The sequence below is a fragment of the Canis lupus genome, chromosome 1 (genome assembly GCF_048164855.1).
Source record: "Canis lupus baileyi chromosome 1, mCanLup2.hap1, whole genome shotgun sequence".
NCBI lineage: Eukaryota > Metazoa > Chordata > Mammalia > Carnivora > Canidae > Canis > Canis lupus.
This window is the reverse complement of record NC_132838.1, coordinates 106,837,170-107,363,217: the sequence shown is the minus strand read 5'-3', so window position 1 is coordinate 107,363,217 and position 526,048 is coordinate 106,837,170. Positions and strand designations below refer to the sequence as shown.

General features: G+C 50.5%; 22 protein-coding genes, 4 long non-coding RNA genes and 1 pseudogene across 113 annotated transcripts; 15 read left to right on the top strand and 12 right to left on the bottom strand.

Annotated features, from left to right (window-relative positions):
• The first annotated feature begins 2,451 nt into the window (after window positions 1–2,451).
• LOC140609076 (U4 spliceosomal RNA) lies at window positions 2,452–2,583 on the top strand (annotated as a pseudogene).
• A 2,867-nt stretch (window positions 2,584–5,450) lies between these two features.
• PRMT1 (protein arginine methyltransferase 1) lies at window positions 5,451–15,500 on the top strand. 5 transcript variants are annotated; one of them, XM_072771214.1, is made up of 11 exons: window positions 5,502–5,600; window positions 7,781–7,834; window positions 8,389–8,490; window positions 9,271–9,426; window positions 9,568–9,631; window positions 11,448–11,590; window positions 12,359–12,446; window positions 12,552–12,667; window positions 13,584–13,734; window positions 14,010–14,131; window positions 15,199–15,500. In XM_072771214.1, the coding sequence occupies exons 1-11, from the start codon at window positions 5,565–5,567 to the stop codon at window positions 15,280–15,282; spliced, it is 1,116 nt and encodes a 371-aa protein (XP_072627315.1). In that variant the 5' UTR covers window positions 5,502–5,564; the 3' UTR covers window positions 15,283–15,500. The 5 variants fall into 5 exon arrangements, with proteins under 5 accessions (XP_072627318.1, XP_072627315.1, XP_072627325.1 ...); XM_072771224.1 differs by lacking the exon at window positions 5,502–5,600 and adding an exon at window positions 5,960–6,169; XM_072771217.1 differs by lacking the exon at window positions 7,781–7,834 and having other exon boundaries at window positions 5,451–5,600.
• A 107-nt stretch (window positions 15,501–15,607) lies between these two features.
• Window positions 15,608–17,850, top strand: ADM5 (adrenomedullin 5 (putative)). Its single transcript, XM_072771258.1, has 2 exons — window positions 15,608–17,000; window positions 17,187–17,850. Exons 1-2 carry the CDS (start codon window positions 16,897–16,899, stop codon window positions 17,437–17,439), a joined length of 357 nt encoding a protein of 118 aa, XP_072627359.1. The 5' UTR covers window positions 15,608–16,896; the 3' UTR covers window positions 17,440–17,850.
• Window positions 17,851–18,374: 524 nt separating this feature from the next.
• CPT1C (carnitine palmitoyltransferase 1C) lies at window positions 18,375–39,264 on the top strand. Of its 5 annotated transcripts, none has more exons than XM_072771199.1 (20): window positions 18,375–18,627; window positions 19,161–19,223; window positions 19,346–19,500; window positions 25,599–25,738; window positions 27,095–27,266; window positions 27,537–27,638; window positions 27,728–27,865; window positions 31,384–31,461; window positions 31,685–31,792; window positions 31,922–32,006; window positions 32,721–32,916; window positions 33,052–33,234; window positions 33,943–34,048; window positions 36,016–36,132; window positions 36,484–36,648; window positions 36,885–37,019; window positions 37,661–37,813; window positions 38,382–38,495; window positions 38,635–38,727; window positions 38,944–39,264. In XM_072771199.1, the coding sequence occupies exons 3-20, from the start codon at window positions 19,360–19,362 to the stop codon at window positions 39,127–39,129; spliced, it is 2,412 nt and encodes an 803-aa protein (XP_072627300.1). In that variant the 5' UTR covers window positions 18,375–18,627; window positions 19,161–19,223; window positions 19,346–19,359; the 3' UTR covers window positions 39,130–39,264. The 5 variants fall into 5 exon arrangements, with proteins under 5 accessions (XP_072627300.1, XP_072627294.1, XP_072627304.1 ...); XM_072771193.1 differs by having other exon boundaries at window positions 19,161–19,237; XM_072771198.1 differs by having other exon boundaries at window positions 18,392–18,495; window positions 19,161–19,237.
• Window positions 39,265–59,874: 20,610 nt separating this feature from the next.
• On the bottom strand, window positions 59,875–75,433 carry TSKS (testis specific serine kinase substrate). 14 transcript variants are annotated; one of them, XM_072771080.1, is made up of 12 exons: window positions 75,112–75,433; window positions 74,516–74,741; window positions 65,293–65,388; window positions 64,983–65,066; window positions 64,556–64,639; window positions 63,731–64,017; window positions 62,835–63,029; window positions 62,243–62,416; window positions 61,699–61,785; window positions 61,412–61,547; window positions 60,157–60,356; window positions 59,875–60,054 (listed from the first exon to the last, which is right to left on the bottom strand). In XM_072771080.1, exons 1-12 carry the CDS (start codon window positions 75,351–75,353, stop codon window positions 59,898–59,900), a joined length of 1,968 nt encoding a protein of 655 aa, XP_072627181.1. In that variant the 5' UTR covers window positions 75,354–75,433; the 3' UTR covers window positions 59,875–59,897. The 14 variants fall into 14 exon arrangements, with proteins under 14 accessions (XP_072627181.1, XP_072627203.1, XP_072627224.1 ...); XM_072771102.1 differs by having other exon boundaries at window positions 60,189–60,356; window positions 75,112–75,432; XM_072771123.1 differs by having other exon boundaries at window positions 60,157–60,313; window positions 75,112–75,432.
• LOC140601788 (uncharacterized) lies at window positions 62,754–68,757 on the top strand. Its single transcript, XR_012004857.1, has 3 exons — window positions 62,754–63,110; window positions 65,200–65,411; window positions 66,812–68,757. It is a non-coding gene; the product is annotated as an uncharacterized lncRNA (long non-coding RNA).
• A 6,226-nt stretch (window positions 75,434–81,659) lies between the features above and the next one.
• Window positions 81,660–114,172, top strand: AP2A1 (adaptor related protein complex 2 subunit alpha 1). 2 transcript variants are annotated; one of them, XM_072771012.1, is made up of 24 exons: window positions 81,660–81,863; window positions 94,646–94,714; window positions 94,840–94,982; window positions 95,323–95,516; window positions 101,996–102,125; window positions 102,570–102,671; window positions 104,125–104,233; window positions 107,467–107,617; window positions 107,913–108,081; window positions 108,213–108,350; window positions 108,584–108,766; window positions 109,223–109,320; window positions 109,557–109,788; window positions 109,887–110,054; window positions 110,136–110,299; window positions 110,599–110,664; window positions 111,005–111,061; window positions 111,169–111,251; window positions 111,371–111,461; window positions 112,531–112,653; window positions 112,767–112,883; window positions 112,985–113,054; window positions 113,282–113,416; window positions 113,733–114,172. In XM_072771012.1, the coding sequence occupies exons 1-24, from the start codon at window positions 81,797–81,799 to the stop codon at window positions 113,808–113,810; spliced, it is 2,937 nt and encodes a 978-aa protein (XP_072627113.1). In that variant the 5' UTR covers window positions 81,660–81,796; the 3' UTR covers window positions 113,811–114,172. The 2 variants fall into 2 exon arrangements, with proteins under 2 accessions (XP_072627113.1, XP_072627118.1); XM_072771017.1 differs by lacking the exon at window positions 110,599–110,664.
• Window positions 113,951–118,681, bottom strand: FUZ (fuzzy planar cell polarity protein). Of its 5 annotated transcripts, none has more exons than XM_072771037.1 (11): window positions 118,430–118,681; window positions 118,046–118,167; window positions 117,677–117,761; window positions 117,494–117,562; window positions 117,192–117,296; window positions 116,212–116,409; window positions 115,992–116,087; window positions 115,570–115,676; window positions 115,426–115,490; window positions 115,276–115,350; window positions 113,951–114,434 (listed from the first exon to the last, which is right to left on the bottom strand). In XM_072771037.1, exons 1-11 carry the CDS (start codon window positions 118,538–118,540, stop codon window positions 114,208–114,210), a joined length of 1,260 nt encoding a protein of 419 aa, XP_072627138.1. In that variant the 5' UTR covers window positions 118,541–118,681; the 3' UTR covers window positions 113,951–114,207. The 5 variants fall into 5 exon arrangements, with proteins under 5 accessions (XP_072627138.1, XP_072627169.1, XP_072627160.1 ...); XM_072771068.1 differs by having other exon boundaries at window positions 118,386–118,518; XM_072771059.1 differs by lacking the exon at window positions 115,276–115,350.
• On the top strand, window positions 114,560–115,002 carry LOC140601739 (uncharacterized). The gene is made up of 2 exons (XR_012004792.1): window positions 114,560–114,698; window positions 114,878–115,002. It is a non-coding gene; the product is annotated as an uncharacterized lncRNA (long non-coding RNA).
• Window positions 118,682–126,610: 7,929 nt separating the features above from the next.
• Window positions 126,611–143,106, top strand: MED25 (mediator complex subunit 25). Of its 2 annotated transcripts, none has more exons than XM_072771023.1 (18): window positions 126,611–126,800; window positions 126,897–126,942; window positions 127,174–127,298; window positions 133,928–134,026; window positions 134,435–134,555; window positions 134,831–134,993; window positions 135,125–135,255; window positions 135,548–135,635; window positions 135,728–135,921; window positions 136,354–136,482; window positions 136,842–136,927; window positions 137,005–137,062; window positions 137,195–137,302; window positions 137,492–137,680; window positions 138,055–138,126; window positions 138,260–138,478; window positions 138,812–138,989; window positions 141,303–143,106. In XM_072771023.1, the coding sequence occupies exons 1-18, from the start codon at window positions 126,667–126,669 to the stop codon at window positions 141,545–141,547; spliced, it is 2,385 nt and encodes a 794-aa protein (XP_072627124.1). In that variant the 5' UTR covers window positions 126,611–126,666; the 3' UTR covers window positions 141,548–143,106. The 2 variants fall into 2 exon arrangements, with proteins under 2 accessions (XP_072627124.1, XP_072627130.1); XM_072771029.1 differs by lacking the exon at window positions 141,303–143,106 and adding an exon at window positions 139,468–139,599.
• Window positions 143,107–154,655: 11,549 nt separating this feature from the next.
• PTOV1 (PTOV1 extended AT-hook containing adaptor protein) lies at window positions 154,656–163,640 on the top strand. 4 transcript variants are annotated; one of them, XM_072770932.1, is made up of 14 exons: window positions 154,656–155,001; window positions 157,546–157,683; window positions 157,823–157,905; window positions 157,981–158,038; window positions 158,138–158,245; window positions 159,646–159,777; window positions 159,920–160,003; window positions 160,590–160,676; window positions 160,777–160,850; window positions 160,929–160,986; window positions 161,321–161,425; window positions 162,893–163,090; window positions 163,188–163,257; window positions 163,512–163,640. In XM_072770932.1, exons 1-13 carry the CDS (start codon window positions 154,831–154,833, stop codon window positions 163,197–163,199), a joined length of 1,308 nt encoding a protein of 435 aa, XP_072627033.1. In that variant the 5' UTR covers window positions 154,656–154,830; the 3' UTR covers window positions 163,200–163,257; window positions 163,512–163,640. The 4 variants fall into 4 exon arrangements, with proteins under 4 accessions (XP_072627033.1, XP_072627041.1, XP_072627043.1 ...); XM_072770940.1 differs by having other exon boundaries at window positions 163,416–163,640; XM_072770942.1 differs by lacking the exon at window positions 159,646–159,777 and having other exon boundaries at window positions 154,661–155,001; window positions 159,848–160,003; window positions 163,416–163,640.
• Window positions 159,383–170,402, bottom strand: PNKP (polynucleotide kinase 3'-phosphatase). Of its 4 annotated transcripts, none has more exons than XM_072770830.1 (19): window positions 170,290–170,402; window positions 169,848–170,011; window positions 169,177–169,223; window positions 168,508–168,807; window positions 167,757–167,836; window positions 167,620–167,677; window positions 167,417–167,524; window positions 167,036–167,107; window positions 166,012–166,060; window positions 165,863–165,933; window positions 165,686–165,778; window positions 165,515–165,611; window positions 165,367–165,428; window positions 165,094–165,203; window positions 164,927–165,014; window positions 164,782–164,843; window positions 164,127–164,689; window positions 163,830–163,992; window positions 159,383–163,063 (listed from the first exon to the last, which is right to left on the bottom strand). In XM_072770830.1, the coding sequence occupies exons 2-17, from the start codon at window positions 169,996–169,998 to the stop codon at window positions 164,572–164,574; spliced, it is 1,566 nt and encodes a 521-aa protein (XP_072626931.1). In that variant the 5' UTR covers window positions 169,999–170,011; window positions 170,290–170,402; the 3' UTR covers window positions 159,383–163,063; window positions 163,830–163,992; window positions 164,127–164,571. The 4 variants fall into 4 exon arrangements, with proteins under 4 accessions (XP_072626931.1, XP_072626946.1, XP_072626939.1 ...); XM_072770845.1 differs by having other exon boundaries at window positions 163,830–164,019; window positions 164,127–164,491; XM_072770838.1 differs by having other exon boundaries at window positions 164,127–164,491.
• Window positions 170,403–171,185: 783 nt separating this feature from the next.
• AKT1S1 (AKT1 substrate 1) lies at window positions 171,186–179,724 on the bottom strand. Of its 7 annotated transcripts, XM_072770969.1 has the most exons (7): window positions 178,871–179,520; window positions 178,065–178,148; window positions 176,973–177,028; window positions 175,075–175,460; window positions 173,873–173,950; window positions 173,614–173,783; window positions 171,186–172,259 (listed from the first exon to the last, which is right to left on the bottom strand). In XM_072770969.1, the coding sequence occupies exons 4-7, from the start codon at window positions 175,451–175,453 to the stop codon at window positions 172,116–172,118; spliced, it is 771 nt and encodes a 256-aa protein (XP_072627070.1). In that variant the 5' UTR covers window positions 175,454–175,460; window positions 176,973–177,028; window positions 178,065–178,148; window positions 178,871–179,520; the 3' UTR covers window positions 171,186–172,115. The 7 variants fall into 7 exon arrangements, with proteins under 7 accessions (XP_072627070.1, XP_072627053.1, XP_072627080.1 ...); XM_072770952.1 differs by lacking the exons at window positions 176,973–177,028; window positions 178,065–178,148 and adding an exon at window positions 179,527–179,724 and having other exon boundaries at window positions 178,871–178,984; XM_072770979.1 differs by lacking the exon at window positions 176,973–177,028 and having other exon boundaries at window positions 178,778–179,520.
• TBC1D17 (TBC1 domain family member 17) lies at window positions 179,605–192,316 on the top strand. 3 transcript variants are annotated; one of them, XR_012004622.1, is made up of 18 exons: window positions 179,605–179,761; window positions 179,900–180,034; window positions 180,311–180,409; window positions 180,639–180,713; window positions 184,488–184,611; window positions 185,310–185,517; window positions 186,024–186,135; window positions 186,220–186,378; window positions 186,734–186,862; window positions 186,958–187,061; window positions 187,643–187,737; window positions 188,203–188,319; window positions 188,399–188,499; window positions 188,582–188,681; window positions 190,341–190,438; window positions 190,592–190,708; window positions 191,332–191,502; window positions 191,590–192,316. XR_012004622.1 is itself a non-coding variant. In XM_072770809.1 (18 exons), the coding sequence occupies exons 2-18, from the start codon at window positions 180,014–180,016 to the stop codon at window positions 191,788–191,790; spliced, it is 1,947 nt and encodes a 648-aa protein (XP_072626910.1). In that variant the 5' UTR covers window positions 179,605–179,761; window positions 179,900–180,013; the 3' UTR covers window positions 191,791–192,316. The 3 variants fall into 3 exon arrangements, 2 of the variants coding, with proteins under 2 accessions (XP_072626910.1, XP_072626918.1); XM_072770809.1 differs by having other exon boundaries at window positions 191,416–191,502; XM_072770817.1 differs by lacking the exon at window positions 179,605–179,761 and having other exon boundaries at window positions 179,872–180,034; window positions 191,416–191,502.
• Window positions 192,317–192,593: 277 nt separating this feature from the next.
• On the bottom strand, window positions 192,594–229,727 carry IL4I1 (interleukin 4 induced 1). Of its 3 annotated transcripts, none has more exons than XM_072770878.1 (9): window positions 229,590–229,727; window positions 204,347–204,479; window positions 202,269–202,474; window positions 198,046–198,284; window positions 197,322–197,434; window positions 196,281–196,482; window positions 194,421–194,489; window positions 194,029–194,165; window positions 192,594–193,552 (listed from the first exon to the last, which is right to left on the bottom strand). In XM_072770878.1, exons 3-9 carry the CDS (start codon window positions 202,303–202,305, stop codon window positions 192,610–192,612), a joined length of 1,740 nt encoding a protein of 579 aa, XP_072626979.1. In that variant the 5' UTR covers window positions 202,306–202,474; window positions 204,347–204,479; window positions 229,590–229,727; the 3' UTR covers window positions 192,594–192,609. The 3 variants fall into 3 exon arrangements, with proteins under 3 accessions (XP_072626979.1, XP_072626970.1, XP_072626990.1); XM_072770869.1 differs by having other exon boundaries at window positions 202,269–202,412; XM_072770889.1 differs by lacking the exons at window positions 202,269–202,474; window positions 204,347–204,479; window positions 229,590–229,727 and adding an exon at window positions 198,394–198,556.
• NUP62 (nucleoporin 62) lies at window positions 204,748–229,729 on the bottom strand. Of its 3 annotated transcripts, none has more exons than XM_072770902.1 (2): window positions 229,590–229,729; window positions 204,748–208,521 (listed from the first exon to the last, which is right to left on the bottom strand). In XM_072770902.1, the coding sequence occupies exon 2, from the start codon at window positions 208,455–208,457 to the stop codon at window positions 206,874–206,876; it is 1,584 nt and encodes a 527-aa protein (XP_072627003.1). In that variant the 5' UTR covers window positions 208,458–208,521; window positions 229,590–229,729; the 3' UTR covers window positions 204,748–206,873. The 3 variants fall into 3 exon arrangements, with proteins under 3 accessions (XP_072627003.1, XP_072627010.1, XP_072627019.1); XM_072770909.1 differs by lacking the exon at window positions 229,590–229,729 and adding an exon at window positions 224,500–224,521; XM_072770918.1 differs by lacking the exon at window positions 229,590–229,729 and adding an exon at window positions 211,663–211,682.
• On the top strand, window positions 228,783–234,308 carry ATF5 (activating transcription factor 5). Of its 2 annotated transcripts, none has more exons than XM_072770993.1 (3): window positions 228,783–229,665; window positions 231,819–232,115; window positions 233,006–234,308. In XM_072770993.1, the coding sequence occupies exons 2-3, from the start codon at window positions 231,938–231,940 to the stop codon at window positions 233,665–233,667; spliced, it is 840 nt and encodes a 279-aa protein (XP_072627094.1). In that variant the 5' UTR covers window positions 228,783–229,665; window positions 231,819–231,937; the 3' UTR covers window positions 233,668–234,308. The 2 variants fall into 2 exon arrangements, with proteins under 2 accessions (XP_072627094.1, XP_072627101.1); XM_072771000.1 differs by lacking the exon at window positions 228,783–229,665 and adding an exon at window positions 230,374–230,427.
• A 15,751-nt stretch (window positions 234,309–250,059) lies between these two features.
• Window positions 250,060–259,176, top strand: SIGLEC11 (sialic acid binding Ig like lectin 11). 2 transcript variants are annotated; one of them, XR_012004612.1, is made up of 9 exons: window positions 250,060–250,207; window positions 250,303–250,683; window positions 250,869–251,150; window positions 251,328–251,375; window positions 255,333–255,590; window positions 255,673–255,957; window positions 256,201–256,322; window positions 256,571–256,652; window positions 258,433–258,486. XR_012004612.1 is itself a non-coding variant. In XM_072770792.1 (9 exons), the coding sequence occupies exons 1-9, from the start codon at window positions 250,174–250,176 to the stop codon at window positions 258,640–258,642; spliced, it is 1,677 nt and encodes a 558-aa protein (XP_072626893.1). In that variant the 5' UTR covers window positions 250,060–250,173; the 3' UTR covers window positions 258,643–259,176. The 2 variants fall into 2 exon arrangements, 1 of the variants encoding a protein (XP_072626893.1); XM_072770792.1 differs by having other exon boundaries at window positions 256,201–256,297; window positions 258,433–259,176.
• Window positions 259,177–264,618: 5,442 nt separating this feature from the next.
• VRK3 (VRK serine/threonine kinase 3) lies at window positions 264,619–302,025 on the bottom strand. Of its 10 annotated transcripts, none has more exons than XR_012004590.1 (15): window positions 301,862–302,025; window positions 300,599–300,661; window positions 296,063–296,202; window positions 291,271–291,408; window positions 290,127–290,342; window positions 284,209–284,270; window positions 282,639–282,705; window positions 281,158–281,242; window positions 280,808–280,913; window positions 279,206–279,298; window positions 277,600–277,732; window positions 276,303–276,423; window positions 270,638–270,696; window positions 267,601–267,908; window positions 264,619–264,991 (listed from the first exon to the last, which is right to left on the bottom strand). XR_012004590.1 is itself a non-coding variant. In XM_072770668.1 (15 exons), exons 3-14 carry the CDS (start codon window positions 296,199–296,201, stop codon window positions 267,601–267,603), a joined length of 1,401 nt encoding a protein of 466 aa, XP_072626769.1. In that variant the 5' UTR covers window position 296,202; window positions 300,599–300,661; window positions 301,862–302,025; the 3' UTR covers window positions 264,619–264,991. The 10 variants fall into 10 exon arrangements, 9 of the variants coding, with proteins under 9 accessions (XP_072626769.1, XP_072626806.1, XP_072626780.1 ...); XM_072770668.1 differs by having other exon boundaries at window positions 267,601–267,782; XM_072770705.1 differs by having other exon boundaries at window positions 267,601–267,749.
• Window positions 301,577–317,661, top strand: ZNF473 (zinc finger protein 473). Of its 13 annotated transcripts, none has more exons than XM_072770569.1 (8): window positions 301,580–301,714; window positions 302,229–302,571; window positions 304,955–305,038; window positions 305,764–305,855; window positions 305,961–306,010; window positions 309,099–309,225; window positions 311,289–311,378; window positions 312,580–317,661. In XM_072770569.1, the coding sequence occupies exons 5-8, from the start codon at window positions 305,990–305,992 to the stop codon at window positions 314,979–314,981; spliced, it is 2,640 nt and encodes an 879-aa protein (XP_072626670.1). In that variant the 5' UTR covers window positions 301,580–301,714; window positions 302,229–302,571; window positions 304,955–305,038; window positions 305,764–305,855; window positions 305,961–305,989; the 3' UTR covers window positions 314,982–317,661. The 13 variants fall into 13 exon arrangements, with proteins under 13 accessions (XP_072626627.1, XP_072626698.1, XP_072626708.1 ...); XM_072770540.1 differs by having other exon boundaries at window positions 304,832–305,038; window positions 305,764–305,838; XM_072770537.1 differs by having other exon boundaries at window positions 304,832–305,038.
• Window positions 317,662–327,058: 9,397 nt separating this feature from the next.
• LOC140601546 (uncharacterized) lies at window positions 327,059–345,767 on the bottom strand. 6 transcript variants are annotated; one of them, XM_072770652.1, is made up of 6 exons: window positions 345,640–345,689; window positions 343,688–343,747; window positions 340,985–341,040; window positions 340,024–340,150; window positions 336,722–336,823; window positions 327,059–333,258 (listed from the first exon to the last, which is right to left on the bottom strand). In XM_072770652.1, exons 3-6 carry the CDS (start codon window positions 340,997–340,999, stop codon window positions 331,367–331,369), a joined length of 2,136 nt encoding a protein of 711 aa, XP_072626753.1. In that variant the 5' UTR covers window positions 341,000–341,040; window positions 343,688–343,747; window positions 345,640–345,689; the 3' UTR covers window positions 327,059–331,366. The 6 variants fall into 6 exon arrangements, with proteins under 6 accessions (XP_072626753.1, XP_072626725.1, XP_072626720.1 ...); XM_072770624.1 differs by lacking the exon at window positions 343,688–343,747 and having other exon boundaries at window positions 340,985–341,086; window positions 345,640–345,765; XM_072770619.1 differs by lacking the exon at window positions 343,688–343,747 and having other exon boundaries at window positions 345,640–345,761.
• Window positions 345,768–352,091: 6,324 nt separating this feature from the next.
• On the bottom strand, window positions 352,092–363,956 carry IZUMO2 (IZUMO family member 2). 4 transcript variants are annotated; one of them, XM_072770756.1, is made up of 7 exons: window positions 363,693–363,956; window positions 363,414–363,488; window positions 358,816–358,902; window positions 358,561–358,581; window positions 357,085–357,165; window positions 353,610–353,733; window positions 352,092–352,198 (listed from the first exon to the last, which is right to left on the bottom strand). In XM_072770756.1, exons 1-7 carry the CDS (start codon window positions 363,922–363,924, stop codon window positions 352,156–352,158), a joined length of 663 nt encoding a protein of 220 aa, XP_072626857.1. In that variant the 5' UTR covers window positions 363,925–363,956; the 3' UTR covers window positions 352,092–352,155. The 4 variants fall into 4 exon arrangements, with proteins under 4 accessions (XP_072626857.1, XP_072626871.1, XP_072626862.1 ...); XM_072770770.1 differs by lacking the exon at window positions 357,085–357,165; XM_072770761.1 differs by lacking the exon at window positions 358,561–358,581.
• Window positions 363,957–392,234: 28,278 nt separating this feature from the next.
• On the top strand, window positions 392,235–494,121 carry MYH14 (myosin heavy chain 14). 8 transcript variants are annotated; one of them, XM_072770364.1, is made up of 43 exons: window positions 392,235–392,373; window positions 411,081–411,491; window positions 415,679–415,835; window positions 419,768–419,795; window positions 419,932–420,034; window positions 420,648–420,668; window positions 422,053–422,145; window positions 422,500–422,563; window positions 424,667–424,765; window positions 425,754–425,894; window positions 436,570–436,665; window positions 438,873–438,991; window positions 440,232–440,384; window positions 440,502–440,675; window positions 440,999–441,172; window positions 443,139–443,253; window positions 445,072–445,170; window positions 446,720–446,907; window positions 450,080–450,201; window positions 451,821–451,890; window positions 452,004–452,164; window positions 453,884–453,992; window positions 456,759–456,890; window positions 457,900–458,106; window positions 460,210–460,347; window positions 462,134–462,257; window positions 462,872–463,043; window positions 465,018–465,230; window positions 465,740–465,884; window positions 466,634–466,840; window positions 470,937–471,041; window positions 471,136–471,288; window positions 472,157–472,405; window positions 475,120–475,332; window positions 477,453–477,665; window positions 478,473–478,634; window positions 480,679–480,807; window positions 481,383–481,471; window positions 481,558–481,681; window positions 488,131–488,339; window positions 491,219–491,327; window positions 493,070–493,242; window positions 493,359–494,121. In XM_072770364.1, the coding sequence occupies exons 1-43, from the start codon at window positions 392,290–392,292 to the stop codon at window positions 493,507–493,509; spliced, it is 6,198 nt and encodes a 2,065-aa protein (XP_072626465.1). In that variant the 5' UTR covers window positions 392,235–392,289; the 3' UTR covers window positions 493,510–494,121. The 8 variants fall into 8 exon arrangements, with proteins under 8 accessions (XP_072626465.1, XP_072626475.1, XP_072626499.1 ...); XM_072770392.1 differs by lacking the exon at window positions 392,235–392,373 and adding an exon at window positions 406,284–406,400; XM_072770384.1 differs by lacking the exon at window positions 392,235–392,373 and adding an exon at window positions 407,861–408,006.
• LOC140601502 (uncharacterized) lies at window positions 459,115–463,573 on the bottom strand. The gene is made up of 3 exons (XR_012004513.1): window positions 463,395–463,573; window positions 459,795–459,890; window positions 459,115–459,357 (listed from the first exon to the last, which is right to left on the bottom strand). It is a non-coding gene; the product is annotated as an uncharacterized lncRNA (long non-coding RNA).
• Window positions 494,122–495,021: 900 nt separating the features above from the next.
• KCNC3 (potassium voltage-gated channel subfamily C member 3) lies at window positions 495,022–510,627 on the bottom strand. Of its 4 annotated transcripts, none has more exons than XR_012004486.1 (6): window positions 509,728–510,623; window positions 504,419–505,526; window positions 502,745–502,936; window positions 502,343–502,469; window positions 499,129–499,188; window positions 497,975–498,052 (listed from the first exon to the last, which is right to left on the bottom strand). XR_012004486.1 is itself a non-coding variant. In XM_072770431.1 (5 exons), the coding sequence occupies exons 1-4, from the start codon at window positions 510,610–510,612 to the stop codon at window positions 499,172–499,174; spliced, it is 2,202 nt and encodes a 733-aa protein (XP_072626532.1). In that variant the 5' UTR covers window positions 510,613–510,623; the 3' UTR covers window positions 497,822–498,052; window positions 499,129–499,171. The 4 variants fall into 4 exon arrangements, 2 of the variants coding, with proteins under 2 accessions (XP_072626542.1, XP_072626532.1); XR_012004490.1 differs by having other exon boundaries at window positions 502,343–502,439; XM_072770431.1 differs by lacking the exon at window positions 502,343–502,469 and having other exon boundaries at window positions 497,822–498,052.
• Window positions 510,628–512,107: 1,480 nt separating this feature from the next.
• LOC140601496 (uncharacterized) lies at window positions 512,108–515,902 on the top strand. Of its 2 annotated transcripts, none has more exons than XR_012004511.1 (2): window positions 512,108–513,170; window positions 513,373–515,902. It is a non-coding gene; the product is annotated as an uncharacterized lncRNA (long non-coding RNA). The 2 variants fall into 2 exon arrangements; XR_012004506.1 differs by having other exon boundaries at window positions 513,370–515,902.
• On the bottom strand, window positions 514,864–524,610 carry NAPSA (napsin A aspartic peptidase). Its single transcript, XM_072770481.1, has 9 exons — window positions 524,278–524,610; window positions 520,527–520,668; window positions 520,315–520,438; window positions 520,001–520,119; window positions 519,463–519,662; window positions 517,563–517,685; window positions 517,112–517,256; window positions 515,375–515,473; window positions 514,864–515,167 (listed from the first exon to the last, which is right to left on the bottom strand). Exons 1-9 carry the CDS (start codon window positions 524,352–524,354, stop codon window positions 514,928–514,930), a joined length of 1,269 nt encoding a protein of 422 aa, XP_072626582.1. The 5' UTR covers window positions 524,355–524,610; the 3' UTR covers window positions 514,864–514,927.
• Between the last annotated feature and the right edge of the window lie 1,438 nt (window positions 524,611–526,048).

The following is a 526,048-nucleotide window of genomic DNA, read 5'->3' as shown; positions in this document are numbered from 1 at the left end:
ACCTTCCTACACAGGGCATTCAGAACACCATGCTCTTCTCGTTTTTCTCCTCCTGCTGCTCCTTCTGAAAACCTTAAATCTTTTTTTTTTTTTTTTTAATTTTTATTTATTTATGATAGTCACAGAGAGAGAGAGAGGCAGAGACATAGGCAGAGGGAGAAGCAGGCTCCATGCACCGGGAGCCTGATGTGGGATTCGATCCCGGGTCTCCAGGATCGCGCCCTGGGCCAAAGGCAGGCGCCAAACCGCTGCGCCACCCAGGGATCCCTCCTTCTGAAAACCTTTTGGCTGGTTACTCCTCTATATTTAGACCGAGGGGTAGTCACCTTTTTAGGGCTATAGCCCCCTTCACAAAATTATGTTTGTAAACATATAAAATGAGAGGCACAGGATTACAAAGGAAGTCACTTAACGGTTGATCGTCATTATTCACGGATTCCATATTTGTGAATTTGCCTACTCGCTGAGATTTTTTCCCAGTCCCCATGTTAACACTGACCATTATTTTGTGGTTGTTGGTAGGCATGCAGATGCTCAGAGCAGAAAAGATTTCACTCACCCAACGTGTACCTTTTCAGCTAAGATTGAGGAAGATGATACTCTGCCTTTTTTTTTGTTTGTTTTTGACACTCTGCCTTCTTACTTTAGCTCTCATACTGCAAATAAGCATCCTTTCCTCAAACTACTTAGTGCCACATTTCTTGGCATATTTGTACTTTTAGGGATGATTCCATTGTTTTTCTTTGAAGATTTTATTTATTTAGTAGAAAGAGCACAAGCAGGGGGAGCTGCAAAGGGAGAGGGTGAAACAGGCAACCCTTTGAGCCTGATGCGGGGCTCGATTCCAGGACCTCGGGATCATGACTGAGCAGAAGGCTGATGTTTAACCGACTGAGCCACTCAGGTGCCCCACAAAGGCCCCTCTCAAAGGGCTTCCATGTGGGGCTCCTGGCTGGCTCAGTCAGTAGAACATGTGACTCGATCTCGGAACTGGTTGTGAGTTCAAGCTCCATGTTGGGAGTGGAGTTTACTTAAAAAATAATAAAATAGGGATCCCTGGGTGGCGCAGCGGTTTGGCGCCTGCCTTTGGCCCAGGGCGCGATCCTGGAGACCCGGGATCGAATCCCACGTCGGGCTCCCGGTGCATGGAGCCTGCTTCTCCCTCTGCCTGTGTCTCTGCCTCTCTCTCTCTCACTGTGTGCCTATCATAAATAAATAAAAAATTTAAAAAAAAAAAAAAAAATAAATAAATAAAATAATAAATCAGTAAATAAATAAAGGGCTTCGGGGATCCCTGGGTGGCTCAGCAGTTTAGCACCTGCCTTCGGCCCAGGGAGTGATCCTGGAGTCCTGGGATCGAGTCCCACATCAGGCTCCCTGCATGGAGCCTGCTTCTCCCTCTGCCTGTGTCTCTGCCTCTCTCTCTCTCTCTCTTGTCTCTCTCTGTGTGTCTCTCTGTGTCTCTCTCATGAATAAATAAATCTTTAAAAATAAATAAATAAATAAAGGGCTTCTATCTGGTTAAGTCGGGCCTCTCCAGGATAATCTTCGTTTTAATTAAGGTGATCTGATTTGGGGCCTTAATTACATCTGTAAAATCTCTTACCCTCACCATATAAGGTAGCCTTGCCAAAGGAGTGACATCCATCCCTTTTGTCATGTGAGTCAGCCTACACCTTGGTATATCATGCCAGGGGCAGAAGTCCTGAAGGCCATCTTAGAATTCTGCTCACCACATGAGTATCTGCAACAATTTCATGTGACATCCAAGCACTGTAAGTTATGTTGCGGACCAGGTCATAGGAACTAATTCTACTTTGATACTTTGATGTGTTGCCCACATTCTTAACTGAAGGAAGAACTGAGCTGTGGTTGAGGGAGAGGTGTAAATTTCTCCTGTCCCCTTCAGGAAGCCTGAATTTTCAGCCTGACCCAAGTCAAGAACCTCCTAGATCTGCGTGCCTTCTTGTAATCACACCAACCCCATAGTGATTTTGTCCACTCCCATCTGTGACCTAAAGCAGTGCTGACCAATAGAAATAAAATATGAGCCACATATGTCATTTAGAGTGCATTGTTAACTTTGCTAGCACCATTAAAGGAAAGTAAAAAGTAACTGGTAGGGGTGCCTGGGAATTGCAGTCAGTTAAGTGTCTGATTCTTGGTTTCAGCTCAGGGTCCTGAGTGGGGCTCTGTGTTCAGTGGGGAGCCTGCTTGAGATTCTCTCCGTCTGCCTCTCCTGCTCTGCTCGCTCTCTCTAAAATAAATAACTTTAAAAAAAGAAACCTGTAAATTAATTTTAACAGTTTTTATCTGCCCTGCTTTGTATCCCAAATACAATCTTTTCAACATGTAATCAATATAAAAATATTAATGAAATAATTGCAGATTTTTTTAAGCATGAAATCTTCACCACTTGGAATACATCTTATTCAGACTTGCCACAGTCCAAGCTTTGCGCAGTGGCAGTATTGCAGCCAATGAGGTTTACCCAAAGCATGATTATTGCTAATTGAAAACTTTCCCCAAAGTCACCACAGTCCAGTGTGGAGTGGCTGCCATCTTCGAAATACATAAATTAGACACTGACAACTCCCTCATCTCTGACTTCAGCTCAGACCTCTTTCCTGGACTCTGTACCTGTATATCCTTCTGCCCAGTGCCACCTCCTTTTCTTCTTTTCTTTCTTTCTTTCTTTTTTTTTTTTTTTTAAGATATATATATTTGTTTGTTTATTTTTGAGAGAGCACAAGCAGGGGGAGTGACAGGGAGAGCAAGAAGCAGGCTCCTCCCTACTAAGTAGGGAGCCCAATATGGGGCTGGATCCCAGGACCCTGGGACAATGACTGGAGCCAAAGGCAGCTGTTTAACCAACTGAGCCACCCAGGCACCCTGCCACCTCCTTTTTAATGACATTAGGTTATGTCCTAGTGTTATAGTTTGTTACAATTTTGTTCCTAGTAGCAACACAGAGCAAAAAGTAATTGATTGGGCCAAATACGTGGAAGTGAGGGGGAAAAGGGTTAAAAAATCTTGCTGGGAGGACCTGGGTGGCTCAGTGGTTGAGCATGTGCCTTTGGCTCAGATGGTGATCCTGGGGTCCTGGGATCGAGTCTTGAATGGGATACCCCTCAGGGATCCTGCTTCTCCCTCTGCCTGTATCTCTGCCTCTCTGTCTCTCATGAATAAGTAAGTAAAATCTTAAAAAAAAAAAAAATCTTGCTGAAACATTTGGAAAGGAGCTGTAGGATCCACACAGCCTCTATGTAGAGGTCAAGACATGCACTGATTTGATCAGTTGGACTTCATCAAAACTTAAAATCTCTGGGCATCTAGCTGGCTCAGTTGGAAGAACATGAAACTCTTGATCTTGGTATTGTGAGTTCGAACCCCATGTTGGGTGCAGGGATGACTTAAAAAAAAAAAACTTGGGATGCCTGAGTGGCTCAGGCAGTAAAGCATCTGCCTTCAGCCCAGGTCAGAGCCCTGCAATGGACTCCTGGCTCAGCAGGGAGCCTGCTTCTCCTTCTTCTGCCACTCCCCCTGCTTGTGCTCTCTTGCTGTCTCTGTCAGATAAATAAATAAAATCCGGTCAGCCCGGTGGCTCAGAGGTTTAGCGCCGCCTTCAGCCCAGGGCGTGACTCCTGGAGACAAGGGATCGAGTCCCTAGTTGGGATCCCTGGGTGGAGCCTGCTTCTCCCTCTGCAAAGACACAGGTCTTTGCCCCTTTCTCTCTCTCTCTGTGTCTCTCATGAATAAATAAATAAAATCTTTAAAAAAAAAAAGTTTACAATCATGAATACAAAAAGAATACCTATTGTAAAACTAGGCAAAAGTGCTCAACATTAGTGGTCAGGATGATGCAAACAACAGCCACAAGGAGAAACTTCTTCATACCCACCAGGATGGTTAAAATTAAAGATTCCTTGTAACAAGTGCTGGTGAGGATGTGGAGCATGAGGCTCTTCATGCATTGCTGATGGGGATGCAAAATGGTAGAACACATTGGAAAACTTTTTGGCAGTTTCTTATAAAGTTAAAGGTATGCCTAGCATACAACCCAGTTATCTGCTTCTAGATTTACCCACGACAAAAATATACATCCACAGAAAGACTTGTACATGGGATAGCCACTTTATTCATCATAGTCCTGTAAAGTCATATGGGGGCACCTGGGTAGGCTCAGCCAGTTAAGCATCTAAACTTGACTTCCACTCAGGTCATGATCTCTGGGGTCGTGGAATTGAGCCCCATGTTGTGCTCCACTTTGGGCGTGGAACCTGGTTAAGATTCTGTTCCCCCCCCAAATAAACAAAGAAAACTTTATATGAATACAATTATACAGTACGTTCTCTTTTGTGCATTCTTTCACTGATTTTTTTTTAAAGATTTTATTTATTTATTCATGAGAGACACAGAGAGAGAGGCAGAGACATAGGCAGAGGGAGAAGCAGCTCCCTGCGAGGAGCCCCCCGGGAGCCCCGCCCATGTAGGACTTGATCCCAGGTACCCGGTATGGCTGAGCCAAAGGCAGCCGATCAACCACTGAGCCACCCAGGCGCCCTAGGTGGATTAAATTTGAATGCATTTTCAGTTTATGATGTTTTCAATTTATCATGGGTCCCTGTAAGAGGAGGAACGCTTCCTGGAGGAGGTGGCATCGAAGGTGTGCCCCGGCTGATATATAGGAGTCGGCAGACAAAGGGAGGTGCGTGTTTTTAGCAGGGGGAGGGACTCGGCAAAGGCCAAGTGGCTTGAGTGGGGTTGTTGGATTTAAAAAACTCGGAAGTTAGGTAGAGGGCTAGGTGCTTATATGTCTCGAGGCCTGAGTCCTCTTGCTGACTTGCACCGCACACCAGACAAGCCCTCCTTTTCTCTGGACCTCTCAGGTCTCCAGTCTGTCCCTCAGGTAAATGACCACAAGCTCCCTCCTTCCTCCTGAACTTCCCCCCCCTCCCCTGCGACTGGGAGAATCCACCGAGTGGCTGAGGAGTGACTGTTCATTGAGCCAATCGCTGGAGCCTAAAGGCCCGTCTCTCCTCCCCTTCTCATGGGCCAATCGCCGCGTTCTCCTTGAGACCAGCAGCTTGACGGGGGCGGTGCAAAGGCTTCATGACGTCACGCTCAGGATAAACCAATAGCATCTATTAAGAGGCGGGTTGTTTTGATGATGGACAGCTCCCTTTCAAGATGTCCGCTTAACGCGGGGCCCGCCGGGAAGCTTTGAGGCGGTGCTGGGGGGACAGGGGCGGGAACTTCTGGTAGACTTTGCCCAATCAGCAGTCACGGTTCTTGCGATAGACGGGCAGTCTTTCCCATCCCCGTCGACTTAAGGGGGCGGGGCTCCGCACACCAGACTGGGCGGGCCCCTCAGCTTTGATGGGCGTCTCTCTTTGCCCAATTAGCAAGCGACATCCTCAGACGGGCCGCCTCCGTTGCCAATGAAATCTCCTGGCGGGGTCGTGGTGGGCGGGTCGTGGACCCTCCGGTATAAGGCGGTCCCGGGGGAGTGCGGAGAAAGGGGGGGGTCTCGGCGGCAGGAGGAGGAGTAGGTGCGGGTGAAGATGGCGGCAGCCGAGGCCGCGAACTGCATCATGGAGGTGAGCGCCTGGAGCGCTGCCGGGGGTGGGGGGCGGTTTGGGGGTCGATGTTTTGTGCCTCCGTCGTGGGGAAGGGGCCCCGAATGGGCGGATTGGGGCTGAAGGTTCTCAGCCGTACGGTGGGGACGCCGCATGCTGCGGATCGCGGGATACAGTCAGAGGTTCGGGTTTCCTAGCTTTCGGGGGTCTGCGGCACTCTGTCGAGCCGAGGGTGTCGTGCCCCCTCCCACGTGGAGGAGGGCTGGGGGCGCTTCCGGCCTGGCCCCCACGTGGCCGCGGCACGGTGGGTGGGGAGGGGGTGTGCCGTGCCCGGTGGCCCGGCGGGCTCCACGTGCGGGACAAAGGCCCCGCCCCCGGCCGGGGGAGGGGCGCCCCGGGGGGGGGCGGAGAGGAGGCTCCGACCCTCCCTCGGAGGCCCCCTGCCCTTTCCCCCGGGATCGCGACGTACCCCTCGGCGTGGGCTCACTTCTGTCCCTCCGAGAAGTAGAGTCTCTCGGGAGGGGCAGTGTAGCTCGGCCCTCCACAACCCCGTTCCCGATACCGCGGCATCTCCTTAGGCTTCGGTCCAGGTTTCGTGGACTCAGGGGTTGGGATTGGAGGAAGAGGAAGGATTGGTTCCCTCCGGGCCCCCGGTTTCCTGTCCCTGGATTCCCCCCTTCCCGGGGCTCTGGGAGCTGGGGGGATGGGGCATGCCCCTGTGACCTCCCTCCGGGTGGTGGGGGGGCCTCTGGTTGAAGGAGATTCTTCCCGATAAGGCGTCGTGCACCCCCTTGTGGCCATTTCTGGGTGTGTGGGAGGGACATCTTTTTCATGGGGCGTGTCCCAAAGCCCACCTCCCCTTTGGAGCCCTCCCGGGCTAAGGGAGGGAGAGTCTCTGCTGGGAAGAGCTTGTGGGGGAATATAAGCTACCTCCTACTGGAGACTTTTCTCTCCTCGGCGCCTAGATACGCGAAGGTGGGAGATGACCTCCCCCTTTCTGAAGCCCTGTTTGAGGGTCCTGAGCCTGGAGGCTTGAGATGGTGTCCTGAGAAGTTTGATTCTTGTGCAGCCATGTGGGCTTGGTTCCGGTGCTGTTTCAAGCTCCCTTGGGACTTGCTCGGCTGTGGTGTTAGTGGTATTGAGAAATGGGTCCCAGTGGGAAATCCCCTTACCCGTCACCCTTCTTTGTAGGTGTCCTCACTGGCTTGGGAGAATGGGGGCGGGGCTTGGAGCTGAGTGGGTCTTGTGTGTGACTTCGTGCTTCTGAGGGGCCTGGAGAGTGGTCATATCCGGAAGAGATGTCATCTGATGGGGCCTGCATGATCCCTCCTCTTACCTTGTAGCATTGGGGGCCAGCGGCCCCCAGGGGTCACTCCAATGACTTCCATCCCCCTTGGCTCTCTCCTGGACCAGAGTCTGTATGGGTGGAGGAAATATCTCTTTTAGAGGTTGCCTCAGGATTTGGCCCCACACCCCAGGGGCTTTGGGCCCTGGGATGGGTGTCAATGGGTTTGAGGGGCCAGAGTTTGGCCTCCTCCCTGGGACTCTACCTTCCTGGGAAGAGGGAACGAAGCTTGGAGATTGGCTCCAGCTGGTGGTTTTGTTTGGGGCTTCCTGAGCCCAAGGCAGGAGCTAGGGGTCAGGGTGCCAACTCTGGTAGGGGTGCCTGTGTGCCACACCTCCTTTCTGGAATCCTCTTAGACAAGAGGCTTGTTTGCAAAGGTGGTAGATGCCCAGTGGGTACACACTGCCAGCGGCCCCCCCCCCCCACCCAGCTACTCTTGGCACCCTGGGATGGGGGTGTGTGTGTGTGTGTCAGGAAGTGTCACCTAATCTGGGGGGGATTAGATGATGAGGGGGAGTGACAGCTGGCAGTGCCTGTGTGCCTGGCGGGTGCCAGCTCCTCTGGCCTGGATGGGGGAGGTGTGTATGGTCAGGTGCCTGGCCAGAGAGGGCAACGTGGGGGCGGGCCACCATCTCTCCAGCCGTAGCTGGGACAGAACCCCATCTCTTCTCCCCCCACTTTTCCCACCCCCTTTTGAAAACAGCCCTGCCTCTTTACTCCCTCTGCCACCACTCCCCACCAAGGAAAAAGAAAATTGCAGGAAACACCCCCTCCCCTGTGAGCTGGGGTCCCCTGGCCTGGCCCTCCCCTAGCCACTCCCAGTAGCTAATCCTTTCTCCCTGTTACTCTCTCCTAGAATTTTGTAGCCACCTTGGCTAATGGGATGAGCCTCCAGCCGCCTCTTGAAGAAGTAAATATCCTTTTGTGAGACCCTTCCCCACATACATATATCTTGCCACATTATCAGGCCCTTTCTAGCAGGCTAACCATGATTTCTCTCGCTTCAAACCAGTTTACCCTGTGCCCCCAAACCGTTAGTACAAACCACCCTCCAGGTCTGTGGCTCCCATCTGGCCTCCCCAAATACCGTGGCTACTTCCTTAACTCCATTTCCAGCCCCCCCACCTGCCCTTCCCGTGTCTGCCCCAATTCTGCCTTCCCCTCCCCTCCCCAGCTGTGGGCTGAGCTAGAGACGGGGGCAGAAAGACTGGAGAGATGGTAGGCGTGGCTGAGGTATTGGGGTGCTCCCTTGGATGGTGCTCTGGGGGGGTCCTGGAAGAGGAAAGTGGGGTTGTAAGGTTTTGGGGCTCGTGGGGGAGGCAGGACGGCAGGTGGGGCCTTTAGGGTTGCCATGGTATGATTGGGGGGAGGATCTGTTCTCCAGGGAGAAGTAGGGACCTGGAGGTTTAAGAGGCCTTGGAGAGCCCCCAGATTTAACCTCTGCTCCCGTCCACCCTCTCCCAGGTCTCCTGTGGCCAGGCAGAAAGCAGCGAGAAGCCCAATGCTGAGGACATGACGTCCAAAGATTACTACTTTGATTCCTATGCTCACTTCGGCATTCACGAGGTGAGTGTGAACAGCTCCTAAAGCTGCTGGATCTTGAGGGGGTTAATGTTTGGGAAGGCTGGGGCTGAATTTCCCACGCATGCGCACTGCCTCCCCTGGCAGCGGGCTTGGCCGCCCCTCTGGGTGTGAGGCACACACCCCGGGGTCGCCTCTCCCAGCCGTTGCCTTGGAGACGGAGCTTAGCCTGGCGCTCCTGGGAGGCTGGGGAGGGGGGAGCACCCCTCAGCCTGCCTGAGACTGCGGAGGTCAGGGCCTGCGTGTCTCTGCCGCCCTCTAGTGACTGGCGGTGGGACTGTTCCCCCAACCGCCCCGCCTTTGGTGCGCTGGCTTCCCGACCCTTTTGCACTGAGGTCCCAGAACGTGGTCGAGATGGGACTCTGAGAATTTTTTTCTTTTCCTTTCTCTTTTTCTCTCTTTTTTTTTTCTCTTGCTGAGACCTTTTCTTTTCCAAATTGTGGTAAAATGCACGTAACAAAATTTACCTCTTAAGTGTACAGTCTAGTGGCGCTAAGTTCTGGATAAAGCCAAGGATCACTGCGGCTTGGGAGGCAGTGGTAGAATCAGGCCAAGCTGTTAGTCCCTCCGGTCTGGTTTTACAAACAGAATAACTGAGGTACGCGGAGGAAGGAAAATGATTTGTTCCAAGAAGACGAAGCAGGAGGACTGAGCTCTAGCTTTCCAAAGTGCCAGTGTGTCAGAGGCCAGGGCACCCCATTTTCTAGCTGGGGGCGCAGGCCCCTTCATGGCATGTTTGTATCTTGTGCCCGCTCTCCCTGCCAGGAGATGCTGAAAGATGAGGTGCGCACCCTCACCTACCGAAACTCCATGTTTCACAACCGGCACCTCTTCAAAGACAAGGTGGTGTTGGATGTGGGCTCGGGCACAGGGATCCTCTGTATGTTTGCTGCCAAGGCTGGAGCCCGCAAGGTCATTGGGGTGAGTGTCCTGGGCAGGTGGGTGGGCCAGGGCCAGGGGACAGAGAGGGGCCCCTTAGGGCTCAGGGATTGGACGGAGGGGAATGGGGGCTGAGGGTGGGAGTGGGGGGGGTCTCACCCTCCCTTCTTCCTGGGCCCCCAGATCGAGTGTTCCAGTATCTCTGATTATGCGGTGAAGATCGTCAAAGCCAACAAGTTAGACCATGGTGAGCCCAGGAAGAGAATGGGTTTGTGGGATGGAGTGGGTGACCGCCCCGCTTCCCCGGGGGCCCTTGGCAATGGGGTGGGGGTCGTCACTGAACACAGATTCAGCTGTTTCTCCCACCATGGGCCCTGAGCTGCTGGCAGCCTGGGTATCCCACCTTCCCAGAACCTATAACCAGTAGTGACGGGCATGCTCTGCCCTTTTAGAAATTGAGTGGTGAAGTCACAAGTTTAGTGCCTTACTCATCAAACACTAGGGCAAGAAGCAGTCTTTAGTTCGTAGAGGCATGTGGTTGACACCCGAGGGTCCATGGTGAGAGATCTTCCAGCTGCCCTTCTAAGTTCAACCCACATTGCCTTCCAGAGAAGTCTGCACCTACGAGCACATACACGTGTAAATGTTATCACGCTTACATGCATGGCTTCTACATAAATAGCATTTCACGCAAGCCTTTTGCCCTTTACTTTTTCCACCTGCTCATCATGTAGTTTCACACATTTTGAGATGTGAGAGGCTCTTAAAGACCCTTTTCAATGACCATTGTCTGCATGTACCCCAACATTTTTGATCAGGCTCGGGGGGCGGGTTTTCTAGCCACTCCTGAGATGCTCATCCTTGAGCCTGTGATGTCATTTCATGTATCAGCTAGGGGAACTGGGAGGTCAGTTTATTAAAGGAGGACTGCTTGGGTCAGAAATGTTCTTTGTGTGAATGTTGCCACGTGGCTTTTAAGTGCCCATCTGCCAGGTTCCAGAGGCAGAGAATGTGGGAAGATGGTAGGTTTTTCGGATGTGGAGGCTCCTAGCATTTAGAAAGTGAAGTGATTATTTATAAAGATTTTATGTATTTGCTTATTTGTTTAGAGAGAAAAACGTAAGCAGGGGGAGGGGCAGAGGGAGAGGGAGAGAGATCTCAAGTGAACTCCCTCTTGAGGTCAGAGCTCCCAAGTGGTTCCCAGTGCCATGACACAGATCATGATATGAGCCAAAACCAAGAGATGCTTAATGGACTGTGCCACCCAGGCGCCCTGAAGTGATTTTTTAAAGAGATTAGCATATATATATATATATATATATATATATATATATATGAGAGATTAGTATAATGAACCCCCAGATACGCATCACTTGGCTTTAAATACATCCATTTGAAGCAAATTCTAACTGTGATGTCATCCTTCTGCAAATCCCGCTGTGTGTGTGTGTGTGTGTGTGTGTAATAGAGCCTTTCAAAAACATGACTGTACTGTTAATGACAAAGTCTTATTATCATTTAATACCTAATCCACTCAAAATTTCTGCTTCTGTCTTAAAACTATCCAGAGTGATGAATGCACTTCAAAACAGAGTTAACAGGGGATCCCTGGGTGGCTCAGTGGTTTAGTGCCTGCCTTTGGCCCAGGGCATGATCCTGGAGTCCTGGGATCGAGTCCCACATCGGGCTCCCTGCATGGAGCCTGCTTCTCCCTCTGCCTGTGTCTCTGCCTCTCTGTGTCTCTCATGAATAAATAAATATAATATTTAAAAAATAAAAAAATAAAACAGTTAAGAGAGGGGCACCTGGCTGGCTCAGTCTATAGAGTGTGTGACTCTTGATCTTGGGGTCATGAGTTTGAGCCCACGTTGGGTGTAGAGTTACTTTCAAAAAAGTAAAAAAAAAATCTGAGTTCAGAGTATGGCTTCAGCTGACAGAGTTCTTTGAAGAAGCCCACATGTAGCCCCTAGCCTTTCCTTGAGAAGATGGGCTACCCCCCAGGGAAGGCAGGCGGACGTGTCTCCTTAGAGCTGGTTGCATGTCCCTCTCTGTGCCCCCTACAGTGGTGACCATCATCAAGGGCAAGGTGGAGGAAGTAGAGCTTCCGGTGGAGAAGGTGGACATCATTATCAGCGAGTGGATGGGCTACTGCCTTTTCTACGAGTCAATGCTCAACACCGTGCTCTATGCCCGAGACAAGTGGCTGGTGAGGCCCCTAGTGGGGCGGGAGTGGTTCCTACAGGCAGGGCTCCTCCTCCGACTGTGTGCAGGACACCTGCCAGTTGGGATCTGGGCAGAAAACCAAAAGCTGTGCTAGGTATTTCCCACACAGGGGACTTGATACAGGGGATTGACCGCTCAGATGTTGGAGGGTCCAAAGCCAAAATGGGATGTAACAGGCAGCAGTGTCCAGGAGACAGAGTCATGAGGTAGTTGGTGCTAGGAAGAAGATTGTAGCAGGGCAAAAGATGGGGAGAGGCTAGAGGGCCATGGTTCCAGGTGCTCAGATCCAAGCAGGCCTCCTGGTGGGGGGAGATCACAGACCTGAACAAGGGGAAAGAGCTACATAAGATCTGGGGCAAAGAGGAACTGGTGCAAATGTCCTGGGGCAGGAGTGTTTTTACTGTGTGTTGAGGAATAGCAGGGAAAACAGAAGGGAAGGAGTGGATGGGCCTGAGTGCCTCCCTGTCCTCTCCACCATGAGACTAGTTTTCCTCTCAGGAGCCAGGGAGGGTTCTGCAGAGCCTTTAGAACCTATGAAGGACAGCCCTGACTTTGGTGCTGCTGGATGCTGCCTGGCAGCCATGTGGAGAATAGATGTGGGCATGAGGGCAGAAGCCAGGAACCAGCTAGGAGGCCATTGTAGGAAGCCCGGTGGCTCAGACCAGGGTGGGGATAGAGACCCAAGTTGTTGTGGTCTGGGGGCACGGTTCCAAGGCCCCCCCCTTCACACCCTCACCTGACCCCTTGGCAGGCACCTGATGGCCTCATCTTCCCGGACCGAGCCACGCTGTATGTGACAGCCATCGAAGACCGGCAGTACAAAGACTACAAGATTCACTGTGAGCTGGGGGGGAGGGGGGCATAGCAGCTTGAGGTGGGGGGGAGGCAGGTTTGGCCTGGGCACCCCTAATGGGCTCACCCCTCCTCCCTGCCTGACACCCCAGGGTGGGAGAACGTGTACGGCTTTGACATGTCCTGCATCAAAGACGTGGCCATCAAGGAGCCCCTGGTGGACGTGGTAGACCCCAAGCAGCTGGTCACCAACGCCTGCCTCATAAAGGTGAGGGGGGCGGTGATTGTGGCCTGGGGTCCCCAGGGTTGGAACCAAAGAAGGCCCACCACCTGACCCCAGCAAGACATCAGGTCCCTCAGTTCCTACCTGAGATCTGGGAGTCCAGCCTGTGACTAGAGGTGGCGCTAGAGGCCTGGGGAAGCTGCTTCATTGCGAGCTAAGCCTGGCGAGCTAAGCCTGGCGGGTGGTTCCAGGCCCCCAGCGAGCAAGACCAAGACCGGACTAGCTGGCCCTGCTCCGGGGGAGAAGCACTCCAGAGGGGTGTCCCTGAGCCAGGCAGCTAGGACCCTTTGCCAGCACACAAAGAGCAGGAAGCCCAAGGCCTAGAGTGAGTTTATACACACGGGGGCTGCTGTTAATCCTTTGTTGTGACCAGTTCATGAGCCCCTTGGTGTCCGGCATGTGCTGGGTTGGGACCGCACTGGGAGCTGGACAGAGGGGTGAATCCTAGGGTTGCTCTGACTGTGAGGGGCGGCCCAAACCTGGTGGAGGAGGAGGAAGTCTAGAGCGTGTGGACACAGAACAGCTGGGAGGGTGGGTGCCAGGGAGCCCTCGGAGGGTGTTGAGCAGGGCTTTGACATGATCTAATTGACAGTGTTTCAAAATTATTGTGTTGATTGGTATGTCGAGTTTAGGGCTATGGTGGGGGGAGGGTGGAAGTTGGGGAGTCCCGAGAAGAGCCACTGTGTGGGTGGCCCCGGGCAGGGCGAAGGCCTTGGAGAAGAGGAGCACCAGGCAGTTCTCCCAAGCAGAAGCAGGGGCTCTGGAAAGTAGGACTCTCTAGCCTGGGGCTTAGGATGTGGGAGAGAAGGGAATGGGGGCAGCAGCGTGGCTCCCCCCAGGCTTTTCTGCTGAATGCTGGGCTGGGTGTTGGGGAGTGGGGCTCACGGGGCCTGTCCCGCAGGAGGTGGACATCTATACTGTCAAGGTGGAGGACCTGACCTTCACCTCCCCCTTCTGCCTGCAAGTGAAGCGGAATGACTACGTGCACGCCCTGGTGGCCTACTTCAACATCGAGTTCACCCGCTGCCACAAGAGGACGGGCTTCTCCACCAGTGAGCATGGGGCAGGGCCTGGGGGATGGGGGAGGACCAGGAACCAGTGGAGGGAGCCAGGGGGACACTGGGGACCCAGGCTGTGCTGCAGGCTCTGCTGGCTCCCCTGAGCATGTCATGTCTTCATTTCCCTACTTGGAAACCATAGACAGCAGGCCCTCTTCGAGGCTTGTGGTGGGTAAAAGGATTCAGGGACAGCGGACCCCAGTCAAGGCTCCATAAAGGTCATGGGGGGTGGGCAGGAAGCCTGGGAGCTGATCTGACTGTATCCCCAGGCCCTGAGTCCCCGTACACGCACTGGAAGCAGACCGTGTTCTACATGGAGGACTACCTGACCGTGAAGACGGGCGAGGAAATTTTTGGCACCATTGGCATGCGGCCCAATGCCAAGAATAATGTGAGGCGCTGCTGGGGGGTGAGGGGGTGGGCTCAGGTGGGGACACCTCTCTCGACCTGTTTTGGAGCCCCAGCAGCCCTCAGCCAAGTTGAGTCTGCCACCCCTGGGGAGACCCTGAGTCAATGGGAGGCAGAGGGTCTGGAACCTGGAGTCCAGGGCAGGGGCCCAGGCTAGGAGTGCCAAACTGCGGGTGTGGTGGAGGGGGTGCCCCAAAGCCATGCCCCTTTTCTAAGGGAGGCTAGAGGTCCTCCACTGCCCACCAGGGGCAGTTTTGCTGCCACCAGTGCCCCCCCCGCCCCGGGACATCTGTTGCTATCTGGAGACATTTTGGATTCTCACACAACTGGAGGAGGGATGCTATTGGCATCCAGCACAGGACAACAAAGAGTCCTGGACCCTGGCTCCCGGTGTCCATAGTAACAGAGTGTGGGAAACCCCAGAGTAAAGCAACAGGAGGAGAGGCCTAGAGGAGCAGGGAGGAAACCTGGGGGCCTGGGGCGCTGCGCTGTGCTGCGCTGCGCCAGGAGGCCTGAGGGCAGAAGTCATCAGGGTTACTGGCGACCTTGGCCCAAGCTTTTCCAGGGAGCACTGGGGGGTGGGGAGCCCGGAAGGAAGATCGGCTTCCAGGAAGCTTGGAAGCAGAGGACGTGCGGACAGTGGGGTTGGGACCAGTGGATCCTGCCGAGGAGGAGGAAGTGTGCTGGAAGAGAGGTTTGCTTCTCAGAAAAGAGGGAAGGAGCAACTTCCCTCTGCTTTACTGATGGGAATGTTTTTGATGGGGAACAGTCTTTATGCAAGAGACAGAGCAGCTGGGCTCTGCCCTGAGCGGGGGCAGGTCTGGCTGGGTTCCAGGTGCGTTTGAGGGTGTCCCAGGAGCTGTCACTGGGAGGCAGGGTTGAGGACATGCTGAGGGAGCAACAGTGTGGAGTCTTCCAGCCTGATGTGGGGTCTCTGGGGAGCCTCTGGGAGGGCTGGCCCCCCTCCCCCTGCTGCTGCCTGACTCAGACAGTTCCAGATATCTGCCCGGTCCGTGTCCGGTCCCCTTCACACGTGCCCTCTCCCCACAGCGTGACCTGGACTTCACCATCGATCTGGACTTCAAGGGCCAGCTGTGTGAGCTGTCCTGCTCCACGGACTACCGAATGCGCTGAGGCGGCGCCCGGCTTCTCCCACCCCGCCCGGGCCGGCCCTGCACGGGCCCAGGGGCTGCGGCGTTCTTAGGCAGTTTGGGGGCTCCCCCTTCCTCTCCTTCCCTCCCTCAGAAGGGGGTTTTAGGGGCCTGGGCTGGGGCGGGGCACATCGTGACTGTGTTTTTCATAACTTATGTTTTTATATGGTTGCATTTACGCCAATAAATCCTCAGCTGGGATGGCTTGGCTTCCTGGGGGGCGAAGGGGGGTTTGGGATTCCATCTGCAGGTGCGGAGTTGGCAGCCTGAGCGGTGGGGGTTGCGGTATGGGGGAGGGGGAGTTCTGGGACAGTACCTGCTGGAAGCTGTCAGGTCCCCATCCCCACATCTGTTTCTTAAGGTCTCCTCCCTGTCTCTGGCCTCTTGTAGTCTCTGATTTCCAGGGCCCTCCTCCTGGCTGTGTTCCCCCATCTCTCTCTCCAGTCCACGTGCCCTCCCATCCCCCTCCCTCATGTGCCCCCTGAGGCCCTGTTCCCTTTTGGTTGCCCTGCTGGGCTGGAGGGGGGTTGGGGTGTGGGTTCCCAGCAGAGCTGGGCTCTTGGGTTTCCCAGAAAGCCATCTCCCCCGCACCCCCCCCCCCCCCCCAGGCACACATATTGTTCCACTGTCTGGCTGTTTTTTCCTGTCCAGGACCCTCCAAGGCCAGGCCAGGGCTGACTGGCAGTGACTGCTGCCCTGCCCTTTGCAGCTGGGGAAACTGAGTCATGGAGTGTAAAGGGGATAGAATTCTTTGTGGGGGAGTGTGTGTCTGTTTCCTTCTCCAGCCTCGCTTGGGACTTGGGAGACAAGGATTGGGGGGGTGTTCCACCTTAGGGCAGCAGGAAGGCTCTGCCACCCCTACCTTCCAGAGATAGACTCAGGCCCTACTGACAGCTCCCTGGGGACTGCCTTTCCAGCCTCTGCTGCAGGTGTGGCATCTACACCTGATCCTCTCCCCCCGGCATGTGCACAGAGCCCCCAGTCCATCTCCCAGGATGCTGTTATACACAGGACACCTAAGGGTCACCCAAGCCACCATGACTTCACCACCACACCTGGAGCCCTGGGCCTGGGGGCACTTCACACCTGGCTGCACCTACTCCTCTCCTGGGATAGTGTTGCAGGCTATGCTAGGGCCCAGACTCCCTTTGCCCACATCCCTTGGTGGCTGGCACCCGCCCTGCATTGCCCAACCCACGAAGGACCCCGGCCTATGAGACATCAGTTCCCCATGGGTTGAGGCTGAGGTCCCCAGAGTTCAGAGCCTCCCTGCCCCCACCCCTTTCCTGGAAGCTCTAAGCTGTGTCACCAGTAGCAGGTGTCGGCCGCCCCGCCCCTCTTCCCTCCGCCTTAAAGGGGTCGCCCTCCCGAGGCTTCCCAGGGTCACAGACAGCTCCGCTGTGTGACCATACCCGTCAGGGCTCCTAGGACGTGGGAGTCCGGATTCTGAGCTTTCTCCTGGCGTGGTGTGGCCCCCTGGACTCTTGCTCTCAGTCTTCCCTACCTGGGGAGTGGGGACTGGCCCCCACGCGAGCACCGAGGGGATTACTGGACTTGGACAGGGGCGGGGCCGCACCCCCGAGGGGTCGCTGCGCCCATGGGTTTCAAGGACCGCGCGCGGCCCCACCCCACGATGACTTCCCACATCCTCCTGTTGCTTCTCGCCTCCTCCATCCTGGGGGATCCGGACTCCGTGGGCAGGTGAGAAAGGCGGGGGGCAGCGGGGACAGGGCGGGAAGGAGATCGCGAGGAGCGTGCGCCCTCTTCAGGTCACTGCTCCCCGCGTCGGTGGAATGGCGATCTGTAACCGGCTGCCCCCACCCCACCGAGACCCCTTTCTCCAGAGGATTCTGTGTGAACCCGGCCTTCTCCCATGCTCTCCCCCAGGCAGCCCCTGCACCAGGTCGCCCAGCACCGCAGGCGCCTCTGTTCCCTGGGCACATGCCAGACCCACCGCCTGCCAGAGATGATCTACTGGCTCCGCTCGGCCTCCACCAAGGAGCTCTCGGGGAAGGCGGGCCGCGAGCCCCAGGACCCCCACAGCTACGGGCGCCGCCGCCGGCGCGAGGCCAGAGTCCCGCTCCGTCTCCAGGACCCTGGCTTGAAAACAAGCTTGCGCAGTGCCCAGCTTGCTGGGTGACGTCAGGCACGTCCCTGCCCCCGCCCCCCAGCCTCAGCTTACCCATCTGTGTATTGGGGCCGCCACCCCAAGTTTCTTTTCCCCTCAGTCCATCTCCTGGGTTCACTCAAAAACTGTCTCCGCGCCATGACTGGGCTGGACCCAGAGGCACACCGGACCTCGCTTGTACAAGGAATACTAACGTCCAGAACCTAATAAAACGATTTTCCTGGGACGCCTGAGTGGCTCAGTGGTTGAGCGTCTGCCTGTGGCTCAGGGTGTGATCCTGGTCCTGGGATCGAGTCCCACATCGGGCTCCTTGCAGGGAGGCTGCTTCTCCCTCTGCCTATGTCTCTGCCCCCTCTCTCTGTGTGTCTCTCAGGAATAAATCAATTTTAAAAAACTAACAAATAAAACGAGTTTCCTGTTTCAGCCTCTGCTTGTCTCTGCCCATTCCGGCCTCCCAAACTGAGCCTGGTCTCCAGTGTATTCTTCCCCTCCATCTATGCCCTTTTTCCCACACGGAAGTCCCTCTGACTGTCTAACTTGAATCCAATCCGCTGTAGCATCTCCTTCGCACCAATCTGTGCAGCTGCATTGTCCGTGGGCGGTTTTGGTGGGCTGACCCAACCCCCAAAGCAGCCCTCCCTCCTGGGGACGGTAGAACTTGGACTCGCTCTATCTGGGCACCCACGCGCGTGACTACGTGTACCCAAAGGTGGGCCGTGAGCTCCAAGCTGAGCCTCGTTTTCAGAGAGAAAAGAGAGTGAGACAAAGCGGAGTGGGAAGCCCAAGAACCTGGGGTTCGGAGCAGAGAAGCTGCTTAGAACTCGGGAAGCCAATGATGGCGAAATCAGGCCGAGGAGAAAAAGACTGAGGACCGGGGATCGAACGGAGGGAGAGGATTGGATGCTGGGCTTCGAGGGGGCGGGGATAGAACGCAGAGGGTTGGAAAGGGGCGGGGATAAAACCAGAGACTCGAATACCCGGCAAGGCACACGCGAGGAGGCAGAAATCGGGGTTCCTGGATGTTGGATAATCGGGGGCGACCAGGAGCTCCGGAGGCCCGACGACCAGGTCGTGGACTCGTCGCACTGGGATTGGACAGATGCAAGTGGGAAACTTGGGTCTGGCGCTCTAAATCGAGGGTGGGGGGTGTGCTCGGGCTTGGTCTCCAGGATCCGATCGGCGGACCTCTGACTCAGCGTGGTAAGTATCGGAGGGGCCCGAGCTCCTGCGGGGCCTGCAGGCCTGTGGTTTGGGGTGGGCGTGCGGGCCTCTCCATCACTTGTCCTCGAAGCTCGCATCGGCTCCCAGCCTCAGCATCCCTGGCCGGGAGGCATGCGCGGTAGGGCGCTCCCTCCCCCACCCCTTCCAGCCCCTGGCGCGGGGGAGGGGACGCCGGGCCACTCTAGAGCGGATGAATTTATAGACATTGCCACCACCACCCCCGCTCCTCCCCCTCCAATCCCACCCCCACCCCATCCCTCCTCCTCGCCCTGGCATGGGAAACGGAAATGGGGCGGACCGTGCCAACGTCCGGCAGGTGTTCGTTACAAATGGGTCTCGGGACTAATGTTTTTCTCTAGACCCTGCAACTCAACCCTGGACCAGTTTCCGCCCCCAACCCTGAATCTTGAAAATCCTTCATGGGGAGGGGCGCACTGCCTTGAACCTCGTTCTCAGCAGAGCCGCAAAAGGGATTAACGCGAGTTGTCCCTCCTGCCTCTATGCGTTCACAGAGGTCCCCAGTTGATGTCCCTCCAACACCGGAGTCTCTGGCCGAGTCCTTCAAGAACCCTCAGGTGGTTGGGAAAGGGTGAGCCGCAGTCCTATATTCCCGGGTCTGTAGGAGGAGGGGCTTGGGGGCCCGGACTCCTGGGTCTGAGGCTGGGGACCTGGTAGTGACCCTCCCTCCACCTCCCAGGGCTCTAGCGTGACATGGCTGAGGCGCACCAGGCCGTGGGCTTCCGACCCTCGCTGACCTCGGACGGGGCCGAAGTGGAGCTCAGTGCCCCCGTGTTGCAGGAGATCTACCTCTCCGGACTGCGCTCCTGGAAAAGGCACCTCTCCCGCTTCTGGGTGAGGAGGGCCACGGCTTGGTTTCCTTCCAGGATCCAGTTGCCAGAGCTTCTGGGTTCTCCGAGGCTCACTGGGGAACCCTCAACCTCACCTACTGGGAACATCTACTCACCTCCTACACCACTTTCTGCACCACTTCCTTTTTCCTCACACCCCCAAACCCAATTTCTAGAATCTAGACCCCTGATGCCATGGTGCTCCCTCCTCTCACCCTTTACTTCTGTCGCCAGGTTCTAAACTAGGTGCTCCTCCTATCAGAACACTGTGATCTGATCAAGATCTTGGTCAGGCCACACCCCAGTCCTGAAGGGTCCTTCTTCCCCCTAGCGGGCACCCCTGGATCTGGGGGCCGCCTCCCTGCCCTTGCTTCTGAATCCCCCACACCCTCTCCAGTATGCGGTGCAGCGTCCTTGTGGTTCTGAGACGTGAACCAACAAATCTCTGTATCTGCACTTCTCCATCACTTACAAACCCTGCAGTCCCAGTCTGGGCTCATTGTCCTTGTTCTAGAATCCCCATGCCTACCCTGAGGTCACCAGTTCTGGAACTCCGGCACTGCATACATCGGGAGCCTCCCTGTTGGGTCACATCCTATCTGCTAACACAAGTCTTGAGCCCTTGTGGGGTTAGCCAAGACTGACTTTGGATCCTGGCTCTGCCACTTACTAGCTGTGTAGCCTTGGGCAAGTGTGTCTTTCTGAGCCTCAATTTCCCCACATGTCAAACGGGGGTGATGATAACACCTCCCTCAGGACAGTCACGAGGATTAGATGAATTCTTACATGTAAGCGCTGAGCGAACTGTCCATGTCAAGTGCAGAGTGTTAGCTTTTGATAATACTTTTCTTTTTAAAAAAAAAAAAAAGATTTATTTATTTATTTATTCATGAGAGAGAGAGAGAGAGAGGCAGAAGGAGAAGCAGGCTCCATGCCGGGAGCCTGATGCGGCACTCGATCCCGGGACTCCAGGATCACGCCCTGGGCCAAAGGCAGGCGCTAAACCGCTGAGCCACCCAGGGATCCCCAATAATACTGTTCTTTATTCATTAACCAGATATCTATGGGACATTTTTTTTTAAGATTTTATTTATTTGTTCATGAGAGACACACAGAGAGAGGCAGCGACAGAGGCAGAGGGAGAGGCAGGCTTCCTGCGGGGAACCCAATGCGGGACTTAATCCCAGGACCCAAGGATCACGCCCTGAGCCAAAGGCAGATGCTCAACCACTGAGCCACCCAGGCGCCCCTATGGGCCATTTATTAAGGGCTTGCCACTACTTGGACAGGGCAGGGAGCAAGACAGCCAGGGTTCTGCCCTCATGGAACTCTGGATTTAGCCGGAGGAGAAGGCAATGAAGGAGACGCATAAGCAAGATGCTGAGTATGTCAGATCATGTGACATGTGCCATGGGAGAACAGTAAAGCCGCCAGGAAGAGGGAGCATGGGGGCGTTGTGGGTGGCCCCATTATTTAATCTGAAGCTGAGACGTTTGAGCCGGCTGGATTGAACCTCCGTAGCCTTGCGAGTTGTTAAAACAGAGAGATATCTGTTCCAGTGGATAATAACCACTACCCCAAACCCCCAACGAGCTTCTTCTTTAGAAACATATATGTTTATTTATTTGAGAGAGATCGAGAGAGTACGATGCGGGAGTGGGAGGGTGGCAGGGAGAGGCAGAGGAGAAGCAGATTCCAGGCTGAGCAGGGAGCCTGACTCGGGGCTCCATCCCAAGACCCTGAGATCAAGACGTGAGCCAAAGTCAGATGCTTAATAGACTGAGCCACCCAGGCACCCCTCTTTTTTTAAGATTTTATTTTTAAGTAATCTCTACACTTGATATGGGACTCGAACCCATAACCCCAAGATCAAGAGTCACATGCTCTACTGACTGAGCCAGCCAGGTGTCATGTTCCACCCCACCCCCACCCCCGCAAAGAGCTTCTTTGGCCCTGCCCCTGGAATCCTCTGGGCCTCAGGCTAATACATCAATTAAAACATTACCATGTAGCCATTAATCTGTGGTTAAATATATAAATACACATATACATACACGGGTAAATATGTATATGTTTATTAAATTAAGATATAGTTTCATAAAAAATGCACAGGTTTTTAAAATGTACAATCCTTGAATTTTGACAATACCTGTGTAACCCGGCAGCCCAGGTGGCTCAGCGGTTTAGTGCCGCCTTCCGCCCAGGGTGTGATCCTGGAGTTCTGGGATCAAGTCCCACGTCGGGCTCCCTGCATGGAGCCTGCTTCTCCCTCTGCCTGTGTCACTGCCTCTCTCTCTCTCTGTGTCTCTCATGAATAGAAAGATAAAATCTTAAAAAAAAAAAAAAAAAAAAACCTGTGTAACCAGCTTCCTATCCATACAGCATGACCACTGTTCTAGAATGTTCCTTTGAGCCGTTTACGAGGGAGCACCCCCCCACTCAGGGCAACCACTGTTCTGATTTCTATGCTTGAAGGTGGATTTTGACTATTTGTTGAATATTGCATTGTTGAATATTTTGACCCTTAGTTTTGAGTCAAAACCCAAAACCCTTCTCATAGTCAGATGTCCCCTAGGTGTGGTGGCCCCCACCAGACCTTCTCGTTCATATTAATCGATCATTGTATTAATGATCATTCTTGCCTTTCTGTAATATAACCAACTCTCTATCTATTGGACACCTGATGCTCTTAGGTCCTTCCTCTTCCATTCTGGGATCCTGGGGGCCACCCCGAAGTTGTGGCTCCTGGAACTCAGTCCTAGGGTGAGGGCTATGCCCTCAGCAACCACAGAGCTGAAATTCTGTAGTTTCTTCATTTGACAGTCCCTCCCTCAAGGGATATCCATGACAGTCCCTCCCTCAAGGGATTGTGGTAAGCATTAGTTGTTTTAGTAGAAGGCCTGACTCACAGAAGTGACCAGTCCAATACTGCTGCTTCTATGGTCCTGGAGGCGGTTCCACATAGGTGCTGGGTGCCCCCCAGGCATGTTCTTAACTTCTCTGAGTTTCTGCTCCCTCCTTTCTAAAGTCACATTAGGTAACATTTAGTGTGTCCTAGGTTCTATACTTACCAGGCCCTTTAAATCTATTGCTTGTTATTGACTCTTGATCTCACGGTCATGAGTTTGAACCCCACATTGGGTGTAGAGATTACTCAAAAATAAAAGCTTTTAAAAATAAAAAAATCAGGGCACCTGGGTGGCTCAGTGGTTGAGCCTTTGGCTCACTACCTTTGGCTCAGGTTGTGATCCCAGGGTCCTGGGATCAAGTCCCGCATGAGGCTCCCCATGGGGAGCCTGACGTGGGACTCGATCCTCCGTCTCTAGGATCATGCCCTGGGCTGAAGGTGGCGAGCCATCGGGGCTTCCCTAAATAAAATCTTTAGACAAAAAATTAAAAAAATAAATCTATTGGCCATCTGATCCTTGTTATAGCCTCCTAAGGTAGACATATTATTAATCCCACTTTATAGATGAAGGAAGAGGCCCAGAGAGGTGCTTCCATTTTCTTAAGGTCACACAGCTGCTAAGAGGCAGAACTAGAGGCAGAGCTAGAATGAGCAGTGTGGCTGTGGGAGCCCATGTTCATGCCTGCTAGCCTGGGCTGCTTTTCTAGAACGTGGTCCCAGGACCTATGCCATGGGGCTGTCGTAAACTACGTGCAGTGGGGTCATTTGAGCCAAGCGTGTGGCACAGCATCCATGTGGATTGTTCATCAGCAGGAGGTCAGAGTATTTCCTGAGACGGTTTCCAAATGAATGAGATACAGCAGACCCCAGAGTGTGGAGCCTTGCAGCACATCCTATTGCATTAGGGTTCCAGAGGCATCTGGATGATTTCAGGGATTGAGAGTGGACCCACTGTGGCTTTGGATACATTCAAGCTTCTTGTCTTCTCAGTGTCTTCACCCATGTGATAGGCACAATGGTTTTCTTTTTTTTTTTTTTTATTAAAGATTTTATTTATTCATGAAAGACACAGAGAGAGGCAGAGACATAGACAGGGGGAGAAGCATGATCCCTGCAAGAAGCCCAATGTGGGATTCGATTCCAGGACCCCAGGATCACGACCTGAGCTGAACTATTTTTTTTTTCTTAAGATTTTATTTATTTATTCATGATAGTCACAGAGAGAGAGAGAGAGGCAGAGACACAGGCAGAGGGAGAAGCAGGCTCCATGCACCGGGAGCCCGATGTGGGATTCGATCCCGGGTCTCCAGGATCGCGCCCTGGGCCAAAGGCAGGCGCCAAACCGCTGCGCCACCCAGGGATCCCTGAACTATTTTTTTAAATTTTTTTTTTTGAGCCGAACTATTGAGCCACCCAGGTGCCCTGGCACGATGATATTTACTACTATCTTCCTGAGTTACAGGGCAATGAGATGAGTTATTGATGCACCTGATCCTTGGGAAGTGCTCTGGAGACATTTCCTGTTATTATGAAGCCCCTGTTCTACTACAATCCAGAGCACCAGATAAAGGAATTGATCGTTCCTTTTTTTTTTTTTTTTTTTTAATTTATGATAGTCACACAGAGAGAGAGAGAGAGGCAGAGACATAGGAAGAGACATAGGCAGAGACATAGGCAGAGGGAGAAGCAGGCTCCATGCACCGGGAACCCGACGTGGGATTCGATCCCGGGTCTCCAGGATCGTGCCCTGGGCCAAAGGCAGGCGCTAAACCGCTGCGCCACCCAGGGATCCCCTGATCGTTCCTTTTATTTATTTTTTTTTTATTTTTTTATTTTTTTTGATCGTTCCTTTTAAAAAGAAATAATAATCAACGAAAGAACCATGTTTGCCAGTAAGTTTTTCTTGCCAAACCAAAGAAAGACTGTCCAGTAAATAAATCCCAAGAAGCAGAGTAGCAATAGAAAAGATCGTCATAATAATGTTTATTGAGCACCTACTGTGTGCCAGGCTCTGAGCTATGCAATTCGTCCTCCACCCCTGTGCCCCCTTTGCTTTATTTTTCTCCACAGTCTCTATTGCCATCTGTCACATGACCCTAAGCCTTTTTCTTAGTAGCTATTGTCTCTGTCCCCCAGGAGAACAGAAATCTTGTTGTCTTGTCACTGCTGTAATTGCAATTGGCATTTGTGGAAGTATTTTCTCTCTCTCTAACTTTTTATTTATTTGATACAGAGAGAGAGAGCACAAGCAGGGAGAGCAGGAGAGGGAGGAGCCGACTCCCCGCTGAGCAGGGAGCTTGATGAGGGACTCGATCCCAGGACCTCTGGCTCATGACCTTAGCCAAAGGCAGATGCTCACCAGCTGAGCCACCCAGGTGTCTGGAAGGACATTTTCTCATCTGACCCTCGGTGACAGCCCTATGAGCCCAGTATTGAAATTGTTCCCATTCTACAGATGAGGAAACTGAGACACTTGTTTGTGGTCACTTAGCTTTTTAGTGACAGAGTAGAGATTTAAAGCCTGGGGCTCCAGAGTCCGAACTCAAAACTGGATCTCTGAGGCTTTCTTGTTTGTTAACCTTGGGAAAAAGAGAGAACGTGGTTTCTTGAGCTCTGATGGTGGTAAGCAAATAACAAAGCTCATCTCATGCTGTCTGTGTGACCTTGAACCTAAGTGTTTTCTTTTGTAAAATGAGATCGCCTAAGTACCTACCTCACAGGGTCGTCGGGAGGATTTTAAGAGTTCATCCTTCTAGATGGCGCTTGGTCATGGGCCTTGGTTAAGCGTTAGTTATGTCCATGGCACTTGCCTGTGAGTCTGATTAATAGCCCAAGACTTTCCTTCATTCCATGACCATGTAGTTCTAGAAGGCCCCCCAAGTTCCAGACCCTGCTGTATATGGGGAATCATTTTGCCCGAGAGTAACCTCCTCCAGGGAACCCTCCCTGACTCCTTCAATTTGAGCAACCTGGCTTCATTGGGTTCCTGTGCCTTGTTTTATGTCCATGAGCACTTCACTTCATTCTTGACTGACTTCCCCCATCCTAAGGGCAGGACACAGCTCTGTCTGGTCCCCACTGGGTCTTGAGCACCCAGCTCAGGGTTCAGCACACACTGGGTGCTCTGTCAATATCTAAGAACAGTGCTCAGCAGAGGGATAATTGATTGAATGAGTGCCCTTTCCTTCCCACAGAATGACTTTCTCACTGGTGTGTTCCCTGCCAGCCCCCTCAGCTGGCTCTTCCTCTTCAGTGCAATCCAGCTCGCCTGGTTCCTCCAGCTGGATCCTTCCCTAGGACTCATGGAGAAGATTAAAGAGTTGCTGCCAGACTGGTGAGCTTCCCCATTTGAGCCCAGTAACCTCCCTTATTCTTCTCCTTTCACCCAGCGAGTTTTTCTATCAGGGTGTTGTGGCTGCTAAGGAATAGTAACCTCTGGGAATTATTTTTGGTCAGATTAATAAAGGTACAGCGTGAGTAACATGGAGGTGATTTCTTCCCTTCTTGCTAAGTGGGATGCTGACAAGCTAGAAAATGTCCGGATAGGGTTAGAGTGCCCTGGCAAAAGTAGAAGCTCTGCTGGGCTCCAGTTGTGTAGTCTCAGGCAAAAGACTTCACCATTCCCTTGTCGGTCTTCATTTATAAAATATAGGTAATAATAATTGCTTCCTAGGGTGTTTGGAAGAATTAAACAAGAGCATGCACATGGAAGGGCACCTGGCTGGTTCAGTAGGTGGAGCATGTGACTCTTGATCTCAGAATCGTGAGTGTGAGCCTCACGTTGGGCATGGAGACTGGATACATACATAAATAATATCCTTAAAAAAAAAAAGAACACATGCACATGATCCATTTGGTACAGTGCCAGGAGGTTACTAATTGGGAATGGTTGTATTATTATGATTGGCATTTGGGGGCAAGGTTGGAAGCCAGGTGCAGGTGAAGGGACAGGTTCTAGTGGTTCTAATTCTTGGCTTAGTCTTTCTGGGGAAGAAGGTTCAGATTTTGTACAGACAGTCCCAAAGGGCAGACCTAGGATCCGAGGTAGGAATTTCCAGGAAGGCTAGATATACCCAAGTCTACAGAGGGGAAGTAACGCTCCCCAAGTCTTCCTGGTGGGCTTTGCTTGCATGTCTGGTTGCCATTTTGCAAACATGGTCATCTATTGTAGTTTTTGAACAGCAAGTCCTAAACTTGACTGGATTAGCCACCTGAGAGGCTCCTTAAAACACAGATGGCTGGACCCCACCCCAAGAGATTCTGTCTTAGTAGGTCTGGGTGGTGCCTGGGGATTTGCATTTCCAACCAGCTTCCAGGCAGTACTGATGCTGCTGGGCCAAGGGCCACACTTTGCAAACCACTGCCTTAGAGTAGAATTTGATTTCTAGGAGAGAAAAGTAGGTGTCCTTTCAAAAAATTTAAATAAAATAAAATACCAGCTCCCACTTGTGAAGTACCTACTGATTTTAGGAGCTTGGGGTCCTCACGCACCCAGGGAAGGAGGGGAGGCACAGACAGAGGATCCATGCCCACTTTACAAATGAAGACATCGGATATCTATGATTGACTCCAATTCTAGGTTTGCCCCCCATCAAAAGGCCAGGGTCAGAGAATGTTAGGAAGAGCAGGGGCTGGGTGGGGCTGGAGGGGAGGCCAGGAGACCCAGGCCTGTCCTCTCTTTCACTCCCAGGGGTGGACAGCACCACAGGCTTCGGGGAGTCCTGGCAGCGGCGCTGTTCGCTTCGTGTCTGTGGGGAGCCCTGATCTTCACCCTTCACGTGGCCCTAAGGCTCCTTCTGTCCTACCATGGCTGGCTCCTTGAGCCCCACGGAGCCATGTCCTCGCCCACCAAGACCTGGCTGGTATGTGGGGGGCAGAGCCCTCTCTGCTCTGCCCTCCGGGGACCCACTTCTGGCTCTGCTTCCCTCCGGCTTCCACCTACGACCTTTCATGGGTCTCTATCCCCCTCTCCCCGGGACCCTGCCCACCTCTCTGGTCTCTATTCCACCTCCTGGGTTTCTGCCCCCGCCCCCGCTTTCCCTGGGTCTCTATCCCATTCTCTCTGTGGGTTGCCACACAGCTCCCCGACCCCAGCCAGGGGTGTAACGACCCACTAATTCCCCACCCCCCAGGCCCTGGTCCGCATCTTCTCCGGCCGCAAAACAATGCTCTTCAGTTACCAGCGCTCGCTGCCACGCCAGCCCGTGCCCTCCGTGCAGGACACCGTGCGCAAGGTGGGCCTGCCAGGTACCTCCGCCTGGGGCGCTGGGGGCGGCCGGTGGCGGGCGGGGGCGTCAGCTACCCTCTTCTCCTTGCCCCTCAGTACCTGGAATCTGTGCGGCCCATCCTCTCCGACGAGGACTTCGACTGGACGTCCGTCCTAGCGCAGGAATTCTTGAGGCTGCAGGCGTCGCTGTTGCAGTGGTACCTGCAGCTCAAGTCCTGGTGGGCTTCCAATTACGTGAGTCCCGGGCCCTGAACGCCGAGGTTCCGAGCCCTCCTTCCTAACCTGGAGGTCTACGCCCCGCCCCCCGCCCCGCCCCCTATCGTTTAAACCCAACCCCCAGATACTCCAGCTTGCTGCTCCAGCTCTCGCATACTCTGAACCCCAACCCGCGTGTGCCTGCATTTTGAGCCTCCCCGCCCCCACCTCCAGCTCCGACACTCGGAGCCTGACTTCAATCACCTAAGCTCCGCCTCCAGGGCCTGCCCACACCCGCAGCCCCGCCCCCACGCCTCCAGGATTGGAACCAGAATTCCAGGATTCATCCAACATTTCCGCCCTCCCCTGGCAGGAGGCAAAAAACATTTTGCGCCTCCGCCCCCAGAGTAGCTCTTGTTCTACCCCCTCCCCCCCTCCCCCCCCCCCCCCCCCCCCCCCGCCTTCTGCTCAAGGGCACCTCCCCCAGATGGGCTTCTACTCTGAGTTCAGGAGCCAGGCCTTTGGTAGTACTCTGACTTGGAGTTTCTTGCACAGAGCAAGGCAGCAATTCACCCAAACCAGGGCTAACAGGCCTCCGGTTCGGTAGGAAGTCCTAAATAGCCGTCAGGCAGCGTGGGATGAGGTGGAGGTAGCGATGAAGAGACAGGGTGGTGTGAGCGTCCGGAGGGTGGGATCGCCTGCGGACACAGTCATTGGATGAGAGGATTAGGGTTCCAGGAGGAGAAATTATTAGGGTTGAGCCCTGAGGGTTGGACAGAACTTGAACCTGTCTGGTTAGTAGGAGGGAATGGGGTGGGCAGAGGTGAGGAAGTAAGAAGGTTGTAGGGCACGGGCTGGGAAGCAGGAGGGTGATCCTCAGGGGGAGGTGATGGTGGAGAGGCCTGAACTCCAGCTGAGGACCCTGGACTCTTCTCGGGGTGCCAAGGAGCCATGGGAGGATTCTGAACAGGGGAGGGTCAGGATCCCCTGTGGTGTCAGGGAGACACTGGAGGCCAGGAGGTTGGAGAGGATGCTAGGGTGAGGATCTAGGGGAAAGGATGAGGCCTTGCAGGGGAATTGGGACCAAGGGAAGGAGGCAGAGTCAGGGGGCAGGAGGGTGGGGCTGGGACTACCAGGCTGGGGGTGGGGAGATGGCAGGATGGCATTCACAGGCCTTAACTGATATTGGGAGGTGGGGGACTGCCAGGCTCTCCCTAAGATGGGGAAAAGGGGAGCATCCCTGAGGGGAAGGCACTGAGCTTGGGGGGTGCCGGGAAGATGCCCTGGAGCAGCTGGACATCTGAGTGAGGGCTCAGGAAAGAGGCCTCGGTGACAGGAAATGGGACCTTTAGCTACAGAAGGAAATTGAAACATTGGACTTGGAAGGGAAGCAGATCTGGGACACAGCCCCAAGGGGCAGCAGCATGGAAAGGTCAGTCAGACAAGCTCCGTGGAGGGGACTGAGTCATGTCTGAAGGGGTAGGAGAGAAGCCAGGCCTTAGTTTTTAAATTTTTTTCCCTTCAAGCTGTTGGAGCAGATTCTTGGTTTTGTGTGTGTGTGTGTGTGTGTGATTGTTTTTCCCAAAGATTGTATTTATTTGAAAGAGAGAGAGAGCACGAGCAGGGTGAGAAGCAGACTCCCTGCTGAGCAGGGAGCCAGACACAGGGCTCAAACACAGGACTCCGAGATCATGACCTGAGCCAAAGGCTGATGTTTAACTGACTGAGCCACCCAAGCACACCTGTTGGACCAGATTCTGTGCTAATACACATGTACACGTGTGCACAGACACACACAATGTATATATTTCATTGTACATCTAGGGCACTGCCAATTATAATATACTCCATTATCTTATGCACAACAAAGAAAAAGAAAATGAACACCAACTAAAGTCTGACACAGGGCTTCCTTAATACAGATTTTTTTTTTAATTTTTATTTATTTGTGATAGTCACAGAGAGAGAGAGAGAATGAGGCAGAGACACAGGCAGAGGGAGAAGCAGGCTCCATGCACCGGGAGCCCGATGTGGGATTCGATCCCGGGTCTCCAGGATCGCGCCCTGGGCCAAAGGCAGGCGCCAAACCGCTGCGCCACCCAGGGATCCCTTATTACAGATTTTTTATCTATATTTTTTAATTGTTATATGAATTTTATTTATATATATAATTTTAAATGATATAACATAATATGCTTGTACATTTTATAATTTATAGAAACATATTTAATATATCATAAAGTATATAGAACATATAGATGTACATATAATTTTTATTGTGGTAAAATGGACATCATGTAAAATTTACCATTTTAACCATTTTTAAGTACGCAATTCGGTGGTATTAAGTACATCTGCAATGCCATGGAACCATCATGACAGTCTGTTTCCAGAACTTTTTCATCATCCCAAACAGAAACTCTGTACCTATGAGGGAAACACATCCCCATTTCCACTTCCCCGAAGTGCCAGGTAACTTCTAGTCTACTCACTACCTTTAGGAATTTACCTATTTTAGATTTTTCATATAAGTAGAATCATACACGATGTGTCCTTTTGTGTCTGGCTCATTTCATCTGGCATAATGTTTTCAGGGTCCATCCATGGTGTAGCACACATTAGATTTTCATTCCTTTTTCTTTTTTAAAGATTATTTATCTATTTATTCATGAGAGACACAGAGAGAGAGGCAGAGACACTGGCAGAGGGAGAAGCAGGCCCCCCACAAGGAGCCTGAGGCAGAACTCGATCCTGGACCCCGGGATCACGCTCTGAGCTGAAAGCAGATGCTCAACCACTGAGCCACCAAGGCGTCCCTCTTTCCTTTTTCTACTAACATTCCATTGCAGGGACACCTGGCTGGCTCAGTTGGTGGAGAAAGAGACTCTTGATCTCACGGTTCTGAGTTCAAGCTCCATGTTGGGTGTAGAAATTACTTAAAAATAAAATCTTAGGGAGCCTGGGTGGCTCAGTCAGTTAAGTGTCTGCGTTGGCTCAGGTCATGATCCCAGAGTCGTCTGCTTCTCCCTCTGCCTCCCCACGCCCGCTCATTCTTGCAGTTGCTTGCTTGTGCTCTCTCTCTGAAATAAATAAATAAAATCTTAAAAAAATAAAATATTCTTTAAAAACCCATTCTATTGGATGGATAGACCACATTTTGGTTGTCCATCTATCTATTGATGGACACTTGGGTCTTGCTGGTATTTTTTGAAATCTCATATGAGATCATTTCACATATCTTATTGTGCACCTAGCTTTTTCCATTTAGCTACATGACTTGGTGCTCGCTCCTTCTGTGTCAGTGGTACAGATGTCCCTTGTTCTTGAACAGCTTCGTAGTAATCCAGGACATGAGTGTTAGTGAGGTTTAGCTAACTGATCCCCAACTGATGGACTTCTAGGTTACTGCTAGTTACCGATCATGATGGCCTCCTTCATTGAACTCTACCCTCCCTGTTTGACACAGTAGAGTCTTTGGGGTCTTGCCACTCTTGCTGTCCCTGCCAACCCCCCTTGGCCCTAGCTGCCCCAGCCATGTCTTTCTGTCCCACTCCTAGGTCAGTGACTGGTGGGAAGAATTTGTGTACCTGCGCTCCCGGCACTCGCTGATGGTGAACAGCAACTATTATATGATGGTGAGAGGGGGAGAATGGGACTAGGAGCTGGGCAGGGGCTGAGTTCAAAGCTCCCCAGATTTAGGGTTGGGATGTCTTTGTGAGAAGTGGGGTTTAGGGTCAGTGACTCAAATCAGAGTTTTATTCATGCTGCCACTTGTTGGGGGTCATGATTTGTGTTTGGGGTCAGTGCCCCCATCAGGGGCAAGCCTAACCCCAGGCATTCCCCTCGCCTGGCCGCCAGGACTTCCTGTACGTCACTCCCACACCAGTGCAGGCTGCTCGTGCTGGGAACGCAGTCCATGCCCTCCTCCTCTACCGCCACCGCCTGAACCGCCAGGAGATCCTGCCTGTAAGATGGGCCCCCCAGCCCCCCACTGGGCTGGGGCCGTGGGCTGGGGACATGGGCTCTGGTCCTGTGGCCATACGGCCATGTTGGTCCTGGGAGGCAGTGTTCTCCTGAGCCCATGGTCTCTTGTAGACTTTGCTGATGGGAATGAGGCCCTTATGCTCTGCCCAGTATGAGAAGATATTCAATACCACACGCATTCCCGGCATCCAAAAAGGTGAGATTCCTCTTGCGTCCTCACTGACAGAGGTGTAACAGTGTAGTAGGTGAGAACATGTTCTCCTGTTTGAACCCCAGCTCCATCGCTCCCTAGCTGTGTGACATTGGGTAAGTTACTACCCTCTCTGAGCCTTGGTTTCCTCATCTCTAAAATGGGATAATAAGGGTGCATAGGGTGGTGAGGATTAAATGAGTGTTTAGAGGGCACCTGGGTGGCTCAGTCGTTGAGCATCTGCCTTTGGCTCAGGTTGTGATCCCAGGGTCCTGGGATCGAGTCCCACATCTCCCTCTGCCTAGGTAGATAGATAGATAGATAGATAGATAAATAAATAAATAAATAAATATTTAGAACAGTGCAAGCCATACAGGAAGTATGGTTCTTATTATCTAATAATAAGTAATAAATGATTCTTATTCTTTTTTAAAAGATTTTAAAAATTATTTTAGAGAGAGAGTGCACGTGTGCATGTGCTAGCTGGGGGGAAGAGCAGGGGTGGTGAGGGAGAGGGAAGGAGTCCCAAGCAGACTCCCTGCCCAATGTAGAGCAGGGAGCAGCTGGATCCCACGACACTGAGATCACAACCTGAGTCGAAACCAAGACTCAGACACTTAACCAACTGACCCACCCAGGTACCCCTAAATGGTTCTAATTTTTATTTTTATGATGTGTCTGACCTTCCTGCCCTCTGCACTCTGCCCACCCCACCTCTAGATCACATCCGCCACCTGCGTGACAGCCGACATGTGGCCGTCTTCCACCGAGGCCGATTCTTCCGCGTGGGGACCCACTCCCAAAGTGGCCTGCTCTCCCCGAGGGCCTTGGAGCAGCAGTTCCAGCGAATCCTGGATGACCCGTCCCCCGCCTGCCCCCAGGAGGAGCATCTGGCGGCCTTGACTGCGGCTCCCAGGTGAGAAGAGGAGGTCAGGGGACCCAGAGGCCCAGGCAGCCTCAAGAGGCTGGGGAAGAGCAAAGTGTGTGGGGGGGTGGATGGAGTCTGGGCAGGGTGCAGGGCCAGCCTGAGCTCAGGCACATCCCCCGATAGGGACGTGTGGGCCCAGGTGCGGAGTTCCCTGAAGGTCCAGGCTGAGGATGCCCTGGAGGCCGTGGAAGGAGCTGCCTTCTTTGTATCACTGGACTCAGAGCCTGCAGGGCTCACCAGAGAGGACCCTGCTGCTTCACTGGATGCTTATGCCCGCGCCCTACTGGCTGGCAGGGGCCATGACCGGTGAGCCAGCCCCTGAACTTGAACCTCACCCTGGCCTGGTGACCCCAGAACCTAGTATCTAGACCTAGGACTCTGGACACTAGACAAGCAGACCCTGGACCCCAGACCTGGGGCATCCTCCGGTCTAAGGACCCCTTCAATCTGAGGACCCCCACCCAATGCCTTGAGACCCAGGGACCTCTAACACAGAGAGCTTCTGGGTCCCAGGGTCTGGCATCCCTGGGACCCCAGGTCACCGAACCTAGACACCAAAGACCTAGAGTCCCAAAGCCAAAAGCCCAAGCCCAGGGACCTTAGGCCCAGAACCACAGAATCCTTAGATTTTAATGTAGGCTCCCTAAACCCAGAACCCCATACCTGGGGCTTCCCATCTAGAGAGCCTCAGACAACTTTCTAGATGCACACCAGGCATCAACTGTAATTTCTGAGGTTCCCAGGAAAGATCCCCTAACCTCTTAGCTCCTTGTGAGCCTTGAACCTTTCTTGGCATGTTCTCTCAAAATCTTCCAATTTCCCAAGCCCTAGACATGTCTCAGAAACCATCTAGACCACCTGATGGAGAGCCCCCCCTGTCTTAGGGAGTTCCACACCATCCTTGATTCCACAAAGATCTGCCCACCCTGACACTCCTGCAAGTCCTACAAAGACTACCCAAGTTCCATCCTGGCCCTGGCTCTTTGGCGACCACTTTGAATTCTCCCCCTGCAGCTGGTTTGACAAATCCTTCACTCTAATTGTCTTCTCCAATGGGAAGCTGGGCCTCAGCGTGGAGCACTCATGGGCTGACTGCCCCATCTCAGGACACATGTGGGAGGTAGGATAGCCAGCCCACCCCCACCCTGGGGACCATCAGCCCCATTTCCAAAGACCTTCCCCTCCAGGGCCTCACACTCAGCAGGAAGACAGAGGGGACGCCTGGATAGCTCAGTGGTTGAGCATCTGCCTTTGGCTCAGGTCGTGATCCTGGGGTCCTGGGATCAAGTCCTGCATTGGGCTCCCTGCAGGGAGCCTGCTTCTCCCTCTGCCTTTCTCTGTGTCTCTCATGAATAAATAAAATCAAAAAGAAAAAGAAAGAAAGAAAGAAAGAAAGAAAGAAAGAAAGAAAGAAAGAAAGAAAGAAAGAAAGAAAGAAAGAAAGAAAAGAAAAGCTCAGAAACAGGCAGAGACTGGACTGGAATCACCCAGCAAGGAAAAGGGAATCTGGGATTATGACCTTCTTTTGATGAATGGGCCGTTGGGGCTCAGAGAAGGGAAGTGATCTGCCCAGAGTCACGGCGCCAGGTGTTGCAGAGCAAGAATATGATCCTAGAATGCTCTGAGACCAGAATGGAGGCCTTTCCACCACATCACACTGAATCAGAATGATCTTCCAGCTCTGGCTTGCTGTGTGACCTTGGGCAAGTTCCTCCCCTCTGAGATGAAAAAGTTGGGTTTCTTTTATCTGTAAACTGCCATCCAATCCTGAGAACTCTAGCATCTCTTTTTTCTCTATTTTATTTAATTCCTAAATCATAGGGGGTGGTGTCCATACCCTATGAGGTTCCCACTCTTTCATGGCATTACATAAGGCATTGGATGGAGCCAAGGGTGGGATCTGGAGAAGTGGAGGCCCCTTTCAGATTTTAGGAGCATCCCCTGGGATTAAGCAATGACTCTTCTGTGCCTATTTCTCGTTTGTAAAATGGGAGAATTTCCCCTTTGATTATATTGGTAGAGGAAACCATCAATTCAGTTGAACTTGAGACTCTTCAGACCCTTCTTGTCCACATAGGGTCTCTGCCCATCAACTTTGAATGAAGAGATATCACGTAGAATATGATAGAGAGGGGATCCCTGGGTGGCTCGCGGTGGTTTAGCGCCTGCCTTTGGCCCGGGGCATGATCCTGGAGTCCCGGGATCAAGTCCCACTTCGGGCTCCCTGCGTGGAGCCTGCTTCTCCCTCTGCCTGTGTGTGTGTCTCTCTCATGAATAAATAAATAAAATCTTAAAAAAAAAAAAAGAATATGATAGAGATCACTGGAAACTCCAAGGCACCAAGCGGGGGAGGTTCTTCTTCAGATAAGTTTCTAACATTGCAATGGGGATATGGATCCCTTCTTCCTAAGTGATTATGAGAATTAAATGGAAGGCTGCCGGGTAGCACACGTGCTCCATCAGTGCTGATTTAAAATATTGAACCACCAGCAGGGTGTGGGCACCACCCCCCAATCAGAATGGAGGTCACCCTTCCATTCTGGAGACTCATGCTGTGCACAGCTCTATCTCTCCCATCTCAGGATCCTGGTGGGGGCGGGGGGATGGTGGTGGTGGGGTGTCTTGGGAAGGCTGGAATAGCTGTGGGTGACTTTGTCTACCAGTCAGAAGTAAAATGTCAGTAAGCACCCGCAGCATATTAGTATCAATCCTGCTCTCCATGAACTTGAACCTGAGAACACACCTGTGAACATCAGAGGTTTCTGTTTCTTTTTTTTTTTTTTAAGATTTTATTTATTTATTCATGAGAGACACACAGAGAGAGGCAGAGACACAGGCAGAGGGAGAAGCAGGCTCCCTATGGGGAGCCTGATACAAGACTCGATCCCAGGACCCTGGGATCACGACCTAAGCCAAAGGCAGATGCTCAATCACTGAGCCAACCAGGTGTCCCAAGAGGTTTCTGTTTCTTAAGGACTGTCCCCTTTGCCCCCAGCCCCAGAAACGACTTATGAAAAGAAGTCCCTGGTTAGAGGGCCCTCAGCCCAGAGGGAGGAAGGGACTCTGACAGCCTCTGTTTGTGCACAGTTCACTCTGGCCACAGAATGTTTTCAGCTGGGCTACTCTGCAGACGGCCACTGCAAGGGGCATCCTGATCCCTCGCTGCCCCAGCCCCAGCGGCTATACTGGCACCTTCCAGAAAAGGTGAGATCGGGCTCTGGGGCCTCTTCTCCAAGTCCCCAGACCTTCCTGGCTCTGACTCTAAATTCATCCCCACCTCCAAACTCAATTCCACCCCAGCCCCAACTCTAACCTTACCCCGCCCATCCCCGCCAGTCCCATTCTCAATCCCAACCCCATCCCCAACCCCAGTCCCACAGTGACCCCCACCAAAAATCCAGCCCTGCAGCTACATGTTCATTTCTGTCCTCATTTCCACATTCCACCCCTACCCTGATTCAATTCCCACCTCCACTTCCAGCCCCACTCCCGACTCTCACCCTACCCTATCTGTAACCCCAGCCATCCCTCCCTCCCTCCCTCCTCCTCTGGCAGATCCATCTGTCCATCTCTCTAGCCCTGAGGGGAGCCAAGACCCTGTCTGGAAACATCGATTGCCACGTCTTCCCCTTCTCCCATTTTGGCAAGAGCTTCATCAAACGCTGCCACCTCTCTTCAGACAGCTTCGTCCAGATGGCCTTGCAGCTGGCCCACTTCCGGGTCAGTTGGGTCCCTTGACCTCAGCCCCTTGCCAGAACTTTGGTTCTCCTGGGCCTGCCCTGTCAGTCCCTTTAAGAACTCTTCTTGGTTATGCCTTTGTGGGTTCTGCCATCTTGATTTCTCTCCCAACCACATGTTCCCTGAGCAGGAAGAGGTGGGAGGTCCACAGAGGTGGGTCAAGTGTGGGAATATTTCCAGAGACCAGCTGACAGGCTCCTCCCTTCCTTGTCCCCCAGGACAGGGGTCAATTCTGCCTGACTTATGAGTCGACCATGACTCGCTTGTTCTTGGAAGGCCGGACAGAGACGGTGCGATCTTGCACGAGGGAGGCCTGCAACTTTGTGAGAGCCATGGAGGACAAAGAAAAAACAGTGGGTGTAGGCCTCGTTTGAGGCTTTGGTCATTTCCACATACTCGTTCCTACATTTGCAAATATTTTTGGAGCACCTTCTGAGGACCAGGCCCTCTGATGGGTGTTATGGACAAAGGAGGAACCAGACCTGGTCTATGACCTCAAGAAACTCTCTGGTGGGGAGAGGCGGAGATATTTCAGCATAGTGCGACGGATGCTTTAATGGGGGTCAACCAGGGTACTGGGGGAGCACCCATCAGGGATCCTTGGTTCTCCAATGTAGCTCTCTTAGATTATTTAACCTCTATGTGACCTTGTGACTTCCATTTGTACCCTTCCATGGATTCCCCATATAACCTCTCAGCTCAGAAACCCCCTAGGACACCTTTCCCTCTCACCCTACCTATAGTGGTTTAATGGAAGGAGTTGGGGCCCTAGATCAGACAGTCTCACCTGGGGACCCACTTGATTCTGCTTTGCTGTGTGACCCTGGGCAAGTGACTTCCTTCCCTGAGCCTGTTTCCCCTCTGTAAAATAGAGTCCATATCTCTGCCTTGCAGGGATTTTGCAAGCTGGGTTGAAGCCAGGGGTGTGACAAGCCCCAGCAGTAAGCCCACTTCCTGTCTTTCCATGACCTGTGACCACCCCGGGGGACCCCAGGAACCCCAGCGCCGCGCACTATTCCGCCTGGCGGTGGAAAAGCACCAGTCTCTGCTGAAAGCTGCGATGAGCGGACAGGGAGTGGACCGTCACCTCTTCGCGCTCTACATCGTGTCCCAATTTCTCCACCTGCGGTCACCCTTTCTGGACCAGGTTGGGGTGCAGAGAAAGGGTTAGAGAGGGAAGAGGGGAACCATGGGAGAAGGGTACTTCTCAACCAGGAGAGAGAGGTTGGCAAAGGGAGTTATTAGAGGAGTTGGGGGAGGCCGGAGTGGTGCTGGGGCAAGAGAGGGAGGGGGTGGCGAGGGAAAAGAGGTAGGGAGCACGGAAGGAGGCGGAGTCGGGGAGACAACCGGGACGTGGTTAGAGAAAGGGGCGTGGTCAGGAGAAGCCGAGAGGGGAGACGGAGGTGTAGTCCGAAAGGAGGCGAGCAGAGGCGCGGGGGTCAGGAAGATGATGGGGCGCGGTCAGGGGAGGGGGCGTGGTCAGGGAAGCGGAGAGGGTGTGGTCAAAGAAATGGGCGTGGTCAGGGAGAAGCAGAGAAGAGGTGTGGTCAGAAAGGAGGAGACGCAGACGGACCGGTGTCAGGGAGGGACCCGCAGAGAGACCCAGTAGTTTAGAGGAAATGGGCCGTCGGAAGGGGCCGGGGCTGCGCGGAGCTGAACCACGGAGGCGGGGACTGGCGGGTCTTCATTGCGTACTTGACCATCCTGTCTGTCAGGTTCACTCAGAGCAGTGGCAGCTGGCCACCAGCCAGATCCCTGTTCAGCAAATCCACCTGTTTGACGTCCACAATTACCCCGACTATGTTTCCTCCGGGGGTGGATTCGGGCCGGTGAGTGGAACTGGGCCTGATCCCGCCTCCGTGGGCCTTCGGGCCTGAGAGAGGAGGGCGTGGGGGGTCTGCGCTCTGGCTGAGAGGGGTTGAGGGGCACTGGAGGCTATTTACTTCCCTTCACTCTGCTCATCTCCAGGCCGATGATCATGGTTACGGCGTTTCGTACATTTTCATGGGGGATGACACCATCACCTTCCACATCTCCAGCAAAAAGTCAAGCACAAAAACGGTGAGATAGACTTGCACACACCTCCCTGTAGGACCTCCTCCCTCAGGACCCAGGGGTCTAGAATCCTAGCTCCCTGCTGTCCCATGATCCAGGAATCCCAGTCCCCAGCCCCCTCCTCCCTCAGACCAAGACATCAGGGATGTCAGCCCTCCTGATTTTCAGCACTGAGGAGCCCCTCCCCCAGGTTCTCCTAGACATACCTATTTTTCCTTCTAGGACTCCCATCGACTGGGGCAGCATATTGAGGATGCACTGTTGGACGTGGCCTCCCTGTTTCAGGAGGGGCAGCGTCTTAAGCCCAGGTGCGGAGGATTACAGGAGGAGGACTTGGGGCACAGGTGTGGTTCTCTCCCCTGCCACACTAGGGGCTCCAGGGCACCCACAAAATCCACCAACTTTTGACCCCTTCCTGCAGGGAGCTGGTCTCCCCATGAACTAGGGAGAGGGTCATTACAACTGGGCTGATGCAGAACAGAGGCAGCCTGTTTGGGTTTGGGAATCCCACATCTGGGCCAATAAAGATATATAAGCTAGGTATATGGTGTTTGCTGTGCTGTTGTGCTGGGCAGGGGTGGGAGAAGTGAGGATCAGGGTGAAGGAGGAGAAAAGTTCCCCTCCATCCCCAGACCCAACTGTGAATTGTCAGTTACAGTTGATTTCAGCTACAGCCCCCAATCAAGCCCCTTCTACTGCATTCCTAGCTCCAGTCACACCAAACCCAACCGTCCAAGGCCAACCCCAATCAAACAACCTCCCAAACTCTCATTAGTCCAGTTCCTGAGGCCCCAACACCACTGCCCACCCCAAAAATAAAGATCGACACTATTTCACCCACCTGAGTTGACACCCCTCAAATGAACCCCTTTCATTATTCAACCCCAACCCCAGGCATTTTAATCTCCACCTCGATGATGGATTCAACTCCCATAACTAGGAAATGCACTACCTAATGTTTGCCCTTACTGTCATGATTCCAACAATTCCAAAACACCACATACAACCCACACCTAACAACTAAACCGCAATTTGAAGCATGCAACCAACACAGATATGTCCAACCCCAAACTCCATCACCCCACCAAAACTCCCATCTCATCCCCATCATAACCCCAATGTAAACTTGGCCCACAGTTATGACTTTAAAACCCACCCTCCTTGATTGCACCCCCTACTCTAGCCCCCAACCAATACAAACCCCACCAGCTCAACGGCGGTCATATCAACACCTACCCCATCTAACCACACCAAAACCCTAATAATTCAATCCACCACTGCCATGATTCCCATACGCCATGATACCAATCCCATTTTTTCTATCAAGTCAAGCATAATGGCACGAGCCTAACAACACAATAAAATCCTGAACACCTTAACTACCTCCAGCCCAACCTCCATACCCAACGCACTAACTCTAGTGGTTTTGAAAAATGTCCACAAGTGGGGCGCCTGACTGGCTCAGTCAGTAGAGCTTGTGACTCTTGATCTCGGGGCTGCGATTTCGAGCCCTGTGTTGGAGGTCGAGTTTACTTAATTAAAAAAAGAATTCCACAAGTATTTTGAAACTTTTCACAAGTTGGACTTTAATCCTTCTCCCATTGAAAAGGGGATTGGAATTAGTGACTCTTTTCCCTAAGTAAAAGAATATGCTAGAAGCAATTGTGACATGAAAGACATTCTGGGTTCCTTCTTGCTCTCTCTCTGAATCACTTGCTCTGTGGGAAGCCATCCACCATGTCGTGGAAACCCTCAAGCAGCCTGTGGGGAGCCCTGCTTGGTGAAGAACTGAGGCTTCCCACCAACCACCAGTGAGCAACATGTGAGGGAACTATCTTTAAAGCAGATTCTTCCATCCTAGTCAACCCTTCAGATGACTGCAACCTAGCTGACCTCTTGGCTATAATTTCATGCGAGACTCTGAGCCAGATTCCTGACTTGCAGAAACTGTGAGATAATAAATGTTTGTTGTTTAAAGCTGCCATGTTTTGGGTTTTGAGTTTGTTTGCTTTTATATACAATGGTAGAAAAGTAATGCAAACTCCAAATACCTCGGCTTCAACCCCATATCCCTAACTTTGTCCCATTTCCAAATCCCTCCCTATGGTGGACAGATCCTGAGGTTACCCCCGATGATCTCTTACCTCTTTTTTTTTTTTTAAAGATTTTATTTATTTATTCATGATAGTCACAGAGAGAGAGAGAGAGAGGCAGAGACACAGGCAGAGGGAGAAGCAGGCTCCATGCACCGGGAGCCCGATGTGGGATTCGATCCCGGGTCTCCAGGATCACGCCCTGGGCCAAAGGCAGGCGCCAAACCACTGCGCCACCCAGGGATCCCGATCTCTTACCTCTTAATGTCCACACCTTTGTATACATCCCCTTGAATGTGGGCAGACCCTTGGCTTACTTCCAATCAATAGTACATGGCAATGGTAATGTCATGTCACTCCCTCAATCTCTCCATGGGGTGAGAGATTGTCATTGTCGGCTTGCAGCCTTTTTGAGAAAGTCTCCTTATCAAAGATCTGTGGGTGGCCTCTAGAACTTGAAAGCCACCACCAGCCAACATCCAGGAAAGCTCTAGAGCCCTCAGTCATACAGACAAAAGAAAATTAATGGATTCCACCAACAGTCTAAGGAAGCTTGGAAGTGGCTCTCTCTCCAGTAGAGCCTCTGATAAGACCACAGCCCTGGACAGCATGTAAATTATACCTTGGGGAGACTCTGAAATGGAGAATCTTCTTCTTCTTTTTTTTTTTAAATATTTTATTCATTTATTTGAGAGAGAGAGAATGAGTGGTGGGGAGGGGCAGAGGGAGAAGGAGAGGGAGAGGGAGAGGGAGAAGCAGACGGAGAGGGAGAAGCAGACTCCCTGCTGAGCAGGGAGCCCAACACAGGACTGGATCCCAGGACCCTGAGATCATGACTTGAGCCAAAGACAGGTGCTTAAATGACTGAGCCACCGAGGCATCCAAGATTTTATTTTAAAGTAATCTCTACACTTGGGGGATCCCCGGGTGACTCAGTGATTTAGCGCCGCCTTCGGCCCAGGGCGTGATCCTGGAGTCCCCGGATCGACTCCTGCCTCGGGCTCCCTGCGTGGAGCCTGCTTCTCCCTCTGCCTGTGTCTCTGCCTCTTTCTCTCTGTCTCTCCTGAATAAATAATAAAAATAAAATCTTAAAAAAAGTAATCTCTACACTCAATGAGTGGCTCGAACTCACAACTCTGAGATCAAGAGTTGTATTCTCTATCGATTAAGTCAAGTGTCTCTAAGAGAATCTAACTAAACTCTATCTGGACTTCTGACCTATGGAAGTTATGAGATAATGTGTTTTTTTTTTAAGATTTTATTTATTCATGAGAGATACAGAAAGAGAGAGACAGAGACAGAGGCAGAGGGAGAAGCAGGCTCCATGCAGGGAGCCCAACATGGGACTCAATCTGGGGTTTCCAGGATCAGCCCTGGGCTGAAGGCGGCGCTAACCTGCCAAGCCACCCGGGCTGCCCTAATGTGTTTTAAGCCTCTAAGTTTGGGGTAATTTGTCGTGCAGCAATAGGCAATGAACATAATCCCCTGTTTCATCTCCCACCAAACCATACCCATTTCTGGTGAGAGAATAAATTCTGTTGTTTAAGCCACTTTGTGATGGCAGCCTAAGAAAACTGATATAAGGGTCATTGTTCAGCCCACTGTACTGAGTCTCCATCATTGTACTGTGGTTAGGCAAGATGTTAAAATTAGAAGATGAGTGAAGGGTGTGCAGGAGCCATCTGTATTACTGTTGTCATTGTTTTTTTTTAAAGATTTTATTTATTCGTGAGAGACAGAGAGAAGCAGAGACATAGGCAGAGGGAGAAGCAGGCTCCATGCAGGGAGCCTGACATGGGACTCGATCCCGGGTCTCCAGGATCATACCCTGGGCCAAAGGGGGCGCTAAACCGCTGAGCCACCCAGGCTGCCCTGTTGTTTTTTAAAAAGTATGCTCCACCTCCAACGTAGGACTTGAACCCACAACCCCCAGATCACAAGTTGCATGCTCTAGTGACTGAAAAGAACCAGCTGCCCCCGTATTGCTTTTTAAAAAGACTTTATTGAGGCACCAAGGTGGCCCAGTTGGTTGGGTGTCTGACTCTTGGTTTCAGCTACGGTCATGATATCAGGGTTGTGAGATGGAGCCCTGCATCTGGTGTGCTCGGCTTGGAGACTACTTGAGATTCTCTCTCTCTCCTTCTCCCTCCCCCTCTGCTCTCCGCCCCCTTGCCTTTGCTCAATCTAAAATAAATAAGTAAAATGAAATAGACTGTATTATTCTTAAGATTTATTTATTCATGAGAGACACACACAGAGAGAGGCAGAGACATAGGCAGAGGGAGAGGCAGGCTCCATGCAGGAAGCCTGACTCCAGGATCTCGCCCTGAGCCAAAGGCACTCAAGTGCTGAGCCACCCAGGCATCCCTAGACTTTAATTTTTTAGAGCAGAAAAAAAAAATTTTAGAGCAGGTTTAGGTTCATGGCAAAATTAATCAAAGGCACAGAGTTCCCATTTACCCCCTGCCTCGCCTCCCCCAGCTTCCCCCATCCTCTCCGTTCCCCCACCAGAGTTGGACATTTGCTACAATTGGGGAACCTACACTGACACCTCATTGTCACTTTTGTGAGTTTTCTCTAATCAGAATTATTTCCAAAAAAAATTTTTTTTAAAGAGAAGCCTGTGCTTTTATTGGCCAAATAGGCTCCTCCAGAGGGATGAAGGAGCGGGAGTGGGCGGCCCATCCAGGCCTGCCGTGTTTCACCCGCTTGCAGGTGTTGGAGAACTCACCCAGATAGTGGTCATTTTTGGCTTGATTTCCACCTGGGGAAGGTCTTGCCCTTGTAGGGCACTCTGCTGCCCACAATTTCAGGCAGGATGATTACCTCCCAGCAGGTGTGTCTAAACCATGTGTCTAAACCCGCTTTTCCGGGGAGGAGTCACCCTCTTGGCCTTGGGCAGGCGCTTCAGCAGTGAGTGCGGCTTCTTGTGCAGACCCTGGCCACTGTGCAGGTGCATCTGCCATGCCAACTGCTCGAGGACACCTGAGGCAGCTGGTGGAGGTCCACCCTCCTGTAGGTGAACTTGGGGAAGGTGGGCTTCTTCTGTGGCCCCACTTCCACCATGTTTTCAGCTCTATGGAAAGATAAAGTAACGATTTTTTATTTTCTTATTTTTTTTACAGGTTTGTGTATTTATTTGAGTAGGGGGAGGAGCAGAGGAGAGGGAAAGAATCCCCAAGCAGACTCCCCACTGAGCCCGGAGACCAAGCGGGGCTTATCCCAGGATCCTGAGATCATGATCTGAATGGAAACCAAGAATTGGCTGCTCAACCGACTGAGTCACCCAGGCTCCCCTATAATAACTATTCTTAAGGTTATTGGAAATACGTGCTAAGGGCTTCTCATGACAAGGTTAACGAGTGTGGATCAGAGAATCATTCGAGCAGCATAAATATGGTCAAAGACCAATTTGTTCATGTATTTATTCAACAAACAGTATTAAATGTCAAAAAATATATATAATTGTTATTAAAGTTCCCTCCTTGACTGGGTATTTGCTATTAAGAATTTCCAAAAAAAAAAAAAAAAAAGAATTTCCATTAATTCTTTATGGGTGATAATGGCAGTGTGGTCATGTTAAAAAGAACCCTTATCTTTAAGGCAATGCACAGCAAAGAATTTATGGATAAAACAAGACAATAAGGGTAAGCTTCCTGGTGATCTGGTGGAGAGGCTTTACATTATTCTCTATTGTGGCTGCAACGAGTTGCCACAAATTCAGCACTTTAAATAATACGAACTTATTATCTTATATCCCGGAGGCCAGAGGCCATTATGGGTCTCACTGGGCTGAAATCAAGGCGTTGGCACCAGTAGAGTTGAGTTCCTTCCTGGAGGCTTGAAAGGAGAATCCACTTCATTGTCCTCTAGAAAGCCTCTAGAAGCCGCCCATAATCCTGGGGTCCTAGATGCTTCTTCCTTCTCTCTCTTTTTAAAAAGATTTTGTTTGTTTGTTTGTTTGTTTGTTTGTCTCGTGTGCATGCATGAGTGGAGGGAGGGACAGAAGGAGAGAGAATCTAAAGAAGACTTTGTGCTGAGCTTTGGGCTTGATCCCAGGACCCTGAGATCATGACCTGAGCTGAAATCAAGAGCCTGATGCCTAACCAACATCAGAGCCAGCATTGTTGTCTCCGCTGCCTTTCTGTTCTAGTCACATCTTCCTGTGACTGATGCCCTACCATCATCTTTCACTTATAAGGACCCTTGTGATTGTTTTAGGACGACTTAGAAAATCCAAGAATGGTTCTCTGTCTTAAAACCAGCCGTTGAGAAACATTAATTCCTTCTGCAACCTAATTCCTTTTTGCCATGTAGCAGAACACATTCACAGGGCCCAGGGATCAGGACATGGATTCTTTGGGGAGACCATTGTTCTGCCCACCACAGGGGCATGAGTGAGACAAGATTGGATACAAATTGATAAGTAGTGAAGCTAGGGGATGGTCACTGGGTCACCATATTATTTTACTTTTGTATATGCTTCGAATTTCTGTAATGAAGAATTAAATGAGTAAAAATACTGCCCAGACCTTTTCTACCTCTGTCAGCTGATTTTAGAGAACCCCTCTTCACTTCAGCCCTGCTCAATGCAGTCTTAAGTTACAAGTCAAGGACAGGGGTTAGTGCAACAGTGGTCAATGTCACAGGGGTCTAGTCCAACTGCTTATGCAGTTTATTTGTGTCCTCTGGCTCTGCTTGTCCGATCCCAGGTCTATCTTCTGATCCACTCAATCTAAAATACTTGAGGAGGTCCAACAGAATGAGCTCATGATGGGCCATGCTGGCTATATGTCATGTAGTATCCTGTGTTCTGAAGCTCCATCTCCACCAGTAGCACACCAAGAATTCTCTTTTTTTAGGGGGGTGGAGGAGAGGCAGAGAGAGAGTATAAGCAGGCTCCTCATTCAGCACAGAATCCAAAGTAGGGCTCAATCTCACAACCCTGAGATCATGACCTGAGCCGAAACCAAGAGTTGGATGCCTAACTGACTGAGCCACCCAGACTCCACCTCCAAGAATTCTTTTTCTTAAGTAAAGATTTATTTTATTTATTTATTTGAGAGAGGGAGAGGATCTCAAGCAGACTCCATGCTGAGTGCAGAGCCCAATGTGGGGCTGATCTCAGGACCCCTAGATCATGAGCTGAGCCCAAACCAAGAGTTGGAGCTTAACTGACTGTGCCACCCAAGTGCCCTTAGAATACTTGTGTGCGTGTGTATGTGTTTTTAAGATTTTATTTATTCATGAGAGACAGTGAGAGAGACACACACACACAGACACAGGCAGAGGGAGAAGCAGGCTCCATGTTGGGAGCCCGATGCAGGACTCGATCCCAGGACTCCAGGACCACACCCTGGGCCAAAGGCAGGTGCTAAACCACTGTGCCATCCAGGAACCCCCATAAAGATTTTAATTATTTATTTATTTGAGATAGAGCAAGAGCACAAGTTGGGGCAGAGACGCAGAGGGAGAAGGAGAAGCAGGTTCTCCATTCAGCAGGGACCCCAACGGGGGCTCGATCCCAGGACCCTGAGATCATGACCTGAGCTGAAGGCAGATGCTTAACTTACTGAGCCACCCACGCACTCCCCTATAATTCTTTCTGAATGTTGCTTCAGAACATGGGGCCTTGCTTCAGAGTGCTGGGGTTGGCAATTTGATGCCCCTACTGGGAGAATCCTCAGCATAAACTCTGCATGCATTTTTGCCAACCCAGAGATATTTCTACTACCATGGAGTCTGTTGAGTCCCCTGACCCAATGGGTAGAAATGGTAGCATTGCAGCTTATCCCTGCTACAGGGCCTTTCCTGGCCTGGGAAACCACTTAAAGCTGGAAGTCTTCCGTGTCACCCAGGAAATGAGTAGAAGTGTATTTCTAAGTGTAGAACATGGTGATGCCCGCACCAGTGGAATGAAGAATATGTTTTTCTTAGGGATGAGATGCAGTATTTTACCTTTTACTTTTGAGGAGGTATGACTTCTTATGCTCCAGGCTACTGGACTCCAAAAACTTTCATGGATGTGGCAGGTCCCTGAAACATTGTAGAATTTACTTCCCACCCTTTGGAGGGCACATGTCTTATCAATACCTTCAGTGCACTTGCTGCTTCTTGCTCATCCAATTTGACTAACGTGATATTATTGGTGGAGTGAACTAAGGTAGTGTTTTGAGGAACATTTAAGCCAGTACTGTGAACCATATATGTATTGAAAAATTGTCAACACTTGTGTACCTGGATTAGAAGGTGATTTTTTTTTTAAGATTTTATTTACTTATTCATGACAGACACACAGAGAGGGAGAGAAGCAGAGACACAGGCAGAGGAAGAAGCAGGCTCCATGCAAGGAGCCTGAGGCGGGACTCGATCCCAGGTCTCCAGGGTCACACCCCGGGAGGAAGGCGGCACGAAACCGCTGGGCCACCGGGAAAGTCCAGAAGGTGATATTGTTAAGGTGTCAACAATATGCAAAGTGTCCTACAGATTCAAAGCAATCCCATTGGCATTTTTTTTTTTTTTTTAATGATAGGCACACAGTGAGAGAGAGAGAGGCAGAGACATAGGCAGAGGGAGAAGCAGGCTCCATGCACCGGGAGCCCGACGTGGGATTCGATCCAGGGTCTCCAGGATCGCGCCCTGGGCCAAAGGCAGGCGCCAAACCGCTGCGCCACCCAGGGATCCTGGCATTATTTGCAGAAATAGAAAAATCCATTCTACTTTGGAAAGTCAAAACAACCTTGAAAAAGAAGAACGGGGACGCCTAGGTGGCTCAGCGGGTGAGCATCTGCCTTCACCTCAGGTTGTGATCCTAGGGTCCCGGGATCAAGTTCCGCATCAGGCTCCCTGCATGGAGCCTGCTTCTCCCTCTGCCTGTGTCTCTCTGTCTCTCTTTGTGTATCCTGAATAAATAAATAAAATCTTTAAAAAAAAAGAACGATGTTGTATATCTCACACTTCCTGATTTCAAAACTTATTACAAAGCCACAGTAATTGGGCACCTGGGTGGCTCAGTAGGTTAAACATCTGCCTTTGACTCAGGTTATGATCCCAGGGTCCTGGAATCAAGTTCCACTTTTTTTTTTTTAATTTTTTTTTTTATTTATGATAGTCACAGAGAGAGAGAGAGAGAGAGAGAGGCAGAGACATAGGCAGAGGGAGAAGCAGGCTCCATGCACCGGGAGCCTGATGTGGGATTCGATCCCGGGTCTCCAGGATCGCGCCCTGGGCCAAAGGCAGGCGCCAAACCGCTGCGCCACCCAGGGATCCCCCTGGAATCAAGTTCCATATCAGGCTCCCTGCTCACTGAGGAGTCTGCTTCTCCCTCTATGCCTCCCCCTGTTCATGCTCCCTTTCTCTCTCTCTTAAATAAATAAAATCTTTTTTTTTTTTTATTTTAAAAAGAAAGATACAGGGATGCCTGGGTGGTTCAGTGGTTAAGCCTTTGGCTCAGGGCATGATCCCAGGTCTGCGGATTGAGTCCCCAATCGGGCTCCCTGTGAGGAGCCTGCTTCTCCCTCTGCCTATGTCTCTGCCTCTCTCTGTGTGTCTCCCATGAATAAATAAAATCTTTTTTTTTTTTTTTAAAGAAAGATACAGTAATCAAAGTAGAATGGTACTAGCATAAAGGCAGGCATGGCAACCAACAGAAAAGAATAGAGAAGTCAGAAATAAACCTTCATATATATAGTCAAGTGCTCTTTGACAGGTGTCCCAAGACTACTAAATGGGGAAAGGGCAGCCTTCTCAAAAATGATTTTAGGAAAAATGGATATCCCCACACAAAAGAACAAAATTGGACCTTAACGTTACCCTAGGAACAAAAATTAACTCAAAATAGACCAAAGACCAGAATACTCCTAAATTCTTTTTAGGGGATCCCTGGGTGGCTCAGTGGTTGAGTGTCTGCCTTTGACTCAGGGCGTGATCCCAGGGTCCCGGGATCGAGTCCCATGTTGGGCTCCCTGCATGGAACCTGCTTCTCCTTCTGCCTGTGTCTCTGCCTCTGTGTGTGTGTGTGTGTGTGTGTGTGTGTGTGTATTTCTCATGAGTAAATGAATAAAATCTTAAAAAAAAAACTCACTATTTTTTAAAAAGATTTTTTAATTTATTTTTAAGTAAACATCCAGCATGGGGCTTGAACGCATGACCCCCAGATCAAGAGTTGCATACCCCACTAACTGAGCCGGCTAGGTGCCCCTATTACATTCTTAAAACACAGAGCAAAAGCTTCATGAACATTGGATTTGATGATGACTTCCTGGATATGACAGCAAAAGCACAGACAACAAAATTCAAAATATATCAAATAAATTAAAAAAATAAATAAAATAGATAGATAAAAATAAAAAAAACTTCCGTACATCCAAAGACACAGTCAACAGGGTAAAAAAGCAGCCCACATACTGGAAGAATATATTTCCATGTCATCTATCTGATAAGGAGTTAATATCCAGAACTCCTACAACTCTACAAAAACAAAACAAAAAAACAAATGACCCTATTCAAAAATGGGCCAAGGACTTGAATAGACATTTCTCCAGAGAAGATACACAAACGGCCAAAAAGCCCATGAAAAGATGTTCCTGGTGGTTGCCAGGAGCTGAGAGGAGGGAGGAATGGGGAATGAGGCGGTTTTGTTTAATGGGCACAGAGTTTCTGCTTGAGATAATGAAAAGTTCGGCAAATAGATTGTGGCTATGGTTATACAACTTTGGGAGAGTAATGAATGCCACTAAGTTGTAAACGTAAAGATGGTTAAAATGGTGACTTTTCTGCTACGCATATTTTAACTGCAATTTGAAAAGCCACAGATTCCATTTGGTCTTGATCCCAAGACCTGGGTTGGGCTGGGCTCACTCATCTTTTTTTTTTTTTTTAAGGATTTTATTTATTTGTTCATAAGAGACAGAGAGAGAGCAAGAGAGAGCGAGAGGTAGAGAGAGAGAGAGAGAGAGAGGCAGGGACATAGGCAGAAGGAGAAGCAGGCTCCCTGTGGGAGCCCGATGTGGGACTTGATCACAGGATCCCGGGATCATGACCTGAGCCAAAGGCAGACACTCAACCACTGAGCTACCTAGGTGCCCCTGGGCTCACTCATCTTGTGATGGTCACCAATGGGTCTGCATTGAACTGGAGGGTCATCTGGCACATGGAATGGCCTGGATTCTCCCCCTTCATGGGCTCTCTTCAAGAGATCTCCCCAACCAGGCAGCCAGCCTTGTTTTACGGTTGCTCAAGGCTGCCCAGCATTAAAAAATGGAGCTGCCAGGTCTTAAGCTTAAATCTAGAGAAAGGCATAGCATCATTTCCATCTTGTTCTATTGGTGAAAGTAAGTCACGAGGCCAGGTTAAAGGGGCAGGGCCTATGCAGGGTGTGACCCCTGGGGTTTCTGGCTCACTGGGCCTCTAATGAGACAGACTATCACAACAGCTAACTGTGTGTTCCTGCGGTGACCTGCTCCCTAGTTTCCACCTCCAGGTGGTAGAGGAAAGCCGCTGCCCTGGAGGGGATGCTTCAGCAGTGTCCTTCCGGGAGGTTTTCCTGGAGGTGTAGCCCAGGGTCCACTCCTCCGACCCTTCCTGACATTTTCTGTGTTTATTTACTTGTATTAAATACTTTCTGTTTATGGGGTGCCTGAATGGCACAGTTGGTTAAGCCTTGACTCTTGATTTTGACTCAGGTCTTGATCTCATGATTGTGATCCAATGGTTGTGAGACTGAGCCCTGAGTCAGGCCCCTTGGTCAGTGCAGAGCCTGCTTGAGATTCTCTCTCCCTCTCCCTTTGCCTCTTCTGCTCACTTGCTCTCTCTCTCTCCAACAAATAAATAAGTAAATAAATCATGGTCGCTCTCTCCAATCAGTCAATCAATCAATCTTAAAAAAAAAAAATCCTTCTTGGAGCACCTGGGTGGCTCAGTGGTTGAGCCTCTCCCTTTGGCTCACGTGTGATCCTGCGGTCCTGGGATTGAGGTCCCTCAATCAATTGAGGACCCCTCCATCGGGGTCCCTGAAGGGAGCCTGCTTCTCCTTCTGCCTGTGTCTCTGCCTCTCTCTCTGTGTCTCTCATTAATAAATAAAATCTTTCCTGCTTAAAACAAGGAGAGCTTTTGTAGCAAAGCCCCACAGCTGAGGTGGCTTCAATGGCAAACGTCTCACAGGTGGAGAGACTCGCAGTCTGAGATCAGAGTGTCTGGCGGGTTCATTCCTTCTGAGGCTGTGAAGGTGAATCCTATTCCCTACCTCTCTCCCAGCTTCTGGTGGTCGGCTGGCAATCTTTGGAGCTCCTTTGTGTGTGGAAGCATCACCCTAATCACTGCCTGTATGTTCACAGGTTCTCCTGTGTCTGTCTGTGTCCCTTATGTTTTCCCTGTATACTTTAACCATGAACCCTGTAATATAATAAGAAATGGTTGGTCTTTGCCCTTAATTCTTAGAGGAGAGGAAGGAAAAGAAACCCTTTTTCATCTACACTCTCATGTGAAGTGACTGGGGTCCTGCTAATTAGACTGGTAAAAAAAAAGACAGATAAACAAGAGAAAAAGTTTATTATTAGGTATGCCTATGGACCCAAAGAAGTGGATAAGCCTGAGAACTTATATACCTTTTTGAAAATATATATTTATTTTATTTTGAATTTTTTTATTTGATGGCACAAGCAGAGGGAGTGGCAGAGGGAGAGGGAGAAGCAGACTCCCCATTGTGCAGGGAGTCTGATTCGGTATTAGATTCCAGAACCCTGGGATGATAACCTGAGCTGAAGGCAGATGCTTAACTAACTGAGCCACCCAGGTGCCCTGTACATACCTTTTTTAAAAAAAGATTTTACTGGGATCCCTGGGTGGCGCAGCGGTTTGGCGCCTGCCTTTGGCCCAGGGCGCGATCCTGGAGACCCAGGATCGAATCCCACATCAGGCTCCCGGTGCATGGAGCCTGCTTCTCCCTCTGCCTATGTCTCTGCCTCTCTCTCTCTTTCTCTCTCTCTCTCTCTCTGTAACTATCATAAATAAATAAAAATTAAAAAAAAAAGATTTTACTTATTTATGCATGAGAGACATAGAGAGAGAGAGGCACAGGCGGAGGGAGAGGCAGGCCCCATGCAGGGAGCCCAACATGGGACTCAATCCCAGGTCTCCAGGATCCCACCCCGTGCTGAAGGTGGCACTAAGCCAGTGAGCCACCAGGGCTGCCCTGTACATACCTTTTTAACAATGAATGATAAATTTTGGACAAGCCATATGACAAAAGAAAAAGGATTTTAGGTTAGGGCTGATAAGTTGTGGGGAAATGACTAAGAAATACACAGAGGGAAACTAATGGAAGATAAGGATTATCTTATAAATCTTTGTTCGCAGAACAATCTGAGTGCCAACTTCCCATCTTATCCATGGCCTTAAGCTCTTCCAGGTGGGGATTTACAGAAGTCCTAATTTCTCAGAAGTTTCTGCCTTTGGTTAGATGAAAGAAGCTCCAAGAAGGCTTCTTTCTGACTCTATTGATTCTCATTTGCCTCCAGCTCAAAATAATCCTATGCCAAAGTGGTATATTTTGGGGTGGCTATTCTGATCCCCTCTCTTGGCACAGAGCTCCTAAAAATCCCTTTCAAAAGGAGATTACTTGGAATCTCCTGAATGATAAAAATGTTTCGGGCATACTGATGAGATATGTCTTGGCTGAGAAGCCTCTGGGTACCTTTCAGATAGGAGCTGGTCTCCAGAAGGAATAAGACATGATTAGATAGTTGGTTCCTGGGGCACCTGGGTGGCTCAGTGGTTGAGCATCTGCCTTTGGCTCAGGTCATGATCCTGGAGTCCTGGGATCAAGTCCCACATGGGGCTCTGCGCAAGGAGCCTGTTTCTCCCTCTGCCTATGTCTCTGCCTCTCTCTGTGTGTCTCTCATGAATAAATAAATAAAATCTTAAAAAAAAGATAATTGGGACCTTCAGCCACACCCCCTAACCTCTGGATGGAGATGTCAGAGGAGGGATTGGCGATAAGAGTTCAATCACCAATGGCCACTGATTTAATCAATCATGCCCACATAATAAAATCTCCATAAAAAGCCCTGAACAACAGGGGGGCACCTGAGTGGTTCAGTTGGTTAAACATCAGTATCTTGGTTTCAGCTCAGGTCATGATCTCAGTGGTCAGTTGATCCAGTAAATTATTTAACCTGAGAGGCAGGTGTCATGGGAACTCTTGAATTTGTAGTTGGCTGGGTAGAAATGTGCGTGGCCTGGGGACCTTATTTGCAGCCAGCATCTGAAGCAAGGCAGTAGTGGGGAACTGAGCCCTTAACCTGCGGGGCCTGGGTTAACTCTTGACTGCTAACATCAAAATTGAACTGACTTGTTGGACATCTAGTTGATGGCAGAAAATCAGAAAAGTAGTTGGTGGGTGGAAAACCACAACATATTTGATGTCAGGGATGGAAAAAAACCCTTTCAAACCTCAAAATAAGCTTTTGAATAATTTCAGTATTCTTGATTGGTTTGTGATAATAATATGTCAAATATTATTATTCATGAAGTTTTAATGTTTGTCATCTTTCTAATCTTTCAGAACCATGCTGATTAGTATTATGTGATAATTAAATATATTGGCTTTAGGCACATATTATTGCTCTTCTATAGAAAATAAAATCTTTGGAGCACCTGGGTGGCTCAGTCAGTTAAGCATCTGACTTTGGCTCATCAATCTCCTTCCTCAATGAGGGGTCTGCTTCTCCCTCTTCCACTGTCTGCACTCTGCTTCCCCTGCTTGTGCTCTCTCTCTTTCGAATAAATAAATAAAATCTTAATTAAAAAAAGAAAGGAAAATATTTGCTTCTCTCATCTATTTCCTCCGAAGATAGATTCTTCTTTAGAATAATTGGGTCAAATCTTTTAAAAATGGCCTCATTGGAATTTTGATTGAACTTGCATTAAAACCCTGATATAGTTTGGGTAGAATTAACATCAGCACAGCATTCAGACTAGCTATCCAGGAAAACAATTAGTCCATCACGCATTCAAGTACTCTTTTAAAAGTATATTTGGGCCTTAAGGGTATGCAAATGGATTACTCATAGTCACTGGTCCTTGGCATGCACTACTGTTATGTGTGCCAATTACTAAGCTATTATCTCTTGGCTTCAAATCCATTCCCTGGTTCTGAGGTTTGTGAATCTGGGATGACAGCTCTGCTAACCACACTGCTGCTTTGCCCATGGGCTGTGTTGGACTCTGCCAATAGGGGGCACCAAAGAGACCGTGGAAGCCTGGAGGAAGCAGGAGGGAGCACATTCCTTCCTGTTTGTTCTCCGCTTCTTTCCTGACCCTTGCTTGTTCCCATCAACATCAGCATTAGCCAGCACAGCTACTTCACCCCGGGAGGAGCCAGTTCCTTCCTGTAGCAGCTGCTAGATAGAGTTTGCAGTTTTCCCAAACCTTGGACATCCCTCAGAGATGCCAACACCATTTTACCAACATGTTTCCCAGAGAAGGTCCCAGCCTCTCATGGTCCTCTGAGCTCACATGATGCACTAGCTGGGCAGTAACCCCCTCCTCATTATCTGAACTTCATCGCTAGTGGATCCACCTCATCCAAGTCTTTAGTTTTAATAATCCTAAACTTTATCCTTTGTTTTTTTTCTGTCTCAGGGGGCAGTAGCTGCTTCTTGTAGTTACTGCTACCATGATACCGTTGGGTTCTCTTTTTGCCTTTCAGTTACCTGCTTACCAATCCTTTATACCTAATTAGCATATATTTATATATATGAAATCATCTCTGGGGGCACCTGGGTGGCTCAGTTGGTTGGGCGTCTGCCTTCAGCTCAGGTCATGATCCCAGGGTCCTGGGATTGAGTCCTGTATTAGGCTTCCTGCTCTTAGGGGAGCCTACTTCTCCCTCTCCCTCTGCCTGCTGCTCCCCCTGCTTGTGCGCACCCTGTCTCTCTCTGTCAAATGAATAAATAAATAAAATTTTTAAAAAAGAAAAAAGAAATCATCTCTGCTACAATCACTGCTGTGACTTCTGTCTCCTGAGTATACCTTGACTGACACCAATATTTGCAACCTGAAGTAGATTCTCAAAGGTAGGGTTTGAGGGATGGTTTCATTGTTTTTTAGGGGCTGGACACAGTGATGAGCTCCTTGCCAATGAGAAAGAAGGTGTTAGTGAGTCATAATATGCAGTGGCATCATGGTTTATCATATATTATCACCCGGGTTGACTTTGATGAAGTTCCAACTGGAGTGGGTGACTTGGGAGATCACTTGGCTACTTCGATTGATCATTAGTATTAATAATAGCTACAAGGATATGAGTATTCGTGGTTTCTTCTGAGTGCCCTGACATGCTTACTGAACGAACATTTTAAACTCTCAGCTTCAGTTGCACTCAGGGTTGTGTTTGAGCCCCAGTTGGGTGTGGAGGGTGTATTTTATTTTAAAAATAAAATCTTTAAAACAAAGCAAAGCAAAAACACAGGTTTCCCTCACACTATCCAAACATTCGCTTTACACTACTTAACTTTTTTAAAAGAGATTTTATTTATTTATTCATGAGAGACACACACACAGAGAGGCAGAGACATAGGCAGAGGGAGAAGGAGGGTCCCTGTGGGGACCCTGATGTGGGACTTGAACCCAGGATCCTGGAATCATGACCTGAGCAAAAGGCAGATGCTCAACCACTGAGCCACCCAGGTGCCCCAACATTACTTCACTTTTACAAAAGAGCCACATTAGTACCTTTTAACTCTAATCAAAAGACATCCAAAGAAGGTCTTCACTTTTATGAAATGCTAATTGCTTTTATGCTTTATGCCATTTCTGCTCATGAAAGGTTTATTTTTTTTTTATTTTTAAAAAGATTTTATTTATTCATTCATGACAGACAGACAGAGAGAGAGGCAGAAGGAGAAGCAGGCTCCAGGCAGGGAGCCCAACCTGGGACTCGATCCTGGGACTCCAGGATCATGCCCTGGGCTGAAGGCAGGTGCTAAACTGCTGAGCCACCCAGAGATTCCCTCATGAAAGGTTTAATATGACCACTCTACTTCCAGACGGTGAGGGAAATCTGTACACTCTTCCAGGCTTTTCCTACCACCACTCCACTGAAATTACTTTTGTTGCTCAATCCTATGGTTGGTTTCTATGGTTGGTGACCTGCAAGGTATTTGATTGCTCCTTCCCAATTATTGATAACTTTGTTTTTAAAATTTTTAAATTAAAAAAATTTTTAGGGATCCCTGGGTGGCGCAGCGGTTTGGCGCCTGCCTTTGGCCCAGGGCGCGATCCTGGAGACCCGGGATCGAATCCCACGTCGGGCTCCCGGTGCATGGAGCCTGCTTCTCCCTCTGCCTGTGTCTCTGCCTCTCTCTCTCTATCTGTGTGTGACTATCATAAATAAATAAATAAATAAATAAATAAATAAATAAATAAATATATTTTTTTTTAATTTCTTTAAGATTTTTGTTTATTTATTTATTTGAGAGAGATAGAGAGCAGGGGCAGAGGGGCAGAGGGAGAGGGAATCTCAGACCGACTCCCCACTGAGCAAGAAGCCAGACCTGGGGCTCAAATTCATGACCCATAAGATCATGCATTGAGCTGAAATCAAGAATCAGAACCACCAAGGTGCCCCTGAACCACCCAGGTGCCCCTGATAACTTTCTTCACTGGCTCCCAGGACATTACCTTTGCGTTTTCATCCTACTTTTCAGTCTTCACTGAGAGTTCTTCCACTTATCCCATGTTTCTAAATTTTGGGACTGCTACAGGGCTGAGAGTTTTGTTGTCTTTCTCTTTTCAAAAAGTGTACATTGATTTTTTTTTAATAGCTTTATTTAATGTTATGACTTTAACTACTACCACTGTCAATCATTTCCAGATTTATATATCCGGACCCTACCTCTCAATTTTTTTTTTTTACCTCTCAATTAAAAAAAAAAAAAGATGTTATTTATTTATTTGACAGAGAGAGAGAGCAAACACAAGGAGGGGGAACAACAGAGAGGGAGAAGCAGGCTCTGCACGGGGCCTGATGGGTGGCTCCATCCCAGGACCCTGGGATCATGACCTGATCTGAAGGCAGATGCTTAACCAGCTGAGCCACCAGGCACCCCTCTCTCCTTAAAACTCAACAGCGTATACTCAGTATCTCCTTTTGGCTGTCTAACAAGCATCTCAAAGAATATTCACATGCCAGTTCTTGTTTGACAACTGATTTATTTCTTTACCTTTTTCAGTATCTGCCCTACATCACAGAGAGTGACCCTATGGGATCTATTCCCCAACCCTCCATGCCAACCAGCTTCCGCTGCTGGGAGGCCCTGGCTGGAGATTGACCAACATGATGGAGAAACAGACAACAGGACATTTCTTCTACTCCCTCTGTGCATCAGGGTGCTTCTCTTGAAGTGGCCACAGCTCTTACTAGATAGACCTGCTGTGATTTCTGCTTCTATCAGGTGACCCCAGTCCTTGGACATCACCACCTCCTCCATTTGTCTGTCCTTCTACCCTAGGGATGGTTATAGCTTCCTTTTTTTTTTTTTTTTTTTTAAACTTTTATTTATTTATGATAGGCACACAGTGAGAGAGAGAGAGAGGCAGAGACACAGGCAGAGGGAGAAGCAGGCTCCATGCACCGGGAGCCCGACGTGGGATTCGATCCCGGGTCTCCAGGACCGCGCCCTGGGCCAAAGGCAGGCGCCAAACCGCTGCGCCACCCAGGGATCCCTGGTTATAGCTTCCTGCTGAAGCTAATCTCGTTTCCCTCACCATCGCCTTTTGCCCCTCTGGTCTTCCATCCCCCATCCAACCAACCACTGCATCAAATGTTCGAAGTAGTTGCCATTTATTGGTTTGGTCTTAATTGTTACTTTTTTTTTTTTTTTTAAGATTTTATTTATTCATGAGAGACACACAGAGAGAGGCAGAGACATAGGCAGAGGGAGAACCAGGCTCCCTGCGGGGAGCTCGATGTGGAACTTGATCCCAGGACCCTGGGATCATGCACTGAGCTGAAGACAGATGCTCAACCACTGAGTGACCCAGGCGTCCCAATTACTAGTAGGCGTACAAATTTTTCTTGGTGTCAAGAGTTGCTTCAGGAAACAGATCCTCAAACTGGGATTCTGGGATTAGGTTGTTCACCCGTGTGAGCTTTAGTGAAATGATATCTTTGCAAGCGGAAAAGGGGAGTACAGTTATCTCTAGACTATATTGTCTCTAGGAGGAATGTGGAAGGGGTTTGGCAGTAGACAAATGTGTTGCAATAGGAAAGTTCTTTCACTCATTAACTACACATCCTTATGTGAATAACTTACCTTCTCTGGCCTTTTTTCTTTTAAAATACTTTATTTTTATGTAATCTCTACACATACAATGTGGAGCTCAAACTTACAACCCTGAGATCAAGAGTCACATGTTCTGCTGACTGAGCCGGCCAGGCGCCCCTCTGACCTTATTTCTTCCTCTGTATTTTAGTCAGTTCTGGTTGAGATAACAAAATACCATAGACCAGGCGGCTTAAATAACAAACATTTATTTCTCAGAATTCTGGAGGCTGGGAAGTCCAAGATCAAACTGCTGGAAGGTCTGGTGTCAGCTTCCTGGTTTGCAGATGGTTGCCTTATGTGTCCTCACATCGTGAGAGGAGAGAGAAAGGGAGAGAGGAGTCTGTTTCTTCTTAAAAGGCCACTAATCCCTGGACACCTGGCTAGCTCAGTCAGAGGAATGTGCAACTCTTGATCTCAGGGTTGTGGGTTTGAGCACCAAGTTGGGTATAGAGATTGCCTAAAATTAGAATTTCTTTTTTCTTTTTTCTTTTTTTAAAGATTTGTTTATTTATGATAGACATAGAGAGAGAGAGAGAGGCAGAGACACAGAAGGAGGGAGAAGCAGGCTCCATGCAGGGAGACCGACATGGGACTCGATCCCAGGACTCCAGGATCACGCCCTGGGCTGAATGCAGATGCTCAACCACTAAGCCACCCAGGGATCCCCTAGAATCTTTAACATATTAAAACAAATGTTAAAATAGTACATTTTAGGGGCACTTGGGTAACTCAGTGGTTGAGCGTCTGCCTTTGGCTCAGGGTGTGATCCCTGGTCCTGGGATCGAGAGCCTGCTTCTTCCTCTGCCTATGTCTCTGCCTCTCTCTCTCTCTGTGTCTCTCATGAATAAATAAACAAAATCTTTTTTTTTTTTTTAAAGAAAGACTAGGAGCTATATTTGGGGTGGACAGAAAAGGTAGTGATTGGTAGAAGGCATGAGGGAGCTTTAGTGGGTGCTCATTAGATGCAGTTTCTAAATCTTGGTTGTAGTTGGAAACACAGATCCATTTTATGACAATTCATTGTCATATTCACAGGTTATACTTTTAACCTGTGAACTTTTCTGCTTATACTATACTTCAATTAAACTTTAAAAAATAGTATTACTGTGGTGGTTTAAATATGTCCACAAATTGACATGCTTTCCAAAATATGTCTGCAGGAGCACCTGCCTCCCTCAGTTGGTGGAGTGTGCAACTCTTGATCTTGGGGTTGTAAATTTGAGCCCCACGTTGGGCATAGAGATTACTTAAGTATTAAATAAAGTTAATACATAATATATAAATGAGTATTATATATATAATTTTTAAAATAACTCTAAAAACATTTGGATTGAAGGCCCAAACTGTACCACAGAACCTTATTGCTTTTTTTTTTTTTTTTTTTTAAGATTTATTTACTTGAGAATGAGAGAGAGAGAGAGAGCACTACCAGAGGAGAGGAACAGAGGGAGAGGGAGAAGCAGTCACTGCATTGAGCAGGGAGCCTAATGCGGGACTCGATCCCAGGACCCCAGGATCATGACCTGAGCCAAAGGCAGACATTGAACTGCCTGAGCCGCCCAGGCACCCTCAGAATCTTATTTCTTTACTTTTCAAAGAGCTGTACCATTATCAGCACGTCTCTAGAAACCAAGATATCCCCTGGCTCAGGATCGAGTTCCTAGTAAGCAGAGCCTAGTGCATGGTATGTGTGCAATTTGCAGCCCTCTTGAGGGGCCAAAAAGGAGACAGAATTCATGCCAGCATGAGAGGCCATTTATTGTTCAGGGGTTGGGCCCCCACGTTTTGGAGGAGTTCCCCCTCCACTTCCTCCCCCCATTGTCCCTGTAGACCCCTCAAGTGGCAGGTTGCTGAGTTGATCGTGGAGGGAACACATCTTCAAGTGTAGATAGTCCAGAGCGGCCACCTTCTCCCTGTAATGACAGAGGTTGGGAGAGCTGGTGCTGATGAGGCCAGATGCCATGGGAATGGTGTGCAAGAAGAGGGTGACTCAGGCCCTTTCCGCAAGACCTCACCCTCCTCCCACGCCCTCAGCCTCCTTCCTCACTCCGGCTTCATCTTGTCCGTCAGCAGCAGGTTCTTGGCCCGCAAAGCTTCGTCTTGGGCCAGCCGAAGGGTGGAGCTCAGGGCCTCTGCCCTGACGTGTTTGGCCAAGGCCTGGCGCTCCAGCTCCTGGGGAGAGGAGTGTAGGCGCGGCTGGGCTTGCTGGACTGGGCTGGGGGTGGAGGGGGAGCTGGATCGCGGAGAGCAAGGGGCATGGGGCCCATGGGGCCCATGTTCCTCCCCCCAGGGCATCCCCTCATACTTTGGGCCTGAGACTGACCCCAGCATCCCACAGCAGGCTGGCTTTCCAAATGCCATTGTGTGCTAAGCCCGCATCTGTCCAACTGTCTGTCCCCTGAGGTACTGGCTTCCTATGTCCCAGCAAGCACTGAATCAGAACCTCACACATTATCCCCTAATGCCCATAAGCCATCATGCATTTGACATGTCTGGGGCCCAGTATCCCATCATGTGGTGAACTTCTATACCCCCTAATTCATAAGACCCCACATCTCAAAAAAAAAAAAAAAAAAAAAAAAAAAAAAAAAAAAAAAAAAGACCCCACATCTCTCTCTTAGGTAGCATCTCAATTACAATAATAGCCCTTGGTGCTCTGGTTCCTTATTTTCCCCAATGTCCCAGGCCCCATGTCCTAACAGTCCTATAACCCTGCCACATCAATGCCTCACTGCAACTTGCACCCCATCATACATTAGGCCAGTATCCCATAATATATTAGATATCTATGTTTCAGAATGTACACAGGCCCCAAGTCCCATCAGCTATTGGGTGGGAGTCTGGGGTGCAATGACCTCACGAAGAGCCCTCATTCCACTTCCCATAATGCATTAGCTTCCAACGATCTATATTTACTGGGTCGCCTATCTGTCCTCAGGGATCCCATATTGCCTCTCTTAAGGTCTATAGAGAATCAGGCTTATATTCCATAAAGCTATAGCCTGGTGTCATCTAATGTATCATCGTGCTTTAGGCCCAAGTCCATCACCCAGGGTTCCATGATGACTGACCTATGACTTACTAACCACCAAATTGCTTGCCTTTCTCCTCACCCTAATCCATCAGAGTCCAGTGTTTCCCCTAAACACCTGCTGCCCACAGCTTAGTGGTTCCTGTCCTGCCACACACCAACAGTATCCTTGTGTCTGGGACTCCCCTCCCGCTCCCCTGACAGAAAAGTGGGGCCTGATAGCCCATGGTCCCTGGTACCAGAATCTTCTTGTGTAGCCTCTGGCAGCTGGGGCAGGCGGGAGCCAGGCCCTTCTGCTTCACTTCATCCACTAGTGGGGTCAGTGCTCGCTCCAGCAGCTGCTGCAGGGACTCTGTGGACAGCTGTTGCCCCTGGCTGAGGGATGGTCAGTTACCAGGTGTAAGAAGCCTAGTCCCTACTCTGTTCCCAAATGCCCCATGCCCCACCGCCCAGCCTCCATCCACCCAGATCCTGCTTTCATTATACACCCATGCAACCTTCCCACCATACACTGGGGCCAACCTACAGTGCATCAGGTATCCTTTGATTTTCACAGTGTGGGTAGTTCCTACGATGCCTGGGGATTCCTACTCCCAAAGGGTACCAGACAGCCCTCGGTTCATGGAAAAAAAAAATTTCCCACAATCACTAGTTAAACGTGATCCCATATTGTATTGGAAGTCCCTCACTTCCTAATAAGGACCAAGCACCCTATCCCCTGGTTCTCCAATGCACCAAGGTCTCATCTTTCCCACAATGCACGGAGAAACCCAGTCTCCTACCAGGTACCACATCCCAACCTTCCCACAATGCACTGGAAATCCAAGATGCTCTAAATGTATCACGTCTTGTGTTCCCCAAGACACTGACATCATTTCGTAGGGAGGGGGAAAATCTGGCTCCCATAACGCAGCAGGACTAGCCTGTCCCCAAATGCATGGAGATACCTGTCTCCCAAAGTGAACCCCACCCCCCTCAGCACACTCTTGGCCAGTGCCCTGTCTCCTTCAATGCTCTGTCCTCAACAGGACCCAGAATGCGCCAGGCCCCGCGAGGCCCCATCCCCTTACCTGGCACAGCGGACACAGGAGCCTTGGGACAGCCGGTCCAGGTTCATGGAGAGGTCAGACCCTCTTCGAGAGCTCTGAAGTTGCCGCCCTAGCTCCTCCAGAATAGGTTTCACTGGGCCCAGGCCCTCCAGGTCGCTCCTCAGTGAAGCCACAGACACTGCTGATCGCTCCACCCTGAGGTGTGAGAGTAACCAGTGCTGCGAGGTCGCCTCTCCTACAGTAAAGTCCTCTCCACATTGCACCATTATCAGCCGAGCTCCTAGGTTCCTGTCTAGCCTGTGGTACTTCGGCCCCGCCCCTCTCTGCTCTCATTGGCCCTTCCTTTGTGTTTTAAGGGTCGGGATGCCCCTCCCTGTTTTCTAATTGGCTTTCCCTGTCCGACTTGGCCCCGCCCCTTGTCCTTTTAAGGTATGGACCTGGGCCCTTCTCGGTTTGGCCCCGCCCTTCAGTCCTTATAAGGCAGACCACGCCCCCTGTCTTCTAATTAGAGCTCAGTCCACGCTCTCTACCGCTAGGCCCCAGCTGATTGGCCCATCCCTTCCTTCAAGGCCCCGCCTCCAACCCCTGACCTCGCACTCGCCTTGGCTCTTACATGGTGCACAGCTCGTCCGCGCGTCCCCGCAGCTCCTGCAGGCCCCGTGCTGTCTGCGCCTGCTCGCGCTGCGCGCGCTCCCATTGGCCCAGGAAGCCGTCGAGCCTGCCGCCCAGGCCCCCAAGCAGCCGCAGGGCCTCCTGCACTGCCCCCTCCTCCTGATGCCAGCGGGCAGTCAGCGAGGACACTTCCCTCCTGGAGAGGGAAGAGGTAAGAACCGGTCAAGGCCCGGGTTTGGACGCGTGCCCAGCGGCCCCGCCCGGCCCATGGCTCTGGGTGAGTACCCAGCCTCCAAATTCTCCCGTCCTGTCCATTCCTTGCAATCCTCCCATGTCGTACAGAACCCTGCCAATAGGGGATCCCTGGGTGGCTCAGCGGTTTAGCGCCTGCCTTTGGCCCAGGGCGCGATCCTGGAGTCCCGGGATCGAGTTCCCGGAGTGGAGCCTGCTTCTCCTTCCTCCTGTGTCTCTGCGCCCCGCCCCCCCCATGTCTATCATAAATAAATAAACAAATCTTTAAAAAAAAAAAAAAAGAACCTTGCCAATATCCCCTTCTCTGGTATCCTGGCCCTGCCCCCCAGCTCCACCCAGACATTGCTTCTTTAGGGCACCACTCACCCCAACTTTGTCCGGTGAAGTTGGAGACTCCGAGGACCTGCCCCCTACCCAAACCCGCCCACCCTACTTTCACCAGACGAGAACCTTGCGTCTGCCAACCTTATACTCAAACTCGGTTCTTTGAAGTCTGGCCTTTCCAGGTCACCCAGTGCACTCCCTCCTAGACTTTTTGAGGTTCCATGGCGTAGGCCCTGTCCCCCTAAGATCTTCCAGGTTCCATCCTCGGGCCCACCTATTTTAGCTCCTTGAGGCTTCCCGCCGCCCCCCTTTCCCACTCGCCTCAGATCCTCAAGGCCGGCAGAGACCTTCTGCATCTCCTGCTCGCTTATGATGGGGCCTTCCCCTGCTCGCGGCCCCATTCCCCAGCCACCTGGGGCCATGCTGCGGGGTCGTGGGGGTTCGTCGGGACTCCCTGGAGTGCCAGAGCAGCCGGGGGACTGGGCGGTGGGGCCCAGGCCATGCCGAGAGAGTCCAGCCTCCAGCTTCTGCTCCAGCTCCTGCAGCTCGGCCTCCTGCCTCCGTGGTGTCTCATCCTGCAGTTGCTGCTGGAGGTAGCGCAGCTTCTCCTGGGCGGGGAAGGAAGGCAGGGTTACAGCGTCCAGCCCCTTGCCTCCCACAACCTCCTCCACCCCCAGATCTGCGCAATGAATCCTGGAGATTGGAAAGCAAATGGATGTGGAGGAGGATATTGGGAAGTCCCGCTTCAAGTCTAAGTGGACTCTCAACTGCTGTCACTAGGGAGGATTGTCACCCTCTGAAGCCTAGCTGGAATCCCCCAAATGCCTACCTTGGAGTCTCCATCCAGCCCTCCACCCCTACTCCAGTTCTCCGTGGTGTCAAATTCCAGCCCCTCCTGTTTTCAGAAGAACAACTGAGGCTTTTCCAACCTTTTTTGGGAAGAGTGGGAATGTGGGCAGGACGGGCATTCCTGCACAAAGCCCTATACGAGTGCTTCACTGAATGTGACTTTGTGCGTGGAGGAACATGACCAGGAACGTGAAAGGGGCCAGTGTGGTGGTAGGGGTGGCAGGGCAGGAAGTCCCACCTGAAGTCTACCTCAAGTACCTTGAGCGTCTGATCCTCTTCCCCAAATCCCCTCCTCACCTCCAGCAGGGCAGAGTTCTGCTTCAGGACGTTGGTTTTTATTTCAGCATCTTCCACCGACCGGGTCACCTTCCGGCAGTTCTCCTGGGTCAGGACACCAGGGCGGGGGGCCCTGCCTTCCCATTCCAGTTCCGCCTCCCAACCCTTACCCTTGCTAGTCGCTAGTTCCATATAGGCTCCAACCCCTCACTCAAGACACACCCGCTTCTCGGAAAGTCTGCCTTCTGCCCATTGGTCTGTCCCTTATCCACCTGGTTCCCTTGACTTAAGGGATGGGTTCCTCCATCGACCCCCTCCCATGCTACTTTTCCACTTCCACCTCTCTCCTGTCTGTGACTCTGCGCCTCCTCACATTTCTTCCTGCCCTCTTCTTCTTCCTACTTCCACTCCCATCTCCCCATCCTGCTCTTGCCTACCAGCTACTCACCTTGAGTTGACTACAGTACCCTTCCAGTTCCTCTGCTTCTTGCCGCCTTCTTTCTAGATTCTCACTGAGCACAGAACACTCACTCTGGAGCACAGAAGGGAGGAGAGGTTAGTCTAGCCACGGGCCACAGGAAGCACCCCCCCACCCCCCGGGGAGGAGATGCTGGGCCTGGGAAGGTCCCCTTCCCTTCATCTGAGCCTCAACTGTCTCAACCCAGGCTGTGGATACACCGAGTTGGAGGAAATCTAGAAGAGGGGAACTTGGCTGAGGAACAGGAAGAAGAGGTGTTGTGGGGGAGGGGTCCCCACACCTGCAGCGTCTGCACGTGCTGGTTAACCCTGGTGGTCTTTTCCTTCAAGCTGGTGATGGAGTCTTTGGCGCGGACCAATCCACTGTTGACCCCACTCTGGGGAAGAATGAGAGAAGAAGGTGGGTCAGTGGGTGTGTGGGAGCACCCTGCAGTCCCAGGAAGAAGGTTAAGACCTGGGAGGAGGCTGGGTTTACTCCTTGATTCTACACTGGAACAGTGGGAGCTCAGGCCAGAGCTGCTCCTCTTTGTTTTTGTTTTTTTTTTTTTAAGATTTATTTATTTATTTGTTCATGAGAGACAGAGAGAGGCAGAGACATAGGCAGAGGGAGAAGCAGGCTCCCTGCAGGGATCCCAATGCGGGACTCAATCCCAGGACCCCAGGATCATGACCTGAGCCAAAGATAGATGTGTAACTACTGAGCCACCCAGGTGCCAGGGATTGCCTCTCTTTGATTCTTGGTAGCCCTACTCTGTAAAACTAGGTAGTTAGACTCATTTTCTGCTTGGTGGGATGGAAGGAAAAGAAGTAAGATCCAGGAGAGGGGGGCATCGCAGTAGCACTCAGACACAGGGGAGAAGAAGGATGGTCTCAACCAAACAGAGATAAATGGCCTTGAGATCCACAGACGTGAATAAACTGTTAAGGGACACCTAGGTGGCTCAATGGCTGAAAGTCTACCTTTGGCTCAGGTCGTGATCCCAGGATCCTGGGATCGAGTCCTGCATCAGGCTAATGAATAAATTAAAAATTAAAAAAAAAATGTTAAAACACATGCTCTTTCTCTCCAGAAACTGGAAAAAAATATTTTAAGATAACCCACTTTCTGGGTATAAGCACTTATTATGCACCAGGCCAAACACAAACCTTTTCCCTTTTATTCCTCAAAGCCACACCTCTTGAGGTTATTTGGCTCATTTGGCAAGTGAGGAAAATAAGATTTAGAGAAGCACTGCCCCTGTACACAGCGCATGAGATGGCTTTTCCAGAATTTAAACCCAGAGCCTTTGTTTTAAATCGTGACATCACTCAGCCTCTGATCATTGTAGTCAACTCAGAAAATGCTTTGCGACTCATGCCAAGCAAACTGTGGCTCAAGGGGGCTGCGCATGGCAGGATCCACTTTCTGCTCTTCCACATTTAAAGAAGAATCAGCCCAGCCATGTCACTATCCAGCCAAAGACTGCATTTCCCAGACTCCCTTGCAGCTGTGGCCGTATAAAAAAGTTTCAGCCAATGGGATGTAAGTAGCAATCACATAGGCAATTTTTTCCCTCTTCCCTTTTAAAAAAAAAACATTCATTTATTCATAAATAATGGCAAGAATGCAAAGTTGATGGCTAAAGGCAGAGCAACCATTTTGGATTAGTTGGAGGATGCAACAAGACAGAAGCCTGAATCCCCAACCCTGGTGGAGCTGCTGTGCTCAAATTCCAATCACTTATAAAGACTACCAAGTGAGAGAGAACATCTTCTACCTTCCTTAACCTGTGCTACTTTGTGTCTTTTTTGTCACTACAGCCAAACTTGTGACTTAGTATCTGAACCACCAGAACACAGGAACCTGGAGCCTGCTGCATTTGAAGAGCAAGCCTGCTATGCTTGTTAAGACTTTTATGTGAGAGATAAACTATCTTGCTTAAGCCAGTTCCTTTGGTTTCTCTGACAGTTGGTGAGCTAATACACAAAGAGAGAAGAGAACAATTTCCTCCACTGTAGGAAAGAGACAATATCATGTTGCAGTGAAAGCAGTACTTTGAGAGAAATCTAGAGCTCTAAACATCTTCAAAAAAGAAGAAAGAATTCAGAGTTAATAAGCTAACTTTCCTCCTTAAGAAACTAGAGAAAGAAGAGCAAGACAAACTCGAAGGAAGCAATAAAGACTGGAGTGCAGAAATAACGAAATTGAGAATAGATGGAATCTAACAAAACTGGAAGTTGTTTGTTTTTGTTTTTGTTTTTGTTTTTTTTTAAAGATCAACACAATTGACAGATCTATAGCAAGACTGGCCACAGAAGAGAAGACTCAAATTACTAAAAGGAAGGAAAGAGGGCACATTGCTACCAAGCTTGGGGGAAGAAAAAGAACTATCAGAGAATACTGTGAACAGAGTGCCTGGCTGGCTCAGTCACTGGAATGTGTGACTCTTGATCTCAGGGTTGTGAGTTTGAGCCCCACGTTGGGTGTAGAGATTGCTTAAAAATAAAATTCTTATTATCTTTGTTTCTCTATTTTAGAGGAGAAAGGGAGAGAGGGACAAGCAGACTCTGTTGAGAGCAGAGCCTGATGCGAGGCTCAATTCCATATCATGACCTGAGCAGAAATCAAGAGTTGGATACTTAACCAACTGAGCCACCCAGATGCCCCAACATATTTTTTAGAAGCAAATACTATGAACAGCTGTGTACCATCAAGTTTGATTATTTCAATGAAAGGAAAATTCCTAGAAACACACAAACTATCAAAAGCGATTCAAAAAAATGGGACATCTGAAGAGACCCACAAAGAGATTGAGTTAGTTCCAACAAAGAAAAGCCCAGTACCAGATGGCTTCACTAGTGAATTTTACCAGTCATTTAGGAAAGAACTGCTACCAGTGCAACTCAAACTCTTCAAAAACAGGAAGGGGAGAGTGTAGTTCGTAACTTTTTCTATGTGGCCAGTGTTACCCTAGTACCAGAACCGAAGACATTACAAAAAAATAAAATAAAACTAGAAGCCAATATCCCTTCTGAATACAGCTACAAAATGCTCAACAAAAGACTAGCAAGCCATATCCAGCAGCATAAAAACAAGAATTTACACCATGACCAACCAAGTAAGATTTATCTTACGAATGCAAGTGTGATTAACATGAAAATTAATTTTAATTTTTAAAAAATATTTATTTATTTATTCATGAGAAACAAAGAGAGAGACAGAGAGAGAGGCAGAGATACAGGCAGAGGGAGAAGCAAGCCGCTCACAGGGAGCCTGATGTGAGACTTGATCCCAGATCCCAGGATCACGACCTGAGCCAAAGGCAGGTGCCCAACTGCTGAGCTAAACAGGCTTCCCGAAAATTAATTTTTAAAATCATATGGAAATCACTGTAAAACCATATTAATAGAATAAAAAGGAAAAACACACAGTCATGTCAGTAGACAGGAAAAGCATTTGACAAAATCCAACACACCTTCATGATACCACTCATCAACTGGAAATAGAAGGGAACATCCACATCCCGATGAATGGTTTGTACAAAAAAAAAAAACCCCACAAAATATGTTTTGAGATATGTCCACAAATTCCTTGACATTCCTTTAAAATGAGGAGCCTTCTCCCCTTCACTTGAATGTGAGCTGGACTTAGTGACTCTTACACCTAGTAAACAGAAGGCTAGCATGATGGTGTGTGATTTCACAGACTAGTTAATAAATAAATAAATAAATAAATAAATAAATAAAATAAAATAAAATAATAAAAAACATGGCTTCCTGCTTGCCCTCTCTCGCTCTGGGGAGTAACTGCCATGTTATAAGCAGCCACTTGTGGGGAGGCCCACGGGGCAAGGTAATGAGTCTCCCGCTAAAAGCCATGTGAATGTGGATGTGCAACCCCAGCTCCAGGCAAGCCTTCAGATGGCTGTAGCCTCTACTGAAATTTTGACTCCCAACTTCATGAGTGTCCCTGACTCAGAACCACTAAGCTATGCCATTCCCGGTTGGTTAAGTTCGAGGATAATTTGTTTCACCGCGATAGCTAACCAATACACAAAGTGATATTTTTAATTGAAGACCCAGAAGATCTTGGGCTTCCTGTAACCATTCTGGGAAACAAGGAAAGCAGGTACTGGGATCAACTCAGTTCTCCTACTTAGTAGTTGTACAACCTCAGGGAGGAGACTTTGCCTCTGTGTGATCTGTCACATGGAGGTGGGCTGCTGTTGGGAGGAGCACAGGCCTGCCCAGAAAGGCTCTTTGGAATAGACCCTGGAGGTGCTTCAGCTTCACAGAGAGTAGATCAGGGTGTGGTGACAGTAGGGCCTGTCAGCCCTGGCTGAGAAGTGAATGGCATGATGGTGAGGGGGAGCCAGAGATGGGGACAAATCCCTCCATGGCCATCCATAGGCTACAACTCAGCAGTCCAGCCCCCTCACTCTGAGCCTGCTTCAATTTTCTTTCTCATAAAATGGGAATGATGGTACCTTGGCTCAGATGGCAGTGAGGAAGGATCAACCAGATGGTATGATCAATAAGGCGACCTCAGTGATGAGTGTCAGCATTGTTAAAAAATAATGACAGCAGGGGCAGGAATTAGCAAGAAGGGGCTTAGCACCACCATCTACAGCAGCCTCCAGGAATTCTGCAGGCAGCAAGCAAGACAAGTCCCAAGCCGAAGTCAAGAGCCCTGCCTTCTGCATCATTGCTTTGGTTCACTGAAAGCACGACCACCATCTCAGTTCCTCCTCTGGCCTCATAAAGGTGTCAGAGCTTAAGACAGGAGACAGCAAGCTGTCTTGCTTCATGTTCTGCTATTCTCTGTCCAGTCTCAGACTTGTCATCTCAACCAGTCTCCAAGCACCCAATTCTCTTCCCTCTCTCTGGGTCCTTGCCCCTCTGTCTCTGAGTCTCTCTCTGTCCCCCCTCTCTCTGTCCCCCTCTCTCTGGGTTTCTGTCCCCCCTCTCTCTCTCTGGGCCTCTGCCCCCCTTTCTCTGGGTCTCTGTCCTCCCCCCTCTGGATCTCTGGCCCCCTCTCTCCCTGGGTCTCTGTGCCCCTCTCTCTACCGGTCTCCAGCAGCCTCTCCTGATGTAGCTCAGGTGCTGAGAGCCAGGATGTGCTCTTGCTGTCCACACTCTCCCTGCTCTGCCCATACCCCTGAGTGTTGGCCACCATTACTTTTCCATTTCACAGAGAAGGAGCCTCAACCCCCTCAGAGGCTGATGCATCCCTGCACCCCACAGCGAGCTCCCTGGCCCTGGGGCTCTTCCCTGGGTGTTACAGTCCACTGCGGAATGTAGTGACTCAGAAGCAGCTCTGGTGGGAGGCAGACCTCTGCAGGTACTGCCTGAGAAATGCTTGCAGAGAGGGAGGACACTGATCTGGCTGGGAGAGATGTCTCCCAGGGCAGGCGTCCCACCAGGACTCTCTCTACCCTGTTTCCTTCTCTCCATCTGGCCCTTCTATTCTGGACCCTCGCCCAGCCTCCTGTCCCGCCTCCCTGCCTCCAGCCTCCGCTTACCAAACATCCCCACACCAGCTGCAGAAGAGTCTTCTAGAAAAAGAAAGGACCTCTCTCTCACATCACCTGGCTTCCAGAACTGGCCGTGTCTCCGACTGGATTTCCTACCTTGTGAAGTTCACTCCACCTCTCTGTACCTGGTATTTTTGTTTTCATCTTTATTTTTTTAAAGGTATTTTTATTTATTTATTTATGATAGAGAGAGAGAGAGAGAGAGAGAGAGGCAGAGACACAGGCAGAGGGAGAAGCAGGCTCCATGCACCGGGAGCCCGACGTGGGATCCGATCCCGGGTCTCCAGGATCGTGCCCTGAGCCAAAGGCAGGCGCTAAACCGCTGCGCCACCCAGGGATCCCTGTTTTCATCTTTATTTTTTTTTTTAAATATTTTTATTTTTTTTAATTTTTTTATTTATTTATGATAGTTACAGAGAGAGAGAGAGGCAGAGACACAGGCAGAGGGAGAAGCAGGCTCCATGCACCGGGAGCCTGACGTGGGATTCGATCCCGGGTCTCCAGGATCGCGCCCTGGGCCAAAGGCAGGCACCAAACCGCTGCGCCACCCAGGGATCCCTGTTTTCATCTTTAAACTGCTAATTAGCCCAGTGGTTTAGCACCGCCTTCAGCCCAGGACATGATCCTGGAGACCTGGAATCGAGTCCCACATTGGTCTCCCTGCGTGGAGCCTGCTTCTCCCTCTGCCTGTGTCTCTTTCTCTCTCTCTCTCTCTCTCTCATGAATAAATAAATAAAATCTTTAAAAGAACCCTGCTGGGATCCCCGGGTGGCTCAGCGGTTTAGCACCTGCCTTTGGCCCAGGGCGCGATCCTAGAGTCCCGGGATCGAATCCCACGTCAGGTTCCCGGCATGGAGCCTGCTTCTCCCTCTGCCTGTGTCTCTGCCTCTCTCTCTCTCTCTCTATGTCTATCATAAATAAATAAATAAATCTTTAAAAAAAATAAAAAAATAAAAGAACCCTGCTAATTATACCATTTCCCTGACAGAACTTCTAGGGGAAGATCCCTATCACAGGGACATGACACAGTGCCCAGGACATAGTGGGTGCTCACTAAAGGGACTGGACTCAAAACTCCTCTCCTGAACTGTTCCTCTCCCCTACTCAGAAACCCTCAATGTCTCCCCATTGCCCTCAGAAGTGCATCCACACTTCTCAGCTTGTGTGACTTCTGCCCTTCCCACTCTGGCCTCATCTCTCTCACACGCCACACTCCAGCCCCATAGATCAGTTTGTAGTTATTCCCCTACTCCTGGCCCTTTAAATCCCTGCCCTTCAACAAACACATGACAAAATGCTCAACATCACTTGGCATCAGGGAAATAGAAATCAAAAGCATGATGAGATACCACCTCACACAGTCACAATGGCTAAAATTAACAAATCAGGAAATGACGGATGTTGGCAAGGATGTGGAAAAAGGGGAATCCTCTTCCACTGTTAGTGGGAATGCAAGCTGATGCAGTTGCTCTGAAGAAGAGTATGGAGGTTCCTCAGAAAGTTGAAAATAGAGCTTCCCTACGGCCCAGCAATTGCACTACTAAGGATTTACCCCAAAGATACAGGGCAGCCCTGGTGGCACAGCGGTTTAGTGCCACCTGCAGCCCAGGGTGTGATCCTGGAGACCCTGGATCAAGTCCCAAGTCAGGCTCTCTGCATGGTGCCTGCTGCTGTCTCTACCTCTCTCTCTGCGTCTCTATGAATAAATAAACAAAATCTTTAAAAAAAAAAATACAGATGTAGTGATCCGAAGGGGAACCTGCACCCCATTGTCTTTTAGAAGCAATGTCCACAATAGCCAAACTATGGAAAGAGCCCAGATGTCCATTGACAGAGATGAATGAATAAAGAAGATGTGGTCTATATACACAATGGACTCCTACTCAGCCATCAAAAAAAAAAAAAAAAAAAAGAGGGATCCCTGGGTGGCGCAGCGGTTTAGCGCCTGCCTTTGGCCCAGGGCGCGATCCTGGAGACCCGGGATCGAATTCCACATCGGGCTCCCAGTGCATGGAGCCTGCTTCTCCCTCTGCCTGTGTCTCTGCCTCTCTCTCTCTCTCTCTCTCTCTCTCTCTCTCTCTGTGTGACTATCATAAATAAATAAAATTTTAAAAAAATGTTAAAAAAAAGAAATCTTGTCATTTCGATGATATGGATGGAACTAGAGGGTATTATGGTAAGCAAAGTAAATCAATCAGAGAAAGACAATTATCATATGATCTCACTCACATGTGGAGTTTAAGAAACAAAACAGAGGATCATAGGGGAAGAGAGGAACAAATAAGACAAAATCAGAGAGGGAGACAAACCGTAAGATACTCTTAATCACAGAAAAGAAAATGAGGATCATTGGAGAGGAGGTAGGTGGGGGATGGGGTACCTGGGTGATGGACATTAAGGAGGGCACGTGGTCTAGTGAACACTGTTATATGCAACTGATGAATCACTGATCTCTACCTCTGAAACCAACAATATATTATATGTTAATTTGAAAAAAATAAATAGGGGTGCCTGGGTGGCTCAGTGGTGGAGCATCTGCCTTCAGCTCAAGGTTGAGCGTTTGCCTTTGGCTCAGGGTCCAGCGATCGAGTCCCACACTGGGTTCCCTGTAAGGAGCCTGCTTCTCCCTCTGCCTATGTCTCTGCCTCTCTTTCTCTGTGTCTCTCATGAATAAATAAATAAAATCTTTTATAAATAAATAAATAAATAAATAAATAAACCCCTGCCCCTTTGCACTTGCTGTTCCAGCTAGCTAGAACACCATTCCTTGTCTTCTGCTTAGGGGAACACCTTCCTTATCTTCAAGATCCAGCTTATTTGTTGCCTTTTCCAGGAAGCATGGCCTTGGTCATGGCCAGCTGGGCCAAGACTACCATTTCCAGGGCTCCCACAGTAGCCTCTGCTGCCCCAATGAGTGCATCCAAGGTGCCCCCCAAATCCTAAGTCTGCCTCCACTACTTACAAGGTATGTGACCTTGGCCATGCTATCTAACCTTTCTTAGGCCTCAATAGCTTTATCTGTGAAATGGGGATAAGTAATAACAATAAGCAGCACTTACTCTGTGCTCACAGTTGGCTAATGTGCTAAACATTTTACATGCAGGAGCGCCACTTCATTGTCATGACAACCTTATGAAGTGGGTGTGGTTACATCCAGAACTCTGTCTTGCTATATTTCCCACTCCTACGCCAGTTCCTGGCAGATCATAGATGTTCAAGATATAGTTGTTGAAGGAACAAATGCAACCATTTCTATGTTACAGATGGGGAAACTGAGGCTCCCGGAACACAGAAAGTGGTCAGTAAATGCTAGTGAATCTGATTAGCATCATTACGACCATGATTATTTTCATGTCATTCTCAGAGTCCATGTCAAGCCCAGTTCAGGGAACCTGGCTGGGGTGGAGGTTGGCAGGGAAGTTAAAGGATCAAACTATCCATTCTATGCTCTAGCCAGGAATCCTTGAAATCCTCTTAGATCTTGCTCACCTCCTAGTTTTGCCTCAGATTCTTAGGGGATCCCCTTGGAGAACTCTTACTATACCATCAAAGTCCAAGTCCAACACTGCCTCGTCCAGGAAGCATTCCCTGATATTCCCTGCCTGGTTTGAGTGGCCCTTCTCTGGGATACCCAGTATTAGCTCCATTATGGAAATGTATCACTCCAGTCTGTCTCTGTCGCCCCCACCAGACTAGGAGCTCCCCACGCTCAGGAACCAGGCCTAACTCCCATCTGTGACTCCAGCCTCACCCAGGACATGTGGAAGTGAGTAGATGAACTAAAGACCAATTCTTAGGCAATGAGCATCATTCACCCAGGACGGAACTGAGTCACAGCTGGTCATTAGGGGTGGAGGAGGCAGTTCTGGGCCTCGAGGGTAACCAGAACCTTCCCATTCCAAGTCAAGAAGACCCCCCCCACCAGCTCCATCCCAGCATTTGCCTAGCACCAGGGTGAAGGCCCTCATCTTCCCCAGCTAGGGTCCCTCACCAGTATTTCCGTGATGTCTGGGTCATCTGAAGCCCAGGGTGGGGTGGGAGAGGCAGGGGGCACCGGCAGTGCAAGTGAGCCACTGTCTTCTGTGATTGAGTCTGTCCCTGAGGAGTCAGTGGGCTCCACAGCAGCCAGGTTGAGCAGTGACACATTGGTGCAGGCCGAGGACCGTTTGAGGTTCAGGCACCAGTGCATTGGCTCATGGGACATCCGAGGCTCCACCCTGGGGAGAAGAAACAGGGAGGGTGCTCAAGAGGCAGCCCTGGTGGGTATGGCCTCTTCTGCCTCCCTGTCTCCCCACCCCCTGCTCTCTTCCACTCCCACTTCACCACCCACTTTCTTCTTCTTCCTCTGTCCCCGCTGCCTAATTTCTTCTGTCTTCTCCACCCCCACTGCCTACTTTCTTCTCCCTCCCTTTGTCCTCGCTCCTCTTCCTGAGTCTTCTCTTCCCCACTGACCTTTCCCTCCCTCCCTCCATCCCCACTACCGTCTTCCTCTCCACTTCCCACACTATGTCTCCTCTGCCACCACCCTCTTGTCTGCCCCTCCTCTGCCCCCTCCTCTTCTCCCCCTCCCCTTCCTCCAGCACCCACGGTGGGACTCGTGCTCTGTTGGAGGCAGTGCTGGGCGCTAGGACCGTCCCCGACAGGGTGCGACAAACCCACCCGTGGAACGACACGGCCTTCTTTTTCTTCGTGATCCCCTTGGCCGGGGTGGTCACCCCCCCAGGAGCCTCAGGGACCAGTTGGGCACGGCTCTCGACCCCCGCAGGGGGGTCCCCAGCCTCATGGATCTCTTTGGACTGCCAGATTGTCTTCACCACCACGCTCGCCATGGTGTGTGGGTGGCCCTGCTCCCCGGGGCTCCTTCCTCTGAGACTCTCCACCTACTCTGATCACTAACCTTCAAAGTCCCTGACCCCCACCAGCCTGCCTCATAAAGGACCCAACCACTGGGCTCCAGTAAAGAGGGGGGGGGTGCATAGGAGTAGAGAAAGGCAACCAGCATGTTTTCCCAGGGTCTCCATGAACACTTCCAGCTCTACCAGATATGTCCCTTCTGTTAGAACTGCAATGGATTTGTTCTGGAACTTACAATGGATGGGCCCCCTGGTTCTTGGGGGGCGTTCAACTTCCCTTCCCCTGAGCCTATGGGGTGACCCAGCCCCCTATTCATACTTGATTTTTCATGTAATACCTTAGACTTGGCACTTTCTGGGGTCTGGGAGACTGTGATGAGTGAGGATTGAGTCCCATTGCTGGAGGATCCAACATTTTGGGGTAGGGGGCAGCAGGCAGGCAACAGGTGGAAATAAACCAAAATACCAGATGTTGGTAAATGATATCAGGAGAATCAATATGAGGTGATGACCTGTGCTCATCAAAGCCCATCGATTTATGCACTTTGAGATGTGAGCCTTTTACTGCAAGTGGCCTTTGCCTATTAAAAAAAAAAGGGGGGGGGGAATCCCTGGGTGGCCCAGCGGTTTAGCGCCTGCCTTTGGCCCAGGGCGCAATCCTGGAGACCCACGTCAGGCTCCCAGTGCATGGAGCCTGCTTTTCCCTCTGCCTGTGTCTCTGCCTCTCTCTCTCTCTCTCTCTCTCTCTCTCATAAATAAATAAAAATTAAAAAAAAAAAGAAACTAAACTGACATTGAACTATAGTCAATGATAGACATTTTGAAGGGTTTGGGTTTGTAGTAGTTTCCTGGGGCTGCCATCACAAAGTCCCACAAACTGAGGTGACTCAAACAATAGACATTTATTGTCCCGGTTCTGGAAGCCAGGAGTCCAAGATCTAGGCATCTTCAGGATGGCTTTCTTCTGAGGCTGTGAGAGAGGGGTCTGTTCCTCACCCCTTGCTTCTGGTAGCTCAGGCATGACTAGGCTTATAGATGGTCATGTCCTCCTGTGTCTTCTTGTCCTCTCTCTGTAAGTATCTATTTCTGTAGCCATGCTTCCCCCTTTTTAAGGACATGGTTATGGGGGCATCTGGGTCACTCAGTTGGTTAAGTGTCTGAGTTTGGCTCACATCATGCAAGCAGGGGATCTGCTTGTCCCTCTGCCCCTCCCTCCTTCACTCATGCTCATGCTCTCACTCTTATAAAAAAAAAAAAAAAAAAGACACGGTTGTGGTGCCCGGTTGGCTCAGTCAGAGGAACATGAGACTCTTGATCTCAGGGTCATGAGTTTGAGCCCCATGTTGGGTGCAGAGATTACTTAGATGAATGAATAAATAAACTTAAGAAAAAAGACGGACTTGGTCATATTAGATTAGGGAGCACTCAAAAGACCTCAACTTCATCATCTGCAAAGATCCTATTTCCATAAAGTCAAATTCGCAGGTCCTGCCCATTAGGACTTCAACATACATACAGGATGATGGTAGGACCCTATCCAACCTACAACAGAGATGAACTGCATCGATGTCTGAAAAATTATACTTCATCTGCATCAAAACACAAAATGGATCGATGGAAGGAGGGAGGGAAGGTCAGCTGGAGAAATATGTGCTAGAGAAAGTGGAGTATGATGTTAATAACAGAATGAAGGTTGAAAGGGAAGCTATATGTGCGTTCACTGTACAGTTGTTTCAACTCTCTGAGTAGGAATTTTCATAATAAAATCTTGGGATAGAAATTCCATGATGGGCATGAAATAGTTGATGAGGACCACTTGCTTTAAAATAACCCAATAGCGAGGGTGCCTGGCTGGCTCAGTTGGTGGAGCATATGATTCTTGATTTCGGGGTTTGTGAGTTCGAGCCCCATGTTGGGTGTAGAGATGACTTAAAAAGAAAATCTTTAAAAATAATAACCCAATGGGGGTAGGGAAGTGAAATGGAGGGGTTACAGGTGAAACAATCAAGGTCATATGTTGTAGTTGGCTCTATGGGGGTGCATTATTCCCTTCTACTTTGGGGTATATTTGAAATTTTCTATGACAGACTTTTTTTTAAGAGAGTGAGAGTGAGAGAGAACACGCTCATGGGGGGCAGTGGCAGGGGCAGGGACAGGGGCAGAGGGAGAGGGAGAGAGAGAATCTTAAGCAGGCTCATCACTGTGTGGTCAATCTCTTGACTCTGAGATCAAGCCTTGAGCTAAAATCAAGAGTCAGACGCTTAACCAACTGAGCCACCCAGGTGTCCTCGTAATAGACTTTTTAAAATGCTGCATAGTGTTTTTAAGTATCTACATCCAGCAGTTCTCTCTTGAGCTGAGATCTGAAGCTGGGGGAGGCTGGGTGTGGGGATGGGGTGTGGAAATGGGTCTGGAGGGTCTGAATGGCCAAGCAGAGGCCAAAGTGGCTGGAGCATTTGTGCTGTCGAAGGACACAGCTGACCAATGTTGTAAAAATGACCTGGTGTGTGTGTGTGTGGGGGGGGGATGCACTGTGAGTGGCCAGAATGGAAGCAGAGAGCCATGAGGGATGTCACTGCAAGATTCTAGGTAAGAGGGGCACCTGCTCAGTGGTGAGCATCTGCCTTCGGCTCAGGGCGTGATGCTGGTCCATGGATTGAGTCCCACATCGAGCTCCCCTCGGCGAGCTTGCTTCTCCCTCTGCTGTGTCCCTGCCTCTCTCTGTGAATCTCATGAATAAATAAATAAAATCTTAGAAAAAAAAAAAAGATTCCAGGGAAGAGATGATGGGGATGGTAGTCTGCATGGAGTGAGAAGTCCTGACAGAGGGAGGTGGGGGACTTCAGATGTCTTATTTCTGCCCTTAGTTTGGGATAAGGGACAGGGAGGGGTTCTGGCAACAGTGCCGGGGAGATTGTTGGAGGGCCTGTTTGCGGAAATGGGAAGACTGGGGATGAATCAAGTTTTTCCGGAGAAAGTCAAGGGTTGGTTTGCTGAGGCCAGATTCTTAGAAACTATTGCTGGTTCAATCCATGGGATCCTTGAGGGGCTCCTGAAGCTTCCTCTTAATGCCCCATTTTAAAGCCAAATAGGGTCTGCTCAAAGCTCATTAGACCCAAATGTAGACATATTTATCGCCTGGTCTTAAAACCTAACAGTGGGTAAGCCACTAAGCCTCATAATGGTCTTGCTCAAAGTAGCCGTGTAATTCTTTTTTTTTTTTTAATCGTCCTATAATGCTGTCCAAGTTCACAGCCAGTATCAATGGCCTGTGGCTACTGAATGCCAGCAATGTGGTGAGTCTCAACCAAGATGTGCTATAAGTAGAAAACACAGATTTCAAAGACTTAGGAAAACTAGAATGGCAAATATGTTGCAATGATAATATTTGGGTATATCAGGTTAAATACAATATATTATTACAATTAATTTCACCTTTTTGAAAACTTTTTTTTAAATTTTTATTTATTTATGATAGTCACACACAGAGAGAGAGGCAGAGGGAGAAGCAGGCTCCATGCACCAGGAGCCCAACGTGGGACTCGATCCCGGGTCTCCAGGATCGCACCCTGGGCCAAAGGCAGGCGCCAAACCGCTGCGCCACCCAGGGATCCCCTTTTTGAAAACTTAAAAAAAAAAATTTGGCTGGTGGGGATCCCTGGGTGGCTCAGCGGTTCAGCGTCTGCCTTTGGCCCAGGGTGTGATTCTGGAGTCCCAGGATTGAGTTTCTCCTCAGGCTCCCAGCATGGAGCCTGCTTCTCCCTCTGCCTGTGTCTCCGCCTCTCTCCCTCTCTGTGTCTCTCTCTCTCTCTCATGAATAAATAAAATCTTTAAAAAAAAAATGTGGCTGGAGTAAAAATGAAAATTATATATGTGGCTTCCACTGTATTTCTATTTGTAAATACGGCTCTAATTCAACAGAAGTCGGCACATGAGTTCCTGTGTCAGGGGGGCGCTTTCCATGTCTGCCCCACACAGGACCAAACAATCCTGGGTTTTCTAGAAGGTTAAATTGGCCTTCCCAGTCTGAATCCCTATTAGAACTCAGAATGCCTTTGCTTTAGGCCGTCTTAAAAATTAAGTTTTGGTTACTTTACCGGCTCTGGAATTGGGTGCGTGCGGAGGTCAGGAATGAGTTCCCCCCACCTGTCTGTGATAGAGCCTAATTTCAGGACATCCTTTTCCCACCTCCCTACCTCCTCACACACTGACAAACCAGAGTAAACTTCATCTGGCCCCAGGTGGCTCTGGATGAAGGGTGGAAGACGACAGGTGAAAATAAGGTGCAAAGTTGAGGCGGGGAGGGACACCTGGGTGGCTCAGCGGTTGGGCATTGGGCGTCTGCCTTCGGCTTAGGATGTGATCCTGGAGACCCAGATCGAGTCCCACATTGGGATCCCTGCATGGAGCCTGCTTCTCCCTCTGCCTGTGTCTCTGCCTCTCTCTTTCTGTGTCTATCATGAATAAATAAATAAAATCTTTAAGAAAAAAAAAAAGTTGAGGTGGGGAGACACACTTAAACACACTTTTCCTATTCTTGGGACTCTCCATGTCTCTTCACATCCCTCAAAAAGAAGACAAGTTCAAACCCCATTACTAATATATATATATATATTATATATATATAAAGTATTTATCCTTAGGAAGAGTTTCTTCATGTCATGAGTGGGCACCTCCAGTCCTTGCAATGTTTAATGTATCTTTCCATAAAAAGGACTTTTTCCAACTCAAATTCCTATTGTTTGTTGTTTTTAACCGGGCTGCTGTCCGTTCTCTGGGGGCAGACAGCACCCCCAACCCATATTAGGAATGGACTCTCCTGGTTACTAAAACAGCTCTGTGCATGTCCTTCTTCCTAGAACCCAGAATGATTTTCCCAAGCCCCATTCCTGGAAACCCAAATGGACTGTCCATTAAATTTGGAAAGTACGCCCCGCAGCTCTTGTCTTGGTACCCATCCCCCACCCTCACCCCACACTCCTGGGATTCCGAATGGAAGTTCACAGGATCCAGGACACTCCCCTCAAGGCTCATTCCAAGAATACTAGACGTCTCAGATTAGAAAAGTGATGTGGGGTTTAGTTCCTGTAAGTGACAGAAACAGCCGCTTCCAGTTCCCTTTGCCCCAAATTTCTCAATAGCTCGGGGCATCGTAGTTCCTGAGGCTTTGCCTTCCCCCAAAATCAGCGAATCAAAGAAGGTCTCAGGGTGCCAAGGGGTAATGGTTGGACCAAACCAAGCAGATTCATCTATTCCTTCCTTTTAACTAGTGTTCTTCAGTACCAGATCCCATTCTTGCTCAGGAGGAACTCTAAGTTTGGTGGAGGAGAGGTTCACGATTTTGATTTGATATCTGTAGAATGGCGTTATGGTTGCCCCCAAAAGGCATTGTACATTGGAAAGTGGTTAAAAGACAAAATGTAGGTTAAATCCCTGCTCTGTTATCCTGAGAGCTGTGTGACCTTGGGCAAGTCACGCAACCTCTCTGGACCACAGGTTTAAGGTCTGCCTAAATAGGCTTAGATTGAAATTACTGTTTCCTCGGTTCTGAGAACGGAGGTTTCAACATCTTGGCCCCAGACAAGAGAGGGGGAAGGGGACGGGAAGACTTCCTGGAAGAAGATTTAAGGAGTCGGGGGTGGAAGAGAGGAGGGAGAAAGTGGAAACAGGCAGACGCTTGCGCAGTAAACATCTCACATTTTCTTGCCCCTCCCAACCACTTCTCTGCAGCGGGGAATTGCAGGCGACGCTCCACCTATCCAGGGCAAGACGAGTGACAACCCCGTCCCCCTTCCTTCTCTACCTATGATCGCCTTTCTCCCGCCCCCACAACCGCCCAATCGGGGGCGGGAACTGAGGAGGTCTGGCGAATCCGCGACGCCTGCGTGGGCGATCTGCCCGCTCATTGGTCTAGATAAATGCAAGTCCCGCCTCCCAAGCCCCCGCCCCCGCCTTCCTTCTTGTCAATCCCTCCCTTCGCCGGATCCAATCAGCAAGGGACCCGGCCTCACGGAGGGGGCGGTCCCACCACACGTAACCGAACTCCGCCCGTCTCTCGGGCAACGCCCCTTTCCCCCGCCCCCCGCGAACGGAAATAGCGGGCCACTGGGCCAATCGCAGCAGCGTGCCTTTGTCCAGCGACCAATGAGAGAGAGGGCGGGGGGCGGTTGCGTCCGATTCTGAGCGGCAGTAACTCGAGCCAATGGGAGGTTGATAGCTCAGGACGGCGAACGGGAGGGGAGGGGCCGGGGGCGGAGCCGCGGCCTGCCGCCCGCCCGCCCGCCCGCCAGCCCGCCCTCCCCCCTGGCCGGCTCTGCTTCTCGGCGCTGCTTGGGGTCCTTTGCTCCCGGTCCCCGCCTGCCAGCCCCCGCTGCGCTGTGCCCTGCCCGGCCAGGCCTGGAGCCGACACCACCGCCATCATGCCGGCCGTCTCCAAGGGCGATGGGATGCGGGGGCTCGCGGTGTTCATCTCCGACATCCGGAACTGTGAGAGCGCGGCCGGGGGACACTGGAGGGCGGGGGAGCATGGAATTGAGGGGCTCGGGGATTACTGAGGGGCCCGGGGCATTGAAAGCCATCGCGGGCGAAGGGGGGGAGGATAGAGAGGCCCCGGGGGGAACTTTAGGGTGGGAGCAATGGAAGGACTTAGGGTGTCATAGAGTGCCTCTTGAGGTGACGACACGGAGTGGCTAGAGGCGTCCGGGAGGGTGTTAAAGGAAAGGTCCCGGGGCTGGGGACATAAGGGTGTCCCCTGGGAATGCTAGAGAGGCTGGAGGAACCTATCAATGGTGGGGAGAGAGAAATCCTTGATGTCGGTAGAAAGGGAAGGAGGTGCATGGGTGGGGGGTACCCTGTGGAGCGATAGAGTGGGAGAGGGCCCGAGGAGACCGGGAGGACGTAAAACACAGGAAGCATCATGGGGTCTGGCTTTGAGGGCCTAGCTGGGGGGTGTCATAGAAGGGAAGGGGCTAGGTAGGTCACGGAGGCTCCTGGGTGGTGCACAGAGCGAATCTGAGAGTAATAGAAAGTCCCAGGGGGTTGAGGAAGAGAGATGGGAAGGTGGGACTATATAGCAGGACCTTGAAGAGGGAGAGAGGGACTCCAGGATGGAGGGCAATGGAGAGGGGGGCTGAAGGGTCGCTACAGGGAAAGGAGGGGTTGAGGAATATGGAGGAGAGTTGCTGGGGGTGGAGGGTCTTGGGAGAACCCGAGACAGGAAGCTAGGGGCCTGGAACAAAGAAGAAGAGGTTACAAAGTGGGGGCTTGAGGAATGTGCCAGAATGGGGAGAGCCCAGAGCTCAAAAGAAGGGCCCAGGGAGCCTTAGGATTTTGTTGGGAAGAGATCTGGAAAGCTGGGGGTTGGGGGAAGCCTGATCCCAGAGGGAGGTCAGAGGTCAGGGAGCAGGCCAGTCCTGAATCTGGAGCCCTCTCTCATCTGACCACATCAATATGGGGACAGTGAGCAGCAGCAGCAAGAATTGTCGTGACGATGAGAGGCCTGGTGCCAAGTCAGCTTCCCAACTCCTGGGAGTGGGTGTTGGTGTTTGGAGCTGCCAAGAGCTTTGGAGGCTATATCCGCAGGGGCTCTAGGGTCAGCCGGACCTGAGCTTGAGTTTGAGTGCTGTCACTCCCTAGCCATGTGACCTTGAATGGGGGATTTCGCCTTTCTATTTCCTCATCTGTCAGGAGGGACTGCTGATTGCACCTTCCTGATGAGGTTGTTGTGATAAATGCATGTGAGTGAGGCCTTCTGCACATTCCAAACACTGGACAGTCTTGGCTATTGTTTTTGTCATTTGGTGGATCTGACAAGTGGCCTCTGTTAGATGCCTGGAGATTATTTTGGAATTTGGTAGATATGAAAGGACTTAGTACATAGTAGGTGCTCAGCGAAAGAGGGCTGGAAGGTGTTGGGAGTCAGGTGAAGGAGAGATGTTGTGGTTACTATGGTAAGAGGTGAGTGAGAAGGGGCTGCGGGTTAGGTGGGGGGCCATCTATCAGGAGTAGGTGTGCATTGCCCCAGATGCCTACCAGCAATGTGAAGTGATGTGACTCTTGGCGAGTCATTTAACTTCTCTGAGTCCCAGTTTTTTCTTTTTTTTTTTCTTTCTTTCTTTCTTTTTCTTTTTTTTAGACTTATTTATTTTAGAGAGAGACAGAAAGAGAGCACAAGGAGGAGGGGCAGAGAGAGAGGGAAAGAGAGAGACTCTCAAGCAGACACTGCATTGAGCACAGAGCCCAACTCAGGGCTTCATTTCACGACCCTGAGATCACCACCTGAGCCAAAATCAAGAGTCAGCTGCTCAGGCACCTCGAGGCTCCTATTTTCTTATCTGTAAACTTCCTTGATAATATCATCTTGTCTCTGAAGGTTCATTCATTCATTTATTCAACAAATGCTTTTTGATCACTACTTTTTTTTTTTAGATTGTATTTATTTATTCATGAGAGACACAGAGAAAGAGGCAAGGACACAGGCTGAGGGAGAAGCAGGCTCTCTGCTGGGAGTCTGATGCGGGATCACGACTTGAGCCGAAGGCAGATACCCAACCACTGAACCACCCAGGTGCCCCTGATCACTACTTTTTGACACTACACCTGGGACTAGGCTATAACAGCCAACAAGAATCTCTGGCTTGGGAGCACCCAGGCCATGAGGGACATAGAAAATAAACACTGAACTACAATAAATGACACTATGTCAGAAGGTAATGTGAAGGAAAGTCAGGAAGGAAAGATAAGGAAGGACCAGGATTGAGATGGTGCCTGAGTAGGCCTCCCCAAGGGGGTGACATGTGAGTAGACTTTTGAGTGAAGTGAAGGAACAGACCCTGTAGATTTTGGAGGGCAGAGGGGTCCAGGTGGAGGGATGGTGCATTTAGAGGTCCTGGGGTGGCAGTATGCTTGACGTGTGTTCTGGTAAGAGGGAGGGGACTTGTGTGGTTGGAGCTGAGGGGGGAGAGGGCAGGAAATGAGGGCAGAGAGAGGGGACAGGGATTGTGGAGGGCTTTACAGGCCTTAGCACTCTGGCCTTTCTCTGGGTGAAACGAGAGAAGGGTTAGAGCACAGGAGGGGCTTGAGCTGACTGATGTTTTAAAATAATTCCTTTGCTGGCATGAAGAGAACAGACTCAAGAGGTAGTGGTGGAAGCAGGCAGATAATTAGGGGGCTGCTGCAGGCATCCAGGTGAGAGATGGTGTTGGCTTGACTGGGATGAGAAGGGAAGGATGAGAAGTGGTTGGTTTGGGGACAAATTTTGGAGGATTTGCAAGGGAATTGGATGATGGGGGTGGGGAAGGAAAGAGAAAACATGTTGGCTTCACTGCAGGATCCTAGAGGAAGAGAGTCTGACTTGGGGACAATAGAGGTAATTTGGCCAAATGAATTGGAGCTAGAGAGTCAGGGATTCCTCTTATCCTTCGTCTTTTCATCAAATAAACATCAAGTGGCTGATGTTTCAAATGTTATTGAGGGTACAGGGGACACCATGGTGAATAGGACAGATTTATGAAGGAGACAGGTACTACATAAAAACTGTAGCCATCCTTCTCACAAACACTTGTATGCAGATGTTCATAGTAGGGTTACTCACCAGAGCCCCAAAATGGAAGCAAACAACCCAAATGTCCATCATCAGATGAATGGATGTACAAAACGTCATGGTACACCACGCAATGGAATGTTATCAAGTCATTAAAAAAGAATGACACACGCAGGGCGCCTTGGTGGCTCAGTTGAGCATCTGCCTTCAGCTCAGGTCATGATCCTGGGGTCCTGGGACTGGGCTCTGCATCGGGCTCCCTATTCAGCAGGGAGTCTGCTTCTCCCTCAGCTACCCCCCTACTCATGCTCTCTCACTCACTCTCTCTCAAATATGTTAAAAAAAAAAAAAAAAAGAATGACACACACTGTAACGTGGATGAACCCTGAAAACCTTATTCTAAGTGAAAGAAGCCAGACACAGAAGGCCATATGATTTCATTTGTATGAGATGTCCAGAATAGGCAAATCCATAGAGATAGAAAGTAGGTTAGTGGCCACCTAGGGCTAGGTAGGGGGGTGGTGGAATGTGATGTGACTGCCAATGAATGTAGGGTTTCTTTTTGGAGTGATGAGAATGTTCTGGAAGTAGATAGTGGTGATTGTTACACCAGACTATGGATATACCAAAGACCACTGAATTACACACTTTAGAATGGTGGACTTTATGGTATGTGAATTATATCTCAGTTTTTTGGTGTAAGTGGAAAAAAACTTGTAGCCGTCCTAATTCCAGTGAGAGAAGGCCACAGTGTTGAAAGAAATGAAGACTCTGTCTGTTGGCATTGCTCAGACATGGGGCGGAGTTCTCCAGGCCAAGATAGGTGGAGAAGAGTGATGAAGGCAGAGGGACAGCAGTGCAAAGGTCCTGAGGCCCAGCAGAGACTAAGTGGAGGCCTATGTGGCTGGTGTACAAGAGGGATGGGATGGGATGTAGCATTGAGCAGGTGGGCAGAGGCCAGGTTGGTGTTTGTCCTGAGAGCACCAGGGAGAGCTTCAAGTAGGAGCGAGGGAAAAAGCCTGAAGGATGTAGATGAGCCAGCGCTCAGAGATGAGCAAGTGGAGGAAGGGGAGGAGTGTGGAGCCTTCCTGCTGGAAAATCTGAAGGGCATAGTGGAGTTCGGGGGAAGACTCTAGAAGGAGATGAAAGGCAGGCTTTTGAGAAGGAAAGGGCAAATTCTGTAGATAAGAAGGGGAAAGGCTGGGGCGTCTGGGTTGCTCAGTTAGTTAAGCAGCTGCCTTCACCTCAGGTCATGATCCCAGGGTCCTGGGATCAAGCCCCAAGTCAGGCTCTCTGCTAAGTGGAGAGCCTGCTTCTCCCTCTGCCCCTCCCCCTACTCATTCTCTCTGTTGCTCAAATAAATAAATAAAATCTTTAAAAAAGGAGAGAGAAGGGGAAAGGTTTGGGTTGGGCCCAGCCTGAGGGCATGTCCTGTGCTGTCTTGAGCTCGAATCTGCCTCCCAGTCACTTAATCTGACTGGGAGCTTCCAGGGCCCAGGGTTGGGCTGTCTCCTCTTTGGGGTCCCAGCTCCCCCCAGGCCTGAGGAGTTTGCAAGTGATGGAATGGGAAGGGGGGTGCGGACTTGCTACAGTGGCCCGCGTGCCTCCATTAGGGTACATCCTCCAGATTGTGCCCCATTCCTTTCGTGGCTTCTCCCCTAGGCCCTAGAGCACAGGCCTGTTCTGATCCCTCCCTGGGTCCCCAGTTCTGCCTTCTGTGGGACCTGGCCCACGAGAGTCATCAGGAGACATTTGCTAGTTGAATGAATAAATGAATGAATGAATGAATGAATGAACTAGCAGACAAACCAGTCTTTCCTGAGCACCAATTGAGTGCCAGACACTGCTCTAAGTAATGGGACTACAGCAGTGTACAAAAGTCCCCTCTCCATGGTGTTCATATCCTAAGGGGAAATGGATCAGTACGCAAGTAAATATATAGTATTCAGGTATATAGATAGGTGGTGGGTGGGGGGTTGGGAAGAAATAAAGCAGGGAAGGGGTATAGGGACAAAGTTAGGGATAGCGCTCTTATATAAGCTGGTCAGAGTCTCTTGCTGAAAAGGTGACATTGGAGCAAAGAATCAAATTTGGTGGGTGAATTAGGCCTGCATAAATCTGGAGGAGGACATGCTTGGCAGCCTGTGCAAAGGCCCTGAGGCAGGACTGGGCTAGGAGGAATTTAGGGAGGAGGAGGAGCAGGAAGAGGAGGCTGCTGATGGTGGGGAGAGTAGGAGTTGTGGTCAGAGAGGGAACTAATAAATCTGTAGGGCCTGGAGGATGATGGTGAGGACTGTGCTTTTAGTATGGGTCAGATGGGAGCCACGGAGGGATTTGGAGCAGGAAGGGACAGGATCCCTTCAGACTACTGTGGAGAGACCAGAAAGGAGGAGTCTCACTTTGGTGGTTCTCCGACACCAGTGTGCCACCGGGGACCCCCTGCCTGCCTCCAGGCCCTGCCCTTGAAGAAATAGGCTTTAGGTTGTGAGTGTCCGCCAGATGCTGATGACAGATAGCCCCTGGCCTGAGCCTCAGGCTCACCCCCTTTCTGTGGGTCAGTATACTGACTCTAGTATACTAGAGTATACTTGGTCCACTATCTGCATTTAACACCTTTCCTGTGCCAGGACTATTTTGAGCTGTGGGGATGAAGCAGCCCTACTTCCTTGCCTTGACCAGAGGCCGAGGGTCCTCAACAAATCAGCACATACACCTTCTTAGGCTGCTGCTCAGGGATGGTCTTTGCAGCTGCGTTTGTTCGCAGCTGGTTGTTCCAAGAGACTATTTTCTCTCTCGGGTGGTGATGACTCTGATAGCACGAGCACCATCTAACCCAGCAAGCCGGATATAGAAGCTTTAAATGTTCCAGGAGCGCTTTGTGAAGTAAAGTCAGTGAAATTCATTTTATTTTTATTTATTATTATTTTAAAGATTTTATTTGTTTATTCATGAGAGACACAGGCAGAGAGAGAAGCAGGCTTCATGCCGGGAGCCCGATGTGGGACTCGATCACAGGACTCCAGGATCACGCCCTGAGCTGAAGGCAGACACTTAACCGCTGAGCCATCCAAGCATCCCTGAAATTCATTTTAATACATTTTACCTACACCAGTATGTTCATGATAGTATTTGAATGCACAGTTAGTATTTTATTTTATTTTATTTTATTTTATTTTATTTTATTTTATTTTATTTTATTATTTTATTTTAAGATTTTATTTATTTATTCATGAGAGGCACAGAGAGAGAGGCAGAGACACAGGCAGAGGGAGAAGCAGGCTCCCCTCAGGGAGCCCAATGCGGGACTTGATCCCTGAACTCCAGGATCATGCCCTGAGTTGAAAGCAGACCTCAACTGCCGAGCCATCCAGGCATCCCACACAGTATTTTAAAAATGATCCATGAGACAGTTAGTGTTCCTTCTCAATGAGGCCAAATTTTCATTGGCAATACTTGTTCTGTCTTAAAGAAGCCACAAAACTTGAAAAAGCAGATTCACAAAGTAGCTGAGCTGTTCAGAATGTACCTTGCAGTGACTGAATTGAGAATTGCTTTTTGCATTTTAAATCTATGGAAAATAAGAATTTAATCCCTCAGTAGCACCAACTATGTGTCAAGAGCCCGATGGACCCATGTGGCTTGTGGCTCCCGCATTGAGCAGTATAGGGCCAATGTGTTCTGGATGTTTATGGTGGTCCAGAGTTAATATGTATCATCTGTCAGAACTCTCTTTGAGGACCCTGGGTTGTTGGGATTTGTGTGGGAGGCATAGCACAGGGGGTCCTGGTAGAGGGGAACATTTGTTACCTTGTATTGTAAACAGTAGCTGTCTCCCAGTGAGGTACTGGACCCCTTTGCCTGTTACCTCCATTAAGGCATGTCAATCCCTCTGCAGTGGAGGAACCTGGAGTTTTTAGGATGCCTTTTTTTTTTAAGATTTTTTTTTAAATTGGAGTTCAATTTGCCTTTTTTAAGATTTTTATTCATTTATTCATGAGAGACACAAGAGAGAGAGAGGCAGAGATACAGGCAGAGGGAGAAGCAGGCTCCCTGCAGGGAGCCTGATATGGGACTCGACCTGGGACTCCAAGATCATGCCCTGGGCCAAAGAGAGATGTTCAACCCCTGAGCCACCCCAGCGTCCCTTTAGGATGCCTTTGGTGGCAGAGACAGACCCATCTGATGTTGCAGCAAAGGCTTTATCTCTCCCATCCCCGCCCCACTTGCTAGTGAAACCCCCAAGGTAGGGCAGATCTTTGCTCAGCAACCCATTGCCCTAACCTGCAGCAAGCCCTCTATTCCACCCACATGCTCCTCACACCTGGAGCTACCAGCAGAAGAGGGCCCTGCAGCCTCCCATGGCTCCCAGCACCCTGAGAAAACCCAGAAGAGGCTGGGAGGTCAGGCCTTGCCTGCTGCACTAACCTCCAGGCCCTTGCACTGCCTAGAGCACATTTCCTCTTATTTCTGCCACTCCATCTTTTGATCCTCAAATCCCAGGAGCTGTGTACCAGGAAGATTTCCTCCCCTGGGCTGATTCCAGCCTCCCAGCCCCCATCATGTTTGCATGTGTCAAAGTACTCGCTTGTCCCCAGCACCCTCCTTTCCAATCCAGGAGCTCCCCCAGAGTAGGGCTCGTGTGACTCATCTCTGAGCCTGGCCCAAGAAATGGTTGAGGATAAGAAATCCCTTTAAAATGCCCGGACATGGTTTCATGCCTCCTGTGATGGTGAACTCATTCCCCTGCCACTGGCTGGGCCTGAGTGCCAGAAAGTCCTTCCTTCCATTAACCCCGTTCTCTTCCAGCTGTCTTCAGCCCCTTTCTCCCATGTGTTACCCTCAGTAGCATCCATGTGCTATCTCTGGGCACCCAGGCTACTACTTGCCTCTAGATCCCTGCAGAGCCTGTGCCCTCTGCTAGGATGCTTTCCCTCCAAGGCTGCAGACCCTTCTTTCTGGACACTTGATGCTTTCTTCTCTTTGTGAATTCGGTGTTGTTGTTTTTTTTTTCTCCTAAGATTTTTTATTAATTTATTTGAGACAGAGAGAGAGCATGAGGAGGGAGTGACAGAGGAAGAGGGAGTTGCTGAGCAGGGAGCCTAACACGGGGCTTAATCCCAGGACCCTGGAATCATGACTTGAGCCGAAGGCAGACACTTAACCAACTGAGCCACGCAGGTGCCCCTGTGAATTCATTCTTTTTTCTTTTCTTTTCTCTTTTCTTTTCTCTTTTCTTTTCTCTTCTCTTTTCTTTCTTTCTTTTCCTTTCTTTCTTTCTTCTTTCTTTCTTTCTTTCTTTCTTTCTTTCTTTCTTTCTTTCTTTCTTTCTTTCTTCTTTCTTTCTTTCTTTTCTTATTTATTTAATTCATGAGAGACAGAGGGAGGAGGAGGGAGAGGCAGGCTCCCTGGGGAGCAGAGGGCCCGATGTAGGACTGGATCCCAGGACTCTGGGATCACAACCCGAGCCAAAGGCAGACACTCAACCGACTGAGCCACCCAGACACTCCGTGAATTCTTTGTTATAGCAAAGTATATCAATTGTGCAGGAGGCAATATCAAATAGGTGTGGATAGTTAAAGACTATCAAAAAAATATGCACACACATATGTATATTCTCTAAATATTCTTCAGATTGTCCTTATCTGCTTGGTACAGTCTTTTGCATAGCTGATTACTTCTCTATGAACACATATTTATGTGTAATTTAACATACAAGAACAATAATTTATATCTGTATATGTATATATATGGAGATAGAATATGTATTAAAAAGGCCACAGAAGGATGCCTGGGTAGCTCAGAGATTGAGTGTGTCTGCCTTTGGCTCAGGTTGTGATCCCGGGGTCCTGGGATCAAGTCCCACATCAGGCTCCCTGCAGGGAGTCTGCTTTTATCTCTGCCTGTGTCTCTGCCTCTCTCTGTGTGTCTCTCATAAATAAATAAACAAAATCTGAAAAAAAAAAAAAAAAAAAAAGCCATGGATCCTAAATGTCAAGCTTGATGAACTTTTCCTGATTAAACACAGTTGTGGAATCAGCCCCCAGAGGCAGACACAACATCCCCCATCCCCAGTAGCTTCCTTGCTCACCCTCCCAGGCCCCTTCCCTGTCCCCACAAGAATAAGCACGACTCCATCATCCAACACCATAGGTTAGTTTGCCTGTATCTCAAAGCTTTTTTTTTTTTTAAGATTTTATTTTTTTATTCATGAGAGACAGAGACATAGGCAGAGGCAGAAGCAGGCTCCGTGCAGGGAGTCTGATGTGGGAGTCAATCCCAAAACCCTGGGATCATGACCTGAGCCAAAGGCAGACACTCAACCACTGAGCTACCTAGGTGCCCCTTGAAGCTTTTAATAGTGGTTTAAATGAAGTCCAGAGAATGCTTCAAGTTCAATTGCTGTTCAAATGCCCATCTCTCTGTGATGAAGTTTAAGCAGATGCTTTTGTTTTTAAGATTTTATTTAGTCATGAGAGACATAGAGAGGCAGAGACATAGGCAGAGGAAGATGTAGGCTCCCTGCGAGGAGCCCGATGTGGGACTCAATCCCCGGACCCCGGAATCATGCGCTCTGAGCTGAAGGCAGACGCTCACCCACTGAACCACCCAGGTGTCCCTAAGCAGGTGCTCTGTAATTCATGGTCCATTTATAAAAGAGGGTGTTTTTTTCCTGGTCCCTACAGAATAGTTTTAAGGCAAGCTCTTGAAGCAGTTGGTGGTCATCCTCAAGAATAACATAGAGCAGGCACACTGGTTCCCAGGGCCCACCTTGCACCCTTGCCTGTCCTGGGGCCTCCTCCTCCTGCTGCCACCCTCATGCAGGCCATCCACAGTGGTGTGGCTTCCTTCCGGCCGCCCTCACCCGGTGAACTGCTCCTGAACCCTCGTCACCTTTCAGAGCTCTCCTCAAATGTCCCCTCCTCCTGGCAGCCAACACCGAGGCCCCGGGCAGCCTCTGTCTGCACATCTCATTCAGGTGTGGGGACAGGACCCATCGCCTGTGCCCTCTCAGGCCAGGAACCCCTGGGGGCAGATCAGAAGGGCCAGGTCTGCGTGGGTCCAAGGTGCTCAGCGTAGCCCCACTCAGGCCTGGCCCTTGGGGCTCTGGAAATGTGTAACTAATAAATGAAGGATCAGGTGGCCTGTGGGGCCACACAGGCCAATTCAAGCTCACCCTGAGGAACTGGCCCTTCCTCACCTGGGGCTCCAGAGACTCTCCCACCCTCATCCCCAGGCCCTCCACCCCCTTTCTGAGGATGGAGGCCCTTATTCATGTCTTCATGCCTTTTCTGAGCTTGGCACTCAGTAGGCCCTTGCAACATGGAGTTGCTGCCCAGAAAAGTGGCAGGTCCTCGGCCTGCCCTCTAGGGTCTCCTCGTGTGGTCTGGGGACAGGGGCAGACCCCAACACCGATGGCATGCGCTCTGTTGGAGGTGACACAGACCACATGGGAGCCCAGAGGAGGCCCTGGAACAGCGGTGTCTCAGACAGTGTGAGCCACACATGTGGTTTTAACTTTTCCAGTAGCCACATCCTAAAAGGAGAAAGAAACTAGTAAATTTAATTTTACTAACACGTTTACCTAATCTAAGATACCAAAATGTTGTCCTTTCAACATGTAATCAGTATTTAAAAAATTTTTTGATGAGATATTTTACATGCTTGTTTTTCTCCTACCCAGTCCCCCAAATCCAGTGTGTCTTTGCCACCTAAATCCCACCTCAGTTTGGAACAGCCATATTTCAGGTGTTCAAGAGCTGCCTGGCTGGTGGCCACCATATTGCACAGTGCAGCTCAGGGGCTGGTTGGCAGGAGCCCTGGGCAGGAGGTACTAATCAGAGAGGGCTTCCTGGAGTAGTTGATAGCTTCCCTGAAAGTTGGAGTTGAAAGTGAGGCAGGATTTCTAAAGACAAGGAATGCTCATACCCTTGCCTGTTCATTCATCCATTCGTTCATTGCACACAGCCTGCCAGGTGCCTGGCCACCTGCTCAGGGAGGTGGATGACACGGCCATAAATCTGAGCAGGCCTTTGTTCAAGTGGCCAGACATTTATTAAGCACTTGCTGTATGCCAGGTACTGTTCTGGAAGCTCCCTTGTGATGTTCCTAATCTGAAGTGGAAGCCAAGGGATGCCTGGGTGGCTCACTGGTTGAGCGCCTGCCTTTGGCCCAGGGTGTGATCCTGGAGTCCCAGGATTGAGTCCTGCATCGGGCTCCCTGCATGGAGCCTGCTTCTCCCTCTGCCTATATCTCTGCCTCTTTCTCTGGGTCTCTCATAAATAAGTAAATAAAATCTTTTTAAAAATGAAGATTGTACAGTAAATATAAATAAAAATAGTTACATGGTGTGAAAGATGCTAGGGAGGACTTTTTTCTTTTAATGGTGGAAACAAGGATAAGGCATTGGCTTGAATGAACTGGTCAGAATAGACCCTCTCAGAGGAGGTGACAAGAGCTAAGACTGAAGTGACAAGGAGATAACTTGAGAGATGGGCCCAAGCAGAGGGTATGGCATGTATTAGGCCCCTCCCTGAGATAGGAAGGAACATGGAGTGTCCATGAAAGTGGTGGAGGCCAGTGGGGCGAAACACTCAATAACGTGGTGAGGGGTGATATTGGTGGGATGGCCAGGGCAGGGCCAGAGGGCTAGGTAACCATGGGGTGGAGTTCCTTCCTCCCAGCAGGAGGCAAGGAGGTCAGAAAGGAGGCTACTGCAGTAATCTAGGTGAGTAAGCATCGGGTCTGGGTGAGGAGGTCGTAGGAGATGATCCCAGTATTCAGAAGGTCAAGCCAAGAGAACATGGCAACGGCCTGACTGGAGGTGTGGAATGCCCCGGTGTCCATTTGGATGTGCCTGTCAAGGACAAAATGGTGAAGTCTGGCTCCAGTGGAGCTAGGGGACATGACGAGGGACACAGCAAGCTGTGAGGGTGGCCAAGACCTGATCACAGTTCAGTGAGATTACCCTGACAGAGTTGCCTGGGCATCAAGAAACACAGGGAGCACAGGACCTGGCCTGTGGGGCCAGGGAGAGCCCTCTAAACTCATCCCATAAGTGGGTCTTGTCAGATGTGTAGGAATGTTGCACATAGCTTGGGGAGATGTTGGCAGCCAGGAGATGGAAGTAGTGGGTCTGTGGGCCTGGCGGCAGAGGACCAACAGGATGTAAGGAGGGATAGGACAGGAGAGGGCAAGCTCGGAACCTAAGGATCTGGCCCGGTGACTGGGAGGCAGTGGGACCTTCGTAACACTGGAGCAGGTTTTTCAGGAGATGCTGAACTTGGTGGGGATGTGGTAGGGGTGAGGGTCCTGGGAGACAGCTAAAAGACAGCCGAGCCCTTCATTCATTTGTTCCCTCGTCACATATTTCTTGCCAGACCAGTTCCAGGGGCTGGTGGTGGAGGCATGACCATAGGTGTGGGTGGAGACAGGAGACCCCAGGGCAAGGACAGTTCGAGGACCACAGTGAGAGGAGGAAAGAGGGACAAGTTGGGGATCACCCCATAGTGTGTGCCAGGCTTCTCCTCTTGGTCGTAAAGACCAACAAGCCATGGTTCCCACCTCCCAGCTAGAAATGGGGCCCAGGCTTGGCCTAAGCCCCGGGGCCCGGGGCCTCAGGGAGGAAGGAGTATGCCCTTCCAGCTGGAAGGACCTGGCCAAGGAAAGAGAGGACAGATAGTTCAACTGTCTGGGACCCTCATCACCTGCCCTGCCTTCTCCTCCCCAGGTAAGAGCAAGGAGGCAGAGATTAAGAGAATCAACAAGGAACTGGCCAATATCCGCTCTAAGTTCAAAGGTAGGCTGGAGGCCTAGATTCCTGGGTCTGAGGGAGGAGGGGACTGGGAACTAGGATACTTGGGACTTATAGGTATGATCCTTCCTCATCTGTTCCCCCCCCCTTCCTGCTCCCTCTGGCCCTAGGGGACAAAGCCTTAGATGGCTACAGTAAGAAAAAATATGTGTGTAAACTGCTGTTCATCTTCCTGCTTGGCCATGACATTGACTTTGGGCACATGGAGGCCGTAAATCTGCTCAGCTCCAACAAGTACACAGAGAAGCAAATAGTGAGTCTGGGGAGGAAGGGCTGGGGGCCTGGACTCCTGGGTCTGAGGAGGAGGGGGCTGGGGGCCTGGACTCCTGGGTCTGAGGGAGGAGAGGGCTGGGGATCTGGACTCCTGGGTCTGAGGGAAGAGGGGCTGGGGGCCTAGACTCTTGGGTTAGAGGGAGGAGGGGGCTGGGGGCCTATACTCTTGGATCTGAGGGAGGAAATTGTCTGAGGGAGGAAGTGGCTGGGGACCTGGACTCCTGGGTCTGAGGGAGGAAGGGGCTAAAAGTACAGACTCCAGGTCAGAGGATTGGGACCTAGGATCACTTAGCCACAGGGTTCCCACCTTCCTCACCCAGGGTTACCTCTTCATCTCCGTTCTGGTGAACTCAAATTCTGAGCTGATCCGGCTCATCAACAATGCCATCAAGAACGACCTGGCCAGCCGCAACCCCACCTTCATGTGCCTGGCCCTGCACTGCATCGCCAACGTGGGCAGCCGTGAGATGGGCGAGGCCTTTGCTGCTGACATCCCGCGCATCCTGGTGGCTGGGTGAGGCACTGGGGACCCAGGTGGGCTGGGGTTTGGAGTGGAATAGACAAGGTTTAGCCACGTTCGAGGGTCAGAGAGCTTGTGTCACCTGCCCAAGACCTCCAAGCCAGGATGTGGGGATAATGCTGGGCTTAGATTCAGCCCTGTGATTCTCTGTCTTCATCTCACCAACCCAACTCAGTGGTGCAACGCCAACCCAACAAAGCCAATGGGGTGTCTGTCTGATTAACTGACCTTTAATATCTAGTATAGATGAGGTGATAACTATTAAGTTACACCAGCAACAGCCCTCCAGAGCTTCTGCATCTTGGTTCATTCATTCAGCAAACATTTGTTGAGCATATATGCGTGCAAAGTGTTGTGTTGTGCTGCTTGCTAGGAATATAGTCATGACCAGAAATGGACATGGTCATCGTCTTCCCAAACACTCATGGCCCAGAGTGGGAAACATTGAATGACTGCAGAGTGAAATGTATAATTACTCTTGGAACCATGCTGTGGAGCACAGAAGTCTGGAAGGACATTTCGTTGGACACCTAGCCTAGTCTGAGGGATCAGGGAGAGGTTCCTAGAGGTTGTAGCATCAGGCTGAGACCTGGGTAAGGAGGAGTTGCTGGCTGTGTGAAGGGGAAAGGCATGAAAGACACTGGAGTCCTGAGGCAGGTCATTCATCAAATATTTTTTGAGTGCCTGCAGTGTGCTGGGCACTGTTGTGGGTTTTGGGAGGCAGGAGGGAGAAGCAAGGACTGTTGTGCCCAACCTTGGGAAGCTTACATTTTACAGGAAGCTTAAAAGAGCAAATATATACATAAAAAGTAAGATGAGTTCAGATAGTGATAAATGCTGTGAAGAAAACAAAACAGTAGTAGGGGGCGAGGGAGGTGGTAGTGGAAGCTACTTAAATACACTCATCAGGGAGGGTCTCTCCAAGATGATGACTTGTAATTTGAGACTAGAATGATGAGAAGATAATTATTTTAAAATGTTGGACACCTGGGTGGCTCAGCGGTTGGACACCTGCCTTTGGCTCAGGTCGTGATCCTGGGATCCCAGATCGAGTCCCACATCGGGCTCCCTGCAAGGAGCCTGCTTCTCCCTTTGCCTGTGTCTCTGCCTCTCTGTCTGTGTCTCTCATGAATAAATAAATAAGTCTTAAAAAAAATGTTGGAGAGTATCCAAGTGAAAGGAGCAGCACATGCAAAGGCTCTGAGGCATGAGCTTTCTGTATTCAAGGAACCAAGAGATAGTCTTTGTGGCTAGAGTGCAGTGAACAAGAGATAGAATAAGGGGAGTTTGGATTTTATTCTAATTGAAATGAGAGGGGTTGGCATGTTTTAAGTTGGCACGTGACATGATTGGCTTTGTATTTTTATTTATTATTTTAAAAATATTTATTTATTCATGAGAGACACAGAGAGAGAGGCAAAGACACAGGCAAAGGGAGAAGCATCATGCAGGGAGCCTGATGCAGGACTTGATCCCAGGACCCTGAGATCACACCCTGAGCGGAAGGCAGATGCTCAACCACTGAGCCACCCAGGCATCCCAGCTTTGTATTTTTAAAAGATCACTCAGCTTGGTGTGGGAGAAGGTACGACTTATATTTCTGGCAACATGGTGGACTAGATTCCTGACTAATGCTCTTGCTGAAACGTATCAATGTGGGATGAAAGAGGAAAGGAAATATTCTTCAATGTATTCATGAGCTAGCAAGAGAGTAAGGAGCTTGCAGGCTACAAGCTAAGAGGAAAGATGAGCAGAGGGCCAAAGCCAGATTTTGCTTAGAGGGTGAACCTAGATATTGTTTTTGGGGCCCTGCAGCCTTTGGGAACAGGATACACAGCTTGTCCAAGGAGAGGCTCCAGAGGCCACACTTCAAAGTGAGGATGACCTAGAAATAAATCCCCTTGGGGGCTATAAGCAAAATTACCTGTTTTGAACCTTGGGTCAGAGCAGCCCACACACTGGTTTTCAGCCTGATTTCTCCCTACTTGGGTTGACTACAAATTCTTAAGCCAATCTTTAGTTTAAAGTGATTTAAACTGGTAGTAGCCCAGTGCCTGACAGAAGCAAGCAAGCCTTTTCTGGAGAAGCCTGCCCTCACCATAGATGAAGCTTCAAGTTGCTTGAGTAATTCAAGGTCAAAAATCTCACTAAACACAAGCCACAGGACACCATGAGGAAGAACCAGCAGAAAGGAAACTAGAAATAGCAGTTGAATTGGAACATTCATATACAATGTAAAATAAATATGTGTAATATGTTTCAATAAATAAGAAAACAAAAAACAAGTGTAAGCAGATTTGAAAAAGAAGTGGAAAAAATTATTTAAGTAGCCTGGCTTAGCAGCAGGATCAACAGAGCCAAAGCAGAATTAGTAAACAAGGAGTAGAACTGAGGAAACCAAAAAAAAAAAAAAAAAAAAAAAAAAGAACTGAGGAAACCAATCAGAATGCAGCCCAGAGAAACAGAGATGGGAGATTCCAAAACAGAGGTTAAGAGTCACGGAAGATGGAGGAGGTCTAACATACTACTATTTAGAGTTCTAGAGGGACGCCTGGCTGGCTCAGTTGGTAGAACATGCGATTCTTGATCTCGGGGTCATGAGTTCAAGTTCCAAGGTGGGTGTGGAGATTACTCAATAAACAAAACCAAAATCTTTAGAGCTCTAGGGGAAGAGAAGGAAGAGAATATGACAGAGGCACTGTTTGAACGGATAATGCTGGAGAACATTCCAGAACCAGTGAAAGAGGCTTATTCCTCAGAATCAAGTAGCTCAAGAGCCCATATGCAGAACTAGAAACTGGGGTGGCGGTAGCGACACTGAGATGTTTGTTGTTGTCCAGGTCAGAGCTGATGGTGACTGGGACCAGGGTTGTAGCAGTAGAGGTTATCACTGGGTATGTTCTGGGAGTGAAGCTTACAGCATGGATTACATGGGGTGGGAAAGCAGGAGAGAATGAGCTTGAATAGATAGGTGGATGTGAAGCCTAGGGAGAAGCAGGGGAGCAAGAGGCAGGACCCAAGCTGGATTTTGCTCTTCTGGATATGAGGTGCCTATTGGACATCTGGGCAGAGACGTCCAGTAGGCAGCTGGACGACAGGCAGTTGAGCCAGAGAGGGAGTGTGGGAGAGACGTGGACAGAGCTCTAAAAATAGAACTCGAGCCACACACATTCTCCACAGTTCTAGTTGCCACATCAGACAAAGTAAAAACAAGCGGATGAAACTTATTTTATTATTTTAATTTAACCTGGTCCATCTAAAGTATTTTCATTTGGATACTGGATCGACATGAAAATTATCCATGTAGTGGTTTACTTCCTCACCACATGTGAGGGTAATGTACACACACCAGTTTCAATTGGCCCCACCTCCTGTGTCCAGTAGTCACATGTGGTTGAGGCCACCGTAGGGGACAGCGCAGGATGGACGGTGATTAAAGTTGTAGCCAGATAAAGTCCCTCGGGGAATGTGAGAAGTGACCTAAGGTCACTTGGTGGTGGCCCAGTGTGTCGAGGTCTGTGGCCAGGGAAATGGGAGGAAAGTGTAGAAAGGGCAATGGCTCAGAACTCGAAGAAACTTACCCAGAGGACGGAGTGATCAGTTGTGGCAAAATTGCCGGCCATCCCAAGCAGGCAGAACTTGGTGCTTGTGAGGGCCAAGGAAACAGCCAGTGTGACAGACTCATCTGAGCAGAGGTGATATTCCAGTTTCACACCAAGGAACGAATGCTTTGCCAGAGTGGGGGCCAGGCTGGGCTTATCTCAGTGCTTGGCTATCCTCTCGACACCCAAAACTTGGCCTTGACGGTGACTGGGGCACAGAGGAATATGTTTTTTTAGGCAGGTTTTTGTTTTTTGTTTTTTTTTTAATTAAGATAAAATTCCAAGTTTTAACAGTTAACAGTGTAAAATACAGTGGTCTTTAGTACATTCACGGTATTGTGCAGCTACTGCCACTAATTCCAGAACATTCCAATCACCCCAAAAAGAAGCCCCATACTCATTAGCAGCTCACTTCCCATTGCCTTTCCCCCTAACTCCAGACAGCCACTAATCTGCTTTCTGTTTCGTTGGATTTGCCTATTCTGGACATTTCAGATAAATGGGAGCATGTGATACGTGGCCTTTTCTGTCTGGCTTTTTTTTCGCTTGGCGTAACGTTTTCGGGATTCCTCCATATTGTATGCAGCTATACTTATTTCCTTTTTATGGCCCAATAATAATATTCTACTGCCTGGAGGGACCGCATTTTATTTATCCATTCATCAAAAAGTTTCCCTCTGACTCCTTTGAATAATGTACAAATACATTGTGTGAAGTTTGTTTTTAGTTCTCATGGGTAGATACCTGGGTGTAGAATTTCTGGGTCATTATGGTATGACAGCTTTTTTTTTTTTTTTTTTAAAGAAGGGAAACAGTTCAATTTCCCCCCTTCACACCCCTCATATCCTCTCCATCTTCTTCTCCCTCCCTGTGCCCCGCATTCGATGGTCATTATTTCCATTGTACCTCCTTGTCCTTTGATACCTGGGCATACGCACCTGTGTTACATAGTTGTTGTTTTTTAATTTCATTTATTTATTGACAGAACTTGAGCAGGGGGAGGAGAAGAGGGAGAAGGAGAATCTCAAGCAGACTCCCCACTGAGCTTGGAGCCCAGTGCGGGGCTTTTCCCAGGACCCCAAGATCATGACCTGAACTGAATGAAGACCAATGTTTAACTGACTGAGCCACCCAGGCACTCCTGCATTACATAATTTTAAGCTTTACCAAAATAGTCATATAGTCTCTGTTTAAATTACCCAAGGTGATAAATAACTCCTATTCCTCCATTCAGTGTGTGGGTGGAAGTTCCCTTACACATAGCTGGAGGTGATGGTACAGGTCACCTCCCACAAGGGTTGGAGAAATACCTAGAACAGAGCATGGCTCGGGGTCAGTGCACATGACATGTGAGCTGTGAAGAGACCATTCCACTGGTTTGGGTTTTAAGTTAATGACCATCGGTCAGCGAACATTCTGGAGCCGTCACCTTGGACATGCACATGTGTCCACCTCAGGGTGGGTGTCCAGGAGCAGAATCACTGGGCATGTTCTGCATAGCTCCCAGTAGCATGCTGACCAGGGGTGGCCCCACTCCTCTTCTGAGGGCCTGTTCCCGTGACTGCATGAGGGCTACTGTATTCCTGGCCTGGCCAACATGCATGCATCTGCCTGGCTGGCAGGAGGAATCAGAGCTGCCTTGTCGCTGCAATTCTTGTTTTCTCTTGCACATCTGGTGAAATGTCTTTTCACCTGGCCTTTGACTTGTGCGGGTCATCCCTCATGGGACTTCCTCTGTGTCTTTTGCTCAGGCTTTGGTTGGGTCCTGTCTAGGAAACCCTTGACTTTGAGACCAGAGCCTGGGCTGTCAGGACATCCCTGCATGCCCCCTCTGTGCTTGAGTCTGTGCCAGCTTCTCGTCCACAGTGTCCTTTATTCATTCCCTAATTCCTCCTGAGGTAAAGAGTCCGAAAACAGTCTCAGCATCATAATACCACCCATCAGTGAGGGTCAGCAGCTTCCCTTGGAACTGCACTCCATCAGTCAGGACCTCAGGCATGCATGTCTGACCCTAGTTCCTCAGTTTGCCCAAAAGAGGAGATGAATGAGTTAGTCACACAGGGTGCCTGGGTCAGAGCAAAAGGGCTCTGGGTGGTGCTTTTACCGCTTTCCCCTCGATTTTGCTGCTGCCCTGCTTGTCACCTGCAGCAGCTTCATGTCCCCCTAGGTAAAAGCAGGGTCATTACCATGGTTCTTGATGCCTTGCATGGTCTGGCTCATTGTCCTTCCATCCGATTTCCCCACCTTTCCCCCCGCATTGCTCACTCACTCACTGCAGCCACACATAGGCCCGTGACTGCCCCAGGTCCTCCACACAGGCTGTGCCCTCTCCCTGGGTTGTGCAGTACAGAGATTTTCTGATTTTGCTCATTAAACCCAGTTCTCCACTCACCTGCCTTATTAGAGAGGCCTTTTTGCCAAATAGCATTCCCAGCGCTCCTTGTACCTGGCACTCATTGGTGCCATAGCACTGAAACCAGACAGTATCTGGTGTGTGCGCTAGGATACTGACTGCCTGGCTAGAAAGTAAGCTCTGTGAGGACAGTCACTTGGACCAGTGTGTTCACCTCTGAGCCTCCCAGTGGGCACAAAGTAAGTGTTTGGTAAAGGAATGAAGGAGCACAGCCAGGCTTGACATTTTGCATTGTTCTGCCGGTGGCCCCCAAGGTGACTGAGATGGAACCCATTTTGCAGATAAAAAAACTGAGGCTTGGTGGGTGAGAAGGGCAGCACCAGATTGGATCTCTGGTCCACCTGGCTCTGCCCAACTGCTGCTGGCTACCCTTCCTGAGGAGGACCAGGAGAGGAGGGGAGATCTGTGTGGGGCTGGGGTCGCACTAACCATCCTCCTACCCAATCGTGTCACCATAGGGACAGCATGGACAGTGTGAAACAGAGCGCGGCCCTGTGCCTGCTACGGCTGTACAAGGCCTCACCTGACCTAGTGCCCATGGGCGAGTGGACGGCCCGTGTGGTGCACCTGCTCAACGACCAGCACATGGTGAGCCCCCTGCCTGGCACCTGGAGACCCCAGGCTGCTGGCTTCCAGAGCCACCCCCAGTAATTCACCCACAGATCCTTCCACCGGACACCCATGGAAAATCCCAGGGACTGTCCACCCCTGCCCTGATTCCCACCTGGATGCCCAGGGCCCACCCCTGCCTCTGTCCCTGCCTCTACTCAGGCACATAGAGATCTTGGTCTAGTGTCCTTAGTACTTGTCACTAAGGACAAGTGACTAAGTCCCCGCAAGTGTCCAGAAACCCCCATATCCATCCCTGATACCCACCTGCCCCTGACTGCCCAGGGATCCTGCCCAGTGTCCCCATCACCCATCACCCACTCAGCCCTTGAGTCTCTGCTTTCAGGTCTACAGCCTGGACCCTTGTCCCCAGGCTGACCCCCAGCCCGGTAGCCCTGACTTGCCGCTTATCTGCCTCGGCAGGGTGTGGTCACGGCAGCTGTCAGCCTCATCACCTGCCTCTGCAAGAAGAACCCAGATGACTTCAAGACATGCATCTCCCTGGCAGTGTCCCGCCTGAGCCGGGTGGGTGTGGTCCCGTCGTGGGCTGCAGGAGGCCGGCCTGGCCATCTCTGTTCCCTGGAGCACCTCCCTGGTCCCCTCACTCTCCCAGAGAGGCAGCCCAGCACAGTGGTTACAAACTCAGCCTCTGAGCTAGGTTCATGCTGGTTCAGCCACTTCCTGGCTGTGTGGCCCTGGACAAGTGGCTTTACCTTTCTGGGCTTCACTTACCCCGTCTGTTCAATGGGAGACAGTACCAGTGCCCATCTCACAGTGTAGCTGCTGTGAGTCAGTCTATATAACATTAGTATGGGCCTGAGTATTGTGAGTGCCCAGGAGGTGAGAGTGGCTCTTCTAATATCCTCCCTTTTGCCCCACTATCTCATGCCTCTTCCTACTTTCCCTGCTGTTTCTCCTGACCCTCTTTCTCATATGTCTCCTTTCCTCTCCTTCCTTCTGCTCCTCTTACCACCTTCACCCCTGTCTTGGGAACATGGCCTGAGGCCGCCTGTGTGCCAGGCTCTGGGGACACAGATGAGTCAGACCCAAGCTCTACTGGAGCGCTCTGTCCTGTTGGCGGGAGGGGAAGGGGGGTGGGGATGTTGCAAGGCAGGCAGACCATCCCAGATTTTCCTAAAAGGGGTGATCTGTGCTGTCATGGAAGTAGTATAGGGCATTATAGACCTGAAAAGAGGCACTTTAACCAGCCTGGAAGTCTAGGAAGGATTCCTGGGAAAGGTGATCCCCTAAATTGACACTTAGAGTGAATATAAACATTTCCTAGGCAAGTAAGAAGAGGCCTGGATTCTCAGGCCAAGAGAACAAACATACCAGCTCATTTGATCGCTTTGTCATCCATTCACCATACCCCTGAATACTCCCGTATGCCAGGCTGGTCTGGGAGACCCAGACAGTGACACTGGAGGCAGGGCACATATGTGTTATCATGGCCGTGGCACAGGGCAGGGTGGGGATGATTCCTGGAAGAGGGATTTCCCAGGCTGAGCAAGAGTTTGCCATAAGGAGAGAAAGTCCCACACTCTTTTACTAATTTTCCCACATCTTCCCTGAGCCTTTCTTACGTCTGATCTTGTCTTAGGCCTAGAATCTAGAAAAGAGGCAGAGCTGGTTCTTGCCCCTGAGCTGCTTCCAGTCCTGGGGCACAGCGACAAGGACACAAGTCCACAGTGAACTGGTGTGATCTATGATAACTGGAGGAACCCAGATCACTGTGAGGCTACTGTTTGGATTAGGGGGCTCACTAGAGGGGATCAGATTGGCAGACTTCCTACTGGACAGCAGCATTACTGGAAAAGCCAGCGAGCCTTGGCTTAGGTCACTCACTGTGCCCCAGGCTTCCTCACTCCCCTCCCTGGGCCTCATATTTCTGCACCCCCTTGGGAAGATAGTGTTGCTCTGCCCTGCCCCTGTGCCATGCCCTTCCCTGTCCATGCCTCACCCCCTGTTCCGTCCCCAGATTGTGTCCTCGGCCTCCACCGACCTGCAGGACTACACCTACTACTTTGTCCCAGCACCCTGGCTCTCAGTGAAGCTCCTGCGGCTGCTACAGTGCTACCCACCGCCAGGTACCACTGCCGCTGAGCCCATCTGGGTTGGGACCTGGGGCCTCTGATCTGGTGGTGGGACAGCGGGGGCCAGGGCCTGGGGTCTGTCAGGATTTCTGTGAGGCTGTAGGTATGGGGGAGGGCAGCTCAAAGAATCAAATAGGTCACTTGTGTTTTGTTGCTCCCCTGCTGTGGGGCCAGGATCCCTGTGAAGACATGCTTGTGCTTGTGATCTAGCCCTGTAACATAGGGGCTTTTGTCACACCTATTTTGTAGGTGACAAAACTAAGGCTGGGGGAGGGGAGGTCCTTGGCCAGGGTCACCCAGCAGATGGAGGGGTGATTCTAGGCAATTCCAGGAGGTGCTGTTTGAATTAGCATAAGTCTGTTAGACATTTTTGTGACCTTGTTGCTCAAGGCCATAGCCATGGTGTGGATGATGAGCCTCGTGTGAGCCAGGTCACACGCCAGGGGTGTCTGTGCCCTCCCAACAGAACTGGTGAGGGGGAGTCATCCCTGCAATATGAAAACAGGGAGGCTGAGGCTTGGAGAGGAGACCTTACCCTTCTAGGCCCAGGCAGTGACTTAAGAGGCAGAGCCTGACGCCACCATCTGGCTCCAAGTCCTTTGGACCTCTACCATATAGGCCATGGCTCACCCTGAGCTCCCATTTCCTCAGCTCCCCTGACCTCACAGAGCAATTTTGAGGGACCCCATGCTATGTGGTCAGCATGCAGCAGGTGATTGATAAGCTCGTTCCCTTTGGTTCACCCAGGGTACTGAGCACCCGCTGTAGCCAGGGACTGCTGTGTGGCCCTGAGTCTTTACAGCCAGATGTGCACGAGCATGTGTGTGCACACATGTGTATATCTGTGAATGCATGATCAGGTGTGCAAGTCTGTGTGTGTCCACACGTCTGTGTGTGCAAACATACCAGAGTGTGCAGGCATATGCCAGTCAACTATAATAATGGAGGTGACACCAGAGGCCCCTTCCAGACTGTGAAAGCCAGTGTTGAATTTTGTTACATGGCCTTAGGGAAGCCTTGTTCCCCCTCTTGGCTCCTTTCTCATCCTGTAAGGAAGAGCTCAAGCCTCAGGCAGATCTCTAAGCTCACTTGCATCCCAGGAGCCCTGCCTCATCTTTTGGGGTGTGCCCAGAGCAGGCACCTCACTTCCTCTCACCCTCTGCGTTATAGGAATTGTAGCCATGGCCCCAAGCAAATGGTGCCGGGGAAGAGAGGCCATCCCCAATTTATCTACAAGAAATTTCTCTGATACTGTTATTATGAAAAATTTTTCCAATGTACAGACAGGTAGAGTACCCACCATCTAGACTTCACCTTTTGTTGTGCACACGTGCTCTTACTTTGCTCTTTTTTTCCTGAAGTGGTGTTTTTTTTTTTTTTTTTAAGATTTTATTTATTCATTAGAGACACAGAGAGAGAGAGAGAGGCAGAGACATAGGCAGAGGGAGAAGCAGGCTCCCTGCAGGGAGCCCGATGCGGGACTCGATCCTGAGACCCCAGGATCATGCCCCGACCTGAAGGCAGACACTTAACTGCTGAGCCACCCAGGCGTCCCTTCCTAAAGTGTTTAGAAATCAGAGACATCATGATGGTTTTATCTTATATTTTGTGGCACATTTCTAAAAACTATAGGCATTTTTTTTCACAGCAGCAATTCTGTGGACACACTTGAAGAGCTAACAACAGCTCCCCAGTGGTCTCGACCCACTGTGGATTTTCTTAATTATCTCCGACATACAGTGTTCAAAATAGGATCCAATCAGGATGGAAGTGGGTTTTTTTTTTTTTAATTTTTAAAAAGATTTGTTTACTTATTTTAGAGAGAGACAGAGAACGTGCAGGGAAGGAACAGGGGGAGAGAGAGAAAGAAAGACTCCCTGCTGAGTGTGGAGCCGGATGTGGGTCTCTATCTCACAACCCTGAGATCATGACCTGAGCTGAAATCAAGAATCGGATGCCCGAAAAAAAAAAAAGAATCGGATGCCCGATCAACTGAGTCACCCAGGCACCCCTTAAGATACAAGTATTGAAGGAGGCCTGGCTGGCTCAGTCAGTGGAGCATACTGCTCTTGACCTCAGGGTCATAAGTTTGATCCCCACATTGGGCATAGAGATTACTTAAAAATAAAAATTTTAAAAAGAAGAAGAAGTAAAAGAAACAAATGTTGAATTTAATTATTTCCCATAAATTCCTGCCTTAATCTAGAAGGATTGCCTCTTTATTCTGTGACATTGACTTTCACCCCAACTTTTTATTATGAAAAATTTCAAACATAAAGATCACTTGCAAGAATAGCATAATGAGAGAGGCCCAGAGACCCAATGGAGACAGTTAATGCTGCTCTTTGTGCCCTTGTTGGCTTGCTCTCTCAAACATACACTTACTTGCTCCCTTACTTGACAGAAATTGCAGACATCATAATGCCCCCACTCAAAAATACGTCTGCATGCATTTCAGGAGACCAAGAATGCTATGCAAAACCACAGTGCCCCTTGTCACACCTGAGAAGAATCAGGATCACTTCACAGCAGCATTTGCTGTCCAGGCACCATTCAAACCACCCCCATTGTCCACAGCTTTATTTGAATGGCTTGAACAAAATACAGTACAATCGAGAACCACAACTTAGATCTTATTATGTCTTTGTCTCTTTTGGGGGGTCTGGAATAGCCCTCCCAACCCCTACTACCTGTTTTTGAAGAAACCAGAAGAGTTTTGCGTTGTAAGGGTATCCCACATTCTGGATTTGGCTCAGAGCTGCCTGTTTCCTGTACCCCGAGAGCTACCTGATATATTTGCGTGCAACATTTTTCCCTATGCACATGGTGTGACCTTGCATTCCACAGAATGGCAGTTGTTGGGATTTGTGTCAGCTCCGGTTGGTGTGTGTGTGTCTGTCTCAGGCACTCAGATGGCTCCTCGAGGAGACCTCGGTTTCACAGCATCTCTGGGAAAGGTTTCTTTGCTCTATGAGAAACCTAAAGGGTATCAGTGTTGCAGACTGGGAAACTCACAGGGGTGGGAGTCAGCGCAGAGCAGGGCAACCATCGAGGTCTGGAGCGGTATCTTCCCTGATCACCTGGAGACCAAGGGTGAGTTTGAAGGAGCAGAGATCCCAGCCCGCACCCTTCCTGTGGAAGATGAGAGCCATGGGGTGGCCCCCTGTCCAGCCGATGGGCAGGGCCTACAGAGAGCTCATCCCGGGACATGCCCTCCATTTCTCCAGAGGATGCTGCTGTGAAGGGGCGGCTGGTGGAGTGTCTGGAGACCGTGCTCAACAAAGCCCAGGAGCCCCCCAAGTCCAAGAAGGTCCAGCACTCCAACGCCAAGAACGCTATCCTCTTTGAGACCATCAGCCTCATCATCCACTATGACAGGTGCCTGCCTGGGGCTGCTGGGGACCTGGACTCCTGCATCCTAGGAGATTGGGTCTGGGAATTGTGACTTCTAGGTGGGAGGGCAATGAGCTGTACACTGTTAGCTCACCAGATTGGGGCTGGACCCCTTCTGGAAAGCAGAATTCCTGACTCTCTTCATTTGGGCTCAACAGCCCAGATGTCTGGGTCACCAGGAGCAGTTATGACCAGGAGGAGGGCCAGAGTTAAGAGCCGGATCCTGAGGGTCCTGGAGGAGGCCCTGCTCACAGCCCCCTTCTCTGGTTCTTGCCGGCAGTGAGCCCAACCTCCTGGTGCGAGCCTGTAACCAGCTGGGCCAGTTCCTGCAGCACCGGGAGACCAACCTGCGCTACCTGGCCCTGGAGAGCATGTGCACGCTGGCCAGCTCCGAGTTCTCCCATGAGGCGGTCAAGACCCACATTGACACTGTCATCAACGCCCTCAAGGTACTGCACGTCGGAGCCTGCCCCAGGCCAGCCCCTGTACATTGGCCTGTATATCTGCTCCCTCAGAGAGGTGCAGGGCTCAGAGGCCAGTGCAGAGCCTAGAACATACCCCACCTGCTCTCCTCCCTCAGACGGAGCGGGATGTCAGCGTGCGACAGCGGGCGGCTGACCTCCTCTATGCCATGTGTGACCGGAGCAATGCCAAGCAAATCGTGTCAGAAATGCTTAGGTACCTGGAGACAGCTGACTATGCCATCCGTGAAGAGATTGTAAGTTCTGGGAGGAGCTGGGCACTTGGACTCTTGTATCTGCAGGAGGAGGGGGCTGGGGGCCTGGACCCCTGGGTCTGAGGGTGGAGGGTCTTGGGACCTAGACTCCTGGGTCTGAGGGAGGGGGGGCTGGGGTTTCCAGATGGGAACAGTGGTGAGCCCAGACTTGATTATTCCACACTATGACGTGTGTGTGCACACACTCACACCTGTCCTCCCTCCCTGGCTGGCAGGTCCTGAAGGTGGCCATCCTGGCTGAGAAGTATGCAGTAGACTACAGCTGGTACGTGGATACTATCCTTAACCTCATCCGCATTGCGGGTGACTACGTGAGTGAGGAGGTATGGTACCGTGTGCTACAGATCGTCACCAACCGTGATGACGTCCAGGGCTATGCTGCCAAGACCGTCTTTGAGGTCAGCACCCCCACCTCACCCCCATAGTAGGGCAGTGAGGCAGAGTAAGGACAGCTGAGGTTGTGGGGCCAGCCACCCGTGGTCACCATCCTCCTCCCTTGTCCTCAGAGCAGCCCCCACCAAGGGACCTGGGGGCCGGGCCTGCACAGGCCACTGTGAGGGTTAGTGGGCCTTGGGGCAGCACCAATCCCCAGGTTTGGCAGTTTCCTACTCCCTCTGCCCCATTAAAGGGGGCCAGGTGGCACCTGATTTTACCACTTTGTGAGCAGGAGCCAGTCACTTAACCGATCTGGGCCTCAGTTTCCCCCATCTATTATCCCTGCCACATCATAGCATCGTGAGTGTTCGGCAAGTTAATGGGCGTTGAGGGCCTCGCCCTGCTCCTGGCACCCCTGAGCAGTCCTAAGTCAGGACATGTTGCTCCTGTTATCCTCACCCGTCCTGTCCTGCCTCCAGGCGCTCCAGGCCCCAGCCTGCCACGAAAACATGGTGAAGGTTGGCGGCTACATCCTCGGGGAGTTTGGGAATCTGATTGCGGGGGACCCCCGCTCCAGGTGAGAGGGTGAATATGTGTACTTCTGAGGGGTCCAGGGCCGGTGGTGATGGGGCTCCCAGGGATCCTCTTGGCTTCTCACACAACCATGTGACTGCAGGAGAAACCAGCTCCCAGGAGCCTCTGGGACAGTGCATCACAAAGGCCACTGCCCTGCATGGCCTCTTAGTGGGGGAGGGGCACTCCAGGAGGAGGCAGGGGAGCCACCTGCTGATGCCCCCCTGCCCCCCTGCACAGCCCCCCAGTGCAGTTCTCCCTGCTGCACTCCAAGTTCCACCTGTGCAGTGTGGCCACCCGGGCTCTGCTGCTGTCCACCTACATCAAGTTCATCAACCTCTTCCCGGAGACCAAGGCCACCATCCAGGGCGTGCTGCGCGCCGGCTCCCAGCTGCGCAACGCCGACGTGGAGCTGCAGCAGCGCGCTGTCGAGTATCTCACGCTCAGCTCGGTGGCCAGCACCGATGTCCTGGTCAGAACCACGGGCCCTTCCTCCACCCCTGTGCCTTGATTGCCCTCTCCTCTGCCATGGGGCTGTCCCTGACCCACGCTTGCCCTCTGCCCACGCAGGCCACAGTGCTGGAGGAGATGCCGCCCTTCCCGGAGCGAGAGTCGTCCATCCTGGCCAAGTTGAAACGCAAGAAGGGGCCTGGGGCCGGCAGCGCCCTGGATGACAGCCGGAGGGACCCCAGCAGCAATGACATCAATGGGGGCGTAGAGCCCACCCCTAGCACTGTGGTGAGTCCCCAGGGCTAGGCCCATGGGACTGGGTCCGCTGGCCACTACTCCTTTCTCACTTCTACCTGCACCTTCCTGCAGTCGACGCCCTCACCCTCCGCTGACCTCCTGGGGCTGCGGGCAGCCCCTCCCCCAGCCGCACCCCCAGCGACCTCGGGTGCAGGGAACCTCCTGGTGGACGTCTTCTCCGATGGCCCAGCTGCCCAACCCAGCTTGGGGCCCACCCCCGAGGAGGCCTTCCTCAGGTACCACCTGCCTGGGCCCTGGGCTGTCCCCTCACAGCCCCCACCCCCTCCCTGTCCCTGTGCCTCTGTCGCCGTGGCTGCCACTTCCCCTGGCCTCCTCTTTCCCTCTGGCCACTCTGGACTCTTGGCTGACCCTAGCCACCCTGTGTCGTCCTTCCCCATCACCATGTCTCAGCCTGCTCTTCCTTCTCTCTTTCCCTCTTCCCTCTTTCTCTTTCTCCGGCCCTCTGCTGCCTCTCTGGGATTGGCTGCCTGCCACGCCTGTCTTCTCTTGTCTGCTCTGGGATTGGATGGCCCAGCGAGCTGGAGCCGCCTGCCCCTGAGAGCCCCATGGCTTTGCTGGCTGACCCAGCTCCAGCTGCTGAGTAAGGGGTGGCCTCAGGGTTGGGGGGCAGATTTGTGTCCCCAGGGAGGGTTAGGGGGCTTCAAGCTCTTATCAAGGGGGTCCTGATGAGCTGCAGAGGCAAGGATTTGGAGGGGAATCAAAGTTGGGGTTCTCTGACAGGGGGCAGGGGTGGCAGCACACACCAGCATCCTAATCCCTTTAGAGGCAATCGCCAGCCTGCTTCTGGTGTTCTTTGGGGGAATCTGGGTATATGCATTCCGGGGTTCTGTCCTTTGAGGGGTTACTGTCTCCCACTTTTAGCTCCGGGTCTTCTCTAGCCCCCAACTTGTTCCCATCTCATTTGCTTTCCCCACCTGCAGCCCAGGTCCTGACGACATCGGGCCACCCATCCCAGAAGCTGATGAGCTGCTGAATAAGTGAGTCATGGGAAAGATCAGGGAAGGAATGGGGACAGGTGGGGAGCACAGAGTGGGGCCTAGACAGGCCCCCTGGCATCCTGAGCTTCCCCACCACCCTCACCCAGGTTCGTTTGCAAGAACAATGGGGTCTTGTTTGAGAACCAGCTGTTGCAGATCGGAGTCAAGTCGGAGTTCCGGCAGAACTTAGGTGCGTCCAGAAGGGGGTGGTGTGGGGATGGGGTTTCCAGGACACTGGGGCTTGGGTGGTATCTGGAGAGGAGATTGAAGGAACTCAAACTGAGCCCTGCCTCTCCCCGCCCTCCGCAGGCCGCATGTATCTCTTCTATGGCAACAAGACATCGGTGCAGTTCCAGAACTTCTCACCCACTGTCGTCCACCCTGGAGACCTCCAGACTCATATCCTCCCGGCCTGGCCCAGCCCCCTTCCCCTCCCCCGGTCCTTCCAGGTCTGCCTTCCTGGCCACTGGGAAGCAGATGGACCCAGGTCCTGAGCCCTGGTCAGTCTTCTTACTTGAGATCCTGAGCATATGGTTACTTGATACAGGGGTGGACCTCTCCCCGCCCAGGACAGCCTGAGGACAGTGAAGTGATGGGATAAGTGTGCCTCAGTTTTTCCCTGTAAGGCCCCTTCCATGCCCTGACCTCATCCTCTATTGGGCTCCATACCCCCGATTCGAGTACCTCCCACACTCAAGAGCCAGGCCTGGCGGTCTTGGTGCTTGCTGATCAGGGTCTTCTGTGTGATCTGAACCAGTCACTTTGCCTCTTTGAGCCTTCCTATCTGAAGTATAGACCCTCTTCCTTCTCATAGTGTTGTTTTTGAAGGTCAGTGTGGTTGGAAAACTCTAGAAGGGTGGCTGGCATAAAGGAAGGTGTCAGTCCTTTATCCTTTCTCTGATAGTGGTTTTCATGCCCATGAAATGACAGCAGCTAGGGTCCAAAGCTTTGAGGACTTTTTCAGCTCTTAGCTTCATTCAGTTGTCAGCATTTCCAGAGGCTCCCACAGGCTCAGCTCTGCACTGGGAATGGTGGGGGGCAGGGGCAGAGATGCATAAGACCCCATCCTTGCAAACCTGATGGTAGAGGTGATACTGCTGCTGCCATTTTTGGTGGCCTGACCATGCCAGACACACGAACAAGATGGGGCTGAGGTCAAGTAGCTTGCCTGTAGTCACTAAGGTGGTAAGATTTAGGATTCTAACTCAAGCCAGCCATCAGGGCCTCAGAAGGCTTCTGCCTTAGTACGCTGACGTGTGCCCCAATGGAGGTCACAGAGCCCATGGTGGAAGGCCGGAGTAGGACCCAGTGGGTGGCCAGAGGGCTCACTTGAGTTTGGGCCTTGTAGGCTGTGCCGGGGACGGCAGGGCCGGCCCCTCAGAGGCCTGCAGGCTGGGGCTGTGGGGAAGGTTTGGAACCATTGGAGGTTCACGGCCTCTTCCTGGCTTCCTTGACCCCCGGCGGGCACAGCTAGCGGTGCAGACCAAGCGTGTGGCCGCACAGGTGGACGGCGGGGCGCAGGTACAGCAGGTGCTCAACATCGAGTGTCTGCGGGACTTCTTGACGCCCCCGCTCCTGTCCGTGCGCTTCCGGTGAGTGGGGCGGGGCAGGTGAGTGGTGCTGGGGTAGTGCCCAGCGGCTGAGCCGCGGAGGTCTCCTGGAGGCGGGGCGGGGGTCTGATGGAGCCTTCTTGGCCCCCTGCCAGGTATGGGGGCGCCCCCCAGTCCCTCACCCTGAAGCTCCCGGTGACCATCAACAAGTTCTTCCAGCCCACAGAAATGGCAGCCCAGGACTTTTTCCAGCGTTGGAAGCAGCTGAGCCTGTGAGCAGCAGGGGGGCGGGGCCGCAATGGGGGCGGAGCTGCAACAGGGGCAGGGCTGCAGGGGGCTCCCCAGTACTGACCCGAACCTTCCCCACCCCCAGCCCCCAACAGGAGGCGCAGAAAATCTTCAAAGCCAACCACCCCATGGATGCAGAAGTCACTAAGGCCAAAGTGAGTGACCACTAAGCGAGACAGGAGAGGGGCCCCTGGACTCACACCCCAGTCCTGCCTCTCCCTAACTGGTCTTTGGGGAGGGGACCCCACTTTTCCATCCGGTTTCCCCCATCTGTAAAGTGGTGTAGTACAGTTCCCACTCGCAAGGGTTTTGGGGAGCTGGTTTGCCACTGCCTGGTGGCTACCAGATCTGGCCCCCTCTGACGGCTGCCCTTCTTCCCCAGCTCCTGGGGTTTGGCTCTGCTCTCCTGGACAATGTGGACCCCAACCCTGAGAACTTCGTGGGGGCTGGAATCATCCAGACTAAAGCCCTGCAGGTGGGCTGTCTGCTCCGGCTGGAGCCCAATGCCCAGGCTCAGGTGAGTGGTGGTCTAGGAGGTGGCCCTGAGGCTGACAAGTAACCCCTTGCCTCACTGTGCTCTTTTTTAATCACATCCCTGTGCTGTGTCCCTGTGTCCTCTGTCTACTGTCTGCCACTCCATTTCCTTTCCACTCTTCTGAGTTTCCTCCCCCCCCCCCCCCACTTTTTGCTTTTATTCCTGCCTCCTCTCCCTTCCATCACTTTTATCCTTTGGCCCTTTTTTTCCTCTTCAATCTCTCTTGTGTCCTCCTCCCCTGGGTTCTCTGTCCCCTCTGCCTCCTCCCTGAGTCCCCACTGCCCTGTCCTCCACCCAGATGTACCGGCTGACCCTGCGCACCAGCAAGGAACCTGTCTCTCGTCACCTGTGTGAGCTGCTGGCCCAGCAGTTCTGAGCCCTGGACTCTGCCCCCGGGGATGTGGCCGGTGCCGGGCAGCCCCTAGGACTGAGGCAGCTTTGGTGGATGGGGCAGCGAGGGGACCTCCACTGGTGACAGGGAAGACCCCAGGGGTGGGGGGATGCCTGGGACCTTCCTCCGGCCTTTTGTATTTTTATTTTTGTTCATCTGCTGCTGTTTACATTCTGGGGGGTAAGGGGGAGACCCCTCCCTCCCTTTCCCCCTTAAGCACAGAGGGGAGAGGGGCCAGGGAAGTGGGCGCCTCCTCCCCTCCCACCCCACCCCATCGTAGCCCCTCCTGCCCTCTCCCCGTCCAGGGGCTGTGTATTATTGTGAGCGAATAAACAGAGAGATGCTAATAGCTGTGTCTGTGTTAAAGGCTCACACCCAGGGGTCAGAGGAGTGGGGTGAGGGCATGCAGAGTGTGGGTGGCCAAGCCCCGCAGCCCATGGGTAGGACTTTGGGGAGATAGCAGCAGCAGCAACCGCCGTGGCCCCAACTGCAGAGCCACCAGCCGCCATCCCGTGCCGGGCTCCTCGGGCCCGGACACCAGGTAGCAGGCTCTTGGCACCTGGGTCCTCTGGACTGCATCCTCCACCTTCTCCTCTGGTGCCCCCGGCTCTGGAGGAAGGACAGGAAGGGCCAAGGTGACCAGTGGGCCCAGAAAACTAGAATGCCAGCCTGCAGGAGCAACACCACACTTGAGCCTAAGTCTTGAGTCCTCATGGGTGAAGGCCTCATGGCTCCAGCTGGCTGGCAGTTGCGTGAAGAAAGACCTGGACCTTCTCCCCCTTCTTCCCAGCCAGCCCCCGTCCTCCACTTTCCTGGGGATGCTGTGTGCAGCCCTGAACAATCTGCTTAGCAATACAGATCACAGACACGCAGGTATGCTGACCAGGTGGCAGGCACTGGGCTCCAGGCACAGCCCTTGGAACCCTCCCACTTTACATGGGGAGGCAGGTGGGGGAGGTGGAGTCACAAACCCAGGAGGGGCCAGTCCTGTCCCTTCCTTCGTCTCCCTAGGGCCTTGGGGGTTCTAAGACCACTTTTCCTTCCTAATCTAGGCTCTGTGGAACACCTTCACCCTGAGGGGCATATTGTTGGCAAAGTCTATACTTGCAGCAGTACAATGGAGTGTGGACATGAGAACCAGGCTGACTGTGAATCATGGCTCCCTGCTGCTTACTAAGTGAGCCTCAGTTTCTTCATCTGTAGTATCAGAATGATGATATAGCGAGCCATCCCTCACCTGACCTATGATGATGAAGTGAGTCATTATGTATATAAGCACTTGGCGAGAGATTAAATCCCAGGGTTAACTGTTAGGCATTGCCCAGTAGATTGTGCGTTTCTAGGCTGGGACCTCCCTGCCCTCTGCATCAGTGTGGATGCCCCGTCCTCCCTGTGTGATCTGAGACTCAGTCCTAACATGTGCAAAGAGGGCACACTATCTGCCGCTGACCTGGTGGAAAGTGCGTGGCGGTGACCAAGGTGTAGAAAGAGCGCAGGAGGCGCCGACGCTGCTCAGGAGAAGGCTCTGGACCGGAAAAAGAGGGTGACAGATAGCCCCTCCTGGGCACAAGCCCCTCCCAGCCTCGTCCTCCTCAGTCACCTTGATCCCCAGAAGGTTCCACCGTGAAGAGGCAACGTTTCAGTTCCAGGTGGAGAAGCAGTAGCCTGTGACAAAGGAGGTGGGGTCATGGCCAGGGCAGAGGGGATGAGGCCCCCCCAACCCACGCCCCCGTCCGAGCCCTACCCGAGGATGTCCACGTGCAGGGGGAAGCCAGCGGGCAGCGTTCGGGGTCCCAGCGGCACGCAGGCCCGCAGCAGGTCTAGCACTGGCTGCCACCAGCGGTCCAGAAGCTGAGGCCAGGCGGGTGGGTGAGGGCAGGGGCGGGTACTAGGGAAGGGGCGTGGCCAGGGAGAGGAGGGGCCCACGAAGATAGGGGAGCAGAGAGGACCAAGGAAAGGGCCAAGCCCGGAGGAACGGGATTCGAGAACGCAGACGGGAACGGGAATGGAACCGGGTCCAAGGAGGTGGGGCCTACTGGAGGGGCGGGGCCGGCGAGGGGTGGGCCCAGAGCAGATGGCGCCTGCAGGGCAAGGTGGGGGGAGAGGGGGTGGACTGGCGGGCCAAGGGCGTTAGAGGGGAAAAGCGGGGACATGGCGCAGACTGACCTGTGGATCCAGCTGGCTGAGGGGAGGGCGCGGCCCGCAGAGCAGACACAGCTCCAGGCCCGGCAGCAGGGTCAGGGTCAGAAGCCGGTGCGGGACCTGAAGCGGGGAGCCGCAAGGGGTGGCCGCAGCTCCGCCCCTCCCCACCGGAGCCCCGCCCCTCCCACTGGAGCCCCGCCTCCTCGCGTCCCACCTGTCCCCGACGCCCCGCCCCCCAACTCACCGTGGGACTCCCGTGCGGCAGGTACACCGGGTAGTCGCGAGCGGCCTGAGGTGGCAGGGACCCCACCAGCCAGGGGAGCAACACAGCCTCCGGCGTCCCCAGCCGCCACCAGCTCTCTGTTGCTGCCACCACCCGGCCCGACACGACCAGGCAGCCAAAGGCCGTGCCCACCGCTTCGGTGAACCCAGCGAGGGCTTCCTGGGTGAGGAGACATGAGCAGGGGCGGGAATGACTTCGCAGGTGGGCGAGGAGTGTGAAGAGACCCACATACAATTCAGAGCTTGCCTAGTGGCATGCTCATGTGCCTCACCCTCCTTCACTTTCACATGCAAGTACAATCCCCAAGTCACACTAAATTAAACAGTAGGGTGGCTGCTCCCTAACATGACACGTGGTACTGAAGCAGAAAATCACAACAGACACAGGTGTGGTGTATTGAATCCTACTATGTCTCAAGAAGGTGCAATCAGCCACCTTCTCCTGCTTGGAGAGGTCAAATCACCTGCACCTAGTCACACCATGGGAGGCCTGCATGCCAGGGGAATCAAATAGAACCACATTTAAGGAAGCACAGATGGAAATTCACCAGCAAAAGGAACAGCATGTGCCAAAGCAAGGAAGTTGGGAAGCTGTTGGGATCGGGGGGACCCCTGAGGCAGCTGGGGGAAGGTGGATTGTGGAGTTAGCAGATGTCAGGGTGAGCACATTGGTGGGTTTCAGATTCCACAGGTCCTCAAACACGAGGCTGAGGCATCGGGAGCTTGTCCTGGGAGTGATGGAAGCCATGGGATGGCTGTGAGCTGGGGAGAGGTGGTGGGGTAAGCTCTTTGTGTAGAAAAACCCCTCTTAGGCCAAGTGGGGGTTAGAACAGAAGCCAAAAGGATGAGAAAAGGTTGAGGCAACGGTCCAGGGGTAAGAGGATGAGGACTGAGCCAGGGCCACAGTGACAGGTTTAAGGGTTCCCAGTGCATCCTCAGTACCTGCAGAAGAGACCCCTCTGGAGGAACCACGCAGTCCACACACTGGGTCAGATCCCCAATGAGCTCCGAGTCCCCCAGGAAACTGTCAATGAGGCGGTAACTGGCCTGGCAGGGGGGAAGGAGGGATGAGCTTAGGACCCAGGTGGACCCCAGATCTGCTGCCTCCCCTTCAGAAAACTAGCCCTGCTGAGCCCGGTTCTAGGGTCAAAAGACCAGGCTGCCCCAGGGGCTGCTGGGATCTGTAGTTCCAAATGTCAGTGATCTGGAATCCTAACTTCCATGCTCCTGTCCAGCAGCCTCACCCTCAACTCCTTCTTCAGTCTCTCTACGTTGCGGATATTGGTTAGTTCTTCAAGTCCTACAAGAAGAACCTAGAAGAACCAAATAAGAGAGGAGGGGCTGGGGATCTGGACTCCTGATGTGAGGGAGGACCTTCCTGAGAGCTCAGATTTCTGGGTTTGGGGAAGAGGCCTGGGGAGTCTCACCATGGCCCCAAACACCATCTGGAGTAGTCTCTCCAGCCTCAGCTCCGAGGTGCCCTCCTCAGATGACAGAACAATGAGGGTGATGCTGTGAGAAAGGAAGGTGAGAAGGAAGAATGAGTCCAGGCCAAGGAAACAGGGCCATGAGGAGAGCAGAGTCTGCCCTTGCTCCTGGATGCTAGCTCCATCCTGTGCCAGCCAGCACAACCTGCTTCTCATACAGAGAAACTCAGGGGTCAGAGAGGGTAACTGGCTTGTGGAAGATTCCACAGTGAAGTACACAGCTGGCCTTGGAGAGCTGGTAGGGCTAGGGGCTCAACAGGGGCCGTGGCCCAGGCCCTGTCCCTGCCCCCAGAGATACCGCTTGGAGACCTGTCATGGAAGCTTTTCCACACCACGGTGGTGTCCTCCGTCCTTGCAGAACTCAGCTGCACCTCGAGATTCTGCCCAAACATGTGGACTCCATTGAGAGAACCGATGACAGAGAACGGGAGCTGGGGAAAGGTTGGGGACATCAGACAGGAGCCCCCAATCCCCTCCACCTTGAGACCCAAGTGTCCAGGGCCCCCGCCCCCTCCTCTTTCCGGATCCCCTGGCCCCACCTCTTCTGGGAACCAGGATTATTAGTCCATTCATTGCACCCTTGACTCTCTAAACTCAACTCTGAAACTTCTCCAGACCCTACTCCCTTGAAGACCCAGAGAGGACGTGCCTAGCCGCCTTCTATTTTGGAGATCCAGGCATCTAGGGCCCCACCTGCTGGCGGGCGGGGGCGCCGCCGCGGCTGCTTCTGCAGAACAAGGGGACTCCGCTGGAGGCCGCGAGGCAAAGTAGATGCACGGTGCCCTCCGTCCCTTCTTCGCCCATCTGGAACCCCCTCCAGTCCCCTCGTGGGGGCAGTCAGTGACCACTTTGGGGCATGACCGTAGTCACACTAAGTCGGGCTACCGGTCGGCCGTCCCAAGCTGCCAAAGGGCGAGATGGGGAGCTGATTGGAAGAGAAGTGGACTTCCCGCCTTCTTCATCCAACTCAAACCATCCCTAGGTCTTTATTCTAGCACCTCCCCCAAGCTGTTAGGTTCTCTTCCTCTTCAACCGGAAGTCAAATGCCCCTAACAAAGATGGCGCCCGTAGTTCTTGTAGACTTTCGTAATTTCTCTTTGAAATGGTTTGATTCCATTTATTTAAAAAGGAGAATGAAAAGCCCGGTTTTAAGGTAGTGACAGCGCCAAGGCGTTGTCTAGCAAGCATCAGGTAGGCTAGGATATCTCACTTTCTAAATTTATAAATAGCTGTGCTCCAAAGATGGTGGCGGCGCCGAGGCGTTGCCTAGCGACCACATTCCGTCTCAGACTGTAAGAGCCGTTCCCGGTTCAAAGATGGCCGCCTGTCGACTCGCCAGCAAAACCGAGAGAAATACCGTCTCCCCCTTCACCCTTGCGGATGGTTTGATCCGGCCAACGTTGCCTAGTAACCACCAAAAGAGATGGTTGTTTTTGTTATTAGGAAAAAGAAAGATGAAATGCTTTATTTTCCAGAACCATAAAAATAAGAGTATTTCTGCAGTAAATTTATACATGTTGGTGCAGCATGCCGAACGTGAAAATGCTCCTCCCCCAAGTCCTTTCCCGAAACAAAAAGTTGACAGTTTAATACCCAGTATTCACAAATTTGGCAAATATGTTCACTGTGACAACGTTGCCTTCAAACTTTTTCTCATAAGACCATATAAAGAGACGTCGTTTAAAAAAAATATCTTTTTATAATCAACGTTATGGATGTAACAAAATCAATTTAGCTGATCCTGGATTGACATACGTTAGCTTCTTTCCTCTGTGCGTTTAAACTGATAAAGTAAAATTTCATTTAGTTACAATTTTAATCAGCTAGAACTTTTCTCTTTTGTGAGAACAGTAGCCTCCATTCACCCAAATGTATTTGCAAAATATATAGTAGTGTTAAAAAACACTTCCTTTCAGACATATTTTGCCTGCATTGTAGACTTGATTTTTTTAAAATATTGATTTATTTATTTTAGAGAGCACAGCAGAGGGAAAGAATCCCAAACAGAGTCCCTGCTGAGCCCAGAGCCGGACAAGGGACTTGATCTCCTTGAGATCAAGGAGATGATGATCTGAGCCAAAATCCAGAGTCAGATGCTTGATAGACTGAGCAACCCAGGCACCCCTCTAAATTTGATTTCTAATAGCTCATAATATTAAGACATTTATCTACACACTAAATTGCATCAACTTTTAGAGGAATAAAATATACATAACATAGTGAATTAAGTATGGAAGTGCATAGCTGGCTCAGTCAGAGGAGCATACAGCTCTTGATTTTGGGATCGTGAGTTTGAGCACCATATTGGGTGTAGAGATTACTTAAAAAAAAAAAAAATGAGGCAAGGGTGCCTGGGTGGTTCAATTGATTGGGCATCTGACTCTTGATTTCAGCTTGGGTGGTGATCTCAGTGTTGTGGGATACAGTCCCCTGTGGGGCTCTGGGTTCAGTGTGAAGCCTGCTTGAGGTTCTCTCTCTTCCTCTGCCTCACTCCGCACAAGCAATCTCTCTCTCTCTCAAATAAATAAATATTTTTTAAATGAAGTAAAATAGGGATCCCTGGGTGGCGCAGCGGTTTGGCGCCTGCCTTTGGCCCAGGGCGCGATCCTGGAGACCCGGGATCGAATCCCACATCGGGCTCCCGGTGCATGGAGCCTGCTTCTCCCTCTGCCTGTGTCTCTGCCTCTCTCTCTCTCTCTCTGTGACTATCGTAAATTAAAAAAAAAAAAAAAAAAAGTAAAATATTAATTTCTTTCTGGGTTCTATGAGTTTTTCTTTGGTACATTTATATTTATTATGATGACTACTGAGATATTTGGATGTGTTTCAACTGTCTTTTTTTTTTATTACTGTCCTGCCTGTTTAATGTTTTTTTTTTTTTTTTTTCTGCTTTCCTATCTTTTTCTGGATTATTATTCATTTCCTCAAACCATTTTTTCCTCGCTCTTCTGGTTTCTATTTTTTTATTTTTTATTTTTTTATTTTTATTTTTTTAATTTATGATAGTCACAGAGAGAGAGAGGCAGAGACACAGGCAGAGGGAGAAGCAGGCTCCATGCACTGGGAGCCCGATGTGGGATTCGATCCCGGGTCTCCAGGATCGCGCCCTGGGCCAAAGGCAGGCGCCAAACCGCTGCGCCACCCAGGGATCCCTCGTTTCTATTTTTTAAATATTTTTTTCTTTATTTATTTATGATAGTCACACAGAGAGAGAGAGAGAAAGGGGCAGAGACACAGGCAGAGGGAGAAGCAAGCTCCATGCACCGGGAGCCCGACGTGGGATTCGATCCCGGGTCTCCAAGATCGCACCCTGGGCCAAAGGCAGGCGCCAAACCACTGTGCCACCCAGGGATCCCATGGTTTCTAATATATACACTGTAACACATCTCTTTTATTTTTATTGGTTACCCTTGAAATTTTACCATACACGTTTAATTTAGCAAAAAGTTAAACAAGATCTTAAGCACTCTCTCAAATAATACAAAGAGCATATAGCAGCTTACCTCTGTAAAACTTCATCCAGATAACCAATTAGATGTTGCATTCATGACTTTTTTATGCTTTCATTGAATATTTTTCTTATTTTATGCAGTGTTTATTTGTAATTACATAAGTATTTATGATTCATTTCTCTCCCATTTCCTTCTTGCCTCTCAGACCATCCTTTCAACATAATTTTAAATTTGCCTCCTTCTTAAAGTACATCCTACTGGAAAGTTGTTTCTTTCTTTACCACACTTCTGACACCAAATGTGTGGGGTTTCCATATCAAGCAATTCTCCAGTTCTCTGTGGACACCAAGTGGATGTCTTACAAGTCAATTCATTTCTGACACTAACCACCTGGAGTCAGCATAGATCTGGAAGGTCAAGGGGATCGCTGGGTGGCTCAGCAGTTTAGTGCCTGCATTTGGCCCAGGGTGTGGTCCTGGAGTCCTGGGATTGAGCCCCAGATCAGGCTGCCTACAAGGAGCCTGCTTCTCTCTCTGCCTGTGTCTCTGCCTCTCTCTGTGTATCTAATGAATAAATAAATAAAATAATTAATAAGTAAATAAATAAATAAGTTTCCCATTGAGTTGGGTTTTTTTTCCCCAACAATTATATAAAATTTCTCCCAAATCTGCCTACTCTTTCTCCATATTTTCTTGATAATGGGCTGATCTTTATGATTGTGTTAGTGGCAAGCTGCTTCTAAAATGATTCCCAGTGATCTCCACCTCCAGCTACTCAGTATCTTTTCTCTTTCCGGGTGTGTGCATGGGACCTGTAGCTTGCTTTTAACAATGGAATTTATCGGAAGCAGTGGGATGTCACTTCTGAGATTAAGTTATAAATATTATGACTTCCATCTTGCTTGCATTTTCTCTTCTGTCGGTACTGTCTTGCTTGTTCTGATATAGCCAATGCTATGTTGTGATGCACCCAAAGGGGTGGTCCTTGGAATTGAGGACAGTCCCTGGCCTACAGCCCATGAAGAACTGAATCCTCCTAATGATTACAAGAGTACAGAAGCAGATCCTTCTCCAGTTCTGCCTTGAGATGATTACAGGGCTGCCTGATGCTTTGATCGAAGCCAGTGAGAGACTCAAACATACGAGCCAGTGAAATCAGAATTGGATTCCTGATCTATAGAAACTCTGAAATAATTAGTGTTGTTTTAAGCCACTACGGTGTTTTTTTTTTTTTTTTATTGTATTTATTTATTTGAGAGAGACAGAGCATGAGTAAGGGGGAGGAGGCAGAGGGAGAAGCAGTTTCCCTGCTGAGCAGAGAGCCCAATGTAGGGCTCGATCCCAGGACCCTGAGATCATGACCTGAGCTGAAGGCAGACCCTTAACCAACTGAGCCACCCAGGTACTCCTTAGGCCACTAAGCTTTGAGGTAATTTGTTACACAGCAAAAGATAACTTAGATAATGTCCTTTATTTCTCTCAACACTTTGCACATTATGGTACATTATGAACCCAACCATTGCAGGACCTAAAGTCCTGGAGGTGGGGATGTCACATCTGTTAACTGTTCTTTCTGTGGACTCTAACTTATAGTCCTTGCTTCTGCGGTGGTGGTCTTTGATCTGAACTCATTACCTGCTATTGACCGGAGTTCTATAAGGAGTACTGACTTCTACTTTTGCAAATTCTCAGGAATGTTACCAACCTGGAACGAGTTCAACTGCCCTGGGATGCTCTTGCTTAGCTGGAGAAAAAGACTCGGTTTTCCAATTCACAGCTACATTCAGGTTCTGTAATGCCAATGCAGCCCCTTCCCTGTGCAGGCAGTTCTATGCCAACATCCCCTTTTTTGTTAATTTTTGGCTGTCTTGGGAAGCCCCTGTGGCTTAGCGGTTTAGTGTGGCCTTCAGCCCAGGGCGTGATCCTGGAGACCTGGGATCCAGTCCCACGTTGGGCTCCCTGCATGGAGCCTGCTTCTCCCTCTGCCTATGTCTCTGCCTCTCTCTCTCTCTCTCTCTCTGTGTGACTATCATAAATAAATAAAATCAAAAAAATAAAAAATAAAAAAAATAAAATCTTAAAAAAATTTTTTTGGCTGTCTTTTGGGGGGACAGTGGGGAGGGATTCTTGAAGACCTTTCATGAGGTCTACCTTTTAAGAAACCACCAATGTTGCAAAAATAGTATTATTACACCTAATCCATCATAATGCTAGAAGCTGAAGTCCAGGCTAAAATATCTAATTGTTCATTTTTACCATTTGTAATATATTAACAGAGATGTATTAAAAATCAGTTAAGGGTGCCTGGGTGGCTCAGTCAATTAACCGCCTGGCTTCAGTTCAGATCATGATCTCAGGGTCCTGGGATCGAAACCCACATTGGGCTCCCTGCTCAGTGGGGAATCTGCTTCTTCCTCTTCCTGTACCCTTCCCCCTTTCCTTGTGTGTTCTTTCTTTCTCTGTCTCAAATAAAATCTCTTTAAAAATCAGTTAATAGGGATCCCTGGGTGGTGCAGCGGTTTGGCGCCTGCCTTTGGCCCAGGGTGCAATCCTGGAGACCTGGGATCGAATCCCACGTCGGGCTCCCGGTGCATGGAGCCTGCTTCTCCCTCTGCCTATGTCTCTGCCTCTCTCCCTCTCTCTCTCTGTGACTATCATAAATAAATAAAAATTAAAAAAAAAATCAGTTAATACAACCAGTCATACATTCAGCTTATCTAAAGAAAAGTTTCCTTTTACTTAATAGGGTGGATTTTAATTTTAGGAAGTATTTTAATCGTCTTACCTGTTGATCATTTTTCCTTTCTCCAATTTAATCTTCCTTATACTTTTATGTGATCCCTGGGTGGTGCAGCGGTTTAGCGCCTGCCTTTGGCCCAGGGCGCGATCCTGGAGACCCGGAATCGAATCCCACGTCGGGCTCCCGGTGCATGGAGCCTGCTTCTCCCTCTGCCTATGTCTCTGCCTCTCTCTCTCTCTCTATCATAAATAAAGAAAAATTAAAAAAAAATCTTCCTTGTACTTTTATTAAAATTGAATTACACTGGCATAAAAAAATGGGAGCTGCTTTAAATTAAAAGAAATTTAAGAGAGAAAAAAAGAAAAGAAATTTAAGAGTTATAATGTCTAAATATGTTTTTGGCCTTTGGATCCTAATGTAAATAAAACAATTGAAGAAAGACATTTTGAGAATCAGGGAAAGTTGACTGTGGATTCGTGTTAGATAATACCAAGAATAATTTTGTTAGGGGTGATAATGGCATAGTGGCTATGTAAGAAAATGTCCTCAAGGTTTTTTTGTTTTTGTTTTTTGTTTTTTTTTTGTTTTTTTTTTAAGAATTTTTATTTATGGGCAGCCTGGGTGGCTCAGCGGTTTAGTGCCGCCTTCAGCCCAGGGCCTGATCCTGGAGACCTAGGATACAGTCCCATGTCAGATTCCCTGCATGGAGCTTACTTCTCCTTCTGCCTGTGTCTCTGCCTCTCTCTCTGTGTCTCTGAATAAATAAATAAAATCTTTTAAAAAATGAAGTTTTATGTATTCATTTGAGAGAGTGTGAGCACAAACAGTGGGAAAGTAGAGAGAGAGAGAGAAGCAGACTCCCTGCTGAGCTGGAAGCCTGGCTGGGGCTCCATCCCAGGACCTAGAGATCATGACCTGAGCCAAAGGCAAGCCGCTCAACCATCTGAGCCACCAGGCTCCCCATCCTTAACTTTTTAGAGAGGTTTGCCAAGCAGATAGAGGTAAAATGATGATGGGATGTTGGGACTCTGCTTTAGAAGGCTTCAGCAGGCACATCTGGGTGGCCCAGTTGGTTAAGCGTCTGCCTTCTGCTTGGCTCAGGATACCAGGGTCCTGGGATTGGGCCTTGTGTAGTCAGTCAGTCTCCCTGCTCAGTGGGGAGCCTGCTTCTCCCTCTCCTCCCTGCTCCTGCTCTCTCTTGCTATCTCTGTCACTATCTCAATCCGTCTCTCTCAAATAAAGTCTTTAAAAAGAATAAAAATAATAAAAGACTTCAGCAAAGAAAATTAAAGCAAAAAGGGACGGATAAGGTAAATGTGACAAAATGGTGATATAACTGTATGCAAGAGGAATGCACCCTTTTATCTTGAAGTACATTGCCAAACGGCAGGAGGGCAAGTTATGCTGATTTACAGCCCCTTCTAGACTATGTCTGAGCCCAAACTCCCCCGACTTCATTGGCATCATTCTTTCCGATATTAATTAGCACGACAAAAGCAAAATGCTTTTTAATTGGTGAAGATAAGCAATTTTCAGGGGTTTAATTGCCATTTTAAAATTTTTTTTTTTTTTTTTTTATTTATTTATGATAGTGAGAGAGAGAGGCACAGACACAGGCAGAGGGAGAAGCAGGCTCCATGCACCGGGAGCCCGATGTGGGATTCGATCCCGGGTCTCCAGGATCGCGCCCTGGGCCAAAGGCAGGCGCCAAACCACTGCGCCACCCAGGGATCTTAATTGCCATTTTAAATTGTTTTGTATGGGAGAAGAGAGAGCCTTCATACCAGTAAAAAAAAAAAAAAAGTATTTCTCTTTTCCTACGTTTTTATTGATGAGTAAGTTATATTTATGTAGTAAAATTTCAGTCAATACATGTTACAAACGACTTTCCCAGTTTATCATATTTTTTTTTCAACTTGGCTTATGGAGCCTTTTGAACAAATTGATCAATATTTTACGTTTCCTGGCTTTGCTATGATGATAAACTCTTTTCCCAGTCTTCAGGATTATGCGGTGTGTTCCTTTCTTCCTTCAGCTATTTTTAAGGTTTCATTTGTTGCATTTACATTTTTAATCCACCTGGAATGTATTTATGTTCTAGGCTAGTTTCTGGCCGCTCTCCCAGAAAACAACAATCAGGTGTTGCCTAGCAACCGCCACTTGGGTTGGAATTGGGCTTCTTTGAGAGGGAAGAACAGCTGCACTCCCCTCCGAGTGGCCGGCAACCCCAAGCGTTGCCTAGTAGCGCCATTTCAGAGGATGTGATTGGACCCTTCACACGACCCTCCCCCCATCTCTCCGCGGCAGAAAAAATTTAACCAGAAACCTAATCTCGCCGATAGAAAACTAGGGCAGCGTATGCGTTGCATAGCAACCAGGTCTCCGGCCCCTCCCATTGAAACCAGAGGCGGAGCGGGCGCCTCGCTCAAAGATGGCGGCCGACTACGGCTCTCTCCATGTATGTCACTCTCCACAGTCCTGACAATGACCCAATCTTCCCCGTCAGGCCCCTGAAGGGGTTCGCTATGCTCTTAATCTTGCACGCGGCGGGTACCTACGAGGATGGAGATAGAACCAGCGCGCCCTGCGTGCCCCGCACAAACATGGCCGCGGGCGCGCCGAGCCGCGGCGCTAAGACGTCCCGCGCCGGGGGGCGCGCAGCGCAGGCGCACTTCCGCTCTTTCCACAGCGGCTGCGGCGGCCGCGGCGGTGGCGGCGGTGGCGGCTGCTGCGCGGGGCATGGTCCCCGGGTCGGAGGGCCCGGCCCGCGCCGGGGGCCTCGTGGCTGACGTGGTGTTTGTGATCGAGGGTACAGCCAACCTGGGGCCTTACTTCGAAGGGTTGCGCAAGCACTACCTGCTTCCGGCCATCGAGTGAGTGCCGTTTCCCCGACTTCCAGCCCGGCCCTCCGACTTTAGTTTTCCACAGTCTCTTGCCTGACCCCGACCTTTTACCTCCGACCCTCGCAGGTATTTTAATGGTGGTCCTCCTGCCGAGACGGACTTCGGAGGAGACGTGAGTCTTGGGACTCCTGAGTCTGTAGAAGGAGGGAGGCGGGGACCGGACTCCTGAGTCTGAGGAAGGAGGAGCCCGGGGACCGGACTCCAGGGTCCGAGGGGCGGAGGGGGCCGGGGATGGACTCCAGAGTCTGAGGGGGGAGGAGTCCAGGACCGGACTCCTGAGTCGGAGGGCGGAAGAGCTGGACGGGAGTTCCAGATGAAAAGTTCCTCCCTCCTCCTCTCCCAGTATGGGGGTACCCAGTACAGCCTCGTGGTGTTCAACACGGTGGACTGCGCTCCCGAGTCCTACGTACAGTGTCACGCTCCCACCAGCAGCGCCTATGAGTTTGTCACCTGGCTCGATGGCATTAAGTGAGCATTTTCTTGTGTTAGGGGGTGGGTTGGGGGACCCTGTGAGGGACCATGAACGGATGGCGGCTTGACTTGAGTTTCAGGAACCGTCGCTCACACTGGGTGGCTGAAAGGACTGAGAGGGATTGTTTTTGTCCATAAGTCACTTCTGTGGTGGGTTCCGTGTGCTCAGCGTTTTTGCCCTCCGATGTGGAAGTAGAAAAATCTTCTCAGTTTGGGAGGCCTGTTGAGCTCCAGCTCCGATCTCGTACTGTGTGGTTCTCCGCATTTGGTCGGCTGTTCCTCATCTCCACCGTAGTATTCCTATTTCACATGGGCCTCTTGAAGCCTGAGTGCAAGGGGGGCGTGGGGCCTAGGCCAGGATAGATCTCTCTGTGCTCTGAATGGGATTTGGAATGTTCACATTGCAGGCTCCCGCGGGTACAGATAGCCTGTGGTCATATCACAGCTAAACCATCAAACTCCCAGACCCAAGAGTCCCTGCTCCCTTTGTGCCTAATGTAGTTTATCTCTTGTCGCTTTATTTATTTTTTTTAAGATTTTATTTATTTATTTATGAGAGACACAGAGAGAGATGCAGAGACATAGGCAGAGGGAGAAGCAGGCTCCCTGCAAGGAGCCCAATGCGGGACTCGATCCTGGACCCCAGGATCATGCCCTGAGTCAAAGGCAGATGCTCAACCACTGAGCTACCCAGGCGTCCCTATCTCCTGTCTCTTTAAAGGGGGGGATTAACATTATAGTACTTGTGTTAATTATTTATTGTGTTATTTATTCTTTGTTGTGTAACACATTATCCCAAAACTTAGTTGCTCAAAACAATAAACGTTGATTATCTCATGCCATTTCTGTAAGTAAGGAATTCAGGACTGGCCTAGCTGGATAGTTCTGGCTCAGGGCCTCATGAGGTTGCAGTCATGCAAGGGACCAATTTGTTTTCAAGGTAGCTCACTCTGTGGCTGGGGGAATGTTCTCCTGACGTGGCAGCTGGCTTATTTCAGACGAAGCAACACAACAGAGAGGGCAAAGAGGAAGCTACAAGAGTTTTTATGATCGAGTTTTAGAAGCCACACAGCGTTGTCTCTGCCACATTCTGTTTGGTAGAGAAGTCAGTCCTGTTCAGTGCAGGGAGCATGAGGGGAGGTGAATCTCAAGGGTGTGAATAACAGGAGGTGGGGATTGTTGGGGGTGGGGGGTGCTAGCTACCATGACTTCATAGGCATAGGCATTCTTTGGGAATTGAATGAGTTAGTTGGCTACTACTTAAAACAGCACCTGACATGTATTAAGTGCTATGTTAGTGTTCACTGTTGTTTCATGCCTGTTTCTTGGTTTGTGAATAGATAATGGTAGTTCAAATGTCCATGCTCTCTGGAGGATCACAGGAACTAATTTTCCTATGGTGCCTTCATACTGCCTAGCCCAGGTCTGGTCTGTGGTTAGAGTTCATGAAACGGCACTGGTTCATGATGGCTCTTCTCTTCATTCGTTTGTACGGCAAGAGTTTGCTACTTAGCAAACTGAGTGCCTGCTCTGTTCCAGGCTATGTGTGTGCAGGACTAGGTGCTGCACGCCCACTGGGAAGTTGACACCCAAGTTTGACCCCTCATGGCCATTAGAACTAGTAGTCAGGACAGAGTAGGATTTCCCAACCTCAGTACTGTTGACACTTTGGGCCAAATAATTCATTATTGTGGGGGATTGTCCACATGGCAGGATGTTCAGTAGCCTCCCTGGCCTCTAGCCACCAGGTGCCAAGAGCCACCTCCAAGTTGTGACCAACAAAAACGTCTACAGATGATTGTCAGCTGTCCCCTGAGGCAGGGGGTAGGGAAGGACAAAATCCACCCCAAATGAGAAGTACCGAGATAGGTTGTTTTAAGACATGAATAATGGTAAGACGGGACTCCCTGATGCCCAAGTTCAAGTCTGATGTCTAAGTCCCTAGCGCCAAGCACAAGGTCTGGCACCAGGGCGGTCTAAGGAGAACTGGGTGGAATGAGGGAATATGTGAGTGAATGCCCAGAATGCATTTTTATATATATATATATATATATATATATATATATATATATATATATATATAAATTTTTTTTTTAAGATTTTACTTATTTATTTGAGAGGGAGACAGAGTGTGGCAGAGGGAGAGGGAGAAGCAGACTCCCCTCTGAGCAGAGAGCCTGAAGCCGAAACCTGGGCTCAATCCCAGGACTCTGAGATCATGACCTGAGTCAAAGGCAGATGCTTCACTGATGGATCCGCCCAGGCGCCCCCTGAATGCACTTTATACTCTGATTCTTCCCAGTGAACTATAAGCTTCAGGACCCAACTCAGAGGTCCCTTCCCTGATGCTGGCAAGCAGCCATCACTCCCTCCTCTGGGCCTGCCCCTCCCAGCCGTCCCCTGTCGCAGCCCCATGCCTCTGGACTATGAATGGCTAGGTCCCTGGTGGTCCTTCTGCTTTTTGTTTCCAGCTGGGGCCTGGCACTCAGAAGGTCTCAGAAGACCTTGACAGTAAATAAATGAGTGAAAGCCATGAAGAAGATAATCACCAAGAAACCAAAGCTTCTGGTAGGTGTTGACAGGTCAGGACAAGCAGTTAAACCCCTTTATTTGAAACTTCCCAGAGGCACCTGGGTGGCTCCATTGGAAGAGCATGTGACTCCCGATCTCGGGGTTGTGAGTTTGAGCTGCACACTCAGGTGTAGAGATGACTTAAATAAGTAAAGAGAAACTTCAAAATAAAATAAAATAAAAAAACCTTAAAGATGGACAAATAAATCTTTCCAGAGCCCCTGGAAGATAAGAGGGAGATACTTTTTGAGCACATTCAGCATATACCCACACCTCCTCCTAAATCAGCTTAGAATACACTATATCTTTAGCCAAATGAAAAAGCTTTGTATGCTGTGTGCTCCCTGCGGAATTCTCCCAATCGGTTGATAAACATTTTAAGCCATTTACATTGGCAGCAGTCAGCGGTTTACCAAGTCCTGTGTAACCACCTAAATTCAGTTTCTGTGACGTTGCCGGGGGAGTCTGGCAAAGAGATCACAGAGTTGGCGGGTTTTGTTCACGCCCTGAGAAGAAATCTTATCTTCTCCTGGAACGTCCCTAACTTAAGGAACAAAGTATGTAGTGTGATCTTTGAAACATCCTTGCTTTGGGAAGATTTATTTCTGATGTTCCAATTCCTTTCTTTCAAGAGGGGTGGGGATTGTTTCCTCCTCCCCTACAGCGATTGACCCAGAATCAGAAAGAATAGAGGTAGAAGGAAAAGAGCCCTGAGTGTGTTCTCCCTAGCACTGTGACAGTCTGTTTGTTCATTCATTCACTCCTTTTCACAAATGTTTGTGGAGGAAACTGTCCTGAGCCCTGAGGAACTGGGGACCTAAGACAGGCCAAGCCTGGCTGCTGTTCACATTCACTCATTTTGATCATACCTCAGTGGGGATGAGGACCCTCCAAAGGCTTATTACCCTGTGAAAGTGGGCACTGAAGACTCCAGTGGTTGTGGGGGGGAGGTGTGGGCATCAGCAAGAGACCTGGGGAAGCAGTAAGAATCAGAGCCCACCTGTAGCACCAGGGCACGTTCATCTTCATGTTTGCACCATTGAAGACTTTGCTTGGAATTCAGGTTCATCATGAACTTTATGATATTTAAAATATATTATGTAACTGACCAGATTTTTACTTCTCCCCATTTTCAAGTGTTTCTCATTTCCCAGACGAAATATTTGTTACATATCTCTCTGAGCACGGAACAGACAGCCTACACTCAGGAAGGGAAGAACAAGTTTTAGGATCTCAGGGTGATTGATTGGTCACATTTTCCCTCATAAGTTACTTTTTTAAATTGAGGTAAAATTCACATAACAGAAGTGATTGTTTTAAAGTGAACAATTCAGTGGCGTTTAGTATGCTTACGCTGTGCAACCACACAGCCCCAAAACACAGTTTCATGCCCCTAAAAGGAGACATGCACACATGACACAGTTGTTCTGTATCTTACCCCCTGCACTCCCCCCTAGCCTTCTGGCCAGGCCCAGCCAGGGCACCTTTGGCTCTAAAAGGCTTATGAAAATAGTGGTTTGATTTATTCAGGAACAGGAAGCAGCTGCAGAGTGGATGCAGGGTTGGTTTATTCGTTGGGGTCTACCCCAACTCTGGCCTTAAAGTTCTGGTGCAGAACAGAGTCCCTGTGGTGAGGAAGAGAAGGTCTGGGAGCAGGGGGTGGGGGTAAGGAGCAGCAGCATAGCATGAATGCCCTGAGAGGGGGAAGGAAGGCATCGGGGTCATGGGGCCTAGCGGGAGAAGAGGGTGGAAGCCTGCAACTGGAAAGAATGGGCATGAGAGCTGGGGAAGGGAGTGGAGGGGTCGAGCTGCTGTGGCTTACTCATCCAGGAGGCCTTTTCTGAAGCCCTGTGTGTCCTTGAGCATGTTGGACACAAGCTAGAGATACCTCAGACCGACCACTTGGTCTCCCTCCCTGAAAGCTGCCCTGGCTCTGGGAGTCAGGTGCACTGTGGAGGTAAGCTTGACAGTCACAGTATACAGTGACATGTGATATGATTGAGGGTGGGGCCTAAAATCAGGTGGCAGCTGAGGCAGGCTTCCTGGGGAAGGTTGTTGGGCTTAGGTGGGGGGTGTCATAGGATAGATAAGCAGGGATTTTCCTCCTGGGCCAGAAGAGGGGTGAACAGCACAAGACAGAAGACTGGTTATGTGGCAGATCATGGAGACCAGGGACATGTGAGACATTCTGGGGTACTTGTACCCAGAGGAGGGTGGAGCAGGAAGGTGGGCAGAGCCCGAGGCACGGAGGGTCTCAGATGCCCAGCTAAGAGCATAGCTTTATTCTGGCCTTAACAGACATGGTTGGATTAGGCAGCCCTTTGTTACGTGTATGTACGTGTGTATCTAAACTCTGTGTCACACATGGGGCTCAAAGTCCGACCCCAAGATCGAGAGTCCCACGCCCTGCCAACTGAGCCAGTCCCAAACCTTTAGCCATTCGTTTTTCAGCACACTTTTCCAGAGGCCTCCGTGATGCCAGACTGTGGGGTAAGAGAGGACTCAGACCTGTCCTTGCCTCAGGGAGACCAGCGCAAGGGCCACAACTCACGGGGACAGGGCCCTCAAAGCTCCCAGGGAGGGGCCCAGTCTGCACACATGTTCAGAGTCAGCCTTTAACAACCACGTGACCTGAAGAGCTGTGGTGATGGCAGCTGCACTCACCTAGAGGCCTTCCCTACACCACACCCCACATGACCCGGTGTCTTTTCTGCACATCAGATGGAAGAGAAACTGGAATCTGTATATTGGTTACCTGGGGCTGCCAAAAGGAAATAGTAAAAACTGGTTGGCTTAGGGGCACCTGGGTGGCTCAGTCAGTTAATTAAGCGTCTGCCCTCGGCTCAGGTTATGGTCTCAGAGTCCTGGGATCGAGCCCTGCATCAGTCTCACTACTCAACAGGGAGTCTGCTTCTCCCCCTTCCTCTGCCTCACCCCCTACTTCTGTGTGTGGGTGCACTCGCACACTCAGTCAAATAGATAAGTAAAATCTTAAAAAGCAAAACAAAACTGGTTGGCTTAGAACCACAGAAAGAGGAATCCCTGGGCGGCTCAGCCGTTTGGCACCTGCCTTCAGCCCAGGGCGTGGTCCTGGAGACCCGGGATTGAGTCCCACATTGGGCTCCCAGCGTGGAGCCTGCTTCTCCCTCTGTCTGTGTCTCTGCTTCTCTCTCTCTCTGTGTGTCTCTCATGAATAAATAAATAAAATCTTAAAAAAAAAAAAAAAAAACACACACACACACAGAAAGGTAGTGACTCACAGTTTAGTGTGGAGGAGTCCAGGATCAAGGTGTGGGCAGGGCCATGTTCCCTCTGGAACCCCTAGGGGAGGCTCTTTGTCTCTTCCAGCCTCTGATGTCCCTAAATGATCCTTGGCTTGTGGTAGTGTTGCTCCAATATCCACATGGCATTCACCTTGTGTCTCTACATTGTCTTCCTTCTGAGCATGTCTGCTTCTGTATCCAAATGTCCACATTGGATTTTGATCACAAGGACACAGGTCATGTTGAATTAGGGCCGACCCTGTGACCTCTGTAGTCACCTCACCTCTGTAAATATCCCGTTTCCAAATAAGATCACGTCTGGTACTGGGAGTTAGGACTTCAACATTTCTTGGGGAGCGGGGCACAATTCAACCCATGACAAGGGGAGGACGGAGGAGGCCCCCACATTGAGCTGGGAGGGTGGGCCAAGGCCAGGCTGGCTTTAAACATGGAACAGCCCAAAGGGAAGGTGCACAGGGATGGGGACACGGGATGAGATCCTAGGCCAGGTGTCCTGGGCTCTTCCCTGTTCTGTGTTCTGGCAGGACTGCTGGCCAGAGGGCCTCCATCAGGAGAAGACAAACAGCCCTCATCCGCATTCACTAGGCCTGGCGCTGAGTCAGCACGGGATAGAACAGGAAGCTCAACAGGGTCTCTATGCCCCAGTGCAAAGTGGAGTGTGGGGAGGAGGGTGACACAGGTGCAGGCTCTCCAGGTGTGAGCTGGGGGCTGGGAGGTGGCAGCCCTGGGTGCCACGGGGAACCCTGGGGCTGATAGTCTCACCCCTTGCAGGTTCATGGGCGGGGGTGGTGAGAGTTGTAGCCTCATCGCGGAAGGCCTCAGCACGGCCCTGCAGCTCTTCGATGACTTCAAGAAGATGCGGGAGCAGATGTGAGTGTGCCCAGTACGTGGGGCCCCTAGGTGTCTCCTTCCACCTGACTTTGTTTGTCGCAGGACTCCACCCACGCCTCACACCAGGTGGGGGGGGCGGGTGGGCTGAGTGCTGAGTGCTCTAGGCAGGCGGCAAGAGGTGTCCCCTGGCCAATGCCTGGTCTCGGTGTCCTCATTGGGAAGAGGAGCCTTGCTCTGGGTCTGCCGCCTGCTTCCCCTATCTGCTAGGGAAGCCAGAGGGAGTCAGGAACCTCTCGGGGTCTCGGTGTTCTCGGCTGTAAAATGGGGCTGGTACTCCCAACTTCCTGTGGGATGGACCACTTGCACCCTGCTGGGGCTAGGGCTGGGTCTGTCCCTTCTGGGGGCCCCTGTTGTTACCGGCTCCACGTCTTTCCTTCTCCCTGGCAGCGGCCAGACACACCGCGTCTGCCTCCTCATCTGTAACTCACCCCCGTACCTGCTCCCTGCCGTCGAGAGTACCACATACTCTGGGTACACCACAGAGAGCCTCGTGCAGAAGATAGGTGAGGTGAGGACTCCTGAGCCTGGGCAAGGGGCTAGGGCTCGACTCCCAGATCTCAGGGAAGAGGGGGCTGGGGCCCGGACTCCTGACTTGGGGCCTGCTCTGCAAACAAACACCTTTGGGAAGAACTATAACCCCAAATCCCCTGTGGCAGCTGATACAGGTCTCAGGGTTGTTTGTCTCAAAGCCTGATGGGAATCCTGTTTTAAGGCCCAGGAGATGTGGTAGCCTGGGGGTGGCCCCTGTGGCCCCACCCTCACCGCTTATCTCTCCTCCTGCAGCAAGGGATCCACTTCTCCATCGTGTCTCCCCGGAAGCTGCCTGCCCTGAGGCTTCTGTTCGAGAAGGCAGCTCCACCGGCCTTGCTGGAGCCGCTGCAGCCACCAACAGATGTGAGCCAGGATCCCCGGCACATGGTGCTGGTGCGGGGGCTTGTGCTGCCAGGTGAGGCCTGAGTACCAGCAGTGGAGTGAAGAGGAGAGGGCCAGGCCCCCTCAACTCTCTCTGACTTGGTTTTTTCTCCCCTTCCTCAAACCCCTTCATGGGGGGCTTGGTTGTTCATGCTTCACTCTCAGTTGGGGGTGGCTCAGCCCCAGGCCCCCTGCAGCCAAAGCAGCCGGTCCCCCTGCCTCCAGCTCCACCCTCGGGTGCCTCACTCTCAGCAGCGCCCCAGCAGCCTCTGCCCCCCGTCCCTCAGCAGTACCAGGTATGGATGTTGCCAGAAAGGGAATGTGTTCCTGGGTCCTTGTGGGATCCCTTGCCTCTTGGGGAGACCTAGCTGGATGCTGGGGCTTGTAGGGTGACAGGACTCTCCACTGGGACGCTAGGATGGGTGGACTCTTGGGGCCAAGGAATCACATCCCTGTGGAGTGATGGGAGTCATCCTGCTGCGGTGTCACAACTGGGGTAGCTGTGCCTAGTTGGGAGGGGGCATGGTGGCATGATCCCACGGGACACCTTGACTGGGGTGTGTGGTCCTCATTGCCTTCCACTCCCAGGTCCCTGGGAACCTGAGTGCAGCTCAGGTGGCTGCCCAGAATGCAGTGGAAGCCGCCAAGAACCAGAAGGCTGGGCTGGGCCCCCGCTGTGAGTCCTGAGGCGGGAATCTGGGGTGGCCTGGGGTTGTCCAGACCTCTCTGCACATTTGTCCCCACCTCTTCTCTTGGTCTTTCCCACAGTCTCACCCATTAACCCTCTCCAACAAGCTGCTCCAGGAGTGGGTCCCCCCTTCAGCCAGGCACCGGCCCCACCACTACCCCCGGGGCCCCCTGGCGCCCCCAAGCCACCCCCTGCTTCCCAGCCCAGCCTGGTCTCCACTGTGGCTCCTGGCCCAGGCCTGGCCCCCCCTGCACAACCTGGGGCCCCATCCATGGTAGGTGTTTGTATGTCTGCCCCACTGCCCTACTCATTCCAGCTGCTAACAGAGCAGAGGCCAAGCAATTTGTCTTCCTGAGGAGGGTGTAAGGGTACATGAGTCTTGTTCTGGTTCCTCAGGGGTTCCTGGGGCTTGTGCCATGGACAACTGAGACTAGAGGGTCTGAGGATGGAATAGTGGGGCTTTGGCTTCTGGTGGGTTAGAACTGTTCAGAGGTGTCCCAAGGGATCCTGGGAGTCAGGATATCCATAGGTCTTCAGAGTCCTGGGATCCTACAAAGTCAGAGCATTTACGGTCTGAGGGACCATCGAGTGGTGTTGAGGAAGGCGCCTGTACTCTGCTCCTCCTGCTTGTCTGTCTCTCTCGGGTCACCCCTCCCAGGAGATGGTCTGACCCTGCTCCATTGCCCTCCTTGCTCCCCTCTGGCAGGCGGGCACGGTGGCCCCAGGTGGGGTGAGTGGCCCTGCCCCGGCGCAGCTGGGGGCCCCGGCCCTTGGGGGGCAGCAGTCAGTGTCCAACAAACTCCTGGCCTGGAGCGGGGTCCTCGAATGGCAGGAGGTGAGTAGCTTGAGGATTCCTATGGATCTCATGGCCTGTTAGGACTGGGGACTAGGCCAGGGTCCCTGTGGGGCCGTGGCTGGCCCTGTGGTCCTGAGTAGAGTCTCAAGGAATCCTTGAATTGGCAACTAGGGAGCTAGTAAGAACTGGGTTGCAAGTGAAGAATGGAAAAGTCTCAGGTTTCAAGGTATGATGGGGGTTCGGGGGATCGTGGCTGATCTAAAAGAGGGGCCCAGGACTTGTGGGACTAAAGCTGAGGGAGGTCCTGAGCTCCGGGCTCCCAGGGTTGGGTGGGAGAAGTGGAGGAGACTGGGCTTTGGGGCTCTCTCCGCCGTGACACACGCTGCCTTTCCACTCAGAAGCCCAAACCTGCCTCCGTGGACGCCAACACCAAGCTGACGCGATCGCTGCCTTGCCAGGTCTATGTGAATCACGGCGAGAACTTGTAGGTGACTGTAGGGCTGGGGGCTGGTTGGACCTGGGCTTGCCTCTACCTGACTCCTCTCCCATCCTGGCCCCCAGAAAGACTGAGCAGTGGCCTCAGAAGCTGATCATGCAGCTCATCCCACAGCAGTTGCTGGTGAGTGGCTCCCGGGAGCATTGCCCACCCCTGCTGGCTGGCTGGTCCCATTCTCTTCCCTCGTCCCTTCCTTGCCTGCCTTCCCCCCTCAGCATGCTGGCCGGCCTGTGTGGGCCTGTGTCTCTCCCTCAGACCACCCTGGGCCCTTTGTTCCGGAACTCAAGGATGGTGCAGTTCCATTTCACCAACAAGGACCTGGAGTCCCTGAAAGGCCTCTACCGCATCATGGGCAATGGCTTTGTGAGTCTGGAGCTGGGCACCTGCAGGGCTTCTAGAACCAAGATGGCGGGAGGGATGGGGTGCTCCCTTCTCCTTCCCTTCCCCTTCTTCCTCCTGCCCTTCTTCCTCCTCCACCCTCCTTCTCTTCCTCCTCCTCCTCCTCTTCCTCCTCCTGCTCCTCAGGGCTGACTGGTACGTGTCCTCTCCCAGGCTGGCTGTGTGCACTTCCCCCACACGGCCCCCTGTGAGGTGCGTGTGCTCATGCTCCTGTACTCGTCCAAGAAGAAGATTTTCATGGGCCTCATCCCCTATGACCAGAGCGGCTTCGTCAATGGCATCCGGCAGGTCATCACCAACCACAAGCAAGTCCAGCAGCAGAAGCTGGAGCAGCAGCGTGGGGTGAGCAAGCGGGCCCCCCTCCCTCCAGCACCCACCCCTGCCTACCTGGGTGGGCTTGTGGCCAGACCCCCGGCATCCCTCCTGGGCTCCCCTGTTGGAGCTTACTGTTCTCCGGCCATGTGGCCACCTGAATTCAGTCCCTTCCCCACGTTTTCCTGTGATCTTTGTACCCTTTAGGGTTTCCATTGTCTCTCAGACATGGCCCCCTCTTGGGGACTTGGGAGAATAAGGTTTACTTTGCAGACCATCCACCCCCAAAGAATGTTCCTAGCTCCTAACAGGTTCCCCCACGGGTTTCAGAAGGCTCCCTGACCCCCCAAACACAGGATCCCCCACTCCCACCCCGTCACTGACCTGCTCCCTGTCCCACACAGATGGGGGCACAGCAGGCACCCCCTGGGCTGGGCCCCATTCTGGAGGACCAGGCGAGACCCTCACAGAATCTGGTGAGGAGAGGGCTGGTGGGGTCAGGGCCAGGGCGGGGGAGACCCCAAAGGACACTGTCATTTTGAACTGATCTCAGAGGCCAAGAAGTGTGGGGAATCTGCCTCGTCCCTCATCCTCATCTCTTCCCACCAGCTCCAGCTCCGCCCACCACAGCCCCAACCTCAGGGCACTGTGGGGGCCTCTGCGGCCTCAGGACAGCCCCAGCCCCAAGGGGCTGCCCAGGCCCCCCCAGGTGCCCCCCAAGGTCCTCCTGGAGCAGCCCCTGGCCCCCCCCCTCCTGGACCCATCCTTCGGCCTCAGAACCCTGGGGCCAACCCCCAACTGCGGAGTCTCCTCCTCAACCCACCTCCGGTGAGATTTGGGGGTGGGGGGCAGATGGGAGCCATGGGGCTGGGCCCTAGGCCCTAGGCCCTGAGGTTCTGGTTGTTTTGTTCGGGAGGAAGGAGGTTGGCTTTGATCAGAGGGTGTGAATAGGGCCCCACCAAGGGCTCCAGGCAGACTGGTTCCTCTGTGTCTGTCTTACATGGGTTTCTGCTAAGATACCTTTAAAGAAAGACCCCCACCCCCCACCCCCTGCCCAACCACTGGATGAGATGTTCTCTGAGCACCTCTGTGCTAGAGGCTGCTTGGTGGGGTGGGGGCTCTCTACTGGGGGCCTCTGAGCCACTTTCTTTGTTCTCTCAGCCTCAGACTGGGGTGCCCCCACCCCAAGCTTCCCTCCACCACCTCCAGCCACCAGGGGCTCCAGCACTGTTGCCACCACACCAGGGCCTGGGGCAACCCCAGCTGGGGCCCCCCCTCCTGCACCCACCACCTGCCCAGTCCTGGCCCACACAGCTTCCCCCGAGAGCTCCGCTGCCAGGTAAGGAGTTCCCCGGGGAGGGCGGAGGTCTGGACTGAGTGTCCCAACAGCCCCTGGGCTAGAGCCTCAAGACTGAGGGCTCCTGGGAAGTGAAGTCCTGGATTCGAGAATGGAAGCTGCTCCCCACCCCCTTCTTGGGAGGCTCTGAGGGCTATTGGAAAAATACAGCCCAGGGGGTCAAGATCTAGTAGGGCAAGAGCTCTTTTTGTGATTCCATTCCTGTGTGTCCCCGGGGTTGATGGGAAACCTAGTCTTAGGGCCAGAGAAGTAGTGTGGGGGATGGGCTCCTAAAGGCTCATGGGAATCAGCACATTTGCGACCAGACGGGGCCAGAAGGTGCCTCCGATGGATCCCCCTGGGGCTTCCTAGAAAAGTCATTACTTCGGGCTTCCAGAGGAAGAGGGCGGAAGCAGACCCAGGGCCCTCTAGGGCCCCAGGGACTACTGGGAGATGCAGTCCCTTCCCCACTGCCCCCCAGGTCAGATGCTGCTGAGCGGGGGTCCCCGGGGCCCGGTTCCCCAGCCGGGCCTGCAGCCCAGCGTCATGGAGGACGACATCCTCATGGATCTCATCTGAACCCCCGACACCCAATAAAGTTCCTTTTAACACACGCCCCGGCTCCCGTCACTGACGTCCCCCAGGACTGGGCAGGCGGAGACCTGGGGGGAGACCTCTGTGTCCCTGCTCTCGCTGCAGCACATGTCCCTGAGGCTCTGGGCTGGTGACACCAGGGCCTCTGCAGTGAGTCAGGCAGTCTGGTGCAGCCTGGCTTTGGGCTGGGGGGTGGGACATGGAGGTAGGCAGGCAGAGCCCAAAGGACCGTGTGCCCTGGTGGAAGTAGGGTTGGTACCCGGAAGAGGGCTCTGAGCCAGCTGAGCTCAGCAGTCTTGGAGGAGAAGCGGGAGTTGATGAGGCCAGGAAGGAAGGCAAATGGTTATCTAGGTATGGGGACAGCAGAAGTGAATGTGTGAAGGCAGGAGAAAGATTGGGATGTTCAGAGGCCCAAGTCCAGCGTGAGGAAGGAGGGACCCAGAGAGGGAGGCAAGTGCCAGGTTGGGAGGAGGCTTGGGTTCTAAACTGAGTGGCTCGAGGTTTGTCCTGAGGACACAGAAGAGCCAGGGAAGGCCATGGGCAGGGAGCAGGTCTGGGCGGGCTGGCTAGCACAGCCTCTGGGTTGTGAAATGTGACGGGACAGGGCGAGACAAGGCCAGGAATGCAGGGAGGAGGCTAGGGTGGTGGCCTGGGGAGGGGAGAAGCCAGTGGAGGGGTTGGGGTCTGAGGCAGGGGGCAAGTGGGGTGAGTCTGGGAATGGCATGCCATGTGAAGGAATTGGGGGTGAAGAGGTGGGGTCAGAGTCAGTCCCTGGCTCCTGGCCTGGGTACTGGTAGATGGTTGAGCCTCCCCACGTGAGGGAACTGAGATAAGGAGCCAGTAGCGAGTGCTAATGGTCCAAGGAAAGTCGAAGTCACAGCTCACATGTGGGGAGTTCAGGATGTGTTCTTAGGAGACAGCATATGTTTGATTGTTGAAGCCACAGGAGTGGATGTGATTCCATGTGAGGAGAGGGCCAGTCCCAGGTCCCAGAGACTGACTTTCCAGGGCTTTAGACAGGGAAAACCTGGCAGGGAATAGGTTTGGAACGTGGCGAGGCAAGAATGGCCTCAGGGAGATGTCTAGGGGGCAGCTGGGTACAGACACGATGTGGAGTACAAGGATGGTCCAGCCAGGAGGCAGACAGCTCGTGGTCTGTTGCCAGACTCTAGACTATCCAGACTAGCATCACTCAGCGCGTGGTCCATGCCTGGACCACCAGCATCCGCATTGTTTGGGACGCTGGTTAACATCTGATTCCTGGGCCCCATCTCAGGAGAGAGGTTGCAATCTGGTGGCCCGTGGGCCACTCTACAGATGAGTTTTGTTTGGCCTTCCCTGTGTTAGCACCGGTAGCATTTTTTCCTAATGGGTTAGCTATAAAAATCAGGATAATTCACACACACACACACACACACACACAAACACACACACACACACTCTCACATACAGACACACATCCAATCTGCAGCCTTGGCTTCTCTTGACAAGTCAGAAGTTCTGGCACCTCTGGGCCTGCCCTTCTGCCTAGGAACAAGGGGCTGGAGCTGCCCCTTTCGATGGGGCGTGTGCTCTCTGATTCGCCACAGTCCCCACCACTCCCGTTTGGCTCCCCCACCGCCAGGCAGAGGGTCATTGCCTTTGGGCTGGCACTGTGGTTGTTCCTGTGGTAGCATTCAGAGGCAAGTGAAATCTCTTTTGTACCCATGTCTCTATCAAAAGTGGCAAAACGAAAGAGAGACCGAGAGGGCCACGTGTTTCGAGAAAAATGGGAGCGAGCCTATTTCTTTGTGGAAGTGAAGAGCATGCCTATGTGTTTAATATGCAAAAAAATCGTATCTGTGTTGAAAGAATACAACCTGAGACGTCATTACGAATCAAAGCACAGTAAGAGCTTCGACCAGTATACAGAACAGATGCGAGATGCGATACTCGCTGAGCTGAAAAAGGGCCTCAAGTGTCAGTAGGGTTCGCTTTGGAAAGAAAGCAGGTACGAGAAGCGGCGTGGCTGCAAAGTGCAGTTGGAGTAACGAGAAAAGCACTACCCCGGGCGTTAAAGCCTTCGACGGATGGCAGATGGCGAGTTTATAAAGGAGCAGGACAGCGGGTCCTGGGCAGAACCACTCGCCTGTTGAGACTATCCTCTTAGCCTGATGGGCGTTTGTGTTGCGCCATAAGTTGAAGATAAAACCAGAAGATTTACAAGTCCAGTTGCTTGAAAGAGTCGACTCCATTGTGGCCTTTTCTATCGTTGCTCATGAACTCTTACCACCTGGTTAGCTTTATTTATTTGTGGTATTGAGAATTTTGATGTGACCGAAGAAGTCTGTGACACGGTGCCCAGGCAGCCCCAACTCTGGGAGATGAGCTATTTTTTTGTGTGTCTATTGACAGATTTCCTAAGCACACTTGCAGACCGTCATGGTAACCTCATGATCTGTGTCACAGGGAGCCTTGTCAGGACACCTCAATCCCAGGAGGCAACATTTGGTGACACAAGTCAGCTCTTTGCCTCAGTCACCAGGACTTGAGTTGTGTTCAGAAGGAACACACTGAGGACGTCCTCCACACGCTCCTGTGCTTTAACCATGGGCAGGTGGATGGTGACCTTGACCCAATGTATTTTATAGAGGCTCTGTGACCTGGTCGTCACATGATGGTGTGGAAGGGATCTGAACTGTTGAAATCGACTTGATTCATCTCCAATGAGACAAAGGCCACACCTTCATTCCCCCCGAGAAGGTCAGGCAAAGACTTTTTGGTCGAGGTTATATGACCCTTCTGAACACTATTTCTCTGCAAAGATGTTCACAAACAGCTACTTGAATGTATGATCGTGTTTTGTCCAGGCCTGGCAAAAACAGGGAAGCCACCGGCAAGGAATATAATCCTTCGCCACTGTTGCTTTCCAGAAATGAAAGACATGGCCTGGACCATAGTCACCCAGACGGTGGGGTTCAAGACCAAATTCCCCCAAAGGCTCTCTATGTCCAGACTTTGTGAAAAAGAACTAACACTGTCCAGTTTGCCTTGGTCTGTTACTGTCGATCGTGTGAATGCAGACTACGAGTAGTAGTTCTGACTGCAGGGCGGTAGGGTGCTGGTTCCTAACTGTGATGCCATTGGAAGATCGCAACCCTACAACCATCTCCAGCTGGTGTCTTGAATCTTGGCGTTTGGAGGTGCCCATGCTTGTAAACAGCTGTTTTCCGTTACAAAATTGAATCAAATTAAATCCCGTTCCCAGTTACGGATTCAACGTTGAATTCTAAACCGCCTGTCCCACCGTGACATCCAAAGCCTGACGCTGACCTCTTGGTGCGGAAGGGGGTGAGGTCAGCCTTCTGGCTTCAAAATCAAAGGAGCAAAAGAATTATGAAAGAGAAAATTTTAATAATTAAATATTTCTATTTTTCAATTTGTATTTTTTCAATTTTGAATTTGAAATATAAACTCCAGTATCATACATGTTTGTATTATGTTCCATGCATTCACCATCGTTCAGTAAAGATACAATTTGATTATATTTCTGGCCGTCGACTTTTCTCATGCCTGGCTAGTTCACTCATTTATGTGGCCCGCCTGGCTCCTGTAGGCATTTGAGTTTACCATCCCTGCCCTGGCACTGCTGAATGGAATCTGGGGGGTGGGAGGGAGGCTGGAAATCAGCATTTTGAACGAGCTCCCTAGGTGGCTCTCACACAGACAAAAGGTGGAGCAGGAGACTCTGGAGGTAGATGAAGGGAAAGTGGGTGATGTTTCCCGGGCAGTGTGTGTAGCAGGGGTTTTTGAAAACTCAGATGGCTTCAGGGACCAGGCAGGTGATGGAAATGTGTGAAGCGGACAGGTGTAAGACAGTAGGGAGTGATGGGGACTGTGGCGAACTTGCAGAGTGCTTGCCCCACCTAGTGGCATTCAAATTGCAACAACAACAACAACAAAACACTGTGAGGACCAAACAAAATCCGGTTGGGGGTCTGACAAGGCCACCGGGCCGCCATTTTGCGACCTCTGGAAGAAGATTTGGGTCAAAGACATTCTTGGGACAGATCCACAAATCAGGGTTGGGCAGGGAGCCAGAAGGCAGGAGGACCAGGCAAGTGTGTTCTGGAAGCTGAGTGTTTTTGAGGAGAGAGAGTGATCATCAGATATGCTGCAAGGAGAAGATGAGGGGAGTACAGCCAGCACTGTTTCCACCCGGTTGGTGGAAATAGCCCTGTAAGGAAACACAGGTTTGAGTCCGGGACAGATTGATCAAAAAGAAATGTTTCCAGCTGCTGGTTTGTCCATTTCCGGCCAGTGAGGCCCTCTTGACCTCAGCACCCAGGTAGATGAACCGAAGGGTCCAGCCTGATGCACTCACAGGCGCGTGTTCTTGAGGAGAGGCACAGGAGAGCCCAGGGTCACTAGAATGGAGAAGGAAATAGTGAAGAGCTTAGAACAGCAGGGGTTAAACTCCGGCTCTCTTACCCATTAGCTCTGGCTTCAGGCAGGTCCCTGTGGCTCTCTGAGCCGGTTTCCCCCCCGTGACAGGCAGCAGCTTCTCCACAGGGTTGAGCACGTGGCAGGCTCAGCACCGTCCTCCCCATGGGAGAGCTGCTCTTAGCTCTTGTTCTCACTGGTCAAATGCACTCCCAGAAGGCAAGTGTAGTGGGCCAGCCTGTTTCTAAAAGTGCAGGCCAACTTGTCAAGATCACCAGAGCATCCATGGAGGTTGTAATTGGTCAAGCGACTAGTGGAAACATTTCTTTTTAAGATTTAATTATTTATTTATTCATGAGAGAGACAGAGAGAGAGAGAGAGAAGCAGAGACACAGGCAGGGGGAGAAGCAGGCTCCATGCAGGGAGCGGAACGTGGGACTCGATCCTGGGTCTCCAGGATTATGCCCTGGGCCGAAGGCAGGTGTTAAACCACTGAGCCACCCAGGGATCCCTGGAAACATTTCATTTTTGATCAGTTTGCTTTGGCTGCATCCAGAGCTGGAAGCAAGACTAGGAAATTCGTGAGAATTCTCCCAACTGGCAAAAGTGGCAGAACATAAGTGTGTGTGTGGGGGGGGAGGTTAGAGCAAAAATGTTTTATTTATTTTATTTTATTTTATTTTATTTTATTTTATTTTTTTATTTTATTATTTTATTTATTTATTATTTTATTTTATTTTATTTTTATTTTTATTTTTATTTTTATTTTTATTTTAATGAAAGACACAGAGAGGCAGAGACACAGACAGAGGGAGAAGCAGGCTCCCTGGGGGGAGCCCAATGGGGGATTTGATCCCAGGACCCCAGGATCACGAGCTAAGCGGAAGGCAGACGCTCAACCACTGAGCCACCCTGGCACCCCTGAAATATTTCATATATGTGGGGTCAGTTTATCTTGTTTTTTTCTTTTTTTTTTTCCACTTAAGTAGTGGCCTCGCATCTATATCATTCCTTGCATGTGACCCCATTAAATGGCCACATACCAATTCCACATGGCATCCAGTCTGTAGAGCTTGTGAGTGTGTAACAGACCCTACCAGGCAGGGACTTACACAGCAAGCATTTGGGGCACAGTTGCTCTGGGTCAGGAGTCCAGACGCAGCACAGCTCATACCTCCAGCTCATGGTCCGTCTGGGTTGCAATCTCATCTGAAGGCTCAGCTGGCAGAGGGCCGACTTCCAAGCTCATTCACCGGCTCACTGGTGAGTTTCAGGTCCTCGATGGTGAAAATCTCCCGCCCACCCCCATTTCTGACCACAGAGGCCCCCCTCACGCTACTACTAGCATGGCTGCTGGCTTCTCTGGAAGTGAGTGGGTACCCAAGGTGGAAGCCAGAGTCTTCTTGTAACCCAGTCATAGAAGTGATATCCCATCACTTCGGCCATATTTTGCACATTACAACTCAGGAGGCCCAGCCCCCACTGAAGCTGAGGAAAAATAATGGGAATATAATACCAAGAGGTGTGGGGGTCCCAGGGGCCATGTTGGGAGCTCTGCCACATGGCACATGGCAGTTGGTTAGCTGTGCCAGTTTTCACTTAATCAAAAATGCTGTAGAAAATGAGCATATATGTATTTTCATATATTTTTTGTTCCTTTGTGCCAGCATTCCTGTGGGATCCATTCCTAAGAGCAAAATTTCAGGATTGGAGATCATGCCGATTTTGTTTCACTTCACTCTTTAAAAATTGAACTTTTTTTTTTCCCTATATATAAAACCTTTATATGATTCATACTTTAAGAGGTTCTAAAACCAACCCAATGCATGGTCTCTCCCAGCTCCCTCTGGAGATCAATTACCAATTTTCTGGTGGTTTTTTTATTTTTTATTTTTTGTTTTGTGTAAGGTCCATGCTCAACATGGGGCTTGCACTCACAACCCTGAGATTGCGTTGTTTGCTTTACCGACTGAGCCAGCTAGGCGCCCCTCAATTTTTTTTTATAGATATTAGTTATTTATTCATGAGAGACAGGAGAGAGAGGGGCAGAGACACAGGCAGAGGGAGAAGCAGGCTCCATGCAGGGAGCCTGATTGGGCGGGGTGGGGGGGTTCCATCCAGGGACTGTGGGATCACACCCCGAGCTAAAGGCAGATGCTCAACCACTGAGCCACCCAGGCGCCCCTCAAGTACCAATTTTCTCATGTGTTCTTTTGGAGCTACGTACAAGCAGGTGGAAGCAAACAGAAAGACATTCATTTTCTGGGTCTGCTAACCAGTGCAGGCTAGTTTATATTTCTAAAACAGCTTTACAAAAAAAAAAATAAATAAAACAGCTTTACAGGAGGTATAATTGATAAACAAAACCCTGCACATACTTTGATGAGTTTGGACATCTACATATACTCGTGAAATCGTCCCTGCAATCAAGGTAGACATCTGCCACCTACAAACTTAGGTCCCTTTGGGTTTCTCTGTGTGTGGGGGGTGGCGGGGGGGTAAGAACACAAATGAGATCTACCCCCTTAAATTTCAGCTCACCGTAGAGAATTGCAGTCAGCATTGTGTCATACAGCAGAGCTCTAGAACTTTGATACAGCCTACTTTACTCTGTAGATTACTTTTTTCATCTGACAACATATCTTGCAATTTATACCAGGGCAAAAAGCCCTCTGTTCTTTTTCATGCCTGCAGAGTATTCCCTGTGTGAATTAGACCATTTTTTAAAGCACCTATTATTGGTCACATAGGATGCTTCTGACCTTTGTGGGTGCCCGTCTTTTTTTTTAAAGATTTATTTATTTATTTATGATAGAGAGAGAGAGAGAGAGGCAGACACACAGGAGGAGGGAGAAGCAGGTTCCATGCCGGGAGCCCGACACGGGACTGGATCCCGGAACTCTGGGGCCATGCCCTGGGCCAAAGGCAGGTGCTAAACCGCTGAGCCACCCAGGGATCCCCCCCCTTTTTTTTTCTTAAGATTTTTACTTATTTATTCATGAGAGAGGCAGAGACATAGGCAGAGGGAGAAGCAGGCTCCCTGCAGGGAGCCCGATTTGGAACTCCATCCTGGAACTCTAGGATCATGCTCTGAGCTGAAGGTAGACACTGAACCGCTGAGCCACCCAGGTGTCCCTGTGGGTGCCCATCTTAAGCTGAGGCAAAACTGCCAAATTGCCCTTCCAAAGCCATCTGGTTTCTTGTTAATTTGTGGGTATGGATCTCACCGCACCAGGAGAGGCGAGGTGGGATGTGGTCATCTCCATGAGAGGAAGAAGACCACTGGAGTGTTTGGAACAGTGTGCTGGGGGGGTGCAGGTAATGGCTGAGAGGCAGATGCGAGAAGTGCTGTGGTGACAGGGATGGGCAGGTCCCATCTTGAGTTGATAGCCATGGTGTGCCTCGGGGAAGAGGGACAGGAAAGTGAGGCATTCACTCCTGATGCCCCTCATTTTTTCCATCAGGTGGGGGTCACGAGCTTCTGCTGAGGTTAATCAGGAACCTGGGCTCAAGACCCCCCTCAGCCTGTTCTTGGCCATGATCTCAGGCTTCCACCTCCCCATCCTTGGGTTCCCTGTTTGTAGAATGAGGATGATAAGATTGCCATCCTCATGGCAGGAGTTTATTATTATTATTATTTTTTAATTTTTATTTATTTATGTATGATAGTCACAGAGAGAGAGAGAGGCAGAGACACAGGCAGAGGGAGAAGCAGGCTCCATACACCGGGAGCCCGATATGGGATGCGATCCCGGGTCTCCAGGATCGCGCCCTGGGCCAAAGGCAGGCGCTAAACCGCTGCGCCACCCAGGGATCCCTATTATTATTATTTTTTTTTTATGGCAGGAGTTTAAAAGGGAAATGCTAAGCACAGTGTTCAGCAAGTACCTATTATTATTGCTTTGTCCCAAAAATGATATTTTTTAAAAATTAAGTGTTCCAGGCTGGCACCAGCTCTGACCACCAGTCTGACCCACTCTACTGTGTGTGGCTGACGATAACCAGGCTATTGCTGAGACCCTTGAGGAACTTCATAGAATACCAGGAAGCAGCAGCAGGGGCCCAGTTAACACTGGAAGTCATAAATTTGCAATTCATTTATTTGAAAAATATCAATTGGATGCCTGCTAGGGGCTGGCGCTGAGGCGGTGAAAAAGATGGGTGCGGTCCTGCCCTCTATAGTTGGCAGGAAGCGGCCAGGTTGCTCACCTTGCAGATGGTTCTCTCCTGCCTGACCTTGAAGGGCCCTGGTGAGAGTTTAATAACTTCCCCCAGAGTCTAATGTGGGTCAGGCTGTTCCCCCTGGTGGCTGTCCTCATTCAAGAGTCCTGCTGCTGTCGTTCAATAGCCAACCCCTTCGTTTTGGGGTCTTTGGTCTCCAGCCTTGGGAATGGAGCATGGGCATGGAGAGTGCACACGGGCTTTTATCTGCCTGGGACCAGAAGTGATGCTCCTGATGTCATGTTGCTCATGCTTATGCTCCCACTGGTGAGAACGAAATCATCCCAATCTCCTCCAGGGGAAGCTGGGACAGGTGGTTTTCTGGTGCATGCTGGAAGGGGAAATGGGGTGTTGAACACATCACACCACTTCTGTAGAGGTGTGAAGGGCGTTCTGGGCAGGGGGTGGGATGTGCACTTGGACCTCGAGTGCTCTGTGACGGGCTTTTGGGACATGGCTGTGAATAAACAAACATGGTCCTTGTCTTTACAAAGCGCCCAGGCTAATGTGGAGGCCACAAATAATTACAAATGATGAGAAAGTTTAAGGAAGAATAATATATAGAGCCTGATGAGCACTTGGCAGACAGACTATTATATTTTTAAAAAATTTTTCTTTTATTTCAGAGAGACAGAGCACAAGCGGGGGTGGGGGTGGGGGAGCAGAGAGAGGGAGAAGCAGGCTCCCTGCTAAGCAGGGATTTTCCCCAACACAAGGCTCCATCCCAGGATCCCAAGATCATGACCTGGGCTGAAGGCAGATGCTTCAGCGACTGAGCCACCCAGATGCCCCCAGACTTTTTAAGATTTTATTTATTCATGAGAGACACAGAGAGAGAGAGGGGCAGAGACATAGGCAGAGGGAGAAGCAGGCTCCCCATGGGGAGCCCGATGCAGGACTCAATCCCAGGACCCAGGGACCATGACCTGAGCTGAAGGCAGACGCTCAACACTTAGCCACCCAGGCATCCCGCCCCCAGAGTTTTCAAAAAAACAAAACATTTTGTAATCGCAAAACCAAAAACCAAAGATCTTCGAGACAGAGATCTCTTTACTCCCATTTTGTTATATAAAGCATTTTTATTTGTCCATGTTGCCTTTGTGTCCTTGTCTGTGTCACATACACATCTAACCCATACATGTCCCAGTTTGCCCTTTTAGTAAACTTAATCAGGTTGATAAAACAGGATTATTTGAAAAGGATATTTCAATGTCAGGATAGGCTGGGTTGGGTTGCAATAACAAACAACTTCCAAATTGGAGTGACTTGAGATAGCAAAGGGGTTTTCTCACTCCTGCTACCTATGGGGTCAGCTTGGAGCTGATGCTGAAAGATCTTGAACATTGCCAGCAGCAGAGGAAAGGCATAAAGAACTGTGGCCTTGCACTAGTAACTAAATACTCAAGACTGAATTCATATGTGTCATTTTGCTCACTGTCCCACTGGCCAGAATTAATCACATGGCCCCACTGGACCATGATGGGGCCAGGAAGTGCAATCCTTTTCATTACTGGGCGAGCAGGAGTTAGAAATACATGGCAAATAGCACTAATGAGCATCCAAACACTTTATTTTGTTTAAGATTTTATTTATTTATTCATGAGAGAGGAGAGGGAGAGGCAGAGACACAGGCAGAGGGAGAAGCGGGCTCCATGCAGGGAGCCCAATGCAGGACTCGATCCCGGGACCCCAGGATCACGCCCTGGGCCGAAGGCAGACGCTCAACCGCGGAGCCACCCAGGCATCCCATCTAAATACTTTAAATGTTTTGTTTTAACCCAGAACATGTAAACAGACATTCATCTCTTTATGTAAGACTGAGACCTTTTAAGTATAAGTCTCCCATTTATCATACCATAGCATAATCTTATATAAACTACATCCACAAAGCACAAGTCATTTATCATTTGCAGTGTTTTGTCCTTTTTTTTTTTTTTAGATTTATTTATTGGAGTACCCAGGTGGCTCATTCAGTTAGGCGTCCGACTCGATTTTTGCTCAGGTCATGGTCTCATGGGTCATGGGATGGAGGAGCCCTGTGTTGGGTTCCAAGCTCAGCAGGGAGTCTGCTCAAGATTCTCTCTTTCCCTCTCCCTCTGCCCCTCCCACTTGCCAGCAGGATTTATTGACTTGAGAGAGAGGGAACACAAGTGGGGGGAGGGGCAGAGGGCAAGGGAGAGAGAGGATCTCAAGCCGACTCCCTGCTGAGCTCAGAGCCCAATACTAGGGCTCCACCCCATAACCCATGAGATCATGACCTGAGGTAAATTAAAGAGTCAGATGCTCAACCAACTGGGCTCCTGGGTGGCTCAGTTGGTTGAGTGTCTGCCTTCGGCTCGGGGACCGATGCTGGGGTCCAGGATCAAGTTCCATATTGGGCTCCTTGTGGGAGGCCTGCTTCTCCCTCTGCCTATGTCTCTGCCCTCCCCCCTCTCATGAATGAATAAATAAACTTAAAAAAAAAAGTGTCTGCCTTGGGCTCTGGTCATGATCTCGGAGTCCCCCCTGCTCGGCAGGGAATCTGCTTCTCTTTCTGCCCTTCCCCTGCTCGTGATCTCTTTCTCTCTCTCTCTCTCTCTCTCTCTCAAATAAATAAATAAAACCTTAAAAAAAAAGATGCTTATAAAACTACAAAAAAAAAAAAAAAAAAAAAAAAAAAAAAGATGCTCAACCAAGTGACCCACCCAGGCACCCCAGTTTTGTCTTTTTTTTTTTTAAAGCAATTCACTTTTATTTCTTCAATGCAGGCATCCTGGTTTCCAAATAAACAACTCTCCTGCATTAATATTTCATTGGTTTGATAGGATTAAGTTATTAACTTAAGAGGCAAGTGGCATAAACAGGTTTGGTAGCAGACAGCTACTTTTCAGGAAGTACAGCATCATAGATGGGAGCCTAATTGCTCAGTCGTATCAGCCTACTAGCCTGGACAGCAGGTTTCATAGATGAAATGGGCAGTTGTCTTTCAAACTGGCTCCCCGGGTAAGCCAGTTGGTTTCAGAGAGCTGTACTGTAGTATTACTTAGAATTTCGGCCCACATTTTTGTTTCACATTCTGGGATGTTTCCATTTTGCTCCTGCTGGAGTGTATCCTGGCACAACTTTCTGTTTAGATATCCTGGGAATTCATACTCACACGTGTGTCCTGATGGGAGCTGAAGGATGATGAAAGAGATCATTCTGGATAGAGCAGCAGAAGTCCACCATGCGGGGCATTAGAAGAAGTTTGTATTGAACTCAAAGGGGATTGGGAAGCCACTGGAGTGTTTAGGAGGATGTTATCCAGGGAAGAGATTGTGGAGTCTTGGACCAATGGGAATGGTGAGAAATGAGGATTTGGGGGGATTAAGGAGGCTTCGCTCTCTGTGGTTCTGTCTCCTTGCTGCTGCCAGTGGTCAGTTGTCCTGACATGGATGATGGTCAGGGGTCTGGAGGTTAACTGTTGATATCTAACATGTGGTCTGGGTCCAGAGAGCACTGACTCCATTTGGTCACAACTCAGGTTTGGGTTCCAGTCAGCCCTGGGAAACCCTGGGCTGCTCAGCTTTAGTGGGTGGGGCAAAAAAGGACGGGGAAATACATCCTGGCCCCAGGCTTCTCCTATATCATGGGCCACCCCTCTGACTCGTTTGCTGGTTGCTCCTCAGGACTCTGACCTCTAAAGGGACAGAGTGTCCTGGTCTCTATCTATACACATGCTTTTTGTGACCTCGCTGTCTCATTGATTCAAACACATAAGACTCCTAAAGCTGTATCTCCAGACTCCCCTATCCACAGTGCTTAGTCAAGGTCTAAGTTAACACATCACAAATGGAAGCAGCGATTTCCACCTGCTCCCATAGCCAGTTTCCTTTCACTAAGTGGCACCCCTGTATGGGCAAAAACCTTGGAATCATGCTTCATATCTCCTTCTCTCACTTTATGCAAGTCCTTTGAGCTCCAGCTTGAAATAAATTGTGGAAACGACCACCTCCACGGTGGCCCCCCTGCCTGCCATCCATCCCATCTGTGCCTCTTAACTGGATTATTGGCACAGTCTTCACTCTGGCCGTCTGCTTCCATTCATCCCCTACCATCTTATTTTCAACACAGCTGCTGGAGGAATCCTTCAAAAAAATTTAACTATTTTTTTTAAAGATTTTATTTATTCATGAGAGACACACAGAGAGAGGCAAAGACAGAGGCAGAAGCAGGCTCTATGCAGGGGGCCCAATGTGGGACCCAATCCTGGAACTGAGGGACACGCCCTGAGCCAAAGGCAGACGTTCAACCACTGAGCCACCCAGGCGTCCCAAGACTTAACAATTTCTCAAGTTATTTTTCAGTAGGTAACATTTGCATATGGTAAAAATTCCAAATTGTCTAAGAGAGTAAACTGAGTCTCCCTTCCACCCTGCTGGTCCCATTCCCTCGGTCTGCTGCCTTCTCTCCTCAGAGGCGACTCACCTGTTTTCTGTAGACTTGTAGAGATATCCTGTGGATGTTTCTATGCATTCTATGAAAGACCTGTTTAAAAATAAGCGAGTCAAAAAATAAAAAATAGGGATCCCTGGGTGGCGCAGTGGTTTGGCGCCTGCCTTTGGCCCAGGGCGCGATCCTGGAGATCCGGGATCGAATCCCACGTCGGGCTCCCGGTGCATGGAGCCTGCTTCTCCCTCTGCCTGTGTCTCTGCCTCTCTCTCTCTCACTGTGTGCCTATCATAAAAAAATAAATAAATAAAAATAAAAAAAAAATAAGTCTATGTCACTCCCTTGTTGAAAACCTTCCCAGCAAAGTGAGATCCAAATTCAAATTTCAGGGTACCTGGGTGGCTCAGTTGCTTAAACATCTGCCTTCCACTCAGGATATGATCTCAGGGTTGTGGATGGAGCCTGACATCGGGCTCCCTGCTCAGCGGAGAATCTGCTTCTCCCTCTCCCTCTGCCCCTCCCCCCTACTCGAGTGCTCTCTCCCTCACACTCTCTCAAATAAATAAAATCTTAAAAAAACATTTCAAATCCCATCCCAAGGCTACAGGATCCTGCTTGGGGACCCCAGCACCTCCCCATTCCCATAGCTCTCCTCCACCCTCAATGCAATCCAGCTGCGCTGCTATCCTTACTCTCCTTCCAATCTCAGGATTGTACCCCTTGCTGTTCTCTCATCTTAGGACTCTTCCAGCCCAAGTAGAATCGGAGGCCGCCTAAAGGATACTTCCCTGACTCCTCATGGTCACCATGCCATTGTCCCGTGCATTTGCTCTTCTTTTTCAAATTTTTAAATATTTTATTTAAATGCAATTTGCCAATGTATAACACCCAGTGCTCATCCCATCAAGTGCCCTCCTTAGTATTCCTCACCCAGTCACCTCTTCCCCTCCCCCGCTTCTGCAACTCTGCTTCCCAGGGTTGCATCTGCGCTTTTTATAACATTTATCACAAACTGTGATTATTTGTCCTGTCCAGTGGACCTTGGGCTCTATGAGAGACCTGGTCTGTTTCGGTCATCACATTACACTTGCTGCCCACGCAAACTATAAATAGTAGTACTGATAATGATTTTTAACAGTTTTTATTTTAATCACCCCGTGTTCATCACAATGACTTTTTTCTTTTTTAAGAAAAGTTGACGTCTAAGTCGTTACCATGCTGAGTACTGATCCGACTACTTTAACTCATTGAATCCTCATAACCACTTTACAGCTACCTATTGTCCAAAGTTCAAGGACAGGCAAATTTAAGCAAAGAATGTTACACAACTCCTAGTAAGTGAATACGCAGTCGTGCAAGAGTCGAGCGAAGGAGTGAATCAATGAACAGCCCCGAGAAGCAGAGCGGCTAGAAGCCCCAAGAGGTACCTAGGGCGGTGGGCGGAGCCCAGGGCGCGGGGGCCAATGGGCACGCAGCAGTGACTGGCGGCCGCCCCTGGGACTCCTGGCACCGCCCAGGGCGCGCGGGGGCCGCTGGGATTTGTGGTCTCCGGCCCAGCTAGCCACGTCACTGCCTTCAAATATTAAGTCCTACCCTGATACAGGGTACAGTCCGTATCCCCAAACTTTTAGGTAGGTTCCTTTGCCCCCAGGCTCACTAATCCTTACTCCTCCTCTTCCCGAGGTCTCTTGGTGTAGTCTCCCGGTTCCGCGGGTCCGGGACTCGGGATAGGGTCTCTTGGAAACCTATCCCCCAGCCCGTAGCCAACTTGGTATCGTCTTCTACGTTCACCAACCCCCACCTCTACACCGTCCGGGTGGCCTCTCCCGCCACACCCCCCCTGAAGCGTGGCTCTCACGTCTTCTCAGTTCCTCCCCTGTAGCCCGAGCCGCCCAGAGCCTCTTCCAATGGCCGTGTTCCCCGCCCCACACACCCTCTCCGTTTCCCGAGGCCCCCCAGCTCTATTTTGGTACGGCCCGGCCACGCCCCCTCGCGGACGCTCTTGGTACGCGCCTCGCTCCCCCGCTCGCCGCAGTGGTTTGGCCGCGGCGACCCCTCTCCTGTGGCGCGTCCCCCGCGCTTGGTACAGTCCAGCCCGTCTCCCCCGAAGCCGCGCGCCCGCGCCCCTCAGTCGGTGGAGCCCGCAGCCCCCCGTGCGGCCCGTGGCAACCCCCAGCCCGCTCGGTCCGCTCCCGCTATGGTCCGTCCGCGCCGCGCTCCGCACCGCTCCGGCGCTGGGGGCCCCCTCGGGGGTCGCGGCCGCCCCCCGCGGCCCCTCACGGTGCGCGCCGCCCGCTCGCGCTCCTGGCCCGCCAGCCCCCGCGGCCCGCAGCCGCCGCGGATCCGGGCCCGCTCGGCCCCTCCCATGGTGAGCCCCCCGCCTTTTTTCCAGAGCCTTCCACGGCCCCGCCCCCGCCGGCCCCTCCCCCGGGCTTGGGTCTTTGTCCGCGGCCCCCTCCTCTCTCGGGTCTCCGGGTGGCCCTAGGGGTGGTCCCGCCTGGGGCCGGGTTCCCCCGTAGAACCCCCCGGGTGGTACGCGCCGGGCTCTCCTCTTTGTTGCGCGTTTGGGCTGGGGTGGCGGGGGTGGGGTACGGGGGCGGGGATGGCTCAAATTACTGCTGACTCCGCGTCCCGATTTAAACGCGGGGTGGGGGGCGGGCGGCGTTCACGCTTGTTTTTCCAATTGGAAAGTTGGTCTCTCTTCGGGCAGGAAACCTGGAAATGGGGGAGGGGGCCTCGGCGAGAGGGGCCCGCGCGTCCTGCGCTCGCGTGCCCAAGGTGTTGCACCCGGGGTGTTCTCCGGGCCCGCGCGCGTCTGCACGGCGCCCGTGGCGTGTGCGCCCGGGATTTGCACGCCCGCCCAGATGTGGGATGCCCTTACGGAGTGCAGCAAGCCCAAACATAAACATCTAGCTTCGCAGGTTTATTATTAACTACACGCGCCTCCCCAGACCCCAAATACACACGTACTTCTCAAGAATCTTAAGGTGTACCTGGAATAGTAAAACTGCACATCCTGACGTTTCACGCTTGCCCGGGTGTGCCTTTCGCCCTAGGCTGGCTCTCAGTTCGCCTCTTTCATGAACTGACCCCGACGTTGTGCAAGGCATGGAGCTGTGGCAGCCCCGCGCGAGTCTTAAAGCCGGCTTCGTGGGATCTTAAACCTGAGATACCAAGGCTCTCAACCTTCCCCGAAACTTAAACATACCCCTTCGCCCAACTGCCTCATCCTCTTAGTTCAGCAGCAATCACACCTAGTTGCTCAAGAGCGTTTTCTGGGTCCTTCAACGGGCATCCTAGGGTTTTGGTTCTCTTCCCAAGTTCGAAATAGGCTTCCTAGTAAACAACAATTCACATGTCGGAGGCACAGCCAAATTTTGCACACACTTGCCCAGATGGGAGATTTCCTCTAGGATTGCACGGAAGCCTAGTCCTTAAGGTGGTCCTCCACTTGGGTGTGTGGGCCACATTGTTACTGCAGGTGGACCCAGGCTTCTAGGTAACTGTTCCTGGTCTTTACATTCTAGACCTAAACATTTTTCAAAGCCTGCATGAGCAGTTTGCCCTCCAGACAAAGCGGACTTTAGGCACGTGCTCCTGCAGCTTACGCTGCCTGGGTCCTTAAATGCATTCACCTGGATTTCCAAAGGCTGTGTGCTCTAAGTCCTGATGCTCAGATGCTCTGCGCCCCACTTGTGGCACCTTCAAAGCGAGGGCCCCAACGCCCCTGTTCTGCATCTCAGATGCGGTCTAGTACTGAACGCTCGCCAACCTGTTCTTACACCAAGATGCTCTCTGGTTTTCTCCCTAATCTGATACTTTTGCCCAAATTCCAGAATCAGCCGCCCAGTTGAAGGACATGCAGGTTTGGGTTTTTGTTTTTGTTTTGCTTGCCTCTTAAGTCCCCGTAAGATACAACTTTTCTTGTCTGTTGTCCTGGGACAAAAGACATTTGTGTGCTTTGTAGGAAATGCAGAGTACCTGTTAGTAGTCAGATGAAAAGTAACAACCGTTACGATTTCTCTTGCTGCTCCGAGGCATTTACAAGTAGGTTTTCAGGGGTTTCTTGCTGCCAGCCTATTCCAAAGCCTTCCCTTGTTTGCCTTGAGATGTTTTTGGTTTAGAAAAAAGATACCTGGGAGAGTGCCCTGTGAAGAGTAGAATGTGTAGCTTTCCTTGGCTTTATTGCTGGAACGTTCTCCCTGTGTTCCTCAGATGCTCTCAAGATGTTGTGTTTGAGACCCCTCCAGGTGTTGTTACACTCTCTGTTCTGAAGGTCTCCTGGCCTCCCTGGATGGTTCTGTTCTGTGCTTCGCTTTACCTCCTCCATCCCCCTGGGGTCAAACTAGAGGGCAGGAGGGTCTGTGACTGCCTGGAAGGGCTGGCAGGAACTAGAGGGGAGAGTCCAGACTTCTGGAGGGCCATGGGGAGCTTTGGAAGAATTTTGAGCAAGGGTGGGTTGGGGCAAACCAGTGTGTCCAGGCTGGCCTGTGCATTGGAGTGGGGGTGCTTCAAGGAGGCCCTGGACCTAGAGACCTGGTTTGTGAGTTGAGTCAGGACAGAGGGACCAAGAGTTGATTGGGCTGGGGGTGTGAGTGAGTGGACGGCATCTTCTGAAGCAGGTGGGATGACATTGTAAGCAGAGAACACAGCTGGAGCAAAGTCTGGAAGGGGAAACAGATCAGTGTTGAGGTGACAAGTGGGATGGTGGGGGCCCTGGTTCTGGAGTTGTGGCAGGAAGAGGATGTGGAGGTCAGTCGCTTGGGGTCCTGACCCCTGGCACAGGGTTTGGATGTGACCCTGGGAGTTTCCGAGGGGGGATTTGGGTGTGAATCCAAATCCACAGACGTGGGGGGACAGCCTGTCCTTGTGGGTCCCTCAGCCTCAGTTTCTCTGCTCTCCTCTGCTGCAGCAAGGTGCTCGGGTCTTCGGCGCCTTGGGTCCCATCGGGCCCTCCTCTCCTGGGCTCGCCCTCGGGGGCCTGGCCGTAGGTGAGCACCGGCTCAGCAACAAGCTGCTGGCCTGGAGTGGCGTCCTCGAGTGGCAGGAGGTGAGCTGTGCCAGGTCCCCTTGTGAGTCCCCGAGGGGGCTGGGGGATGGCCTCAAGGGTCCCGGTTGCCCCTGTGGGTGGGGCACGCTGAGGCATCTAGGTTGTGTCCAGTGACCCCTCCCCCTCCCCCCCATGACAGAAGCGCAGACCCTACTCCGACTCTACTGCAAAGCTGAAGCGAGCCCTCCCCTGCCAGGCCTACGTGAATCAGGGCGAGAACCTGTGAGTAGTGATGGGCAGGCAGGGGGGTGGATGGCAGGGGGGCCTCCCTTGACCCTCTGCCCCCACTCCCCGCAGGGAGACGGACCAGTGGCCCCAGAAGCTGATCATGCAGCTCATCCCGCAGCAGCTGCTGGTAAAACCCTCCTCCAGCCTCTCCCCCCAAGCCCCCCAGCCCGCTCCCCAGACACCCCGCAGCCCCAGAGTAACCCAGAGGTTCCTGTGTTGCCACCAGACCACCCTGGGCCCCCTGTTCCGCAACTCCCAGCTGGCGCAATTCCACTTCACCAACAGAGACTGCGACTCTCTCAAGGGGCTCTGCCGCGTGATGGGCAACGGCTTCGTGAGTAGAGTGGGTCCCGGGGCGGGTGGTGGTGAGGACAAGGACTCCTGAGTGCCTTGGTGACAGAGGACAGCAGGAGGCAGGGCTCTGCAGGGACCACCCCAGGCAGGGTCCCAGGACATCCCTCCTGAGGGGTCCAGGGGTGTCCTCTTGGTGGCGTCTCAGTCTCTGTCTGTAAATGAGGGTGTCAGAGCAGAGCACCTGCCTCGGGCTCCTGTAGCTTGGCTGGGCGGGGAGCGGACAGGGATGTGAGGGAGTGGAGGTCCAGGGCTGGCTCTCCCAGGACCCTGTGGGGGCCCAGCACTGTCAGGGACCTGCTAATGGAAGGTGGCTGGGGGAGGAGGTGAGTCGGGATGGGGGTGTCCTCTGTGCTGGGGCTGTTTCGTCTGGCAAATGGGGCTTCATGGTGGGACTCCCTCCTTAGGCTACGAGAAGTCAGCCTGTGGAAAGTGAGGCAGACACCCTGTAGACATGAGCTGGTGAGGCTGTGGTGCAGGGCACGTAGGGACTGAATCCCAGGGTGGTCTCTGTACCCACCCACCCCACCCCTCCCTGGTCTGGGCCTCCTCTCATGGAGGCCCTGGTATCGGCCAGTGACCCCCTCTCCCGGGGTCTGGTTGTGGAAGGAGATAGATGCTAGTAGGTTATCTGCCCAGGACACCCTAGGACTCAGTTCCGGGGTACCCTCCAGTCTCTGGTCCCAGCACCTTCCCCATCCCTATCTCCAGGTGCTGGGTGGGCCATGATCCCCCATGTCCATGCAGATCCTGTTTCCTCAGGGTCTGTCCAGACCAGGGGTCGATTGGTGCAGGGTCTCTTGCCTGACTGGTCACCCCTTAACTCAGCACCATTCTGCGGGGGACCTGCTATCTGCCTGGCTAATGGGGCCTTCAGGCCATAAGAATGACAGGTCAGCGCACTTCTTGTGCCACCTGGCATGTTCTGCTCCTGGGGAGACCAGCTGTGTGGGGGTCCAGGAAGGTCAGGGCAAGTTCCCTGAGCAACAAGAGATGTCAGGCAGGCAGCGTGGGGTATTCTCCAAAGCGTACGCCCCTTTGTTCTGACAGCCCCGAGGGAGGAGTCTGGTCTGTCAGACTCCTAGCTCTTCCCATGTCCCACTGAGGAGGCACTAGCATCTCAAATAACAAATATTTATGTGGTGTTGTCTCTGGAGGCTCCTGTGAAACCATTTTACAGACGGGAAAACTGAGGTCCGGGAATAGGGGATTTGTGTCTGAGCTCCCAGCTAGGAGGAAGCAGAGCTGGGTCTGTGCCCAGGGCCTCCCTGGAGGACGTTCTGGCCTGGTTAGCAGGCGGGTCCTGCTCTAAGAGACGGGGCTGGCATTGAGAGGGGGACAGGGGTGGGAGATACATCCCTCTCAGGCTCCTTGCACCTGTAGGGTGGGGCCCGGGCCCCTGACCACAGATTGCCCAGGAGGGGAGACATGGAGATGCCCAGTCACCTCCTCTTGCAACATGTTTTGGTCTCCGGCTTCTCTTTGGTGTTGACTTTGAGGACAGAGCAGCCTCAGGTTAGCTTGGAGTGGTGGGCGGCAGTGCCCCAGGGTGCCTCACTGCCTTCCTGCTCCCCGCCCCTCCCAGGCGGGGTGTATGCTCTTTCCCCACATCTCCCCCTGCGAGGTGCGCGTACTCATGCTCCTGTACTCGTCCAAGAAAAAGATCTTCATGGGCCTCATCCCTTATGACCAGAGCGGCTTCGTCAATGCCATCCGGCAGGTTATCACCACGCGCAAACAGGTTGGTGCTGGCGGAGCCCAGGCCAGCCCTCGGGTCCCAGGCAGTGGACAGGTCAATGAGGCCTTGAAGAGCAAGGGGGGCGGTGGGGATGACCGTGGTCGCTGACAGGAGGGACACCCATGTGGGAGCAGAGCAGGGACGTGGATAGACAGGCACGAAGGCTTGTGGGGAACGCTGTGTGGCTGGCTGGAAGGCTCTGGAGGGGGGCCGTGTTGTGGCTCACCCCTTGTAAGTTACTTATGAATTTATGAATATTGTCCTCCTTCCCAGCAGTGTGTCTCTGTGGGGTGCAGTGAACTATGGGGCTGTTCAGTCTTAGAGGCAGACCCTTTGGGCTTGGTACCCCAGGTTGAGCATCTGAGACTTGTTTTCAGGGCCTTTGGGAGCCATGGGAGGTCTCGAGCAGGTGAAGGACAGGGCCAGCATGGGAGGCGGGGGAGTCCTCTGGGACTGTGGACAGACAGACTGGAGGCTGAAGATCTGGAGAGGAAGCTGGGGGTGAGGGTCCTGGGGTCAGCTCTGAGGTTTCCCAGAAGCCTCCCCTGGAGCGCTCCTGGGCACTGGTCCCCTGCTTTTGCTCCCACAGGCAGTGGGCCCTGGTGGTGTCGCGGGCCCGGTGCAGATCGTCAACAACAAGTTCCTAGCGTGGAGTGGAGTCATGGAGTGGCAAGAGGTGAGTCCTGGGGGGTACCTGGGTGCCCATAAGACCAGTGCATCCTTGCTGACTGGGGCACCTCCCACTGCTGATGTCACTTTCTTCCTCTCCCCAAAAGCCCAGGCCTGAGCCCAACAGTCGGTCCAAGAGGTGGCTGCCATCACATGTCTACGTGAACCAAGGGGAGATCCTGTGAGTGTCGGGCTGGGGGCCAAGGCAGGGTCTTGTCGAGGCCCGGCTTCCTGACCCTGGTCCCCTCATGCCCCGCAGGAGGACTGAGCAGTGGCCAAGGAAGCTGTACATGCAGCTCATCCCACAGCAGCTGCTGGTGAGAGTGAAGGGAGGCCCTGGGCCTGCCCCACCTGTGAGATAGCTGGTGTAGGCCTTGGGGCCACAGTGCTTTCCCTAAAGAAAAGCTAGAGAATCTTCTAGAGAGCATGTGCAAGGGCCCAGTGGCTGGTCATCCAACAAGTGCAGGCAGGCAGGGGTGGAGACCGGCTTGATGAGGGGGTCACACTCGGGAACCGTCCAAGGTGGTCCGTCGGGGTGAGGCCTATGGAGGCAGTGGCAGCTGCCATGTGGGGACCGTGCAGAGGCAGGACAGTGTGGCTGTGGCTCACTCAGGGTTCCTTTGTCATGGAGCCATACCGCCTTCCCTGCAGACCACCCTGGTACCACTGTTTCGGAACTCGCGCCTGGTCCAGTTCCACTTCACCAAGGACCTGGAGACGCTGAAGAGCCTGTGCCGGATCATGGACAATGGCTTTGTGAGTGGGGCAAGGGGCTGACGAGGAGGGCCCGGCTGGGGCGCACAGGGCCGGTTCCCTTTTGGGTTTAAGAACTGGGAGATGAGAGCCTGTGACCGTTCCTCCAGACCAGCTTGGGGGAGTGTGCAGGGGTGGCCCCCCAGTGACAGCAGGTTGGCCTTGTGTTTGGACACGTGCTGCCTCTCAGGCCACATGACTCCCTGAGGCTCTGTGCTGTCCTGACCCCATTTTACAGATGGGGAAACTGAGGCCCAGAGGTAGTGTCTGAGGCTGAGATGTGCACCCCGCCTGGTGCAGGCCTCCAGGATTGACTCAGTGTCAAGGAGCTGGTACCACGGAGCGAGGATCCGGTGCCCCCAGGGCCTTCCTCCTGCTCTCCCTGGGGACAAGGAGCCACTGTCCATGCCCAATTTCTAGAGGAAAACCCAAGGCTCCTGGAGGCACCTTGCCAGGCAGGGAGGGCCACCTGTTTCCAGCCCCAGCCCTCAGAGCACTGGCCTCAGTTTCTCCATCTTTGAGGCGAGGCGTGTTGTGCTCTGGTGCTCATGAAGCATCACTGTCCGGGCACTCTGTGGGCGTTGCTGCACCGGGCCAGCGTCTGTCCTGCAGCTCTGCGACAGTGCGCTGAGGGGAAGCCCACGTGTTTCTTTTGCATTAAAAAAAAAAAAATTGAGCAGCAGAGTTCCTCAGGGGAGCCTGCAGAGGCCCCGCTCCCTGTGTGCTGCGGCCGCTCAGGTAGGTGTGCGGGGCGGGCGCGCTTTGGAAGGGCTTCCCTCCGGGCACCTGCCACCATGGTCCCCCAAGGTAACGCAGAGGGAGGGCTTGGCCCTTCTGGTTCCAGGGGCTTGCTGTGAGTCCTCCAGCTCTGAGCCTCAGTTTGCCCACCTGTAGGGGGGTGGTGACCTGGGCTGTGGAGAGTCTTTTGGGGGGAGGTTGTCCAGTAAAACAGCCCTGGCCCTTGGGCCTCTTCCTTCGAGCAGGCATCACTGCTGCTACTTCAGCCATGTCTCAGGGCGGGGGAGACACGACAGCAGGGTCCCTGCCACTGGGGGGCTCACGGTCGGCACTTCAGCTGCTCCAGGGCTGCACGTGGGGGATCTTAGTGCTGGGCTTCCTGGGGCCTGATCGGCCTGTGCATCTCGCGTGGCCTCTGTGGGTCACAGCCACCAGGTGCTGTGGAGCAGCTCTGCGCGCCCGCCTGTCCGCTAGTGGGGAGCTTGGCTGTGGTGCTGCCAGCTCCTCAGTCCTTCCGTGCAGAGCCCATTGGTCCCTGGGCTGTTGTTGGTTTCTGTCCCCTTGTCCCCGAGCAGGAGTGACACTAGGGGTATGAGGACGGCTTTCAGGATGCATTGGTGTGCTGTGTGCTTCAGGTCTCAGGAGCACTGGCCTGTGCTTGAGCCCCTGAGGCTGTTGGGGGGTGGGGGGTGGAGTGGTCCGACCATGACCCGCCTGCTCTGCGCCCACCAGGCCGGCTGCGTGCACTTTTCCTACAAGGCATCGTGCGAGGTGCGCGTGCTCATGCTCCTGTACTCGTCAGAGAAGAAGATCTTCATCGGCCTCATCCCCCATGACCAGAGCAACTTCGTCAACGGCATCCGGCGTGTCATCGCCAACCAGCAGCAGGTCCTGCAGCGGAACCTGGAGCAGGAGCAGCAGCAGCGCGGGGTGAGGTGGCGAGCTCTCCCCCCAATCCCCTGCCCAGCTACCCCTCCTCACCCCCACCCCTACCACTGATGCCCCTCCCCACTTTCCTCCCCCACAGATGGGGGGGTAGTGGCCACCCCCAGGCTGGGCCCCTCCAGGAGTCACAGACGAGGCCCCCGCCAAAACTGGTGAGTAGCACCCGGCTCGAGCGCAGGAAGGACCCTCAGTGGTGTCCGGGTTTGGGATATGATCATGTGACCCTGGCGTGGAGTTCCAAGCAGAGAGGCGTATCTGTGCCTTGTGGTCCCCAGGGTCTCCTGGGCAAGTATAGCCCTCTCTCCCCCAGGAGGTGATGAAGCTGTGGTTTCCAGGCTGGGATTGGAGGGCCCATGGGGTGCTGGGAGGCCCTGTCCAGGCCCTCCCACTCTCCTCCTGCCCCCAGGTCAGATGCTTCTGAGCAGGGGCCCCTGGGGATGGCTACTGCCCAGCGAGATGGAGGACAGCGTCCGGAGAGGTCTCCGCGGACGGTCCCCACCCCTGTACGTTTCCCCAATAAAGTCTTTTAAAAGCCCGTTGGCCACTAGGCTCCGTGTCCAGATGCCTTGGCAGGGGAGATGCCAGTGGAGCCGAGCGCCATGGGTTCCCAGAAGGCTGATGGCCTAAGGCCCCCTGCCCTAGGCTAGAGTCCCTCAGCTTGATGGGACCCAGGAGTATGAATTTCCATCAGATTTCTGGGGGAGGCCACCTTTCGTGAGGTCACCTGAGCTAGAAGGAAGGACACTCTTCACAGAGCTGCTTGTGCCTTCAGGGGCAGGTGTGTCCCCAGCTGACTGGCCCACGCAGCGGATGGTGGCCCCATCTTCCTGGGCCTCCCTGGAGCTGGCTGGCTGTATTCCTGGGCCCAGGGCCTGCTCTCCTCCATCCTTTGGGATTCAACAGGCCTCACTTGGCTGGCAGCAAACACAGGCCATCCAGGACTTGCTGGGGGTTTGGGGCCTGGCAGGGCTCTCAGCAGCGCCCCCTACTGCTCAGGTCCGGGCTGCCATTCCTCACTCACCAGATTCGGGATCCAGCTCTTGTCCTCAGGGTCACATCATGGGTGCTCCTTGGCTGGCTCTGCAGCTGGGCAGCCCGCGGGTGAGGAAAAGCCCCCGCCCCCACCCCGCACCCCTTTGGGCCCTGCCCCTCTGGATTCCCCACCCTCTGTTTAGGGTGCCCACAGCCACAGTTCTGAGGAAGCCTAAACTACCCTCCCTGGGAAAGGCCTGTGGTCCGAGTGCGCAGCTCAGCGCAGATCCCTGGGGGTCCGTGCCCCGAGGCCTGGGAGGCCGGCAGGTCTGTGCTCCCCCGTCCCCGGGGACTCGCCCGGGTGCCTGTCCTCACTGGGTAGACTACCCTTCTTTCAGCATGATGCTGTCCAAGCTTAAAAAAAAAAAAAAAAACAATTTATTGGGGGCAGGGGCAGGGGCAGGGGCAGGGGCGGGGGGGTGGGGATGCGCAGCTCAGCCCTCTGAGAACTGGCAGTAGAGCCGTTCAAGCCGAGGCTCCAGGTTCAGCCGGAACGGGATTTCCAAGATTGCCGAAAATCCTTCTGCCAGGGTCGGGGCCTCGAACTGCTTTCTGGCAGCAGGGGTGATGGGGGAAGGTGAGACCCAGCTGGGGTCCGGTCCACCCCCCACCTCCTCACCTCCCCACTAGGCTTCTGTGTTTACCTGTAGCCATACATGACCACATCGGACACGGGGGCGTGAGAGGAGCCCGTCATCTCTCGGAACTGCAGGGGGTGGGGGTTGGGGTTAGGTCTGGGAATTGGGGGCCTGGAGGCGGTCGGGACGGCAGGGGCAGGGGCCAGCTTACCCGGTTATTGTGGCGTGCATGCTCCAGGGTGGTGCTGAAGAGGAAGCAGCGGCAGGGCACACCTGCGTCTCGGGCACACTTAATGTACCTGTTGGGGCCAGGAAGGGGCCAGGCTGGTAAGGGGTGCTGAGCCCACCCTATAGAGGCTGCCCATGGGAGCCCAGTACCTGGCCCGGGTCGGAGGGTCTGGGTTTGTGTTGTCAATCACAACCCGTTTCCTCTGCTTTAGAGCATTCTCACATGTGGTCACGCAGCGCTGCCATGAGCCCAGGGTGTCCTGGGGGATACAAGGTGACAGACCCTGAGTGGGAGAGGGCAGGAGAAACAAGGGAAGCAGACACCTAGGGAGAACCTAGGTGGGGTAGGGAATGGGCACAGAAGATGGAAGGATCAGGGACTCTGCGCTCAGCCTGGGCACATTGGGGGGGGGCCTGTCTCACCCTGTTCACGTGCACGTATCCTGCTGACACAAGATGCTCTTGGAGGAAGGTGGACTTGCCAGCTGTGAGGCAGGGGCAAGGTCAGTGGGGGCCCAAGGACCCAGAGCTGGACTGGGGCTTCTGAGGTCAAGGGGTCAAGGTGTCTCACCCCCAGGAAATCCCACGGCGACAACCACTTCAGGGTCGTGGCTCAAGAGGGAGCTGGACTCCGGGAGGCAAAGCGGCCCCGAGGGGGAGACGGTTCTCTGGGAGGGGTGGTAGTGATGAGCAAGACCCTCTCCTCCTCTCCCGACTCCCACTCCCACCCCGAAGGCCTCACCGGGTCAAAGGTGGGGAGCACGAAGTTGGCAACGGGCCACTTGAGAAAGAACTCCTCTGGTGTGGCGAAGGGCAGGCCAAGGTTGAGAGCAAACTGGCGGGGAGGGGACGACAGGGGACACAGACATCAGATAAGGTGGGGACACAGCTCCAGGCCAGCAGGGGAAAGGAGCCTCACCAGACGGTCTGCACAAGAGAAGTCTTTCTTCTTTCGGCCAGGGGCCCAGTTGGCTGGTCGTCCAGCTGCATCTGGGACAGAAGACCGCTCCATGTCCACCAGCGGCCCAGCCGAGGGGATCCACACACTCCCCATCCCTGGGTCCTTACCTCCCACGAACATGCTGTCCCCGATGGAGACAGGCACACCTTCGTTGCCCTAGGGAGGGACAGGTGACAACAGGCAGTAAGGAACCCACCCACTCCCATGCCTGCTCCCCTAGAATACTAATGGGGGTTGCGAGGATGCTGAGCTGGGCCTGACGTCTGGCCTCTCCTGCCCCAGTTCAGCATCATATCCTGGTGGCGCTGCCACTGCTGGGCCACTTCCTACCCCCCTTCACTGTTCCATCCCCATTGCGTCTGTTCCCTACACAGCCACCAGGGGGGTGTCAGTTCCCACTTCTGTAGATTCCTCTCCTCCCAGCCCTCCTGGGCCCCATCCCTTTGCCCCCTGGCTGGGTAAAAGGGAAGAACTTACCTTACCCACAAGGCCTCACGATCTGACACCTGCCCGATCTCTGACCCTACGCCCCACCCTTACCCCATCATCCATTCAGGTCCTGCTACCCAGGCCTCTTCACTGTCCCTGAACACACTAGTCATAGCCCTGCCTCGGGACCTTTACATGTGCTTTACACATGCTGTTACTCCCACCTGGAAGCTCTTCCTAGGTTCCCCTGCGAGGCTCCCTCCCTCACTAGCTTCATAATTACAAGGGCACCTTGGAGAGGCCTACCTAACCCCTGTAGGTAAACCCTGCCTCACCTCACTTCACTCCCACCATTTCACACCCAGTCTGTGCACCTCTAGTCTGCACCCTCGCTGGTATGTGAGCCCCAGCAGGTCTGTCTCATACGCTAACAAATTCAGCTCAAGAAGCTGTTGAGCTTCAGAACAAAGGCACACACAAGAGAATACATGGACAACTGATGTGTCCCTGGACCATCCTGATCTTCAGAGTTGAAGAGTGCTGTCCGCCTGTACCTAGACTGGGACTGGTGGAAAAGGAGGCAAGGACCAGGGAATGAGATGAGAAGAGGAGAGAGGAGGTGGCCAAACAGCAGAGACCTGTGGCAGGGGGAGGCTGGGCTGAGTGAGGGAAGAAGGGAGCTACTGGGAGGCCACCACTCACCTGTTCCCGCAGATGGTCCCACATGCCGATCACTGGCTTCCGGTACAAGCCGGCGTGTGTGGCCACCAGCACCTGTGGGTGAAGGTCAGACACCCTCCTGGGCTCCTTCCCCAAATCCTTCGAGGGTGCATGGGTGCCAGGGATGCTACCCCTTCACCAACCCAGAGGACTCCAGATGCCCAAGAACCCATTTATGATGGGTTTCTACCAGCATAACCCTGCCGGGGGGCCTCCACTGCCTCCTGGTACGTATGCCTTCTCCCTGGGTCTCTGTTCCCTCCTCTCTGTCACGGTCTGACACCGTGACACTAACTCTGTCCCTGCCTCTGTCTGGGTCCCTGTCCCCCAACCTCTATGACTCAAGCTCCCTTGCAGCCATACCTGAAAGGGGAGGCCCAGTTTCTCCACCACAGCCTCCACTTTAGCCTTGAACTCCTCTGCCGGCAGCTTCCCGCGCCCAATGGCCATCTGGTTGGTGAAGATCACCAGCTGGGGGGGGGGAAGCATGGATGTCACCTGGTGCCCTTCTCAGTGGGGCCCCAGCCTCCCTGTGGCCTGGTCTCCATGCACAAAAGCACACATACCTTGTAGCCTTCGGCATCCAGCTCCCGGAGCTTACGTGGAATCTCCAGGTATAAGATCCTAGGGTGGGTGGGAAAGCAGGTAGGTGACCTGGGGCCCACGGGGGCCTCACTCACCCCCTTGGTCTGCCTCTTATCACCTCCAGTCGGTGGGGCCGGTGGGAAAGACTTTCCCAGAGCGTGTGGTGATGAGGGTCCCGTCCAAATCAAAGCCAGCCACCTGATGTCAGCAAGAAAAGAGGAACAGCGACCCTGTTATGCCTCTGATCTCGACTCACAGGCTACATCACGTCACCTCTGCAACGTAGAGACATTACCACTTGCCCGTCACTAAATGGGAAACTGAGTCACAGCCTACACATCTTACGTTTAGGGGAAGGCACAGGAAGAATGTGTCCCTACCACCTGAGTGCAGAGCCCGAGATCTTCACTGTACCATCTCCTATTTCTCCTATGCCCCTGGGTATGCCAGCCTTTAAAATGGGGTTCACGTCATACTCACCCACCTCCCCTGGCCTTCACTTCAGGCTAATAACAGTGAAAATGAATACAGGAGTGAAGTTGGGTGCAAACCACATGTAGAGGACTGAGCCATGCGCTTTTCTGGGTTTATTACTTTACAGGGGACTGGGGGGCGGGGGGGATGGGGGGGAACTGTGAGGTCAGGTCTCTGGGTCCCTGTGAAAATGATGGTGTTCACTACTGTGCTTTCTGGGGCTCAAGCAGGAGCTGACATACATCGATGCCCCCAGGGCTTACAACACCCTCTGAACTTGTCATCAGATCCACTTCTCAAAAAAGTGGCAGCTAAGAGAGGTTGAATGGCCCAGGGGCACACAGCACACATCATTCAGCCCCAACTCCGTGTGGCTCCCTCAGCTTGGCTCTCACCTTGCTCCGAGGCTTCACCCCCGGTGCTGTAAATACTAGCAGCTTCTCGAAATTCTCCCAGCCCGGGGATGACTTCCGCATGCGTTTTTTCTGTGGCTCAACAGCCTCTGCCTCATGGGGAGCCACGGGAGGGGTGCCGGGTGGAGTGTCTTGCTGGGATACAGGCGTGCGGGCCTCTTCCCAGCGCAGGGTTAGCGGGTGGAGGCCGTTGACCAAGTACAGCGTGTCCCCCACCCTCAGAGAACCTTCTGATCCCGGACTCAGCTCCTGGGTCCCAGCAGTTGAGGGGTTAATTCCCAGCTGCAGAGAGAGACAGAGAGAGACAGAGAGAGAAAAGGAGGAGGAGGAGGAGGAGCCGGGATTGGCTCCGGCCCCCAACCGGAACCTCCACGAATTAGAGGAAGGACAGCCTTCCCCCACCTGCCAATCAGACCCTTAAGCCCCGCCTCCTCAATGCGTACCACCAATCAGGGACGTGGAAGAGTTACTGTCGTCCAGCCTTAACCCAATTCAAACGTGGATGGATACGCGTTGAAAATGGCAATACCCCGAACCTTCTCTGCTGGCCCCGTCCCCTTCCCTCAAACCGGGTTTTTCCAATGAGCCTGTTCCCTGCTGGGCTGCCATTCCTCCCCCAGGCCTCGCTGCGCCTTGCTGAGCAACTGGTACCTGTTTCACTGCCACGGTCCTGGTCCTGGGGTTTGCGACCAGCTCCACTGAGGGTTGAGAGGGTGGAGTGAGAATGTGCATCCTTGTGCGACGGCCTTCCTCACTACTGGGGAGCTTGGCCAGCTTCAGGCCACAGGATGGGGACATTCAGGCCATTCGGGACGGGAAAGCACTTTATTTCTAAATGGGGTCGGCTCTCTCTTTACATGCAGTAGTCAGAGAGAGGCCTCAGAATAGCCTGTGACGCCGGTCCTCGCCCAGCGGCAGGAGGCATTCTTCTGTACAGAACTGATTTCTCCTTGATGAGGCGTGTGACTGGGTGCAGGTCCTGGGCTACGCTCGTTACCACCTCGCCCTGCTTAGCAACCGCTACTTCTCACCGTAGCATCGGCTCTCTCCTTGGCAAGGGTCATGACCTGACTTAAGCCTTCCTGTGAGCATCGTCCTCTGACAACTGTCTCCCCACTAAGGGGTCTGGCTAGTTCCAGACCAGGCACAGCAGTTCTCTTCTTATGCTCCCCCGAGGGCACCTAACTGCAGGACGAGCTACACCACGCAATCTCGCCTGGCGGCCAAGCAGCTCCCTTACTGCACCGGCTGCCCACCATTCCCGCAGAGCACGTTCACGCTCCAGAGCGAGCCACAATCCCTACAGCTACGGCCCCGCCCACCTTGGTTTCTGGAGCACTTCCGGTCGGTAACCTGGGTCAAGGGTCCCCGGCCCAGGACAAGGGCTTGCCCGTCCGAGGGCAGGAAGATGGGGGGGGCTCCCCCGGGGGGGCTCTCCAGCCACAGGCGGCCCTGGGTCTCCACCTCGGCCATCCCAGGAGCCAGCCTAAGGGGAAGTAAACAGGTTTGAGTGGCAGAACGCCCTCAAACTGCTACAGCAAGTCCCGCCTCCCCCCGCCCCTCCACCAGGACTCTCCCTTCTTCCGCTTAGGGCTCCGGAAATCCCACCCCCTCGCCGGCCTCTGGCTCGCGCCGTTTCCCGGGCGACGACGCCCCGCTCAGTCCCGCGGAGAGTCCCGACCGGGACATTCCAGGGCAAAAGCCAAGAACCTCGCGCCCGCCCCCAGCTCGGCCCCGCAATCACCGTACCGGACCGGGACTCACTTCCCACTTGCGACCAGGGAACTCCTGCCCGAGGCGCTCTGCCCACAACTCGCCGGCGGCTTTCTCTGTTCCTCGGCGGACGGAAATGACTCGCCTACGGAAGGGGGCAGGGCTTTGGCTCCGCCCACGACAGAAGCCCCGCCCCTTCTCAGACCACCTGCTCCTTCGGGCCCTCGGCGGCTCTGACCTTCCTCTCTCCTCCAGCAGTGGGAGGCTCCGACCAGTAGGGGGTGTGGGTCCTCTTTCACAGATTTTCCTCTTTCCACCTGGAACTCTTTTAACATTTCATTCCCTTAGTTACAGCGGGACACACTTCTTTTTCATTTGAAGATCATCAGTCCAAGAAATGTCCACCCCTGACAGCAGCCCTGACCTTCAATACTGCAATTTTCTCATCTTTAAAGTGAGAATAATCGTTTCCCCTTCATGGGGTTACTAGGAAGAGTTACTAGATGGAACTAGTCTTATAAAAGTGGTTGATTGGCAGTTCTGTTTAAGTCTTGTCTATTGCTAGCATGTCCCAGGTGGTGGTCTGATGGGAGAGGAAGATTCCAGGTTTACTTGGCCCAGCCAGACTTCGGACCAGGTGCCATTTGTTCTCTAACTTTCAGCTGTCTTATATTAGGCAGAAAACTTCTGGCCTCAGTTGGTCGCTTCTGGCTGTCGGGACTGAGTGGATTCCAAACACTGATGCTTTGAAGACCACATTCCAACACTCATCCCCCCCAAAGATCGGGGATCAGTGGTCACACAGAACTGGAATCTCCCCCTACAACCCCATGAATCTCTTATCTGCAAAATGGGAACAGTAATTCCAACTCCCAACTTTACACTGAAAGTCAACTAGGTGCTGCTCATTCGGCTTCAAAGTGTTGAATGAACACACTCTATACTCATTTGTCAGAGGTAAAACTCTTTTAATCTCAGACCACCGCTCCCAACTCCCGATCCCCACCCACGACTCTCTTCCCCACACAAGGGCCGGAGAGCGAGGGCCCCTGCCCCCCACCTCGGGTGGACAAGGGCCCTTTAAGGCACCTGTGGGGGTGGGGGGAGAGGGGCGGGAGCTGGTGCCGTCCTGACTGCAAGGACGGACTACGATTGGCAGGCTGTTGTGGGATGGAACCGAAGAGGGTGTCAGACGCAGGGACAGGATTGGGCCATCCCTGGGAGAGGGTAGAGGGGCACATAGTCAGGACTCGGTCAAAAGCGACCCCAGTCCCAGTAGTGTAAAGAACGTAAATTTAAGGCCGCAGGCCAATCCTGGGGTTAGGAGGGTTTGGCCACGCCCCCAGAGGGCTGGAGCCTATCAGGTGGGACAAACTAGGAAGGGTGGGCGGGCGACTCCGGGAGATTGGTCAAGCCCTTTGCGTTCAAGCCAATCAAATGAAGTTGCCTACTCTCTAGGCTGTAGTGGCTTACCACTCCCCAATCCTGTGGCTTGGCTGTTCTTTTTCAACCAATGCCGCGCGAGCGAAGCTCTGGTCACTGGGCGAAAACGACAGTTGACCCTTATGAGGGCTTAAAACTAGCCACGCCCCGGTCCGGGAGCGAGCCAATCCCTTAATCGAAAGAATCTGTCGCTGGGCAAAAAAAATGCAGCGACAGACCCAATCCGGAAACTAGATAGGTCCCGCTCCTCGGCGCGAGAGGGGGTCGTGGGCTGGAAGGACGGCGGGAATTGGCGGGGAAGGGGCAATCCTGGGACCCCGGGAACCTGAGAAGCCGGTCCCGGGTCTGACTCGGATTGGCCGGGCCCAGGGGCGGGGCAGGGGTGTAGTGTGGGGCGGGGCGGACGCTGGGCCTGGAAGCGCTCTCCCTGGGCCTCAGTATTTCCGCTTCAGCTTCTGGAAGTCGCTGGTGTTGAGCCGCGGCCGCGGCAGGTCCCCGAAGACCTGGGTGTCCTCGGCCTCCCGCAGCACCAGCGCGCGCATGCTCGCCGCGATGCGGTCCAGGTCCGGCGAAGAGGGCTGCGAGACCGGGGCGGGGTCAGCGCCCGCCGCGGCCCCGCCCCAGCACTTTTTGCCTACTGCCAGGAAGGCCCTTTACCCTATCTTGCTCCTTGTAGGATCCTTCTAACCAACCCAAATACCACCTCCTCCAAGAAGCCTTCCTGGCCCTCTCTTCCTTCCCTTCTTGGCCTAACTCTACGTGCAAGAACAGCTAACCGTCCCACTATCCTTCAGTTCCTTCTTACACAGTGGAAGTGCTGTTTCTCTGCTATCAAGGCTAGATACCAGGGGGTGTCATGTCTAAGGATGTGGGTTGGGCTTGGCATTGAGTCATGTAACAATCCAGCCTCTGCCAATGACTAGCTGTCAACAAGCATTTCATCTCCTGAGGCTTCAGTCTCCCCTTTAAAACGCGCAGCTGATGACAGCGCCTGAGACAATCAGCACAGTGAGTGCTCAAGAAGTGTGAGCTACCACGTTGCCAGCGCTATAGGGAAGGGGCCTGGTTTCACGATGGCCTCCACCCAGGAGGGGCCCTGTCATTCTGTCTGCTCCAGCAATTAGGGCAATCTCCCTTTTGGCCCCACACCTTGAGCTGGGCCTAGCCTCCAGGAGAATGGGAGAGGCCGCACGGACAGAGGCTGGACCTGAGCCGGTTCAGAGGTCAGACCAGCGCCCCCACCTCTCAGGCCTCAGATGTTGTTAACTGGCAATACAGGCAGACGGCAGATGGATGCTGCCAATGTGTCAAAGAGGACACGGGAGGGGGGGGGGGCAGGGGCGCGCAGGGGAGAGAGACACACCATGACCATGGGACTCCAGGGCTGCCTCCCTTGCAGTCTGTAACTCCTTTCCAAAAGGAGGCTGGGTTCCAATCCCAGCTCTGCCCTTTCCAAGCTGAGGTCCCGGGAAGTCACAGATACTCCCGGTGCCTCAGGGAAGTTCAGCGCTGGGTGAGGAGGAGCCACCCAGGCCAGGCCAGGAAAGCCACCTGAAGGATTGTGCCAGAGAAAGAGGAGGTAGGGGAGGAGCCAGGAACACGCAGGGTGGGGACAGAAGATGACCTAACCCCTCTGTGCCTCAGTTTCCCCTTCTGAAGGGGATACCAAAACACCTGTGCCTTGCCAGGAGCAGGTATTCTATAAATGAAGCTGTTCCTAAAACCCAGAAGAGGCTTTTCTCCATGGCACTGGGGTACACTGTAAGGCTGCAGTAGTTCAAGCTTTAGGGCTCTGGCCCAAAAATCTGCCTCCTGAGGTGGAGGGCAAGATCAAGCCCAGGAAATGTGGCTTCCATGCCAGAGGGCTTCCTGGAGGAAGTGGCTCTGAGTCCCTCCCTGCACCCTCCTCTTTTTCTCCCTTCTGCCCCTCACCGGCCCATTCTCTTCATCCGATGACCGTGCTTCTGGCCTCTTCTCCTTGAAGGCCCAGACGGGCACGGACACAGGCAGGGACTTGGCATACTGCTGCGTGGGCAGGGCTGAGGCCGGGGGCACGGAGTAGGCGGGGGGGCCAGCAGGGGTCTCCTCGCTCAGGCTGCCATCTGGGAGAGACAATGGCCTTCAGCCTCTGTCCTTGCCTTCATCCCAGCACCCTGGGGGTGGCGGAGTGGGGACAGCCTGGGACACTTACCATCTGTGCTCTCAGGGTCCGACTCACAGAAGGGGGGCAGGTCCTGGAGTGTGGCATCCTCGTCCATTACAAAGAGCCCTATGGATGAGGTTAGTGACTCAGGCCAGTCAGGTCCCCGCTGTACCCCATGTGCCACCACCACCATCTCCCCACTCCTTGCATCGGCCGGGCCCTCAAAAGCCTCAGGGCTTCTGGAATTATTCCCTCTGCCTCAAACACCCTCCCCCTTGGTTATCTGCCTGGTCATCGGCAGAAACAAATCCAGTTTCTGTCTGTTACGCCCTCAGGTGAAAACAACTGGCTGGATAAACATGAAATCTGCAAGATCTGTTTGGGATAAAGGACTCAAAATACAGATGGAGAGAACATGAGCCAACTGTGATCCCTGTTTGACAAAGAGGGACCAGGAGGCACAAGAGAAGTCAAATCACTTGCCCAAAGTTCCAGAGTTAATAATGCTGCTTGTACAGCATATTCAGTCACTAGGATTTGAATGCAGGCCTCCTGGTTCCAGAGTCTGTGCCCTGAATCCTATGCGGGTCTCCCCCAGCAACAATGAAGAAGCAAGCATTAATGGTGACAACACAGGAGTAAGTCCTACTTAGGGCACACACACCCCTCCCACAAACTCCTAATCACTCTCCAAAGCCCTAATGTTATAGAGTCCAGTCTCTCTGAAGTATCCAACCTCCTGATTCCCCTCAAAACAGCCAGTTGCTTTCCCCGTGGCTCCCTTAAGCTGTGGCCTGCATTCCTGACTCCTCTGTAATTCCTACCTTTCTCACCAGCACTAGGCACCCCAGATTTGAAATAACTCGTTCTGCTCGAGCTCCCAGCTCAGGTTCCGACCCCATGGTCGCCACAGGGCACGGTCTCCTATTGGACTACCAATTCCTTGGCAGGACTGGGAGTCCCTCAAGAAAAGGGCCGAAGCTGGCTCTGTGTCTGTGTCTAGCACCTCCCAGCACAGAGCTGGCTCCCGGTTAACATGTAACCATACAGGCTGGGAGAGGGGAAATGACCTGCTCCAAGTCGCACAGCAGGGCCCAGGTCAAGCCAGCCTGCTCCCCCAAGGCTCTTTGAGCCTGAGGCTGCCACAGAACACCCGGGCACAGAGATAGGCGAGGCCCACCCCTCCGGGATTCTGACCTTGCAGGCCATTTGCCAAGCCCAAGAGCTACCCCAGCCCCCACCCCTCTCACCTCCATCATCGCTGACACCCAGCCGCTCCCCAGAGGTCTCCGTCTCTGTCCGCTCCTCCTCGTCTTCTTCGTCATCCTCCCTGGCCGGGGCAGGCCGAGGGGGACTCCGAGCAGGGCTGGGTGGCTGTGGTGCTGGCGGGGGCACGGGGGGCCGGGCAGCAGCAGCAGCCCTATGGGCCAGGGCGATGTCGTGGAGGCAACGGCGGGCAGCCTCAGCCAGGGCCCCACGGCCATGGGCCGCGTAGGCACAGGGGCCTGGGCGGGGTGGCGGGGGCGGCGCGGCAGTCAGCAGCACCAGCTCCGTGCCTGTCCGGGCCCGGAAGCGCTCGGCGGCCCCCACCACCGCCTCCCACAGCTCCTCGGGGCGCCCCGACGCCATCCACGCCCTGCAGGGCAGAGCAGGACAGAGAGCTGAGGCCCGGCTGGCTGTCCTGTCTGCACCTGGCCCCTACGTGTCCACCTGCCCCAAGACGCCGCTCCCACCCCTCCCAGCCACCTGGTCCCGGCTGAGCTCAGCCCCTTCCCCGAAATCTGCCACTCTCCACATTCCCCACCATCCACACCTCCTAGCACCGTCCCCAACCCTCCGGACCCATTCCTCCCGCCACGCCCAGTACCGACAGCCCCCGCCCCTCCTCTTGGCCCTGCCTAGTCCAATGTGGGCACCACCCGCCACCTGTGTGACTAAGGAGCCCTTGAGATGTGGCGGGTCCAAGGTGAGAGGTGCCATGAGTATGAAACCCACACTGGATTTTAGAAGACTTGGGACAAAAAAGGTTGGATGTCAGAGATCTCACTGGCAGTCTGAGGTTGATTACATGTGGAAAAGATGACATCTCAGATATAATGGCTAGTTGACATAAGGCGAAAATGACTTTTATCTGTTTTCCTTTGACTTTTTTAATGCAGCTTATAGAAGATTTGAAGTTATATGCCTCGCCTGCATTCTTTTTCTGCGGGACAATCATTCCAGCCTCTTCCTGAACCTCTGAGCCTCCAGTTCGGGCCCCTTGGGGTCCTCCTACACTGGAACTGCCCTTGCCTCTCCCTAGTATCCCCAGGACATGGTCGTAACCCCGGCTCTGCACTCAGCTTCACAACCTTCCAGACTTCTGAGCCCTCAGACCTGCAGTTAAATAGTTCCCCTATACCAGGTCCCCCTATACCTGGATAACTTGTTCCCTGATTACTTGTTGACCTTTCTCTCACCCTAGAGTGGAAGGAGCTTCCCCTCATCCCAGATGGGCTCAGCCCCCACTCTCTGGACTCCTACAATGTCTGAGAGTCCTTCCATTCTAGCACATATTCCCATGGGGAGTACTGTCTGGATCCACCTCCATCTCCCCAGCCACTGTGGAGCCACCTGAGGGGGAGCCCATGGGATTAATCTCTGAGCCGCCAGCATTGCCCAGCACCTGACAGGCCTCAGAGACCAGGGATGGAGCAGAAAATGGTGTGCAAGCTGCTCTCTGCGCCTAGACTCCATCCATGAAATTTTGTATTTCCTACAAGACTTTTCTGCCAGATGCCTTCCCTAGACCCACAATGCCCTGGGCTACATCCATTATACCTCACTGTCATTTGAGCTTGTGACAATTGTACCTGTCTGCCTCCTCCATCACACATCTGAGCTCCCCAAGGTCGGGGATCTGTACCCCAGAACAGGTCTGTCCTAAGCAGACAATCTACTGGATGCATCTACTTATGAAATGAAAAGAACAAGGGGTTGGGGTGCCTGGCTAGCTCAACTGGAAGAGCATGCAACTCTTGATCTTGGGATTGTAATCAAGAGCCCCACAAAGGGTGTAGAGATTATTTAAATAAATAAACAAACTTAAAGAAGAGAGAGAGAGAGAAAAGAGCAAGGGCAAGTGGGCTGGCTTCCGGCCATCTCAAACCTGCTGTGTGACCTTGGACCACTGACTGGCCCTCTCTGTGTCTCATTTTCTTCTTCCTGTAAATCAAAGTGGTTAAACCAGGACTGCTGGGAAGCCAAGAAGCCTCCTCAGGGAGGTAGGGGGCACCCCAACATTGGAGGAATTCAAGCAAGGTTCTAGTCCAGCCAGGGTTATTTGATTTCAATTTGCAGGCCCTTTTCAACTTATAATCACATGAACCAGTGTTTGCTGAGCACTGACTCTGTGTAGGGAGTCTACACCTCTCATTTCACCTCCCACCTGACCCACTAAGGTGGGAGCTGTTACCTCACTAATGAGACAGCCAAGGCCCATAGAGTACAAAGCCCTTGCTGGAAGCCACACACAGTGAGGTCACAACCAGCACCATTCCTGACAGACCCCATGGCAAACTCACCCTGCACTTCCCACATGCCAGGCAGGGATGCAAATGGATCATCACCATTCTCATGCTACCTTCTCCCCAACCCTATGAGGCAGGGGCTGTTATTACCCTATTTCATGGTTGCACATCAAGGGCTTAGGGAGATTCAGTATCTCGATGAGGTAAAAGGGGCTGGAGAGGAGAGCCTGTTCTTAATCCCAAATGCCATCTTGCCTTCCTTATCAGGAAAGGTTTACATTCAGATGGAGAAAGTGAGGCTCAGACAGCCTAAGGCATTGGTCAGAGTCCCAGAAGTTAAATGGGTCAGAGCAGGGCTGACTCTGCTGTTTGCCTGACTCCAAAATCCAATAGAACTGAGAAGTGCTCAGGGTCTCACCTACCAGAAGGAGGAAACCAAGGCTCAGGGCAGGGAAATGACTGGCCCAAGGTCACACAGCCTGGCAGTGCTAGGCCTAGGGCTTTCACATCTCTGGGACATCAGGATTAAACTCTCTGTCCTAGATCTTAGAGTAGTTACAGGATTGAAAAGAGTGTAATGGGGGTGAGTGGGTGTGAGGGTCCTCCCACTGTAAAGAGGAGGAGAACTGGGCAAATACAAGGAGGGCAACTCAACTTCTCTGCCAAGGCCTGGGGGCTCTCTGGCATTAGTTGTTTAAAAGTAGAGTAGCCAAGACCAGGGGAGACTCTACCCTTTCAGCTGCTGGAGGAAGTCTTGTATCCTCTAAGGAGCTCAGAGATGGACGGAGGGTCCTCAGCCAACCAATTTGAGGAGCCTAGGATTAGGGAGAGAGGTGAGACTTGTCCCCCAGAGGAGGGGGAGGGGAAAGCTAAGGTAATTGGCCCTTTAGGATGAGATGAGGAGGTGAACTGAAAGAAGTAACTCTAGGAAGAGGTGAGGAAAGAGGCAAAGTCCACCACGCAAGGAGGAATGCTAATTAAGCCCCCTTCCGACCACCTGTCAAATTGGCAGTGCACCCCCGCCCCAAAGTGGGAGAAACTCGAGGGTGGCCCCCCAGCCCCCACCCCGCGAGGCCGGGGGAAAGGTGAAGGCCTGGGCTCTTCCTCGACCTCTCAGAAACCTTCTCCCCACCTCGCCCGGGGGTCCAGGGAGGACCCACTTCTCTAGGAAGAAAACAGGAAATCCCGCCCAGGTGGGGGGCCAGGACCGGAAGTCCCGCCTTTGGACGGGTGAGGGGAGCCCCGAGTCCCCCCGAGCAACCCCCAGACCCTGTGGACATGGTCCACGCCAAGGCAAGGATCCTAGTGGGTCTGCAGACCGGAGGATAAGTCTGTCTAGGTTTTGCCTCCAGTGAGACACAACGGTTCCCGCGGGCTACCCCTTCCTAGCGCTCAGCGTAGGGTCGCTGGAAGATCTCTGCTCTCTGATCTACTCAGGCCATACCCCTCCCGCGAGCGGCTCGCCCTCCCAGCGCCCCTCTCCTCCGGACGGCCAAATCCTCCCCACACCGCGGTTCACAACGCCGCCTCCACTCACGTGCCCGTAGCCAGCATGGCCGGCCCGGCGCCGTCGCCGCCCTCAAAAGACATGGCGGCGCCTCGCGTCACTTCCGCGTGGTTGGCCCTCCTCCATGCTGCACACTCCGCCTCCCTTATCGGGGCCGCCCGAGACCATAATGACCACGGGGACATCACCGGATCACAGTGGGACAGTGGCGACAGCAGGGTGCCCATAAGAAAGATGGTGAAAGAAAGGCTTCAGCTTGCTCGGAAACAAGCCAAGACCATTTCGATTTGCTAAGAAATACGGCCGTCGGCACGTGTATTCTCAGGACCACAGTAAACTAAGGCCAGCGACCTGACGCCCCTCACCCATTGTCAACTTCTTCCACAGAAATGGAGGAAAGTAGTGCCCATTAACGACATGGCAACCATCCTAGCATCACTTGCCCAAAGCGTACATGGACTCTCCCTCCAGCCTATCCCCCTTTTCAGCACCAATGCTGGGGAAGATCCAATATGGCAACTTTTTTTGCTTCGCTTTGCCAGGCTTCAATATGGCGGCCTACACCGCCGCCTCCCGACGGTGACTCAGGAATTCGACTGGGTCCGCTTCGTACCCGGGGATACTGACGGCTTCATCCCGTTAACCCAAGTCCCTCAGCACCTCTCGTGACGTACGCCTCCTCTCACCTTCTTTTCCTTTACCCGTCTGTTTTCCAGGACCTTGCTGTTGCGCCCCTCAGAGAGATGGGACTGCCCCGCATTAACATGGCCGCAGCTGACAAGCTTTGGCCGTGCCCTCGAGCAAAATGGAATCTCCTTGGCTTCGATGCCAGTATACAATATGGAGAAAGAAGGAGGTGTTTCGGAGAGCGCTGGGGCGAGGGGGTGGAGCCCTTGGATCCTCCCCCTTGTTTACTCCATGGTAAGGGAAGCGGCACTGCGCATGCGCACTCTCGCTGGCCTGCCCCTCCTTCCCCGTGCGTGCCATGTGACTTACACCCTCGTGGTTCAAGTTCAGCCACCCCGTTCTGAAAGGTGGTTACGTCCACTCCTGTTCTAGAACAGGCAAGGGCGCTACCACTGTCCAGGCTTGAGGGGAGTCTCCTATCCGGATGTGACAGCACGGTGACCCGGAAAGGGAGAGGGCCGGGGCAGTGGGACCTCGGCCGCGGCTATGGAGGGAGCCGGTTACAGGGTAAGCACTGGGAACGCGTTCTTTCCCTCCTGAGGATGCGAAGCGACGCCCTCTGGTAGTCGGCTTCGCCCAACGCCCTGCCGGAGCTCTGGGAGCCCGGCTGAGCCGGAGCAAAGACACCATTCCTTTATAAATACTCTGTCACCCTCCCCTCGGCTGCCCTAGGGAAGACCCTTACCTTGTGGCCCCGCCCCCGCCGGCTGGGACGTTCCTCTGGGCACCGCCCCCTGGCTGTCCTGCGCTTGGGTCCCGCCCCTCACCGATTTGTGTCCGCAGGTGGTGTTTGAGAAGGGTGGTGTGTATCTGCACACCAGCGCCAAGAAGCACCAGGACCCGGACTCCCTCATCGCTGGCGTCATCCGCGTTGTGGAGAAGGTGGGCCAGGAGGGAGCAGGGCTCCGGCGGGCCCTGGGCGAGATGGAGGCGGCGTCTATAGGAGTATGATCTAGGAGGTCACGATGGGACCTTAAGAAGGCAGGGAGCGCGGACTGGGGGTATAAGGGGGGCTTTGTAAGCCTGAGGGTCCGGGCCGGGGAAGAAGTACAGAAATAAGGCTTGCGGTGATTGGAGGGGAGTCTCTCTAATTCCTCTTTTCTTTCCTCAGGACAGCGATGTTCTCCTGCATTGGGTTCCTGTAGAGGAGGCTGGAGATTCCACCCAAATTCTCTTCTCCAAGAAGGTAGGCTTTTCTCTCTTCTCGTTTCTCCACTCGCTTTTTTCCAGGTTCAGGCAGTGGAAGATGTTTGAAGGACCTGGATGCAAACCCAGACTTACTTTTGGAGCTTGTGTGATCCTTGTTGGGATCTAGGTTCTCTTTGCTCCTTGGTTTCCTCTTGTCTGTAAAATGGAGCTGAAGATGCCCGATCAAAAGAAAGCTGACACCATGAGATTTGTAGCCTAGGGGACAGCTGCCCCCTCATCTGTTTGCTCTTAGGAGAGCCCTGCCAGGGTGCGAGAGGACGGCGTGGCCTGTGGATTCGGGTTCCACGAGCTCTCAGTCCACAAGAGCCTGAAGGGGTGTGGCATGTCCCCTTCAGAGAGGAAACACACCCTGACCCAGGTGGCTCACCCACTTCCCAGGACACCTTCCTACCCTGGGTGCCAGACTTTGCCCTTCTTGTTCTTAGAGGCTCCTGAGGCTTTTTGTCACCAGGCTCTGTACTGGGACCCAGAGAGGAGTCTGACTTGGACCCTGCCTCAGTCTTCACCCCCATTCTACTTTGGGAAACTGAGGCACAATGATTGGAAGTTCCTTTTGCAAGATCAAAAAGCTAGGAGGTGTTGGAACTTGAGTTTGATACCAGACTCTCTGATTCCAGAGGCCTGCCCCTTTCTGGAGGAAGCAGACATTGCGCTGGAACCGTAAGGATAAGGGAGCAAGAAAATACTTCAGGGATGGCAGGAGGAAATGGGGTGTCTCTGTAGAGCAGTTTGCTGGAAAGATGGTTGATTCTGAAATGCCCGACTGGGAAGCTTGGATGATGTTCTAGAGGCCTCGGGGAACCATGGGAGGAGAAGGGTGTGGGTGTGGAAAGCTCTCCTGAGAGACCGTGCTGGGAATGGGCAGGTCCGAATAGAGGGAAGTTGGAGGCAGGGAGGTCAGGAAGAAGGTTAGAATGGTGTACCAGGGGTAGAGAGAATGAAGCCTCACTTGGGGCAGTGGAGGTTTGAATAACCTGGCGAGGGTGTGTATGTGTGTGTGAGACAAATGGAGATTCCAGAATTCTGCTCAAGCCAGGGTTGAGGAGGAAGCATCGAGCATTCTGCGTTTTTTGTCAGCTTCGCAGGTCGGCTGAGTGCCTCTCTTGAAAATGTGACTGTCCTCTTCGGCAATCTTATTTTTGACTAACACAAACCCACTGAGGGGGGCTCCTGAGTGACTCAGTTGTTGAGCGTCTGCCTTTGGCTCAGGTTGTGATCCTGGGGTCCTGGGATCAAGTCTCGCGAGCCTACTTCTCCTGCCTACATTTCTGCCTCTCTCTGTGTGTCTCTAATGAAGAAATAAATAAAATCCTGGGATCCCTGGGTGGCGCAGCAGTTTGGCGCCTGCCTTTGGCCCAGGGCGCGATCCTGGAGACCGGGGATCGAATCCCACATCGGGCTTCCGGTGCATGGAGCCTGCTTCTCCCTCTGCCTATGTCTCTGCCCCTCTCTCTTTCTCTCTCTGTGACTATCATAAATAAATAAAAATTAAAAAAAAAAAATCTTAAAAAAAAAAAAAAAACCTCGCTGAGGTAGACTGCAGTGGAAAAGGCACACACGCAGAATACGCTTAGCTCCAGGGAACACAAAATCTGGCGGAAGACAAGTTAACAGACAAGTTTATTTTTCTCATTTTATAAGACACTCAAAGAGGCTGCTGGCCTTGGCTGGCAATGTCGGGGCCCAGATTGTTGAGACCCTCCTTTGCGTGCCCTGGTAATTTTTTAATGATTTAGCTGCAGCTCCTGTATCTGCCTTTTGAGGCAGGAAGAAGGGGGCAAGCAGGGTGCCAGTCACATCTGTCCTCATCAGAAAAAAACAAGGCATTTCCCAGATGCTCTGCATCAGGTAGGAGTTATATTTGGCCACGTGGAATAGAAACAGAAACGACCGTGGCTTCAGCTCGATAGTAGCTCATACTTCTCGCTTGAAAAGTCTAGAAGTCAGCAGTACAGGTTCACATGTCATCACCAATCCTTCCATCTTTGCTGTGTCATTCTCGGCATGGGGCGCCTTCCTCACGGCTGCCTTATGAACCAAAAAGGCTGCTGGAGCTCCAGCTTTTTTGACTGGTTTTGCTCACTTTGTACGCGTTGCATGTTGGTCAGGAGCTTTGCTCGTCCTGATTACTTATGGAAGCCTGCTGCTAGAGCAGCCACCATTCCTTGTGGCAGAGGGCAAGAGCTCTTGCCAGGCAATTAAACAGTCCATCCTGGGAGGGGTACATCCCAGCCCTTTGGTCAGAACAGGTTGCATAGCTCCACCCAGCCAGTAGAGCTCAGTGAGCTACGATCCTGCCATGTGCCCAAGAAGCAGAGGGCTGCAAATGCTGGCAGAAAACAATACTGATTCTCGTTATGTTATGTAAACATTGATGAAACATGAGATTCATCTCACAAAACATGGGGACCAGGGATGGTTTTCCCAGGGATGGTTCAACAGCCCTGTGAACAGGTGTCTTAGTGACTTCCTTCATGGTCCCAGTTGGCTGCCAAAGCTCCAGACACCATGCTTTCCCTCAACAGCACCCAAAGACTGGCCTGAATAGGGTGCTGGTCAACCCTGTACATGCCTTTTTATAATCAAGAATTTCCCGGGATCCCTGGGTGGCGCAGCGGTTTGGCGCCTGCCTTTGGCCTAGGGAGCGATCCTGGAGACCCGGGATCGAATCCCACGTCGGGCTCCCGGCATGGGGCCTGCTTCTCCCTCTGCCTGTGTCTCTGCCTCTCTCTCTCTCTCTCTCTCTCTCTCTCTCTCTGTGTGTGTGTGTGTGACTATCATAAGTAAGTAAAAAAATTAAAAAAAAAAAAAAGATTTTCCCTTTTAAACTCTCCACCAATGGCATCTCAGCTTCCACTGGCCAGAGGTAGGGCCCAAGGCTACTCAGAACCACAAAGAAGGCTGGGAAAACAAATAGTGGGAAGTTTTAGCTTCTGTTTTGGGGAGGGCTCTGTCAACGTAGAAGGAATAGCAGAAATGGCTTTCATGTAGGACCCATCTGGGTTCTTCCAACAAGGTCCCATCAGGCAGGGTTTCATCACAGGAGACACAAAACACTCCGATTACTGTCAGCAGGAAGGGATTAAAGGCAGATGAGTAGAAGCTTGCCAGATTTTACAAGGGCTAGTAGAACAGGAGTGACCTTATAGAACTGACCTGCCAGGGGAGTTGCCACCACTTCCAAAATGAGGGCAGTGAGGAGAGATCATCATGGCACCTATGGAGGCCCAAGAACACTACCACCCGAGCTGCCACCCAAGGGCAGGAAGCCAGTTGGCTCTCACCAAGCTAGATGACTGAATGCTGGGAGACTGAGCTAGCTGTCACTTCTATCCTAGTCACCTCTCTGTGTGGGAAAACAGGAGTGTCCACCATTAATGACACAGCCTGATTGGCAGGAAGTTGGCTCTTTCCTGCTTTCTACTTGCTTACATTTTGTGTCTTGACCTCTAGGCTTCAAAGGAGCCTGGGAAATGTGGTTTTCACTTTCGAGCCTTTGCCTGACAGGATGGTGCACACTAGCCTGGGAAGGGACTCCAGTCGCTGCAGCCCTCCCTGTCCTTCCCCATGGCTGGTGGCCAGCACCATCAGCTGTGACAGCACTGTGACCCTCAGCACGGCCTCATCTGCACTGCTGTCTGCCTCAGTTTCTTTATTTTTTCACTGAGGCTGCCTTCCAGGTCAGCCTTGCAGCTTGGATCTGGAAACTCTGAATCTACAGCCCCTCACTCTTTTCCTTTCATTTCCCAAGGATGTCAGTGGGGGTGACTCGTGCACTTCTGAGGATGAACCGACCTTTGACCCCGGCTATGAACCCGACTGGGCAGTCATTAGCACTGTGCGGCCACAGTCCAGCCACTCAGAGCCCACTAGAGGTAGGCTGAGCCGGTGCCCCTGGGGGGCAGGTGGAGACATGTCTTACCCTCAGTGGTCATGGCTCCACAGGCTTTGCTGACCACAGTCAAGATGGCCATCGGTGCTGGCCTTCCAGTCTCAGGAGAATGGATCGGGGCGCAGGACTGTCCCTAGCCCAGGTCCAGCCTCGCAGGTCCTCCAGGGGTTGCAGCCTTGCTCATCTCACTGGGCTCCTGGATTGTTTGTGGGCAATCATGAGTCCTGCCTGTGAAGGTTTCCAGGCTGTAAGGGTGACAGTTACAGGGTGAGAGGGTGATGTAGGTTATCCCGGAGTGCAGGGGGCACCAGAGGAGGCATCTGGCCCCTCTGGGGAATGGAGAAGCCTTCCAGGAAGGAGTGATGCCAGCCCCTGGCTCTTGGGGGGAGACCTGGGAGTTTTCTCCCCAGCAGAGAGGGCAGCCATGCAAGGCCAGAGGCACAGGGCGGCCCTGGTGTGTTTAGGATATTCGAGCTGTGGCTCGAGTGTGGTGTCTGGAGTGAAGAGGGGGCAGGAGATAGACCTGAGGGGCCTGCCATGAGGTTGAGGAACATGGGCTTCACTCTGAGGGCCACAGAGCGCCAAGGGAGATCTTAGAGCAAGTCAGTTGTGTTTCCAAGGACATGGGAGGTGACCCAGGGCTCCCAAGCAGCTCTCAGAGGCTATCTGTGCTGTTCCTAGGTGTGGAGCCCAGTTCCCCCCGGGGCTCATGGGCGTTCTCGGTGAGTCTTGGGGAGCTCAAGTCCATCCGCCGGTCCAAGCCTGGCCTCAGCTGGGCCTACCTGGTCCTGGTGACCCAGGCTGGAGGCTCCCTGCCCGCCCTGCACTTTCACCGCGGGGGTACCCGAGCCCTTCTCCGTGTCCTCAGCCGCTACCTGCTGTTGGCCAGGTGAGCCTCTTCCCAGCACCGGGCTTTTGCAGCTGCAGCCGGGCCCCTTGGGACTGTGAAAACAACAGCCTGATTGAAAGACAGAAAAAGGGGATCAACGGGCACGTGTAACCGTAAAGCCAAGGGATTGTCTGATTTCGGGCAGGACTTGGGTCCTGGAACATTAAGAAGAATTGTTTTTCTTCCCTCTGAGTTGGTATCGTGCTGGGGCAGGGGGGTTTCTGGAGACCTGGCTTAGCATCCCTGGTGACAGAAGCATCTCCTTCCCCAGCAGCATCCCCTGAGCTGCCTTGCACTGGCCTGTCCCTGAACCGGTCACTCTGGCAGGCAGGACGGCCTTGGCCCTCAGTGGCCAGCCCTGGGTTGTGTGGCTCGCCCCCGGGGTCCAGCTATGGTCAGGCCTTAGGTGAAGGATTTCCCGGGGGCCATTTGACACTGGGCCCCAAGGGGGAAGGGACACAGGTGAGGCCTTTGGCCTGCATGTCACCATCCTGCCCCCTCCCCAGCTCCCCGCAGGACTCCCGCCTCTACCTTGTTTTCCCCCACGACTCGTCGGCCCTCTCCAGCTCCTTTCACCACCTCCAGCTCTTTGACCAGGACAGCTCCAACGTGGTGTCTGTGAGTGTCCCAGAGCCCTGCCTGGCCCCTGTGGGTGGGATGGGGTGGAGCTGTGACTCCCCTCCCCCTTGGCCCTGTCCACAGCGCTTTCTCCAGGACCCCTACTCCACCACCTTCAGCAGCTTCTCCCGCGTGACCAACTTCTTCCGGGGAGCCCTGCAGCCACACCCAGAGGGGGCCTCCCCCGACCTTCCTCCACCCCCTGATGACGAGCCAGAGCCTGGGTTTGAGGTCATTTCCTGTGTGAGTATCAGGTGGACCCTGCTGTCTTCTGGCTGTCACCTGGGCAGCCGACTATAAATCCGTGGGCCTCCTTTTCCCCGGTGTTGGGGATGATCCAGTCCCCCATTCATCAGATGGCATGAGGAGTGATTTCAGGGAGAGTGTTTCGTAGCCTGCGTACCCATCACCTGTTATTACCGGGGGGCCCTTCCTGACGTGGAGGGTGGCTTTGGTGCTGACCCAGAGAAGTGGGTACTTCCCACCTTGCATGCTGTTTGTGGAGCTGAGAAGGACTCTGAGTTAACTTGCAGGTGGCCTGGGATGGGGCCAGGGAGGATGTGGGTGGCCTGGGGCTCACCTGCGTTGTATGGCGCAGGTGGAGTTGGGGCCACGGCCAGCTGTGGAGCGGGCCCCTCCAGTCACAGAGGAGGAGTGGACCCACCATGTGGGACCCGAGGGCCGCCTGCAGGAGGTCCCAGTGCTGAAGGCCCGCATCTTCTCGGGGGTAAGGCGCCGGGGGTGTCTTGTCAGGGGGCAGTTAGGGGGACTGGGTGGAGCCAGGGGCCCCCTCTGAACCGCTGGACCCTCTCTTTCTCCCAGGGTCTGAGCCCTGGCCTGAGGCGTGACGCTTGGAAGTTCCTCCTGGGGTACCTCAGCTGGGAGGGCTCGGCCGAGGAGCATAAGGCCCATGTACGCAAGAAAACGTGAGTGAGAGGCTATGACCCCCCTCGCCAGGCTCCGGCTCCCCAAGTCGGACATATCCCCCATCACAGCACAGTACCTGGCACATCACGGGTGCACAGCGTCAGGCATGAGCCCTCTGTGTGCTGGGCACCGCCATCATACAGGCAGACAGCAGGAAGCAGGCAGGCTTGTCTCCCATGTCCATCGCTGTTTTTTTGTTCTAGCAATCATTGCTCTGTGGCGGGCTTCCTTACCCCATGGGGCCCGCTTCTCCTCTCACCTGGTACACGTTGCGCCCCTGCTATGTGTCCTGGCCCCCGCCCCAGTGCTCTCTGTCCAGCGAGGATGACAGACTTTGAACAAAAGCCCACAGAGGGGGCACCTGGCTGGCTCAGTTAGTAGAGCATGCAACTCTTGATCTTGGAGTTAGGAGTTCGAATCCTACGTTGGGGGATAGAGATTACTTTAAAAAAATTTCTTTAAAAAAAAAAAAAACTCACGAGGATGTTCTGTGTCATGAGAGATGTCAGAAATAAGACGCTTGGGGGTGGCAAGGATGAGTAGGTGGCCTAGTTCTCACCTCCCCCGTCCCCCCACCCAGGGATGAGTACTTCCGAATGAAGCTGCAGTGGAAATCCGTGAGCCCCGAGCAGGAGCGGAGGAACTCACTGCTGCATGGTTACCGCAGCCTCATCGGTAGGTTGCGGAGCCAAGGGTGGGTGGAGAGATGGCAAACAGCAGGGAGAGGACGGGGAAGCCCCTGCCTCCCCAGGAATAGGATGACACCCTCTGCAATGGGGAGATGAGGGGGAGCAGTGGTGGGAGTAGCCAGGATGGGCAGGAGGAGATGGGGAGCAGATAAGGGAGCCAGACCCCTCAGGGTTTGGATCTGCTGTCTACTCCTCGTGAGATCTTGGCAAGTGATTTTGCCTCCTTGGGCCTCTGTTTCCCATCTGTGGATGGTTAGTAGCTGGGAGGCTGTGGCAGTGTGGCTAGCATGAAGCAGTGGAAATCCTCATGCCAAGGCACTCGAGATAGTTTCTGGACCGACTCATACCTGCCTAGGGTCTGCCACGGAGGAGTGGGGGCTGGTGCCTGGGGCCAGTAGTGATGGACCCCCGCAGCCTTTCCACCTTAGCGTTTTGCACCCTGTCTTTACAGAGAGAGATGTGAGCCGTACTGATAGGACCAACAAATTCTATGAGGGTCCTGAGAACCCAGGGCTGGGCCTGCTGAACGACATCCTCCTCACCTACTGCATGTACCACTTTGATCTCGGTGCGACGCCAGCCCAGGAAGGGGTTGGGGGCCAGGCCTTCCCTTGGGGGGTGCTGATCTCCTGTCCACCCACTGCCAGGCTATGTCCAGGGCATGAGTGATCTCCTCTCCCCGATCCTCTACGTCATTCAGAACGAGGTGGATGCCTTCTGGTGTTTCTGTGGCTTCATGGAGCTCGTGGTGAGGCCCAAGGCAGGCACGGGAGGCAGACCCCCTCCAAGGGATTGGGGTCTGGCTCCTCACGTGGCCCTCCCTCCTGCAGCACGGGAACTTCGAGGAGAGTCAGGAGACAATGAAGCGGCAACTCGGACAACTGCTGCTGCTCTTGAGAGTGCTGGACCCGCCGCTTTGTGATTTCCTGGGTAAGTGTCTCAGTGGGCCGGCAAGGAAGTGAGGGGCTGCAAGCCTGCCATGTCATCCCTGGAACTGGCCACTGACGGTGTCAAGGACATTTGGGCCGGGTCCAGACAAGAGAAACCTCTCTGCAAAAGCCAGAACCTAAAATATACACATAAAAGCAGGATTGGTTTGGAGCAAAACCCCAGTGAGTGTGGTTGTGAGCGCCTCGTGTACCCTGCCTGCCCCATGGAGCTGGCTCCTTCAGGCTACCCTCAATCCCATACTTTGCAGATGAGGCCTGGGGTTGGCTCCTGGCCCTTCTCACCTCCTCTCCCTTTGAGCCGGGGATCACAACGCTGTTCTCTGGGCTCTGGGGCTGGGACTGCTGGAGTCTGGCTTTAAAATCATTTCTTGTTGCATATACGGTATTAAGGGGAGAAAAAAAATTCCCATAAAGAAAGTAAAAAATGCTATTGATGGTATTGTTCTCTTTTTTTTTTTTTTTTTTTTTTTTTTTTTTTTGGTATTGTTCTTTTGAACACAGATGATGAATTAACTCATTTATGGGCATTTCTTTACTGAAATTTAGGTGGCCTTGGGGGAGGGAGATATTGCTAGCATCACTTCACTGAAGAGGAAACAGTGCAAGAAAACACTTCCACGGGTGCTTGGACACTCGCTGCCCGACTTTGTGACCTTCTGTCTTAAATACGTACAAGAGGAGGTCAAACTCGATCTGCTGGACATTGAGGTTATTTGTAGTTTTTCATCAGGACGAATATTGTCTGGATAATTTCTTTACGTTAAATTCCAAGAAGTGGAATTATATTAGGGGCAGTAGATCTTTTTACAGCTTTTGAAACGTTTGTTCCTATCAGTGCTTTCCTGGAAATTTTTACCAGCTTATGTTTTTGTTAGCTGAGTTATGTGAGTGTCCACTTCCTCTCGTGTCCACTGTCATCGAGTATTAAAGATTTTTTTCCCTGAGTGTCCTGCATCCTTCTTATGAGACAGTAGAAAACGGAATTAGCTCACCTCATTTGGGAGTCTGGAAGGCAGGATGGAAAAGGTTCCTTTTGACACAGCATTCCTGGCTCACCCCTGAAGCCTTCCCTTCCTGGGCATAAGTTACTTGTCTAGACTGGTAGAGATTCTTTTTTTCTTTTTTTTTAAGATTTTATTTATTCATAGAGAAAAGAGAGAGAGAGAGAGAGGCAGAGACACAGAGGGAGAAGCAGGCACCATGCAGGGAGCCTGACATGTGACTCGATCGCGGGTCTCCAGGATCACGCTGTGGGCTGCAGGGGGCGCTAAACTGCTGCGCCACTGGGACTGCCCACTGGTAGAGATTTTTTTTTCTTTTTTTTTTCTTTTTTTTAATATTTTACTTATTTATTCATAAGAGACACACACAGAGAGAGGCAAAGACACAGGCAGAGGGAGAAGCAGGTTCCATGCCAGGAGCCCGATATGGGACTCGATTCCGGGTCTCCAGGATCACACCCCAGGCTGCAGGCGGCGCTAAACCGCTGCGCCACGGGGCTGCCCCTGGTAGAGATTCTTCCAGCCAGAATAGGAGTCTCAGTCTGACCACCATGCACACTGAATTAGAATGGGATTGGAATGGATTTTGAGCTTGTTCTTTGCTGAGTACCACCCTTCCCACCACTGTCTTCCTCCAGACTCCCAGGACTCTGGCTCTCTTTGCTTCTGCTTCCGGTGGCTGCTCATCTGGTTCAAGAGAGAATTCCCCTTCCCGGATGTCCTCCGGCTGTGGGAGGTGGGCCTGCCAGTTTGGGTGGAAGGGCAGAGAGAAATCGGTCAGCTGTTCTGAGCTGGGAGGCTGCTGGGAAATGGACAGAGGGGTGGGGGCAGACCTAGGTGGGACCTCAGGCAGAGCCTGGGCCATGACAACTCCCTCTGGTTCTTCTAGGTGCTGTGGACAGGCCTCCCTGGCCCCAATCTGCACCTGCTGGTGGCCTGTGCCATTCTGGACATGGAACGTGATACCCTCATGCTTTCTGGCTTTGGCTCCAATGAGATCCTCAAGGTGAGGCCCTGGCTCCTTCCCAGTCCTCCCCCTCTCCCTGCCCACCCTGACCTGGATAAATGGACATGTCAGTTGAGGTGAGAACTCTGTGGAGGCTGGCACTATGCCTGTGCCCCAGTACCTTGGGGTAGTAGGTATTCAAAATAGGATTATTTAAAATCTGGTTGCCTAGGGATGCCTGGGTGGCTCAGCGGTTGGGCGCCTGCCCTCGGCTCAGGTCGTGATCCCGGGATTCGGGATCAAGTCTTGTATCAGGTTCCCTGCATGGTGCCCGCTTCTCCCTCTGCCTATGTCTCTGCCTCTGTCTGTCTCTCTCATGAATAAATAAAAATAAAATATGGTTGGCTAAGCGGTGAGGGAACCATGGCCATGAGACCCGGCCTGTTTTTCTCTACTCCATCCTATCCCTGGCTCCCAGCAGTGCCCTCAGTGTGGCCAGCACATGACGGGGGTACCTGTCCCTGCTCCAGTACATTAATGAGAGGCAGGGCCGTAGAGGTGGAGCTCAGTGTCCTTTCCCTTCACGGTATCCTGCAGCTGGCTAGCAGCCTAAGAGGGAATGACCTCCCCTTCCCCCCGAGTCCCCAGCTCCACCCACTGTCTTTCCTCCATTGTATCCCCAGCACGAGGCACTGAGTGGGCGCTCGGGCGGTGGTGGTTGAGTGCTGGCAGGCAGGCAGGCAGGCCTGACCCACCCCCTCCCACAGCACATCAACGAGCTGACCATGAAGCTGAGCGTAGAGGACGTGCTGACACGGGCTGAGGCCCTCTACCGGCAGCTGACCACCTGCCCGGTGAGTTCATGACCTCTCCCACAGCCTTCCCCACCGGCCACCTTTGGTAAACTGCTGACTTTTCGCATCCACCCCCCACCCCTCCAGGAGCTGCCCCACAATGTACAGGAGGTCTTGGGTCTGGTGCCACCCACAGAGCCCCGAAGTCCCTCGCCCCCTGCCTCGCCACTGCCTCTCTCCCCCACCCGGGCCCCACCAGCCCCACCGCCCCCTGAGGACACAGCCCCGCAGCCAGACAGCAGCCTGGAGATCCTGCCAGAGGAGGAAGAGGAAAGTGCAGAGTCCTAACCCCCTGGGCCGGTAGGCCCGCCCAGCACAGGCACTTTATCCAGCTCCCAGAGGCTGGGGAGGAAGGGTGCGAAAAGGGCAGGCCTTCCCACCGTGCCTCCCGTGCCCTCCCAGTGAGCTGATATCATTAAACTGACACTTCTGGCGTCCAGTTGTCCTCATGTAGGTGGAGGAAGGAGGCTGCCACCTTGGCACCGACCCGGATGGGGGAAGGGGGTGGCTTGTGGTCCCTTTTGGCCATGCTGCAGCGCTGACATCTGACCCTGGTGATCTTGATCCAGCCAATGAGATGTTAAGAGAAGGCCCCTTGTGGGCTCGTGGAGGTAGGGCTCTATCACCCGCCTGGATTTGGGGCTTTTGGAGGAGTGAGGATGGGGTGCTGGGGTATGGCCACCACCAGCAGCTGTGTGGGGACACTTCCTGGACATAATCGAGATGGAAGGGCCTGCAGAGCTGTTCAGACACTCTGGGGACTCTGCTTACCAGCTTCTTGTTATGTGAAAAAATAAACTAGTGTTTAACTCCAGTGCTTATCGAGCTTTCTGTTACTGGGATCAGGACTCCATTGTTTTGTGACAGCCAGAGTGGACACCGTGCTTACCATTTACCAGGGGCACAAAGCAGTGTCAGTCCTGTCCCTCCTCTCCCCCTCTCTCAGTGGAACCCCTACTCCCCAGGGACAGCTTCTGGGACTCCAGAATAGGTGCAGCCCCTTCTACTGTGAAGGCTACTGGCTTCGGCTCCAATGAGATCCTCAAGGTGAGGCCCTTGGGAACCCAGGGAGAGGGCAGGACCACACGGGATTTTCTGAAAATACATTTAATGCTCGGCTCTCTTGTGGGTGCTGTGCCGAACAGTAATCCTATGTTCGCCCGGGCTGTGGGTGGCACCACCCTTCTGGAACTCGCAGCGGGGATGGTGGGGCACCAGACGGGGATGGTTGGGCACCAGATGGACAAGCCCCTCTTCGCTGTTGCTGTCGCTCCACGTGTGCTCCTCTCGGCTGTTGATCAACACAGCCGCCCGAAGCGCCGACTTGACCGCGGTCTCCACCCAGCCGTGAGGGTAGGCCGTGTGCTCACCCGCGAAGTAGATGCGGCCGTAAGGGACCGCCCAGTTGTAGTCCTTCCCGTCTTCCCTGTCTTCGTGCCACAGCAATGGCGGCTGTACCACGAAGCCCCCCTGGCTGTGCGGGTCCTCGCCCCAGCGTTTGACGATGCCGCTGCCGTCCCAGAGCCGGTACACGATCGGCCCGTGCAGCGCCGCCACGTCGTCGAGCGCCACGCGCATCGCGTCTTCCGCGCTCAGGCCGGCGAATGTGGCCGCCCCGTCGGACCACGTGTACGAGGCTAGCAGAAGCGCGCCCTCGCCCGGCGGCGGGTAGAATATCACGCGCGACGGGCGGGCGGTGCTCGAGTGGCCGCCCTCGATGTGCTCGTCGTGCCAGAAGGGCCGGCGGAAGCTCAGGAACACCTTGGTGGCTGGCACGTAGTGTAGCGCGCGCAGTGCCTCCTGCCGCCTGCGCGACAGCGGCGGCGAGAAGGTAATGCGCTGCAGCGCCGGCCCGCTCGCAGTCAGCAGCACCACGTCCGCGGTCATGGCCTTCAGACTCCGGGCCCTGCGCGAGCTGGCGATGTGCACACGCACATCATGCGTCCCCTGCGTTATCGCCACCACGGGCGCGTGCAGCAGCACCGGCCCGGACAGCGAGCTCAGCAGCGCGCGCGGCAGCAGGTCCCAGCCGCCCACGATGCGGCTGTACCTGTGGGCGGGGCGAAAGAGAGATCCCGGAGCTCAGCCACTGCCCCTCCTCGGCGGCTCCTCCCCGCAGGCCCCTCCCTGCGCTCTACTGGGTCCGGGTTCTAGTTCTCACTGGTGGGTCCCCTTTTGCCTCGCCTTCTCGCAGGCCCCGCCCACTCGGTTACCGGCTCTGTCACCTGCTTGCTCCTCGCTGACCCCGCCCACTCACCTACCCCTGCCCCCGCCGGTCCCTGACATCCCGCGAGGACCAGGGAGCAGAGAAGCGTCCGATCCGGGCACCTCGCTTCATCTCCTCTGGGCCACGCCTTTCTCCGGAAGCCCGGGGATGAAGGGGCGAGGGTGGTCAGACTCGGGCGCCCCTTCTCTCACCTCCCCACTAGCCCGCCCCACCCGACGCCGACGGCCCCGCCCACCCCATCACTCGGGCACCCGGGCCCTCACCGGCCCCGCCCCCGGCCCGCTGGCCCCGCCCCTCACCGGAGGTTGTCGCTGAGGCTGCTGTGCGCCCTTAGGGCCTCCGCGAAACTGAGATAGAAGAAGCCGTCCTTGGACATCACGTCTCCCAGGAGCCGCACGGCCGGCTGGCTCAGGTTCCCCTCCCCGAGGAGATATTCCTGCGGGACGACGGGCGCACGCCAGGGTCAGGACCCAAGCCGGCTGCACCTCTCTCCACACGGTGGGGGTCCCTCCCACGCCCAGCCTCTTGGTTCTGTGACGAGACCGTGAGCTCAGTACGGTTCTCTGAAGCTCAGCGACCCAGTCCCCCTTTTTGTGCCAGATGAGGGAAGCAAACCCAGAGAGGGGGTATGTGCCACCGTAGAGTCAGGCCTGGAGTCCACCCGCACAGCGACGCTGAGGCGCCCACTCACCAGGAGTGTGTGCTTTTCAAACTTCCTCATTGCCTTTCTGCAGCCCAGGGTCTTGAGATCTTTGAGGGCCTGTGGTGGAAAAAGGGGACAGCGCTGAGCTCCAGGGGCAGGACTGCAGAGGCCTCCCTTGGAGTGCAGACCCTAGGTTTCCTCCTGCACCTGCCCACGGCCAGCCATTTACCACACTTGTTAAAGCCACCAGGCGTCTGCCCATGCTGTGCCCTGGCCTTGCCCTCCACTGCAATTCAGTGTCACCACTCTGGGAAGTCTTCCCAAGTCATTACTGCCCCTCATGCCCCAGCCTCAGCCCACCGTGACAATGTCACACTCAGCCCCACTGGGCATGGTTTGGCCTGTGTCTGTCCTACCCTTTGAGTTCCGGGCTGGCTGTATCCTACTGGTGCTTAGTGACTGTCACCTGGATCACTGTGGGCACAGACAGAAGCAGAGTCCCTTCTGCCACCCATCAGCCCTGAGAGGTCTATTAACTGGTTTCTCCCCTGCCCAAAGCCCCCCCGCCCATGGCTCCCCAGTGCCTGGAGCCCCAGAGTTCTGCCCTCAACCAGCCCCACAGTCACCATCTTTTAGGGGAGCACTATGTACAGTGCCCAGGCCACCCTCAGGCCTCCCCAACATCTGCACCGCTGCACTGGTTTCCCTGATGCCTCATCTTTGCCTGAAATACAAGCAGCTACCCCTTATTGTGCTGTTCAAACCTCCTCCCTTACTGGAAGCCTCACAGCTCCGTCTGACTTTAACCCTCTTCTCTGTCCATCTGGCTTCTCCCTCGTGGCAGGGAACTCCCCAAAGGATGTGCCCTTTCACTCACTCACTCACTTGAGGTGAACCTCAAGTCTCCCTAGGTTCCCTGAACTGGACAGTGACAAGGCACAAAATTGGCCTGGACTGGTACCCATTCTTGTCCAGGAGGGGAAATAGGCAAAGGCCAGCTCCTCCAGGAAGTCTTCCCTGGTGCCCTCCTGGAGGAGGGGACATTCAAGGTGATTCTTGGGGGATAAGCAGGGTTCTCTGGGTGAGAAAGGGTAAAGACCTTCCAGGCAGGGCAGGAAGCAAGAGCAAGCAAGGGCATGGGTACAGAATGGTGCAGGAGCAAAGTGGGTATGAAGGAGTATGAAGCGGCAGTATTTGGGCCACCATGAGGGCTTTGACGGGTAACAAAAATTTCTTGGAGAAGATGAGGCTAGAGGGGTGAGAGAGACCAGACCATTCAGGGCTTGAACCTGAGGCTAAGGCACTTAGGGGAGCCATAGGGGGCTATGAGCAGGGGAGGAGCAGGATGAAGGTCCAGGGTAAAGGATGAAGCCGGAGCTGCAGCTGGGGCTGTGGAGACAGAGAGGTGAGAACAGTGCAGGAGATCAGGGGGTAGGAAGGACGAGGCGGGGAATTAATGGTGGAAGGGAGAGGGCAGGAGCTAGGGTGGTGCCTGGGGGTCTATCTGCCTTGTAATTGGGGTAGGGGCGATGGGACCATTGTGAGATGGGAGAATGCAGAAATAGGAGTATGGTTTGGGGAAGATGCTGAGCTCAGTGGGAGCTGGAGGACCCCAGGGTACAGCTAGGGGGGCATGGACAGAACTCTGGGTCTCCTGAGATAGATGGGGAAGATGTTAGCCTGCAGATCAAAGTTCAAGCCCACAACATCAAAGGTGAGGCTGTCTGGACTGTGTGTGTGTGTGTGTGTGTGTGTGTCTGTGTCTGTGTCTGTGTAGGGGATCAGAGCCCAAAGCCTGATGGAGCTTTGGGGATGGGCTACATTTATGGGGATGCACAGATTGAAGAGCTAGCGATGGCAGACGGAGAAAGGAGAGAGACAAAAAGCCAGGCAAGGGAGTCCACCTACCTGGTTGAGAGCCATCTGGTAGATTTCTTCAGGCGAGTGGCCCTTCTCCCTGGGGCTCAGCTTGTAGCCCAACTTCTCAGGCATCTTCTCTACCACATAGTTCCGCAGCTTCAGGTTGTTCACTTCTATCCATGTGTTCTCGTCGTATTGAGTGAATTTGGTCAGGTTGAGTCCCAGGCTCTTGCAGAGCTCATGGAGGATCCTGAAGGGGCCGGAGAGGGCTGGGTGGTGTGTGTGTGTGTGTGTGTGTGTGTGTGTGTGTGTGTAGGGGCCCCTCTCAGGGTGCTTGGGGATGGGCATGAGACTGCAGTGGGGCCAGGATTGGAGTCATGAGTGTTAGGGCCCAGAATGAAATGGAAACACAGCTGGAGGCTAGAAGGCTGAAGGTAGAGTGGTTTAGGATTGTGTTTGGAGCAGGAGCCAGTGGTGTTCACTGGTGGATGAGGTGGGACTGGGGACAGAGTTTGGGTTGGATGAGGGCTTTGGGGAAGGGGCAGGGTTAGAGTCTGGAAGTCTGGCTGGACGTGGAGGGAGCGGAGAGATTTTTGTTTTAAAGATTATTTATTTATTTATTTATTTATTTTATTCATGAGAGACAGTCTGAGATAGAGAGAGAGAGAGAGACAGAGACACAGGTAGAGGGAGAAGTAGGCTCCATGCAGGGAGCCCGATGTAGGACTCGATCCTGGCTCTCCAGGATCCCCCGGTCCCCAGGATCATGCCCTGGGCTGAAGGGTGCACTAAACCGCTGAGCCACCCGGGCTGCCCAGGAGCGGGGAGATCTTAAAGGTAGATTAGAAGAAGGACAGAGGTGGAGGTCTGGAGGTCTGGCTGGACCCGGTGTGGCTGGAGCTGGGAGATCTTGAAGTTAGATTAGAAGACAGAGGTGGAGGTGGAGTCTTGACACACCTTGGCTGGGGGGTTAGGTATGGGGTCAGAGTGGAAGTTCAGGAGATGGAGTTAGGGATCTGGCTGAGTCTGAGCACAGGGGTGGGGCTGGGGTGTCCTCGGTGCCTGCCTGGCTGCCAGGTCAGGCCTCACCTGTGTGAATTGGGCATGCGCATGGCTCCCAGCTCCCCAATCCAACCCGTCTTCCGGTCCCGGTAGGTGAGGATGCGGCCTCCGATCCTGTTGTCTGCCTCCAGGATGGTGACCTGAGGGATGTGGGTGGGGGGAGGGAGGGGGGCCAGAGGGCCCTTCAGCTCCTCCCACTGACCTCCCATCCCCACAGCAGCCCAGACCTAGACTACAGAAGGATCCCCTTCTTTATGGAGAAGTGAGAGGAGTTGCTAGAATAGGTGTCATATATGATAATACATCACAATCTCCAGACTGCAGCAGGAAGACTGCAAGCCAGATGGCAAAGGGACTTCCCAGCTCAGGGAGTGGGGAGATTTCTTGCGAGGCACAATAGACCTGGCCCAGCCCATTCTTACTCTTGGATTTCAGTTGAGAGGAGCAGCAGTTAGACCTCAGGGGGCCCTTCTCCTTGAGGGGAGTTTCCGTCTCCACCATCACAAAATCCCCCTCCCCGCCCCAGGTTGGAGGACATTCAGAGGGACTTCCCTCAGGAATGAGGCAGGGAATGTCAAAGGCCTCTCAGCCTCCCTCTGGGTTTCACTCCCCAGACCATGGGGAAAAGCATAGCTTTTCTCCCCCAGGCCCTTAAACCTCAGCAGGGGTATGGCCAGGCCCCGACACCTGGGACACCCAGCCTGCATGCAGCAGGAGAGACTCAAGGTAGACTGCAAGCAGCACTTCTCACCTTGTGTCCAGCATCACTAAGCACCTTGGCAGCTACCAGCCCAGCAGCACCAGCACCAACCACAATCACCCTCTGGGGCTTCGAGGTCCGATTGAGGCCCAAGGTCACAACCTTGAGCAGCACCTCATAGTCAGGATCATGCATACATTTCTCAAAGGAATCCTGGCCGTGGGAGGTCTTCCAATCCAGGGAGCCCACCAGGCTGAGGAAGGTGGAGACCAGAACAAGCAGGTACCGGACTGGAGGGAGGAGGGTGGGGTCAGCGCATAGCTCAGCAGGCACATGTGGGTAGAGAAGTGGGCTCCATCCCTCCCACCCCATCCAGGTGCCCCCTCCCTGCTTACTTACCCGATGAGGCCATAATTCTCGGCGGGAGATGGTGTCTAATTTGGAGGGGAGGCAGGGGTCACTGTGACAAGAGCCTGGATCCCACCCCAGGCCCTGCTCCTATGGCCACCTGTCTCTCTGGAGCCTCATCCCTCCATCTCTCCCATCTAGCAGTCTCTGTTCTGGGCTCACCTGTCTGTCCCTCTCTCCCCCCTCCCTGCCCTCCTGCCCCTCCTCCCTGCCTTGTCTTTCTCTTCTCTGTCCCCCTCTCCTCTGCCCTGTCTCCTGTTTCCAGGTGTCTGCTTCTGTGGGTCCCAGGCTCTGCAGCCTCCTGCTACCTTGGCTCTCCGTGGACAGCAGCACCGCCTCTCTCCTCCGTGGCTTCCACTGGTCTGCCCCATCCCCCTCCTCTGTCCTTAAACTAGCTGAGCCCCGCCCTCCCCTCCCTTTGGGAAATCTGTGGCGGGGGAAATGAAACTACTTTCCTGGGTTGTAGGGTTGGGTGCTCAGAGTTTAATTGAGGCTGAAGGAGGTGGGTGGTGGGGAAAGGGGGTTGAGAGGAAGCAAATCAGTCTATTTTCTTCCTCTTGCCCCAAATAGTTCTGGGGCGGTAGGAAGGCTGGAAATGAATGCTCAGGTAACCATGCTAAGGGTGCCTGGTCTTGGGGTCCCTGTGTCTGCCCCTGGGGCTGCATGCTCCTGTGAAGGCCTCCGAGTCCTTCTGTGTCACTTGTTACTGGCCCTCCACTCCCATGTGGCTGCTCTGAGGCCATTGTGCCTAGGTCCTGAGCCTGGCGCCTGCCTCTATGGTTCTGGTCTGCAGTTATCAAGTGGGGGCCATTACAGTGTTGGTAGGATTAGGCAGGGAGTCCAGGTCAGACCCTGTGAACAAGCACCTGGGTCAATACTAAAACTTGCTCCTTAGGAAATGCCAGCTGCTGCCACTGGGGGATACTGGAAGGGGCTCAGGGAATGACCCCTAGCTTCCCAGTCCTGCATAAGGAGCAGCCCAGGACATGTGCTCACCCTTCCCATCCCTGCATTGAGAATCACAGTGGTGCTCAGCTCAGGCTAGGATGCCAGAGGGCACCTCAGCAGGAAGGCCGCAGGAGCCTCTGTCTCTGGGCTCAGCCTTCACCATTCTTGTCTGAGGGGTGCTTTCTTTCTGAGGTCAGGCAGTGAGAACAAGATGACCTGGCTCTGAGGAGCTCCAAGGAGTCGAGGTAGCAGGGGTCCCTGGGCTTTTGGAGCTTTAGCCAAGGAGACATGTGGTAGTTCCCCTGAAATGGGTGGAGGTAAAAGAGGCAATTTGGGGGATTTTTCTTGGGGTGTGGGGAGAGGGTACCTGGCAGCTGGTGAGGAGTAAACCCAGGAGCAGTAGATCCTCTACAGCAACAAGATTGGAAAATCCGAAACAGTACATCAAAGAGGGATGTGGTTTGATGGAGGATGGCGGGGGCAGGTGGGGGGGCATATGAGTCACAAGGCATATGATGCAGGGGCCTGGGAGGCAGCAGCTAAGAAGGAAACAGAGCCTTGAGCCTTGAGACTGAATGCCAAGAAAGCAAAGGGCACAAGTCAGCAAAAATGGCAGAGACCATCCCCACGGCAACTACCCACCAAGGTGGTCCTGTGCTTAGTGCTTTGCACTCATTGTGGACCTCACAGCACCACCCTTGACAGAGGAGGGATCTGAGAGATGGAGAGGGGCAGGCAGGGGAAGACCCCAGGACTCGCTCAAGGCTTCAGAGTCGGAAGGCCTCCCCCTGGCGGCCCCTGCCTGCTTCCTTCCCTGTGATACTGGGATCTGAGCACCACGCTTGGACTGTACTCACAGTGGCAGCAGCTACACGTGCAGGTGGCATCACCTCTCATCTACCCCTGGGCACTGTGTTGGAGGGGAACCAGGCCTGTCAAGGGAAAGGCTTGTGCCCCAGGTCTCACAGTGGGGAACCAGAGAGCTGGGGGTCCAGCTGGTCCCTGGCTGGAGACCCATCTGCTCTATTTCCTCTGGGAAACAACATGCACAGAGAAAGCGAGCAGCCAGATCATGGAAGCGGAGAAGGGTGGAGGCAGCAGAGCCATGGAACTCCTGCACTTGTCTAGGCAAGGAGTGTAGGTCCCCAGAACAGCTTGGGGAGCCCTACTGGGACCCCTGAGCCCCCGACCACCACCCTGGTCTCTCTCACACAGTATGGCTGTTCAAAGCCCCCTGGCTCCAGGCATACCCTTGGCTCGCTTCCTAAGTCTAGAAGTGAAATGCTGACCTCGTCCAATAGAGCTCTCAAAGGGTCAGCGAGACAGAGAGGGAGAGGAACCCAAGTCATGAGGCGACCCAGGATAGGGACCCAGCAGCACCTGAGAGAGTAGGGATCCTGTAGGGCAGGACCTGATCAGTCTCCTTGCTCTCCATAAAATGCCTATGGCTGCTGTTTAGTACTACCTCCCAGATTTTACTTCATTTACTCCAGCAGTGATTCTGGCAAGGTGGGCTTAGCTGTCTCCATTTTATAGGGGAGGAAACTGAGGCCTAGAAGTCACCAGCTGAAAAGTGGCAGCACCTGGGTTTGATCCCAGTAGCTTGGCTCCAGGCTCACATTCGGAAACACTTGCTCATCATCAGCAAGCTTGGGCTTGTGTGCTAGGGACGGGGCCCAGGCAGGGTCTCTCTGCCTTGTTACCGTTGACATTTGGGGCCATCTTTGTGGGGAACATCCTATGCATTGTAGGATGTTAAAGAGCTTCACTGGCTTTTACCTACTAGATGCAACACTTGCCTCTTGAGCTGTGACAACCACAAACGACTCCAGACACTGTCAATCATTCCCAGGGGAAGGGGAGGCAAAATCACCCTAAGAATCACTGAACTAGGGATGCCTGGGTGGTTCAGTGGTTGAGTGTCTGCTTTTGGCTCACGGCGTGTTCCCAGAGTCCCAGGATCGAGTCCCACATCGGGCTCCCTGCATGGAGCCTGCTTTTCCCTCTGCCTATGTCTCTGCCTCTCTCTGTGTGTCTCTCATAAATGAAAGAAAGAAAAGGAAAAGGAAAAGGAAAAGGAAAAGGAAAAGGAAAGGAAAAAAGAAAGAAAGAAAGAAAGAAAGAAAGAAAGAAAGAAAGAAAGAAAGAAAGAAAGAAAGAAAGAAAGGAGAAAGAAAAGGAAAGAAAGAAAGAAAGAAAGAAAGAAAGAAAGAAAGAAAGAAAGAAAGAAAGAAAGAAAGAAAGAAAGAAAGAAAGAAAAGAAAAGAAAAGGAGGGATCCCTGGGTGGTGCAGCGGTTTAGCGCCTGCCTTTGGCACAGGGCACGATCCTGGAGACCCTGGATCGAATCCCACATCGGGCTCCGGGTGCATGGAGCCTGCTTCTCCCTCCGCCTGTGTCTCTGCCTCTCTCTCTCTCTGTGACTATCATAAATATAAATAAAAATTAAAAAAAAAAAAAAAAGAAAAGGAAAGAAAAGAGAAAGAATCACTGAACTACACTTAGGTTGATGTTGAATGGAACTCCCACAAGTGGCCACATATGGTCCAGGACAGAGACCTGGATAAGCTGGCAGGACAAGAAATACTGGCAGCCACACAGTTGTTCAGGTTGTTCAGTTGACAGGGCTAGTGCCTTATGCATATTATTTTCTCTAAGGCGGTTCAAAGACTGTGAGTGATTGGTACTAAACTTTCTCCGGGTCTTCAAGGGGCTAGGCCCTGCCCAGGGGATGCCCAGAGCCCCAGGTGGAAGTTGGTGGTCCAGACCAGGATCGGGGAGGGGCACAGAGGGCGGAGGACAGACTTACCCAAGGCCATTGATCTAAGGCTTGACTCCTGGACAGAGCCCCCCTTCCCACAGAGCCCTCCTGCCCCTCCTTCCCATTTCCTGAACCCTTGGGCCCCATGGGGCACTCACTGCATGGCTGGTTCTGGGGGGCTCTCTCAGTGCCCATGGCCTTTCTGGTTAGCCCGGGACAGAAGTCATCATCGGGTGTGTGCGGAAACGGGGTCAATGGTGGTGGCTTTGTCCTGATTCCGTTAGACCAAAGGTGCCAGGGTCCTAGTGTGGAGTCAGAGCAGTTGGGAGGCTGTGGAGGGCAGGTCCTCCTCCCCTCTCAAAAGCTTTTTATTATGGAAATTTCAAACACATATAAAAACAGAGAAAAAAAAATAAAAAAATAAAAACAGAGAGATTAGGATGACAACCAAAGCGCATCCACTGCCTCCTAGTCCATCTTCCTTTAGTTCATTTTCTCCCACCCCCATTGCGTTATTTTACAGCAAATTCCAGACATGTTATTTGTACATAAATAGTTCAGGATGTTTCTCTGTAACAGGGGTCTGCAAACTTTTTCTGCAAATATTTGGGGCTTTTGGGCCACACAGTCTCTGTCTTTGGCTACTCAATTATGCCAAGTAGCCATAACATGTATAATGAATTGGCGTGGCTGTGTTCCAATAAAACTTTATTAACAAGAAAGTACTGTAGTTTGCCTATCAATTTCTGCTCTAAAAAAGCTTAGAATGGCATTAGGGCAGCCCCAGTGGCTCAGTGGTTTAGCACCGCCTTCAGCCTGGAGCCTGATCCTGAAGATCTGGGATCGGGTCCCATGTTGTCGGGCTCCCTGCATGGAGCCTGCTTCTCCCTCTGCTTGTGTCTCTGCCGCGCTCTCTCTCTGTGTGTCTCTCATTAATAAATAAATAAAATCTTTCAAAAAAAATAAAAATAAAAAAAGCAAAAAAAAACAAATAAAAATAAAAATGGCATTAAACCAAAGTCTAATTTCCCTGATTGTCTCAAAAAAAAAACTTAAAGTATGCTCCACACACAGTGTGGAGCCCAAAACAGGGCTTGAACTCATGACCCTGAGATCAAGACCTGAGCTGAGACCAAGAGTTGGACACTACCTGACTGAGATACCAGGTACCCCTCAAAAAATTTCTAAGTTAATTTGAATCAAAATTAAAACAGGAGCCTGCTTTTTCATTTGAATGATACTGAGGGCCTTTGGCAGAGTGTTACTTTCAGGTCATTGGATTTGGGGTCTGTGCCTGAGCCTGGCAGAGCAGCACACTGGGTCTGGTTTCTGCCACAGGGAAATCCATGGAGGTCATGGGGTTGATCAGGATGGTGTCTGGACGTGAGGTGTGCATGCACCTAGGTGAGTCACTGATGTTTGAAGTGATTAGTGCCACCGTGTGAGGGCTGTGGGACAGGTGCAGGGGCAGTGTGGGACAGATAAGCCTAGCGGGAGGTTGGCGAGTGTCCAGAAGCCGATGTGGCTTGAGGCTGAGGGATTTTGTTTCTGGGAAGTTCTGCAGAAAGCCCTTGCTCTTAGTCTGAGGGCAGACTTTTCAAGAATTCAACTAATTTCAAGGTTGAAAACTTGGCAGCAGTGGTGTGCTGGGCTGGCTCATACCAGTGCACAATAACTGATTTTTAAGACCTTTGGTTTTGTTTTGCACCCATCCTTTTAAAAAGCTTTATTTATGATTAATCTTACTAAAAACACATTTATATACTCAAACTCATCACTTCCCAATCAGTTGATTACATTTTACTATTATATATACTCTTGAGGCAAATTAATTGTATCTATGTAATATGTGTCTATTTCCTAAATTCGTATTCAGTGACTTCACGTTTAGTGACTTCACATTGTTGGCTTGAAATCAGCCACAGTGGGAGTCGTTACACTATGGGCATACATCAGCATTTGCTGGAGACTGACCATTAAACATTTACCAGCACACCACTTCTTGGGAATCATTGGTTTCAACCTCCCCTAGATCAAGGGTGCTATGGCTCTGGAAATCTGTTTGAAACACGTGATCCTTATGATCCCAGGCTTTGCCTGACAGGCAGAGGCATAACCCTGGGAAGCGACTGGGCCACAGAAAGTCATTTGAGGGTTTCCTTGAGATAGAAAAGCCATACATCTAGTTGCCACTCTTATCCTTGAACTGGAAGAAGAAATGCAGTTAACAGCTTACTGAGAGATTCGCCTTTAAAAGCCTCTGATTCCAAATTTAGTCACATTTGCTGTCTTCATACTACTTAATGAACAGGAACTTAAGTAAAGGCCGTTTGTCAGGACTGGCAAAGAAGCGCATCTGTGTTTTCTTCCTGGAAAGGGAAACTGCAGTTACAATGAAGTCATCATCTGCAGGGTGGCACTCAGTCAGCTGCTGGTCCTGTGGGAATCCAGGGGATCCCCTCCCTGCCACCCTCAGGAAGCCCGGTGGGGCCATTTTCCCCCATGGTGCCAGAGCACTGTGGCCATTGTCCTGATTTATCATTGTTTTCCAAAGTGGGGTGCCCATGGTCCCCTGGGGCATGGGAACAAGTGAACTCAATGTTTTCTTTAAAAACAAAAGAATCTATGCAAAAGCAATTAAGCTTTATTCATGTTTAATATGCAAAACGGGTCAAATATATACATTGGAAATGCAAGCTCAAGAAAAATTCTTTTATCAGGATGGCATGGCCCCTGCCAACAACCTCTGTCAGGCAGGAAGCACTTCTTTTTGTGACTCCAATGCCAGATCAGGATCTGGCATACAGAAAGTGCTCCAAAACTGGATGCTGCATGAATCAATGTGGATAAAATACAAACAACTTTCTACTTTCTAAGGGGCCTTGAGGCTGCCCCATTTCTCTTTCCTGCAGGGAGAGGATGTGGGTCATGCAGTTTAGTCAAGGCTCAGATTCCGCTCAGGGGGCAGAGCTTTCAGAGAGAATCAAGTGGGTCAGTCTGTTGGCTTCTGCTTGGATAGGATACTTATTCTTGGAAGCTGAAGATGGTCCAAGGAAATGACTTGATTGTGACTGGGAAACTAGACTATACATCTCCGGGAATAAGCTTTGGGCATTCCTTGGCAAAAACATGGCTTAGTGAGGCAGAGGCTAAAGGTGCAGACTCTCCACCCTGCAGTGGGATCCAAGCACTTGGCATCATTCTTGCCCATGGAACTAGGGACAGAGACAGAATGCTGGGCCAATATCTGGAAACCAACCCATACAAATACACATCCCAGCTTCATTTATTCTCCACCATTGAAGCACGACCAGCACCCTCCAGCTAGCCCCAGTGGGCAGAGAGGGATGGTACTTGTGATCCCTGAGCAAGGCCTTAGGGATGACGGCAGGGAATTCAACATTTATGTGTATCTAAGATGGAACCCAGACCATCACCAGCACACGTTCCCTCATGTGTGTTCCTTCTGCCCTCAGCACCAGAGGAACCCATGACTTGCATCTCTGTGTGTATGTGTGCCTCAATGATGTATTGTCTAGTTCTGGTGGTTTCTGAGTCCCAAACAGCTCAGACTGCACAACTGATATAGTCTTCTGGAACCTGCTCTTTTCCCCCAGCTTTCTAAGTGATCCACATTATTGGCATCTTTTTCCTTCCACAATACATTTTATTTAGGAAAGCAACATAGAGTCATAGACAGTGCAGCAAAGTATAAAGACAAATACAAAAAGATATTTGGGCAACAACTGGTTGTCTTCTGGACATCACCATGGATCTCACTGTAACAAGTTAGGTTTGCTTCAGCATCAACAAGTTCTGAACCAAGTCTGTGGCCATCTCTGGTCCCTGTGGCCATTTCAGCAGGCATTTTGGGGCTGAACATTTGATGCCATGTTTCACCTCCGTTGTTCATTCATTCAAATTTGAAAATGTGAGAGGGACTGTAGTGAAGACACAAAAGGGAACAAGAAACAGTCCCGGCCCATGGGGGCTCATACTCTAAAGGGGAAGCAGAGAAGTAAACAGTCTACACAAGACAGTGTGGCAAGTGCTACCAAAGATGCACGCTCTGTGTGGTATAGGGGCCACAGGATAGCCACCTGACCCAGCTTTGGGGTGGCTGAGAGGGCTTCTGGAGAGATAAGGCCTAAGATAAAGAGACCTGGAGGATGGGGTGTCATGTCAGCCAGACAAGACCTGCTAGTGCAAGTCTGACCCTTGTCTTAACACTGCACTCATGTCCTTCCTCTGAAATTCTACATCTCCTGGTCAGTCCTATTCACTATTCCCTTCTTTGTACAGGTGGTGAGTTTCCACAGGTACACACCTCACACCAAGATGCTGCCTTGTCGAGGACAGAGACTCTTTTCCCTGTACCTAAGACTATGTGTGGGACATAGTGGACCCTAAGCAGATCCTAGCTGGGAGACAGATGGTTTTGGATGAACTTCTCCAGCACTTCTCTAGCACTTGGCTGGAGCAAGAAGGATGGGGTAGGTGGTGGTTATAGTGAAAACGGGTCAGGGATACACAAAAGATACACAAAGAAACCACATCCACCAGGTCGTCTGGACCAGAGCACTGGAATATTTTCATTTTCATTACTGCAAAGTCAAACCACAGAAGTGTTCTCAACGGCACAGCCATTTGGAAGAAAGGAACAAACAAGTATTCATTGCAACCAAAAACTAGACAATAATTTGCGCATCACCCACTGCCCCCAACACCCTCAGAACCCACAGGCCCTGAAGCTGGCTGGCGCCTCAGTCGAATGTGATCCGGAAGCTGCGCTCCTGCTCCTTGCGACGCCCCTCACACACCTTGGTCACCTCCTCCACCTTCCTCTGCAACAGGGCCGAGTTCTGGTCGATCCACTGCAGCGAGTCCATGTGCGCATTGAGGATCTTGCAGATCTGCTGCAGTGGGTCGCTGGTGTCGGCAGGGCCTCCAGATGTGTTCAAGTGCTCGATGATGTCCTTGAGGTCTTGGGCCATGCGCTTTAGCTGTGCATCGATGTTCTCTGCCAGCTTGTAGGTTTTCTCACGCTCCTCATCGGCATGCTGCAGGTAGACAGTGCCACTCTGCTCCTTGACCGACTCCTCCAGTGGGCTCAGCAGGTCTTCCAACTCCTTCTGCTGAGACAGGATGAAGTCGAGCTCTTGGTCCAGCCTCTTCTGGTCCAGCTTCACTTTCTCCACCTCACGGTGGAGGGTAGTGATCTTCTCCCCATTCTCAATCAGTGTGCGGTCCCAGGCATTGACCTGTGTGGCCTGCTGCAGGAAGTGCCGTTCCTGGTCCTCCAGCTCCAGACTCCACTTGTTGATCAGACTCTCCAGCTGGGCGTAGGTCATCACAGGGCTGGTGGATGCCCCAGTGGCTGCACCAGGGCCAGGTGGTGCGGCCACAGCAGCCGGTGCATTGCTGGTGATCCCGGCCGGTGCAAGGGGCTTCAGATTCAAGGCAAAGCCAGTGGTGGTAGTGGTGGCTGCAGTGGTGGCTGCAGTGGTGGTGGTGGCCGTGGTGGTGGATGTTGTTGTGGAGGCCGTAGAAGCTGCTCCAGTGGCCTTTAAGCTGAAGCCCAGTGTTCCAGCCCCAGGAGTTCCAGCCGTGGTTGATGGGGTACAAAGAGAAAGCCCAGTGGTGGTCGATGAGGTTGGAGCAGTTGCTAGAGAGGCAAACAGTGTGGGCCCAGCACTGGTAGTGGCAGCAGTGGGTGCAGGAGCAGCTGGCTGTGTGGCTCCCGCTCCAGTGGCTGCTGGAGTGGCAGGAGTGAAGAGCAATCCAGCAAGTGCCGTGGGCTGGGTTGAAGTCCCCATTGAGCCAATATTAAAACCTGAGGTCCCGGTCTGGGACGTGCTCCCCGCTGTGAATGAGAATCCCCCTGGTGTGGTGGAAGGAGCAGCAGAGGTGGTGGCAGAGCCAAACATGAAGCCGGTGGGTGCTGTGCTCTGGCTGGAGGTGACAGTGCTCGAGATGGCATTGGTGAGGGTGCTGCTGCTGAGCCCAAAGCCGCCAGGGTGTGCTGTAGCTGGGGTGGCAGCCACGCTGCCCAAGTTTAGCTTTGGTGTGCTGATGCCTAAGGAGAATCCAGTTCCTCCTGTGGCAGGAGTTGTGGTTCCAAAACTGAATCCTGGGGTTTGTGTTGCTGGAGCCTGGGTTGTGAGGGAGAAGAGGCCAGTAGAAGGAGTACTTGCAGCTGGCTGGGAGGGAGTCCCAAAATTAAACCCACCAGTGCCAGATGTAGAGAAAGAAAACCCAGTAGCAGGAGTGGTTGTCGCCGTCTTTGCAGTGCCAAATGTGAACCCACCTGTGGGGGCCCCAGTGCCTCCAAAATTAAACCCACTCATGGCTCCAGATTCTGGTGGCGGCAGCTACTCTGGCTCCCAAAGCAAATCCGTCGGTGTCTGAAACCTTGGGAAGATTTTTAAAGCAGAGTAAGTCACATGATCAGATGGCAGTTTTGGAAAGGCAACCTCAATGCAAGATGGAACAGTCTGTAGGGTGGCGGGACTGGATAATTAGAATATGTGGCCACCATCTCACTCCCTGTCATAACCTAGCCAGGCCCTGCTAAAACTAGAAAAGAAAGATCTGGAAGCATAAGCTCATGCATGGGAGTCATGTGCTAGGAGCCAGATGTGCTTGGGACATGCACGGCCATGCTCAGCACAAGGAGTAATCTGTTGCCCTAGAGGAGAAGGCCAAAGGGCAGGCACCTGAACTGACCTCAGCCCTGAGGAGGAGCTCAGATTCAAGACACTTCAGGCAAGTGGGACTAGAAGCACACAAAATAACACCTTTAGGAACTGCTCCCCAAGTTTCCCTGCTAAATGCAAGTGGGAGGTGGTGGGTGGTGGACTGATCTGGTTGAGTGCCACCCCGAGTACCTTTCTGGAACTCACAGAGAAGCCCCAGAAAGCTGAGCTGTATGGTAGGACATGAGGCACTGCCCTGGTTTAGGAGGACAGAGGGCAGGGCCTGCCCTCTTCCTAGCTCAGGGATGGGACATGGGTCCCAGGACTGCTAACTTGGACCAGGGTCTCAAGAAGAGGTGGCCTCCTTCACCTGGAGGTGTAGGGCACAGATAATGTGCATATCAGGCACCCCTTCATCTTTCCAGCCATCTGCAGCTAAGCTGCCACTAGAGAGAGTGACAGAGTGGGGAGGAAGGAGAGGGAAAGTGATCACGTGCCCAGAGGATCCACACATGCTCACAGGGCCCTGAGCTGGTGCTGGTGAGGGAAGAGAACGGACCCCAGGAGGGCCTATGAACATTCAGCTGTACATAAGTTCTCAGAAACCTAGGGCTTGTGGCTGACCTCAAATTTAACATGAATTCACAGTCAGCTGCCACTGCTCAGTGGGAGGTCCCTAGATTCCATGACGAGAAGTGTAGATTCTAATGTAGATACTGGGGTGATTTCCAGGCAGCTTGCTGTGCTCAGCACCCTGTTATATAAATTCTCTTTACCCAGACCCTCAGCCAACTTCATAACTGTGCTACAAGGAGGCTGGGATGATGGTCCCCATGTGCAGATGGGGAAAAGAGAGGCTCAAACGGAAGGAACTTCTACTCCATCAAACCAGTCCATTTGATCACAGGGCAAACAGCCCTGCTTTGGGGCATGGCTGCCATTGTGTACCCCAGACTCCAACACTCCAAAGAGCTTATCTTCCCTTTATCTAAAACAGGTCAAGGGGCAGTCCGGGTGGCTCAGCGGTTTAGCGCTGCCTTCAGCCCGGGTGTGATCCTGGGGACCTGGGATCGAGTCCTACGTTGGGCTCCCTGCATGGAGCCTGCTTCTCCCTTTGCCTCTGTCTGTGCCTCTCTCTGTGTTTCTCATGAATAAATAAATAAAAACCTTAAAAACAGGTCAGGTAATTCCGCAGCAAGATAGCTCTTGTTCTCAGGCATGAAGTTGGTTCTCCATATGTAAAGAAGAGACCCAGGTTTGGATTCTGCTTCTGCTACGAGCTGTGGGTCCTGGTGTACTTTATTCCTGGAGCCTCTCTATATCTCAGTTTCCCCAACTCTAATGAGAAGGGTGATCCTCTCTCACAGTGAAGGATAAACAAGGTCATTACCGAGAAGCCAAGTGCCTGGCCCAGAGAAGGCAACCACAAGTTGTTTCCTCTTCCCTCTCTCTCTTCAGGACCAGTTTTATTTCTTCAAGTGTCCTCAGGGATCCTGTCACAGCCTGGGCTAGAGGAAACCTGCTGTGGCTGCCCCTCTCCAATTTCCACTGCACCCTCTACCTTCCTGCCAGACCCTAACATTTCCTTCTCCTCTTCCACACAGACACATGCTTCTAGGGAGAGGATCTCAGCACCACCCACACTGCCACTGGGGCCACCCGTGCTTGGGACATGGTCTAAGTCAGAAGATCCCCCACTGGCTGCCCAGGAGCCCCTCCAGGGGTGTTCAGAATATATACACTGCTGCCAGACCAATGGGGTAGTTTTATGGGCGGCAAGGCCCTGGCCATGGCATTTTTATAAAGCTCTACTGGGGGCTCCTGGAAAAGGTCCCTTAACTCCCACCACAGCAATGTCTGAGGCCTCAGTGCCACTGGCGCTGCATATTGCCGTGCACTAGACTCCTTCTTGCGTGAGCGCACACATCTCCTCACTCAAGAGCCACGTCAAGTCTGCCGTTACTGGCAGCCCAAAGCATCTGAATAGCTACACCTACGTGTCTCAGTTCTCAAGACCTCAGCCCAAGAGAGCTTCTATTAATAAGTTGTGGCTAAATTTTTCCACAAGAGCATTTATAAAAAGTTCTCTGCAACTATTAAAAAACTAAAAGAAAAACAATCTTCTGTGGGGGCTTTTCTGGTTTAATCATTCACCATTTATTAAGTGTGCCTCATTGGTTTCCCATACTACAGGTGCTAGGGATCTACTAACAGTGGCACATACATATTGATTTAACCCTGTGCTATGTGCTTTAGATGTATTATTACTCATTTACTCCTGAAAGCAGGTCCATTGGGGATCCCTGGGTGGCTCAGTGGTTTAGCACCTGCCTTCGGCCCAGGGCATGATCCTGGAGTCCCAGGATCGAATCCCTCATTGGGCTCCCTGCATGGAGCCTGCTTCTCCCTCTGCCTGTGTCTCTGCCTGTGTCTCTCATGAATAAATACAATCTTAAAAAAAAAAAAAAAAAAATTAAAGCAAGTCCATTTCACAAACCAGGAGAGTGAGGTCCACAGAAGTTACCTAAGCCATGGCCTTGCCTTTGTCCTTGAGGTAGCCAGAGAAACGGCAAATGTGAACTTCAGTACCAGGGTTCCAGGCAAGCAGGGATGGGGGGAGTGGCAGTCGCATAAGGGAGCATTTTCCTGAGTGTGGAAGGATGTGATGTCAGCCAGGGTTGGTCAGGTGGGTTAGAGGAAGGGCCAGAGAGAGGCTGAGATAGCAGGTCTCTGGGGTGCTAAGTGACTTGGTGTGGCTGGAGGGAGTGTTTGTGTATGAAGTAAAGGGCTGACTCAGAAGGCCTGGATTGTCCAAACCCTGCACATTCCAAAGAAAAGACTGGTCCTTTTCAGTTACCTGTGAGATAACCTCCAAGCCCTGCCAGCTTGACCTCTGCAGGGCCAGAGAATAACGACAGTCACATACACAGACACTCCATGCCCATGGAACCGACCCCCAGGGTCAGGTGAGCTTCCCTGGAGGGCAATACTCCACATGTGCTGTCACAAAGTGTTGCTGGGAGAATTAAGTGCTGTCACTATGACTCCACCTGGAGAGAGAACTGGAAGCTCACATCTTGTCTCTCCCAGATTCTGCCCTGTGCACCTTTTACCTTTACTGATTCTAATCTCTCTCCTTTTGCTGTAACCATGAATCTAACAGCTTTGCTGAGTTATGTTGAGTCTTTCTAGCTCATCACTGAACTTAAGGGTGGTCTCGGAGACCCCTGTGCATAATGTGTGTGTAGTGCTGTGCAATGTGATGGGAGCTGTTGGTCGGGAAAGGGCATGCTGATGGCTCAGACTTCATTTTGAGTGAGCCACGGAGGGATGTTACGGATGGCCACATATCTGTGTGGGGAATGGGCTGGAGGGGGAGAAGCTGGAGGTCAGGTGGCTGGGAGGAGGCCAGGGGTGATGGTTTAGGCCAAGAGCTAGTCAGGACCCTGGGGACAGAGAAAAGAGAACCCAGGCCGGGGAAATGAGTGTAAGTCTGCACAAAACGAAATGTAGTAGTTATGGTTCTGCAGGGGCTGGCTGTCTCAATGAATAAAGCCGTCAATCAAGACCAGGACTCTGGGAGTTTCTCAAGAATGTGTCTGAACAGATACATACTATTCTGAACTCTGATACATACTTTTCCATTTTTACCAAAGGGGTAAGCTTTCCTACAAGAGCAGCAGACAGTGCTTGGGTCAGGTGCTTAGGGCAGATGTGGCATCTGTAGCTCCCATGGGCCTGGAGTGAGGAGAGACTGCCTCCAAGTCACCGAGGTACTCATTGAGTTGCCTGACCTGCATCTGTTGTTTTTCACACCACATCTGCCTGCCTTCACAGCCCAGGGAAGTTACAGGTTCTGACCTATACTCATCCTGTCCCCTGGCTTTGAGGACTATGGTTCCCTGTCATCATCTCCAACTTCACACAGGACCATTCACCTGACCTCTACAGTTCCTTGCTGCTCCAAATCCCAACTTTACAGGGGCAGCCCCGGTGGCTCAGAGGTTTAGCACCGCCTGCAGCTTAGGGCGTGATCCCGGAGACCCTGGATTGAGTCCCATGTCAGGCTCCCTGCATGGAGCCTGCTTCTCCCTCTGCCTGTGTCTCAATGAATAAATAAATCTAAAAAAAAAAACAAAAACAAAACCAAAAACAAAAAACCAACTTCACAAACTTCACAGTGATGGAAGACAGAGACAAAGCAAATTCTGTAGTGCAACATCCACTCAACACACACATCTGAGCACCTGCTATGCACTGTTCAAGGCCCTGGGAATATGGCTGTGACAGAGAAAGCAAGGCCCTGCTCTTACAGAGCTTCACTTCCAGCAGAGCAGTCAGGCAGGCAGGAAAACCACAAACTTCACAAAGGAATTACACAGCATGCTAGAATAGGCTAAGCATTATGGAGGAAGAGAAAGTAGGACAGGGAAAGGGGAGCAGGGTGGTGGCATGCAGGTAAAAGGGCTGAATGACTCATACTGAACAAAGTTCTGGGGGTCCCTGAGGGCCAGGACGACAGGAGGACAGTGTGATTAAGGGGCAGGAGCCACTGCTCCTGAGCCTGGGGACTCTCTCCCTCCTTACCTCTCCCACTCCGTTTGCTATACCTGGAACAGGGGTGTTTGGGAATGAATATGGGGGGACCTCAGCCTTGGACCAAGGGGAATGAAAGGATTAAGAAGGCAATGGGGGTTGGGGGGGGGGGGAAGCAGGTATGTCTGTGTGACAGAATAATGGCCTCCATACATGTCTACTCCCTAATCCCAGAATCTACGAATAGTAGACCTCACAGGACTCAAAGGGACTTTGCAAACTGTGATTAAATTAAGGATTCTGAGATGGGGAGATTATCCTGGTGGGCTGCATGGACCCTAAATATAACGGTGAGAGTCCTTAAGTGGAAGGGGGAGGCAGAAGATGTGACCACGTAACAACGTTCTGAGAAATGCTATGTTGCTGGCTCTGAAGACAGAGGAAGGGGATAAAAGCCAAGGAATGCAGGGGGTCACTAGAAGGTAGGAAAGGCAAAATATGGATTCTCCCCTAGAGTCTCCAGAAGGAAGGAGGTCCTGTGGACCCATTTCAGACTTCTAACTTCCAGAACTATAAGAGGATAAATGTGTGCTGTTTTAAGCCACTAAGTTTGTGATTATGTTACAATGACAATGGGAAGCCAATACAGGGATGGGGAGAAAGAACAGGATGGCCTCCATCTAGATAAATGGATGGGAAACAGATCCTAGAGCTGGGGCCGAGGAAGGGGCTGGAGAAGAGAGGTGATGGGGTCAGGGCACGTCTGCCTCTGTGCCTGGGGGTCCTGGGGAGAGGATGCTGTAGTTGCTGGGCCCTGGCAGCTGGGGAGCTGGTGGGAAAAGAAGTGAGCTGTGATTCTGAGAAACCAGACAATCTCTGCTGCTAGAGTGACCTCACCAGGGGTGTGGATGTGTGCAAAACCCAGCAACAACAGGCCACCTATGACAGAGGGAGGGATGAGGTGGCCTGGGAGCATGAGGAGGGCTGGTGATGGTGTCAACCCCCCAGGCAGGATTTCCTGCTTTTGTTCACTGTTGCTATCCCCAGTGCCTAAAATGGTGTCTGGCATGTAGCAGGCACTCCATAAATAACTACGAGTGACCAACTATCTGACAATTAAGAACTGCCATTTATGGAGTGCCACTTATGTAATGGCACCGGGCCGGAATACTGGGTAGAGCACAATAAATCCTTCCTGGATGAGAAACAGGCTCAGAGAGGTGATGTGACTTCTTCAAGGTCACACAGCAGCAAACGCTAGTCCCAGAATGGGAATCTAGATCTTTCTTGGGGCATGTCCTGAAGTTCTGCCCAGAGCTACGGAAATGTCAGAATTAAGTCTTAAAGGACGAATGGGGTTCTCTGGGAAGACATGTCTCCAAGAGAGTGATATATACACAGGCCAGCTTCTGTACAGCAGGCTGTGGGGAGGTGAGGCTGGGGACCAGGTCAGTCCATCCAATGGAGACAAAGCCATGATGAAGTTTCCCTTCCTGATCCCACAGCTGTTCTTCATTTTCTCACCTCAGAAACTAAGTGACCCTTCCACACTAGGCTCATCCACTGGGGTGGAGATAGCTGCTGTCCCCTTCCTTTTTTTTTTTTTTTTTTAAGAAAGATTTTATTTATTTATTAATGAGAAACAGAGAGAGAGGCAGAGACATAGGCAGAGGGAGAAGCAGGCTCCATGCAGGGATCATGCCCTGAGCCGAAGGCAGATGCACAACTGCTGAGCCACCCAGGAGTCCCTGTCCCCTTCCTTTATGCCAGTTCTACTCCACTTCATTTGGGGCAGCAAAAAGTCCAGCCAAAGGGCTCTATTTCCTAGGGCTTTTTCGATGGGGCTTGGGATTGTTATGTCCAGGGTTTTCCAGTCCATTTATGGGCAGGGGTGGGGACTGTAGCTATCATTAGAAGTCCATACTGCAGGGACACATGGGTGGCGCAGTGGTTGAGCATTTGCCTTTGGCTCAGGGTGTGATCCCGGAGCCCGGGGATCGAGTCCCACATCAGGCTCCCTGCATGGAGCCTGCTTCTCCCTCTGCCCGTGTCTCTGCCTCTCTCTCTCTCTGTCTCTCATGAACAAATAAATCTAAAAAAGAAAAAGAAAAAGAAGTCCATACTGTGGACTTCTATGTGTTCTGAGGACAGGGACCTTTGTTCATCCTTTTCTGTCAGTCATTCCGCAAGGCTGTGCAGCCCACTGGCCAGGGCTCCTGATTCTCCACTATTAAACCCTGGGATCTCAGGTTCTAAATTCACTCCCATGCCTTTTCCTCATATGAAAGACAGAGATTACAGGTCACAGATCATGCGGTCTTTATGAAAATGAAACTGTCTGATCTGCACTGGGCGCTTAGCACGGTGCACCCCTGGGGCCCCAGAAAAGCTAACCTCGTAATAGTTACAAGTTCTGGGAGCAATTGAAGCAGAGCCTCCTGACATTTCAGGCCACAGCCACCTGGTGGCGCAGCCAACAACGCCGAGCCCAGGTGGGGCCCAGGAAGCAAGGAAGGAAGAGCTACCTTTGTGGGATCCATTCTTCCCCCTCACCCCACAAAATTAGCAATTTAATGGGGCACCAGGCTGGCTGAGTCAGTAGAGCACGTGACTCTTGATCTTGGGGTTGTAAATACGAGTTGCGTATAAAGATGACTTAAAAACAAAATCTTGGGGATCCCTGGGTGGCTCAGCAATTTAGCGTCTGCCTTCCATCCAGGGCACGATCCTGGAGTCCTGGGATTAAGTCCCGCGTCGGGCTCCCTGCATGGAGCCTGTTCCTCCCTCTTCCTGTGTCTCTGCCTTTCTCTCTCTTTCTCTCTCTACGTCTATCATGAAGAAATAAAATCTTTAAAAAAAAATATTTAAAAATAAATAAATAAAAAATCTTAAAATAAGTTAGCAATTTAAGACTTGGAGGAAGTGTGGTGATAGGCTGAGAAAGACCAAAGAAGAGAGACAAAGGGAGTAGGAAGTGGCGGTAGGAGAAAAAAGGGGAAAATCAGAGACCGGACAGATCTTTGCCTTTGGTTCCCATCAGCCCAGCCAGGGAAATCTGATCCCCACAGAGACTCAAACGCCTGCTGGTATCTTTGCCATTATGCCAGTGCAGTAACTCCCTGTTCGGTCTGCTGTCTCTTGCCCCCACCATCATCTCCTCTGGGCTGTCTTACTAACCTATGAAACAGAGCTCATTGGCCACTCACCCCAAGTCTGCCAACTCTGCTTCTTATCTCTTGAATTGGTTCCCCTCTCTCCCTTGAGTCAAAGAAAACTCCTCTGACCCTCAGGGAACAGGTTCGCTCAGAGATCCAGCCCTTCAGGAATGCAAATCAACTGATGAGAGCAACCTGCTAACTAGACCAGAGCCAAGGCAGTCTCCACTGTTCCAGGCTAAAGAGACAGCAGCGCAAAGGCCGAGGCAGCGGTGGTCAGTGGGCTCCAGAGCAGTGAGGGGTCGGTGTGGTCAGACTGCGTGCAGCATGATGCTACAGAGTCTATGTGAAAGGATCTCATTTATTTTGAGGAACTGTCCCAGGTGGCTGGGGAGGAGCTGGTGGTGGTCTGGGTCACCCTGTTGGGCTCTTACACAACCACCTTTCCTGGTGGGCATGGCCACCTGAGCTACAGGAAACAGCCTCCAAGAAAGGCAGGGATGCTTTTCTAAGCCAAAGCGGCAGCAGGGAAACCTCAGAGCTCACAGCAGCGTAAAGGTCTTCTCTTCCATAGTGCATAGTGGCCCTAACAGGGAAGGCAAGATAGACATATGCCTGTTTTCAACTGCCTCTTACCCCTTAGGCCACTCAGGATTCTGGTCCCAATTTCCTCCAGCCTGCTCCTCCCTGAGGACCTGCACATTTGAGGCCCTTCGATCTCTCAGGTATAATGAACTTGTGTTAAATATTAGATAACTGTGAAGAGACAGCAAACAGGAGGCGTCTCTGTCTGCAGTCTCTGACTGCCTGGTCTGCTCTTCAGGGGGAGGAGCCACAGAAAGCCTCATTGCTCATCTTACTGCTGCCTATCTTTTCCCCCAGGTGGAGTCACATGATCGGTTTTTTTTTTTTTTAATGTTTTATTTATTTATGATAGTCATACAGAGAGAAAGAGAGAGAGCCAGAGACACAGGCAGAGGGAGAAGCAGGCTCCATGCACCGGGAGCCCGACGTGGGATTCGATCCCGAGTCTCCAGGATCACGCCCTGGGCCAAAGGCAGGCGCCAAACCGCTGCGCCACCCAGGGATCCCACATGATCGGTTCTTAAATATCCTGCATGCTAACTGCTGAGGAAGCTTTGTCACACATATTCCATTTCTCAACCTATTTTAAAGAATTATTCATGGGCAGCCCTGGTGGCCCAGTGGTTTAGCGCCGCCTTCAGACTGGGGCATGACCCTGGATACCCGGGATCAAGTCCCACATGGGGTCCCTGCATGGAGCCTGCTTCTCCCTCTGCCTGTGTCTCTGCCGCTCTCTCTCTCTCTGTCACTCTCTGTGTCTGTCATGAATAAATGGGTAAAATCTTAAAAAAATAATAAAAATAAAGAATTATTCATTTATTGTAGAGAGAAAGAAAGTACACATGCATGCACACGAACGCATACTAGCTGGGGTGGGGAAGGAGCAGAGGAAGAAAGAGATGCAGACTCCCCGTTGAGCAAGGAGCCCTACTAGGGGCTCAATCCCACAATCATGACCTGAGCTGAAATCAAGAGTTGGACCCTTAACTGACTGAGCCAGCCAGATGCCCTGGTGCTGGCTATTTTAAAAATGTAATTTAAATTCTTTTTGTGGGGACACCTGGGTGACTCAGCGGTTGAGTGTCTGCCTTTGGCTCAGGGAGTGATCCCAGAATTCAGGGATCAAGTCCCACATCGGGCTTCCGGCGTGGAGACTGCTTCTCCCTCTGCCTGGGTCTCTCTGCCTCTCTCTCTCTCTCTCTCTCTCTGTGGGTCTCTCATGAATAAATAAAATCTAAATAAATAAACAAATTCATTCTTTTAGTGAACACAGTTTGTTCATGTGGTTCTACATTCCCAAAGGAACCCTGGTCTTGGACCTCCTCCACCCCCACAGCCACCAGCTCTCCTCCCTGAGACAAGCGGTTATATTCCCTGTGCCTCCTTCTAGATTTTCTTGATACATTTAAGCAAACGATGTATGCTCTCTATGCCTCTGTACACTGTACACAAATAGTCACATGTCAGACCCACTGTCTCCATTTTTCACTTTCTAGATCTTAGGACTCATCTTAAGCAGGCTTATTTTCCTCATTGACCCAACATCCTACTTGCTCCTGTAGGATGCCTCAATTGATACCCAAATGCTTCTTGGATTCATTCGTTCCCTTCCTTCCTTCCCCTGAAAAAAACTAATTTCACCCCAAGAAGTCATTTCCCAGCTAATTAGCAATTGCACTCTCCTTTACTCCAAGGCCTGGAGCTACACCCAAAGGAACTCAGGTGGTGGGGAAAAACAGTAGTATTCCCATAGGGAAAACAAATCAGGTTAAGACCTGTATGGAAAGAAGTCAGGAAAAAAAGAAGAGTCGATTTTAAGGAAGATTTTAGAACAATAATTCAATATAAAATAATGGGACTGGAAGAGATCTGAGGAATACTCTGGTGCTGGGCCCCATACCTATTTTGCCAAGAACGGTTTTGTTTCTCTTCTATTGAAATATTTTCTCTAACTGCATTTTTAACATTTAAATTTTAACTACACAATTAATACATCAGTCCTTATTTTAAAATACTATCTTGTGGGACACCTGGGTGGCTCAGCAATTGAGTGTCTGCCTTCAGCTCAGGGCATGATCCCAGGATTGAGTCTTGCATTGGGCTCCCTGCAGGAAGCCTGCCTCTCCCTCTAGGTCTCTAATGTAAAAATAAATAAAATCTTAAAAAAAATTTTTTTTAAATAAAAATAAAATAATATCTTGTGGGGCCGCTGGTTTGCTCAGGTCATGATCCCAGGGTCCTGGGATCAAGCCCCACATCGGGCTCCCTGTTAAGCAGGGAGCCTGTTTCTACGTCTCCCTCTGCCTGCTGCTCCCCCTGCTGTGGCTCTCTGTCAAATAAAATAAATAAATAGATAGATAGATAGATAGATAGATAGATAGATAGATAGATAGATAGATAGATAAAAATAAATGTCTTGCACATCAACAGAGCCAAAATTCTTCCTTTCCTTTTTCCTTTCTTTTCCTTTCCGATTTATTTATTTGAGAGAGAGAGAGCGCATGAGCAGAGGGAGAGGGAGAAGCAGGCTTCCCTACTGAGCCAGGAGCCCAATGTGGACCTCGATCCCAGGACCCCGGGGGATCATGACCTGAGCCAACCCAGATGCCCCAAAGCCAAGATTTTCTTGATTACCATCCTCCACCGTGGTCCTCACACCTGTGAGGTAAGCGTTGTTAAAAAAGCTGCCATGTATCTTTTACCTATGTATGTGTGTGTGCATTCATAGCCTGAGGAAATGAATCGATTCTAATTCTTTTCATCAACAATACTGCAACAAACATGCTCGTTTACACCTTCTTTGGCACAAATGATTTTTTCAGGGCAGATCCCCAGAAGTAAACTTGCTGGCCATGGATGCTTGCATTTTGGTTTTCTTGAGGGCCACCAAATCGCCCTCCAACCTGCCTCTACCCATTTTTATTCTAACTGGCAGTTTCTGGAAAGATCATTTCCCTGCAACCTGCCAGCACCTGAGACTAGGAAACCTCTGTCAATCTGATATACCAACTGCATTTATCAAAAAATAGTGATAAAAGCACTAACCATTCTGCACTCATATGCCAACATGTATTGGGTAATTCACAAATATACCATTAAAACTTAGAACAGGACAGGCCCTGTGCTGAGCAAACAAAGACAATATTATATGGTCACTACCTTCCTGAAATCCAGAGTGATATTTAAATATAAAGTTACCAGAACTGAAAACAGGCACTCAAACAAAATCTTGCACACAAATATTCACAGGGGCATTATTCCCAATAGCCAAAAGGCACCCTTACTGGCAGCCACTCTTGCCCTCCTCCATCATTCCACTCCAACTCCACTTGTTCTTTTTTAAAAAATATTTTATTTATTTATTTATGATAGTCACACACACACACAGAGAGAGAGAGAGAGAGAGAGAGGCAGAGACATAGGCAGAGGGAGAAGCAGGCTCCATGCACTGGGAGCCCGATGTGGGATTCGATCCCGGGTCTCCAGGATCGCGCCCCGGGCCAAAGGCAGCCGCCAAACCGCTGTGCCACCCAGGGATCCCTCCACTTGTTCTTAACTGCCTAAAGTACTCTTGCCCCAGGGCCTTTGCTGGGTCCCTCATCCTGGAACACTTGCCCCAAGTGTCCCCGTGAATCACTCCTTTACTTTCTTCAGCCTTTGCTAAAATGTCACCTACTCAGTGATGCCTTCCCTGGCTATCCTTAGGACTTAACACCATTTGAAATAATATACCGAAATTATGGATTTCATTTACTATCTCTCCACTAGAATATCAGCTACATGACAGGCAGCATTTTTGTCTGTGATTTCCATATCCCAGTGTTAGTAACAGTTGCTAGCTATTGCAGGCACTCAGTGAATGCTTGTCAGTGGAATCAACAGATCCAGGGGTTATTTTGTGCCGGGTGCTTTTTGTGTACTGACTCTGTTAGTCCTCACCCCCTTCAACTGTGAGGTAGGTACCACCTGTATTTACCTTTTAGGGTTAAGTAATTTGTCCAATGTCAACATAAATGTCAAAGTCTGGATGAATAAGATAAGATCCTTTGCCCTCAACTACTTCAGAATTTACTGAAAGTAACAAAGAGATAAATGATAGGATGACACTGTGAAAGAGCTCTGGTTAGAACCTACTGGAAGCCTAGGGGAGACAATGATTAACTTCACCTGGGGAATGAGTTAAGGAGAGGGTCAAGAAAATGCTCCTTAGGAAGAAAGAGATCTTTAAATTTGGTTTTGGGGATCCCTGGGTGGCTCAGTGGTTTGGCACCTGCCTTCGGCCCAGGGTGTGATCCTGGAGTCCCAGGATAGTGTCCCACATCGGGCTCCCTGCATGGAGCCTGCTTCTCCCTTTGCCTGTGTCCCTGCCTCTCTCTCTGTGTCTCTCATGAATAAATAGATAAAATCTTTAAAAAAAAAAAAAAAAATGGAGTTACCCTGTATGTAATTCAACAATCCTAGTGCTTGGTATCTCCCAAGAGAAATGAAAACATATGTCCACCTCAAACTTGTACATGCATATGCCTTCAGCTCAGGTCATGACCTCAGAGTGCTGGGATCAAACTCCATGGTGGGCTCTCTGCTCAGTGGGGAGTCTGCTTCTCCCTCTGCCCCTGTCCCTCCCCTGGTTCATGCTTGCATGCTCTCCATCTCAAATAAATAAATCAAATCTTAGGGGGAAAAAAAAGATTAAGTATTAACATGTGCTACAAACGGATGAAACCTGAAAACCAAACAAAGGACCATCTATGACACGATTCCATTCATATGAAATATCCAGATAGGATAGATAAATCTAGACAGAAAGTAGGTTAGCAGTTGCTTAGGGTTGAGGGATGGGGGAACAGGGCGTGGCTGCTAATGGATGTGGAACATGGGGTTTCTTTGGGGGATAATGAAGATGTTTCAAAATTAGATTGTAGTAATGGTTGCAAAACTCTATGAATGTACTGAAAACCACTGAATTATATACACTTTAATAAATGGATGTGTGTTATACAATGCTCAAAATAAAGCCAATAAACAAACCAACCAGGCATGGGATGCCAGAAAGGCAGAAGTAAGGCTGCAGTGGTGGGCAGGGGCCAGGCTCAGTCCTGACTTTACCTTGAGGGCAGGGGCTGGGCAGAGAAGTTTCCTCTGCTTACTCATGCTTTCCCCTGGGAGAGCAGTAAAGCTGGCCTGGGAAGGAGACTGGAGTTGAAATGCTCTAGTCAGCTGTGAGGCCATCAGACGTTCCCTGAGATGCAGCTGGGCATGGGGGTGACATGGAGAGGGATTCTAAGAGCACAGCAGATGGCAGGTGGGGAGGGTAGTGTGCAGAATCGCACACACCTGTGCTCCCTCCCCAGCCTCACTCCCTGTAATCAACACCAGCATCTCAGGGGAGAGACAGTGATGTCACTGGTGAGGGAAGAAAAGGTCCAGGACAGGTTATGGTAGAGACAGTTGCCATGAAGATAGTTTCTCTGGGAAACTGGTGAAAAGCCACCAAAAGTGGGAGGCAGAGTGGCTTTGGACTCTGAGAACTAGAAACCAATCACAGCTCCCACCGGCCTCTGGGTAACAAACACCATGCTAACATTTCTGGGTGTTTATTTTGTGCTGGGCTGTTTGCAGTGCTTTACCTGCACCGACTCCCAACTTTATGAGGTGGGAACTGTTTGTGACCCCATTTTACAGATGAGCAAGCTAAATTCAAGAGAACTTTAGCACCTTACCCAAAGTCACAAACAGGTAGTCAGTACTGACCCAGGCTGTGCAATCCCAGAGCTGAGTTAACCCCTCATGAGCCTCTCCAATGTGACTTTTCCACCTACCCAACTGCATTCCCTCTCACCCCCTGCATCCACCATGTGCCAGGTCTAGTACTTCCTCCCCACTCTCTAAAGACATCTCGGACATGTCTGTCACCTTCCAGACTTGTGTAGATTTCACAGTGAACCCAATTCAGTGCTGTCCACCTTCTCCAGCCTCAGGCTAGTCTCCTGAAGGATTGGAGTGAAGGGGGGCATCAGCTGCTCTCTCCCGTTCCTATCTCCGAAATCTGTTCCTGCTCTGGGTGGGGGCTGGCAGAGGAGAAGGGCAAAGGGCTCTTGAACTGAGTGGGACTCTGCTGATGCTGACCCAACGCTCTCCATGGGGGACACCTGGGGACCTTGGGGGCCTGTGAGGTTTTCCCGTTATGTTCCCCCGTCTCTGCTTCTTTCCCTCTCTCCTGCCACCCTCAGCTCCCACTATGGCCATCCCACAAGGGCTGGCTGGGTTCAGGTCCTGCTACCTTCCTCTGTGCTCAAGCCATCCTGTGGGAACTATAGGTGTGTGGCCCACCACACAGCAGGGGCTCCCCAACTCTCCTCCCCCACTTGGAAGGATGAGTTCATTTGCTCTGAGAAAGGGAAAGCTGCCCTAGGAGCCAGGTCTGGCAGGCTCCAGTCAGACAGAACAACTTCAGAGGTGACCAACATCAGGCAGGCCACTGACTGTGGGGGACCAAGACAAAATAAGATCACTCTGAAATGCTTCTACACAGAAGCACAAACACTGTCCAAAGCATAAAAAGGACCTAAATCCCCTTCCTGGCTCAGAGCTGACGCGTGCTTCTTACATTAACCACAGTGTTAGCTCTGTTCCTTCCTCCTGGCTCTAGATAAGATAAAGATACCCAGTCACAAACTTGCCTCCAATCCAGAGCAAAGCCTGCTTCCCTGAACCCTCCCCAAAGTTACCTAACTTAACCCAGCTCCCATAGTAAGTCCTCCTTAACACTCACTTACTGAGATGCCCTGAGGGCCCCAGTAGTGGATAGCTCCCCAGCTGATAACAGCAAGAAACCCAAGTTGTGTTCCCGATGGCCTCTGGCTGGAGGTATGGACAGCTGATAAGGACAGACGGGGTAATAAGACACCAGCTCCTCCTAGGCAGACACCCAATCCCCTAAGGACAATTCCTGAGACCTCCCCTCCTGCTCTGCATAAACACAGTTCTCTTGATTTGACAGGGGACTGGGTGGGAACAAGGCCCCACTCTTCCTCAAACTGGATCAGTCCAGCAGGGAGGGGTGTGGTCCAAACTTTCAGCAATTCTGGAATGAGGAGTACTTGGTTTCTTTTGTTCTCTGCTCTGGGCAGAGAGGATTAGATGGGGGGGTGGGGGGAATCACTGAACCAAAGGTCAGGGAGGACCCACAGACTGAGTCTATCCACACTCATGGTTTGTTGGGGGTTTCTCTTAATTACTTGCCCACTTTTAAAACTTGGATCTCAGAAAATGCTGGATTTCCAACTTCTGTAAGATTGGAAGCTCTGCGCCGCCAGGCCAGCACTGCTGTGGGGCAGGCTGGGCCACCTCTGAGTAGCCCAGAGGCTTTGCTGGCCTCTCCCTGATACAGGGCTGTCGGGTTTATGGAGATGGCTTACTTGCTGAGCCAGGAACTGTTATAGGCCTTTTCATGTATTACCCCTTTGATCCTTATCCACTGCCCTCTGAAGGTTCTGTTACTGTCCCCACTTTAGTGATGATGCCACAGTGGGGGTGCAGTATCTTGCTGGAGGTCACACAGCAGTAAGTGACAGCATCCTGAGTTCTAGGGCACTATGTGGTCAATTACCTTCATTTTGCCCAGTACTTTTCCTCTAGGAAGGGGCACCCAAGGGCTGCTAGCCTTCATCAAGATGAGAAAAAGAGCTCCCAAAGGAAAGTGTAGTGGGCTGGATAATGTCTCCCCAAAGAGGTCCACATCCTAGTCCCCAGAACCTGTGACTGTATTATTCTACATGGCAAAAAGAAGTGTGCATATATGATTAAATTGAGGATCTTGTAATGGAGATACTCTCCTGGATGATCTGGGTGAGCTCTAATGTAAGGCCACTGATGAGAGAGAGAGCAAGAAAATCAAAGGAAAAAAAAACAAGAGAGGAGATGGTGGAAGCAGAGGTCAGATTGATACAAGAAGGGCCATGAGCCGAGGAGCACAAGCGCCTCTGGAAAGAGAAGAAAATGGATTCTCCTCTATAGTCTCCAGAAGGAACACAGCCCTGTGAACCTATTTTAGACTTGCAGTCATCAGAACTAAAAAGGAATACATTTAAATGTGCTGTTTTGAGCCACTAAGTTTATGATATGCCACAGGAAACAATATAGATGAACGAGGTGCCACAGCTGGTACAGCAGTGAGGGGCCTACCTAGGCTGGAAGAGTTGAAGCTGCCTCTGCCCAGAGACACACAGCAGGAAAGAGTGGAAGACTCTGAGCTACTGGGCCACGTGGCAGCTTGATGCTCTACATGCCTGGCCCCTACACTGCCCTTTCCCCAACTGGGATGGCCTTGGCCTTCCTCTCTTGTTTGCTAGGACATCCACTTCCAAATCCTGCCTACTCTCCCTCCCCCTCTGCATGACCCAGGTACCTGCCCCAGCACCTCTTCAGAAAGAATCTAGGTCCATCTGATGCAAACTCTGTCCATTTTCCATCACATGCCAGGCTGTCACCTTGATTGGGAAACCACTGAGGGGTGGCTGGTGAGGAGGGCCTCCACTAGGATAGGGGAGATGGGGAGGAGTACGTTGGGAATCGATAGAATTTGGCAACTGTGAGCAGCAGCAAACCTGAGGTGAAGGTCTGGATGAGGTGGCCTCCCAGTAGGCTATGCTCTAGGCTGGGGGTCAGGGACCTCATAGATCTGAGAGAAAACAGGCTCTCCCTGGGGCCCGTAGGGCGTTGGAAGCTGTATGGTACCATGGAAGCCTGGGCTCTAACCAGCACTGTGGTTATGCACAACCCTCTTCATCTCTTGGGGCTTCTCTTGCGCCTGCAAGACAAGCAGGTTAGCTTTTCTGATCTGAGGCCCCTTCTCAGCACTGAGTCTCAGATACTTAGGGTCCAGCACAGGTAGCTACTCTCCTGTCCCCTCCTTTGCTGTGCTGGGACTTCTTCCCAATCCAGGGCTCTAGGGCTGTGCTAACCAGGAATTGTTGCCAGGTGCGCTGGGGGCCCCCAGAGAATCCCCCTACTCCCCCTCCCCATCAAAGAGCAAGGGTGATGCAACCTGCCTGCAATGCCTGCCTCATTTCCCAAGCCTGGCTCCTCCGCACTGAAAAAGAGTCCCCAGAAGCCCCACCCATGCTCCCAGCCCCAGCTCAGGAATTGAAAGGGACTTGGGCACCTGGACCCTGGAAGACTGCAAGCTGAGGGAGGCAGAGGCATTTGAGTCCTGGAAGTGCCACAGGTCCAGGTCAAGAGCAGGCATAGGAGAGGGCTCAGGGTGCCAAGACCTGGGCTCAAAGGCAGCCACTGATAACCCACCACCCACAAATTAGAATGTACCAGGAAGGACTAGGGAGAAAAGTGTGCAAACTGGCACCCATTCAGTAGGAATCAGTCAAGCTGTTTCAGTGGGACAGCTGGCACCAGGGTTGAACTGGGTGAGATTCAACAGCCAGAAAAAGGTGCAAGGGGGTAGGACAGGGGGAACCAGGGTCCTTGCCCGAACGTCTCCTCAGTCAGCATATGTGGCATACAGCTGGCAAAATGATTCCCATACTAAGCAAATTCATTTCTAGTTACTAAAAGGTATCCTACCTGGCCACCCTCTCAAAAACCCATAGTCCCCAGTCTATGAAACAAAACCAAATTAAGGGATGTCACATACAAGAACCAACCAGCACTCTTCAAATCTCCCAAAGTCATGAAAATCTAAGAAAGTCTGAGAAACTGCTGCAGACCAGAGGAGGCTAAGGAGACACGATGATTAAATGTGATATGGCATCCTGGAACAAAAAAACAGCATTAAGAACAACTAGCGAGGGGTGCCTGGGTGGCTCAGTTGGTTAAGCATCTGCCTTCTGCTCAGGTCATGATCCCAAGGTCCTGGAATCAAGCCCTGGGTAGGGCTCCTTGCTCAGTGGGGAGCCTGCTTCTCCCTCTGCTGTTCCCCCTGCCTGTGCTCTCTAAAGTAAATATCTACAAAAACAAAAACAACTAGTGAAATCAGAATATCAAAATGAGGTGTGCACTTTAAAATCCCATACCGACGTGGGTTCTTTAGTTGTGACAAATATATCACAGAAATGTTAAAGAGGTCAACAACAGGGAAAATGGATGTGGGGTATATGGAAACTCTCCGCACTATGTTTGTAACTTTTCTGTAAAAATAAAAAAAAATTTTTTTTAAAGATTTTTAATTTATTTATTCATGACCAACACACACACACACAGAGGAAGAGACACAGGCAGAGGGAGAAGCAGGCTCCATGCAGGAAGCCCGACGTGGGTCTCGATCCTGGGTCTCCAGGATCACACCTCGGGCTGAAGGCAGTGCTAAACCGCTGGGGCACTGGAGCTGCCCAAAAATAAAATTATTCTAAAATAAAAATTTACTTAAATTGCCTAGTCCATGTGTACATACTAGATGTTTTTAGAAGACTTAAGATTTGGGGGGGCAGAAAGGAGGACTAATCTAAATGCTTGACCTGAATTATGAATTAACTCATTGAATCCTTGTGACAGTACTAAGTAGGCACTACTTATTATTATTATTATTATTTAAGATTTTATTTATCCATTCATGAGAGACACCGGGAAAGGCAGAGACACACGCAGAGGGAGAAGCAGGCTCCATATGCTGGGAGCCCAATGTGGGACTCGATCCCAGGTCTCCAGGAACAGGCAGGCCCTGAGCTGAAGGTGGCGCTAAACCGCTGAGCCACCCAGGCTGCCTGGCACTATTTCTTTAAGTAAACTCTACTTCTGATGTGGGGCTCAAACTCACAACCTGAAGATCAAGAGTCACACGCCTGAGCCAGCCAGGCACCCCAGAAGTAAGCACTGTTAGCTGCCACATGTATCGCTAAGTTTCTATATGGAGTTAATAGAAACGTAGCGATAAAATAATGTAGCCACCATCACAGGTCTGAGATTTGAACGTAGTGGAAACCGAGGCACAGGGAAAAAAAGAAATTGACAGTAAGCTAATAAGTGGAGTAGAGACAAGGTCTGAACCCAAAACTGGGCGCCAGAGTCTGCACTTAACTGCTACTCATGCTGCCTAGGTAATAACCTAGCCCCTATAGGTCAAATCTTCAAATACTGGCACAGTGCACAGTAAGTGCTCTAAGTGAAAGTGGTCAGATCCCAAGAAGGACTTCCTGCATGCAACTGAAGCCTGCTATCTTCATTCCCAAATAAGTCTCAAGATCAGAGTTCCCCCACCTTCTCTGGACCTCAGAACCACCACCCGTGATGTTAAGTTGAACTCTAGGTGTCCTGCTGTGGACAGATGCAAGGTGGGAAGTAAAGACCCATACCCACTTGGGCCAGTGGAGGGTCTAGTGCATAGGAGGGAATGGCCAGGAAGCCCCCTCTCTTTTAGCAAAGGGCAGTGCAGATCTCCCTATTTTGGGGCAGGGTTGGTAAACTGATCCAGTGGGGGGCAGCTGAAGCAGAACCAACTGGCCTGAAAGGAGGGCTGAGGATAAGGGCTGATGGGAGGTGGGCAGAGGATGGAGAAAAGCTACAGTCAGGGTGATGATGCCTGCTTCTCTGCAACTGTGCTGGTGTTGCGGGTGAGCGTCCATCATCTGGAACAGGGAAAGGTGGGGATGTCTGGCAATTACTGACACCTTGAAGAAGTGAAGAAGACACAAGAATGACCTACTAGCAGCTATTGTATGGTCAAATGTCTGGGGATCTTGCCAGGGCAGGAGGTATGGTTGAGACTCAACCCCAGAGTTCCTATTAAAAATAAGATACATTAAATAGGCAATTAAGAGCCGGGCTCTGGGTTTCACAGGCATCGACTTGATTCTCATCAGGCAGAGTTGATTATTTTCTTCATTTTACAGGCAGTTCTCGATCTACGAGACTAGAGAACTTGATTATTTGGCCACCATCGCAGGTCTGAGATTTGAACGGCGCGCGCGGTCTCATTGTGACTCAGACAAGAGTCTAACCCACAAAAAGGGTTCTTAGCGTGGGGCGGCAGTTTGGGGATAGGAGTCCAGCATGTGGCTGGCCGGAAATTCGAGAACTAGGGCAAAAGAAACCAAAAGTGAACTAGGGCAGGTCTCAGAGAAGGCGAGGGATCGAATCCCTAGAATTGGGGGGGAGGGGACCTGAGTCAGAGAGACAGAGAACAGGACCCCAGAGTTGGAAGGAGGACGGGGGCCGGAACCCCTGGGGTAGGAAGACGGAGCTGGTCCCCGGGTCAGAGGAAGGAAAAGGCCTAACTCCGCGTCGGGAGGAGGAGGGGAGTGGATTCCAGGATTCCCGAGAGGAGAGGCCAGGCCCGCCTCCCGGTTGGGGCCTGGCGGGGCGGGGCGCGGATGGATCCGGGGAGGCCGTGCTGCGCCATCCCCTGTATATCTGTCCCCACTCCCCGGGGCCGCCTCATTCCCCATCCACAGATCACAATCTCCTCTCAGGCTACCGAGACGCCATCTCCGCCCGCCCAACCCCGGCTATGGCTCTGTAGCCGCGACCCCTCCGTGTCCCGGCCCGTTTCCGCGCTCACCGCGCTTGCGCTCTTCTCTACCGCCTTCTTTTCTTCAGCTGAGGCTGCCGCCGCCTCTCCTTTCCGTAGCCATGGAGTGAGTAACCGCTCGCCCCTCCCTCTCCAACCGCCTTTCCCGCCCTTTCGAAGCTCGCGGCCTTCACGACCAGGCCTGGGGGGTGGGGAGACGAGAGTGAGGAATCACGGTCGCGCAGGCGCAGAAGAGGGAAACGCGTCGTTGGCACGCGGCCGAGCATGCGCATTCGGTCCAGTGGGGGAAGGGTACGTTCTTCCCTAGAATGCTGGAGTTTAAAGATGGCCTGCACGCAGTGCGCCTGCGCACTAGCCCCGAGCGGGGGTCGCCCCCCGCTCCCCGAATGAGTCTGTCCGCGAGCGGTTGCTCACGTGCACAAGCCCACCAGACTCCGTATTTTTTGAGTGAAGGGCGGGCAGTAAGCAGCTGCACATGCGCACTGACTCCCCAACCCCGCAGGCCTGAGAGAACAATTGGATCGGTGGCAGAGCATGCGCTTTAGCCCTGCGAGAGAGGCGTGTGGCTCCGCCGGCCGGCTCCCGTCTCCGAGCTCCACCTTGCTCATGCGCACAACACAATTTATGTTTCATTCGGGCACCTGCTGGGGCGGGGTTGGGTGGGGCTGACTCAGATTGACAGGGCGGAAGGCGAGGCTTAGAGGCCACCTGTAAGGAGGGGGGTGGAGCTAGGATCAGCGGCTGCGACGGGTGGGCGGGGGTCTATCGTGAGAAGGGGCGTGGTTAAGCAAATTTACCTGGGGTGGGGTTTCAACGGAGAGAAGGCGGGGCCTCTGGGGTATCCCCGGGAATGAAGTGGGGGGCTAAGGTAATTGGACGGGAAGGGACTGGGGCGGTCACCGCGAAGCTAAAAAGAAGCCGTGGGACTTAGTAGACCACGGTTTGGAGGGGCAGGGCTGGGGGAATTCCCCTGGGAGCTGATTTTTTTTTTTTTAATTTTTATTTATGATAGTCACACAGAGAGAGGCAGAAACACAGGCAGAGGGAGAAGCAGGCTCCATGCACCAGGAGCCCGACGTGGGATTCGATCCCGGGTCTCCAGGATCGCGCCCTGGGCCAAAGGCAGGCGCTAAACCGCTGCGCCACCCAGGGATCCCTGGGAGCTGATTTTTGAGCCGAGTGTTTAGATGGGATGGAGCCTAAAGGAAATACTTTAGAGGAAGGGGTGTGGCTGGAAGAAAATTCTCCTGGGATTGAAATTTTTTTTAAAAGATTTTATTTATTTATTCATAAGAATACACAGAGAGGAGAGAGAGAGAGGCAGAGACACAGGCAGAAGGAGAAGCAGGCCCCATGCAGGGAGCCCGACGTGGGACTTGATCCCGAGTCTCCAGGATCAGGCCCTGGGCTGAAGGCGGCGCTAAACCGCTGAGCCACCCGGGCTGCCCTGAATTTTTTTTTTTTAATGAAGTGTAATTTTGTGAGGTGGGAGGGAAGGGCTTAAGGAAATTCCCCTGGGAGACCATTAGGTTTTTGTATAGGAAGGAACAGGGCTTGGGAATTCTAAAGAAAAGTAAGTGGGGCCCAAAGAGGGGCACCTGGGTGGCTCAGTGGAGAAGTATCTGCCTTTGGCTCAGGTGGTGTGATCCCAGAGTCCTGGGACAAGTTCTGCATTGGGCTCTCCAGGGGGAGCCTGCTTCTCCCTCTGCCTATGTCTCTGCCTGGCTCTGTGTATCTCATGGATTTAAAAAAAAAGAAAGAAAGAAAAGAAAGAAAAGAGAAAAGAGAGAGAGAAAGAAAGAAAAGAAAAGAAAAGAGAAGAGAAGAGAAGAGAAGAGAAGAGAAGAGAAGAGAAGAGAAGAGAAGAGGGGCCCAGGGGATCCCTGGGTGGCGCAGCGGTTTGGCGCCTGCCTTTGGCCCAGGGCGCGATCCTGGAGACCCGGGATCGAGTCCCACGTCGGGCTCCTGGTGCATGGAGCCTGCTTCTCCCTCTGCCTGTGTCTCTGCCTCTCTCTCTCTCTCTCTCTCTCTCTGTGACTATCACAAATAAATAAATAAAATTAAAAAAAAAAAAAAAAGAAATTGGGGGAAAGAAAGCATAGATTTAGAATTCTGATAGGGCAAGGTGCAGTCTCAAACCCAATTGGAAGGGGAAGGTAGGAAGGACCTTGGGGACATGGAGCTGTGGCTTGGTTTCTCTGTGACTTTGGCTGTGGATGAGGATGGCCTCTGACATCACCTATTCTGTCTCACTTGTAGGTCTTCCACTTTCGCCTTGGTGCCTGTCTTTGCCCAGCTGAGCAACCTCCAGAGCCTCCTTCCAGCTGTTGGTTCAGCCTTCTTCATTGCCACACCTGCCCAGAGCCTGTGCTGCAGCCATGTCACTCCTGGCGACCCTGGGGCTGGAGCTGGACAAGACCCTGCTCCCAGCTAGCGGGCTGGGCTGGCTCGTAGACTATGGGAAACTCCCCCTGGCTCCTGCCCCCCTGGGCCCCTATGAAATCCTTGGGGGAGCCCTGGAGGGCGGGCTCCCAGGGGGAGGAGAGCCCCTGGCAGGTAAGGGCAGGTAGAGAATGGAGGTGGGGTGAGCTGGGCATGGATCAGGGGAGAAGAATTCATTGATTCACTCAATAAATAGCTGTAATGCTCCAGTGGTGGCTTTTAGGGGCTAGGGAATATAGCGGAGACAAGATCAACATAACCCCAGCCCTCTTGGAACTCACACTGAAGTGGGGAGGCTGACAAAAGAAAATTAGGTGATGATGTATTGGGATAAGTGGAAAACACTTTGTAGCTAACTAAAAAATGAAAACAAAGTCCTAATTTAGAGTCGGTAGCCAGGAAACACATAGGTAACATTTTGACTGAGACCTAAAGGCTGGGAAGGAATAAACCATGAAAAGACCCAAGGGAAGAGCTTTTCAGGTAAAGGAAACAGCATCCTCAGAGGCCCTGGGGCAGGAGTTATTTTATTCATTAGCATATCTCAAATACTTGGCACATAGTGGGTTCTCAATAATTAATTAATTAAGGATGAAACAGGGTGTGTTGTGTGTGTGATCTAGTTTGCCTTTTAAGACTAGAGAGTAAATCAGAAACTACAGATGTAGGGTAATCAGGAAAGCAGGTGTTGGAATGGTTGAAGAAATGTCTGCTCGACTTGTTTTTTGGGTCGTTGGTTGGTTCACTGGTTCATTGACTGGTTAGTTAATGGGTTGAACTGTTTGTTGATTGATTGGTTAACTGGTTGGTTAGATGTTTGGTTTCTTGGCTGGTTTGTTGATTTGTTGAGTGGTCTGATGATTCGTTGATTGATTGGTTGACTGATTGGCTGCTTGGTAGTTTCACTCAATTAATGGCATGTATGAAGCAGGCATGGATGATCACCAGGTTGGGTAGAAGACCAGGAACTCAAGGACGTTTATGTCCCTCCTCCAATCCTCCAGGTGACGGCTTCTCTGACTGGATGACTGAGCGGGTGGACTTTACCGCCCTCCTGCCCCTGGAGCCCCCCTTGCCCCAAGGTGCCTTCCCCCCACCTTCCCCACCCCCTCCTGACCTGGAAGCTATGGCCTCCCTCCTCAAGAAAGAGCTGGAACAAATGGAAGACTTCTTTCTTGATGCTCCACTTCTCCCACCATCCTCCCCCCAACCACAGCCACCACCATCAGCACCGCCCCTCCCCCTTCCACTTCCCCTCCCCACCTTTGACCTCCCCCAGCCCCCTGCCCTGGATACCCTTGACTTGCTGGCCATCTACTGCCACAGCGAGGCCGGGCAGGGCGACTCAGCGTTGGCATCCTTGCCCCCACCACAGCAGCCCCCTCCTCCTCCTCCACCTCCTCGCCCAGCCCCCTACCCCAATCCTGCCACTACTCGAGGGGACCGCAAGCAAAAGAAGAGAGACCAGAACAAGTCAGCAGCTCTGAGGTACCGCCAGAGGAAGCGGGCAGAGGGCGAGGCCCTGGAGGGCGAGTGCCAGGGGCTGGAGGCACGCAACCGAGAGTTGAGGGAGAGGGCTGAGTCTGTGGAGCGTGAGATCCAGTATGTCAAGGATCTGCTCATCGAGGTGTATAAGGCTCGAAGCCAGAGGACCCGGAACAGCTAGAGGGCAGGGGCTTTGGGCTATAGGGTACACTGGTCTTCATCTCCACCTACCCTCTGTGTCCGAGTTTGAGGTAGGAGGGTCCCTCCATCATCCCCCTGTCTGTCTCCCCCCTCCACCCCACCTCTGCCGCCTCCCATCATTGTTTCCTCTCCTGTCCATTTCTGAATCTGCTCCCCTTTTCCCTCCCCAGAATCATGTTTGGCCATAGTCAACATCTGCACTCATCTAACAGCTGAGGGACTCAGGCCTGCAGGGAATTTGGGGAGCAGAGGAGGGCCTGCAAACCTGGCCTCCCGGGAAGCTATGCAGAACAATTGTGCAGCCAGGGACAGGAGAGCCAGCCTGGATGTGAGGCAGGGAGGGTTTCAGGAATGGTGGCCTTATAACAATAGAAACAAAAAAGCAAGCCAAGTGACCTTGGGGAAATGTATTTGGGCAGGAAGCCAAAAGGCAGCCAAGTTCACAGAGCAGGTGAATTTGCAGGTAGATGGGGAAGTGGGCAGGCTGGGGGATGGCCATAGTTGGTGACTGGGAGTTCATTTTAGCTCTGGGAAGAAATCAGTGTTTGTGATGAGGGTGGGGGAGGGGCTGATTGTTTTGGTGGTTTGTGAGCAGAGAAATAAAATGAAGAATTTCCTCTGGTCTGTGTCTTTGTCATGGAGAGAAGTTGGGGAGGGCAGTCTTGGGCCAAAGGCGATACCAACAGTACAGAGAACATATAATACCTGGGTGGCTCAGTGATTAAGCGCCTGCCTTCGGCTCGGGTCCTGGGATCGAGTCCTGCATCAGGTCCCCTACAGGGCCTGCTTCTCCCTCTATGTCTCTGCCTCTCTGTGTCCCTCATGAATAAATACATCTTTTTAAAAATAATACTTAAGGTTAAGCATGCACACTTGGCACATGGCCAAGGTCCAGATCCAATGATTGTACTGGTAAAGACACAAGACCCATTTTTAGATCCAGACCATTTATTTATTTAAGCATGAGAATGTGTGCAAATTGGAGGCGAAGGGACGGAAAGGAACAAGCAGACCCCATGCTGAGGGTGGAACCCAATACAGGGCTCAATCTCATGACCCTGAGATCATGACCTGAGTCCAAAGCAAGAGTTGGTCACTCAACTGACTAACCTACCCAGGTGCCCCAGATCCAGACTATTACTTACATCACAAAAGAAAGAATAGCAAAGGTATTGTGCTTCTTGTCACACACACCAAAAAGGACCACATTGAAACGAAAGGGCCTAGATGCTGCTTCAAGGGTCCTGGGCTACCCCTGCCGAGGAGCCAGCTGTCAAAGGCTGCTGTTGCTGAGGGCTCTTTGATTCTCTTGGTTTTTCCCTCATAGTCACAAGATGGAGACCACAGCTCCAGGCATTATGTATGAATTCAAGGCAGGTCAAAACTTTCTCAGTCTGGTAGATTTCTGCCTGCACCTCATCCAGAACTATGCTACATGGGCCTTTCTAGCTGCAGGGGAGGCTGAGTATAGATACGTAGTGGAATATAATTCAGTGTTAAAAAGGAAGCAAATTCTGACAGCTGCTACAACATGGATAAAACTTGAGGACGTTATGCTAAGTGAAATAAGCCGTCACAAAAAGATAATTAGTGTATGATTCCACTTATACGAGCTACTGTTTCAGGTCCTCAAGGTTTATCTAAGAAGTGGAATTGCTGGATCATATGGTAATTCTATTTTTAATTTTCTTGGGAAATGCCTAACTTTTCCATAGCAGCTGTACCATTTTACATTCCCATCAACAGTACACAAAGGCTCCAATTTCTCCACACCTTTGCCAACACTTGTTGTTTTCTGCATGTTTTTTTTTAAAGATTTAATTAATTAATTTTTTTAATTTTTATTTTATTTATTTATGATAGTCACACACAGAGAGAGAGGGGCAGAGACATAGGCAGAGGGAGAAGCAGGCTCCATGCACCGGGAGCCCGATGTGGGATTCGATCCTGGGTCTCCAGGATCACGCCCTGGGCCAAAGGCAGGCGCCAAACTGCTGCGCCACCCAGGGATCCCTGCATGTTTTTTAATAGTAGCCATCCTGATGGGTTTGAGATATATGCCTAAAATTCTTTTTTAATTTTTTTTAATTCTTTTTTTTAAAGTAAATATTTATTTGAGAGAAAATGCACACAAGTGCACACATGGGAGGGTAGGGGTAGAGGCAGGGGGAGAGGGAGAAGCAGACTCCCCATTGAGCAGGAAGCCATTCAGGGCTGATCCCAGGACCCTGAGATTGTGACCTGAGCCAAAGTCAGATGCTTAACTGATTAAGCCATCCAGGCACCCTTAAAATTCATTAAAAAAAAATTTTTTTTAATGATTATTTGAGAGGGAGGGAGGAGGGGCAGAGAGAGAATCTCAAGCAGACTGTGTCAAGTGTGGAACCCAATGCAGAGCTGGATCTCACCACCCCAATATCATGACTGAGCCAAAATCGAGTTGGTCACTCAACTGATCTAGCCATCCTGGTGTCCCTAAGTTTTTTTTTTTTTTTTTTTTTTTTTAAGATTTATTTATTTATGATAGACATAGAGAGAGAGGCAGAGACACAGGCAGAGGGAGAAGCAGGCTCCATGCCGGGAGCCCGACACGGGACTCGATCCCAGGACTCCAGGATCGCACCCTGGGCCAAAGGCAGGTGCCAAACCGCTGAGCCACCCAGGGATCCCCTAAGTTTTTTTTTTTTTTAAATTTAAACTCTACATTCAGTGTGGGGCCCAAATTCATGACCTGAGATCAAGAGTTGCAGGCTTTTCTGACTGAGCCAGTCATGTGGGACCCAGGAAATCTAACAAAAATCTACCCCTGGACAAGCAGAGCAGGACTAACTCCATTTTGTGGATGGTGGGCTCCACCTGCTATCTCATGTAAACCCCCCTCCCCCGCACGACCTGCCTATTGTTTAAGGCACTCCCTCACCCTAGTTTAGCTATTAAGCACACCCTTATCAGAAACCAGCACACTTAGGAATGCGGGACCTCTGACCTTTAACCAGCCAAGGAATGAAAACCCCTCTTTTGCCCGCCAAACCTGCGTGCCAATTCTAACCAGAATAATAGGCTAGTTCAACTGGTCACTATAAGGTGAATTCTAATTCAGTTGGTCCACCTGCGTGTAGACCAACAGGACTGTGCAACTTTCTGCGTATGTTACAATCTCATTGGCCACTGGCCCCTATAACACTGCTGTGCTTCTTAGTCTCGGGGTCCAAGCCCCTGCTCTGCTGTATGGAGTATACTTGGACCCAAGCTCGAGCTTGCTAATAAACCCTCATGCACTTGCATCAGTGTCGGCTCCTTGGTGGTTTCTCGGATTCGCAATCTTGGGCACAACAGTCAGGCATCCCCTGAAATTCATTTTTTTCCCTTAAGATTTTATTTACTTATTTGACAGAAAGAGAAGGAGAGAGAGCACAAGCAGGGGGAGAAGCAGAGGTGGCAGGAGAAGCAGGCCCCCCACTGAGCAGGGAGCCCCATGTGCAGCTCAATCCTGGGATCCTGAGATCATGACCTGAGTCTAAGGCAGACGCTTAATCAACTGAGCCACCTAGACGCCCCCACCCCTTGAAATTCTTAATTCAATAAAGAATCAAAGTCACCTTGCTGGCTCAAGTCAGTGGATCACGTGACTCCTGATCTCAGAGTTGTGAGTTTGAGCCCCATCTTGGGTGTAGAGACTACTTAAAAATAAAAATCTAAGAAAAAAAAATTGGGGCACCAGGGCAGCTCAGTAGTTAAACGTCTGCCTTTGGCTCAGGTCGTGATCCTGGGGTCCTGGGATCAAGTGCTGCAGCAGGTTCCCTGCAGGGGAGCCTGCTTCTCCCTCTGCCTCTCTGTGTTTCTCATGAATAAATAAACAAAATCTTAAAAAAAAAATCAAGGCTGTTTAATCAATATTTAAGTATATTGTTGATTAAGATATTGATTTGATTTACCAATGACCAAATAACAGAGGCTTTAATAAAATTGAAAATTGATTTTCTCACATTAATATCCAAACTGGTCTCCTGAGGTCATTCACTCTTGCTGCTCTGCAGCTCCCAGCTCAGTGGTCCTCAAAATTGAGTGTTCATCAGAATCCCCTGGAGGGTTTTTTGAAACACAGAGTGCTGGGCCCAAAGCCCCAGCGTTTCTGATTCAGCAAGTCTTGGATGGGCCTGAGAATTTGCCTTTCTTGCCAACTCCCAGGTGAGATCACTGCTGGTCTGGAAACCTTGGAAGCCATTATTCTAAGGTGTTTCTTTCCTCCTTCAGCTCGGTTGAAGCAAAGTCACCACCACCACGACCTTATTACAGCAAGCGGGAAATGGGACAGAGATACTGGAGAGCAAGCTGCAGCCTTTTAAGGACTTGAGCTGCGGTTTTTCCACATCTTTACTGGGCCTTTCCTTTGATGAGAGCTTAGTCACACGGTCACACCTACCTGCAAGGGAGCCTGGGAAATGTAGTCGCGAGATGGGCGGCCATTTTCTCGGCCAGAACCTGGGTGATCCTATTTGGTGGGACTTCAGGGACTAAGGTTAATAAAATAAAATTGGAAGGAAATAAAAGCTTGGAAAAAATAAAAAAGCATGCCTGGGTGGCTCAGTGGTTGAGCATCTGCTTTTGGCTCAGGTTGAGATCTCGGGGTCCTGGGATTGAGTCCCACGCATGGAGCCTGTTTCTCCCTCTGCCTGTCTCTGCCTCTCTCTGTTTCTCTTGAAAAAATAAATAAAATCTTTAAAAAATAAAAATAAATTGGAAGACTCAGCGTAGGTCAAGAATGCTGGGGCTTTTAGGCCAGCAGTGTTGTCTGGAAGCCTTGGGGTGGCCAAGATCCTTTCAGGTGATTTGCATGGTTAAAAGTATTTTGATAATAATACTAAAATGTTACTTGAGGGACGCCTGGGTGGCTCAGCGGTGGAGCGGCTGCCTCTGGCTCAGGGTGCAATCCCGGAGTCCCCGGATCGAGTCCCACATTGGGCTTCCTGCATGGAGCCTGCTTCTCCCTCTGCCTGTGTCTCTGCCTCTCTGTGTCTCTCATGAATAAATAAATAAAATTTTAAAAAATGTTATTTGCCACCACCCCACACCACCCACCCCACAATCTGGAGTTTTGTCAAGGTTATGTGATGTGTGATGCCATCATTACTCTGACAGCTAATGTAATATGTATTTGTGTATTCCTGTGACTTAAAAGTTTTGTTATTTTATTTTATTTATTTATATTTATTTATTCATGAGAGATACACAGAGAAAGGCAGAGACATAGGCAGAGGGAGAAGCAGTCTCCCTCCTGGGAGCCTGATGTGGGACTCAATCCCAGGGCTCCGGGATCTCAACCTGAGCCAAAGGCAGATGCTCAACCACTGAACCACCCAGGTACCCTACCTCCATTTGGTTTTATCTGACACTTGCACTTCTGTGAACTGGTAGAGTGAATTTAATCTTTTTCACCCTTGATAGTGTTAGTCTTTGGGATCTATAGATAGATAGATGGGTAGAATAATACCCCCCACCCCAGAAAATATGCCTATGTCCTTACTGAACCCTGGAAACCTATGAATGTGACCATATTTGGAAAACAAACAAACAAACAGGTATAGCTTGTAAATGCAATGGCAAGTGTCCTTATCAGAGACAGAAGGCACACACTATCAGAGAGGAGGAGACATCATGTGATCACAAAGGCAAAGACTCGGGTGATGCAGCCACAAGCCCAGGAATACCTGGAGCCACCAGAATCTGGAAGAGATAAGCATGGATCTTCCCCCTAAAGCCTTCAGAGGAAGTAGCCCTGCCAACTCCTTGACTGCAGACCTCTTGCCTCCAGAACTGTGACAGAAGAATTTTCTGTTGCTCTAAGTGACTAAGTTTGCGGTACCTTGTTACAGGAGCCTTAGAAAACTCATACAGGACCCCAGTTTATTGGAAACTCACACAGGACCCCAGTTCACTGTGGTGAGGGTCTTCTTTTAATTTTTTTTAAATTTTATTTATTTATTTATTTACTTATTTATTTATTTATTTATTTAAAGTTTTTTTTTTTTTTTAAGATTTTATTTACTTATTCACGAGAGACACACAGAGAGAAGCAGAGACACAGGCAGAGGGAGAAGCAGGCTCCATGCAGGGAGCCTGATGTGGGACTTGATCCCGGGTCTCCAGGATCATGACCTGGGCTGCAGGTGGCACTAAACCATTGAGCCACCAGGGCTGCCCTAGCCTCTTCTTTTTAGATGCCGCACTTGGGTAACTCTAGGCTTTTCATTATCCTTCATTTCTTGGCACCCCGCAGAACAAGATGAAGAGAAGAAGGAAGAGGAGGAGGGGGAGGAGGAGGGGGAGGAGGGGGAGGAGGAAGAGTACATCTCTGAGAAGCTGTGGCCACAGCTGAGACTTCCTGAGGCTGGTCACCCTGGGTACTCACAGCCGGGGGTCAAGGAACCCTCAGAGCTTGAACTGAGCTTGAAGCACCCCTAGCTGGTAGTTGCTCTTTGGCAGGAACAAATGCAAATGTCAAGACCGAAGTTCAAGTTCATCTGGAGCAGCCAAGCTCCTGCTGGCAAAACATTGCAGCACTGACACCTGCCTCAGGTTTGGGCATTCCTGTGGACCTTGGCCTGAGCAGTCCCTGCAACTGCTGCTCAGAAGATGTTCATATTTTACCTGTCACCTTTATATACATTTAAGTGGGATGGTTTGGGTGAACCATGGAGAATAGCCACAGACTCTTTATCTCCATCTCTGGTTCATTTTGTTACAGATGAAGACTTGCAGTTTTAAGCCTGAGCTCTGCAATGTCAGTAATTTACACTGTACCTTAGAAGAAAACAGCAGGCCAGTGCCCCTCAGTCAAGCTGGCTGAAACAGAGAGAGGACTAAATTAAGCTTTATTCAACAGTGAAATTAGGAGCATTTAATGGTTTTTCTCCTTCATAAGGCAGGCAGAGGCTGGCACTGCAAAACTGAGCTGTGTGGCCTTGAACAGGTATCTTGGCCTCTCTGAGCTCAGATTCCTTATCTGGAAGCCCGGGCCTGGGCGCTAACCTTTGCTTCATCATAATCTTTCTGTGTGAACTGGGGAAAAAATGGGGCAGCAGAGTCCCCATTATAGAGTCCAGGAATCAGTTGAAAAGATTCTGATCAGTGTTTACAAATAGGAACAGAACAAAAAAAAATCAAGCCGTACAGGGGGGCATTTCCTGGAACTGTGTTATTGCGAAATCGTTTCTTACTGTGCATCGCAGAAAAGCCTGGAAGCCACTGGGAGACGCCGCCAGCTTCCCAGACTCCCAGGCCCCGCCGCGAACCCTGGCGAGAGCATCTCCGCTGGGCCCGACCCACCCCGCCCAGAGCAAACCGTCCGGTCTCCCGGCGGCGCTGTGCTGGCAGGACTCCGCCGCCAGGGGGCGCGCGTGCCCCGCCGCGAGCGCGTTCCGTTCCGTCCGAGCGGCCAGACCCCGGTTTCCCCCGGGTCCCGAGTCGCCCCAGGATCCCGTTTGCTGGCGCTGGAGGCCCCGGCCCGGCACACAGCTCCCCCAGCAGAGCGCGGCGGGAGGGCTGGGGCGGCCTCCGCGCTTCATTCTGCAGGGTTCATGCAGTGCCTCGCCCTGTGCGCCAGACCGCGTGGCCGCTCCCAGAGCCCGCATCCCGGTGCGGGGGACACACAGGGACCCTCAGTCACGACTCCCTCCGCCAGGACCAGGCCTCCTCCCCGCCTGGGGCTCGGGGCTCGCGTGGTGCCGGACAGCCCGGGGTGCAATCCCCCGCCCCGGGGGCTGTGTGACCTCGGGCAGCTTGCTTACCCTCTCTGTGCTTCCGTTTTCCCTGCTCCAACATGGGGAAACAACACGCAGGGCACAGGTCGTCACGGGCAGGAAACGAACTAGTATTTGTAGAGCATTTAGAAGGGGCTTGGTGTGTTTGTTAAACAAACATTGTTACAGATTTCCATTTCTAAGAAAAACTGGGGACCGGAGCAGGGCAATTGAATGGCCAAAGTCACATTTCCAGCCTCTAGGAGGATTTCTGAGTTGGGTTCAGTGATTGATTCCCAGCCGGCAGGCTTTCCCTCTGCATTACATTTGCAGTGGGTAAACCCAGCTCCCTTTGCATGGTTGGTGGAGGGCAGGCCAACCCCAGAGGGAAATCTTCCACACACAGGCCAGTAGTGGAGTCAGGGCTGGAACCAGAGTGAGACCCTATGTCCGGGTCAGTGGACTAGCTCAACGAGTAAATAAATCATTTTCATGTAATGAACTCCATCCTGATTGCAGTAAGAACACAGAGGGACTCCTGGGTGGCTCAGTGCTTAAACATCTGCTTTCCGCTCAGCTCGTGATCCCAGGGTCCTGGGATCCAGTCCCACATTGGGCTCCCTGTGTGAAGCCTACTTTTTCCTCTGCCTATGTCTCTGTGTCTCTCTCTCTCCCTCTGTGTGTGTGTCTCTCATGAATCAATCAATCAATCAATCAATCAATCAATCTTTTTTTAAAAAAGAAAGAATACAGAGGAAAAGTGAAGTGAGCTGGCCAGGAGCCGTCATGGAGATACCCTGACTCTTGAGTGCTGAATTGCGATGATTTCTGAAGTAAGGCTGGGCGTGGCATCAGCTCTCCCCCAAGAGAAGAGATCTAAGGAGGCCCGAGGGCACAGACCAACTGCACGAACGGGTACTCCGAGCACCCTACCACCTGCACCTGCTGCTCTGTGGTCTTGCCCTGGACGTTCAACCATGACTTCACGCAGAGTTCCCTATGACCATCTGAACAAGTGGGCTGGGTCCTCCCCCCATCCCGTTCTCCCCCTGTTCGTGTCCTTCCCAGAACCTTCGAATGTGAATTATCTGGAAATAGAGTCGTTGCAGGCGTCATTGGCTAACATGAGGTGGGGTGCGTGGTGAATCCAGTATAACCAGCATTTACAGAGACAGACATGCGGGGAGACGTGTGCGAAGACAGAGTTGAGGAGGGCACTTGAAGGAGCCTTCAGAGGGAACAGAGCCCTGTCCAAACTGCGATTTAAGACTTCCAGCTTCCAGAACTGTGAGAGGATACACTTCTAATATTTTAAGTCCCCTCTGCGCCTCCACACCCCCATTTGTGGTGCTTTGCAAGAACTTGCAAGAACAGAGATGTGCAGAGAAAGGGAAAATGGGCTCTTCAGATCCTGGTCAGGGCTTCTTGTCAGACAGAAATGATCTCGTGGAACATGAACATTGGTCAGGGTCGTCACTCTTTGGTCTTAATAAGGTAAGACAAAAAACTGAGACCAGGGCAGCCTGCGTGGCTCAGCGGTTGAGCATTGTCTTCAGCCCAGGGTGTGATCCTGGAGACCCGGGATCGAGTCCCACGTCGGGCTCCCTGCATGGAGCCTGCTTCTCCCTCTGCCTGTGTCTCTGCATATTTATTTATTCATGAGAGACACACACACACACACACACACAGAGGCAGAGACACAGGCAGAGGGAGAAGCCGGCTCCATGCAGGGAGCCCGATGTAGGACTCGATCCCGGGTCCCCAGGATCACGCCCTGGACTGAAGGCAGGCAACAAACTGCTGAGCCACCATGGCTGCCCAATAAATAAAATCTTAAAAAAAAAAAAAAAAAAAAGAGACCATTTCATAATTTTGTCTAAGTGCAGGCAACAAACCAGATCCTGTACAAGTCTTGAAGGTACCAAATATCCTTCTACCAAATATCCTTCTCTACTGAGTAATAGGAGTGACCTGTGCTGTTTCTTCTTCTTTTTAAAAAATATTTTATTTATTTGGCAGAGAGAGAGACAGACAGACAAGCAGGGGAACAGCAGACAGAGGGAGAGGGAGAAGCAGACTCCAGACTCCCTGCTGATCAGGGATCCTGATGCAGGGCTTGAATCTGGGATCATGACCTGAGCCAAAGGCAGATGCTTAACTGACTGAGCCACCCAGGCACTTTGTGATCTGTGCTTCTTGAGTGGAACCACTTCTCACTGTCTCTGGCTGGCACGGATTGACTAACCAGGAGGAGGTGCTGTTTCATAGCCCCCTGGAAAGTCAGGCAGTGTCATTGGAGAACAGATGACTCATCCTACCTCTCTCCCTATTTTATTTTTTAAATTTTAAAAAGATTTATTTGTTTGAGAGAGAGAGAGAGAGAGAATAAGAAGGGAGGGGAGAGGGAGAAGCAGACTCCCCACTGAGCCGGGAACCTAACATGGGACTCAATCCCAGGACCCTGGGATCATGACCTGAGCTGAAGGCGGACACTTAACCAACTGAGCCACTCAAGCACCCTGTTTTTTAATTTTAAAAAAGATTTTATTTATTTATTAAAAGATTTCATTTATTTATTCATAGACACAGAGAGAGAGGCAGAGACACAGGCAGAGGGAGAAGCAGGCTCCATGCAGGGAGCCCCATGTGGGACTCCACCCCGGGTCTCCAGGATCACACCCCAGGCTGCAGGCGGCGCCAAACCGCTGCGCCACTGGGGCTGCCCGATTTTATTTATTTTTGATAGAGAAAGAGAGAGAGAATGAGCAGGGGAAGGGGCAGAGAGAGTGGGGGAAGCAGAACAGGGAGCCTGAGGCAGGACTCGATCCCAGGACCCTGAGATCATGACCTGAGCCAACGGCAGATGCTTAACTGAATGAGCCACCCAGGCGCCCCTCATTTCCTATTTTAAAGGTCCTGGATCAAAGGGCCTGCCTACCCTGCCCACCCCTCATCATTGAAATGGGTGTTGCCATCTGGGATAGGCTGAATGATGTCCCCCAAAGATACCAGGTCCTAATCCCTGAAACCTTAATTCGGGGTTTAATTAAACCGTAATTAACCTTAGCGTTAATTTTTATGCGACAAAAAGGACTTTGCTGACAGAATTAAGTTAAGCATTTTGAGGTGGGGAGATTATCCTGGGTGATCCAGGTGGGCCCCAAATGTAACTCCAAACATTTATTTTTATTTTTTTTATTTTATGATAGTCACAGAGAGAGAGAGAGAGGCAGAGACACAGGCAGAGGGAGAAGCAGGCTCCATGCACCGGGAGCCCGACGTGGGATTCGATCCTGGGTCTCTAGGATCGTGCCCTGGGCCAAAGGCAGGCGCCAAACCGCTGCGCCACCCAGGGATCCCACCAAACACTTTTTAAAAAAAAAGATTTTATTTATTTATTCATGAGAGACCCAGAAACAAAGGCATAGGCAGAGGGAGAAGCAGGATCCATGCAGGGAGCCTGATGCGGGACTCGATCCCAAGGTCTTGGTATCACGACCTGAGCCAAAGGTAGATGCTCAACCACTGAGCCACCCCAGGTGCCTCTCCAAACATTCTTATAAGAGGGAAGCAAGGGGATACTGGAACACAGAAGAGAAGGCCAGGGGACAGAAGAGCATCTCAAAGCAGAGTCAGAGAAGATGCCACACTGCTGGTTTGAAGATGGAGGATGCAATTCTAGAAGCTGGAAAGGCCAGGAGATGGATCCTCCCCTGGAGCCTTCCAAGGGAGCCGGAGTTAAACTTAAATGCAGTGGCTAAAACAAAACAAATGTATTTTTGCAGTCCTGGAGTCCAAAAGTCTGAAGTGAGTCTCACGAGGCTAAAGTCAGGGTGTTGGCAGGGTTGGGTCCTTCGGGAGGTTCTGGGGGAGATTCTGTTCCTGGCTTCTTGAGGTTCCCAGCGGCTGCCAGTGCACCTGGACCCCCAGCACTACAATCTCTTCTGCCGTTGCACATCCTCCTATCCCTTCTGTCGTCAGATCTCCCTCTGCCTTCTTACAAACTTGTGATCACATTCACTTTCCACTTGGATCATCTCTCCATCCCAAATCTTTAATGTAATACCTGCAAAGTCCCCTTGCCCTGCGAGCTCACATATTCACAGGCTCTGGGGATTCGAGTGTGGGCATCTTTGGGGGCCATTATTCTGTCTGTTACATGTGCTGCCTTCTTGAATCCTCCACCTGGGTTATGGTATTTCTTTGATTCTCTCTTAGTCCCCATCCCCCCATCACCATCTTGGGTAATGTCACATGTCCTAGACTTAGACATCCCACCACTGCACCTGCTCTGAGCCCTTTCCCGGGCCTCAGCCCCCAGAAACCACAGCCAGGACTCTGGGAGGAGTCTGGAGGAAGTCACTTGCCAACTCTGCAGTTGTAGGTCTCTCTAGTTTATGTCCCTGAGCACAAGTGAATTCGCCCTCTCACCCTGAAGTCACCTGGGGCAGCTCAGGGACTCCAGGGTTCAAGGGCTGTGGAGGCTTGAATTTGGCTCAGGATTTGGCTAGCTCTCCCTGGTCCAGCCCAGACTGACAGGTACGTTACGGTCAGCAACACAGATTGGGGCAGAGATACCCCTTCCAAGCCTGGAAGAAATGAGTCTCGCTGTGCAGAACGAGCCAGAGACTGAGAGCAGCTCCTTCTGGGTCTTCTCTCATGAGTGACTAGGCTCTGCAGGACCACTTAATATTTTCACTGTTATAAGCACAATTGTTCTGCTTTTATTTTTTTAAAGATTTTTTAAAAATTTTATTTATTTATTTACGATAGTCACAGAGAGAGAGAGAGAGAGAGAGAGAGAGGCAGAGACACAGGCAGAGAGAGAAGCAGGCTCCATGCACCGGGAGCCCGACGTGGGACTCGATCCCGGGTCTCCAGGATCGCGCCCTGAGCCAAAGGCAGGCGCCAAACCGCTACGCCACCCAGGGATCCCCTTTAAAGATTTTATTTAATTATTTGGGAGAGAGAAAACGACAGAGTGCATGAGCTGGAGGGGAGAGGCAGATGGAGAGGGAGAGGTAGGCTCCCTGCTGAGCAATGAGCTACATGTGGGACTTGATCCCAGGACCCTGGGATCACAACCTGAGCTAAAGGGAGACACTTAACCAACTGAGCCACCCAGGTGCCCTGTCCTGCTTTTAAACACTTTAATGGGGCTTCTGTTGTGCCAGAAATAAAGACCCAAATCCCTAATATGGTACCCAAGATATACATGGTCTCTCTCACTATTAGCTTTGGAGGCTGGTTTCAAATACCTAGCATGTGAGCATGTGTGCACATATACACACACAAGTGTCCTCACCCCCTGTGGATACATGAGTACAAAACACATACTCAGAGACACAGGCATGCACATCCACAGTCAGGGCAGCTGTCCCTGCAGCCAGACCAGGTTGTGGACGATACAGTAGCAATGGCAACTGGACGGATGGGCAGGGGACATGATGACCTTGGGTCGACAACTCATGGCTCGGGATGTGCTCTGCTGATGCTGTGCGACACCTCTCTGGTAACCCCTGGCATCATTTAGTTAAATGTGACAAGTCGCCTCGTGTTTGAGAGACCAGTGGTTGAGCAGTTAAGTGAGGAACCAGTTACAGATGAAAAGGAACTGAAGCTCTCGCTATGCAGTTGCGGATTGGGCTCCTCTCATTTCCTTTTCTGTATTTGTGATCAATTCAGCAATTTTCCTGGTCAGCAACTTCCCAACCTATATTGGGGCTCTGGGCTGGGGCTCGCAGCGAGCAGACTGCCCTGTGTCCACCGGGGGCGGGGGGCACAACAAAGGCAGATGCTCAACTACTGAACCACCCAAGCACTGCCCCCCCCACCCCATAGGAAAGTCTTGACAGCTTGACCTTGTCAAGCTTAGGGCAGCTCTGAGACTGGAAATTTCTCACCAGGGCCATCTACATAATTTGCAGGGCCCAGAGCAAAATGAAAATATGGGGCCCCTTTGATAAAAAGGTAAAAGCTTTCTTCCTTTCTTCCAGTGATGGTCTCTCTTGACCTGGGGTGTGGTTTGGTTTTCGTTTATTTTATTTTTTTTTAAGATTTTATTTATTACTTCATAGAGACAGAGAGAGAGAGAGAGAGAGAGAATGGCAGAGACACAGGCAGAGGGAGAAGAAGGCTCCATGCAGGAGCCGATGTGGGACTCGATCCCAGGTCTCCAGGATCACGCCCTGAGCTGAAGGTGGCACTAAACTGGTGAGCCCCCCGGGCTGCCCCGGTTTTTGTTTATTTTAGACTAAAAAAAAAATTGTGTGGGGGATCCCTTGGTGGCTCAGCGGTTTAGCGCCTGCCTTTGGCCCGGGGCACGGTCCTGGAGTCCCGGGATCGAGTCCCGTGTGGGGCTCCCAACATGGAGCCTGCTTCTCCCTCTGCCTGTGTCTCTGCCTCTCTCTCTCTCTCTCTCTCTTTCTCTATCATGAATAAATAAATAAATCTTTTAAAAAATGCGGTAAAAACATAGAACATAAAATTTACCATTTCAATGTATACAGTATCCAGTTCCAGAACTTTGCCATCACCCCAAAAGGAGACCCCATGCCCATTGGAAGCCACCCCCCTCTCTCCTCTCCCCCAGCCCCTGGGAACCACTAATCTATTTCTGGTCTTCATGGATTTGTCTTTTCTGGGCATTTCATTTGTGTCTGGCTCCTCTCACTTAGCATAATTTTTTGAGGTTGATCCACGTCATAGCATGTGTTGGTAGCCAGCAACCAACCAGCAACCAATTATTCCCTTTCTAATAAGCAAAGGGAACTTACATACGAGGTGTGTCTTGGGCTGCAAGATGAGTGGATCCCCACATCTGCCTCCAAATCTTAAAGTTTATATACGGGGCCTTAACTGGGCTCACTCACCTATACCATGTGGGTGTTCAAGGAGCAGCCTCTGGGAGCAAAAAAGACACGCAAAACCCACGTTTCACAGACAGGGGCAAGGGTGAGGTGCTGGGTCCAGCTCACAGGTCAACTGGTGGTCCCATCCTCTCAGTGACCTTCCCCCACAGCTAGTTAATGTCCAATCCCTCAAGCTCGACTGGGCGGTTTGCAGTGTAGGGGAGACACAGGTGTCTAGGGCTCCCACCTCTCAGCTCAGCAAGGCTCAAACCCTCTCTGTGCCCTGTAGGGGCATGGGAGTGGGAGTGGGACTGAGAACCTGCTCTGGGAATGGAGGAAGTGGGGGTCGGGGGAGATGTGTGATCCAAGGTTCCAATTTCCCCGGTGCGTGCTCCTTACCCCATTAAGTATTACCCCACTGTACCTTCATCTACAAAACACAGATTCAAATCTAGGGGTACCTGGGTGGCTCAGTTGGTTAAGTAACTCTTGATCTCAGCTCAGGCGTTGATCTCAGGGTCGTGCATTCAGGCCCTGTGCACTTAAAAAAAAAAATCCTTTCCTTTTTTTTTCTTTCACTTTTTAAGATTTTATTTATTTATTTGAGAGAGAAAGAGAGCACAAGTGGGGATGGGGGCAGAGGGAGAGGGAGAAGCTTGCTCCCCAGTGAGCAGGGAGCCCTATGTGGGGCTTGATCCCAGGACTCTGGGATCATGACCTGCGCAGAAGGCAGATGCTTAACTAACTGAACCACCCAGGCACCCCTTTAAAAAAATCCTTAATAGGGCAGCCCCGGTGGCGCAGTGGTTTAGCGCCGCCTGCAGCCTGGGGTGTGATCCTGGAGACCCTGGATCGAGTCCCACATCAGGCTCCCTGCATGGAGCCTGCTTCTCCCTCTGCCTGTGCCTCTGCCCTGCCCCCCCCCCCTCTATGAATAAATAAATAAAATCTTTAAAATAAAAATCCTTAATAGGGGATCCCTGGGTGGCTCAGCGGTTTAGCGCCTGCCTTTGGCCCAGGGCGCAATCCTGGAGTCCCGGGATCGAGTCCCACGTTGGGCTCCCGGCATGGAGCCTGCTTCTCCCTCCTCCTGTATCTCTGCCTCTCTCTCTCTCTCTCTCTCTCTCTCTCTCTCTCTCTCTCTCTCCCTCCCTCCCTCTCTATCATAAATAAATAAATAAATAAATAAATAAATAAATAAATAAATAAATCTTAAAAAAACTTAAAAAAATTAAAAAATCCTTAATAAATACAATTATTAAGGATTTCAAGGTGGCAACTTCAGAGCATCACACCCCAGGTGTGAGGCCCTTAGGAGTGTGAGGAACTTGTGTCCCTGCCTGCTTCTCACTGTGGAGCTGGGAGCTTGTGTGGACTGCAACATAGCCCCAAGGCAGGCTGGGAAGCTGAATGCTCCTGAGTCGGGGGTCAGGGGCATTGGGTTTGGGGGTCACAGGAGATGTGGTGCCTGCAGGCAGGAGTCAGATGATCAAGTTCTTCTCTTTGTCCCCAGCCCCTGTGGGGAGTAGATGTTTGCCTGGTGAATGAATGAATGAATGAGTGCATGAATGAATCCTGCCCCCAGCACCTCACCTGGAGCCCATACTCCCTGAAAGCCCCACTGCTGGGGCTGCCCTCCGCTGAGGCTGATGTAGGGCTCCTTTTCTTTAGGGCCAGACCTGCCTCCTCTCTGCTCTGCTTCTTGCAACTGCGAAAGGAGAAGTTGGAATAAGGGTTTTGTCAGGACTTTGTGATTTCCTTCCTGGGGTTCCTCTTCCGTAGATGATCACTACCTTCTTCTTTCCCTGCAAAAGCTTCCTGTTGGAGCTTCCTTCTGGGACAGACAGGCACATCCAGAAGCCAGACTGAGGACAGACCAGCCCCGGACCCCTGGAGATGCTGGTATTGCTGCTGTCTCTGCTGTGGGCCTGTGAGTGGGTTGAGAGCTGGGGATGGGGGCGGTCCTGGCGGGGGAGGGGGCAGTGCTGGTTCTGACGCTGCTGCTAAGCCTCGATGTCCCCCCAGGGTCCCTGCAGGAGGACCCAGGCTATGAGCTACACGTGCAGGACTCTGTGACGGTGCAGGAGGGCTTGTGTGTCCGCGTGCCCTGCACCGTCTCCTACCCCCAGGTTGGCAGGCACAGTGCTACACCTGCTTATGGCTCCTGGTTCCGGATAAAGGGTAATCCCAAAGGGGAAGTTCTCATGGCCACCAACAAACCAGCCAGAGAAACAAAGAGGAAGATCAAACTTCCCTTCCACCTTTCTGGAGACCCTGGGGCTGGCGACTGCTCCCTGAGTATCACAGACGCCCGGAGGGAACACAGCGGACACTATTACTTTCATCTGGACAGAGGTCCCATGAGACACAGTTACAGGAGTAACATGCTCATTGTGAGTGTGAGAGGTAGGGAAGGTCCCCAAGAGTCAATAACAGGTGTGGGGGGGTGTTCCTGAGGGAAGAAACAGACCCCCTGCTGCTCATCTTAAACAGGAGAGTAGAGCATAGTCAGTTCAGGGTTGGGGTGCCTCTTTGGGAAGCACACAGGGGAGTCCCCTCTGAGGTCCGGCCTCTCTTTCTCTCCTCTCCAGAGCTGACACAGGCTCCGGATATCTGGGTCAAGGAGCCCCTGGAGTCTGGCTGCCTCAGTCACCTGACATGCTCTGTGCTGGGGGCCTGTGATGGGGTGCTGGCCCCCACCATCTCCTGGACAGGGCCTGCCCTCAAACCTTCGGGACTGGGCTTGGAGGCTTATAACTCCTCGGAGATCCTGCTCATTCCACGCCCGCAGGACCATGGCACCAATCTCACCTGTCGGGTGACCTTCAAAGCTGGCATGAGCACTCAAAGCACCATTACGCTCAACATCTCCTGTGAGTGTGGGGCAAGGACTCGGTTCCCGGGGGGTGGGGGGAGGCAGGGGGGCTCAGGGGGGCTGCAGGGAGGACACAGGACTTGTCTGTTTCAATTCCCATTTCTGTGTCTCCTGGGGGTGGGTGGCATGGGAAGGGTGGACTCTGACTCCATTCCTCACTGTGTCTCTGTCGCAGATGCCCCACAGAACCTGGGCATCAGCATCTCCCGAGAAAATTGCACAGGTAGGTCAAGATGCCCTCTCCCTGAGGCTGGGATGGGAGCTCTCCCTGGCAGAGCAGAGCCTGGGGCTCGAAGCCAAGCCAGGAGGGCCAGAGTGATACACAGGGAGAGCAGAGCGGGGAGGCGCTCCCACCCCTTCACTGTGACAGATGATTTTTGCTTACTATTTATTATATGCAATGACAGGTGATTCATTATATGCAAAGACTATTTGTCAAATACATGCAGGTTATGAAGAATCGCCATCAAATGAACACCTTGGTACTCACCATCCAGGTTAAGAAATAGAACAGGAGGGCAGCCCAGGTGGCTCAGCGGTTTAGCGCTACCTTCAGCCCAGGGCGTGATCCTGGAAACCCGGGATCGAGTCCCACGTCGGGCTCCCTGCGTGGAGACTGCTTCTCCCTCTGCCTGTGTCTCTGCCTCTCTCTCTCTCTCTGTGTGTCTCTAATAAATAAAATCTTTATTTTTTTTTAAGATTCTATTTATTTATTCATGAGAGACAGAGACACAGGCAGAGGGAGAAGCAGGCCCCATGCAGGTAGCCCGACGTGGGACTCCATCCGGGGTCCCCAAGATCACACGCCGGGCTGCAGGCGGCGCTAAACCGCTGCGCCACCGGGGCTGCCCTTTTTGTTTTGTTTTTTGTTTTTTTAATAAAATATTTTTAAAAAGAAATAGAACAGGAGCACCTGGCTGACTCTGTCCATGGTGCATGCAACTTTTTTTTTTAAAGATTTTATTTATTTATTCATAGAGACACAGCTAGAGAGAGAGAGGCAAAAACACAGGCAGAGGGAGAAGCAGGCTCCATGCAAGGAGCCCGACATGGGACTCGATCCCGGGTCTCCAGGATCACGCCCTGGGCTGCAGGCGGTGCTAAACCGCTGCGCCACCGGGGCTGCCCCAACTTTTTTTTTTTTTTTTTAAGATTTTATTTATTTATTCACAAGAGACACACACACACAGAGAGGGAGAGACACAGGCAGAGGGAGAAGCAGGCTCCATGCAGGGAGCCCCATGCAAGACCGATCTTGGGACCCCAGGATCACACCCTGGGCCGAAGGGAGGCACTAAACCGCTGAGCCACCCAGGGATCCCAAGGTGCATGCAGCTCTTGATCTTAGGGTCATGAGTTCGAGTCCCGCATTGGATGTAGAGCCTACTTTAAAAAAAAAAGAACAGCAACCTTGCCTTTGGAACACCCTAAATGCCCCTTCCCAATTTCAGCCCTTTCTATCTGGCATCGGAGAAAGCCACTATGCTGAATACTGTGTTACCATTCTTTCTCTTTATTTTATTTTACTTTACTTTTTATTTTTAATTTATTTAAATTTATTTTTAAAAGATTTATTTATTTATTCATGAGAGACACGAGGGTGGGGGGAGGGCAGAGACACAGACAGAGGAACTGGCAGGCAGAGACACAGGCAGAGGATCTGGGAACTCCGAGATCACACCCTGAGCTGAAGGCAACCAACCACTCAATCACTGAGCCACCCAGGCGTCCCTATTTTATCTTATTTTTGATGAAAGTATAATTGATGAATACATTGTATATATCTAAAGTGTACAAGGTGATGATTTGATATATGGAGATTTGATATACATTTACACTCCTAAAGGATTCACACAACCCAGTTAATTAACACATCCACATACCTTCTATTTTCTTGTAATTTTACGAAATAACACGTCTGGCTTCTTCCACTCAGCATGATGTGATCAAGGTTCATCCACACTGTAGTGCGTGCAGGTCAGTGTTTCACTCCTTTTTGGGCTGAATATTGTTCCATTGTATAGAGGGACCACCATCCATCCATCCATCTGTGGGTGGACATTTGGGTTGTCACCTTGTAGTTCCTGTCAACAGTACTGCTCTGAACACTTCCATACAAGGATCTGCTTGACTCCCCACTTCCAGTTCTTTTGGCTCTAGGAATGGATTTGCAGGGTCACAGCTACCTTGACTTTTGTGATGTGGCACCACCTCGTGTTCTTGACATTCATCTGTATTGCTTGCTGCTGTAATTTCTGCCTCTCCTTGTCTGTAGGTACCACATTTTAGTTTCACTCTTTAAAAAAAAAAAGATTTTTATTTATTTATTTGAGAGAGAGAGAGAGAGACACTGCAAGCACAAGCAAGAGGAACGGCAGAGGGAGAGGGAGAAGCAGGCTCCCCACTGAGCAGGGAGCCTGACATGGGGCTCCATCCTAGGCCCTTGGATCATGACTTGGGCCGAAGGCAGACGCTTCACCCACTGAGCCACCCAGGCGTCCCTCACCTTCTCACATTCCACTCTTGGTGGGCACTTCAATTGTCCACAGAGTTTAGTTTTCTTTCTTTCTTTCTTTCTTTCTTTCTTTCTTTCTTTCTTTCTTTCTTTCTTTCTTTCTTTCTTTCTTTCTTTCTTTCTTTTCTTTCTTCATGAGACACACACCCAGAGAGAGAGAGAGAGAGAGGCAGAGACACAGGCAGAGGGAGAAGCAGGCTCCCTGGAGGGAGCCCGCTGTGGGACTCGATCCTGGGTCTCCAGGATCACGCCCTGGGCTGAAAGTGGTGTTAAACCGCTGAGCCACCCGGGCTGCCCCAGAGTTTAGTTTTCATGATCATGCCGCCTCTAACATTCCCCTCATGAACAGAGGAATGTTTCTTGAGGCCATACTTCACAAGCTCTGTTGTACACACAGATTTCTCAGGGATCTTGTGACAATGCAGATGTGACTCAGGAAGCCGGTGGAACCTCTGGTTCTGCATTTCTTTCTTTCTAAAATTTTTTTAAAATTTTATTTATTTATTCATGAAAGAAACACACATACACACAGAGGCAGAGACACAGGCAGAGGGAGAAGCAGGCTCCATGCAGGGAGCCCGATGTGGGACTCGATCCTGGGTCTCCAGGATCATGCCCTGGGCTGAAGGCAGCGCTAAACCGCTGAACCACCTGGGCTGCCCTGGTTCTGCATTTCTAACCAGCTCCTGGAGAGTGCCAGTGCTCTGAGGAGTGAGACTGTAAATTTCATGCCCAGGAACAAAACTGTGAGGTCTCAGGGATGTATATTTTCAACGTTCCTACATAAGGCTGTTATAGAATAGCCCCGGGAGACCACACCAGAAACTGGCAATAAATGTTGCTTTTGATGAGACAGATTTGTTGCCCGGGGAGACATCACGGAAGGGAGATTTTGCTCTGAGCATCCCTTCCTCCTTTGTGAATTTTGGAATGCAAAATGTGGATACCCTATTTATCCTGAGACAACCGGGGCAGGGAAAGGAGGTGAAGAGGTAGAGGTCATGTCCTGAAAAGCCTTGAAGGGTTTGATACTTGAATTTTGGGTGCTTGAGTGAGGGGTGTTCAGCAGTTGGGGAAAGAGAGGGAGAAATGTAGTTAAGGGCGCTCGCCTCGAAGGAGTCAGGGTCTCTCAATGGGTGGATAAGCACCACGCAGCCTATCCATGCGACGAACATGAGTCTGCCATGAACAGGGGTGAAGCATCAACAGGGGCCACCAGCAGGAGAACCTTGGAAATGTCATGCCACACAAGAGAAGCCAGATACAAAAGCCTACATGTAGCATGATTCTATTTGCAGGCAATGTCCAGAATAGATCTATAGGGACAGAAAGGTGGCTAGGGGTTGCCAGGGGCTCGAGGTTGGGGGGATTGGGAGTAAGGGGGGGGGAGGCAGTTGGGGGGATACAGGGTTGTTTTTAGGGGTGATGAAAATGTTCTAAAATTGATTGTGGCATGACTCTAAGTGGTATGTAAATGGAATTGTATGGTATGTGGATTATATCACCATAAATCTGCTTATGAAACTATTTGTGGAGATCTCTTCCCAACTTAGGTGAAATTCAGAGGAGAGAGAAATAGGACCAGGGCTGTGGAGCCTCTGGGCTGGATTCAGAGTGTGCATTCTCTCTCTCAATCTCTCTCTCTCTCTCTCTCTCTCCACCCAGAACTGAAATACCCAGGGAATAGCTCATCTCTTCAGGTCCTGGAAGGGGAATCTCTGTTCCTGCTCTGTGCTGCTGACAGCAACCCCCCTGCGGAGCTGAGCTGGTTCCAGGGGTCCCCCACCCTGAATGCCACCCCCATCTACAGAAGTCCCATCCTGGACCTGCCTCAAGTAGGGGTTTTGGAGCAAGGAGACTTCACCTGCCGAGCTCAGAACTCGCTGGGCTCCCAGCACGTCTCCCTGCACCTCTCTGTGGTCTGTGAGTGAGGGGACTCCTGGGGGCAGGACACCGGGGCCTGGGGAGCAGGGGCACCGCTGACCCCTTCTCTTCCCTCCCCCAGACCCCCCGCGGCCGCTCAGCCCCTCCTGCTCCTGGGAGGGCGAGGCGCTGCAGTGCACCTGCTCCTCCCACGCGCGCCCGGCCCCCACCCTGCGCTGGCGCCTGGGGGAGGGGCTGCTGGAGCGGAACCACAGCAATGCCTCCTTGACCGTCACCTCCAGCGCTGAGGGGCCCTGGGCCAACAGTTCCCTGAGCCTCCGTGGGCCGCTGGGCTCTGGCCTCAGACTCAGCTGCGAGGCCTGGAATGCGCACGGGAAACAGAGCGCCACTGTCCTGTTGCTGCCAGGTCTGGATGCTCTTGGGGGCAGAGGTGTGGGAGGAGGGAGTCCGGATCCTAGGAAAGATGTTCTGGGGGTGGGGGTGGGGTCTGGATGGGAAAGGGTGAGAGAGAGGAAGGGCAGGGGGGCAAAGTCCTGGTTTTCTCCTGGTTGGGGGCTGAAGACTATCAGAATTGGAGTTTCTTGGGAGGAGGGCACACAAGGATCCTGAGGCTTGGAGGGGACTCACCCAAAACCCCACTCCCCTACAGGGAAACCTGAGCATGGGGGAGGATTCCTTCTGGGGGCTGTCGGGGGTGCTGGTGTTGCTGGCCTGCTCAGTCTCTGTCCCTGCCTCATCTTCTTCATGTGAGTGCTGTCCCTGGGAGAAAGGGTGAGTGCATGGGGTGGAAGGGGTCCAAGTCCTAGGGTCCCGGGCAGCCCCAGCTGGAGGCCGTAAGATTTGGGGATTGGGCCAGAAAATCAAAGAAGTGTCTGCTGCCACCCTAATCCTGGCTATGCCCATTTTCATGAGTTATCAGGCTCTGTGGTCCCTCCTCCAGCCTTCCTTAGCCTGGCCAGACTCGTAAGCAGGGGACAATAGTGAGTCAATTGGGCTGCTAACTGTGGCTTCCCCCTCAGAGTGAAGACCTGCAGGAAGCAGGCTCCTGAGCCTACAGCTGGTGGGAAGGATGCTGCCTGCATGTTGGGTCCCCTCTCCTGGGTGAGTGATGAGCCCTCTGTTCATCAGGATCCTATCTGGCCACCACCCAAAGATGGCCACACCCCTCTAGATGACTTAGCTGGTCGTCATGTCCCAAACAGGCTTATGTTCTCGGGTCCCCATGGACTCAGTCACCTGGGCCAGTGACCCGGGAGTCACTCTCATCTCTACTCTGACTCATCTTGCAGAGCCAAGGACCACAGCACCTTCCTGTGTTCACCTGGGCCCTCCCTACCCTCACCTCCTCCCATGGAATCACTTTCCCCTCCTTGCTGTCTCTCCTCCCCAACATACGGGGAGGAGATCAAAATAACCATGCCAGGGGGATCTCCCCAAAATAACAAGTACAAAGTTCACAGGTCCCCAAGGCACTCTCAGGTTCAATAGCTCACCAGAGGGACTTATAGAACTCACTGAGATTTGTTATACTAATAGTTAGTTGATTACGGGGAAAGGATACAGATTAAAGCAGCCAAGGGGAGAGGCACCTGGACTCTGCCCAGGGGAGTTCCATGCAGGAATCTTCCAGGCATCTCTTTCAGTAAAGACCCCATACACGGCGCTGATTTTTCCCAGCACTGATGTGTAATAAGAAGCAGGGAGTGTGGGATCCCTGTGTGGCGCAGCGGTTTGGCGCCTGCCTTTGGCCCAGGGCGCGATCCTGGAGACCCAGGATCAAATCCCACGTCAGGCTCCCGGTGTATGGAGCCTGCTTCTCCCTCTGCCTGTGTCTCTGCCTCTCTCTCTCACTGTTTGCCTATCATAAATAAATAAAAAAAAAAATTAAAAAAAAAAAAAAAAGAAGCAGGGAGTGTGGTGTGGCATCATGTGTGTGGGCATGATATTGCCACCAAGGAAGCTCACCCTAGCCCTGTGTCCTGGGTTCCTATCAGGGGTCGGTCACATAGGTATGGAGCACCTTTATGACCTTTGTTATATGGTCTCCATCCCCTCTAGAGGTCAAGCTGATACCATGTGGCTCAAGGCCTCACCATAAGTCACGTTAATGTAAACTACTTCGTGTGGCCTAAGGCCTCAGGTGAACAGAGATGTTCCCATCAGGCAGGACAGTCCATTGACTTAGAGGTTCCCTCCCAGATGCTGGCACAAAGGGTCAAGCCTTTCTTTGGCCATGGTGAGCCCTTTCCTGCACAATATCCTTTGCTTTAAGGGTTCCTGGTACAATTTTGTGATTTCGTTTGCCTGAACTTTTGAAATGCTGAGTGGTCCCAGAGGGCAGTTCAGTTCTGAGCAAATCTCTGTCCTCACACCACCTCTCACATCACAATTGGCCATTAGATGGAAATATAAGTGACTACAACAATGTCAGCTTCCCCCACTGCAAGCTAGTCAGCGGTCATGGATGACGTCTGCTTTGTTCCCCACTGAAGAGCCAGGGCCTGGCACAGGGCAGCTGTTCCATAGGGTGGAAGGCACTGGGGCTAGAGAGACCCAGATGTTAATCTTGGCCCTACCGACAACTCAATGTGTGATTTTTGGGATATTTACTTAGACTCAGTTTCTTCACCTGATAAATGGGAATAGTAATGTCTCTCTAATAGCTTGTTGTGAGGAATCTAGGAGCCTGGCAATTGATTACCAAGGGCCAGGCAATATTTATTGAATGAATTAATAAATAAATGAATGAGGGTACAGCCAATGTTTGTGGAATGAATAGATGAAAGAGTAAGTGCTCAGTTTCTAGGTTTGCTTGTGGATCCTCCTTGCTATCTGCCAGGTCCAGTTATCCTAATTGGACCCTTCTTTCATCTCCATTCAGGGTTATAAGCATGAGTGTCCATTAGGGGCATCCATGCCCCTAGCCCACCCGCCTGCAGCTGTTGGTGTTCCCACCTTGGAGGAAGAGGAGGAGGAGGAGGAGGAGCTCCATTATGCCTCCTTCACCTTCCAGGGGCTGAGGCCCTGGAAGCCTCAGGACCCAGAGGGCACCAGCGTCACGGAGTATTCGGAGATCAAGATCTGGAAGTGATGACCCCCAGCTCCAGCGAGCTCCACGACCTCTGTGTAGAGGGCCTTGGGCTTCTCAGGGAGGGAGACATCGGGTACAATTCCTGAGAGAATGGTTTTCCATTCCATGGAAACGGGTTGCCAAATAATGAGTGGGAGTCCCACTAGTGTGATGGACAGAGCGGGGCTCAAGTTTCAGCCCGTCACCAGTTTCAAGCCTGAGTTCAACTTTACTTCTCATTCTCCCTCTCTGCAAAGTGGACACAATACACCTAACTCCCCGGGTCGTTGAGGGGAGTCAAGGTGGCAATGAATGTGAAGGGTCTGACAGTGGTGCAGATGCAGAGAGCAGCCTGCCCGAGGTCACGCCTCTTCCCAGGGCAGCCCACCTGGTGTAAGGCTCTGCAGGGCGGTTCCAGCTCTGTAGCCCTGACTCCCTGGGCCGCTTCCTCAGGAACACTCTGAGCCTGCTTCTTGGAAACCCAACTTGCTGTGTATTTTCACCACACAGAAAATCATTCACAGATTTTCAGAAATAAATGATAGGTTATCTGAATTATAGATGCCTCTTTCTTTATATGTCCTGGATGTTTTGGTTCTCCTCCACAGTGTCTTCTCTTTTGTAGAATTTGCTTAGAAAATTCCTTGCGATTATTACGGTCTGGGTTCCATTTCCATTGTGATATCATGTTAGCCTTAAAATAGAAACTGCCAACTGCTTTGCCAGCAAAAATGGGTTTACTGGGGAATAAAAGAGAACTGCAATTGTTAATAAATTAATTAATTAATTTAAAAAATTTTAAAAAGAAAAAAAGAGACACCTGGGTGGCTCAAAGGTTGAGCCTCTGACTTTGCCTTAGGTCGTGATCCTGGAATCCTGGGATCAAGTCCTGTATGGGGCTCCACACCGAGAGTCTGCTTCTCCTCCTGCCTATGTCTTTGCCTCTTTCTCTGCATCTCTCATGAATAAATAAAATCTTAAAAAAAAAAAAAGAAACAAAAAAAGTTGCCTGCAAAACTGTAAGGTGAATCTGCAGCAGAGGCACGCTCTTATGCAGAAAAGGGGCAAATGGGGAAACCCATTGGAGTAAATTGGGAGTTGGAAGTATACTGGCTGAGCTGTTGGGGGGCAGGGTGGGATTAAGAAAAGCCAGTCTCCCTCCCGCAGGGATAGTGGAATAGTATACTGCCTGCAAGGTCAAATCTGTCTCTTCCTGTTGGGTTTGCAATTGACTATGAATGGTGGGGCATTAGGGCTCTTCTTATTGAAACCACCCCACTTCATTTTAGCACAGTTTCTTGTTACTAATTTTCACTGTAGTTTTTTTTTTTTCCACTGTAGTTTATGTAGTGGTCACATCCAATTTATTTTTTCCCTTTGAATGTCCATTTACCTTTTTCTATTGTGTCCGTTAATGAGAAAACATGTTCAACCTTAGAATTATGATCCAATATAGTGAACATGTGTTGGCATAAAGTTAACTGCTCTTCAAATATGATGTGTCAAGGGGTGCCTGGCTGGGTCAGTTTCAGGGAACCAACGACCCCTGAACTTGGTTTTTTGCAGGTTCCAGTTCCAAGTTGGGTGTAGAGATTATTTAAAAATAGAAATTAAAAAGAAAAGTCGATGTGTCAAATTCCATCTTTCACAGCACAATTTGCTTTGCCATTCAAGATTATGCAGCATCTCTTGATCAACGACTTTTTTAAAAAAATTATTTATTTATTTATGAGAGACACTCAGAGAGAGGCAGAGACATAGGCAGAGGGAGAGACAGGCTCCATGCAGGGAGCCTGATGCGGGACTCAATCCCAGGATCACGACCTGAGCCAAAGTCAGAGGTTCAACAACTGAGACACCCAGGTACCCTATTTTATTTATTTTTATTTTTATTTTATTTTATTTTAATTTAATTTAATTTAATTTTTTAAATTTTATTTCTTTTTAAAAGATTTTATTTATTTATTCATGAGAGACAGAGAGAGAGAGAGAGAGAGAGAGAAAGGCAGAGACACAGGCAGAGGGAGAAGCAGGCTCCATGCAGGGAGCCCAATGTGGGACTCGATCCCGGGACTCTAGAATCATGCCCTGGGCTGAAGGCAGGCACTAAACCGCTGAGCCACCCAGGGGTCCCCTATTTTTATTTTTAAAAAATATTAAAATTTTTTTTATTTATTAATGAGAGACACAGAGACACAGGAAGAGGGAGAAGCAGGCTTCCTGCAAGGAGCCTGATGTGGGACTCAATCCCAGATCCTGGGATCACATCCTGAGCTGAAGGCAGACCCTCAACTGCTGAGACACCCAGGCATCTCTAAAAAAGATTTTAAGTAATCTATACACCCAGTGTGGGGCTTGAACTCACAATTCTGAGATCAAGAGTCACACGCTCCACCAACTGAGCCAGCCAGGTGTCCCTATGGCGTATTTTAAAAATCAAGAACTTGGGTGGCTTTTCTTCAGAATTAAAATATAATTTCAGGGGATCCCTGGGTGGCTCAGCAGTTTAGCGCCTGCCTTTGGCCCAGGGCATGATTCTGCAGTCCCGGGATCGAGTCCCTCGTCGGGCTCCTGGCATGGAGCCTGCTTCTCACTCCTCCTGTGTCTCTGCCTCTCTCTCTATGTCTATCATAAATAAATAAATACATCTTTAAAAAAAAGAATTAAAAATATATATAATTTCAGCATTTCAACTAAACAAACGGGATTTTCTCAACTTTATTTGTTAAAGAGAACCACTGGAAATTTTGAATGATAGAGAATTGAAAAATATTGAATGGCAACAAATCCTAATAATCTTTTACTCCCTCAGTTCCAACAGCATAAAAAGTAAGAAAACAATTTCCTGAAACTTATTTCAATGAGAGTAGAAGAGCCAGCAGTACTGTTTGAAAGGCATCGTGTAGAAGGGCAGGTCAGCCAGTGATTCCCACAGAATCATGCGAGCTGTGTTCCTGCTCTGAATAAACATTGTCTACATCTTTCACAAACACCCATCAAAATTTGTATTTGTAGAATCTCCATCAAAACCAGTAAAATTCTTCCTGTTAACTTCCAAGTCAGTGTGAAAAATAAGACAACAGGCCCCAAATGGAGTTGCTTATGCTAAGCCACGTGTCACCAAACCCAAGCTTACAGTTTCAGCTCTCCCAGTCATGGAATCCCAATGAGTCACTCAGGAATCACCCTGATGAGCACTAGTCAGATAATCCCCCTGCCAGACCCCTGAAGGAAAGCAACCCTGCACTAACCAACCTGCTTTTTGGCCTCTTCCAAACTTTTTTTTTTTTTTTAAGATTTTATTTTTCACCAGACACACACACACACACACACACGCACACGCACACACACACACACACACAGAGGCAGAGACACAGGCAGAGGGAGAAGCAGGCACCGTGCAGGGAGCCCGACGTGGACTCGATTCCGGGTCTCCAGGATCAGGCCCTGGGCTGAAGGTGACGCCAAACCACCGAGCCCCCCGGACTGCCCCTCTTCCAAACTTTCTTGTTCCTCCTTCCTTCTGCCCACAAAAGTCTTTCACTCTGTATAGCTCCCTGGAGCACCTATTTGCCCAATTGGATGCTGCCTGGTTCATGAATCATTGAACAGAGCCAATAAGGTCTTTAAAATTTGCTCAGTGGAATTTTGGTTTTTAACATCAGTAAAGGAGTCTCCATGAACATTTGCTGTTGTTCCTAGGGTCTCATCCGGAAGAGATTCTATTTGTACTAGTCTTGGAAACAAGCTTTTATCACAGGAAAATTATTTCATAAGGGAAATGTGTCTTCATTTTGCCTTTGCAGTTGTCTACTGGGATGCCTCTTTTTTTTTTTTTTTAAGATTTTATTTATTTCTTCATGAGAGACGCAGAGACAGAGACATAGGCAGGCTCCCTGCGAGGTGTCTGACACAGGACTCATTCCAGGACCTCAGGACCATGACCAAGTCAAAGGCAGATGCTCAACCATTGAGCCCTCCAGGCGTCCCATACTGGGGCACCTCTTGGAGCCATACCACATACCTGCATTTACTGAAGGCTCACAGGTGTCCTGCATTAAAAATTATTTTTAAAAAAAGAAAAAGAAAAGAAAAGAAAAAAAAAAAACCCAAACCCACCACCAGCCTCTGCACTACAAACATCTGATTAACTTTGGGCCAGAGTTTCATTTGGGAGCAGAAGCAAGGTGTAGAGGACAAGGAATGGGTTCCAGCCACCATTGACCACATGTTGCCATGTGATTCTCACCTAATGACAACACCCTCCTCTCTCAGAGGTTGGGGGGACAAGCTGCCAAATATGAGCTCAGGAACCTGGGCTCTGCAGACAGACAAAAGGGGATTCAGAGGCAGAGGGAGGGAAACTGTCCACACACTCCCTGCTGTCTGGTTGTTTGAGTCTCCTGCTGCCTGAGCAGCACTGGGTCCTGGCTGGCTTTGCCCACTCAGAAATGAGGGCAGAGGACAGAGGGGCTGCGGGGACTGGACAATGTCACCAAGTGGCAGTGTGATGGAAAGGCCCGATGTTGACACTGTGACCATCCTGTAACCTGATTTGGGGCCCTGAAGGGTGGCTGATGTCCGTATTCTTTTGTGGACTCATCCTCAAGTGCTAGAGAGGCTTTAAGGAGATTTGCAGGCGAGTTTTCTCTCTCATTGAGGAATATTCCCTTCTGGAAATCGCTATACACACCTGATCTTAACTAGGAAATGATCATCAGCCCGCTAATCTCCCCTGCACCTTCTGAGCAGGCAAGAATTAGGGAGAATCAAAGTAGATTCTTCTCCGAACCGGCCTCTTACCGCCCTTTTCCAGAGTAATGGTGAATGATTCCACATCCTCAAGACCAAGTCTGGGAGGTGAGTGTACCCCTCTGTTCTGAGTCCCTCCCAGTCTGGTCACTGGCCACATGCTACTGGTCAGGCTGCCTCTGAAATCTCTCCACAGGCCCTCCCTTACTCCAGCCATGGCCACTGCCCATGCCTCATGCTCCCAAGGGAGCGGCTGTGCCTGCCTCCTCTACCGTCTCTCTATCCAGGCTCTCTGCAAGGTGCCTCCCAACCCTGGGCCCCTGGGTCTTCATCACAGCACCGTGCCTTTTTTCCAGCACATGGAGTATAACCCAGTCATCTCATTTAATGCCTTCTCCTCAACTGGATGCTCCAAAAATTCAAGGACTCAATGTGTCTTCTTCATCAGGATCCTCCGTGCAGCACAACTAATGTCATGCAGCAAAAATTCAAGATATGCTTGCGGAATATTTGTTGAATACAAGGAAGGATAAATGTCTGGAAGGGTAGATGGATGGAAGAATGAGCAGATGGATGAAAGGATGAAAGGTGGATAGGAAGGTGGGTGATGGAAAAGTATATGGAAAGATGGGTGGATAGATGGAAGAATGACTCGGTGGATAAACAGATGGATGGATTGATATGTGGATGGCTGATGGTTGGATGAATAAATGGATGCCTAAACAAATGGATGGGTGGATGGCCGGAAGAATGAATAAATGGATGGGTAGATGGCTGAATAAATGGATGGGTGAGGGCAGCCCCGGTGGCGCAGCGGTTTAGCGCCGCCTGTAGCCCGGGGGGTGATCCTGGAGACCCGGGATCGAGTCCCACATCAGGCTTGTTGCATGGAGCCTGCTTCTCCCTCTGCCTGTGTCTCTGCCTCTCTCTCTCTCTCTGCGTCTCTATGAATAAATAAATAAAATATTTTAAAAAATGGATGGGTGAATGGGTGGTTGGTTGGATGGAAGAATGGATGGCTGGATAAATGGACAGTTGAATAAGTGGATAGGTGGGTGACTAGATGGAAGAATGGATAGATGGATGGATGGATGGATGGATAAATGGATAGACGGGTGGGTGGGTGGATTGGTATCTACATAAACTTTCAATATATGGATGAAAGGTTGAAGGGATGGACAGCTGGAGAAAAAAAGTAAACTTTTCCAAAATGAACTCCTTTTGCAGACACTTGACTCTCCACGCTCCAATGAAACAATTTATTACCAAAGCATAATAGTGCCAAGAGTAGCAGGAAGGGTCCCCATGGAGGGGACTGGCTCACCTCCTACCATGAGTTGGGGGTCTTCTCTGTCTACAACCCCAGTGGCTGGTGGGAGATGACAGCTGAAAGGATGGGACAGTCGAACTGAGGAATTCACATTATCTGGAGCTTAACTGCTGGGTTCTCTGAGGCTAATCAAGATTGATTCATAGTGTGGTTTAAGCAACAGCAGGCATAGGCATGTGCATTCGAGGGATCTTTCCAGAAGCATATCTGTGATACTACAGCAGGCCTTCAGTCACATTTCTTGCATTGTTTTTTTTTTTTTCTATTTCAAACCTCGAGTCAAAAGTTCTGAAAGACAATAAAAATGGCTGTTAGTATCTTACTCATTCAAGGAGCACCAATGAAACCCCTACTGTGTGATGAACACTTTCTAGAGGTTGGTGATACTACCATGAACAAGAACAAGAACCTAGGGGATCCCTGGGTGGCGCAGCGGTTTGGCGCCTGCCTTTGGCCCAGGGCGCGATCCTGGAGACCCGGGATCGAGTCCCACGTCGGGCTCCCGGTGCATGGAGCCTGCTTCTCCCTCTGCCTGTGTCTCTGCCTCTCTCTCTCTCTCTGTGTGATGACTATCATAAAAAAAAATTAAAAAAAAAAAGAACAAGAACCTTTGTTGGACTTGGAAGAGGGGGTAGACACTACAAATTAAACATCCCCACTTCTTTCCAGAAGGGGATGAGGCTGTGTGGAAAACCAGTAGTGTGATGAGGGGGTGGGGAGGTGCCTCACGAGGGCAGTCAGGGAAGGCTCAGGTCTGAGAGTCAATAATGAGAAGGAGCAAGTCATTCAAAGATAAAGGGAAAAGGTGTTCCAGACTGTGAGAATGGCAAGTGCAAAGGTCCTGAGGTGGGATCAAACTTGGCCTGATTTAGGATCTGAGGGGAAGGTAGTGTGGCTGGCACAGAGTGTACGGGAGAGGTTGAGGGGACGAGGGGAGGTCAGCCACACAGGACCCCGGCAAGGAGCTTCCATAAAGCAGAAGTGGGATGAAAAGCAGAGGTGGGATGATCTTCCAGTTACTCCAAGGTCACCAGGTTCTTTGAATAGCATCTCCTCATTAAGTTCCTAACCTTGGGACAAACCTGCTACTGAGCAGACTTATTCAGTTTCATATCCCAAACCACAAGGACCCTGAAAAGGGATGTTAGGTTCTGAGGGTTTTTTTTTTTTTTAGATTTTATTTATTTATTTTTGAGAGAGAGAGAGAGAGAGAGAGAGAGGCAGAGACACAGGCAGAGGGAGAAGCAGGCTCCATGCAGGGAGCCCAACGTGGGACTCAATCCTGGGCCTCCAGGATCACGCCCTGGGCTGAAGGTGGTGCTAAACCACTGAGCCACTGGGGCTGCCCGTTCTGAGTTTTAAATTTTCCATTGCACCAGGCGGACAGGGAGGCACCGCAGGACCGGCCAGCACCCACAAGGAGACCTGAGTCTCGGTCTGTTAGATTTGGGTGGAGTCTCTGTGCAGCTGGCCAGTGAGGGGCAGGTGGGGTCCCAGACAGGCCAGACAGAGGAGACCCCACCCTCATAGAGCTCAGAACCAGTAGGTGGCTATGACAGGTGACCTTGCGGTTGGCCATCCCCAGGGTGATCCTGGGAGAAGGGCAGAGGCAGAGACCTGAGGGGATGGGCAGGGGAGGCTGGCAACCTCCTGGAGGGATAGTGTAAGTGAGTGAGGGTGTGCGCAGGGTGGGGGCGGGTAGAGGTTTCCTGGACAGCTGGGGGACACAGCAGCTGTCTGCAGCACTGGAGAGATAGGCAATGGGCAATCTGTGTGGGTGGAGTCATGTTTTCACTTTTGGAGAGTCTCTGTGCTGGGGGCCAGCTGTGTGTCATGGGGCATTGAGTGGCATCCCTGGGCCTCTACCTATTCAATGCCAGTGGCACCCTTTCCCCAGTTGTGACAACCAAAAGTGTTTCCAGACACTGGGGCACAACATGGCCTCCATCTGAGGACCCCTGACTTTGGACAAACACTGAGCTTTTGATTCCAGCTAGCCACCAAGACCAGAAATTATAACTCTGTGGACGGAGGAGGGCCTGGGGGCCTCCGAAGCTTCTCTTCGGAACAGGTCCACAAAGCCTTGCCAAAATTAACTGTCGAATTAATTAGTTTATGTAGTCTTGACCTTCCCCCAACGTCTTTACACTCTCACGGGGGCTGATGGGAGTGCAGACAGGTACAGGGCTCCGATGGGGAGCTATCCAGTTCTCTCTTGCAGAATAAGAACCCCCTTCACAGACACACACGAGCTCACCCGAGTGAGGCCTGTGCACACAGGTGTTCAAAGCCACACTGCTTGTAAAACAGACCCCCCACCCCCGCCCGGGAAACCAAGCAAATGCCCAGCCACTGGTTCTAGAGGGTATCCTTCCAACCCACAAGGAAGTCTGGTGCTGCCATATACAAGGTTGTGGGCCACAGGGGAGAGCAAGGTGGCACCGGGCACAGAACCAGCGTGTTTGGTGGTGGGGTGGGGAGACAGGGAGTCAACTCGAAGGAAAGCAGAGGCTACAGGTGGTGGGATGGAGGGATGGAGGAATATTTCCTGAGGGCTGAAAGGTTCAAGAACCCTGTGGAAAAATCCAGTATCTAACTGGGAAGTTGGCTCTGGAGTAACCATTTAACGGCATCTGGGAGAGTGCATGCGTGGCTCAGTCTGTTGGGCATCTGCTTTCCCCTTGGGTCATGATCCCGGGATGCCAGGATCAAGCCGGCGGGCTTCCTCCTCAGCATGGAGCCTGATTCTCCCTCTCATCCCTGCTCATGCTCTCTTTCGCTGTCTCTCTCAAATAAATAAGTGAAAAAACTTAAATTAAAGAAAAAGCATCTGGGAAAGCAGGGTTGGGGGCATGGAGGGCTGTTAAGACTCACGAACTCCTCCCACTGGAACCTACCTAGGGTACCATCTGGAGGTCCACGGGGTCGTAGGCTGACACCCGCAGGTCCTGCAGCAGGGCTTTCAGATTGTTCCTCAGCATGACGTAGGGTGGCTTCTCATCATATTGGAGGGTCATCACCACCTTCATGTACTCCTGCAGGGTCTCTGTGGTCCAGATATCCCCGTCACGGGAGAGGCCTGAGAAGGGGCCCAACCCAGAGCCTGGGAGGCTGTGCCTGTTTGCTCAGTGCTTCTTCTGCACCTGGAACTGCCTCAGGCACTTAGATTAATTTTTTTTTTTTTTTTTTTTGTAAAACATCAAACCTATGCAACAGTAGAACAGTATCACCAACACCAGCATACCCATCATCCAGTTTCAACAACTCACAGCTGATCTCATTTCCCCTCTGGTATTGGTAAAGCAGAGGCCAGTTAATTATATCATTTTACCTATAAACCTTTAGTGTGTATCTCTAAAACAGGAGTCAGCCACTTTGAAGTGGCAGAGTGGTGGCACCTGGGTGGCTCAGTGGTTGAGCATCTGCCTTTGCTCAGGTCACGATCCTGGGATCTTGGGATGAGTTCCCCATCAGGCTTCCCGCAGGGAGCCTGCTTCTCCCTCTGCCTCTTTCTGTGTGTCTCTCATGAATAAATAAATAAAATATTTTTAAAAAAGTGCCAGAGGGTAAGCAGTTTTGGCTGTGTGTGTGTGTGTGTGTGTGTGGTCTGTGTACCACAAAAGCAGCCAGAGATGACAGTAAAGCCAGTGGTCAGGTTGTGAGGCCAGACAGGTTTGTTTTACAGATGCTGTAGCCTCATTTTAGACAAGTTTAATGTACCATGAAATGTTCTTTTGATTTTTATCCCTCAGCTATTTTTTTTAAAGATTTTATTTATTAGAGAGAGAGAGAACAGGCAAGAGAAGGAGCAGCGGGGAGAAGGAGGGGGAGGGGGGAGTGGGGGGAGCAGCAGGCAGAAGGAGAAGCAGGCTCCCCATTGAGCAGAGAGCCTGATGATGGACTTGATCCCAGGACCCTGAGATCATGACCTGAGCCAAAGGCAAATGCTTAAGTGACTGAGCCACTCAGGAGCGCCGCCAACACCCCCCCCCCCCGCCCCCTGCCACAGCCATGGGCTTGGCTTAGAATGGCTAAGACTCAGGGAGCTAACCCAGGGGTTCATTCTTCAGCGCCCAAGAACCCAAGGCTAGAGGGAGGGGAAAGTGACTTGAAGAGCAGAGCCATAATCAGAACCCAGGATTTCAAGGTAACAAAAAATGAGCCCTTACAGAGCCAGAGGAGACAAACTATCTGTTTCTTTTTTTTTTTTTTTTTTTTAAATGTTTTTATTTTATTTTTTTTTAATTTTTTATTTATTTATGATAGTCACAGAGAGAGAGAGAGAGAGAGGCAGAGGGAGAAGCAGGCTCCATGCACCGGGAGCCCGACGTGGGATTCGATCCCGGGTCTCCAGGATCGCGCCCTGGGCCAAAGGCAGGCGCCAAACCGCTGCGCCACCCAGGGATCCCAAACTATCTGTTTCTTTCTGCCTCCTCTTTAGAGGGCAATGTGGAAGTTCTACAGAAGAGGCACTAGGAAAAAAATAAAAAGTCTAAATCTCCAATCATGGAGATTTAAAAATCATGGTTTAGAGCAGCCTGGGTGGCTCAGCGGTTTAGCGCCGCCTTTGGCCCAGGTCATGATCCTGGAGACCCTGGATCGAGTCCCGCGTCAGGCTCCTTGCATGGAGCCTGCTTCTCCCTCTGCCTGTGTCTCGGCCTCTCTGTGTGTGTCTCTCACGAATAAATAAAATCTTAAAAAAAAAAAATCATGGTTTAATGGGGCACCCGAGGGGAGGCTCCTGCTCAGTGGAGAGCCTGCTTCTCCCTCTCTGCCCCTCCCCTCCCACTCGTGCTCCCTTTCTCCTGCACTTACTCTCTTTCTAATAAATAAATAAAATCTTAAAATAAAAAGATGGTTTAGCCAAATCACGAATATTGTGCAGCTGTTTAAAAAAGGCTACAATGGATCTAGGAGTAAGAACACAGAAAAGCCAGTGTCGAATGGAAACAAGATGTTGACCAAAATGTGTGTAAGGTGAGCCTATTTTCATTTTTTTTAAATAACAGTTTTGTAAAAACAATGGTTTTGTAAAACAAAACCACGTGTGCATATATTTGTCTATGTTTGCTTCATACACAGAGGAAGAACTGGCAGCAGATTGTAGGGGTGCGGCTCCTCCCATCTTGGTGCCGTGTCCCTTTGCAATGTCTGCGGCTTCTCTCATCTCATGAGGTAGAGACACCTGGTCACCTGCTGAGTCAGAGTCAGCCTTGTGACTTGCTTGAATGTGGCAGAGTGGTATCTTGGGACTCCTGTGCTCTGCAGCTTCCACTCGTGTCCTTTTGGAAAGTTGTCCTAAGAGTGCTTTGTGAAGAAGCCCAGAGCTGAGGCCTCCCAGGCCTGCCAGTGACAAGCCAGCGCCAGTCGCCAGATGGGAAAGAGGAGCACTTGAACAAGCCTGCCCCAGTTGAGCCATCGGATGGCAGCATCAGCATGAATAATTCCTCCTCCCTACTTACCCAAGGACCAGGAGAAAAATCACCAGGCAGGACCTGGCCCATATTTCTATCCCAAAGAAATTTTCATAGAGAAATACAATTTTGTGTGTGTGGTTGTGTATGTGCATGTGTGCTGTTATTTAGAGACACTTCTGAATTTTGGGGTCAGGCAATATTTTTTTTTTATTTTTTTATTTTTTTAAATTTTTATTTATTTATGATAGTCACACAGAGAGAGAGAGGCAGAGACACAGGCAGAGGGAGAAGCAGGCTCCATGCACCGGGAGCCCGACGTGGGATTCGATCCCGGGTCTCCAGGATCGCGCCCTGGGCCAAAGGCAGGCGCCAAACCGCTGCGCCACCCAGGGATCCCAATATTTTTGTTTTTAAACGATGGGCATATATGCACATGGAGAGGCAATGCCAGGATGGACCCACGCCACCTGGTCCCCACCAAGGCCCTCAACGCTTCCTTTCCCCTTTCAGGACATACCTGAGGGACACATCCAGCGACTGCACTGTCCCACGAGGGTCTCCGGGTTGTCAAGAAACCTGACAGGACAGGGGCGTTTGCAAGACGTCTTTTAGGGAAGGAAGAGCAAACTTTTAAAGCAGAATGTCTAGCAGGTGTACAGTAGACTCCTGTTATTTGGGGTCACTCTCCTGTAGTGTGTCCTCCAACACCAGATTAGTAAATGCTTTTAGGGGAAACATAGCATCAGGTTCCTGTGAGGTTCTGGTTACAATGTTTTCACTGTGACTTCAATTGATCATTACTTAAGTTTGTCTTCTGTGTGTTTGGGTTTAAAGATACTTTAATACACTGTTGATTTATTCACACTGAACTCACAGCTAGCAGCACTAGGACTCATGCCTGAAGGAAACTCACAAACACAGGTATTTTCTCTGTAAGACACGTCTCAGCCTTCTTACACTTCAGGGACACTAGATAGCTCTTCAGCACTGAGTGTGGGACCTTTTTAAATAGTGAAATCACCAACAAAAAGCACAAAAATCTGGAAAGTGTGGCATTAAAAGGACTGCATAAAGGATCCTTGTTTACGATGTGAGATTTGCAATGAAAAGGCAGAGCATCGCCTTTTTCAGCCTCAGCTGGGACTTCATGCATCAGATGGCTCAAAATTTTCGCTACTCTGTGTGTGTCTGAGAATGATCTAGAAAGCACTGTGAGTACTGATTCTGGTGAATTCACAAATACAGAATCTGTAGATAACTGAGGGTTGACTATCTTCCTCTTTATAAATGCACACGTGTATTTGTACACACACACACACACACACACAAACCGTCTTGGTGGTCCACTCAAGAAAAATAGAAATTCATCCACTTCCCTTGCTCCGTCCTCACAGTCCCAGCCCACTGGTCCTCACGGTCCCAGCCCAATGTATCTTCTCTGGCCTGGACCACCGACCTGGCTCCCCACTCTCCACACAGTGCCTGGGTGCTGTCCTTGTCTCCTCCAACCCAGCCCAGAGGTCCCCAAGCTCCACCTTCCTGTTCCCTGACCCTCTCTGTCTAGTTCAGGCCTCATACTCTCTCCCTGGACCTCAGGCTTCCTCCCCAGTTTCCTGTGCATCCCCCACATGGCAAAACAGAGTTTTGATGCCTGGAACTGACTCTGTCCCTTCCTGCTCACAGCCCTCAAGGGACTCCCCAGTGCCCTGGGGAAAACCCCAAAACCCCCAGGATGTAGGGCTGCCAGTCCCTCTGAGTTTGTCTCTCTGACTTCCTCCTATTGTCATATGCTTGGGTCACACCAAATCCCTTCTGGTCCCCTATCTAGGTCAAGCATCCACCCACATCTCTTAGCTTTGGCACATATTGTTCCCTCTGCCCTGGACGGTTGTCACCCATCTTGGCCCCCAGCAGGTGGCTGCTCTCCCTTCTGGACACTGCTCAATGGCTGATCGTAGTCCACGGATGCCCTAAGGCAACTGTCAAGACACAGGACGGGCCAGGTCTGACCTTCCTCTCTCCTGGCAGCCTCAGGATATGTGTGGCAAATGGCTGAGTGATGGCACCCAAGAGCTGCACCCCTAGCGTGCCATAAATTACATGAGCAACTCTACCACTGGCTGTTGGGAGGTGGGACCTCCCTGCCCAGCCTGCTGCTTTAAGAGCAGGGACCAAATCCCAGGGGCACCTGGGCTTTCCCAGAAGAGGATGGGTCCATCAGAAAGCCTTGGAGAATCAAAATGTCTCCCTTTTATTCATTCATTCCATCGTGAACTAGAATGTAGGAAACTGAACAAATGTTGAACAAAAAGGCAATGCACACCGGTAAAGATGACCCAGAGGACAAGTTAGGGTTCCAGAAAATGTGCATGTGGCAACATCGCCCCCTCATGGTCTTTTGTGTTACTGCCTCAGGTCTTGGGCCGGATGCTGGGAGGGGGGTAGGAAATTAGCATTTCACCACGGAGAATCTTGAGATTTCCGACCTTCCCCCTCTGTGGTTGTGGTCGGGATCTGGGGCTTAGAAATGAACTGTTCCTCGCACTTAAATCATCTATATTAAGATTATTACTAAGACTTATCATATTTACTCTGCACTAATTTGGTAAGTACTTCGGGAAGCACATCCTCTCATTGATGATCTCTCTCCTGCGAAGCGGAAGGTGGCAGAGTTGTGAAAAGGAGGACAAGGCTGTTCTTAGGAGTGAGAGGAAGTAGTGGAAGCAGGATTCGACCTAGTGGAGCCTCAGTGGAGCCTCGATGGGTGATTTCGCTGATGACAAGTGGTGCCCTCAGTGGATTCACATCTGGGTCTCCAGCATTTCCTAGCACAAGGGCTGGCACATAAATGCCCTCAGGGAACAGGTTCTGAACGGATGAGTAGTTCATGGATGTGCTATCCTATCTGCCTAGAAACATTGCCTCCCCTTGCCTGCCTGGGGAGGTCCTCTGCTCTGTACAGACTGGGTCAGGCATCTCTTGGATGAAGGCACCCAGTGGCTTGAGGCCAGGTAACCTGCCTCCCCTCCACTCCCACGATGTTTCTGGGCCTGCCTCCGCTTTCAAGAGCAGCACCTACTTCTGCCCAGGTGTCTCCTCCCAGCCCAGGAACTGCTTGAGGCTGGGGCCATGTCTGCGTGACCTGTGTGTTCACACTGAAGCCCGGGCCTGTGAATGAAGGCTCATGCATGCTTTCCTTATTTTGTGAGCGCTCACTGTGAAATTTGACTGAAGGTGGCACCGTGGAGTCTCTACCTGCTGCCCACTGTCACTTGTGCCCTGTTAAGGGCAGAATCCCATGGGTCAGCAGCCCTAGGCTGGAGACATTTCCTAGCCCCCCCGCTGCAGCCCGGGGTAGCTATGTGACCAAGAGATGCATGTCATCCCCAGTCCTGCCCTTCAGAAGCAACGAGAGATGGGGCCAGCAGAGCTAGCACCATAGGAGGATATATGCATGTTGGAGGGGCCAAGGCACTGTTCCTGAGTGGTAAGTAAACATCTACCTCATTTGATCTACTGTGTTTTGGGATCTCCTCATAAGAGCAGCTCAGGTTTGTCCATAACCCAACAGAAGAGCATAAAGGAGCTGTTTGTAGGCTTTGGTCACACATAATGCTTTAGCAATTGGGCCATATGCTCCTATTGCCGGTGTTAACAATTCTGCGACTCATTTTCACCTGGCTTCATTTCAAAAATGGAAAGCTACTGGAAAAACTACAAAGTGCAAAAATCAATTCTGAGAAAATAGGGCAATGGGCTCATGTTCTGGCGGGTTCTGAGGCTGGCTTCTGAGGCAGAGGTTGCCTGTGGAAGCCTGGGAGCCAAGCGCCCCTCTCCTTGTGTCTCTCCCTCCTTCTGCAGAGACATCAAGGGCGTATCAGCGCCAAAGTGAGACATCCTCCTTGCCTCACTGCCCTTCTGGAAGGCAATTGTCATCTATCACCATTGCCATGAAACCTGGCCTAGCCATTAAATCTAAAGGAGCAGTGCATGCCTGCACCATGACAGTCACCCTGGGGGACACCTGAGTCTCCAACTCAACGGTCCCAACTAGTCTGGCCTGTGACATGCTCTGAAGAGACATTCACTCTGTCTCTTCACTGTCTGTCACCTCCACTAGGAGATAAGTTCCCAGAGGGTAGGGATGTTAGGCTCAGTTATTTCTGTCTCTCCAGGGACGAGAACAGAGTGTGGTTCATAGAAAGTATTCAACAAGTATCTGTTGAGTGAAGGAAGCCTGCATCCAAGTGCCACCAGTCCGTTTGTGATAAGCCTCTCACCTGGCTTTGAGATGAAAGAGCCTTCCCTGGAGTCGAATGGTCTGGCTGTGAGTCTAAGCACCTCTACTTAGTAGCTGTGTGACTTGGCCTGTTTCCCTGGGTTTTCTGTGCCTCAATCATAAGAGCATTTACCTCAGAGTTGTTCTGAGGATGACACAGGAAGCACTGGGTGCAGTACTTGGCACAGATGAGTGCATGATAAATGCTGGCCTCAAATAGGTCATTATGAGCAGGCCAGTGTGACTGGGACAGATCTCTCCCTCTGAGCACCACAAGCAGGTCACCTGGGGAGGGGATAACTGAGCAGATACCTGAAGAAGGATGAGATTCATGGCATGGTACCATTTATGCCAATCAAATACACACCCAGCTGCAATATCACATATTTTCTATGGATCCAGATACATCCAAACAAATTCAGGAGCAGGATTTGGAGGCAGTGACCTTAGCAATGAAGTGAAAGATACAAAGTACAGCACTGGGTGAAAGGAAGCAGGAAACAGAATGAAAGTTAGAGCTCAGTACCATTTATGCAAATTAAATACACTCATCAGAGATTGTCCAAGGTCACAGATGTGTCTACATAAGCTCATTGAAAAGCAGTAGTTGGAAGCAGTAAACTTGATGCATGTGCAACGATGCAGTTAAAGTTGATGAACATGGTGCTGAGTGAAACAGCACCAGAAACAGTTAAGATTTAGAGCAGAATACAATTTATGTAGGTCAGACGCACACAGTGCCACCACCACCGCACAAGTTCAGGATACAGATACACTTAAGCAAACATTATCAGTAGAATACAGATTGAGTTCATGGTTGAGAAAAAATGGTGGTGGTGGGGTATAAAAGGGAAAGAACAGAACAAGAGAGAGAGAGAGAGACCTACCCAACATGAGCTAGTGACACAGCATAGAGAACTGAGCAGCATGAGGGACTTGATGCCATTCCCTAGAGTTTCCCCTTTTCCTACCAGGCACACTTTCCCTGGATAATCCCATTCTCTCCCAGGGCTTCTGCTGACAACTCCTGAGAGAGCAATTGAGGTCTGAGTCTCTTTAGACGTCATTCCTGCACTTCAGACATGGATGGCTAACCACCTCCTAGATGGAACCTCCTGGATGACTCCTGGGAAACTCTCACCCCTGCCCCCAGGCTACACCAGATCTTGAATCCCAACTTCTGGGCTTGCAGGGCTTTGGAGGGGGTGGTGGTGGTGGTGGTGGTGGTGTCCGGCTGTCTCCCGCCCTTGGTGCTGAAGAGCAAAGTGCCTCTGGGCACTTCCTTCCCAGCCCCGCTGCTCGCTGTCCTTGGTACTGAATGTCTCTTTGCATTCAGCTACTCTTCTGCTGTCCTTGGTGCTGAATATCTAAACAAGAACTAGCAGGATCTGGTGGTTTTACAAGCAGAAGGCAGAAAAGGAAGTGTGGACACTGGTGGCTGGTGTTGCCACATGCTAAAGCAGGGCCCAGGCCTAACTGCTCACACTGGCCACTTGTCTGTGAAGGAATGAATCATGGTGTCCTGTGCATGGTGAGTATTTTCTACAGGTCAGGCTCTGTGCTGAGTGCTGTGTACCTTATTCCCCCAAACCTTCCATAGACCTTAAGGTAGGTGCTAATAAGATCTCATCCCATGGAGAACACTGAGGCCTGTGGAAGTTAGACTTCCCTCCCAACACACTGCAGTGGCAGGGTTGGAGCCTGACCCCAGGCAGTGTGACTCCAGAGCCCATGAGCTTGTTTGCTGGAATGGATACTAGAGGACATGCCCGAGAACTGCAAAGGCTTTGGCTCTGCTGGACACTGCCTCCCCCTCCTTTTTGTTTCCTGCTGGGTTCTGAGCTTCTGCCCCACCTACGAGGGTGCCGGGCCAGTGCTGGGTTTTGCTGACCCCAAGACTCACTTCTCTTTCAGCTTCATGATATCTTCGATGTTGGGAAGGCAGTTTGTCCATGGCAGGATCCCGTAGAGCCACTTCAGCAAACAGTAGCCCAGGGTCTGGAGGTCACTGCGGCGGGAGGGCCCTGGTGAGGGAGGGCAGGTGGTGGCAGCTCAGTCTGAATGCTCCACTCACTGACACATCCACCCTCTTCCTTTCTCTCTCTGACCTAATGCACTCATGCACTCAACCATCCAAGCACACAGGCACTCACCTGTTTATTCACTTTTCATTTGCCTGCTCTTATGTTCTCGAGTCTCTCAATTACTCTTGTTCACTCTCTCAGCCATGCCCACATCCCTGTTTTCACTAGTTTACTCCCTCATCTACTTGTCTTTCATTCATGCACTCATTCATTGAGTTCTCAGAGCTCTGTGCACCAGGCCCCATTCCACATTCTTAAATCCCAGACAAGAGTTTGGTTGGGTCCTTGTCCTTGACAGTCTCATGGAGACAGAGTATGGTGTGGGATTACCTGAGCAACAGGGGTGGCAGAGCAGGGCATGAAGGAGCCCAGATAGAAAAAGGTAATGAAGACTGTGGGATTTTATTTTTTTATGCTTCCTGAATGACATGATTTAGACAACAATTCGTATATGCATTCAACTTCTCAGTCAGCACTGAGAGTTGACTGTACCAGAACTTCCACCACTTGATGCTGGAGGCACAGGTGCCAGGCCACCCCTTCCCTGTGGGAGCTCAGTCTGGTGGGAGGACATGGGTAGGTATGTGGATGGCCATGCTATCAAAGGATTTGGGAAGGAGAGGCTGAGATCTCAAGGAATCTTCTCCTCAAAGTACTCTCTTCTTACTCTGTACACTTTCTTTGGATAATCTCATTCCTCTCCCAGAGCTTCAGCTGACAAGTCCTGAGATACTGCTGATATGTGGTTCTCTGTCCAGACTTATTCCTGTGCTCCAGACATGGATAGCTAGTTGTCTCCTTGACAGCCTCTCCTGAATGACTCTCTGGAGTCACTGGGCAACTCTCAAGTTCCAAGTCTAAACCAGATCTTGGATCTGAACCCCTGGACATGTGGAACCTCCTTGTGTCCAGCCGCTTGCTGAATGGTCCTTGGTGCTGAATGGCTGCCCTACAACTCCCTAATGCAGGCTATTCATGGTTCTGAATCCCTATTATAACTCCCTTAGTGTGATTCCTGTGTCTGGCCACTTTCTGTCTGTGGCTACAAAAACCTAGCGCTGCCCTTGTGTGAGAAGCGTGTCTCCTTGGCCCCGAATCCCTTCTCTGGACTCTTACCGCATCCCTTGTGCAGGTCAAGGCTAATGAACTCGAGATCCCCCTCATGTGGGCTCCTGCTGCCTTCCACATATGCCACATGTTTGCCTCTGGGGGCATAGCGGAAGGTGAAGCCATAGCCGGCCAGCATCACCTGTGTGGACATGTGGAGAAGCCATACAGTTTGGAGCTTAGGACCCAGAGATTTCAATCATGGGCGCAATTTGAAGTAACTGAATGCCAAACAGTACAGAAGGCTGTGAAGTACAAAGAACCCAAACCAACCACCCCCAGCCCACAACCCACCACTCAGAAGTAACCACAAATAATCGTTTCTTATGCCTTGTTTCAAATAGTTTTCTTTGAATAACTGGTAAACACACATGGATGCAGAAGGGGCTCTAAGTTTTTCACAAAGGGATCACACTATACCTCTTCCTGGGTACCTAGTTTTTTGCACTGTAAAGTTTATTTATTTTTATTCTTATTTTTTAAATTATTTTTTTTTAGTTTATTTATTTTTAAAGTAATCTCTCCACACTCAACGTGTGGCTTGAACTCAACCCCAAAGATCAAGAGTTGCACGCTCTTCTGCCTGAGCCAGCCAGGGGCCCCTGCACTTTTTTTGTTTGTTTGTTTTTTAAAGATTTTATTTATTTATTTGAGAGAGAGACAGAGAGAGTGATGGAGAGAATGAGCCCAGAAGGAGAGGGTGAAGTCGATTCTCCACTGAGCAGGGAGCCCAACTCGGGGCTCAATCCCAGGACCCTGGGATTATGACATGAGTGGAAGGCAGTAGTTTTACTTACTGAGCCACTCAAGTGCCCCAAGGGCCCCTGCACTTTAATAGTGGTTCCAGGCATTAAAATTTGGAGCCAGATAGACTGGTTCAGCCCTGTCTGAAGCCAATGAAGTTCTGCATTTTTCCACTCAATGGGCCAATAATTTGCAACACCCCCTTAAACATTTTTTTAAAAGCCATGTTAAATTGGGTTTCTCCTATTTGCAACTGAAAAAGTAATTAGAATTACTTCAAAACGCTATTTAATCAGTATCCTACCAGTAGTTTAAGGTTTTCCCATTTGAGTATTACAATCAATGCTGTCAGAAGCATTTTGTACATACATCTTTCCACATTCCTGTGAATATATGGATAGGACACATTCCTAAAAGAGGAACTGGTGGATCAAAAAAATATATATATATACATTTAAAATTTTGACTGCTATATCCAAATTACCTTCCAGAAAGGTTGGCCAATTCACACTTCCAACAGCATATAAAGAATTTCTGTTTCCTTACATCCTTATCAGCAACAGATACCATTCTTTTTAAGTTTTGCCCATCCCTAAAACAGGAAGTTTTAATTTTCATTTCTATGATTACTGTATTAGTTAGGGAGACTGAGCATCTTTTAACATATTTAACTGACCTGTGGATTTCTTTTTCTATGAACTGCTTTTCCCATCCTTTGTCCATTTTTCTACTAAGTTGCTTATCTCTTCTTATTTATTCAAAGGAGCCCTTTATATATGATGGACAGTGATTCTTTACCTGAAGTAAGCTTTGTGAAATACATGTAGATTTTGAGGTGGATGAGATCCTGAGCCCAGAGAGCCCCTATTACCTGGCTCAGATCCTCTGGATTCACAAAGATGTTCTCAGCTGTCACATTTCCATGGACATATTCATTCTCATGGAGGAACTCCAGGGCATCCAGCTGGGGGAGAAAGCAGCATCTCCATGAGTAGCATAATGAATACAAAGAGACTCTGAGGCAAAGCCTGGTGAAGGAACCTCCAGTTAGGCCTGAGGTCAGGAGGCACTACTTGTGATTGAAGATTGCTCATCTCCTCAGGCCTGTCCTCTCATGCCAACCTCACCCGGCCTCCTTATCACCCCCTCCAGCCCATCCCCATGTGGCCCACAGGGTCTATCTGTATCCAGAGCTGACCCTGCCCCTCTTTTGCTCCCAATCCTCCCATAGCTCCTTACTGCCCTCAGGACAGAGTTCCAGATCCTCAGCTTGGTGTTCTGTGCAATCTGGTCACTACTGACCTTTCCAACCCAATACGACCTAACCCTTTCCGTCACGCATGTCCCACAGCAGACGTCCTTAGCACAGAAGCTTTGGGGATAAACCTAATAGGTCGCTGACCGGCCACTTCCATCTCTCCAGCAATTTCAATTGGGTCCTTGTATCCTCCATCATAGTAGAGGGACACTTCACACTTCTATTCAGGAAACTTTTTTTTTTAAGATTATTTATTTATTTATTCATGGGAGACACACACACACAAAGAGAAAGAGAGAGAGAGAGAGAGAGAGAGAGAGACAGAGACAGAGACAGAGACACAGGCCGAGGGAGAAGCAGGCTCCATGCAGGGAGCCTGACGTGGGACTTGATCCTGGGTCTCCAGGATCAGGCCCTGGGCTGAAGGCGGCGCTAAACCACGGAGCCACCAGGGCTGCCCTTCAGGAAACTTTCATAGCTTGTGAAACTGTTAAATTTAGTATCACCCTCTCCCACTAGATGTAAAAACCATGTCTGTGTTACTCCCAGCACCGGGGACAGTGTCTGATACCCAGCAGCAATTTGATAAATATTTAATGAAGGGATGAATGAGTGAGAGAATAAATCAATGAACAAATGCCTCAGGCCCCCTCTCCTATACAAGTCTTAGCTTACACTGTATCCTTGGCCTGGAATATTTTCCCCATGTATCTCCACTCCCATCCCACCCAGCATCCTGCTATTTCTTTTTTTCTTCTTTTAAAATATTTTATTTATTTATTCATGAGAGACACATAGAGGCAGAGACATAGGCAGAGGGAGGAGAAGCAGGCTTCATGCAGGGAGCCCGATGAGGGACTCGATCACTGGATTCCAGGATCATGCCCCGAGCCAAAGGCAGATGCTTAACCGCTGAGCTACCCAGGCATCCCAACACCCTGCTATTTCTCACTCATAGTTTAGAAACAAACTCCACCAGAAAGCCCGATGGAGGCCCTCATTTTGAGGCTGGGGCCCCTTCCCCCAACTCCCACATGCAAATACTTGTCACTTTGGTTCTAATGGCCTTGTGTTCACCTGTTCCGGTCAAATGCCAGCCCCCAGTGTCCAGCAGAGGGAGGCAGGGGCTGAATGTGTCAATGAACAAGCCAATTGAGAATCTGGGACCCAGTGTGCCATTCCCTGGACGGGAGCCAGCAACTTTTGGGTACATACCAGCCGGCAGGCCATCTGGAACACACACCTCACTGACATAACATGCTTTGGGCTGTCATCCAGGGCCGACTGAAGGCTCCTCCCCAGGATGGGAAACACCAGGAACCTGGAAGATAGAAGTGTCCCAGGAGGTGGGAGAGATGACCAGGGGAGGAGGCAGGATACAGGCCAGCATGGATGGACTCTGGCTGGGGGGCTACAAGGTCCTGGCCCTGAGCGAGATCAAGGGTTCTTGATCATTAGGGGATCTGCCTGGCTCAAAGCTGGGGAGAGGGAAGCAAGTGAATGGCCATGTGACAGGGAGAGAAAGAAAGAGACCAGCCAGGTGGCTGGCAAGTGAATGAAATCACCTGTATTTGTCCTGGTGAATGCCAAAACCAACACAGGTGGGGATGGCCAGGAGGGGGACTGAGTTCAGCTTCTTCCACTTGTTCACTGTGGGAGGCAGGGAAGTGAGAGGTTAGAGCCAAGCTGGTCCTGGGGCCCATAGCCCATTCTCAGAGCAGAAGCAGAGTGTGCCTGAGCCCAGGTCAGACCCTTAGTCTCCCAGATGGAGACACCACTTCTGTAGGCGGGTGACAGCAGGGTGGTGACAGAGCACTCCTCATTGACCTCTGCCTGTAATCTTTATCTGCAGGTGACGGGGGGTGAACAAGGCTGAAAGCATATACAAATCTGGAGCGGAAGGGATAAGAACAGAGGGACCTCTGAATTCACATGTATAACTAGTAAGATCAGGAAATGTCTCAACTGGGCATGGTATCACTAGAGGTCTGTGCCCTCTTCCTGGGTCTCAGTTGGATGGAACAGATCCAGTGGCATGCTCATAAAAGTTTAATGGCCATCTGTCCAGGGGAAAATAGCCCTGATTGGTAGGGTTTGCCAATTTTTGTGGTAACAATACTTCCCACCATAGTCCATTTCAGGCCACTGATCCTATATCACAGAGTGTGGAGCTGGAAGAGATGCCAGCGCATCATCATATAGTATTTTCACCAAACATACAATGGATGTAAGCAAGGATGAGGTCTGTGTTCCAGATGGCCTGCCGGCTGGTATGTATCTAAACAAACAATTAGGAAGTGATGAGTTTGGGGTGTGTGGGGGGCTCAGTCAGTTCGGTGTCTGCCTTTGGCTCAGGGCATGGCCCCCAGGTCCTTGGATCAAGCCCTGAGTCAGGCTCCCTGTTCAGTGGGGAGCCTGCTTCTCCCTCTTCTCCCTGCTGTCTCTTGCTCTTTCTCTCTCAAATAAATAAAATCTTTTAAAAATGTTAAAAAAGGAAGTGATGTTTTGAGTACTTAAATATTCATTATTTTTCTTAATCTACTTGATTATAAGTTGATGGAATTAATTTTATTTTTATTTTTTTAAAGATTTATTTATTTATTTATTCATGAGAGACACACACAGAGAGAGGCAGAGACATAGGCAGAGGGAGAAGCAGGCTCCATGAAGGAAGCCTGACACGGGACTCGATCCTGGAACTTGATCCCGGGACTCCAGGATCACGCCCTGGCCCGAAGGCAGGTGCTAAACCATTGAGCCACCCAGGGATCCCCGATGGAATTAATCTTAAATAATGACTGTTTAGCAACTGCCTTGCAGTCCTTCTGAAAATTTAACACTTGGCTCTCCAGAGCTGGTACATATAACCAGCCTCCACCCCTGTTGTCTGTCCTCTGAGGCCTGAGGCCCAACGGGTGACAGGGCACATACCTCTGGGCCTGTGATATCATGCCCATATTTCTCACACCTTCAGAGGCAAGCTAGTTGTTCTGGCCAAGCTAGTATCCCTAACTCTCTTCCCTTTGCCCATTTCCCTGCAAAATACCTTGCAAAGGCTTGGCGGCCCGCTGGAAGAAGTTCTGCTCATTGAACAGGCGCCCATCCTTGGCATCCTAGTCGGGAACGGCAGGGGGAGAAGGCTGTCACAGTGGAAGCTCTTTGGCAAGGGCTTCCAGGACATCACTGGCCATGCATCACCCCGGGTTAGTGCCAGCAACCACCACCATGACCCCCACATCATAACCAAATCCCCTAGGGTGCTTCATGTGACCACATGATCTCCCACTACCCAGATTCCTCTTCCTTTATGAGAGGATTCACAAATTTCCCTAGACATGTGGCCTTCAGCTAAAAACTACATTTCCCAGCCTCTCTTGTGGCGAGGAATGACCCTATCGCCAATTTCTGGCCCACAGATGTAAGCAGAAGAGATGTGAGCAACTTCCAGATTATGCCCTCAAAGGGCTGGGCAGGCTCTCCCTTTCCTCTTCTGTTCCAGGTGGCTGGAATGTAGAAGACATGGTAGGAGCTGGGGCAGCCACCTCAGCCCCTGAAATGGAGTTTATATACGACTAGTACAGCTGGCTTCTTAAGAGCACTGGGCTAAAGAGCTAGGTTTGAATCTCAGCTCTGCCATTCATTCCTTCTTCCTATAAAGCACCTATTATGTGCTGAGCATTCTACCGGCACTGGCGATACAGCAGTAAACAAAGCCACCTGCATGCTGGGTGTCTCTGGGCAAGTGATCAAGTCCCCATTTTCTCATATGTTAAATGGGAGAACAGAGTTTCTCACAGGCTTGCTTGTGAGACTCCTAGCCCAGCACGGGCATGGAGCAGACTCTCAACAAGCAGGTGCTATTACTCATCTGTGAGCCTGGCTCTGGAGCCCACTTGCATGGCCTCTGTCTAGAGCTAGGGAAGGGCACTGGGACTGGCTGCCCTGTTTTCTAGGGGTGAGCAAATGTGAATAAATGAAGAGAAGAAAATAAAAGTCATCCATCAGTTCGGCTCTTAGGGATAATGATGATGAGGCTACTAACCAGGACAATATCCTTTCATTGGGCTCTTCCTCTGTGCTGAAGAACACGACTCATCCGCCTTGGTTGCTCTCACTTTCTTGGCTTGTTTTTCCCTTTTGGGCCCCCCTCGAGTGCATGTTTCCTGCATGCTAGGGTTGTGTGTGATTTCACAGGGACCCCCCTTCTGATTGCTTGTCTGATGGACCCCAATACCCAGCACAGTGATATACAGTGGGTGCTCAATAAACACAGGACACAGACAGGTAGTGGGCAAGGGGGCCACACACTATGGCTATTAGTGGTTCCCTCACACAGATGAGGAAACTCTGCCCCAGGGGGGAAGGCACTTGCCCGGACTGCACAACCAGACAGCACCAGAACCAGGATTCAGGGCAGACCTCACTGCAGCTTCCCAGGCCCCCTCTGATAAAGAAGCTGAGGCTGGAGAGAGATGTGCCCCGCCCAAGGGCATGGACCCCCTTGCAGGCCCAGGCCGAGCTCTCCTGCCTACGCCAGTCCTCACAGGGACTTGGAGGTCAGTGGTGCCCAAGCCCCGGGCCCTCCCCCTCTTGGCACTGTCCCAAGGGACACTCACGAGTTTAAGCGAGAATCTCTGTTTCTGACTTGACTTGCAGGCGACGGTGGAGATAGACTCAGCTGTGAGTGGACAAAATGAGCAAGGTTATAATCTACAGGGAAGGTGAGAGTCACAGGCCTCAAAATCCCAGCACTTCTGCTTCTCTGGCAGGGTCAGAGAATACTCGACCTCAGGGCTTTCAGAATTCCTTCCTTCCTATTTCCGAATAGGTTCTTTTTTTTTCTTATTAATATTCAGCTACATAAAAAGGGTTATTAACAAGAATGCCTGACTTCTCTCCTTGAGAAGGCTTGCTTGCAAGGGTGGTCTGTGACTGGTGTCTGGGAACCTGGATTTGCGGAGGGTGCCAGCATTCTCTAGGAGTAAGAGAGGCCCCCAGTGCCCAAACTCTTATGCTGAACAGCTGCTTTCCTTCTGGGTGTCTAGAATGTTGGTATGTTCCAGGCAGAGTGTGCCTATGTCATCAGCTCCCAGGAGAAACCCTAGCTGCTGAGTCTTTCAGAAATGGCCTTGGTAGATGACATTTCACACCTGTTGTCATTTCTTGTACATCCTGCATCTCCCTGTGACTCCACGGGGAGAGGACTCTTGGAAGTTTATGTTCCCCTGGACTTTCTGTGTCTTTCCCTCCTTTGCCTGTGCTGTGTCCTTCTGCTGTAGCGAGTCATGGCATGAGAACAAGTACACGCTGAGGCCTGTAGGTCTTTCTTGTGAATAACTGAGCCTGGTGGAATGGTCCTGAGGACCCCCAACACATCAGCTATTTGCATTCGTCTACATGTTTGGGTGACCACCGTGTGATGGATGCAGATCCCCCCTGTGATAAAGGACTTGCCACCGGGGGAGCGCTGTCACAGGTAGCCTTCAGCCCCTCAGGGATCCCCTCAGCTGCAATTCTGGGGCAGCCCATATCCATTGGTGATCAAGGAGGATATAAAGGCCCAGCTGTGTTGGCCTGACACAACCATGCTGGAAGACCACTTCCACCCCAGAGCCCCCATGGGGCCAGCTGAGGCTATTGCGGGGCTGCACCCACCACTTGCTTCCTTCCTCCCCTCTACCTTGTAAACACCTGCATGTTTGTCCCTTTCTGCTCAGTTACAAACTTCATGCTAAAGTCACCTGGGTGGCTCAGTCAGTTAAGTGTCTGTCTTCAGCTCAGGTCATGATCCCAGGGTCCTCGGATTGAGTCCCAGATCAGGCACCCCATTCAGCAGGGAGTCTGATACCCCTTCTCCCTCTTTTTTTTTTTAAGATTTTATTTATTTATTCATGGGAGACACACAGAGAGAGGCAGAGACATAGGCAGAGGGAGAAGCAGGCTCCTCACAGGGAGCCCGATGCGGGACTTGATCCCAGGACCCTGGGATCATGACCTGAGCCGAAGGCAGATGCCCAACCACTGAGCTACCCAGGTGCCCCTCTGCCCCTTTCCCTGCTCATGCTCTCTCACTTTCTTTCTCTCATTCACACTTTATCTCAAATAAATAAAAAAGATCTTAAAAAAACAAATAAACAACCTGGTGCTAAGTGTGGGCTTTACACACATGGCTTTTCCTTTAATGCTCATGACAGCCCTGGGAAGGTCTACTGCAATGTTATTATTACTGCTGTTGCTGTTAGCACCACCTGCCCAAGGAGATGAGAGCAAAGGTTCAGACAGGCCAAGGGATACAGGAGGGAGAATCCACTGGGCCACCAACTCTCTGTGTGACTTTGCATGAGGTGCTAGACCTCTCTGGGTCTCTGCTCCCACACCTGTGAGACAGCAGTGATGAAGTCCGCCCCTGGGACTGGACACAAGGGTTCAGATGGGCCAGCAGGAATGATCATCGTAGTAGCTCAGCAGGCATTATAGCTAGAACTAGTTTCTTCCTGCATACACATCACTCAATAAACCCACCCAGCCCCAGGGCCGAGCACAAAGCCGGGCTCACTGGGAGTGCTCAACATGTGAGAGGTCTTAAAATATCATAATTGACACAAGGGCCCACAGCCAGTAAGTGGCAGAGCTGCCTTTGCCTTGCTTATCCAGAGCCCATGAACTGAAACACTGTAGTCCATCCCCTTGGCTCGGCTCTCTCAGTCCTCCCTCCTTTTTCTCCTTTTTCCTACCCCTTAACATCCAGGTTGGTATTGTCTAAGAAGCTGAGGGACAGGGAGGTGAGCCATCCTTGTGCTCAAGAAGCTCTAGCTGGAGCAGGGTAGGAATCCAGGGTTAACAGATTCAGGACCAAGGGTGACCTGAGCCAAGCCTAAGAGAGGGAAATGTGTGAAAGGCTCAGACCTCAGGGGACAGAGGGGTCCTCTGTCCAGCTGTGAGAAGGGGGTTTGGAGAGATCATCAACAAGTGTCTAGAGCTGACTGTGGCACCTCTCACACATACAAACACTACCCAGCTCACAGGGTTCCCACAAGGGCGGATGACAGGTATATTCCTGCCGCTCAGAACCAGGCAGGAACAGCTGGCAATTTTATTTTTTTAAATTTTATTTATTTATTCATGAGAGACACACACAGAGGCAGAGACAGGCATAGAGAGAAGCAGGTTCCATGCAGGGAGCCCGATGTGGGACTCGATCCTGGATCTCCAGGATCATGCCCCGGGCTGAAGGCAGACACTCAACCACTGAGCCACTCAGGTGTCCCACAGCTGGCAATTTAAACATGATCTCCCGTACTACTCTGCAGATTATGAAGGGCTTTTCTCTTCCACTCCTCCTTTTGGCCCTCCTGCGAATAGCCTGGGGAGCCAGCTGGGGAATTCCCATCACAGAGAGGAGCCAACAGAGGCCCAGAAAGGGGAATGGGGTTGGTCAATGGCTCCTGCAGAGCCCAGCTACCAACCTCAGCTCCAGACTCTGGTATCCAGGAGACACCTGTCTGATGCAGACCTCTACATGGAGAGTCCCTACATGCTCCAAATGCAGACAAGGGTGTAGCAGCCAAGCAGGTGGAAGCCCGCAAACTGCCAGAAGACGGGTGATGCTGAATCCAGAGCAAAGACGCTGCTCTGGGATCCATCATAACCAGAATGGTGACAGGAAGCACTTATACTGTGCTGGCTACTTTCCCATGCTTTCTTCTACCTATGTAATTTTCCCCACAACAACCCTGTGAGGTCGGTAGTATTACTGTCCCATTCTGCAGATGAGGAAAATGAGGTACAAGGTCACAACATCGCTTGAACAGGTCAGATAACTAGCTGTCAGCAGAGGCAGGAAGATAGCCCATGAGGTCTGGCTGCACTCTCCCACCTCTCCAGGTTGGGGAGAGTTTGCTGGGGACCCAGGCACCCCATGGCCCCTTCTCACTGCCAGCAATGCCAGGGTCCTGATGTTTCCCACTCCCGTTCCTGGGTTTCTAGCCTCTACGCCTTTGCCTATGCCCCACCTTAGCTTCGCATGCCCATCTCTACCCCAACCTCTTTGTTGTGGGCCTGGTTTGAAAGGTGCCTAATAAAATCGTAGCGCTGGGGTACCTGGGTGGCTCAGTCAGTTGAGCATCTGACTCTTGGTTTCAGCTCAGGTTGAGGTCTCAGGGTCATGGGGTTGAGCCCTGCTTCAGGCTCCACGCTCAGCAGGGAGTCTGCTTGAAATTCCCTTTCTCCCTCTTCATCTGCCCTTCCCCAGCTTGTGCTCTCTCTCTCTCAAATAAACTAATAAATCTTAAAAAAAAAAAAATAATAGCACTTCCGCCTGACAGTTACCAACTGATGGAGTCTCTCCCTAGCTGGAGGCATGTTTGGGATGCCCTGACTCAGTGGTTCTTAATCACAACCAGTGGGCATCTGGCAGTGTCTGGAGGTAGTTTTGGTTGTCATGATGAGGGGAGGAGGTGCGACTAGCATACTAAAGCTATTTAGTAGCTTTTCTAGTGGCATCTACTGGTTCTCCCAAATTGTTCCCAGGAGACAGGGAGGATGACGTTGTAACTTGGGAACTGACAAGGAAGAGTGCCCACTTATAGCACTGTAGGACTAAGGGATAAGATGAGCCGACTGGTGGTGTGAATTTAGGACAGGGTACAGAGTGGCTAAGACCATCAGCGGCTATTAAAAAAAAAAAGATTGCAATTCTGGCTGCTGTTGTTTCACTGTGATTGTTTTTAACTACAGGACATAAAACCCCACCACTTCTTGACTGAGGCAAACTGGCCAAGGAGAAAGGTGACATGCCTGTGGGTAATGCTGCTCCGCATTCCACGGCCCTCACCAGTCCTGCTGCCACCTCTCTTACAGTGGTCCCGCTGACACTTCCAAATCAGAGGCTTCCGATCAAACTCCAGATTTCTGGCTCTTCCTGAATACTTGGAAGACCTCTGGAGCCAGATCTCTGGCTAGTTATTAACAACTCTGGGATTCGTTTTCCTCATCGAGTACAATGTGGACATCCACCACGAGTTAGGAAGTACAAAGCAAATACATGGCCACATGGAAACACAGATGTTCACAGCAGCACTAGTCATCATGGCCCAAAGTGGAAACAATCCACACCCCCACTTATTGGTAAATGGAGAAGCCAAACATGATACACATACACCCGGGAGTATTACTCTGCCACAAGAAGTCCTGACACATGCTCTGATGTGGATGGACCTTGTAAACATCATGTGGAGGGAAAGAGAGACACAAAATCTGAAACGTCCACGATAGAGAAATCTAGAGAGACAGCAGATTAGTGGTTGCCCAGGGCTGGGAAGAGGGGGATGCAGAGTGAGTGCTTTCACACATGGCTTCCTTTAGGGGTGATGGGAATGTTCTGGAATGAGATACAGGTGAGAGCTGCACCATGAATGGACTATAGCCCATTGAACCACAACTTTATTATTATTATTATTTTTTGTTAGAACCGCAACTTTAAAATCATCAATTTCATATGTTGTAAATTTTATATCAATTATTTTTTTAAAGATTTGTTTATTTATTTATTTATGATAGAGAGAGAGAGAGAGAGAAAGTCAGAGACACAGGAGGAGGGAGAAGCAGGCTCCATGCCGGAAGCCTGACGTGGGACTCGATCCCGGGACTCCAGGATCGTGCCCTGGGCCAAAGGCAGGCGCCAAACCGCTGAGCCACCCAGGGATCCCCAATTTTATCTCAATTAAAAAAAAAAAAAGACAAAGCTTCCTACAAAGTGCTTAGAACACAGAGTGGCCTTGAATAAGCACTCGATAAACATCAGGTTCGTTAATACTAACACTTCCACCCCAGTTCTTTTTTTTCTTCATTGTAACAGGTGTCTGACTCCATTCTTTAAAGCTTGATGATGCCAGCTTCTAAGCTGGATCCTGCCTCTGGTCCCACACCTGGGCAGGCTGGTGAGCAAGCGTGGGGGCTCCCTTCTTTGCTGTCGGTGGGAGATGCAAATCATGGGAGCCCTCGCCTTATCCCTTAACCAAATAAAAACCCACACCAGGTGCCTTTCCTTCCTCTCCTCAATAAGGTTCAGGCCTGCTCCCCCCAGAGACCTCAATTAAGTGAGCAATTAGTTGTTCATAGCCTCCCTCTCCACTCTCAACATTCAAATCAAATTTTTTGGGGGAAAGGGATTCCACGCTACCTCTGCAAGATAGATAGAACCTTCATCTTCATCCTTATCATTCAGCCACACCAGGCGTGCACATGACAAAGGCGGAGATGGAGTGCCTCTTTACACAGGGCGCCTGCTTTCCAGCTGGCCACAATCCCCACCATTCCCGATGGCTCACACTCAGGCTCCTGCACACATTTGTTCTACCTGCCCAGCTCCCATGGGTAGGGGTAGCTTGGCAGTCCCAATTCTAAGAGAAAGCTGTCTCGAGGCATGTCTGCACCGGGGAGGTGGCTTCCACTTCCATTCTCAGAATCCTCCCCCTGACCTGGCTTGAAGACACCCCCGCCCAGCCCAGCGGCTGCCCACCTGTGGATGGCGTACCTTCATAAAGAATGCCCTGGTTGTCCCTGGTCTGGAAGGATGCCAGGATCCATTGCCTCCCACTCTTGTCCGTCACTACCGTCCTCGTGGGTAAAGCCTCAAGCGAGGCAGTCACCTGGCTCCGCTTCAGTGTTTGAGGGCTTTGCCTGGTCATCTGTGGGCTTCGCTTGGTTGTCTGTGGGCTACTTTGGGGGGTTGAGGATATACTCCAGGACCCTGTGGGAGGATGGTCAGAATAGAGGAAAAAAGCAGCATCCGGGAAAGAAAAGTTAGGTGGGTAATAGGACAATGCTCATCATACTGTTAATTTATTCATTTGTTCATTCAACACATGCTTCTTGGAACCTTTCATAAGCAGGTCCTTGTATGTGAAAGCTGGAGATCCAGACATGAGTCAAACCTGGGCCCTTCCCTTGGGAGCCCATAATTTGGTGGGGGAGTCTACCCTGGACACAGCTGGTCAGAACTGAGTCTGAAACAGGGCAGTAAAGAGGAATATGAGAAAGAGACTGATAGTGCCTCAAGAAGTCAAGAGAGGCTTCCTGGAGGAGGGGACATTTGGGTTGGGTCTTTTTGGATGAGCAGAAGTTTATCAAGGGGAAAAAAAGACATTCCCGACATTCAACCCCAAATATCCTGAAATAGGACTGGCCTTGTGCTGAGTACAAGGGAGGTTCAGAAATTTGTCAGACAGAGGCCTTGCCCTTGACAGGCTCCCAGGTTGGCAAGAGAATGGGATGGCATGGTGAGGAGAGAGACATGAACACAGGAAAGGATATTACCTACTCCATTCCTCCCACCCACCATCCACCCAAGGCACAGAATGGCAAGAGGCTGTGGGGCCTGGAGGAAGACAAGGGACTGAGGGAAGACACCAAGGGCTGAGGCTTTAGATCCAAGGGTCTACTGCGAAGGAGATGGGCACATGGTCCTCAAGACTGCCATGCTAACTGGCTGGCACAAGGCCTATGCAGATGAGTCTACCTGGTCCCTGCCTGTGCAGGACTCCCAGTCCAGCAGGTGGGGCAGAAAGGACAAGGGTCCAGGCAGGGTAGGGGGTGCCTGAGCAGGGGAATGAAGCCCCAGACTGTCTGACGCCTGCCTTCTCCCCATCTAGTTGGGCCAGGTTGACCCCAACTCTCACCTGTGGGTCTCACGGTATCTTCAGACCCAGAACTGTCACCATCTGAGAAGAGGGATGATGAGGGGGAGGTGACAGAGCTGGACCATTTCACTTTTTTGGAGGGGGTTTCAGGACTGGTGTTGTTCTGTCTCCTTGAGCCTAGAGGAAGGAAGACCGGATGCAGACTACGGTTACAAAGGCTTTTTCCAGGAATCTCTAAACCAGGAACCCTGAGGGTGGATTAGACCACTCTCTTCCCTCTGATCTCTGGAGCCAAGCCTTGCTTCTCTTGTCATCTAAATATCTAAGCAAACTGTCCCTTCATTTCAGTTATTTTTTTCCCTCCTTGGATCTTGGCCTCTCTTGTGTATCTTCTATCACTTTGTCACTCTGTTCTCTTCTAGGCAATTTCTTCAGACCTACCTTCCAATCCATTAATTCTCTTTTTAGCTTTGTCTGGTCAGCAGTTAAAACATCCAACAAGTTTCTGGTTGTCATGATGGTGTTTGTGTTTATCGTTATAGGTTTGATTTGGTTCCTTTTCTTTTTTTTTATTGGAGTTCAATTTGCCAACATATAGCATAACACCCAATGCTCATCCCATCAAGTGCCCCCCCCCAGTGCCCATCACCCAGTCACCCCCACCCCCCGCCCATCTCCCTTTCCACCACCCCTTATTCGTTTCCCAGAGCTAGGAGTCTCTCATGTTCTGTCTCCCTTTCTGATATTTCCCACTCATTTTTTCTCCTTTCTCCTTTATTCCCTTCCACTATTTTTGATATTCCCCAAATGAATGAGACCATATAATGTTTGTCCTTCTCCGATTGACTTATTTGGTTCCTTTTCAAATTGATTTGGTTCCTTTTCAATTCTAACTAATGTCTGCTTCTTCATTAGATTTTTTTAATTTCTTCTCTTATTTCTTTAAACATATTAAATGTGTTTTGGACATATTCTCATCTGTTAATACTGAGGTCTCTGGTCATTGTGGGTATGAATCTATAGTTTGTTGTTTATCCTGACAGTGGCCTTTTCCTGGTGTCTTTTGATTGATTAGGAGCTCCTGGTCCTGTGGGAATTATCTAAGGCAGAGGGAGAAGGAGAAAGAGAATCTTAAGCAGGCTCCATGCCTAGCACAGAGCACGATACTGGCCTCCATCTCATGACCCTGATACTATGCCCTAAGCTGAAATCAAGAGGCAGAAAGTAAACTTACCAAGCCATCCAGGCACCTGTCTAACATCTGTCTTTAAAGGGTGTTTCCCAAGAGAAGGCTCACCTCTGCTGGGGAGGGGCACCCACACCTCATTGCTTTATACTAACTTTCCTTTTTTTTAAATTTTTATTTATTTATGATAGTCACATCAGAGAGAGAGAGAGAGGCAGAGACACAGGCAGAGGGAGAAGCAGGCAGGCTCCATGCACCGGGAGCCTGACGTGGGATTCAATACCGGGTCTCCAGGATCGCGCCCTGGGCCAAAGGCAGGCGCTAAACCGCTGCGCCACCCAGGGATCCCTATACTAACTTTCCCATGTAGGTTTTTATGGGAGGCTACACAGATCATATAAATTCTGGACCCAAACTGGTAAGGATGTGAGTTCTTGGTTAGGAATTCTCAGAGAGGACATTCTTCCATCTTTCACCCACAATCGAGGCTGAGACAGACAAATAAATGTCTTCAGCAACCTTTTCCGCGGAACATTTTTTTGTTCTGGTTTACCCACTGAAGAGTCCCAAATTTTCAGTTTTCCAATCTCATCTCTTGGACGGCTCAGGCCCTAAGCTTTGTCTCTTATGCTCCACTAAAACCCAGGCTTGGGATGCCCGGGTGGCTCAGCGGTTGAGTGTCTGCCTTTGGCTCAGGCATGATCCTGGGGTCCCAGGATCAAATCCCACATCAGGTTTCCTGCATGCAGCCTGCTTCTCCCTCTGCCTATGTCTCTGCCTCTCTCTCTGTGTATCTCTCATGAATAAATAAATAAAATCTTAAAAAAAAAAAACAGGCTTGAAACCACCAGTGACTGGCAAATAGTCCAGGACCACCATCAACAGGACTCAGAGTGATAGGAACCATTAAGCCCTACTTTTCAAAAAAAGATACTTTTCATATTTTATCCAGCATTTTGTGGTGTGCTGAACCATAAGGGGCTTTTGCCTATCATTTAGTCTGCCATATTACTAAAAGCAGAAATCTTTCAGTTGTCACTAACTTAGCTAATGTGGTTCGTTCCTGGTTGGAATGAATGGCCTCCTGACTGGTTTTCATACCTCTGATCCACTTTCCTCCTCCTTTCTTTCTCTCTCTCTATAGAGTGCATGTGAGCAGGGGGAGGGGCAGAGGGAGAGGGAGATAGAGAATCTTAAGCAGGTTCTACACCCAGAGTAGAGTGGAGCCTGATGTGGGGCTCGATCCCACGACCCTGAGATCATGGTCTGAACTGAAACTAAGAGTTGGGCGTTTAACTGACTGAGCCACCCAGGCACCCCCACTTCTCACTTTCTAGAGAGGTCTTTTTATTATGCAAATCATATTGTATCTCCCACTTGGTAGAAACCCTTCACAGCTCCCCACTACATCAGTGATTCCTGAACTCCTTGCCCATGGTCTACATAGCCCTTGGGTGTCTGCCCCAGGCAAGATGTCTTTCTTTATTTTTCCAACATGTATGGCTCCTCCCATTTCATGGCTTTTCCCTTTATCATGTCCCAATGCCTGAAACTCTTATGACTCCCTCACCTTTACCCCACTCTTCACTTATCATCTTTTATCATCCCTTGGTCTCAGCTTGAATGTTAATCCACTAGGGAGGCCTTCCTTGATCCCAGAAACAAAGTTCCCTCACATGGGTTCCATGGTCTATCTACTTTCCTTCTGTTATCATATGCTTTCCTGGCAATTCTGTATTCAATGTCTGTTTGCCCTACTGGCTTCCAAAAGCTCTGAGAAACCAGAAACCAGGTACGTGTCATGTTAATACCTACCTGGGACAAGCAGCAACTAACTACACAGTAGATGGTACATGTGTATTTGTTGCCTGATGACTGGGTGAGTGAATAAATTAATGGAGTCCTAGGTTGGCAACAGAGAAGGCTATAGTTAAAAATAAGGCTCTGGGGTGCCTGGGTGGCACAGCTGGTTAGTGTCCAACTTTTTTTTTTAATTTTATTTATTTATTCATGAGACACACACACATACACACACACACACACAGAGGCACAGACACAGGCAGAGGGATAAGCAGGCTCCATTCCATGCAGGGAGCCTGACGTGGGACCCGATCCCGGGTCTCCAGGACCACACCCGGGACTGAAGGTGGCGCTAAGCCACTGAGCCACCCATGTTGCCCAGTGTCCAACTTTTGGTTTCAGCTCAGGTCATGATCTTAGGGTCATGAGATTGAGCTCTGCATTGGGCTCCATGATCAGCAGAGTGTGCTTGAGATCCTCTCTCTCTCTCTCTCTGCCCATCCTGCTTGCTCTCTCTCTTTCTTTCTGAAATAAATAAGTACTAAAAAATAAAACCAACAACCCTCCCCACCCTCAGGCTCTGAACTCAGTTTAAGGTAAATACTTTGGGTATATGTCTGGGATGTAGACCCAATATTGAAGATGAAGAGTCATCTTGAAAACTCATGGCAAGGGGATCCCTGGGTGGCTCAGCGGCTTGGCGCCTGCCTTTGGCCCAGGGCGCAATCCTGGAGTCCTGGGATCAAGTCCCACGTCGGGCTCCCAGCATGGAGCCTGCTTCTCCCTCCTCCTGTGTCTCTGCCTCTCTCTCTCTATGTCTATCATAAATAAATAAATAAATCTTTTTTTTTTTTTTTTTTTAAAGAAAACTCATGGCAATAAGCATGGGTGGGGGGAACCCATCTGCTAAGGATAGCTTATCAGAAAGACAGGAGCAACCTGGGTCATCATGGGTACACCTTTCTTTTTTTTTTTTTTTTTTTTTTGGGTACACCTTTCCTACACTGGACTGTCCCCTGCAGATTTTTTTAGTACAAAAAATAAACTCGTTCATTTTTTTTAAGCTCTTGAGAGAGCATTTTCTATTACTTGCAGACAAATGCAATCTCAAATGATAAAATGAATGTCATGTTGACTTCCTTCTGTGGCCTTCTGACAAGTAAGCTCATTTTGATTTATCAGAGCAGGATCTGTGCTTAGGCTTTCCATTGGCCAGGACCCACTGCTGCTATTTCATTCAGTCAGTCAGTGAGATTTCTCAGCACCCAACTCTGCAAGGTCCTGGGTGCCAAACAAGTTACCAGTGAGAGGTGAGGGAGGGACGGTACAGGATGGTGGTATGGAGGTTGCAGAAGTGGTCTAATGATTAGGCACCAATTTTGAAGGGACAGTGGATAAGATTTGCCAGAGGGTTGAAGTTGTCGGGTTGGAGAGAAAGAGGTCCTAAGGATGGCTACAGTCTGGTCTGAGAAACTGGATTAACATGGCTGCCATTTATACCGTGATGGGAAGCCTATGGAAGGGATGGGTGGGTGGCAGTCACATCAGGAGCTCAGCTCTGGACATGTGGGAATGCGTACGGGACACACAACAGGTGTTGTAGGCAGTCTGATATATACCTATGACTTTGGATTTCATGGGAGGAGTCCAGGCTGGAGACAGAAATGTGTGAGTTGTCAACTTTAAAGCCACGAAGCTGATCAGATACTGAGAAACTGAGTGTAGACAGAGCCTGAGTCAGCTCCGGGATCAGTGCAGGGTCAGACAGGCTGCAAAGACATCTGTCCTCTCTCCCCAAATGCATGCATGCACAAACTCATCATCCCTCAAGGGCTCAGTTCTTACCTCTGAAAGATGACGTAAGAGGTTTGACAAAGGTCTGGGACCCTTCATGTCCCTCTTCAGGCAAAATGTTTCCACAGTAGGGGCAGAATTTGAATGTTGCTTGAATATTTTTGCCACAGTCTGGACAGAAGGAGATCATGCTAGAAAACAAGAGGTGGAGGGAGGGAATGGGAAGCTGAAAGCAAAACTTAATGCATTGCCAGTGAGTAGTTATCTGAGCTCCCTGTGGTGACGAGATTACAAAAGAGAAAAGCCATCACATTGGAATACACTCTTAGGAAGTGGCCACTTCTTTTTTTAATATTTTATTTATTCATTTGACAGAGAGAGAGAGAGGGAGAGAGAGCGCGTGCACGCAAGTGAGCACAGGCAGGGGGAGTGGCAGGCAGAAGGAGAAGCATGCTCCCAGTCAAGCAGGGAACCTGATGTGGGGCTTGATCCCAGGACCTCAGGATCATGACCTGAGCCAAAGGCAGACACCCAACTGAACAAGTCACCCAGGCACCCCGGAAATGGCCACTTCTAAAATGAGCTCCTGCCCACTGCCTCTAGCTTCTAGCCATGCATCTCTCCCTAGAGGCCCAGAGCAGGTAAAAAGCAGAAAAATGGAACATGAAACTACAGGTTTCACAGAAGATATGGGAATGCCTTGAAGCCCACAAAAGTTATGCAGGAGAACTGCTCCAATCACAGAAGCACTCTGGGTCTTCCACTGTATCTGTGATGATCATTTCTTGAAACACATGATAGGGATGGGAGAGATGGTAAATGCTCACCAAATAGCCACATGCTCTCCTACCACTTCCCAGAGGGCCCTGCTACCACTGCTACCACTTCCCAGAGGGCCCTGCAGTTAAATTGTGGACACATGACTAGTTCTGGCCAATGGTGTGTGAGTGGAAGTCACTTCCCAGCTGAGGCAGTTAAGAGCTGGAGGGCCGGGATGCCTGGGTGGCTCTGAGGTTGAGCATCTGCCTTTGGCTCAGGGCATGATCCCCGGATCTGGTCCTCCATCGGGCTCCCCATGGAGAGCCTGCTTTTCTCTCTGCCTCTCTCTGTGTGTCTCCCATGAATAAATAAATAAAAATAATTTAAAAAACAAAAGAGTTGGAGGGCCTCCTCTGTCCACCCCTCCACAGCACGGATGCCTCTGAAGGCCACATACTCCAGGTAGAATAGCCAGATGGAGGAAGGCTGTCTGTTTCACACTGGAATCTCATGATCAGCAAATAAATTTGTATTATATGAAGCCATCAGGACTTTAGGGTTTGTTCTAGCTGTACAGCCCATCTTATCCTGACATACTTAATGAGACAGGAGTTCACTATATTATCCTCTAGGTTTTGTGTGTCTCTGGAATATTCCCTAAGACTTGTAAAAATCAAAACCAAAATCACACATAGAGCCTGTTACAAGTGAGAACATGGCAGGAATATTCATTTGCTTGGATTGCTATCCCTAAACACCACACACTGGGTGGTTTAAATGTAGAAATTTATTTTTTTAGAATTTTGGAGGCTAGAAGTCTGAGACCAAGGCGTAAGAATGGGGCACATGGGTAGTTCAGTCGGTTAAACATCTGACTTTTGGTTTTGGCTCATGACCTCAGGGTCCTGAGATTGAGCCCCTCCTTCTCCCCTCCCCCTTCCTGCTCTGCTGGACATTGAGCCTGCTTAAGATTTTCTGTCTCCCTTTGCCCGTCCATGCTCCCCACCACCTGCACCCTGCACATGCACATGTGCACTCTGTTTTTTAAAAAATGGTGTGTTTGGTTTCTCCTGGGCCCTCTCTCTTTGGCTTGTAGACGGCTGCCTTCTGTGTTCACATGGCCATCCCTCTGGCTGCAATCTAATCTCTTAAAATTTATTATTTATTATTATTTTTTAAAGCTTTATTTATTTGTTCACCAGAGAGAGAGAGAGAGAGAGGCAGAGACACAGGCTGAGGGAGAAACAGGCTCCATGCCGGGAACCCGACGTGGGACTCAATCCCGGGTCTCCAGGATCACACCCTGAGCTGAAGGTGGCACTAAACCGCTGAGCCACCAGGGCTGCCCTTTTAAAATTTATTTATTTGACAGAGAGAGAGAGAGCAAAAGCAGGGGGGGTGGCAGGCAGAGGGGGAAGTAGACTCTCCGCTGAGCAGGAAGCCCAATGTGGGGCTCAATCTCAGGACCCTGGGATCATGACCCGAGCTGAAGGCAGATGCTACACCGACTGAGCCACCAAGGTGCCCCTCCAATCTCTCCAATCTCTTTAATAAGGAACCAGTAATATGGGATTAGGGCCCTGCTGTTTTTTTTTTAAGCTTTTATTTATTTATTCATGAAAGACACACAGAGAGAGGCAGAGACGTAGGCAGAGGGAGAAGCAGGCTTCCTGCAGGGAGCCTGATGTGGGACTTGATCCCAGGACCCTGGGATCACAACCTGAGCCAAAGGCAGATGCTCAACCACTGAGCCATCTAGGTGCCCTGGGTCCCTGTTTCAGTCTGGGTTGCCATAATGGAAAATCACAGACTGAGTAGCTTACAAATAACAGAAACTTATTTCCCACAGTTCTGGAGAGAGCCTTCTGGCTTCCAGACTGGCAATTTCTTCCCCCTCATATGGTGGAAGGGGTTAGGGACCCTGAGATCATGACCTGAGCCGAAGGCAGATGCTCAGTCAACTGAGCCACCCACGTGTCCTAGTAGCTATGTTTTCAATAGCCAAAGAAAACAGGATTATTTCATTTGTCCTTTATTGTAAGGCTTGGTGCACAGTACTGATTATAAGCTGGATATCAATACAAAGTAAGAAGTCAAAGTAAGTTTGTGCTTGTGACTTGTCACCTGGCAACAAAGTTTTATTTTTCTTTATTTTTGACAAATAAAAATGGTATATATGTAAGGCATACCACACAATGTCCTGAAATTAACCTATCTGTCACATCCCATAGTTGCCACTATTTTTGTGTGTGTGATGAGGACACTTCAGATCTACTTTCTTAGCAAATTTCAGGTATTTGATAAATGCTATTTACTAGGTCTCTAGAACTTGTTAATTTTATAACCAAAGTTTGCCAAACCCTGAGATCAAGAGTCGCATGCTCCATCAGCCAGGTGTCTGGAAGGCTTATCCCATGTGACCAATATATTTTCTCCCACAGCCTCTATAACCACTGTTTTACTCTCTGTTACTATGAATTTGACTTTTTTTTTTTTTTTTTTAAGATTCCATATATAAGTGAGATTGCGCCCTAACTATCTTTTTGTGTCTGGCTTAGTCTAATCAAACACTTTTCCTGTACTCACTGTAAAGCTTGGTGTCTGTTGCACCTGCAAATAGTTGAGTCCTTAAAATCAGAGGCTCTGGTCCCAGGCTCCTGAATTGGAATTCCAGATCTGCCACATGCTGGGTATGTTACTTATTCTCTCTGTGTCCTGGTCTGCCCAATGGTAAAACGAGACTTCTAACAGTACTTATCTGATAGAGTGGCTGTTGAGGCCTATATGAATATATTTATAGCAAGTACTGCGTACAGGGCCTGGCCCATAGAAAGCTTTTTATATTAGTGGCTGCTTCTCTTTCCACAAGTTCTTTTTTTTTTTTTTTAATTTTTTTTTTTTTTTTTTTATTTATGATAGGCACACAGTGAGAGAGAGAGAGGCAGAGACACAGGCAGAGGGAGAAGCAGGCTCCATGCACCGGGAGCCCGATGTGGGATTCGATCCCGGGTCTCCAGGATCGCGCCCTGGGCCAAAGGCAGGCGCCAAACCGCTGCGCCACCCAGGGATCCCTCTTTCCACAAGTTCTGAGCCTTGAAGGCCTCCATATTTCTTCTTGCTGCTGACTATGGAACTCTAGTGCTTGCCCTTGAAGACTCCAGGCCATCCAAACAGCTAATGAAAGACATCTCAGTCAGAGGAGACGAGGGTTCCTTTGGTCTGCAGAAGAGAAGAAACCATACTGTGGGAGAAAACTGCCCTTCCTTCATTTCATACAAAGGTGTGTTGTATGACATCAGATGGCAAAGACTGTTGCCAAGTATCCTTTAACCTCTAAGCAGCCTGTAATTCTGATTGGTTGTGTAATTTAATAATTGTCCTAGTAATGACATTTAAATGGACATCTCTAGGGGCACCTAGGTGGCTCAGCCGGTTAAGCATCTGCCTTCAGCTCAGGTCATGATCCTGGGGTCCTGGGCTCCTTGCTCAGCGGAGAGCCTGCTTCTCTCTCTCCTTCTGCTCTGCCCCACTTGTGCGCTCTCTCTTCTGCTCTCTAATAAATAAATAAAAATTTAAGAAAAAGAAATATGAAAATCCATGACAGTTTTAAGTGGCTTTGGAATTTTTCAGGGTGCCACGTGCCCTTAGCTAAAGATGGCCTCTAGGATGGGACAAGTGCCTAACCCAGTGACCCTGCCACACCCATGACTCTGCCACTTCCTCCTGGGAGTAAAGTCTGAAAGCAGCAACACAGAGTAGATAGAACAGGAGCAGACTCTGGGTGGAGGAGAAAAGGTCTTAAGGGACACGTCCCTGAAGAGCTGGTACCTTTATGGGGTCACAGTCTGGCCCTCAGATTCACTGGGCTGGCAACTCCATCTTAACAGTGTCCTGTAAGTAAATAAAAGTAGAGAGGTCGACTCAGGCTCACTTCACATATAAGTGGACGATGATGGTTAGTGTTTATTGATCATTGGCGAGGTAGCCAACATGTGCTAAGTTCATTCATCCATTCAGGAATGGATGTGTGCTAACTGAATTCCTAATATGTGCTAACCACGAGGGATTTAGCAGTGAAGGAAACAAACAGGCTCTTGATCTGAGAAAGCTCACAATCTAGTGGCAAAAAAGGAAATTAATAAGCAAATGTGCTGAGTGAAGTAAGTCAGTCGGAGAAGGACAAACATTATATGTTCTCATTCATTTGGGGAATATAAATAATAGTCAAAGGGAATATAAGAGAAGGGAGAAGAAATGTGTGGGAAATATCAGAAAGGGAGACAGAACGTAAAGACTGCTAACTCTGGGAAACGAACTAGGGGTGGTAGAAGGGGAGGAGGGCGGGGGGTGGGAGTGAATGGGTGACGGGCACTGGGGGTTATTCTGTATGTTAGTAAATTGAACATCAATAAAAAAAATAAATTAAAAAAAATAAGCAAATGTGCAATTGTTCAATAGATCAGATGGAAAGAGTGCTATAGTCAACGCTCAATAAATATGGATGGAAGAAGGGATCTCAGAGTGAAGTCATATGGCTAGGACTTAAACCCAAGACCATAACATTCAGGTGTCTTTATCATTTACTCACCCACTTATTTATTCAACAAATATTTATTGAACATCTGCTCTGTGTTTAGAATTGCGTCCCTCCTAGAATGTTCTCAGCCACAGCACAGCAAAAGGGACAGGTGTCTAGGTGGCCAGGATTCGCCCAGGCCCCGCCCACCAAAGAAACCAGGGATGACGTAGTGCCAAGGAGGGGCACCTGTCAAGCTCCCCACTAGTTCCGCCCACCTCCGTCGTAGTCACGACCACCGAGAGCCAAGAGTGGCTTGGAGGGGTCGCAAGGGCAGCTCGGTTATCCCGGCGACCAGAAGATTCTTTCATCGAGAACCCAGCCCCCGGGAACTCTGTCTCCCACAAATGATCGTGCTGACATCACAGGTACCAGGACTGGACTATGGTCAGTGGATCGGGAGACCTCTCTCTACTCCACCTCACCTTCCCCTCACCTCCGGACTTGGTGAGCGGGGTGAGGAGCCACAGGTCTGAGGCCAAATTCTCCAACTCTTTCCCGGGAGTAGGACTCACCTTCTTAGTTGTCCCGCGCAAACTTCCGGGAGGCAGAAAACCTGCGCGCGCATTCCCCATCCGGAGGGAGGACAGCGCCCGCGCAGGCGCAGCTGACCTCCAGACTGCCCTCCTCCTGTGCGGGAGAGGGATTATTTCCTCATCACCCACCCCTATTCCACCCACTCTTGGAAGTTTCCTCGTTCTACTGCGCATGTGCCATCTTGGAGCCAATCGTAAGGAGGGATGAACTACGGGGCATCTCTCCGCCTATTAGAGAGAGGTCATATTATCATTTTCCTGCCTCAACCCCGCCCCTTACTTCCAAGCGTCTTTTCAGGAACTTCCTTCTCAAAACGTTTCCATGGCAACCCTCCGTCTCTTTCAGGTTGGGCATGCTGATTAGGTTGTTGTTCAACAGGGTAAAAAACTGGACTACAATACCCACACGCCACCTGGTCCCGAGTTTGCGTCTACTCTATTTCCCAGGGTGCTCAGCGGAACCTCTAAGGCCGAAGAAGCAGGCGGAGATAGGAACACAAGGGAAGGAGCCCGCACAGTCTTCTGGGAAACGAAGTCCGCCGGCTGGCGCGGAGGCTCCTGGGTGGAGTAGCTTGAGGAAATTCACGCGGCGCCGGAAGTGATTAAGAGGCGCGAGTGTGAGGAGTTGGGTCTGCGTCTCCCTCGGGGCTGGAGTCGCGTCTGTTAACCCGGCGGACGGCAGTCTTCAGGTGAAGAGATGCCGAGGCTGGGGATCTCTTGAGTACTCCGAGGGTTTGGCGGCTCGGTCCTTCGCGAGGGGTGACGGAATGCTCACGGGGCGATTTCGGCAAAGGGCGCGCCGTCTTGGGCGGTGGGTGTCTGGGTGGGGTTGAAGTGTCTCTGTTCCGAGCCCGTTCTGGGCCGAGCTCTCGCAGAAACGGTTTACAGCCCTCACCGGAGCCCGTGAAAGGAGCGGTGATATTTTATTTCACCTTTTAGAGAGGAGTCTGAGGCCGAAGTTGAAACGGGCAGATGACGAGGGATGAATGAATGAATGAATGAATGGATGGATGGGAGTTCTTCAGGAGGTCCAAGTATTTCGCGTCTGAGCGCCTCGTGTCTGCTGCTTTTCTTCCTGTGAACTCCGCAGCAGCGCCTAGTGCAGCTCCTCGCTTTTATCGGCTCCCTCGGCACCAGGAGCATCAAGGGAATCACAATTTTTCGGAGTTTGGGAAGTTAATAGGCTCCTTATTTCATAGTTAGGCAACACCTCAGAGGGATCTGGGGCAGTTCTTGGAAATCTATTACTGTGTGTGAATAAATAGTCACACTGTACGTAGACTGTGGCAGTTCGTTCAGTCCAGTTTTACTGTCAGTTTATGAATAAAGTTCTGGCTTTCAGAGCTTTTTTGTTTTTGTTTTTAGAATTACAGATATGGGACTGTGGATCTGTTTCATTTGTTTCGCTTTGTACATGTGGGAACCAGGCGCAGAGAGTGTGAATGTTCTGGCCGTGGACCCATGCTTAGAAGAAGCAAGACTTCCCCACTGCAGGGCCCAAGATTTTTCAGTCCTGTAATTGTTTGGCTCAGGTCATTCTGACAGGCTGGGTGGACTTGAGCTTCACAGGGGGACTCCAGTTTCTTCTGTCCTAGGTCTTAGTGTGTATAGATATGGACAGAATGTGATGTGAAAACTGTAGACAGAGGTCTCAAACTCAGATGTCTCTGAGAGTCAGGCAGATAAGGTAAAGGAGAGAACCCACCTGGGAAGGGCTGTGGGGCTTCAGGGAGCACTTGCCCATCTAAGGGGGAGGGAGTGTTAGCTTTAAATTGGCACTAACAGCTCAGTGGGCCAAATCCTAGGATTTTTCATTAACTGGAAATTGAAATTTTAAGCAAAATTTCCCAACTTTCAAGTTTGGAACTACTTAAAGTAATTTTCTTTTAAAACCTCCTATCTTCCAGCCCTATGGGGGAAAAAAAAATCTGTGGACCAAATTATACTCTGTCATGTGAGGAAAATCACTATTGAGTAAATGTTAGCACTTACAAGTCTACCACATTGTCTTATCAAAATCTAGAAAGCTGAAGCTATTTTTTTTCCATAAATTTGGTGTCCAAACCTGACTAGAACTGCTAAGAGTTATAACCTTCAATTATCCTACCTAGAATGAATATTTATATCCTTCACTCTAGAAATATCGAGGTGTTCAGTTACAAAATGCTGCCAATCCCACACTGCATGGTGATTTTAATGAAATATAATGTATATATGGTATCTCACCATTTTAAAAATCTGAAAATTTCTGAATTTCAAGACACATCTGGCCCCAGAGGCTTAAGCATTATGGACCTGTCATTAGGTCATCCTGCTGCTTTGTGATGGGAGTGTTTTCATGACTCCATAGATACGGCAATGGCTACTGATCTGTGAAAAGCTGTATGGCACTGTGTTTTGTATATTATGGGTCATGAAAATAATTCAGTGGGCAGTGGCCATATTTTTTTTTTAATGGAGTAAAACAAATTAGAATAGAAAAGATCCCGGTACATCCTACTTTGTATGATTTAGTGTTATTTCATGAAGCTTTGCTTAGTTACATGTGAGAATGAGTAGTAACAGTATATACTGTCTTTGTTGCTGTGGGTCATGGTTTAAAAAAAAGTTGGAGAAATCTTGCTGTTGTAGAAATAGAAAGTGTTGGAGGCCAACTCGCCTGGACTCAGATCCTAGATATGGTATCAGAAATCCCAGAAGCATCATTCCAGGGGTACAATTAGACATTATGTTCTGTCAGCAAACCTTGAAAAGTATCTACTGTGCTGTAGTAGTGAGCAGAACAGAAGGTCTCCAGACCTGAAATGCCACCTCTTCCAAACATGTATCTACTGCCTATAACAAGTGCCAAGAACGGTTCTGAAGATACTTGTAGGCTCTGAAGCACAGGGTAAAGGAGGGGCTGGGGTAGTTTCAATAAATACCAAATTGTTACTGTGATTCCTGCAGGGAGACTTGCGTCCTGCCTGATCTTCCTACTTCCTGACGTTTTGGGGGCTCCTCCAGGATGGCCAGGGAGTCTGCCCTTGGCCGAAGGGAGATTTTGCCCCAGCTCCCTTGTCCCCCCTGCAGCCCTGCCAGCCCGGAATGTGGAGAGAAGGAGAAGGAGCTTAAATGAGACCGTCAGCTGCTGGGCCCTAGTCGGCTATGACCAAGGTGAGTTGAGGGCCCCTCTCTCCTGCTCGGTCATCCCCAGAGCCTGCACAGCTGGCCTGCCTTTATTTTATTTATTTTTTATTTTTTAAAGATTTTATTTATTCATGAGAGACAGAGAAAGGCAGATGGGGAAGCAGGCTCCACGCAGGGAGCCCAATGTGGGACTCGATCCTGGGACTCTGGGATCACGCCCTGAGCCAAAGGCAGATGCTCAACCAGAGCCACCCAGGTGTCCCCCCCCCCCCTTTTTTTTTTAAGATTTTATTTATTTATTCATGAGAGACACACACACACACACACACACACACACACAGAGGCAGAAACACAGGCAGAGGGAGATTGGCCTGCCTTTATTCTGGGCTCTTTGTCTTCTGGTGATCCTCTCATTATACTGTCGCTCCCCTGCTCAGGACCCTTCCGGGAATCCTTACTGCTTATAGGATAAAATCTACATTTCTCAGCACAATCCTGTATGATCTGAGTCCCACCCCCTTCCACAGCATCTTCTCTGTTTCTGGACACAACCAAAACTTCCCTTCTTGGCCTGGTGGTAAGATGTTACACTGTGCTTTCCAGATTCATAGCCTTTGCTCAGGTTCCACCCCCTGGCCAGAATACCCTACCTGCCATTCCTGGCTATTAAGGCTTACACAGCCTTTAAAACCCAGCTCAATCCCTCCACCTTCTCTGAGCAGTCTGCTCTTCCCTGCTCTGCTCTCCCACAGCACCCCCTGCTGCCTCCACCATAGCACAGATCACCTGGATGCGTTGTTCCTGCCCTGTTAGCCTCACCAGACAAGGTGCTTCTTGGGTACAGGTACTGATTGCGACTCACCTCTGGGCCCCCAGGAACTTTCATAGGCCTGGTACATAGGAGTTCTTTTTTTGTTTGTTTGTTTGTTTGTTTGTTTTTTTTACATAGGAGTTCTTAAAGTGTTGCTTGAGTGATGAATGAAAACCTTCCTCTACCTGGTAAGTATCTTCTTTTTTCTTTTTCTTCTTTTTTTTAAAGATTTGAGAGAAGAGCGAGAAAGCATGGAGTAGAGGAGGGGCAAAGAGAGTGGGGGAAGCAGGTGGGGCTCGATCCCAGGACCCCGAGATCATGACCTGAGCTGAAGGCAGACACCTAGCCGACTCAGCTACCTAGGCGCCTCTGGTTAATTTCTTCTTATCCTTAATGACCCAACTTGAATATCTCACTGGACCAGGAAGCTTCCCCTGACTCCCAAGGCAATGTTTTCACGCCCTTTCGCCGCAGCCCCAGATACCACTCTCTGTTACAGACTTGTCTCCTTATGCTCCCTACCAGCATCCTTGAATGTCTCCTCCAGGCCAAGGACTGAGTCTGCTGCCTCTGTGCCTCCAGCATCCCTAGAGGGGTCTGGCACACAGGAGAAATGACTGTTGAATTAATGAATGCATGCTCTACCTTGTCAGTGTCCAGTATAAAACTCTCTGTAGTTCCCCAGTGCCCTACAGATCAAATCCAGAGTCTTCCCACACCATCCACAACTGTTTCCAGGGGTGCTGTCCAGGAAAGTTGAGGAGTCCAGGAAAGGAAGCTTCTTGGGACTCTAATCTGGCTCCTGCTGAAAAAACCTCTTTGGCTAACCCCTTCCGACAGGGTATGGACAGCAGCAGTTTCAACCAGAACTAACGGATGCTCGGCTCATGATTCAGTAGAGCACATAACCAAAAAGTCCAGAGGAGGTGCTGGCTTGATCTGCCAGTTCACACAGTGTATTCAAGACCCAGTTTACCATCCCCATCTCTCAGCCACACTACCTATTATCTCCATCCTTATCCCGAAACAGATGCCAGAACTGCATACCCCCTCCCCGCTCCCCCCCGGGCCTCCTGTAGGTAAGCTTTGTTCTAGGTGCTGTATCTACATGCTGGGGAATCAGCTGATGGAGGCTAGAAATCTGAGGTCAAGGTGTCATCAGGGCACCTTCCTTTTGGAGGCTGTGGGGTAAAATCCATTCCATGCCTCTTGTAGCTTCTAGAAGTCCCTGTGTTCCTTGACTTGTGGTCACATCCTTCTGACCTGTTTCTGCCATCACATTGCCTCCTCCCTCTGACTCCTTATGCCTCTTATAAGGATATTCAGGGACACCTGGGTGGCTCAGTGGCTGAGTGTTTGCCTTCAGCTCAGGTTGTGATCCTGGGGTCCTGGCATTGAATCCTACATCAGGCTCCCTGCTCAGCAAGGAAGCCTGCTTCTCCCTCTGCCTATGTCTCTACTTCTCTCTGTGTCTCTTATGAATAAATAAATAAAATCTTAAAGAAAAAAAAAAGGGATCCCTGGGTGGCGCAGCGGTTTGGCACCTGCCTTTGGCCCAGGGCGTGATCCTGGAGACCCGGGATCAAATCCCACGTCGGGCTCCCGGTGCATGGAGCCTGCTTCTCCCTCTGCCTGTGTCTCTGCCTCTCTCTCTCTCTCTATGTGACTATCATAAATAAATAAAAAATTTAAAAAAAAAAAAGATTGGTCATGACAATTAGGGGAGAACCTCCCTATCTCAGGATCCTTAGCTTGCCACACCTGTAAAGTCCCTTTTGTCATATGAGGTAGCAGTCATGGGTTAGATTAAAAATATTCATATTGGGGTGTCTGGGTGGCTCTACTGGTGAAGTGTCTGCCTTTGGTTCAGATCATGATCCTGGGGTCCTGGGATGGAGCCCTATGTTGGGCTCCCTGCTCAGTGGGGAGTCTGCTTTTCCCTCTCTGTCTCCCCTCTGCTTGTGCTCTCTCTCAAATAAATAAAAATCCTTAAAAACCCCAAAACTCGAAAAACCTTCATACCATGTCAGCCCAGTGCAGGGCTCTTTGGATTCTGATTCAAACAAGCCAGCCATAAAAACATACTGTTGAACCTAGAGTGGTCAAATCACAGAGTCAGAGACAAAAGTAGAATGGTGGTACCAGGGGCTAGGACAGGAATGGAGGGGAGACAGTGTTTCAAGGGGACAGTTTCAGTTTGGCAAGATGAATAGAGTGTTTAATGCCCCTGGATGAAGTGGCATTTTCTTTTTTTTTTTTCTTTCCACAATTAAAAAAAAGGGAAAAAACAAAACAAAACACCATTTAGTTGTCAAACGAATCTGCATCCAGACTTTGAATTTGGTCTAGGTATTCAGTGATTAAGGAGTTCTGTGCTAAGTATTGAAGTATTTACAGGTGAAATCAGATGCTGCCTGGACTTTTGAAATATTTTGTCCTCCTGCCCCCACAAAAACTTTTTTTTTTTTTTTTTTTTTTAGAAACTATTTTTTTTTTAAGTTTTATTTATTTATGATAGTCACAGAGAGAGAGAGAGAGAGAGAGGCAGAGACATAGGCAGAGGGAGAAGCAGGCTCCATGCAACAGGAGCCTGACGTGGGATTTGATCCCGGGTCTCCAGGATCGCGCCCTGGGCCAAAGGCAGGCGCCAAACCGCTGCGCCACCCAGGGATCCCTGCCCCCACAAAAACTTTTAACAAACAAAATAGACCAGGGTTAACAGGGGTTGAAGTTGGGTGATGGATACATGGCGGTCTGTTACGTGTAAATCTCTACTTCTGTACGTGTTTGAAAATCTCCATAATAAAAACAAAATCTTGAATGAACACTCAAAAGCAAAAGCCACAATAAGCAGATTTCAGGAACAGAGAGATGTCCTGCCTGTATGGCCCTGAGGGGACTTCACGTCCCCTCTACAAGACTCCATGTCTTACCTATAAAATATGGGGATGCTGGGGTGCCTGGGTGGCTCAGTCAGTTGAGCGTCTGTCTGCCTTCGACTCAAGTCATGGTCCTTGCCCAGAGGGCAGTCTTCTTCTCCCTCTCCCTCTGCTGGTCCCCCTGCTTATGTGCATGCTCTCTCTGCCAAATAAATAAATAAAATCTTAAAAAAAAAAAAAAAAAAAGTAGGGATGCCCGGTCTCTTATGTCTCAGGGTTCCCAGGAGATGATTTTTGTCAAAAGGCTGGTACATTGAGAGCGGAGGTGCATGGAATGAGTCATTGGGTCCCTCCTTGACCCCAGTCCCAGTGTCACTGACAGTGTGTTATGTTTCAGGAACTTGTAATCCTCAGGGATGTAGCCATGGACTTCACCTTGGAGGACTGGGAGCATCTGGGGCTGGACCAGGGGGACCTATTCTGGGACACAGCACTGGACAACTACCAGAACCTTTTCCTGCTGAGTGAGTGTCCTCTCCAACCTGGGCAGTGAGCAGAGCAATGGCTCCTGAATGCCAGAGAAACCAGCAGGATGTGTGGCCCAGCAGTGCTCACACCTCGGGGATACCAGCAATGCCTAGTGACCTTTCTGATTGTCAGCCCTTGGCAGTGGGGGCATGCGCCTGGCATCTCGTGGGTGAAGCCCAGGGTTGCTGCCACACATCTTGGAATGAAAGGACAGCCCCTTCCAAAGGGGATTATCCAACCCCAAATGTCAGTAGAGCCAACGTTAAGAAACTCCCATTACCTTCCACCTGCCGCTCTGGCCTCAGCACTTGCCTCTTTGTCCTTGTAGAGCTGACACTCAGAGTCTTCGGTTTGCCTTCCCCTCCTCTGCCTAGAAGCCTTGTCCCCTCCCTGCCCCCAGGACAGCCTGTGAGCACAGCCTCCTCTGTCTCCTGCCCAGCTCGCCCACCACCCCTGCACTTTCTAACTGCTCATTTGATACTCAGTCTCCTGAGGCTGGGAGGGGGGCTCCCTAAGGAGGGGAGCTTTGCATTGGTGCTGCTCCCCGGTAAATCCCCAGTGTTAGGAACAGATGGTACAAGCGGTGGCTCAGTAAACGAAGGAGTAGGTGAGCCAGGAGCCAGGTCTCATGCTGGGTCAGCGCTTAGACCTGTTCTTCAAAGCTGCAGTCACCCCACAAGGAAGTCTGACTCCCTGTTTTGTTGGCCCTTCTGAAATCAAGGCCCAAAGAGGGGACGTCACCTTCCCTGCTATGTTGAGGTCCCCAGAAGCACCCTGTGTTTGGTGTTTTATGAGGAGGACTTGTAGGACTCAGCATATATTCATATTCATGGCCAGGACATATTACGGAGAAAGGACACAGCACAGGCAGCAGAGGGGAAACCAGGCCACCTTCCAGAGCTGTCTCCCTGTGGAGTCACACAGGATATGTAACGAGGTGACAACACTCATTAGAGACTCAGCACCCATAGTTTTTATTGGGGACCAGTCACATAGATGCACTTTGCTGGGAACTTACCAGAATTCTAGACTCCCAGCAGGAAAGCAGGTGTGCAGCATAACCATTGAGGCACAGGGGGCCCCTCTTCTTGGTTCAGAAATGCTGACATTTCCTCAGATCCAGGTTCCCAGACACCAGCCAAGGGCCAGCCTCACAGATTTTCTCTTAACTCTGCTCAGTGTGTATTATAGGAGCAGTTTTGGGAGGCTCAGCCCTCCGTGTCTTTTCTATTTTTAAACTACAGCTCAAAGTAAATGTACGTTTCCCTTGATTCCCTGCACATGTGTGTGTACGTGTGCAGCATATCAGCAGCATACCTATGCGTGTATATATATCCGAGTAGCGTGTTAGCTTCCTATGGCTGCTGTTACAAATGCCACCAGCACAGCAGCTTCAAACAATGTGCTTATTCTCATATAGTCGTGGAGATCAGAAGTGTGGAACAGGTCTAACTGGTCTAAAATCAGGATGTTGGCAGGGCTCGTTCCTTCTGATGGCTCCAGGGAAGAGTGTTTCTTTGCCCTTTTTCAGCTTTAGAGGCATCTGCATTGCTTGGCTCATGGTCTTTTCATTTTCAAGTCAGAGGGGCACTTTTCCTCTATTGTAGCACAGAGTCTCCAGTATTATGACTCTGCTACCTTCCTTGAGCAGTTTACAGAGGGCAGGGTACAGGGCTGATTGGGCTGTGGGAGCTCGGCATGCTCTATGACAGGGCCCAGCCGGGGAGGCCTAGGGTCAGATGGGCTCCCTGTGTGAATGTGTGAGCCACGGATGGCAGGGTAAGTGTGATCCTCTCTACCTGGCGAATTGCTCATTCCTCAAGAGCTGTTATAAGTCCTTTATGTCCCCAGCCCTGGTGTCTCAGCTCTGATCACCCTGGATTGTGAGTGTCTGGGTCCCTCTCCTCCATGGGACTGAGAACCCTGCAGGGAAGGTGTCCTCAGAATTGTCCAGTGCAGCATCTGGCCCTCAGGAGGAGTACGCTGAATAAAGCATTGGATAAGCAGCTGGCTGGCCCTCCATGTCCTGGTTGGTGACAGTGCTCTTCTCTACCTGCAGACCCCTCCAAACCCAAACTGACCTCTTGTCCGGATGGCGGGGAAAAGCTGGAGGTTCTGGTGAGAGCAAGCACAGAATCAGAGTGCCCTGGTGAGTGGGCAGGGAGGGGGGCGGGCAGTGGGCTTGTAGGACATGGCCCTTTGTGTGCCGTCTATCTTTGGAACTTCCATCCAGACCCAGAACGTTTACCCAGACATCTTGACCCTGGACCTGATGAGCTTCATTCTTCTATGTGCTGGCTTCTGTTCCCTTGTCCTGGCAGGGGTTGGGACCCTTCCTCTGCTGGGCTGTCTTGTCTCTGTCTGCATCTGTGTCTGGCAGGCAGCTGTTTAGGTGCCTTTCCTCTGTCCCCTCTTCAGTCCTTTCACACTGAGCAAGAGGTGGCCTTCCATGCTTTGGGTCCATCTCTCCACCTTCCTGCCTTGTACCCCTTGAATACTGCAAATCCCTGGTCTCTCTTACCCCTCTTTGTACAGGTCATCCCACAGGGGACAACAGATGGCTACATCTGTGAATAACTCAAACCCAGGCTGAAATGTAGCCAAGAATGTTTGTTCTGGTCTCTCCTAGGCCACGGTTCCTCCAGGGGAAGCAGGTTAGGCAATGAGGGTGTCACACTGGTTGAGATGTACCCAGTGGGAGAAGGCAGAGGCAGGGACCGCCTTTGGGGCACAGGAGGCTTTTCTCAGGGTCAGATCATGATCACGAGAAGGCCCGCTGAATGAGAGACCACATAGCAGTGGCTGCATGGCTCCATCTTGGCCTCCACCATCCCTTGAGAGCTCAGGAACATGGACCTCTGTAGCCTCCTGTGAGGTTCACCAGTGTTTGTGCATAGGTGACCAGTCCAGAGTCCTGGCACCTCAACAACATAGTCTCTGTTTCCAAGCATGTGTAGCCGTGCCTCTACTATCTAAATATGTCCTCCAGTGATAATAACCATACTGAATTATCATTTATCTCTCTTTCCATGTGGAACATTGCCCTTCTCCAGGAAGTGGGCTATATGTAGCTGGTGGGGGTGATGGTAGAGAGTATCTGCTGAGAGGCTCATCATCCCTGCAGAACCTGTGTGGCTGCCCAGTTCCCTCTTAACTGCCCTGGAAATGGGCTCTTTGTGATGCCAGTTCCAGCTGGATCACCACTTTGGCCCCTCCTCCTCCATCCCCTTGAGGGACAAGCTTACCAACGAGCCATCACCCGTTCTCCCTCTTGTCTGTGTTGTCATCCTGCAGCTCCTGATATTTTATCCTGGGGAACGGGAGACATCCATACTTTCCTTCTCTTGCAGACACAGCTGGGGCCAAGACCTGTCCTCTGGCAGAAGACTACTTAGAAGGACTCTCCCAAGAGGTCACAGAGACATTGTCCAAGGATGACCTTCAGAATTCCAGTTGGGGGAAAGCCTGTGTAGGTGAGAGTTGGTTAGATAGTCTGCTAGGAGATTCAGAAAATCTTCTGAGGTCTGACATCATTACCAACAAGGAGAGTCCTACAGAATGCAGGAGTCATGAACTCAAAACAGACCTTGGGCCAGAGTTCCTCTTTTCCACAGGAGAGGATTCTGGGATGTACAATCTTTCTGAAAAGAGCCCTGCACTGGCTACATCTCAGGAACATGAGAGTGACCTTGGCTGTGTCTTAGATCAGAACCAGCAGGAGGGCATCCAAGAGGGGGAGAAATTGTATAAATGTAGTGAATGTGGGAAGAGCTTCAGCCAGAGTTACCATCTTATCCAGCACTGGATTCTTCATACTAGAGAGAAACCCAGTGTGTGTCAAGAGTACAAGGAGGGTTTCAGCCAGAGTTCTTGCCTCTTGGCACCTCTGACAACTCACACAGGCTACAGATCCTTTGTGTGTGCCAAGTGCGGGAAAACTTTCGCTCAGAACATGCACCTTGTACAGCATCAGAAAATTCACACCAGGGAAAAACCATGTAAGAATCAAGATAGTGACCAGCCATCGGTTGTCGGCCTACAGCCTGCTGAGCACCAGAAAACCCATACGGGTGGTCAGTCCCACAGATGTAATGAGTGTGGCAAGAGTTTCAGCCAAACCTTTCATCTTACTCAGCATCAGAAGACCCATACCCAGAAGCTCTACGAATGTGCCAAATGCAAGGTGACCTTCAACCTCAGGAAATACCTCCTCCAACACCAGAAAATCCATTCCACAGACCCTCCCTCTGAGCATCAGGAATGCAGGAAGGCTTTCAGGCAGAGCTTGCTGCTTATCAAACACCAGTCTGTTCACACTGGAGAAAAGCCTTACAAATGTGATCAGTGTGGGAAACCCTTCAGGAATATCTCAACCCTAAAGATCCACCAGCGGGTTCACAGTGGAGAGAAGCCTTACAAATGCAATGAGTGTGGGAAAGCCTTCTACCGGAATACTCACCTTAATGAACATCAGAGGATTCACACTGGCTATCGGCCCTACAAATGTCACAAATGCATCAAGAGTTTTAGCCGGCCCTCCCACCTGGTTCGACACCAGTCTATCCATGCCATAGAAAAGCCCTACAGCTGTACCAAATGCAAGGAAACTTTCAGCTGCAATGAACACCTCGTCCAGCACCAGAAAATGCACACTGTGGAGACCCCTTATGAATGCCAGGAGTGTGGTGAGCGCTTCATCTGCAGCTCCACACTAAATTGCCACCAGACTGTTCACACCAGAGAAAAACAAGGACTTAGTGAGAGCGGGAGGATCTTGAATCAGGACTCAGAGCAGAGTGAGCAACTGAGGATCAGTGAGAAGCACTTTAAGTGTAACAAATGCGAGAAAACCTTTAGCTGCAGCAAATACCTGGCTCAGCATGAGAGGGTTCACACCAGGGTGAAGCCCTTCGAGTGTAAGCAGTGTGGAAAAGCCTTTAGCCAGAGTACACAGCTCATTCGCCATCAGAGCATCCACTCTGGGGTGAGGCCATATGAATGTGGGGACTGTGGGAAGGCCTTTGTTCACAGTACTTCCCTCACTAAACATCAGTCTATCCACCAGAGCGAACACCCTTTTAAATGTAATGAATGTGGAAAGACCTTCAGCCAAAGTGCACATCTCTCAGAATATCGATTAATTCACACTGCAGAGAAACTCTTTCAGTGTAATATATGTGACAAATCCTTTGCCCATAGTAACTGCCTTACTCAGCATCAGAGAATTCATGCTGGAAAGAAGTTCTTTGAGTGTAACGAATGTGGAAAGTCATTCCGTCAGAGCTCATGCCTTTCTAAGCATCAGAGAGGTCACACCGGTGAGAAACCTCACAAATGCAGTGACTGTGGGAAAACCTTCAGCGTGGGTGCTCAACTCATTCAACACCAGAGAGTTCATACCGGAGAAAAGCCTTATGTTTGTCAGGAATGTGGGAAAGCCTTCACCCAGAGCTCGTGCCTTTCTGTTCACCAGCGAGTTCACACTGGGGAGAGGCCTTATGTTTGTCAGGAATGTGGGAAAGCCTTCAGCCAAAGCTCGTGCCTTTCTGTTCACCAGAGAATTCACACTGGGGAGAAGCCTTATGTATGTGCTGAATGTGGGAAAGCCTTTGCCCAGAAAGCAAATCTGATGCAGCATGAGAGAATTCACACTGGGGAGAAACCTTATGTCTGCAGGGTGTGTGGGAAAGCCTTTGGGCTCAGTGCCCATCTCAGTCAACACCAGAGAATTCACACCCAAGAAAAACTGTAGCAATGTCAGCCTTGTCAGCCCTTTGCTGTAGGTCTCAGCAGAAATCGGCAAGTTCATACTTAGAGGTAATAAGGAGTTACGTAGAAGTAACAAGTAGCAATACTATCTGCTTCTGAGTGGCAGCAAAGTCCCAGATATTTGAACATAGTTCATCTAAAGTTGAAATTGTTGAAAGTCCTAAAGTTGAAATTGTCACATTGTAAGCTCCTTCCCCCCAAATAAATACACTCCTTATCCTTAAAAAATGGTAAGAAAACTTGCACATAAGTCTTATGAAAACACAGTCGTTGAGAAGCCATGTAACATGGGAATTCAGAGGTAGATCCGAGCTAGTCAGCTGAGTTAAATCTCGGCTCTGACACATGCTACCTGAGTGATCCAGGGAGAGTCATGGGACCTCCTAGGGCCTCTGCATCCTCATCTGTAAAATGGGCACAAGATGATTACCTACCTCAGAAGGCTGCTGTGAGGATAAATAGATATAAAGAAGCACTTAGAACTGAGTGCCCAGCACACAGTATGTATGCACCAAATGTGAGCTACAAATACTCGTGAGATACAACAAATATATTTAAAAGAAGGGAAGAATTAGTAATCCTCTATTTATTGCAGTTAATGTTCTTGCTAGTACTATGTGGTGACTTTCATTTCTTATTAAAGATTTTATTTGTTTATTTGAGAGAGCAAAAGAGAGCATGAGCAGGGGTGAGGGGCAGAGAGAGTGAGGAAGAAGCAGACTCCTCACTGAGCAGGGAGCCCGACATGGGGCTCAATCCCAGGACCCTGAGAGCATGACCTGAGCTGAAGGTAGATGCCAACTGACTGAGCCACTCAGGTGCCCCTCATTTTTCTTTAAAAAGACTTTAAGTAAAATCTATACCCAATGTGAGGCTCCAACTCACCATGTGAAGACCAAGAGTCACATGCTCTTCTGACTGAGCCAGCCAGGCGCCTCTGTGTCACTTTCATTTTTTAAATAGTTTTTTAAAAAAGATTTTGAGAGAAAGTGAGTGGGAGAGGGAAAGAGAATCTGAAGCAGACTGTGTGTGAAGCCAGAGCCTGATGCAGGGCTTTATCTCATGACCTTAAGATCACAACCCGAACTGAAACCAAGAGGCAGATGCTCAACTGACAGCCAGCCAGGTGCCCCGCATAGCTCTCATTTTTAAAGTTTTCTCCAAAATGCCCCTGGCTAAATTTGGTTCCCCAAACCCAGCACCCTGCTCTTTTTTTTTTTTTTTTTTTAAAGAATCTAGCCTTTTCCTTCCCCTCTGCTGTGTCATATTTTCTTAATTAACCCACAGAAGCAAGATTAGCACCAAATAGCAGGAACTTTCCACTCCTGTCAAAACCTCACTCAAAAGGACATTCTCCCACATACACATGCTACTTCTTCCCATAATCCCCTTCCCTCATTTAAAGTTGGTTATTCAGCATGAGAGCCAGTTTGCTGTGGAAGTTAATGGTACTAGAAGCAGTGGGATTCAGTTGGGAAAGCTGCATTGTGTATTGCTACATGGTTCACAGATGATGTGCTTGATGGTGAAGATTGTGGTTATGTGGAAATGACTGCTAGAATGTTCTTTATGTACCCTTTGTCCCAGCCACTCACCAGGCACTTTGCCAGGCTCCAGGATAGGGAATACCAACACAGTAAGCCACACCCTTGCCTTGAACCTTCTGGAATCAAAGGGGAATGGATGTTTCCATTTCCACAGAGAAGTACTGTTCGTTTGCAAGTCACATTTTATTTTATTTTTTTAAAAGATCTTATTTATTCATGAGAATACACAGAGAGGAGAGAGAGAGAGAGGCAGAGACACAGGCAGAGGGAGAAGCAGGCTCCATGCAGGGAGCCCGACGTGGGACTCGATCCTGGGTCTCCAGGATCACACCCTGGGCTGTAGGTGGCGCTAAACCGCTGCGCCATCGGGGCTGCCCTACAAGTGGCATTTTAAAATGCCCCATTCCTTCATGTCACAGCAAGTTCTGGGACTGTGGAGGATTGCTGGAGAGCCCAGGGAGGACACCATTCTTCCTGTTGGTGCCCTTAAGTCAACTCTTCACCTTTGGCCAAGCCTGTTCTACAGTGGAGACCCCTCATGGAACCGCACGATCAGCTCCCTCTTGATGGTGCCTGCTCAGCTCTGGGTTTCACACCCACCAAGTGACCAGTCATGTTTCCTGAAGCACAAACAATCTATTGAAGACACTAACCCTCCTGATATCTTTCATATTTCTGGTGCTAAAATGCTTAGGAGTATGTGCTCTTGCGCTTTTTAAGCCTTGTACCTTAAGTTCTGCTGGTTGATTTTGTTGTTGTAACTGGGAACAGATTGGCTGAGCACTAGGCTTATGCCACAGTGGGGAGCATATTGGTTTCCAAATGGCCAAAATACCGAACTCCCTGCACGTGGTCCCTGCCCTCAGATTGCTGTGTAGTGTGGGCAACAGGCCTGTTCTGTACCGTAGGGGCAGCACAGAGGCAGGAGCTCCGAACCAATGAGTGTGTTCAACAAGAGTTTTGACACCACAGATCGAGGCCAGAGGCCTTGTAGAAAGTTGGCAGCCATGGTGGGGGCAGACTCTGTAACTACCAACCTGTGTTGCTGTGGGCCAATGTGGAAATGCCTTTATGTGTGTGTGTGTTGGTTCTCTGATTAAAGTTTTGAGTCTGTAAGCACTGGTTGGTTCTTTCAGCCTGGTGCCACATACCTGGCCAGGTGCTGGGCACACAGAGGCCCCTGTTCCTGCCAAGTGCTCACATTCTGGAGGAGGAGGGCTATAACGGTGAAAACTAGCCCATGAGAGGGGATGATTATATCTGCCTTACCAAAGTGTGGGTGGGGCATGGACACCCGGGAGCCATACAACTTCATCAGGTCCACAGATATATCATCGAACAACACTTCATTCTAAGGTGATCCTGACTGAGGAGAAAGCATGGACACTGTTGTTCGCTCTTTAGTTACAAAGACATTGCCTCAGGCTCAGGCAATCACAGTAGCTAGAAATGAATATTACCTTCCTCATGGTATTTAGTTCCTTTCTCCCCCTTCTTCCTTGACTAACAAGAAATACTAGTGTCCCACTCATGGCAGTAGTAGAAAGTCCTTAAACCTATTTAGGGGCACCTAAGTGGCTCAGTTAAGTGCTTGACTCTTGATTTTGGCTCAGGTCATGACCTCGGGGTCCTGAGCCCCACATTGGGCTTCACACTCAGCAGGGAGTCTGCTCGGGATTCTCTCTGCCCCTCCCCCCACTCATGCTTGCTCTTAAATCAATCTTAAAAAAATTAATTGATTAGGGGCACCTGAGTGGCTCAGTTAAGCATCCCACTCTTGATCTCAGTTCAGGTCTTGATCTCAGGTTGTGAGTTTGGGCCCTGCATTTTAGTTACTTAAATAAATAAATAGATTTAAGTTAAAAAGTGAGCTATTTAAAGGGAAATGCATGGCACACATCCATAGCAAAAAATTTGCAGTGCACTATAACTGAACGAGGTGGGAACACTGAATTGGCTAAGGCCTCGCATCCTGCCAGCAGATAACTTAGCATGTCAGGGTGGACCAGATAAATGCTGTGATGACACAATTAAGTGTCAAACCTCAGTGGCTGAACACAAGTTTATTTTGCTCACTCATGCTACATGTCCACTGTGGGTTGGCAGGGGTGAGGTGTGGTAGGGAGTGATCAGGGCTGGATCTCTATCCAACAGAGAGACCAGGGTTTCCATTTTGAGTCCATTGATCCTCCTGGTCACCTCAATGAGGAAGTGGCTTTAACACCCTACATCTCCCTGTGTCCTCTTCCAGGCAGAGCAAGACTCCAGCTTTGCACCCGGGGGTAGACAATGCTATCAAAAAAGTGCAAAGTTTTTGCTGCATTTACTCTTACAGCAAACTTTCATTCATGGCATGTGATACTGGTTGTCCACTCACAGTTATGGGTGAAAGGTATAAGGGGTGTGGATTGAAATTAGTGGGTCAGGAGAATCCTGGTGCAGGCAGCTGGGAGCTTGGGTGGGCATCTTGTAGCTGCTCTACAAAAACCCAAGCAGGTGACATGCGGACGCCTGATGTCGAAAAGATAGTACTCTAAGAAAACTGACTTAGACACCTACTTTATACAACCTATCCTACTTTATAAAACATGAACGTGGATGCACCCCCTGCCTCCACTGAGCCCCACCCCCAGGGTGCCACTGAATGGCCTGCAGACCTCTTCTGGAGGAGCTTTCCAAAGCCGCCTTGAAATAAACAAGCCTTCTGATGCGATCCCAGGCAGGGTAGATCCACCGAGATCTGAGCAACCAGCAGAGATCTCTCTGCCAAGGGGACTTCCCGGGAGGCTGGGAAGTACAGCACTCTTGAAAGAAGTAGCTCTCCAGCTTGTGCCACCATGACTGAAATGGCCACAATGTCCCTTGCCCTTCGTGCACACTGGGTTACGAGATAAAAGCTGTTGGCACTGCTGGTGACCGTGAACGTCTCTCTCTTCTGAGATCCACCCTTCACCTCCCCAACAGCCCTGCCATCTCTCGGGGATGCATGTAGTTCTGCATCCCCCTTACATCCCATCTCCCATTCTAGGCAAAGACTATATGGCCCAGTTTGGCTGAACAGCATTCCCATCTCTAGCCATTGTGATTGGTTCAGAAATGGGCCTGACCTAAGCTGGGCAAAGCACAGTGAATCTCAGGACCTCTACTAAGGGGCAAAGATGTTTTCTCCTTCCTGCTGGTCACGAGCAAAAGAATGCATGGAGCTGTCGTTGGCACAGCCACCTCGAGCTGCTAGGGACAGTAGTGGTTTAAACAGTGCCCAGAATTCATGCTCATCCAGAAACACAGAAGGTGGCCTTGTTTGGAAATAATTAAAGGATTGAGATGACATTATTCCAGGATTAGGGTGAGCCCTAAATCCAACCACTGGTATCCTTACAAGAGGAAGGGCCACAGAGAGACAAGGCCACATGAGGATGGAGACTGAGAAGGAGGTGATGTGGCCATGAGCCAAAGAACAGTGGAAGCCACCAGAAGCTGGAAGAGGCAAGGAAGAAGTGTCCCATAGAGCCTTTGGAAGGAGCACTGCTCTGCCTACATGTTTACTTTGGACCTCTGGCTTCCAGAATCGACAGCATAAATTTCTCTTGTTTTAAGCCACCAAGTTTGTGGTACTTTGTTACAGCAGCCCTAGGAAACTAATACAGGGACTCAGTCTTAGATGAATCAATACTTCAAAAACTAATGGAAGCAGGACGTACCTTGGTGATACTGTTGAGCTCCTGGATCAAACCTTACCTGAGCACATTCACTTTGGACTTTGAAGTTGGCCAAAGCCCATGACGCTCCCGTGTTGTTTAAGCCAGGTGGAGGTGGGTTTTATATTCATCCCAGCCAAAGAATTCCTGGCTGATACTGGTTTAATTTACCACCTCATTCCTCAGTCAGAAAACCATGTTAATACCTCAAGTGAGGGAGACGTTAATGAATCCATTCTCACTGAGGTTTCCAAACTGATTCCTTGCAAGCTTTGGTGCCATTCTAACTACACAGAGAAGACCTCCTAACTCAGTAGGCCCCCCCCCAGTGGCTGGAAGGCATCACAGTTGAGATTACTGGTCTCACTCTAGACCCAAAGCGTTGCTTGAGTGCCCCCAATGGGTGTAGCCCCTTTAATGAAAACCATCTGAGTTTTGTGAGCGTCCTGCTCTGAATGCACATGAAAATGATCATGCACTTTCTTCCTTGTGGGATCCTCACGTCTTAAGGAGATACCATGATCCCAAGTCTAAGGTTCAGAGAGGAAAGACACAAACACCAAACAAGGGGCAGAGCTTCAGCATCTTACCCCATACTTCCCACCATGCTACCATTTCTGGCCCTGCCACAGGTGGCTCAGTGGGCAAGCCAATGTTGAAGCTTTATGGTCAGAAGCCATAGATTTCAGTTCACGCCCTTAGTGATAAATCACTAAGATGAGTTACCTCTGATGTCACTGAGACCAGTGGGATGGGAGAGAAAATCCTATCGACATGCAGGTTTTCTGAATTTCTTATCCCAGTGGTTCAATGCAGCAATATTATCAATGAGGTCAGGGGTTGCAAACCTAAATTTCAGCCATTGGAGCATGGGCCCTGCTCAGAGTCATCCTTCTATCCACCCTTCCAGTTTGCCACTTTCAACTAAGGTAGAAGAATCAGTGCAAAAGAAACAAAACAGTCCGACGGCTCCAAAAAGCTGAAGAATTACCCTCTGACCTGGCAATTCCACTCCAGGGTATCCACCCAAGAGGAATGAAAATGTGTCCACAAATGTTCATAACAGCATTATTCCTAATAACCCAAAGGTAGAAATAATCCAAGTGTCTCCTCACAGATGAATAAACAAAATGTGGCACGTCCACACAATGGAATGTTACTTGGCCTTAGAAGAAAATTCTGACACACACTACAACATGGATGAAGCTTGAAGATATTATACCAAGGGCACTCAGCCAGCAAGAAAAGAACAAATACCAAATGATTCCACTTATATGAGGTACCTAGAGTAGTTAAATTCAGAGAGACAGGATGAAGAATGCAGTTGCTGAAGAATGGGTGGATGGGAGCAACTGATAGCTAATGGGCCTGGGCTTCTGAGGTGATAAAAATTTTCTAAAAATTGGCGATAGTTGTGCGTATTTGGGAATATACTAAAAGATCATTTAATTGCATACATTAAATGAGTAAATTGTACAGTATGTGAATTATATCTCAAGAAAACTTTATTTTTTTAAGATTCTATTTTTAAGCCCAAGATGGGGCTCGAACTCACAACCCCGAGATCAAGAGTCAAACACTCCACCAACTGAGCAGGCCAGGAGTCCTTCAATAAAACTTTTTTTAAAAGGATAAATGTGATAATAAAAATAGTCAGCTACAGGAGAGATAAGGTGGTAAAACCCAAACCCACGAGGCTGACTCAAGGATGGGAGTTGCAGCAGCAACCCAGCTCCCTCATAGCTCAGAACTGGGGACCCCTTGTCAGAGCAATGCCCCAGCTAAGGGGCTAAGCAAAGACTGGGGCTAAGCAATGCCCCAGTCCTTCCTCATGAAAGACTGGAACTCAATCCCCCACTCTGTGCACACCAAAACCAGGCCTCAAGACATCGTGCTAAGCTGCCTCGTCCATCAGCCCAGCCAGAGCCCCCGTGGGACCTGCTCCAGCCCCACCCATGTGCTGCTGGGGGGATTGCAGCTCGGATTTGTGTCCAAATCAGCCCTGCATAGTTTCAACCAAGCTTAGAGGTAGTTTTGCATTTCATGAGCTCTCAGACACCGATGACACCCACCCAATCAAATCCAACCCAGGCTCGCATAGAGAGAGAAGAAATCTGTGCCAAGGGAGGTAGCGTGGCGTGCCCGCCGTATGAGACTCCTGGGGCTCCCACAAACCCAGGGGGCTGAAAACAACTGAAATTTACTGTCTGCCACAGTTCTAGAGCAGGGAAACCCAAAATCCAGGTGCTGGTAGGGCTGTGATCCCTCTGAACACCCTAGAGGAAGAGTCTCCACTTGTACCTTCGGGATTGGAATTTATGAAGGTGACCAAATGCCAGCACAGAGAGGGTAATGCCACTGAGGAAGGATTTATTTCTTACATTTCATGAGAGAAGAGGGCATGCCACCTCACATAGGGCTACACGAGGAGGTCCCAGTGTCAACTGAGGGCAGGAAAGCCAAGTCCAGTTTCCATAGAAAAAGCAAGGAAGAGCACAGCTCAGGTCTGATCAATCTGGATGATTCCAGGGCTGATCCCCAATGGCCTGGTACGTGGCCCTGGGATGACTTAGGGCGGGGGACGTTGTGGCTTGGTGGCTGGAAGTATCAGCTCCAGATGGGTTGATTTTCACTATCTCTGAGAATGGGCTGGCTCTGGGAGAGGCTATATATATATATATGTATTTTTTTTTTCAATCCAGAGCACTGGAGATCACAATGAGTAAGAGCAAGAGGCCTATTATCTCCTAATTGAAAGACCAGTGTCTTTTTGGCCTATTAGGAGCTGAGGAACTGGACTGATAAACATCAGAGTGACCAGCAACCCTTTAAAAGTAACAACCCAGTGGCATCTAGTACACTCACAGTGCTGTGTGACCATCACCCTGACCTAGATCTGAGATTTTTACATCACCACAAAAGGATACTCCCTCCCCATTAAGCATGTGTTCCTCATATTCAGCAACCCTGCCCTTGGCAGCCTCCAGTCTGCTTTCTGCCTGCATGGATTAACCAATTCTGGAAGTTTCCTAGAAGTGGAACCATATGATAAGGTGACTTTTTGATGTGGTTTCAGTTAAACACCCGCTTTTGTTCTGGGTGTCTCTAATTTTGTGCATTCCAGGCCAAGGGTATCTACAGGACTAGGCCCCAGTACAAACTCTGGGCAATGACTGGGTCTCTCATGAGTCTCCCTTGTAGAGAACATTCCACATGCATTGTCACACCTCACTGCTGGCTGAGTTAATATGGCGTATGTGGTTCCATAGGGAGAGGACCCTGGAAACTGGTGCTGGTCTCCCACGTACTTCACCTCATATGCCTTATTCCTTTGCTGATTTTGTTCTGTGACATTTCACTGTAATGAGTTGTGGCCATGAGTATGACTATCAGCTGAGTCCTCTTCAGGAATCATCAGACTGAGGATGGTCCTAGCGACCCCCAGGCTTTATGAACTCTTGTGGCATGAACACAATGTCCTTCCACAGGAGAGTGGGCTTCCTAGGGTGGCACTCAGAACAGGGCTTCAGAACAGTTTCAGAAGACAAATCCCAGGTGAGCCATGCATACCAGAAACTCTAAGAACTGCCCCAAAGGTGAACCAGCCTTCAGCCACCATTCAAACTTCACCAGGACCTCAGAACACATGCAGATGGACCCCTTGGGCATGACAACTATGGGAAACCCCTAGATCGAAGTTCACCACAGCAAGCGTGGTCCCTCCCACCCAAGAGACAGACCACACTGCCTTGGATGTGACTAAGCCCCCCCCCCCCACTGAAGGGAAATCCTTTCTGACCACCCTGGGGCAGGGACCATGGTGACAGACACACCCTCACCTCACCCATCCTGCCATGTCTGTCACCTCAGGCAGTGCTGTCCTGATGCAGATGCCCTGTCCATGCTGTCCAGGTTGGTGGCTACCAGAAGGTGTGGCTCATGAACTCTGGGAATGAGGCTCATCAGAAGGGTTGCCCCTTGGAGGTGACCTGATGGCCTCCCATCTGAAGGAGATTGAAAAGAGAAGTGTTATCCACATCCTCAGCTTACTCTTCCAAATCAGGAAGGAGCCTTTGACCCAGATAATCCATGAAGGGTCAGGCGTGGGTCAAAGGTCTTACAGGCATGATTGCCCCCTAGACTTTTCAGTTATTGTTATTCCAGCTGGAACACTCCGTTTTGCTTCAGCCAACTGGAGTTGGATCTTCTGTCAATTATAATTTAAGTGGGGAGCCCCCTCACCTGGGCACATGATGCTCCTCTGGGTCTTGCACTGGAAGTCCCTGACCACAAGTCCCTGAGTATAGTCCAGGTCGCCGTGTCTTTCATGGGGAAACCTGCAGCCCTAAACATGGAGCTTGTCTGTGTCCACATGGGAATCCTCCAGGCTTGGATTTACTGGACCCAGGACAGAAATCCTCTCCCATCTCCAAACTGCTTCATCTAAGGCTGGCCCTGCCCCTGGTCATGGAATGAGTCCATGTGGGCCACTGGGGAAAGATCTAAAGCCGAGCTTCTCCAACATTCAAATGTGCTCCAATCACTCGTTCCTGTCCCAGGGCACACTCTGTCCTGGCGGGCCCAGCAGCACAAGACTCTGCATTTCTAACAAGCTCCCAGGAGCTGCTGTGGCTGCTGGTCCTCTGGGGCATTCAGGTGACTGGCAGGGGCCCTTCCCATTATCACCGTGACTAGTGCATGAGTGGGCAGGAGCTGGAGATGCCAGATCCTTCCAGCGGCCAGGACAGCCCCATGTAACAGAAAAACTTCCCAGGTCCCTCTTGACTTCCTGATGTCCTCAGAACATTCATTCAGGCAGAGGGTAAACTCCTTACTGAGCCTAGAATTGTGTTCCACCATCCATATAGATTCAAAGTATTTTTAAAAATTATTTTATTTTTTAAAGACTTATTTATTCATGAGAGATGCAGAGAGAGAGAGAGAGACATAGGCAGAGGGAGAAGCAGGCTCCCTGGACGAACCCGATGCAGGACTCGATCCCAGAACCTGAGATCACTACCTGAGCCAAATGCAGATGCTCAACCACTAAGCCACCCAGGGGCCCCAGCCTATGAATTCCTAAACCAAGAGCACCGAGAAGATCAGTTAACAACCCAGGTCGAAGCCCCACACCCTCTGAACCTCAGTTTCTTCACTGGACTCAAGAAGGAACCCCTGCACAGGGATTTTCAGAATAAATGTCAGCATGTTCTGCCCAATCGGCTTCTTTGGCTAAGGTCCCGCCTCTTTTCCGAGTACCTGGCCGTTGTGTCCTGGACCCCGGGTCGGCCTCTCACGCGGAGTTCGCTCCCCACTGGGAATCCCCAGGATGGCGGCGCTGCTGCGAGCGCAGCCCCAGTGCCCTGCTTGTGTATGCACCTGCACGGACTCCCTGATGGACTACATTTCCCAGATGCCCGCGGGATGCGGGCTCCTTCGGGCAAATGTCCTCAGAGGTCAAGGAGGGAGGAAACCTAGAGGAGTCCCGGGCGGGGCTTTGATCTGCGTGTCAAACGCTTCTTCAGGCTCTTCCGTAGGCGGAGTGGAGAAGCATTGCCAGCGTCCGTCTCCAGGGCAACCGTCGGCTGGAATCGACTGCGAGTCTGTCTCCATGGCAACTGCCAAAGGGCCGGCGCTAGGAGAAGGCCCTTAGTTACAGGCGCTTTTAAGTAGCAGGGATGCTCAGCAAAACAGGGTACTCTGCTCGTAAAACTTAATGGGTAAGGTATGTTTGAGCACAAAGAAGGGAGGAAAAGTAGGTAGGGTGGGAAAGAGCTAATGAGAGGAAGGTTTCTCAGAGGAGGGGATCTTTGAATAAGGTTTTGAGGGATGAGTAGGAGGTCAGCAGAAAGAGAAGAAAAGGAGAAAAAAATACCATATTTACTTCTCAATCTGGTCGAAATTTTAAACTGAATGACCTAGATCTTAAGGAAGGTGTGGGGAAGCTACCATTCTCGTACCATGCGGGTGGGGAGGGGAATGACTTCAGCCTTGAACTAAATAAGGCAATGGACTATTTTCTGAGAACCTACTATGTTCTAGGCAATGCTCTAGGCGGTGGGGATATAGTAGCGAAGGACACACATGGACCTGCCTTCAGGGAGTCAGGGAGCAAGCAGTACGTAGGAGACATTAAAGGGATATTATGATTTGTGCTATAAAGTAACCAGGCAAGGGGCTGAGACAGAAATGAAAGATTAACTCTGTGATCAGGAATGCAAATATTTGAGAACATATGTGTGCCAAAAGCCATATAATTCTCAAGTGAACTGTAGAGAAATCTTAATGTATAGCAGCTAGAGATTGCCCTTCCTGTAGATTTCTTCTTTCTAGCCTGAGTTGGGGTTTTCTTTTACTTGCCACTGAAGGCATCCTGAAGTACCAGGATGAACAGACTGACTGCCTTGCTTTTGGTCTTTTTGGCTACTTGAGTTGGTAAATAGTCTCTTGTTTGAGCTATTTTGAATTTTTCTGTAACCTGAAAACCAATACATCCTTCATAATAAAGTCTTATTATTCTCCTTTGAAAAAATAAGGAAACAGAATCAGACAGCAAGACAATGACAAAGGCAAGATTCAAAATTAGCTCCTTTTAGACAAAAAATCCAAGTGTTCTACATTAGTATGTGAGTAAAAGGGTGGGCGTGAGTCTTTGAGAAGGAAGGGGATCAAATGTGGTGATAAACGAACATACATGGTGGGATATACTAGAAGAACGAGTTTTAAAGACACTACTCCACTGGCTTTGAACATGGAAGAAGGGGCCACAAAACAAGGAATGCAGCCTAGAGCCTGAAAATTCACACCATAAGACATTTTTTAAAAATGTAGATGAAATGAAAATTTAATTGTTAAAAAGTTGTAAAAGTACTAGAATAAAATATAGGATAATCTTGGGGGTGAGGAAGGCCTTTCTTAGTATGATATTTAGGTCCAAGAACTATAAAAGAAAATACAAACAGATTTGAATACCTTAAGTTTTAAAAATTCTATATAGAAAAATACATCATAAACAAAATTGAAAGAGCAATAAAAAACCGGGATAAAATATTAGTAACATACCAAAGGGTTAATATATGTAATACATAAAGACTTGCTCCTATAAATCAATACAAAAAATGGCCCAATTAAAAGTGGAGAAAATACATAAATATGCAATTTTTGTTGAAGGCAAAAGTTCAATAAACACATAAAAGGTCATTAATTTCACTATTGATAGGACACTTTTACTTATTAGATAAAAATTTAAAAAAAAACTCTTTTAAAGATTTGCTTACTTGTGAGACAGCAGAGCAAGAGAGAGCACAGAGGGAAAAGGAGGAGCAGATTCCTCAATGAGCAAGGAGGCCAACGTGGGGCTCAGTCCAGGACCCTGAGATTATGACCTGAGCCAAAGGCAGACACTTAACTGACTGAGCCACCAGGCGCCCCTAGAAATATTTTACAAAGGTAATACGGAGTGATTTTTGAAGGAAGTTGGGCAACAGAGAAATAGGAATTCATGTACACTTCCAGGAGTCATGCAAATTGGTTCATCTTTTTTTGGAGGATTATTTAGCAATAATTATCAAAATTTTAAGTGTGGACATTCTGTTGTCCCACAGGTTTATTTCTAGGAATTCATCTTATGGAGATTTCTTGCACAAGTGTGAAATAGTAAATGTCTAATGATGGAAAAGAAAACAATCTCAATGTCCATTAATAGGGTTTGGTTAAATAAGTTCAAGAAACCCTAGCATGAACTATTATGCAATTGTTAAAAACAAGGATATGTGTATAAATAAATAAATAAATAAATAAATAAATAAATAAATAAATTATCATAGGAAAATATACACATTATAACAAGTGAAAAAAGTCACTTCTAAAATCACAGGTGTGGGGGCGCCTGGCTGGCTGTCAGTGAAGCATGAGAATCTTGGTCTCGGGGTTGTGGGTTTGAGCCCCATGTTGGGTGTGGAGATTACTTAAAAAAATAAAAGTCTTAAATCATATGTGTGTGCATATACTGTATAAATTGTATAGTGTGTATTTATGTGGATATACACTTGTGTGCATTTACCCACACACACAACCAGTATTTCATAAAAACAAAAAGGAAGTTCATATTCACAGAAAAATATCTAGAATCTTTGGAATGAAGATTTATAGAGAGCCATTGCTTTCATTTTTGTTTTCTGAATTATTCACCATAAATGAGTATTTTGTCAACCATGAAAGGAATCATATATTAAAAGAAATACCTGGGAAGACTTTAAACATGGTAATAGTTACCATATATGATGTTGGTGAGATGAACCTATCTTCTGCTAGTCACATTGCCAATGGATACAGAACTTCTGGGAGGCCATTGGCTCACACATCTGGGATTATGGAAACATTCTTTCTTTGACTCCTGACTTCCCTGCCAGGATTTCAGTTGGAAACTGGTTGGATGCTCAGCTAAAGACTTTAGTAGAAGGGACCTTTAGAAAATTAAAAAACTGGAAACAACCAAACTGTCCAATGGGGATTAGCTAATTCACTGGATGAATAAACTATGTAACCTCCCCAAACATTTGGTTGTTAAAGATTATTTAGTGACATGGGTAAATCATGATATTTAATGATAGGGACCCATGCTATAAAGTTAAGTAAACTAGAAGTATGCCAAGTTGCATATTTAGTATACCCCACATTTATTAAAGCATATATAATATATATAATTTTTAAAATAGCAGAACTAGGGGATCCCTGGGTGGCGCAGCAGTTTGGTGCCTGCCTTTGGCCCAGGGCGCGATCCTGGAGACCCGGGATTGAATCCCACGTCGGGCTCCTGGTGCATGGAGCCTGCTTCTCTCTCTGCCTGTGTCTCTGCCTCTCTCTCTCTCTGTGTATGACTATCATAAGTAAATAAAAATTAAAAAAAATAAAATAAAATAGCAGAAGTATATCCAAATGTTAACGGTTATCTCTGGGTGGCAGTGAACTTTAGGTGAAATTGTCTGGATTTCTTGGATCTTCTAAATTTTCTATAAGAAGCACATTTTGATTTTTATAATAATAAACATTATTTTAAGAATGAAAATACTATATGTGAAATGTGTTCAATCCCCATAGAAGTTCAGAGCATAGCTTGTGAGCCTGACTCCCTGGGCTTGAATCTATACTCCACAAGCTCAAAGGTGTGAGGCTTTGGCCAGTTCACCAACTTGTGCTTTGGTGTCCTCACCTGTAAAATGGGACAATACAGCCCCAAACAGGTGCGATTGTTGAAAGAATGAGGATTCATACATACCAAGGGCTTGGGACAGTACTTGGCACACAGTAGGTTACTGAAAATACTAGTCATTCTTTATATTTGATGTAGGACAAAATTATGGCTGTTCAGTGCTGGCAAAAACATAGTGGAACTGTGGTCTCATGCTCAGCTTGTGCCAGGTAGACTAGTTCCAGCTCACTTGGAAAGCAATTTGATAAAATGTTCCATAATCAGGAAAATCATTAGAATCTTGCCCCTGCTATTTCCATCCTGGGAATACAACTTTGAGAAAAAATCTTCTCAGAAAGAGAGAGGAAGCAAGCATGGAAATGTTCATTATAACATTCCTAATAATTGGGAGAATTGGTGAATCTGTGTCACTCGGGGCTTAGAACAAAGCCTAATGGGGGAATGGATTTGTAAATTTCTTTGCACCTGCCAATGAAATATCATTAGCCTGAGTAAGGACGAGTATGAAATGTATGTGATTACAAAAGACAATGCTCATTGTATAATAGGGGCAAATCAGAGAAGCCAAAATTTTGTCTATACTCTGATCACAGGAAATAAAATAACATGTAGTTAAAAATGATATTTGAGGGACGCCTCAGTGGCTCAGTGGTTGAGCATCTGCTTTTGGCTCAGGTCATGATCCTGGGGTCCTGGGATCGAGTCCCACATCAGGCTCCCCGTGGAGAGCCTGTTTCTCCCTCTGCCTATGTCTCTGCCTCTGTGTATGTCTCTCATGAATAAATAAAATCTTTAAAAAAATAAAAATAACTGAAAATGATATTTGGAAGAGAATACCAAAATATCAAAACAATAGGATTTCTGAGGGTATTTTCCTTTTGTTTTATGATAAAAAATATGAATATGTAATACAGAGTAAAACAAAACCAGAAATACACACAAAATAACTGGCACTTTCTGGGCTGTGTGGTTATGAGGAATTAGTATTTTATTCCATACCTCTCTCACTTTCCAAATTATTCTTTATGATGAGCATATTTTATTTTACTTAGAAATGTTTCATGTTATAAAAGTATGTGCATTATTTTTATAATAAAAAAATAAATACTATTGTTGGTTTGTTTTTTGTTTTTTTAGAGAGAGGGTTCAGAGGCAGAGGGAGAGAGAATATCAAACAGGCTTCACACCCAGTGCAGAGCCCGATGCAGGGCTTGATTTCATGATCCTGAGACCAGGACCTGAGCTGAAATTGAGAGCTGGATGCTTAACTGAGCCACCCAAGTGCCACCCACCTCCCCCACCATGTTTTCTTAATACAATGTTTTTATGATGAAAACCTGATGAAAGAAAAACTTCCCTTTGAGCATGAATAAAAACAGAAAATGATGTTTAAGAGGGCAACTGCTTTATAAAACATAAATCTTGGATGTGGGAAACATAGAAAAAATAGGCCTTTAAAAATGGCTGTAAATATGTGGAATATACTGTTTAAGCCAACTGCAGATTTTACCATGAAATCTGCAGTTTCAAGTTTTAAAGGAAACTAAAATCTAGTATTTATGTTCTGCTACATAAACTTGTACTTAAAAGGGTTAATCTTTCCAGCTGTGTGTTTTTTTTTTGAATATTCAAGCTCCGATTTAATGAATGATCAATAAATTTAAAAAGTTCACAGAAACCCTCTGGGACACTGTAAGAATGAAAAATTGGGGGGAGGCTGAGATTTTAGGGGGAGATCCTAAAATGATCAGAAGCTGTCCCAGCTGGTGATGAACTGTGTCAGCTCCTTATAGGTAATAGAGAAAGTGGTTCTCTCAATATATGGTGTTAGGGTTCCTCTCTGGGAGGAAGTTACTGGTGTTGATGAAGGCTGAACCGAACCCAACAGCAGAGCTGCCCATCTGCTCCCTTCTCAGGCTTTCTGGTCAGCAGCTCTCTGATAATCAGCAAGCTGTGTGCTCCACGCAAAGGCTTTCTCAAAATCATCACAGATGTAGGCGGCATGCACAGTGTGAAGTCTCTGGTGTTTAGTCAGGTGGGAACTCCAGCTGAAATCCTCCCCGCATTCCTTACACACATAGCGTTTGCCACCCATATGAACCTTCTGGTGTTGAATAAGGTGTGAAATCTGGGTACAGGTTTTTCCACAGTTGTTACATTTATAGGGCTTCTCTCCGGTATGGATCCTCTGATGCTGAATGAGGTGGATGCTCTGGTTGAAGGCTTTCCCACATTCCTTACAGGCATAGGGTTTCTCGCCAGTGTGAATTCTCTGATGTTGAGTGAGGGACGAGTTGTGACTGAATGTTTTCCCACACTCTTGGCACTTATAGGGTTTCTCGCCTGTGTGGATTTTCTGATGCTCGATAAGATGGGTGCTCCGGCTGAAGGCTTTCCCACACTCACTGCACTCATAAGGTTTCTCTCCGGTGTGAATTCTCTGGTGTTGGATAAGGTGGGAAATCTGCGTATAGGCCTTCCCACAAACTTTACACTCATAGGGCTTCTCCCCAGTGTGAATCCTCTGGTGGCGTGTAAGTGAAGAATTCTGGCTGAAGGTTTTCCCACATTCATTACATTTGTAGGGCTTCTCACCAGTGTGAATCGTCTGGTGCTGAGTGAAGGAGGAGGTGTGGCTGAAAGCCTTTCCACATTCACTACATATATAGGGTTTTTCCCCCATGTGAATGCTCTGGTGCCTCATTAGGTGGGAGATCTGTGTATAAGCCTTCCCACACTCATTACACTCATAGGGCTTCTCGCCAGTGTGAATTCTCTGATGCTGAGTGAGGGATGAACTGTGGCTGAAGGCTTTGCCACACTCGGAGCACTCATAGGGTTTCTCTCCAGTGTGAACTCGCTGGTGCTGGGACAAGGATGAGCTGTGGCTGAAGGTTTTCCCACACTCATTACATTTGTAGGGTTTCTCTCCAGTGTGGATTGTCTGGTGCTGAGTCAAGGAGGATGTGTGACAGAAGGCCTTGCCACACTCACCACATTTGTAGGGCTTCTCCCCTGTGTGAATTTTCTGGTGGCGGGAGAGGTGGGACACCTGTGAGTAGAACTTCCCACACTGGTTGCATTTATAGGGTTTCTCCCCAGTATGGCACCGCTGGTGTTTAATGAGAGAGGAGCTCTGTGTGAAGGCCTTTCCACATTCTTTGCATTTGTATGGCTTCTCTCCAGTGTGGATCCTCTGATGTTCAGTAAGTGATGAGCTCTGTGTAAAGGTTTTGCCACATTCGCTGCACACGTAAGGCTTCTCTCCTGTGTGAATGATGTGGTGCTGAATGAAATAAGAGCTGTTGCTGAATGCCTTCCCACAATCATTACACTTGTAGGGTTTCTCTCCAGTGTGAATTCTCTGGTGGAGAATATAGTCTGAATGGTAAATGAAGGCTTTCCCACATTCGGTGCAGTTAAATGGCTTCTTTTCTACAAAGGTCCTTTGGCACTTCAGGCTCTTTCTTGGACCATTCCTCTTCCAAGTTTGCTCTCCCACAGGCCCTCTTTGCTTCCTCATGAAGGCTGAGGTCTGCCTGAGGCTCCGCCCAAGCTCACGACAGCCCAGGCCTCTCTCCCCATAGATGTTTTCTTTGGGAGTAGCAAACAAACACCTTGAATGCCTCTCTTGCTTTCCCTGGTTCTCTAACCAATGGCTCCATGTCCAGGATCCCCCCAGTCTGGCATCACCAAGCACTGCTCTTAAAACTCCCTCCATCTTCCCCATTGGGGAAGTGGCTTCTTCAGAAACCCTCCTTTTCGTAAGTGTCTCCTGAGTGGTTGCAGAGCTGGTGTCCAAGTCTGAAAGAGACGAAAAGCAAGACCAAGGAAGCAGATCAAGAACTGACCAAGAACTGACACTGGAAGACTTTAAAAGACAAGTTACAAAATTGATGTTGCGATTTCAAAAGACATGAGACAGATTCATGTTGTGACATGGAAGGATGGCCTCAAAATATTCTAAAAATAAAAAGAATGGAGTTGTATATGTTTATATATGCATGAATGTGTGTATGCACATGCCTGGTGGGATGGAGGGTTTTTTATTCATTACTATTTACTTTTTTATTGTGGTAAAATACATACAACATAAAATATGACACTTAGATAAATTTTTTAAAAGATTTTATTTATTTATTCATGAGGACAGAGAGAGAGAGAGAGGCAGAGACACAGGCAGAGGGAGAAGCAGGTTCCATGCATGGAGCCTGATGGGACTTGATCATGGATCCAGGATCATGCCCTGGGCTGAAGGCGGCGCTAAGCCACTGAGCCACCGGGGCTGCCCGACACTTAGATAATTTTAAATACTAGTGCACATTCCCCCCTTTTCAGCCCCTGGCCATGACCATTCCCCTTTGGCTATATGAATGTGCATACTCTAGGCACCCCATGTAAGGGGAATCATACCATATTTATCCTTTTGTGTCTGGCTTATTTCACTGACCATCATGTCCTCAAGGTTTATTCACATTGTTATTATTTACTTTTGTAATTAAAAAATAAAGCTTTTGGGGTAAAATCTTAAAAAAGCAAGCAAAATTTTTTGAGTAAGAAGCAGGATTATGGGGAGATTTCCATTTCCTGCTTTATTTAGATTTTCAAAGTTTCTGTGATGAACACATATAAGTGTAATTTGTTCAAAATATATCAATAAATAGGAGTGCCTACATGGCTCAGTTGGTTCAGCATCTGCCTTCATTCAGATCAAGTCATGATCTCAGGGTCCTGGGATTGAGCCTCACCTCTGGCTTCCTGCTCAGCGGGGAGTCTGCTTCTCCCTCTGCCCCATCCCCTGTTTGTTCTCTCTCTCTCTCTCTCAAATAAATAAATAAAATCTTTTAAAAAGATATCAATAAATATTAAATGTATGTGAGGCTTTTATAGTATAGTCTTGCAATTTGGAGAACAGGAAGTGCAGAGAAGAGATGATAAGCAGGAAACAAAGGCATGTGGAATTTGTTGAAGGGGATGGATTTTTTTTTTTTTTTTGATGCTAGTAGATCTGTTCATGGAACACCTATTAATAGCAAAATTGTTATGTGCTAACCACAGTGCTGGGGGTGCATGCCTCTGTGCTGAACGAGACATCTGACCCTTGCCCTCAGTGAGGGGGAGGGACAGACTTGTATTCAGACATTTTGGACAAAGCTTCCTTGTCTTTTTAGCATCCTTGCCCTTGAAGAACCACTGTTCCCCTTTCTGTAGTCTTGGTGGGGCTGTTAATCACAGTCTCTCCCCCCTCTCCATTTAAGGAGGGGGCATGAGAGCAGGCTGGCCAATGAAAACACCCTATCCCCCAGGGCATGACAATTGGTTCAAGATCCAAACAGAGCCAATCAGAGTCTTCCTTGAGATTGATAGATGGTGTTGCTAAGCAGAATATAAATTTGAAGCTGCAGGCAGCAGAACCAGTTACCACGTGGAAAGGCCTAAAGAGGGGTGCCTGGGTGGCTCAGTCAGTTAAACATCTGCTTTCAGCTCACATCATGATATCAGGGTCCTGGGATCAAGCCCCACATTGGGTTCTCTGATTAATAGGGAGTCTGCTTCTCCCTCTGCCTCTGCCCCTGCTCATGTTCTCTCTCTCTTGCTCTCAAATAACTAAATATAATCTTTAAAAAAAAGGAAGGCCTGAAGCTAGACTGAAGCTAGAAACAGAAGCTACATGGGGTGGGGGAGGAGAGAGAGAATGAGTGAACCCTGACAACACCGTTTATGGTCTTAGATCTATCGATGCCTAAAATCTTGCACTGCAATACTTTCCACATACAGGGATCAAAAAATAAATCTAATTTTACTTAAGCTCTTTGATTCTTAAGCTCTTTCAATGCAAAAGAGTCCAGACCAATGCATCCAGGTAACCACAATACTAAGAATAGGATAAAAACAATTATGATTGCATTAGGTAACATTTATTAAATGTGCCAGACACCATTGTAAGCTTCTTCTATCTTTTACCTAATTGAGTCCTCAAAACTAACTCAGTGAGGTGGGTACTATTAGTGTCCCTACTTTACAGATAAGGAAATAAAACTAAGTCACTTGCCTACAGCCATACAGCTTATCAGTGGCAGAATGGGGATCTGAGCTTAGAGAGTCTGGCTCCAAAGCCCATACTCCTTACAACATGAACAAGTGCAGTGACAGCAGTTCAAGTGAGAAGCTGTGAAAACACTCAGAAGAGACAGGTAACTTAGCCTGGAAGTCAGGGAAGGCCTCCTGGAGGACTTGACCTGATGCCTTAGTCTTGAAACATGAAGGTGTTTGCCAGGCAGATGGAGCTGGGAAGAGTGTTCCATGCAGAGGGAACATCATGAGTGAAGGCCCAAAGTTCCTTGAATGAATGAACATTCAAGTTCAGGTAGAGACAGGTGCTTCAGTGAAGTCAGGGCGTGGGGTACAACCATGGGTGGATGGTGATGAGAGGTGAGACCAGAGATAGCAGAGCCGGGTCACACAGAGCCTTGAGTGCCAGGCTGAGGGGTTAGGACTTGCTCTCAGGGGTACTGGGAAGCCAAGGGAAGGTTGTGAGTAGGGGAGGAGTAGGATTAGCTCCCAGTGTAAAAGACCCCTTTGGGGCTGTGTGAGATGAAGTGAAGGGCATAGGACTGGAGGCTGGGAGGTTAAGGTGGAGGCCAGGGTGAAAGTCCAACTGAGGGAAGCTGAGGCCTGAACCAGGGCTGTGGGAGAGAGTGCAGGGGACTGGGAAAAGTTAGGAGGTGGCTGAGACAGGACTGGAGACCCCTGGGCTGTGGCGAAAGGGAAGAAGAGGGCAATCCCCCCACCCCAACCCGCAGGACAGTGACAGAAACAAAGATGTGTCAATCCCCTCCCCTCATAGAGGTCATGGACCAGTGGGGAACAAAACTCTGGCTTCCTGTTCCCCACCATGTCAGGCAGGGTCCCACTTCTGGATCTTTACATAGATGACTCCCAGTAAAGAATCACCAATAATCACTGTAGCCTATTCTGACCAGGGGGTTACCATGCACCAGGCACTGGGCTATGCTTCCTTGTGTTAATTCATTTATCTTTCCCCACCCTGGATACTAGTATTGACCCCATTTTGCAGATGAGGAAATTGAGGCACAGGGGGACGAAATGACCTGCCTGAAGGTCACAGAGCCAGGAAGTGGTGAAGCTGGGATTTGAACCCAGTGCTCACAATTATGGCCTGTGTGTTATGCTGCCTTGTTCTTGTTACTGATCAGGACAGACAGGGTAGGAAGATGCATCACACCTGCTGGACAACCTCACGCACCTGGACAGGTAGCTTGCCGGGCTTCTCTCTTCTCCATTTTGGGCTCTTCCCCTCTTTCCAGACGGGTGATCACCTCAGGTTTGGATCCAGGAGGCCCCGCCCCTGGAAAAGACACAGGTTTGGCCATGCCTGCCAGTCATTGGGACGCCCCTGGGCTAGGTCCCAGGCCCTGGGTCTGCAGGGGAGATGCATACATGGGGTGTCTAACAGTTCGAAGCTCTAATGGTCCAGGACCCTGGGTGGCTCAGTCGGTTAAGCGTCTGACTCTGGGTTCCGGCTCAGGTCATGATCTCAGAGTCCTAGGATTGAACCACTTATTGGGCTCCCTGCTCCATGAGGAGTCTGTTTGAGATTCTTTCTCTTTCTCCTTCTGCCCTTCCCCTGGCTCACACTCTTGCTATCTCTCTAAAATAAGTAAATAGGGGATCCCTGGGTGGCTCAGCAGTTTAGCACCTGCCTTCAGCCCAGGGTGTGATCCTAGAGTCCTGGGACTCTAACGGTCAATGCAAGATTCATTTACTGAGTGCCTACCACATTCCAGAAAGAGTCCGAGCCTTGACATCACTGCTAAGACTCTGGTTCTGTGCTGCTCAAGCTGAGAATAGAAATGTACATCAAGGGGCATCTGGGTGGCTCAGTGGTTGAGTGTCTGCCTTCAGCTCAGGTCGTGATTCCAGGATCCTGGGATCAAGTCCCACATCAGGCTCCCCGGGGCAGTCTGCTTCTCTCTCTGCCTATGTCTCTGCCTCTCTCTGTGTGTCTCTCATGAATAAAATCTTTAAAAAAAAAAAAACATCAAAATTCAAAGACTTACTTACTATGGAGAAAAATGTAAAAGTATCATCAATAATTGGTCTATCAATTATCATCTTGACAGGTACCAAAATGATCATATTTTGGACACACTGAGTACAATAAAATACATTACTAAGATTAACTCATTCCTTTCTTTCTACTTTTTCATGCCTGCTGTCTTTGAGACCACCAATTTCTCTTTGCCGATAGTGGGTTGAACAGTGTTCTCCCAAAATTTTGTCCACAGAAACTTCGGACTGTGACCTTACTTGGAAACGGGGGCTTTGCAGATGTAATAAGTGAAGATGAGTTCCTAGGGGAGTCGGCTGGGTCCTAAGTCCAAAGACTGGTGTCCTTGTTTGAAGAGGACAGACACACAGACACACATGGAGGGGAAAGGTCATGTGAAGATGGAGGCTGTGATCGGGATGATGGGGGCTTAGGGCGGGGAACAGCAAGGGTCGCCAGGAGCCTCTAGAAGCTGCATCCAGGAAAGACTCTGCCCTGGAGCCATCAGAAGGAGCAGGGCTCTGTCCACATCTGGACTTTGCACTTCTGGCTTCCGAACTGTGAGGGAATTCATTTCTGTTGCTTTAAGCCACCAGGTTTGTGGTATTTTGTTACAGCGAGTGTTGGGAAACTAGTACACTTGCCTACTGACCCTTCCCACGGCAGACAAGTGTGCTGACACAGTCCCCACCTCAGAAGGCAAACCTGCCTCCGGCCGGAGAAGTAAAAAACAAACAGAATGGATGGAGATGAGACCAAGGAGGTTGGCAGGGGCCCAGGCACAGAAGGGTCTGAAGCTGGTGAAGGCAGTGCCCAGCACTAGCGGGGGACTGTCCCTGAGATGGAGGGGCCAGAGGAGGAGTGTATCTGTGGGGCATAGTGAGCTCAGGGGAAAGGCAAAAGGGACCTATTTCTTTACACCCAAGTTGTGCAGAAAATGGTTCAAACAGGCTGCCAGCTCTCCTTGAAAGGCCTGCTCCCATGGCTGCCCAGGGCTGGCATCTGGGAAGCTGGATTTCGGGAGGGTTCCCAGAACTCCCCAACCGACAGGATGGGGGGGTCCCCATACCTAAGTGGCTTGTGCAAAAAATATGGTTTCTGCTGGACAACTGCTTTCCTTCAGGGAGTCTGGAATTTTGGCACATGCCAGGCTGGGGGTGCTGATATGACCAGCCCCAGCTAAAAACCCAGGGTGCTGACGGGGCCTCTAAGGAGTGTCTCTGGTGGACAATACCTCATGTGTTGTCATATCTTTTTTTTTTTAAGATTTTATTTATTTATTCATGAGAGATGCAGAGAGAGAGGTAGAGAAACAGGCAGAGGGAAAAGCAGGCTCCCTGTGGGGACCTCGCTGTGGGACTTGATCCCAGGACCCCAGAATCACCCCCTGAGCTGAAGACAGATGCTCAACCACTGAGCCCTGTCATATCTTGTGTGCCCTATGTGACTACACAGGGAGGGGACTCTGGAAGCTGGCCCTGGTCTCCCCTGCACTTGGCTCCATGTGCCTTACCTCTCTGTAGCCTGTGCTCTGTGTCCTTTCACTGCAGGGGGTCAGGGCTGGGAGTCCAAGGACATGCTGAGTCCTGTGGGTCCTCCTAGAGCCTGGGGGGCTTTCCCGGGGCCCCTGACACAGAAGTTTATGCGGGTTTTTGGTGAGTCTGTCCAGTGAAAGTGTGTGAATGAGGATGGCTGAGGAAGGAGTCTTTAAGCCACCAGAGCTTATAGAGAAAAGGCAGGACAAAAGGATGGGAAAAGGAAATTGAAGAGAGACAGAGGTGGACGGAAAAATAGACCACTGAGGAGGCTGGACTAGGGTCAGGGGGTGAGGATGAGACCAGGTCAGGGCTGGGCTTCTGAGATTGTTGGGAGGCTGTCAGGGAGCAGCGAGGGAGAAGCAAGGATGGTGTGGAGATGGGGTAGGGGGATGAGGGTCTCGTCTGGGGATGGGGGTGGGAGGGAGATACAGAGGAGGAGGAGAAGCAGGTCAATGAGGAGATGCTGAGCTTAGGGTGAATATGACAAATGTGAGGGGCCTTACAGGGGTACAGGAGGTGCATGGGTGAACAATGTAGGGCAAAGAAGACATATTTGGGGAACAGCATTTATGTGCTTTGGAAAGATTCTTAGACAGAGCCAGAGGGCTGGAGGACACCCAAGGAGCATTTGGAGTCTGAGATCCTAGAACAGACATTCCAGTGAGGAGCCTGAGGTCACCACGTATGGAAAGGGGAGCAAGAGAAGGTGAGGGCACAGCCTGAAGATTTTGCAGGACAGGCGGAGAACTCGGGGCCCTTGGGGACACAGGGACTCTAGGAGGAGTAGCAGAGAGACATGGGGATAGAGGCCAGCCAAGAGGGACTGGTGAGAGGAGCAGAGAGGGCAACATATAACCTCAGAGAATCCCTGCTCTTAAGAAGTGGGTGGGCGCAAACAAGATGAGGGCAGAAGAGGGTGCATCAGGCATCTTCCTGGGAAGGCAGGGGGCAGGGCCTCACCCAGTGAGAGAAGGTTCCGGTAGTTCTCCAGCATCACATCCCGATACAGCTCCCTCTGGCCAGGCCCCAGCTGGCCCCACTCCTCCAGGGTGAAGTCCACAGCCACATCCTTGAAGGTCACTGATTCCTGCAAGGGCCAGTTTCACATGGTGAGGGGGCACATCCTTCTAGAACTCTGGGGCTGGAGAGGTCATGGGTCAAGAGCCGCACTGCTGGTGGCTGAACCAGTTCTAACATTCCAGGCTGGAACCTACTGACTCAGCAGATTTGAGATAACAGAATAAAAATGGCCCACAGAAATACAGAAAGTTTAGTGCAGCTGTTAGCCCACTGGCACCTGGGCAGAAGGAAGGAATAAAGTTCCCTTTTGTGTGACTCTTTAGTGCCCTCTGTTGGGAAACTCATGATAATATGCCAGTTATTTTAGTATATGACCATTTACTGCCATCTGCACGAAAACTGCCATAATATGTCAGTGTATGAGGTGTAGGATGTGAATCTTTTCACTGAAGTGAGGCACCCTTGTGCAGCGCAAAACCTGCACATCTGTGTACGACACCCCTAAAAAATACTTTAAAAAAATCAAGTCATTGTGTGGAAGAGTGATGCCTAAGTGATGCTCCATCCCAGACCTGAGCTGGGATCCCAACCCCCATCCCTGACTCTGACAAGGCTCGGGGGTGAAGCAAAACCATCCACTGCCTGCTTCTCTTGGCAACCCAAAGGCTGCTGAGTGTTAATTAATGATTGATTTTTGGACTCTGTCATAATGTCCCAACTCAGAGCATCCTGTTCCCATCACCCCTCCTCCCTGCACCTCCTGGCCCCAGAATCCTTCCCACCACCATATCCTCTTCCCCATGACTGGGAGGGACAGAAGATCTTCAGGCCACAGGCAGAGATAAGGATGACTCCCTGGGATCCACAAAATCATCTTGGGGAAGAGGAAGCCCAGACTCACCTGGTCTTCGGCCATCAGGGTCCTGGTGGCCACTGCTGGGTCCTGGGCATGTGCCTCTAGAAGAAAGGACCAGGCCTGAGTCCTCAGAGCTGGATGAGGAGACTGGAGCACAGAGGGAGTCAGTTCTGGCCCAGACAGACAAACACTTTCCCAAAGATGCCTAATGACAGATGGGACCCAGGTCTCCTAGGAGCTTGAGCATAGGCTCAGGACAACAACCACTAGCAATCAAGAGGTTCAGCTCACTGCACCCACGTAACAGCTCCAAGAGAAGTAACTAGAGTTATCCGCAGAGAAGGAAACAGAGGCACAAGAGGTCAAGGCCTGGGGCACCTGGGTGGCTCAGTGGTTGAGCATCTGCCTTTGGCTGAGGTTGTGATCCTGGGGTCCTGGGATGGAGTCCTGCATCAGGCTCCATCTGCCTGTTTCTCCCTCTGCCTATGTCTCTGCCTATGTCTCTGCTTCTGTGTGTCTCTCATGAATGAATTAAAAAAAAAAAAAGAGGTCAAGGCCCTTGCTCAGGTCACAGAGAAGTCAAGTGTCAGAGTTGGATTCAGATCCAGAAGTCTAGCTGCAGAGCCAACCTGACTTTCTTTCTCTCTCTCTCTCTTTCTCTTTCTTTTTAAAGACTTTATTTATTTATTTGAAAGAGAGAAAAAAGGAGCAGGGTGAGGGACAGAGGGAGAAAGAGACTCCCTGTCAGGCAGGCAGCCCAATGCAGGGCTCGATTCCAGATCTCTGGGATCATGACCTGAGCCAAAGGGAGACGCTTCACCCATGCGCCCTGAAGCCATCTTTTTATTCTAACTTTTTTCTTATGGTGAAATACGTACAACATGCAATATAACATTTTAACCACTTTAAATTATACAGCTCAGTGGTATTTAGTGCATTCACAATGTCATGCAACCATCACCACAATCTGGTTCCAGAACATTTTCACCATCATCCGAAAAGGAAACTATATACTGCTGATCAGTCACTCTCAAATCTTTCTGTTCTGTTCCAGCCCTCCAATGCCAGATTGATAACTACTCATCTATCTTTCTTTTTTTTCAAAAGATTTATTTAGGGATGCCTGGGTGGCTCAGTGGTTGAGCATCTGCCTTTGGCTTAGGTTGTGGTCCCAGGATCAAGTTCCACATTGGGCTCCCCACAGGGAGCCCGCTTCTCCCTCTGCCTGTGTCTCTGCCTCTCTGTGTCTCTCATGAATAAATAAAATCTTAAAAAAAAAAAAAGATTTGTTGGGGATCCCTGGGTGGCTCAGCGGTTTAGCACCTACCTTTGGCCCAGGGCGTGATCCTGGAGTCCTGGGATCAAGCCCCACATCAGGCTCCCTGCATGGAACCTGCTTCTCCCTCTGCCTGTGTCTCTGCCTCTCTCTCTCTCTCTCTCTCTCTCTCTCTCCCTGTGTCTCTCATGAATAAATAAATAAAATATATTTTTTAAATTTGTTATTTATTTTACGGAGGGGGGAGGGGTAGACACAGAGGGAGAGTCCCAAGCTGACTCTGCACTGAACCTGGAGCCCAACTTGAGGCTCAGTCTCACGACACTGAGATCATGACCCAAGCCAAAACAAATAGGTCACATAACTGTGCCACCCTGGCACCTCTTATCTTCCTATCTTTTTTTTTTTTAATTTTTATTTATTTATGATAGGCACACAGTGAGAGAGAGAGAGGCAGAGACACAGGCAGAGGGAGAAGCAGGCTCCATGCACCGGGAGCCTGACGTGGGATTTGATCCTGGGTCTCCAGGATCGCGCCCTGGGCCAAAGGCAGGCGCTAAACCACTGCGCCACCCAGGGATCCCTTATCTTCCTATCTTAATGGATTTGTCTCTTCTGGACCTTTCATATGAATGGACTCATATAATATATGGCCTTTTGTGTCTGGCTTCTTTCATTTAGCATAACGTGTTGGAGACTCACCCATGTGGTACCACATATCAAGGCCTCCTTTCTTTTTATGGCTGAATGGTATTCCATGGCACGGATCTACCACTTTTTCCAGTGCTTCTCCTTCTCTCTCTCTCTCTTTCTCTCTCTTTTTTTAAATAGGGTGTGGAGCCCAGTGCAGGGCTTGAATTCACAACCCTGAGATCAAGACCTGAGCTGAGATCAAAGTCAGATGCTTAACCCACTGAGCCACCCAGGTGCCCCTGCAGAGCTCCTTCTATCTGCCTTACAAATCCTGCATAAGGATCCTCATCTCCCACTTAAGATGTTGTTTGAAGAAAGGTTCCATCTGCTGAAAAAAACTTTAAAAATCCTCCCCCCTAAAAAAATTTTCTGGCAAAGGAAAGTTAGTATTCAGACTATGGTCACTTCCATTCATTCATTCATATTCATTCAAATATGTTTACTGAGACTCATGTGAGATGACAGGCTCATCTGAGGACAGAATAATGAGCGAGATGCGCTCTGCCCTGAAGGGGCTCCCTGCCTGGTGGAGGAGAGAGGCCTGGACATAGACCAGGTGGTGGGCTGAACAATGGCCCTAAAAGATATCTTGTGGGATCAACCTGTGATGTCATTAAGTTAAGCACTTTAGATAGGAAGATTATCCTGGATTATCAGGGTGGGTCCTAAATGCAATCCTAAATGTCCTTCGAAGAAGGAGGCAGGGGGATATTTGACACAGAGAAGAAGACCATGTGAGAAGTAAAGAGAAGCAGAGCCAGAGAGAGACAACACGATACCTCTGGCTTTGAAGCTGGAAGAAGAGGTCTCCCCTAAGGAACACAACCAGCCTCTAGAAGCTGAAAAAAGCAAGGAAACAGATTGTTCCCTAGAGCCTCAGGAGGGAGCAACTCTCTGCTGACACCTTGATTTTTTTTTTTTTAGATTTTATTTATTTATTCATGAGAGACACACAGAGAGAGGCAGAGACATAAACAGAGGGAGAAGCAGGATCCCTGTGGTGAGCCCGATGTGGGACTCAATCCCAGGACCTGGGGATCACGACCTGAACCAAAGGCAGATGCTCAATCACTGAGCCACCCATGTGTCCCTGACACCTTGATTTCAGCATGTGACACCCACTTCAGACTTCTGATCTCCCGAACCATAAGAGAACACATTTGTGTGGTTCAAAGCCACCAAGTTTGTGGTAACTTGTTACAGCAGCAACGGGAAGCTAATACAGTCCAGAAATAAGAAGACCCTGCATCCCATGAGTTTCCAGCTACACAGGAAGAACACCAGCAACTGAAGGCTGAAACCAGGGGTGGGCCTGGGTGGCTCAGCATTTGAGCTTCTGCCTTTGGCTCAGGGCATGATCCCGGGATCCGGGATCGAGTCCCACATCAGGCTCCTTGCAGGAAGCCTGCTTCTCCCTCTGCCTGTGTCTCTGCCTCTCTCTCTATGTCTCTCATGAATAAATAAATAAAATCTTAAAAAAACAAAAACAAAAACAAAAAAAACCCTGAAACCAGGGGGCAGAATTCTGATGAGGAAATGAGGAGCAGAGTCTTATAGACTCTAACTTATCTTCACCCAAGGCACTTAATGATTACAAAAAGTTCACTTGAGGGAATCCCTGGGTGGCGCAGCGGTTTAGCGCCTGCCTTTGGCCCAGGGCGCGATCCTGGAGACCCGGGATCGAATCCCACGTCGGGCTCCGGTGCATGGAGCCTGCTTCTCCCTCTGCCTGTGTCTCTGCCTCTCTCTCTCTCTCTCTGTGACTATCATTAAAAAAAAAAAGTTCACTTGAGAGCCGAGACACCCGGCAGGCACCACTGCTGCCAAGTGATGGGATGAGGACACAGCATCACCCCTGACCTATTCCCACCAAACCTAAATCGAATCACGAGGAAACAACACATCCAGACTAAGGCACATTCTAGAAGTCCCTGGTCTGTAGTCTTCAGAATCGCCAAGATCATCAAGATCAAAGAAAGACTGAAAACTGTGTCAGGTTCCTGGAGACTTAGCCCTAACAACGAATGCAGCGCGTGGTATGGGATTTTCTTTTGCCATTAAGTACATTATTGGGACAATTAGCAAAATTTGAAAGTCTGCAGATTAGGTAACAGTTTTTGTCGATGTTACTGTCCTCATGTGATCATGGTACTGTGGTCGTGGAAGAAAATGGCCCTGTTTTTCAGAAACCACACAGACTCGCGGGGAAGGGGGGTGCGAAAACACACAGACGGGGGACTGAACAGCGACTGGGATGGCGGGAGGAGGAGATCAGAGAGAGGAGAGACCCAGAGAAAGGATGGCATGCTCAGGATGAGGGCAGAGACGGGACGTGACTGTGCGGAGTACCCGGGGACGGAGGGGGGCTCTCGGGTCAGACACCTCGGGTGTGATCCCAGGCCGACCATTGTGACCTGCGAGAAGCCACAGAGTCTGTGTCTTCACCTGCTAAGTGAGGAAACACACGGTCTCCCTCCTGGGAGACCGCGGCAGACCCGCGCTCCCCCGCCTCTTGGCAAACAGCAGGCGCCCAATTCTTGCGCGCTGCGATCGTCCGGAGCGGCGCGAGTGGCAGTCTCTGGGGCCGCCTCGCCAGTGACAGGACGGGGCGGGACACCGCCCACAGCGCCCACCGCGGCGCGACTCGAGCCGCCCCCCGAGCGCCCGCCGGCCTGCCGGGCTCGGCCCGCACCCACCTGCTCCGGCTCGGGGCCGCCAGGTCGGGACTCACCTGTGCGCCCCCGCGGTTTGCGCGGGGCGACCAGGCCTTCCCTCCCTCTGGCAGGCCGCGGAATGCGCCTGCGCGGTCGCTGTCTCGGAACGCTGAAGCTCTGGTTCTTTCAACTCGGCTTCACAGCTGGACTCCGTTTCCCAGAAACCATCGCGGGCTCACGCCCCTTTCGGCCTAAGCTCACTGGAGGCAGAGGAATGCTGGGAAATGGAGTCTAGGAGTACCATGGGGGACCGGAGGGAACGTGGTATTTTGAAATGTCTGGCTGTACTGGCACCGGGAATATTCCTATTTTAGCCAGAGACTTTTCGGTGCCCTTCACAGGACGGGATGTCATATTCCATTTAACCTATTTAACGAAGTTTCCCCTGGAAAGTCCACAGGACATGAGGAAGCTGGCCCCATCTAAATTGATGGGAGTGAATTGAGCCTCTGTCACTTAATTACTATCTGTGGGCATCCGCTTCTGTTTGCCTCGGTTTCACCTATCACCTCCTAAAGGGTGGTGTGGTAAAGGAAATAGGCCCCTATAGTGGGAGCTGGAATGCAAGGATGGTTTGCTATTGAGCTATCATATAATTTGCTAATTGGTATTTCAAAGAATACCACACATCCGTGGATATGAAAAGGGTTTTGAGAATGTTCAGTAATAAGCCATTTCTACATAAACTTCATATATTTAAGAATAAGCCCATCTTGAATAGTAATGACAATAATCTTTTTTTCTTTTAAGGATTTTATTTATTTACTTGAGAGAGAGTATGAGCAGGGGTGGGGGAGAGGAGAAGAGGGAGAGGGAGAAGCAGACCCCCCACTGAATATGGAGACTGACTCAGGCCCTATCCCAAGCCCCTGAGATCATGACTTGAGTTGAAGGCAGACACCAGGTACTCCAGTAATGACAACAATCTTAAGGAGTTACTTGCTTCTCCCTTTTTAAAAATTATATACATATCAACAAAACTTCAAATCAGGCTTAATGCTGAAAACCAAAAGATTCCCCATGAAAGTCAGAACAAACTGTCCAAAGAAAACAAACTGTCCAATATGACCACTTTTGGAAGAACTATCAATGCAGTTAGACAAGAGAAAGAAAAGGTATCATTGGAACAAAGAAGTCTGGGTTTTCATCTTTCTTTAAATATGATATGATTGCTATCTTGGAAGTCAGAGAATCAACTGAAACACTAAGATAAGCCATGATTATGTAAATTACTGGGCACAAGATTAATAAAATCCCATGGATTTTCTCTTTTCAAACAAGAATGATGAAAAATCTAATTTTAAAAAAGGTGGTTATTTGGATTTTAGTGCCATATTTGCCTGATAGATTGTAATCTCATTGTGATCTGGGGCAGTTCTCTTCCACTCTGCACCGAGGTTTTATTCCCTATAATCCCTCATTGGGATAATGTGTGGCAGATAGCTCTTCTTCAAAGCCTTCCCCCTACTTTCTGTACACACAGCTATACTACATTTCCCAGCCTCCCTGGCAATCTGGGGTGGCCATATGACCAAGTTCTGGCCAATAAAATGAGAGAAATGCACCATGCCCAGAACTGGCCCATTAAAATCTCTCACTTGTCATGTCCCACAGTCTTTTCCCTTCTGCAGACTTCTGCAGGTGAAGTCCTATGTTGACGATAGTAGGAAACTAGGTCCTTGAATTATCACTTGGAGGGGGCCATCTCCAATCAGAAACCAAATAATAAAAAGTTATTTTCAGTCATATGGATTCAGGAGATTGGTTACATAAATGATGGAATATCCTGCCTATGAAACGTTATCGAGCCTGAAACAATTGGGATAAGCTCACGATAAGATGGGGGAAATACTTGTGAATGAAAATTAAAAGAAGAAAAATTGCAAAGTTATGTATCTTTCATGTTTCTAAAGATGTAAAATATACATATACACGTGAGTAGAAGATAGATGAATCATGTTAATGAAATGAGAACAGCTGTCATTTAGTGACAAGATGAAGTGGGCTTTAGTAGCTTATTTAATTTGTACAACCACCCTGTGAAGATGTGAACAGCCCTAGAGAGACCTTTGCAGCCCCAAGGATCAAGGATCCAACCAGGGACAGTGGGTCCAGGGAAGTCTCTCTTCTCATCGTCAGGTTCCTCAGCTCTGCTGCCTGAGGGTCTCCATGCCCATGAACTTGGCTCTGGCTCAAGCCTTGTCTTCACCCTAGAACCTCACTGCAATCTCATCTCAAACCTCCTGGCCCTCAGTGTCTCCCCTCCAGTCTGCTCCCCCATGCACCCCAGAAGTGTCTTTGTTTCTTTCTTTTTAAGATTTATTTATTTTAGGGAGAGTGAGAGAATACATGCGCACAAATGTGGGGGAGGGGCAGAGAGAGAGGGAGAGAAAGTCCCAAGCAGGCTCTGTGCTGAGTGCAGAGCCTGATACAAGGTTCGATTTGACAGCCCATGACAGCACAACCTGAGCTGAAACCAAGAGTCCAATGCTTAACCAACTGCCCTCCTCAGGTGCCCCCCCCCCAGAATAGTCTTTCCACACCCAGAGTAGATCCAGTCCCTCCCCTAGTTTGGCACTGCCCTCAGCAAAGTGTCCAGGCTTTAACCGGGTACATGAAGCCCTGTGAGACTGGAGCCTGCCTTGCTTCACTACCTGACACTCTACCTTAACCAGCTTTGGCAGCCCATAGTAAAATACCATAGGCTGAATGACTTAAGCAACAGAAAATTATTTCTCACACTTCAGGAGTCTGAAAGTCCTAGATCCTGGAGCCAGCATGGTTGATTTCTGGTGAGAGCTCTATTCCTTGCTTGTAGATGGCTACCTTCTCCATATATCCTCACATGGATTTTCCTTGGTCTAGGAGTATGTGGAGAGAGAGCTCTGGTGTCTATTCCTTGTTTTATAAGGACATTAGTCCTGCTTCTGTCCTTGACCAGCTATGGGTCTTGTATGGGTTACTTATATCCTCCTTCTAGTGCCTTTGTCTCTAAAATGGGGGAGGAATGCCTTCTTCATTGAGTGGTCATGCAAGTTAAATGAGCTCAATGACATATGTCACTTTCATCTGCATTTCATTGGTTGAAGCAAGTAGCATGGCTGCAACTGAGTTCATAGAACAATCCCAGGGAAGGGTCCTGATTGGTCCTTCTTGGGTCTTGGGCCCACCCCTTGGATTGACCACTATTGTTAGGATTAGGGTACTTGATAAAGACATGGTTACAGGCAGTGAGGACCTCGTGTGATATGTGTGCTTGATGGGGACAGCCCAGGGCATTGTATGAGCACAGAGGAGGGCCTCCAACCCACTCTGGCCAACAACCCAGTCTGGGAGGACTTCCAGAGGAGGTCTCAGCTTAGCTGTAACTTGGAAGATAAGAACCAATGGCTTAAGAGACATACATATGTCCAGTGAAGGCAGAGAATGAGGTGGGCTAATCCAGGCAGAGGGAAAAGAGTGCACAGAAGCCTAGAGGGAAGAAAGAAATAGAAGTAGCTCTTTGTGGCTGGCATGCAAGGTGGGATGTACAAGTGTGCAATGGACTAAATGTTTGTGTCCTTCAGAATTCATAGGTTGAAGCCCTAACTCCCAGTGTGAGTTTATTTGGAGATAGGGCATTTGGGGAAGTAATTAAGCTTAAATGAGGTAAAAAAGATAGAGCCCTAGTTCAATAGGATTTGATGTTGTATGGAAGACAACTGGCACAGTGCTTTGCAGGTAAGACCCTGTAGCAAGGGCCACAGAGCACAATGGTTAATCCCACTTATTCACTGAGTGACAAAGTCACTAACTCTCTGTACCACTGCTTCCTCACTGTTACATGGGGAGATAATAAATACCCTAATAAATAAATGACATTTGAATAGGTTGATATAACTAAAGCCATTAAAACAGTATGTTTCAGAAAATACCACCTTCATGCTTGCTATTAGCATTACTGACATTAAATATTATTTTTTGACATTAAATATTATTTTTATTTTTTATTTTATTTTTTTTTTAATTTTTATTTATTTATGATAGTCACAGAGAGAGAGAGAGAGGCAGAGACACAGGCAGAGGGAGAAGCAGGCTCCATGCACCGGGAGCCCGACGTGGGATTCGATCCCGGGTCTCCAGGATCGCGCCCTGGGCCAAAGGCAGGCGCCAAACCGCTGCGCCACCCAGGGATCCCTAAATATTATTTTTAAAAGTTGTTAGTACCTCCCACCTCTTGACCTTTGTATGTGCTATTCTCTCTGTCTGGAATATTCTTTCTCTCTATTTCCCTTGGAAGAATGACATTTCTTGCCACCAGCTCTTACAGCCCTTCCTATGGGAAAATTTCCCCCATCCCCCCACCCAGCCCAACCGGAGCTGGCAACTCAATCACCTCCCGGGGTTCCACAGGGACGTCAGGGTAACATAGAGCTGACATTATAATACTTGCATTGTAATTATTTGGTAACTGGGCTCTCCAGGAGCATTCATCACACTTTAATTTCTGCCCAATTCAATTATCTATTTATAATCGTGCACTGCTCCCAGGAAATTCACAGAAACTTAGGGCAGTAGCTGGACTTGGAGCGTGAAGACATTTAAAAAGCCAAAACAGGGGATCCCTGGGTGGCTCAGCGGTTTAACGCCTGCCTTCCGCCCAGGGCGTGAACCCTGGGGTCCCGGAATCGAGTCCCACATCAGGCTCCCTGCATGGAGCCTGCTTCTGCCTCTGCCTGTGTCTCTGCCTCTCTCTGTCTCTCGTGAATAAATAAATAAAATCTTTAAAAAAAAAAAAAAGAGGGGAAAAAAAAAGAATTTTAGGGCCACCAACTTACGACCCCCAGGCCTTCACCGGAGTGGGCACCAGCTTAAGAAGTGAACGTCATGTCGAGCATCTTTGACTTATCTGCAGTAGCCTTGCTCCCCTGGCCAGCGTGCTTGGTGAAGGTGACATCATGCGTGCCAGCAGTGACCTCACCAAGGAGACAGCATTCGTCACCTCCACAGAAGGGCGCCTGAGCAGAAGGGGATGGTGGGGGAGGCTGGAAACTACCATTTCCAGAATCCTCTGGATTGGAGCCTGTGCTCCACCTCTCCCAAACCGTCCTGATCTAAGCCTCCCTAATGCTCATGTGCCAAAACCGGTATCTCCGGATGGCTGGAGTCGGACTCCTTAAGATCACACCCTCCTACGGATGGCAGTATCTGTGGCAACGGACGCAGTTGTAGGCGGCGAGGATTCTGGGAAATGTAGTTAATTACAGAGTCCAGCGAGCTCTACGCTTAAATCCTCATTTGCCAATAATCTCTAGCATAAAAAAATATAAGCGACACGCAGCTTCAGATGTTTCTCTGTCACCTCACAATGATAGCAAAACGTGTTTTGGGTTGGTCCTCAGTATTTGAAAAAAATAGTTGCCCACAGTACCCTTGGAGGAGAGATTTCACATTTTAAAAATCTGAATTTCTGGGTTCTCTTGAAAATCCTGAAGATCTGATAACACTGAGCTGTTCTTTCACTGCGACTTCAGTAGAATGGAGCTGAGTACTTTCTATCCTCCATGGATGCGACCTGTAGTTTACTTTATCCTTCTGGACCCATCAATATTTGGGGTTTCAATCCCAGACCCTGGGAAATCACCACGCTCCTTTCCCTGGCATTTATAGGCCCTCAACAGGGACACGTGGGTAGCTCAGTGGTTAAGCGTCTGCCTTTGGCTCAGGTCATGATCCTGGGATCCTGGGATGGAGTCCTGCATTGGGCTCCTATGTCTCTGCCTCTTTCTCCGTGTCTCTCATGAATAAAATCTTAAAAAAAAAAAAAAAAGGCCCTCAGTGTATGGATCAATATCATTTTTGCAGGCTTCTTCCCCTTCCCCCAACACTACCGTCCTCATTTATTCAACAAAGATTTATTGAGAGCCTGCTCTGGGCACCAAATCTTCAGCTAAATTTGGTCTTTCTTATCAACGCCCATCCCTCCCACTAAACATCTTCCTGGTCCAGAACCTGAATGAGATAGCAATACTTCTGCTAGCAAGTTCAGAAACAGAAGGATACTATGTTATCCAAATTTATTTGCTTCCTACTTTGGGTTAGCAAGTAGCAAGAGTTCAGACAGCAAAAGATTCACATGAAAATGTTTCTGAATCTACTCAGGAACACAGAGGGTGAAATTTTAGTTCAGATAGGGAAAGGAACCTGTATTCTCTGCTTTGACTACGCTATTCCTCTGCCAGACCATCCTTGAGGGTCCTAATATGGTGTCGTCTCCTTCAGGATGCATTTCTCCCCAAAGGAGGAATGGTTGTTCTTTCAAGCTCTTGTTGTAGGTTGTCTATTCCTCTTGAAGATCCAAATCACTTCTACTTTGACGTAGGGTAATTGGTACCTACAGATGAATGAGACCTGGTCCCAACCCCTGAGGAAGACCCACCTGGACACCAACTGGGAGGCAGGTCCTACAGAAACTGACAGAGACATTGAAGAATTTGTCATAGGCTTTATTAAACTTCTTTTCCTTTCCCCTTACAGATCCCCAAACCATCGCCCTACTGCAGCAGGATTTTTCGGTTTTGCCTGTACATAATAGCCCTGGTCAGAGAGAAAAAGCCTGGAGGTTACAAAGAGAACTTCAGGTCCCTCCTGGTCAACCATACTCCCTCTCTCCCCCCAAAAACACTTCCCTCCAATCATCAGCCTTATTTGGTTCAGCCTGTGACATCATGGGTATCTGGGCGGATTTCCAGGGTTCTCAGCCAATCAGTGTTGGTACATGAATGAGGAGGAGAGAAAATTTGGGACTGGGAGTGAGGGTAAAATGTGGAAATAGAGGGAAAGACTGGAGGAGACTTTGGGGAGACATAGACACAGGGCAAGAGGCTCGCGGAGGAAAGACAGAGGAGACGTAAATGAAGAAGAGAGAAAGGTGTGGTGAGTTGAATTGTGTTCCCCCTCCCCATGATATAGCCAAGTCCTAATCCCCAGGACCTACAAATGTCCCCTTGTTTGAAAATAGGGTCTTTGCAGATGTAATTAAGTTAAGGCAAGATGAGATCATCTAGGAGTTAGGCTGGACCCTACATTCAAAGATTGGCATGTCCTCATAGGAGAAGGAAGAGAATGATCAGAGACACAGACGCAGAGGAATATGCAATTTCGAGTTGAGAGGACAGAGATTGGAGGGAGACCATGAGCCAAGGAATGCCAAGGATGCCAGAGATCGAGGGGTGAGACAGAAATGAAGACCTAGGGATGCCTGGGTGGCTCAGTGGTTGAGTATCTGTCTTCAGCTCAGGGTGTGATCCTGGTATCCTGGGATTGAGTCCTGCATTGGGCTCCCCACAGGGAGCCTGCTTCTCCTTCTGCCTATGTCTCTGCCTCTCTCTGTGTGTCTCTCATGAATAAATAAATAAAATCTAAAAACAGGTAAAGGGGTGAAGGGAAGAGAAGAGGGGCTGGAAGGGGTGACAGGAAGGTGGTGGGGGGAAGAGTCCCTCAGAAGGGCAGAGAAGATGGTGAGGGCCACTTCTGCCCTCAGCACCATAGGCTCAGTGCTGGGGACCTTGGAAATGTTTTCATTTTAATCACTTTGAAAAGCAGAAGAAAATAAATTAATAATGATGATGGTGAAGAAAAATATGTAATAATGAATTCAGCTTGGATGACATCTTTTTTCATACTTGCACATACATGAAATACAATTTAAAAATATATATATATATATAAATGGAGGAAGAGAACCAGAGAGGTGAAAGTGCTGAGGACCCAGGAAAGGCATAATGTGGTCCAGGGGTGGGAAGAAGAGGAGGTGAAAGAGAAGGAAAGATGAACAGAGACAGAGATGGGGGCGGGGAAAGGAAGAGATGTAGAGAAGGAAGGAGAAACAGAGACATAAAATGAGTGGGGAGGAGATTCCCAAAGGACACAGTGACTGATCCAGGGCAGGGACATTTTTGAGGGGCCCAATTTTTGAGGGGCCCAGGAAAGGGCAGGGATGACTCACGAAGACACGATGACCCCGAAGGCAATAATAGCCAGAAACACGGAAATTATGACACCAGACTCGGGCTGATTCTGCAGGTACGCACTGTCCTCGTACTGCAGGGCCATGCGGGGCTGCCTGTCAACTGGTGTGTGGGGGGAGAGACAACCCTGATTTCCAAGTCACCACCCTTCTGTGGCCTTGTACCCCACACCCACCTGCTCACCCAGCAAGTTCAGCCTCTCCCTCCTCCATACACCTGACTCTTGCCCTCTCCTGGGTTTTCAATGCATTCACCCACTCCTCAAAGTCTGTGTCCCAGGCACTGTTTTTAGGTGCTCTGTATACCTCCGTGAGCCCCCCTGGCAAACATCTCTGCCCTTGCGACCCAGACACATCACAGTGATGGCAAAGAGCCCAGTGCTAAATGTGTCTCATTGGATAGGAGGTGGGTGGTGGGAGGAGGACATGGGGAGTTTGACTACCCATGAACAAGAGCGTTCTCACAATCTTGAGACAAGACGAGAGTCTTAGCTTGGGGACCCTGGAGATCCTTGGGATTCCCATTCTGAATTTTCCAATCATCCTGTTCCCCCACCCCCAATTCTTTCATTCTGTTAGCAGAGCCTCTTGGCTGCCCCTTCAGAATGTATCCAGAGTCTGATCCACTTTCTGGGCTACTGACCTGGTCCAGCTATCCAAGCTCCACGTGGAGGGTCTCTGCTTCTCCTCATCCTACAGTTAGTTCCCCTTTTGGCGGCCAGAGGGCGCCTGTTAACACCTAAGCCCTCTGGAGGGCCTCCTCCTGCAGAACCTTTCCCTAAGCTCACCTTGGATAGGATAAAAGCCTAAATCTTCACCGTGGCTCACCAGGCCCTGCACAATCTGGTCACCATGTGATTAGCTAGCTACTACACCCTTCTTCATTCATTTGGCTCTGTAGCCTCCGTCTTGTTGCTCAGCCAAGTTGGATCCTTGTACCTGCTGTTCCCTCTGTCATTCACACTATTCCTTACTCCCTCACTTCCTCTAGATCTCATACAGCACTTCTTTAGAGAGGTCCCACCACCTGCACTCTCTAAAGTAGCACCACCGCTCCCTTTCCCCCAGGCACTTTCTATCAAATTTTTCTGTTTTCTTTATGGCACACTTGTTATCTGGAATCGATCCATATATTCATGTAATTGTCAAAGCATGGTTCTCAGCTGGGGACAATTTTGGGCATTTGGAAAGGTCTGGAGACTAGAAAGGATTGTCATGACTTTGGTGGGGGGAGAACTACTGGCATGTAGTAGGGTAGAGGCTGGGGTGTCCTGCAACACCTGGGACAGCCCTTATAACAAAGAGTATCCAGTCCCAATTGTTAGTAGTGCCAAGGTTGAGAAACCCTAGTTTTTAACCCTTCACCCCATTAAAATGGGGGCAAGATGAGGGGTGCCTGGGTGGCTCAGTTAGTTGAGTGTCCAACTCTTGATTTTGGCTCAGGTCATGATTTCAGGGTTGTGAGACTGAGCTCTGCATTGGGCTCTGCCCTTAGTGGGGAGTCTGTTCGAGATTCTCTCTCTCTCTTCCTCTCCCTCTGCTCCTTCCCCCTCTCTAAAATAAATAAATCTTCAAAAAAATATATGAGCAATGTGAGACATTTGTCTTCCATTCTGCTGATCTTCAGTTTGGGGGCACAATGGGGAACTCGAAATATCTGTTGTAGTTAATCACCATACTAAAGGATCAAATGAATGAGTCCCTTCTTTTTATTTTATTTTTTATTTTTAAAAAAATTTTTTAAAGATTTATTTATTTATGATAGATATATATATAGAGAGAGGCAGAGACACAGGCAGAGGGAGAAGCAGGCTCCGAGCCCGACGCAGGACTCAATCCCGGGACTCCAGGATCGCGCTCTGGGCCAAAGGCAGGTGCGACACCGCGGAGCCACCCAGGGATCCCCAGTCCCCTATTTTTTTTTTAATTTTTTTTTTTTTATTTATGATAGTCATACAGAGAGAGAGAGAGAGGCAGAGACACAGGCAGAGGGAGAAGCAGGCTCCATGCACCGGGAGCCCGATGTGGGACTCGATCCCGGGTCTCCAGGATCGCGCCCTGGGCCAAAGGCAGGCGCCAAACCGCTGCGCCACCCAGGGATCCCCCCAGTCCCCTCTTTTTAAAAATATTTTATTTATTCATGAAAGACACAGCGAGAGGGGCAAAGACACAGGCAGAGGGAAGAGCAGGCCCCCTGCGGGGAGCCCCATGCAGGACTCGATCCCAAGACCCCAGGTTCATGACCTCAGCCAGGAAGGTAGAAGCTCAACCATTGAGCCACCCACGTGCCCCGAATCCTTTCTTTTCAACTAGTCAATGTCATAGAGGGGAAAACTGATAAGAGAAATTCTTCTAGAGTAAAAAAAGAAATGACAAAAAAGAAACCCTACAATTGAATTATATGAGAAGTCCTTTCAGTGGGTCCTGGTTTGAACGAATCAACTGTGAAAGATATTCTGGGGACAGTCAGGGAAGTTGCAAAAGGATTCAGAATTACCTGATATTGAAGAATTGCTGCTAGGCTTTTTGGGTGTGAGAATGGCATTGTGGTTACACAGGAAATGTCCTTATTTTTAGAGCCACACACTATTTATGGGTGAAATTTCACAATGCTTGATTTCTTTTAAAATATCATGGCAATGGGGCACCTGTCTGGCTCAGTTGGCAGAGCCTATGACTCTTGATCTTGAGGTTGTGAGTTTGGGTATACAGATTACTTAAAAAAAAAAAATATGATGACTACAAACAAAGCAAGTGTGGAGAAATGTCCACTGTCAACATAATTTGATAGAAAGTGCTACTTTATAGAGAGTGTGATCAGAGAGTCCTCTTTGAGGAGGTGAGCTTGGAGACTTTATTGAAATGAGAGGGTGAGAGGAACAGTGTGATAGAGAGGGAATAGCTTGTGTAAAGGCCCAGCATGACTATTCAGTCTTGATGGATTCATTGTACTTCATGGGGTTCATTGTACTAGTCTCACTGCTATAAGGATATACATTTCAAAAATCTTTGGGGGTGCTTGGCTGCTTGGGTCAGTGGAACATGCAACTCTTGATCTTGGGGTTGTAGGTTTGAGCCCCACTTTGGGTGTAGAGATAATTTAAAAAATTTTTAAAAACTTAAAGAAAATCTCTGAATAAATGAGTGAGTGAATGAGTGAATTCAGCCTATCCTTCTGGACTTCCCAGGTATGGTACTGGTGAAAAATAAAACACTTTTCTAGCAGCTGCCTTTCTGGTATTAGAGGCATTATAAAATTATAGAGGAGTCCTCCCATGGAACAGTGAGGGGAAAGCGAATGTCAGGATGTGGATGTGACATCTGGGCCACACTATAACCAAGTGTTAAGTGCAGGATTCAAGGTTATATGTGGGAGAACTCAAAACCCATATCTGCTGGGTCACAGCTCTCTTCTCTCATGCATCTCTGTCTTCCCCCACCCCCAGGAGCTTACCAAAACAGTGCTTTCTTGGGATACACCTGGGACTGATCTTCTGGCAGTGTAAACAGTCTAAGACTTTTTCTTTTAGCAAATCTGGAAAGGAGGGAAGGGAGGGATGAGGGCAGTTATCAGAAGACTGGCAAGGGGCAGGAAGGCAGTGGGGAAAGAAATGGGAGTCCCTTGGCTCTCCTGAACTTGGAGGTCCCATGTGTAGCAGAACAAGCTGAGCAGAATGCACCAATTCACATTAAAAATAATTTCTAGGGGGGGATCCCTGGGTGGCTCAGCGGTTTAGCTCCTGCCTTCTGCCCCGGGCGTGATCCTGGAGTCCCAGATTGAGTCCCGGATCAAGTCCCACATCGGGCTCCCTGCATGGGGCCTGCTTCTCCCTCTGCCTGTGTCTCTGCCTCTCTCTGGGTCTCTCATGAATGAATAATTAAAAACAAATCTTAAAAAAAATTTCTAGGGACACCTGGCTGGCTTAGTCAGTGGAGCATGTGGCTCTTGATCTCAGGATTGTACATTTGAGCCCCACCTTGGGTGTAGATATTACTTAAAAATAAAATAAAAATAATTTTTAACCATTGAAGAGTTGAATTGAGTTGCAGTCATCCAGTCGACCAACATTTGTTTGTAGACATTTAATTTAACAAATGTTTGACTAAAGGTCTACAAACAGAATGTTTGCTTTCCTACATTCCTGTTTTGCAGTGCCCTGTGACATACACTGGCTAGTTGCTCACTCATCAGCCTCCTCCTCTTCCTGCCACACAAAAGACTACATTTCCCAGGCTCCTTTGCAGTAAGTTGCAACTATGTGACCAGAGTTCTGGCTAATGGAAAGTGGGCAGAGGGTATGGCCAATTCCTGGCCAGGGCATAATGTCCCTGTAGGAGTTTTTCTGTATTTTCTGGCCCTTCTGAAGCTAGGTTAGAACCCACAACAGAGGGGAACCTGGGTGGCTCAGTGGTTGAGCATCTATCTGCCTTTGGCTCAGATCATGATTCCAGGGTCCTGGGATTGAGTCCCACATCAGGCTCCCCACAGGGAATCTGCTTCTCCCTCTGTGTCTCTGCCTCTGTGTGTGTGTCTCTCATGAATAAATAAATAAAATCCTTAAAAACACACACACACAACAGAGGTGCAGTCTATATCCATGGGCTACCATTTGGAAGAAAAATTCAACCCTCAAAGGAATTTGGGTAAAAGCCAAAGAAATCTTTCTTTTGTTAAACCACTGAGATGTGGGGTTTCTTTGTTACTATAACATAGCCTATCCCATCCTAACAACCCCCCCAAATATTTTTTTGCAGGTTGAAACCACTTCCATTAAGCCCTCAAAAATCAGATATCCCTAGATACTACAGCTTTGGGGAGGAGGAACTGCCAGATGTTGTAGATGGTAGCGGGGCTTGATTTGGGGGAGACAGGGTAAGGAGGTGCAGGAGTGTAGGAAAAGGAGGCACAGACAATAAATCCAGGACTCACGGCAAATTTTGCGATCACAGGCTGCAAGAGAAAAGAGCTGAAGTGAGTTAAGTCAGGATGGCAATTTGAGAATTGAATGGGAAGGGACTAAGGGAGGGAGAAGTGAGTCTGGAAATGAAAGCTGGGACTACTGGGGAGAGGCAAGAAGGCTGAGTCACAGGGGAGGTGAGCAAGGAGTTTGGAAGAGAAAGTGGGAGAAGGGGATGGAGATGATGGGGGAGGGGAGAGGCAGCTTGGTGGAGAGAGATGCTACACCTTTCAGTTCATATGATTTTAAAGCTTTCTTGAGTTCCTTGATCACTCTTTCCCTGAGAACTACCAGCTCTTCCAGCAGAGGCCCATCTGAGGAAAGACAGAGAGATAGAGAGATCCTTGTGGGGTGGCAGGAACCCACCAAGCCCACCCCATCTGTAGCTTTGAAGAGATGAGGAAACCCCTTTTCATTCACCAGGAGTAACCAAGAGCGGATATTCCTCAGGTCCACTGGACAAATCTGTGGCCTGGGAGGTCCTGCATCTAGCTTCTGATCCACTATGGGGCCCGAGGACAAATGACCTTCCACTGGCTTCAGTTTTCTAATCTGGAAAGTAGTAGAAGGATGGACTTGATTACCTCTCCTTTCTTTCCCTCTGACCTGCTCTCCTCTCTTCTCTGTCTACACTCACTCCTTCACCCAGCTGATTTCATCCAGCTTCATGGCTTTATATATTCATGTAGACCTGCACTATCCAATAAGGCAGCCACTAGCCACGCATGGCTATTGAGTATTAGAAATGGGCTAGTCTGAACTGAGATATGCTGTCAGTATAAAATGTATGCTGGTGTTTGAAGACATGCTATGAATAAAATAACTAAAAAAAACCCTCGAGAATTTTTATGTTGCTGGCATGTCGAAATGGTCATTTAGTTAGGTATGGGGCTAAATAAAATATATTAAAGTTAATTTCACCTGCTTCTGTTTATCTTTTTGAACACGTGGCCACTAGAGAATTTAAAGTTACATGTGAGTCCTTGTGCCTCACAGCATATTTCCACTGGACAGCACTGTTCTGTGTGTGCCGATTCCTCCCATGTTTATGTCCCTAGCCTCTTCCGCTCACTGTAGTCCAGAAGCATAGAGCCAGATGCCCACTTAGGATCTCCACTTGGATGTCTGACGGGCATCTTACTCTCAGTAAGTCCAAAACTGAACCTTGACGGGCTCCTCCAAACCTACTCCGAACCTCCCGAGCCTTCTCCACCTTAGGAGATGAGAGGTGCCCGATTCTAAGCTGCTCAGCACAGTCCTTGGCGCTTTGACTCCTTTTCTCAGATCTCACAAGCAGTATATCAATATGCGTGTTATGTGAACGACACCGGTTTGTTCAGTATCCAAGATAGATCCAGGAATGTGATCACTTCTCATTTTCTCCCTGCTACCACCCTGGTTCCAGCCATGATCATCCCCTGCCTGGGCCACCGTGGCAGTTTCTCGCTGACCTGCCAGGATCCCCCTTGCCCTGCCCAGATCTCTTCTCCACGGCCAGAGGGATCCTCTTAGAACCACAGCAGGTTCACCTGTTGCTCGGAGCCCTCCCACATGACCAAGAATAGAAGTCAAAAGTCCTCAACATGGCCTGGAAGGCTCTACTCCATCTACCCAACCTCGCTGCCTTACCTCTAGGACCTCATCTTCCACATCTCTCCCTCTCTCCACTCCAGCCTCCCTGACTTCCTTGAGGTTCTGTGAATATGCCAAACATAGGCCTATCTCAGGGATTTGCACCTGTTCTTTCTGCCTTCAGCCTTCTACCCCAGCCACCTCCTGGGGCTTCTCCCTCTCCTTCAGATCTGCTCACATGTTGACCTCTCAGTGACGTCCCTCTTGGCCACCTGACTTTATACTATACCCCCCACCCCTACTCCTAGTACTCTCTATACCCTGGCCCCTGCGTTATTTTCTCCATAGTATTTGTTCTCATCTATATTGTGCAGTAAAGGGTTAACTCAGCAGGTCTGGGTTGTCCAAACTCTGCACATTCTGAAAAAATGTTTGGCTCCTCTAAGTCCTTGGAATATCCTGCCTGGGAAGAGTGTCTTTCTGGAGGCACCTGGCTGGTTGGTTGGTGGAGTATGTGACTCAGTCTTGGGGTTGTGAGTTTGAACCCCATGTTGGGGATGGAGCCTACTTATAAAAAATTTTAAAAAGGAAAAGAGTTTCTTCTTTTTTAAGATTTATTTATTTATGATAGACAGAGAAATAGAGAGAGAGAGAGGCAGACACACAGGCAGAGGGAGAAGCAGGCTCCATGCTGGGAGCCCGATGCAGGACTCGATCCCAGGACCCCAGGATCACGCCCTGGGCCAAAGGCAGGTGCGAAACCGCTGAGCCACCCAGGGATCCCCAAGAAAAAGAGTTTCATTCTTTATTGGAGCCTTGGACCATGCTAGTTAGTCTATGCTATAGTGTGATTCATGGTGGGGATTTGGGCCACATGGTAGCAGCTTGATCTCTGTAGAGGCTGGAGACCAAGACTAATCAGCCATTTGGGTTCTCTGTGCCTTCATGACCAATCCCCAAATGATGTAATAATAGTAAGTAAAATCAATGGCCTGGGATCTTCAAAAGTGTCAGTGTAGGGATGCCTGGGTGGCTCAGTGGTTGAGCATCCGCCTTCAGTTCAGGGCATGATCCTGGGGTCCTGGGATCGAGTCCCACATCAGGCTCCCTGTGGGAGCCTTCTCCTGTCTCTGCCTGTGTCTGAATTATGTTATGAATAAACATAATCTTTTAAAAAGATAACAGTGTCATAAAAGACAAATGAATGAAATGCATAGACCCAGAGCAGATCAAGGATTGGAAGAAGAATAGTGATGAAAGCCATGATTGTGTCAATTGGAGGAATTTGAGGACTGGATATCAGATAGTATGGAGTTCGCATTAAATTTCCTAGTTCCACTCACTCATTGTGCAAGAAAATACCCTTCATTGCTCTTAGGAGATCCCCCATTGAAGGAGTTAGGGTTGCAATGTCACTAACTCTTAAAGGGTACTCACACACAAACACACACACAGAACAAACCAGGCAATATACTGTGTGAACAAATGGTGAATAGGTGTTCACTGTACTATTCTTGCAACTTTTATAACCATTTGAATTTCAAAATATAAAAATCACCTTTTTAAAAGGTGAGAGCTTTATTTTTTTTTAAGATTTTATTTCTTTATTCATGAGAGACAGAGAGAGAGGCAGAGACAGGAGAAGCAGGCTCCATGCAGGGAGCCCGACATGGGACTCGATCCTGGGACTCCAGGATCATGCCCTGAGCAGAAGGCAGATGCTCAACCACTGAGCCACCCAGGCATCCCTAAAAGGTGAGAGCTTTAAAAATGACTGATGTTCAGGCCCAACCCATGATATTCTGATTTACTTGGCTGCTGCCTGGGCTTCTGGAATATTTTAAAAGTTCTCTGGGAGATTCGAATGTGTAGCCTGAGTTGAGACCTAATACTTTAAATCTTGTCTGTTAAGGTTCAGATAGTAAATATCTTCAGCTTTGAGGGCTAGATGGTCATTGTCCCAAAAATTCAGTTCTGCCTTGGAGAGCAAAAGTGCCTGTAGACAATATGTAAATGATTATCCTTCTGGGATCCCTGGGTGGCTCAGCGGTTTAGCGCCTGCCTTCGGCCCAGGGTGTGATCTTGGAGTCCTGGGATCAAGTCCTGGGATTGGGTCCTGGGATCGAGTCCCATGTTGGGCTCCCTGCATGGAGCCTGCTTCTCCCTCTGCCTGTGTCTCTGCCTCTCTCTCTGTGTCTCTCATGAATAAATAAATAAAACCTTTAAAAAATGATTATTGTTCTACTAAAACTTTTTTACAGAAACAGGGGGCTGGCAAAAGGATTTGGCCTCAGCTGTATTTTGTCAACCTCTGCTCTGGACATAGAGATCAGATGCAGCACAATAATCTTAATAGCTAGGGGCACCTGGTGGCTCAGTGGTTGATCACACCTTTGGCTTAGGGTGTGATCCCGGGGTCCTGGGATCGAGTCCCACATCAGGTTCCCCACAGGGAGGCTGCTTCTCCCTCTGCCTATGTCTCTGCCTCTTTCTCTGTGTCTCTCATGAATAAATAAATAAATAAAATCTTTTCAAAAAATAATCTTAATAGCTACCATTTATTGGGCACTTACTGTTTGCCTGGCTTTGTTCTAAATGCACATTCACAAATTCATTTCCAGTTCCCAGTCACCATGAGATGAGTGCTATTTTTCTTGTTTTACAGATGAGGACTCTGAGGTATCCATAGAGCCCTCTACTGCCCTCTGCTGGGGAATGTCATAAAGCCCTCAAATAACTAACCCCTCCCCCTGGGGCCACTGGGTATAAAACCAGAAGAGACACCCCAGGGGCGGTGGTTGGGAATATAATGTCTGAGTTGGGGACACCTGGGTGGCTCAGGGGTTAAGCGTCTGCCTTTGACTCAGGCCGTGATCCCAGGGTCCTGGGATCGAGTCTCACATCGGCCTCCCTGCAGGGAGCCTGCTTCTCCCTCTGCCTATGTCTCTGCCTCTCTCTCATGAATAAATAAAGAAAATCTTAAAAAAAAAAAATGTCTGAGCTGCGTACTTTGGACTAGTCACCTAACTTCTCTGAGCCTCGGTCTCCTGTCTGTAAAGGGCAGATCACAGCAGTGCCTGGCATCAGGAACTGTCCTAGGCTTTTCTGAGTAAAACCCTTAGGACCCTGCCAGACACACAACTAAAAAGGCTATATGCATGCTTTGTTTTAATATCAAGGGGAGGCAGGGTGGACTCCTGGAAAGGGAGGACGAAGAAGGGTGCTGGGAAAAGCTTTCCCTCTTAGTTCCTACCTCTTAGAGAATTAACCATTAAGTGGTTTGTTTGGTTCTTGATAAAGGATGCCACAAAGTCCAGATGATCTATCCCTGGGGGTAAGAGGGGAGGAAATTCCAGTGGGTCAAGAGAGCCAGGGGATGCCCCCCATCTTCCTCCGGGGGGTCCCACCCACCCCTCTTGGGGACAGATGTCCCCAAAGCATGTCTCCCACCCCAGCCTCAGGCTACTCCCCGTGCCCCCCCACCTCCTCGCCCCCCCGCAGTGCCAGGCACCCTCCCCTCTCCAGCACGCACCCACTTTCCCCACAAACGCGTTCAGAGCGTAGTCCCGGAAGAAAGGCCCCTCCATGCTCAGCAGCAGGGCCTGGGCGCGAACCTGCAGCGAATCCAGATGGAAGCGTTTGGGGATGAGGGCTGATCGCAGCTGACTCAGAGCCTCCAGCACCGAGTGGTCACACTGCAGGCAGCCCCGGCCTCTGTGGGCACTCAGGCCCAGCAGCAGCAGGAGGGCCAAGGCCAGAGGCATGGCAGGGCCTTTGTGACCTCACAGAGAGAAGCTTGCCGGCCCCACCCCCCACCTCCCCAAGGGCGGAGTCAGGGATGTGGTTGTGGGGGGAGGGGCACGTGTGCAAAGGCACATGTTTGCTGAGCACCTGCTATGTGCCAGGCATGATTCTAAAAGCCAGGAGGAGAGTCCAGAAAAACAGGTCTCCAGGCACCGGGGTGGCACAGCGGTTGAGCATCTGCCTTTGGCTCAGGTCCTGATCCTGGGGTCCTGGGATCCTGGGTTTGAGTCCCACATGAGCTCCTGCGGGAAGCATGTTTTTTCTCTCTGCCTATGTCTCTGCTGCTCTCTGTCTCTCATGAATAAATAAATAAAATCTTTTTTAAAACCCCAAAAAACAGAAGTCTCTGCCTTGTCCCCCTGGATCTTACATTCATTCAGTCAACACATATTTATTGAGCACCTACTAAGGGCTGGGTGCTGTTCCAGGAGCTAGGGCTAGAGGGCTAGAAAAACAAGCAGCCAGTGCTCTTTCAGGACTTACATTCATGAATTCAACAAATAATTTCCGAGCACCTACTATGTGCCAGGCCCTGTTCTAAGCACCCCATATAGAGCTGAGAGAAACAGTCTCTGCTCCCACGGAATACATTCATTTGTTCAACAAGTAGCAGTGGGTCCGTCTAGCAAGGGTGGAAGGAAGTGTGTCTGTGAGAAATGTAAAACCCAGTAAACAAGCTAGTAAATAAGAATGATAACCTGTAGTAAGCCCTGGGGAGAAAATTATTGATTTGGGGGGCACCTGGGTAGCTCAGTGGTTGAGCGTCCATGCCTTTGGCTCAGGTTGTGATCCTCAGGTCCTGGGATGAGTCCCACATCAGGGGGTCTCTTCCCCCCCCCCCCCCGTGTCTTTCAGGAATAAATAAAATCTTTAAAAAATAAGCAATTTGAGATGCTAGAGTTCCTTGGGGGGCTAGTCCCCCAGTATCAGTGGTTTGTTTGTTGGGTTCCCTGCTCTAGTCCAATTCTTGGCATCTATTAGGTACTCCAGAGATACTTATTGAATTCCATGAATCCACAGGGGAATTGCTTTTTCCTAGGGTATTTTTATTTTGAAAATCCTCAAAGCTGGAGAAAAGTTGTGGGAATGGTAAATGTGTGAAGGTGCCATGTTAACACTCTGCATTCATTGTATTTCCCCCTCCATATGTATAAGACATTATGTAGAGATTAATTACATGTTAATTTCTACGGGCAGACTGAGTGGCTCAGTTGGTTGGTCAGGTGTCTAACTCTTGATCTCAGCCTAGGTCTTTTTTTTTTTTTAAGATTTTATTTATTTATTCATGAGACGCACACATACACAGAGGCAGAGACATAGACAAAGGGAGAAGCAGGCTCCATGCAGGGAGCCCGATGTGGGACTCAATCCCGGGACTCTGGGATCACTCCCTGAGCCGAAGGCAGACGCTTAACCGCTGAGCCACCCAAGCGTCCCATCTCAGCCTAGGTCTTTTTTTTTTTTTTTTTTTTTTTTTATGATAGTCACACATAGAGAGAGAGAGAGGCAGAGACACAGGCAGAGGGAGAAGCAGGCTCCATGCACCGGGAGCCCGACGTGGGATTCGATCCTGGGTCTCCAGGACCGCGCCCTGGGCCAAAGGCAAACCGCTGCGCCACCCAGGGATCCCTCAGCCTAGGTCTTGATCTCAGGGTCATGAGTTCAAGCCCCACATTGGGCTCCACACTGGGCGTGGAGCCTGCTTTAAAAAAAAAGTTAATTTCTATTAAAAATGGGCAAAGGGCTTGAACAGGCATTTCTCCAAAGAAGATATAAGAATGGCCAATAAGTGCATGAAAAGATGCATAACGTCACTTAGCAACAGGGAAATGCAAATCAAAACCATAAGGAGATACCACCCGACGCTCGTTAGCATTGGCTACTTATCAGAAAAATGGAAAAGAAGAAGTGTTGGCGAGGATGTGGATAAATTGGAACTCTTGTGCACTGTTTGTGGCGATATAGATGGGGACAGTCACTATGGAAAATAGGATGGAGCTTCCTCAAAAAATTTAAAAGAACAATTGCCACATGATGGAGAAATCCTTCTGGGTGTAAACCCCAAAGAACTGAAAGCAGAACTCAGAGACGTTCATACATTCATGTTCACAGCAGCATTATCAGCAAAATCCATATGGTGGAAGCACTTGGGACACTCTAAGCACTTGGGAAGCACCCAAGTGTCATCGACTAATGAATGGATAAAACAGAATGTGGGATATGCCTACAATGGGATACTATTTGGCCTCAAAAAGGAAGGAAATTCTGACACATGCTGCAACATGGATGAGACTTGAGGTCCTTAGGCTAAGTGGAATAAGCCAGTCACCAAAAGACACATATTGTGTGATTCCACTTATTGGAGGCATCTAGAGTATCTAGAGTAGTGAAATTAACACTCAGGACATTTAACATTGGTTTGATCGGTTTAACCCAACTCAGACTTTCCCAAATCCCTCCTAAGTCTTCCACTTCAACGTCACCTCCTTTGGGAAGTTCCCCAGATTACGGCCTGTAAAGGATATCTTCATCTGTTATTCTCTAGGGATCAGCACACTTTCTGTCAAAGCCAGGTGGCAAGTATTTTAGGCTTCATTGGCCATTGTTCTCTTGCTAATGCAGGATGAAAGCAGCAACAGGCATTATGGAAACAAATGGTGTGGCTGTGTTCCAATAAAACTTTATTTATGGACACTGAAATGTAAATTTCACATAATTTTCATGTCACAAAAATATTCTTCTTTTGACTCTTTTCCAACCATTTAGAAATGTAAAAACGATAATTAGCTTTGAAGCCATGGTTTGCCACTAACTCATTCTCCTGCTGGTGTCTGTCACAGCAACAATTTTAATTGGTAATAATTTTTAAAGATTTTATTTATTTATTTATTTGAGAGAGAGAGAAAGAGCAAGCCGACAGGCAGAGGGAGAGGGAGAGAGAAGCCGACTTCCCACTGAGCAGGGAGCCCAACATGGAACTCGATCTCAGGACCCTGGGATCATGATCTGAGCGGAAGGCAGACCCTTAACCTACTAAGCCACCCAGGCGCCCCACAACTGATAATTTTTTTTGTTTTTCTCCCATATCATCCTATAAACCCCTTCAAGCCAGGAACTATGTGTACTTTGTTCACCATTATGTCCTAGTCCCTTGGAAGGAACCAGGTATATGATAGATGTTTAATAAATATTTGTTGAGGGATGCCTGGGTGGCTCAGCAGTTAAGTGTCTGCCTCTGGCTCAGGGCGTGGTCCCAGGGTCTTGGGATCGAGTCCCGCATCGGACTCCTTGCATGGAGCCTGCTTCTCCTTCCACTGTTTATGTCTCTCATGAATGAATGAATGTTGAGTGAAAGAAAAATGAAAAAAGTCAGTTTCCTTTCTGAACCTCAATTTTCACCTCTGTAAAATGGGAGTAATCATATACCTGCCTCATGCCAAGGGCGAAATGGTGTAAACCAATGTTTGTGCTGTCCAATAATGTAAGCCACGAGTTGTTGAGCATTTGAAATGTGGTGTGACTGAGAGACTGAACTTTTGATCTTATTTAATTGTAATTAATTTAAACTTAGATTTTTTTAAAAACAAATAGACTCCCAAATCAGTTATTGGAAAGCCATTAATCATGCTTGGAACAACCTGAGTCTGTGAATGGGCTTCTTCACCTGTAAATGTTACAAAATCGAAACAGAGATCAAGTATTTTTAATGCAAATTTAGTGTCCCAATTGACATGTGCTGTCCTGATCTGAGAACATTTCAAAGGCTTAGTACAGAAAAAAGTAAGATGTTTCAGTAATTTTTACATTGGTTGCACATTGAAATAACATTTTGGATATGAGTTAAAGAAAATATAATTAATGTCACCTGACCCCCCTTTTTTTTAGATTTTATTTATTTATTCATGACAGACACACAGAGAGAGGCAGAGACATAGGCAGAGGGACAAGCAGGCTCCCTGCCTGGGGCTCTATCCCAGGACCCCAGGATTGTGACCTGAACCAAAGGCAGCGGCTCAACCACTGAGCCACCCAGGTGTCCCCCCTTTTTACTTTCTTAACATGACTGGCAGAAATTTGGAAATTACATGCAGGGCTCACATTATATTTCAACTGGACATCGCTGGTCTGGCACATAGGTGGTGCCCAATACATACATTTGCATTGGTTACATGTGATTAAATTAGCCGGGACTTGATGTGGGGAATCACACAGGGTGTAATGGGCGATTGTACCACAAGGGGGAGCTCACAGCCGAGTGAAAAATCTCTCCTCACTCCCACCTGAGTCTCACCTGTGACTTCCTGTGGCCCCCCCACCCCCTCACCCTCCACCTCCCCCACCCCCCCACCCTCGCAACCCAGAATCAGCCACTTATAATCCTAGCTAATGTCATAGAGCCATTTGAGATAAGAACTGAGATATGAACTTGCTGGCCTTCCTTATTCCCCCATTACCATGCTCCATGGCAGGCAACAAGTCAAGGAACTGTTTGTCCTAAGAAGTTGTCAGAATGGGGTAGAAAACAAAGGTAGGAAAACAAAGGCTATAAATTTCTCCAGCTTCCAAGCACCAAAGCCTCAGGTCCAGGTGCAAGGCAGGAAGAATCAGGAAGCAGAACAGGTTTTGTTTCTCTGATGATGCAGCCACATTCAGGTGCAATTTGGTAAAACGTAGTTAAATTGAACATCTCCAGATTTCACAGCCCTGCAATGTCTAGTCCTTTTGGGCTGAAGAAGTTCTCACCCTCACCCACCAGGAGCGAAGTGCTTATTTAGCACGGTGTTGTTTATGATGGGAGTGTCAAAGGCAACCTGGTGTCCCTCACTGGGGAGGAGGAGATGCCCCTGAGTGTCCAGGGTGGAGGATTCTGCAGCCATGGGAAGCAAGAGACGAGGCTGTGCCCTCAGCAACAAGGGTGGATCGGTGTGAACATAGTAAGAAACAGCGAGACCTATCACCCAATACCGTTAATATAAATTTAAGATTCATACATCCCAAACAAAACTAGGCAATGCGTAAGGACACATCCTACAAACCAAAGGATACATATAAACATGACAGAGTGGTGGCTCTAGCAGGGAAGGAAAAGAGGGTGGGTGGCGAGGGCAAAGTGGAATAACTAGATAGGAAATAAATAAAACTAACACCGGCTTTGTGCGAACCAGGTGGTTAAATGTTACTACTGGGGTCAGACTGCCTTCATTTGAATTAATTAATAATTAAGCTCTTTCTCTAAATCATTGGGTGGCCTCATGCAAATTAGGTAACCTCTCGGTGCCATAGCTGCCTCATCCATAAAATGAACTGACAAGAGTCCCTATGTTACAGGGTTGTTCCAAGGATGAAATAGGAAGACGGATAGAGTTTAGAGTAATATGTAGCAAGCACTACCTAAGTGTTGACTATTTTTATAAGCTTTATGAAATGAAGATTATGAAATGATGATTATGATTTACTTTATCATTTGTACCTGAGGTTATTAAAAATGGAAGGGAGGGGTGTCTGGGTGGCGCAGTTGGCTAAGCATCCGACTTTTGGTTTCAGGTCAGGTCACCATCTCAGGGTCTTGAGGTTGAGCCCCGCATCAGGCTTCATGCTGAGCGTGGAATCTGCTTAAGACTCTCCCTCTGTCCCTCCCCATCCCTAAAATAAGTAAATAAATTTAAAATAATTTCTAATTAAATACTAATTGTTAATAAATAATTAATCATAATATAATAAATTTATCAATTATTTATAGATAAAAATAAAAATAAAACAACAATGGGGGGAAAGGGGGTCCCTCAATGCTGGGAAGGGGAGAGAGATTGGAGCATGAGAGGAAATAATAGCTTTGGATGTGAACGTGGGGACTTCTGAGTGTGGCAGGGGTGAGAGGACATGAAAGATGCCTGCATTAGCGTAAGCTGGGCTATGCTGCTACAACAGGCAGTCCCCATATCTCAGTAGCTTAAAACAAACTTATTTTTCACCAATGTCATTATGGCTGGCTGGTCAGGACTCTGGCAAGGGGGAAAATAAGAAGAAAACTCACATTCATTCTTAAAAGTTTTCACTGACAGTTAACACCTGCTCCCTGGCCAAATGGAGTCATATGGCCACAGCACACTTTACAAGAGTGAGGAAGAACAAACCCTCATGCACCAAGAAGGATTGAAAGTTGGAATATTTGTGAGCAGCTTGAATGTCTGGCTCAAAGGCCTCTTTAAGCTTAGAGACCTAAGAGCTGAGACAACCTGTCCCTTAAGTATGGGGCTGGCTCAGAGAAGTTCCATCCTGCCATCATGGTAGGCAGTGTAATAGTCACCTGTCGCTGTGTAACAAAACATCCCAAAACATAGTGAATGGAAACAACAATAAGCATTTGTTATCTCACGGTTTCTGTGGGTCAGGAACTAGGAAGTGGCCGAGGTAGACAGTGCTGGCTCAGCGTCTCATGATGTCAGCTGGGGCTGTAGTCATCCGAAGGCCGGACTGGGGCTGCAGAATCTGCCTCCATGGTGGTTCCCTCACAAGCTGGTACTGGCTCTTGGCTAGAAAGCCTCAAGTCCTTGCCCTGTGTGTGTCTCTCTGCAGGCTTCTCAAAGGTCCACAAGATATACCAGCTGGCTTCCTCCAGAGTGAACATTCATAGAGAAAGCCAGACAGGGACACCTGGGTGGCTCAGCGGTTGAGCATCTGCCTTCAGCTCATGGGACCCAGGATGGAGTCTCGCATCAGGCTCCCTGCAGGGAGGCTACTTCTCCATCTGCCTCTCTCTCTCTCTCTCTCCCCCTCTGTGTCTCTCATGAATAAATAAGTAAATCTTAAAAAAAAAAAAAAAAGCCAGACAAAGGAGCCATGTCTTTTGTGACCTAGCCTCAGAAACCACGCACTGTTACTTCTACCATGTTCTATCGATTAGAAGCAAACCATGGAGTCTGGCTCATATCCAAGGGAAGTGGAAGTAGTCTCCACCCTTTGAAGAAAGGAGGGTCAAAGAATTAGTGGATATATTCTAAAACTCCCCCAGGCAGCCATGTGATGTGTATGTGTTTGGCCATGGGAAGGCTCCGTATATGTTGGATAGGCTCACAGCCATTAGGGTTGGATAGGCTCACCACAAATGTGGTGGAGGTTGCTAGTTGACACCAAAATCTGGTCCCCCTTGAGCATGTACAAGCGCCACACTCTATTCTAGATACTTATGCTTAATCCAAGTTATTTTCATGACAACCCCACGAGGTAATAACACAACACCCAACGTTTATGGAGCACTTATTACATGCTAGGCACTGTCCTTACTATGCTTCATACAACAAATCATTGAGAAAGGTACAGTTTTTGGGTTTTTTTTAAACGATTTTATTTATTTATTCATGAGAGACACAGAGAGGGAGAGGGAGAGACATAGGCAGAGGGAGAAGCAGGCTCCATGCAGGGAGCCTGACGTGGGACTCGATCCTGGGATTCCAGGATCATGCCCTGAGCTGAAGGCAGGCACCTACCTGCTGAGCCACCCAGGCATCCCAGACAGGTACATTTTTTTAAAAATTTTTATTTATTTATGATAGTCACAGAGAGAGAGAGAGAGAGAGAGAGAGAGAGAGGCAGAGACACAGGCAGAGGGAGAAGCAGGCTCCATGCACCAGGAGCCCGACGTGGGATTCGATCCCGGGTCTCCAGGATCGCGCCCTGGGCCAAAGGCAGGCGCTAAACCGCTGCGCCACCCAGGGATCCCCAGACAGGTACATTTTTTACTCCCATTGATAAATGGGAAAACTGAGGACCAGAGAGGTTAAGTTACGATTCTAAGGTGGCACAGCAGGTAATTGGTGAGAGCTGGGATTTGAACCCAGGCACTTCATATCCTGTGTCCATGCTCTTGACTGCTACACTATGCTTTGTGCACTCACTGCCACTGTAGAATAGTTGTACCTGCTGCTTCAAAAATTTCAGAGGCCTTCACTGTGCTCCATGAACCTCCTAGAGTAATTGACATAAAATAGAGTATTGTCTACGTGAAGGCAATCTTTAGCACATTTAATCTGCACACAGCTTTTTTTTTAACATTTAAAAAAATTTTTTTTATTTATTCAGAGAGAGAGAGAGAGAGACTGAGAGGCAGAGACACAGGCAGAGGGAGAAGTGGGCTCCATGCAGGGAGCCCGACGCGGGACTCGATTCTGGGTCTCCAGGATCAGACCCCGGGCTGCAGGCGGCGCTAAACCGCTGCGCCACCGGGGGGGCCCTGCACACAGCTTAAAAAAAAAAAATCCATATTTGACAGATGTGGAAACTGAGGCTTAGCGGGGCGGTGCCACTCCCGCTGGGTTGTGTAAGTAGGGACACAAGCAGGAGTGGGGCCAGGCAGCCAGGATGAGGTCACTGGAGCCCCACTGGGCCATGCTAATGGCCTGGCTTGGCGTTGGTGGGAGGCTGGAGGGAAAGAATGCCAGGGAAACGGTTGAGAGGGATTTGGCTTTGAGCCCAGAAGAGGAGGCGGAATTAGAGGAGGCAGCTCCCGGGATGGGTGGGGGTGTGGTGGGGGGGTAGGGAGCGGTGTTGGTGCGGTGGGGGAGGGGCAGGGTGCGGTGGGGAAGGGGCCCGGAGAGTGATGAGGGTGGGGGTGGGGGGGTGGGGGATGCAGCGGGAGAGGGGCGGCTTTGGTGACTGGCTGGGGGATCCGCGTTGGTGCGGTGGGGATGCGGTGGGGATGCGGTGGGGGTGCGGTGGGTGCTGTCCCACAGTCCATCCCCGGGCCCAGCCCCCGGTCCACACACCGCGTGGCTGTGGAGGCAGCAGCTTGTCCTTAGGCGATGGTGTAGGAGGATAAATTGGAGCAACCCCTTTGGAGACAGTCTGGCAGGACCCAGGTCTGGCCAGTGCATGTCCCCTGGCCCGTGTGTGTGTGTGTGTGTGTGTGTGTGTGTGTCCGCGCGGGTACGTGGACACGAGCGCCCACAGCCTCGCTCTTTGTGATGACCCTGAGCCAGAAACAGCCCAATTGTCCATCACCAGGGGACTCACTGCATCAACGCTGGGTGCTTTTGTAGATTAGTAAAAGAGAATTGCTATTCCTCAGGTCTTCTAGTGAGTAGTTGTAAAAATCATGTGCTTGGGCATCCCCAGTGGCCCAGTGGTTTAGTGCCGCCTTCGGCAGGGGTGTGATCCTGGAGACGCAGAATCGAGTCCCATGTCGGGCTCCCTGCGTGGAGCCTGCTTCTTTCTCTGCCTGTGTCTCTGCTTCTGTCTCTCTGTGTGTCTCTCATGAATAAATAAATTAAAAAAAGGAAAGGAACATTATTTAAAAAAAATCATGTGTTGCAGCTTTATGATTCTTAAAATATTTCAGATATTCTGAAGCTTTTTAACCTCACTGTCTTGTGGCTTCCCAGCGCTGTGCCTTCTCTGATGCTGAGCCTCCTTTTCACATCAGCCAGGGGACACCTACTTCCTGTGTGCTCCGCCTAACCCTGTTCACTTGGTCTGTGATGTTCTGTAAACGCTGCCTGCCTGCCAGCAGGGCTCTGTACCACTAACTCACTGGTGAAAATACGAGATTGGCCGTTTCAACAGCAAGAAAAAAATTGTCTTAATTGACAGTTGCAAAAAATGTGCAGTGGTTTTATATTGATCTTTTGCTAATGCAATTGACCGTATGTTTTGCATGTATGACAATAAATCCTTGGATCATTAAAAACAGAACAAAATCCACTGCAGCACGTTCATTGGATTCTTTCGTTCGTTGGGCACAGCACTGGGGCAAATGGTCCCCTAAGCATACATCGTTGGAGGCCTTTCTTACACATGACTTCAAGACCAAGAAGCCACACAAAGGAGATGTGATCTAAGATTGCATTGAAAGCTCAAAATAGGTCAAAGCAAACAACAGAATCAGGTAAGTGGACCAGCAAATCAACTGGGGGGGCGGTGTGTGATAGAAAAGTGAGAGAGGAGGGGGGCATGAAGCAGGGGGCACAGGGTTCTGTTTTGTGGCTTGCTGGTGACTACAAGGGTTTCGTTTTACAGCCATCAACTAAAAATCTAACTAAATCTAAAATCAGTTAGATATTTTATTCTTAGAGGAGGGATAAGTGATTGACATGACCTGATCTACATTTTACAAGATTGTGGCAAAACACACACAACATAGAATTTACCATTTGAACCATTTTTATGTTTATTTTATTTATTTTTAAAAATATTTGGGCAGCCCAGGTGGCTCAGCGGTTTAGCGCCGCCTTCAGCCCAGGGCCTGGTCCTGGAGTCCCGGGATCGAGTCCCATTTCTGCTCCCTGTATGGAGCCTGCTTCTCCTTCTGCCTGTGTCTCTGCCTCTCTCTCTCCTTGTGTCTCTCATGAATAAATAAATAAAATCTAAAATTTTTTTTAATTAATTAATTTATTTTGAGAGAGAGTATGAGAGAAGGGGGAGGGGTGGTGGGAGAAGAAGAGATAGAATCTCAAGCAGACTCCTTGCTGAGCATGGAGCCTGACCCCCTCCATCACACAACCCTGAGATCACCACTGAGCCGAAATCAAGAGTCAGACACTTAATGGACTGAGTCACTCAGGTGCCCTTATTTTTAATTTTTTTTTAAGTTTTATTTAAGTAATTTCTACACCCCATGTGGGGCTTGAGCCCACAACCCTGAGATCAAGAGTGTCATGTTCTTTCTACTGAGCCAGCCAGGAACCCCTCATTTGAACCATTTTTTAAGTGTACAGCATAGTCGGAATGCCTGGGGGGCTCAGTGGTTGAGCATCTGCTTTGGGCTCAGGTCATGATTCCTGGGTCCCAGGATCCAGTCCCGCATCAGGCTCCTCAGGGAGCCTGCCTCTCCCTCTGCTTATGTCTCTGCCTCTGTGTATCTCATGAATAAATAAAATGTTAAAAAAATAAAAATTTGGGACGCCTGGGTGGCTCAGCAGCTGAACATCTGTCCCAGGTCAGGCTCCCTGCGTGGATCCTGCTTCTCCCTCTGCCTGTGTCTCTGCCTCTCTCCCTCTGTGTATCTCATGAATAAATAAATAAAATCTTAAAAAAAATGTTTTAATGTTATGTATTTAAAATATCTATATATTTAAAATATATAAAATTTTATATAAATAATTTTAAAATTTTATGTATCTAAAAATAAATACACTTATTTAAAAATAAATAAAACTAAATAACATGCAGTGCTATTTGTTGGTTAAATGGCACACATACACATGTAGTCACACGGTGGCCTAGGCCTGGGTGTCACCTTGAGACAGAGGTGGGGCCCATGACCTGTCTCCTGGGGCATTTCTCACACCCACGGGGTGGGGCGTGGTCACACCTACCCACCAGCTTCTCTCCACTTCAGTCACCTGCCCTGAGGGGACTACGCCATCTCTGCTCAACTTCAGGTCCAAGTGGCCTCTGGGGCCAGGGCACCTCAGGACATTCAGCGCCTTCCCCAGCCCCAGGGCCTCTCTGCAAACAGCTCCCCTCCCCCCCACCTCCTTTCCCAGCTCAGTTGGGCTCCTGAGGCGACCCCAGGCTCAGGCTGTCCACCCTCCTACAATCCCAGCTTCCATTCCTTCTGTTCCTCAAACTCGGTCCCTCACTGTTTTTCTCTTTTTGTCTCTCCCTCTCTTTGGGTCTCTGTGCTCCATCTCAGGATCTCCATCTTTCTGTGTCTTTTTTTCTTGGCTTGCTTTTCCTTTTTCTGCCTTCCTGCCCTTTTTTGACCTCTGTTTGAGGAGCTGTCTACTCTCTGTGTGACCTCAGACAAGAGCCTTTGCTTCTTTGTGCCCTCCCAACAGATGCACCACTGACATTTGGGGCGAGACGAGTCTTCCTTGTGGGGGGCCATCCTGTGGGCTGTATCACAGTCAGCAGCATCTCTGGCCTCTACCCACCAGATCCAAGTAGCACTCCACCCCCAGTTGTGTCAACCATAGTTGTCTGTAGGTATTGCCAAGTCCCCCATTTAAGAACCAGTGAATAAACATTAGTCAGTAGAATGTGGGGATCAAGAGAAGGGGTGAGTGAGGACCTAATCACAATGTAAAATTTTGGGGTTTCAAAAGACACCATCAAGAAAGTGAAAAGATGGGGTCACCTGCCTGGCTCAGTCAGTAGAGCATGCGATGCCTGATCTCACAGTTTTAAGTTCGATCCCCATGTTGGACATAGAGCTTACTTTAAATTAAAAAGAAAAACAAACAAACAAACAAACAAAAAAACGGGATCCCTGAGTGGCTCAGTGGTTTAGCACCTGCCTTTGGCCCAGGGCGTGATCCTGGGGTCCTGGGATCAAGTCCCGCATCATGCTCCCTGCATAGAGCCTGCTTCTCCCTTTGTCTGTATCTCTGCCTCTCTCTCTCTCTCTCATGAATAAATAAATAAAATCTTTAAAAAAAAGAAAAAAAAGTGAAAAGACCCACAGGATGGAAGAACATATCTGAACATCACAATTATGATAAGTGATTTGTATCCAGTGTATATAAAGGACTCTAAGAATTCAGCAATGGAGAAATTAAATAACCCAATTAAGAAATGGGCAAAGAATTTGAACAGACATTTCTCCAAAGAAGATGTACAAATGGCCAATAAGCACATGGAAAGATGCTTAATGCCAACTAGTCATCAGGTAAAAACAAACCAAAACCACAGTGAGGGACCGTCTCACACCACTGGGATGGCTATGGTCAGAGAATCAGGTGCCAGTAAGTGTCGGCCAGAATGAGGAGAGGCTGGAACCCTCATGCATTGCTTGTGCGGGTGTAAAATAGAGCAGCTGCTCTGTAAAAACAGTCTGGTTGCTCCTCAAGAAGTTCAACATAGAGTTACCATTTGACCTAGCAATTCCACTCCTTGTTAAATATCCAGAAGAATTGAAAGCATATTTCCACGAGAAAGAGTGCACACGCATGTTCAGAGTGGCACTATTCACAATAGTCAGGAGGTGAAAACGGCCCAAGTGCCCATCAGCTGATGAATGGATAAACAAAATGTGGTCCATTCATGCAGTGGGATATTATTCAGCCACAAAAAGGGAATGACACATTGTCACACGCTACCCTATGAATGAGTTTTGAGAACATCATGCTAAGTAAAAGAAGCCAGACACAAAAGACTATGTATCATAGGCTTCCATTCGTATGAAAGGTCCAGACTAGGCAAATCCATAGACTTAGGGAGCCAGAGTAGTGGTTGCCAGGGCCTGGGAACTATTGCTAATGAGTTTGGATTTCCTTTTGAGGTGACAGTTCCCCCCAGAACCCTGGTGTTCCCATCTGTAAAATGAGGATAAATCAGTATCTCTACAATACTTTTATTGTGAGGGGCAAGTGGGATGATGCATTTAAAATCCTTGCCCCTGGGGCACCTGGGTGGCTTAGTCGGTTAAGTGTCTGCCTTCTGCTCAGGTCCTGATCTCAGGGTCCTGGGATCAAGCCCTGTGTGGGGCTCCCTGCTCTGTGGGGAATTTGCTTCTCCCTCCCCCTCTGCTCTCCCCCTGCTCTCTCTCTCAAATAAATAAATAAAATCTTTAAAACAACAACAAAAAAGAAATTCTGATTGGTGAAGACTCAGCCCCCCTTCTCTGCCTCTCCCCCTGGCCCCAGCCTCCTCCCTGGCCTCCCTGCCTTCAGTCTCCCCACTCCAGTCCATTCCCTCCAGGGCCCAGAGCTGGCACTGCCCCTCCTTTGTGTTTAACCCTACTCATGGCTCCCTACTGCCCTCCCTGGACAGAGCCTGGCCTGGCAATGGAGACACCTGGCCATACTCTCCCTTTGCATTACCTTCACTGTTCCAAGGACTCGGGGATGGCCTGACTCACAACTCCATACCCTGGTCCATGCAGGTTTCCTCTGCCTCGAATGCCCTCCACATTCTCTCCTTCACCACCTGCCCAGTGAACTCAGTTCCATGCTATAAGGCATGTCCTTTGACCTAGTGACTCCAATTCTAAGAATCTAGCCTTCAGATAACACCCACAAATGAGCTCAGAGAACTAGGCACAAGGACATTTGTTTGCTGCAGCGCTGCTAATCATGGCAGAGGGGAGAATAGTCTAAACGTTCATCAGGAGGGGATTGCCAGCTAAATCCCAGGAGGAGGCTGTTAAATAGGTGAAGGTGATAGATGCACATGGGTGCAAGGAGATGTCGCTTCAAGATGTTTTACCAAGTGAAAAACACGAGGCATGAAATCCCGTGTTTTCTGTGCTCTGCCCCTCCCTACTTCACTGTGTGACCTTGGGAAAATCACTTTGCCTCTCTGAACCTCCATTTCCTCATCTATAAAATGAGGTGTTCATAATCTCTGAGGTCGCCATAAAGATTAAGTGACAAAACATGCAGGGATCATACAGGGAAACAGGGAAACATACATAGAGCAAATGGTAAACATTCAGAAAATGTTAGGGTTTTTTTTTTTTCCCCTTTTTGGGGTGGGGAGGGGCAGAGGGAGAGAGAGAGAGAGAATCTTAAGCAGGCTACGTGCCTAGCATGGAGCCTGAAGCAGGGCTCAATCCCACGACCCTGAGATCACGACCTGAGCTAAATTGAGTCAGACATGTAACAGACTGAGCCACTGAGGTGCTCCAGAAAACATTAGCTTTTAATATTAGGGCTGAGCTTGGAAACTTTTTCTGGGAAGGGCCAGATAGTCAATATTTTTGCCTTTGTAGACCATATGGTCCCTGTTGCAACCACTCTGTTATTGTAGCACACAGGCGGTTACAGACAGTGCATCAGCAGATGGATGCAGCTGTGTTCCAACCAAATTTTATTTAATAGGACAGCTGGTCCCTGGGCCATCGTTTGCCAACCCCTATATTAGAATTGAAAAAGAAGGGTGCCTGGGTGGTGCAGTCGGTTGAGTGCCAGACTCTTGGTTTCAGCTCAGGTCATGATCTCGGGGTTGTGGGATTGAGCCCTGTGCTGAGCTCCGTGCTCAGCACTGAGTCTGCTTGAGGATTCTCTCTTCCTCTGCCTGTCCCCCACTCCCAAGCTCTTTCTCTCTCTCTCAAATAAATAAAGAAATCTTAAAAAAAAATTTGAAAAAGAGACAACTATTTATTTTTTATAGGCTTTGTATGCCCCTCCAACCTTTGAACTCTTCTCTTTCACTGTCCTTATCAGACAGCATTGTGCTATCAGTATTTCTTTCCCTATGAGGCTCCAGCCCTCCCCACCACTAGACATTGAACTCTCTCAGGGCAGGAGCCTTATCAGAACTACATGGGTCTCTAGAACCCAGCCTCCATTCCTGTTCTAGGAGCACAGGCGAAACATCTGTTGCATTCATTCATTCATAGAGGCAGTACACACCCAACTGCATGTCAGGTGCTGATATAAACCCTGAGACTATAACACAGACCCAAACTCCTGGAGCTTATGTTATGAAGGGGGAGACAGTTCATCAGTCAAATAAACACCTGAAATATATAAACTGTTAGATGGTCCCATGCACCAAATTGAAGTAAATAAAGCAGGAACAGAGGATGAGAGGTGAGGGAGGTGTTGCTAATTCTCATGGTTTGGCCTGTAGAGGCCTCACTGTGATGGTGAGGTCAGGAAGGAGATGAGGGAGTGAGTCATGAGGATATCTCAGAGATGAACCTTTGGGTGGAGGAAACAGCAAGGGCAAAGGTCCTGAAGTGGGAACAAGCATGGAATTTTCAAGGAACAACAAAGAAATCAATGTGACAGCAAGTGAGTGCATTGGGGAAAGAATTGAACATCTGAGGGAGGGTCACAGGGTTCGTGGGGGCATCATAAGGACACATAATCTCAATCATGAAGGCTCTACCCTCATGACCTAATGACCCCACCACCACCAAATCTCATTTCCTAATACCTTTACTTTGAGGATTAGGATTTCAACACACAAATTTTAGGAGGACACAAGCATTCACACTGTAGCAAGAACCAATATTGTCTCCAAACATTGCCAAGTGTCCCCTGAGTGACCCAATCACTCCCAGTTAAGGGAGCATCACTAATCAAATGCAATCATGCCTATAGCAGTCAGAACAAAATAGGGTATGTTGCAAAACAAACCAGCCCCAAGTCCCAGAGACATAAAACAGCAAAGGTCTGCTTTTCACTTATCCTCGTGACTTTCACTGGCAGCTGAGGACTTCACCTCCAAATCCCATTGTTCCCCCCTATTAAACTCAGGCTGACCAAAGAGCCACTCTTGGGGACTTTGCTGCCAGTTAGAGGAAGACCATGTGCTTACTTCATCCCAGGAATGAGGAGTATTCCTGCTATCATTTCATGTGCCCAAGCAAGTCATGCAACAGGAAGTACAATCTTATCATGTGCTCAAAAAGAGAGAAAAAACTAAATATCTGTGAACACCCTACTATACTGCCTCAACATTTGCATGTTGGAATTCATATTATTTTACTATCTGTTATTTTCACTGTATTTTTCCTTTATTTATTTTTTTTAAGTAGGCTCCATGCCCAATGTGGGGCTTGAACTCATGATCCCGATATCAAGAATCGCATGTTCTGTTGACTGAGCCAGCCAGTTGTGCCCCCTCTTTTATTTTTTAATTGTTTTTTAAAAATTGATTACGTTAATTGATTTTTTAGAATTACCTGTACAGATTGGTAATTGATTTTTTAGGTCATGTTACTTGTAAATTCATTTTAGCAGAGTAAAAAAGGCTATGAGAAACATTTTTGTTCTTGTCATTCTTTAAGGATTTATTTATATATTTTAGAGGTGGGATGGGGCAGAGAGAGAGAGAGAGAGAATCTCAAGCAGACTCCATACTAAGTATGGAGCCTGATGCAGGGCTGGATCCCACGACCCTGAGACCATGACCTGAGCTGAAGTCATGAGCCAGACACTTAGCCCACTGAACCACACAGGTGCCAGAGAAATGTTTGTTATAAAAAGGGGACATGGCACACCCAGCAACAGTGTGTATATATGTTCACTGAAATCCTCATATGGAGATAGGGATTGGCAGATTACAGCCTGGAGGCCAAGTATTGTCTGTATTGGGTGACCCAGAGCTAAGAATGGTTTTATATTTTTAGAGTTGTAAAAAAGAAAAAACAATGAATTAGAAGAATATGTGACAAAGATCATATGTGGCCCATAAGACCTAAAATATTTACTATCTTTCCCTTTACAGAAAACATTTCGGAACTTCTGTACTAGAATGTTCTTAGCAGCCCTATTGTAATAAACCCAAACTGGAAACTACACAAAAAACCATTCACAGTTGGATGAATAAATAGATAGTGTTATATTTGTACAATGGAATGCCATCCAGCAGGGCATTCAAAAGCAGGGGTTGACAAACATTTTCTGCTAAAGGCCAGATAGTAAATATTTTCGGCTTTCTGGGCCATATGGCCTCTGCCACAGCCATTGTAGTGAACAGCTATAGACAATAGTAAATGAAGAAAGAGCTGTGGCTGTGTTCTAATAAAACTTTATTTATAAAATAGGCAACAGGCTGGTTCTGGCCCACAGGCTATAGTTTGCCAACCCTCACCACCCAGAAATGAGAATAAACAATCTACAACATAAACCCACGTAGATACATTATGTTAAATGAAAGGAAAAGAGCTGTTGGATTCCCTTTACATGAAATCCAAGAGCAGGAACATCTCATCCATGCTTTTAGATGTTCATATGGGGCTGGATTGTTCTATCTTTTTTTTTTTTTCTTAAGATTTTATTTATTTATTCATGAGAGACACACAGAGACATAGAGGGAGAAGCAGCCTCCCTGTGGGGAGCCTGATGCAGGACTCCATCCCAGGACCCTGGGATCATGACCTGAGCCAAACGCAGACGCTCAATCGCTGAGCCACCCAGGTGTCCCTGGAGTGTTCTTTTAAAATCTGCTATGTTTATTCATCCAACTGTGAATGGTTTTTTGTGTAGTTTCCAGTTTGGGTTTATTACAATAGGGCTGCTAAGAACATTCTAGTACAGAAGTTCTGAAACGTTTTCTGTAAAGGGACAGATAATAAATATTTTAGGTCTTATGGGCCACATATGATCTTTATCACATATTCTTCTAATTCATTGTTTTTTCTTTTTTACAACTCTAAAAATATAATATATAATATTCATTGGCATGCTCACTTTGTGATAATTCCTTGAGCTGTACCCTTATGAGGGAGTCAGTCCCTCTTTTGTGCACGTTATTCCAAACAAATGCTGGCAGGGGCGTTGGCTGGGATGGTCTGAGGTCCTGCACCGCAGCTGGCAGCAGCAGTGGCCCTCAGCTTCTCCCTGCGGGTGGGATCTGACAGCTTCTCAGCCCCGCAGCTGTTGGGGCTTCTCAGAGGGGCTGATGGAGTGAATTCGACACAGCGGAAAAATTCTCAGATTCTTACGAGGACCACGCCCCCGTGACTACTCCCTCTTAATCTCCGAGGCTTCAAACAGGAAGTGAGCAGGGGGCCACAATCACACTAAAATACCTCCTAGATGCCAAGGGAGGTGTCATAAATGCCAGGCGATGACATTCGCGTTCATCACTCATAAGAGAGTGTTGTTGACTCCTCTCCTTTGGGCTGTGACTCGAGTGTCCCCTACACACACAGAGACCTTCCCAGGCCGCTCCATCCTGGGGAGAGCTCTTACCCCCCCACCACCTGTCGGCCTGCTCTGCCTTGTGTTCTGCCTTAGTCTGTGTTAGGTGTTGAATTGTTGAGGTCCTAACCCCCGGTTCCTCAGAATATGAACTTATTTGGAAATAGACTCATTGCAGATATAATTAGGATGAGCTCATCCTGGGTGCCTGAGTGGCTCAGTCGGTTAAACATCTGCCTTCTGCTCAGGTCATGGTCTTGGGATCGTGTCCTATGTTGGACCCCCTGCTCAGCGGGGAGTCTGCTTCTTCCTTTCCCTCTCTCCCTGTTCTGCCCATTCTCTCTCTCTCTCTCTCTCTCTCTCTCTCTCTCTCTCTCAAATAAATAGAATTTAAAAAAGAAAAGGATGCACTCATCCTGGATTAGAATGGCTCTAGATCCCATATGCCTGACTGGTGTCCTTATGAACAGAATGCCATGTGAAGACCAAAAGGCGTGCAGGGGGAGTGCCATGTGACAAAGCAAGGGCAGAGACCAGAGAGGCAGCCAGCAGCTGGCAAGCCACAGGGCGTCAGTGGTCCAGAAGAATCAAGGAAGAATTCTCTCCCCTGGATTTTGAAGAGGGCATGGCCCTGCCAACACCCTAATCTCAGGCTTCTAGCCTTCCACAACTGCAGGATGACACATTTCTGTTGTTCTGTGCCACCCAATCTCATGGCACTTTTGCATGGCAGTCCTAGGAAAAGGAGCCAGTATGTGTCACCATCTGACTTATTATTTATCTCACTTATTCTCTCCCCATTGGGATGTGAAATCCACATGGGCCAGGATTTGTGTCTGTCCTGTCCACTGCTGCATCCCCCAGGGCTAGAGCAGAGCTTGTCATTATAGGTGATCAATAGGTGTTTGTTGGGGCACCTGGGTGGCTCAGTGGTTGAGCTTCTACCTTTGGCCCAGGGCATGATCCTGGGTCATGGGATCGAGTCCTGCATTGGGTTCCCTGCAGGGAGCCTTCTTCTCCATCTGTTTATGTCTCTGCCTCTCTCTGTGTGTCTTATGAATAAATAAATAAAATATTAAAAAACATAAATGTCGAATTAATTCATGTAGTCATTCTGAAAACACAGAGGAACACTTCTTTGTACAGATGCACAGTGGGAACAGACGGGGTGTCTGGGCATTGATGCTGCCCTCAGCAAGCTGCCGTGCTAAGAAGACAGGCACAAAACAGAATCGAAAGTAACCAGACGTGTCTGCATGAAATGAATCTGGAGGAGGAGCTATGTGGAGTCAGCAGACAGATTAGTGAGGGTTGGGCAATGAGGAAACACTTTCAGAAGGAATCAGGATTTGAGGTGAGAATTGACAGGTTGAATTATGTCTCCCTACAAAGATATTGATTGAAGTCTTGATGCCCCAGGACCTACGAATGTGACCATGTTTGGAAATAAGGTCTTGGCAGACTCAAGTTAAGATGAGATGTTAGGGTGGACCCTAATCCAGTAGGTCTGATGTCCTCATAAAAAAAGGAAGGTTGTGGGGCACCTGGCTGGCTCTGTCGGTGGAGCATCTTGATCTCGGGGTCCTGAGTTTGAGCCCCACACTGGGAGTAGAGTTTACTTAAAAAAAAAAAAAAAAAAAAAGCGAGCAGGGGAAGGGGATGGACTTGGACAAGGACACTCACATTCAGAGGGAAGATGATGTGAGGACAGAGAAAACATCCCATAAAATTAAAATTTAAATTTAAAATTTAAAAGTCAGAAATGGGGGATCCCTGGGTGGCTTAGTGGATTAGTGCCTGCCTTTGGCCCAGGGCGTGATCTTGGAGTCCCGGGATCAAGTCCTGCATCAGGCTCCCTGATGAAGCCTGCTTCTCCCTCTGCCCGTGTCTCTGCCTCTCTCTCTCCTTCCCCCCTCCTCTCTCTCTGTCTATCTTGAATAAATAAATAAAATCTTAAAAAAAAAAAAGTTAGAAATGCCTGAAGCCTAAGCTGCCAGAAACTGGGAGAGATGCCGGAGACAGAGTCCGCCTCAGCGCCTCACAAACAACCCACCCAGCCAACACCTTGGTTTTCAGCCTCTAGATTACAGAACCGTGAGACGTGAGACAAAACCCGTCTGTTGTGAGTGTGTGGAGCTGGTTATGGCAGCTCTAGCGGGCAGATCTGGATGTATAAAACTGAGATATGTGGGGAAGAGAGAGTAGCCAAGTCTCAGAGGTTGAAAATATCTGCCTCTGCTGTATTGCTCCACTCCTATTCTCAGAGTTCAGCTCCTGCCAGTGTTCTCTCTCTCCCCTTGCTCAGCATTTTAAAAATCTTATCACCACTCAATATTATATCACATATATTTTATTGTTTATTTGTTCATTATCTGTCTCCTCCACCCCTAGAAGGTGAGATCCAGGAGGAGAGAGACTGTGTTGTTTGCATGGATATTCTCAGCTCCTAGTAGGTGCTCCACAAATTCACGTTGGACTTTTTTTTTAAGATTTTATGTATTTATTCATGAGAGACACAGAGAGAGGCAGAGACATAGGCAGAGGGAAAAGCAGGCTCCCTGCAGGAGCCCGATGCGGTACTCAATCCCAGGACCCCGGGATCATGCCCTGAGCCAAAGGCAGATGCTCAACCACTGAGCCAACCAGGTGCCCCAATCATATTGGGCTTTTAAGAATGCAGGCACAGGAGCATGATGCTGTGGGTTCGAGTTTCAGCTCTGCCTCTCCCCTGTTTCTCTCTGAGCCTGTTTCTACTTTGGCAAAATAGAGACAGTGGTATCAAGAGAGTTAGACCAAGATGTTGCACGTGAGGTTCTTGCCACACACGTGGCTCATTTTCTTTTAATTTATCATTTTAAGACTATTTCAGAAGTTCCCCCAAAAGTTGCAAACATCATGTGAAGAATTCCCATATATTTCTCACCCAAATTTCTCCAAATGCTAACCCCTTACATAACCACAGTAAAATGATCAAAACCATGTAAACTGCCTGTGAACCAACCCACAGGCCTTATTCATTTCACCACTACCCCAGTACTGTTCTTTTTCAGATCCAGGATCTTACAGCACAATTATTTTGTCATGTCTCCTTAGCCTCCTCCAATCTGTGATGCTTCTGTTTTTCATTGTCTTTCATCACCTTGACCCTTTTGAGAAGTACTGGCCATTTATTTTATAGAATAAAGTCCTCAGTTTGGATGTTTTCCTTATGATTAGGTTCAGGTTATGCACTTTGGGCAGGAACACCTCGGAAGTAATGCTGTGTCTTTCTTGGTGCCTGACATCAGGAGGCCCATGGGGTTGGGAGGTCCTATTACCAATCATATTAGTTTTGGTCACTTGCTTAAGGCACTGTCTTTCTAGTGTCTCTTCTGTAAGCTTACTATTTTTTACACAGGGCTCCTTTGATGTTAACTATTATTTTTTATTTTTTTCCAACACATATTTACTGAGCACCCACAAGATGCCTGGAGCCCTTTCCAAGATATTGTAGCAGTCAAGACTTTTCTCCACGGGAGTGTCACACTCTCAAGAGGAAGACTGCAAGGTGACCAGAAATTCACAACAGAGAGAGACCAGTGGATGACTAAAGTCTTGAAGGGCACTGAAGGGATGCAGGGGTTGTGTACTGCTCTATCTGAGGGAGTCAAGAGAAGGCTTCCTGGAAGAAGGGATATTTGAGTTGGGTGTTGAAGGATGAATAGGAGTTCACCAGGGAAGGGGGAGAGAATTCTAGGTAATGGAAACAGTGGTGGTGCAAAGATGAAACAGACTATTTCCAGGGCCAAGTTGAAGGGCTGGGATATTGTCCTAGGAGCACTGGGGAGCTATAGGAGGACTGTGAGCAGGGGGTGGGCACAATCAGCTCTGGGTATAGAAAGATATTCTGGAGCCATATGGGGGACAGTCCAGAGGGGAGACCCTGGAAGCGAGTGAGCAAGGAAGAGAGAGGCAGTGATGGTGACACCCCTGTTATCTAACCTAGATGACTGGATATACATTTACCAAGAGGGGGAGTACAGGTATTAGAGCAGGTTTGGCAGGAAAGATAATGAGCCCTGTGTAGTGCATGGCACTTTTTTTTTTTAAGATTTATTTATTTATTCATGAGAGACACAGACTGAGACAGAGAGGCAGAGACATAAGCAGAGGGAGAAGCAGGCTCCTCGCAAGGAGCTCGATGTGGGATTCGATCCCAGATCCCGGGATCATGACCTGAGCTGAAGGCAGGCACCCAACCACCCAGGCTCCCCCCCCCCCCTTTTTAGGTAATCTCTACATGCAACATGGGGCTCGAACTCATGACCCTGACATCAAGAGTTGCATGCTCTTCTGTTTGAGCCAGTTGGAATCCCCAATGTACATGGCACATTAAGGAAGATTTCCTTAAAAAAAAAAAAAGAAGGAAGGAAGGGAGGAAGGAAGGAAGGAAGGAAGATAGGGAAAGAAAGAAAGAAAGAAAGAAAGAAAGAAAGAAAGAAAGAAAGAAAGAAAGAAAGAAAGAAAGAGGAAGGAAGGAAGGAAGGAAGGAAGGAAGGAAGGAAGGAAGGAAGGAAGGAAGAAAGAGAGAAAGAAAAGAAGAAAGGAAGAAACAGAAAAGACCGATTTCCTGGATGGCTGGCCCCCAAGAGGTGTGTGGAATTTAAAGAGTTAATCCCTCTGCTATTTGGGAAAGAAAGGGCTTGGCCAGAGTGTCTTTTTCTCTTACTCCTCCTATTTCTCTGGGAATAAACAGAAGTCAGATAATATGGTCAAGAAAGTATCTGGCACTCAGTAAATACTCATTAGCTGGCAGTTCTGTGTTTTTTTTTTAACGTAATGAGTACCTACCAAGTGCCAGACAATTATTATTATGGTGGAATTTTTTTTTTCTCTTTCTTGTCTCTTCTTTATGTCTTCCTTTCCTCACCCCCAGTGGTTAGGCAGTTGTCTGGCACAATGATACATCTGTGTAATCTTGGGAAATACAGTTACTTCTGTAAGAGATGGGTTGGTTTCCCTGTAGATACTTCTAGAACTTTCCGTGACAATGGAAGTGTTGCCTATCTGTGCTGTGGAAATAGTAGCTACCAGCCTCATGTGGCTACTGAGCACTTGAAATATGGCTAGCAAAATCGAGGGACTGAATTTTTTTTAAGTAAACTCTACCCCCAATGTGGGGTTCAAATTCATGACTCAGATCCAGAGTCACACACTCCACTGACTGAACCAGCCAGAAGCTCCAGGAACTGAATTTTCTTTTCTCTTTTCTTCTCTCTCTGTCTTTTTTTTTAGATTTATTTATTTATTCATGAGAGACCCAGAGAGAGAGGCAGAGACATAGGCAGAGGGAGAAGTAGGCTCCTCGCAGGGAGTCCGATGGGGACTCGATCCCAGGACCCTGGGATCACGCCCCGAGCCATAGGCAGATGCTCAACCACTGAGCCACCCAGGTGCCTCCAGGAACTGAAATTTCAATCATATTTCATTTAATTCTTTTAAGCTTAAATAGACTCATGTGACTGCGGGCTCCCGTATTGGACAGTGTGGTCCTAAAATTAAGCCTACTCACCCCTCACCCCTCAACCCCCTCCAAATTCCCTCACCCCCACTTCCAGGAAGTATAAACATTTGCCTTGTTTTCCTCAAAGGCATAAAGTCTCTAGTAGTGCTGAGGTGGCAGGGGAGTGTGAGCTGAAAAGGGAGAGAAGAATATAAAAGGAGAGGGAAAATGGGAACTTCCTGTGTGGATGTTGGGAGTGTAAAGTGAATGAATCAAATACAGAAAGGCTCGAATCCTGGGGCACCTGGGTGGCTCAGTGGTTGAGCGTCTGCCTGCCTTTGGCTCAGGTCGTGATCCCCCGGTCCTGGGATCGAGTCCCACATTGGGCTCCTCACGGGGAGCCTGCTTCTCCCTCTGCCTGTGTGTCTGCCTTTCTCTCTGTGTCTCTCATGAATAGATAAATTAAATCTTTAAAAAAAAAAAAAAAAAAGGCTTGCATTCCTCCTGGAACTCAGTGACTAAAAGACAAACAACCAAATTCAAAAATGGGCCAAAGATCTGAACGGACACTTCACTAAGGAGAAAATACAAGTGGCCAGAAAATACAAGTGGTCAATTAGCCCAGGAAGAAAATGCTCAACATCATTAGTCATCAAGGAAGTGCAAATTGAAAACCACCAGGAGATACAACACACCTACCACAGTGGCGAATATGAGACAGTGTTAAAAGTTGCAAGGATGGGAAGCAGCCAGAGCTCTCAGACACTGTTGGTGGAAATATAAAAGGTAAGCATTTGGGGGCACCTGGGTGGCTCAGGGGCTGAGCATCTGCTTTTGGCTCAGGGTGTGATCCCGGGGGTCCAGGGATTGAGTCCTGCATCAGGCTCCATGCAGGGAGCCTGCTTCTCCCTCTGCCTATGTCTCTGCCTCTCTTGGTGTGTCTCTCATGAATAAATACAGAAAATCTTTTAAAAATTAATAAATAAAAAGCAAGCATTTCGTTCAGTCTAAACTAATCACAATGATATGTAATCATTTAATAATATCTAATAATAATAATCTAATAAGACAGATATCTACATCCTAATCTCCAGAACCTGTGAACATCTGATTACATGGCAAAAGGGACTTTGTGGATGAGATTAAATATGGGTCTTGAGCTGGGGAAATTTTCCTGGATATCACCCTGGAGATTGTCTTGGGTACTATCACAAGAGTCTTCATAAGAGGGAGGTGGGAAGGTTAGAGTCAGAGATGTGCCAGCCGACACAGAGGTTGCAATGGTCAGGTCACAAGCCATGGAATGAAAACAGCCTTGAGAAGCTGCAAAGGGCTAGAAATGAATTCTCCCTGACAACCTCCTGGAAGGGGTTCTGATGGTACCTGGATTTTATTTTATTTATTTATTTTTTTTTGTTTTTGTTTTTTTTTTGTTTTGTTTTGTTTTTGGTACCTGGATTTTAGACCTGTAAGACCCACCTCAGACATCTGACCTCCCGATCTAGAAGGTAATAAATTTATGCTGTTTTAAGCTGCTGAGTTTGTGGAAATCTTTTTTAAAAAGATTTTATTTATTTATTCATGAGAGACACAGACTGAGAGACAGAGACATAGGCAGAGGAAGAAGAAGCAGGCTCCATGCAGGGAGCCGGATGCGGGACTTGATCCTAGGACCCTGGGATCATGCCCTGAGCTGAAGGCAGACACTCAAACCCTGAGCCACCCAGGTGCCCTGAGTTCATGGGAATTTGTCACAGCAGCAACAGCAAGCTTAATACAGTCACCGTGGGGAAAGGTCTAGCATTTTCTTCTAAATTAAACTCACACCAACTCTATGACTGAGAAGTTCCACTCAAGAGAAATAAAAACATATGCCTGCAAAGAGGCTGGTATAAGAATTTTGATAGCAGCTTTCTTCACAATAGTCCCAAACTGCAAATATGCCAGGTGTCCACCCACAGAAAACGAGTAAGCCCATGGCTACATCCCTACAGTGGAATGGTACACAGAACAAACTACTGACTCATACAATAACATGGATGAGAATCAAAAGCATCTCACGGAGTGAAGGAAACCAGACACAAAAGATCAGCCCACACTAGGATTCCATTTATAAAAAGGTCTATAACACACAAAACTCGTCTATGGTGATAAAAATCAGAACAGTAGTTGCTCGGGGTAGGGTTATGGGGAAGGAGGTAGGCATTGTAAAGGTAACTTCCTGGGGTGTGGAAGTGTTCTGTATTTTCTTCCTCTTTTTTTTTTTTTTTTTTAAGATTTTACTTTTGGGTGCCTGGTTAGCTCGTTGGTTGAGCTCCTGCCTTTGGCTCTGGTCATGATCCCAGGATCCTGGGATCAACTTCTGCATTGGGTTCCCTGCAGGGAGCCTGCTTCTCCCTCTGCCTGTGTCTCTGCCTCTCTGTGTGTCTCTCATGAATGAATAAATTTAAAAATCTTAAAAAAAAAAAAAAAAAAAAAGATTTGGGCAGCCCCGGTGGCTTAGCGGTTTAGCGCCACCTTCAACCCTGGATCGAGTCCCATGTCGGACTCCCTGCATGGAGCCTGCTTCTCCCTCTGCCTGTGTCTCTGCCTCTCTCTCTCTCTCTCTCTCTCTGTCTCTCATGAATAAAAATAAAAATTTTAAAAAATAAAAATAAACAAATAAATAAAAATATTTTATTTTTAAGCCATTTCTACACTCAACATGGGGCTTGAATTTACAACCCTGAGATCAATAGTCGCAGGCTTTACTGACTGAGCTAGCCAGGCAGCCCTGTTCCATATTTTCTTATAGTGGTATATACATATGTCAAAATTCATGGAATGGTATATTTAGGAGTTTGCATTTTACTGTATGTAAATTCTAACTCAAAAGGGAACCGTTGACAAAGAATGACCTCTAGTTAATAAGGTGTGTGCTGAAGTGTTGAGCACTGAAGTGTATGAAGACTGCCAAGTATTCTAATGAGTGGCTACACTGCAGGGTTTCTCAGCTTTGGCACTATTGACATTTGGGGCCAGGCCATTCTTTGTCCTGGGGGCTGTCCCAGGCCCTGCAGGATGTTGACTGGCACCTCTCCCACCTGCCCCCCTGCAGGTTATAACAATAAAAGAGTCTGTTTCCAGACTTTGCAAAATGTCCCCGGAGGGGCAAATTTGTCTCTGGATCAGAAGAGCTGAGATAGAGAGAAAGAGACATATGGACATCTTGTAATAAAATAAATACAGCAAATACCAATGATAGAATGTTGCCAGTGGCTACTCCCATGTTCACTGGGCACTTACTCCCCCACCCCTAACCTTTCTATATGCTTGAGGTGATTCATAATAAAATATTAGGAAACCATGCACATGCCCTAAGGTCCATCTTAACGAGTGTCTACCCTAGGGAAAGACTATTGGTTTGTGTTCGCAGGAAGGATTCTATTTGAACATTCATCTTTCCTCTCATTTCCTTGTTTATAATATGAAAACACTGGAAACAATCTAAATGCCCATCAGCCCCCTCAACCATTGATTGAAATAAACTCCGTGTTGCAGAGTTCTGTGCAGTCACTTTTTGGTTTCGTTTTTCATGAGAAAGACATACGAAAGTGCTGACATATTGAGTGCTGTGCTGCTCGTGGACCTCAGCAACAGGGCAAACATCATGAGAGAATTTCAGGGCTGATGGATTAGGCCTGCATCTTGATCGTCTGTCTGCATTTGTCAGAACCCAAAGAACTGTGCGCTAGAAAGGGTGAATTTTACCTTGCCTAGAAAAATAATATATGTGTCTGTGATATAATTACATATTTGCATATGGATTATACCTCAATATGCCTGACTTAAAAAAAAATGATTCCATGGAAAAGCTTGTGGGTTTTATTAGATGGCAGAGGGAAGAACAGGAAGGGGCAGCGGGCAGGTACCGGAAGGCAGGCTCATAAGGCTTAGGTGTGGGCGCTGCGTGTGCACATCTGCATCACCTGCCACAGCACGAATGGAAGAAGGAGCAGGAAGGACATCCCAAGGTGAGGGCCCTGCATGGCCCAGGCTGAGGCTCAGAGGTGGGTCCTGGGGCAGGTGTGCCAACCAGGAGGCTGGAGTGCAGGGAACAGGGAGGGGAGTGGTAGGGGGAGGAGGCAGGAGGTGAGGTGAAACCAGATTGGGGCTCTTAGCATTTATGGTTTCTAACCCTGTCACCAGGCTGTTAACATATACAGCCTGCCATATATTCGTTAATTATACACCTGCCTTATCTGCCCTCCCAGCCTGCATTCCATTCAGGTGGGCAGATGATTCTGGAGCCCTGAGAGATACTGGCAGCTATGCTGGGCTCTGGGGAAGCCAAGGCAAACCGACTCAGGCCTGTGTCCTGGAAGAGCTCCCAGCCCAGCGGGAGAGACCAGCAGGTGAGCAGGCAATGCCCACACCTGGGGAGGAGGCTTTACACGAGGGGCCACAGGCATGGGTAGAGTTCTATGAGAAATCATGGAAGGCTTCCTGGAAAAGGAGACATGGGGGGAGTACCTTTCCCAGTGTCCAGAAGCCAATTGTAACAATAACAACGATATTAATAATGATAATAGTTGATGGCAACATTTATTGAGTGTTTGCAATGTGCCAAAATCATGGCACTAAGCACAGGGCAGAAATTGATTGAACCATCCAGCAACTCAATACGGTAGATACTCTTATCATTATCATCATCCTTCTCATGGATTTAGGAAAATTGAGGCACAGACTTGGTTTCCTGCGCTCAAATGGCATGTGCTGTGGTTGGGGAAACAGCGGCAGAGTCTCAATCTAGGGAAATGTGTCTTTACTGGTGGGAACTGAGAGTGGATGTGACTGCTTCTGGCTGGGGAAGGCTGTGGGGGCTTCCAAGAAGAGGACCCCCTGAGATGGATCCTTTGCGGGGGGTAGAGCTGAGCGCATAGAGTTACATCATATTCCTGGTTTTGCCTTCTTTTTTCTCTCTCTCTTTGATCCTCTACCCCCACCCCACTCCTAGACAAACCCAACAGGCTGCATCCATGCCCCATTGGGTACTTGTAAACACAGGCTTGCAGACCAGACCATCTGCTTTGTATAACTAAATCTTCTACATGGATAGGAAAGATATATTTTATCTCTTAAATTGTGCTATAGGACCCGGGTGTGGTTCTTACTTTTTCTACTCAGCAGTACGTCTTTGAGATCTTCCTGCATTTCCATATGTAACCCTGATCTGGGGCTTCTAGAACAACTGGAGAATCCCCCTCCCTTTTACTTACCCACTCCCCAAGTAACAGGGCCCATGACCCTGTCTATGTTTCCAGTCCCAGCTCAGAGGCTGCCTTGGCCATCTTTGGACACATCTTATGTCACCTGTGCATGCCTTCCTGTGGGTACTTGGAAATGCGACTGCTGGGACATAGTGTAAGTGCATAGTTAATGTCACAAAATTTCCTCTGATCCTCTAGGGTGGATCTTGAGGCTCTCACAGCATTTCACTGGGCAGACAAGGGCGGAGAAGAAACAGCCAGCTCAAAGAGCTGAGCAAGTCCTCGGTGTATTCGGGGGTCAGGAAATTACAGGTGAAACTCCCCGAAGGGTGGAACCTTTTGCAGAATAGCCGTGTAATAAATACCTGATGGGATTGGTTTCTTTTTCCATTTCTTTCCTAAAAAGGAAACTAGGGTTGTTGTGGGTGGCAGTTTGGCAACATTTATTGAAATCTTAGCTGCTTTATACTCTGACTCAGCAATATCTGTGCCTGAGCATGAGGAAGTAGGCAGAAAGATGTTCGCTAGATTGTCATTTATAAACGTGAATGATGGAAAACCACTGAAAGTGCCATCAGTAGGAGGAGGGTGCTACAGATTGATGTTGGAGTGCTATGTGGGTGTGAAAAAGATGAAAGTGAAGTTAAATGTAGGGGTCCAGAAAGTTCCCCACGACATATAGTTAAATAAGAAAAGTAAAAAAATAATAATAAGAAGAAAAGTAAGTTCAGTGTATCGAGTATGATCCTATTTCCTAAACACAAGAAATCATAGGAAATATTTTTCAGTAACATATTTATCTATCTATATAAATCAGAAGTTGGCAAACTTTTTTTTTTTTAAAGATTTTATTTGTTTATCCATGAGAGACACACCGAGAGAGGCAGAGACACAGGCAGAAGAGAAGGGCTCCCCTGCAGGGAGCCTGATGCAGGACTCAATCCCAGGACTCCAGGATCATGCCCTGAGCCAAAGGCAGATGCTCAACCACTGAGCCACCCAGGTGACCTGGTTGGCAAATTTCTTCGTAAAGTCTCTAATAGTCAGAGTTTACAGCTTTGAGCCTCCCACAATCTCTATCATAACTCCTCAACTCTGCCCTTGTGGTGTGAAAGCAACCATGGATGATGCATAAACCTATGGGCGTAGCTGTGTGCCAATAAAACTTTATTTACAAATACAGGCAGTGGCTCCCTGATGTTAATAAATAGTACGTGTTTTTGGAAGAGTATGCACCAAAATATTATGAGGGGTCCATCTAGAAGGGGATGTGAGAAGGAAGGTGCCGGTCAAGGGAAATATTACCCTCTTACTCGATTTTTTCCTACCTTGCATAATTAAGATGGTTTTAGTCCGAAAAGAAAATAATGTGTTAAAAATAGCTTCAGTGGCCTTTTCTCCCTTTCTGGTTATAAGGTAGTGATGATTGTTTCAGAAAATGCAAGCAGCAGGTAAATGTAACCAGGAAGTTGAAGTTCCCCATTATCATACCAGCTCGAGCAGAATTCCTTTTTTGGTTTGAGTTTATTTATTTATTTTTAGTAATCTCTATGTCCATTGTGGGGTTTGAACTTAGGACCATGAGACCAACAGTCCTTGTGCTCTTCAACTGAGCCAGCTAGGCACTCCTCCTTTCTTTCTTTCTTTCTTTCTTTCTTTCTTTCTTTCTTTCTTTCTTTCTTTCTTTCTTTCTTTCTCTTTTCTTTCTTTCTTTCTTTCTTTCTTTCTTTCTTTCTTTCTTTCTTTCTCTTTTCTTTCTTTCTTTCTTTCTTTCTTTCTCTTTTCTTTCTTTCTTTCTTTCTTCTTTCTTTCTTTCTTTTTCTTTCTCTTCTTTCTTTCTTTCTTTTTTTTTTTTTAATCTTTTTTTTTTAAATTTTTTATTTATTCATGATAGTCACGGAGAGAGAGAGAGAGAGGCAGAGACATAGGCAGAGGGAGAAGCAGGCTCCATGCACCAGGAGCCTGATGTGGGATTCGATCCCAGGTCTCCAGGATCGCGCCCTGGGCCAAAGGCAGGCGCCAAACCGCTGCGCCACCCAGGGATCCCTCTTTCTTCCTTTCTTTCTTTCTTTCTTTCTTTCTTTCTTTCTTTCTTTCTTTCTTTTCTTTCTTTCTCTTTTTAAAAGATTTTTTTTTTTATTCATCAGAGACACACAGAGAGAGGCAGAGACATAGGCAGAGGGAGAAGCAGGCTCCCTGCAGGGACCCCGATGCAGGACTCCATCCTGGGACCCTGGGATCAGGACCTGAGCCAAAGGCAGATGCTCAACTCCTGAATCACCCAGGCACCCCTCCAGCAGAATTTCTTAAAGGATTTATTTCCATTACAAAACAGATATTTACCAGTGCTCACTCTGGGCAAGTGTTAGGTGCTGAGGCCAGAGCAGTAAACAAAGCGAAGTCCCCACCCCCTGTAGCCTGATGTTCTGCAGTCAAAGACAGAGGATAAAAAAGAAACACAGTAAATAAGTAAATAATGTAATATGTTGGAAGGTAAAAAGTACTGTGGGAAACAGAAACAGGACAGCAGATGAAGGAGATTGGGGCCACCTGAGGACTGGTATGCTATTAAGCAGAATGGTCAGAGACGATCTCATTGCCAAGGTGACATTTAAACAAAGACTTGAATGAATAGAGGGAGAGAGCCATGGGGATTCTGGGAAGGAGATGGCCTGTGCAAAGGTCCTGAGGTAGGAGCATGGCAGGTGTGTTCAAGGAACAGCAAGGAGGTAGGGCGAGGGGGTGGGAGATGAGGTCAAGGAGGGGATGTAAAGGGGCCATATCCTGCTGGGTCTTGCAGTCATAGTAAGGACTTTGTTTTTTATTTTTATTTATTTATTTTATTTTTAAAAAAATATTTATTTATTTATTCATGAGAGACACACAGAGAGAGGCAGAGACACAGACAGAGGGAGAGCCCACGCTCCCTGAGTGGAGCCCAAAGCCGGACTCTATCCTAGGACCCCAGGATCATGCTCTGAGCCAAAGGCAGAAGATATTCAACCACTGAACCACCCAGGCATCCCAGGACTTTTTTTTTTTTTAATATTTTACTTATTTATTCATGAGACACAGAGAGAGAGAGAGGCAGAGACACAGGCAGAGGGAGGAGCAGGCTCCACTCAGGGAGCCTGACGTGGGATCGAGTCTCCGGGTCTCCAGGATCATGCCCTGGACTGAAGGCGGCGCTAAACCACTGAACCACCGTTGCTGCCCAGGACTTTGCTTTTATTTGGAATGTGATAGGAACCACCAGGAGGGCTCTGAGAAGAGAAGGGACATGAGCTGACTTGGGGAATAGACTGAGAGAAGCAAGTTGCTGAAGCAGGGAGAACAGAGAGAAGGTGACTCTAATAGTCCAGGCAGGAGACAATGCTGGGTTGGTTAAACCAGAGTGATGGCAGCAAGGGGTCAAGTTGGATCTGTTTTGAAGGTCAAGTTGACAACATTCACGGATGGACTGGATGTAGGGGGTAAGGAGAAAAGAGGAATCAGGATGATGCCATGTGTTTTGGTTAGAGTATGATCTAGAACCACCTGCCACGAGATCAGCTGGGAACTGTAAACATGCAGATTCCCAGGGTCCCCCAGGTCTACTCAACTGGCACCTTTGGGGAAGGGCCCAGGATCCTGCCTCCTGAGCAAGCTGCCCAGCTGAAGACTGGTGGGGACTGGTGACCCCAAGGTAATCAGGGTGGGCCCCTCTGGGGGAGTCTACTCAGGACTGAGAGAGAGGATGAGATGAGAGAGAGGCTCCCCATTCCCTAGCTGGAATGACAGCTGGAGTGACACTGGAAATTCTCCCAGCCATGACTTCTTCATCTGCGATATGGGGCCATTGATGGGAGCCTGCCTCACAGACGTGATGTGCGATCCGAATGAGCTCATGTGTATAAAATATTTAAACCAGTGCCAGCGCATACAAGCTCCCAATAAAGGGCGGCTATAATTAGCATCTTCTTTCACAAATGATACATACTTGGTAAAGGATCAAATTGATCATAAACAAGCCATGATCTCCTGCAGACTCTAGCACACCTCGCCCCACATCGGGGAGTACAAGGATAAGATGCTACACCAGACCCAGTCCTGGCCTTCCAGAGTTCCCATTCTTGTGGGCAGGGCAGTGCCAGTCCCAGATGGGCATGACCCAGGGGTGTCAGGGTGACAGAGAAGGGGCAGAGCTATGGAATCCCAGAGGGAGAACAGGAGCTCTGGGGAGGGGTGTCCCTGACTGGCAGTGAGTACATGAGTTCTAGACAGATAAGGCGGGCAAGAGAGGAGTGCTGGTCCGTGTGTAAAGGTTAGAGAGGCCTGAAATGGTCCTGTGAGTGTGATGGGCTTCAAAAGCATCAGAGTAGCATGGTCAAGTGCATGAACTTTTGAGTTAGACTGCTTGAGTTCAAATCCCAGCTATGCCCCTTCCCAGCTATGTGATCAGGGACAAGTTTCTTCACCTCTCTGTGCTTAATACCCAAACCCTTTTCGTTCTCCATCTGTGCATAACAAGTGATTCCCCCCAACCGACAAAACTTCATGATTTAAAGCAACACACATTTGTGGTCTCATAGTTTCTATAGGCCAGGAAACATGAAATTTCATAGTTTTTTTTTTTTTAAGAAGAATAAACACCAAAATATTATCAGGGGGATGTGTGTTTGGAATGGAGTTGGAGGATGCCGGTCAGGCAAAATGTTACCCTATTGTTTGATCCCCCCCCATCTTATGTAATTAAAGTAGCTCCAACTTGAGGAGAAAATAATGTTTTTAAAAATAGCTGTAGTGATTCTCTGCTTCAGGGACTCCCACAAAGCCATAATCAAGGTGTTGCTGGGAGTGCAGTCTCATCTCATGGCTCAGCTGGAAAGGGTCAGTGTCCGGGCTCGCTCTCATGGTTGTTGGCAAGATTCGGTTCCTTGCAGGCTGTTGGCTAGAGGCCAGCTTCCCTTCCTTGCCCCTGTAGCCTTAAAGGTGTGAAGTTGCTTTATCAACACCACCTAGAGAGGGGATCCCTGGGTGGCTCAGCGGTTTAGCGCCTACCTTTGGCCCAGGGGGTGATCCTGGAGTCCCGGGATCGAGTCCTGCGTCAGGCTCCTGGCATGGAGCCTGCTTCTCCCTCTGTCTGTGTCTCTGCCTCTGTGTGTGTGTGTGTGTCTCTCATGAATTAAAAAAAAAATCTAAAAAAAAAGAAATAATCAAATCTGACTCTAGATGCTTGTTGGGAGTTAAACAATGCAACCTATATGCATAAGAGAGCATTTGGGATGCCTAGGATATAACAAGTATCATAAAAATATTAATTGTTAGTTAAAATGTTAATTAGTTGCTATCTGGCCAGCCAGGAGGAGTCAGAGAAGTCTTCTCAGAGGGAATTTTCAAGTTGGGGTTTGAAATATGAGTAGGAACTCACCAGGTGACAGGTCATACATCCATTCATTTTTCTTAGCCAACAATCTTTCTGTGAGGCATCCTGTGTTCCAGATCCTGTGCTGGGAGATCCCAGGGACCCAGTGAGTCAGACTCTGACCCTTTGTGGAGCTACTGGTATGAGGAATGTTGCTCAAACCTAAGACTTGTCCTCTAAAGGCTCCAAGCTGGTAGAGGAGGCAGAGAAGGATAAAGTCTGGGGTGATCAGGACAGCAACAGAAGGAAGAGAGTGGGTGAAGGACTCCTAGAAGGTCGGTACTGAACAAAGGCCTTGAAATGGCTGGTCTGATTCCCTACATTTGCTGAAGCCCAGAGAGGGAAAGGGACTTGCCCAAGATCACACAGCATGGAGGAGTCTCCTGATTCTGGACTCTGGATGTCTTGAGGACTAGGCGAGATGCAAGAGATGCAGACCTGCCTCATTGCAGGCCCTTAACTCAGAGACACCCTACATACCCAAGCCCCGCACTCCAATCTGCACACCCCCCACAGACAGCGATGTTGTCAGAGTCATCTGCCTCTAGACTTGATGCCTCACACACATGCACAGCATTCGTCTCTGGAGACCCTTCCCATCCCATGTACCAGTGGGGTTCTGGGTATACTGGGAACACAGGCATGACTTGGAGTCAGGCCTAGCCCTAGAGGGGCTGCTGGTCTGTAAAGGTACCAGCAGACAGATTGTTCCAATCTAGTGTCATCAGAGCATCAATACAAGGGAGAGGATATGGTGGCCGGGCATAGGGTGGGAGTAGAGTGAGACTAGCGGGTCTTTTTTTTTTTTTTTTTTTTTTGAAGATTTATTTATTGGGGAACCTGGGTGGCTCAGTGGTTGAGCATCTGCTTTTGGCTCAGGTCATGATCCCAGAGTCCTGGGATCAGGTCCCGCATCGGGCTCCCCTCAAGGAGCCTGCTTCTCCCTCTCCCTTATGTCTCTCTCTCTCTCTCCATGTCTCTCATGAGTAAATAAATAAAATCTTTTTAAAAAATTACAATTTATTTATTTATTTATGAGAGAAGTGGGGGAGGAGGGGCAGAGGAAGAGAATCTTCAAACAGACTCTGTTGAACATGGAGCATGGAACTTGAGCTCACAATCCTGAGATCATGACCTGAGCTGAAACCAAGAGTCAGATGCTCAACTGATTGAGCCACCCAGGTGTCCTGACTGTGTTAAAAGATTTTAACACCCAGTACAGACTGAGCCTTGGAAAGTTGGCCTAGAGTTCTTGGGGTGGAGAGACAGAGAGGAAATAAGGAGCAGGGTGTATAGCATGTGAAAAGGTACGGGGGCATAAAAGACCATTTATCCATTCATGTGTCTGTCCAGCCATCCATTCATTCATCTGTCGATCCATTTATGCATTACTTGATTCTTCCATCCATCTGCCCACTTATTTATTCATTGTGTATATACTCCATTCATTCGTTTATTCTTCCATCCAGTCATCCATTTCCTCACTGATCCATTTATTGATCCACTCATGCAGTTGTTCATTTATTCCTTCAGTTACACACCCATCCATTCATTCAATTAGTCAGAGTACCAACTGTCATATCATCCTTCTACTCCAAATGTCATCTCCTCAAGAAGCCTTCCCTGACTCCCTTGCTAAAATAACAGCCCAGGTGACTGCCTTCTCTTACTCTCTTCGACTTTTTCTTCCTAGCACTTACCCTGATTTGCCAATATGCTCTATAATCATATGTTCACTTGTTTGGTCTGTTTCTACCACTGGAACACATTCATTCCTTCAGCAAGAGTGTGTTGAGTGTCTCCTGTGTCCCAGGCTCTCCTGTGTTTTAGGCATTGGGAACATGGCAGAGGACAGACAGACAAAATTCCACACCAACATGGAGGTGACATTCTTGTTGGGGGCATCGGACAATAAATAATGAATGTAATAAGCAAACTACTGGCAGGTTGTAGGATGCTGAGTGCTGTAGAAAGAAAAAAAATTTTAAAGGCTGAGCAAGTGAGGGGTATTGGGAGTCCAGGGGAAAAGGTGCTCAGAGAAGCACTCATGGAGGAGGTGATATCTGAGCAAAGACTAGAAAGAGATGAGGGGGCCAAATGGTTACCCAGGAGAAGAGGATGCCAGTAGAGAATGGCATATGCAAAGGACCTGAGGTAGGGCAGAGTGTGGTGCGTCTGGAGCACATGGAGGAAGCAATGGAGAGATGGCAGGAGATGAGGTCAAAGAGGGAACAAAGGGGGCTACATGGTGGAGAGCCTATGGGGCCCTGGTGAGGACTTTGCTTTAACTGAGTGAGACTGGTTCCAGGGGTGGACTCTGAGAGGAGGAAAGACAGGATTTAACTACGGTGTGAGCAGTTTCCCTCCACCTGCCTGTAGGAGTAGATTAAGATCTGAGTTCTGTGAGGGCTGGGATTATGTCTCTGTAACCTCCATCTCAGTTTCCAGAAGTGGTCTGAAAACTACGGCCCACAGATCAGACCCTCCCACCTCCTGTGTGTGTGTGTGTAAGCAAGGGTTTAGGGAAACACAGCCACATCATTTACATTTTATCTATGGCTCTTTACCTGCCGTAAGGGCAAGCGGCGTGTTACAGCAGAGACCATGTGGCCCTCAAAGCTGAAAATATTTACCGTCTGGCTCTTTCCAGAAAAAGTGTGCTGACCCCTGGTTTTAAAACAGGTCTGGCACGTAGTAGGCATTCAATAAATATTTGCTGGCGCAGAACTGAACCGTCATTCATCTGTGACCCTCAAGATGCCGCCAACATGCTCTTGTCTCAGAGCCAGTTCCAACTCTGAGTCACATGCAGGAAAACAACAGCCCAGCAACCAAAAATAAAATACTAGAACCATTCAAATCTTCACCACAGAGAGAAAATGCCCAGGAAGGATTACAGTCAGGGCCCACAGTGAAACTTAGCATGTTCTTTGTCCATTTCATGTTCTCTATTAAGGCTTGGGATACCTTGATTCTTCATTTCAGCTCAGGTGGTGATTTCAGGGTTGTGAGATCAAGTCCCACTTTTGGCTCTGTGCTCAGTGGGGAGTCTGCTCGAGACTCTCTTTTTCCCTCCACCCCACCTCCTTGCTCTCTCTATGTAAATAAATAAAATATTTTTTTTTAATATTTTTTTTCAATTTTTATTTATTTATGATAGTCATAGAGAGACAGAGAGAGAGGCAGAGACATAGGCCGAGGGAGAAGCAGGCTCCATGCACCGGGAGCCCAACGTGGGATTCGATCCCGGGTCTCCAGGATCGCGCCCTCGGCCAAAGGCAGGCACCAAACCGCTGCGCCACTCAGGGATCCCAATAAAATATTTTTTTTTAAAAAATAAGAAAGTTTTAGAGTGCCTGGGTAGCTCAATGGTTGAGCATCTGCCTTTGGCTCAGGTTGTGATTCCGGGGTCCAGGGACTGAGTCCTGCATCAGGCTCCCCACAGGGAGCTTGCTTCTCCCTCTGCCTGTGTCTCTGTGTCTCTCATGAATAAATACAATCTTTAGGGATCCCTGGGTGGTGCAGCGGTTTGGCGCCTGCCTTTGGCCCAGGGCGCGATCCTGGAGACCCGGAATCGAATCCCATGTTGGGCTCCTGGTGCATGGAGCCTGCTTCTCCCTCTGCCTATGTCTCTGCCTCTCTCTCTCTCTGTGTGTGTGACTATCATAAATAAATAAATTAATTAAAAAAATACAATCTTTAAAAAATTAAAGCTTAAGTTTAACACAAAGTAAAACCCCTACCTCTCCAGGCATGGGAGCTGCTCCCTCTAATTTATTTTTCTGGTTCAGTCAGTAGAGCATGTGACTCTTGATCTTGGGGTTGTGATTCAGGCCTCACATTGGATGTAGTGATTGCTAAATCATTAAAAAAAAAAATCCTCCCAGATTCTCTTCCAAAGAGCAATCCCCTCCCTGGTTCTTCTGTCTCCTCCCCTTTCAGCTCCAACATTTTCTTTTGGTCCATGAACTTAGCTTCCTGATGGCTTTTATCCCACACCTGTGCTGCCTATTACTCAGATTCTGCAGGACAAGGTGATTGTGGATTAAGAATAATGAGGTCTGTGCCAACTGGCAGAAATCCTTCTCTTCTTCTGGGAACTCAGAATGCTCCCGTATCCCCATTTCCTTTTTCCCTTGATACATCCATCTCAATATTCCATAACCCCCATTTTGAGTTTCCTCTCTATCACAGCTTATGCTACACCCACAGAGTCAGATCTGGCCACTGACAGCTCTGAGTTCACAGCTTAATGGGGACAATCCCAGTGCTGGGGTGAAGAGATGGATGCGTGGTGGAGATGCCTTGACCGTCAAGGGAATGAGTTTGGGTCTTTATCCTAAGGACCCTCTGTGCCGACTTGAAATGGAGGACAGATAGAGGTTCTGAATTGGTTTCCTGGGTCTCAGCCACTCTCTGGTGGTTTCATATAGTGATCCACATTCCAAGCTTTGGGCCAGACTGCCTGGGCTTAAATCTGAGCTTTGATGCTTTCTAGCTGTCCACATCCTTGGACAGCCTTCTGTCAGTGTCCTCATCTGTAAAATGGATATAACACTAGTACCTACCACGTAAAATTTAATACACATAAAGAGCTTAGTACTGTGCCTGGCACATAGTAAGTGCTAAATATCTATCACCAACTATTAAAGTGTTTAGCACAGACATCCAGCTCATAGAATGTCCTCAGCAAAAGGAAGCTCAATATTACCAGTCAGTAATGGCATCAGTTACCCTATAGATTGGGCAGAAATAATGATATCTCCAGTTTAGAACCTTGGTGGGAATGATGACATCACTAGTTGCCAGGTAGAATATGGTTAGAATGGGAGTGCCGCAGCCTTCTTTCCTGTTTGAGTTTTTTTTTTTAATATTTTATTTATTTATTCATGAGAGACACACAGAGAGAGGCAGAGACATAGGCAGAGGGAGAAGCAGGCTCCCTGCGGGGAACCTGATGTGAGACTTGATGCCAGGACCTCGGGATCACAACCTGAGCCAAAGGCAGACGCTTAACCACCCAGGTGCCCCTCCTGTTTGAATTTCTGTTGTGTCCCAGTTCACACACTCTTCCCTGGTGCCCTCACGTACATGGAGTTTCATCTGTTTTAGCCTTATTTTTCTATCGGTCAAGTGGGGATAATGAAGGTATCCATCTCATCAAATTGTTGAGAGAATCCAGTGAGTTAATACACATAATGGGCACAATGTCCAGCACACAGTTGCTACTCAATAAATAGCAGCTCCCGTTGTCTTTACTGCAGGAGACTTCCATGGAGAACACTTCAGCCAGATAACAGGGGCCGCAGCTCTCTTGGTTAACGGCATAGACTCACAGGTCTGATCTCCTGCAATCTAAACCCAGATCTGCCACCGGACGCAGCAAAGGGACCCTAGGCATGTTGCTGGCCTGTAAAGTGGGGGTAATGACAGTGCCAACCTCATAGGGCTGGCATGAGGATGCACTGGGATAATGATGGGCATGTTTCAGGCCCCATACTTGTGAACTGTATTATCACTTCAGGTGCCCTCGGAAAAGTTCTCCCCTCCCTGGAACTCACTTTCACTATCTGCAAAGAGGTGGGCTGTGGCTACGGCAACCTCAAAGCTTCTTGCCCGCAAGGACTAACATTTGCCCTTTGCCATTGCCAAGCAAATGAGTTGAGAGTTGGATGCTTGCACCCGTGTCTGCCCCCACCCCAATTCCATCTCTCTTCACCTGTGTCTGTATTCTCTGTCTCTTACCTGTCAACCATTCCCTTTCTCTGACTTCTTTCCCTTAAGGTAGATTCTCTGTTGTTTCTCTCCTTCATACTATCAGAAGGGTTTGTAGAGCACCAAATAACAACTGTAATAATAATCATTGTTTATTCAGCCTCTTCCCAGTGCCAGGTCCACACTAAGTTCTTTGCATGAATTAACTCATTTCATTCACACAATGCAAGGATTTCTTACTATTGATTAAACAAAAACTTATGGAACACCTACTGTGTGTCAGGCCCTGAGGATCCAGCACTGAACAAAACAAAGACCCTTGCCCTCTTGGGACTTATATTCTAGTGAGGAGACAGATGATAAACAGATAAACATATAAATATTTCCAGTGCTACAACGAAAAACAAAGCAAGGTCAGGGGAGAAAGTGATGAAGGGAATCAGTTTATATAGAATAGTTGGGACAGGCTTTCAGGAGCAGGTGACATTGGAGGAGACCTGGCAATGTGAAAGGCAGACAGCCATGCAGAACCAGGAGGGAGGAGGATTCCTGATAGAAGAAACAGTGAATGCAAAGGCCCTGAGGCAGGACCATGCATGGGAAGTGTTTGTGGAATTTAGGAACACCCAGGAGGCCAGTGTGTCTGGAGAGGAGTGACAGGAAAAAGAGAGGGAGATGAGATCAGACAGGGCCCCAGGGAACACATCACACAGCCTTGTGGGCCATAGTGTGAACTTTGGCTTTTATGGAGAAGGAGCCATGAAGCACAAGTTTCTGGGCAGAGGAGGGATACTGTCGTAATAGAGTTTGACAGGATCCTACCAGCAGTAGACAGTGTGTGTGTGTGTGTGTGTGTGGCTGGTGGGGGAACAAGAGTGGAGAAAGGGAGATCATCACCTCCTTTTACAGATGCAGAAATCAATGGAATTTCAAAAAAGTCCAACTGGCCCAAGCCCACACAGCTGTTGAACAGCAGAGCCAGGCTAGCATACTAGCTGGAACTTGATTCACAAGCAGCCCCCTGCCGCCACCCCAGCTGCTCACTCCTCCTGGAGTTCAGTGTACACCTGTAAAATGGAGACACAGCTCAAAAAACAATGATGCAGGGCTGCCCAGCAACAGAGTAGCTTCAGAGTGGGTTCCATCTCTGGGTTCAGTGGGACTTTTGCTCTGTGACCTTGGGAAGTCATCTGCCTCTCCCTGAGCCTCAGTTTTCACATCTGAGAATTGGGCAGCATTAACCACCGTTTGGGTGTATGTGGTGGTTAAGAGCACAAGCTCTGAAGTCGGATTTGGCGGGATCCGAGTCCTTGCTCTGCCACTTGCCAGCTCCATGACTTTCGACAATTAACGCCCTTTTTCTAAGCTTGGGTTTACCTCATCTAGAAGATGAAGATCTTAATTCCAAGGGGTAGTTGTAAGGATTAAATGAGATCATGCAGGTAAAGCGCTTAGCACAGCTCCTGGCATCCATCGGGCACTCAATAAATGATCATTATTATTACTGACGGCATCGCCCACACCTCCGCGGTGGGTGAGAGTCTGGGAGAGTGCCTGGTACGCGGCCGGCGTTCGACAAAAGTGAATTCTCTCTTCTGCCTCTCCTGCCCGCCGGCTCCCGGGGGACCCAGGCATTCCGGCCTCCAGCCGCCCCCCCCACGCCGGCCCTCACAAAGGCCCTCATTCATGCCTCGCGCACAAAGCGGCGCATTCACCCGTGTCCCTTGGGCCTCCCGCCCCCGGCCGCCCCCCAAAGCTCGCCATTGGACGCCTCCCCTGCCCGTCAGGCCTGGGTCCTGCCCACGACCGCGCCGCCTGGCTCCGCACTCCGGAGCCGTTCTTTTCCCACGGCTGGCACACTCCGACAACTTCTGATTGGTCCGGTCCACCAGCCGCTCCTCTTGATTGGCGGGCGCGTCCCCCACGGGCGGGGCCGTAGCTTGTCGCAGCGGGCGCCGATTGGCCCCTGCTGCGCTCGTACGGGCGGGGCTTTCCTGACGGGCCCGCCCCTCTTTCTCCCCAGGCCGAAGCCTCGGGACGGCCCTGGAAGCCGGTGAGTGCCCGGGGCCCGCTGCCCGCCGGAGGCGGCGGAGCGGGACTGGGCCCGGGGAGGCCGGAGCCTAGGGGCTTCGGATAGGGGCCCCGAAGGCCGGCGCGGGCGGCGGGGGAGAGACGGTGACGCGGCTCCTCACCTTGGGCGCGCAGCGGGACGGCGGCGGGGAGGGGGGCGGGGGGGCGGGGCGTCTACATTCCCCCACCTCTCCCCAACTCAGTTCCAACTGTGTGTAAGGCCGGGTCGAGGTCCTCGCTGGAGGCCCCGGGCCCATTCCGCAGACGGGGAAACTGAGGCCTGCTTTGGGACCTTAGACGCTGTAATACCTGAGTCATCGCCTTCAGTCCTCCGCCCCCGGATAAGTGTCTCTGTTCTCACGTGTAAAAATCGCAGACTGGAGACAGGGGTCAGGACTGGCAGAGGACGAGGGGTAGGGAAAGGCATATTTGAGCGCTTAACGTGTATTCGGTCGCTTTTATTTTTACCACTAAATAGTTTGTGTTCACTTAAGGTTATATTGTACCCATTTTACAGAGAGGGGAACACTGCGGCTGGACAGAGGCGGTGACTGCAGGGAGACGGGGTTGAGAATAACACTTTGGAGACCAGCTGTGCACTGGGTCCCTTAACCCTTTTTAATCTCCTAGTAGCTCCCTAAGGAAGGCTGTGGTCCCTATGGCTTAGATGGAGAGGCAGGTTCGAGAGAGTTAAGCAACGAGGAAGAGGAAATTGATCCCTTTGAGGACCCAGTACCGGTTCTCCCTAAATCCGTCTTTAGAATCGCAGCTCTCCCTCTTGACCGTGTGGCCGTCAGCCCATTACCTCCCCTCTTCATGCCTTACTTTCCACGTTGAACAAATGCAGATGCTGCTCGTCCCTATCACATTGGTTTTTGAGATCATTCTATACATTCAAACCCAGAATGCTGTTCTAGGATCAGAAAAACACTGGCACAGAGTAGGTGCGCTTACCAGTACTTAGTCCTCATTCCACCCAGAAGACTGAAGCTCCGGAGGCCAGAATAACACTTTGTGGTCTTCTTTGGTACTCCTAGTATTCCTTGTGGATTGTGGTGTCCCGTTTCGGGGTTGGGGAAACTGAGACTCAGAAAGATTAAATGATGTCGTGAGGCGCTGCTTGTTTAAGCACTGGCTGGGGGGGGCAATTTCTCCCAAATTATCTTATTTATTTCCTTGGCCGCAATTCACGGAGAGAAGAGGGAAGCCCAGAAAGCTTGAGCGGGATTCGAACTCTCGGAGTCCTCAGCCCTCTGCGCCACGCAGGTCCTTGACGTTTGCCTGCCGGGAGGAGGAGGGGCGCCTGGTGCTGCAGCTGCGGCCGCGGCCCACCCGGCATCAGACTCATCTCCGCCCACCCGCCCCCCTCTCCATCCCCGGTCCAGGGCCCTGCAGCTCCAGGACCCGCCCCCTTCCCCGAGCCCAGCAGGTGCTGGGTGACATCAGAGCCGGGCTCCCTCCGGGTGACGCGACGTGGCCCCGCCCCGCGCTGGACCGCGGAGGTAGTCGCACCTGAGAGCTCAAGCGGCCAGGGCATTCCCGTGCCCCCTCCCCATCTTCCCGATCCCCGCGCTGGCCGGCGGCCCCAGGTAGCTCCGAAGATTCGAGGGTTGAGGGGGCGGCTGGACGCTTGGGTCTCGGGAAAATGGGGGTTGGGCGCTCAGATTCCTGGATCTGAATAGGGGAGCTGGGGGCCAGGAACCCCAGGTCTGAGTGAGGACAGCACTGGTAGCCTGGACTCCTAGGTCTTGAGGGAGAAAGGCACTGGGTCCAAGACACTGGGTTTGTGGGCCTGGACACCTTGTTCTGGGAGAGGAGGGGCTGGGGGCCTGGACTCCTGGTCCTGGGGGAGGAGGGGCTGTGGGTCTGGACTCCTGGTCCTGGGGGAGGAGGGGGCTGGGGCCTCCCACTCCTGAGTCTGAGGGAGGAAGGGCTAGGGGCTCCCACTCCTGAGTCTGAGGGAGGAGGGGGCTGGGGGCTTGGATTCCTGGGTCTGAGTGGGGAGCGGCTGGAGGCCTAGGTCTGAGGGAGGAGGGACCTGGGCACCTGGACTGCTGAGTCTAGGGGGTGAGGGGGCTGGGGACAGGACTCCCTGGTCTGAGGAAGGAGAGGGCTAGGAACTCCCACTCCTGGGTCTGAGGGAGGAAGGGCTGGGGGCTCCCACTCCTGGGTCTGAGGGAGGAGGTGCTGGGGCCCAGATTTCCGGGTCTGGCCATGGAGGGGACTCTTGAATACTAGCACTAGGCTGAGGTCAGAGGGCTGGATGCCAAGGGCCCGGCCCCTGCCCCAGGGGCGGATCCCTGGCTCCTTTTTCTTTTCCAGCCCAGCAGCCTCTGCCCCTCCCAGGGCAGGTGAAAGCACCTGCCCTGGTGACGGTAATGAGCCCCGGCAGAGGTGTTCCTGCCGGCTAAGGAGGGCGGGGCTGCTGGAGGGGCTCAGCCATTTGGAGCAGAGGCCTGCAGGCCCTCCCTGTCAGGCCTGTGGTCAGTCCTCAGGCTTTGGATGTGCCATCATCCTCACCTCTAGCCTGGCTGCAGTGAGGTGAGAGAGCCCTCTGGGCTCATGGGTCCAAGGGAGGAGGGATTGGGGGTCCAGACTCCTGGCCCTAGGGAGGGGAGGCAGAGGACCAGATGATTGCAAAAATTCTCAAACCTTTCCTGGTCAAAGGTCCAGGGCTGGAGGGGTGGGGGGAGTGGGTGGGGTGGAGTGAGGGTTGGGGCAAAGTCCCAGCGATGGGGCTTGGCTCTGGGTGGATCAGTGCCACACTGGAGGCCGGGGCTTAGCATTGGCACTTGGGGACCTGGGGACTGGGGGGGATTGGAACTTTGCTGCTTGAGGGCTGGGGCCATTCGTGTGAGTCCTGAGAGCACCACACCCCCAGGATCAAGGCTGCCAGTTTGGGGGTCTATGTTGGGGGTCTGGGTGGAGGTGGGAGGTGTGGTCTGGAGCTGAGTTTCCAGGTGGGAGAGGCTCTGAGTGAAAGGCAAGGGCCCGATGGGACCAATGTGGGGAGGCCTCAAGGGGAGGTGGGTGTTTGGAGGGACCTCTCCGGGCGTATATTGGAGGTGGGGGCCCTGGAGGGCAGAGGCAGAAACATTGGGGTAGAGGCGGCGAATATCCAGGCCTTCCTGTGCCTGGTGTGGTGGGGCAGTGAGGAGGACTCTGAGGTGCAGGGAGAGAATAGAGACAGACTCTTTGGCAACAGGGCACAATGAGGGACGGGGTTGTGTTCTTCCTGAAGGCACTCAGACTGCCCTGGAATCGCTGTGGTCTGTTCACTGCTGGTCTGTGGGCCCTTTGAGGGTGCGGAGGGGTCTAGCACATTCTCGCTCACCCAGTGTCTCCATTCCAGCACATTGGTCACACTGGGCTGTGGCCAGCTGAGACCCCAGCTGGTCACCCCCAGACCAGGAGCGCCTCAAGGCAAGGCCCCCTCTGAAGCATCTCTGGGTCCCCAGAATCACTCTAGGCAGAGGCTGGTATCTGAACAGCCCTGTGGAATGTTGGATGAATGCGGAAGTAAATGAATGGGGGCTGTTCTCCCCATCATAAAGAAAAGGAAGCTGGGTTGCAGGGAAGGAACAAACTGATAACTAAGGCATGAGATTGGAGTGTTTTGTTCTGCAGTTGTGGGGTAGACTGGAAATGGTCAAGGAACCTGAGTGACAGAAATTAGACTGACACCTTCCTAGGGCTCACATCTCAGAGCTTGACATCCTCATCATGGCCCAGTCTGGCCCTCTTGGTCTCCAATCTAACTTCACCTACCACCTCACGATGCCTTGGACATGGGGGCACATTCCTGCCTCAGGGCCTTTGCACTGGCTGCTCTCTCAGCCTGGAATGCTTTACCTCTCAACATTCCCATGGCTCACTCCCTTCATCTCCCTCAAGTCTTTATTCAAATACCACATCAGAGAAGCCTGCCCTGGCCACCCCAATTAAAATTGCAGCACCCCTCAATCCTAACATCCCCTGCCCCCTCCTTTATTTTTCTCCTTGGCATTTATCACGTTTAACATACTATATAATTTACTTATTTATCTTTTTATCTGGCTCCTGGGATGACAGCAGCGCTATCCAGTAGAAATATAACGCAAGCCAAATGTGTAATTTAAAATGCCACAGTAAAAGTGGAAAAAACTCAAAAGGAACAAATGTTGTTAATGTTAATGATATATTTTATTGAACCCAGCATATTCAAAATAACTATCATTGGCATGTATCAATCATCACATATAAAAAAATACTAATGAGTTTTTTGTTGTACGAAGTCTTTTGAAATCTGGTGTGGTGCTTAGAAGCCCATCTCAGTTTGGACTCTCCATTTCAAGTGCTCAGTAGCTGTGTGGGGCAGTGGTTCCCATGCTGGCAGCACTGGGCTGGCAGGTAAATGTGTTCGTAGGCAGGGGTTTTTTGCTGGCTTGTTCTTGGATGCATGGCCAGTGCCTTGCCTGGCTGGGCCAGGCTTATTAGAGAATTATTGAATGAATGAATGAATGAATGAATGAATGAATGAGTGAAATTAGTAAAGGAGATCCATGGGCCCATTTTGCAGATGTGTCAAAAGAGGTCTGGCGAAGAAAAGCTGTGGGGACTGATGAGGGGGATCTGGGCTGGGGACAGAGCCCCACCTGACCTGCACCCTTCTCTCCCCTTGCAGACCATGGCCGCAGCGACCTTGTCGGTGCCTGGGCGGAAGGTGGCCCCCAGGCCCAGCCCGGTGCCGGAGGCCGCCCAGCCCTACCTGTTCACGCCCAGTGGGCCAGGCATGGGGGGCGCGCCCGGGGGCGCAGGCACCTCGCCGCAGGTGGAGTGGACGGCGCGGCGCCTGGTGTGGGTGCCTTCGGAGCTACACGGGTTCGAGGCGGCGGCGCTGCGGCACGAGGGCGAGGAGGAGGCCGAAGTGGAGCTGGCCGAGAGCGGGCGGCGGCTGCGGCTGCCGCGGGACCAAATCCAGCGCATGAACCCGCCCAAGTTCAGCAAGGCCGAGGACATGGCGGAGCTCACCTGCCTCAACGAGGCCTCGGTGCTGCACAACCTCCGTGAGCGGTACTACTCGGGCCTCATCTATGTGAGTGGTGGTGCCCCGGAGGCCATGGCCAGGAGTGGGGAGCTGGGGGTCTGTGCCCACCTTGAGTGGCCTCAGACATTCTCTACTTTGTATCCCGGGTCATGGGACCGTTCCTACACTTAGTTGCCAAATTATAGATTATTGGGTTGCCCGAACTGCCTTGGGCCCCATTGAGGGCTATCCCAGAATATTATACTGTAGATGCTGTGCACCTTATTATTTTCCCTAAAGTGTAAAAAAATCCCAGATTTCCAAATAGGACACATCCAGAGGGTTTTGAGAAAGAGATATGGGTCTGCCATAATAATTAATAACAACCACCGAGTGTGGAAAACTGCTCGCCAGGCTCTGTGCCAAATGCCTTCCATGTATTAGTTCACTTCCTCTCACTTTACACAGAGTAGAGCCTGTGATTAGCCTCGTTTAATCTAAAAGGAAACTGAGTCCCGGAGAGGTTTCGTAACAATAAACAGGGACATTTATTAAGCAGACACTAGGCACTTGTAAATATATTGTTTTTATACACTTTCTCAATTATAAAGCATTTTGTACCCATTTTACAGATTGGAAAAAACCCGGAGGCACAGAAAGGCCAAGTTCCTTGACTGAGTTTACCCAGTGGGTCATGGTGGACCTGGGTGATCTGGCTGTAGGTGCCATCCATCTGCTGTGGCATCTTTCAAGATAAAGACGGGATTGATGCTAGTGAGGTTGACTACAGTGATGTCGTGCCTATTGAGCATTTAGGATCTCTTGCATTATTTAATCTTTACAGCAAACAAGTAGAATAGGGAAGGCAGTGGTTCACAAGCCCGTCTTTGCGAGTTAGAATCACCTGGGGGATTTTTTTTTAACATATTAGCTCCCGGGCCCCACCCTACCCGTTAAAACAGATTTCTGGGGCTGTGACGTGGACAATGGTATTTTTAATAAGCTTCCAGGGTGGTTCTAATGGGCAGCCAGAGCGTTATTAGTGCAAACAGGATTAAAGGGATTGACAAAGAATGTAGACAATAATAACGAAAAATAATAATAATGGTAGTGAGCAAATATTTATTGAGCACTTACCGTGTGCCAAGTACTGTTCTAAGTGCTGAGTGTGGGTTATCAGCGCACCTCTGGGCTGGAGACTGTTATCACCTGATGTTCAGGAATGTCAAGTGACTTGGGTCCTGGCTCACACAGATAGGAAGGAGTCAGGGTGGGATTTGAACCCAGACAGGTGGCCTCAGAGTGGTACTCGAAACAGCAAGCTTAGAGGGCTGGGGTCTCACCACCTCGAGCTGGCTCCCTCACCAAGAAAAATTTCTTGCTAACACCCTCAAAAGAAAAGTACTAGTTTTATATTTTATATTTGGAAAAAAAATGACAAAACTTTTATGGGAGTACTAAAAGAACATTGAAATCAATGATGAGATGTACCAATTTAAAAATAAATAAAGTGGCCCCAATAATTGCCACTCTGTTAAGGGTTGCAGATCACAAGCTCAGGATATTTTTGTGAAGTCTGACTGCCTTTTGGGAAGGAGGACACCAAGGCTGTGAGAACCAGTGGCTGGCTCGGGGCCCCTCAACTGGAGGAGGCGGTTGTGGGATTGGAATCGAGGGCTGTCTGACCCTGGATGCGATTGGCACACTCCCCAGGCTGCACTGGCCCCTGCTGAGTTCTCGCTTGCTTTTTTTGCAAGCCCTGGGAAAGAGACCTCTGCCCAAGCCACTCCCCGGGATCTCACAAATGGAAGTGCGATGGAAGATTCCAGAAGACTAGATGGGAAGCTAATTGGGTCTTAATAATAATCTTTAGTACTTAGTGAGTGCCTGCTTTCTCTGTCGGGTGCTGTCCTGAATTTCCTGGTGTGATCTTGCTGACACCCCCCCCTCAATCCTAACCCTATTCCTCCACCTTGGGGTGGTGAAGCCATTGGCCCAGCAGTAGTTAACATCTCGTGTTAAGCACGCACCATGTTCCAGGGCCCTTGCCTGCCCCATACGTGCAACATGACGGTTCCCAGCCACCCTATGTGGAAGTGCTGTTCCTGTCCGTCACCATCTGATGAGAAAGCGAGATCCAGAAAGCTCGAGGGTGCTTGCTCGAGCCACCAGCCAGAAGATATTAGAGATGTGATCCGGCTCCACCCTGCTTGTGTGCTTTAGAAACATTTGTTGGACTGGCTGACTGGTGATGGGGGAAGGCAGCATTGCCCAGTGGAAAGTAGAAAGAAACCCAGTTTCTGCCGTCAATGTGCTATTTGGCCTGGTGTCTTGGTCCCTTTGCCTGGATGCTTTGGGCAGGAGGGGAACCCGTCTTGTTGAGCACACACTGTGCTCCCAGCCCTGGGAGGCACCAGAAGGTGCACTGTGGCAGCTCACTCAGAATCTTTCTAGGTGGTCAGGGTCAAAAGCCCATTTTCCGGGGCGGGGGACTGAGGCTCAGTGAGGGCAGATCCCTGGTGCGAGTCACACACCAACTGGAAACCCAGGCTCATGTGGCTTTGAAGCCTGAGCGAGCTTTTAGTGCCCAGTTGGGATGGGTAAAAGGAGAGTCTCAGGTCCCATACTTGGAGTACCTTTTAAGGGCCCCGCCTTGGGCTGGCTGGTTTTTATTCATTATCTCCCTTAATCCCCACAGCCTCTGTAATGAGGTGGGGAGGAAACCGAGACTGTGGAGAGAGTCGCTGGGCTGGGCAGCTGCTCCAGACCCTTCCAACTGGGTGTCCCCAGCTATGCCCCCTCCACTCAGGTGTCCCCAACCCTTTCTGCGTGCACCAGCCTCTGCCCTTTGCACCCTGGCCTTGGCAGCCAGCTCAGGTTGCCATTGGGCGGTGGGGGGGAGGGGGTGTCGTCCTGGCAACAAGGGGGCTGAGGTGGGAGGGTGGCTTGGGGAGTGGGTTCCCCCACCAGCCAGGAGTGGGGGCCGGGGCGCCAGCAGCCATGAGATACCCTCCCAGGGAATGTGGTCCGGCTGCCCCACCCTCTGCCAGCCAGGAGCTCCTGGGAGCAGCTCTTCGAGGCAGGGAGGGCAGACACCCAGCAAACCGGTTGTTCTGCTCCTGGCCCGGCCACCCACCCTCCCACCGTTAAAAGGTTGGCACCTGGGAGCTGGGCAGCCTGTGGTGGCCACACCCTGCTCTGCTTGAGAAGCGCCAGCTGTCTGGGGAGCTTAAAGCAGTCCTGCTACTAACCCACCAAGTAGCTGGCTAGCTGGCTGCATAGCCCAGTGGTTTAATAGTTAACTAGTGAAGCCAGTAAGCCTCTAACTCTTTGGCTAGTTTCACTAGCCAGTTCCAGCTAGCTGAGCCGGTTAGCTCTCTGGGTTGGCTTAGCTGGGTGGGCAACTAGCTCTCTAGCGATCCTCCTGTCTCTGTGGCTTGAGTGCCTCCCATCTACCTGATGCTCCGTGTGAGCTGGAAGGGCTCTTCACCTGTGCCAGGGTCCTGAGCCCGGGCCCATCAGGTGTGAGGGTGAATTCAGGGAGTCTGTAAATTTGGATGCAAGAAAAATGGCATCTTTATTTTCACAGTTTGATCCTGAAATGTAGCATTTTCTCCAGTAGGAGTGTAAGCAGGGCCTGTGACTCTTTTTCGGTAGAAACTACAGATTTGTTCCTGTCATATTTCAGCAGCAGATACTGTGATATCTTCTGAAGATATCTTCTGTACATTCAAGCAAATACATACAAATATTCCTCTTCCGCCTCATTCAGCGCAAACAGTCCTCACCTTGTTTTCTGTATTCAATAATGCTTTGGAAAGAATTCCAGATCCGTACACTGCAAGTATCATAGGAATCCATTGTAAGAACATGCCTGCAGGTCATTTCCAGACTTCTGCCATTATAAAGAGTGCTGCAGCAGATGAGCTTGCACAGGGTCATTTTATGTGTATGCGTGTTCAGGTTGTAATGGGCTGTGACCCAAGTCTGGCTTGCTGCAAAGGCCGCGTTCTCTATCAGGGTGAATTCTTATCCTTATAGCACATTTGTGCAATTTCAATAGATTCTCTTTTACCATCAGCCTGAAAGTCTTTGTAACAAATGGTCAAGTCTACGTTGTCATGATATGAATGGCAGCCACTTTGATGGATGTTGTTGTGCAGTGCACAACCTGCCCAGCTGTACACAGCAGTCCCATGCTACCCTCTGGACCTCAGACAGCCAGCTGAGGCCCTCTTTTTTCTTGCCCACTGCAGACGTACTCTGGCCTTTTCTGTGTGGTCATCAATCCGTACAAGCAGCTTCCCATCTATACAGAGGCCATTGTGGAGATGTACCGGGGCAAGAAGCGCCATGAAGTGCCACCCCACGTGTATGCGGTGACCGAGGGGGCCTACCGAAGCATGCTCCAGGGTGAGTGTGGCGCTGGGACTGCTGGATATGTCTCTTTGGGGTGGGGAGGGGCAGCCTGGAGGGTCATGATAAGATGACGATAAAGGATTTCAGACTCTCTGAGTCTTCTTCATGGGGCAGGAGGAAGCACAAATATAGGGCTGGGTGGACAAGCTCTGGGTCCTACCAGTCAGGCCCCATTTTGCCTTTGTGTTCACCTCTTCTCTCAACAGTATCATTTGGGAGCCATTGCTTCTACAAAATTTTCTTTTGAGACAGTAATTCCTCGTGTTCATTCATTCAACATTTATGTTGTTGACATGATCCACATTGTCATGGAATTAATCAGTCCCTTAGATGATGGGCAATGTGGGGTCACTGTGTATAGCTAGGCGGGTTGCACAAGAATGTCCAGACAAAATTACATAATTCACATCTACTACATATGATCTAATTGCTATAAATTATTAGATATATATTTTAATATTTTGTTTATATTAAAATGCATATTAAATATTTAAAAATGCATGTCTTACCATCATATGATATATAATAGTATGCAGCAACATATTTATATGGTATGTATTACACTTCTATCACAGATCATATGCTATAGCTCTATTGTAGGTTCTTTTTTTTTTTTTTTTTTTTTTTTTGTAGGTTCTTTTTTAAAAAATGTTATTTAGGGATCCCTGGGTGGTGCAGCGGTTTAGCGCCTGCCTTTGGCCCAGGGCGCGATCCTGGAGACCTGGGATCGAATCCCACATCGGGCTCTCGGTGCATGGAGCCTGCTTCTCCCTCTGCCTATGTCTCTGCCTCTCTCTCTCTGTGACTATCATAAATAAATAAAAATTTTAAAAAATGTTATTTATTCATGAGAGACACAGAGAGAGAGGCAGAGACATAGGGAGAGGGAGAAGCAGGCTCCCTGCAGGGAGCTCATGTGGGACTAGATCTCAGGACCCTGGGATCACGGCCTGAGCCAAAGGCAGATGCTCAACCACTGAACTGCCCAGGCACCCCTATTGTGGGTTCTAATGATGCATTTATATTGCATAATGCAGCGGTTCTCAGAGGGTGGTGAGCATCAGCATCCCTGGGAACTTGTCAGAAATGTGAACCTGGGCCCCACTCCAGACCTGCTAAGTCAGAGAAACCCTGGGGGTTTTACAAGCTCCCCGGGCTCCCTCTGGAGATCCTAATGCTGGCCCCAGGTTCGAGAACCACTGGTATAATATCCAATATATCATACACCTGCATTGTGTAGTAGAACACATTTATAGGCAACGTTTTTATATTCACATTATGAATTTATATTTGATCATTGGTCACACTTATTTCCTTCGGTTACATAATCTAATTTGTTATATACTTATTTCTGCAATAATTTTTAGCCATTATTATATATTAATTACTATACCTTAAGAATAAATAATGTACGATAAAGCTGAGATGAGTGGCTACTCTGTGCCAAGCACTTTTCATGAATTGACGTGTTTAATCTCAGAATGAGTGACCTCGTAAAGTAGATGTGCTCATTATCCCTGGTTTCCAGATGGGGAAACTGAGGCACAGAGTAGTGCAGACATTGTCTACAGTCATACTGGTGGGTGGGTGGCTGAGATGGGACTTGAACCCAGAGCCCCCAACCTCCGCCTCCCTGTATTTAGGTCACATTGTGTGTTACATCCTCACCCTGGGCTGGGTGTTGTGGGTTTTGCTGTTGTGACTCACCTGCTCCACCCCAGCTCAGCTTCTTGCTTGCTGTGTGATGCTGGCACAGCAGCTGTCCCTCTCTGAGTCTGTTTTCTCAAGTGTAAAATGGAGATGATGAACCTCAGCTAAACAGAATGTGATTCATTCAACCAGCTACAATTTGAATCCATACTATGTGCCACTTGATGCTGGATGTGAGAGATTCCAAGATGCAAGAGGGCTTCACCCCAGGGCTCAGCCTTTAACACCAAACAGGCCACAAAACAGCATTATAGTATATAAAAACTTTTTTGGACATTCTCTGAGTTCTGACTACAGCCCTATAAGGCTGTTTGAGCTCTGTTTTTGAGATGGAGAAACTGAGGCACAGAATATCTCAGAGACAGGCCCAAGGTCACACAGCAAGACAGAGGGGGTGCTGGGCCTTGAACCCACGTCCATATGGCTCCCAAACCATCTGGCTCTCCCTTGGGCTTAAAACCACCTGGAGGCCTCCTGCCCCATTTAAAAACTGTCCAGATTTTTTATTTTTTATTTTTATTTTTTTTTCTGTCCAGATTTTTTTTAAAAGATTTATTTATTTGAGGTGGGGGAGGGGCAGGGCAGAGGGGGAGAGAGAGAGAGAGAAAGAGAAAGAGAGAGACAGAGAGAAACTCTCACACAGACTCCCTGGTGAGCATGGAGCCTGACATGGGGCTCAATCTCACAACCTCAAGATCATGACCTGAACCAAAATCTAGTTGCACACTTAACCAACTGAGCCACCTAGGTGTCCCCAAAACTATCCAGATCTTTTAATCATGGCCTCCAAACCCATCTGCACAATGTCTAGCTCTGCCCTGTCCCCCAGCCTCTCTGGCGTCCTTTCTGTTTCTCTGACATCTCCAACTTGGTCTCGCCACAGGGCCTTTGCACTGGCTGTATCCTCTGCCTGGAATGCTCTTTCTCTACTTCCTCATCTTTTAGGGCTGAGCTGAAACACCTCTTCTGGGAAGCCTTCCTGGCCCTCCACCCCTCAGTCTTCTTACTATGTTAACCAGGGCTTCTTAATTCTGGCTTTTTTTTTTTTTTAAATATTTTATTTATTTATTTATGAGAGATATGCAGAGAGAGAGAGGGAGGGAAAGAGAGGCAGAGACACAGGCAGAGGGAGAAGCAGGCTCCATGAAGGGAGCCCGATGTGGGACTTGATCCCAGGACTCCAGGATCATGCCCTGGACCAAAGGCAGCACTAACCGATGAGCCACCCGGGCTGCCCTTAATCCTGGCTTTATTGGCATTTGGGGCTGGATGATTCTTTATATAGGGGCATCTCATATGTTGTAAGATGTTTGGCAGCCTCCCTGAGCTCTACTCAGTAGACCCTTGTAAGGATCTCCCGGTTGCAACAACCAGAATGTCTGCAGACACTACCTACTGTCAAATCATCTGTGGTTTTACGTATGTGCTTTGTATCCCCCTGACTTGAGCAGAAGCTCCATGAGGACAGGGACTTTGCCAGTTCCCACTGTTGTAGGTGCCTGGCACTTAGGAGGCTGTCAGTCACGTCAGATGCAGGGCGAGTGCTTGGGGAGACGGTGGGAACCATGCTGTGCCCTCTGCTGGGCAGAGATCCCCCCCGGACCACCAACCACTGTCACTATGTTGTTGTGGCCTGTTTTCCATCAGAGGCTGAGCCTTGGGGTCCAGGACATTGCTCTTTTGTCTTTGCATCTCACGTACCCAGCATGAGGTGGCACACAGTAGGGGCTCGGATTGAAGTTTGTTGAATGCATTACATTCTGTTGAGTTGGAGTTTATCAGCTCCATTTTACAGGTGAGGAAACAAGGCCAAGAGAGGGAGAGCTACTTTGCCAGCATCACACAGCTGAGTTGGGGTGGGGTGTTAGAATCCAGGAGTGTCACACATCAAAACGCTTTTGTGAGGAGGGGTGCCTTTTATGGCTCAGTTGATAAAGTGTCTGCCTTTGGCGCAGGTTATGATCTCAGGATCCTGGGAGGGAGCCCTACGTCGGGCTCCCTGCTCAGTGGGGAGTCTGCTTCTCCCTCTGCTCATTCCCCTGCCCCCTGCCCTGCTTGTACATGCTCTCTCTCTCTCTCAAATAAATAAAATCTTAAACAAACCTTTTGGGGGGCAAAAGACTTTTCCTTACCCCTTTGAATAGGGTGTGGTATAAGAGGTCAAGGTCCCACTAGAGAGACCCTCCAGCTGACATGTCCACTTCTGTCCCTTACAGATCGTGAAGATCAGTCCATTCTCTGCACGTGAGTAATCCTGAAGGGCTTCCTGGAGGAGGCGGGGCCCTGGCTGGGTGCGGCTCTGCTCAGAATGGGCAGGTCTGACCTGGCATCCCTGTCAACCCTTTCTGCTTCCTCCTTGTACCCCACCCCCACCCCACAGCGGGGAATCTGGGGCTGGGAAGACAGAAAACACCAAGAAGGTCATCCAGTATCTTGCCCACGTGGCATCATCACCAAAGGGCAGGAAGGAGCCAGGTGTACCGGTAAGTGACCTGCCTCAAGACACTCTCTGGGCCCTGCCACCAGCAATACCCCCTCCTCTGTCTGAGGTCCTGCTTGTCCCCATAACCCCCTGCCTCCCTTAGGAGGCCCGTGACTATGAGCCATCTCTTGGCTACCTCTGCTGCCTGTGCACCTAGTGTGTCTGATACAGGGCTAGGAGTGGAGGCAGGATGGAAATGGAAATTTCAAGGGCCTGATCTTGGCTTCATCAGACCTTAGGACAGTACCTGGCACCCAGTAGGTGCTTATGGTCCTGAGCACCTACTATGTGCTGGGCCTGATTTAGTGCGCACTTACATAGTGCCCATCTCTGCTTCCATTGACTGAACACCCCATGAGCGGGTGGTGTTTTCCTGTGGTTGAGATGAGAAACTGAAGGCATGACTGGGCAGGAGTCTGTTGTTGGAGGAGTCTGCTAGAGAGGATTCAGACCCGGGCCACCCTACTCCACCTGCCCGATTCCTCCTGCACCCCATGTCTCCCCTGCTGCCCGCCACTCACGACCACCGGTTCACCTGTGGGTCTGTCCGTGTTGCATGTGCCGTGTCCTGGTCTGTGTCCCGGTCCGTGTCTCGCGTCCTGTGACTTCCTCAGGCTGCCAGCATCGTGTCTTATGTGAGTAGCAGGGGACCACCTCAAATCATGCCACCCCTCATGCCCCCTGGGTCAGCCCCATCCATGGGCTTCCTGGCAGGCCCCAGGGCACTGATGGCCATCAGGGAGCCATACTGCCACTTGTAGTAGTCCTACTGTGTGCGTGTTGGGCCCCATGCTGTCATCTAATGCAGCCCTAGCGTGTGTGCACAGGGCTTCCTGGTGTTTACGGCAGCCCTGTGCATGCACACATTCACAGCCCGTGTTGCCATGAAGGGCTGTCCAACTGTGTGCATGTAGCTTGGCCACAGATGCCGACATGAAATTACCCGGGGTCATTTATTGCTGATCTGCTAAATGTGTGTAGATCAGGCCGACGGGTGCAAAGATTCCCACAGCCCAGAGCCTCACACTGCCATTATCACAGCTGCCTGGGTACACCCAGGTCAGGCTAGTATCTGAGGACTCACAGGAATTTATGGAAAGAGTTGATGCCCTCGAGAACCTACCTGGGGGCAGGAGGGGATTGCTGTCTCCTGAACACCCATGGTCCTCCTCGCTCTGCCACTAAGGTGGCCACAGGGAAGTTCAGAGTCAGAGCCCTCCCATGGAGCAGCCTGGCTGGGGAAGGAAACTGCCATCTCATGAATGCCTACTCTGTGCTGGACAGTTGGAAGGACATTCATACTGATGGTATAGATTTTTTTTTTAAGATTTTATTTATTTTTTCATGAGAAACACAGAGAGAGAGGCAGAGACATAGGCAGAGGGAGAAGCAGGCTCCATGCAGGGAGCCCGATATGGGACTCAATGCCATGACCCCAGGATCACAACCTGACCCAAAGGCAGACGCTTAACCGCTGAGCCACCCAGGTGCCCCTAGATTTTTTTTTCTTAATGAATCCTGCAAGCGATACACGAGTGCTTTTCTCTTATAACAACAGAAAAAGATAAAATGAAATTCCCCCTTTGTCTTCTCCATTGCACTCTTGGCAGTTTGGTGTGTGTCCTTGTAGACCTTCCACTCAATGCTTCTAGATGTGTGTCTATACCTGGAGAAGTAGGAGTCTTGTTTTTGTGGTGTTTTTTTTTTTTTTCCCTCAATTTATTTTTCATTAATGGAATCACACTGGAGGTATCGCTCTGCAACAGGTTTTTGCTGTTTTGCTGTTTCTACTCCACGATGTATCCCGGAGACGATGTATCCCGGAGACATTTCCTGTTCCGTTAACAGTAAACTAAAGGGCAAAAGCCGGATGCGGGGAAGCAGCCCCCATGCAGACACACAGAGGCCTCTCACACTCAGACCCCAGACAGTTGTAACACAGACCAACAGACCACCCCCCCAGCCCCCTGCCGACCCCAGCCCCTGTTTTCACTAATGGGTCCTCTCCCCGCCCCACAGGGTGAGCTGGAGCGGCAGCTGCTTCAGGCCAACCCCATCCTAGAGGCCTTTGGCAACGCCAAGACTGTGAAGAATGACAACTCTTCCCGATTTGTGAGTGCTGGGGGAGGGCAGAGCCTGGCCCTGGGAGCTCTGGAGGTGGTTAAGGGGAAGCAGGAAGGGTGGGCTGACTGAGGGAGGAGGGGCTGGGGGTTCAGACTTCAGGGTCTGAGGGAGGAGGGGGCTGAGGGCCTGGGTCCCGTGGAAAGCAGTCAAAGGGGCCCAGACCTTGGATTCCCCAGGGAGCCCCTGGCTGGGACCTCACAATTAGGGTGGGGTTCAGGTGGAGGGAGAAAGAAAGTGAGATGCAGCCCTAGCTCTAGGAGAGGTGAGTGTGGGTTAGGGATGCCCTTCAGGTCCACGGTGGGGAAGAGGCCCCTCAGCTAACCCCAACCCCTTCCTTCCCAGGGCAAATTTATTCGCATCAACTTCGACGTGGCTGGGTACATTGTGGGTGCCAACATCGAGACCTGTATCCTCACATAGCCCACAAGACACCTGGTGGCCGAGGAGGGTGGGCCTTGGGATCTCATTGCTTACAGGAAACAGGTGTCCACACACACGGGAAGCCTGGCTCCCTGATGTTCGGAAACTGTACCTCAGTTTCCCACTCTTGAATGGAGAGGAACCTGGGGAAGGCAGAGATGCATTATCTCCCTGTGCAGGAAGGAGGGTAGGACTGCAGTTGCCCTGCTGTGGGGTGGTAGGGCAGCTGTGGCTTATCACAGAGAGAGGACATAGAGCACAGGCCGCAGGGGGTAAGGCATGCAGGGCCAAGTGGGGGAGAGACCAGGGCCAGCTTCCAGAGTCCCCTCCCCGTGGAGTCACACAGGATGGGCAACATGTGAGGTGTTGTCCACCAAGGACGCTCCTTAGAGACCCTGTCAGCACCCCCAGGTTTTCAGTAGGGGCCGGTCACGTCAGCTTCCCTGGCCTGGCATGTGCCAACATTCCAGACTCCCTGGAGGAAAGCAGGTGTTCAGCAGAAACCACGTTGTTTGCACAAACCGCTTAGGCACAAGGAGCCCCCTCCTGTCATTCGGGGAGTGCTGGGAACTCTCCCGAAATCCAGCTTCCCAGATCCCAGCTCTGGGCAGTCGTGGGAGCAGATCATTTCAGACCTGTTGTGTCAATCCTGCTCTGCATAGGCTACACGCAAGCTCACTGGGAATTTTTAAATTTTTTTTTATTTTAAAAAATATTTTATGGGGCAGCCCGGGTGGCTCAGCGGTTTAGTGCTGCCTTCAGCCCAGGGCCTGATCCTGGAGACCCAGGATCCAGTCCCACATCGGGCTCCCTGCATGGAGCCTGCTTCTCCCTCTGCCTGTGTCTCTGCCTCTGTGTGTGTGTGTGTGTGTGTGTGTGTGTGTGTGTGTGTCTCTATGAATAAATAAAATCTTTAAAAAAATTTTAAGTATTTATTCATGAGAGACACACAGAGAGAGGCAGAGACGTAGACAGAGGGAGAAGCAGGCTCCCTGCAGGGAGCCCGATATGGGACTCGATCCCAGGACCCCAAGATCATGCTCTGAGCCAAAGGCAGATGCTCAACCACTGAGCCACCCAGGCACCCCTAGCCTCTTTTTTATATTCACATTTGTCTCCACTGGCTACTTCCAAAAGTGAACTTTCTTCATCCACACTCCCCTCTAGTTGTGGCTCCCCGCATGGGGTACAGGGCTCTCAGGCATGGCCCTCTGTGCCTGGGGCCACTGAGCAGCCTGTGGGGTATTGCTCACGGGGCAGGTGCCACCCCCAGGCCAGTCGGATGAGTCTCGGGCTCAGCCTGACCCCTCAGCCCTGGTGTCAGCCTGGGCAACATTTCTTGAGGGTTTATGCTGCACCTAAGGCTGTCCTGAGAGCTCTCACTCTGTGATCCCAGCCCCTCTTCCCTGTACCCCTCATCATCCCATTTAACAGAAGTAGAAACCAAGACTCAGGGTGTGTGCTTCCCCCACGCCCCGTCCCTGGTGGGATCCCCTCCCCAAGTCCTCCCCATCTTACCTGAGCAGGTTAGTGAACCAGGGCTCTTGGTCAGTGATTTGCAGCAGACCCTGGGCAAGGCTCCCCGGGGTAGGTCCTGTGTTACAACTGTCATGCTGAATCGGTGCTGTGTGGTCTGTGAGTGTGGGGCATGGAAGGGCAAACAAGTCATCAGGTGTTTTATTTTAAGGTGGCTTTCCGATTTCTAGACCATAGCTGTGCCATGTGACTTTCCTAGAAGGGAAGAGCCCATAGCCCCACTATCCATCCAGGGAAACTGAGGCCAGCAGGGTAGCTATGGCCAGAGATACTCTTCGCTATGGTTAACTACAAGCCATACACTGCTCTTGGATGTTTGACACATAATAATGCATTTACCCTCACAGCAACTCATTCATGGGTGTTACATGGAGCCTCTTGCACATATAAGGAAACTGAGGCACGTGTGTGCTTAAGTGACAGGCCCAAGGCCTGGGCTGTGAACAACTCCACGGCTTCACAGGATAGCAGGGGGTGCAGCGTGGGTCAAGGGGGCTGGGTGGGCTCCCCTCGCCACTCCGCCCCTGTGGGACCTTGACTCCCAGCCGCCCAGACCTGTTGGAGAAGTCCAGGGCCATCCGCCAGGCCAAAGATGAGTGCAGCTTCCACATCTTCTATCAGCTGCTGGGAGGTGCTGGAGAGCATCTCAAAGGTCAGTGCTGTGGCTCCCAGGGGGACTGGGAGGGGGCCTGGGATGTGCCCCAGGAGGAGGAACTGAGCTCCTGAGAGGAACTGAGTAGGATTTGTTGAGCACCTGCTATGTAGGTCAGACTCCTGCTGAGCAGTGGATTTGGGTACCGCCCTTCCCCAGGAAGCCCTCTGTCCCCAGTTTCTGCTATGTCGTGACTCTGCCATCAGTGGTTTTGACTGAGTAGAGAATCCTGCCACCCCTGGCCCACGCTGCTGGCTGACCCCTCCTGCTCTCTGATCCCACCTTCCCCCCATGTGGCTCCTGCTCACATTCCTTCTCTTCCGAAACTCCAAGGCTTCTGCTTATTCCAGCTTGTGTTACGCCCATGACTCCAGCTCTGCTGCAGGTCCTGCTGCCTCATGGTCCTGGGGGTCTTGGTAGTCCTGGTGGTCCTGGTTTTTGTGGCTTTCGGCACCTGGTGCTTCACCTGGTGCCTCACCTTGTCCCTTTACCCTTGCTCCTGCCTGAGCTTCCTCCTGGCTTCTCATTGCTCCTCCTGGCCTCTGGCTGAAGAAAATCCAGGGCTCTTCTTTACAAGGGTGCCTGCTGTCCCAAGGCTCCTTCCCCCAGAGCTTTGGCTGCCTCCTGGCCCCTCCTTACCCAGACCCCAGGACTCACACATCCTCTGCTGCCAAGCCCTGCTGTCCCACAGCTTTTGCTAACTCAGGCACCTATAGCCTCATTGCTCCTGCCTGCTCTGGACTGTTCTAGGACTTGACAATCTCAATGGAATGAGGGAAGATGAAAGGGTCCAATGTGGGCTAAGCACCCCCTCCAGGCCTGGCCCTTCCCATCAAATTATGAGGAAAGGATCCTCACTCATATGACAGAGGAAGAGACCAAGGTCCCCAGTGGAGGAAGAGAACACTGCCCCAGGGTGGCCATCGGGACTTGAGTTGGACTCCACAGCTCACCCTTGACCTTGGCCTCCACTCATTACCCCCTGCAGCTGAACTCCTCTTGGAGCCATGCTCCAACTACCGCTTCCTGACCAACGGGCCGTCATCCTCTCCTGGCCAGGAGCGGGAGCTCTTCCACGAGACGCTGGAGTCACTGAAGGTCCTGGGATTCACCCCGGAGGAAATCACCTGTGAGTGAGCCCTGAGCAGCCCCTCCATGAAGGGTGGAGCTGGGGTGGCGTATGGGCAGGTGGTGAACCTGGACACACGGTCCTCAATTGGGAAAAAGAAACAGGCCAGAGGAGGGAATCGGGAAGGGGACATCAAGATGATGACCTTTGAGCCAAGGCTTGAGGAGCTGAGATGGTGAACATTGGTGCTAGCATGGTGTTACCCCACAAAAATAAAACAGTGGGTTATTTTACCAGCCAAATGGATTTATCCAGGAAAGCAGAGAATTGTAAATTGGGACAAGTAAGCTGCGGCAAAACCATAGACAAATCTAGCAAGGGACAGGAATTTTATCTTATGGAGAAGAAAAGGAAATCGGAAGAGGTTGTTCTGAACGAAAGCCCTCTGGAGAAAAGCAAGAGTTCAGGGTGTTGACGGTTTCTCTGGCGGCCAATTTCTTGTAGGCGATGCTGTGTACATCTTTCCCTGTTGGGGCCTGTCACTGAGGATTCTTTCCTGTTGAGGATTATTATGTTGAGGTGTTTACTTGATGTTGAGGCATGTGGCTCCTCCTTCCAGCTTCCCCTCCTAGCCTCCTGAGTCTGCCTTAGTGAGGTTTCCCTTACTAATTTTCAGAGAGAGAGAGAAGAGCGTTCTAGGCAAGGAGGGATCAGTCTATGCAAAGGTCCTGGGGCAGAAAAGGCATGGCGTATTGAAGGAATTGAAACTTCTATTTTTTTTTTAAGATTTTATTTATTCACAAGAGACACACACACAGAGGCAGAGACATAGGCAGAGGGAGAAACAGGCTCCCTGCAGGGAGCCTGATGTGGGACTCGATCCCAGGACCCCGGGATCACAACCTGAGCCAAAGGTAGACACTCAAACACTGAGCCACCCTGGTGTCCTACTAGAGCATATGTTTTGACAGTCGTTCTGTTGAAGTACTGTATTTGTTTGCTTGAGCCGCTGTGACAAAGCACTGCAAACTGAGCACCTTGAACAACAGAAATGGATTGTCTCCCTGTTCTGGAGGCCAGAATTCTGAGCTCAGAGTGTTGGTAGGGTTGCTCCATCTTGGGAGAATCTGTTTTTTCCCTGTCCTGCTCTCCCAGACTCTAGTGGTTTGCTCGCAATCTTTGGCGTTCCCTAGCATGTAGAAGCATCACCCAAGCTCTGCCTTTATTTTCATGTGGCTTTTCCCTGTCTGTGCATCTGTGCATTCAAAAGCCATTCGTCGTGTTGGATTAGGGGCACCCCACTCCACTGTGCTCTTATCTTGACTTAAATAATTAAATCTGCAATGACCCAATACCCAAATAAGGTCACATTCTGGAGAAGTCTTGGGGACTTAGGACTTCAACGTACCTCTTTTTGGTGGAGAGGGTACAATTCAACCCATAACACATACATAGAGGTGGACCTCAGACTTTTTTGCAAGTCCCCGACTGTTGATTATTTGGACCAACCCTGAGTCCTGCCGAGGCAGACTCTGAGGTCTGGGGCTGAGTGGTAGACCCGGGTCTCTTACTCCCTCGGTCTCTAGCACCACGAGAGGCCCCGGGAACTCTTGTGGGCTCCAGGGCCAGCTGGGAGGGCTGGAAACCGAGCGCCAGCTTGGCTGTCTCCCCGGGCTGCAAACAGGCCGGCCTTCTTGGGAGTATTGACACAGGGTCCCAGGCCTCCCCTGCTGGATTTCCCAACCATGGTTGCGAAACTTCCTCCGCCTGGGAGTCTCTGTTCTCCTCCCTGGGGCAGCTGGCAAGAAAATCCAGATGGTAGCCATGGTGGGGGCCTGGCCTCCCGACAGAGATCACCTCAAGTAACCCTCCCCGCGGCCGCCCTGCTGTGTGGTGGATACATGGGGCAGCTCCAATTTTTGCAATTCTGAAACAAAACTTTCGAGGTGACATGCATGTCGTGACATAATCCGAAGGCGCCAAAGGTCATAGTGTACAAACCAGGTCCCATGCAGCGCCCTGAACCTGACTTTCCTGCTCTTTGGCTTCCCTCACCTCCTCCCAGGAATATTTTAGACATCTAAGAAAGGACACACACTTTTTTTTTTTTTAAATAAAACCAGGCATTCCATAGCCCCAGGGCTGGTATTCAGCTGTACTGGTGATTTTAAAAGAATGGTAAATATTTCTCTACTGAATTTGAAAGTTTCCTCAAAGGGGCATCTGGGTGGCTCAGTCAAGGAAGTGTCAGACTCTTTATCTCTGCTTGGGTCTTGATCTCAGGGTCATGAGTTCAAGCCCTATGTTGGGCTCTACCCTGGGCATGGAGCTTACTTTAAAAGTTGTCTCTCCCCTCTACCCCACTCCCTGCCCCAGGCAGCTGTTGCTCCAAGTGGGCCTTATCTCCCTGACCTCCCTCCCAGGACCATCCCAGATACAGCAAGGAACAGTTTAAAAAACGCTTGACACATGCTCAGGTGCTCAGGTTAAGGACTCAGCTCATCACCCCTGTGCTAGTGCACTTCATACTCACTTTTCCCAGCAGACAGTATATTTTAGCAGTAATTCTGGTCTTGTAAGTATAGGTAAACTTCAATGTGTGTGTGTCTGCGTAAGGTTTCATTGTTTAAATGGCCTATGATTTTTTTTTTAAGATTTTATTTATTTATTCATGAGAGACAGAGAGAGAAAGGCAGAGACACAGGCAGAGGGAGAAGCAGGCTCCCCACAGGGAGCCGGACATGGAAACTCAATCCCAGGTCCCCAGGATCACACCCTGGGCTGAAGGCAGCATTAAACCACTGAGCCACTCAGGCTGACCGACTATGATTCTTTTTTAATAAAGATTTTATTTATCTGTCTATCTATCTATCTATCTATCTATCTATCTGTCTATTTGAGAGAGAGAGAGAGACAGAGACAGAGAGACAGAGAGAGAGCATGAGCAGGGGCAGAGGCAGAGGGGAGAAGCAGACTCTCCACTGAGCAGGGAGCCCAGGTCGGGGCTTAATCCCAAGACCCCAGGATCATGACCTGAGTCCAAGGCAGATGCTTCGCCGACAGAGCCCCCCAGGCTCCTATAAATAGACAATGATTCTTTCAACCAGTCTCTGTCCCTTGTGGACAAACTTTTATTGTGTCTGCACTCATTGCTATTAGAATGATCCCTCCCCCACCCCCAAAAAAGGTGCCAATAATATCCCTGTAAGTAGCTCTCTCTGTATCAAAAGAACTGTAGGATCAATTCTTCAAAAAATGCTGGATCTAAGGAGAAGGTGCAATTTTGTTCTTAATCCAGCTTTTACAGAAGTGTAACAACCGTACTGAGCTACAATTCGCAGACCAGACCACTCACCTGCTTAAAGCTTACAAGTCAGGGGCTTTGGGTCCATTTCCAGGGTTGGGTGCCCATCTCCAAAGATGAGTCTAGAACATTTTCAGTGGCCCAAGAGGATACCTGGCAACCATTCGGTGGCTTCCTGTGTCTCTGGATTTGCCCATCCTAGACGTTTCATGTCAATAGGATCACACAATACCTGGGTCTTTGAGGCTGGCTTCTTGTACTCCACGCAACAATTTTGAGCTCATCCATGCAGTGGCATGTTGGCTTCATTCCTGTTTATTGCTGAATAGTTTCAATTTTTATCTTTTTATTACGGGCACCAGATCTGATAATCAACCACTCACTGACTTCTTGGGTTTCTACTCCAACTCCCATCCCCCCACCCCCACTCTGACCGTTTTTTTTAAGTTGTAGAGAATCCACTCTATCACTGTCCAGGAGGTGGCGCTAGTTTCTGTTTCCACTCGCTGTGTCCTTCCAGTGGTTTTCCTACATGCATGCCAGCAACCACTGTTGTAAGCTTTCTGGCTTTTGCTGGTGCTGGTGTGGCATGTGGATGAGGCCTCATAGTTTTATTTGGTGTTTTACTTACAAGGAGTGGAGCCAGCTGGTCACCTTTTTTTTTTTTTTTTAAGGTTTTATTTATCATTTATTTGGGGGAGAGAGAGAGAGAGAGAGAGAAAGTGAGAGCAGGGGGAGCAGAGGAAGAGGGAGAGGGAGAGGCAGACTCCATGCTGAGTGGGGAGCCCAACATGGGGTTTGATCTCATGATCCTGAGATCATGACCTGAGCAAACCAAGAATCCAATGCTTGACTGGCTGAGCCACCCAGGTGTCCCACGGTTACCTTTTCATAGTCTCCTTTTGACAAAAGAGAAGACAGGGGTCCAGGGAGGTGGGGTGTCCACCCTACAACTCACTCCAGTTGACAAGGAGATGATGGAACCCGGGTCTGACTCCAAAACCAGCCCATGATCCGTTTTTAGAGAGACAGGCAGGCACTTCTGTGAAACTTTCCCGACCATCTCTGGGAAGGTGGTTGCCAGTGGGAAACCCAGAGAGGAGAGCACTGGGACCAGTCCAAGCAGCTCCCTGGCTTCCTGTCTTCACCAGTGCAGGCACCATGAATGCCACTCAGAAAGTTTGAGCAGGACTCCGCATCACCAACCCCACGCCCCCCTCTTTCCTTCCCCTGCAGGCCTGGGCTTGCTAGCAATCGGCTGGTCTGAAGTCACCAGCAAAAGCTAACTGCCAACTTCTCAGGTGTCAGATTCACCCGGGTGCTTGGCACGGATGTGAGTTCCTAAGCCAACTGTCAGAGGCCATTTTAAAGGCCATTGAGGGGACTGAAGGTCTGGGCTGGATCTGAGCTGACATTAAGGAATGATCATTCAGTTTGTTAGGTGATGATGCCATTGTGGGTCTGTAAGGAGAGGTCCTTGTTTATTTGTCTTTTGGGAGGGCTGCTGTCCCCTAGGAAACTCCTATAACTGCCAGAGCCCTGGGCTGTCTGCGACCACCCAGTCCCCCTATCCCCAACCCCAGGCTGGCAGAACCAGACATCTCTGAGCCCAGCCCTTCTCACTGCCCAGCCAGGGAAACTGAGGCTCAAGAGGTCAACCAGCTTATCTAGGGTCACACAGCAAACCCCTACATCCAGGATGTATCCCCCATTAGCTAACTCTTTGCCCTTTATCTGTTAATATATTGATTTATTCAACCCGTGATGGGGTCAATTTGTGGGCCAGGCCTCTGCAGGTACTAGGTAAAGTTCACCATGACCAAGATAGAACAAGCCCCTGATCTGTGGAATGCTGAGACCCAGAAGCATCAAATCACACAAATGGATTAAAGTTGAGCCCATGGAAGGGTGACCGGTGGAAGGTGCATGGAGCAGTGACCACGTGTCATGGGGCTCCAGCGCAGTCTGGGGAGGGTCAGGGCAGCCCCTGGAGGAGGTGGCCCTTGCCTGAGCACCGACAGTCTTGCAGGAACTAACCAGACATAGATGGTGGTGGCGGCAAGAAGAGTGTTGGAGGAGCTATTGGAATAAGCAAGGGGACCCTAAGGCCAGAGGGACTGGGAGTGTCAGGGACATGGTGCCCAAGATCCTGATGAGGGCTTAAATTGAATCCTAGAAGCAGCAGGGATCACAGGATGAATTCTTCCCTGGGAACAGGCAAGCTCAAGTTCATTCATGAAAACATTTATAGAGCACCTAGTGTATGCAGAGCACATGGGTAGGAGATAAGTAAGGAACATATACTTTCCACAAGGAGTTATGATCTCAGTGGAAATGGAGAAAAATTAATATCTGTTGCACATCCTGCCTTGCCCTGCAAAGTATACCAAAACTTGGTTTTGGATTTGGTTTTGTTGTGGTTTTTTTGTTTGTTTGTTTGTTTTACTTTTTATTATTATTGAATGGTATGTCAGTTTCAGGTATATAACATATAGATTTGACAGTTCTGTCCATTAGTTAGTGTTCATCCCAAGTGTAGTCACCATCTGCCTTTTTTTTCCTTTGAGATAGAATCTACATACTGAAAAATTCACCATTGGAAAGTGCACAGTGTGGCAGCGTGTGGCGTGTGCACAATCACTGTACTGCAAACATACTAATTCTAGACATCAAGTCCTTTCTTTTAAAAAAATTTTTTTTATTCATATGAGAGACAGCATAAGAACAAGAGCATGAACACGAACAGGGGTGGGGGCACAGGGAGGGGGAGAATCAAGACTCCCCACTGAGCAGAGAGCCAAAGTGGGGCTCAATGCCAGGACCCTGGGATCCTGACCTGAGCTGAAGGCAGACGCTTAACTGACTGAGCCACCCAGGCACCCCATGCTAAGTCCTTTCTTAACAGCCTTTTTTTTTTTTTGGTTTATATCTGACACTTCAACAGATAGGAGGGGACACCTGGGCGGCCCAGTCAGTCAAGCACCTGCCTTTGGCTCAGGTCAGGGTCCTGGAGTCCTGGGATGGAATCCTGCATCAGACTCCCGAAGGGAAGCCAGCTTCTCCCTCTGCCTGTGTCTCTGCCTTTCTCTCTGAGTAGGCATGAGTGTCTCTCATGAATAAATAAATAAAATATTTTTTAAAAGATGTATGGAACTCAGAAAGAATATAATCACTAAGGTGTCCTGGGCTCTCAAGAAGCCACCTCTGTCTGCGGTTTCCTGTGTGTCCTTCAGAGCAAGGCCTCTTGAAGCCATCAGGCCAGTGACCCTTCTTCTGTTTTCAGGGTTTGTTCAAAAACCCTTTGTATTTGGAATAATTTCAGACTTACAGGAAAGTTGCAAAAAAGGTACAAACCATCGCTACTCTCTTCTTGAAGATTCCCCAGGTGCTAAAGTCTTGCCACATTTGTTTCTCCTTGTCTGTCTTCCTAATTATTTGTTCTGAGCAGTTTGAGAACAAAGGGTGTGGATGAGCGTGCAGCCACACCCCAGCAGGCTTTACACCAAGGGCAGGTGACGGTCTGGTGAGGCGGAAGGAAGAAGCCGGAGGCGGGGACAGAGGCACAGGTGTACTGGGGGGACTTCCATGTAGGAAGTCCAGGGGCAGCCTCCTGGGCAAAGCTGGGATCCACATGCAGCTCTTCTAGTAGCAACGAGGTAGCAGCTCTCTGCAGCCTGCCCCTCCTTGCATGGCTGGCCTTCCCAGGAATTCAAGGCCCGCCATTTGGGCACTCTTTGTCACAAAGGAGACGCTCTGGGTTGGCCACCTCTGCGCCCCTGACCTTGAACATCAAACAACACGCTCTTCTATGTATTCTACTTGATGGGCATATAGAGAGCTCTCTATATTCTCAAGACAGCAATTGACAAAATCAGTCTTAGGGGCAGAGTTGGTTCCTTCTAGAGGCTCCAAGGGAGAATCCGTTTTCTGGCTTCGAAGCACATCACTCTAACCCCTGCTCACGTGGCCTTCTCCCTTGGCCTCGCTCTTATAAGGACCCTGCCATTAGAGCCCACCTGGGTGATCCAGAATTAATCTCCCATCTCAGAATTCTTAATTTAATCACATTCATGAAGTCCATTTTGCCCTGCCAGGTAACATTTGCAGGTTCCAGAAATTTGGATGTGGACTTCTCTGCAGGAGGCTGGAGGGGGGAGGCACTGTTCAGCTACCACCCTGTTGAATCTGTCAGTGCATCTTTTTAAAAAGATTTTATTTATTTATTTATGAGAGACACAGAGAGAGAGGCAGAGACATAGGCAGAGGGAGAAGCAGGCTCCCTGTAGGGAGCCTGATGTAGGACTTGATCCCAGGACCCCAGGATCACGCCCTGAGCCAAAGGCAGACGCTTAATCACTGAGCCACCTAGATACCCCTGTGTATTTGTTTTTTTAGGTAGGTTCCATGCCCAGCATGGAGCCCAACACAGGGCTTGAACTCACAGCTGTGAGATCAAGACCTGAGCCGAAATCAAGAGCTGGAGGCTCAACCAATTGAGCCACCCAAGGCCCCTCTGTCAGTGCATATTCTTAAAGAGCGTTCTCTTTGCAAAAGCACAGGATGGTACCATTATCAGGAGCTGAGCACTGGCTTTTTTAGTACCGTTATTTATTTCACCAACCATATTCTCCCAGTAATGACCTTTATAGCACAAAAATGTCTTTTTACAGACTGTATTCCAGTTTTCCTAACAATGTCCTTTACAGCAAAAAAGATTTTGTAAGTGACACACACATGTGCTCGCACATTTCCCCAGGCCAGGATCACACACATACCCAGCACATTTTCTTCTCCGTCTGTCTGGAACTATTCTTTCTTTATCATTCGTGACCTTGACACTTTTGTAGATTACAGACCAGTTGTTTTGTCTCAACTCTGGGTGTGTTTCCTTGCGGTTAGATTCAGGTTACACATTTTTGGCAGGAGGATAGGTCCTCGTCCCTCCCCCTCCTCCACCCCTTTTTCCTAAGTAAGCAGTGTAGAAGCATAGACACCAAAAAATGTTCCCAGAGCCTAAACATCTATTTCCAGGGGCTTTCTGCAAGTGAACGCCCGTCTAACCAGTACCTGGAAACCCCCTTGTGCCCCTTCCCATCACCTGAACTGCCTTTCTTGAATGTGATCATTAATCTGGCATCTAAGAGCATAGAGTTGTTTCACTTTTCCTTGAATTTGGTACAGACTCATACAGCACATGTGCTTTCATGTCTGGCTTCATTCACTCCACCCTGTGGCTGTGAAATTTGCCCACGTTCAGGGAGTGGCCAAGAGGGGCTTCCAGGAAGCTGGCTTCCTGGGTGCATCCCCTTCATAAAAACTCATCAAGCCTAATGGGCATGAGTTGTGCACTTTTCTGTATGTGTGTTATACATATGTGTTTACATTAGAATTTTCTGCCAGAAGAGGGAAGAAAAGAGAAGCATTAAGGATATAGACCCTGGGGTCAGACTGTCTAGGTTTGCATCTTGGCTCTGCTGCTGCTGAGCTGAATGGTCTTGGGCAAGTAGGTTTCCCGAATGTGCCTTGATTTCCCCATCTGTGAGGGGGTTTTATTCCATTCCCCACCTATAAAATGTTATTGTAGGATCTGCCCCCCGAGTTGTTACGAAGGTTTAATGACTTCATTTGTAAGTGTTTGGAACAGGACCTGGAATGGAGTTGAGCAAAAATAAAATCAGTGTCCATTTGAACCTGTAAGTTGTGAGAATTGTTCTGGAATTTGTGGTTGATGGGGTAGCTGGGCATTTGCTCTCATCTGTAGGGTCACCATGAAAACAGCAGATACAGACCCCACCAAGGAAGGCATGTTATATGGTCCACTCCAATGCCATGTGCCACTTTGCTGTCGGAGATGACAGAGTTCTGAGATGATGCCCAAATCTTGATAAAATTCCAAACAAAACCAACCACAGTCTTTCCTCAGATTTTACAGTAGCTACCCTCCTGTGTATTTTTCTAAAGATTTTATTTATTTATTTATTTATTTATTTATTTATTTATTTATTTGAGAGAGAGAGAGAGATTGAGCAGGGGGAGGGAGAGAATCCCAAGCAGACTCTGTACTGAGTGTGGAGCCCTATGCAGGGCTCAGCCTCATGACCCTGAGATCATGACCTGAGCTGAAACCAAGAGTTGGAGGCTTAACCAACTGAGCCACCTAAGCACCCCCCCGCAAAATCCACTCTGTATGAAAACCAAACACAAAGCACTTGTGTTTATACATGAAACAGTTGGGATTCAACTCAGATAATTACAGACCATTATTTCACGGACACAGATGTCCAGTGGGATGTTTAGGAGTCAGATGGGGTGTGGGCAGTTCTTTGTGGTGTGGAGGGGCGTCTTCATCTGGGTCCCCACTTAGACCCTGTGATACCCAGAAACACTGCACAAATTGCCCCATGGCTTCCATGTTTATGCCAGCCAACCCCAGGAGTTCCTGAGATGTCTCTAAGGGCAGCTCTGTCCATTCTCCACCAGCTCTCTGAAAGCTCTGTGCTGACAAGCACTTAGAATCCATCCTCTTTTGCGGTTTCTGCATTTGTGACTTCAGCTACTCGCTAGGTTTATCCGGAAACACCCAAACCAGTACTCCTGGTGCTTTTGTGATCATCATGTCATTCACATGGGGTGTGGAAAATTTGAATTGTCCAGCGCACACGAAGCTGAGGTTCACCAAAGTGGTGCTCTGCTTCCTGTCTCAGCTCAGTCCGTAACCCGGTATCCTTTTTGCCTGCCACTGAGTGCCACATTTTTCATATTTTTGTGCTTTTCTTGTTGATGGCTTCACTGTCTAAACCCCGCCCCCTCAAAGCACTGTGCTTAGTGCTGGCTAGCATCCCTAAGTGCAAGAAGGTTGTAGTGTGCCTAGAGATTACTTAAAAATAAAATCTTAAAAAAAGGAATCTTTTCATATTGCCAAAGACCTTCTTCATTCATCTCCACACGTCCCTTTAAACCTTATGTGCATTGCTTTATAAAACGGACACGAGCAGACACCAAATGGTGCTAAAAACAAACCTTGAATACAAAATACAGAATTTATCCATCTATTTTTATGTTTTAAGACCTGCCCAGTGTCACAGATGGATTTTAAGCAGAGGTGCAGTGGTGTAATTTGACATAGAGTTGGGGGGTTTTCTTAGAGGTTTTATTTATTTGAGAGAGAGAGAGAACACATGCAAGTGGGGGGAGGGGCAGAGAAAGGGGAGACTCTCAAGCGGACTCCACACTGAGGGTGGAACCCAGTGCAGGGCTTGATCCTATGACCCTGAGATCATGACCTGAGCCAAAACCAAGAGTTGGTCGCTTAACCGACTGAGCCACCCAGGTACCCCTGATGTAGGGTTTTTAAGCTAGATTTCTAAAGGGCTATTTAGGACCACGCATCAGGGTCCGGAGCCCCATGCCATTGCTCTCTCTGCCCCTTAGCCATGCTGCGGATGGTCTCTGCCGTTCTCCAGTTTGGCAACATCGTCCTGAAGAGAGAACGGAATAAGGATCAAGCCTCCATGCCTGACAACACAGGTATTCCATCTGGCCCACAGCCCACCTGCCTGACCCTGTGTTCCCCGTTCCCCTGGACAGAGCATCCCCCTCAGCACTCCCTACTCCCCAGCTGGGCATGCCTCCAAGCTGTGCTAATCCTTTACCAAAGTGTCACTTCCCACTCTTTTCCTGATTCTAAAAGGTGTCATCTCTGCCACAGGTTTGAACAATACCAGCATGCCAGAGATCCCTGGTCATCTTGGCCCCTCTGAGAAAATCACCATTAGCATTGGGCTTATCTCCCCTTGGCCTCTCTATTCTGCATATATATACTTTTTTTTTTGTTTTTTTTGAAAGCAGAATTATAGTTGCTATTCCTTTTATTCTCAAACTGGAAATAGATCTGCTTTATTATCATAAAATAATGCAAACTGAATGGGGGAAATATCTGGCAATACAAAGAAGTATAAAAGCAAGAAAATGACCCACAGTTATACTCCTGAGAGGTAATTACTGTAACATTTTGAGGGTAGTTCTCTCTGGGCTTTATTCTCTGTCCATATCAATGTGGAAATAATTGTCACAGAAGTGGGATCACGCTTTCACACCCTTTCCCCCTCAAGACAGCAAGGGCTTTTGTCCTGATTATAAAACCCTTTGGGCTCATTTTCAAAAGCTATATAACCACAGAAAATATGAGAAAAGGGGCCCCTCTCACCATGCTGTTGATCAGAGTATCATCTGTGGCGCTTGGGGAGCTCTGTTCACACTCCCAGCAGGTGTGCTGTGCACACTCATTTATTCATCCAATCCATGAAGTTGGCATCAGACCTTGTAGACTGTTTTAAAATTTGCTTTTTTCCCTTAGTGCACTGAGGGTAACTTTTCAAAGTTATTAACTCCAGCGCTACTGGGGTTTCTTCCTCTAGGGTCTGTGGGTAGAACCCTATGTCAGCAGAATTAATATCCTGGGAAGTCCTGTATGTTTCATTCTTTGCATTTGCAAACAGTAATTGGAGATGCAGTCCATGGGCTTCACCAGCTGCCAGAGGACACAACAGAGGCTTTCGAATCCTACAGAAAACCATCCTGTGACTGGCAGCATAGTGCCCCACTGCACATTCCTGCTGTTTTTCAAGGCCACTTATAGTTCTCAAATACTTTCCATATAATGCAGAGTCACCATAGAAGAATTGAAAACTGCAATTGCACCGAAAGGAAAAAAAAAAGAGGAGAAATGTAAATGCTCATCACCTCACCTCTCAGAAATAATCTGTTTATTTATTTTGGTGTTTCTTCTTCTTCTAAATGTTTTCTCTTCCTTTCAATTTTCTGCTGGAGCTGAGCATTTATAGTTTCCGTCTTCCCATTACGAGAGTGACAAGCAGGAAAACATTTCATAATCACCATTTTTTTTTCATAATCACCATTTTTTAAAATGCATTTTTCCCCCTACCAAAAAAATAAGGAAGAACAAGTCGTTTTAACATATTTGTTTAGGGTTTGGTCTCTTACTCTAATAGCTTTTCCCCCAATATTTTATTAGGAAATTCGTAAACACACAGAAAAGTTGAAAGAATTTTATTGTAAACATCCAACCAGCCATCACCTAGATTCTGCCCCTGACATTTTACTATCTTTGCTTTTTTTTTTTATCTTTGCTTTATTGCATATCTTTCCATGCACTCTTTGTCCACCCTCTTGTCTCGTGCATTTCAAAGTTGCACATTTCCATGCATTTCAAAGCGTATACACGAGTCGTTCACATGTACATGCTTTGGCTTGTGTATGCATATCATTTACTGGTGTCTATTATTTGCTTACAGTTCTTTCTTTGATTTGAAGTGAAACATACCAGTCGTGAAATGCATACATCCTAAATGTACCATTTAATGAGTGTTAATAACTTTCAGTGACTGTGGAACACTTATGCAAATGGAGGATCCCTGACTCTATAACCAATCCCTAGTTGCTGGGCATTCAGGTTTTTTCATTTTCCTCCATCATACACAAGGCTGTGATGAACATCGTCCTGGTCCAGTGTATGATCACCTCTGGGATTATTTATCCCATCTTGGAATCCCAGAGAGAGAAGCCAGAGGACGTACATACTTATAGAACCTGTAATGCGTCTGGTGGGAGAGGTGGGGCCCCTCGTCTGTTCCACCAGCAGTGGGGGCTGCCCCCTCCCCTGTGCTCAGTGCCCCCTGCTGCTTCCCGGAGCTGATCAGACTCTTAACCCTCAGCTGCACAGAAGCTCTGCCGCCTCCTGGGAGTAGGGGTGACGGACTTCTCCCGAGCCCTGCTCACCCCCCGCATCAAAGTTGGCCGAGACTACGTGCAGAAAGCACAGACCAAGGAACAGGTAGGTGGGACGGGGGCAGGCAGGGTGCAGGGAGAGCCAGGCGCCAGGATCTGAGCCTGTAAGCAGCGTATGCTGGTTTTTCTCTCACTCAACAAACCGTTGCTGATTGTTCGCTCCATTACCAGGTCTGGTTCTGATGCTAGGAATAAAAGTCATAATGGAAACAGAGACCATACCTTCATGGAGCTCAGGCCAAAACAGGAAACAGATCATAAAAGAAGATACATAAACAGTGAGGCCTTCTAGGAAGAAGAGGGTTCGTGTGGTCAGGAAAGTCCTCTATGAGGAGGTGATATTTGAGTTAGACATAGATGGTTCAAAGCAGAGGGAAGAGTATGAGTGAGGGCCCTGGGGCCAGAACAGGTTTGGCAAATGGAGAATATCAAAGAGGTCAGTGAGGCTAGAGAGTAGAGGGGAGGATGCAGAAGGATGCAGAGAAGTCAGAAAGGACAGATCACGCAGGGCCTTAGGGGCTACAGTAAGGAGGTGAGTTTTATTCAGAGTGCAGCAGGAGACCAGTGAGGGTTTAAGCCAGGGAGCAACTTGATTCAGTTTGCCTTTTATAAAGATTCCCTTGTCTATTGCATGGAGAACTGGATCCAGGGGGTACAGGGCTGGGCGGGGTGGTGGGTAGGGAGACATAAGGAGGCTGCTGTCGTAGTCAGGCATGTGATGATGATGGTGGGAGTGGGGAGAAGTGAACCCATGCTAGAGATTTTCCGAAGCCAGCTTTCGGGCAGAGGCCTCTGCCTGGCCCCAGGCTGGGCAATCCAACAAAGTACTAGGATAAAGAAGACACAGTGGGGGGATATGAGAGCCAGGTTCCACTCACAGTGGAGGTACTGTTGTTAGGATCCCTTTTACAAATGAAGGAACATGTTTGTTCACATGCCTGAGGCCACAGAGCTTCCAAGGGGCAGAGCCAGGATACAAATTCATGTTGTCAGGCTCCACAGTTCACTTTCTTAACTGTTAGGCTGTCGAAATTGGTCCAAGGGATGGGGGATGATTAATGAACTAATGTGCCCCCAAGCGATTCACACGCTGCCTGGCACATGGTAGGGCTCTGTACTGGTTGGCGTCATCATTAATGTCATCATTCTTGATGAACTGTGATGCCTCCCCCCCACACACACCGGTGTCTCCTTGCAGGGGTGGGGGTGGGGGTAGGTCAGGCTGGGGATGTGGGGACAGGGCCGGGCCCTCACTACGTGTCCTCACCATGTGCCCCGTGCCACAGGCTGACTTTGCACTGGAGGCCCTGGCCAAGGCCACCTATGAGCGCCTCTTCCGCTGGCTGGTCCTGCGCCTCAACCGGGCCCTGGACCGCAGTCCCCGCCAGGGCGCCTCTTTCCTGGGGATCCTGGACATCGCTGGCTTTGAGATCTTCCAGGTCTGTACTTGGTGCCAGGCTGGGGCTGGGAGGGCCCTGTCTCCTTCCCTCTGGTCTCTATCCCCCACCCCACTCCATCTCTGTCCCTTCTCTCACCTGTTCCCTCATCCCCTGCAGCTCAACTCCTTCGAGCAGCTCTGCATCAACTACACCAACGAGAAGCTGCAGCAGCTCTTCAACCACACCATGTTCATCCTGGAGCAGGAGGAGTACCAGCGCGAGGGCATCCCCTGGACCTTTCTCGACTTTGGCCTCGACCTACAGCCCTGCATTGACCTCATTGAGCGGCCGGTGAGCCTGAGGGTCCCTCCCGCCTCCACCGGCCTTGAGACCTCGGTCAGGCTCCTGCCCAGCTGGGCCTCTGGCCTCCAAATCAGTTCATGACAGCGTCTGCTTCACAGATGCATGGCTGCTACATGGTTAGGCCCGAGGAATGTGCCTGCCACAGGGGTTGGCTTGAACCAAAGCTCTAATCAACGGCCATAAATGTGACTACTGTTCTCATGTTTGGTTGTTATGTCTGTGTGTCTCTTACAAGAGCTACAAGTGAGCAGCAACCTAAGTGTCCAGTATGTGGGGATCTGATGTGCTCTTCCCCTCTTGTCGATGGTTAGGCTAACCCCCCTGGGCTCCTGGCCCTGCTGGACGAGGAGTGCTGGTTCCCAAAGGCCACGGACAAGTCCTTTGTAGAGAAGGTGGCCCAGGAGCAAGGAAGCCATCCCAAGTTTCAGCGGCCGAGGAACCTGCGGGACCAGGCTGACTTCAGCGTCCTGCACTATGCGGGCAAGGTAGGGGGCTGGCTGGCTGTGGGACATGAAGGCAGGGGTGGAGACCCTTTGGCTACAGTTGAGGGGAGAGTGGAGAGGGGACACAGGAGCCACCTGATGTCCGCTGGGACAAGACACTGGCAGGGGCCGGGAAAGCCCAAGGAGGACTGAGGACTCTGTCTAATGAAGTCAGCAGAAGCTTCCTTACAGAAGGGATATTTACAGTAGGCTTGGAGGGGTGGATAGGAGTTCACTGGGAGAAGAATTATGTGCATTACATTCACTCATTCAGCAAAGATATGCCTTTTGTGTGCTCAGCACAGGGCTGAGCACAGCTGGGGCCCTGTGCTGAACGTGGTTTTCGTCCTCACAAAGTTCTTGATCTGAGAGAGGGACAAACACAGGCCATTGGGATATAAGGCTGGAAGGGCAGCTAAGGGCAGCATCAAAGCCCGGAGGAGCAAGGCCAGGGGAGATTTCACAGAGGAGAGTAATGCTTGACCTGGAACTTAAATCAAGGGTTGCACACATTTTCTGTAAACAGTTTCAGCTTTATGGGCCAGTGTCTGCCGCAGCTTCTCACTTCTGCCATTGTAGCATGAGAGACACCCCAGGGAATACATAAATGGATACATTAGGGCGCCTGGGTGGCTCAGTCAGCTAAGTGTCTGCCTTCGGCACAGGTCGTGATCTCAGGGTCCTGGGATTGAGTCCCATGTTGGGCTCCCTGCTCAGAGGAGAGTCTGCTTCTACTTCTCCCTCTGCCCCTCCCCCCATGAGTGCTCGCTCTCATAAATAAATAAAATCTTTTTTAAAAAGTGGATATGTAAATGAAGGCTGTATTCCAACAAAACTTTATTTACAAAATAGTGGCAGGCAGGATTTGGCTCGTGGGCCATCGTTTGCTGATGCCTGGCCTAAGTGATGAGTAACATCCAGTGAAGGATGGGTGAAGGATGCGAAGGGCTGTCCTGGCAGAAGGAACAGCATACAGAGGCTGGGAGGCAGGAAACCCGTGTGCTCTGTGTCTAGCGCTCCCTTCCTCTTCCACACATCATCTAACACTCACCGTGGGCCCAGCCCGGTGCTGTGAGTCAGACTCGAGCCCTGGCCTCAGGGAGCCATTGTCCGGTGAGGGGGGCACGTGTGTGGGGGATTGTGCCCATCAAGACTGTGACTCTGGGAGACTCAGAGCAAAGCCCTGAATACTCGGAAGGAGCCAGCCATGTGAAAAATCCACCATGAGGGAATCAGGCAGCAGGAATGGCAGGGGTAAAACTGTGAGGTAGAAATGAGCTTGCATATTTGAGGAACAGTGAGGAGGCCAGTGTGGCTGGAATAGAATGGATAAGGAAGAAGTGGTGGATGAGGTCCTGGAGGTGGGCAGTGGACAGAGAAGGAAACTAAAGGGAGAGGGGCCAGGTGCCTGGGTGGCTTAGTTGGTGGAGCATCTGCCTTCATCTCAGGGTCCTGGGATCGAGCCCCATTTTGGGCTCTCTGCTCAGCGGGGAGTCTGCTTGTCTCTCCCCCTCTGTGCTCTTTGTCTCTCTCTTGCTCACTCACTCTTGCTCTCAAATAAATAAAATCTTTAAAAATATATTTATTTATTTATTTATTCATGAGAGACACAGGAAGAGAGACAGAGACATGGGCAGAGAGAGAAGCAGGCTCCCTGTGGGGAGCCTGATGCTGGACTCAATCCCAGGACCACGAGATCATGACCTGAGCCAAAGGCAAATGGTCAACTGCTGGGCCACCCAGGCATCCCTCAAATATATAAAATCTTAAAAAGAAAAAAAGGGGGGAGGGGAGGGGACCATGCTGGTGGAGGTGCAGTTCTGGGTATAGATGCAAAGTGGCATCGATGCTCTCATCTGTGGTGAGCCCTGGAGCTGGCTGGCTGGGAGCTTCTGGGAGGTTCCTTGGGAAATTGGGAGACCTGGTGAAGCTGCAGGCTCACCACCTTCCTCTGCCCAACTTCACCCAGGTCGACTACAAGGCCAATGAGTGGCTGATGAAAAACATGGACCCTCTGAATGACAACGTGGCAGCCCTGCTTCACATGAGCACAGACAAGCTGACGGCAGAGATCTGGAAAGATGGTGAGGTCCAGCTTCCCCCTGTCCCTGGAGCTCTGTGCATCCCCTTTCCCAGCCCACAGTGTGAACACCTTTGTTCTAGAGGCTAAGTTCTGAATATAAGTTGTCTGCTCAGATGCAGAACTGATGTAGGCAGGCCAGATGGTCTCCTGATAGTGTTTCTAATCAGTGATTGGTTGGTTACTATCTTAAGCCAGCACCATACTCATGATAAAACATACTTCTTAATCAGAAACGAGAGGGTTCCCATGATCACCACTGCTGGGAAACAGGGTTTTGGCAATACTAGCCTCTGCAATCAGACTGGAAAAAGAAATAACTATATGAATATTATAAAGAAAGAGAAAAAGTTATTCATTGTAGATGTCATATGGTCCCTAAGAAAGAAGAAATCAAGAGATTTGAATGAAAAAGAATTAATCACAAGAGAACTCAGCAGTCTGGTGTTTTTACAGATTAGTCAGTGTTGCAGCTTTGCTTTCTTTGTTCTCATAAAGTTCTCATCAGGGACCCAGGGAAGAAGAAAAGAACAACAGACGGAGGAGATGTAATCTGGGAGAGCTTTCCTGCCCCATGGCCATCAGTCTTTTTGGAATGGTATTTCTGGGAGGCATAGGCAGAAAAGCCAAATGTCTCTGGAGTGACACCTTGTAGCTTTCCAAGCCTTGTCTGTTAATCCCCATCCTTAGAGGAGAAACTGTTTTAACAACCAGTAGAACTAGCATCTTGGTTTGTCCCGATTCAAGACTTCCAGACTCTGTCAGTTTGCCTTAGCCTTTTTTGAAGTGAAAAGTGTAGTTGTAAGTGTGTCCCATGCAATTAGACAGGAGAACAAAATAAGCAAGATGCGTGGTTCCCAAATGAACTCACAGAACAGAAGGGTGTGAAGTGCCTTGATACTAGTGAGCTGGTTTTAGACAGATTTGAGTTTGTGTCTTACATGATTTACACCTGAGGGATTGACAAGCAGTGTTTGACGTTCAGTAACAGAACTAGATTCTGCTATGAGAATCATCTCCTCAGCCCAAAAATCCACCCCCAGCAACACACACATAGTTCTTCAAAATCTGTGTCCCCTTCATGGACACATCATGCCCCCTACCCTTACTGGGATCCTTCACATGCCCCATCTCATATGTGCCTGGCTGCCTAGGGGTTCCAAGAGACAAGTGGAAGCTGGGAGGCCTCTCAAGTCCTGGACTCGAACCTGGCAGTGTTATGTCCTGCACAATTCTCCTGAACAAAGCAAGTTACAGCAGCCCAGATTCAAGGAGCTGCAAGTCCTTGAGGGTAGGACAGGAATGGGGGTGTCTTTTACGTATTAGTCTCTATGACAGTCCCAAGCCCAGAGTTGGGTGCCCAGCATCTAGGTAATCCAAGGGGAAAGGCAGATGAGACAAGCTTCTTCTCAAGAGGCAAATGCAACAAACTAGGTAGGAGTATCGTGTTAAATCCTGGAGCTTCCTGGCAGCCAGGGCAAAAAGGGATACCTAGTAAAACAGATTCAATCTCTAGGGAGAGAGATCCCCACCCACCCCGGCATTAAATTTTCACAAAGAACACTTATCTTTTCCATCAACTTTTACGCCTTTTGTAGGTAGACACAAAGGTGAACGGGATAGTCTCCCTGGCTTTAGAAGTTCATGGCCAAAAATGAAGTTTTCCCTCCTGCTCTGCCTTGTGCTATTGACTAATAACGCTCTCCTCTTTTTTTTTTTCTGCCACCATCTTTCCCTTCATGCCTCCCCCCTTCTCCTTCTGCTCCCTTTGCATCTCCCACCCCCATCTCTGCCTCTCCCCTCATCTGTCCTCACCCCCCAGAACACGGGGGCTTCCAGCAGTTCTCTTTCCTTGGCTCCCTCCCACCATCACCCCCAGGATCTTCAGGGAGGCACGGCTCTGCCATTTCTCCAACAGGGGGTGGGTGTTGCTGTGCACCGATGGGTGAGATTTGCCGGATGAGGAGGGTGGGCCTGTTGGACCAGATACCGAACACCTGTCCCCTCTCCTCCATATGGAGGACTGTTGCCCCGCTTCTCCTTCCCTGTCGCCTCCCTCAGCAGTTTCCAGACTCTTGGTAGCAGCACACGCCTTCTAACTAAACTGCATGTGAAAGGACAAGCAACTGTGGCAATACCAGCTGGCGTTTACTGAGCACTTACTATGTGCCGCACACTGTGCAAAAGCCCATTTATGATTACTAACACTTGGAATCCTTTGAACAACCCAGTGAGTCAGGTGTTAGTGCTACTACCCCCATTATACAGACAAGGAGATTTAAGCACAGAGAGGTTACAGGGCTGCCTGAGGTCACACAGCTAGTTAGGGACAGAGCTGGGATTTGAACCCAGGACACCAGGTCCCAGAGCCTCTGCTCTTATCTGTGCTGTAAGAACTTAATTATCGTTTTGATAATAGCTGGGAGCATGGTGGTAAGAGGGAGCATTGAATGTGGGAAGGAAGAGGCCAAGTGGGAGTCCTTACTGAATACCAGGCCCTGCCCTAAATGAGGATTATCTGTTGGCTCCGATGACCCTTGCTATTGAGGATCCCAGGACATAAGAGTCTACCCCTGCTCCACGTTCCTGAGAAAGCTGGCAGGTTTAAAACAGAATTGAGGTGAAGGAGTGGGTATTTCTCACTTGCTGGAATGACATCATCAAATGACAATATCAGACCTTGCTGGAAAAATGGTTCTTAGTGGATGCAGTCTCTGTCTTTTAAATACTGCACATAGGGGCTCAGTGGTTGAGTGTCTGCCTTTGACTCAGGGCATGATCCTGGGGTCTTGGGATCGAGTCCCGCATCGGGCTCCCCACAGGGAGCCTGCTTCTCCCTCTGCCTATGTCTCGGTCTCTCTCTCTTTGTGTGTGTCTCTCGTGAACAAATAAAATCTTTAAAAAATAGTAAAGCAATACTGCACACAAAAGCCAGGCTTTATTACATTTTTACTGGGATACTGTTTTAAGTTCCTAAAAATGCAACCGTGTTGTGTTCATTATCCCTGCTGCCCAATCTGTGCCTGTAAAGTGGGAATGATTCTTCTAGGCTTGTAAGTGAGCAGATGTATGTAAAGTGCTTTGAGCAGTGCCCGGCAGAGAGGAAGTGCTAGGTAAGCATATGCTGTCATCATCAGCATTTGTCCATAAGGAACGTGGAGATCATGTCCTTGAGAAGACAAGCAGTCACAGGCCAGGGTTCCAGAGGACTCACACTCCCCGGGTTCAAATCTTAGATGTGTAGTTTCTAAGCTGTGTGGCCTCAGGCACAGTCTTTCACCTTTCTGAGCCTCCTTTCTAAGTTTACACATCAGTCCAATGGGGCTGACAACACCTACCTTAATCAGTGTTTCATATGTAAAGTGCCAGGTCCTATAAATGATAAGACCCTTGAACTTTGACCAACCTAGTCTACTTACATCTGACCCCTGACCCTCTTCTTTCTCTACCTCTGTTTCCTCTGGTTGTAGTGGAGGGGATCGTGGGGCTGGAGCAGGTGAGCAGCCTTGGAGATGGCCCTCCGGGTGGCCGCCCCCGCCGGGGCATGTTCCGAACAGTAGGACAGCTCTACAAGGAGTCACTGAGCCGTCTCATGGCCACACTCAGCAACACCAACCCCAGCTTCGTTCGCTGTATCGTCCCCAACCATGAGAAGAGGGTAAGTGACCAGCCTGGGGAGGGAGGCATCTCTGGCAGTGGGGAAAACCCTGGCCACTAAACTTGGCTGGAGACAGGCTCGCCTCTGACTGGCTGGGTGATCTTGAGCAAGTTGCTTTCCCACCCAGGCTCAGTGCTCTGTTAGGAAAATTCATTCATTCACGGGACTTAAATTTTATTGAGCACCTACTAAGGGCCAGGTATTGGGGATACTTTGGAGAGAAAAGCACAGCCAACTCCTAGTCTCATAGTCAAATGGGAAACACAGACATTCAACTGACCACCCACAATGAGTGGGTGATTTTGTTGGGGTGGTAAGTATTACCTAAGGTTTAGTCTGGTCTGTGAAGTCAAGGAAGCCTCCCTGGAGGAGGTGGTGATTGAGCTCTGAAGGATAATGGTATGAAAGGTACAGAGGATGGAATGAAGGCTGTTGGGGCTAGAGGTGTCAAGTAGGGGTGGAGAGACCTTGCCTGGCTTCCCAGGCCACCAGAAGGTTTCCTTTTTAGGAAAATCAGAGTGGGCCCTGTAGAGAAGGGTCAACAAGGGTGGAAAATGAGAATGCAAAATAAGGTGCCTGAGGCGTATCTTGTCCCCAGGAAACAGGAACTGTGGTTACTGGGTGGGTGGATCTGTATGAGTGAAAGAGATGTCTGCAGATACCATATTTTATCAAATCTAAGACACATTTATTTCTCCCACTTTAGTATCTCTGAAGTTGGGGGCATGGCTTACAATCAATGGCCTGTCAGAGGTTAATTGATAGGAACTTTTCTTTCTTTCTTTTTTTTTTTTTTTTTAAGATTTTATTTATTTATTCATGAGAGACAGAGAGAGAGAGAGAGAGAGAGTGTGTCAGAGGGAGAAGCAGGCTCCATGCAGTGAGCCCGATGTGGGACTCGATCCTGGGGCCCCAGGATCACGCCCTGGACTGAAGGTGGCACTAAACCACTGAGCCACCCGGGCTGCCTGGAACTTTTCTTTCTTATGGTATATAAAGTAACAGCATGTTTTGCAACTGATGGGGGCTTATATTTGATGAAATAACAAGATTCACTCATTTTTCCAAGGAGCCCTGGTTCTTTTTAGTGAATGGTGCTTAGAGTCTAAAATCTGACAAGTGTATATACATGCATGCACACGTGCATACACATGTCTTCAAGTATGTATACACACACGTTTTTTTTCTTAAGTCATCTCTATGCTCAACGTGGGGCTGGAACTCACGATCCCAAGATCAAGAGTCACGTGCTCCTCCGACTGAGCCAGCCAGGTACCCCTGTATACACTCGTTTATATCTCTATTTATTTCTCTAAGTATCCTTGCATATTGAAAACTATGAGTTCACACCAATGCGCCAAGTTCTGTCTCAGCGTCACAGAGTTCATCGTAACTTTCTCCTCCTGCAAATTCGTAACTCTTTTTGTGTGTGTATGACAGTGAGAAACCTGTATCCTACAAAATACTACACATTTGGGACACCTGGGTGGCTCAGCAGCTGAGCGCCTGCCTTTGGCTCAGGGAGTGATCCCAGGGTCCTGGGATCAAGTCCCATATCGCTCCCTGAGAGGAGCCTACTTCTCCCTCTGCCTCCTCTCTCTCTGTGTATCTCTCATGAATAAATAAATAAAATATTTTTTAAAAAGTGAAAATAACTTAAAATAAATACTACACATGTTTGTGTTTTCTCAGTCCCCTTTAATGTAATCCATCTCCTGGCCCTCCTGGGCGTCTCCCCCACTCAAGCTTGCCCAGTATTTTATCAACAAATGGAATGACAGGAGGAAGAAAGAAAACAAAACATTAATGAGAGACCATCTTATATATTATTTCCAACTTACAGCTCTCCAGCTATTTCTTTGGGGCTGTTTTGATTATGAGACAGTCAACTGAGATGGCTTAAGCAAAAAATGTGAATTAGCATAAACTCACATAATTGAAATTCCATGCGTTGGGTTCAGTTACCGCTGGATCCAGGTGCTCAAATGGTGTGTCAGGGATCTTTTTCCTTTGCTTGGCTCTTCGTTGTCTTCACTCTGAAAGAATCTCATTCTCTCTGTCTTTCTCTTACTCCCCTCGGGATGGCAAGGCAGCCCCCAGTAACTCCAAACTTTGGAGCTTACTTTAAAAAAAGAAAAGAAAGGGCAGCCGGAGTGGCTCAGCAGTTTAGCACTGCCTTTAGCCCAGGGCCTGATCCTGGAGACCCGGGATTGAGTCCCATGTTCCGCTCCCCGCATGGAGCCTGCTTCTCCCTCTGCCTGTGTCTCTGCCTCTCTCTCTTTCTCTCTCTGTGTCTCTCATGAATAAATAAATAAAATCCTAAAAAAAAAAAAAAAAAGAAAGAAAAGAAAAACTGGGGATTGTATTGCCCACTCTGGGGGCCTGGACAAGGCGAGAGTTGTTTTTTAGAATGTCCAGTTTGGGCAGCCCCGGTGGCGCAGCGGTTTAGTGTCGCCTGCAGCCTGGGGTTTGATCCTGGGGACCCTGGATCGAGTCCCACATTGGGCTCCCTGCATGGAGCCTGCTTCTCCCTCTGCCTGTGCCTCTGCCTCTCTCTCTCTGTGTCTCTATGAGTAAATAAATAAAATCTTAAAAAAAAAATAGAATGTCCAGTTTGAATTTTTGTACTATGTAGATTTTTTAGAAGCAATTAGAAAGAAAGAGAGCGAAAAGAAAGAAGAAAGAAAGAAAGAAAGAAAGAAAGAAAGAAAGAAAGAAAGAAAGAAAAAGAAAAGAAAGAGAAAGAAGGCAACAAAAGTTAGCTACTCCAAAATAATGATGTATGGGTTTTATTTATGCATCAGCTCCCCAGAGAGGCCTTTCCCCAGCTATCCTGTGTGCAAATTCAGCACTCCCAGACCTCCCTGCTCTTTTCTCCTTAGCAATTAATTGTTTGTCCCACGTTGACTAATGATTGATTTCTTGACCTCATTTATTGTCAGCCTCCTCCGCTGGACTCTGAGCTCCCCCAGGGCAGGGTTTTCGGTCTGGCACGCAGTAGGTGCTCAGTAAATTACAGGTTGTCCCTATGAAATCGCCAGTGATTGCTCACCTGCCCGAAGCGCGGGTACTGGTCCCCCATCCCCCACCCCCAGCCCCCACGGCTGCCCTCTGGTGCATGGCGCCCCCGTGTGACCGCCGCGGACCCCGCCTGTCCGTCCCCTCTCCGCAGGCTGGCAAGCTGGAGCCTCGGCTGGTGCTGGACCAGCTGCGCTGCAACGGCGTCCTGGAGGGCATCCGGATCTGTCGCCAGGGCTTCCCCAACCGCATCCTCTTCCAGGAGTTCCGGCAGCGGTGAGTGCGATGCTGGGGGCGGGGCAGGGCTCCACCTTGGAAGCCCCCCGTGTCTGCACCCAGACAACCCCACTGCTACTTCTGAGGTCTGTGGAGTCAGTGGCCCGTTCCTTTAGTTCCTGTCTCAGCTTTCTCCTCTATGGGATGGGAGAGCAGTACCCTGCTCAGTGCACTCCCACAAGAAAGATTGCCTGATGTAGCCATTCTAGTGGGGCCATCTGCATTTCTCTACAAAGGCCATATAGAATGGGATAGAACAGAAGATACCAGAGTTGAAGGAGCAAGTAATAGGGGCCCCTGGGTGCCTCAGTCCATTAAGCCTACGACTCTAGGTTTCAATTCAGTTCGTGATCCCAGGGTCATGAGATCTAGCAGGTGTAGGTCTGCGTGCTAAATGTGGAGCCCTCGAGATTTTCTGTCTTCTCCCTCTGCCCCCTCCACACACACAATGCGTGCTTTCTTTCTCTCTAAAAAAAAAATATATATATATTAACAAATCCAGTTCCTGGGGCGCCTGGGTGGCTCAGTCGGGTAAGCGTCTGCCTTTGACTCAGGTCATAATCCCAGGGTCCTGGGATTGAGTCCCACATCACATTGGGCTCCATGCTTAGCCAGGAGCCTGCTTCTCCCTCTCCCTCTGCTCCTCCCCACTGCTTGTATACACACACACTTTCTCTGTCTCTCAAATAAATAAAAAATCATAATAAAAAATAAGTAAATAAATAAATAATCCAGTTCCTCAGTTGGCCAGGCCACATCTCAAGGGCTCAGTAGCTACACGTGGCCAGTAGGTGCTCTGTTGGACAGGACAGGTCTGTTAGTTTGCTCCTCAAAGTGTGTGGTCCCCGGAACCAGCAGCATGAGCATCACTCGGCAGCTCATAAGGCACATTTTCAGGCACCATGGCAGACTTACTGAATTAGAATCTGCGTTTTAACAACACCTCTGTTGATTGAGCAAGCCCAATACACACACACACACACACACACACACATGCACATTTCTCAATCACCGGTCATAAAATATGCCATATTAACATAGGACATGTATTATATATCTGATACACATGTATGTGTATATATATTGTATGTATAATATGCATTATGTTTTATGAAATGTCAGAATCCAGGGAAGGGCGCTCTGAGGACATACACGCATGTGTTTAGGAACCGTATCCTGTTTTATTCTCCTTTGCGCTTACACATCTGGAAGATGCTGCCTCACAGTGCTTTGCTCAGGGCCTGACAAATAATAAGTCTTCAAACACATTAGCTGTCATTTGCAGTCATTCTCGCATTTCCACTCTGAGACATGACACACCTGTGTTCCACATCTCAAGGAGATGTGCTGGTGGGGCATCAGAACATTCATGATCAGCAGGTGCTGGTGTCCAGGGAGTGGCAGCTCCTGTGGTCAGTGCTCTCATTGGTGATATTAAGGCTCTTAGCCCAGCATATGGTGCTCCATAAATGATCGAATGTTCACTCTTCTTACTATTCATATCATCATCATCATCGTCATTATTGCTATTTGTCACTCTGAGCCCAGTGCCGGGCTACGGCAGGAGTTCAGTGACAGTGTGCCATAACTATCCACCCACTCCTTCCCACCCCCGGCAGATACGAGATCCTGACGCCCAATGCCATCCCCAAGGGCTTTATGGATGGGAAACAGGCCTGTGAGAAGATGGTGAGTTTGGGGCAGAGCCTGGGGGTGCCAAGGTCTTAGGCAGCGGAAGAGGAGGGCTGGGACCTCCCTCTCATTGCCTTTCCTCTTCATTACTCCTCTCCCACCCCTCACAGATCCAGGCCCTAGAACTGGACCCCAACCTCTACCGTGTGGGACAGAGCAAGATCTTCTTCCGGGCAGGGGTCCTGGCCCAGCTGGAAGAGGAACGGGACCTGAAGGTCACAGACATCATCGTGTCCTTCCAGGCAGCTGCCCGGGGGTACCTAGCTCGCAGGTAAGGCACTGTGCTGTCTCCTGGGTCCCCTTGGCCAAGGCTGGGTGGAGGGGGGGGGGGGCAGGGCAGGGTTGACCAGATGGCTCCAGGGTTCAAGGCCTCCAAGATGGTAGAAGGGCTGGGAAACAAAGGCATGGAGGCACCAGATGCCCAGGCTTCTTGCTTCCCCGAGGAAGTCCCCGAGGGCCCTCATAGCCCAGATTCAGTGTGAAGCAGAGCTAGGGACAGAGAAGAGGTAGGCTTGGCCATAGGGTGACGGACCATCCTGCTTCACTCAGGACCGGAGATTCCCCGGGATGCATGATTTTCAGTGCTGAAACAAAGCAAGCCCTGGGCAATGGGGCATGGTGGTCGCCCTAATGGCCAGTGCCTCAAGGGACTCCACTCTGGTGGGGGAGACTGCGCGGGCACAAAGTGTCACAGTCCTGGAGTGGGATGCGCTTGGATGGGTCATACAAGTGTAGTGTGGAGACCCCACAGCAGACCAGGACACCTCCAAGTCACACTTGATGACCAGAGAGACAAAGGATGGGGTAGGTGTTGCAGGCAGGAGCAAGAGCTGGTACAAAGAACCAGTGATATGAGAGCCTCACAGTGTTTCAGGAATGCGAGAAGTTTGCAGAAGAGTCTTCTTCCCCTTTGAAATGGTCCAGAGGAAGGATCCGAGAATAAAGAACTCAAACACGGCTGTGGACTGTGGGCCGCCGGGGTCGGTGAAGGATCTCAAGATGGCTGGGCGAAAACTTGCTCTAAAAACCATTGACTGGGTAGCTTTTGGCGAGATCATACCCCAAAACCAGAAGGCCATTGCCAACTCCCTGAAATCCTGGAATGAGATGCTTACCTCCAGGTTGGCTACTCTTCCTGAGAAACCACCTGCTATCGACTGGGCTTACTACAAGGCCAATGTGGCAAAGGCTGGCTTGGTAGATGACTTTGAGAAGAAGTTTAATGCCCTGAAGGTTCCTGTGCCAGAGGATAAATACACTGTCCAGGTGGATGCTGAGGAAAAAGAATATGTGAAAAGCTGTGCTGAGTTTTTGTCCCTCTCAAAGGCCAGGATTGAAGAATATGAAAAAGAGCTGGAGAAGATGAAGAACATAATTCCATTTGATCAGATGACCATTGAGGACCTGAATGAAGTCTTCCCAGAAACCAAATTAGACAAGAAGAAGTATCCCTATTGGCCTCACAAGCCAATTGAAAATTTATAAACTTGAGTTGAGGAGAAAGCCCCGGCCCTCATATTATAAACATTGGACATTAAAAATAATGATACGGAAAAAAAAAAGAACTCAAACACCAGGCTGAGCAGTGGGGACCTTATTTATTCAGGGATGCTGGGCAGCCATGGGAGAGCCATGAGCAGGGGAGGAGGAATGGGTGAGCTCTAGTGTAGAAAGACCCCTTAGGAGGTATGTTGGGGATGGACTGGAGGCAAGAGATTAGAGGTTGGGAGGTTGGGGTGAGGGTCCAGGTGGGGGAAGGGGAGGCCTAAACTAGGGTTGTGTGGACAGAGGGGAAGAGGCAGAGCAGAGAGTCAAGGGCAGAGGACTGACACATTATATGCAACAAGATCTGCGAGTAATAGAAAGTGCTTGCACACAGTAGGCACTTAACAATGGTTGACTAATTGAAGGGAGCTTTGCTCTCTTGCTAAGGGGACAGGCTTAGAGGGGCCAAGCCTTCACTCTCCCACTTTTCCGTCTCCCCACCCAGAGCCTTCCAGAAGCGGCAGCAGCAGCAGAGTGCCCTGAGGGTGATGCAGAGGAACTGTGCTGCTTACCTCAAGCTGAGACACTGGCAGTGGTGGCGGCTCTTCATCAAGGTGAGGGCACCTGGGGAAGTGGCCTGAGCAGCAAGGAGACAGAACCTTGGGGCCAGGTCTGCTTGGGCAACTGGCTTTCTTTGTTTGGGCCTCAAGTTTCTGCATCTGTAAAATGGGACCAATCAGCCCAACCTTTGTTAGCCAGGATTTTTTGGTGTAACAAGTGACAAAAGAAAAAAAAAATCAGACTCAAACCAACATGGTTAAAAGATTCAGGACAGCTTCAGGAATGGATAGACCCAGGGCTGAGTCGGGGGTCCCAAAGACCCCCTCAGATTCAATGATTCACTAGAAGGACTCACAGAACTTGGAGAGGCTGTTATACTCATGGTTAAGGTTTATTACAGTGAACAGATAGAGATTAAAGCCAGCAACAGAAAAAAATGAGCAGGCAGAAGCTTCCAGTTGTCCTCCCAACATGGAGTCGGGTGGACAAGGCTTAATTCTTCCAGAAACAATGTGTGACAACACATACAGGCTGTTGCTTACCAGGGAAGCTCTCCCGAGTCTGTGTCCAAGCTTGTTTTTGGGGGGTCAGTCTCATAGGTATGGCTGACCCCCAAATGTGGTTGATCTCATGTCTCCAGCACCTCCAGAGGTCAAGTTGATTATATGTGACTCAAAAGCCTGAGGTAACAAAGTCACTCTTACTAGAATATTCCAAGAGCTTGCAGATTATTTTCCAGGAGCCACCCAAGGGCCAGGCCTTTCTATGAAACATGCAGGGTTTGGACAACCCAGGCCTACTTAATCAATCCTTTATTGCACAAGGACCCGAACAGTGATGCCAATTACCTGACATTCTGTGCCTCGCATTCGGCTTTCCTCCATGGTGATCACGTAGACTTTTCTACGTGGGGCCCACTAACAGATTGAGTCTTGTCCCCCACTACCAGCTAGGCCAGCATGGTCTCCTCCTATCCCAGAGCTCTAGCCAGAGCCCAGCCAGACTTGACCTTCGCCAGCTGGGTTCATGTGACCACCCCAGACTCCTCACAACAAATCAGATGAGCCAAGCTGGTGTCACATGCCTGCCCAGAGCCAAGGGGCAGGGCCAGGTCATCTGGCTCCCTGTGAGCATGGGGGCAGTGTGTTCCCCCAATGAGAAATTGGAGAGGAGTAAGGAAAATTGAAATTTGGAAGCAAAAATACCACAGCTGTTCAGTGTAATTCTGAATATGTTATGTGAGCAGTCACCTACATGCGCTCAGTTAGTGTTAACTGAGTACCTACTATGTGCCAATGACTTTTTCGGGGATCCTGATGAAATGGTGAAATAAAAACCAAGTCGTTGGGCAGCCCCAGTGGCACAGCGGTTTGGCACTGCCTGCAGCCCGGAGTGTGATCCTGGAGACCCAGGATCGAGTCCCACGTCGAGCTCCCTGTTGGAGCCTGCTTTTCCTTCTGCCTCTCTCTCTCTCTGTCTGTGAATAAATAAATAAAATCTTAAAAAAAAAAAAAAAGTTATACCCCATGGAGCCCACAGCCTAGAACAGGCATCGGCAAAGGGCGGCCTGGCCCAGCTGTCTGTCTTGGGAAATGCCCATCGGTTAACATATTGTCTGTGGCTGTTTTTGCATTCCAGCAACTCTGTGGAATAGTTTAAACAGAGACAGGGTGGCCTGCAAAGCCTCAGACATTTCCAAGCTGACCCTTTAGGAGAAAGCTTGCCTGCCCTGGGTCTTGGGGGTGGGAGTTGACTGATATCAGTGAATGAGTCTCACAGATAAAATATAAAATTATAGGGGTGCCTGGGTGGCTCAGTCGGTTAAGCATCTGCCTTTGGCTCAGGTCATGGGTCCTGGGATTGAGCCCCACATAGGGCTCCCTGCTCAGCGGGGAGTCTGTTTCTCCCTCTCCCTCTGCCTGCTGCTCCATCTGCTTGTGCTCTAATAAGGAAATAAAATCTTTAAAAAATATATATGTATATATATATAATTATAGCTGTGATAAATGCATTGCAGTAGGGCAGAAGAGAATACAATACACTAGATAAAGAACTGAGTAGAATCAAGAAGAACCAAAGAGAAAGCAGGGGGATGGAAATGATCAAAGGAGACCCCATTCAGCAAGGGGGAGGGTGGTTCTGTGAGCCTGTCGTTTCAGTTGCTTATGTGTGTGTGGCACCTGTCGCCCCCACCGGAATCCGTGTAAAGTGCATCTATCACCCTGGATCTGCGAGTCGGGAACTTTGAGAGACATTGTGCTACAGAATGGTGACGCTGATGTCTCTTGTCCAACCAGGGTTAGTTTAGCAAGGAAGGAACACGTTTAGTACCGCTGGCCTTGTGCCTCTGACTGTTCTAGGCTTTTCACTAGTGTCAGCTCATTCACCCATTGTGAAAAACCCTGGGCAGCAGGGGCTGCTCCCATCCCCTTTTGTTTTTTTTGTTTTTAAACAGCATGTTTTTGTTTTTTTTAAGATTTTATTTATTTATTCATGAGAGAGAGAGGGAGAGAGAGAGGGGCTCGGAGACACAGGCAGAGAGAGAAGCAGGCTCCGTGCAGGGAGCCTGACTTGGGACTCAATCCCGGGTCTCCAGGATCAGGCCCTGGGCTGAAGGCGGTGGTTAGCGCCGAGCCACCCGGGCTGCCCTCCCATCCCCTTTTGATAGATGAGAATGTTAATGTGCTTGCGGGAGGCCACGCAGCTCATGGGTGGCGGAGCTGCCACTGGAACCCAGGAATGGGGCCTGCTCAGAGTGAGTGCTTACTCAGCTCCTTGGCCAAGGGAAGCCAGCCATTCTCACCTTTACCTCCCCCTAGGTGAAGCCGCTGCTGCAGGTGACGCGGCAGGATGAGGTGCTGCAGGCGCGGGCCCAGGAGCTACAGAAAGTTCAGGAGCTGCAGCAGCAGAGCGCCCGCGAGGTGGGCGAGCTCCAGGGCCGCCTGGCGCAGGTAAGGGGCGGGGCTGCGGGGGGGGGCGGCCCGTGGGTGGGGCCAGGGTGTGGGGGCGGGGCTCCCGGCCGAGCCCTGAGCGCCGTGGAGGGAGGAGTTAGGGTGAGGGCAGAGCTCAGGTGTGCCGGGGCCCAGTGTGGGCGGGGCCGTGGGTGGAGCCAGGGTGTGGGGGCGGGGCCGCGGATGGGGCGGGGCTCCCGGCAGAGCCTTGAGCGACCCGGGAGAGTGTGGGGGAAAGGGTTAGGGTGGGGGCAGAGCTCAGGTGTGCTGGTGCCAGTGAGGGCTGAAACCCTGTGGTGCTGGGGGGCTGTGTGTGATGTGCAGGGGACAGGGCCCTGGGGTGCAGGCAGGGCATTGAGTGGGGGGCTGGTTCCTGCAGAGCCAAGATGCTCAGGGGGCTGGGCTCCGATAGGGGCCGGGCAGGGGCCGGCCTTGTGGCAGGGCTGGGGGTAGGTGGGTGGTGAACTTTTTATTGTCCAGTTTTTCTGGTGTCTTTTAAGTAATGCTGAAGCAAAACCCTCTTGAGCATTTTTTCTATTTGCTTTTACTGAGCTTTTTCCTTTGGTTAAATTTCTAGGCGTAGGAGTGTTAAATATGAGATAGTAGAAAGGCCTCACTGGGGCTATTCTGGAGGGTGAACTGGAGAGGCAGGGCCTGGAGGTGGGGAGGCTGGGGAGGAGGCTAGGGAGTCGGCTGGGGAGAGAGTCTACCCAGAGAGGATAAGGCCCAAGCTCGTCAAGCTATGGGACCAGAGAGGAGGGGACAGGGCAGAGGGTCCAGGGGCATGTCGACAGTGCTGGGGACTGATAGGCTGTGAGGAGGTGAAGGGAGGTGGTGGAGAGGCTGCACCCAGGGGTCTGACTTTGTGACTAGGGGGATTGAGGTCATGCTGAGATGGGGGCCTAGAAGAAGACCCTCCAGGCCTCAAAGGGCAAAGCAAATCAGTGCTCCACTGAGACTGCCCTGGGAGCACTGCCTGCTGAATGCTGACCTCCTGCCCTGTCCCCAGCTGGAAGAGGAGCGCACTCGCCTGGCAGAACAACTGCGAGCAGAGGCAGAGCTGTGTGCGGAGGCTGAAGAGACACGGGGGCGGCTGGCAGCCCGCAAACAGGAGCTGGAGCTGGTGGTATCAGAGCTGGAGGCCCGTGTGGGCGAGGAGGAGGAGTGCACCCGCCAGCTGCAAAGTGACAAGAAGAGGCTGCAGCAGCATATACAGGTCTGGCCCCTGTGTGCCCACAGGCCACCTCTCCCCATGCCCTTCCGTCTACCCTGACAACCATTGCTTCTCCAAACCATGTCTCATTGGGCCACAAATTTGCATAAAATTCAACTCAATTTTAGTATATGTGCTGCCGAAGCAAGCACATCAGAAAATTCAACTCAAAGTCACTTAGACAAAAAGAATACGTCTTTGGTTCAAATAATAGGAGATTCCCTAATGAATAAGCTTCAGGCATGGCTGGATCCAGGTGCTGAGGTGATATCCTTTGTGCTCTTTCTCTCTCTATCTCCTGGCTCCATTTGCCTCTAGGCTGCTGCATTCCCAGGCAGGCCATCCTCATCTGTCTCCTCTTCAGAATCCACTATGTGTTTTGCACTAATGGTACATCTTAATTCATATGCTCAATTTTCATTGGCAGTACTTCATCTGCATTTATGTTTTATGACTTCTTCACTTGAAAAAGGTAGGTTTAGGTACCGAAGCGATTCCAAACATATTTAAAAATTATCCAGTGATTACATGAGTATCTGGCTTTAAATTTTAAATAAATAAAATTAAATAAAAATTAAATAAGTTTGAAAATTCAGTTCCTCGGGCATACAAACCACATTCCAGGAGCTCAGTAATGTTTTAATCACCTTCTCTTCGTTATGGGGTGGGGGGGGATCCCAACCTATAGTTATGGAGATAGCCTAACACACCACGCCCAACTCAGGACAGATAAGATAGATAGTAGTTGATTAGTAAAATACAGGCAGAGGTAGGCAGACACCATTCCACAGAGAGCCACACAGGGGTTGCACTTAGAACTAAAATGAATAGGCAACAGATGTCGGAGGCAGGCTTTGTAGTAACAAGAGGATGGGGTGACCCCTGGTTCCTACAGGGAGATGTGATCAGTTTGTTTAAATAATTCCAGGGCTGAAAGGCAACTGAAGTCTACCATGTGAGCATAAGCTGGTACTGTGCCTGTCCCTATGATATGTAGTGTTATGTGGCCAGTGGACCTTATCCATGGGAGCAGAGTGGGTAGGAGGAGGATATGTGATTAGGCCATTACGGATCCTCCCAATACCAGATAGCAAGGCAGCACATAATACTGAATCTTTTTTTTTTTTTTTAATTGAGGTATTATTGGGACACTTGGGTGGCTCAGTTGGTTGGGTGTCTAACTCTTGATCTCAGCTAATGCCTGATCTCAGGGTCATGAGTTCAGGTCCTATGTTGGGCTTCATTCTCTGGAGCCTGCTTAAAAGAAAAAAAGAAGAAAAATTGAGGTATTGTTGACATGTAACATTAGTTCAGATATACAATATAATGAGTTGCTATTTGTATATATCACGAGTTAACATCTATTACCTTACGTAGTAACAAAAAATTTTTTTCTGGTGATGAGAACTTTTAAGATCTACTCTCTCAGCAGCTCTCAGATATACAATATTTGAACTACAGTCATGCTGGACATTACATCACCAGGACTTACGTACTTTATAACTAGAAGTTTGTACCGTTTGACCACTTCACCCACTTTGCTGATGTTTTCTTGCACCCACCCACCTACAACCACTCATCCGTTCTCTGTATCTATGAGCTCAGATTTTTGTGTTTGTTTTGTTTTTGTTTTTTAGATTCTACATATAAGTGGGATCATACACTATTTGTCTTGCTCTGGCTTATCTCACCTAGCATAACGCCCTTGATGTGTCCAGGCTGTCGCATAATGTCAAACCTTAATTTCCAGTTTCATACCACATGTTGCCATAGTGGACAGTACCTGTCTAAATAAACAAACATTATATATTTATTTATTATGTTTATTGTTTACAATCTTCCCGCACACACAAGAACGTAATTTCCATAAGACAAAGATGCCTAGTACATTGCCTGGCACATACTGGGCACTCAGGGAAGGCTTAGGGGTAATGAATGAAACAGGAAGATCAGAAAAGTGTGATCCTTCCCAGCCTCACCCAGAGTATGGATCGGTCTGAGCCACAAGCCCTAGAGGTTTGGGACCGTCCCCTCCCCTGTGCCCTTCCCATTGCACCCCAGCCCCCAGCCTCTGGGGCCTCATCCCTCCCACCCTCCCCTCTGCAGGATCTGGAGAGCCACCTCGAGGCTGAGGAAGGGGCACGGCAGAAACTGCAGCTGGAGAAGGTGACCACAGAGGCGAAGCTGAAGAAATTTGAGGAAGACCTGCTACTTTTAGAAGATCAGAATGCCAAGCTGAGCAAGGTCAGTGGCCTGTGGGCCATACATGGGGGGCATGGGGGGATCTCTCTCTGCGTCTCCCCCAGCTCCTCCAGCTCGCACCATCTCTAGGGGCCTCGGGCTCTGAGTGTCAGCCGTTGGCTCTCATGGGCAATCATCAGGTTGTGGTGGCTGGGTGTGGGTGTCTGCAGTCCTGATCCTCCTTTGTGTGGCTTCTGTCCTCACAGGAAAGCCTGAGTTTCTTACATGGCAGCTCAGGGCTTTAAGAATGAGAATGGAAGGGATCCCTGGGTGGCGCAGCGGTTTGGCGCCTGCCTTTGGCCCAGGGCGCAATCCTGGAGACCCGGGATCGAATCCCACGTCGGGCTCCCGGTGCATGGAGCCTGCTTCTCCCTCTGCCTGTGTCTCTGCCTCTCTCTCTCTCTCTCTCTCTCTCTCTGTGTGTGTGACTATCATAAATAAATAAAAAAATTAAAAAAAAAAAAAAAAAAAAAAAGAATGAGAATGGAAGTGGAAGCTTCCAGGCCCCTTAAGATATTAAGCCTGGAACTGTTATGGCATCACTTATGCCCAATTCTATAGATCAAGGGTTGGCAAACATTTTCTGTAAAAGGTCAGATAGCAGGTATTTCACTCTTTGCAGGCCTGTGTTTTGGTCACAAACACTCAATTCCACCGATGTAGTGTGAAAGCAGCCATAGTGCATAATCGAACACATGTGACTGTGTCCCAATAAAACTTTATTTATAAAAACAGGTGGTAGGCCAGATTTGGCCTGCACACTGTGGTTTGCAGACCACAGAGCTTAAAACAGTCATAGGCTCAGCCCAGATTCAGTGGTTGAGAAATTAGACTCCATCCCTGAGTGGGGACACGGCAAAGAATCTGCCTCTATCTTTAACCTGCCACAGCCAGGACTGGGCTAGGCACAAGGCATATGGTGTGGAACTAACTAGAAAACCATTTATGTCCTTGTGAGGGGCCAGGGACAAAGGATGCTAGGTGAGACACCACAGAAAATAAATATAACCACATGATATGACTTAATTATAAACTGTCAGCAAAAAACAGAAGATGATAGAGAGGGGCCAGTCCCTTTCCTGTCCTAGGGGTAATCAGGGAAGGCTTCCCCAAGGCAATGATGCCTGAGTTGGGAAGTCAAGGAAGCACAGGAGTTTTCTGGAATGTTCCTTGGGTGCAATGATTATTCCATTCTACACTGTTCTATATCTTTCTTTTTAAGGGTAGGTCCAACACAGTACATTGGTTTCCAGAAGCACTTAGTTTGAAAAGTACAGCTCCAGGCCAGTGCTTCTCAAATGCTAATGTGCACGGGAGTCATATGGAGAGCTTGTTAAAATGCTGATTCAGGGAGTCTGGGGTGGAGCCTGAAATGCAGCATTTCTAAAAAGTGATCATTTGGTGTTTATGCCACTGATTTACAAAACTCCTACTTTGAGTGGTATGGATCCAGAACTCGCGTGAATGCAGCAGATGGGCAAGGATGTTCACTGCAATGTGTTTATAATCACACATGAATTGAAATGAATCTCAGTGCTCATGAGTGGAATGGTGCCCTAGCGAACCGCGGGGTTCTTCGAGTAATGGGAGCCAACCCTGCAGTTACTAGGTGTGAACCTGTGCCTATGGGACGGGTCTGCAAACCCAAGAGGATGGGGAAGGGAAGGCTGGGGTCAGGAGCGGGAGGCTCAGTGATGGGTGGAGGTGGAGGAAATGCACATGAGAACTCATCAAAGATGAGCTTTGCGGGGGAGCTGCTCTGACGGCCCCCACTTCCCACCACCCTCAGGAGCGGAAGCTGTTGGAGGAGCGTCTGGCCGAGTTCTCATCACAGGCGGCCGAAGAGGAGGAGAAGGTCAAGAGCCTCAATAAGCTTCGACTCAAATACGAGGCCACGATTGCGGACATGGAAGGTGAGCGCTGCCCACAGGGTGCAGCCTCTGGGGTCTGCGCATGCTGGTGGGGGGCGGGGGGACGGGATGTTGGGTGTTGGGTGAACCTCCTGTGCCATCGAGCCTCAGCGGTCGGTCGAGCCTCAGCGGTCGTATCTGTTAAAGGGGGACAGGAAAGAAGGCTCAAGACAGATTGAGTGCCCTCGTAGCTCTTAGGTTGTTTCTGTCGCTTGAAATGCAATTCTCTTGCCCTCTCCTCCGCATCTTGGGTGGCTCTCTCTCTGACTGTCCCACTACCTGTTTCAGACACCTTGTTGTCTCTGCCCCTTGCTGACTCAGAATCAGCAGCAGAAGGGAGAGAGCACAGGAGAAGGCTGTGGAGATAGGACAGGACAGGGCAGAGGTAGTCCCTGAGCTGGAACAGGGCTGCCACTAAGGGGTGAGGAGGAGAGGACGGCACCTGGGGGTCAGGCCCAGGGCTGGGGAAGCTGGAAAAGGGGCACAGAGGGAGATGCTGAGCCAGTTTCACCCCCACCCCCACCCCAGCAAGTGCCGGGGGCGGGCCCTTGGGTGTCCGGGAGCTGCTGGGTGTGGGGTCTGGCGCCCTCCCGCATGGCCCCCACTCCCGCCTCCAGACCGCCTACGGAAGGAGGAGAAGGGCCGCCAGGAGCTGGAGAAGCTGAAGCGGCGGCTGGACGGGGAGAGCTCGGAGCTGCAGGAGCAGATGGCCGAGCAGCAGCAGCGTGGGGAGGAGCTGCGGGCCCAGCTGGGCCGCAAGGAGGAGGAGCTGCAGGCGGCCCTGGCCAGGTGCTGGGCGGAGGGGGGTGGGGAAGGGGGAGGTTGAAGAGGGCAAGGAGGCGCTCGGTGCCCGGTGCCCAGTGCCTGGGCCACAGTGCACCACCTGCCAGTGCCAGCGGGAGGGACGCCCCAGGGAGACTCCACCAGCGCACACGCGCCTCAGCCCCATGGAGCCTCAGTGTCCTCTCCTGCAAAGTGGACCTGGCGAGAGTACCAAACCCGCCCCGGTTAAGGGAAGAGTGAAAGGAGGCCCAGTTCCGGAATTGGAATCAGGGATCAACTGTGATTTCATAAGTGCTCTGGCCATGAGTGGAATCGTATCATTATAATTACAGTCAGTAGCAATTATAGAGCACCTACTGTGTGCCAAATACGGCACTCGGTGTTGCGAATGCCTTTTACCCGCCGTGCTTCATGCCGTCCAGGAGCCCCTGATTATAGGTGGGGCTCAACTTCAGAGATGTTTAAATGTGAGAAAATGTGTGTCTTGTAGTCAGTGGTGCCAGCGGGGTGTGAGTGTGTGGTTAAGACCCTGCAGGCCCATCAGATCTCTGGATTGGAGCCCAGGCCCCGCCCCTTTCCAGCCTTGTGACCTCACTGAGTGCCCTCAGCCTTTGGGGGGGGGGGCATTTTGAAGCTACTCCTAAGGTTCTTGTAGGGATTAAATAAGAAAGTGCTCTTTAAAGGTTTAGCATACCATAAGCCCTCAATAAATGCGGGTGTGTCTATTACTACTTTTCCTTGTTTTATTCACATGTTCTTTTTTTTTTCTTTTTATGGAGGTGAACTTTACATAACAACCGTATTATTTTTCTTTAAAGATTTTATTTGTAAGTAATGTCTGTGTCACACATGGGGCTTGAACTCACAACCCTGAGATCAAGAGTCACACTCTCTGCCAACTGAGCCAGCCAGGTGGCCCCCATAACATAACCAATTTAAAGTGTGCAATTCAGGGCGCCTGGATGGCTCAGTCTGTGAAGCATCTACCTTTGGCTCAGGTCATGATCTCAGGGTCCCAGGATTGAGCACTGTGTAGTCAGGCTCCCTGCTCAGCAGGGAGTCTGCTTCTCATGCTCCCTCTGTGCTCTCATGCTTTCACTCTCAAGTAAATAAATACAATATTTAAAATAAATAAATACTCCATACAATTCAGTGGCATTTGGTGCACTCATGGTGTTGTGCAACTACCACCTCTGTGTAGTTCCAGAACACGTCCATCTCCCCCAGAAGGAAGAGTCCAGTACCCATGAAGCAGTCCCTCCCCTTCTTCCCCTGCCGCAGACCTTGGCAGACCCTTGCAGACCAACAACCTGAGTTGTTTGACATGATTTGCCTCTTCTGGATATTTCACATAAGAGGAAGCATACAACATGTAGCCTTTTGTGCTTTTATTATCAGTTTTATTGTCATCTTCACAGCAGCCCTGTGCAGTGGGGTAGTGTGTCCTCTTACAGGCCAGGAGCCTACAGTTCAAAGCGGTGGTCAAGTGACCAGGGCAGGTGGCCGAGCAGGGGATCCAAACCCCAGTTTGCTTGGCTCTGTGAGCAACTTAACCTCAGCCACTGCTGCCACTTCGATTCAGCTTCTCTTTGCAAGAGGCTGTGTCTCAGAGGGGGCATGAGGCAGATCAGATGCTGGGGTCAGCTCTCCGTATCGCTGACCGGGTGACCTGGGCAAGTACTTTCCCACTCTGTACATCCGTTTTCTCATTTGGTGTGATCCTGAAACGAAATGATAAAGGAAAGGGTCCCACATGGCAGGAGCTCAGTAACCCGCCCTGTGATTACTGTTGGTGTCATCCCCATTTCACAGAGAAGGAAACTGAGGTTCTGAATACTGAGGCATGTGCCCAAGGGCAGAGGTGGGATTTTAACCTGGGATGGGCCCCCTCCCAATCCACCCTGGCCTCCCCACCCCCAGAAATCTTCCCTGCCCTCTGCCTGCCCCAGTACTGACTCCATGGTCCTTGTCTATCCCCAGGGTGGAGGAGGAGGGCGGTGCCCGGGCCCAGCTGCTCAAATCCCTGCGGGAAGCACAGGCAGGACTCGCGGAGGCCCAGGAAGACCTGGAGGCCGAGCGGGCAGCCAGGGCCAAGGCAGAGAAGCAGCGCAGGGACCTGGGTGAAGAGCTGGAGGCGCTGCGGAGTGAACTAGAGGACACGCTGGACTCCACCAATGCGCAGCAGGAGCTCAGGTGAGGCCAGGCTGCCCTGTGGCTGGCACATCCTGGGTGTGTGCAGGGCAGGGTGCAGGGAGAGGAGGACTTTGGTGCTCACCAGTTGTTCATCGAGTATCAGCTCTGCACCTGGGCTAGGCTGGGGACAGAGATAAGTCAGAGCCAGACATTTCCCACTAGAACTCTTGGTCCAGGGGAGGCAGATTCAGGCAAAGAGGCCCAGTGGAGAACAAAGTATGCTCTAAGGGAGCAGCACAGGGCATTGTGAATGATAAGAGAAAGCCCTTAAACCACGTGTATGGAGGAGTCTGAGAAGACTTCCTTGAGAAAGAGCCTTTTGAATAGGGTTTTGAGAAATGAGTAGGAGTTCACCCTTAAAGCCGCATTGTTCCCTCACTTCCCACCCAGTTCCCTTAGAAATGTAGAGTGAGGTCCTCATTCTTAAAGGAGGCATACCCAGATGTCAGGAGGACCCCCCCAAAGTCCCTGCCTTTCTCTATTCTGAAATTATGCTCCCTTTACAAAAGGTCCAAGAGGGAACAGGAAGTGACAGAGTTGAAGAAGGCTCTGGAAGAGGAGACACGTGTTCACGAAGTGGCGGTGCAGGAGCTGAGGCAGCGCCACGGGCAGGCATTGGGCGAGCTGGCGGAGCAACTGGAACAGGCCCGGAGGGTGGGTTGGGACAGGAGTGGGGGGTTCTGGGGGGCCCTGGGAGGGGAAGGCAGGATGCAGGAGGACGTGCCTCTGACTGGTTCTAGGCTAGCTCCTATTTCTGGAGTTCTTTCCTTGTGTATCCATGTCCTTGGTTCACCTTCCATTCTGCAAACATGGGGAGAATACTATGTCCCCAGGATGGTCTGGGGACCCAGCAGTGTGCAAAACAACCCATATTCCCTTCCGTTGTGGAGTTCACATGTTACCAGGAGAGCCAAAGGCTAAATAGCAACCCATTCCTCATGTATATTGGGGTAATAAATGCTCTGGGAGGGATGCCTGGGTGGCTCAGTGGTTGAGCGTCTGCCTTCAGCTCAGGGAGTGACCCTGGAGTCCCAGGATCCAGTCCCACATCAGGGTCCCTGCGTGGATCCTGCTTCTCCCTCTCCCTATGTCTCTGCCTCTCTCTCTGTACGTCTCTCATGAATAAATAAAATCTTTAGTAAAAAAAAAAAAAAACTCTGGGAAAACAACAATAAACAAAGGGGCAGCAGAGTCAGGGTTGAGGGGTTGTGACTTCAAAAAGAGACATCACAGAGCACATCTGAGTAGAAGACTAAAGGAAGTAAGGAGTGAGCCATCTAGTGTCACAGGGAAACGTGTTCCAGGCAAAGAGAATAGCCAGTGCCAAGGCCCTGAGGCAGGAATATGCCTGCTCTGGTTGAGGGGGAAAGTATACTTCTTTACTGGTCTCTCTCACTTGCCAGAGCAAAGGTACATGGGAGAAGACCCGGTTGGCCCTGGAGACTGAAGTGTCTGAGCTACGGTCGGAGCTGAGCAGCCTGCAGGCCTCACGTCACGAGGGCGAGCAGCGGAGACGCCGCTTGGAGTCACAGCTGCAGGAAGTTCAGGGCCGGGCTGGCGACGGGGAGCGGGCGCGAGCCGAGGCTGCTGAGAAGCTTCAGCGAGCCCAGGTGAGTGGGGCGGCCTGGGCAGGAACCCTCTCTGGGCTTCCGTTTGGTCCACAGCAGCCCTCGCAACTCTTCCAACGTGATCACACATGAAGAGCTAGTATTCAGTGAGCAATTACTATACACCAAATATCCTATGTATTTCCCTAAATCTTCCTGACTCTCCTTTTAAGGAAGTGCTAATATTGTTCCCCTTTTACATATGAGAAAACTGAGGCCCAGCAAAGTGAAGCAGATTGTCTAAGACCCCTCAGAGACAAAACTCGAACCCAGGCTTGCCTGACACTGTAGCTCTTAACCCTACCATGACTCCCCACTCTCCTAGAAGCTTTAAATAATCTGGATTCTGATTAGAAAAGTCTAGTGTGAACACATGGAATACTGTAGGGATGATACATACCATTACTGTTAAAAAAATGTGGACTTTTAAGTTTTAATTTTATGTTTCTTTAAATGGCCAACACGTATGCGTTACTGAGAATACAAAGAAGCAGAAAGGATGAAGGAAAAAACTACTTTAAAAAATAATTTTAAAAAATATTTTAAGTAATCTCTACACCCAACATGGGGCTCAAACTCACAACCCTGAGATCAAGAGTCAAATGTTCTGGGATCCCTGGGTGGCGCAGCAGTTTGGCGCCTGCCTTTGGCCCAGGGCACGATCCTGGAGACCTGGGATCGAATCCCACATCGGGCTCCCGGTGCATGGAGCCTGCTTCTCCCTCTGCCTGTGTCTCTACCTCTCTCTCTCTCTCTCTCTCTCTCTCTCTCTCTCTGTGACTATCATAAATTAAAAAAAAAAAAAAAGAGTCAAATGTTCTACCAACGGAGTCGGCCAGGTGCCCCAGGAAGAATGATTTTTAATTGTCCAGCTCCTCCAGAGGAAAACATCATTACAGTTTTTAGTTTCCAGATTAAAATAGCGTATTAGTGTAAAAGTTGCAATATAACCAAAGGCACCCCCATAATCCATCAGCTTTAATAAAAGACTTCTGTCTCCCTGTTGAGAAAGAGACTCAGGGTAAGCAGTGGAAGCTGGCAGGATACTATGCTCCATGAGGTCACTCAAAACCCAGGTTCCTTGTTCTTGTCATGCCACCATCCCTGAGAGCATTGCCCTCATCTTCAGACTCAAATCTGGGTTATGGGTACATCTGTGTTCCTGCTTAGGAAGGGGGAAAGAGAGGAAGTGGTAAACTTGCATATATCACTTTGCTTGTATTCCTTTGGTTGTCATCACATGATCAAATGACCACAACTAACTGCAGGAGAGGCTGGGAAATGTAGTTTCCAGCTGATAGCCATGGGCCTAGTGAATAGACTATCATAGTGGGGCCAGAAAGAGTGGATTTAAGGGTGGGGGCAGCCAGGATCTGCCCCGGATGAAATCATGCTACCTAGTGGTCACTGTAGTAAACATTTTACGTATGACACAAATGAAAGTGACACCAGAAGTAGAGTTTGGTGGTTGGCAGTAAGAGTTCCAGCCAGCACTAGAAGTTTCTTCAGTGATGGAAATGTTCTATATTTGCGCAATCCAGCCACTGAACGTTGAAAATGTAGCAAACACAGCTGAGGTGGTGTATTTTTACTTTTATTTAATTTTAGTTTTTAAATGTAAGTAGCCACATATGGCTGGTGGCTACCATATTGGACAGCACAGCCCTGGCTCAGTCCCCCTTCTGGTAGCTGTGTGATCTTGGGCAAATTTCCTAACTTTTCTGTGTCAGCTTCCTTTATGTAAACTGGGAATAGTAATAGTATCACCTCATAGGGTTGGTGTGTGAAACCAGTGGGCTTCCTTCCCCTGGAGAGTAAGGTGAACCTGTGTGGGCTGGTTAGACAGTCTTGTTCTATGATGTCAGAAGGACACCTGGTTTGAGGTGCCTGGCTGGCTCAATCAGTAGAGTATGCGACTCTTAATCTTGGAGTCATGAGTTTGAGCCCCACGTTATGTGTGAAGATTACCTAAAAAGAAAGAAATAATACATAAATAAATAAATAAATAAGTAAGTAAGTAAGTAAGTAAGTAAGTAAATAAATAAATAAATAAATAAATACAGGGACACCTGGTGACTCAGTGGTTAAGTGTCTGCCTTCCGCCCAGGGCGTGATCCTGGAGACCCCGGATTGAGTCCCGTATCATGCTCCCTGCATTGAGCCTGCTTCTCCCTCTGCCTTTGCCTGTGTCTCTGCCTCTTTCTCTGTGTCTTTCATGAATAAATAAGTAAAATATTTAAAAATAATAATAATAAAGTCCTTTAAAATAAATAAATAAATAAATAAATAAATGATTACAAAGAGAGAAAAGTACTTATACAGTGGAGAACTCTGGCTGCTGAATGAAATACTCAAATTTAACATGGCTAATAATGAGATAAACTGGTCACATATGCCTCCTAATCTGATAGAGACTGGGGGGTGGGAGGAAGGACACCTGGTTATCTTCTTGTCTCATTTCCAAGATAAATTTTCTTGCCAGCTGGAATTTGAACCCAACCTTGTTCCCTAAGTGAACCCCAGAAAGGGAGAGCAGGTGGTCCAGGGCAAGACACAACACCAGAGACTCTCATCCCACAAACATTTCCTGAGCACCTGCTATGTGCCAGGCCCTTTCCTGGGCCTTGGGGACACAGCAGGGAACAAAACAGATGAGGACCTACCCTCCTGGAGGTGACAGTCTGGGGGAAGGAGGTGGTGAGCTGTTACCCGATTCCCACTGGGAAGAAATGTGAGGCCAGGATCATTGTGAAAACTTTTGGTGGGGGAGGGAAACGGCTTTGTTGAAATAGAACTCATATGCTGGGGGCCCCTGGGTGGCTCAGTCAGTGAAGCATATATATGCCTTGGGCGCAGGTCATGATTTTGGGGTTCTAGGATTGAGTCCCACATTGAACTCCCTGCTCCATGAGGAGTCTGCTTTTCCTTCCGCCCCTCCCCCTCCCCTGCTCATGCATTATCTGTCTCTCTCAAATAAATAAATAAAATATATTTTTAAAGATTTTATTTATTCATGAGAGACACAGAGAGAGAGGCAGAGACATAGACAGAGGGAGAAGCAGACTCCCCACAGGGAGCCTGATGTGGGATTCGATCCCTGGACCCCAGGATCATGCCTTGAACCAAAGGCAGACATTCAACCACTGAGCCACCTAGGCATCCCAATAAAATATTTTTTTCAAAAGGAACTCCTATACGGATGCCTGCGTGGCTCAGAAGTTGAGCGTCTGCCTTTGACTCAGGGCGTGATCCTGGAGTCCCAGGATCGAGTCCCATGTCAGGCTCCCTGCATGGAGCCTGCTTCTCCCTCTCCCTGTGTCTCTGCCTCTCTCTCTTTCTCTCTCTCTGTGTCTCTCATGAATAAATAAATAAAATCTTAAAAAAAAAACCTCATATACTGTATAGTTCACCTATCTAGAGTGTACAATTCATTGGTTTCTGGTGCATTCCTAGAGTTGTACAGCCATCACCTTAATCTAATTTTAGAACATTTTCATCACCCCCGGAAGAAATATTGTATTCTTCAGCTACCATTCCCCAGCCTTCCCCCCATTACACCCCCCCTCCCCCCAAAACCACAAATTTCCTTCCTATCTCTTTAGATTCCCTATCCTGGGCATTTCACATCAGTGGACTCATATGATATCTGTCCTTTTGGGTCTGGCTACTTGCACCCAGCAATCATGTTTTCAAGGTTCTCCCGTGCTGTAGCACGTGTCAGATTCATTCATTCCTTTGTCTTGTCAAATAATATTCCATCATTTGGCTATGCCACATTTTATTCATCTGCACATCAGCTGATGGACAGGTAGGCTATTCGCACCTTTCAGCTGTGGTGAATGGTGCTCCCTGGACATTCCCATACAAGATTTTGCATAGACATAGGTCTTTAGTTCTCTTGGGTCCACGCCTAGGAGGGGAATTGCTGGGCCATAAGGAGACTCTGTGTTTCAGTGTTTGAGGAACCACTGGGCTGTTTTCTACAGCAGCTGCCCTACTTGCCATCCCCACCAGCCTGGTGTGGTAGGGATTGGAGGGGATGGAGTGGCTGGGGGCAGCCAGGTGGAAGCCACCATTGGAAGGTGCCCCTTCCCTGCAGGCTGAACTGGAGAATGTGTCCGGGGCCCTGAGTGAGGCCGAGTCCAGAGCCATCCGGCTCAGCAAGGAGCTGAGCAGCTCAGAGGCCCAGCTACATGACGCTCAGGTGAGGCCCTCCCCACTCAACCCCCAGCACCGCCCCCACCATGGCTCTCCACCCTCTGCCTTCACCTTATCTCCATTTCCTCCACCATCTGTAGGAGATGCTTCAGGAGGAGAGTAGGGCAAAGCTGGCCTTGGGGTCCAAGGCGCGAGCCCTGGAGGCTGAAGTGGCGGGGCTGCGGGAACAGCTGGAGGAGGAGGCAGCCGCCAGGGAGCGGGCAGGCCGCGAGCTACAGACCGCCCAGGCCCAGGTGAGCAGTCCTGGAGGGAGACCTGGTGGGGCCTCCAGTCAGTCCCAACCCACTCCTCTGGATTCCTCAGCTCAGGGATGGCCCCATTGCCCACCCAGTCCTAGGCCGGACCCCCGGGAGACCCCCATTCTTGTCTCTGACTCTCCCTCAGCCACAGCCTGTCCTTCACCACCCCACTCTGAGCTCCCAAGCCCTTTGTCTTCTCATCCCCATTCCAATCACCTTGGGCTGGAACTCTCTCTGCCCATGGGTCCCCACACACACCCGAATGGGAGCTCCTTGAAAGTGGAACCCATCAAAGTTAGGTCTTGGTCTTCAACACAGGCCAACAGGCCAACCTAGAGCCTGGCATATAGGAGGCCTGGAGAAATGTCTGATGAATGAATGAGTGATGACTGCATGCCTCTAAATATCCTTCTTCAACTGGCAGCTTCCTATGCATACTTCAAGATCCATCTCAAATGCCCCCTCTTCCAGGAAGTCTATCTTGAATATTCTGAACAGATTCTAAATTCCTCCTGTGGGTTCCCATGGCTGCCATGCTGCTTCTCCTTTAGCCTCCACCACCCTGGCCTTGATGCTCAGTCTCCCCCATCAGAATGGAGTCCTCCCCAGGGTGGAGTCCGGGTCTGATTCATCTTCTGGGTCCTGATGGGAGTAATTTTCATCTCCTGAAGAAGCTGAGGTTCATAGAACTCACAACCTCAAGCCTACTCCAAAGCAGAAGACCCCAGTACAACGAGTCCCTTTTCTCCTCAGGCCTCAGGCTCCTTGTCTGGGAAGTAGGGCACTACCAACTCACACCTTGGTCTGGTCACAGCCATGACAGCCACCCACCCTTTCTCCTCATCCCATGCCCCACCCCCAGCTCTCAGAGTGGCGGCGGCGCCAGGAGGAGGAGGCAGGAGCCCTGGAAGCAGGAGAGGAGGCCCGGCGCCGGGCAGCCCGTGAGGCTGAGGCCCTAAGCCTGCGCCTGGCAGAAAAAACTGAGGCGGTGGAGCGGCTGGAGCGGGGCCGCCGCCAGCTGCGGCAGGAGCTGGACGATGCCACCGTGGACCTGGAGCAGCAGCGGCAGCTCGTGAGCACACTGGAGAAGAAGCAGCGCAAGTTCGACCAGGTAGGGCACCTCACCCAACCCGGTGGGCAATCAGGATGCTCACTGGCGCCCCCACGGTCATTGTGTGCAGTCAGGAGTAGGAGATGTCAGGCTCCACTATGAACCTGGGGGGACCCTAGGGCAAGATGCTTCTTCCCTCTGTGCCTCTGTAAAATAGGAACCCTTCATCCATCCTGGTTTATGTCTCCTGTCCCCAAATAATTATTGGTAGTACCCACTTTTTTTTTTGTTTTTGTTAACAGAGGGAACTCGTGTATGAGCAGGGGGAGGGTGGGAGAGAACGTCAAGCAGACTCTACGCTCAGCACAAAGCCTGATGCAGGGGATCCCTGGGTGGCTCAGTGGTTTAGCGCCCACCTTCAGCCCAGGGCGTGATCCTAGAGTCCTAGGATCGCGTCCCACATCAGGCTCCCTGCATGGAGCCTGCTTCTCCCTCTGCCTATGTCTCTGCGTCTCTCTCTCGGTGTCTCTCATGAATAAATAAATTAACTTAAAAAAATAAATCTCAGAATTATTTTGAGATTCATCCATGTTTTTGCATGGATTAATAATTCATTCTTCAGGGCATCTGGCTGGCTCACTTGGTGGAGCTTGTGATTATTGATTTTAGGTTCATGAGTTTGAGCTCCATATTGGGCATAGAGAAAACTTAATAAAAAAATTTATAATAATGTATTCCTTTTTTTTTTGTATTCCTTTTTTTTTAACTGCCAAGTATTATTCCTGTATAGATAAACCATATTTTGAAAACCATTAACTTGTTGAACATTTGAGTTATTTCTAGTTTTTGCCTATTATGGATAAAACTTTAGTCTTTCTAATAAGGTGTAGTGGTTTGAATTCACATTTCCCTAATGAGCAATGACACTGAGTGTCTTTCATGTGCTTATTTGCCATGTATACCTCTTTGGTGAATGAAGTGTCTGTTCAAATCTTCTGTCCACTTTTTAAAATTAGGTTGTTTCCCCCTTTTTGTTTTGTTTTTGGGGTGGGAGTTGTTTCTTTCATTATTGGATTGGAAGTTCTTTATATATGGTGAATAAAAGTTCTTTAGCAGATGTATTATTTTGCAACTATTTTCATCTAGTCTGTGGCTTGCCTTTTAATTCTTCATTAGAGTCTTTCAAAGAGCAGGAGGTTTGAATTTTGATGAAGTCCAGTTTATTAAATTGTTGCTTTGTGGACTGTGGTTTTTAGTGTTGTGTCTGAGGAGACTTTACCTAACTCAGTCACAGAGGTTTCCTATATTTTTTCCAGAAATTTTCTACTTTTCAGTTTTATATATATGTTTGTGATCCAGTTTGAGTTAATTTGTTTATATTGTGCTAGTATGGCTCCAAATTAATTTTTTATACGTGGCTTTTGAATTGTTCAGACACTGCTGAAAGAATCTCTTTACTGACTCATTTTTGCATTTATATTAAAAATCGGGTAGTGTCAGTTGTCCATTTTTTTTCTTCTTTTTCAAAGTTCTTTTGCTTTTTCCAGGTCCTTCTCATTTCCACATGTATTTTAGTATCTGTTTGTCAGTTTCTACACACAGAAAGAAAATCCTCTTGATTTGGGATTTTGTTGAATCTATAGATTAATCTGGGAAGAATTGACATACTAACAATACCAAGTTTTCTGGCCTGGAGATGTGGTAGATGTGCCCATTTATTTAGATCACCTTGACTTTTTGTACTTTTCAGTGTACATCTTTCTCATTTTTCATCAGATTTATTTCCAAGCATTTCATATTATTGATGCCATTTTTTTACTTTCTCTTTCTTTCTTTCTTTCTTTCTTTCTTTCTTTCTTTCTTTCTTTTTCTTTCTTTCTTTCTGTCTATTTTTAAAGATTTTATTTATTCATAAGAGACACAGAGAGAGAGAGAAAGGCAGAGACACAGGCAGAGGGAGAAGCAGGCTCCATGCAGGGAGCCTGATGGGATACTTGATCCTGGGACTCCAGGATCACGACCTGGGCCAAAGGCAGGCGCTAAACCACTGAGCCACCCAGGGATCCCCTTTTTTTTTACTCTATTTATATCATTTCTGTCAACTTGCTTTCAAGTTTACTGGTTCTTCTGAAGTGTCCAGTCTGCTCTCGGTTTCCTCCAATGACTTTTTTATTTCAGATACCATGCTTTTCAGTCCTGGCCTTTCTAGTTGGTTCTGTTTTAGTTTCAAACCCCTCCTGAAATAACCTTGGGTCTTCACCCACTGTATTCATCTCGTCCTGAAATTTACTAATCTTAACTATGATTATGACTTTAACTATAGTCCTTGCGTGATAAATCCCAGTGATGAGGTCATCTGTTGGTCTGTTTCCATGGACTGGTTTTTCTCTTGACTATGATCCCTGTTCTCTTCCCTCTTGTCAGATCTTGTAAGTTTTATTATTGTTGATTTCTGTGCCTTAAAAAAAAAGCCAACAAAGGTTGAAGTACATTGTAAAAATGGTATACGTGTCTTTTGTACCACTACCCCAGGAGCAAGAAACACTCTTTCCTCTGTCAGGTTTCTAGAATGAGGGGCTCCTCACTTTGATCCACTCAAGAGCTGGGCTGGTCAGGGACACAGTTGCAACTTTAATCCCTCTACCTCCGTCTTGTGTCTCTGCCTTTGTCTGTCTGTCTCTCTCTCTGTCCCTGGCTGCTCCCTCTTCCCCATCCACTTGTACACTCCTTTCAGCTAATCTATTTCCCCCACCCCATCTCCCTCAACCTGGAAGCTCCTGGCAGAGGAGAAGGCAGCTGTCCTGCGGGCGGTGGAGGAACGTGAGCGGGTTGAGGCGGAGGGCCGGGAGCGCGAGGCTCGGACCCTGTCACTGACTCGGGCACTGGAGGAGGAGCAGGAAGCACGTGAGGAGCTGGAGCGGCAGAACCGGGCCCTGCGGGCAGAGATGGAAGCACTGCTGAGCAGTAAGGATGACGTCGGCAAGAACGTGAGCAGGGGCCCCCACTCCACAAGACACACGTGTGGACAACTGCATGAACACCTGATGTTGGGAGACACAGACACACATGTGTGCTCTTATGCATGGATCGCAGAATCATCCATCAGAGTTACATGTTCATGCCAAGCACAGAATGATAGGAGAGCTGCTGACCAAACGTACATGCTCACATAACATACACAGAGTGTGAGGAGAATCTTCCACCAGACACATATGTTCATACACACATGCAGGAAGTAAGGAGAGCCATTCCTCAACATGCATGTTCACATACACATGCATAACAAGAGGAGAATCTTCCAGAGAACATAAAGAGAATTTACACACTACGTGCAACCTGAGAACCACACCCCAAACATGAGTCTATGCACATGCACACACCGCACGTACCATACATACCACACACACATACATTTCCTCACACACACCACACATGTACCACACATCGTGTGTACATACTGCACACACACCACACACACATAAACCCCTCACACACACCACACACATCACATACACATATACCTTCTCACACACATATATCCCCTCACACATCACACACATCCCCTCACACATACCACATACCCAGTGTGAGGACATCCCACCTTGCCACCCTCAACCCCACTGAGCACATAGAGGCTCCCCCCAGGTCTCTCTCTTCCCCCCTGAATCACAGGTCAATGAGTCTCCCAGGGCCAACAGGGAGTCCCCTAGGCCAGTCCTCAGTCACCACTCACTCAGCCCACATCCCAGCCTTCTAGAAAGGTCCACCACACCCTCTATTGTATCCATTCTGCCCAATAAATATACTTATGGAGCAGCAGCAAGGACAGGCCCAGGGACACCCACTACCCTGACTGATGATAGGAGGCACTGACAGGATTTGTGTTTCAGTGAGGCTCTGAGCAGACACACTTCTAGTGCCCTTTCTTATTGCCAACAACACACTCTCATGGGTGCAGCAGATAAGGGCTTTATCTTCTCTACACACTCTGGTGTTGATCTGATAGAGCTTTCAGCCAAGTCTGGAGGGAACCCCTGAACCCCATGACATACCCTTGGCCTGCAGCCCCAGGGATACCAGAGTTAAAATCCAGCTCATGCTCAAACTACTAAGGTCTCTCCTTTGGGAAAACTGTCAAGTTATTCATGGTTACTCCAAAAGGCCTACTTTGTTCGAATAGGATGTTGATGGGAGAAAATTTACCTCCTTCCTGTAAACAAAACTGATTGGCAGGTGCCAAATAGGAAGGGAGACCTGTTGGCGTCTTCCAAGGGCAGGAGGTAGACACTGGCACTGATAAGAATTTCCATGAGGTTCTTTGGGCAGTAGTGACACATAGATACAGTCCAGTGTAGGGGGTGGACGTTGCATAAGAAGACACATAAGCTCATGTTAAATGACTGTTGTGACTAAGGCTGGGTCAGAGAGGGGCTCGGGGCAGCAGCTTGGGTAACAGAAAGGCCCCGACAAGCAAGGGACGCTCCTCTGAGAAGGTGACAGTTAAAGGAGAGGCATAGGCACGGGGCTTGAGGTCTCAGAACTCATAAGCCCAAATATGTCTTCCAACAGTGTTTGGGATTTTAATTTACAACTCCCCGGAAGTTCTGGGAACCCTCATGCTGAGAAAAAAAAAATCACAGTAGGTGGTGGAATGGTACTATCCAGGGGAGTCCAACACACAGCAACACTCAACTCTGGAGCTATGTGCCTCCAACCCAGATCCGCACAGGATTCCCAGAGTTGAAGCTCCAGGGAAGTCAGCACACGATGCAAAAATCTCAAAACCCACGAGGATGTAATCCACTGTGAGTGAGAGTCAGCTGGCCTAACAAACACTTAAACCAGATTCTCAGGGCCTGCAGATAACAGAACTTGCACACATCGGTTATTAATGAATTGTTTTAGGATGATTCGGCAGGAGACACAGAGTAACTAGCTGCCCTGGGCAATGGTGAATGAATGAGCAAACCAGAATGTGCGCATCAGCTTGTCCATTAAAGCTTCCTTCACTCTGTCCTCCGAGACCTTCGAGAGATCTAGGATCCTGCCCCCCTCCCCCACCTCCCCAAGACCCAGGAGCCCAGAGCTCACCTTCCCATCCCCCCAGGCGCATGAGCTGGAGCGATCCCGCCGGGCAGCAGAACAGACAGCCAACGACCTGCGAGCACAGGTGACCGAGCTGGAGGATGAGCTGACGGCAGCCGAGGACGCCAAGCTGCGGCTGGAAGTGACCGTGCAGGCTCTCAAGGCACAGCATGAGCGCGACCTGCAGAGCCGAGATGAGGCTGGCGAGGAGAGGCGGCGGCAGCTGGCCAAGCAGGTAGGAGACCAGGCTGGAGGCTGCAGGGCGCCTGCCCACAGCTGGGAGGGCTCTGGTGCCCAGTGGCTAAAAGAGGAGACAAGAAAGTCTTACCTACCTGCTGCTCAGTGTTTCTTCCCAAGGCCTTCCTGTTCCCCAGCCTTCATCCACCATAACCCCTGAACCCACACACATGTCCCACTGACCGACTGACATGCCCTGGATCAGACATCACCGCTGAACCATTCACCCAGCCCCCCACCCACACACAGCCCCCCCACCAACCAACGCTTCTATGCAGCCACATCTGTGTCCAGCTTCTCCATTTGCCCAACTAACCCTTTCCAGCAACTTCCTCTCCCCAGCCGCTCCCAACTTCCCCAGCCTGCCCAAGTGCTCATCCATCGCTCATGTTCCAGCTCCTCTACACCCCTCTATCCACAGCCTTCCTCCCTCATTCATTTACTCATTCCCCTTTCCCTGTGGTCTGCAGCATCCATTTCTGACCCATCCAGTGGAGGGCTTTCTTGTGGTCTGAAGCTGGCTGGCACTGAGTGCTGAGCATGGGAGGGTCAGGGCAGCTCTGAATGTAGAAAGACCTTCTGGAGCTGTGCGGGAATGGGCTGCAGGGGACAGTTGGGAGCAGAGCAGAGGCTGGACCAAAGGCAGGGAAGGATAAGCCCAGAGCCAGGGCTCCGGTGACAGAGCACAGAAGGAATGGCGCTGCTGGCCTGGACAGGGGCTGGTGGGTGGACATCTAGGTCACTAGCATGTAGAGGGAGGCTGGACCTTCGTCCCCTGAGCCTACCCCTCCCATCCTCCCCACAGCTGAGGGATGCAGAGGTGGAGCGGGATGAGGAACGCAAGCAACGCGCCCTGGCTGTGGCCGCCCGCAAGAAGCTGGAGGCCGAAGTAGAGGACTTGAGAGCCCAGAATGCGATGGGGGTGCAGGGCAAGGAGGAAGCGGTGAAGCAGCTCCGCAAGATGCAGGTAGGGGTTGGGCTCAAGCCCACCATGAGCCAGTCCCGCTGTTCCCCCCCACACACACCTCCTCTGCACCGTTCTGTAAACATCCAAGCACCAAAGGCTCACTTGTTCCTTTTTATATTTTTTATTTCCTTTACTTAGGATACTTAGTTGTTTTTTTTTTTTTTTGGAGTCCAAATTCCTCATTTTACTTAATTTTTGAGATGGAAATGCCTTAGGGTTCCTCCCCTAATATGAAATCTATACCTGGTTGTTTAAAAGAAATTGGAGGGTGGGGGGAAATAGGTACCTGGCTGGCTCATTTGGTGGAGCTTCTGACTCTTGATCTCTGGGTCGAGAGTTCCAGCCCCAGGCTGGAGTAGAGATTACTTAAAATTTTTTTCTTTCGGGATCCCTGGGTGGCGCAGTGGTTTAGCGCCTGCCTTTGGCCCAGGGCGCGATCCTGGAGACCCGGGATCGAATCCCATATCGGGCTCCTGGTGCATGGAGCCTGCTTCTCCCTCTGCCTGTGTCTCTGCCTCTCTCTCTCTCTCTGTGTGACTATCATAAATAAATTAAAAAAAATTTTTTTTTCTTTCATGATAATGATGTGTCCGTGTAACGTCTAATTTTTTTTTTTTTAATTTATGAGAGACAGAGAGAGAGAGAAGCAGGCTCCATGTAGGGAGCCCTATGTGGGACTCCAAGATCTCAGGATCACACCCTGAGCCAAAGGCAGATGCTCAACCCCTGAGCCACCCAGACGTCCCAAGTCTAATTTTTTTTTTTTTAAGTATAGAACTGGGCTGTCCTATTAATACAGCCAGCCCCATGTGGCTATTGGGCATCTAAGATGTGGTGGGGCTGAAATCCAAATCACATGCTGGATTCTGAAGACTTAGTACAAAAAAACAAGACAAAACAGTAAACTATCTCAATTTTTATAGTGATTGTAAATGGAAATAACATTTTGGATAGGTCAGGCGGAATAAAAATATTGTGTTCAGGGATCCCTGGGTGGCGCAGTGGTTTGGCGCCTGCCTTTGGCCCAGGGCGCGATCCTGGAGACCCGGGATCGAATCCCACTTGGGCTCCCGGTGCATGGAGCCTGCTTCTCCCTCTGCCTGTGTCTCTGCCTCTCTCTCTCTCTCTCTCTGTGACTATCATAAATAAATTTTTTTTAAATATTGTGTTCAAACTACTTTCAGCCATTTTTTTTTTACCTTGTTAATGTGGCCACTAGAAAATGTAAAACAACATATGTCCTTGCTATATCTTCCCAGTGAGCAACACGGGGATAAAAAGATCCCTCCCCAAAAAGTAAAAATTACCAATTATGTCATCCCTGAGAAAAAGTGCCTGCACTGAAAAGCTGTTACTATCAAGCAAGTAATAATATTAATAACAGCGATGATCCTTAATAAGAGCAATGATCCTGCTAGTACCACCCCCAGCGCTATCCTCACCATCCTTTCAGAGTTTTTTTTTTTTTTAATAGTGATGGACATCAAGTTTGGGTTTTACTTTTCTTTAAGCGCTATTGAAGAGAAAAGCCTTACACTGGCATCTTTACACACTTAGTGGTGTGACCGCATAGTAAAGTGACTAGAAGTGTAAATTCTGAGGCCAGATGGCCTGGGTTCAAGTCCTGACAATGCCATTAACCACGCTCGGCTTATTGCGGAACCTCTCTGCGCCTCATTTGCTTCATGTGTCCACTGGGGAGGAAACTAATCCCCACCAGCTGGAGTTGTGAGGATTAAGGGAGTCAGTACATAAAAGGGCCTGGCACGCGAATGATCAGCAAGAGTGTGCCAGCATAATTATTACTGCAGAGTCCAAATACTACACCCATTTCATGCTGACTTTTAATTTTAAGGTGTTACTTATATAAACTGGAGGTAGCCGAAGCCCAGAGATGGGGAGGGGCTGGGGCCGGCTGCAGGGCTTTGCTTGTTTTCCGGGAGCAGAGGAGCTCCGAAGCACTCCCGCAGAGCGGAGGCGAGGGGAGGGGCTTCCCCGTGAGCCACCACCTGGCCGCACCGCTCACATGCTTTGTTCGGCCCAGACCCAGATGAAGGAGCTGTGGCGGGAGGTGGAAGAGACGCGCAGCTCCCGGGAGGAAATCTTTGCCCAGAACAGGGAGAATGAGAAACGCCTCAAGGCGCTGGAGGCAGAGGTGCTGCGGCTGCAGGAGGTGAGGCCTGGATGGGCGTGGCCCTGGGAAGGGGTAGGTGGTGGGCGGGGCGCTGGGGATGGGGGGGCGGAGCCCACAGGCTGGGCTCCAGGGCACTAGGGAGCCCTGGGAGGATTCTGAGCAAAGTAGGAGGAGCTTGGAGTCAAGGAGGCTGGAGAGAGGATAAAGCCTGAGCTGGGCCGGTGGGGATGCAGGGAGGAGGCACAAGAGTAAGGGTGGGCATGGATAGGGCTGTGGGTTGTAAGGGGGCAGAGGAGGTGAGGAGAGCCTGAGGGTCAGGCCTGGTGCCTGGGGAAGCCTGGAGCAGGAGCAGGTTTGAAAGGAGATGCTGAGCTCTGTGAGGCCATGCGGAGGGGGAGGGGCCTGGGGCCCGGAAACTAGAGGTGGTGGGGTCAGGGGCTCTGTGGAGACGTCTGCCTGTAGATAGAATTTCATTCCAAGGCTGCCCAGGGATGGGATGTTCATTTGCACTGAAGACAAGGCCAAGAGACCTGAGGTGTGAGGGGCAAGGAGGTCCCATGCTAGGATAGTGTCCCATCGCCACTGCTGACTACCACCCCTCTCTATCATCACAGGAACTGGCCGCCTCAGATCGTGCCCGGCGGCAAATCCAGCAGGAGCGGGATGAGATGGCAGACGAGGTGGCCAATGGCAGCCTTAGCAAGTGAGTGGCCGGTTGTAGTGTGTGGGGCAGAGCCCGGACCCTGGCCATTCGGCCTGCTCACCCTCCCCTATTCCCGTTGTCCTTAGGACGGCTATTCTGGAAGAGAAGCGTCAGCTGGAGGGGCGCCTGGGTCAAATGGAAGAAGAGCTGGAGGAGGAGCAGAGCAATGCGGAGCTGCTCAATGACCGCTACCGCAAGCTGCTCCTGCAGGTGAGCATAACTGTCACTCCCTGACGGCCTGGGCCTCCGCTGACCTGGGACCATAATCTTCAGTCCTTTTATTCAACAGGTAAAGGAGAAGGGGATATCTAGGTTGGGTTTTCATGGTTGAATAGGAGTTTTTGAGGGTGGTGGGGGTAGGCACTGATGCATTCATTCACTTGTGTTTCTGAAGCTTCTCAAGGGCTGGATCCAGACATGAATTATGTGGGGTCTCTCGGTCCTCCAGAGTTCCCTGGGAACATAGACCTGGAACTCAGTGTCTATGGGTGGGGTGGCATGTGTGATAATAGAAGTATGTGGGGCCCAGCAGAGAGACAGACAGAGGTAGAGAGAAAGGGAAGGAGGGAAAGAACTCTCTGTAAGAATCATAAAATATGTGGAAGGAGAGATATTTGCTGGGATTTGAAAGCATAAGTAGAACCTAGACAGACAGAAAAGCATATTTTCATTTGTGTATTTATTTATAAATACTGTTGGAAGCTTCAGGTCCTATTCTGTGGGGTGCTGGGGACCTGGTGATGGATCATTCCAGGTCTCTGCCTTTAAGGAGACAGACTATCCCAATACAGAAGTATAAATGAAAATGGAGGAAGCACAGGACACTGTGAGGAGAATACTGACCCAGCCTGGAGGTTAAGGGGCCATCAGGGAAGACTTCCTGATGGAGGAGATATCTTAAGAAATCTTGAAGAAAGTGAAGAGTTTAGGGCAGCCTGGGTGGCTCAGAGGTTTAGCGCCACCTTCAGCCCAGGGCATGATCCTAGAGACCTGAGATCAAGTCCCATGTCGGGCTCCCTGTATGGAGCCTGCTTCTCCCTCTGCCTGTGTCTCTGCCTCTCTCTCTCTCTCTCTCTCTCTGTCTCTCATGAATAAATAAATAAAATCTTTAAAATAAAGAAAAAAAGAGTTTGTCAGGCAGACAATGGAGGGATGGGATTTCCAGAGAGAGAGAGACATATGTCACCACTATTTCATTAATTTTTTTTTTTTAATTTGAGAGAACATGTGAGCCTGTGTGAAAGAGGGGGGTGGTGGGAAGGGGCAGGGAGAGAAGGAGAATCTTAAGCAGGTTCCATTCCCACCATGGGCTTGATCCCATGTCCCTGAGGTCATGACCTGAGCCAAAATTAAGAGTCAGACACTTCACTGACTGAGCCACCCAGGTGCCTCTCATTAATTTTTTTTAAGATTGTATTTATTTATTCATGAAAGAGAGAGAGAGAAAGAGACATAGAGGGAGAAGCAGGCCCCATGCAGGGAGCCCAATGTGAGACTCGACCCTGGAACCACGGGATCATGCACTGAGCTGGAGGCAGACACTTAACCACTGACCCACCCACCCAGGTGTCCCAATTTTTAAGACACATTTTGAGGCCTCTCAGGAACCATGCCCTATCACTGCTGTCAGGATTCAGAGAAGAGTAAGACCCCAGCTCAGCCCTTGCAGAGAACCTAGACCAGTAGGAGAGGCAATCATACTCCAGGATGATGACCTCACTCAGAATGAAAGCCCAGGGATCCCTGGGTGGCGCAGCGGTTTGGCGCCTGCCTTTGGCCCAGGGCGCGATCCTGGAGACCCGGGATCGAATCCCACGTCGGGCTCCCGGTGCATGGAGCCTGCTTCTCCCTCTGCCTGTGTCTCTGCCTCTCTCTCTCTCTCTCTGTGACTATCATAAATAAATAAAAATTTAAAAAAAAGAATCTCTGCCTCGCCCTCCCCTTTAAAAAAAAAAAAAAGAATGAAAGCCCAGTCATAAAGGCTGCACACTCTAGTCCCTGGCCAAGGGCAGCTCAGACCTTATCTCTAACCCTTTGTCATCCCTGCTTGACTCTGCTCTATCCACACCAGCCTTCTCGCTATTCCTTGACTCTGCCAAGTTTATTCCTACCTCAGGGCCTTTCCTTTTGCTATTCCCACCTACTGAGAGAAAGCTCTTACACGAGACCACCCATGTCTCATTCCTTCAGAAGAGCCTTCCCTGACCACCCTGGGTGAAACAGCCACCCTTTCTCCCACAATTACCCTCCATTCTTTCTGCTTTAATCTCCTTCAGATCACTTACTGCTACCTGGCACTATATTATATACTTACCTGTTTGTCTGCTGTCCATCTCCCCAACAGAATGTGAGCACTTTGAAGGGCACCTGAGTGGCTCAGTTGATTAAGCATCTCTTGATCTTGGTTCAGTCTCAGTTTCAGGGTGGTGAGTTCAAGTCCCATGTTGGGCTCCATGCTAGGTGTGGAAAGCTACTAAAAAAAAAAAAAAAAAAAATAGGGCAGCCCTGGTGGCTCAGCGGTTTAGCGCCTGCCTTCGGCCCAGGGTGTGATCCTGGAGACCCGGGATCGAGTCCCACATCGGGCTCCCTGCATGGAGCCTGCTTCTCCTTCTGCCTGTGTCTCTGCCTCTATCTCTTTGTGTCTCTTGTGAATAAATAAAGTCTTTAAAAAAAAATAACATAAGTACCTCAAGAGTAGGGCTTCTGTCTTATCACTACTCTATCCCCAGTACCTAAAATAGTGCTACATGCTCATTAGAAATGAGGTAAGTAAGCCAATCCATGCTCTGGTGAAGGGAGCATAGGATCCTACAAGCATACAAGGAATGATATGACATAACCAACCTGCATCCTTGGTTGTTGATGAAAAGGAGAATGTCTTTAAAAATCAAAATGGGGGTGGGGTGCGCCTAGGTGGCTCAGTGGGTTAGCTGTCTGACTTCAGTTCAGGTCATGATCTCAGGGTCCTGGGATCAAGCCCCACATCAGTCTCTGTACTCAGCACAGAGTCCGCTTGGGACTCTCTCCTCCCTCTACCCTTCCCCTCTGCGCATGCATGTATTCCCTCTCTCTCTAAGTAAATAAATAAATCTTTAAAAAAATCAAAATGAAACTTTAAAAGACACAAAAAGGGATTTATAAGAAAATAGCAAATATTGAAGAGAAGCAAAGAAGATCCAACATATGGTAATGGGAGTCCCCAATGAAGAAGACCCAGGCAGGGGGACAGACCAAACCTGAGAGAATAATACAAGAAATTTCCTGAAATAATATAGCTGAAAGCTACATACTACAAGAGCACACTGTGTACACAGAAGATAATGACCCATCAAGACCAATACCAAGACAGATGCTAGTAAAACTGCACAAGTTGGGGGGGTTGGGGAGTGGCTATCCTTAACCATCTAGGAAAAAATGAGCACGTGATCTACAAGGAAAAGGAAATTAGATTTTTTTTTAAGATTTTATTTATTTATTCATGAGAGACACAGGCAGACAATGGAGAAAGAGAGGCAGAGACACAGGCAGAGGGAGAAGCAGGCTCCATGCAGGGAGCCTGACATGGGACTCGATCCCAGGTCTCCAGGATCACACCCCGGGCTGAAGGCGGCGCTAAACCGCTGAGCCACCCAGGCTGCCCAGGAAATTAGATTTTCATCAGATTTTTGAGAGCAAGATTTCGTGCTGCAAGAAAATGGGAGGATATAGCTAAGATTCGCAGAGAAAGATGTGAGCTGTGGATTTTGCATCCAGCAAGACTTCCTTCCAAGCATAAAGGACACAGATGAGTTGTCAGCATGCAGCAGCTGGGGGGCCATGTTCCCACAAGTGATTCCTGAAGAATCTATGACAGAGGTGGTTCTCACACTGGCTCCAAGGCTGGCAGCATCAGAATTACCTGGGAACTTGCTGGAAACGGAAGTTCTCTGGCCTCAGCCAAGCCAAAGTGAGTGAGGAATGCCAGAAGTGAGGCCCAGCAATGTGTTTTAACAAACCCTCTGGGTTCTGAGGCTTGATGTGTCTGAGGGCCACTGCCCAGAGCCCCAGGTTCTGGTAATTCTCCAGTGTGAGAGCATAATGAACATGCAGTCTGCTCACTGTTCTAAGATGGAGTAAAGGCTGAAAAGGGGTAAGAAAGGCAATGGCTATCTGCTCAGTTGTGTGCAGTGCAACTATTCTTAAATTAAGAGAATGGGCAAATAAGAAAAAAATTGTATTACTGTATTGAGTAATTATATTGGTAATTCGCATTGTGTTTTCTGAGACCATCCCATGGGATAAAGCACAAGAGAAAAGACACAATCTTTGCATTCTGTTGCCACCCGCGTCCATAAGCATGTGAGCACCTAAATGTAGATGTGTCGTGGGCAGAGGTGAAATTAAAACCAAAGAGAACTCTGTGGTTCTGAATTTGACTGGGACTTGTTCACAGGGACTATTTCTGCCCATCAGGCCTAAGAACAAGAACCAATCCAGCAGTGGTGAGCAATCCCTGCTACCCAGGTTTGTGGTCCAGAATGCCATCTCCTGCTCAAAGAAACCGGAGCTTCTTTACAAATGGCCAATTGCAGATTGGAGACAGGAAATGAACAAGAGGAACGTGGAGCATCTGATCATACCATGCCCTAATCTGCTAAAGCTGCCATAACAAAATACCACAGATAGCAGTTGGGGAGATGGGGTGGGGGATCACACAACAGACAGTTATTTCTCACAGTTCTGTTAGCTGGGAATCCAAGATCAAGATGTTAATGAGGTAAATTTTATTCTGAGGATAGCACCTCTTTTGGCTTGGAGACAACCACCATGTGTGTGCCTATGCAGAAATTAGAGCACTCCCTGGAGGCTCCTTATAAGGGCACTAATGCCATCATGGGGGTCCCACCCTCGTTGCCTCATTTAACCCTAATTACCTCCCAAAGGCTCATCCCAAGATACCACCATAATGGGGCTAGGGCTTCAACATAGGAAATCTGGGGGGACACGAGCATTCAGTTCATAACACATTTATCAAGGGAGCTAGCATAGTTCTGCCAGAAAGCACCTAGACATCAACCGGGAGAGGCTCCTGGTGGCCACAGATGGAGCCATTGGAGCTTCTACAAGGAAAATAATCACAACCGCTTTAAATGTATCTAATCTGTTTAAATCCATCAATTCACAGTGATTCAATACTCATTAATAATTATATTAGTTTCCGGGATCCCTGGGTGGCGTAGCGGTTTGGCGCCTGCCTTTGGCCCAGGGCGTGATCCTGGAGACCCGGGATCGAATCCCACATCGGGCTCCCTGCATGGAGCCCGCTTCTCCCTCTGCCTGTGTCTCTGCCTCTCTCTCTCTCTCTCTCTCTCTCTCTCTCTCTCTGACTATCATGAATAAATAAATAAAATCTTTTAAAAAAAATTATATTAGTTTCCTAGGGTAGCTGTAACAAAGTATGCCAACCCAGGTAGCTTTAAAACGACAGCAGCTTCGGAGCACTGGGGTGACTTAGTCAAGTGTCTGACTCTTGATCTCAGCTCAGGTTTTGATCTCAGGGTTATGAGTTCAAGGTCCACACTGGGCATGGAGCCTACTTTATTTTTTGAAAAGATTTTATTTATTCATGAGAGACAGAGAGAGAGGCAGGGACATAGGCAGAAGGAGAAGCAGGCTCCATGCAGGGAGCCTGATGTGGGACTCGATCTCGGGTCTCCGGGATCATTCCCTGAGCCAAAGGCAGACACTCAACTGCTGAGCCACCCAGGCATCCCTGGAGCCTCCTTTAAAAAAATAAAGTATAGGGACACCTGGGTGGCTCAATTGGTTAAGTGTCTGCCTTCGGCTTGGATCATGATCTCAAGGTTCTGGCACCAAATCCCAGGTCGGGCTCCCTGTTCAGTTGGGAGTCTGCTTCTCCTTCTCCCTCTGCTCCTCCCCCTGCTTTCTCTCTCTCTCTCTCTCTCTCAAATAAAATCTTTAAAAAGTTTTTTAAAAGCATATGCTAATCACCATGTCAATGTGTTCCTGTGAGGGCACAGTGAAATAAAGTATGAATCAGACTGAAACTGACTCACTTCCTTAGCCCCAGCACAGGACCTCACTTGGAGTACGAGCTGAATAAATAAACAGGGACTATTATTAGGGGTGTGTTTACACATTCTCAATGTAGTAGCTGCTATTTGTTGAGCTGGCATTTCTTAAAATTATTCCACACGTCACCTGTATCAGAACCACCTGAGGTGCTTGTTGAAAATGCAGATTCATGGATCTGCTAGAAGCAGAATTTCTGGAGAGTAGGACCTGCAGTCCTCATCTTTTTTGCAAGCTCCCCAGATGATCCTGGTGTGAAAAGAAGTATCATAACCTTTCAAATAGACTCATTCACAGTCCAAGGTAGAATTTATATCATTTAAACAAGTTTGTGATAGTCTTGTGGACTTACTAAAATAGCAGAAAGCTACCCAAAAGGTTAAAACCTGGGGCTGGCACTGCTGTTGGCTGATAAGCCAACCAGAAAAAATACATGCTGACATTTATTGGGTATTTAGTATGCACCAGCCTCTGTGCTGTTCACTTCACAATTGTCAACTCATTTAATTGTGGAAGGTACCTGAATTTACCTACCATCTTCCCTCTGAGACTCCACCATGACAGTTCTGCTTTTCCCACTGCTACAGGTGGAATCACTGACTACAGAATTGTCAGCTGAGCGTAGTTTCTCAGCCAAGGCAGAGAGCGGGCGACAGCAGCTGGAGCGGCAGATCCAGGAGCTCCGGGGGCGCCTAGGTGAGGAGGATGCTGGGGCTCGGGCCCGCCAGAAGATGGTCATTGCCGCCCTGGAATCCAAGCTGGCCCAGGCTGAGGAACAGCTGGAGCAGGAGAGTAGGTAGGTGGGAGAAGAGGGCACAGCTGGAGGGTGATCCCCACATTCTGGTCAATGAGATGAAGGAGAGCTGTTTCGAAACATCAAAAAGGCATCATAATGTTAGTGAGTGCTGATTTCCTATATTTTTTAGGATACTCTAGGCTGCAAGTAACTACAGTCTCACTAAGAATATGATTTAAACAGTAATGTAGGGGCGCCTGGGTGCTCGGTCAATTGAGCATCTGACTCTTGGTTTTGGCTCAGGTTATGATCTCAGGATCATGGGATCAAGCCCCGTGTTGGGCTCCAAACTCAGTGTGGAGTCTGCTTCTCCCTTTCCCTCTGCTCCACCCTGATCCCACACACTCTCTAAAAAAATCTTCAGGGCAGCCTCAGTGGCGCAGCGGTTTGGCGCCGCCTGCAGCCCAGGGCGTGATCCTGGAGACCCTGGATCAAGTCCCATGTCAGGCTCTCTGCATGGAGCCTGCTTCTCCCTCTGCCTGTGTCTCTGCCTCTCTCTCTGTGTGTGTCTCTATGAATAAATAATTAAAATCTTAAAAAACATAAAAATAAATAAAAAATAAAAAAATCTTCAAACAGTAATGTAGCAGTTAGCTCTGGCTGCATAACAACCAACCCTAAATTTTAATGGCTTAAAACAACCACCATTTATTATTGCTCATGAGTATTTGGCTGGCTGATAGGTTTTGCTGATCTGAGCATGAGGGCTTCATTCACAGATCCGTAGCCATGTCAACTAGATGGATTTGCTGATCTTGGTTGGTCTCTCATTGCCTAAGGCCATGCCTGGGACAATGAGGCTAACTTATCTCTGCTCTAGGTTGGCCCAGGATTGTTCACATGGCAGAGCCCAGGTTCCAAGACTGAGGGAAAGTGTTAGAGGCTTCTTGGGGCCTTGGACGGGTACAGTGGCATTTCTGTCAGCTCAGATGTAAGGGAATGGTGAAATAGATTCTGTCTCATGGTGGGAGAAGCTGCAAAGTCCTGTTGCAAAGGCTGGAGGATAAAGAAAGAGGTGAGAACTGAGGCCATTTCTGTCCCAGGCAGAGCACCAGCCTTAGGGACACATATGGGAGCCATCAGGGCATTTGGAGGAGTGCAACTGGTCCTGGGAGCCTGTGACTCAGGAGAGGGATGGGGAGGCAAGAGCCTTGAATGCTAGGTTGAGGAACTCCATCTGGGGGAGATGGGGAGCCATGAGGGTAGGGGTTGTGAGCAGGGGAGGGGCAGGGCCAATGCAGGTTGTAGAAAGTACCCCCACCTGGGGCCAAGTTGGGAGCAGACTAGAGGTCAGACTGGGAGCTGGGGAGGAGGCCGGGTGATGGTCCAGGTGGCAGGAGATGAGGCCTGAGCTGGGGCTTGGGCGTGAGGATTGACACAGATGGAGGGGATGAAAAAGAAAGTTGGAGGCAGAAGAGGTGGAACTGATAGGCTGTTGTGGGTGTAAAGGAAAGAGGGCAGTGTTTGGGGCTAAGTCCTAGTGAATTTGGGGGGAACAAGTTGAGTTCACTGGGGAACATGATGAGCATGAGAGGTGTCAGGGACAGGCAGTGGGAAGCAGCCCTGGATGGGCATGGGAGAAAGTATTCTCATCCCAGGGCCTGGCCTGTGGCCCAGGGGCTCATGGGAGATGTAGTTTAGGGTCTCTAGGGAGGACTTCCAGAGGCAGATGAATACATGGGTCTGAGCTTTCCTCTGTCCTATTATTCAGATGGAGAAACTGAGCCTCAGAGGGTGTTAAGGACCTGTTCAGAGTCACCCTGGGAGCAAGGAGTGGCCAGGGTATCTGTAACTAAATGAGCCTCCCCCATTGCATCCCCTTCCATGACTGGAGCCCTCCCACATCCCCCAGCCCTGTGCCTTCCCCTCAGCACATCTGGGGCTGCTGTGTACAGTGGTGGCTGCCGAACACTGCCCATCACTAGGGCCCCATCACGTGGAGTTCACCCCAGGTGTGATGGTCCATGCAGGAGAGGGCAGATGAGCCAGGACCACGCCGGAGATGGGGAAATTTGGGAAGGAGAGGGATAGGCTTTGAGGGGAGAGGAGGTGAAAATGGCTGTGGTGTGTGACCTGCAGATGTAGGTGGAGCAATGGGAAGCAGGAGGAGGAGCAGGTTGGGGAGAAGGCATGGAGCCTAGCGAGGAATGTGAGGGTTGTGCGGGGTCTGGTGGACGGCCCAGGGTGGGGGCCGATCCAGGCTGGAGCCCAGAAGATAGATTTAGCAGTCATGGGGCTCTTGCTGGGCGTGGGGACCTGGGATGCAGATGGGTGTGTCCAGGGAAAGCATGTATGTGAGAGAGGGGAGAAGCAGCCAGGGGAGCTGAGGGGGAAGCTCTGGGCTTCCAGAATGTCACCCACATACTTGTGGACAATGCAGAAGGGAGCTGAGAGGGAAGGGACAGGCCAGGTCAGGTGGGAGAACACAGGGTTGAGCTGCGGGCTAGAGGACAGAAAGGAGGGGACAGGACAGAGTTTAGGGGGCAATAGGATGGGGTTTGGGTACTGACAGGCTGGTCATGGGGCCAGGAGAGAAGAGGCAAGGATCACACCCCAGATCTCACCTGGGCCTGGTGGTCAGTGAGTCAATTCCCTGAGAGGAGGTCTAGGAGTGCGCAGTGGGGTATGGTGAACTGGTTCAGGCGTGAAGACGCTTTTAAGAATGCAAGGCATCTTGGTTTCAAGTCAAGGACTAGATGCCCTGGAGTCAGAAGCCTGGGAGCCTTGTCTAGCCTGAGTAGCTTGTGGGAGCCACTTTAGGGTGGGAAAGAGGGAAAAAGGCCATTCCAAAAACAGGATGGCAGCCATTGGACGAGGCTGAGGGGACAGAACCCCACTGGCCCACCTCTCCTGATTGTCTCCTTCATGCTTCTCTCCAGGGAGCGCATCCTCTCAGGCAAGTTGGTGCGCAGGGCTGAGAAGCGGCTTAAAGAGGTGGTACTCCAAGTGGAGGAGGAGCGGAGGGTGGCTGACCAGCTTCGGGACCAGGTGAGCAGTTGACATCAGTCTTGGGGGAGCAGTGGGGGACGGGGGGCAGGAATGATCTCCACTGACAGAGAGACAGCCCATCCCATCCATGGAGGCACTGCGTTCCCATCACAAGAGGCAACTTGCAGCCACCATCCTGGTGCAGCAACATAGATCTAGAATCAGTGACTCTGCAAAGAATCTAAATTGTGGAACCTAGGCATGGTCCTGGTGGGGAGCTGAGGCAACCAGAGAGAAGGAAGAAGTGAAACCCTACCCAGAGGCGAGGCCGGGGCTAAAATCACAACATGTAGTGTTTACAGAGTGCCTTCTATATGCTGGGCTCTGTGCAACAGACATAATGTGTAGTACATTTAGTTCTTATCAGAACCCTACAAGGTGGTTTACTAGTCTTTTCCCTCTTATTCAGGTGAGGAAAATGAGGCACAGAAAGGTGAAAGAACTTGTACAAATTACTGAGCTCGTAAGATATGGAGTCTGGGTTCAAACCCCAGGACTCTGGCTGCAGAGTCTGTGCTCTTGATTATTTACAGAGCAGCATCTGTGCCCCAAGTACTGTGCCACGTGGTTTCAAAATATTTATGTATAGATGTCTGCGTTCTCTCACCAGCCCCAAGGCACAGGTAGGAAAATAGAAACTTTGAAAGGGGACACAATTTGTGCCAAAGTCACACAGTTAGTAGAGACAGAGCCTGCATCAGATCTGTCTGACTCTAGACAGAGTCGCCGTGCCCTTAAAAGCTCAGCTGCGGCTTATTTGCCTTTCACTCCACAATTACCAGGTACCCAATACTGTGTTTGGCATTGGAGATAGGGTTGTGAAGAAACAGAGAAGGTTCCCGCAATCACATTTGTAGCATAGGAAAAGAAAGATACAAACCTATGAATAAGGAAAGATGATGACAGACTGAAGGGCTATGAAGGAACAAGAGAATGAAGAGAGGATTAGGGAATACTCTGTAGATTGGGGGTAGGGGAGTGAGGTCAGGAAGACCTCTCTAAGGAGCTTACATATGAATTGAGAACTGAAGGGAGAGAAAGAGTCAGGCAGAGGTTGGGAACAGTAGGTCCAAGGCCGTGGGGTTGCAAAAAGAGCAGTGTGGCTGGAGAGAATGGGGAAGGAAGGTTGAGTGATAAGAAATGAGGCCAGAGGGGTTGGTGGGAGGCAGATCATGAGTGTCCCATTCATGGTGATAGAGGGCTTTGGGGAGGGTCTTAGTGAAGATGATCTGGCCAATGGGTTTATGGAAAGAAGACCCTGCATGGCCTGCAGGGATAGGGTCTCGTCTGAGGGCCACTGGGGAGTCACGGGAAGGCTTTGAGCAGAGGAGAGACATGGTCAGTTCTGGGCATGGACATACCCCTCTGAGGCCAAGTGGGGGACAGCCTCACACTTGAAGCTGGAATGGAAGCTGGCAAGAGGATGGAACGGGCACCTGGGTGGCCCACTGGCTGAGTGTCTGCCTTCTGCTCAGGTCCTGATGCCAGGGTCCTGGGATTGAGTCCTGCATCAGGCTCCTCGCAGGGAGCCTGCTTCTCCCTCTCACTATGTCTCTGCCTCTCTCTGTGTCTTTCATGAATAAATCATAAAATACTTTTTAAAAAAAGGATCTAGAACAAAGCATGAACAGAAGGCAAGGCACAGAATGGTGTGGGGAACAGGAGGGATGGGGCTCTGGGGGCCGAGGGAGAGGGTGAGGACGGCCCCTGCACACTCAACCCTGCCCTCTGCACCCACCAAGCTGGAGAAAAGCAACCTCCGGGTGAAGCAGCTGAAGCGGCAGCTGGAGGAGGCCGAGGAGGAGGCGTCCCGGGCTCAGTCGGTCCGCCGGAGGCTGCAGCACGAGCTAGAAGATGTCACAGAGGCCTCGGAGTCCATGAACCGCGAGTTGAACACGCTGAGGAACCGGCTCCGGTAGGGCTGCTTACGCATGCACACCCACTTGCCCCTGCCCTCCGCCCTTGTGGTCTTTCCCTCCACCCTGCTCCCTCCTTTACCTTCTGTCTGTCTGTCTCCCCTCCTCCCTGCAGGCGCGGTCCCCTTACCTTCACCACTCGAACTGTGCGCCAGGTCTTCAGGCTGGAGGAGGGCGTGGCATCAGAAGAGGAGGTCGAGGAGGCGGAGCCTGGGGCCGGGCCGCCCCCGGAGCCGGAAGGGCCCCCGGTGTCCCAACCGCAGTGACCCCACCCGTCCCCAGTCCTCAGCTGTGGCCCCTCCCTCCCTGGCCGCTGGCCACCCTTGGCACCCGCCCCAGGAACCCTCCCTCCAGCTTCTAGCACTTTGGAAATGGTGCCGCCCTCTAGCGCTGCAGCACTTATCAACCCTGTGGGGCGGGGGTCGGCGCCAAGACCGCCTGTGAACCCCTAAACCCTCCGGGCAAGCAAGGAGACGAGGACCGGGGCTCTTGCTGGGAAGGAGATCCAGGTGGAGTTGGCAAAGCTGTGGTCCCAAAGGGTTCCCCAACATCCTTCAGTTGTGGCTCCCCTGCCCTCCAAAGCTAGGGTTCTCATTCCTTTCCCCCCTCCTCTCACTCCCCCTTCCTCTCTCTCTCCACTTAGCCACTGACCCCTGAACTTCTGAGCGATAGCAGCCTGAGCCCCAGGTCTCCACCAGACTGACCCCGAAGAGGGGCGGGATAAGGAAATCAGCTCCCCCCTCCTCAATGCTCTGCCCTCCCTCTGGTTGCTCTTGTGTGATCAACTTTGGGTCAGAGTTTACTGTGGGGGCTGGAGGAGGCCCCGTATCCTCCCAGCCTCCAGGCTCTGACAGAAATAAACTCCGACCCCAACCAGACTGCCTTGGGGCTGTGTGTGTTCCTGCACGGGGATCTCTGATGGGGCAGGAGCGCACCGGCTCCTTCAGCCCGCCTGCCGGGGCAGCAGGTGGGACAGTCTGCTGGTTCCGATCACAGCTGGCCAGTGTTGGGAGCCCCATTTCAGCTTCCTTCCCAGGTGTTCCCACCATTATACAGATGGGCAAATGAGGCTGCGCTCTTCTGTCCCTTGCTCCATGCCTCCCAGGAAGTGGCAGGAGCGATGCCTCGCTCTGGCTGACCCTCAAGTCTTTGCAAAAATGGTGACAGAGTGACTGCTGAGCCATCTGTTGCATAGTGATCCTTTGTTTAGCTGAACATGGGCAAAACGTGGGACACTCGTCTCAACCTTCCGCACAGCACCTAGAACTTGCCTGGCTTGTAGTTGGGACTCACGTATTTGCTGAATGAATAGATCGCTCCCTCCTGCCCTGTGAGTGGTGGGAACAAGCCCAGAGAGGTTGAGACACCCCAAAACACAGCTACCAAGCAGATGAACCCACAGTTTGGCTTCAGAGTAGGCCAATGTGGAGCATGTGGTCCTTGGCCCCTAATGTCTAATTGAAGACCCAGCTCTACCCCTCTCCTGGTCGTCACCCTCACCTCAGAGCTCATATTACCAGGTGCCCTCAGTTTCAAGTTAAGGGTGTGGATCCCCATTTTTACCATCAGGGAGACTGAGGCAGGCCCTTGTGATTTTTCACCCTCCAGAAAAATCACAAGGTGAGAACCAGTGATCAAGAGGTTGTCTGGCCCCCCAGAGTGCACACCCTTGCTACTTGAGTATGATCCGTGCTCTTGAAGACCCAACCCCTCTGTCTGCTCCCATAGCCCCCATCCCGGCCCAGATCAGGGGACCCTCCCAGCAAACAGGATGCACCTTGTAAATGAAAAGGAAACTTTTATTTTGGTGGGAAGTGAGAAGGGGGGGGAGGGGGCATGACACTTTTTGTTTGGGGAGGGCAGGTGACATGCGGCAGCTTCTGCATTGGGCGGTTCATGCACCCAGGGTGGGCGTGGGGGAGACTTGGGGGAGGGGCCATCCCGACCCCTCCCTCCCTGCCCTGGGGGTGGGCTGAGAAGACCCGCCGTTAGCACCAGAGTTGGACGATTTTGCAGACCTCCCCTCCCCACACTGACTCCGGACACCCGCCCCCATCCCTGAGAGCGCCCCCCTCGCCACTCCTCCCACCTCCCACTTCCGACAGGCCAGGCCCGCCCCGCCCACGTTTGAGTGAGAGAATCTTATTGCTGTGTGTGATGGGGAGGAGGAGCCGCGGAACTCAGGAGGACCCCCCTGCCGGCCGTTCCTCCCCAATCGCCCCGCCCCCCGCCCCGTGTCCGTGCGTTCCCGGAGCGCAGGAGGGGCGCGACATGCGTGTGGGGAGCGCGTCATGCAGCGCATGCGTGTAGTTGCAGGCACCCTGGCGGCCGGGGAGAAAAGGGGAGCGGGACTCGGATGGTGTCCCTTTAGCGCTCTCTCTCTTCCTCCCCGAATCCCACACTGTTGACTTGGGGGATTGGGGTGGAGGTGGCGGTGAGGGACGTGAGTCACGTTTTGTAAAGGTTTATGGTTGTGATTACTTTTAAAAGCTGAACTAAAAAGCTGGGTACGTGTGGCAGATTGGCGAGCAGGGGGAGACGTTGGGAAGAGGTCTGTACCCTTTAGAAAAGATCCTCACCCCCTTTCCCCGCACTGTTCGGCTTCCGTGAGGGTTAGAGGAATCTGGGGGCTATGTTTTTTGTTTTTTTTTTTTAAGAAGTTAAACCCTTTGGCAATATGATCAGTCCCCACCCCCATACCCTGGTGTCTGGAGCCCCTAGCCCTTTGCCTCGTCCCACCCCGCTCCCACCAGAACCTGCCCCACCCCTCACCCCTGATTCACCAGGGTTTAGGGTCCGAGGGAAGGATGGGGGGACTCAAAATGCCCCTTGCATAGGAATCGTTGCATCAAGAATCGTCCTCAGTGACACCCCCCCCAACCCTCAGGTGGGTTGGAGGGGGTTCCTGAGGCCGTGGGAGCAAAGGGAGGGAGGTTGCTAATTCCGTGGGCCTCCAGCTCCAAAAGGTGGGGGAGTCCCTTCTAAGGATTCTGGGACCGGTGCGGTCTCTGGGCTTGGGGGAGGTAGCGCATCCTTGAGCCAGGATGGGATATGAGAAATGATCTTCCACCCGCGAGCAGGGCAGGATGAGGAATGCCGGGGAAGGGTGGGCTGGTATCCCAGCCCCGGTAGGCTTGTCGTTTCCCGAGCTTCTGATATGTTCCAGTGTCCCTTCACGGGGGGCACAGCCTCTGCTTTAAGCGGAAACACTCTACCCTAAATAAATGGTGTCTGGGCCAGGCAGCAGTATCTGGACTTACCGGCTTTGAGCAAGATGCCGTAAAAGACAAAACTTTTTAGATTAAGTGTCCTTGTACTGCCTAAAACCTTAGCACGTCACCACGGGTACAAATATAACCCTCTGGGAAACACTGATGTCCATGAAGAGGGTCCCTTTTGGGCACCATTGAAGGGGAGGGGCTCTTGGAGGAGGCAGGGCTAGGCATAAGAAAGGGGATGCCCAGGAGAAGGTCTGGTTCCCTGGAATTGCAGACAGGTTGAGCCTATCCTGGAAATTCTAGCATCAGGAGAACCTGAGGTGGATGTCTGATGTCGGAAATTTGGGGACATCGGTGGGGGGGGGGAGGCCTGAGGATTTGGGGGTGTCCAAGAAATGTCCAAGTGTGGGAAGGATTTGGAGCATCCCAAAGGCTGAAGGGCTGGGTCAAGTCTTGGAGGTTTGAGGTGCTGGGATGCAGTCCAGGCAAATGGGTGGGGTGGGGCTTGGGGGGGCAGCATCTGTATGCAGAGGTGAAGTCCCAGGACCTGGTGGGGATTTAGGGGATGTGGGGTGCCAGGGTTGGTCTCAGGAATCCTGGTGCAGGTCTCATGTCCTGGTCATCTGGAGGGGGTGTTGGGGGAATTTTGTGTGCTAGGCTCAGATCATCCCAGAAATTCTGAGATGGGAGGTCTGAGTCCATGCAGCAAGAATAGAGGCGAGCAGATCCCTTGGGGGTGTGGGGGTGTGGAGGGATGAAAGGGTCATATTCATCAGAGGGATCCCCCTAAAGGCTGAGGGAGCAGCTGTCCACAGCACACCCCCCATGCCTCTGCTCCTACCATCTGAGCTCAGCTCATTTTGTTGTTTTTGGCTTGAGTGACTATACCTCCTTCCCCCACATTGTTGCTAATATATTTTTTACATCAATGTGATGGGTTGCCCTCCTGGGGTGAAGGGTAGAAGGCGAGGAGACCCTCCTGACCCCCTTGAGGTCCCTGCCCCCTTCCCAGAGTGCCCCTTCCCTCAATGGCATGGCATGCAGCCCCTGGCGGCTTATTGCTGAGGTGAAGTTGGAAGGGGGGGTCCAGGTTGAGGGAGGCATGCAGAATAGGGAAGAGGCGCCCCAAAATGTAATTGGCATAATTTGGACGTATTTACAGGAGTTTATGGGAGCGGGATGTCCTATGGCTCATGGAGACCTGAGAAGGCTTTATTTGGAGGGGGGGAAGAGTTGGGGGCGGGGCTTGACTTTGGCTCCTTCCCCTCCATCCTGGGGGCCCAGGTGGGGGTGAGGGGTCCGGGGGTGTCTGCTGGCGTCGTCGTCTCGGTTGCATATTATTAATGACTTTTTGATTTAAAAAAAAAAAAAACCCTTTCCCCCACCCCCCACCCCCAGCTCCTTTGACCTTCTTCCCTGTCACCCCCAGTCCCCCCACGGGGGGGAGGGGAGCGCTAGAGGATGGAGGGCAGGGTTGGGGGAGCGCGGCGGGCGGCCCTGGGAGAGCCAGGGGGAGTGGCAAGGGGCGCGAGGCGCAGGGACACCCCGCTCAGGCCCGCGATGCTGCTCAGGCTGCGGGATTTCTCGTAACCTGGGGGGGAGAGGTCAGAAACACAGGAGGAAGCATGAAGATGGGGTACAGGGGGAGGACCCAACAGACAGAGAGACCCCGAGGCAGGGAAGCAAGGGAGAGATGGCCAGAAAGGACAGGAGATGGAGGGAGAGAGAGAGAGAGAGAGAGAGGGAGGGAGGGAGAGAGAGAGAGAGAAACAGGCAAGAGACAGAAAGGTAAGTAGAGAGAGGGTCAGGGATAGAGACAGGGAGACAGGGGTGAGGGAGACAGAAGGGATGACAGAGACAGACAGACACCAAGACGGACAAGACAGACGGCAGAGGCAGAGTGATGGACAGAGGTGGACCAAGGAGATGAAGGGAGAGAGGTGAACAAATCGGACAGTCAGTCAGCATCAAGGAGAAAGGTTCAGACATGGGGAGGGGGGAGAGACTCAGGGTTAGGAGGCAGGGTGGTGCCCACCGAGCCTCCCGCACCCCCACCCCACCGAAGCCCACCCCTCCCCTTCCTCTCCCCCTCCCCCGTTGGCCCCCCTTATCTGAGGCAAAAGGTGGGGGGCAGCGAGGCAGATGGTGGGCAGCAGGGGCATGGGGAGGGAGCTCGGTGGAATGCATGTAGGGGGAGCAGCCGGAGGGGAGGCTCGGGTGGGGGCTGACCTAGTGGTGGGGAAAGGACAGGCAGGTGATGGGGCCGTGAGGGGTGGGAAGGAGCAAAAGCTGGCAGTGCCCCCGGGGTGGGGGGGCGGGAGAGCAGTCTGAGAGGGGCAAAGCTCACCTGGAGGTTGTAATGGGGTATCTTTAAAGGGTCATGAAGCCTTGAGGTGGAAACCTTCTGATGGGAAGGTTCTAACAGGGTCTTGATGGCCAAAAGGGCCTAAGATTGGGGAGCAAGTGTGTGGTTTCTCAAAAGCTTGGGAAGACCTCAGAGTCCTGCCAGTGTCAGGTGGGGAGAAGTTCTAGTGCTTTTCTAGGCGATGCCAAGAGGTCTGTCTGGATGAGGGTGTCTTGACCGGAGGAGAGAGGGCCTGGGGGGGTGGGGGGTTGGAAACCCAGTATCTTGGGGACACCCCCTCCCAACCATTCCCAATTGCTAACCTGGGGGGAAGGGGCAGGGGGGGACCGAGGGTCTCGCGAGGTCTCAGGCGGTGACAAGAGCTGGGGACAGAAATACACAGAGTCACGCAGGGGGAAGGGTGGTCAGGGGGAACCCCCCAACACAGCCTCACTGTTGGGGGGACAGAGGAACGCCGGAATCTCTTCCTCCTCTCTGGTGCTTTCCGGGGGAGGGGAGCAGTGAAATGGGGGCGGCCAGAGACATCAAATATGGGAGGAGCTTCCGGGGTGGCTGGGAGGGGGGACTAAGGAAGGGAGGAGGGGGAGGGGTAGGGAAGAGGACCAAAGAAGGGAGGAGGGGGAGGGATGGGGAGGGATGGGGGAGGACCACGGAAGGGAGGAGGGGGAGGGATGGGGAGAGGACCAAAGAAGGGAGGAGGGGGGATGGGGAGGGATGGGGAGGGATGGGGGGAGGACCACGGAAGGGAGGAGGGGGAGGGATGGGGAGAGGACCAAAGAAGGGAGGAGGGGGAGGGAGGGGGAGGAGGACCACGGAAGGGAGGAGGGGGAGGGATGGGGAGAAAGACCAAGGAAGGGAGGAGGGGGAGGGATGGGGAGAAAGACCAAGGAAGGGAGGAGGGGGAGGGATGAGTAGGAGGACAAAGGAAGGGAGGAGGGGGAGGGATGGGGAAGAAGGAACAGGTGTCAAGTGTTAGACTCAGGTGGCTGGAGAAAGAAGACAAAGGAAGGGTCAAGGGTAATGGGGCCACAGGGAAGGGTCTTGGGAGAAGGAGGGGGGGAACAACAGTGGGGGGGTCACCCAGGAAGGATGGAAAGAAAGAGAGAAGTTTGGAAGGGCAGGAGTAGGGAGGAATCCAGGACCCTGGGGCAGAGAAGTCAGCCCCATCAGCTCCAGCCATTATTTGAGTTCAATGAATGGATTTTGGCATCAGAGGCAAAAGAAGCAGAGACCTCCACCCACCCACCCCCACTCTACCCTCCCTCCCATTCCCAAATCCTCCCCCCTCCCTCTGCCCCTCAATTCTCTGGGGGCCCATCCAGACCTGGGGGTAGGGGACGAAGGGTGAACAGGATGGGGTACAAGCAGGGGGAGAGGTGAGGTGGGAGCAGGGAAGGGGGGATGAGATGAAAATGGAGGATGAATTGGGGGTGAGGGAGGGATGGAACGAGAAGAGCCACAGTCCCTTCTGGAGTAGGAGCCTGGAAGCCTGGGTTCTCATTGCTATCTGCTCTGTAGCTGGGGTTGCTCATCCCCTGCCCCCAAAACTTCTGTGAAACAAAGAGCTTGAGACAAGGATGTGCCCAGAGGCTCCCCAAGTCCCACTACAGCAGCTTCCTAGGCTGCAGGCAGGGATTCCCTGGGGTATCTCTCTCTATTTCTAAAGAAGGTTCCACAGGGCTAAGTGATCGATCAAGTGGCTCCAGGCGGCTTCCCATCAGTCTGAAGATCAATACAGCGTCTCCTCAAGGTCAGAAAAACCTCTCAGGATCCTTCCCCCACATACTGTCTGCACCCCTTCTGGCACCCCTCTCCCCTCAGCTACTCAGTTCCAGCCACACTTCCCTCATTGCTATTCCTTTAACAAACCAAGCTCACCCCACCTCAGTACCCTCGGACCTTTGCACTTGCTTTTCCTTCTGCCCGGCTGGCCCTTTTTTACCATTTTTACCATTCAGGTTTCGTGTTACCTCCACAAAAAGGCCTCTGCAGACCCCCTCATCCAAGTGGCCAGAGTAATTCTCTGGTTCACTCATCTGTTTGATTTTCTGCTGCCTCTGATCAGGGGGTGGCAAACTTTTCCTGCAAATGGCCAATGACTGAAGATTTTCAGCTCTTTGGGCCACCCGTTCTCCGTGGCAACTCTTCCACTCTACTGTTACAGCATGACAGTGGCTGTGTTCCAATAAAGCTTTATTTACAAAACAGCCTGCTGGCAGACCTGGCCCGTGGGCTGAAGTGTGCCAATCCGTGCTCTAGCGTGAACACTCCGTGACGGCAGATTCTTGCTCTGTGCTCTGCCAAATCTCCAGTGCCTGGCACTGTGCCTTCAGTAATGAGGTGCTCAATGGATGGAGGGAGGGAGGGAGGGACGAAGCCACTCCGTGCATTAGCTAGGGTCGCTGTGAGGACTAGAGAATACGCGTGAACTTCCTGGCATAAGATAAATGCTTGACTGTTGAAAGATTCCTCTACTACCTCGAGGCTCTATCCTCCTGTCTCCTGCCCCCCAGTCCCCAGCCCTGTCTCTCCTGCCCCCCCACCAATCCCTGCCTGCCCCTACCTTTTCCCTTCATCTCCATCCCCACAGCCCCAAACCGGGCCCAGGCGGCCTCCTCCCCCTGGACCTTCATCTCAGCCTCCTCTCCAGCCTCCCAACCTCTGGTCTCCTGCCTCCAGTCCATCTGCATGCAGCCCAGAAGCTGACCTGCCCTCCCGGGGTCCCTGAACAAGGCCCTGCCCTTTTGACCTGGCCCTGCTTTCCCGCCTCATGTCTACCTGCCAGTCCCCAGTCTCCTCAGCTCTGCTGGTGCTTGTCCCTCTGGTCACTACCGTCTAATGGTATCACTTCTTCACCTGAGGTTAGAACCTCAGACATCAGTTCCTGCAGGAAGCCTTCCCTGACACTTCCCTCCTACCCTGGGGATTTTGGCGTGTTCCTCTTACTGCATATCCCTGTGCTACCTCCACTTCCACATTATGTCCCCTCAAATTGGGACATTCTAGAGTGGTGGCTGCCTCTGCCGGGGGCAGTGGGGCTGGTTTTTTCCCTATTGATTCCCTTTGCCTAGCATCATGCCTGCCAGTGCCCAGCAGGGACCCTGTAAGCGCTGGCCAATTCACAAGCGACTGGATGACTGAGTCTTCCTCACCCATCCTGCACCCAGCAGTGTCCTTAGTTTATTCTTAGTTGAATAAAAATAAAACAAAACAAAAAAGAAAACCACCCGAGGGGGAGGCAGGGAGAGAGATGTGGATGGGGGTGAGGATGGGTGTCAGTCGTGAGGGCGGGGGAGGGAGGTCAGGCACATGGTGGGGAGGGCTGGGTTAGTTCTGAGGGGTTAGTGAGGGCAGGGAAAGTTCTCAGCAGGTGGGTGTGGGGTCAGTGTCGTGGCTGCAGGTTAACTGGATGGAGCTGTTCACAGTGAGGGGACAGGAGTCTCAGTCAGTGGGGCTGCATGTTCTCCGAAGGGTTAGTCAGGAAGGGGTGGGGATCACAGGGTGCAGGCTACTTACCCTGGGGGGAGGGGATTCTTCCACTAGGGGGATATCCAGGCTGCAGCGTTGGCGTTGAGGTCGGGCAAGAAGCTTGGGGGCCCTGGCTTATGCCAGTCTGGGGGGGGCAGTGGGGGAGCACCAGTGGCTGGGGGTGGGGGAAGAGGCCAGAGGGTCCAGGGTGGGGTGGGGGGAGATGGAGATGGAATAAAGACAGGGAAGGATCAGTGGTGAGGAAATCTGGGGGCGGGGGGGGGCGCAGGAGAGGAAGGGGGTCTGGGAAGTAAGGGAATTTGGGGCTAGTGGATGGGGAAAGGAAGTCCAGCACCTCCTCCCTCATCTCCCCCTCCTCCCTCCCCTGAGGGAGGGAGAGAGAGGGAGGGAGGGTCCCGGGGTTGGGGGGGGCCGTGGAGGGCACCTCACCTTTCCGGATGGAGCCATCAGGGGAAGGGGCGTAGTCGGTGAGGAGGAAGCAGGCTCGGTCCCGGCTGTAGCGGCCACGGCTCCCAGGGGTGATGGGGCTCTTGTCTTCCGGGGACATGGCGGGCTGGTCGATGGCTGGGCAGTCCTCGTGGGCCAGTGCAGCTGCTGCAGGGTCCCCATTGGGCCGGGGATCTGCACCCGAGGGTCAAACAGGCACACAAAGGAGAGAGTGAGGTGTGGAACCCAAGGTGTGTGTGTGGGGGTGGGGGGGATGAGCAAGGAGGGTGTTGGAGAATGTGGGGTACTGGATGGAGAGGCTCAAGGGGCAGGGTGTCTCAAGGCAGAGACAGGAGGGGCACAATTTGGAAGAGGGTGTTGGGGCACGTGGCTGGTGGGTTTAGGGAGCAGGTCATTGGGGGAGGGTGTTGAGTGCTGGCAAGGACAAGGATAGGGAAGGGTGGTTGGGGGTGGGTGTGGATGGAGGGTGTTGAGTGGTCCAAAGTGGTGGTCAGGCCAGGTGGTGGGTGCTGGGAAGGGCAGGACGGGGCCTGGGGTGCTGGGTTGGTAGGGCGCATGGGTTGGGATGGGTTTGGAGGGACCGCTGGGGCATGTGGGGGCCCGGAAGGGAGTTGTTGAGGGAGGGTGTTGGGTGCTGGAGAGGGCACAGTGTGGAAGGGTTGGGAAGGTGACAGAGGAGGGAGGGGGGGAGGTAGGGGTCCCCTAGGCTCTGACTTAAGCTATTTTTAATTGGTGTGAAACTGGGTCAGCGGCTGAGGGAGCAAGACGAGGGCTAGGCGGCCCAGCTCCCTTTCTTGACCTACTTAAGTCATGGGGGTGGGGCCCACCAGCCTCTCCCCGCTGGGGACTGCTGCCCCCAATCATCGCCTCAGAGACAGAGACTCTCGGGCAGGGGGATGCGTGCAACACTAGATCAACTTTCTTCTCCCTTGTCTCCTTCACTTTACCTCTTCATCTTGGCAGTTTTCCTGCAAATCTCTGACCCCTCTCAGCAGGGCCAGAGCCAAGGCCCTGGGTCCCAAGTCACTGTCACATGGCCGGCTTGCCCCCTGGGCCTATCTTCCTGGCCTCTATCTACCTCTGGGTTTTAAGTCTTCTCTCCTCTCTTGACCTCACTGTTATTAGAGCCTGAACTCTCAGTCACTGACCCCCCCACCCCTCTCTCCATCTCTGTCCTCTGTCCCCAGCTCTCAGTGGTGAGTGCTTGGTTTCTGACCCTGTCGCTTTTAGATTGTATTCTCGGAGTCATTGCTGGAAGATGCAGATGGTGCAGGTGTCCCTTGGCCAAGTCCCCGGCCTGCCTGTAAATCCCACATTAGACCTATGTGCCTGTTTGATGCACTCCCTTTCTCTCTTTGTATCTAAGTTCCCCTCGCCAGAGGCTGATTACTCTGCTTCCCTGGTCCCCTTGAATATCTTATCCTGGCTGCAAGTCTGTCTCTCCCAAAAACTGTCTCTGGCACAGAGAATCTACCTCTCTGCTTCTGGACCTTTTCATAGACCTCAGCCAGAGCTGTTCACTTTCCTCTCTCTGGTCTGTCTTCTCTGGTCTGTTGTAACCCCTCCCCCCCCATTTCTCTTAACTTCAGCAGTGACCTCTTGCCCTCTGGAAAGCTCTCCGCCTCCTCCCACCAGCCCCCCATGCACCCTTCTCACCTGCCCGGTTGATCTCAATTACTTCCTCCTGAGCCAACGGGCAGGGCTCCCCAGGGGCTGGCAGAGGAGGCAGCCCCATGATCCCGAGCCCACCCGCTCCCCCCCTGAGCAGCCCTGGGTGTGTGTGGGGGCCCGGTGGGTAGGCCCCAGCCACAGTCACCCCCACAGAGGGTGGGGTGATGGGGGGCGGGGGGCTGATGCCGCCGCTGCCATGGTGGGGGTGGTGTGGGGGTGGCGGCGGAGGGTCAGGCTTGCAATAGTTCGGAGAGCCGGGCTGCGGGGGGCGAGGGATGTGTTTGTTCTTCTTCTTGGGCAGCTTCTGTTTGGCCATGGCCAGCGAATAGTACATGCCAAAGTTGTTGACAATGACGGGCACAGGCATGGCGATGGTGAGCACCCCCGCCAGGGCACACAGCGCCCCGACCAGCATCCCTGACCACGTCTTGGGGTACATGTCTCCATAGCCCAGGGTAGTCATGGTGACCACGGCCCACCAGAAGCCGATGGGGATGTTCTTGAAGTAGGTGTGGTTGGAGCCCAGGATGTCATCGGGGTCGGCGCCAATGCGCTCGGCGTAGTAGATCATAGTAGCAAAGATGAGCACGCCCAAAGCCAGGAAGATGATGAGCAGCAGGAACTCGTTGGTGCTGGCACGGAGCGTGTGGCCCAGGACACGCAGCCCCACAAAATGGCGCGTGAGCTTGAAGATGCGGAGGATTCGGACAAAGCGGACCACCCGCAGGAAGCCCAGCACGTCTTTAGCGGCCTTGGAGCTGAGGCCTGAGAGTCCCACCTCAAGATAGAAGGGCAAGATGGCCACACAGTCGATGATGTTGAGGCTGCTCTTGAGAAACTCCACCTTGTCTGGGCAGAAGGTGATGCGCATGAGAAACTCGAAGGTGAACCAGACCACGCACACGCCCTCCACATATGTCAGGAAGGGCTCTGTCTCCACCTCCACATTGGTGATGTTCTCTGGTGGAGCCCCAGGGATCGGGGAGGCCTGTGTTACGGTCTTGTTGCTGATATGGATGAAGCCTTCGTGGGTCTCCAGGCAGAAGGTGGTTATGGAGATAAGGATGAAGAAGAGAGAGGCGAAGGCCACATACTGTGAGGCAGGGCAGGAGAGAGAGGGCAAAAGGTGACCCACGCATCTGGTCAACCAGCCATATCCACAAGACCCTCCCAGTTGTCCCTTTTCCCAGCCCCAAACTCCAGGGAAATCCAGGAGTCGCAACCCTGTGCCTCCATCACAGCCTGCCTCCTGCTCTCCCCTCTAGAGCTTGAGAAGGGGGAGGAAAAGGATCAGAGGCAGCTCTCCCCAGTTTGGGATAGGAGCTGGCTCTAGCAGTGGCAGCAGATGGGCACCTGTTTTCATGGAAACAGCAATTTCTGGTCCTTTACTCTGTCTCCCAGATCACTTCCCCACACCCTGTGGCCCATCTCAGGACCCCCCAGCAGGGTCCAAGGATTTGGGGGGAGGGATGGAATGGGGTGTGGAGGAGACTAAGACCACTTACCCTCTGTGTATCAGAGGCTTTGGAGCTCAGCTTGGAGCCAAGGGAAGGGGAAGGGGAGAAGGTGGGCAGAGGACGCAGAATCCTGAGAGGGTTAAGAAAGCCTGGATTTGAATCCAGCTTTTCCTTTGCCTAATGTGGGCAAGGAGATTAAGCTTCCCGAACCTCGGGGTTTTTGCCAGATTATTATGAGGGTTACATTAGATGAGTATACAAAAGTCCTGATTCCAGAAACAGTGCTTGGTCCAGTGTCTGGAACTCAGTAAGAAAGTCTGAGCTCCTATTAGGGTATGTGGGCATCAGTTATTGGGGGGCAAGGTCAACGCCTTCAGAGAGGAGCTAGCGCTTAAGGACCCTAATGTTCTGGCCCCAAAGAAGGGAGAAAGCTGGGATCGCCCTCACCGAGGAAGGACAGCAAAGGGCTGGAATGACAGGTGTTAATGCCATAAATAGGAAAGGAAGCGAAGGAGGGTTGGGGTTTCAGGCTCTGGAGAGGAAGGGAGAGTCAAGGGCCTAAGCGTGGAGGGAGATGGTGAAGCTAGGGCCATAGGGGTGAGGAGGCTTTAGCTGCAAGTGCAGAGAAGGGCGGGTGGGAGGCACACATGGGTTATTTCAAGATGGGGAGGACCAGAGTCCTGCATGCAGTGGTGTGGATTTTGAAGAAAACCTTGAGGAGCAGAAGAGGTGCGGTCAAGATCTTTGGGAAGAAAGGGGACAGAGTTGGCCCCTGGAGATGACAGTGGGCTTTATCAAATATGCAGAGAGGAGAGGAAGAGTGAGGTTAGTGCCTTGGAGGGAGAAGGGGATGCATGTCGGGGCAAACAGGGGCTTTAGTCAGATGGACAGAAGAGGAAGGAGGGCCTAGGAAACTTGAGTTTTAATCAGGGATGCAGAGACGAGCGGGAGCCCAGGGTCCAACTGCAGACAGGACCCTGGACAGAGGGTGGGCTGGGGGCCAGCACAGGCCCTCAGCAGCTCCTCTTCCTCCACGGGGCTGGGGGGCGGGGTCTGGGATTGGGAGGGCTTAACTTTAATCTGAACTGCAGGGCAGAGAGGCGAGCCAGAGTCGGCCGCAGAAGGGCCCCCCCCCCCCCCCGGACCCTACAGTGGGCTGGGGTCAGCGCTGGCCCTCGCTGCCCCGCCCCCCTGCTCGTTTCTCCGCAGTGGTTTAAGAGGCCAGAGGCCGCCGCAGAGCGCATGCCCGGTGCTCCCCCGCCCCCTCCGAGCCGGGTGCGCGGCGCAGGCTGCGGCACCGCAGTGGGGGCGGGTCGGCCGGCCCGGGGGGCGGGGCGCGCGGCGGCCAGCACCTCGGCCAGCTCCCCCGCCGCAGTGCGCAGCCGCCGCGGCGGAAAGCGGCCTTAACCCCTTCCGGGCCGGAGCTGAGCAGGCGGGGCGCAGCCGCAGTGCCACCGCTTTCCCGCCGGGAGGCCGCGGGCCAGCTTAACTCTTTCCCTCCCGGGGCAAGGAAGAAAAGGTGGGCACCCGTCGCAGTGCGCAGCTGTGAGTCTGGACAGCGTCGGGACTGGTTTAACCCTTTGCCCGAGGTGGTTCCAAAGCCGAAGGGATAGGAGCGTAAGGAATCCCTCTAAGAAGGAAAGGAAAAATGACGGGGAGGGAATCGAGGATGAGACAGGGCCATACTCTCCAGGTTGCACTGGCTTCTGCTCCCAACTCGGTCAGGCTAGCTCAGTTGTACTTTGGAAAGTACTTGGAATGCCGACACTCAAAAACTATTTGTGGAGTAAGTGAGTGACAACCCCCCCCCCCAAGCTGTCCCGAACACCTAGTCTCACCTCAGCACCTTTCAATGGGGTCAGAGAGAAGGGCGCCCCAGGCCATGGGGGAGGAGGTCACTCAGAGGCTTGAGGAAGCATTTAGGGCCAAGTCCCTTCGGAACCTCCTCCTCCCCACCTCCCCCCACCCAACTCCAAATCTCGCCAACTCAGCGCTTCCTGGGACCAAACTTTATGCAGTGCCACTGGGCTGCCCCCCCCCCCCCCCCCGGCCTCGCTCCCTCCCCTGGCGTGAATGCGGCACTGCGGCTCCACGTCCTTCCCGGCCCAGGACAAGGCACGATGGGGGGAGGGGGCGGACTGGTTCCTCTGGGTGTTTGGGTCCCTGGGAGGCGAGGAGGGGGTCCCCGGAGTTGTTCCTCTTTCCCCTTCTCTCTGACCCCCCCCATTTTGAACGGTCCCCCTCTCTTCCAACACAGGGAGGAAGTTAGGAGGAGGAAGAGGTTCAAGGGAGAACCAAGCCGGAGGATAGCTATGTAGTCTAGGAAGTTGGAGATGTTTGAGGGAAGTTTTGGGGGAAAGATGTAGGGAGTTTTGGGGGGAAATCTGACATTTTGAGGAAGATAAGGGTAGTGTGGGCTCTCCAGTTCACTTTGGGAGCAGAGGGGCCCAGTCCTGGGCTTTGGAAGGTGGGGGTGTCTGGAGCTTGGGAACGAGGGAGTGAGCAGGGCTGGGGTAGGGGCCAGTGGAAAGATACCAAGGCCGAGTGGAAAGAATTGGGAGCTATTTTGAGAAGTTTGGGGACAGATAACTTGGTGATGGGCGGGGAGGGGGGGGGGGGAGTCCCAAAGATTGAGGTTCCGTAAAGTTCTGGAACAGGAAGAAAAGTCAGTTGATTCAATTGGAAAAGGACCCGGAGGCTCTGGATGGGGGATCCCAGGAGATAAAGAGTGGGAAGGGAGAAGAAGCTGGGAGAATCTGTGGATGAAGAAGGAGGCATATGGGAGCTTCTGGAGAGGAAAGACATATTATGGGGGCTCAAGACTCTTCTGGAGACACTGAGGAGGAGTGTGAAAGGCTTGGGGGAAGTCTGGAGCTTTATAGGGAAAGTCCTTGGGATGGGAGTTGGCGTGAAGGATGCAGGAAGATATGTGAACATAGAGAGAATTGGAGGGTCCCAGGAGGGAAGGCTCCCCAAGACTTTCGTGTTGCAGTGGGCAGGGGCGGGGGGAGTGTTCTAGCCAGAGCAAGTGATTTGGGGATTCACAGGGGCCCAGGAGGCTCTGAGACTGAGGCAGAGTCTTCTAAGACTTTGAGAACAGAAGTCAGGTTCAAAAATAGCCAGAAGCCTCAAACTTGGAGAGAGGGGGAGGTGCGGGGAGAGAGGGGCATAGGGACAAAGAATCAGGGAGGTGTTGGGAGAACCAGAGGGACTCAGGGCTGGAGATGGGGCTTCAGAGGAGCTGCAGGGGGCAGGGAAAGGCAGGAGCAGTGTTCACAGGGTCTGGGACACTGAACGTTAAGGAGGGAGGTCTTCTGAGGGTCTGGGAATGGTCCAAGAAACTGAGGGCTGCAAAGGGGTTCTCTGGGGCTGTAAGGGGTGACCAAGAGGGGTGGAAAGGATTTACAGGGGCTCAGAAGACTCGGGACTGGAGAAAGTTCTTCTGAGGGTCTAAGAAGGGTCCAGGAAAGGAGGGAGTGAGGTTGTTTAGAGAAGCCCAGGAGACTCACAGTCAAGGCAGAAGTTTCTAAGAGTCTTGGGTAGCCTAGGGAAGCCAGGTGGGGTTTGGAGGGATCTGGGGATTTTGAAGGTTGCGGAAGCGTCTTCTGAGGATCTGGGGAGGGCAGGGAGAGGGGGTGTGTTCTGAAAAGTACAGGAGGCTCAGGGTTGGAGAAAGAGGCTTCTAGAGAGACTGGGAGGCCCAGACACCAGGAAGACCAGGAAGACCAGGAGGGGCTGGGACAGGCCAAGGGATTCTGAGGGTTACGATGGGCACTCCTAAGGGGCTGGGATCTCCAGGAAAGGGGGGAGGGATGGGAGCTCCGAGAGCGCGCTCACCCTGGCGGCCCGCGACGAGTAGGGGTCCTCGAAGAGCGCCCACACGCGAGGCTGCCAACGGCGCCACCACGTGCCGCCTGCGCCGCCCGCGCCCCCTGGCGGACCCCCGGCGCCGCCGCCCGCGTCCTGGAAGCAGAGGCGCTTGAGCTCGCCGCCCGCGCCGTCCAAGCCGCCGCCGCCCGCGCCCGCCTCGTCGTCCAGGCCCGCGTCGTGGGCGCCGGCGGCGTTGGCGGCGTTGGCTGCGCCCGCTGGGTCCGGAGCCTCGAAGGAGTCGAGCGCCTCTTCGGCGTCGCGGTGCTGCCGGTAGGTCATCCAGCAGCAGGCCTCCACGTCGGTCTCGTCGATGCCCCAGAAGCCGAGCTCCTCCTCGAAAAGCGGCCCGCACACGTCGGCCGGACAGTGCAGCTTGCCTGTGCGGTAGTAGTTGAGCACGTAGGCGAAGACTCCCGGGTGCCGGTCAAAGAAGAACTCGTCAGCGCCGGGATCGTAGTCGAAGCGCGCCGCCGCCTCGGGCTCGGTCAGGCCGGCCAGCCGCGTCCCCGGCAGGGTGCGCAGCGTCGAGCGGTACGTCTCATGGCGCACGCCGCCCACGTTGATCACGATCTTGCCGCTGTCGCCACCGCCGCCGCCGTGCCGCCCCATGGCCGCCGCCGGCAGCCCGGGGCATGGCTCGGCGCGCCGGCCCCCGGGCCCGCGAGGTGCCGGGGGGCCCGCCGAGGACGCGGCGGGGCCGGGCTGCGCAGACTGCTGCTGCTGCAGCGGCGGCGGGGACGGCGGCGGGGGCAGCGGCGGCGGGGACTCGGGCGGCTGCGGCGGTGGCGCCGGCTGCTGCTTGCTGGCCCCCTGGCGCCCGCGGAAGGACGAGACGCAGACTGAGCTCAGCATTGGACGGGGGGCGGGGCGGGAGGGGCGGGACGTCGGGGGCGGGCCCGCAGGGGGAGAGGCAGCCGGGATTGGGCGGAGGAGGCGACGAGGGCAGGGGGCGGGGCCGCGGCGGGGTGGGGCGGAGGTGGAGGAACAGAACTGATTGGCCTGGGAGGGGCGGGGCGGGGCTGAGGCAGCGAGGAGGTCGGGGACTCCACACCGCCTGGCTGGACCGGGCGGGGCTGCAGGTGAAGCACACCGATTGGATCTTTCTGAGAGAAGGGGCTGGCAGAGCAAGGTGTTAAGGGGGCGGGCAGGGCAGGGAAAACGGAGGAGGTGGGACTAGATATGAGATAGAGATCTGATTGAACTGAAGAAAGGAGCGGGCGGAGCAGAGGAAGGGGACACGTCCAAACTATTTAAAGACTCCTGACAGGCATGGGGGAGACGGTCCTGATTGGACAGAGAAGGGACCTAAAGCGCTGGCAAGCAGAACCCGGTGGGGAGGGGCGGATGGAGACAGCCGGGTTGGGTCCTTAACTCTGCTTGGTCGCGACAGGGCGGATGCTAAGAAGAGGCAGGGCCTAAGAAAGTTAGAAAATCGTCTTAATTGGGCTGGGAGAGTGAGGGGGCGATACTGAACGAGGGGCGGGAGCTGGAAATGAAGAGTAGAGAGTACTTTCACGCGAATGGCACTAGGCTGCCCTGAAAGGAGGAAGAAGGATGGAGACCCAGTGAGAAAGAGGGGACATTAGCGAGGCCTGGGAACCCGAGAGTGTCTGGCTAGGACTAAGAAAGAGGGCGAAGTGAGGAAGGGGAGGGGCCGGGGCTGCCAGCTTGGCCTGCTTAGACAGGGCTGGGCCGGGAGAATGATGGTCAGAATGGAGAAGGTGGGTGGGGTCTACGAAGGGTAGAAAACCTCTTGAAGGCGCTGTGGGAAGGCGAGACTAAGGGAGGAGCGGGGTTCTAAGAGGCTTGGAAGCAACCAGGCTAGGCGGGAGTGGGGCAGGGTTCAGAGTAGAGAAGGAGTAATGGGGACGCTACGGGGAAGGTGATACCTGCAGTGTACAAAGCTACTGGGCTGGTTGGAAGAATGGGACTTGGAATGGGGAGTCTTGGGGCTCAGAGAACCGGGGAGAGAGTCATAAGAGTCAGCGGGGCTTTAGATAGAGATACAAGAACTTTCAACTGGTGATGACAAAGGGACCAAGTCTACAAAACAGCAGACTGCAGACTGGAGAACCAGGGGATGGATGAGGACCGTTGAAGAGGGAGCCCTAAGGGCTGCGGAGGGGAGAAACCTAGGAGCAGGGAAGCCTTAGACCAGGCTGAGGAAATAGGGCGGGGCCAATGAGAAATGGGGAGGAGCTAGGTGGCCGATCGTCCCGGAGGGAGAGGAGATACGGAGAGCTGGGCGGGGCTAGCCGAGGGGCGTGTCCGGCCCCGCCCCCCCGGCTGGCCAGCCGCCGAGTAGCAAGGAGCAGGCGCTGGGGCGGGGCCAGCGGCTGCTGCCGGGGCTGCGGCGGGAGGAGGCGGTGCCTGCGGGAGCGAAGGGGGAGGGTCAGGGGCTGCAGGCTTCCTCCCGCTGCACTGTCCCTGGCCCGCCGCCTCCCTCTGCAGGTGCGGCGGCTGGTTCGTATCGCCTACCCACTCACCCTCGCTCCCGTTTCTGCGTCTCTCGATGTCTTTCTCTCCCCTTTCTCTGAGTTATTTGTCCCCTCGTCTCTGTCCTCGCCACTCTGGGACTCTGGCCCATTGTTCTCTGAATCTGTCCCCCCCCTCCCCTGAGTCTTTGCCGCCTTCGAAGGCTCAGTCTCTCCTCTCCCCCAACTGTGTCTCCTTCCCCTCACCCCCAGTCTCTCCTGATCTCTGTACCTTTTTTTCAGGAATTTGCCTCTCTCTGGGTCTCTGTCCCTCCTCGTTGTGTCTCTGTCCTCCATGCCCGAGCCCCCCGCCAGCCTGTCCCCTCTCTGGATCTCTGTCCCTCCAGCCCTCTGTCCCTCTTCGTGCCTCTATCCTCCACTCCCCTCTCCCAGTCTGTACCCTCCACCCCGTCCCTGCTCATTCATTTGCGTTTCTGTCCTCCTTGCTCTTGTTCACTGATAACGTCCCTCCCGGTGTCTTCTTCCCCTCCTCTGTAAAGTGCCTTTTCTCCTTCTGATCTTTCTCTTTCTCCGTCGCCTTATGCGGGTCTCTATCCCTGCTCCCCGTGTCTCTTTCACCCCCTCTGAGTCTTCATCCCCACTTCCTTGGGACTTTGTCCCGCTGTCCTTTGGTTCCTGACCCCCCCCCCCCATCACCCCCTTTAACCCCCATCCTGGCCAGGACTCGAGGCTGCGTCACTGCGGAGAGAGTTGCAGAAGTGGGGCCTGTCCTGCAGACCAGGGAGGTAGTTTCCCTCACTCCCCAGACCCTGGGCTCCCCCACTGCCCGCAATTCACTATCCTTAATCCAGTATCCTTGGGCAGCCCTCAAGCCCCCAGTGGGACCCAGGAAGGCAGAGAAAAGACATCGGAGCTTCTTACTCCTCTCTGCCCTGAATTCTGGTGTATCCCCAAGCAGAAGCAGTGAATCTTGAGGTGAGGGACTGGGCTTAGGTTGAGGCTTGGGTTGAGTTAGTTTTCTGAGCAAGTTGGGAGTGGGGGTGGTGGCTGGAACAGGGGTTGAGTAGGCACTGAGGGGGGGGAGTAGGGGCTAGAATTAGGACCTAAATCAGCCACCCTCACTTATATCCTCTCCCCTCCCCCCAACTCTACTTTTCTCTTCTGCTTTTGACAGCAGCCAGGCACGGGATCAAGTTACCAAATCAGCATTTTTTTGCAGAGGTCAGAAGGTGTGGGAGAAGGTGTGAGGGAGGGGAGGGGGCTGCCATAGGGGAGAATATGGGATAAAACTCCAGATTAGAGACCATGTGAGCAAGGAGGAAGACCCCGGGCAAGGAATAACAGAATAGTCCAGACTCCATCAGGCCCTGGGAAAACTGAATGCCATCCCTCCTTCATGGCCCTCCCCAGACCCTACCAGGATATGTGGGGGTTTTGTGAGCCTTGATTCTGTACCCATGGGGTAGGCTTCTGGAGGCATAATGTGGGCTCCGGTTATGGGGTACCCAGCCCTGCCAACAGGCTAGAGGGAAGTGGACTCAATTTTTGGCGATAGACACCAGTAGGGTGTAAGCCAATGTCTGTCCTCGTCTTCAGACCTTTCCCACCCTTCCTCCTTCCCAATCTATCCTTTCTCTGGTCCTCCAGGAGCAAAATTACTGAAAACTCCAAACTCCTACCTCCGTCATCCGCGGCGCCCTCTCCTAACCCTCCTCCCCCATTCTCCAACGCGCTGGAATTGGGAAAGGGTCTTCCGCTTCGCGATTTCTAGGACCCCAGCCTTGTGCGTCCGCTCCCATTCCCATCAGATTCCCCAAATCTAGGAAAGAGAGTCTCCCGAACACTAAAGCTGGAAATATGGAGACTCTCTACCTAGGATCCATGTTCCCCTAGACCCCTCTAAGAACCTTGGCCCCCAAAGCTCGTTATTAAGAAAGAATCTCTCCGCTGAGATTTTTGAGTCCCCATCTCCCGGGTCTCCCGCCTCCAAAACTGGGATTTGGGCCGTCTTACCGCCCCCGGACCCTGTGCCTTCTCCCCCTCCCCCGTACTCACCCCAAGTCGAGGCGGGGCGGGGATGGGGGAATCCGGGGCTGGCGTTGGGGGAGGGGTGACCCAGCCCCGGCAGCTCAGGGCAGCAAGAGGCTGTGGAGGGGGGGAATGACATCATCGCCGGAGGAGGGACAGCACAGCTCCCCCCAACCCGGGGGCTTCAAGCCCCGCCTTTATGGCGGACCCAGGGGTCTCCGAATCCCAAAGGGAGAGAGAAAGGAGATGAAGTCTGCGGGAATCATATTCCATCCCCTTAAAACAAGGGTTGAAAAGCCCTTTACGATTTAGCCACCACCCCCCACTGCCACCTGTCGCTGCCGTCGCGACCTGTCGCCTCCCACGCATGTTGTGGCTGCGCCCGCCCCCGGCAACAGGAGAACGCGGCCTGGAATACAAGGTCCATGATGCTCCGCGATACCGAGCTCCTTTTTCTATGGGCGGCATAGGCGAAGGGCTTCATGGGATTCGTAGTACAAGACCCTCGCACCGCTGTGAGCCCTGCCCTGGAGAAAAGGAGTGATACCTTTCTCCTTCCTTCCTCAACTCCAGATTGTTGAACACTAATTTATCTCTCCAAAAATAGTGTATTAAAAAAAAAAAAGGAACCCAGGTAGGGTCAATGTAAATAACGGATTTTTACTGAGTAGCTGGGCCTCGGCTACTACTCGGTGCGCAGGCGCCTAGCCTGGGCGCCAGCCGGAGAACTGCGCCTGCGCGGACCCACCCCCTTGTGGTCCGGCTCGTAGAGGGCTGGCGCGCGCCAAACCCACTCGGGCACCGCCTGTTAGGTTTCCGCGGTCGAAGACTGCAACGTGGGCCCCCAAGAAGACATCGCCGAGAATCCAGAGGGGCCCTGTGGGCGGAGGTATGTCCAGGGCCTGGAAGCCAGACAAGCAGAGGCGGACACCACCCCGAGCAATCTGCAAGGCGACAAGACAGGCCGCTCAGTGCGTGTCACGCGCACGGAACCTCCTCTTCCCTGGGAGCCAGAGCTTTGCCCTGCCCACTATTCCGGGCACCAGAAGTGTTTCTGGGGCCTCTGCTCCGGCCTCGTGACGTCTCATTCCCAGCTCCATCCTCTCAAATCCCATCTTATTGTATCACTCTGACTTGTGACGGCCACCTACCTGGATGACATAGTCCTGGGCCGTGAGGTTAAACCAGACCCCCCCAAGGAGGAAGGAGATTGGAGGGAGCGTTGGGATTTCTGAGCACTGGATGAGGTACTGAAGAAGAAGAGGAACAAGTGGAATTAGGTACTCAGGGCCTTGTATGGTCAAGCTCTGCTGCCTTCTCTGGCCTTACTGGCTCTTCTGCCCTCATGTAATTATTGCTACTTCCTTTAGGCGCCCTTTTGATCAAACCTTTTACTCCATCCACCTGTAGATCAAAAACTGCTAGCCCAATGAGGCGCATTGAGCCCATGGTGTATCTAAGTTGTCTTACACTGTGTCAAAAATGTGTTGAAAATTATTTACCAACTGTACACCACGGTGGTACAGACTCCAAGTGATATCCTTGGAGTCTGCTGCTGTGCAACCTTAGACGAATTGCTGAACCTCTCTGTGCCCCGTTTCCAATTTGTAGGTGTAGTTGATGGTAATACTTCACAGAGGTGTTGTGTAAGAAATAAATGAGTTTGGAAAACTGCCCGACACATAGTGTCATTATTCACAAATCATGAGGTTTCAAATAATGTTTTCAGCTTTCTCCCAACAAAGCATAAGATCTGACTTTGCCTACATGGAAACATGGCTGGAACTGAGTGGCTGGGAGCTGCCCTTTTTAGATTGATGGGGCACCTGCTTTCTAGTTTGCCTCCAATCCCACCACTCCCAACTACCTAAGAATACAATATTAGGTTACTGTAAATGACTACCAGGAAGTTTATCTTCCTTAAAAACCAGTACTAATTGCCTTGTTGGGAAGGCAAGGAATGGTGAGAAGTTAATTTCCAGTGTACATCTCTCTTGAGAGATAACAGCATCACAGTATTATTCTAAGTACCTTAAGTGGGTTAATTGATTCAATCCTCACAACATACCTAAGAGGTGAGTTTTAGTGACCCTACTTCAGAGGTCAGGAAACTGAGGCCAAGGAACATTAAGTGACTTGTCTGAGACAGCACAGCTGTTAAGTGGCAGAGCTGGAACCCAACCAGGGTAACCGAGCCACTATGATGTACCTGGTTCCCTTGGCTCATTACAAGTCCACGCTTTAGGCATTTGGCTCAGAATCCCCACAAACTGCATTTTCTCTACCCTCTTAGAAGTATCAAAGAACACAGAGAGCCACAGAAATTCTGACCTGGAAGGACCCTCCCCCCACCCAGGAGCTGCAGGGCCTCGTAGATGTGAGTGAGCAGCTTTTATGTTGCGCTGTGGCCCCCTCCATGCTTGAAACTCTTTGCATGGCTTCTCTGAGCCTCCTTCACTTGCCAGGGGCTCCTCCCCTGCCTCTGGCTGCTCCTGCCCTGTCTCCACATCTACTCTACATGGATGTTCCCCAAGGCTGCTCCTGCAACCTCTTCTCCCATGGCAGAAGGGCTGTCTGAGGGCTGATGGCCCCTAAATATTCCTGAGCTTCCTCCACACCTTCCCAGACACCCCCAGGCTCCTTAGGCTTCTCACTCCCATCCAGCCCTGAATAAACATGCATCGCCATCTCCTCCTGTCCACAATCATGCAGCCGATGTCTAGGAGGTGTCCTTGCTGCCTCCAACTACCCCTCCCCCCCAGCCTGTCACTTAGGATGGGCAGTGCCTTTTGCCCTGGGATACCTCTTAAGCACCTATTCCCACCCTCGGGCCCTAACATGGTGCCTAGTGTTTGCCATCAAAACTCCACCAGACACTGGGTCCTCACCTCCCCCAACAGCAAGGAGAATCCTCCAATGGCTGCATTCAGGGCCTGGATCTCTTCAGTGGGTCCTGTGATGAGGGATGTACCTGTGTCCAGGATGGCAGCACAGCCCTGGGCACAAAGAATCAGCCCAGTGCCCACCTTCACACTGTGAGGGGGCAAGGGGTAGACATTGAAGCCAGTGTCCTAGGAGTCTAGGCCCTCAGCTGTCCTTCCCTCAAATATAGGAGCCCTAGCCCCTCCTCCCTTAGACCCAGGAGTCTGGGCCCCCAGCTCCTTCTCCCTCAGACCCAGGAATCCAGGCCCCCAGCCCCTCCTCTCTCAGATCCACGAGTCTGGGCCCCCAGCCCCCTCCTCCCTCAGACCCAGGAGTCCGGGCCTCCAGCTCCTCCCAGGATACTGGAAATCAGGCTCTAGCCCATTCCTCCCAGACCTAGGTGGCCAGGTCCCTCACCGCTCCATGTGGATCTGCCAGTAGGCAGGGACCGTGACTGGCAAGAAAGTGAGGGGTGGGATATAGTGAGCTGGATCGGAGCCACCCAGGACCAGCTCTCCTCCATCCACTGCTTCAGGATCCCTGCAGAAGCAAAGTGCTTTCAGTTTCATGGGTATCTGCCTTGCCAGCCCCAGAAGGGGCCAAGGAAGGGAATTCCTGCCAATGCAAGGTCTCCAGGTTCTAGATGGGGTAAGTGGGATGCAGGCAGGGTCTGATGTTGGGACTGGAAGCAAAGCAAGAATTGAAGAGAAATAGGACTGTTCTTGATGATGATCAGGACCGTAGGGTGCTGGGGGCTTTTTTTTTTTAATAATTTTTTTTATTTATTTATGATAGTCACACAGAGAGAGAGGGGGGCGGGGGCAGAGACACAGGCAGAGGGAGAAGCAGGCTCCATGCACCGGGAGCCCGACGTGGGATTCGATTCCGGGTCTCCAGGATGACGCCCAGGGCCAAAGGCAGGCGCCAAACCGCTGCGCCACCCAGGGATCCCTGCTGGGGGCTTCTGAAGTGAGGGTGGGGCCTCTAGGTTTGGCTGTGGAAGGTGGAAATCTTGGGGTGGAATTTAAGTGGAGCGTCGGGGTTTGTGAATTGGCTCTGGCCTAGGTGTGACTTGGGTAGAAGTGCAATGGCTTCCTGGGTGCGTGGTGAGACTTTCTGAATTGTAACTCTCACAGTTCAGAGGTGGTAGACTTCCTAGTTGGTTGAGAGGGGCAGGAGGAAGGACGGTGATTTCTGGAAGGGTAGGAAGAGAGGATCTACCCACCGGGGGCTTCCTGAGTGGGTTGGACATCCGGGTAACTGAATAGGCATAGGATTTTATGCCTGTGGGGGATGGGCCTCCAGAAGAAAGGTGGGGACTTCCTGGGTGGTGGGTGGGGCTTTCTGAGCCTGTGGTTGAGCTTCCTAACAGGTAGGTGGGACTTCTTGGGTTAAAATGGGTAACTTCTGGGGCACCTGGGTGGCTCAATTGGTTAAGCATCTGCCTTCAGCTCAGATCCTCCTGGGATCCTCGGATCCTGGGATCGAGCCGTACGTCAGGCTCCCTGCTCAGGGAGAGTCAGCTTCTCCATCTCCCTGCCTTCTGCTTGTGCTTTCTCTCGATCTCTCCCCACTCTCTCTCAAATAAATAAATAAAATATTTTTAAAAAATAAAATAAAATGCATAACTTCTGACTTCTGGAATGTATTCTTTTTTTTTTTTTTTTATGATAGTCACACAGAGAGAGAGAGAAGCAGAGACACAGGCAGAGGGAGAAGCAGGCTCCATGCACCGGGAGCCCGATGTGGGACTTGATCCCGGGTCTCCAGGATCACGCCCCAGGCCAAAGGCAGGCGCTAAACCGCTGCGCCACCCAGGGATCCCTGGAATGTATTCTTAAATGGCATTTGGACTTTATGGTGAAGAGGAGATTCCTAAGTTGAGTAGGTAGGGAATGAAGTTTCCTGGTTTGGGTTTGAAACATGGAGCATTTGAAATGATAGTGAGAGGGACTCCTGGGTGGCTCAGTGGTTGAGCATCTGCCTTTGGCTCAGGGCATGATCCCAGGGTCCTGGGATTGAGTTCCACATTGGGCTGCCTGCAGGAAGCCTGCTTCTCCCTCTGCCTGTGTCTTTGCCTCTCTCTCTGTGTCTCATGAATATATATATATATATATATATGGAATGATGGTGTGTCTTCAGAAGGTCTTAAGTTTGCTTGGTGAGCGGGACTTTTGAACAAGTGTTACTTATATTGGGTAGGTGACTTGGTGAGTGGAGGATGAGACTTCCTTTATTGGGTAAGGGACTTTCTGAAAATAGACAACCCTACTTCTGGGGGCTAGGACTCATAGGAAGGTAGACCCTTCGCCTTTACCTGTTGAGATAGAAGGAGAAGACAGGCTTATCCAGTAGCCCCTGGTCCACCAGTAAATCCAGCGGGGGCTGAACTCCTCCCACAGCCAGAATGGGGAAACCGAGGCCCAGTATTCCATCGAAGTGGGCTAAAGTGAAGACCAGGCTGGGCTCCCACAGCGCCTCTCCAAAAATCACTGATGCACTCTTAACTCCTCCAATCTAAGGATAGATTCACATGGGCAAATTACTTCTTGGAAGACATAACCCTGAGATTTTCCAAACCAAGGCATGAATCTGGAGACATCTGAAAACAACTCCGACTGTCTAGAAAGCTTTGCTTCCCCACTTAGGAAGCCCACTCCTTTAACCAAAAAGCCCCACCCCCACTTCAGAAGCCCCGCCTCCCACTTCAGAAGCTTCATCCACTTGCCTAGGTAGCTCCACCTCCTAAACCACTTCCCTAAGCCAGATCATATGAGTCTGGCTAATATTAGATCATATTAGAAACATTAGGGTTCTCCCAGGCTCAAGTCTTCCTGGGGTCAATGGTCACGCACAGTCAGCTTGTCCTCACTCAGGATGCCATCTAGCCTCCCAGTTCCATATTGAATGGCAAACTTGGTCCCATTGGGTTGGAATGAGCTGGAGGCTTTGGAGTTGTAGCGGTGGTGGAACCCTAGGACAGAAGATCAGGGAAGTGTCACTGGGGAAAGGGAATCTCCCCAACACCTCCTGCCTTGGTGAACTTGTCACCTGTGAGGGCATGTCAGAAGAGAACAGTGCCTCAGATATCCTTGGCAAGCCAAGAAGCAGCCTCCTCCCCTTCTCCCATCACCCCTGTTCAGCCTTATTCTCCCCCATGAAAGCTCACAGCAGGGCAGACTGAAGAAGTGGCATCTTATGGATGGGACCCAGAGATTGGAGGAGCCAGTGTCAAAGATGACAGAGAAGTTTTGCGGGGGTGTTCCCAGTCCAATTTCCCCATAATACTGGACCTGATGGCAAAACGGGAGAGAAGGAAAATGAAGAGCTTGACTTCTTAAGCGCGGAGAAGGGGAGGGACTCTCTGAGACTGTGACTCACATTCATGTAGTTAGAGAGAGGTACAAAGACAGGGTTATCCCCAGAGGATGGTACCCCCAAACTGGGGGGCACCGTTGGCTTCCCCCATCCCCTCAGTGAGTTCAGGGTCTTGAGTCCAGGGTAGACTCGGCGGAGAGGAATCCTGTAGGAGAGAATACTGACAGTTAGGAAACTACTCTTCCTGGAGACCGCGTATAACAGAATTTCCCAAATAGGATGTAATGACAAAGCAAATGTCTCTATGGCCCTACAGTAACTGTCATTACCAGAAACCCTACAATAACAGCCTCCCAGGAAAACTAACCAAACATATCAAACCATGGTGACAAATTTCCCCCAAAGACTCTACAAGAGTGAGCCATCCCAAACAGACCTTCCCCAAAATCTTTCAATAAGAGACTTCCAATTAAAATAAGTCATTCTCAGGAAACAGATATTCACAAAGGTTTTCGAAGACCCTAAACATAAAACTAGCCTTTGTAAAGATCCTGGCATGCTTCACATCATGATGCTGAAGGCTATTTTCCTCACTATTCGTGGGGGAGGAGAGTACAAGCATCAAATCCCAATTTCACTCTTCACACTAAACTACATTCCAGATAATCAAAGACCTAAGGTGAAATGTAATATCATAATATTGCAAGAGCACTAGAACGAAGTAAAATGTTTCAGTAACTCTGGCTTTTCAAAGCATGATAAGAAGATCAGAAATCACTGGAGAGCCAGACACCTGGGTGGCTCAGCAGTTGAATGCCTGCCTTTGGGCCAGGGTGTGATCCTAGAGTCCCAGGATCAAGTCCCACATCGGGCTCCCTGCATGGAACATGCTTCTCTCTCTGCTTATGTCTCTGCCTCTCTCTCTGTGTCTCTCATGAATAAATAAATAAAATCTTTAAAAAGAAAGAAAAAAATCACTGGGGAGAATATTGATGAGTGGGACTCCAAAATTTTATTTATTTTTTAAAGATTATTTATTTATTCATGAGAGACACACAGAGAAAGAGGCAGAGACACAGGCAGAGAGAGAAGCAGGCTCCATGCAGGGAGCCCGACATGGGACTTGATCCCCGGTCTCCAGGATCACCCTCTGGGCTGAAGGCAGAACTAAACCGCTGAGCCACCCGAGCTGCCCGGAACTCTAAAATTTTAAACCTTTGTACTTCCTTCCCCCAACACACAAAGCTGTTAAAAAAAAAAGTTTTAAAAAATCAAGGGGAAATAATTACAAGTTATATGTCAAAGAGTTAATATCTCTAATATGCAAAGAGTTCTTTGCAAATAAACAAATAAGAATAAGATAAACCACCCAGGGATCCCTGGGTGGCGCAGCGGTTTAGCGCCTGCCTTTGGCCCAGGGCGCGATCCTGGAGACCTGGGATTGAATCCCACGTCGGGCTCCCGGTGCATGGAGCCTGCTTCTCCCTCTGCCTGTGTCTCTGCCTCTCTCTCTCTCTCTCTCTCTCTCTCTGTGACTATCATAAATTAATAAAAATTAAAAAAAAAAAAAAGATAAACCACCCAGCATTGGGAGACAATTCTCCATGCTTCTCTCACATTTTCACAGAGGGACTGACTACCTTTGCCAAAGATTTCTTTTAATGAACAGCCTTGGGAGAGAGAGTGTCTCCCTCTGGGGCAAAAAGCAAACAGGTTTATAATCCATTATAAAAGGTTCAGGGTCCCTAAACTTAGGGTTCCTCTCCTGTATTGCACCTCACTGCATGTGCAAGTCAAAACCAGCCCTCTTCATCTCACCCTGTGGGTACTGGGGCTCAGAGAACTGATGCCCTGGCTACTACTGTTGCCAGGAGTAATAACCTGTCCTTGTCTCTGACCTAGGGGTCTTATGCCTTCTATGAGCAGCCATGAAACTGTGGCAAGCTAACTTCACAGTTCTTGACATTTGGTAGGAAAATAGGCAAAGGACATAAACCGGTAATTTGCAAAAGAAATCAAACCAATTTCTAAACAATTAACATCTTTTTATGTTAGATGTTGAACCCCAATTGTCATCAAAGGAATATAAATGACAAGAATCAGAAACCTTTTTTGAACCTGCAAATTGGCAAAGAACTAAGAATATTCACTGTTGGCTAGAGGCTTAGATTGATATAAAACTCTCTGGAGGAGGATTGGGCAAATATATATCATAGAGTTTAAAATTGTACACACCTCTCAACCCAACTTAATTTCAGTGAATTCCATCTACAGGAGATCACTGGACAAGTGCACAAATATGTTTATGAGGATTTATCTAATTTTGAAAACTGGAGATGAGGCACCTGGGTGGCTCAGTGGTTGAGCATCTGCCTTTGGCTCTCAGGTCATGATCCTGGGGTCCTGGGATGGAGTCCCACATCGGGCTCCCTGCAGGGAGCCTGCTTCTCCCTCTGCCTTTGTCTCTGCCTCTCTCTCTCTGTCTCATGAATAAATAAATAAAATCTTAACAAAAAAAGAAAACTGGAGATCAACTAGGTAGGACTTGGCTCTGTGATGGAACATGCATAGAATGGAGTCCAATCAATCACTAAAAAGGAGAAAGGAGATCTTTATGCCAGTGGTTCTCAAACTAGCAGGAAGAGGAATCACCTAGAGCAATGGGCAAAGTTTTTTGTAAAAACTTTGCCTGCCGTTTGTCTCTGTTGGAACTGCTCAACTCTTACTAGTATAGCACAAAGGCAGTCCTAGACAACATGTCTGGGTTTTGTCAAACTCCATTTGCAAAACAAAGACAAAAGCAAAACAAAAAAACAAAAACAAAACAAAACAAACAAACAAAAAAAACAGGTGGCAGGATGAATTTGGCTGTGGAGCTTGGTGTTTGCCAACCCCTGACCTAGAGTTGAAATTCAGAGCTTGTAGTTTCTGATTGACTAGGTCTGAGGTAGAGCCTGAGAATTTGCATTTCTAACAGGTTCCTGGGTCATGTGGATGCTGTTGGTTCTGAAATAACTCAGAGAACCACTGCCCTTTGCCCTGGCTTGGGAAATGGTTGTGATTTATTAGGTTCAAAAAGCAGCTTAGCAAACATCCTGTGCAGTAATATTTTTGTACCTTCTTATTGTCATTCCTGAGAGCCGTGCTCCCTCCCTCACATCTTTGCCACACACTCCCCTGCCCCCGCTGCCATGACCAATCTTTGAGAGGCTCAAGAATGTCAAGTGGAGAAAATGTTTCCTGGAAGAGGACCCTCCTTCTCCCCATCAAGAGTTCCAGGAGATGGGAGAACAGAGGAGAGGAAGTGAGAGGTGGGGGAGAGCATCAGGCCAGGGGAGCGGGGAGGTCACTGGGGCCCCCAAAACTGGACTTCCAGAGACCTAACCAGTTTGGAAGATGTGAATCTGGGGGAGTCACAGCTCTGAGTCTCCAAGATCTTGTTGGGCTAGGGGTGTGGGGAGTTGTATGTCTGGAGACCCCAGGACCAGTTCATCAGAGCTCAGGGTGGCATCTGGAGGGTGCTCCCAAAAACTTGTCAGGAAAGGGGAGAGAATGGGGAGTCCCCCAGTTGAAGGTCTCAGAGTTGGAAGACCTCGGACTAAAAGGGTTTCCCTAAGGTTTCGCTCTTAGTTCATATGGAGTAGAAGCCCCGCGGGGATGAGAGCCCCTGTTTGGAGATCTGCAAACCCAAGAGATAGGAGTCATGGGTCTTGAGGTGCCAGGTTTAGGAACCAGTGAACTAGGGGTCCCAGACTTAAATGGCGAGAAGGGAGAGTCTGTCCTGGATTTGGGGTGGTGATAGGGTCCCCAGTACCGGATCAGCGAGGCCCGGGCAGGCTCCACGATCAGCGGCAGTGGCAGCAGCGGCAGCAGCAGCGCTAGCGGCAACATCTTTAGGGACCCGATGTAGACGCTTCGGTTCTTTCCCCAGAGACTCCACCCTGTGCACCGCCCACCTCCGGGGTCCGGAGGCGAGGTGACCAAGAAGTGAAGTCTCTTAGCGGGTGAGGGAGGACGGAGTGGAGGGAGGGTGCGGTCAGAAAGCGGCAGGTGTTTTTGGAGGGATGTGTGGAGTAGTTTTGTAGGGTCGCCAGAAGGGTCAGCTCGTGTCGTGGGCTCGCCTCCATCGCAACTCCAAGTGGAGGGAGGTCTCCTGCGGCTCCACCCCCATCCCCCCTCAATCCTTCAGGTACTGTCGCTTTTATTTGTGACTTTCATTTCACTTCACTTTTCTGAGACTCATTAACCACAAGAGTTTTCTTGGGCAAGCGAAGAGATGGGCGGGCTTTGTGAAGATGAAGGATCTGGAGGGAAGGGGAAGAGGGTTAGACTAGAGGCGCTCTGTCTCATAAATGGGACCCCCAACTCTTAAGAGGTTTATTTGGAAAATTCTGAAACACACACCAATAAAAGTAGCCCATAGCCCCATCGCCATCGAAAGAGCATCAAAATAATTGGCAGTGTCTTTATCTCTGGGCCTACCACCTTTTTCATTAACTAAATTTCTCAAATATTAAATGAGCATCAGAAAAATCTGGTTAGGGACGCCTGGGTGGCTCAGCGGTTGAGTGTCTGCCTTTGGCTCAGGGCGTGATCCCGAGTCCCGAGATCGGTCCCACATCGGGCTCCCTGCATGGAGCCTGCTTCTCCCTCTCCCTGTGTCTCTGCCTCTCTCTCTCTCTCTCTGCATCTCTCATGAATAAATACATAAAATCTTAAAAAAAAAAAAAAAAGAAAAGAAAAAGAAAACTCTGGTTAAAAGGCAGATTCCTTGGCAAAACGCACCTCCCCCCACCTCATTCCCCCCTCTTCCCCCCCATCCCCGCCCAGGGATCCTGATTCCAAAGACATAGAGCCCAAGAACCTGCATTTTTTCTTAAGATTATATTTTTAAAGATTTTCTTTATTTATTCATAAGAGACACAGAGGCAGAGACATAGGCAGAGGGAGAAGCAGGCTCCTCAGAGGGGGACTCCGATCCTGGAAACCCAGGATCACACCCTGAGCCAAAGGCAGAGATGCTCAACCACTGAGCCACCCAGGTGCCCAAGAACCTACATTTTTTAAAAAAAATTTTTATTTATTTATGATAGTCACACAGAGAGAGAGAGGCAGAGACACAGGCAGAGGGAGAAATTCGATTCCGGGTCTCCAGGATTGCGCCCTGGGCCAAAGGCAGGCGCTAAACCGCTGCGCCACCCAGGGATCCCCAAGAACCTACATTTTTAAACAAGCCCACTGATCAGGGAGCTGCAGGCCTTTCTAAGAAACTATTTGACGTGTTGGTTTTCTAACTTAGATTTACATATCAATATCAGCTGGCATGATTATTAAAGTAAGTAAAAGCAGACTTTACTTATTGACCAGTAAGGTTTCTTTGTCTTCAGTTAACCATATATCTTAAGAAAAATTTAGATGTAAAAAAAAAGAAAAATTTAGATGTAACTTACATATAGTAAAATGCACAAATTTTAAGTGCATGGCACTATGGCTTTGTTTATTTTCCCTGACAAATTATTATGAAAGATTTTTCAAGTGGATAGCAAAGTTGAAAGAATTGTATGCCAAACCCCATTACATACCAC

Bases quoted from the DNA above. Each gene is read 5' to 3' on its own strand.
- ATF5 (XM_072770993.1), top strand. From the start codon at position 231,938: ATGTCACTCCTGGCGACCCTGGGGCTGGAGCTGGACAAGACCCTGCTC. The intron at 232,116-233,005 runs GTAAGGGCAGGT...CCAATCCTCCAG, and splicing joins GGGAGGAGAGCCCCTGGCAG to GTGACGGCTTCTCTGACTGG.
- ZNF473 (XM_072770526.1), top strand. From the start codon at position 305,990: ATGAAAACCTTCCTCTACCTG. The intron at 306,011-309,098 runs GTAAGTATCTTC...GTTATGTTTCAG, and splicing joins TGAAAACCTTCCTCTACCTG to GAACTTGTAATCCTCAGGGA. The intron at 311,379-312,579 runs GTGAGTGGGCAG...CTTCTCTTGCAG, and splicing joins CACAGAATCAGAGTGCCCTG to ACACAGCTGGGGCCAAGACC.
- ADM5 (XM_072771258.1), top strand. From the start codon at position 16,897: ATGGGTTTCAAGGACCGCGCGCGGCCCCACCCCACGATGACTTCCCAC. The intron at 17,001-17,186 runs GTGAGAAAGGCG...GCTCTCCCCCAG, and splicing joins GATCCGGACTCCGTGGGCAG to GCAGCCCCTGCACCAGGTCG.
- NAPSA (XM_072770481.1), bottom strand. From the start codon at position 524,354: ATGTTGCCGCTAGCGCTGCTGCTGCCGCTGCTGCCACTGCCGCTGATC. The intron at 520,669-524,277 runs GTACTGGGGACC...TCTCTCCTACAG, and splicing joins GCCCGGGCCTCGCTGATCCG to GATTCCTCTCCGCCGAGTCT. The intron at 517,257-517,562 runs GTGAGGGACCTG...GCCCCCTCACAG, and splicing joins TGGCAGATCCACATGGAGCG to TGTGAAGGTGGGCACTGGGC.
- PNKP (XM_072770830.1), bottom strand. From the start codon at position 169,998: ATGGCCGAGGTGGAGACCCAGGGCCGCCTGTGGCTGGAGAGCCCCCCC. The intron at 166,061-167,035 runs GTGAGTGGTGGC...GTCCCTCCCTAG, and splicing joins GGGACCATCTGCGGGAACAG to GGCAACGAAGGTGTGCCTGT. The intron at 165,429-165,514 runs GTGAGACACCTT...CCTGCCTCACAG, and splicing joins CGCCGTGGGATTTCCTGGGG to CTGGCAAGTCCACCTTCCTC.
- AP2A1 (XM_072771012.1), top strand. From the start codon at position 81,797: ATGCCGGCCGTCTCCAAGGGCGATGGGATGCGGGGGCTCGCGGTGTTC. The intron at 81,864-94,645 runs GTGAGAGCGCGG...TCTCCTCCCCAG, and splicing joins CATCTCCGACATCCGGAACT to GTAAGAGCAAGGAGGCAGAG. The intron at 113,055-113,281 runs GTGAGTGACCAC...CTTCTTCCCCAG, and splicing joins CAGAAGTCACTAAGGCCAAA to CTCCTGGGGTTTGGCTCTGC.
- LOC140601546 (XM_072770624.1), bottom strand. The intron at 336,824-340,023 runs GTGAGGCCCTGC...TGTCTTTTCCAG, and splicing joins CCGGAACCTTCTCTCACTGG to GGGCGGGGCCTCCTGGATCC. The intron at 333,259-336,721 runs GTGCGTGAGGTT...CGTCTCTTTCAG, and splicing joins CCGGCAAGCTACCTGTCCAG to ACTTGGACACCAGCTCTGCA.
- TBC1D17 (XM_072770809.1), top strand. From the start codon at position 180,014: ATGGAGGGAGCCGGTTACAGG. The intron at 180,035-180,310 runs GTAAGCACTGGG...TTGTGTCCGCAG, and splicing joins TGGAGGGAGCCGGTTACAGG to GTGGTGTTTGAGAAGGGTGG. The intron at 184,612-185,309 runs GTAGGCTGAGCC...TGCTGTTCCTAG, and splicing joins CCACTCAGAGCCCACTAGAG to GTGTGGAGCCCAGTTCCCCC.
- IL4I1 (XM_072770878.1), bottom strand. From the start codon at position 202,305: ATGGGCACTGAGAGAGCCCCCCAGAACCAGCCATGCA. The intron at 198,285-202,268 runs GTGAGTGCCCCA...TCCTCCCTCCAG, and splicing joins CCCCCAGAACCAGCCATGCA to TCCGGTACCTGCTTGTTCTG. The intron at 194,166-194,420 runs GTGAGTGGGCGC...GTCGTCCCGCAG, and splicing joins TTGAAAAGCACACACTCCTG to GAATATCTCCTCGGGGAGGG.
- CPT1C (XM_072771199.1), top strand. From the start codon at position 19,360: ATGGCTGAGGCGCACCAGGCCGTGGGCTTCCGACCCTCGCTGACCTCG. The intron at 31,462-31,684 runs GTGAGAGGGGGA...CCTGGCCGCCAG, and splicing joins ACAGCAACTATTATATGATG to GACTTCCTGTACGTCACTCC. The intron at 33,235-33,942 runs GTGAGCCAGCCC...CTCCCCCTGCAG, and splicing joins GCTGGCAGGGGCCATGACCG to CTGGTTTGACAAATCCTTCA.
- PTOV1 (XM_072770932.1), top strand. From the start codon at position 154,831: ATGGTCCGTCCGCGCCGCGCTCCGCACCGCTCCGGCGCTGGGGGCCCC. The intron at 160,851-160,928 runs GTGAGTGTCGGG...CATGCCCCGCAG, and splicing joins GTGAACCAAGGGGAGATCCT to GAGGACTGAGCAGTGGCCAA. The intron at 161,426-162,892 runs GTGAGTGGGGCA...TGCGCCCACCAG, and splicing joins GGATCATGGACAATGGCTTT to GCCGGCTGCGTGCACTTTTC.
- TSKS (XM_072771080.1), bottom strand. From the start codon at position 75,353: ATGGCGAGCGTGGTGGTGAAGACAATCTGGCAGTCCAAAGAGATCCAT. The intron at 64,018-64,555 runs GTGAGGAGGGGA...TTCCCCGCCCAG, and splicing joins AGAACTCTGCCCTGCTGGAG to GAGAAGCTGCGCTACCTCCA. The intron at 60,357-61,411 runs GTACCAGGGACC...CTCCACCCCCAG, and splicing joins GGCTACACAAGAAGATTCTG to CCCAGTCCAGCAAGCCCAGC.
- NUP62 (XM_072770902.1), bottom strand. From the start codon at position 208,457: ATGAGTGGGTTTAATTTTGGAGGCACTGGGGCCCCCACAGGTGGGTTC.
- IZUMO2 (XM_072770756.1), bottom strand. From the start codon at position 363,924: ATGCCTCTGGCCTTGGCCCTCCTGCTGCTGCTGGGCCTGAGTGCCCAC. The intron at 357,166-358,560 runs GTGAGTCCTGGA...CCTCCTTTCCAG, and splicing joins CTGTGATCGCAAAATTTGCC to ATTTGCTAAAAGAAAAAGTC. The intron at 353,734-357,084 runs GTAAGCTCCTGG...CCCACACACCAG, and splicing joins CCCAAGAAAGCACTGTTTTG to TTGACAGGCAGCCCCGCATG.
- AKT1S1 (XM_072770945.1), bottom strand. From the start codon at position 179,067: ATGGGCACCCTGCTGTCGCCACTGTCCCACTGTGATCCGGTGATGTCC. The intron at 173,951-175,074 runs GTGAGAGGGGTG...CCTCATCCATAG, and splicing joins GGGTGTCAGCGATGATGGAG to GGCTCTTTGTAATGGACGAG. The intron at 172,260-173,613 runs GTGAGGGGCAGA...CCGGTCTCGCAG, and splicing joins CGGATGAAGAGAATGGGCCG to CCCTCTTCGCCGGACCTGGA.
- SIGLEC11 (XM_072770792.1), top strand. From the start codon at position 250,174: ATGCTGGTATTGCTGCTGTCTCTGCTGTGGGCCT. The intron at 250,208-250,302 runs GTGAGTGGGTTG...ATGTCCCCCCAG, and splicing joins GCTGTCTCTGCTGTGGGCCT to GGTCCCTGCAGGAGGACCCA. The intron at 250,684-250,868 runs GTAGGGAAGGTC...TCTCCTCTCCAG, and splicing joins GCTCATTGTGAGTGTGAGAG to AGCTGACACAGGCTCCGGAT.
- PRMT1 (XM_072771214.1), top strand. From the start codon at position 5,565: ATGGCGGCAGCCGAGGCCGCGAACTGCATCATGGAG. The intron at 7,835-8,388 runs GTAAATATCCTT...ACCCTCTCCCAG, and splicing joins TCCAGCCGCCTCTTGAAGAA to GTCTCCTGTGGCCAGGCAGA. The intron at 8,491-9,270 runs GTGAGTGTGAAC...TCTCCCTGCCAG, and splicing joins CTCACTTCGGCATTCACGAG to GAGATGCTGAAAGATGAGGT.
- VRK3 (XM_072770668.1), bottom strand. From the start codon at position 296,201: ATGATCTCCTTCTGTCCAGACTGTGGCAAAAATATTCAAGCAACATTC. The intron at 280,914-281,157 runs GTGATTTCATTC...TCTATCTTCCAG, and splicing joins ATTCACCAGGACAAATACAG to GTTCCTGGTGTTTCCCATCC. The intron at 277,733-279,205 runs GTAATAGGGGCT...ATGTCCACACAG, and splicing joins ATCCAGAGGATCTGAGCCAG to GTGATGCTGGCCGGCTATGG.
- KCNC3 (XM_072770441.1), bottom strand. From the start codon at position 510,612: ATGCTGAGCTCAGTCTGCGTCTCGTCCTTCCGCGGGCGCCAGGGGGCC. The intron at 505,527-509,727 runs GTGAGCGCGCTC...CCTGCCTCACAG, and splicing joins ACTCGTCGCGGGCCGCCAGG to TATGTGGCCTTCGCCTCTCT. The intron at 502,937-504,418 runs GTGAGAAGGGTG...CCTCGGGTGCAG, and splicing joins AATTGAGATCAACCGGGCAG to ATCCCCGGCCCAATGGGGAC.
- MED25 (XM_072771023.1), top strand. From the start codon at position 126,667: ATGGTCCCCGGGTCGGAGGGCCCGGCCCGCGCCGGGGGCCTCGTGGCT. The intron at 137,063-137,194 runs GTGAGTGGCTCC...TCTCTCCCTCAG, and splicing joins TCATCCCACAGCAGTTGCTG to ACCACCCTGGGCCCTTTGTT. The intron at 138,479-138,811 runs GTGAGATTTGGG...TTGTTCTCTCAG, and splicing joins TCCTCCTCAACCCACCTCCG to CCTCAGACTGGGGTGCCCCC.
- MYH14 (XM_072770364.1), top strand. From the start codon at position 392,290: ATGCTGGGCTCTGGGGAAGCCAAGGCAAACCGACTCAGGCCTGTGTCC. The intron at 472,406-475,119 runs GTAGGGCACCTC...TCAACCTGGAAG, and splicing joins AGCAGCGCAAGTTCGACCAG to CTCCTGGCAGAGGAGAAGGC. The intron at 491,328-493,069 runs GTGAGCAGTTGA...GCACCCACCAAG, and splicing joins CTGACCAGCTTCGGGACCAG to CTGGAGAAAAGCAACCTCCG.
- FUZ (XM_072771037.1), bottom strand. From the start codon at position 118,540: ATGGGCGAAGAAGGGACGGAGGGCACCGTGCATCTACTTTGCCTCGCG. The intron at 118,168-118,429 runs GTGGGGCCCTAG...ACCTTTCCCCAG, and splicing joins GCGCCCCCGCCCGCCAGCAG to CTCCCGTTCTCTGTCATCGG. The intron at 117,563-117,676 runs GTGAGACTCCCC...TGGTTCTTCTAG, and splicing joins AGATGGTGTTTGGGGCCATG to GTTCTTCTTGTAGGACTTGA.